At 52.1% G+C, this 545,677-nt stretch overlaps 3 protein-coding genes across 5 annotated transcripts in view; 2 read left to right on the forward strand and 1 right to left on the reverse strand.

Moving 5' to 3' along the window:
• The first annotated feature begins 176,151 nt into the window (after window positions 1-176,151).
• dnajc27 (DnaJ (Hsp40) homolog, subfamily C, member 27) lies at window positions 176,152-232,869 on the forward strand. 2 transcript variants are annotated; one of them, XM_087990957.1, is made up of 7 exons: window positions 176,152-176,395; window positions 178,029-178,111; window positions 221,249-221,318; window positions 225,272-225,436; window positions 230,473-230,595; window positions 231,148-231,305; window positions 232,527-232,869. In XM_087990957.1, the coding sequence occupies exons 1-7, from the start codon at window positions 176,318-176,320 to the stop codon at window positions 232,657-232,659; spliced, it is 810 nt and encodes a 269-aa protein (XP_087847083.1). In that variant the 5' UTR covers window positions 176,152-176,317; the 3' UTR covers window positions 232,660-232,869. The 2 variants fall into 2 exon arrangements, with proteins under 2 accessions (XP_087847083.1, XP_043552671.2); XM_043696736.2 differs by having other exon boundaries at window positions 176,153-176,404.
• Window positions 232,870-242,817: 9,948 nt separating this feature from the next.
• LOC122553148 (adenylate cyclase type 8-like) lies at window positions 242,818-486,477 on the forward strand. Its single transcript, XM_087990986.1, has 18 exons — window positions 242,818-243,639; window positions 255,430-255,579; window positions 290,504-290,628; window positions 299,484-299,595; window positions 306,200-306,327; window positions 312,275-312,433; window positions 314,782-315,115; window positions 316,138-316,332; window positions 349,084-349,185; window positions 349,896-350,014; window positions 362,441-362,534; window positions 362,826-362,992; window positions 372,243-372,324; window positions 372,971-373,129; window positions 377,514-377,660; window positions 393,088-393,180; window positions 475,554-475,680; window positions 485,536-486,477. The coding sequence occupies exons 1-18, from the start codon at window positions 242,818-242,820 to the stop codon at window positions 485,898-485,900; spliced, it is 3,480 nt and encodes a 1,159-aa protein (XP_087847112.1). The 3' UTR covers window positions 485,901-486,477.
• A 27,958-nt stretch (window positions 486,478-514,435) lies between these two features.
• The window catches only part of LOC122552538 (uncharacterized), a 32,801-nt gene continuing 1,559 nt past the window's right edge, over window positions 514,436-545,677 (reverse strand). The window contains exons 1-2 of one of the 2 annotated variants that reach the window (XM_043695222.2): window positions 521,921-522,226; window positions 514,436-518,674 (exon numbers count right to left, since the gene is read on the reverse strand). In XM_043695222.2, coding sequence (XP_043551157.2) covers window positions 517,190-518,662 — 1,473 coding nt within the window. In that variant the 5' untranslated portion in view covers window positions 518,663-518,674; window positions 521,921-522,226 and the 3' untranslated portion in view covers window positions 514,436-517,189. Of the gene's footprint in view, window positions 518,675-521,920; window positions 522,227-545,677 lie in introns of those variants that run through there. The other variant, XM_087991018.1, reaches the window with a different exon arrangement.

The raw sequence follows: 545,677 nt of genomic DNA on the forward strand, positions 1-545,677 counted from the left end.
TGGGTCAGAATGAGAATATTAACTGGCAGCCACTGGGTATTAAAGGGCAGAATGGGCCTTTTGAGGTATGAATTAGGATAGGGGAGAGAATATCAAGGGCAGAGTGAGGGTATTAATGGGCAGTGTAAGGGTATTAGGGAGCATTTGGTAACAGGTTTTAGAGCCTTGGATTTGTTAGGGAGGTTATTAGGTAACTAGATCAGTCATGTGGGGCTCATGAAGTGGGTGAGTGGAAGTAACAGTCTAGAATCTCAGAATATGAAAGAAGTAGGGTAACAGATTCCAGGGTCTCAGGGTTTGTGGAGTGAGTGGGGTAATAATGTTAGTGGTCTTGGTGTTAATTATTTAAAATTCTCTTGTGGGTCTTGGGATGGCCAGTATTTATTGTCTGACACTAGTTGCCATTGAGAAGCTGGAGATGAGCTGCCTTCTTGAACCATTGTAGTCCACTTTCTGTAGCTTGACCCACAATGCCCTTAGGGAGGGAATTCCAGGATTTTAACCCAGTGCCAAAATCCAATGGTGATATTTTTCCAAGTCAGGATGGTGATTGGCTTGAAGGGAAACTTTTAGGGGGTGGTATTCCTACCTATCTGCTGCCTTTGTCCTTCTAGATGGAAGTGGTTGTGGGTTTGGACAGTGATGAGAGGTTGAAATCTTCGAGGAGAAAGTGAGGTCTGCAGACGCTGGAGATCAAAGCTGAAACTTTATTGCTGGAACAGCACAGCAGGTCAGGCAGCATCTAGGGAACAGAAGATTCGACGTTTCGGGCACATGCCCTTCTTCAGGAATTCCTGAAGAAGGGCATGTGCCCGAAACGTCGAATCTTCTGTTCCCTAGATGCTGCCTGACCTGCTGTGCTGTTCCAGCAATAAAGTTTCAGCTTTGGACAGTGATATCTAAGGATCTTTGGGTTGAGTGGGATGAACAGGGTCACTGGGATACCAGGGTTGGGGAATTTGGGTTCATGAGGTGATTGGGAATAACAGGATCAGGGTCCTGGGGTTAATGGGGGAGTGTGGGTTACATGATCAATGGTTTTGAGGCTTTTTGGGAGGGGGGTGGAATAAGCATTAGCAGCCTCAGGATTTATGAGAAGGGAATAGTGGGGATAACAGCGTCTTGGGATTTTTGGAGAGGTGGTGAAGCAGATAACTGGGTCAGGTGTTTCAGGGTTTATGGAGAAGGTACGTGGGTTAAACAAGTTTAGGGGACTTGTGGTTTATGAGGGGATGGGAAATGCTAATAAATACAGCACTCGAGTTAAATGGAGATAATACGGCAGGGTCCTGGGGTTTGAGGAGTGAGTTAATGGATGTCACAGGATCAGCGGTCTCAGGGTTAGCAAATATTGGGTCAGGGTACTCAGGATTTATGAAAAGGCGTTAATGGCACTAACAGGAGCAGGGTTTATAGGGAGAGGTTAATAGTGGTAATACAGTTAGAAGCTTCAAGGTTCATAGGGATGGGGTCTTGGGATTCATGAAAAGGATCAGCAATTGCAGGGTTTGTGGGGATGAGTGAAGGGTCAATGGTCTCAGAACTTAAGGAGAAGGATCTCGGATGAGCAGCCCTCTGCCTCTGTCTGGCTAAGGATATAAAGACACAACACCACCGCCATTTACCTGACATTCCGATCTCCCTTTAACTCCAGTTAATGGAGCAATTAGCACAAGGCTCTGAGCCAATGGGGGGGCGGGGCCTGGCTCTGAGCCAATGGGAGTGGAGGGCAGTCCGGGTTCTGAGCCAATGTGAGGCAGGGCAGGCCGGGCTCTGATCCAATGTGAGGCAGGGCAGGCCGGGCTCTGAGCCAATGTGAGGCAGGGCAGGCCGGGCTCTGAACCAATGGGAGGGGTGCAGGGTGGGCCTGGTTCTGAGCCAATGGGGAGCAGGGCGGGCCGGGTTGTGAGCCAATGGGACCAGGGCAGGCCAGACTCTGAGCCAATGGGGGAAGGGCGGGTCAAGTTCTGAGCTAATGGCGGCAGGGGAGCCGCGCGCTTCGTTGGGATGTGTTGGTACGTGCAGCGACAGCGGTTGGGATTTGAATGTTGGCGCGGGAGCGGGAGCCTCAGGTCTTCCTCTGTGGAACCCCGGTCCCAAACCGTTCCTCAAAACCAAACATGTGAAATAGTGTTCTTCCCTGAATTTCAGTTTGCATTTCTATATTGCCTTTATTTTGGAAAACAATCCAAGGCCCTTTACAAGTGATATCAGGCCTGTCCAAAAGCTTATTGAAAGAGGGCTGTAGGTAGTGAAAGACATTTGAAAACAATGATAGTTTTAAAATTGTGGCGTTATTACACTAACCCCCAGTATAGGGCAGTGAGTATGTGCCTGTGCTGCATTCATTTTCAATTACAATTTGGCAGCAATCTTGGAGGTGTTATTGACTATAATGGAGGCATGTGCTGATAATCAAGTCCCACTACACCACGTGTCATACTCGCAGTGTAAAAGTTTTGATTTATTCATCAAAATAGTCCATTTTTAGCCTTTCTGCATTTCAATGCAGAATAAAAGATTCCTGGATTTTACTGGATTTTTAAAAATGAACTCACTAATTTATCCATTATATTATAAAACTCACTATTAAACAAGTGGCCAGACTGGTCAACGTTTAAAAGATAATTGGAAATTAGAAAGTAAGCAACATGGTCAGTGTGAGGGAGATCTGCTGCCCTGAGTCAGAATTAGAGTAACTGGGAATTTGGGTCAAGGTGGGAATTCAACTGGTAAATCTTTTTGCAAATTTAATTATAAGACTGAAAATAATCAGGCCTAATCTTTAGGGAAGTTAAAATAGCCCAGTTAAACAGGCAACTGCCTGCTAGTAGCAGTTAACTATCAAACAACTGAATTTTTGGCGTTGATAACCGGCAGGACGTTAAAAAAGTGACTCATCAGTGCTGTCTACGTAATAAGGGCTTGCTGAAAGTGCACCCTCAAAGCTGCATCGTCAGAGGGGCAAGACTTTGCTGGAGTGAGGCAGAGATAGGATGAATAATGGGGAATTTGAGTCAAAATGGGAAATCAGACCAGGGGCAGAGGGGAAAAAGAGTTGCGATTCAGAGGCCCATCTACACTGAAACCAATAGTGAATGATTCAGAAGAAGCAGCTGACTGGTGAGTAGGTTTGGTCTCTAATCATCAAATTTTGGGTATTTGGTTTGTAATTAAGTCTCAACAACTTTTAGGAAGTTTTTTTGTGAGGAATAACTTGATAAGTATTTATATTAATTCATTTTTATACTAAGGGTAACAAGTACTTTTTAGTGTTACAAGATGGCAATTCAGAAAGGCTAAATAGAGTGTACTTCCAATGATATGTGTGAAGTTATGGGCATACCCCCTACATGTCCCAGATAATAACATCCGTAAGGAGAAAATTAAAAATCACACAACACCAGGTCATAGTCACCTGCATCTATTTATTGCCTTCCCAGCTACCTTCCCTCCACACTCACCCCCCTTCTAGATGAAGGGCACGTGCCCGAAACATCAATTCTCCTGCTCCTTGGATGCTGTCTGACCTGCTGTGCTTTTCCAGTGCCACACCTTTTGACTATGGCACAGAAGGAGGCTATTCAGTCCATTGTGCTTTTACTAGTTCTATTACCTAGTACCAATCTCCTGCCTTATCCCCACATCCTGATGCACCATTTCTAAAAAACAATCATCCAATGCCCTTAATTGAACGTGCTTCCACATTTCCAGGCAGTGTATATCCTAACTGCTCACGTCACTCTTCCATCATTTGCACATTACTTTAAATCTGTGCCCTCTCGTTTTTTATTTGTTTACAAATGGGAACGGCTGTTCTCTGTTCTTAAGTCTAACTTGCTTACTTACTGATATTCCACCTAGGAAACTGGTGAGGGTGATAGTTCCTTATTGAAGTGCAGCCGGAGCCAAACCCATGACAACAAGAGTGACTGAGCTGCACAAGGCAAGAGGAAATAAGACAAGTGTTTCTGGGGCTTGAATCATGATTTCAGGACGGTGTATTGCCTTCCTTGTGCCAGGGTCAAAGATGTCACAGAGCTGCTGCAGGACATCCTTCTGAGAGACAGGAAACAGCTAGAATCCACTTTGGTACTAACAACTTAGGTAAGAAGTGGGATGAGGTCCTCAAGGGCAGATTTCAGGGATTTAGGAAGGAAATTTAAAAACAGGACCTTGAGCAATAATCTCAGGATTACAGCCAGTACCAAATGCTTTCAAGCATATGTACAGTTGGATTAATCAATTGAATATAGAGTCATAGTCATACAGTCACAGAGACGTACAGCATGGAAACTGACCCTTCAGTCCAACCCATCCATGCCGACCAGATATCCCAACCCAATCTAGTCCCACCTGCCAGCACCCGGCCCATATCACTCCAAACCCTTCCTATTCATATACCGATCCAAATACTTTTGTAAAATAAGGATAATGTTATCATTGTCCTACTTTCTCATTAGAGCAAGAGCCACCTAATGGTGGCTTTAACTGAGGGTCACCATATTACAGGCAAGGGGCACTGCTGAGAAGGAGAGGTCTTTGAATCAAGCTCAGCCTGTGTAAGAATTGAACCAATGTTATGGCAACATCATTCTGTATTACAGCTCATATGTCTAGCCTACTGAGCTAACCAATCCCCTTTTAACACGTGGCAACAGTGAGATCTGAACCCACGCCTCCTTAGAGACTGGAGTCTACATCCAGCACCTTAGACTGCTCAGCCACACTATTTGAATTGTTGTCAGAGAGAAGACATCAGCTTTGAAGATTTTGGACTGGTTCTGGGACAGTTAGGGTCTATACAGGCTGAATGGGTTACACCCTAATGGGATTGAGACTTGCATGGAGATTTGCTATTGCTGTTGAGCTATTTTAAATTAGCTTGAAAGGGAGACAGGAACCTGCTGTGGGTTGACCCATTGTACCATTAGGGAGGGAATTCCAGGATTTTCTCCCAGTAACAGCGATATTGGAACCGGTCCTTTTATTCTAGATGGAAATGATCATGGATTTGGAAGGTGCTGTCTAAGGATACGTCTTGTAGATAGTACACAGTGCTGCTACTGAGTGTCAGTGGTAGAGGGAGTCACTACTTGTGAATTTAGTGTCAATAAATGGGATAGATTACGAACAAATCTGGCATCTCAAGAATTGGCATCCATGAGGTGCTGTAGCCTATCAACAGCAGAATTGTACTCCATGACAATCTGAACCCCACGGCCCCCAGCATATCCTCCACTCAACCGTTACTGTCAAGTCACAAGATGGACCCTGATTCAATGGAGAGTGCAAGAGGGCATATCTGGAGATGAGGTGTCAACCTGGTGAAGCTATTAACAAGGCTACTTGCATGCCAACCAGCAGAAGCAGCAAGTGATGGACAGAACTAAGGGATCCCAGAACCTACAGATCAGATCTGAGCTTTGCAGTAGCTCCATATCTAATTGTGAATGGTGGTAGACAATTGAACAACTCATTGGAGGAGATGGCTCTGCAGATATTCTCATTCTCAATGATGAAGAGTCTGGCACACCAGTTCAAAAGATAAGACTGAAGCTTTTGCAGCAATCTTTAGCCAGAAGTGCCGAGTGGACGAACCAAATCAGCTATGTCCAGAGGTCCCCAGCACTATAGATACCAGTTTTCAACCAATTCAATTCACTTCACGTGGTATCAAGAAACAGTCAAAGACACTGAAAAGGCTATCGGCGCTGACAACAATAATATTGAAGGTTTGTGCCCCAGAACTTGTGCTCCCTTTCCCCATTCCAGTACAATTACAACACTGGCTCAGCTCTACCATGGACAAAAGAGCTGAATTCCAGAAGTGAGATGAGAGTGACTGTCCTTGACATCAAGGCTGCATTTAATAGAGTGTGGCATCAAGGAGCTTAAGCTAAACTGAATCAATGGGTATTAGTGGACAAACTATCTAGTGATTGGAGTCATACCTGGCACATAGGGAGATGGTTGTGGTTGTTGAAGATCAGTCATCTCAGCTCCAGGACACCTCTGCGGGAGCTCCTCAGGGTGGTGTCCTCGGCCCAACCATCTTCAGCTACTTCAATGACCTTCTCTCCATCATAAGGTCAGAAGGGGATTGTTATGGACCTGACCAGACCCCCTTAAAATATTTAAAGAAAGTCGCCCAGACTCTAACTTTGCTAGTTGTTTTAAGCAGGTGTAGAAGTGGTTATTCCAGGAGCGAAACAGCTAGCCTAACCACTTAGTTTTAAACAAAGCAGAATTTATTTCCAAGATTACCAAATGAAACAATAACATGAGAATGGAACACTGGATAATTTAACCTATCTGAAAACCCAACAGATCATCCCAACTTAATGATCCTGTTCTAAATACTTGCAACAATTCCCATAAACACTCCTTGGCACAGCGAAGACAAATAGAGAGAGAGAGAGAGACACACAGAGAGACAGCGAGACAGCAACCTCCTGACGCCCCAAAGCCTGTCCACCATCTACAAGACATGTCATGAGTGTGATGGAATACTCCCCACTTGTCTGAGCAGCCCCAACAACACTCAAAAAGCTTGTGTTATGAAGTTGAAGGTATGTACTGTACCTTTAAGAGAGAGTGAAAGCTGGCACACACCTGCCATGTGACTGACTCAAAGTCACAGTATGTGCTGAAAAATTGAAAGATGTAACATTTTGCTGTAACCTTGATACCACAGTTGTTTTCACAGCAGGTCAAATTTAACTGATTTAAATTATGCCCCAAGATACTAAAACCCAACCAAATTTGAATTTTATTGTTTTGACAACATCGAACCAATGAGACAATCCGATTTTTGGGGTATAAAAAAGCAGACATTTTGGACAGTTGGACAGAAAGACTGCTAGTCACCACACTCTCTGTGAAAAGTACTCTTTTCACATGAAACATCTTTGCAGCAGAAGACTGAAGACGACAGAGGAAGATTGACACCCGCTGTCTAGTTTTGAAAATTAAGTTGCTGTAAATTTAAAGGGACTTTATTGGATCAGTATATTGTTAGAGTGGGAAGTAGGTAACAAATCATTAAGAGACAGGAGGCTTAGCATTGTAAATAGTTGTTGTTTAATGTTCGGTTTTGGCATTGAAGAATAAAATGGATATTTTTGTTAAATTTGGGTAGTTCAGTCACTCATACTTTAACAGATTATGAGGCGAGGTGAGCTTTTCTGTATGTTTGGTTTAATTAGCAGAAGGGTTTACTGCTGTATTGTAGCACTTGTCACCATTCAAGACAAAGCTGCCTATTTGATTGACACCACATCTATAAGTAGTCACTCTCTCCACTCAGAAGCAGCAGCATGTACTATCTACAAGATGCACTACAGAAATTCACCAACATCCTCAGACAGCATCTTCCAAATCCACAACCACTTCCATCTAGAATAACAAGAGCAGTTGATAAGGTTCCCCACGGTAGGCTATTGCAGAAAATAAGGAGGGATGGGATTGAGGGTGATTTATTGGTTTGGATCAGAAATTTCTCAGTTAATGGGAAATGTTCATCCTGGAGTTCAGTTACTGGTGATGCTCTGCAAGGATCTGTTTTGGGGCCACTGCTGTTTCTCATTTTTATAAATGACCTGGATGATGGCGTAGAAGGATGTGTTAGTAAATTTGCAGATGATGCTAAAGTCGGTGGAGTAGTGGATAGTGCGGAAGGATGTTGCAGGTTACAGAGAGATGTAGATAAGCTGGGCTGAGAGGTGGCAAATGGAGTATAATGTGGAACAGTGTGAGATGATTCACTTTGGAAGGAGTAACAGGAATGCAGAGTACTGGATTAATGTAATGTAACCAGAGAGATTTGTGTTCATGTGCATAGATCTCTGAATGTTGCCACCCAGGTTGATAGGGTTGTTAGGAAGGGGTACAGTGTGTTAGTTTTTATTGGTAGAGGGGATTGGAGCCATGAGGTCATGTTGCAGCTGTACAAAACTCGAGTGCGGCTGCATTTGGAGTATTACGTACAAGTTCTGGCCGCCACATTACAGGAAGGATGTGGAAGTTTTGGAAAGAGTTCAGAGGAAACTTACTAGGATGTTGCCTGGTATGGAGGGAAGGTCATATGAGGAAAGGCTGAGGGACTCGAGGCTGTTTTTGTTAGAGAGAAGATGTTGAAAGGTGACCTATTGAGACAGATAAGATGATCAGAGGATTAGATAGGGTGAACGGTGAGAGCCTTTTTCCTTGGATGGTGATGGCTAGCATGAGGAGACATAGCTTTCAATTGAGGGGGCGATAGATATAGGACAGATGTCAGAGCTGGTTTCTTTACTTAGAGTGATAGGGGTGTGGAACGGCCTGCCTGCAACATAGTAGACTCACCAAATTGAAGGGCATTTAAATTCTCACTGGGTAGACATATGGATGACAATGGAATAGTGTAGGTTAGATGGGCTTCAGATTGGTTTCACAGGTTGGCATAACATCAAGGGCTGCAGGGCTGTACTGCGCTGTTATGTTCTATAATAATAATTGCATATTGGAAAAGCTACATACCGATATATACTTAGAATAGTGGTGGTTTGTAGACATTGAAAAGTTTAATTAGATTTCTGTAGGAGGTCAGGCCCTGCATACACACTGGTTCTGATAGACACCCTTGCAGGCACGTTTTGTCTGTCAGCAGAAAAATTAGAACAATAAATTCCAGCATGGTGGCTCAGTGGTTAGCACTGTTGTCCCACAGTGCCAAGAACCCGGTTTCAATTCCAGCCTCAGTCTGTGTGGAGTTTGCACACTCTCCCCGTGTCTCCATAGATTTCCTCCGGGTGCTCTGATTTCCTCCCACAATCCAAAGAGGTGCAGGTTAGGTGAATTGGCCATGCCAAATTTCCATAGTCAGGGGTAAGTGTAGAGTAATAGGGAAATGGGTCTAGGTGGGATACTGTTCGGAGGGGCGGTGTGGAATTGCTGGGCCATTGGGCCTGTTTCCATACTGTTGGGATTCTATTCTATTCTAAAAACACATCAACAAGTCAGAGTACACTGGCTGAGATGGCACAGTCAGAGTGCAGTAACTGAGCAGCGACAATCAGAGTACTCTGGCTGCGCTGGGGCAGTCAAAGCGCAGTGACTGATTTAGGGCAGTCAGGGAGTACTGGCTGAGCTATGGAAGTCAGAAAGCACTGGCTGAGGTGGTATACATTGGCTTGGGTGGGGCAGGAATTGGCACTGGCTGAGCTGCAGTGCACTGACGAGCTGGAGCAGTTAGAGTGCACTGGCTTAGCTGTAGTACAGTCACTGAGCTGGGCCAGTAAGAGTGTACTGGCTGGGCTGAGACAGTAATTGTTTGGGATGTGGTACACTGGCTGAGCTGGGCAATAAGATTGCACTGGCTGGGCTGTGCTAGACAGGCTGACCTCAGCTAGTCAGAGTGCACTGGCTGGACTGGGATACCCTTGCTGAGCGGGACAATCAGGGTTCAGTGATTGTACTGGAATAAAGTGGCTAAGCTGGGGCAGTTGGTCAACACTGGCTGCACTGGAGCACACTGGCTGAACTGGGAGCAGATAGATACCACTGGGCTGGGCTGGGACACACTGGCTGCAGGCAGACATACAGCGCTGGGCTGGGCTGAGACACACTGGCTGCAGGCAGACGTACAGCGCTGGGCTGGGGCACACTGGCTGCAGGCAGGCGGACAGTGCTGGGCTGGGCTGGGAAACATTGGCTGCAGGCAGACAGACAGCGCTGGGCTGGGCTGGACACACTGGCTGCAGGCAGACGGACAGGGCTGGTCTGGTCTGGGCCACACTGGCTGCAGGCAGATGGACAGTGCTGGGCTGGTCTGGTCTGGGGCACACTGGCTGCAGGCAGACGGACAGTGCTGGGCAGGGCTGGGCTGGGCTAGGACTCACTGGCTGCAGGCAGACGGACAGCGCTGGGCTGGGCTGGGACACATTGGCTGCAGGCAGACGGACATGGCTGGGCTGGGACACAGTGGCTGCAGGCAGACGGACAGCTATGGGCTGGGCTGGGGCACAAAGGTTGCAAGCAGACGGACAGCGTTGGGCTGGGCTGGGACACACTGGCTGCAGGCAGACAGACAGCACTGGGCTGGGGCACACTGGCTGCAGGCAGACGGACATTGCTGAACTGGGCTGGGCTGGGAGACATTGGCTGCAGGCAGACGGACAGCGCTGAGCTGGGCTGGGACACACTGGCTGCAAGCAGACGGACAGGGCTGGGCTGGGGCACACTGGCTGCAGGCAGACGGACAGCACTTGGCTGGGCTGGGGCACACTGGCTGCAGGCAGATGGACAGCGCTGGACTGGGCTGGCACACACTGGCTGCAGGCAGACGGACAGCGCTTGGCTGGGCTGGGGCACACTGGCTGCAGGCAGACAAACAGCGCTGGACTGGGCTGGGACATACTGGCTGCAGGCAGACGGACATGGCTGGGCTGGGGCACACTGGCTGCAGGCAGACGGACAGCGCTCGGCTGGGACACACTGGCTGCAGGCAGACGGACAGCGCTTGGCTGGGCTGGAACACACTGGCTGCAGGCAGACGGACAGCGCTGGTGTGGGGCACACTGGCTACAGGCAGACGGACAGGGCTGGGCTGGGGCACACTGACTGCAGGCAGAGGGACAGTGTTGGGCTGGGCTGAGCACACTGGCTGCATGCAGACGGAAAGCGCTGGGGCACACTGGCTGGAGGCAGACGGACAGCGCTGGACTGAGCTGGGACACACTGGCTGCAGGCAGACGGAAAGCGCTGGGCTGGGCTGGGAGACATTGGCTGCAGGCAGACGGACATGGCTGGGCTGGGACACGCTGGCTGCAGGCAGACGGACAGGGCTGGGCTGGGGCACACTGGCTGCAGGCAGACGGACAGCACTTGGCTGGGCTGGGGCACACTGGCTGCGGGCAGACGGACAGCACAGGGCTGGGACACACTGGCTGCAGGCAGACGGACAGGGCTGGGCTGGGGCACACTGGCTGCGGGCAGACGGACAGCGCTGGACTGGGCTGGGACACACTGGCTGCAGGCAGACGGACAGGTCTGGGCTGGGGCACACTGGCTGCAGGCAGACGGACAGCGCTTGACTGGGCAGGGACACACTGGCTGCAGGCAGACGGACATGGCTGGGCTGGGGCACACTGGCTGCAGGCAGACGGACAGCGCTCGGCTGGGACACACTGGCTGCAGGCATACGGACAGCGCTGGGCTGGGCTGGGACACACTGGCTGCAGGCAGACGGACAGGGCTGGGCTGGGGCACACTGGCTGCAGGCAGACGGACAGCGCTGGGCTGGGTCACACTGGCTGCAGGCAGACGGACAGCGCTGGGCTGAGCAGGGGCATACTGGCTGCAGGCAGACGGACAGCACTGGGCTGGGTTGGGTCACACTGGCTGCAGGCAGACGGACAGTGCTGGGCTGGGTGGGACACACTGGCTGCAGGCAGACGGACAGTGTTAGGCTGGGCTGGGACACACTGACTGCAGGCAGACAGACAGTGCTGGGCTGGGCTGGGGCACACTGGCTGCAGGCAGACGGACAGCGCTGGGCTTGGCTGGGTCACACTGTCTGCAGGCAGACGGAGAGCGCTGGGCTGGGCTGGGACATGCAGGCAGACAGAGAGGGCTGGGCTGGGACATGCAGGCAGACGGAGAGCGCTGTGCTGGGATGGGGCAAACGGACGGTGCTGGGCTCAGCTGGGAGACACTGGCTGCAGGCAGACGGCCAGGGTTGGGCTGGGGCACACTGGCTCCAGGCAGACAGACAGCACAGGGCTGGGACACACTGGCTGCAGTCAGACGGACAGCACAGGGCTGGGACACACTGGCTGCAGGCAGACGGACAGTGCTGGGCTAGGCTGGGTCACACTGGCTGCAAGCAGACGGACAGCGCTGGGCTGGGCTGGGGCACACTGGTTGCTGGCAGACGGACAGGTCTGGGCTGGGGCACACTGGCTGCAGGCAGACGGACAGCGCTGGACTGGGCAGGGACACACTGGCTGCAGGCAGACGGACAGTGCAGTGCTGGGCTGGGACACACTGGCTGCAGGCAGACGGACAGTGCTGGGCTGGGTTGGGACACACTGGCTGCAGGCAGACGGACAGTGTTAGGCTGGGCTGGGGCACACTGACTGCAGGCAGACAGACAGTGCTGGGCTGGGCTGGGGCACACTGGCTGCAGGCAGATGGACAGCGCTGGGCTGGGCTGCGACACACTGGCTGCAGGCAGACGGACAGCACTGGCGTGGGGCACACTGGCTGACAGAGAGGGCTGGGCTGGGACATGCAGGCAGACGGAGAGCGCTGTGCTGGGATGGGGCAAACGGATGGTGCTGGGCTCGGCTGGGAGACACTGGCTGCAGGCAGACGGACAGCACAGGGCTGGGACACACTGGCTGCAGGCAGACGGAAAGCGCTTGGCTGGGCTGGGACACACTGGCTGCAGGCAGACGGACAGCGCTTGGCTGGGCTGGGACACACTGGCTGCAGGCAGACGGACTGTGCTGGGCTCGACTGGGAGACACTGGCTGCAGGCAGACGGACAGCGCTGGGCTGGGCTGCGACACACTGGCTGCAGGCAGACGGACAGCGCTGGCGTGGGGCACACTGGCTGCAGGCAGACGGACAGCGCTGGGCTGGGCTGGGACACACTGGCTGTAGGCATACAGACAGCGCTGGGCTGTGCTGGGGCACACTGGCTGCAGGCAGACGGACAGCGTTGGGCTGGGCTGGGATACGCTGTCTGCAGGCAGACGGGCTGCGCTGGGACACACTGGCTGCAGGCAGACAGACAGTGCTGGGCTGGGACACACTGGCTGCAGGCAGACGGACAGCGCTGGTCTGGGCTGGGACATAGTGGCTGCAGGCAGACGGGCGTGGCTGGGCTGGGGCACACAGGCTGCAGGCAGACGGACAGGGCTGGGGCACACTTGCTGCCGGCAGACGGACTGTGCTGGGCTGGGACACACTGACTGCAGGAAGACGGACAGTGCTGGGCTGGGCTGGGACACACTGGCTGCAGGCAGACGGACATGTTGGGCTGGGACACACTAACTGCAGGCAGACGGACAGGGCTGGGCTGGGGCACACTGGCTGCAGGCAGACGGACAGCGCTGGGCTGGGTCACACTGGCTGCAGGCAGACGGACAGCGCTGGGCTGAGCAGGGGCATACTGGCTGCAGGCAGACGGACAGCACTGGGCTGGGTTGGGTCACACTGGCTGCAGGCAGACGGACAGTGCTGGGCTGGGTGGGACACACTGGCTGCAGGCAGACGGACAGTGCTGGGCTGGGCTGGGCTGGGACACACTTGCTGCAGGCAGACGGACAGCGCTGGGCTGAGCAGGGGCATACTGGCTGCAGGCAGACGGACAGGGCTGGGTTGGGTCACACTGGCTGCAGGCAGACGGACAGTGCTGGGCTGGGTGGGACACACTGGCTGCAGGCAGACGGACAGTGCTGGGCTGGGCTGGGCTGGGACACACTTGCTGCAGGCAGACGACAGCGTTAGGCTGGGCTGGGACACACTGACTGCAGGCAGACGGACAGTGCTGGGCTGGGTCACACTGGCTGCAGGCAGACGGACAGCGCTGGGCTGGTCTGGGGCACACTGGCTGCTGGCAGACGGACAGGTCTGGGCTGGGGCACACTGGCTGCAGGCAGACGGACAGCGCTGGACTGGGCAGGGACACACTGGCTGCAGGCAGACGGACAGTGCGGTGCTGGGCTGGGACACACTGGCTGCAGGCAGACGGACAGTGCTGGGCTGGGCTGGGACACACTGGCTGCAGGCAGACGGACAGTGTTAGGCTGGGCTGGGACACACTGACTGCAGGCAGACAGACAGTGCTGGGCTGGGCTGGGGCACACTGGCTGCAGGCAGACGGACAGCGCTGGGCTTGGCTGGGTCACACTGTCTGCAGGCAGACGGAGAGCGCTGGGCTGGGCTGGGACATGCAGGCAGACAGAGAGGGCTGGGCTGGGACATGCAGGCAGACGGAGAGCGCTGTGCTGGGATGGGGCAAACGGACGGTGCTGGGCTCAGCTGGGAGACACTGGCTGCAGGCAGACGGCCAGGGTTGGGCTGGGGCACACTGGCTCCAGGCAGACAGACAGCACAGGGCTGGGACACACTGGCTGCAGTCAGACGGACAGCACAGGGCTGGGACACACTGGCTGCAGGCAGACGGACAGTGCTGGGCTAGGCTGGGTCACACTGGCTGCAAGCAGACGGACAGCGCTGGGCTGGGCTGGGGCACACTGGCTGCTGGCAGACGGACAGGTCTGGGTTGGGACACACTGGCTGCAGGCAGACGGACAGTGCTGGGCTGGGCTGGGACACACTGGCTGCAGGCAGACGGACAGTGTTAGGCTGGGCTGGGACACACTGACTGCAGGCAGACAGACAGTGCTGGGCTGGGCTGGGGCACACTGGCTGCAGGCAGACGGACAGCGCTGGGCTGGGCTGCGACACACTGGCTGCAGGCAGACGGACAGCGCTGGCGTGGGGCACACTGGCTGACAGAGAGGGCTGGGCTGGGATGGGACATGCAGGCAGACGGAGAGCGCTGTGCTGGGATGGGGCAAACGGATGGTGCTGGGCTCGGCTGGGAGACACTGGCTGCAGGCAGACGGCCAGGGTTGGGCTGGGGCACACTGGCTGCAGGCAGACAGACAGCACAGGGCTGGGACACACTGGCTGCAGTCAGACGGACAGCACAGGGCTGGGACACACTGGCTGCAGGCAGACGGAAAGCGCTTGACTGGGCTGGGACACACTGGCTGCAGGCAGACGGACAGCGCTTGGCTGGGCTGGGACACACTGGCTGCAGGCAGACGGACTATGCTGGGCTCGACTGGGAGACACTGGCTGCAGCCAGACGGACAGCGCTGGGCTGGGCTGCGACACACCCACTGCAGGCAGACGGACAGCGCTGGCGTGGGGCACACTGGCTGCAGGCAGACGGACAGCGCTGGGCTGGGCTGGGACACACTGGCTGTAGGCATACAGACAGCGCTGGGCTGTGCTGGGGCACACTGGCTGCAGGCAGACGGACAGCGTTGGGCTGGGCTGGGACACGCTGTCTGCAGGCAGACGGGCTGCGCTGGGACAAACTGGCTGCAGGCAGACAGACAGTGCTGGGCTGGGACACACTGGCTGCAGGCAGATGGACAGCGCTGGTCTGGGCTGGGACATAGTGGCTGCAAGCAGACGGGCGTGGCTGGGGCACACTGGCTGCAGGCAGATGGACAGGGCTGGGGCACACGTGCTGCCGGCAGACGGACTGTGCTGGGCTGGGACACACTGACTGCAGGAAGACGGACAGTGCTGGGCTGGGCTGTGGCACACTGGCTGCAGGCAGACGGACAGTGCTAGGCTGAGGCACACTAGCTGCAGGAAAGTGGACAGCGCTGGGATGGGCTAAGCTGGGACACACTGGCTGCAGGCAGATGGACAGCGCTGGGCTGGGCTGGGGCATACTGGCTGCAGGCAGACGGACAGCGCTGGGCTGGGCTGGGACACACTGGCTGCAGGCAGACGGACAGTGCTGGGCTGGGTTGGGACACACTGGCTGCAGGCAGACGGACAGCACAGGGCTGGGACACACTGGCTGCAGGCAGACGGACAGAGCTGGTCTGGGACACACTGGCTGCAGGCAGACGGACAGCGCTTGGCTGTGCTGGGACACACTGGCTGCAGGCAGACGGACAGCACTGAAGTGGGGCACACTGGCTGCAGGCAGACGGACAGCGCTGGGCTGGGCTGGGACACACTGGCTGCAGGCAGAGGGACAGTGTTGTGCTGGGCTGAGCACACTGGCTGCAGGCAGACGGACTGTGCTGGGCTCGACTGGGAGACACTGGCTGCAGGCAGACGGACAGCGCTGGACTGGGATGCGACACACTGGCTGCAGGCAGACGGACAGCGCTGGCGTGGGGCACACTGGCTGCAGGCAGACGGACAGCGCTGGGCTGGGCTGGGACACACTGGCTGCAGGCAGATAGACAGCGCTGGGCTGGGCTGGGGCACACTGGCTGCAGGCAGACGGACAGCGTTGGGCTGGGCTGGGACACGCTGTTTGCAGGCAGACGGGCTGCGCTGGGACACACTGGCTGCAGGCAGACAGACAGTGCTGGGCTGGGACACAGTGGCTGCAGGCAGACGGACAGCGCTGGTCTGGGCTGGGACACAGTGGCTGCAGGCAGACGTGCGTGGCTGGGCTGGGGCACACTGGCTGCAGGCAGACGGACAGGGCTGGGCTGGGGCACACTGGCTGCAGGCAGACGGACAGCACATGGCTGGGCCGGGTCACACTGGCTGCAGGCAGACGGACAGCGCTTGGCTGGGACACACTGGCTGCAGGCAGATGGACAGCGCTGGGCTGGGACACACTGGCCGCAGGCAGATGGACAGCGCTGGGCTGGGGCACACTGGCTGCAGGCTGATGGACAGTGCTGGGCTGGGTTGGGACACACTGGCTGCAGGCAGAAGGACAGCACAGGGCTGGGACACACTGGTTCGAGGCAGACGGACAGAGCTGGTCTGGGACACACTGGCTGCAGGCAGACGGACAGCGCTTGGCTGGGCTGGGACACACTAACTGCAGGCAGACGGACAGCACTGGCGTGGGGCACACTGGCTGCAGGCAGACGGACAGCGCTGGGCTGGGCTGGGACATACTGGCTGCAGGCAGAGGGACAGTGTTGTGCTGGGCTGAGCACACTGGCTGCAGGCAGACGGACTGTGCTGGGCTCGACTGGGAGACACTGGCTGCAGGCAGACGGACAGTGCTGGGCTGGCCTGCGACACACTGGCTGCAGGCAGACGGACAGCGCTGGCGTGGGGCACACTGGCTGCAGGCAGACGGACAGCGCTGGTCTGGGCTGGGACACAGTGGCTGCAGGCAGACGTGCGTGGCTGGGCTGGGGCACACTGGCTGCAGGCAGACGGACAGGGCTGGGCTGGGGCACACTGGCTGCAGGCAGACGGACAGCACATGGCTGGGCCAGGTCACACTGGCTGCAGGCAGACGGACAGCGCTTGGCTGGGACACACTGGCTGCAGGCAGATGGACAGCGCTGGGCTGGGACACACTGGCCGCAGGCAGATGGACAGCGCTGGGCTGGGGCACACTGGCTGCAGGCAGACGGACAGCGCTGGGCTGGGCTGGGACACACTGGCTGCAGGCAGAGGGACAGTGTTGTGCTGGGCTGAGCACACTGGCTGCAGGCAGACGGACTGTGCTGGGCTCGACTGGGACACACTGGCTGCAGGCAGACGGTCAGCGCTGGACTGGGATGCGACACACTGGCTGCAGGCAGACGGACAGCGCTGGCGTGGGGCACACTGGCTGCAGGCAGACGGACAGCGCTTGGCTGGGACACACTGGCTGCAGGCAGATGGACAGCGCTGGGCTGGGACACACTGGCCGCAGGCAGATGGACAGCGCTGGGCTGGGGCACACTGGCTGCAGGCTGATGGACACCACTGGGCTGGGCTGGGCTTGGACACACTGGCTGCAGGCAGACGGACTGTGCTGGGCTGGGACACACTGACTGCAGGAAGACGGACAGTGCTGGGCTGGGCTGTGGCACACTGGCTGCAGGCAGACGGACAGTGCTAGGCTGAGGCACACTAGCTGCAGGAAAGTGGACAGCGCTGGGATGGGCTAAGCTGGGACACACTGGCTGCAGGCAGATGGACAGCGCTGGCCTGGGCTGGGGCATACTGTCTGCAGGCAGACGGACAGCGCTGGGCTGGGCTGGGACACACTGGCTGCAGGCAGACGGACAGTGCTGGGCTGTGTTGGGACACACTGGCTGCAGGCAGACAGACAGCACAGGGCTGGGACACACTGGTTCCAGGCAGACGGACAGAGCTGGTCTGGGACACACTGGCTGCAGGCAGACGGACAGCGCTTGGCTGGGCTGGGACACACTGGCTGCAGGCAGACGGACAGCACTGGCGTGGGGCACACTGGCTGCAGGCAGACGGACAGCGCTGGGCTGGGCTGGGACACACTGGCTGCAGGCAGACGGACAGCGCTGGGCTGGGCTGGGGCACACAGGCTGCAGGCAGATGGACAGGGCAGGGTTGGGGCACACTGGCTGCAGGCAGACGGACAGCGTTGGGCTGGACTGGGACATGCTGTCTGCAGGGAGAGGGACAGCGCTGGGCTGGGCTGGGATACACTGACTGCAGGCAGACAGACAGTGCTGGGCTGGCTGGGACACACTGTCTGCAGGGAGACAGACAGTGTTAGGCTGGGACACACTGGCTGCAGGCAGACGGACAGCGCTGTGCAGGGACATACTGGCTGCAGGCAGATGGACAGCGCTGGGCTGGCACACACTGGCTGCAGGCAGATGGACTGTGCTGGGCTGGGACACACTGGCTGCAGGCAGCCGTCAGCGCTGGGCTGGGGCACCGTGGCAGCAGGCAGACGGACAGCGCTGGGCTGAGGCACACTAGCTGCAGGAAGGTGGACAGCGCTGGGCTGGGCTGGGCTGGGCTGGGACACACTGGCTGCAGGCAGATGGACAGGGTTGGGCTGGGCTGGGACACACTGGCTGCAGGCAGACGGACAGCGTTGGGCTGGACTGGGACATGCTGTCTGCAGGGAGAGGGACAGCGCTGGGCTGGGCTGGGATACACTGACTGCAGGCAGACAGACAGTGCTGGGCTGGCTGGGACACACTGTCTGCAGGCAGACAGACAGTGTTAGGCTGGGACACACTGGCTGCAGGCAGACGGACAGCGCTGTGCAGGGACATACTGGCTGCAGGCAGATGGACAGCGCTGGGCTGGCACACACTGGCTGCAGGCAGATGGACTGTGCTGGGCTGGGACACACTGGCTGCAGGCAGCCGTCAGCGCTGGGCTGGGGCACCGTGGCAGCAGGCAGACGGACAGCGCTGGGCTGAGGCACACTAGCTGCAGGAAGGTGGACAGCGCTGGGCTGGGCTGGGCTGGGCTGGGACACACTGGCTGCAGGCAGATGGACAGGGTTGGGCTGGGCTGGGACACACTGGCTGCAGGCAGACGGACAGCGTTGGTCTGGACTGGGACACACTGGCTGCAGGCAGACGGACAGTGCTGGGCTGGCCTGCGACACACTGGCTGCAGGCAGACGGACAGCGCTGGCGTGGGGCACACTGGCTGCAGGCAGACGGACAGCGCTGGTCTGGGCTGGGACACAGTGGCTGCAGGCAGACGTGCGTGGCTGGGCTGGGGCACACTGGCTGCAGGCAGACGGACAGTGCTAGGCTGAGGCACACTAGCTGCAGGAAAGTGGACAGCGCTGGGATGGGCTAAGCTGGGACACACTGGCTGCAGGCAGATGGACAGCGCTGGGCTGGGCTGGGGCATACTGGCTGCAGGCAGACGGACAGCGCTGGGCTGGGCTGGGACACACTGGCTGCAGGCAGACGGACAGTGCTGGGCTGTGTTGGGACACACTGGCTGCAGGCAGACGGACAGCACAGGGCTGGGACACACTGGTTCCAGGCAGACGGACAGAGCTGGTCTGGGACACACTGGCTGCAGGCAGACGGACAGCACTGGCGTGGGGCACACTGGCTGCAGGCAGACGGACAGCGCTGGCGTGGGGCACACTGGCTGCAGGCAGACGGACAGCGCTGGGCTGGGCTGGGACATACTGGCTGCAGGCAGAGGGACAGTGTTGTGCTGGGCTGAGCACACTGGCTGCAGGCAGATGGACTGTGCTGGGCTCGACTGGGAGACACTGGCTGCAGGCAGACGGACAGTGCTGGGCTGGCCTGCGACACACTGGCTGCAGGCAGACGGACAGCGCTGGCGTGGGGCACACTGGCTGCAGGCAGACGGACAGCGCTGGTCTGGGCTGGGACACAGTGGCTGCAGGCAGACGTGCGTGGCTGGGCTGGGGCACACTGGCTGCAGGCAGACGGACAGGGCTGGGCTGGGGCACACTGGCTGCAGGCAGACGGACAGCACATGGCTGGGCCAGGTCACACTGGCTGCAGGCAGACGGACAGCGCTTGGCTGGGACACACTGGCTGCAGGCAGATGGACAGCGCTGGGCTGGGACACACTGGCCGCAGGCAGATGGACAGCGCTGGGCTGGGGCACACTGGCTGCAGGCTGATGGACACCACTGGGCTGGGCTGGGCTTGGACACACTGGCTGCAGGAAGACGGACAGTGCTGGGCTGGGCTGTGGCACACTGGCTGCAGGCAGACGGACAGTGCTAGGCTGAGGCACACTAGCTGCAGGAAAGTGGACAGCGCTGGGATGGGCTAAGCTGGGACACACTGGCTGCAGGCAGATGGACAGCGCTGGGCTGGGCTGGGGCATACTGGCTGCAGGCAGACGGACTGGGCTGGGCTGGGACACACTGGCTGCAGGCAGACGGACAGTGCTGGGCTGTGTTGGGACACACTGGCTGCAGGCAGACAGACAGCACAGGGCTGGGACACACTGGTTCCAGGCAGACGGACAGAGCTGGTCTGGGACACACTGGCTGCAGGCAGACGGACAGCACTGAAGTGGGGCACACTGGCTGCAGGCAGACGGACAGCGCTGGGCTGGGCTGGGACACACTGGCTGCAGGTTGACGGACAGCGCTGGGCTGGGCTGGGGCACACAGGCTGCAGGCAGATGGACAGGGCAGGGTTGGGGCACACTGGCTGCAGGCAGACGGACAGCGTTGGGCTGGACTGGGACATGCTGTCTGCAGGGAGAGGGACAGCGCTGGGCTGGGCTGGGATACACTGACTGCAGGCAGACAGACAGTGCTGGGCTGGCTGGGACACACTGTCTGCAGGGAGACAGACAGTGCTAGGCTGGGACACACTGGCTGCAGGCAGACGGACAGCGCTGTGCAGGGACATACTGGCTGCAGGCAGATGGACAGCGCTGGGCAGGCACACACTGGCTGCAGGCAGATGGACTGTGCTGGGCTGGGACACACTGGCTGCAGGCAGCCGTCAGCGCTGGGCTGGGGCACCGTGGCAGCAGGCAGACGGACAGCGCTGGGCTGAGGCACACTAGCTGCAGGAAGGTGGACAGCGCTGGGCTGTGCTGGGCTGGGCTGGGACACACTGGCTGCAGGCAGATGGACAGGGTTGGGCTGGGCTGGGACACACTGGCTGCAGGCAGACGGACAGCGCTGGACTGGGCTGGGACACACTGGCTGCAGGCAGACGGACAGCGCTTGGCTGGGCTGGGGCACACTGGATGCAGGCAGACGGACAGCGCTGGACTGGGCTGGGACACATTGGCTGCAGGCAGACGGACATGGCTGGGCTGGGGCACACTGGCTGCAGGCAGACGGACAGCACAGGGCTGGGGCACACTGGCTGCAGGCAGACGGACAGCGCTGGACTGAGCTGGGACACACTGGCTGCAGGCAGACGGAAAGCGCTGGGCAGGGCTGGGACACATTGGCTGCAGGCAGACGGACATGGCTGGGCAGGGACACACTGGCTGCAGGCAGACGGACAGGGCTGGGCTGGGGCACACTGGCTGCAGGCAGACGGACAGCACTTGGCTTGGCTGGGGCACACTGGCTGCGGGCAGACGGACAGCGCTGGACTGGGCTGGGACACAGTGGCTGCAGGCAGACGGGCGTGGCTGGGCTGGGGCACACTGGCTGCAGGCAGACAGACAGGGCTGGGCTGGGACACGCTGTCTGCAGGCAGACGGACAGCGCTGGGCTGCGCTGGGATACCCTGGCTGCAGGCAGACAGACAGTGCTGGGCTGGGACACACTGGCTGCAGGCAGACGGACAGCACTGGTCTGGGCTGGGACACAGTGGCTGCAGGCAGACGGGCGTGGCTGGGCTGGGGCACACTGGCTGCAGGCAGACAGACAGGGCTGGGCTGGGGCACACTGGCTGCAGGCAGATGGACAGCACATGGCTGGGCCGGGTCACACTGGCTGCAGGCAGACGGACAGCACATGGCTGGGCCGGGTCACACTGGCTGCAGGCAGACGGACAGCGCTTGGCTGGGACACACTGGCTGCAGGCAGATGGACAGCGCTGGGCTGGGATACACTGGCCGCAGGCAGATGGACAGCGCTGGGCTGGGCTGGGCTGTGGCACACTGGCTGCAGGAAGACGGACAGTGCTGGGCTGGGCTGTGGCACACTGGCTGCAGGCAGACGGACTGTGCTGGGCTGGGACACACTGACTGCAGGAAGACGGACAGTGCTGGGCTGGGCTGTGGCACACTGGCTGCAGGCAGACGGACAGCGCTGGGCTGGGCTGGGACACACTGGATGCAGGCAGACGGACAGCGCTGGACTGGGCTGGGACACACTGGCTGCAGGCAGACGGACAGCACAGGGCTGGGGCACACTGGCTGCAGGCAGACAGACAGCGCTGGACTGAGCTGGGACACACTGGCTGCAAGCAGACGGAAAGCGCTGGGCTGGGATGCGACACACTGGCTGCAGGCAGACGGACAGCACTGGGCTGGGACACACTGGTTCCAGGCAGACGGACAGAGCTGGTCTGGGACACACTGGCTGCAGGCAGACGGACAGCGCTGGGCTGGGCTGGGACACACTGGCTGCAGGCAGACGGACAGCACTGAAGTGGGGCACACTGGCTGCAGGCAGACGGACAGCGCTGGGCTGGGCTGGGACACACTGGCTGCAGGCAGACGGACAGTGCTGGGCTGGGTTGGGACACACTGGCTGCAGGCAGACGGACAGCACAGGGCTGGGACACACTGGTTCCAGGCAGACGGACAGAGCTGGTCTGGGACACACTGGCTGCAGGCAGACGGACAGCGCTTGGCTGTGCTGGGACACACTGGCTGCAGGCAGACGGACAGCACTGAAGTGGGGCACACTGGCTGCAGGCAGACGGACAGCGCTGGGCTGGGCTGGGCTGGGCTGAGCTGGGACACACTGGCTGCAGGCAGAGGGACAGTGTTGTGCTGGGCTGAGCACACTGGCTGCAGGCAGACGGACTGTGCTGGGCTCGACTGGGAGACACTGGCTGCAGGCAGACGGACAGCGCTGGGCTGGGATGCGACACACTGGCTGCATGCAGACGGACAGCGCTGGCGTGGGGCACACTGGCTGCAGGCAGACGGACAGCGCTGGGCTGGGCTGGGACACACTGGCTGCAGGCAGACAGACAGCGCTGGGCTGGGCTGGGGCACACTGGCTGCAGGCAGACGGACAGCGTTGGGCTGGGCTGGGACACGCTGTCTGCAGGCAGACGGGCTGCGCTGGGACACACTGGCTGCAGGCAGACAGACAGTGCTGGGCTGGGACACACTGGCTGCAGGCAGACGGACAGCGCTGGTCTGGGCTGGGACACAGTGGCTGCAGGCAGACGGGCGTGGCTGGGCTGGGGCACACTGGCTGCAGGCAGACTGACAGGGCTGGGGCACACTGGCTGCAGGCAGACGGACAGCACATGGCTGGGCCGGGTCACACTGGCTGCAGGCAGACAGACAGCGCTTGGCTGGGACACACTGGCTGCAGGCAGATGGACAGCGCTGGGCTGGGACACACTGGCCGCAGGGAGATGGACAGCGCTGGGCTGGGGCACACTGGCTGCAGGCTGATGGACAGTGCTGGGCTGGGTTGGGACACACTGGCTGCAGGCAGACGGACAGCACAGGGCTGGGACACACTGGTTCGAGGCAGACGGACAGAGCTGGTCTGGGACACACTGGCTGCAGGCAGACGGACAGCGCTTGGCTGGGCTGGGACACACTAACTACAGGCAGACGGACAGCACTGGCGTGGGGCACACTGGCTGCAGGCAGACGGACAGCGCTGGGCTGGGCTGGGACACACTGGCTGCAGGCAGAGGGACAGTGTTGTGCTGGGCTGAGCACACTGGCTGCAGGCAGACGGACTGTGCTGGGCTCGACTGGGAGACACTGGCTGCAGGCAGACGGACAGCGCTGGGCTGGGCTGCGACACACTGCCTGCAGGCAGACGGACAGCGCTGGCGTGGGGCACACTGGCTGCAGGCAGACGGACAGCGCTGGGCTGGGCTGGGACACACTGGCTGCAGGCAGACAGACAGCGCTGGGCTGGGCTGGGGCATACTGGCTGCAGGCAGACGGACAGCTTTGGGCTGGGCTGGGACACGCTGTCTGCAGGCAGACGGGCTGCGCTGGGACACACTGGCTGCAGGCAGACAGACAGTGCTGGGCTGGGACACAGTGGCTGCAGGCAGACGGACAGCGCTGGTCTGGCCTGGGACACAGTGGCTGCAAGAAGACGTGCGTGGCTGGGCTGGGGCACACTGGCTGCAGGCAGAAAGACAGGGCTGGGCTGGGGCACACTGGCTGCAGGCAGACGGACAGCACATGGCTGGGCCGGGTCACACTGGCTGCAGGCAGACGGACAGCGCTTGGCTGGGACACACTGGCTGCAGGCAGATGGACAGCGCTGGGCTGGGACACACTGGCCGCAGGCAGATGGACAGCGCTGGGCTGGGGCACACTGGCTGCAGGCTGATGGACAGCACTGGGCTGGGCTGGGCTTGGACACACTGGCTGCAGGAAGACGGACAGTGCTGGGCTGGGCTGTGGCACACTGGCTGCAGGCAGACGGACTGTGCTGGGCTGTGACACACTGACTACAGGAAGACGGACAGTGCTGGGCTGGGCTGTGGCACACTGGCTGCAGGCAGACGGACAGCGCTGGGCTGGGCTGGGACACACTGGCTGCAGGCAGACAGACAGCGCTTGGCTGGGCTGGGGCACACTGGATGCAGGCAGACGGACAGCGCTGGACTGGGCTGGGACACATTGGCTGCAGGCAGACGGACATGGCTGGGGGGCACACTGGCTGCAGGCAGACGTACAGCACAGGGCTGGGACACACTGGCTGCAGGCAGACGGAAAGCGCTGGGCAGGGCTGGGACACATTGGCTGCAGGCAGACGGACATGGCTGGGCAGGGACACACTGGCTGCAGGCAGACGGACAGGGCTGGGCTGGGGCACACTGGCTGCATGCAGACGGACAGCACTTGGCTTGGCTGGGGCACACTGGCTGCGGGCAGACGGACAGCGCTGGACTGGGCTGGGACACACTGGCTGCAGGCAGATGGACAGCGCTGGGCTGGGCTGGGTCATACTGGCTGCAGGCAGACGGACAGCGCTGGGCTGGGCTGGGACACACTGGCTGCAGGCAGACGGACAGTGCTGGGCTGGGTTGGGACACACTGGCTGCAGGCAGACGGACAGCACAGGGCTGGGACACACTGGTTCCAGGCAGACGGACAGAGCTGGTCTGGGACACACTGGCTGCAGGCAGACGGACAGCGCTTGGCTGTGCTGGGACACACTGGCTGCAGGCAGACGGACAGCACTGGCGTGGGGCACACTGGCTGCAGGCAGACGGACAGCGCTGGGCTGGGCTGAGCTGGGACACACTGGCTGCAGGCAGAGGGACAGTGTTGTGCTGGGCTGAGCACACTGGCTGCAGGCAGACGGACTGTGCTGGGCTCGACTGGGAGACACTGGCTGCAGGCAGACGGACAGCGCTGGGCTGGGATGCGACACACTGGCTGCATGCAGACGGACAGCGCTGGCGTGGGGCACACTGGCTGCAGGCAGACGGACAGCGCTGGGCTGGGCTGGGACACACTGGCTGCAGGCAGACAGACAGCGCTGGGCTGGGCTGGGGCACACTGGCTGCAGGCAGACGGACAGTGCTGGGCTGGGACACACTGGCTGCAGGCAGACGGACAGCGCTGGTCTGGGCTGGGACACAGTGGCTGCAGGCAGACGGGCGTGGCTGGGCTGGGGCACACTGGCTGCAGGCAGACAGACAGGGCTGGGCTGGGGCACACTGGCTGCAGGCAGATGGACAGCACATGGCTGGGCCGGGTCACACTGGCTGCAGGCAGACGGACAGCACATGGCTGGGCCGGGCCACACTGGCTGCAGGCAGACGGACAGCGCTTGGCTGGGACACACTGGCTGCAGGCAGATGGACAGCGCTGGGCTGGGATACACTGGCCGCAGGCAGATGGACAGCGCTGGGCTGGGCTGGGCTGTGGCACACTGGCTGCAGGAAGACGGACAGTGCTGGGCTGGGCTGTGGCACACTGGCTGCAGGCAGACGGACTGTGCTGGGCTGGGACACACTGACTGCAGGAAGACGGACAGTGCTGGGCTGGGCTGTGGCACACTGGCTGCAGGCAGACGGACAGCGCTGGGCTGGGCTGGGACACACTGGATGCAGGCAGACGGACAGCGCTGGACTGGGCTGGGACACACTGGCTGCAGGCAGACGGACAGCACAGGGCTGGGACACACTGGCTGCAGGCAGACGGACAGCGCTGGTCTGGGCTGGGACACAGTGGCTGCAGGCAGACGTGCGTGGCTGGGCTGGGGCACACTGGCTGCAGGCAGACGGACAGGGCTGGGCTGGGGCACACTGGCTGCAGGCAGACGGACAGCACATGGCTGGGCCAGGTCACACTGGCTGCAGGCAGACGGACAGCGCTTGGCTGGGACACACTGGCTGCAGGCAGATGGACAGCGCTGGGCTGGGACACACTGGCCGCAGGCAGATGGACAGCGCTGGGCTGGGGCACACTGGCTGCAGGCTGATGGACACCACTGGGCTGGGCTGGGCTTGGACACACTGGCTGCAGGCAGACGGACTGTGCTGGGCTGGGACACACTGACTGCAGGAAGACGGACAGTGCTGGGCTGGGCTGTGGCACACTGGCTGCAGGCAGACGGACAGTGCTAGGCTGAGGCACACTAGCTGCAGGAAAGTGGACAGCGCTGGGATGGGCTAAGCTGGGACACACTGGCTGCAGGCAGATGGACAGCGCTGGGCTGGGCTGGGGCATACTGGCTGCAGGCAGACGGACAGCGCTGGGCTGGGCTGGGACACACTGGCTGCAGGCAGACGGACAGTGCTGGGCTGTGTTGGGACACACTGGCTGCAGGCAGACAGACAGCACAGGGCTGGGACACACTGGTTCCAGGCAGACGGACAGAGCTGGTCTGGGACACACTGGCTGCAGGCAGACGGACAGCACTGAAGTGGGGCACACTGGCTGCAGGCAGACGGACAGCGCTGGGCTGGGCTGGGACACACTGGCTGCAGGTTGACGGACAGCGCCGGGCTGGGCTGGGGCACACAGGCTGCAGGCAGATGGACAGGGCAGGGTTGGGGCACACTGGCTGCAGGCAGACGGACAGCGTTGGGCTGGACTGGGACATGCTGTCTGCAGGGAGAGGGACAGCGCTGGGCTGGGCTGGGATACACTGACTGCAGGCAGACAGACAGTGCTGGGCTGGCTGGGACACACTGTCTGCAGGGAGACAGACAGTGCTAGGCTGGGACACACTGGCTGCAGGCAGACGGACAGCGCTGTGCAGGGACATACTGGCTGCAGGCAGATGGACAGCGCTGGGCAGGCACACACTGGCTGCAGGCAGATGGACTGTGCTGGGCTGGGACACACTGGCTGCAGGCAGCCGTCAGCGCTGGGCTGGGGCACCGTGGCAGCAGGCAGACGGACAGCGCTGGGCTGAGGCACACTAGCTGCAGGAAGGTGGACAGCGCTGGGCTGTGCTGGGCTGGGCTGGGACACACTGGCTGCAGGCAGATGGACAGGGTTGGGCTGGGCTGGGACACACTGGCTGCAGGCAGACGGACAGCGCTGGACTGGGCTGGGACACACTGGCTGCAGGCAGACGGACAGCGCTTGGCTGGGCTGGGGCACACTGGATGCAGGCAGACGGACAGCGCTGGACTGGGCTGGGACACATTGGCTGCAGGCAGACGGACATGGCTGGGCTGGGGCACACTGGCTGCAGGCAGACGGACAGCACAGGGCTGGGGCACACTGGCTGCAGGCAGACGGACAGCGCTGGACTGGGCTGGGACACACTGGCTGCAGGCAGACGGAAAGCGCTGGGCAGGGCTGGGACACATTGGCTGCAGGCAGACGGACATGGCTGGGCAGGGACACACTGGCTGCAGGCAGACGGACATTGCTGGGCTGGGGCACACTGGCTGCAGGCAGACGGACAGCACTTGGCTTGGCTGGGGCACACTGGCTGCGGGCAGACGGACAGCGCTGGACTGGGCTGGGACACACTGGCTGCAGGCAGATGGACAGCGCTGGGCTGGGCTGGGGCATACTGGCTGCAGGCAGACGGATAGCGCTGGGCTGGGCTGGGACACACTGGCTGCAGGCAGACGGACAGTGCTGGGCTGGGTTGGGACACACTGGCTGCAGGCAGACGGACAGCACAGGGCTGGGACACACTGGTTACAGGCAGACGGACAGAGCTTGGCTGTGCTGGGACACACTGGCTGCAGGCAGACGGACAGCACTGAAGTGGGGCACACTGGCTGCAGGCAGACGGACAGCGCTGGGCTGGGATGCGACACACTGGCTGCAGGCAGACGGACAGCGCTGGCGTGGGGCACACTGGCTGCAGGCAGACGGACAGCGCTGGGCTGGGCTGGGACACACTGGCTGCAGGCAGACAGACAGCGCTGGGCTGGGCTGGGGCACACTGGCTGCAGGCAGACGGACAGCGTTGGGCTCGGCTGGGACTCGCTGTCTGCAGGCAGACGGGCTGCGCTGGGACACACTGGCTGCAGGCAGACAGACAGTGCTGGGCTGGGACACACTGGCTGCAGGCAGACGGACAGCACTGGTCTGGGCTGGGACACAGTGGCTGCAGGCAGACGGGCGTGGCTGGGCTGGGGCACACTGGCTGCAGGCAGACAGACAGGGCTGGGCTGGGGCACACTGGCTGCAGGCAGATGGACAGCACATGGCTGGGCCGGGTCACACTGGCTGCAGGCAGACGGACAGCACATGGCTGGGCCGGGTCACACTGGCTGCAGGCAGACGGACAGCGCTTGGCTGGGACACACTGGCTGCAGGCAGATGGACAGCGCTGGGCTGGGATACACTGGCCGCAGGCAGATGGACAGCGCTGGGCTGGGCTGGGCTGTGGCACACTGGCTGCAGGAAGACGGACAGTGCTGGGCTGGGCTGTGGCACACTGGCTGCAGGCAGACGGACTGTGCTGGGCTGGGACACACTGACTGCAGGAAGACGGACAGTGCTGGGCTGGGCTGTGGCACACTGGCTGCAGGCAGACGGACAGCGCTGGGCTGGGCTGGGACACACTGGATGCAGGCAGACGGACAGCGCTGGACTGGGCTGGGACACACTGGCTGCAGGCAGACGGACAGCACAGGGCTGGGGCACACTGGCTGCAGGCAGACAGACAGCGCTGGACTGAGCTGGGACACACTGGCTGCAAGCAGACGGAAAGCGCTGGGCTGGGATGCGACACACTGGCTGCAGGCAGACGGACAGCACTGGGCTGGGACACACTGGTTCCAGGCAGACGGACAGAGCTGGTCTGGGACACACTGGCTGCAGGCAGACGGACAGCGCTGGGCTGGGCTGGGACACACTGGCTGCAGGCAGACGGACAGCGCTGGGCTGGGCTGGGACACACTGGCTGCAGGCAGACAGACAGCGCTGGGCTGGGCTGGGGCATACTGGCTGCAGGCAGACGGACAGCTTTGGGCTGGGCTGGGACACGCTGTCTGCAGGCAGACGGGCTGCGCTGGGACACACTGGCTGCAGGCAGACAGACAGTGCTGGGCTGGGACACAGTGGCTGCAGGCAGACGGACAGCGCTGGTCTGGCCTGGGACACAGTGGCTGCAAGAAGACGTGCGTGGCTGGGCTGGGGCACACTGGCTGCAGGCAGAAAGACAGGGCTGGGCTGGGGCACACTGGCTGCAGGCAGACGGACAGCACATGGCTGGGCCGGGTCACACTGGCTGCAGGCAGACGGACAGCGCTTGGCTGGGACACACTGGCTGCAGGCAGATGGACAGCGCTGGGCTGGGACACACTGGCCGCAGGCAGATGGACAGCGCTGGGCTGGGGCACACTGGCTGCAGGCTGATGGACAGCACTGGGCTGGGCTGGGCTTGGACACACTGGCTGCAGGAAGACGGACAGTGCTGGGCTGGGCTGTGGCACACTGGCTGCAGGCAGACGGACTGTGCTGGGCTGTGACACACTGACTACAGGAAGACGGACAGTGCTGGGCTGGGCTGTGGCACACTGGCTGCAGGCAGACGGACAGCGCTGGGCTGGGCTGGGACACACTGGCTGCAGGCAGACAGACAGCGCTTGGCTGGGCTGGGGCACACTGGATGCAGGCAGACGGACAGCGCTGGACTGGGCTGGGACACATTGGCTGCAGGCAGACGGACATGGCTGGGGGGCACACTGGCTGCAGGCAGACGTACAGCACAGGGCTGGGACACACTGGCTGCAGGCAGACGGAAAGCGCTGGGCAGGGCTGGGACACATTGGCTGCAGGCAGACGGACATGGCTGGGCAGGGACACACTGGCTGCAGGCAGACGGACAGGGCTGGGCTGGGGCACACTGGCTGCATGCAGACGGACAGCACTTGGCTTGGCTGGGGCACACTGGCTGCGGGCAGACGGACAGCGCTGGACTGGGCTGGGACACACTGGCTGCAGGCAGATGGACAGCGCTGGGCTGGGCTGGGTCATACTGGCTGCAGGCAGACGGACAGCGCTGGGCTGGGCTGGGACACACTGGCTGCAGGCAGACGGACAGTGCTGGGCTGGGTTGGGACACACTGGCTGCAGGCAGACGGACAGCACAGGGCTGGGACACACTGGTTCCAGGCAGACGGACAGAGCTGGTCTGGGACACACTGGCTGCAGGCAGACGGACAGCGCTTGGCTGTGCTGGGACACACTGGCTGCAGGCAGACGGACAGCACTGGCGTGGGGCACACTGGCTGCAGGCAGACGGACAGCGCTGGGCTGGGCTGAGCTGGGACACACTGGCTGCAGGCAGAGGGACAGTGTTGTGCTGGGCTGAGCACACTGGCTGCAGGCAGACGGACTGTGCTGGGCTCGACTGGGAGACACTGGCTGCAGGCAGACGGACAGCGCTGGGCTGGGATGCGACACACTGGCTGCATGCAGACGGACAGCGCTGGCGTGGGGCACACTGGCTGCAGGCAGACGGACAGCGCTGGGCTGGGCTGGGACACACTGGCTGCAGGCAGACAGACAGCGCTGGGCTGGGCTGGGGCACACTGGCTGCAGGCAGACGGACAGCGTTGGGCTCGGCTGGGACTCGCTGTCTGCAGGCAGACGGGCTGCGCTGGGACACACTGGCTGCAGGCAGACAGACAGTGCTGGGCTGGGACACACTGGCTGCAGGCAGACGGACAGCGCTGGTCTGGGCTGGGACACAGTGGCTGCAGGCAGACGGGCGTGGCTGGGCTGGGGCACACTGGCTGCAGGCAGACAGACAGGGCTGGGCTGGGGCACACTGGCTGCAGGCAGATGGACAGCACATGGCTGGGCCGGGTCACACTGGCTGCAGGCAGACGGACAGCACATGGCTGGGCCGGGTCACACTGGCTGCAGGCAGACGGACAGCGCTTGGCTGGGACACACTGGCTGCAGGCAGATGGACAGCGCTGGGCTGGGATACACTGGCCGCAGGCAGATGGACAGCGCTGGGCTGGGCTGGGCTGTGGCACACTGGCTGCAGGAAGACGGACAGTGCTGGGCTGGGCTGTGGCACACTGGCTGCAGGCAGACGGACTGTGCTGGGCTGGGACACACTGACTGCAGGAAGACGGACAGTGCTGGGCTGGGCTGTGGCACACTGGCTGCAGGCAGACGGACAGCGCTGGGCTGGGCTGGGACACACTGGATGCAGGCAGACGGACAGCGCTGGACTGGGCTGGGACACACTGGCTGCAGGCAGACGGACAGCACAGGGCTGGGACACACTGGCTGCAGGCAGACGGACAGCGCTGGTCTGGGCTGGGACACAGTGGCTGCAGGCAGACGTGCGTGGCTGGGCTGGGGCACACTGGCTGCAGGCAGACGGACAGGGCTGGGCTGGGGCACACTGGCTGCAGGCAGACGGACAGCACATGGCTGGGCCAGGTCACACTGGCTGCAGGCAGACGGACAGCGCTTGGCTGGGACACACTGGCTGCAGGCAGATGGACAGCGCTGGGCTGGGACACACTGGCCGCAGGCAGATGGACAGCGCTGGGCTGGGGCACACTGGCTGCAGGCTGATGGACACCACTGGGCTGGGCTGGGCTTGGACACACTGGCTGCAGGCAGACGGACTGTGCTGGGCTGGGACACACTGACTGCAGGAAGACGGACAGTGCTGGGCTGGGCTGTGGCACACTGGCTGCAGGCAGACGGACAGTGCTAGGCTGAGGCACACTAGCTGCAGGAAAGTGGACAGCGCTGGGATGGGCTAAGCTGGGACACACTGGCTGCAGGCAGATGGACAGCGCTGGGCTGGGCTGGGGCATACTGGCTGCAGGCAGACGGACAGCGCTGGGCTGGGCTGGGACACACTGGCTGCAGGCAGACGGACAGTGCTGGGCTGTGTTGGGACACACTGGCTGCAGGCAGACAGACAGCACAGGGCTGGGACACACTGGTTCCAGGCAGACGGACAGAGCTGGTCTGGGACACACTGGCTGCAGGCAGACGGACAGCACTGAAGTGGGGCACACTGGCTGCAGGCAGACGGACAGCGCTGGGCTGGGCTGGGACACACTGGCTGCAGGTTGACGGACAGCGCCGGGCTGGGCTGGGGCACACAGGCTGCAGGCAGATGGACAGGGCAGGGTTGGGGCACACTGGCTGCAGGCAGACGGACAGCGTTGGGCTGGACTGGGACATGCTGTCTGCAGGGAGAGGGACAGCGCTGGGCTGGGCTGGGATACACTGACTGCAGGCAGACAGACAGTGCTGGGCTGGCTGGGACACACTGTCTGCAGGGAGACAGACAGTGCTAGGCTGGGACACACTGGCTGCAGGCAGACGGACAGCGCTGTGCAGGGACATACTGGCTGCAGGCAGATGGACAGCGCTGGGCAGGCACACACTGGCTGCAGGCAGATGGACTGTGCTGGGCTGGGACACACTGGCTGCAGGCAGCCGTCAGCGCTGGGCTGGGGCACCGTGGCAGCAGGCAGACGGACAGCGCTGGGCTGAGGCACACTAGCTGCAGGAAGGTGGACAGCGCTGGGCTGTGCTGGGCTGGGCTGGGACACACTGGCTGCAGGCAGATGGACAGGGTTGGGCTGGGCTGGGACACACTGGCTGCAGGCAGACGGACAGCGCTGGACTGGGCTGGGACACACTGGCTGCAGGCAGACGGACAGCGCTTGGCTGGGCTGGGGCACACTGGATGCAGGCAGACGGACAGCGCTGGACTGGGCTGGGACACATTGGCTGCAGGCAGACGGACATGGCTGGGCTGGGGCACACTGGCTGCAGGCAGACGGACAGCACAGGGCTGGGGCACACTGGTTGCAGGCAGACGGACAGCGCTGGACTGAGCTGGGACACACTGGCTGCAGGCAGACGGAAAGCGCTGGGCAGGGCTGGGACACATTGGCTGCAGGCAGACGGACATGGCTGGGCAGGGACACACTGGCTGCAGGCAGACGGACAGGGCTGGGCTGGGGCACACTGGCTGCAGGCAGACGGACAGCACTTGGCTTGGCTGGGGCACACTGGCTGCGGGCAGACGGACAGCGCTGGACTGGGCTGGGACACACTGGCTGCAGGCAGATGGACAGCGCTGGGCTGGGCTGGGGCATACTGGCTGCAGGCAGACGGATAGCGCTGGGCTGGGCTGGGACACACTGGCTGCAGGCAGACGGACAGTGCTGGGCTGGGTTGGGACACACTGGCTGCAGGCAGACGGACAGCACAGGGCTGGGACACACTGGTTACAGGCAGACGGACAGAGCTTGGCTGTGCTGGGACACACTGGCTGCAGGCAGACGGACAGCACTGAAGTGGGGCACACTGGCTGCAGGCAGACGGACAGCGCTGGGCTGGGATGCGACACACTGGCTGCAGGCAGACGGACAGCGCTGGCGTGGGGCACACTGGCTGCAGGCAGACGGACAGCGCTGGGCTGGGCTGGGACACACTGGCTGCAGGCAGACAGACAGCGCTGGGCTGGGCTGGGGCACACTGGCTGCAGGCAGATGGACAGCGTTGGGCTCGGCTGGGACTCGCTGTCTGCAGGCAGACGGGCTGCGCTGGGACACACTGGCTGCAGGCAGACAGACAGTGCTGGGCTGGGACACACTGGCTGCAGGCAGACGGACAGCACTGGTCTGGGCTGGGACACAGTGGCTGCAGGCAGACGGGCGTGGCTGGGCTGGGGCACACTGGCTGCAGGCAGACAGACAGGGCTGGGCTGGGGCACACTGGCTGCAGGCAGATGGACAGCACATGGCTGGGCCGGGTCACACTGGCTGCAGGCAGACGGACAGCACATGGCTGGGCCGGGTCACACTGGCTGCAGGCAGACGGACAGCGCTTGGCTGGGACACACTGGCTGCAGGCAGATGGACAGCGCTGGGCTGGGATACACTGGCCGCAGGCAGATGGACAGCGCTGGGCTGGGCTGGGCTGTGGCACACTGGCTGCAGGAAGACGGACAGTGCTGGGCTGGGCTGTGGCACACTGGCTGCAGGCAGACGGACTGTGCTGGGCTGGGACACACTGACTGCAGGAAGACGGACAGTGCTGGGCTGGGCTGTGGCACACTGGCTGCAGGCAGACGGACAGCGCTGGGCTGGGCTGGGACACACTGGATGCAGGCAGACGGACAGCGCTGGACTGGGCTGGGACACACTGGCTGCAGGCAGACGGACAGCACAGGGCTGGGGCACACTGGCTGCAGGCAGACAGACAGCGCTGGACTGAGCTGGGACACACTGGCTGCAAGCAGACGGAAAGCGCTGGGCTGGGATGCGACACACTGGCTGCAGGCAGACGGACAGCACTGGGCTGGGACACACTGGTTCCAGGCAGACGGACAGAGCTGGTCTGGGACACACTGGCTGCAGGCAGACGGACAGCGCTGGGCTGGGCTGGGACACACTGGCTGCAGGCAGACGGACAGCACTGAAGTGGGGCACACTGGCTGCAGGCAGACGGACAGCGCTGGGCTGGGCTGGGACACACTGGCTGCAGGCAGACGGACAGTGCTGGGCTGGGTTGGGACACACTGGCTGCAGGCAGACGGACAGCACAGGGCTGGGACACACTGGTTCCAGGCAGACGGACAGAGCTGGTCTGGGACACACTGGCTGCAGGCAGACGGACAGCGCTTGGCTGTGCTGGGACACACTGGCTGCAGGCAGACGGACAGCACTGAAGTGGGGCACACTGGCTGCAGGCAGACGGACAGCGCTGGGCTGGGCTGAGCTGGGACACACTGGCTGCAGGCAGAGGGACAGTGTTGTGCTGGGCTGAGCACACTGGCTGCAGGCAGACAGACTGTGCTGGGCTCGACTGGGAGACACTGGCTGCAGGCAGACGGACAGCGCTGGGCTGGGATGCGACACACTGGCTGCATGCAGACGGACAGCGCTGGCGTGGGGCACACTGGCTGCAGGCAGACGGACAGCGCTGGGCTGGGCTGGGACACACTGGCTGCAGGCAGACAGACAGCGCTGGGCTGGGCTGGGGCACACTGGCTGCAGGCAGACGGACAGCGTTGGGCTGGGCTGGGACACGCTGTCTGCAGGCAGACGGGCTGCGCTGGGACACACTGGCTGCAGGCAGACAGACAGTGCTGGGCTGGGACACACTGGCTGCAGGCAGACGGACAGCGCTGGTCTGGGCTGGGACACAGTGGCTGCAGGCAGACGGGCGTGGCTGGGCTGGGGCACACTGGCTGCAGGCAGACTGACAGGGCTGGGGCACACTGGCTGCAGGCAGACGGACAGCACATGGCTGGGCCGGGTCACACTGGCTGCAGGCAGACAGACAGCGCTTGGCTGGGACACACTGGCTGCAGGCAGATGGACAGCGCTGGGCTGGGACACACTGGCCGCAGGGAGATGGACAGCGCTGGGCTGGGGCACACTGGCTGCAGGCTGATGGACAGTGCTGGGCTGGGTTGGGACACACTGGCTGCAGGCAGACGGACAGCACAGGGCTGGGACACACTGGTTCGAGGCAGACGGACAGAGCTGGTCTGGGACACACTGGCTGCAGGCAGACGGACAGCGCTTGGCTGGGCTGGGACACACTAACTACAGGCAGACGGACAGCACTGGCGTGGGGCACACTGGCTGCAGGCAGACGGACAGCGCTGGGCTGGGCTGGGACACACTGGCTGCAGGCAGAGGGACAGTGTTGTGCTGGGCTGAGCACACTGGCTGCAGGCAGACGGACTGTGCTGGGCTCGACTGGGAGACACTGGCTGCAGGCAGACGGACAGCGCTGGGCTGGGCTGCGACACACTGCCTGCAGGCAGACGGACAGCGCTGGCGTGGGGCACACTGGCTGCAGGCAGACGGACAGCGCTGGGCTGGGCTGGGACACACTGGCTGCAGGCAGACAGACAGCGCTGGGCTGGGCTGGGGCATACTGGCTGCAGGCAGACGGACAGCTTTGGGCTGGGCTGGGACACGCTGTCTGCAGGCAGACGGGCTGCGTTGGGACACACTGGCTGCAGGCAGACAGACAGTGCTGGGCTGGGACACAGTGGCTGCAGGCAGACGGACAGCGCTGGTCTGGCCTGGGACACAGTGGCTGCAAGAAGACGTGCGTGGCTGGGCTGGGGCACACTGGCTGCAGGCAGAAAGACAGGGCTGGGCTGGGGCACACTGGCTGCAGGCAGACGGACAGCACATGGCTGGGCCGGGTCACACTGGCTGCAGGCAGACGGACAGCGCTTGGCTGGGACACACTGGCTGCAGGCAGATGGACAGCGCTGGGCTGGGACACACTGGCCGCAGGCAGATGGACAGCGCTGGGCTGGGGCACACTGGCTGCAGGCTGATGGACAGCACTGGGCTGGGCTGGGCTTGGACACACTGGCTGCAGGAAGACGGACAGTGCTGGGCTGGGCTGTGGCACACTGGCTGCAGGCAGACGGACTGTGCTGGGCTGTGACACACTGACTACAGGAAGACGGACAGTGCTGGGCTGGGCTGTGGCACACTGGCTGCAGGCAGACGGACAGCGCTGGGCTGGGCTGGGACACACTGGCTGCAGGCAGACAGACAGCGCTTGGCTGGGCTGGGGCACACTGGATGCAGGCAGACGGACAGCGCTGGACTGGGCTGGGACACATTGGCTGCAGGCAGACGGACATGGCTGGGGGGCACACTGGCTGCAGGCAGACGTACAGCACAGGGCTGGGACACACTGGCTGCAGGCAGACGGAAAGCGCTGGGCAGGGCTGGGACACATTGGCTGCAGGCAGACGGACATGGCTGGGCAGGGACACACTGGCTGCAGGCAGACGGACAGGGCTGGGCTGGGGCACACTGGCTGCATGCAGACGGACAGCACTTGGCTTGGCTGGGGCACACTGGCTGCGGGCAGACGGACAGCGCTGGACTGGGCTGGGACACACTGGCTGCAGGCAGATGGACAGCGCTGGGCTGGGCTGGGTCATACTGGCTGCAGGCAGACGGACAGCGCTGGGCTGGGCTGGGACACACTGGCTGCAGGCAGACGGACAGTGCTGGGCTGGGTTGGGACACACTGGCTGCAGGCAGATGGACAGCACAGGGCTGGGACACACTGGTTCCAGGCAGACGGACAGAGCTGGTCTGGGACACACTGGCTGCAGGCAGACGGACAGCGCTTGGCTGTGCTGGGACACACTGGCTGCAGGCAGACGGACAGCACTGGCGTGGGGCACACTGGCTGCAGGCAGACGGACAGCGCTGGGCTGGGCTGAGCTGGGACACACTGGCTGCAGGCAGAGGGACAGTGTTGTGCTGGGCTGAGCACACTGGCTGCAGGCAGACGGACTGTGCTGGGCTCGACTGGGAGACACTGGCTGCAGGCAGACGGACAGCGCTGGGCTGGGATGCGACACACTGGCTGCATGCAGACGGACAGCGCTGGCGTGGGGCACACTGGCTGCAGGCAGACGGACAGCGCTGGGCTGGGCTGGGACACACTGGCTGCAGGCAGACAGACAGCGCTGGGCTGGGCTGGGGCACACTGGCTGCAGGCAGACGGACAGCGTTGGGCTCGGCTGGGACTCGCTGTCTGCAGGCAGACGGGCTGCGCTGGGACACACTGGCTGCAGGCAGACAGACAGTGCTGGGCTGGGACACACTGGCTGCAGGCAGACGGACAGCGCTGGTCTGGGCTGGGACACAGTGGCTGCAGGCAGACGGGCGTGGCTGGGCTGGGGCACACTGGCTGCAGGCAGACAGACAGGGCTGGGCTGGGGCACACTGGCTGCAGGCAGATGGACAGCACATGGCTGGGCCGGGTCACACTGGCTGCAGGCAGACGGACAGCACATGGCTGGGCTGGGTCACACTGGCTGCAGGCAGACGGACAGCGCTTGGCTGGGACACACTGGCTGCAGGCAGATGGACAGCGCTGGGCTGGGATACACTGGCCGCAGGCAGATGGACAGCGCTGGGCTGGGCTGGGCTGTGGCACACTGGCTGCAGGAAGACGGACAGTGCTGGGCTGGGCTGTGGCACACTGGCTGCAGGCAGACGGACTGTGCTGGGCTGGGACACACTGACTGCAGGAAGACGGACAGTGCTGGGCTGGGCTGTGGCACACTGGCTGCAGGCAGACGGACAGCGCTGGGCTGGGCTGGGACACACTGGATGCAGGCAGACGGACAGCGCTGGACTGGGCTGGGACACACTGGCTGCAGGCAGACGGACAGCACAGGGCTGGGGCACACTGGCTGCAGGCAGACAGACAGCGCTGGACTGAGCTGGGACACACTGGCTGCAAGCAGACGGAAAGCGCTGGGCTGGGATGCGACACACTGGCTGCAGGCAGACGGACAGCACTGGGCTGGGACACACTGGTTCCAGGCAGACGGACAGAGCTGGTCTGGGACACACTGGCTGCAGGCAGACGGACAGCGCTGGGCTGGGCTGGGACACACTGGCTGCAGGCAGACGGACAGCACTGAAGTGGGGCACACTGGCTGCAGGCAGACGGACAGCGCTGGGCTGGGCTGGGACACACTGGCTGCAGGCAGACGGACAGTGCTGGGCTGGGTTGGGACACACTGGCTGCAGGCAGACGGACAGCACAGGGCTGGGACACACTGGTTCCAGGCAGACGGACAGAGCTGGTCTGGGACACACTGGCTGCAGGCAGACGGACAGCGCTTGGCTGTGCTGGGACACACTGGCTGCAGGCAGACGGACAGCACTGAAGTGGGGCACACTGGCTGCAGGCAGACGGACAGCGCTGGGCTGGGCTGAGCTGGGACACACTGGCTGCAGGCAGAGGGACAGTGTTGTGCTGGGCTGAGCACACTGGCTGCAGGCAGACGGACTGTGCTGGGCTCGACTGGGAGACACTGGCTGCAGGCAGACGGACAGCGCTGGGCTGGGATGCGACACACTGGCTGCATGCAGACGGACAGCGCTGGCGTGGGGCACACTGGCTGCAGGCAGACGGACAGCGCTGGGCTGGGCTGGGACACACTGGCTGCAGGCAGACAGACAGCGCTGGGCTGGGCTGGGGCACACTGGCTGCAGGCAGACGGACAGCGTTGGGCTGGGCTGGGACACGCTGTCTGCAGGCAGACGGGCTGCGCTGGGACACACTGGCTGCAGGCAGACAGACAGTGCTGGGCTGGGACACACTGGCTGCAGGCAGACGGACAGCGCTGGTCTGGGCTGGGACACAGTGGCTGCAGGCAGACGGGCGTGGCTGGGCTGGGGCACACTGGCTGCAGGCAGACTGACAGGGCTGGGGCACACTGGCTGCAGGCAGACGGACAGCACATGGCTGGGCCGGGTCACACTGGCTGCAGGCAGACAGACAGCGCTTGGCTGGGACACACTGGCTGCAGGCAGATGGACAGCGCTGGGCTGGGACACACTGGCCGCAGGGAGATGGACAGCGCTGGGCTGGGGCACACTGGCTGCAGGCTGATGGACAGTGCTGGGCTGGGTTGGGACACACTGGCTGCAGGCAGACGGACAGCACAGGGCTGGGACACACTGGTTCGAGGCAGACGGACAGAGCTGGTCTGGGACACACTGGCTGCAGGCAGACGGACAGCGCTTGGCTGGGCTGGGACACACTAACTACAGGCAGACGGACAGCACTGGCGTGGGGCACACTGGCTGCAGGCAGACGGACAGCGCTGGGCTGGGCTGGGACACACTGGCTGCAGGCAGAGGGACAGTGTTGTGCTGGGCTGAGCACACTGGCTGCAGGCAGACGGACTGTGCTGGGCTCGACTGGGAGACACTGGCTGCAGGCAGACGGACAGCGCTGGGCTGGGCTGCGACACACTGCCTGCAGGCAGACGGACAGCGCTGGCGTGGGGCACACTGGCTGCAGGCAGACGGACAGTGCTGGGCTGGGCTGGGACACACTGGCTGCAGGCAGACAGACAGCGCTGGGCTGGGCTGGGGCATACTGGCTGCAGGCAGACGGACAGCTTTGGGCTGGGCTGGGACACGCTGTCTGCAGGCAGACGGGCTGCGCTGGGACACACTGGCTGCAGGCAGACAGACAGTGCTGGGCTGGGACACAGTGGCTGCAGGCAGACGGACAGCGCTGGTCTGGCCTGGGACACAGTGGCTGCAAGAAGACGTGCGTGGCTGGGCTGGGGCACACTGGCTGCAGGCAGAAAGACAGGGCTGGGCTGGGGCACACTGGCTGCAGGCAGACGGACAGCACATGGCTGGGCCGGGTCACACTGGCTGCAGGCAGACGGACAGCGCTTGGCTGGGACACACTGGCTGCAGGCAGATGGACAGCGCTGGGCTGGGACACACTGGCCGCAGGCAGATGGACAGCGCTGGGCTGGGGCACACTGGCTGCAGGCTGATGGACAGCACTGGGCTGGGCTGGGCTTGGACACACTGGCTGCAGGAAGACGGACAGTGCTGGGCTGGGCTGTGGCACACTGGCTGCAGGCAGACGGACTGTGCTGGGCTGTGACACACTGACTACAGGAAGACGGACAGTGCTGGGCTGGGCTGTGGCACACTGGCTGCAGGCAGACGGACAGCGCTGGGCTGGGCTGGGACACACTGGCTGCAGGCAGACAGACAGCGCTTGGCTGGGCTGGGGCACACTGGATGCAGGCAGACGGACAGCGCTGGACTGGGCTGGGACACATTGGCTGCAGGCAGACGGACATGGCTGGGGGGCACACTGGCTGCAGGCAGACGTACAGCACAGGGCTGGGACACACTGGCTGCAGGCAGACGGAAAGCGCTGGGCAGGGCTGGGACACATTGGCTGCAGGCAGACGGACATGGCTGGGCAGGGACACACTGGCTGCAGGCAGACGGACAGGGCTGGGCTGGGGCACACTGGCTGCATGCAGACGGACAGCACTTGGCTTGGCTGGGGCACACTGGCTGCGGGCAGACGGACAGCGCTGGACTGGGCTGGGACACACTGGCTGCAGGCAGATGGACAGCGCTGGGCTGGGCTGGGTCATACTGGCTGCAGGCAGACGGACAGCGCTGGGCTGGGCTGGGACACACTGGCTGCAGGCAGACGGACAGTGCTGGGCTGGGTTGGGACACACTGGCTGCAGGCAGACGGACAGCACAGGGCTGGGACACACTGGTTCCAGGCAGACGGACAGAGCTGGTCTGGGACACACTGGCTGCAGGCAGACGGACAGCGCTTGGCTGTGCTGGGACACACTGGCTGCAGGCAGACGGACTGTGCTAGGCTCGACTGGGAGACACTGGCTGCAGGCAGACGGACAGCGCTGGGCTGGGATGCGACACACTGGCTGCATGCAGACGGACAGCGCTGGCGTGGGGCACACTGGCTGCAGGCAGACGGACAGCGCTGGGCTGGGCTGGGACACACTGGCTGCAGGCAGACAGACAGCGCTGGGCTGGGCTGGGGCACACTGGCTGCAGGCAGACGGACAGCGTTGGGCTGGGCTGGGACACACTGGCTGCAGGCAGACGGACAGCGCTTGGCTGGGCTGGGGCACACTGGATGCAGGCAGACGGACAGCGCTGGACTGGGCTGGGACACATTGGCTGCAGGCAGACGGACATGGCTGGGGGGCACACTGGCTGCAGGCAGACGGACAGCACAGGGCTGGGACACACTGGCTGCAGGCAGACAGACAGCGCTGGACTGAGCTGGGACACACTGGCTGCAGGCAGACGGAAAGCGCTGGGCAGGGCTGGGACACATTGGCTGCAGGCAGACGGACAGGGCTGGGCAGGGACACACTGGCTGCAGGCAGACGGACAGGGCTGGGCTGGGGCACACTGGCTGCAGGCAGACGGACAGCACTTGGCTTGGCTGGGGCACACTGGCTGCGGGCAGACGGACAGCGCTGGACTGGGCTGGGACACACTGGCTGCAGGCAGATGGACAGCGCTGGGCTGGGCTGGGTCATACTGGCTGCAGGCAGACGGACAGCGCTGGGCTGGGCTGGGACACACTGGCTGCAGGCAGACGGACAGTGCTGGGCTGGGTTGGGACACACTGGCTGCAGGCAGACGGACAGCACAGGGCTGGGACCCACTGGTTCCAGGCAGACGGACAGAGCTGGTCTGGGACACGCTGTCTGCAGACAGACGGGCTGCGCTGGGACACACTGGCTGCAGGCAGACAGACAGTGCTGGGCTGGGACACACTGGCTGCAGGCAGACGGACAGCGCTGGTCTGGGCTGGGACACAGTGGCTGCAGGCAGACGGGCGTGGCTGGGCTGGGGCACACTGGCTGCAGGCAGACTGACAGGGCTGGGGCACACTGGCTGCAGGCAGACGGACAGCACAGGGCTGGGACACACTGGTTCGAGGCAGACGGACAGAGCTGGTCTGGGACACACTGGCTGCAGGCAGACGGACAGCGCTTGGCTGGGCTGGGACACACTAACTGCAGGCAGACGGACAGCACTGGCGTGGGGCACACTGGCTGCAGGCAGACGGACAGCGCTGGGCTGGGCTGGGACACACTGGCTGCAGGCAGAGGGACAGTGTTGTGCTGGGCTGAGCACACTGGCTGCAGGCAGACGGACTGTGCTGGGCTCGACTGGGAGACACTGGCTGCAGGCAGACGGACAGCGCTGGGCTGGGCTGCGACACACTGGCTGCAGGCAGACGGACAGCGCTGGCGTGGGGCACACTGGCTGCAGGCAGATGGACAGCGCTGGGCTGGGCTGGGACACACTGGCTGCAGGCAGACAGACAGCGCTGGGCTGGGCTGGGGCATACTGGCTGCAGGCAGACGGACAGCTTTGGGCTGGGCTGGGACACGCTGTCTGCAGGCAGACGGGCTGCGATGGGACACACTGGCTGCAGGCAGACAGACAGTGCTGGGCTGGGACACACTGGCTGCAGGCAGACGGACAGCGCTGGTCTGGGTGGGACACAGTGGCTGCAGGAAGACGTGCATGGCTGGGCTGGGGCACACTGGCTGCAGGCAGAAAGACAGGGCTGGCTGGGCCACACTGGCTGCAGGCAGACGGACAGCGCTTGGCTGGGACACACTGGCTGCAGGCAGATGGACAGCGCTGGGCTGGGACACACTGGCCGCAGGCAGATGGACAGCGCTGGGCTGGGGCACACTGGCTGCAGGCTGATGGACAGCACTGGGCTGGGCTGGGCTTGGACACACTGGCTGCAGGCAGACGGACTGTGCTGGGCTGGGACACACTGACTGCAGGAAGACGGACAGTGCTGGGCTGGGCTGTGGCACACTGGCTGCAGGCAAACGGACAGTGCTAGGCTGAGGCACACTAGCTGCAGGAACGTGGACAGCGCTGGGATGGGCTAAGCTGGGACACACTGGCTGCAGGCAGATGGACAGCGCTGGGCTGGGCTGGGACACACTGGCTGCAGGCAGACGGACAGTGCTGGGCTGGGTTGGGACACACTGGCTGCAGGCAGACAGACAGCACAGGGCTGGGACACACTGGTTCCAGGCAGACGGACAGAGCTGGTCTGGGACACACTGGCTGCAGGCAGACGGACAGCGCTTGGCTGGGCTGGGACACACTGGCTGCAGGCAGACGGACAGCACTGGCGTGGGGCACACTGGCTGCAGGCAGACGGACAGCGCTGGGCTGGGCTGGGACACACTGGCTGCAGGCAGACGGACAGCGCTGGGCTGGGCTGGGGCACACAGGCTGCAGGCAGATGGACAGGGCAGGGTTGGGGCACACTGGCTGCAGGCAGACGGACAGCGTTGGGCTGGACTGGGACACGCTGTCTGCAGGGAGAGGCACAGCGCTGGGATACACTGACTGCAGGCATACAGACAGTGCTGGGCTGTCTGCAGGCAGACAGACAGTGCTAGGCTGGGACACACTGGCTGCAGGCAGACGGACAGCGCTGTGCTGGGACACACTGGCTGCAGGCAGATGGACAGCGCTGGGCTGGCACACACTGGCTACAGGCAGATGGACTGTGCTGGGCTGGGACACACTGGCTGCAGGCAGCCGTCAGCGCTGGGCTGGGGCACCGTGGCAGCAGGCAGGCGGACAGCGCTGGGCTGAGGCACACTAGCTGCAGGAAGGTGGACAGCGCTGGGCTGGGCTGGGCTGGGCTGGGCTGGGCTGGGACACACTGGCTGCAGGCAGATGGACAGGGTTGGGCTGGGCTGGGACACACTGGCTGCAGGCAGATGGACAGCGCTGGACTGGGCTGGGACACACTGGCTGCAGGCAGACGGACAGCGCTTGGCTGGGCTGGGACACATTGGCTTCAGGCAGACGGACATGGCTGGGCTGGGGCACACTGGCTGCAGGCAGACGGACAGCACAGGGCTGGGGCACACTGGCTGCATGCAGACGGACAGCGCTGGACTCAGCTGGGACACACTGGCTGCAGGCAGACGGAAAGCGCTGGGCAGGGCTGGGACACATTGGCTGCAGGCAGACGGACATGGCTGGGCAGGGACACACTGGCTGCAGGCAGACGGTCAGGGCTGGGCTGGGGCACACTGGCTGCAGGCAGACGGACAGCACCTGGCTTGGCTGGGGCACACTGGCTGCGGGCAGACGGACAGCGCTGGACTGGGCTGGGACACACTGGCTGCAGGCAGACAGACAGCGCTGGGCTGGGCTGGGGCACACTGGCTGCAGGCAGACAGACAGCGCTGGGCTGGGCTGGGGCACACTGGCTGCAGGCAGACGGACAGCGTTGGGCTGGGCTGGGACACACTGGCTGCAGGCAGACGGACAGCGCTGGGCTGGGCTGGGACACACTGGCTGCAGGCAGACAGACAGCGCTGGGCTGGGCTGGGCTGGGGCACACTGGCTGCAGGCAGACGGACAGCGTTGGGCTGGGCTGGGACACACTGGCTGCAGGCAGACAGACAGCGCTTGGCTGGGCTGGGGCACACTGGATGCAGGCAGACGGACAGCGCTGGACTGGGCTGGGACACATTGGCTGCAGGCAGACGGACATGGCTGGGGGGCACACTGGCTGCAGGCAGACGGACAGCACAGGGCTGGGACACACTGGCTGCAGGCAGACACACAGCGCTGGACTGAGCTGGGACACACTGGCTGCAGGCAGACGGAAAGCGCTGGGCAGGGCTGGGACACATTGGCTGCAGGCAGACGGACATGGCTGGGCAGGGACACACTGGCTGCAGGCAGACGGACAGGGCTGGGCTGGGGCACACTGGCTGCAGGCAGACGGACAGCACTTGGCTTGGCTGGGGCACACTGGCTGCGGGCAGACGGACAGCGCTGGACTGGGCTGGGACACACTGGCTGCAGGCAGATGGACAGCGCTGGGCTGGGCTGGGTCATACTGGCTGCAGGCAGACGGACAGCGCTGGGCTGGGCTGGGACACACTGGCTGCAGGCAGACGGACAGTGCTGGGCTGGGTTGGGACACACTGGCTGCAGGCAGACGGACAGCACAGGGCTGGGACACACTGGTTCCAGGCAGACGGACAGAGCTGGTCTGGGACACGCTGTCTGCAGACATACGGGCTGCGCTGGGACACACTGGCTGCAGGCAGACAGACAGTGCTGGGCTGGGACACACTGGCTGCAGGCAGACGGACAGCGCTGGTCTGGGCTGGGACACAGTGGCTGCAGGCAGACGGGCGTGGCTGGGCTGGGGCACACTGGCTGCAGGCAGACTGACAGGGCTGGGGCACACTGGCTGCAGGCAGACGGACAGCACATGGCTGGGCCGGGTCACACTGGCTGCAGGCAGACAGACAGCGCTTGGCTGGGACACACTGGCTGCAGGCAGATGGACAGCGCTGGGCTGGGACACACTGGCCGCAGGCAGATGGACAGCGCTGGGCTGCGGCACACTGGCTGCAGGCTGATGGACAGTGCTGGGCTGGGTTGGGACACACTGGCTGCAGGCAGACGGACAGCACAGGGCTGGGACACACTGGTTCGAGGCAGACGGACAGAGCTGGTCTGGGACACACTGGCTGCAGGCAGACGGACAGCGCTTGGCTGGGCTGGGACACACTAACTGCAGGCAGACGGACAGCACTGGCGTGTGGCACACTGGCTGCAGGCAGACGGACAGCGCTGGGCTGGGCTGGGACACACTGGCTGCAGGCAGAGGGACAGTGTTGTGCTGGGCTGAGCACTCTGGCTGCAGGCAGACGGACTGTGCTGGGCTCGACTGGGAGACACTGGCTGCAGGCAGACGGACAGCGCTGGGCTGGGCTGCGACACACTGCCTGCAGGCAGACGGACAGCGCTGGCGTGGGGCACACTGGCTGCAGGCAGACGGACAGCGCTGGGCTGGGCTGGGACACACTGGCTGCAGGCAGACAGACAGCGCTGGGCTGGGCTGGGGCATACTGGCTGCAGGCAGACGGACAGCTTTGGGCTGGGCTGGGACACGCTGTCTGCAGGCAGACGGGCTGCGCTGGGACACACTGGCTGCAGGCAGACAGACAGTGCTGGGCTGGGACACACTGGCTGCAGGCAGACGGACAGCGCTGGTCTGGGTGGGACACAGTGGCTGCAGAAAGACAGGGCTGGCTGGGCCACACTGGCTGCAGGCAGACGGACAGCACATGGCTGGGCCGGGTCACACTGGCTGCAGGCAGACGGACAGCGCTTGGCTGGGACACACTGGCTGCAGGCAGATGGACAGCGCTGGGCTGGGACACACTGGCCGCAGGCAGATGGACAGCGCTGGGCTGGGGCACACTGGCTGCAGGCTGATGGACAGCACTGGGCTGGGCTGGGCTTGGACACACTGGCTGCAGGCAGACGGACTGTGCTGGGCTGGGACACACTGACTGCAGGAAGACGGACAGTGCTGGGCTGGGCTGTGGCACACTGGCTGCAGGCAAACGGACAGTGCTAGGCTGAGGCACACTAGCTGCAGGAAAGTGGACAGCGCTGGGATGGGCTAAGCTGGGACACACTGGCTGCAGGCAGATGGACAGCGCTGGGCTGGGCTGGGACACACTGGCTGCAGGCAGACGGACAGTGCTGGGCTGGGTTGGGACACACTGGCTGCAGGCAGACAGACAGCACAGGGCTGGAACACACTGGTTCCAGGCAGACGGACAGAGCTGGTCTGGGACACACTGGCTGCAGGCAGACGGACAGCGCTTGGCTGGGCTGGGACACACTGGCTGCAGGCAGACGGACAGCACTGGCGTGGGGCACACTGGCTGCAGGCAGACGGACAGCGCTGGGCTGGGCTGGGACACACTGGCTGCAGGCAGACGGACAGCGCTGGGCTGGGCTGGGGCACACAGGCTGCAGGCAGATGGACAGGGCAGGGTTGGGGCACACTGGCTGCAGGCAGACGGACAGCGTTGGGCTGGACTGGGACACGCTGTCTGCAGGGAGAGGCACAGCGCTGGGATACACTGACTGCAGGCAGACAGACAGTGCTGGGCTGTCTGCAGGCAGACAGACAGTGCTAGGCTGGGACACACTGGCTGCAGGCAGACGGACAGCGCTGTGCTGGGACACACTGGCTGCAGGCAGATGGACAGCGCTGGGCTGGCACACACTGGCTGCAGGCAGATGGACTGTGCTGGGCTGGGACACACTGGCTGCAGGCAGCCGTCAGCGCTGGGCTGGGGCACCGTGGCAGCAGGCAGGCGGACAGCGCTGGGCTGAGGCACACTAGCTGCAGGAAGGTGGACAGCGCTGGGCTGGGCTGGACTGGGCTGGGCTGGGCTGGGACACACTGGCTGCAGGCAGATGGACAGGGTTGGGCTGGGCTGGGACACACTAGCTGCAGGCAGACGGACAGCGCTGGACTGGGCTGGGACACAGTGGCTGCAGGCAGACGTGCGTGGCTGGGCTGGGGCACACTGGCTGCAGGCAGACGGACAGCGCTGAACTGGGCTGGGACGCACTGGCTGCAGGCAGACGGACAGCGCTGGTCTGGGCTGGGACACAGTGGCTGCAGGCAGACGTGCGTGGCTGGGCTGGGGCACACTGGCTGCAGGCAGACGGACAGCACATGGCTGGGCCGGGTCACACTGGCTGCAGGCAGATGGACAGCGCTTGGCTGGGACACACTGGCTGCAGGCAGATGGACAGCGCTGGGCTGGGACACACTGGCCGCAGGCAGATGGACAGCGCTGGGCTGGGGCTCACTGGCTGCAGGCTGATGGACAGCACTGGGCTGGGCTGGGCTTGGACACACTGGCTGCAGGCTGACGGACTGTGCTGGGCTGGGACACACTGACTGCAGGAAGACGGACAATGCTGGGCTGGGCTGTGGCACACTGGCTGCAGGCAGACGGACAGTGCTAGGCTGAGGCACACTAGCTGCAGGAAAGTGGACAGCACTGGGATGGGCTAAGCTGGGACACACTGGCTGCAGGCAGATGGACAGCGCTGGGCTGGGCTGGGACACACTGGCTGCAGGCAGACGGACAGTGCTGGGCTGGGTTGGGACACACTGGCTGCAGGCAGACAGACAGCACAGGGCTGGGACACACTGGTTCCAGGCAGACGGACAGAGCTGGTCTGGGACACACTGGCTGCAGGCAGACGGACAGCGCTTGGCTGGGCTGGGACACACTGGCTGCAGGCAGACGGACAGCACTTGGCTTGGCTGGGGCACACTGGCTGCGGGCAGACGGACAGCGCTGGACTGGGCTGGGACACACTGGCTGCAGGCAGATGGACAGCGCTGGGCTGGGCTGGGTCATACTGGCTGCAGGCAGACGGACAGCGCTGGGCTGGGCTGGGACACACTGGCTGCAGGCAGACGGACAGTGCTGGGCTGGGTTGGGACACACTGGCTGCAGGCAGACGGACAGCACAGGGCTGGGACCCACTGGTTCCAGGCAGACGGACAGAGCTGGTCTGGGACACGCTGTCTGCAGACAGACGGGCTGCGCTGGGACACACTGGCTGCAGGCAGACAGACAGTGCTGGGCTGGGACACACTGGCTGCAGGCAGACGGACAGCGCTGGTCTGGGCTGGGACACAGTGGCTGCAGGCAGACGGGCGTGGCTGGGCTGGGGCACACTGGCTGCAGGCAGACTGACAGGGCTGGGGCACACTGGCTGCAGGCAGACGGACAGCACAGGGCTGGGACACACTGGTTCGAGGCAGACGGACAGAGCTGGTCTGGGACACACTGGCTGCAGGCAGACGGACAGCGCTTGGCTGGGCTGGGACACACTAACTGCAGGCAGACGGACAGCACTGGCGTGGGGCACACTGGCTGCAGGCAGACGGACAGCGCTGGGCTGGGCTGGGACACACTGGCTGCAGGCAGAGGGACAGTGTTGTGCTGGGCTGAGCACACTGGCTGCAGGCAGACGGACTGTGCTGGGCTCGACTGGGAGACACTGGCTGCAGGCAGACGGACAGCGCTGGGCTGGGCTGCGACACACTGGCTGCAGGCAGACGGACAGCGCTGGCGTGGGGCACACTGGCTGCAGGCAGATGGACAGCGCTGGGCTGGGCTGGGACACACTGGCTGCAGGCAGACAGACAGCGCTGGGCTGGGCTGGGGCATACTGGCTGCAGGCAGACGGACAGCTTTGGGCTGGGCTGGGACACGCTGTCTGCAGGCAGACGGGCTGCGATGGGACACACTGGCTGCAGGCAGACAGACAGTGCTGGGCTGGGACACACTGGCTGCAGGCAGACGGACAGCGCTGGTCTGGGTGGGACACAGTGGCTGCAGGAAGACGTGCATGGCTGGGCTGGGGCACACTGGCTGCAGGCAGAAAGACAGGGCTGGCTGGGCCACACTGGCTGCAGGCAGACGGACAGCGCTTGGCTGGGACACACTGGCTGCAGGCAGATGGACAGCGCTGGGCTGGGACACACTGGCCGCAGGCAGATGGACAGCGCTGGGCTGGGGCACACTGGCTGCAGGCTGATGGACAGCACTGGGCTGGGCTGGGCTTGGACACACTGGCTGCAGGCAGACGGACTGTGCTGGGCTGGGACACACTGACTGCAGGAAGACGGACAGTGCTGGGCTGGGCTGTGGCACACTGGCTGCAGGCAAACGGACAGTGCTAGGCTGAGGCACACTAGCTGCAGGAAAGTGGACAGCGCTGGGATGGGCTAAGCTGGGACACACTGGCTGCAGGCAGATGGACAGCGCTGGGCTGGGCTGGGACACACTGGCTGCAGGCAGACGGACAGTGCTGGGCTGGGTTGGGACACACTGGCTGCAGGCAGACAGACAGCACAGGGCTGGGACACACTGGTTCCAGGCAGACGGACAGAGCTGGTCTGGGACACACTGGCTGCAGGCAGACGGACAGCGCTTGGCTGGGCTGGGACACACTGGCTGCAGGCAGACGGACAGCACTGGCGTGGGGCACACTGGCTGCAGGCAGACGGACAGCGCTGGGCTGGGCTGGGACACACTGGCTGCAGGCAGACGGACAGCGCTGGGCTGGGCTGGGGCACACAGGCTGCAGGCAGATGGACAGGGCAGGGTTGGGGCACACTGGCTGCAGGCAGACGGACAGCGTTGGGCTGGACTGGGACACGCTGTCTGCAGGGAGAGGCACAGCGCTGGGATACACTGACTGCAGGCATACAGACAGTGCTGGGCTGTCTGCAGGCAGACAGACAGTGCTAGGCTGGGACACACTGGCTGCAGGCAGACGGACAGCGCTGTGCTGGGACACACTGGCTGCAGGCAGATGGACAGCGCTGGGCTGGCACACACTGGCTACAGGCAGATGGACTGTGCTGGGCTGGGACACACTGGCTGCAGGCAGCCGTCAGCGCTGGGCTGGGGCACCGTGGCAGCAGGCAGGCGGACAGCGCTGGGCTGAGGCACACTAGCTGCAGGAAGGTGGACAGCGCTGGGCTGGGCTGGGCTGGGCTGGGCTGGGCTGGGACACACTGGCTGCAGGCAGATGGACAGGGTTGGGCTGGGCTGGGACACACTGGCTGCAGGCAGATGGACAGCGCTGGACTGGGCTGGGACACACTGGCTGCAGGCAGACGGACAGCGCTTGGCTGGGCTGGGACACATTGGCTTCAGGCAGACGGACATGGCTGGGCTGGGGCACACTGGCTGCAGGCAGACGGACAGCACAGGGCTGGGGCACACTGGCTGCATGCAGACGGACAGCGCTGGACTCAGCTGGGACACACTGGCTGCAGGCAGACGGAAAGCGCTGGGCAGGGCTGGGACACATTGGCTGCAGGCAGACGGACATGGCTGGGCAGGGACACACTGGCTGCAGGCAGACGGTCAGGGCTGGGCTGGGGCACACTGGCTGCAGGCAGACGGACAGCACCTGGCTTGGCTGGGGCACACTGGCTGCGGGCAGACGGACAGCGCTGGACTGGGCTGGGACACACTGGCTGCAGGCAGACAGACAGCGCTGGGCTGGGCTGGGGCACACTGGCTGCAGGCAGACAGACAGCGCTGGGCTGGGCTGGGGCACACTGGCTGCAGGCAGACGGACAGCGTTGGGCTGGGCTGGGACACACTGGCTGCAGGCAGACGGACAGCGCTGGGCTGGGCTGGGACACACTGGCTGCAGGCAGACAGACAGCGCTGGGCTGGGCTGGGCTGGGGCACACTGGCTGCAGGCAGACGGACAGCGTTGGGCTGGGCTGGGACACACTGGCTGCAGGCAGACAGACAGCGCTTGGCTGGGCTGGGGCACACTGGATGCAGGCAGACGGACAGCGCTGGACTGGGCTGGGACACATTGGCTGCAGGCAGACGGACATGGCTGGGGGGCACACTGGCTGCAGGCAGACGGACAGCACAGGGCTGGGACACACTGGCTGCAGGCAGACACACAGCGCTGGACTGAGCTGGGACACACTGGCTGCAGGCAGACGGAAAGCGCTGGGCAGGGCTGGGACACATTGGCTGCAGGCAGACGGACATGGCTGGGCAGGGACACACTGGCTGCAGGCAGACGGACAGGGCTGGGCTGGGGCACACTGGCTGCAGGCAGACGGACAGCACTTGGCTTGGCTGGGGCACACTGGCTGCGGGCAGACGGACAGCGCTGGACTGGGCTGGGACACACTGGCTGCAGGCAGATGGACAGCGCTGGGCTGGGCTGGGTCATACTGGCTGCAGGCAGACGGACAGCGCTGGGCTGGGCTGGGACACACTGGCTGCAGGCAGACGGACAGTGCTGGGCTGGGTTGGGACACACTGGCTGCAGGCAGACGGACAGCACAGGGCTGGGACACACTGGTTCCAGGCAGACGGACAGAGCTGGTCTGGGACACGCTGTCTGCAGACATACGGGCTGCGCTGGGACACACTGGCTGCAGGCAGACAGACAGTGCTGGGCTGGGACACACTGGCTGCAGGCAGACGGACAGCGCTGGTCTGGGCTGGGACACAGTGGCTGCAGGCAGACGGGCGTGGCTGGGCTGGGGCACACTGGCTGCAGGCAGACTGACAGGGCTGGGGCACACTGGCTGCAGGCAGACGGACAGCACATGGCTGGGCCGGGTCACACTGGCTGCAGGCAGACAGACAGCGCTTGGCTGGGACACACTGGCTGCAGGCAGATGGACAGCGCTGGGCTGGGACACACTGGCCGCAGGCAGATGGACAGCGCTGGGCTGCGGCACACTGGCTGCAGGCTGATGGACAGTGCTGGGCTGGGTTGGGACACACTGGCTGCAGGCAGACGGACAGCACAGGGCTGGGACACACTGGTTCGAGGCAGACGGACAGAGCTGGTCTGGGACACACTGGCTGCAGGCAGACGGACAGCGCTTGGCTGGGCTGGGACACACTAACTGCAGGCAGACGGACAGCACTGGCGTGTGGCACACTGGCTGCAGGCAGACGGACAGCGCTGGGCTGGGCTGGGACACACTGGCTGCAGGCAGAGGGACAGTGTTGTGCTGGGCTGAGCACTCTGGCTGCAGGCAGACGGACTGTGCTGGGCTCGACTGGGAGACACTGGCTGCAGGCAGACGGACAGCGCTGGGCTGGGCTGCGACACACTGCCTGCAGGCAGACGGACAGCGCTGGCGTGGGGCACACTGGCTGCAGGCAGACGGACAGCGCTGGGCTGGGCTGGGACACACTGGCTGCAGGCAGACAGACAGCGCTGGGCTGGGCTGGGGCATACTGGCTGCAGGCAGACGGACAGCTTTGGGCTGGGCTGGGACACGCTGTCTGCAGGCAGACGGGCTGCGCTGGGACACACTGGCTGCAGGCAGACAGACAGTGCTGGGCTGGGACACACTGGCTGCAGGCAGACGGACAGCGCTGGTCTGGGTGGGACACAGTGGCTGCAGAAAGACAGGGCTGGCTGGGCCACACTGGCTGCAGGCAGACGGACAGCACATGGCTGGGCCGGGTCACACTGGCTGCAGGCAGACGGACAGCGCTTGGCTGGGACACACTGGCTGCAGGCAGATGGACAGCGCTGGGCTGGGACACACTGGCCGCAGGCAGATGGACAGCGCTGGGCTGGGGCACACTGGCTGCAGGCTGATGGACAGCACTGGGCTGGGCTGGGCTTGGACACACTGGCTGCAGGCAGACGGACTGTGCTGGGCTGGGACACACTGACTGCAGGAAGACGGACAGTGCTGGGCTGGGCTGTGGCACACTGGCTGCAGGCAAACGGACAGTGCTAGGCTGAGGCACACTAGCTGCAGGAAAGTGGACAGCGCTGGGATGGGCTAAGCTGGGACACACTGGCTGCAGGCAGATGGACAGCGCTGGGCTGGGCTGGGACACACTGGCTGCAGGCAGACGGACAGTGCTGGGCTGGGTTGGGACACACTGGCTGCAGGCAGACAGACAGCACAGGGCTGGAACACACTGGTTCCAGGCAGACGGACAGAGCTGGTCTGGGACACACTGGCTGCAGGCAGACGGACAGCGCTTGGCTGGGCTGGGACACACTGGCTGCAGGCAGACGGACAGCACTGGCGTGGGGCACACTGGCTGCAGGCAGACGGACAGCGCTGGGCTGGGCTGGGACACACTGGCTGCAGGCAGACGGACAGCGCTGGGCTGGGCTGGGGCACACAGGCTGCAGGCAGATGGACAGGGCAGGGTTGGGGCACACTGGCTGCAGGCAGACGGACAGCGTTGGGCTGGACTGGGACACGCTGTCTGCAGGGAGAGGCACAGCGCTGGGATACACTGACTGCAGGCAGACAGACAGTGCTGGGCTGTCTGCAGGCAGACAGACAGTGCTAGGCTGGGACACACTGGCTGCAGGCAGACGGACAGCGCTGTGCTGGGACACACTGGCTGCAGGCAGATGGACAGCGCTGGGCTGGCACACACTGGCTGCAGGCAGATGGACTGTGCTGGGCTGGGACACACTGGCTGCAGGCAGCCGTCAGCGCTGGGCTGGGGCACCGTGGCAGCAGGCAGGCGGACAGCGCTGGGCTGAGGCACACTAGCTGCAGGAAGGTGGACAGCGCTGGGCTGGGCTGGGCTGGGCTGGGCTGGGCTGGGACACACTGGCTGCAGGCAGATGGACAGGGTTGGGCTGGGCTGGGACACACTAGCTGCAGGCAGACGGACAGCGCTGGACTGGGCTGGGACACAGTGGCTGCAGGCAGACGTGCGTGGCTGGGCTGGGGCACACTGGCTGCAGGCAGACGGACAGCGCTGAACTGGGCTGGGACGCACTGGCTGCAGGCAGACGGACAGCGCTGGTCTGGGCTGGGACACAGTGGCTGCAGGCAGACGTGCGTGGCTGGGCTGGGGCACACTGGCTGCAGGCAGACGGACAGCACATGGCTGGGCCGGGTCACACTGGCTGCAGGCAGATGGACAGCGCTTGGCTGGGACACACTGGCTGCAGGCAGATGGACAGCGCTGGTCTGGGACACACTGGCCGCAGGCAGATGGACAGCGCTGGGCTGGGGCTCACTGGCTGCAGGCTGATGGACAGCACTGGGCTGGGCTGGGCTTGGACACACTGGCTGCAGGCTGACGGACTGTGCTGGGCTGGGACACACTGACTGCAGGAAGACGGACAATGCTGGGCTGGGCTGTGGCACACTGGCTGCAGGCAGACGGACAGTGCTAGGCTGAGGCACACTAGCTGCAGGAAAGTGGACAGCACTGGGATGGGCTAAGCTGGGACACACTGGCTGCAGGCAGATGGACAGCGCTGGGCTGGGCTGGGACACACTGGCTGCAGGCAGACGGACAGTGCTGGGCTGGGTTGGGACACACTGGCTGCAGGCAGACAGACAGCACAGGGCTGGGACACACTGGTTCCAGGCAGACGGACAGAGCTGGTCTGGGACACACTGGCTGCAGGCAGACGGACAGCGCTTGGCTGGGCTGGGACACACTGGCTGCAGGCAGACGGACAGCACTTGGCTTGGCTGGGGCACACTGGCTGCGGGCAGACGGACAGCGCTGGACTGGGCTGGGACACACTGGCTGCAGGCAGATGGACAGCGCTGGGCTGGGCTGGGTCATACTGGCTGCAGGCAGACGGACAGCGCTGGGCTGGGCTGGGACACACTGGCTGCAGGCAGACGGACAGTGCTGGGCTGGGTTGGGACACACTGGCTGCAGGCAGACGGACAGCACAGGGCTGGGACCCACTGGTTCCAGGCAGACGGACAGAGCTGGTCTGGGACACGCTGTCTGCAGACAGACGGGCTGCGCTGGGACACACTGGCTGCAGGCAGACAGACAGTGCTGGGCTGGGACACACTGGCTGCAGGCAGACGGACAGCGCTGGTCTGGGCTGGGACACAGTGGCTGCAGGCAGACGGGCGTGGCTGGGCTGGGGCACACTGGCTGCAGGCAGACTGACAGGGCTGGGGCACACTGGCTGCAGGCAGACGGACAGCACAGGGCTGGGACACACTGGTTCGAGGCAGACGGACAGAGCTGGTCTGGGACACACTGGCTGCAGGCAGACGGACAGCGCTTGGCTGGGCTGGGACACACTAACTGCAGGCAGACGGACAGCACTGGCGTGGGGCACACTGGCTGCAGGCAGACGGACAGCGCTGGGCTGGGCTGGGACACACTGGCTGCAGGCAGAGGGACAGTGTTGTGCTGGGCTGAGCACACTGGCTGCAGGCAGACGGACTGTGCTGGGCTCGACTGGGAGACACTGGCTGCAGGCAGACGGACAGCGCTGGGCTGGGCTGCGACACACTGGCTGCAGGCAGACGGACAGCGCTGGCGTGGGGCACACTGGCTGCAGGCAGATGGACAGCGCTGGGCTGGGCTGGGACACACTGGCTGCAGGCAGACAGACAGCGCTGGGCTGGGCTGGGGCATACTGGCTGCAGGCAGACGGACAGCTTTGGGCTGGGCTGGGACACGCTGTCTGCAGGCAGACGGGCTGCGATGGGACACACTGGCTGCAGGCAGACAGACAGTGCTGGGCTGGGACACACTGGCTGCAGGCAGACGGACAGCGCTGGTCTGGGTGGGACACAGTGGCTGCAGGAAGACGTGCATGGCTGGGCTGGGGCACACTGGCTGCAGGCAGAAAGACAGGGCTGGCTGGGCCACACTGGCTGCAGGCAGACGGACAGCGCTTGGCTGGGACACACTGGCTGCAGGCAGATGGACAGCGCTGGGCTGGGACACACTGGCCGCAGGCAGATGGACAGCGCTGGGCTGGGGCACACTGGCTGCAGGCTGATGGACAGCACTGGGCTGGGCTGGGCTTGGACACACTGGCTGCAGGCAGACGGACTGTGCTGGGCTGGGACACACTGACTGCAGGAAGACGGACAGTGCTGGGCTGGGCTGTGGCACACTGGCTGCAGGCAAACGGACAGTGCTAGGCTGAGGCACACTAGCTGCAGGAAAGTGGACAGCGCTGGGATGGGCTAAGCTGGGACACACTGGCTGCAGGCAGATGGACAGCGCTGGGCTGGGCTGGGACACACTGGCTGCAGGCAGACGGACAGTGCTGGGCTGGGTTGGGACACACTGGCTGCAGGCAGACAGACAGCACAGGGCTGGGACACACTGGTTCCAGGCAGACGGACAGAGCTGGTCTGGGACACACTGGCTGCAGGCAGACGGACAGCGCTTGGCTGGGCTGGGACACACTGGCTGCAGGCAGACGGACAGCACTGGCGTGGGGCACACTGGCTGCAGGCAGACGGACAGCGCTGGGCTGGGCTGGGACACACTGGCTGCAGGCAGACGGACAGCGCTGGGCTGGGCTGGGGCACACAGGCTGCAGGCAGATGGACAGGGCAGGGTTGGGGCACACTGGCTGCAGGCAGACGGACAGCGTTGGGCTGGACTGGGACACGCTGTCTGCAGGGAGAGGCACAGCGCTGGGATACACTGACTGCAGGCATACAGACAGTGCTGGGCTGTCTGCAGGCAGACAGACAGTGCTAGGCTGGGACACACTGGCTGCAGGCAGACGGACAGCGCTGTGCTGGGACACACTGGCTGCAGGCAGATGGACAGCGCTGGGCTGGCACACACTGGCTACAGGCAGATGGACTGTGCTGGGCTGGGACACACTGGCTGCAGGCAGCCGTCAGCGCTGGGCTGGGGCACCGTGGCAGCAGGCAGGCGGACAGCGCTGGGCTGAGGCACACTAGCTGCAGGAAGGTGGACAGCGCTGGGCTGGGCTGGGCTGGGCTGGGACACACTGGCTGCAGGCAGATGGACAGGGTTGGGCTGGGCTGGGACACACTGGCTGCAGGCAGATGGACAGCGCTGGACTGGGCTGGGACACACTGGCTGCAGGCAGACGGACAGCGCTTGGCTGGGCTGGGACACATTGGCTTCAGGCAGACGGACATGGCTGGGCTGGGGCACACTGGCTGCAGGCAGACGGACAGCACAGGGCTGGGGCACACTGGCTGCATGCAGACGGACAGCGCTGGACTCAGCTGGGACACACTGGCTGCAGGCAGACGGAAAGCGCTGGGCAGGGCTGGGACACATTGGCTGCAGGCAGACGGACATGGCTGGGCAGGGACACACTGGCTGCAGGCAGACGGTCAGGGCTGGGCTGGGGCACACTGGCTGCAGGCAGACGGACAGCACCTGGCTTGGCTGGGGCACACTGGCTGCGGGCAGACGGACAGCGCTGGACTGGGCTGGGACACACTGGCTGCAGGCAGACAGACAGCGCTGGGCTGGGCTGGGGCACACTGGCTGCAGGCAGACAGACAGCGCTGGGCTGGGCTGGGGCACACTGGCTGCAGGCAGACGGACAGCGTTGGGCTGGGCTGGGACACACTGGCTGCAGGCAGACGGACAGCGCTGGGCTGGGCTGGGACACACTGGCTGCAGGCAGACAGACAGCGCTGGGCTGGGCTGGGCTGGGGCACACTGGCTGCAGGCAGACGGACAGCGTTGGGCTGGGCTGGGACACACTGGCTGCAGGCAGACAGACAGCGCTTGGCTGGGCTGGGGCACACTGGATGCAGGCAGACGGACAGCGCTGGACTGGGCTGGGACACATTGGCTGCAGGCAGACGGACATGGCTGGGGGGCACACTGGCTGCAGGCAGACGGACAGCACAGGGCTGGGACACACTGGCTGCAGGCAGACACACAGCGCTGGACTGAGCTGGGACACACTGGCTGCAGGCAGACGGAAAGCGCTGGGCAGGGCTGGGACACATTGGCTGCAGGCAGACGGACATGGCTGGGCAGGGACACACTGGCTGCAGGCAGACGGACAGGGCTGGGCTGGGGCACACTGGCTGCAGGCAGACGGACAGCACTTGGCTTGGCTGGGGCACACTGGCTGCGGGCAGACGGACAGCGCTGGACTGGGCTGGGACACACTGGCTGCAGGCAGATGGACAGCGCTGGGCTGGGCTGGGTCATACTGGCTGCAGGCAGACGGACAGCGCTGGGCTGGGCTGGGACACACTGGCTGCAGGCAGACGGACAGTGCTGGGCTGGGTTGGGACACACTGGCTGCAGGCAGACGGACAGCACAGGGCTGGGACACACTGGTTCCAGGCAGACGGACAGAGCTGGTCTGGGACACGCTGTCTGCAGACATACGGGCTGCGCTGGGACACACTGGCTGCAGGCAGACAGACAGTGCTGGGCTGGGACACACTGGCTGCAGGCAGACGGACAGCGCTGGTCTGGGCTGGGACACAGTGGCTGCAGGCAGACGGGCGTGGCTGGGCTGGGGCACACTGGCTGCAGGCAGACTGACAGGGCTGGGGCACACTGGCTGCAGGCAGACGGACAGCACATGGCTGGGCCGGGTCACACTGGCTGCAGGCAGACAGACAGCGCTTGGCTGGGACACACTGGCTGCAGGCAGATGGACAGCGCTGGGCTGGGACACACTGGCCGCAGGCAGATGGACAGCGCTGGGCTGCGGCACACTGGCTGCAGGCTGATGGACAGTGCTGGGCTGGGTTGGGACACACTGGCTGCAGGCAGACGGACAGCACAGGGCTGGGACACACTGGTTCGAGGCAGACGGACAGAGCTGGTCTGGGACACACTGGCTGCAGGCAGACGGACAGCGCTTGGCTGGGCTGGGACACACTAACTGCAGGCAGACGGACAGCACTGGCGTGTGGCACACTGGCTGCAGGCAGACGGACAGCGCTGGGCTGGGCTGGGACACACTGGCTGCAGGCAGAGGGACAGTGTTGTGCTGGGCTGAGCACTCTGGCTGCAGGCAGACGGACTGTGCTGGGCTCGACTGGGAGACACTGGCTGCAGGCAGACGGACAGCGCTGGGCTGGGCTGCGACACACTGCCTGCAGGCAGACGGACAGCGCTGGCGTGGGGCACACTGGCTGCAGGCAGACGGACAGCGCTGGGCTGGGCTGGGACACACTGGCTGCAGGCAGACAGACAGCGCTGGGCTGGGCTGGGGCATACTGGCTGCAGGCAGACGGACAGCTTTGGGCTGGGCTGGGACACGCTGTCTGCAGGCAGACGGGCTGCGCTGGGACACACTGGCTGCAGGCAGACAGACAGTGCTGGGCTGGGACACACTGGCTGCAGGCAGACGGACAGCGCTGGTCTGGGTGGGACACAGTGGCTGCAGAAAGACAGGGCTGGCTGGGCCACACTGGCTGCAGGCAGACGGACAGCACATGGCTGGGCCGGGTCACACTGGCTGCAGGCAGACGGACAGCGCTTGGCTGGGACACACTGGCTGCAGGCAGATGGACAGCGCTGGGCTGGGACACACTGGCCGCAGGCAGATGGACAGCGCTGGGCTGGGGCACACTGGCTGCAGGCTGATGGACAGCACTGGGCTGGGCTGGGCTTGGACACACTGGCTGCAGGCAGACGGACTGTGCTGGGCTGGGACACACTGACTGCAGGAAGACGGACAGTGCTGGGCTGGGCTGTGGCACACTGGCTGCAGGCAAACGGACAGTGCTAGGCTGAGGCACACTAGCTGCAGGAAAGTGGACAGCGCTGGGATGGGCTAAGCTGGGACACACTGGCTGCAGGCAGATGGACAGCGCTGGGCTGGGCTGGGACACACTGGCTGCAGGCAGACGGACAGTGCTGGGCTGGGTTGGGACACACTGGCTGCAGGCAGACAGACAGCACAGGGCTGGAACACACTGGTTCCAGGCAGACGGACAGAGCTGGTCTGGGACACACTGGCTGCAGGCAGACGGACAGCGCTTGGCTGGGCTGGGACACACTGGCTGCAGGCAGACGGACAGCACTGGCGTGGGGCACACTGGCTGCAGGCAGACGGACAGCGCTGGGCTGGGCTGGGACACACTGGCTGCAGGCAGACGGACAGCGCTGGGCTGGGCTGGGGCACACAGGCTGCAGGCAGATGGACAGGGCAGGGTTGGGGCACACTGGCTGCAGGCAGACGGACAGCGTTGGGCTGGACTGGGACACGCTGTCTGCAGGGAGAGGCACAGCGCTGGGATACACTGACTGCAGGCAGACAGACAGTGCTGGGCTGTCTGCAGGCAGACAGACAGTGCTAGGCTGGGACACACTGGCTGCAGGCAGACGGACAGCGCTGTGCTGGGACACACTGGCTGCAGGCAGATGGACAGCGCTGGGCTGGCACACACTGGCTGCAGGCAGATGGACTGTGCTGGGCTGGGACACACTGGCTGCAGGCAGCCGTCAGCGCTGGGCTGGGGCACCGTGGCAGCAGGCAGGCGGACAGCGCTGGGCTGAGGCACACTAGCTGCAGGAAGGTGGACAGCGCTGGGCTGGGCTGGGCTGGGCTGGGCTGGGCTGGGACACACTGGCTGCAGGCAGATGGACAGGGTTGGGCTGGGCTGGGACACACTAGCTGCAGGCAGACGGACAGCGCTGGACTGGGCTGGGACACAGTGGCTGCAGGCAGACGTGCGTGGCTGGGCTGGGGCACACTGGCTGCAGGCAGACGGACAGCGCTGAACTGGGCTGGGACGCACTGGCTGCAGGCAGACGGACAGCGCTGGTCTGGGCTGGGACACAGTGGCTGCAGGCAGACGTGCGTGGCTGGGCTGGGGCACACTGGCTGCAGGCAGACGGACAGCACATGGCTGGGCCGGGTCACACTGGCTGCAGGCAGATGGACAGCGCTTGGCTGGGACACACTGGCTGCAGGCAGATGGACAGCGCTGGGCTGGGACACACTGGCCGCAGGCAGATGGACAGCGCTGGGCTGGGGCTCACTGGCTGCAGGCTGATGGACAGCACTGGGCTGGGCTGGGCTTGGACACACTGGCTGCAGGCTGACGGACAGCGCTTGGCTGGGACACACTGGCTGCAGGCAGATGGACAGCGCTGGGCTGGGACACACTGGCCGCAGGCTGATGGACAGCACTGGGCTGGGCTGGGCTTGGACACACTGGCTGCAGGCAGACGGGCTGTGCTGGGCTGGGACACACTGACTGCAGGCAGACGGACAGTGCTAGGCTGAGGCACACTAGCTGCAGGAAAGTGGACAGCGCTGGGATGGGCTAAGCTGGGACACACTGGCTGCAGGCAGATGGACAGCGCTGGGCTGGGGTGGGGCATACTGGCTGCAGGCAGACGGACAGCGCTGGGCTGGGCTGGGACACACTGGCTGCTGGCAGACGGACAGGTCTGGGCTGGGGCACACTGGCTGCAGGCAGACGGACAGCGCTGGACTGGGCAGGGACACACTGGCTGCAGGCAGACGGACAGTGCGGTGCTGGGCTGGGACACACTGGCTGCAGGCAGACGGACAGTGTTAGGCTGGGCTGGGACACACTGACTGCAGGCAGACGGACAGGGCTGGGCTAGGGCACACTGGCTGCAGGCAGACGGACAGGGCTGGGCTGGGCCGGGTCACACTGGCTGCAGGCAGACGGACAGCGCTTGGCTGGGACACACTGGCTGCAGGCAGATGGACAGCGCTGGGCTGGGCTGGGACACACTTGCTGCAGGCAGAAGGACTGTGCTGGGCTGGGACACACTGGCTGCAGGCAGACGGACAGTGCTGGGCTAGGCTGGGGCACACTGGCTGCAGGCAGACGGACAGGGCTGGGCTGGGGCACACTGGCTGCAGGCAGACGGACAGGGCTGGGCTGGGCCGGGTCACACTGGCTGCAGGCAGACGGACAGCGCTTGGCTGGGACACACTGGCTGCAGGCAGATGGACAGCGCTGGGCTGGGACACGCTGGCCGCAGGCTGATGGACAGTACTGGGCTGGGCTGGGCTTGGACACACTGGCTGCAGGCAGACGGACTGTGCTGGGCTGGGAGACACTGACTGCAGGCAGACGGACAGTGCTAGGCTGAGGCACACTAGCTGCAGGAAAGTGGACAGCGCTGGGATGGGCTAAGCTGGGACACACTGGCTGCAGGCAGATGGACAGCGCTGGGCTGGGGTGGGGCATACTGGCTGCAGGCAGACGGACAGCGCTGGGCTGGGCTGGGACACACTGGCTGCTGGCAGACGGACAGGTCTGGGCTGGGGCACACTGGCTGCAGGCAGACGGACAGCGCTGGACTGGGCAGGGACACACTGGCTGCAGGCAGACGGACAGTGCGGTGCTGGGCTGGGACACACTGGCTGCAGGCAGACGGACAGTGTTAGGCTGGGCTGGGACACACTGACTGCAGGCAGACAGACAGTGCTGGGCTGGGCTGGGGCACACTGGCTGCAGGCAGACGGACAGCGCTGGGCTTGGCTGGGTCACACTGTCTGCAGGCAGACGGAGAGCGCTGGGCTGGGCTGGGACATGCAGGCAGACAGAGAGGGCTGGGCTGGGACATGCAGGCAGACGGAGAGCGCTGTGCTGGGATGGGGCAAACGGACGGTGCTGGGCTCGGCTGGGAGACACTGGCTGCAGGCAGACGGCCAGGGTTGGGCTGGGGCACACTGGCTGCAGGCAGACAGACAGCACAGGGCTGGGACACACTGGCTGCAGTCAGACGGACAGCACAGGGCTGGGACACACTGGCTGCAGGCAGACGGAAAGCGCTTGGCTGGGCTGGGACACACTGGCTGCAGGCAGACGGACAGTGCTTGGCTGGGCTGGGACACACTGGCTGCAGGCAGACGGACTGTGCTGGGCTCGACTGGGAGACACTGGCTGCAGGCAGACGGACAGCGCTGGGCTGTGATGCGACACACTGGCTGCAGGCAGACGGACAGCGCTGGCGTGGGGCACACTGGCTGCAGGCAGACGGACAGCGCTGGGCTGGGCTGGGACACACTGGCTGCAGGCAGACAGACAGCGCTGGGCTGGGCTGGGGCACACTGGCTGCAGGCAGACGGACAGCGTTGGGCTGGGCTGGGACACGTCTGCAGGCAGATGGGCTGCGCTGGGACACACTGGCTGCAGGCAGACAGACAGTGCTCGGCTGGGACACACTGGCTGCAGGCAGACGGACAGCGCTTGGCTGGGCTGGGACACACTGGCTGCAGGCAGACGGACAGCACTGGCGTGGGGCACACTGGCTGCAGGCAGACGGACAGCGCTGGGCTGGGCTGGGACACACTGACTGCAGGCAGACGGACAGCGCTGGGCTGGGACACACTGACTGCAGGAAGACGGACAGTGCTGGGCTGGGCTGTGGCACACTGGCTGCAGGCAGACGGACAGTGCTAGGCTGAGGCACACTAGCTGCAGGAAAGTGGACAGCGCTGGGATGGGCTAAGCTGGGACACACTGGCTGCAGGCAGATGGACAGCGCTGGGCTGGGCTGGGACACACTGGCTGCAGGCAGACGGACAGTGCTGGGCTGGGTTGGGACACACTGGCTGCAGGCAGACAGACAGCACAGGGCTGGGACACACTGGTTCCAGGCAGACGGACAGAGCTGGTCTGGGACACACTGGCTGCAGGCAGATGGACAGCGCTTGGCTGGGCTGGGACACACTGGCTGCAGGCAGACGGACAGCACTGGCGTGGGGCACACTGGCTGCAGGCAGACGGACAGCGCTGGGCTGGGCTGGGGCACACAGGCTGCAGGCAGATGGACAGGGCAGGGTTGGGGCACACTGGCTGCAGGCAGACGGACAGCATTGGGCTAGACTGGGACACGCTGTCTGCAGGGAGAGGCACAGCGCTGGGCTGGGCTGGGATACACTGACTGCAGGCAGACAGACAGTGCTGGGCTGGCTGGGACACACTGTCTGCAGGCAGACAGACAGTGCTAGGCTGGGACACACTGGCTGCAGGCAGACGGACAGCGCTGTGCTGGGACACACTGGCTGCAGGCAGATGGACAGCGCTGGGCTGGCACACACTGGCTGCAGGCAGATGGACTGTGCTGGGCTGGGACACACTGGCTGCAGGCAGCCGTCAGGGCTGGGCTGGGGCACCGTGGCAGCAGGCAGGCGGACAGCGCTGGGCTGAGGCACACTAGCTGCAGGAAGGTGGACAGCGCTGGGCTGGGCTGGGCTGGGCTGGGACACACTGGCTGCAGGCAGATGGACAGGGTTGGGCTGGGCTGGGACACACTGGCTGCAGGCAGACGGACAGCGCTGGAATGGGCTGGGACACATTGGCTGCAGGCAGACGGACATGGCTGGGCTGGGGCACACTGGCTGCAGGCAGACGGACAGCACAGGGCTGGGGCACACTGGCTGCAGGCAGACGGACAGCGCTGGACTGAGCTGGGACCCACTGGCTGCAGGCAGACGGAAAGCGCTGGGCAGGGCTGGGACACATTGGCTGCAGGCAGACGGACATGGCTGGGCAGGGACACACTGGCTGCAGGCAGACGGACAGGGCTGGGCTGGGGCACACTGGCTGCAGGCAGACGGACAGCACTTGGCTTGGCTGGGGCACACCGGCTGCGGGCAGACGGACAGCGCTGGACTGGGCTGGGACACACTGGCTGCAGGCAGACGGACAGCGCTTGGCTGGGCTGGGGCACAATGGCTGGAGGCAGACAGCGCTGGACTGGGCTGGGACACAGTGGCTGCAGGCAGACGGACAGCGCTGGGCTGGGTTGGGACACACTGGCTGCAAGCAGACGGACAGGGCAGGGCTGGGCAGGGACACACTGGCTGCAGGCAGACGGACAAGTTGGGCTGGGACACACAAACTGCAGGCAGACGGACAGGGCTGGGCTGGGCTGGGGCACACTGGCTGCAGGCAGACGGACAGCGCTGGGCTGGGTCACACTGGCTGCAGGCAGACGGACAGCGCTGGGCTGTGTGGGACACACTGGCTGCAGGCAGACGGACAGTGCTGGGCTGGGCTGGGACACACTGGCTGCAGGCAGACGGACAGCGTTAGCCTGGGCTGGGACACACTGACTGCAGGCAGCCGGACAGTGCTGGGCTGGGCTGGGTCACATTGGCTGCAGGCAGATGGACAGGGTTGGGCTGGGCTGGGACACACTGGCTGCAGGCAGACGGACAGGGCTGGGCTGGGTCACACTGGCTGCAGACTGATGGACAGCGCTGGGCTGGGCTGGGACACACTGGCTGCAGGCAGACGGGCGTGGCTGGGCTAGGCTGGGGCACACTGGCTGCAGGCAGACGGACAGGGCTGGGCTGGGGCACACTGGCTGCAGGCAGACGGACAGCGCTGGACTGAGCTGGGACACACTGGCTGCAGGCAGACGGAAAGCGCTGGGCAGGGCTGGGACACATTGGCTGCAGGCAGACGGACATGGCTGGGCAGGGACACACTGGCTGCAGGCAGACGGACAGGGCTGGGCTGGGGCACACTGGCTGCCGGCAGACGGACAGCGCTGGGCTGAGCAGGGGCATACCGGCTGCAGGCAGACGGACATCACTGGGCTGGGCTGGGTCACACTGGCTGCAGGCAGACGGACAGTGCTGGGCTGTGTGGGACACACTGGCTGCAGGCAGACGGACAGTGCTGGGCTGGGCTGGGCTGGGACACACTGGCTGCAGGCAGACGGACAGCGTTAGCCTGGGCTGGGACACACTGACTGCAGGCAGCCGGACAGTGCTGGGCTGGGCTGGGTCACACTGGCTGCAGGCAGATGGACAGGGTTGGGCTGGGCTGGGACACACTGGCTGCAGGCAGATGGACAGGGCTGGGCTGGGTCACACTGGCTGCAGACAGATGGACAGCGCTGGGCTGGGCTGGGACACACTTGCTGCAGGCAGAAGGACTGTGCTGGGCTGGGACACACTGGCTGCAGGCAGACGGACAGTGCTGGGCTAGGCTGGGGCACACTGGCTGCAGGCAGACGGACAGGGCTGGGCTGGGGCACACTGGCTGCAGGCAGACGGACAGGGCTGGGCTGGGCCGGGTCACACTGGCTGCAGGCAGACGGACAGCGCTTGGCTGGGACACACTGGCTGCAGGCAGATGGACAGCGCTGGGCTGGGACACACTGGCCGCAGGCTGATGGACAGCACTGGGCTGGGCTGGGCTTGGACACACTGGCTGCAGGCAGACGGGCTGTGCTGGGCTGGGACACACTGACTGCAGGCAGATGGACAGTGCTAGGCTGAGGCACACTAGCTGCAGGAAAGTGGACAGCGCTGGGATGGGCTAAGCTGGGACACACTGGCTGCAGGCAGATGGACAGCGCTGGGCTGGGGTGGGGCATACTGGCTGCAGGCAGACGGACAGCGCTGGGCTGGGCTGGGACACACTGGCTGCTGGCAGACGGACAGGTCTGGGCTGGGGCACACTGGCTGCAGGCAGACGGACAGCGCTGGACTGGGCAGGGACACACTGGCTGCAGGCAGACGGACAGTGCGGTGCTGGGCTGGGACACACTGGCTGCAGGCAGACGGACAGTGTTAGGCTGGGCTGGGACACACTGACTGCAGGCAGACGGACAGGGCTGGGCTAGGGCACACTGGCTGCAGGCAGACGGACAGGGCTGGGCTGGGCCGGGTCACACTGGCTGCAGGCAGACGGACAGCGCTTGGCTGGGACACACTGGCTGCAGGCAGATGGACAGCGCTGGGCTGGGCTGGGACACACTTGCTGCAGGCAGAAGGACTGTGCTGGGCTGGGACACACTGGCTGCAGGCAGACGGACAGTGCTGGGCTAGGCTGGGGCACACTGGCTGCAGGCAGACGGACAGGGCTGGGCTGGGGCACACTGGCTGCAGGCAGACGGACAGGGCTGGGCTGGGCCGGGTCACACTGGCTGCAGGCAGACGGACAGCGCTTGGCTGGGACACACTGGCTGCAGGCAGATGGACAGCGCTGGGCTGGGACACGCTGGCCGCAGGCTGATGGACAGTACTGGGCTGGGCTGGGCTTGGACACACTGGCTGCAGGCAGACGGACTGTGCTGGGCTGGGAGACACTGACTGCAGGCAGACGGACAGTGCTAGGCTGAGGCACACTAGCTGCAGGAAAGTGGACAGCGCTGGGATGGGCTAAGCTGGGACACACTGGCTGCAGGCAGATGGACAGCGCTGGGCTGGGGTGGGGCATACTGGCTGCAGGCAGACGGGCAGCGCTGGGCTGGGCTGGGACACACTGGCTGCTGGCAGACGGACAGGTCTGGGCTGGGGCACACTGGCTGCAGGCAGACGGACAGCGCTGGACTGGGCAGGGACACACTGGCTGCAGGCAGACGGACAGTGCGGTGCTGGGCTGGGACACACTGGCTGCAGGCAGACGGACAGTGTTAGGCTGGGCTGGGACACACTGACTGCAGGCAGACAGACAGTGCTGGGCTGGGCTGGGGCACACTGGCTGCAGGCAGACGGACAGCGCTGGGCTTGGCTGGGTCACACTGTCTGCAGGCAGACGGAGAGCGCTGGGCTGGGCTGGGACATGCAGGCAGACAGAGAGGGCTGGGCTGGGACATGCAGGCAGACGGAGAGCGCTGTGCTGGGATGGGGCAAACGGACGGTGCTGGGCTCGGCTGGGAGACACTGGCTGCAGGCAGACGGCCAGGGTTGGGCTGGGGCACACTGGCTCCAGGCAGACAGACAGCACAGGGCTGGGACACACTGGCTGCAGTCAGACGGACAGCACAGGGCTGGGACACACTGGCTGCAGGCAGACGGAAAGCGCTTGGCTGGGCTGGGACACACTGGCTGCAGGCAGACGGACAGTGCTTGGCTGGGCTGGGACACACTGGCTGCAGGCAGACGGACTGTGCTGGGCTCGACTGGGAGACACTGGCTGCAGGCAGACGGACAGCGCTGGGCTGTGATGCGACACACTGGCTGCAGGCAGACGGACAGCGCTGGCGTGGGGCACACTGGCTGCAGGCAGACGGACAGCGCTGGGCTGGGCTGGGACACATTGGCTGCAGGCAGACAGACAGCGCTGGGCTGGGCTGGGGCACACTGGCTGCAGGCAGACGGACAGCGTTGGGCTGGGCTGGGACACGTCTGCAGGCAGATGGGCTGCGCTGGGACACACTGGCTGCAGGCAGACAGACAGTGCTCGGCTGGGACACACTGGCTGCAGGCAGACGGACAGCGCTGGTCTCGGCTGGGACACAGTGGCTGCAGGCAGACGGGCATGGCTGGGCTGGGGCACACTGGCTGCAGGCAGACGGACAGGGCAGGGGCACACTGGCTGCAGGCAGACGGACAGCACATGGCTGGGCCGGGTCACACTGGCTGCAGGCAGACGGACAGCGCTTGGCTGGGACACACTGGCTGCAGGCAGATGGACAGCGCTGGGCTGGGACACACTGGCCGCAGGCAGATGGACAGCGCTGGGCTGGGGCACACTGGCTGCAGGCTGATGGACAGCACTGGGCTGGGCTGGGCTTGGACACACTGGCTGCAGGCAGACGGACTGTGCTGGGCAGGGACACACTGGCTGCAGGCAGACGGACAGTGCTAGGCTGAGGCACACTAGCTGCAGGAAAGTGGACAGCGCTGGGATGGGCTAAGCTTGGACACACTGGCTGCAGGCAGATGGACAGCGCTGGGCTGGGCTGGGGCATACTGGCTGCAGGCAGACGGACAGCGCTGGGCTGGGCTGGGACACACTGGCTGCAGGCAGACGGACAGTGCTGGGCTGGGTTGGGACACACTGGCTGCAGGCAGACGGACAGCACAGGGCTGGGACACACTGGTTCCAGGCAGACGGACAGAGCTGGTCTGGGACACACTGGCTGCAGGCAGACGGACAGTGCTTGGCTGGGCTGGGACACACTAACTGCAGGCAGACGGACAGCACTGGCGTGGGGCACACTGGCTGCAGGCAGACGGACAGCGCTGGGCTGGGCTGGGACACACTGGCTGCAGGCAGAGGGACAGTGTTGTGCTGGGCTGAGCACACTGGCTGCAGGCAGACGGACTGTGCAGGGCTCGACTGGGAGACACTGGCTGCAGGCAGACGGACAGCGCTGGGCTGGGATGCGACACACTGGCTGCACGCAGACGGACAGCGCTGGCGTGGGGCACACTGGCTGCAGGCAGACGGACAGCGCTGGGCTGGGCTGGGACACACTGGCTGCAGGCAGACAGACAGCGCTGGGCTGGGCTGGGGCACACTGGCTGCAGGCAGACGGACAGCGTTGGGCTGGGCTGGGACACGCTGTCTGCAGGCAGACGGGCTGCGCTGGGACACACTGGCTGCAGGCAGACAGACAGTGCTGGGCTGGGACACACTGGCTGCAGGCAGACGGACAGCGCTTGGCTGGGACACACTGGCTGCAGGCAGATGGACAGCGCTAGGCTGGGACACACTGGCCGCAGGCAGATGGACAGCGCTGGGCTGGGGCACACTGGCTGCAGGCTGATGGACAGTGCTGGGCTGGGTTGGGACACACTGGCTGCAGGCAGACGGACAGCACAGGGCTGGGACACACTGGTTCGAGGCAGACGGACAGAGCTGGTCTGGGACACACTGGCTGCAGGCAGACGGACAGCGCTTGGCTGGGCTGGGACACACTAACTGCAGGCAGACGGACAGCACTGGCGTGGGGCACACTGGCTGCAGGCAGACGGACAGCGCTGGGCTGGGCTGGGACACACTGGCTGCAGGCAGAGGGACAGTGTTGTGCTGGGCTGAGCACACTGGCTGCAGGCAGACGGACTGTGCTGGGCTCGACTGGGAGACACTGGCTGCAGGCAGACGGACAGCGCTGGGCTGGGCTGCGACACACTGGCTGCAGGCAGACGGACAGCGCTGGCGTGGGGCACACTGGCTGCAGGCAGACGGACAGTGCTGGGCTGGGCTGGGACACAGTGGCTGCAGGCAAACGGACTGCGCTGGGACACACTGGCTGCAGGCAGACAGATAGTGCTGGGCTGGGACACACTGGCTGCAGGCAGACGGACAGCGCTGGTCTGGGCTGGGACACAGTGGCTGCAGGCAGACGGGCGTGGCTGGGCTGGGGCACACTGGCTGCAGTCAGATGGACAGGGCTGGGCTGGGGCACACTGGCTGCAGGCAGACGGACAGCACATGGATGGGCCGGGTCACACTGGCTGCAGGCAGACGGACTGCGCTGGCGTGGGGCACACTGGCTGCAGGCAGACGGACAGCGCTGGGCTGGCACACACTGGCTGCAGGCAGATGGACAGCACTGGGCTGGGACACACTGGCCGCAGGCAGATGGACAGCGCTGGGCTGGGGCACACTGGCTGCAGGCTGATGGATAGCACTGGGCTGGGCTGGGCTTGGACACACTGGCTGCAGGCAGACGGACTGTGCTGGGCTGGGCTGAGCACACTGGCTGCAGGCAGACGGACTGTGCTGGGCTCGACTGGGAGACACTGGCTGCAGGCAGACGGACAGCGCTGGGCTGGGATGCGACACACTCGCTGCACGCAGACGGACAGCGCTGGCCTGGGGCACACTGGCTGCAGGCAGACGGACAGCGCTGGGCTGGGCTGGGACACACTGGCTGCAGGCAGACAGACAGCGCTGGGCTGGGCTGGGGCACACTGGCTGCAGGCAGATGGACAGCGTTGGGCTGGGCTGGGACACGCTGTCTGCAGGCAGACGGGCTGCGCTGGGACACACTGGCTGCAGGCAGACAGACAGTGCTGGGCTGGGACACACTGGCTGCAGGTAGACGGACAGCGCTGGTCTGGGCTGGGACACAGTGGCTGCAGGCAGACGGGCGTGGCTGGGCTGGGGCACACTGGCTGCAGGCAGACGGACAGGGCTGGGCTGGCGCACACTGGCTGCAGGCAGAGGGACAGCACATGGCTGGGCCGGGTCACACTGGCTGCAGGCAGACGGACTGCGCTTGGCTGGGACACACTGGCTGCAGGCAGATGGACAGCGCTGGGCTGGGGCACACTGGCTGCAGGCTGATGGACAGTGCTGGGCTGGGTTGGGACACACTGGCTGCAGGCAGACGGACAGCACAGGGCTGGGTCACACTGGTTCGAGGCAGTCGGACAGAGCTGGTCTGGGACACACTGGCTGCAGGCAGACGGACAGCGCTTGGCTGGGCTGGGACACACTAACTGCAGGCAGACGGACAGCACTGGCGTGGGGCACACTGGCTGCAGGCAGACGGACAGCGCCGGGCTGGGCTGGGACACACTGGCTGCAGGCAGAGGGACAGTGTTGTGCTGGGCTGAGCACACTGGCTGCAGGCAGACGGACTGTGCTGGGCTCGACTGGGAGACACTGGCTGCAGGCAGACGGACAGCGCTGGGCTGGGCTGCGACACACTGGCTGCAGGCAGACGGACACCGCTGGCGTGGGGCACACTGGCTGCAGGCAGACGGACAGCGCTGGGCTGGGCTGGGACACACTGGCTGCAGGCAAACGGACTGCGCTGGGACACACTGGCTGCAGGCAGACGGATAGTGCTGGGCTGGGACACACTGGCTGCAGGCAGACGGACAGCGCTGGTCTGGGCTGGGACACAGTGGCAGCAGGCAGACGTGCGTGGCTGGGCTGGGGCACACTGGCGGCAGGCAGATGGACAGGGCTGGGCTGGGGCACACTGGCTGCAGGCAGACGGACAGCACATGGATGGGCTGGGTCACACTGGCTGCAGGCAGACGGACAGCGCTGGGCTGGGCTGGGACACACTGGCTGCAGGCAGACAGACAGCGCTGGGCTGGGCTGGGGCACACTGGCTGCAGGCAGACGGACAGCGTTGGGCTGGGCTGGGACACGCTGTCTGCAGGCAGACGGGCTGCGCTGGGACACACTGGCTGCAGGCAGACAGACAGTGCTGGGCTGGGACACACTGGCTGCAGGCAGACGGACAGCGCTGGTCTGGGCTGGGACACAGTGGCTGCACGCAGGCGGACAGGGCTGGGGCACACTGGCTGCAGACAGACGGACTGCACATGGCTGGGCCGGGTCACACTGGCTGCAGGCAGACGGACAGCGCTTGGCTGGGACACACTGGCTGCAGGCAGATGGACAGCGCTGGGCTGGGACACACTGGCCGCAGGCAGATGGACAGCGCTGGGCTGGGGCACACTGGCTGCAGGTTGATGGACAGCACTGGGCTGGGCTGGGCTTGGACACACTGGCTGCAGGCAGACGGACTGTGCTGGGCTGGGACACACTGACTGCAGGAAGACGGACAGTGCTGGGCTGGGCTGTGGCACACTGGCTTCAGGCAGACGGACAGTGCTAGGCTGAGGCACACTAGCTGCAAAAAGTGGACAGCGCTGGGATGGGCTAAGCTGGGACACACTGGCTGCAGGCAGATGGACAGCGCTGGGCTGGGCTGGGGCATACTGGCTGCAGGCAGACGGACAGCGCTGGGCTGGGCTGGGACACACTGGCTGCAGGCAGACGGACAGAGCTGGTCTGGGACACGCTGGCCGCAGGCAGACGGACAGTGTTGTGCTGGGCTGGGACACACTGGCTGCAGGCAGACGGACAGCACTGGCGTGGGGCACACTGGCTGCAGGCAGACGGACAGCGCTGGGCTGGGCTGGGACACACTGGCTGCAGGCAGAGGGACAGTGTTGTGCTGGGCTGAGCACACTGGCTGCAGGCAGACGGACAGCGCTGGGCTGGGATGCGACACACTGGCTGCACGCTGACGGACAGCGCTGGCGTGGGGCACACTGGCTGCAGGCAGACGGACAGCGCTGGGCTGGGCTGGGACACACTGGCTGCACGCTGACGGACAGCGCTGGCGTGGGGCACACTGGCTGCAGGCAGACGGACAGCGCTGGGCTCGACTGGGAGACACTGGCTGCAGGCAGACGGACAGCGCTGGGCTGGGATGCGACAAACTGGCTGCACGCTGACGGACGGCGCTGGCGTGGGGCACACTGGCTGCAGGCAGACGGACAGCGCTGGGCTGGGCTGGGACACACTGGCTGCAGGCAGACAGACAGCGCTGGGCTGGGCTGGGGCACACTGGCTGCAGGCAGACGGACAGCGTTGGGCTGGGCTGGGACACGCTGTCTGCAGGCAGACGGGCTGCGCTGGGACACACTGGCTGCAGGCAGACAGACAGTGCTGGGCTGGGACACACTGGCTGCAGGCAGACGGACAGCGCTGGTCTGGGCTGGGACACAGTGGCTGCAGGCAGACGGGCGTGGCTGGGCTGGGGCACACTGGCTGCAGGCAGACGGACAGAGCTGGGCTGAGGCACACTAGCTGCAGGAAAGTGGACAGCGCTGGGATGGGCTAAGCTTGGACACACTGGCTGCAGGCAGATGGACAGCGCTGGGCTGGGGCATACTGGCTGCAGGCAGACGGACAGCGCTGGGCTGGGCTGGGACACACTGGCTGCAGGCAGACGGACAGTGCTGGGCTGGGTTGGGACACACTGGCTGCAGGCAGACGGACAGCACAGGGCTAGGACACACTGGTTCCAGGCAGACGGACAGAGCTGGTCTGGGACACACTGGCTGCAGGCAGACGGACAGCGCTTGGCTGGGCTGAGACACACTGGCTGCAGGCAGACGGACAGCACTGGCGAGGGGCACACTGGCTGCAGGCAGACGGACAGCGCTGGGCTGGGCTGGGACACACTGGCTGCAGGCAGAGGGACAGTGTTGTGCTGGGCTGAGCACACTGGCTGCAGGCAGACGGACTGTGCTGGGCTCGACTGGGAGACACTGGCTGCAGGCAGACGGACAGCGCTGGGCTGGGATGCGACACACTGGCTGCACGCAGACGGACAGCGCTGGCGTGGGGCACACTGGCTGCAGGCAGACGGACAGCGCTGTGCTGGGCTGGGACACACTGGCTGCAGGCAGACAGACAGCGCTGGGCTGGGCTGGGGCACACTGGCTGCAGGCAGACGGACAGCGTGGGGCTGGGCTGGGACACGCTGTCTGCAGGCAGACGGGCTGCGCTGGGACACACTGGCTGCAGGCAGACAGACAGTGCTGGGCTGGGACACACTGGCTGCAGGCAGACAGACTGCGCTGGTCTGGGCTGGGACACAGTGGCTGTAGGCAGACGGGCGTGGCTGGGTTGGGGCACACTGGCTGCAGGCAGACGGACAGGGCTGGGCTGGGGCACACTGGCTGCAGGCAGACGGACAGCACATGGCTGGGCCGGGTCACACTGGCTGCAGGCAGACGGACAGCGCTTGGCTGGGACACACTGGCTGCAGGCAGATGGACAGCGCTGGGCTGGGACACACTGGCCGCAGGCAGATGGACAGCGCTGGGCTGGGACACACTGGCTGCAGGCTGATGGACAGTGCTGGGCTGGGTTAGGACACACTGGCTGCAGGCAGACGGACAGCACAGGGCTGGGAGCACTGGTTCGAGGCAGACGGACAGAGCTGGTCTGGGACACACTGGCTGCAGGCAGACGGACAGCGCTTGGCTGGGCTGGGACACACTAACTGCAGGCAGACGGACAGCACTGGCGTGGGGCACACTGGCTGCAGGCAGACGGACAGCGCTGGGCTGGGCTGGGACACACTGGCTGCAGGCAGAGGGACAGTGTTGTGCTGGGCTGAGCACACTGGCTGCAGGCAGACGGACTGTGCTGGGCTCGACTGGGAGACACTGGCTGCAGGCAGACGGACAGTGCTGGGCTGGGACACACTGGCTGCAGGCAGACAGACAGCGCTGGTCTGGGCTGGGACACAGTGGCTGCAGGCAGACGGGCGTGGCTGGGTTGGGGCACACTGGCTGCAGGCAGACGGACAGGGCTGGGCTGGGGCACACTGGCTGCAGGCAGACGGACAGCACATGGCTGGGCCGGGTCACACTGGCTGCAGGCAGACGGACAGCGCTTGGCTGGGACACACTGGCTGCAGGCAGATGGACAGCGCTGGGCTGGGACACACTGGCCGCAGGCAGATGGACAGCGCTGGGCTGGGACACACTGGCTGCAGGCTGATGGACAGTGCTGGGCTGGGTTAGGACACACTGGCTGCAGGCAGACGGACAGCACAGGGCTGGGAGCACTGGTTCGAGGCAGACCGACAGAGCTGGTCTGGGACACACTGGCTGCAGGCAGACGGACAGCGCTTGGCTGGGCTGGGACACACTAACTGCAGGCAGACGGACAGCACTGGCGTGGGGCACACTGGCTGCAGGCAGACGGACAGCGCTGGGCTGGGCTGGGACACACTGGCTGCAGGCAGAGGGACAGTGTTGTGCTGGGCTGAGCACACTGGCTGCAGACAGACGGACTGTGCTGGGCTCGACTGGGAGACACTGGCTGCAGGCAGACGGACAGCGCTGGGCTGGGCTGCGACACACTGGCTGCAGGCAGACGGACAGCGCTGGCGTGGGGCACACTGGCTGCAGGCAGACGGACAGCTTTGGGCTTGGCTGGGACACGCTGTCTGCAGGCAAACGGGCTGCGCTGGGACACACTGGCTGCAGGCAGACAGATAGTGCTGGGCTGGGACACACTGGCTGCAGGCAGACGGACAGCGCTGGTCTGGGCTGGGACACAGTGGCTGCAGGCAGACGGGCGTGGCTGGGCTTGGGCACACTGGCTGCAGGCAGACGGACTGGGCTGGGCTGGGGCACACTGGCTGCAGGCAGACGGACAGCACATGGCTGGGCCGGGTCACACTGGCTGCAGGCAGACGGACAGCGTTTGGCTGGGACACACTGGCTGCAGGCAGATGGACAGCGCTGGGCTGGGACACACTGGCCGCAGGCAGATGGACAGCGCTGGGCTGGGGCACACTGGCTGCAGGCTGATGGACAGCACTGGGCTGGGCTGGGCTTGGACACACTGGCTGCAGGCAGACAGACTGTGCTGGGCTGGGACACACTGACTGCAGGAAGACGGACAGTGCTGGGCTGGGCTGTGGCATACTGGCTGCAGGCAGACGGAAAGTGCTAGGCTGAGGCACACTAGCTGCAGGAAAGTGGACAGCGCTGGGATGCGCTAAGCTGGGACACACTGGCTGCAGGCAGATGGACAGCGCGGGGCTGTGCTGGGGCATACTGGCTGCAGGCAGACGGACAGCGCTGGGCTGGGCTGGGACACACTGGCTGTAGGCAGACGGACAGTGCTGGGCTGGGTTGGGACACACTGGCTGCAGGCAGACGGACAGCACAGGGCTGGGACACACTGGTTCCAGGCAGACGGACAGAGCTGGTCTGGGACACACTGGCTGCAGGCAGACGGACAGCGCTTGGCTGGGCTGGGACACACTGGCTGCAGGCAGACGGACAGCACTAAAGTGGGGCACACTGGCTGCAGGCAGACGGACAGCGCTGGGCTGGGCTGGGACACACTGGCTGCAGGCAGAGGGACAGTGTTGTGCTGGGCTGAGCACACTGGCTGCAGGCAGACGGACAGCGCTGGGCTGGGCTGGGGCACATAGGCTGCAGGCAGATGGACAGGGCAGGGTTGGGCTGGGACACACTGGCTGCAGGCAGACGGACAGCGCTGGACTGGGCTGGGACACACTGGCTGCAGGCAGACGGACAGCGCTTGGCTGGGCTGGGGCACACTGGATGCAGGCAGACGGACAGCGCTGGACTGGGCTGGGACACATTGGCTGCAGGCAGACGGACATGGCTGGGCTGGGGCACACTGGCTGCAGGCAGACGGACAGCACAGGGCTGGGGCACACTGGCTGCAGGCAGACGGACAGGGTTGGGCTGGGCTGGGACACACTGGCTGCAGGCAGACGGACAGCGCTGGACTGGGCTGGGACACACTGGCTGCAGGCAGACGGACAGCGCTTGGCTGGGCTGGGCACACTGGATGCAGGCAGACGGACAGCGCTGGACTGCGCTGGGACACATTGGCTGCAGGCAGACGGACATGGCTGGGCTAGGGCACACTGGCTGCAGGCAGACGGACAGCACAGGGCTGGGGCACACTGGCTGCAGGCAGACGGACAGCGCTGGACTGGGCTGGGACACACTGGCTGCAGGCAGACGGACAGCGCTTGGCTGGGCTGGGGCACACTGGATGCAGGCAGACGGACAGCGCTGGACTGGGCTTGGACACATTGGCTGCAGGCAGACGGACATGGCTGGGCTGGGGCACACTGGCTGCAGGCAGACGGACAGCACAGGGCTGGGGCACACTGGCTGCAGGCAGACGGACAGGGTTGGGCTGGGCTGGGACACACTGGCTGCAGGCAGACGGACAGCGCTGGACTGGGCTGGGACACACTGGCTGCAGGCAGACGGACAGCGCTTGGCTGGGCTGGGCACACTGGATGCAGGCAGACGGACAGCGCTGGACTGCGCTGGGACACATTGGCTGCAGGCAGATGGACATGGCTGGGCTGGGGCACACTGGCTGCAGGCAGACGGACAGCACAGGGCTGGGGCACACTGGCTGCAGGCAGACGGACAGCGCTGGACTGAGCTGGGACACACTGGCTGCAGGTAGACGGAAAGCGCTGGGCAGGGCTGGGACACATTGGCTGCAGGCAGACGGACATGGCTGGGCAGGGACACACTGGCTGCAGGCAGACGGACAGGGCTGGGCTGGGGCACACTGGCTGCAGGCAGACGGACAGCACTTGGCTTGGCTGGGACACACTGGCTGCAGGCAGACGGACAGCGCTGGGCTGGGCTGGGATACACTAACTGCAGGCAGACGGACAGGGCTGGGCTGGGCTGGGCTGGGGCACACTGGCTGCAGGCAGACGGACAACTCTGGGCTGGGTCACACTGACTGCAGGCAGACGGACAGCGCTGGGCTGAGCAGGGGCATACCGGCTGCAGGCAGACGGACATCACTGGTCTGGGTCACACTGGCTGCAGGCAGACGGACAGTGCTGGGCTGTGTGGGACACACTGGCTGCAGGCAGACGGACAGTGCTGGGCTGGGCTGGGCTGGGACACACTGGCTGCAGGCAGACGGACAGCGTTAGCCTGGGCTGGGACACACTGACTGCAGGCAGCCGGACAGTGCTGGGCTGGGCTGGGTCACACTGGCTGCAGGCAGATGGACAGGGTTGGGCTGGGCTGGGTCACACTGGCTGCAGGCAGACGGACAGTGCTGGGCTGTGTGGGACACACTGGCTGCAGGCAGACGGACAGTGCTGGGCTGGGCTGGGCTGGGACACACTGGCTGCAGGCAGACGGACAGCGTTAGCCTGGGCTGGGACACACTGACTGCAGGCAGATGGACTGTGCTGGGCTGGGACACACTGGCTGCAGGCAGACGGACAGTGCTGGGCTAGGCTGGGGCACACTGGCTGCAGGCCGAAGGACAGGGCTGGGCTGGGGCACACTGGCTGCAGGCAGACGGACAGCACATGGCTGGGCCGGGTCACACTGGCTGCAGGCAGACGGACAGCGCTTGGCTGGGACACACTGGCTGCAGGCAGACGGACAGGGCTGGGCTGGGACACACTGGCCGCAGGCAGATGGACAGCGCTGGGCTGGGGCACACTGGCTGCAGGCTGATGGACAGCACTGGGCTGGGCTGGGCTTGGACACACTGGCTGCAGGCAGACAGACTGTACTGGGCTGGGACACACTGACTGCAGGAAGACGGACAGTGCTGGGCTGGGCTGTGGCATACTGGCTGCAGGCAGACGGACAGTGCTAGGCTGAGGCACACTAGCTGCAGGAAAGTGGACAGCGCTGGGATGGGCTAAGCTGGGACACACTGGCTGCAGGCAGATGGACAGCGCTGGGCTGGGCTGGGACACACTGGCTGCAGGCAGACGGACAGTGCTAGGCTGAGGCACACTAGCTGCAGGAAAGTGGACAGCGCTGGGATGGGCTAAGCTGGGACACACTGGCTGCAGGCAGATGGACAGCGCTGGGCTGGGCTGGGACACACTGGCTGCAGGCAGACGGACAGTGCTGGGCTGGGTTGGTACACACTGGCTGCAGGCAGACGGACAGCACAGGGCTGGGACACACTGGTTCCAGGCAGACGGACAGAGCTGGTCTGGGACACACTGGCTGCAGGCAGACGGACAGCGCTTGGCTGGGCTGGGACACACTGGCTGCAGGCAGACGGACAGCACTGAAGTGGGGCACACTGGCTGCAGGCAGACGGACAGCGCTGGGCTGGGCTGGGACACACTGGCTGCAGGCAGACGGACAGCGCTTGGCTGGGCTGGGACACACTGGCTGCAGGCAGACGGACAGCACTGAAGTGGGGCACACTGGCTGCAGGCAGACGGACAGCACTGGGCTGGGCTGGGACACACTGGCTGCAGGCAGACGGACAGTGTTGTGCTGGGCTGAGCACACTGGCTGCAGGCAGACGGACAGCGCTGGGCTGGGCTGGGGCACACAGGCTGCAGGCAGATGGACAGGGCAGGGTTGGGGCACACTGGCTGCAGGCAGGCGGATAGCCTTGGGCTGGACTGGGACACGCTGTCTGCAGGGAGAGGGACAGCGCTTGGCTGGGCTGGGATACACTGACTGCAGGCAGACAGACAGTGCTGGGCTGGCTGGGACACATTGGCTGCAGGCAGACGGACATGGCTGGGCTGGGGCACACTGGCTGCAGGCAGACGGACAGCACAGGGCTGGGGCACACTGGCTGCAGGCAGACGGACAGGGTTGGGCTGGGCTGGGACACACTGGCTGCAGGCAGACGGACAGCGCTGGACTGGGCTGGGACACACTGGCTGGAGGCAGACGGACAGCGCTTGGCTGGGCTGGGGCACACTGGATGCAGGCAGACGGACAGCGCTGGGCTAAGGCACACTAGCTGAAGGAAGGTGGACAGCGCTGTGCTGGGCTGGGCTGGGACACACTGGCTGCAGGAAGATGGACAGGCTTGGGCTGGGCTGGGACACACTGGCTGCAGGCAGACGGACAGGGCTGGGCTGGGCTGGGACACACTTGCTGCCGGCAGATGGACTGTGCTGGGCTGGGACACACTGGCTGCAGGCAGATGGACAGCGCTGGGCTGGGCTGGGACACACTTGCTGCAGGCAGATGGACTGTGCTGGGCTGGGACACACTGGCTGCAGGCAGACTGACTGGGCTGGGCTGAGGCACACTAGCTGCAGGAAGGTGGACAGCGCTGGGCTGGGCTGGGCTGGGACACACTGATGCAGGCAGATGGACAGGGTTGGGGTGGGCTGGGACACACTGGCTGCAGGCCGACGGACTGCACATGGCTGGGACACACTGATTCCAGGCAGACGGACAGAGCTGGTCTGGGGCACACTGGCTGCAGGCAGACGGACAGCGCTTGGCTAGTCTGGGACACACTGGCTGCAGGCAGCCGGACAGCACTGGCGTGGGGCGCACTGGCTGTAGGCAGACGGACAGCGCTGGGCTGGGCTGGGACACACTGGCTGCAGGCAGACGGACAGCGCTGGGCTGGGCTGGGGCACACTGGCTTCACGCAGATGGACAGGGCAGGGTTGGGGCACACTGGCTGCAGGCAGACGGACAGCGTTGGGTTAGGCTGGGACACGCTGTCTGCAGGGAGACGGACAGCGCTGGGCTGGAATGGGATACACTGACTGCAGGCAAACAGACAGTGCTGGGCTGGGCTGGGACACACTGGCTGCAGGCAGACAGACAGTGCTGGGCTGGGACACACTGGCTGCAGGCAGACGGACAGCGCTGGGCTGGGACACACTGGCTGCAGGCAGATGGACAGCGCTGGGCTGGGACACACTGGCTGCAGGCAGATGGACAGCGCTTGGCTAGTCTGGGACACACTGGCTGCAGGCAGCCGGACAGCACTGGCGTGGGGCACACTGGCTGTAGGCAGACGGACAGCGCTGGGCTGGGCTGGGACACACTGGCTGCAGGCAGAGGGAGAGTGTTGGGCTGGGCTGAGCACACTGGCTGCAGGCAGACGGACAGCGCTGGGCTGGGCTGGGGCACACTGGCTTCACGCAGATGGACAGGGCAGGGTTGGGGCACACTGGCTGCAGGCAGACGGACAGCGTTGGGCTGGGCTGGGACACGCTGTCTGCAGGGAGACGGACAGCGCTGGGCTGGAATGGGATACACTGACTGCAGGCAAACAGACAGTGCTGGGCTGGGCTGGGACACACTGGCTGCAGGCAGACAGACAGTGCTGGGCTGGGACACACTGGCTGCAGGCAGACGGACAGCGCTTGGCTGGGCTGAGACACACTGGCTGCAGGCAGACGGACAGCACTGGCGAGGGGCACACTGGCTGCAGGCAGACGGACAGCGCTGGGCTGGGCTGGGACACACTGGCTGCAGGCAGAGGGACAGTGTTGTGCTGGGCTGAGCACACTGGCTGCAGGCAGACGGACTGTGCTGGGCTCGACTGGGAGACACTGGCTGCAGGCAGACGGACAGCGCTGGGCTGGGATGCGACACACTGGCTGCACGCAGACGGACAGCGCTGGCGTGGGGCACACTGGCTGCAGGCAGACGGACAGCGCTGTGCTGGGCTGGGACACACTGGCTGCAGGCAGACAGACAGCGCTGGGCTGGGCTGGGGCACACTGGCTGCAGGCAGACGGACAGCGTGGGGCTGGGCTGGGACACGCTGTCTGCAGGCAGATGGGCTGCGCTGGGACACACTGGCTGCAGGCAGACAGACAGTGCTGGGCTGGGACACACTGGCTGCAGGCAGACAGACTGCGCTGGTCTGGGCTGGGACACAGTGGCTGTAGGCAGACGGGCGTGGCTGGGTTGGGGCACACTGGCTGCAGGCAGACGGACAGGGCTGGGCTGGGGCACACTGGCTGCAGGCAGACGGACAGCACATGGCTGGGCCGGGTCACACTGGCTGCAGGCAGACGGACAGCGCTTGGCTGGGACACACTGGCTGCAGGCAGATGGACAGCGCTGGGCTGGGACACACTGGCCGCAGGCAGATGGACAGCGCTGGGCTGGGACACACTGGCTGCAGGCTGATGGACAGTGCTGGGCTGGGTTAGGACACACTGGCTGCAGGCAGACGGACAGCACAGGGCTGGGAGCACTGGTTCGAGGCAGACGGACAGAGCTGGTCTGGGACACACTGGCTGCAGGCAGACGGACAGCGCTTGGCTGGGCTGGGACACACTAACTGCAGGCAGACGGACAGCACTGGCGTGGGGCACACTGGCTGCAGGCAGACGGACAGCGCTGGGCTGGGCTGGGACACACTGGCTGCAGGCAGAGGGACAGTGTTGTGCTGGGCTGAGCACACTGGCTGCAGGCAGACGGACTGTGCTGGGCTCGACTGGGAGACACTGGCTGCAGGCAGACGGACAGTGCTGGGCTGGGACACACTGGCTGCAGGCAGACAGACAGCGCTGGTCTGGGCTGGGACACAGTGGCTGCAGGCAGACGGGCGTGGCTGGGTTGGGGCACACTGGCTGCAGGCAGACGGACAGGGCTGGGCTGGGGCACACTGGCTGCAGGCAGACGGACAGCACATGGCTGGGCCGGGTCACACTGGCTGCAGGCAGACGGACAGCGCTTGGCTGGGACACACTGGCTGCAGGCAGATGGACAGCGCTGGGCTGGGACACACTGGCCGCAGGCAGATGGACAGCGCTGGGCTGGGACACACTGGCTGCAGGCTGATGGACAGTGCTGGGCTGGGTTAGGACACACTGGCTGCAGGCAGACGGACAGCACAGGGCTGGGAGCACTGGTTCGAGGCAGACCGACAGAGCTGGTCTGGGACACACTGGCTGCAGGCAGACGGACAGCGCTTGGCTGGGCTGGGACACACTAACTGCAGGCAGACGGACAGCACTGGCGTGGGGCACACTGGCTGCAGGCAGACGGACAGCGCTGGGCTGGGCTGGGACACACTGGCTGCAGGCAGAGGGACAGTGTTGTGCTGGGCTGAGCACACTGGCTGCAGACAGACGGACTGTGCTGGGCTCGACTGGGAGACACTGGCTGCAGGCAGACGGACAGCGCTGGGCTGGGCTGCGACACACTGGCTGCAGGCAGACGGACAGCGCTGGCGTGGGGCACACTGGCTGCAGGCAGACGGACAGCTTTGGGCTTGGCTGGGACACGCTGTCTGCAGGCAAACGGGCTGCGCTGGGACACACTGGCTGCAGGCAGACAGATAGTGCTGGGCTGGGACACACTGGCTGCAGGCAGACGGACAGCGCTGGTCTGGGCTGGGACACAGTGGCTGCAGGCAGACGGGCGTGGCTGGGCTTGGGCACACTGGCTGCAGGCAGACGGACTGGGCTGGGCTGGGGCACACTGGCTGCAGGCAGACGGACAGCACATGGCTGGGCCGGGTCACACTGGCTGCAGGCAGACGGACAGCGTTTGGCTGGGACACACTGGCTGCAGGCAGATGGACAGCGCTGGGCTGGGACACACTGGCCGCAGGCAGATGGACAGCGCTGGGCTGGGGCACACTGGCTGCAGGCTGATGGACAGCACTGGGCTGGGCTGGGCTTGGACACACTGGCTGCAGGCAGACAGACTGTGCTGGGCTGGGACACACTGACTGCAGGAAGACGGACAGTGCTGGGCTGGGCTGTGGCATACTGGCTGCAGGCAGACGGACAGTGCTAGGCTGAGGCACACTAGCTGCAGGAAAGTGGACAGCGCTGGGATGCGCTAAGCTGGGACACACTGGCTGCAGGCAGATGGACAGCGCGGGGCTGTGCTGGGGCATACTGGCTGCAGGCAGACGGACAGCGCTGGGCTGGGCTGGGACACACTGGCTGTAGGCAGACGGACAGTGCTGGGCTGGGTTGGGACACACTGGCTGCAGGCAGACGGACAGCACAGGGCTGGGACACACTGGTTCCAGGCAGACGGACAGAGCTGGTCTGGGACACACTGGCTGCAGGCAGACGGACAGCGCTTGGCTGGGCTGGGACACACTGGCTGCAGGCAGACGGACAGCACTGAAGTGGGGCACACTGGCTGCAGGCAGACGGACAGCGCTGGGCTGGGCTGGGACACACTGGCTGCAGGCAGAGGGACAGTGTTGTGCTGGGCTGAGCACACTGGCTGCAGGCAGACGGACAGCGCTGGGCTGGGCTGGGGCACATAGGCTGCAGGCAGATGGACAGGGCAGGGTTGGGCTGGGACACACTGGCTGCAGGCAGACGGACAGCGCTGGACTGGGCTGGGACACACTGGCTGCAGGCAGACGGACAGCGCTTGGCTGGGCTGGGGCACACTGGATGCAGGCAGACGGACAGCGCTGGACTGGGCTGGGACACATTGGCTGCAGGCAGACGGACATGGCTGGGCTGGGGCACACTGGCTGCAGGCAGACGGACAGCACAGGGCTGGGGCACACTGGCTGCAGGCAGACGGACAGGGTTGGGCTGGGCTGGGACACACTGGCTGCAGGCAGACGGACAGCGCTGGACTGGGCTGGGACACACTGGCTGCAGGCAGACGGACAGCGCTTGGCTGGGCTGGGCACACTGGATGCAGGCAGACGGACAGCGCTGGACTGCGCTGGGACACATTGGCTGCAGGCAGACGGACATGGCTGGGCTAGGGCACACTGGCTGCAGGCAGACGGACAGCACAGGGCTGGGGCACACTGGCTGCAGGCAGACGGACAGCGCTGGACTGGGCTGGGACACACTGGCTGCAGGCAGACGGACAGCGCTTGGCTGGGCTGGGGCACACTGGATGCAGGCAGACGGACAGCGCTGGACTGGGCTTGGACACATTGGCTGCAGGCAGACGGACATGGCTGGGCTGGGGCACACTGGCTGCAGGCAGACGAACAGCACAGGGCTGGGGCACACTGGCTGCAGGCAGACGGACAGGGTTGGGCTGGGCTGGGACACACTGGCTGCAGGCAGACGGACAGCGCTGGACTGGGCTGGGACACACTGGCTGCAGGCAGACGGACAGCGCTTGGCTGGGCTGGGCACACTGGATGCAGGCAGACGGACAGCGCTGGACTGCGCTGGGACACATTGGCTGCAGGCAGATGGACATGGCTGGGCTGGGGCACACTGGCTGCAGGCAGACGGACAGCACAGGGCTGGGGCACACTGGCTGCAGGCAGACGGACAGCGCTGGACTGAGCTGGGACACACTGGCTGCAGGTAGACGGAAAGCGCTGGGCAGGGCTGGGACACATTGGCTGCAGGCAGACGGACATGGCTGGGCAGGGACACACTGGCTGCAGGCAGACGGACAGGGCTGGGCTGGGGCACACTGGCTGCAGGCAGACGGACAGCACTTGGCTTGGCTGGGACACACTGGCTGCAGGCAGACGGACAGCGCTGGGCTGGGCTGGGATACACTAACTGCAGGCAGACGGACAGGGCTGGGCTGGGCTGGGCTGGGGCACACTGGCTGCAGGCAGACGGACAACTCTGGGCTGGGTCACACTGGCTGCAGGCAGACGGACAGCGCTGGGCTGAGCAGGGGCATACCGGCTGCAGGCAGACGGACATCACTGGTCTGGGTCACACTGGCTGCAGGCAGACGGACAGTGCTGGGCTGTGTGGGACACACTGGCTGCAGGCAGACGGACAGTGCTGGGCTGGGCTGGGCTGGGACACACTGGCTGCAGGCAGACGGACAGCGTTAGCCTGGGCTGGGACACACTGACTGCAGGCAGCCGGACAGTGCTGGGCTGGGCTGGGTCACACTGGCTGCAGGCAGATGGACAGGGTTGGGCTGGGCTGGGTCACACTGGCTGCAGGCAGACGGACAGTGCTGGGCTGTGTGGGACACACTGGCTGCAGGCAGACGGACAGTGCTGGGCTGGGCTGGGCTGGGACACACTGGCTGCAGGCAGACGGACAGCGTTAGCCTGGGCTGGGACACACTGACTGCAGGCAGATGGACTGTGCTGGGCTGGGACACACTGGCTGCAGGCAGACGGACAGTGCTGGGCTAGGCTGGGGCACACTGGCTGCAGGCCGAAGGACAGGGCTGGGCTGGGGCACACTGGCTGCAGGCAGACGGACAGCACATGGCTGGGCCGGGTCACACTGGCTGCAGGCAGACGGACAGCGCTTGGCTGGGACACACTGGCTGCAGGCAGACGGACAGGGCTGGGCTGGGACACACTGGCCGCAGGCAGATGGACAGCGCTGGGCTGGGGCACACTGGCTGCAGGCTGATGGACAGCACTGGGCTGGGCTGGGCTTGGACACACTGGCTGCAGGCAGACAGACTGTACTGGGCTGGGACACACTGACTGCAGGAAGACGGACAGTGCTGGGCTGGGCTGTGGCATACTGGCTGCAGGCAGACGGACAGTGCTAGGCTGAGGCACACTAGCTGCAGGAAAGTGGACAGCGCTGGGATGGGCTAAGCTGGGACACACTGGCTGCAGGCAGATGGACAGCGCTGGGCTGGGCTGGGACACACTGGCTGCAGGCAGACGGACAGTGCTAGGCTGAGGCACACTAGCTGCAGGAAAGTGGACAGCGCTGGGATGGGCTAAGCTGGGACACACTGGCTGCAGGCAGATGGACAGCGCTGGGCTGGGCTGGGACACACTGGCTGCAGGCAGACGGACAGTGCTGGGCTGGGTTGGTACACACTGGCTGCAGGCAGACGGACAGCACAGGGCTGGGACACACTGGTTCCAGGCAGACGGACAGAGCTGGTCTGGGACACACTGGCTGCAGGCAGACGGACAGCGCTTGGCTGGGCTGGGACACACTGGCTGCAGGCAGACGGACAGCACTGAAGTGGGGCACACTGGCTGCAGGCAGACGGACAGCGCTGGGCTGGGCTGGGACACACTGGCTGCAGGCAGACGGACAGCGCTTGGCTGGGCTGGGACACACTGGCTGCAGGCAGACGGACAGCACTGAAGTGGGGCACACTGGCTGCAGGCAGACGGACAGCACTGGGCTGGGCTGGGACACACTGGCTGCAGGCAGACGGACAGTGTTGTGCTGGGCTGAGCACACTGGCTGCAGGCAGACGGACAGCGCTGGGCTGGGCTGGGGCACACAGGCTGCAGGCAGATGGACAGGGCAGGGTTGGGGCACACTGGCTGCAGGCAGGCGGATAGCCTTGGGCTGGACTGGGACACGCTGTCTGCAGGGAGAGGGACAGCGCTTGGCTGGGCTGGGATACACTGACTGCAGGCAGACAGACAGTGCTGGGCTGGCTGGGACACATTGGCTGCAGGCAGACGGACATGGCTGGGCTGGGGCACACTGGCTGCAGGCAGACGGACAGCACAGGGCTGGGGCACACTGGCTGCAGGCAGACGGACAGGGTTGGGCTGGGCTGGGACACACTGGCTGCAGGCAGACGGACAGCGCTGGACTGGGCTGGGACACACTGGCTGGAGGCAGACGGACAGCGCTTGGCTGGGCTGGGGCACACTGGATGCAGGCAGACGGACAGCGCTGGGCTAAGGCACACTAGCTGAAGGAAGGTGGACAGCGCTGTGCTGGGCTGGGCTGGGACACACTGGCTGCAGGCAGATGGACAGGCTTGGGCTGGGCTGGGACACACTGGCTGCAGGCAGACGGACAGGGCTGGGCTGGGCTGGGACACACTTGCTGCCGGCAGATGGACTGTGCTGGGCTGGGACACACTGGCTGCAGGCAGATGGACAGCGCTGGGCTGGGCTGGGACACACTTGCTGCAGGCAGATGGACTGTGCTGGGCTGGGACACACTGGCTGCAGGCAGACTGACTGGGCTGGGCTGAGGCACACTAGCTGCAGGAAGGTGGACAGCGCTGGGCTGGGCTGGGCTGGGACACACTGATGCAGGCAGATGGACAGGGTTGGGGTGGGCTGGGACACACTGGCTGCAGGCCGACGGACTGCACATGGCTGGGACACACTGATTCCAGGCAGACGGACAGAGCTGGTCTGGGGCACACTGGCTGCAGGCAGACGGACAGCGCTTGGCTAGTCTGGGACACACTGGCTGCAGGCAGCCGGACAGCACTGGCGTGGGGCGCACTGGCTGTAGGCAGACGGACAGCGTTGGGCTGGGCTGGGACACACTGGCTGCAGGCAGACGGACAGCGCTGGGCTGGGCTGGGGCACACTGGCTTCACGCAGATGGACAGGGCAGGGTTGGGGCACACTGGCTGCAGGCAGACGGACAGCGTTGGGTTAGGCTGGGACACGCTGTCTGCAGGGAGACGGACAGCGCTGGGCTGGAATGGGATACACTGACTGCAGGCAAACAGACAGTGCTGGGCTGGGCTGGGACACACTGGCTGCAGGCAGACAGACAGTGCTGGGCTGGGACACACTGGCTGCAGGCAGACGGACAGCGCTGGGCTGGGACACACTGGCTGCAGGCAGATGGACAGCGCTGGGCTGGGACACACTGGCTGCAGGCAGATGGACAGCGCTTGGCTAGTCTGGGACACACTGGCTGCAGGCAGCCGGACAGCACTGGCGTGGGGCACACTGGCTGTAGGCAGACGGACAGCGCTGGGCTGGGCTGGGACACACTGGCTGCAGGCAGAGGGAGAGTGTTGGGCTGGGCTGAGCACACTGGCTGCAGGCAGACGGACAGCGCTGGGCTGGGCTGGGGCACACTGGCTTCACGCAGATGGACAGGGCAGGGTTGGGGCACACTGGCTGCAGGCAGACGGACAGCGTTGGGCTGGGCTGGGACACGCTGTCTGCAGGGAGACGGACAGCGCTGGGCTGGAATGGGATACACTGACTGCAGGCAAACAGACAGTGCTGGGCTGGGCTGGGACACACTGGCTGCAGGCAGACAGACAGTGCTGGGCTGGGACACACTGGCTGCAGGCAGACGGACAGCGCTGGGCTGGGACACACTGGCTGCAGGCAGATGGACAGCGCTGGGCTGGGACACACTGGCTGCAGGCAGATGGACAGCGCTGGGCTGGCACACACTGGCTGCAGGCAGATGGACTGTGCTGGGCTGGGACACACTGGCTGCAGGCAGACGGACAGCGCTGGGCTGGGGCACCGTGGCTGCAGGCAGACGGACAGCGCTGGACTAAGGCACACTAGCTGAAGGAAGGTGGACAGCGCTGGGCTGGGACACACTGGCTACAGGCAGATGGACAGGGTTGGGCTGGGCTGGGACACACTGGCTGCAGGCAGACGGACAGGGCTGGGCTGGGCTGGGACACACTTGCTGCAGGCAGATGGACTGTGCTGGGCTGGGACACACTGGCTGCAGGCAGATGGACAGCGCTGGGCTGGGCTGGGACACACTTGCTGCAGGCAGATGGACTGTGCTGGGCTGGGACACACTGGCTGCAGGCAGACTGACTGGGCTGGGCTGAGGCACACTAGCTGCAGGAAGGTGGACAGCGCTGGGCTGGGCTGGGACACACTGATGCAGGCAGATGGACATGGTTGGGCTGGGCTGGGACACATTGGCTGCAGGCAGACGGACAGGGCTGGGCTGGGACACACTTGCTGCAGGCAGATGGACAGCGCTGGGCTGGGCTGGGACACACTTGCTGCAGGCAGACGGACTGGGCTGGGCTGGGATACACAGGCTGCAGGCAGACGGAGAGCGCTGGGCTGGGCTGGACACACTGGCTGCAGGCAGACTGACAGCGCTGGGCTGGGCTGGGGCACACTGGCTGCAGGCAGACGAACAGTGCTGGGCTGGGCTGGGGCACACTGGCTGCAGGCAGACTGACTGGGCTGGGCTGAGGCACACTAGCTGCAGGAAGGTGGACAGTGCTGGGCTGGGCTGGGCTGGGACACACTGATGCAGGCAGATGGACAGGGTTGGGCTGGGCTGGGACACACTGGCTGCAGGCAGACGGACAGGGCTGGGTTGGGACACACTGGCTGCAGGCAGATGGACAGCGCTGGGCTGGGCTGGGACACACTTGCTGCAGGCAGACGGACTGGGCTGGGCTGGGATACACAGGCTGCAGGCAGACGGACAGCGCTGGGCTGGGCTGGACACACTGGCTGCAGGCAGACTGACAGCACTGGGCTGGGCTCGGGCACACTGGCTGCAGGCAGACGAACAGTGCTGGGCTGGACTAGGGCACAGTGGCTGCAGAGAGACGGACAGCACTGGGATGTGCTGGGACACACAGGCAGCAGGCAGACGGACTGGGCTGGGCTGGGATACACAGGCTGCAGGCAGACGGACAGCGCTGGGCTGGGCTGGACACACTGGCTGCAGGCAGACTGACAGCGCTGGGCTGGGCTACACTGGCTGCAGGCAGACGGCCAGGGCTGGGCTTGGACACACTGACTGCAGGCAGACGGACAGCATTGGGCTGGGCTTGGACACACTAGCTGCAGGCAGACGGACAGCGCTGGGCTGGGCTGGGACACACTGGCTGCAGGCAGACGAACAGTGCTGGGCTGGGCTGGGGCACACTGGCTGCAGGCAGACGGACAGCACTGGGCTGGGCTGGGACACACTGGCTGCAGGCAGACGGGCTGGGCTGGGACACACTGGCTGCAGGCAGACGGACAGCACTGGGCTGGGGTGGACACACTGGCTGCAGGCAGACGGACAGCGCTGGGCTGGGCTGGGGCACACTGGCTGCAGGCAGACGGCCAGGGCTGGGCTGGGACACACTGGCTGCAGGCAGACGGACATTGCTGGGCTGGGCTGGGACACACTGGCTGCAGGCAGACGGACTGGGCTGGGCTTGGACACACTGGCTGCCGGCAGATGGATACCGCTGGGCTGGGACACACTGGCTGCAGGCAGATGGACAGCGCTGGGCTGGGCTGGGGCACACTGGCTGCAGGCAGACGGACTGGGCTGGGCTAGGACACACTGGCTGCAGGCAGATGGATACCGCTGGGCTGGGACACACTGGCTGCAGGCAGACGAACAGTGCTGGGCTGGACTGGGGCACACTGGCTGCAGGCAGACGGACAGCAGTGGGCCGTGCTGGAACACACTGGCTGCAGGCAGACGGACTAGGCTGGGCTGGGATACACTGGCTGCAGGCAGGCGGACAGCGCTGGGCTGGAATGGGACACACTGGCTGCAGGCAGACGGACTGGGCTGGGCTGGCACACACTGGCTGCAGGCACACGGATATTGCTGGGCTGGGCTGGGACACACTGACTGCAGGCAGATGGACAGCACTGGGCTGGGCTGGACACACTGGCTGCAGGCAGATGGAGTGTTGGGCTGGGACACACTGGCAGCAGGCAGACGGACAGCGCTGGGTAGGGCTGGGACACACTGTCTGCAGGCAGACGGATATTGCTGGGCTGGGCTGGGACACACTGGCTGCAGGCAGACGGCAGTGCTGGGCTGGGCTGGACACACTGGCTGCAGGCAGACGGACAGCGATGGGCTGGGCTACACTGGCTGCAGGCAGACGGCCAGGGCTGGGCTTGGACATACTAGCTGCAGGCAGACGAACAGCATTGGGCTGGGCAGGGACACAGTGACTGCAGGCAGACGGACAGCGCTGGGCTGGGCTGGGACACACTGGCTGCAGGCAGACGGACAGTGTTGGGCTGGGCTGAGCACAATGGCTGCAGGCAGACGGACAGCGCTGGGCTGGGCTGGGACACACTGGCTGCAGGCAGACGAACAGTGCTGGGCTGGGCTAGGGCACACTGGCTGCAGGCAGACGGACAGCACTGGGCTGGGCTGGGACACACTGGCTGCAGGCAGACGGGCTGGGCTGGGACACACTGGCTGCAGGCAGACGGACAGCACTGGGCTGGGGTGGACACACTGGCTGCAGCCTGACGGACAGCGCTGGGCTGGGCTACACTGGCTGCAGGCAGAGGGCCAGGGCTGGGCTTGGACACACTTGCTGCAGGCAGATGGACAGCGCTGGGCTAGGACACACTGGCTGCAGGCAGACGGACCAGTGCTGGGATGGGGCTCACTGGCTGCAGGCAGACGGACAGCACTGGGATGGGCTGGGCTGGGACACACTGGCTGTAGGCAGACGGACTGTGCTGGGCTGGGCTGGGACACACTGGCTGCAGGCAGACGGACAGTGCTGGGCTGGGCTACACTGGCTGCAGGCAGACGGACAGCGATTGGCTGGGACAGACTGACTGCAGGCAGTTGGACAGTTCTGTGCTGGGACTCACTGGCTGCAGGCAGATGGACAGCGCTTGGTTGGGACACACTGGCTGCAGGCAGATGGACAGCGCTGGGCTGGGACACACTGGCTGCAGGCAGATGGACAGCGCTGGGCTAGGACACACTGGCTGCAGGCAGACAAACAGTGCTGGGCTGGGGCTCACTGGCTGCAGGCAGACGGACAGCACTGGGCTGGGCTGGGCTGGGACACACTGGATGTAGGCAGACGGACTGTGCTGGGCTTGGACACACTGGCTGCAGGCAGACGGACAGTGCTGGGCTGGGACACACTGGTTGCAGGCAGACGGACAGCGCTGGGCTGGGCTGGACACACTGGCTGCAGGCAGACGGACAACGCTGGGCTGGGCTGGGGCACACTGGCTGCAGGCAGACCGCCAGGGCTAGGCTTGGACACACTGGCTGCAGGCAGATGGACAGCATTGGGCTGGGCTGGGACACACTGGCTGCAGGCAGACGGACAGTGCTGGGCTGGGCTGGGACACACTGGCTGCAGGCAGACGAACAGCACTGGGATGGGACACACTGGCTGCAGGCAGACGGACAGCGCTGGGCTGTGACACACTGGCTGCAGGCAGACGGACAGCGCTGGGCTGGGCTGGGACACACTGGCAGCAGACAGATGGACTGGGCTGGGATGGGACACACTGGCAGCAGGCAGATGGCCCGCGCTGGGCTGGGCTGGGACACACTGGCTGCAGGCAGACGGACAGTGTTGGGCTGGGCTGGGACACACTGGCTGCAGGCAGACGGACACTGCTGGGCTGGGCTCGGACACACTGGCAGCAGACAGATGCACTGCGCTGGGCTGGGACACACTGGCAGCAGGCAGATGGCCAGCGCTGGGCTGGGCTGGGACACACTAGCTGCAGGCAGATGGACAGTGTTGGGCTGGGACACCCTGGCTGCAGGCAGACAGACAACGCTGGGCTTGGCTGGGCTGGGGCACACTGGGAGCAGGCAGATGGACAGCGCTGGGCTGGGCTGGGACACACTGGCTGCAGGCAGACAGACAGCGCTGGGCTGGGTCACACTGGCTGCAGGCAGACGGACAGCGCTGGGCTGAGGCACACTCGCTGCAGGAAGGTGGACAGCGCTGGGCTGGGCTGGGCTGGGACACACTGGCTGCAGGCAGAGGGAGAGTGTTTGGCTGGGCTGAGCACACTGGCTGCAGGCAGACGGACAGCGCTGGGCTGGGCTGGGGCACACTGGCTGCAGGCAGATGGACAGGGCAGGGTTGGGGCACACTGGCTGCAGGCAGACGTACAGCGTTGGGCTGGGCTGGGACACGCTGTCTGCAGGGAGACGGACAGCGCTGGGCTGGGCTGGGATACACTGACTGCAGGCAGACAGACAGTGCTGGGCTGGGCTGGGACACACTGGCTGCAGGCAGACGGACAGCGCTGGGCTGAGGCACACTAGCTGCAGGAAGATGGACAGCGCTGGGCTGGGCTGGGACACACTGGCTACAGGCAGATGGACAGGGTTGGGCTGGGCTGGTACACACTGGCTGCAGGCAGACGGACAGGGCTGGGCTGGGACACACTGGCTGCAGGCAGATGGACAGCGCTGGGCTGGGCTGGGACACACTTGCTGCAGGCAGATGGACTGTGCTGGGCTGGGACACACTGATGCAGGCAGATGGACAGGGTTGGGCTGGGCTGGGACACACTGGCTGCAGGCAGACGGACAGGGCTGGGCTGGGACACACTGGCTGCAGGCAGATGGACAGCGCTGGGCTGGGCTGGGACACACTTGCTGCAGGCAGATGGACTGTGCTGGGCCGGGACACACTGGCTGTAGGCAGACGGACAGCGCTGGGCTGGGCTGGGGCACACTGGATGCAGGCAGACGGACAGCACAGGGTTGGGACACACTGGCTGCAGGCAGACGGAAAGCGCTTGGCTGGGCTGGGACACACTGGCTGCAGGCAGATGGACAGCGCTTGGCTGGGCTGGGACACAGTGGCTGCAGGCAGATGGACTGTGCTGGGCTGGGACACACTGGCTACAGGCAGACGGACAGTGCTGGGCTGGGCTGGGGCACACTGGATGCAGGCAGACGGACAGCGCTGGACTGGGCTGGGACACATTGGCTGCAGGCAGACGGACGTGGCTGGGCTCGGGCACACTGGCTGCAGGCAGACGGACAGCACAGGGCTGGGACACACTGGCTGCAGGCAGACGGAAAGCGCTTGGCTGGGCTGGGACACACTGGCTGCAGGCAGACGGACAGCGCTGGGCTGGGCTGGGGCACACTGGCTGCAGGCAGATGGACAGGGCACGGTTGGGGCACACTGGCTGCAGGCAGACGTACAGCGTTGGGCTGGGCTGGGACACGCTGTCTGCAGGGAGACGGACAGCGCTGGGCTGGGCTGGGATACACTGACTGCAAGCAGACAGACAGTGCTGGGCTGGGCTGGGGGACACTGGCTGCAGGCAGACGGACAGCGCTGGGCTGGGACACACTGGCTGCAGGCAGACGGACAGCACTGGCGTGGGGCACACTGGCTGCAGGCGGACGGACAGCGCTGGGCTGGGCTGGGACACACTGGCTGCAGGCAGAGGGAGAGTGTTGGGCTGGGCTGAGCACACCGGCTGCAGGCAGACGGACAGCGCTGGGCTGGGCTGGGACACACTGGCTGCAGGCAGATGGACAGGGCAGGTTTGGGGCACACTGGCTGCAGGCAGACGGACATCGTTGGGCTGGGCTGGGACACGCTGTCTGCAGGGAGACGGACAGCGCTGGGCTGGGACACACTGGCTGCAGGCAGATGGACAGCGCTGGGCTGGCACACACTGGCTGCAGGCAGATGGACTGTGCTGGGCTGGAACACACTGGCTGCAGGCAGACGGACAGCGCTGGGCTGGGACACACTGGCTGCAGGCAGACAGACAGCGCTGGGCTGAGGCACACTAGCTGCAGGAAGGTGGACAGCGCTGGGCTGGGCTGGGCTGGGACACACTGGCTGCAGGCAGAGGGAGAGTGTTGGGCTGGGCTGAGCACACTGGCTGCAGGCAGACAGACAGCGCTGGGCTGGGCTGGGGCACACTGGCTGCAGGCAGATGGACAGGGCACAGTTGGGGCACACTGGCTGCAGGCAGACGTACAGCGTTGGGCTGGGCTGGGACACGCTGTCTGCAGGGAGATGGACAGCGCTGGGCTGGGCTGGGATACACTGACTGCAAGCAGACAGACAGTGCTGGGCTGGGCTGGGACACACTGGCTGCAGGCAGACGGACAGCGCTGGGCTGAGGCACACTAGCTGCAGGAAGGTGGACAGCGCTGGGCTGGGCTGGGACACACTGGCTGCAGGCTGATGGACAGGGTTGGGCTGGGCTTGGACACACTGGCTGCAGGCAGACGGACAGGGCTGGGCTGGGACACACTGGCTGCAGGCAGATGGACAGCGCTGGGCTGGGCTGGGACACACTTGCTGCAGGCAGATGGACTGTGCTGGGCTGGGACACACTGGCTGCAGGCAGACGGACAGTGCTGGGCTGGGCTGGGGCACACTGGATGCAGGCAGACGGACAGCGCTGAACTGGGCTGGGACACATTGGCTGCAGGCAGACGGACATGGCTGGGCTCGGGCACACTGGCTGCAGGCAGACGGACAGCACAGGGCTGGGACACACTGGCTGCAGGCAGACGGAAAGCGCTTGGCTGGACTGGGACACACTGGCTGCAGGCAGACGGACAGCGCTTGGCTGGGCTGGGACACAGTGGCTGCAGGCAGACGGACTGTGCTGGGCTCGACTGGGAGACATTGGCTGCAGGCAGATGGACAGCGCTGGGCTGGGCTGCGACACATTGGCTGCAGGCAGACGGACAGCAGTGGCGTGGGGCACACTGGCTGCAGGCAGACGGACGGCGCTGGGCTGGGCTGGGACACACTGGCTGCAGGCAGAGGGACAGTGTTGGGCTGGGCTGAGCACACTGGCTGCATGCAGACGGACAGCGCTGGGCCGGGCTGGGGCACACTGGCTGCAGGCAGACAGACAGCGCTGGACTGGGCTGGGGCACACTGGCTGCAGGCAGACGGACAGCGCTGGACTCAGCTGGGACACACTGGCTGCAGGCAGACGGAAAGCGCTGGGCTGGGCTGGGACACATTGGCTGCAGGCAGACGGACATGGCTGGGCTGGGACACACTGGCTGCAAGCAGACGGACAGGGCTGGGCTGGGGCACACTGGCTGCGGGCAGACGGACAGCACTTGGCTGGGCTGGGGCACACTGGCTGCGGGCAGACGGACAGCGCTGGACTGGGCTGGGACACATTGGCTGCAGGCAGACGGACATGGCTGGGCTCGGGCACACTAGCTGCAGGAAGGTGGACAGCGCTGGGCTGGGCTGGGACACACTGGCTGCAGGCTGATGGACAGGGTTGGGCTGGGCTTGGACACACTGGCTGCAGGCAGACGGACAGGGCTGGGCTGGGACACACTGGCTGCAGGCAGATGGACAGCGCTGGGCTGGGCTGGGACACACTTGCTGCAGGCAGATGGACTGTGCTGGGCTGGGCTGGGACACACTTGCTGCAGGCAGATGGACTGTGCTGGGCTGGGGCACACTGGCTGCAGGCAGATGGACAGGGCTGGGCTGGGACACACTGGCTGCAGGCAGATGGACAGCGCTGGGCTGGGCTGGGACACACTTGCTGCAGGCAGATGGACTGTGCTGGGCTGGGGCACACTGGCTGCAGGCAGATGGACAGGGCACGGTTGGGGCACACTGGCTGCAGGCAGACGTACAGCGTTGGGCTGGGCTGGGACACACTGGCTGCAGGTAGACGGACAGCGCTGGGCTGAGGCACACTGGCTGCAGGCAGATGGACAGGGCTGGGCTGGGACACACTGGCTGCAGGCAGATGGACAGCGCTGGGCTGGGCTGGGACACACTTGCTGCAGGCAGACGGACAGGGCTGGGCTGGGACACACTGGCTGCAGGCAGATGGACAGCGCTGGGCTGGGCTGGGACACACTTGCTGCAGGCAGATGGACTGTGCTGGGCTGGGCTGGGACACACTTGCTGCAGGCAGATGGACTGTGCTGGGCTGGGGCACACTGGCTGCAGGCAGATGGACAGGGCTGGGCTGGGACACACTGGCTGCAGGCAGATGGACAGCGCTGGGCTGGGCTGGGACACACTTGCTGCAGGCAGATGGACTGTGCTGGGCTGGGGCACACTGGCTGCAGGCAGATGGACAGGGCACGGTTGGGGCACACTGGCTGCAGGCAGACGTACAGCGTTGGGCTGGGCTGGGACACACTGGCTGCAGGCAGACGGACAGCGCTGGGCTGAGGCACACTAGCTGCAGGAAGGTGGACAGCGCTGGGCTGGGCTGGGACACAGTGGCTGCAGGCTGATGGACAGGGTTGGGCTGGGCTTGGACACACTGGCTGCAGGCAGACGGACAGGGCTGGGCTGGGACACACTGGCTGCAGGCAGATGGACAGCGCTGGGCTGGGCTGGGACACACTTGCTGCAGGCAGATGGACTGTGCTGGGCTGGGACACACTGGCTGCAGGCAGACGGACAGTGCTGGGCTGGGCTGGGGCACACTGGATGCAGGCAGACGGACAGCGCTGAACTGGGCTGGGACACATTGGCTGCAGGCAGACGGACATGGCTGGGCTCGGGCACACTGGCTGCAGGCAGACGGACAGCACAGGGCTGGGACACACTGGCTGCAGGCAGACGGAAAGCGCTTGGCTGGACTGGGACACACTGGCTGCAGGCAGACGGACAGCGCTTGGCTGGGCTGGGACACAGTGGCTGCAGGCAGACGGACTGTGCTGGGCTCGACTGGGAGACATTGGCTGCAGGCAGATGGACAGCGCTGGGCTGGGCTGCGACACATTGGCTGCAGGCAGACGGACAGCAGTGGCGTGGGGCACACTGGCTGCAGGCAGACGGACGGCGCTGGGCTGGGCTGGGTCACACTGGCTGCAGGCAGAGGGACAGTGTTGGGCTGGGCTGAGCACACTGGCTGCATGCAGACGGACAGCGCTGGGCCGGGCTGGGGCACACTGGCTGCAGGCAGACAGACAGCGCTGGACTGGGCTGGGGCACACTGGCTGCAGGCAGACGGACAGCGCTGGACTCAGCTGGGACACACTGGCTGCAGGCAGACGGAAAGCGCTGGGCTGGGCTGGGACACATTGGCTGCAGGCAGACGGACATGGCTGGGCTGGGACACACTGGCTGCAAGCAGACGGACAGGGCTGGGCTGGGGCACACTGGCTGCGGGCAGACGGACAGCACTTGGCTGGGCTGGGGCACACTGGCTGCGGGCAGACGGACAGCGCTGGACTGGGCTGGGACACATTGGCTGCAGGCAGACGGACATGGCTGGGCTCGGGCACACTAGCTGCAGGAAGGTGGACAGCGCTGGGCTGGGCTGGGACACACTGGCTGCAGGCTGATGGACAGGGTTGGGCTGGGCTTGGACACACTGGCTGCAGGCAGACGGACAGGGCTGGGCTGGGACACACTGGCTGCAGGCAGATGGACAGCGCGGGGCTGGGCTGGGACACACTTGCTGCAGGCAGATGGACTGTGCTGGGCTGGGACACACTGGCTGCAGGCAGACGGACAGCGCTGAGCTGGGCTGGGACACACTGGCTGCAAGCAGACGGACAGGGCTGGGCTGGGGCACACTGGCTGCAGGCAGACGGACGGCACTTGGCTGGGCTGGGGCACACTGGCTGCAGGCAGACGGACAGCGCTGGGCTGAGGCACACTGGCTGCAGGCAGATGGACAGGGCTGGGCTGGGACACACTGGCTGCAGGCAGATGGACAGCGCTGGGCTGGGCTGGGACACACTTGCTGCAGGCAGACGGACAGGGCTGGGCTGGGACACACTGGCTGCAGGCAGATGGACAGCGCTGGGCTGGGCTGGGACACACTTGCTGCAGGCAGATGGACTGTGCTGGGCTGGGCTGGGACACACTTGCTGCAGGCAGATGGACTGTGCTGGGCTGGGCTGAGACACATTGGCTGCAGGCAGACGGACATGGCTGGGCTGGGACACACTGGCTGCAAGCAGACGGACAGGGCTGGGCTGGGGCACACTGGCTGCAGGCAGACGGACAGCACTTGGCTCGGCTGGGGCACACTGGCTGCGGGCAGACGGACAGCACTTGGCTGGGCTGGGGCACACTGGCTGCGGGCAGACGGACAGCGCTGGACTGGGCTGGGACACACTGGCTGCAGGCAGACGGACAGCGCTTGGCTGGGCTGGGGCACACTGGCTGGAGGCAGACAGACAGCGCTGGACTGGGCTGGGACACACTGGCTGCAGGCAGACGGACAGCGCTGGGCTGAGGGACAGTAGCTGCAGGAAGGTGGACAGCGCTGGGCTGGGACACACTGGCTGCAGGCAGAGGGAGAGTGTTGGGCTGGGCTGAGCACACTGGCTGCAGGCAGACGGACAGCGCTGGGCTGAGGGACAGTAGCTGCAGGAAGGTGGACAGCGCTGGGCTGGGACACACTGGCTGCAGGCAGAGGGAGAGTGTTGGGCTGGGCTGAGCACACTGGCTGCAGGCAGATGGACAGCGCTGGGATGGGCTGGGGCACACTGGCTGCAGGCAGATGGACAGGGCATGGTTGGGGCACAGTGGCTGCAGGCAGACGTACAGCGTTGGGCTGGGCTGGGACACGCTGTCTGCAGGGAGACGGACAGCACTGGGCTGGGCTGGGACACACTGGCTGCAGGCAGACGGACAGCGCTTGGCTGGGCTGGGGCACACTGGCTGGAGGCAGACAGACAGCGCTGGACTGGGCTGGGACACACTGGCAGCAGGCAGATGGACAGCGCTGGGCTGGGCTGGGGCACACTGGCTGCAGGCAGATGGACAGGGCAGGGTTGGGGCACACTGGCTGCAGGCAGACGTACAGCGTTGGGCTGGGCTGGGACACGCTGTCTGCAGGGAGACGGACAGCGCTGGGCTGGGCTGGGATACACTGACTGCAAGCAGACAGACAGTGCTGGGCTGGGCTGGGACACACTGGCTGCAGGCAGACGGACAGCGCTGGGCTGAGGCACACTAGCTGCAGGAAGGTGGACAGCGCTGGGCTGGGCTGGGACACACTGGTTGCAGGCTGATGGACAGGGTTGGGCTGGGCTGGGACACACTGGCTGCAGGCAGACGGACAGGGCTGGGCTGGGACACACTGGCTGCAGGCAGATGGACAGCGCTGGGCTGGGCTGGGACACACTTGCTGCAGGCAGATGGACTGTGCTGGGCTGGGACACACTGGCTGCAGGCAGACGGACAGTGCTGGGCTGGGCTGGGGCACACTGGATGCAGGCAGACGCACAGCGCTGGACTGGGCTGGGACACATTGGCTGCAGGCAGACGGACATGGCTGGGCTCGGGCACACTGGCTGCAGGCAGACGGACAGCACAGGGCTGGCACACACTGGCTGCAGGCAGATGGAAAGCGCTTGGCTGGGATGGGACACAGTGGCTGCAGGCAGACGGACAGCGCTTGGCTGGGATGGGACACAGTGGCTGCAGGCAGATGGATACCGCTGGGCTCGACTGGGAGACATTGGCTGCAGGCAGATGGACAGCGCTGGGCTGGGCTGCGACACATTGGCTGCAGGCAGACGGACAGCAGTGGCGTGGGGCACACTGGCTGCAGGCAGACGGACGCGCTGGGCTGGGCTGGGACACACTGGCTGCAGGCAGAGGGACAGTGTTGGGCTGGGCTGAGCACACTGGCTACATGCAGACGGACAGCGCTGGGCCGGGCTGGACACACTGGCTGCAGGCAGACTGACAGCGCTGGGCTGGGCTGGGGCACACTGGCTGCAGGCAGACGAACAGTGCTGGGCTGGGCTGGGGCACACTGGCTGCAGGCAGACTGACTGGGCTGGGCTGAGGCACACTAGCTGCAGGAAGGTGGACAGCGCTGGGCTGGGCTGGGCTGGGACACACTGATGCAGTCAGATGGACAGGGTTTGGCTGGGACACACTGGCTGCAGGCAGATGGACAGCGCTGGGCTGGGCTGGGACACACTTGCTGCAGGCAGACGGACTGGGCTGGGCTGGGATACACAGGCTGCAGGCAGACGGACAGCGCTGGGCTGGGCTGGACACACTGGCTGCAGGCAGACTGACAGCGCTGGGCTGGGCTGGGGCAGACTGGCTGCAGGCAGACGAACAGTGCTGGGCTGGACTAGGGCACAGTGGCTGCAGAGAGACGGACAGCACTGGGCTGTGCTGGGACACACAGGCAGCAGGCAGACGGACTGGGCTGGGCTGGGATACACAGGCTGCAGGCAGACGGACAGCGCTGGGCTGGGCTGGACACACTGGCTGCAGGCAGACTGACAGCGCTGGGCTGGGCTACACTGGCTGCAGGCAGACGGCCAGGGCTGGGCTTGGACACACTGGCTGCAGGCAGACGGACAGCATTGGGCTGGGCTTGGACACACTAGCTGCAGGCAGACGGACAGCGCTGGACTGGGCTGGGACACACTGGCTGCAGGCAGACGGACAGTGTTGGGCTGGGCTGAGCACAATGGCTGCAGGCAGACGGACAGCGCTGGGCTGGGCTGGGACACACTGGCTGCAGGCAGACGAACAGTGCTGGGCTGGGCTGGGACACACTGGCTGCAGGCAGACGGACAGGGCTGGGCCGGGGTGGACACACTGGCTGCAGGCAGACGGACAGCGCTGGGCTGGGCTGGGGCACACTGGCTGCAGGCAGACGGCCAGGGCTGGGCTGGGACACACTGGCTGCAGGCAGACGGACATTGCTGGGCTGGGCTGGGACACACTGGCTGCAGGCAGACGGACAGCGTTGGGCTGGGATGGGACACACTGGCTGCAGGCAGACGGACAGTGCTGGGCTGGGACACACTGGCTGCAGGCAGACAGACTGTGCTGGGCTGGGCTGGGGCATACTGGCTGCAGGCAGACGGACTGGGCTGGGCTGGGACACACTGGCTGCAGGCAGATGGATACCACTGGGCTGGGACACACTGGCTGCAGGCAGACGAACTGTGCTGGGCTGGGCTGGGGCACACTGGCTGCAGGCAGACGGCCAGGGCTGGGCTGGGACACACTGGCTGCAGGCAGACGGACATTGCTGGGCTGGGCTGGGACACACTGGCTGCAGGCAGACGGACAGCGTTGGGCTGGGATGGGACACACTGGCTGCAGCCAGACGGACAGTGCTGGGCTGGGACACACTGGCTGCAGGCAGATGGACAGCGCTGGGCTGGGCTGGGACACACTTGCTGCAGGCAGATGGACTGTGCTGGGCTGGGACACACTGGCTGCAGGCAGACGGACAGTGCTGGGCTGGGTTGGGGCACACTGGATGCAGGCAGACGGACAGCGCTGGACTGGGCTGGGACACATTGGCTGCAGGCAGACGGACATGGCTGGGCTCGGGCACACTGGCTGCAGGCAGACGGACAGCACAGGGCTGGCACACACTGGCTGCAGGCAGACGGAAAGCGCTTGGCTGGGCTGGGACACACTGGCTGCAGGCAGACCGACAGCGCTTGGCTGGGATGGGACACAGTGGCTGCAGGCAGATGGATACCGCTGGGCTCGACTGGGAGACATTGGCTGCAGGCAGATGGACAGCGCTGGGCTGGGCTGCGACACATTGGCTGCAGGCAGACGGACAGCAGTGGCGTGGGGCACACTGGCTGCAGGCAGACGGACGCGCTGGGCTGGGCTGGGACACACTGGCTGCAGGCAGAGGGACAGTGTTGGGCTGGGCTGAGCACACAGGCTGCATGCAGACGGACAGCGCTGGGCCGGGCTGGACACACTGGCTGCAGGCAGACTGACAGCGCTGGGCTGGGCTGGGGCACACTGGCTGCAGGCAGACGAACAGTGCTGGGCTGGGCTGGGGCACACTGGCTGCAGGCAGACTGACTGGGCTGGGCTGAGGCACACTAGCTGCAGGAAGGTGGACAGCGCTGGGCTGGGCTGGGCTGGGACACACTGATGCAGGCAGATGGACAGGGTTTGGCTGGGACACACTGGCTGCAGGCAGACTGACTGGGCTGGGCTGAGGCACACTAGCTGCAGGAAGGTGGACAGCGCTGGGCTGGGCTGGGCTGGGACACACTGATGCAGGCAGATGGACAGGGTTTGGCTGGGCTGGGACACACTGGCTGCAGGCAGACGGACAGGGCTGGGCTGGGACACACTGGCTGCAGGCAGATGGACAGCGCTGGGCTGGGCTGGGACACACTTGCTGCAGGCAGACGGACTGGGCTGGGCTGGGATACACAGGCAGCAGGCAGACGGACTGGGCTGGGCTGGGATACACAGGCTGCAGGCAGACGGACAGCGCTGGGCTGGGCTGGACACACTGGCTGCAGGCAGACTGACAGCGCTGGGCTGGGCTGGGGCAGACTGGCTGCAGGCAGACGAACAGTGCTGGGCTGGACTAGGGCACAGTGGCTGCAGAGAGACGGACAGCACTGGGCTGTGCTGGGACACACAGGCAGCAGGCAGACGGACTGGGCTGGGCTGGGATACACAGGCTGCAGGCAGACGGACAGCGCTGGGCTGGGCCGGACACACTGGCTGCAGGCAGACTGACAGCGCTGGGCTGGGCTACACTGGCTGCAGGCAGACGGCCAGGGCTGGGCTTGGACACACTGGCTGCAGGCAGACGGACAGCATTGGGCTGGGCTTGGACACACTAGCTGCAGGCAGACGGACAGCGCTGGGCTGGGCTGGGACACACTGGCTGCAGGCAGACGGACAGTGTTGGGCTGGGCTGAGCACAATGGCTGCAGACAGACGGACAGCGCTGGGCTGGGCTGGGACACACTGGCTGCAGGCAGACGAACAGTGCTGGGCTGGGCTGGGACACACTGGCTGCAGGCAGACGGACAGGGCTGGGCCGGGGTGGACACACTGGCTGCAGGCAGACGGACAGCGCTGGGCTGGGCTGGGGCACACTGGCTGCAGGCAGACGGCCAGGGCTGGGCTGGGACACACTGGCTGCAGGCAGACGGACATTGCTGGGCTGGGCTGGGACACACTGGCTGCAGGCAGACGGACAGCGTTGGGCTGGGATGGGACACACTGGCTGCAGGCAGACGGACAGTGCTGGGCTGGGACACACTGGCTGCAGGCAGACAGACTGTGCTGGGCTGGGCTGGGGCATACTGGCTGCAGGCAGACGGATTGGGCTGGGCTTGGACACACTGGCTGCAGGCAGATGGATACCACTGGGCTGGGACACACTGGCTGCAGGCAGACGAACTGTGCTGGGCTGGGCTGGGGCACACTGGCTGCAGGCAGACGGCCAGGGCTGGGCTGGGACACACTGGCTGCAGGCAGACGGACATTGCTGGGCTGGGCTGGGACACACTGGCTGCAGGCAGACGGACAGCGTTGGGCTGGGATGGGACACACTGGCTGCAGGCAGACGGACAGTGCTGGGCTGGGACACACTGGCTGCAGGCAGACAGACTATGCTGGGCTGGGCTGGGGCATACTGGCTGCAGGCAGACGGACTGGGCTGGGCTGGGACACACTGGCTGCAGGCAGATGGATACCACTGGGCTGGGACACACTGGCTGCAGGCAGACGAACAGTGCTGGGCTGGGCTGGGACACACTGGCTGCAGGCAGACGGACAGGGCTGGGCCGGGGTGGACACACTGGCTGCAGGCAGACGGACAGCGCTGGGCTGGGCTGGGGCACACTGGCTGCAGGCAGACGGCCAGGGCTGGGCTGGGACACACTGGCTGCAGGCAGACGGACATTGCTGGGCTGGGCTGGGCTGGGACACACTGGCTGCAGGCAGACGGACAGCGTTGGGCTGGGATGGGACACACTGGCTGCAGGCAGACGGACAGTGCTGGGCTGGGACACACTGGCTGCAGGCAGACAGACTGTGCTGGGCTGGGCTGGGGCATACTGGCTGCAGGCAGACGGACTGGGCTGGGCTGGGACACACTGGCTGCAGACAGATGGATACCACTGGGCTGGGACACACTGGCTGCAGGCAGACGAACTGTGCTGGGCTGGGCTGGGGCACACTGGCTGCAGGCAGACGGCCAGGGCTGGGCTGGGACACACTGGCTGCAGGCAGACGGACATTGCTGGGCTGGGCTGGGACACACTGGCTGCAGGCAGACGGACAGCGTTGGGCTGGGATGGGACACACTGGCTGCAGGCAGACGGACAGTGCTGGGCTGGGACACACTGGCTGCAGGCAGACAGACTGTGCTGGGCTGGGCTGGGGCATACTGGCTGCAGGCAGACGGACTGGGCTGGGCTGGGACACACTGACTGCAGGCAGATGGATACCACTGGGCTGGGCTGGGACACACTTGCTGCAGGCAGATGAACTGTGCTGGGCTGGGACACACTGGCTGCAGGCAGACGGACAGTGCTGGGCTGGGCTGGGGCACACTGGATGCAGGCAGACGGACAGCGCTGGACTGGGCTGGGACACATTGGCTGCAGGCAGACGGACATGGCTGGGCTCGGGCACACTGGCTGCAGGCAGACGGACAGCACAGGGCTGGCACACACTGGCTGCAGGCAGACGGAAAGCGCTTGGCTGGGCTGGGACACACTGGCTGCAGGCAGACGGACAGCGCTTGGCTGGGATGGGACACAGTGGCTGCAGGCAGATGGATACCGCTGGGCTCGACTGGAAGACATTGGCTGCAGGCAGATGGACAGCGCTGGGCTGGGCTGCGACACATTGGCTGCAGGCAGACGGACAGCAGTGGCGTGGGGCACACTGGCTGCAGGCAGACGGACGCGCTGGGCTGGGCTGGGACACACTGGCTGCAGGCAGAGGGACAGTGTTGGGCTGGGCTGAGCACACAGGCTGCATGCAGACGGACAGCGCTGGGCCGGGCTGGACACACTGGCTGCAGGCAGACTGACAGCGCTGGGCTGGGCTGGGGCACACTGGCTGCAGGCAGACGAACAGTGCTGGGCTGGGCTGGGGCACACTGGCTGCAGGCAGACTGACTGGGCTGGGCTGAGGCACACTAGCTGCAGGAAGGTGGACAGCGCTGGGCTGGGCTGGGCTGGGACACACTGATGCAGGCAGATGGACAGGGTTTGGCTGGGACACACTGGCTGCAGGCAGATGGACAGCGCTGGGCTGGGCTGGGACACACTTGCTGCAGGCAGACGGACTGGGCTGGGCTGGGATACACAGGCTGCAGGCAGACGGACAGCGCTGGGCTGGGCTGGACACACTGGCTGCAGGCAGACTGACAGCGCTGGGCTGGGCTGGGGCAGACTGGCTGCAGGCAGACGAACAGTGCTGGGCTGGACTAGGGCACAGTGGCTGCAGAGAGACGGACAGCACTGGGCTGTGCTGGGACACACAGGCAGCAGGCAGACGGACTGGGCTGGGCTGGGATACACAGGCTGCAGGCAGACGGACAGCGCTGGGCTGGGCTGGACACACTGGCTGCAGGCAGACTGACAGCGCTGGGCTGGGCTACACTGGCTGCAGGCAGACGGCCAGGGCTGGGCTTGGACACACTGGCTGCAGGCAGACGGACAGCATTGGGCTGGGCTTGGACACACTAGCTGCAGGCAGACGGACAGCGCTGGGCTGGGCTGGGACACACTGGCTGCAGGCAGACGGACAGTGTTGGGCTGGGCTGAGCACAATGGCTGCAGGCAGACGGACAGCGCTGGGCTGGGCTGGGACACACTGGCTGCAGGCAGACGAACAGTGCTGGGCTGGGCTGGGACACACTGGCTGCAGGCAGACGGACAGGGCTGGGCCGGGGTGGACACACTGGCTGCAGGCAGACGGACAGCGCTGGGCTGGGCTGGGGCACACTGGCTGCAGGCAGACGGCCAGGGCTGGGCTGGGACACACTGGCTGCAGGCAGACGGACATTGCTGGGCTGGGCTGGGACACACTGGCTGCAGGCAGACGGACAGCGTTGGCCTGGGATGGGACACACTGGCTGCAGGCAGACGGACAGCGTTGGGCTGGGATGGGACACACTGGCTGCAGGCAGACGGACAGTGCTGGGCTGGGACACACTGGCTGCAGGCAGATGGATACCACTGGGCTGGGACACACTGGCTGCAGGCAGACGAACTGTGCTGGGCTGGGCTGGGGCACACTGGCTGCAGGCAGACGGACAGCACTGGGCTGTGCCGGGACACACTGGCTGCAGGCAGACGGACTGGGCTGGGCTGGGACACACTTGCTGCAGGCAGATGGACATTGCTGGGCTGGGACACACTGGCTGCAGGCAGACAGACAGTGCTGGGCTGGGCTGGGGCACACTGGATGCAGGCAGACGGACAGCGCTGAACTGGGCTGGGACACATTGGCTGCAGGCAGACGGACATGGCTGGGCTCGGGCACACTGGCTGCAGGCAGACGGACAGCACAGGGCTGGGACACACTGGCTGCAGGCAGACGGAAAACGCTTGGCTGGGCTGGGACACACTGGCTGCAGGCAGACGGACTGTGCTGGGCTCGACTGGGAGACATTGGCTGCAGGCAGATGGACAGCGCTGGGCTGGGCTGCGACACATTGGCTGCAGGCAGACGGACAGCAGTGGCGTGGGGCACACTGGCTGCAGGCAGACGGACGGCGCTGGGCTGGGCTGGGACACACTGGCTGCAGGCAGAGGGACAGTGTTGGGCTGGGCTGAGCACACTGGCTGCATGCAGACGGACAGCGCTGGGCCGGGCTAGGGCACACTGGCTGCAGGCAGACAGACAGCGCTGGACTGGGCTGGGGCACACTGGCTGCAGGCAGACGGAAAGCGCTGGGCTGGGCTGGGACACATTGGCTGCAGGCAGACGGACATGGCTGGGCTGGGACACACTGGCTGCAAGCAGACGGACAGGGCTGGGCTGGGGCACACTGGCTGCAGGCAGACGGACAGCACTTGGCTGGGCTGGGGCACACTGGCTGCGGGCAGACGGACAGCGCGGGACTGGGCTGGGACACACTGGCTGCAGGCAGACGGACAGCGCTTGGCTGGGCTGGGGCACACTGGCTGGAGGCAGACAGACAGCGCTGGACTGGGCTGGGACACACTGGCTGCAGGCAGACGGACAGCGCTGGGCTGAGGGACAGTAGCTGCAGGAAGGTGGACAGCACTGGGCTGGGACACACTGGCTGCAGGCAGAGGGAGAGTGTTGGGCTGGGCTGAGCACACTGGCTGCAGGCAGATGGACAGCGCTGGGCTGGGCTGGGGCACACTGGCTGCAGGCAGATGGTCAGGGCATGGTTGGGGCACACTGGCTGCAGGCAGACGTACAGCGTTGGGCTGGGCTGGGACACGCTGTCTGCAGGGAGACGGACAGCCCTGGGCTGGGCTGGGACACACTGGCTGCAGGCAGACGGACAGCGCTTGGCTGGGCTGGGGCACACTGGCTGGAGGCAGACAGACAGCGCTGGACTGGGCTGGGACACACTGGCTGCAGGCAGACAGACAGCGCTGGGCTGAGGCACACTAGCTGCCGGAAGGTGGACAGCGCTGGGCTGGGGCACACTGGCTGCAGGCAGATGGACAGGGCAGGGTTGGGGCACACTGGCTGCAGGCAGACGTACAGCGTTGGGCTGGGCTGGGACACGCTGTCTGCAGGGAGACGGACAGCGCTGGGCTGGGCTGGGATACACTGACTGCAAGCAGACAGACAGTGCTGGGCTGGGCTGGGACACACTGGCTGCAGGCAGACGGACAGCGCTGGGCTGAGGCACACTAGCTGCAGGAAGGTGGACAGCGCTGGGCTGGGCTGGGACACACTGGTTGCAGGCTGATGGACAGGGTTGGGCTGGGCTGGGACACACTGGCTGCAGGCAGACGGACAGGGCTGGGCTGGGACACACTGGCTGCCGGCAGATGGACAGCGCTGGGCTGGGCTGGGACACACTTGCTGCAGGCAGATGGACTGTGCTGGGCTGGGACACACTGGCTGCAGGCAGACGGACAGTGCTGGGCTGGGCCGGGGCACACTGGATGCAGGCAGACGGACAGCGCTGGACTGGGCTGGGACACATTGGCTGCAGGCAGACGGACATGGCTGGGCTCGGGCACACTGGCTGCAGGCAGACGGACAGCACAGGGCTGGCACACACTGGCTGCAGGCAGACGGACAGCGCTTGGCTGGGCTGGGACACAGTGGCTGCAGGCAGACGGACTGTGCTGGGCTGGGATGGGACACACTGGCTGCAGGCAGACGGACTGTGCTGGGCTCGACTGGGAGACATTGGCTGCAGGCAGATGGACAGCGCTGGGCTGGGCTGCGACACATTGGCTGCAGGCAGACGGACAGCAGTGGCGTGGGGCACACTGGCTGCAGGCAGACGGACGCGCTGGGCTGGGCTGGGACACACTGGCTGCAGGCAGAGGGACAGTGTTGGGCTGGGCTGAGCACACAGGCTGCATGCAGACGGACAGCGCTGGGCCGGGCTGGACACACTGGCTGCAGGCAGACTGACAGCGCTGGGCTGGGCTGGGGCACACTGGCTGCAGGCAGACGAACAGTGCTGGGCTGGGCTGGGGCACACTGGCTGCAGGCAGACTGACTGGGCTGGGCTGAGGCACACTAGCTGCAGGAAGGTGGACAGCGCTGGGCTGGGCTGGGCTGGGACACACTGATGCAGGCAGACGGACAGCGCTGGGCCGGGCTGGACACACTGGCTGCAGGCAGACTGACAGCGCTGGGCTGGGCTGGGGCACTCTGGCTGCAGGCAGACGAACAGTGCTGGGCTGGGCTGGGGCACACTGGCTGCAGGCAGACTGACTGGGCTGGGCTGAGGCACACTAGCTGCAGGAAGGTGGACAGCGCTGGGCTGGGCTGGGCTGGGACACACTGATGCAGGCAGATGGACAGGGTTTGGCTGGGCTGGGACACACTGGCTGCAGGCAGACGGACAGGGCTGGGCTGGGACACACTGGCTGCAGGCAGATGGACAGCGCTGGGCTGGGCTGGGACACACTTGCTGCAGGCAGACGGACTGGGCTGGGCTGGGATACACAGGCAGCAGGCAGACGGACTGGGCTGGTCTGGGATACACAGGCTGCAGGCAGACGGACAGCGCTGGGCTGGGCTGGACACACTGGCTGCAGGCAGACTGACAGCGCTGGGCTGGGCTACACTGGCTGCAGGCAGACGGCCAGGGCTGGGCTTGGACACACTGGCTGCAGGCAGACGGACAGCATTGGGCTGGGCTTGGACACACTAGCTGCAGGCAGACGGACAGCGCTGGGCTGGGCTGGGACACACTGGCTGCAGGCAGACGGACAGTGCTGGGCTGGGCTGGGGCACACTGGCTGCAGGCAGACGGACAGCACTGGGCTGGGCTGGGACACACTGGCTGCAGGCAGACGGGCTTGGCTGGGACACACTGGATGCAGGCAGACGGTCAGCACTGGGCTGGGGTGGACACACTGGCTGCAGGCAGACGGACAGCGCTGGGCTGGGCTGGGGCACACTGGCTGCAGGCAGACGGCCAGGGCTGGGCTGGGACACACTGGCTGCAGGCAGACGGACATTGCTGGGCTGGGCTGGGACACACTGGCTGCAGGCAGACGGACAGCGTTGGGCTGGGCTGGGACACACTGGCTGCAGGCAGATGGATACCACTGGGCTGGGACACACTGGCTGCAGGCAGACGAACTGTGCTGGGCTGGGCTGGGGCACACTGGCTGCAGTCAGACGGACAGCACTGGGCTGTGCCGGGACACACTGGCTGCAGGCAGACGGACTGGGCTGGGCTGGGACACACTGGCTGCAGGCAGATGGACAGCGCTGGTCTGGGCTCGGACACATTGGCTGCAGGCAGATGGACAGCGCTGGGCTGGGACACACTGGCTGCAGGCAGATGGACAGCGCTGGGCTGGGACACACTGGCTGCAGGCAGATGGACAGCGTTGGGCTGGGATGGGACACACTGGCTGCAGGCAGATGGACAGCGTTGGGCTGGGATGGGACACACTGGCTGCAGGCAGACGGACAGTGCTGGGCTGGGACACACTGGCTGCAGGCAGACGGACTGTGCTGGGCTGGGACACACTGGCAGCAGGCAGACGGACAGCGCTGGGCTGGGCTGGACACACTGGCTGCAGGCAGACTGACAGCGCTGGGCTGGGCTACACTGGCTGCAGGCAGACGGCCAGGGCTGGGCTTGGACACACTGGCTGCAGGCAGACGGACAGCATTGGGCTGGGCTTGGACACACTAGCTGCAGGCAGACGGACAGCGCTGGGCTGGGCTGGGACACACTGGCTGCAGGCAGACGGACAGTGCTGGGCTGGGCTGGGGCACACTGGCTGCAGGCAGACGGACAGCACTGGGCTGGGCTGGGACACACTGGCTGCAGGCAGACGGGCTTGGCTGGGACACACTGGCTGCAGGCAGACGGTCAGCACTGGGCTGGGGTGGACACACTGGCTGCAGGCAGACGGACAGCGCTGGGCTGGGCTGGGGCACACTGGCTGCAGGCAGACGGACATTGCTGGGCTGGGACACACTGGCTGCAGGCTGACGGACATTGCTGGGCTGGGCTGGGACACACTGGCTGCAGGCAGACGGACAGCGTTGGGCTGGGCTGGGACACACTGGCTGCAGGCAGATGGATACCACTGGGCTGGGACACACTGGCTGCAGGCAGACGAACTGTGCTGGGCTGGGCTGGGGCACACTGGCTGCAGTCAGACGGACAGCACTGGGCTGTGCCGGGACACACTGGCTGCAGGCAGACGGACTGGGCTGGGCTGGGACACACTGGCTGCAGGCAGATGGACAGCGCTGGTCTGGGCTCGGACACATTGGCTGCAGGCAGATGGACAGCGCTGGGCTGGGACACACTGGCTGCAGGCAGATGGACAGCGCTGGGCTGGGACACACTGGCTGCAGGCAGATGGACAGCGTTGGGCTGGGATGGGACACACTGGCTGCAGGCAGACGGACAGCGTTGGGCTGGGATGGGACACACTGGCTGCAGGCAGACGGACAGTGCTGGGCTGGGACACACTGGCTGCAGGCAGACGGACTGTGCTGGGCTGGGACACACTGGCTGCAGGCAGACGGACAGTGCTGGGCTAGGCTGTGGCACACTGGCTGCAGGCAGACGGACTGGGCTGGGCTAGGACACACTGGCTGCAGGCAGATGGATACCGCTGGGCTGGGACACACTGGCTGCAGGCAGACGAACAGTGCTGGGCTGGGCTGGGGCACACTGGCTGCAGGCAGACGGACAGCAGTGGGCCGTGCTGGAACACACTGGCTGCAGGCAGACTGACTGGGCTGGGCTGAGGCACACTAGCTGCAGGAAGGTGGACAGCGCTGGGCTGGGCTGGGCTGGGACACACTGATGCAGGCAGACGGACAGCGCTGGGCCGGGCTGGACACACTGGCTGCAGGCAGACTGACAGCGCTGGGCTGGGCTGGGGCACTCTGGCTGCAGGCAGACGAACAGTGCTGGGCTTGGCTGGCGCACACTGGCTGCAGGCAGACTGACTGGGCTGGGCTGAGGCACACTAGCTGCAGGAAGGTGGACAGCGCTGGGCTGGGCTGGGCTGGGACACACTGATGCAGGCAGATGGACACGGTTTGGCTGGGACACACTGGCTGCAGGCAGATGGACAGCGCTGGGCTGGGCTGGGACACACTTGCTGCAGGCAGACGGACTGGGCTGGGCTGGGATACACAGGCTGCAGGCAGACGGACAGCGCTGGGCTGGGCTGGACACACTGGCTGCAGGCAGACTGACAGCGCTGGGCTGGGCTGGGGCACACTGGCTGCAGGCAGACGAACAGTGCTGGGCTGGACGAGGGCACAGTGGCTGCAGAGAGACGGACAGCACTGGGCTGTGCTGGGACACACAGGCAGCAGGCAGACGGACTGGGCTGGGCTGGGATACACAGGCTGCAGGCAGACGGACAGCGCTGGGCTGGGCTGGACACACTGGCTGCAGGCAGACGGACAGCATTGGGCTGGGCTTGGACACACTAGCTGCAGGCAGACGGACAGCGCTGGGCTGGGCTGGGACACACTGGCTGCAGGCAGACGGACAGTGTTGGGCTGGGCTGAGCACAATGGCTGCAGGCAGACGGACAGCGCTGGGCTGGGCTGGGACACACTGGCTGCAGGCAGACGAACAGTGCTGGGCTGGGCTGGGGCACACTGGCTGCAGGCAGACGGACAGCACTGGGCTGGGCTGGGACACACTGGCTGCAGGCAGACGGGCTGGGCTGGGACACACTGGCTGCAGGCAGACGGACAGCACTGGGCTGGGGTGAACACACTGGCTGCAGGCAGACGGACAGCGCTGGGCTGGGCTGGGGCACACTGGCTGCAGGCAGACGGCCAGGGCTGGGCTGGGACACACTGGCTGCAGGCAGACGGACATTGCTGGGCTGGGCTGGGACACACTGGCTGCAGGCAGACGGACAGCGTTGGGCTGGGATGGGACACACTGGCTGCAGGCAGACGGACAGCGCTTGGCTGGGCTGGGACACACTGGCTGCAGGCAGACGGACAGCGCTGGGCTGGGCTGCGACACACTGGCTGCAGGCAGACAGACAGCGCTGGCGTGGGGCACACTGGCTGCAGGCAGACGGACAGCGCTGGGCTGGGCTGGGACACACTGGCTGCAGGCAGACGGACTGTGCTGGGCACGACTGGAGACACTGGCTGCAGGCAGACGGACAGCGCTGGGCTGGGCTGCGACACACTGGCTGCAGGCAGACAGACAGCGCTGGCGTGGGGCACACTGGCTGCAGGCAGACGGACAGCACTGGGCTGGGCTGGGACACACTGGCTGCAGGCAGACGGGCTGGGCTGGGACACACTGGCTGCAGGCAGACGGACAGCACTGGGCTGGGGTGAACACACTGGCTGCAGGCAGACGGACAGCGCTGGGCTGGGCTGGGGCACACTGGCTGCAGGCAGACGGCCAGGGCTGGGCTGGGACACACTGGCTGCAGGCAGACGGACATTGCTGGGCTGGGCTGGGACACACTGGCTGCAGGCAGACGGACAGCGTTGGGCTGGGATGGGACACACTGGCTGCAGGCAGACGGACAGTGCTGGGCTGGGACACACTGGCTGCAGGCAGACAGACTGTGCTGGGCTGGGCTGGGGCATACTGGCTGCAGGCAGACGGACTGGGCTCGGCTGGGACACACTGGCTGCAGGCAGATGGATACCACTGGGCTGGGACACACTGGCTGCAGGCAGACGAACTGTGCTGGGCTGGGCTGGGGCACACTGGCTGCAGGCAGACGGACAGCACTGGGCTGTGCCGGGACACACTGGCTGCAGGCAGACGGACTGGGCTGGGCTGGGATACACTGGCTACAGGCAGACGGACAGCGCTGGGCTGGGCTGGGACACATTGGCTGCAGGCAGACGGACATGGCTGGGCTCGGGCACACTGGCTGCAGGCAGACGGACAGCACAGGGCTGGCACACACTGGCTGCAGGCAGACGGAAAGCGTTTGTCTGGGCTGGGACACACTGGCTGCAGGCAGACGGACTGTGCTGGGCTCGACTGGGAGACATTGGCTGCAGGCAGATGGACAGCGCTGGGCTGGGCTGCGACACATTGGCTGCAGGCAGACGGACAGCAGTGGCGTGGGGCACACTGGCTGCAGGCAGACGGACGCGCTGGGCTGGGCTGGGACACACTGGCTGCAGGCAGAGGGACAGTGTTGGGCTGGGCTAAGCACACAGGCTGCATGCAGACGGACAGCGCTGGGCCGGGCTGGACACACTGGCTGCAGGCAGACTGACAGCGCTGGGCTGGGCTGGGGCACACTGGCTGCAGGCAGACGAACAATGCTGGGCTGGGCTGGGGCACACTGGCTGCAGGCAGACTGACTGGGCTGGGCTGAGGCACACTAGCTGCAGGAAGGTGGACAGCGCTGGGCTGGGCTGGGCTGGGACACACTGATGCAGGCAGACGGACAGCGCTGGGCCGGGCTGGACACACTGGCTGCTGGCAGACTGACAGCGCTGGGCTGGGCTGGGGCACTCTGACTGCAGGCAGACGAACAGTGCTGGGCTGGGCTGGGGCACACTGGCTGCAGGCAGACTGACTGGGCTGGGCTGAGGCACACTAGCTGCAGGAAGGTGGACAGCGCTGGGCTGGGCTGGGCTGGGACACACTGATGCAGGCAGATGGACAGGGTTTTGCTGGGCTGGGACACACTGGCTGCAGGCAGACGGACAGGGATGGGCTGGTACACACTGGCTGCAGGCAGATGGACAGCGCTGGGCTGGGCTGGGACACACTTGCTGCAGGCAGACGGACTGTGCTGGGCTGGGATACACAGGCAGCAGGCAGACGGACTGGGCTGGTCTGGGATACACAGGCTGCAGGCAGACGCACAGCGCTGGGCTGGGCTGGACACACTGCCTGCACGCAGACTGACAGCGCTGGGCTGGGCTACACTGGCTGCAGGCAGACGGCCAGGGCTGGGCTTGGACACACTGGCTGCAGGCAGACGGACAGCATTGGGCTGGGCTTGGACACACTAGCTGCAGGCAGACGGACAGCGCTGGGCTGGGCTGGGACACACTGGCTGCAGGCAGACGGACAGTGCTGGGCTGGGCTGGGGCACACTGGCTGCAGGCAGACGGACAGCACCTGGCTGGGCTGGGACACACTGGCTGCAGGCAGACGGGCTTGGCTGGGACACACTGGCTGCAGGCAGACGGACAGCACTGGGCTGGGGTGGACACACTGGCTGCAGGCAGACGGACAGCGCTGGGCTGGGCTGGGGCACACTGGCTGCAGGCAGACGGCCAGGGCTGGGCTGGGACACACTGGCTGCAGGCAGACGGACATTGCTGGGCTGGGCTGGGACACACTGGCTGCAGGCAGACGGACAGCGTTGGGCTGGGCTGGGACACACTGGCTGCAGGCAGATGGATACCACTGGGCTGGGACACACTGGCTGCAGGCAGACGAACTGTGCTGGGCTGGGCTGGGGCACACTGGCTGCAGTCAGACGGACAGCACTGGGCTGTGCCGGGACACACTGGCTGCAGGCAGACGGACTGGGCTGGGCTGGGACACACTGGCTGCAGGCAGATGGACAGCGCTGGTCTGGGCTCGGACACATTGGCTGCAGGCAGACGGACAGCGCTGGGCTGGGACACACTGGCTGCAGGCAGATGGACAGCGCTGGGCTGGGACACACTGGCTGCAGGCAGATGGACAGCGTTGGGCTGGGATGGGACACACTGGCTGCAGGCAGACGGACAGCGTTGGGCTGGGATGGGACACACTGGCTGCAGGCAGACGGACAGTGCTGGGCTGGGACACACTGGCTGCAGGCAGACGGACTGTGCTGGGCTGGGACACACTGGATGCAGGCTGACGGACAGTGCTGGGCTAGGCTGTGGCACACTGGCTGCAGGCAGACGGACTGGGCTGGGCTTGGACACACTGGCTGCCGGCAGATGGATACCGCTGGGCTGGGACACACTGGCTGCAGGCAGATGGACAGCGCTGGGCTGGGCTGGGGCACACTGGCTGCAGGCAGACGGACTGGGCTGGGCTAGGACACACTGGCTGCAGGCAGATGGATACCGCTGGGCTGGGACACACTGGCTGCAGGCAGACGAACAGTGCTGGGCTGGGCTAGGGCACACTGGCTGCAGGCAGACGGACAGCAGTGGGCCGTGCTGGAACACACTGGCTGCAGGCAGACTGACTGGGCTGGGCTGAGGCACACTAGCTGCAGGAAGGTGGACAGCGCTGGGCTGGGCTGGGCTGGGCTGGGACACACTGATGCAGGCAGACGGACAGCGCTGGGCCGGGCTGGACACACTGGCTGCAGGCAGACTGACAGCGCTGGGCTGGGCTGGGGCACTCTGGCTGCAGGCAGACGAACAGTGCTGGGCTGGGCTGGCGCACACTGGCTGCAGGCAGACTGACTGGGCTGGGCTGAGGCACACTAGCTGCAGGAAGGTGGACAGCGCTGGGCTGGGCTGGGCTGGGACACACTGATGCAGGCAGATGGACAGGGTTTGGCTGGGACACACTGGCTGCAGGCAGATGGACAGCGCTGGGCTGGGACACACTTGCTGCAGGCAGACGGACTGGGCTGGGCTGGGATACACAGGCTGCAGGCAGACGGACAGCGCTGGGCTGGGCTGGACACACTGGCTGCAGGCAGACTGACAGCGCTGGGCTGGGCTGGGGCACACTGGCTGCAGGCAGACGAACAGTGCTGGGCTGGACGAGGGCACAGTGGCTGCAGAGAGACGGACAGCACTGGGCTGTGCTGGGACACACAGGCAGCAGGCAGACGGACTGGGCTGGGCTGGGATACACAGGCTGCAGGCAGACGGACAGCGCTGGGCTGGGCTGGACACACTGGCTGCAGGCAGACTGACAGCGCTGGGCTGGGCTACACTGGCTGCAGGCAGACGGCCAGGGCTGGGCTGGGACACACTGGCAGCAGGCAGACGGACAGCATTGGGCTGGGCTTGGACACACTAGCTGCAGGCAGACGGACAGCGCTGGGCTGGGCTGGGACACACTGGCTGCAGGCAGACGGACAGTGTTGGGCTGGGCTGAGCACAATGGCTGCAGGCAGACGGACAGCGCTGGGCTGGGCTGGGACACACTGGCTGCAGGCAGACGAACAGTGCTGGGCTGGGCTGGGGCACACTGGCTGCAGGCAGACGGACAGCACTGGGCTGGGCTGGGACACACTGGCTGCAGGCAGATGGGCTTGGCTGGGACACACTGGCTGCAGGCAGACGGACAGCACTGGGCTGGGGTGGACACACTGGCTGCAGGCAGACGGACAGCGCTGGGCTGGGCTGGGGCACACTGGCTGCAGGCAGACGGCCAGGGCTGGGCTGGGACACACTGGCTGCAGGCAGCAGGACAGTGTTGGGCTGGGCTGGGACACACTGGCTGCAGGCAGACGGACAGCGTTGGGCTGGGATGGGACACACTGGCTTCAGGCAGACGGACAGTGCTGGGCTGGGACACACTACTGCAGGCAGACAGACTGTGCTGGGCTGGGCTGGGGCATACTGGCTGCAGGCAGACGGACTGGGCTGGGCTGGGACACACTGGCTGCAGGCAGACGGACAGCACTGGGCTGGGGTGGACACACTGGCTGCAGGCAGACGGACAGCGCTGGGCTGGGCTGGGGCACACTGGCTGCAGGCAGACGGCCAGGGCTGGGCTGGGACACACTGGCTGCAGGCAGACGGACATTGCTGGGCTGGGCTGGGACACACTGGCTGCAGGCAGACGGACAGCGTTGGGCTGGGATGGGACACACTGGCTGCAGGCAGACGGACAGTGCTGGGCTGGGACACACTGGCTGCAGGCAGACAGACTGTGCTGGGCTGGGCTGGGGCATACTGGCTGCAGGCAGACGGACTGGGCTGGGCTGGGACACACTGGCTGCAGGCAGATGGATACCACTGGGCTGGGACACACTGGCTGCAGGCAGACTAACTGTGCTGGGCTGGGCTGGGGCACACTGGCTGCAGGCAGACGGACAGCACTGGGCTGTGCGGGGACACACCGGCTGCAGGCAGACGGACTGGGCTGGGCTGGGATACACTGGCTACAGGCAGACGGACAGCGCTGGGCTGGGCTACACCGGCTGCAGGCAGATGGACAGCGCTGGGCTGGGACACACTGGCTGCAGGCAGATGGACAGCGCTGGTCTGGGATGGGACACATTGGCTGCAGGCAGACGGACAGCGCTGGGCTGGGACACACTGGCTGCAGGCAGATGGACAGCGTTGGGCTGGGATGGGACACACTGGCTGCAGGCAGACGGACAGTGCTGGGCTGGGACACACTGGCTGCAGGCAGACAGACTGTGCTGGCCTGGGCTGGGGCATACTGGCTGCAGGCAGACGGACTGGGCTGGGCTGGGACACACTGGCTGCAGGCAGATGGATACCACTGGGCTGGGACACACTGGCTGCAGGCAGATGGACAGCGCTGGGCTGGGACACACTGGCTGCAGGCAGACGGACAGCGTTGGGCTGGGATGGGACACACTGGCTGCAGGCAGACGGACAGTGCTGGGCTGGGACACACTGGCTGCAGGCAGACAGACTGTGCTGGGCTGGGCTGGGGCATACTGGCTGCAGACAGACGGACTGGGCTGGGCTGGGACACACTGGCTGCAGGCAGATGGATACCACTGGGCTGGGACACACTGGCTGCAGGCAGACGAACTGTGCTGGGCTGGGCTGGGGCACACTGGCTGCAGGCAGACGGACAGCACTGGGCTGTGCCGGGACACACTGGCTGCAGGCAGACGGACTGGGCTGGGCTGGGACACACTGGCTGCAGGCAGATGGACAGCGCTGGTCTGGGCTCGGACACATTGGCTGCAGGCAGACGGACAGCGCTGGGCTTGGACACACTGGCTGCAGGCAGATGGACAGCGCTGGGCTGGGACACACTGGCTGCAGGCAGATGGACAGCGTTGGGCTGGGATGGGACACACTGGCTGCAGGCAGACGGACAGCGTTGGGCTGGGATGGGACACACTGGCTGCAGGCAGACGGACAGTGCTGGGCTGGGACACACTGGCTGCAGGCAGACGGACTGTGCTGGGCTGGGACACACTGGCTGCAGGCAGACGGACAGTGCTGGGCTAGGCTGTGGCACACTGGCTGCAGGCAGACGCACTGGGCTGGGCTTGGACACACTGGCTGCCGGCAGATGGATACCGCTGGGCTGGGACACACTGGCTGCAGGCAGATGGACAGCGCTGGGCTGGGCTGGGGCACACTGGCTGCAGGCAGACGGACTGGGCTGGGCTAGGACACACTGGCTGCAGGCAGATGGATATCGCTGGGCTGGGACACACTGGCTGCAGGCAGACGAACAGTGCTGGGCTGGGCTGGGGCACACTGGCTGCAGGCAGACGGACAGCAGTGGGCCGTGCTGGAAAACACTGGCTGCAGGCAGACGGACTAGGCTGGTCTGGGATACACTGGCTGCAGGCAGACGGACAGCGCTGGGCTGGAAAGGGACACACTGGCTGCAGGCAGACGGACTGGGCTGGGCTGGCACACACTGGCTGCAGGCACACGGATATTGCTGGGCTGGGCTGGGACACACTGACTGCAGGCAGATGGACAGCACTGGGCTGGGCTGGACACACTGGCTGCAGGCAGATGGAGTGTTGGGCTGGGACACACTGGCAGCAGGCAGACGGACAGCGCTGGGTAGGGATGGGACACGCTGTCTGCAGGGAGACGGACAGCGCTGGGCTGGGCTGGGACACACTGGCTGCAGGCAGACGGACAGCGCTTGGCTGGGCTGGGGCACACTGGCTGGAGGCAGACAGACAGCGCTGGACTGGGCTGGGACACACTGGCTGCAGGCAGACGGACAGCGCTGGGCTGAGGCACACTAGCTGCCGGAAGGTGGACAGCGCTGGGCTGGGGCACACTGGCTACAGGCAGATGGACAGGGCAGGGTTGGGGCACACTGGCTGCAGGCAGACGTACAGCGTTGGGCTGGGCTGGCACACGCTGTCTGCAGGGAGACGGACAGCGCTGGGCTGGGCTGGGATACACTGACTGCAAGCAGACAGACAGTGCTGGGCTGGGCTGGGACACACTGGCTGCAGGCAGACGGACAGCGCTGGGCAGAGGCACACTAGCTGCAGGAAGGTGGGCAGCGCTGGGCTGGGCTGGGACACACTGGTTGCAGGCTGATGGACAGGGTTGGGCTGGGCTGGGACACACTGGCTGCAGGCAGACGGACAGGGCTGGGCTGGGACACACTGGCTGCAGGCAGATGGACAGCGCTGGGCTGGGCTGGGACACACTTGCTGCAGGCAGATGGACTGTGCTGGGCTGGGACACACTGGCTGCAGGCAGACAGACAGCGCTGGATTGGGCTGGGACACATTGGCTGCAGGCAGACGGACATGGCTGGGCTCGGGCACACTGGCTGCAGGCAGACGGACAGCACAGGGCTGGCACACACTGGCTGCAGGCAGACGGAAAGCACTTGGCTGGGTTGGGACACACTGGCTGCAGGCAGACGGACAGCGCTTGGCTGGACTGGGACACACTGGCTGCAGGCAGACGGACTGTGCTGGGCTCGACTGGGAGACATTGGCTGCAGGCAGATGGACAGCGCTGGGCTGGGCTGCGACACATTGGCTGCAGGCAGACGGACAGCAGTGGCGTGGGGCACACTGGCTGCAGGCAGACGGACGCGCTGGGCTGGGCTGGGACACACTGGCTGCAGGCAGAGGGACAGTGTTGGGCTGGGCTGAGCACACTGGCTGCATGCAGACGGACAGCGCTGGGCCGGGCTGGACACACTGGCTGCAGGCAGACTGACAGCGCTGGGCTGGGCTGGGGCACACTGGCTGCAGGCAGACGAACAGTGCTGGGCTGGGCTGGGGCACACTGGCTGCAGGCAGACTGACTGGGCTGGGCTGAGGCACACTAGCTGCAGGAAGGTGGACAGCGCTGGGCTGGGCTGGGCTGGGACACACTGATGCAGGCAGATGGACAGGGTTTGGCTGGGCTGGGACACACTGGCTGCAGGCAGACGGACAGGGCTGGGCTGGGACACACTGGCTGCAGGCAGACGGACAGCGCTGGGCTTGGCTGGGTCACACTGGCTGCAGGCAGACGGAGAGCGCTGGGCTGGGCTAGGACATGCAGGCAGACAGAGAGCGCTGGGCTGGGCTGGGACATGCAGGCAGACCGAGAGCGCTGGGCTGGGATGGGGCACACTGGCTGCAGGCAAACGGACGGTGCTGGGCTGGGTTGGGACACACTGGCTGCAGGCAGACGGACTGTGCTGGGCTCGGCTGGGAGACACTGGCTGCACGCAGACGGCCAGGGTTGGGCTGGGGCACACTGGCTGCAGGCAGACGGACAGCACAGGGGTGGGACACACTGGCTGCAGGCAGACGGACAGCACAGGGGTGGGACACACTGGCTGCAGGCAGACGGAAAGCGCTTGGCTGGGCTGGGGCACTCTGGCTGCAGGCAAACGGACAGCGCTTGGCTGGGCTGGGACACACTGGCTGCAGGCAGACGGACAGCGCTGGGCTGGGCTGCGACACACTGGCTGCAGGCAGACAGACAGCGCTGGCGTGGGGCACACTGGCTGCAGGCAGACGGACAGCGCTGGGCTGGGCTGGGACACACTGGCTGCAGGCAGACGGACTGTGCTGGGCTCGACTGGAGACACTGGCTGCAGGCAGACGGACAGCGCTGGGCTGGGCTGCGACACACTGGCTGCAGGCAGACAGACAGCGCTGGCGTGGGGCACACTGGCTGCAGGCAGACGGACAGCGCTGGGCTGGGCTGGGACACACTGGCTGCAGGCAGACGGACAGCGCTGGGCTGGGCTGGGGCACACTGGCTGCAGGCAAACGAACAGCGTTGGGCTGGGCTGGGACACGCTGTCTGCAGGCAGATGGACAGCGCTGGGCTACCCTGGCTGCAGGCAGACAGACAGTGCTGGGCTGGGACACACTGGCTGCAGGCAGACGGACAGCACTGGTCTGGGCTGGGACACATTGGCTGCAGGCAGACGGACGTGGCTGGGCTGGGGCACACTGGCTGCAGGCAGACGGACAGGGCTGGGCTGGGGCACACTGGCTGCAGGCAGACGGACAGCGCTGGACTGGGTTGGAACACACTGGCTGCAGACAGAGGGACAGTGCGGTGCTGGGCTGGGACACACTGGCTGCAGGCAGACGGACAGTGCTGGGCTGAGCTGGGACACACTGGCTGCAGGCCGACGGACAGTGTTAGGCTGGGCTGGGACACACTGACTGCAGGCAGACAGACAGCGCTGGACTTGGCTGGGGCACACTGGCTGCAGGCAGACGGACAGCGCTGGGCTGGGCTGGGTCACACTGGCTGCAGGCAGACGGACAGTGCTGGGCTGTGTGGGACACACCTGCTGCAGGCAGACGGACAGTGCTGTGCTGGGCTGGGCTGGGCTGGGACACACTGGCTGCAGGCAGACTGACAGCGTTAGGCTGGGCTGGGAAACACTGACTGCAGTCAGACAGACAGTGCTGGGCTGGGCTGGGTCACACTGGCTGCAGGCAGACGGACAGCGCTTGGCTGGGCTGGGGCACACTGGATGCAGGCAGACGGACAGCGCTGGACTGGGCTGGGACACATTGGCTGCAGGCAGACGGAATTGGCTGGGCTGGGGCACACTGGCTGCAGGCAGACGGACAGGGCTGGGCTGGGGCACACTGCCTTCAGGCAGACGGACAGCGCTGGACTGGGCTGGAACACACTGGCTGCAGGCAGACAGATAGTGCGGTGCTGGGCTGGGGCACACTGGCTGCAGGCAGACGGACAGTGCTGGGCTGAGCTGGGGCACACTGGCTGCAGGCAGACGGACAGCGCTGGACTGGGTTGGAACACACTGGCTGCAGGCAGACGGACAGTGCGGTGCTGGGCTGTGACACACTGGCTGCAGGCAGACGGACAGTGCTGGGCTGAGCTGGGACACACTGGCTGCAGGCAGACGGACAGTGTTAGGCTGGGCTAGGACACACTGACTGCAGGCAGACAGACAGTGCTGGGCTGGGCTGGGGCACACTGGCTGCAGGCAGACGGACAGCGCTGGGCTTGGCTGGGTCACACTGGCTGCAGGCAGACGGAGAGCGCTGGGCTGGGCTAGGACATGCAGGCAGACAGAGAGCGCTGGGCTGGGCTGGGACATGCAGGCAGACCGAGAGCGCTGGGCTGGGATGGGGCACACTGGCTGCAGGCAAACGGACGGTGCTGGGCTGGGTTGGGACACACTGGCTGCAGGCAGACGGACTGTGCTGGGCTCAGCTGGGAGACACTGGCTGCACGCAGACGGCCAGGGTTGGGCTGGGGCACACTGGCTGCAGGCAGACGGACAGCACAGGGGTGGGACACACTGGCTGCAGGCAGACGGACAGCACAGGGCTGGGACACACTGGCTGCAGGCAGACGGAAAGCGCTTGGCTGGGCTGGGGCACTCTGGCTGCAGGCAAACGGACAGCGCTTGGCTGGGCTGGGACACACTGGCTGCAGGCAGACGGACAGCGCTGGGCTGGGCTGCGACACACTGGCTGCAGGCAGACAGACAGCGCTGGCGTGGGGCACACTGGCTGCAGGCAGACGGACAGCGCTGGGCTGGGCTGGGACACACTGGCTGCAGGCAGACGGACAGCGCTGGGCTGGGCTGGGGCACACTGGCTGCAGGCAAACGAACAGCGTTGGGCTGGGCTGGGACACGCTGTCTGCAGGCAGACGGACAGCGCTGGGCTGCGCTGGGACACCCTGGCTGCAGGCAGACAGACAGTGCTGGGCTGGGACACACTGGCTGCAGGCAGACGGACAGCACTGGTCTGGGCTGGGACACATTGGCTGCAGGCAGACGGACAGGGCTGGGCTGGGGCACACTGGCTGCAGGCAGACGGACAGCGCTGGACTGGGTTGGAACACACTGGCTGCAGGCAGACGGACAGTGCGGTGCTGGGCTGGGACACACTGGCTGCAGGCAGACAGACAGTGTTAGGCTGGGCTGGGACACACTGACTGCAGGCAGACAGACAGTGCTGGGCTGGGCTGGGGCACACTGGCTGCAGGCAGACAGACAGCGCTGGACTGGGCTGGGGCACACTGGCTTCAGGCAGACGGACAGCGCTGGGCTGGGCTGGGTCACACTGGCTGCAGGCAGACGGACAGTGCTGGGCTGTGTGGGACCCACTGGCTGCAGGCAGACAGACAGTGCTGGGCTGGGCTGGGCTGGGACACACTGGCTGCAGGCAGACGGACAGCGTTAGGCTGGGCTGGGAAACACTGACTGCAGGCAGACGGACAGCGCTTGGCTGGGCTAGGACACACTGACTGCAGGCAGACAGACAGTGCTGGGCTGGGCTGGGGCACACTGGCTGCAGGCAGACGGACAGCGCTGGGCTTGGCTGGGTCACACTGGCTGCAGGCAGACGGAGAGCGCTGGGCTGGGCTAGGACATGCAGGCAGACAGAGAGCGCTGGGCTGGGCTGGGACATGCAGGCAGACCGAGAGCGCTGGGCTGGGATGGGGCACACTGGCTGCAGGCAAACGGACGGTGCTGGGCTGGGTTGGGACACACTGGCTGCAGGCAGACGGACTGTGCTGGGCTCGGCTGGGAGACACTGGCTGCACGCAGACGGCCAGGGTTGGGCTGGGGCACACTGGCTGCAGGCAGACGGACAGCAGAGGGGTGGGACACACTGGCTGCAGGCAGACGGACAGCACAGGGCTGGGACACACTGGCTGCAGGCAGACGGAAAGCGCTTGGCTGGGCTGGGGCACTCTGGCTGCAGGCAAACGGACAGCGCTTGGCTGGGCTGGGACACACTGGCTGTAGGCAGACGGACAGCGCTGGGCTGGGCTGCGACACACTGGCTGCAGGCAGACAGACAGCGCTGGCGTGGGGCACACTGGCTGCAGGCAGACGGACAGCGCTGGGCTGGGCTGGGGCACACTGGCTGCAGGCAAACGAACAGCGTTGGGCTGGGCTGGGACACGCTGTCTGCAGGCAGACGGACAGCGCTGGGCTGCGCTGGGACACCCTGGCTGCAGGCAGACAGACAGTGCTGGGCTGGGACACACTGGCTGCAGGCAGACGGACAGCGCTGGGCTGGGCTGGGGCACACTGGCTGCAGGCAAACGAACAGCGTTGGGCTGGGCTGGGACACGCTGTCTGCAGGCAGACGGACAGCGCTGGGCTGCGCTGGGACACCCTGGCTGCAGGCAGACAGACAGTGCTGGGCTGGGACACACTGGCTGCAGGCAGACGGACAGCACTGGTCTGGGCTGGGACACATTGGCTGCAGGCAGACGGACGTGGCTGGGCTGGGGCACACTGGCTGCAGGCTGACGGACAGGGCTGGGCTGGGGCACACTGGCTGCAGGCAGACGGACAGCGCTGGACTGGGTTGGAACACACTGGCTGCAGGCAGACGGACAGTGCGGTGCTGGGCTGGGACACACTGGCTGCAGGCAGACGGACAGTGCTGGGCTGAGCTGGGACACACTGGCTGCAGGCCGACGGACAGTGTTAGGCTGCGCTGGGACACACTGACTGCAGGCAGACAGACAGCGCTGTGCTGGGCTGGGCTGGGCTGGGATACACTGGCTGCAGGCAGACTGACAGCGTTAGGCTGGGCTGGGGCACACTGGCTGCAGGCAGACGGACAGCGGTGAGCTGGGCTGGGAAAAACCGGCGGCAAGCAGACGGACAGCGCTGGGCTGGGCTGGGGCACACAGGCTGCAGGCAGACGGACAGCACTGGACTGGGCTTGAACACACTGGTTGCAGGCAGACGGACATGGCTGGGCTGGGGCACACTGGCTGCAGGCAGACGGACAGGGCTGGGCTGGGGCACACTGGCTGCAGGCAGACAGACAGTGCTGGGCTGTGCTGGGGCACACTGGCTGCAGGCAGACAGATAGTGCGGTGCTGGGCTGGGACACACTGGCTGCAGGCAGACGGACAGTGCTGGGCTGGGCTGGGACACACTGGCTGCAGGCAGACAGACAGTGTTAGGCTGGGCTGGGACACACTGACTGCAGGCAGACAGACAGTGCTGGGCTGGGCTGGGGCACACTGGCTGCAGGCAGACGGACAGCGCTGGGCTTGGCTGGGTCACACTGGCTGCAGGCAGACGGAGAGCGCTGGGCTGGGCTGGGACATGCAGGCAGACGGAGAGCGCTGGGCTGGGATGGGGCACACTGGCTGCAGACAGACGGACAGCGCTGGGCCGGGCTGGGGCACACTGGCTGCAGGCAGACAGACAGCGCTGGACTGGGCTGGGGCACACTGGCTTCAGGCAGACGGACAGCGCTGGGCTGGGCTGGGTCACACTGGCTGCAGGCAGACGGACAGTGCTGGGCTGTGTGGGACCCACTGGCTGCAGGCAGACAGACAGTGCTGGGCTGGGCTGGGCTGGGACACACTGGCTGCAGGCAGACGGATAGCGTTAGGCTGGGCTGGGAAACACTGACTGCAGGCAGACGGACAGCACTTGGCTGGGCTGAGGCACTCTGGCTGCAGGCAAACGGACAGTGCTGGGCTGGGCTGGGGCACACTGGATGCAGGCAGACGGACAGCGCTGGACTGGGCTGGGACACATTGGCTGCAGGCAGACGGACATGGCTGGGCTGGGGCACACTGGCTGCAGGCAGACGGACAGGGCTGGGCTGGGGCACACTGGCTGCAGGCAGACGGACAGCGCTGGACTGGGTTGGAACACACTGGCTGCAGGCAGACGGACAGTGCGGTGCTGGGCTGGGACACACTGGCTGCAGGCAGACGGACTGTGCTGGGCTCGACTGGAGACACTGGCTGCAGGCAGACGGACAGCGCTGGGCTGGGCTGCGACACACTGGCTGCAGGCAGACAGACAGCGCTGGCGTGGGGCACACTGGCTGCAGGCAGACGGACAGCGCTGGGCTGGGCTGGGACACACTGGCTGCAGGCAGACGGACAGCGCTGGGCTGGGCTGGGGCACACTGGCTGCAGGCAAACGAACAGCGTTGGGCTGGGCTGGGACACGCTGTCTGCAGGCAGACGGACAGCGCTGGGCTGCGCTGGGATACCCTGGCTGCAGGCAGACAGACAGTGCTGGGCTGGGACACACTGGCTGCAGGCAGACGGACAGCACTGGTCTGGGCTGGGACACATTGGCTGCAGGCAGACGGACGTGGCTGGGCTGGGGCACACTGGCTGCAGGCAGACGGACAGGGCTGGGCTGGGGCACACTGGCTGCAGGCAGACGGACAGCGCTGGACTGGGTTGGAACACACTGGCTGCAGACAGAGGGACAGTGCGGTGCTGGGCTGGGACACACTGGCTGCAGGCAGACGGACAGTGCTGGGCTGAGCTGGGACACACTGGCTGCAGGCCGACGGACAGTGTTAGGCTGGGCTGGGACACACTGACTGCAGGCAGACAGACAGCGCTGGACTTGGCTGGGGCACACTGGCTGCAGGCAGACGGACAGCGCTGGGCTGGGCTGGGTCACACTGGCTGCAGGCAGACGGACAGTGCTGGGCTGTGTGGGACACACTGGCTGCAGGCAGACGGACAGTGCTGTGCTGGGCTGGGACACACTGGCTGCAGGCAGACTGACAGCGTTAGGCTGGGCTGGGAAACACTGACTGCAGTCAGACAGACAGCGCTGGACTTGGCTGGGGCACACTGGCTGCAGGCAGACGGACAGCGCTGGGCTGGGCTGGGTCACACTGGCTGCAGGCAGACGGACAGTGCTGGGCTGTGTGGGACACACTGGCTGCAGGCAGACGGACAGTGCTGTGCTGGGCTGGGACACACTGGCTGCAGGCAGACTGACAGCGTTAGGCTGGGCTGGGAAACACTGACTGCAGTCAGACAGACAGTGCTGGGCTGGGCTGGGTCACACTGGATGCAGGCAGACGGACAGCGCTGGACTGGGCTGGGACACATTGGCTGCAGGCAGACGGACAGCGCTTGGCTGGGCTGGGGCACACTGGATGCAGGCAGACGGACAGCGCTGGACTGGGCTGGGACACATTGGCTGCAGGCAGACGGACATGGCTGGGCTGGGGCACACTGGCTGCAGGCAGACGGACAGGGCTGGGCTGGGGCACACTGGCTTCAGGCAGACGGACAGCGCTGGACCACACTGGCTGCAGGCAGACAGATAGTGCGGTGCTGGGCTGGGGCACACTGGCTGCAGGCAGACGGACAGGGCTGGGCTGGGGCACACTGGCTGCAGGCAGACGGACAGCGCTGGACTGGGTTGGAACACACTGGCTGCAGGCAGACGGACAGTGCGGTGCTGGGCTGGGACACACTGGCTGCAGGCAGACGGACAGTGCTGGGCTGAGCTGGGACACACTGGCTGCAGGCAGACGGACAGTGTTAGGCTGGGCTAGGACACACTGACTGCAGGCAGACAGACAGTGCTGGGCTGGGCTGGGGCACACTGGCTGCAGGCAGACGGACAGCGCTGGGCTTGGCTGGGTCACACTGGCTGCAGGCAGACGGAGAGCGCTGGGCTGGGCTAGGACATGCAGGCAGACAGAGAGCGCTGGGCTGGGCTGGGACATGCAGGCAGACCGAGAGCGCTGGGCTGGGATGGGGCACACTGGCTGCAGGCAAACGGACGGTGCTGGGCTGGGTTGGGACACACTGGCTGCAGGCAGACGGACTGTGCTGGGCTCGGCTGGGAGACACTGGCTGCACGCAGACGGCCAGGGTTGGGCTGGGGCACACTGGCTGCAGGCAGACGGACAGCACAGGGGTGGGACACACTGGCTGCAGGCAGACGGACAGCACAGGGCTGGGACACACTGGCTGCAGGCAGACGGAAAGCGCTTGGCTGGGCTGGGGCACTCTGGCTGCAGGCAAACGGACAGCGCTTGGCTGGGCTGGGACACACTGGCTGCAGGCAGACGGACTGTGCTGGGCTCGACTGGAGACACTGGCTGCAGGCAGACGGACAGCGCTGGGCTGGGCTGCGACACACTGGCTGCAGGCAGACAGACAGCGCTGGCGTGGGGCACACTGGCTGCAGGCAGACGGACAGCGCTGGGCTGGGCTGGGACACACTGGCTGCAGGCAGACGGACAGCGCTGGGCTGGGCTGGGGCACACTGGCTGCAGGCAAACGAACAGCGTTGGGCTGGGCTGGGACACGCTGTCTGCAGGCAGACGGACAGCGCTGGGCTGCGCTGGGACACCCTGGCTGCAGGCAGACAGATAGTGCTGGGCTGGGACACACTGGCTGCAGGCAGACGGACAGCACTGGTCTGGGCTGGGACACATTGGCTGCAGGCAGACGGACGTGGCTGGGCTGGGGCACACTGGCTGCAGGCTGACGGACAGGGCTGGGCTGGGGCACACTGGCTGCAGGCAGACGGACAGCGCTGGACTGGGTTGGAACACACTGGCTGCAGGCAGACGGACAGTGCTGGGCTGAGCTGGGACACACTGGCTGCAGGCCGACGGACAGTGTTAGGCTGCGCTGGGATACACTGGCTGCAGGCAGACTGACAGCGTTAGGCTGGGCTGGGGCACACTGGCTGCAGGCAGACGGACAGCGTTGAGCTGGGCTGGGAAAAACCGGCGGCAAGCAGACGGACAGCGCTGGGCTGGGCTGGGGCACACAGGCTGCAGGCAGACGGACAGCACTGGACTGGGCTTGGACACACTGGTTGCAGGCAGACGGACATGGCTGGGCTGGGGCACACTGGCTGCAGGCAGACGGACAGGGCTGGGCTGGGGCACACTGGCTGCAGGCAGACAGACAGTGCTGGGCTGTGCTGGGGCACACTGGCTGCAGGCAGACAGATAGTGCGGTGCTGGGCTGGGACACACTGGCTGCAGGCAGACGGACAGTGCTGGGCTGGGCTGGGACACACTGGCTGCAGGCAGACAGACAGTGTTAGGCTGGGCTGGGACACACTGACTGCAGGCAGACAGACAGTGCTGGGCTGGGCTGGGGCACACTGGCTGCAGGCAAACGGACGGTGCTGGGCTGGGTTGGGACACACTGGCTGCAGGCAGACGGACTGTGCTGGGCTCGGCTGGGAGACACTGGCTGCACGCAGACGGCCAGGGTTGGGCTGGGGCACACTGGCTGCAGGCAGACGGACAGCACAGGGGTGGGACACACTGGCTGCAGGCAGACGGACAGCACAGGGCTGGGACACACTGGCTGCAGGCAGACGGAAAGCGCTTGGCTGGGCTGGGGCACTCTGGCTGCAGGCAAACGGACAGCGCTTGGCTGGGCTGGGACACACTGGCTGCAGGCAGACGGACTGTGCTGGGCTCGACTGGAGACACTGGCTGCAGGCAGACGGACAGCGCTGGGCTGGGCTGCGACACACTGGCTGCAGGCAGACAGACAGCGCTGGCGTGGGGCACACTGGCTGCAGGCAGACGGACAGCGCTGGGCTGGGCTGGGACACACTGGCTGCAGGCAGACGGACAGCGCTGGGCTGGGCTGGGGCACACTGGCTGCAGGCAAACGAACAGCGTTGGGCTGGGCTGGGACACGCTGTCTGCAGGCAGACGGACAGCGCTGGGCTGCGCTGGGACACCCTGGCTGCAGGCAGACAGACAGTGCTGGGCTGGGACACACTGGCTGCAGGCAGACGGACAGCACTGGTCTGGTCTGGAACACATTGGCTGCAGGCAGACGGACGTGGCTGGGCTGGGGCACACTGGCTGCAGGCTGACGGACAGGGCTGGGCTGGGGCACACTGGCTGCAGGCAGACGGACAGCGCTGGACTGGGTTGGAACACACTGGCTGCAGGCAGACGGACAGTGCTGGGCTGAGCTGGGATACACTGGCTGCAGGCAGACTGACAGCGTTAGGCTGGGCTGGGGCACACTGGCTGCAGGCAGACGGACAGCGTTGAGCTGGGCTGGGAAAAACCGGCGGCAAGCAGATGGACAGCGCTGGGCTGGGCTGGGGCACACAGGCTGCAGGCAGACGGACAGCACTGGACTGGGCTTGGACACACTGGTTGCAGGCAGACGGACATGGCTGGGCTGGGGCACACTGGCTGCAGGCAGACGGACAGGGCTGGGCTGGGGCACACTGGCTGCAGGCAGACAGACAGTGCTGGGCTGTGCTGGGGCACACTGGCTGCAGGCAGACAGATAGTGCGGTGCTGGGCTGGGACACACTGGCTGCAGGCAGACGGACAGTGCTGGGCTGGGCTGGGACACACTGGCTGCAGGCAGACAGACAGTGTTAGGCTGGGCTGGGACACACTGACTGCAGGCAGACAGACAGTGCTGGGCTGGGCTGGGGCACACTGGCTGCAGGCAGACGGACAGCGCTGGGCTTGGCTGGGTCACACTGGCTGCAGGCAGACGGAGAGCGCTGGGCTGGGCTGGGACATGCAGGCAGACGGAGAGCGCTGGGCTGGGATGGGGCACACTGGCTGCAGACAGACGGACAGCGCTGGGCCGGGCTGGGGCACACTGGCTGCAGGCAGACAGACAGCGCTGGACTGGGCTGGGGCACACTGGCTTCAGGCAGACGGACAGCGCTGGGCTGGGCTGGGTCACACTGGCTGCAGGCAGACGGACAGTGCTGGGCTGTGTGGGACCCACTGGCTGCAGGCAGACAGACAGTGCTGGGCTGGGCTGGGCTGGGACACACTGGCTGCAGGCAGACGGACAGCGTTAGGCTGGGCTGGGAAACACTGACTGCAGGCAGACGGACAGCGCTTGGCTGGGCTGAGGCACTCTGGCTGCAGGCAAACGGACAGCGCTTGGCTCGGCTGGGGCACACTGGATGCAGGCAGACGGACAGCGCTGGAATGGGCTGGGACACATTGGCTGCAGGCAGACGGACATGGCTGGGCTGGGGCACACTGGCTGCAGGCAGACGGACAGGGCTGGGCTGGGGCACACTGGCTGCAGGCAGACGGACAGCGCTGGACTGGGTTGGAACACACTGGCTGCAGGCAGACGGACAGTGCGGTGCTGGGCTGGGACACACTGGCTGCAGGCAGACGGACAGTGCTGGGCTGAGCTGGGACACACTGGCTGCAGGCAGACGGACAGTGTTAGGCTGGGCTGGGACACACTGACTGCAGGCAGACAGACAGTGCTGGGCTGGGCTGGGGCACACTGGCTGCAGGCAGACGGACAGCGCTGGGCTTGGCTGGGTCACACTCGCTGCAGGCAGACGGAGAGCGCTGGGCTGGGCTAGGACATGCAGGCAGACAGAGAGCGCTGGGCTGTGCTGGGACATGCAGGCAGACCGAGAGCGCTGGGCTGGGATGGGGCACACTGGCTGCAGGCAGACGGACTGTGCTGGGCTGGGTTGGGAGACAGTGGCTGCACGCAGACGGCCAGGGTTGGGCTGGGACACACTGGCTGCAGGCAGACGGACAGCACAGGGGTGGGACACACTGGCTGCAGGCAGACGGACAGCACAGGGCTGTGACACACTGGCTGCAGGCAGACGGAAAGCGCTTGGCTGGGCTGGTGCACTCTGGCTGCAGGCAAACGGACAGCGCTTGGCTGGGCTGGGACACACTGGCTGCAGGCAGACGGACTGTGCTGGGCTCGGCTGGGAGACACTGGCTGCACGCAGACGGCCAGGGTTGGGCTGGGGCACACTGGCTGCAGGCAGACGGACAGCACAGGGGTGGGACACACTGGCTGCAGGCAGACGGACAGCACAGGGCTGTGACACACTGGCTGCAGGCAGACGGAAAGCGCTTGGCTGGGCTGGGGCACTCTGGCTGCAGGCAAACGGACAGCGCTTGGCTGGGCTGGGACACACTGGCTGCAGGCAGACGGACTGTGCTGGGCTCGACTGGAGACACTGGCTGCAGGCAGACGGACAGCGCTGGCGTGGGGCACACTGGCTGCAGGCAGACGGACAGCGCTGGGCTGGGCTGCGACACACTGGCTGCAGGCAGACGGACAGCGCTGGCGTGGGGCACACTGGCTGCAGGCAGACGGACAGCGCTGGGCTGGGCTGGGACACACTGGCTGCAGGCAGACGGACAGCGCTGGGCTGGGCTGGGGCACACTGGCTGCAGGCACACGAACAGCGTTGGGCTGGGCTGGGACACGCTGTCTGCAGGCAGACGGACAGCGCTGGGCTGCGCTGGGACACCCTGGCTGCAGGCAGACGGACGTGGCTGGGCTGGGGCACACTGGCTGCAGGCAGACGGACAGGGCTGCGCTGGGACACACTGGCTGCAGGCAGACGGACAGCGCTGGGCTGGGCTGGGGCACACTGGCTGCAGGCACACGAACAGCGTTGGGCTGGGCTGGGACACGCTGTCTGCAGGCAGACGGACAGCGCTGGGCTGCGCTGGGACACCCTGGCTGCAGGCAGACGGACGTGGCTGGGTTGGGGCACACTGGCTGCAGGCAGACGGACAGGGCTGCGCTGGGGCACATTGGCTGCAGGCAGACGGACAGCAAATGGCTGGGCCGGGTCACACTGGCTGCAGGCAGACGGACAGTGCTGGACTGGGCTGGGACACAGTGGCTGCATGCAGACGGACAGCGCTTGGCTGGGACACACTGGCCGCAGGCAGATGGACAGCGCTCGGCTGGGGCACACTGGCTGCAGGCTGATGGACAGCACTGGGCTGGGCTGGGCTGGGACACACTGGCTGCAGGCAGACGGACTGTGCTGGGCTGGGACACACTGACTGCAGGAAGACGGACAGTGCTGGGCTAGGCTGAGGCACACTAGCTGCAGGAAAGTGGACAGCGCTGGGATGGGCTAGGCTGGGACACACTGGCTGCAGGCAGACGGACAGCGCTGGGCTGGGCTGGGACACACTAGCTGCAGGCAGACGGACAGTGCTGGGCTGGGTTGGGAAACACTGGCTGCAGGCAGACGGACAGCACAGGGCTGGGACACACTGGCTGCAGGCAGACGGACAGCACAGGGCTGGGACACACTGGTTCCAGGCAGACGGACAGAGCTGGTCTGGGGCACACTGGCTGCAGGCAGACGTACAGCGCTTGGCTGGTCTGGGACACACTGGCTGCAGGCAGCCGGACAGCACTGGCATTGGGCACACTGGCTGTAGGCAGACGGACAGCGCTGGGCTGGGCTGGGACACACTGGCTGCAGGCAGAGGGACAGTGTTGGGCTGGGCTGAGTACACTGGCTGCAGGCAGACGGACAGCGCTGGGCTGGGCTCGGGCACACTGGCTGCAGGCAGACGGACAGCGCTGGGCTGGGCTGGGGCACACTGGCTTCACGCAGATGGACAGGGCAGGGTTGGGGCACACTGGCTGCAGGCAGACGGACAGCATTGGGCTGGGCTGGGACACGCTGTCTGCAGGGAGACGGACAGCGCTGGGCTGGGCTGGGATACACTGACTGCAGGCAGACAGACAGTGCTGGGCTGGGCTGGGACACACTGGCTGCAGGCAGACAGACAGTGCTGGGCTGGGACACACTGGCTGCAGGCAGACGGACAGCGCTGGGCTGGGACACACTGGCTGCAGGCAGACGGACAGCGCTGGGCTGGGACACACTGGCTGCAGGCAGATGGACAGCGCTGGGCTGGGAAACACTGGCTGCAGGCAGATGGACTGTGCTGGGCTGGCACACACTGGCTGCAGGCAGATGGACTGTGCTGGGCTGGGACACACTGGCTGCAGGCAGACGGACAGCGCTGGGCTGGGGCACCGTGGCTGCAGGCAGACGGACAGCGCTGGGCTGGGCTGGGACACACTGGCTGCAGGCAGATGGACAGGGCAGGGTTGGGGCACACTGGCTTCACGCAGATGGACAGGGCAGGGTTGGGGCACACTGGCTGCAGGCAGACGGACAGCGTTGGGCTGGGCTGGGACACGCTGTCTGCAGGGAGACGGACAGCACTGGGCTGGGCTGGGATACACTGACTGCAGGCAGACAGACAGTGCTGGGCTGGGCTGGGACACACTGGCTGCAGGCAGACAGACAGTGCTGGGCTGGGACACACTGGCTGCAGGCAGACGGACAGCGCTAGGCTGGGACACACTCGCTGCAGGCAGATGGACAGCGCTGGGCTGGTACACACTGGCTGCAGGCAGATGGACTGTGCTGGGCTGGGACACACTGGCTGCAGGCAGATGGACAGCGCTGGGCTGGGGCACCGTGGCTGCAGGCAGACGGACAGCGCTGGGCTGAGGCACACTAGCTGAAGGAAGGTGGACAGCGCTGGGCGTGGTCTGGGCTGCGACACACTGGCTGCAGGCAGATGGACAGGGTTGGGCTGGGCTGGGACACACTGGCTGTAGGCAGACGGACAGGGCTGGGCTGGGACACACTGGCTGCAGGCAGATGGACAGCGCTGGGTTGGGCTGGGGCACACTGGCTGCAGGCAGACGGACAGCGTTGGGCTGGGCTGGGACACGCTGTCTGCAGGCAGACGGACATCGTTGGGCTGCGCTGGGACACACTGGCTGCAGGCAGACAGACAGTGCTGGGCTGGGACACACTGGCTGCAGGCAGAGGAAAAGCGCTGGTCTGGTCTAGGACACATCGGCTGCAGGCAGACGGACGTGGCTGGGCTGGGGCACACTGGCTGCAGGCAGACGGACAGGGCTGGGCTGGGACACACTGGCTGCAGGCAGACGGACAGCACATGGCTGGGCCGTGTCACACTGGCTGCAGGCAGACGGACAGCGCTTGGCTGGGACACACTGGCTGCAAGCAGATGGACAGCGCTGGGCTGGGACACACCGGCCGCACGCAGATGGACAGCGCTGGGCTGGGGCACACTGGCTGCAGGCTGATGGACAGCACTGGGCTGGGCTGGGCTGGGACACACTGGCTGCAGGCAGACGGACTGTGCTGGGCTGGGACACACTGACTGCAGGAAGACGGACAGTGCTGGGCTGGGCTGTGGCACACTGGCTGCAGGCAGACGGACAGTGCTAGGCTGAGGCACACTAGCTGCAGGAAAGTGGACAGCGCTGGGATGGGCTAGGCTGGGACACACTGGCTGCAGGCAGATGGGCTGGGCTGGGGAATACTGGCTGCAGGCAGACGGACAGTGCTGGGCTGGGTTGGGAAACACTGGCTGCAGGCAGACGGACAGCACAGGGCTGGGACACACTGGCTGCAGGCAGATGGACAGCACTGGGCTGGGACTCACTGGTTCCAGGCAGACGGACAGAGCTGGTCTGGGGCACACTGGCTTCAGGCAGACGGACAGCACTGGCGTGGGGCACACTGGCTGTAGGCAGACGGACAGCGCTGGGCTGGGCTGGGACACATTGGCTGCAGGCAGAGGGACAGTGTTGGGCTGGGCTGAGTACACTGGCTGCAGGCAGACGGACAGGGCTGGGCTGGGCTGGGGCACACTGGCTTCACGCAGATGGACAGGGCAGGGTTGGGGCACACTGGCTGCAGGCAGACGGACAGCGTTGGGCTGGGCTGGGACACGCTGTCTGCAGGGAGACGGACAGCGCTGGGCTGGGCTGGGATACACTGACTGCAGGCAGACAGACAGGGCTGGGCTGGGACACACTGGCTGCAGGCAGAAAGACAGTGCTGGGCTGCGACACACTGGCTGCAGGCAGACGGACAGCGCTGGGCTGGGACACACTGGCTGCAGGCAGATGGACAGCGCTGGGCTGGGACACTGGCTGCAGGCAGATGGACAGCGCTGGGCTGAGGCACACTAGCTGAAGGAAGGTGGAGAGCGCTGGGCGTGGGCTGGGCTGGGACACACTGGCTGCAGGCAGATGGACAGGGTTGGGCTGGGCTGGGACACACTGGCTGCAGGCAGACGGACAGGGCTGGGCTGGGACACACTGGCTGCAGGCAGATGGACAGCGCTGGGCTGGGCTGGGGCACACTGGCTGCAGGCAGACGGACAGCGTTGGGCTGGGCTGGGACACGCTGTCTGCAGGCAGACGGACAGCGCTGGGCTGGGACACACTGGCTGCAGGCAGACGGACAGCGCTGGGCTGGGACACACTGGCTGCAGGCAGATGGACAGCGCTGGGCTGGCACACACTGGCTGCAGGCAGATGGACTGTGCTGGGCTGGGACACACTGGCTGCAGGCAGACGGACAGCGCTGGGCTGGGGCACCGTGGCTGCAGGCAGACGGACAGCACTGGGCTGAGGCACACAAGCTGAAGGAAGGTGGACAGCGCTGGGCTGGGCTGGGCTGGGACACTCTGGCTGCAGGCAGATGGACAGCGCTGGGCTGGGACACACTTGCTGCAGGCAGATGGACTGTGCTGGGCTGGGACACACTGGCTGCAGGCAGATGGACAGTGCTGGGCTGGGCTGGGGCACACTGGCTGCAGGCACACTAGCTGGACTGACTGGGCTGGGCTGAGGCACACTAGCTGCAGGAAGGTGGACAGCGCTGGGCTGGGACACACTGATGCAGGCAGATGGACAGGGTTGGGCTGGGCTGGGACACACTGGCTGCAGGCAGACGGACAGGGCTGGGCTGGGACATACTGGCTGCAGGCAGATGGACAGCGCTGGGCTGGGCTGGGACACACTTGCTGCAGCCAGATGGACTGTGCTGGGCTGGGACACACTGGCTGCAGGCAGACGGACAGTGCTGGGCTGGGCTGGGCTGGGGCACACTGGCTGCAGGCAGATGGACTGGGCTGGGCTGGGACACACTGGCTGCAGGCAAACGGACATTGCTGGGCTGGGCTGGGACACACTGGCAGAAGGCAGACGGACAGCGCTGGCCTGGGCTGGACACACTGGCTGCTGGCAGATGGCCAGCGCTGGGCTGGGCTACACTGGCTGCAGGCAGACGGCCAGGGCTGGGCTTGGACACACTGGCTGCAGGCAGACGGACAGCACTGGGCTGGGCTTGGACACACTAGCTGCAGGCAGATGGACAGCGCTGGGCTGGGCTGGGACACACTGGCTGCAGGCAGACGGACAGTGTTGGGCTGGCCTGGGACACACTGGCTGCAGGCAAACGGACAGTGTTGGGCTGGGCTGAGCACACAGGCTGCAGGCAGACGGACAGCGCTGGGCTGGGCTGGGATACACTTGCTGCAGGCAGATGGATTGTGCTGGGCTGGGACACACTGGCTGCAGGCAGACGGACAGTGCTGGGCTGTGCTGGGGCACACTGGCTGCAGGCAAACGGACATTGCTGGGCTGGGCTGGGGCACACTGGCTGCAGGCAGACTGACTGGGCTGGGCTGAGGCACACTAGCTGCAGGAAGGTGGACAGCGCTGGGCTGGGACACACTGAGGCAGGCAGATGGACAGGGTTGGGCTGGGCTGGGACACACTGGCTGCAGGCAGACGGACAGGGATGGGCTGGGACACACTTGCTGCAGCCAGATGGACTGTGCTGGGCTGGGACACACTGGCTGCAGGCAGACGGACAGTGCTGGGCCGGGCTGGGGCTCACTGGCTGCAGGCAGATGGACTGTGCTGGGCTGGGACACACTGGCTGCAGGCAAACGGACATTGCTGGGCTGGGCTGGGACACACTGGCAGCAGGCAGACGGACAGCGCTGGCCTGGGCTGGACACACTGGCTGCTCGCAGACGGACAGCGCTGGGCTGGGCTACACTGGCTGCAGGCAGACGGTCAGGGCTGGGCTTGGACACACTGGCTGCAGGCAGACGGACAGCATTGGGCTGGGCTTGGACACACTAGCTGCAGGCAGACGGACAGCGCTGGGCTGGGCTGGGACACACTGGCTGCAGGCAGACGGACAGTGTTGGGCTGGGCTGGGACACACTGGCTGCAGGCAGACGGTCAGTGTTGGGCTAGGCTGAGCACACAGGCTGCAGGCAGACGGACAGCGCTGGGCTGGGCTGGGACACACTTGCTGCAGGCAGATGGACTGTGCTGGGCTGGGACACACTGGCTGCAGGCAAACGGACATTGCTGGGCTGGGCTGGGGCACATTGGCTGCAGGCAGACTGACTGGGCTGGGCTGAGGCACACTAGCTGCAGGAAGGTGGACAGCGCTGGGCTGGGACACACTGATGCAGGCAGATGGACAGGGTTGGGCTGGGCTGGGACACACTGGCTGCAGGCAGACGGACAGGGCTGGGCTGTGACACACTGGCTGCAGGCAGATGGACAGCGCTCGGCTGGGCTGGGACACACTTGCTGCAGGCAGACGGACAGCGCTGGGCTGAGGCACACTAGCTGAAGGAAGGTGGACAGCGCTGGGCTGGGCTGGGCTGGGACACACTGGCTGCAGGCAGATGGACAGGGTTGGGCTGGGCTGGGACACACTGGCTGCAGGCAGACGGACAGGGCTGGGCTGGGACACACTGGCTGCAGGCAGATGGACAGCGCTGGGCTGGGCTGGGGCACACTGGCTGCAGGCAGACGGACAGCGTTGGGCTGGGCTGGGACACGCTGTCTGCAGGCAGATGGACAGCGCTGGGCTGCGCTGGGACACACTGGCTGCAGGCAGATAGACAGTGCTGGGCTGGGACACACTGGCTGCAGGCAGACGGACAGCGCTGGGCTGGGACACACTGGCTGCAGGCAGATGGACAGCGCTGGGCTTGCACACACTGGCTGCAGGCAGATGGACTGTGCTGGGCTGGGACACACTGGCTGCAGGCAGACGGACAGCGCTGGGCTGGGGCACCGTGGCTGCAGGCAGACGGACAGGGCTGGGCTGAGGCACACAAGCTGAAGGAAGGTAGACAGCGCTGGGCTGGGCTGGGCTGGGACACACTGGCTGCAGGCAGATGGACAGGATTGGGCTGGGCTGGGACACACTGGCTGCAGGCAGACGGACAGGGCTGGGCTGGGACACACTGGCTGCAGGCAGATGGACAGCGCTGGGCTGGGCTGGGACACACTTGCTGCAGGCAGACGGACTGGGCTGGGCTGGGACACACTGGCTGCAGGCAGACTGACTGGGCTGGGCTGAGGCAAACTAGCTGCAGGAAGGTGGACAGCGCTGGGCTGGGACACACTGATGCAGGCAGATGGACAGGGTTGGGCTGGGCTGGGACACACTGGCTGCAGGCAGACGGACAGTGTTGGGCTGGGCTGAGCACAATGGCTGCAGGCAGACGGACAGCGCTGGACTGGGCTGGGGCACACTGGCTGCAGGCAGACGGACAGTGCTGGGCTGGGCTGGGGCACACTGGCTGCAGGCAGACGGACTGGGCTGGGCTGAGGCACACTAGCTGCAGGAAGGTGGACAGCGCTGGGCTGGGCTGGGCTGGGACACACTGGCTGCAGGCCGATGGACAGGGTTGGGCTGGGCTGGGACACACTGGCTGCAGCAAACGGTCATTGCTGGGCTGGGCTGGGACACACTGGCAGCAGGCAGACGGACAGCGCTGGGCTGGGCTGGACACACTGGCTGCTGGCAGACGGACAGCGCTGGGCTGGGCTGCACTGGCTGCAGGCAGACGGCCAGGGCTGGGCTTGGACACACTGGCTGCAGGCAGACGGACAGCATTGGGCTAGACTTGGACACACTAACTGCAGGCAGACGGACAGCGCTGGGCTGGGCTGGGACACACTTGCTGCAGGCAGATGGACAGGGTTGGGCTGGGCTGGGACACACTGGCTGCAGGCAGACGGACAGGGCTGGGCTGGGACACACTGGCTGCAGGCAGATGGACAGCGCTCGGCTGGGCTGGGACACACTTGCTGCAGGCAGACGGACAGCGCTGGGCTGAGGCACACTAGCTGAAGGAAGGTGGACAGCGCTGGGCTGGGCTGGGCTGGGACACACTGGCTGCAGGCAGATGGACAGGGTTGGGCTGGGCTGGGACACACTGGCTGCAGGCAGACGGACAGGGCTGGGCTGGGACACACTGGCTGCAGGCAGATGGACAGCGCTGGGCTGGGCTGGGGCACACTGGCTGCAGGCAGACGGACAGCGTTGGGCTGGGCTGGGACACGCTGTCTGCAGGCAGATGGACAGCGCTGGGCTGCGCTGGGACACACTGGCTGCAGGCAGATAGACAGTGCTGGGCTGGGACACACTGGCTGCAGGCAGACGGACAGCGCTGGGCTGGGACACACTGGCTGCAGGCAGATGGACAGCGCTGGGCTTGCACACACTGGCTGCAGGCAGATGGACTGTGCTGGGCTGGGACACACTGGCTGCAGGCAGACGGACAGCGCTGGGCTGGGGCACCGTGGCTGCAGGCAGACGGACAGGGCTGGGCTGAGGCACACAAGCTGAAGGAAGGTAGACAGCGCTGGGCTGGGCTGGGCTGGGACACACTGGCTGCAGGCAGATGGACAGGATTGGGCTGGGCTGGGACACACTGGCTGCAGGCAGACGGACAGGGCTGGGCTGGGACACACTGGCTGCAGGCAGATGGACAGCGCTGGGCTGGGCTGGGACACACTTGCTGCAGGCAGACGGACTGGGCTGGGCTGGGACACACTGGCTGCAGACAGACTGACTGGGCTGGGCTGAGGCAAACTAGCTGCAGGAAGGTGGACAGCGCTGGGCTGGGACACACTGATGCAGGCAGATGGACAGGGTTGGGCTGGGCTGGGACACACTGGCTGCAGGCAGACGGACAGTGTTGGGCTGGGCTGAGCACAATGGCTGCAGGCAGACGGACAGCGCTGGACTGGGCTGGGGCACACTGGCTGCAGGCAGACGGACAGTGCTGGGCTGGGCTGGGGCACACTGGCTGCAGGCAGACGGACTGGGCTGGGCTGAGGCACACTAGCTGCAGGAAGGTGGACAGCGCTGGGCTGGGCTGGGCTGGGACACACTGGCTGCAGGCCGATGGACAGGGTTGGGCTGGGCTGGGACACACTGGCTGCAGCAAACGGTCATTGCTGGGCTGGGCTGGGACACACTGGCAGCAGGCAGACGGACAGCGCTGGGCTGGGCTGGACACACTGGCTGCTGGCAGACGGACAGCGCTGGGCTGGGCTGCACTGGCTGCAGGCAGACGGCCAGGGCTGGGCTTGGACACACTGGCTGCAGGCAGACGGACAGCATTGGGCTAGACTTGGACACACTAACTGCAGGCAGACGGACAGCGCTGGGCTGGGCTGGGACACACTTGCTGCAGGCAGATGGACTGTGCTGGGCTGGGACACACTGGCAGCAGGCAGACGGACAGCGCTGGGCTGGGCTGGACACACTGGCTGCTGGCAGACGGACAGCGCTGGGCTGGGCTACACTGGCTGCAGGCAGACGGCCAGTGCTGGGCTTGGACACACTGGCTGCAGGCAGACGGACAGCATTGGGCTGGGCTTGGACACACTAGCTGCAGGCAGACGGACAGCGCTGGGCTGGGCTGGGACACACTGGCTGCAGGCAGACAGACAGTGTTGGGCTGGGCTGAGCACACTGGCTGCAGGCAGACGGACAGCGCTGGGCTGGGCTGGGGCACACTGGCTGCAGGCAGACAAACAGTGCTGGGCTGGACTAGGGCACAGTGGCTGCAGACAGACGGACTGCGCTGGGCCGTGCTAGGACACACAGGCTGCAGGCAGACGGACTGGGCTGGGCTGGGACACACTGGCTGTAGGCAAACGGACATTGCTGGGCTGGGCTGGGACACACTGGCAGCAGGCAGACGGACAGCGCTGGGCTGGGCTGGACACACTGGCTGCAGGCAGACTGACAGCGCTGGGCTGGGCTACACTGGCTGCAGGCAGACGACCAGGGCTGGGCTTGGACACACTGGCTGCAGGCAGACGGACAGCATTAGGCTGGGCTTGGACACACTAGCTGCAGGCAGACGGACAGCGCTGGGCTGGGCTGGGACACACTGGCTGCAGGAAGACGGACAGTGTTGGGCTGGGCTGAGCACAATGGCTGCAGGCAGACGGACAGCGCTGGACTGGGCTGGGGCACACTGGCTGCAGGCAGACGGACAGTGCTGGGCTGGGCTGGGGCACACTGGCTGCAGGCAGACGGACTGGGCTGGGCTGAGGCACACTGGCTGCAGGAAGGTGGACAGCGCTGGGCTGGGCTGGGCTGGGACACACTGGCTGCAGGCCGATGGACAGGGTTGGGCTGGGCTGAGACACACTGGCTGCAGGCAGACGGACAGCGCTGGGTTGAGGCACACTAGCTGAAGGAAGGTGGACAGCGCTGGGCTGGGCTGGGCTGGGACACACTGGCTGCAGGCAGATGGACAGGGTTGGGCTGGGCTGGGACACACTGGCTGCAGGCAGACGGACAGGGCTGGGCTGGGACACACTGGCTGCAGGCAGATGGACAGCGCTGGGCTGGGCTGGGGCACACTGGCTGCAGGCAGACGGACAGCGTTGGGCTGGGCTGGGACACGCTGTCTGCAGGCAGACGGATAGCGCTGGGCTGCGCTGGGACACACTGGCTGCAGGCAGATAGACAGTGCTGGGCTGGGACACACTGGCTGCAGGCAGATGGACAGCGCTGGTCTGGGACACACTGGCTGCAGGCAGACGGACAGCGCTGGGCTGGGGCACCGTGGCTGCAGGAAGACGGACAGCGCTGGGCTGAGGCACACAAGCTGAAGGAAGGTGGACAGCGCTGGGCTGGGCTGGGCTGGGACACACTGGCTGCAGGCAGATGGACAGGGTTGGGCTGGGCTGGGACACACTGGCTGCAGGCAGACGGACAGGGCTGGGCTGGGACACACTGGCTGCAGGCAGATAGACAGCGCTGGGCTGGGCTGGGACACACTGGCTGCAGGCAGACGGACTGGGCTGGGCTGGGACACACTTGCTGCAGCCAGATGGACTGTGCTGGGCTGGGACACACTGGCTGCAGGAAGGTGGACAGGGTTGGGCTGGGCTGGGACACACTGGCTGCAGGCAGACGGACAGATCTGGGCTGGGACACACTTGCTGCAGCCAGATGGACTGTGCTGGGCTGGGACACACTGGCTGCAGGCAGACGGACAGTGCTGGGCTGGGCTGGGGCACACTGGCTGCAGGCAGATGGACGGCATTGGGCTGGGCTTGGACACACTAGCTGCAGGCAGACGGACAGCGCTGGGCTGGGCTGGGACACACTGGCTGCAGGCAGACGGACAGTGTTGGGCTGGGCTGAGCACACAGGCTGCAGGCAGACGGACAGCGCTGGGCTGGGCTGGGGCACACTGGCTGCAGGCAGACAAACAGTGCTGGGCTGGACTAGGGCACAGTGGCTGCAGGGAGACGGACAGCACTGGGCCGTGCTGGGACACACAGGCTGCAGGCAGACGGACTGGGCTGGGCTGGGATACACAGGCTGCAGGCAGACGGACTGCGCTGGGCTGGGATGGGACACACTGGCTGCAGGCAGACGGACTGGGCTGGGCTGGGACACACTGGCTGTAGGCAAACGGACATTGCTGGGCTGGGCTGGGACACACTGGCAGCAGGCAGACGGACAGCGCTGGGCTGGGCTGGACACACTGGCTGCAGGCAGACTGACAGCGCTGGGCTGGGCTACACTGGCTGCAGGCAGACGGCCAGGGCTGGGCTTGGACACACTGGCTGCAGGCAGACGGACAGCATTGGGCTGGGCTTGGACACACTAGCTGCAGGCAGACGGACAGCGCTGGGCTGGGCTGGGACACACTGGCTGCAGGCAGACGGACAGTGTTGGGCTGGGCTGAGCACAGTGGCTGCAGGCAGATGGACAGCGCTGGACTGGGCTGGGGCACACTGGCTGCAGGCAGACGGACAGTGCTGGGCTGGGCTGGGGCACACTGGCTGCAGGCAGACGGACTGGGCTGGGCTGAGGCACACTAGCTGCAGGAAGGTGGACAGCGCTGGGCTGTGCTGGGCTGGGACACACTGGCTGCAGGCAGTTGGACAGGGTTGGGCTGGGCTGGGACACACTGGCTGCAGGCAGACGGACAGCGCTGGGCTGAGGCACACTAGCTGAAGGAAGGTGGACAGCGCTGGGCTGGGCTGGGCTGGGACATACTGGCTGCAGGCAGATGGACAGGGTTGGGCTGGGCTGGGACACACTGGCTGCAGGCAGACGGACAGGGCTGGGCTGGGACACACTGGCTGCAGGCAAATGGACAGCGCTGGGCTGGGCTGGGGCACACTGGCTGCAGGCAGACGGACAGCGTTGGGCTGGGCTGGGACACGCTGTCTGCAGGCAGACGGATAGCGCTGGACTGCGCTGGGACACACTGGCTGCAGGCAGATAGACAGTGCTGGGCTGGGACACACTGGCTGCAGGCAGACGGACAGCGCTGGGCTGGGACACACTGGCTGCAGGCAGATGGACAGCGCTGGGCTGGCACACACTGGCTGCAGGCAGACGGACAGCGCTGGGCTGGGGCACCGTGGCTGCAGGCAGACGGACAGCGCTGGGCTGAGGCACACAAGCTGAAGGAAGGTGGACAGCGCTGGGCTGGGCTGGGCTGGGACACACTGGCTGCAGGCAGATGGACAGGGTTGGGCTGGGCTGGGACACACTGGCTGCAGGCAGACGGACAGGGCTGGGCTGGGACACACTGGCTGCAGGCAGATGGACAGCGCTGGGCTGGGCTGGGACACACTTGCTGCAGGCAGACGGACTGGGCTGGGCTGGGACACACTGGCTGCAGGCAGACTGACTGGGCTGGGCTGAGGCACACTAGCTGCAGGAAGGTGGACAGCGCTGGGCTGGGACTCACTGATGCAGGCAGATGGACAGGGTTGGGCTGGGCTGGGACACACTGGCTGCAGGCAGACGGACAGATCTGAGCTGGGACACACTTGCTGCAGCCAGATGGACTGTGCTGGGCTGGGACACACTGGCTGCAGGCAGACGGACAGTGCTGGGCCGGGCTGGGGCACACTGGCTGCAGGCAGATGGACTGGGCTGGGCTGGGACACACTGGCTGCAGGCAAACGGACATTGCTGGGCTGGGCTGGGACACACTGGCAGCAGGCAGACGGACAGCGCTGGCCTGGGCTGGAGACACTGGCTGCTGGCAGACGGACAGCGCTGGGCTGGGCTACACTGGCTGCAGGCAGACGGACAGCATTGGGCTGGGCTTGGACACACTAGCTGCAGGCAGACGGACAGCGCTGGGCTGGGCTGGGACTCACTGGCTGCAGGCAGACGGACAGTGTTGGGCTGGGCTGGGACACACTGGCTGCAGGCAGACGGACAGTGTTGGGCTGGGCTGAGCACACAGGCTGCAGGCAGACGGACAGCGCTGGGCTGGGCTGGACACACTGGCTGCAGGCAGACGGACAGTGCTGGGCTGTGCTGGGGCACACTGGCTGCAGGCAGACGGACTGGGCTGGGCTGGGACACACTGGCTGCAGGCAAACGGACATTGCTGGGCTGGGCTGGGGCACACTGGCTGCAGGCAGACTGACTGGGCTGGGCTGAGGCACACTAGCTGCAGGAAGGTGGACAGCGCTGGGCTGGGACACACTGATGCAGGCAGATGGACAGGGTTGGGCTGGGCTGGGACACACTGCCTGCAGGCAGACGGACAGGGCTGGGCTGGGACACACTGGCTGCAGGCAGATGGACAGCGCTGTGCTGGGCTGGGACACACTTGCTGCAGGCAGACGGACAGCGCTGGGCTGAGGCACACTAGCTGAAGGAAGGTGGACAGCGCTGGGCTGGGCTGGGCTGGGACACACTGGCTGCAGGCAGATGGACAGAGTTGGGCTGGGCTGGGACACGCTGGCTGCAGGCAGACGGACAGGGTTGGTCTGGGACACACTGGCTGCAGGCAGATGGACAGCGCTGGGCTGGGCTGGGGCACACTGGCTGCAGGCAGACGGACAGGGCTGGGCTGGGACACGCTGTCTGCAGGCAGACGGACAGCGCTTGGCTGCGCTGGGACACACTGGCTGCAGGCAGATAGACAGTGCTGGGCTGGGACACACTGGCTGCAGGCAGACGGACAGCGCTGGGCTGGGACACACTGGCTGCAGGCAGATGGACAGCGCTGGGCTGGGGCACCGTGGCTGCAGGCAGACGGACAGTGCTGGGCTGGGCTGGGACACATTGGCAGCAGGCAGACGGACAGCGCTGGGCTGGGCTGGACACACTGGCTGCTGGCAGACGGACAGCGCTGGGCTGGTCTACACTTACTGCAGGCAGATGGACTGTGCTGGGCTGGGACACACTGGCTGCAGGCAGACGGACAGCGCTGGGCTGGGGCACCGTGGCTGCAGGCAGACGGACAGTGCTGGGCTGGGCTGGGACACACTGGCTGCTGGCAGACGGACATTGCTGCGCTGGATAGGGCACACTGTCTGCAGGCAGACGGAATGGGCTGGGCTGGGACACACTGGCTGCAGGCAGACGGCCAGGGCTGGGCTTGGACACACTGGCTGCAGGCAGACGGACAGCATTGGGCTGGGCTGGGACACACTGGCTGCAGGCAGACAGATAGTGCTGGGCTGGGACACACTGGCTGCAGGCGAATGGACAGCTCTGGGCTGGCACACACTGGCTACAGGCAGATGGAAAGCGCTGGGCTGGGGCACTCTGGCTGCAGGCAGATGGACAGCGCTGGGCTGGGCTGGGACACACTGGCTGCAGGCAGATGGACTGTGCTGGGCTGGGACACACTGGCTGCAGGCAGACGGACAATGCTGGACTGGGCTGGGACACACTGTCTGCTGGCAGACGGATATTGCTGCGCTGGGCTGGGGCACACTGTCTGCAGGCAGACGGAATGGGCTGGTCTGGGACACACTGGCTGCAGGCAGATGGACAGTGCTGGGCTGGTTGGGACACACTGGCTGCAGGCAGACGGACAGTGCTGGGCTGGTTGGGACACACTGGCTGCAGGCAGACGGACAGTGCTGGGCTGGTTGGGACACACTGGCTGCAGGCACATGGACAGTGCTGGGCTGGTTGGGACACACTGGCTGCAGGCAGACGGCCAGGGCTGGGCTTGGACACACTGGCTGCAGGCAGACGGACAGCATTAGGCTGGGCTTGGACACACTAGCTGCAGGCAGACGGACAGCGCTGGGCTGGGCTGGGACTCACTGGCTGCAGGCAGACGGACAGTGTTGGGCTGGGCTGAGCACACAGGCTGCAGGCAGACGGACAGCGCTGGGCTGGGACACACTTGCTGCAGGCAGATGGACTGTGCTGGGCTGGGCTGAGCACACAGGCTGCAGGCAGACGGACAGCGCTGGGCTGGGCTGGGACACACTTGCTGCAGGCAGATGGACTGTGCTGGGCTGGGACACACTTGCTGCAGGCAGACGGACAGTGCTGGGCTGTGCTGGGGCACACTGGCTGCAGGCAGACGGACTGGGCTGGGCTGGGACACACTGGCTGCAGGCAAACGGACATTGCTGGGCTGGGCTGGGGCACACTGGCTGCAGGCAGACTGACTGGGCTGGGCTGAGGCACACTAGCTGCAGGAAGGTGGACAGCACTGGGCTGGGACACACTGATGCAGGCAGATGGACAGGGTTGGGCTGGGCTGGGACACACTGGCTGCAGGCAGACGGACAGGGCTGGGCTGGGACACACTGGCTGCAGGCAGATGGACAGCGCTGGGCTGGGCTGGGACACACTTGCTGCAGGCAGATGGACTGTGCTGGGCTGGGACACACTGGCTGCAGGCAGACGGACAGTGCTGGGCTGGGCTGGGGCACACTGGATGCAGGCAGACGGACTGGGCTGGGCTGGGACACACTGGCTGCAGGCAAACGGACATTGCTGGGCTGGGCTGGGACACACTGGCAGCAGGCAGACGGACAGCGCTGGGCTGGGCTGGACACACTGGCTGCTGGCAGACGGACAGCGCTGGGCTGGGCTACACTGGCTGCAGGCAGACGGCCAGGGCTGGGCTTGGACACACTGGCTGCAGGCAGACGGACAGCATTCGGCTGGGCTTGGACACACTAACTGCAGGCAGACGGACAGCGCTGGGCTGGGCTGGGACAGACTTGCTGCAGGCAGTGGACTGTGCTGGGCTGGGACACACTGGCTGCAGGCAGACGGACAGCGCTGGGCTGGGACACACTGGCTGCAGGCAGATGGACAGCGCTGGGCTGGCACACACTGGCTGCAGGCAGATGGACTGTGCTGGGCTGGGACACACTGGCTGCAGGCAGACGGACAGCGCTGGGCTGGGGCACCGTGGCTGCAGGCAGACGGACAGTGCTGGGCTGGGCTGGACACACTGGCTGCTGGCAGACGGACAGCGCTGGGCTGGGCTACACTGGCTGCAGGCAGACGGCCAGGGCTGGGCTTGGACACACTGGCTGCAGGCAGACGGACAGCATTGGGCTGGGCTGGGACACACTGGCTGCAGGCAGACAGATAGTGCTGGGCTGGGACACACTGGCTGCAGGCGAATGGACAGCTCTGGGCTGGCACACACTGGCTACAGGCAGATGGAAAGCGCTGGGCTGGGGCACTCTGGCTGCAGGCAGATGGACAGCGCTGGGCTGGGCTGGGACACACTGGCTGCAGGCAGATGGACTGTGCTGGGCTGGGACACACTGGCTGCAGGCAGACGGACAGTGCTGGACTGGGCTGGGACACACTGTCTGCTGGCAGACGGATATTGCTGCGCTGGGCTGGGGCACACTGTCTGCAGGCAGACGGAATGGGCTGGTCTGGGACACACTGGCTGCAGGCAGATGGACAGTGCAGGGCTGGTTGGGACACACTGGCTGCAGGCAGACGGACAGTGCTGGGCTGGTTGGGACACACTGGCTGCAGGCAGACGGACAGTGCTGGGCTGGTTGGGACACACTGGCTGCAGGCACATGGACAGTGCTGGGCTGGTTGGGACACACTGGCTGCAGGCAGACGGCCAGGGCTGGGCTTGGACACACTGGCTGCAGGCAGACGGACAGCATTAGGCTGGGCTTGGACACACTAGCTGCAGGCAGACGGACAGCGCTGGGCTGGGCTGGGACTCACTGGCTGCAGGCAGACGGACAGTGTTGGGCTGGGCTGAGCACACAGGCTGCAGGCAGACGGACAGCGCTGGGCTGGGACACACTTGCTGCAGGCAGATGGACTGTGCTGGGCTGGGCTGAGCACACAGGCTGCAGGCAGACGGACAGCGCTGGGCTGGGCTGGGACACACTTGCTGCAGGCAGATGGACTGTGCTGGGCTGGGACACACTTGCTGCAGGCAGACGGACAGTGCTGGGTTGTGCTGGGGCACACTGGCTGCAGGCAGACGGACTGGGCTGGGCTGGGACACACTGGCTGCAGGCAAACGGACATTGCTGGGCTGGGCTGGGGCACACTGGCTGCAGGCAGACTGACTGGGCTGGGCTGAGGCACACTAGCTGCAGGAAGGTGGACAGCACTGGGCTGGGACACACTGATGCAGGCAGATGGACAGGGTTGGGCTGTGCTGGGACACACTGGCTGCAGGCAGACGGACAGGGCTGGGCTGGGACACACTGGCTGCAGGCAGATGGACAGCGCTGGGCTGGGCTGGGACACACTGGCTGCAGGCAGACGGACAGTGCTGGGCTGGGCTGGGGCACACTGGCTGCAGGCAGATGGACTGGGCTGGGCTGGGACACACTGGCTGCAGGCAAACGGACATTGCTGGGCTGGGCTGGGACACACTGGCAGCAGGCAGACGGACAGCGCTGGGCTGGGCTGGACACACTGGCTGCTGGCAGACGGACAGCGCTGGGCTGGGCTACACTGGCTGCAGGCAGACGGCCAGGGCTGGGCTTGGACACACTGGCTGCAGGCAGACGGACCGCAGTCGGCTGGGCTTGGACACACTAACTGCAGGCAGACGGACAGCGCTGGGCTGGGCTGGGACAGACTTGCTGCAGGCAGTGGACTGTGCTGGGCTGGGACACACTGGCTGCAGGCAGACGGACAGTGCTGGGCTGGGCTGGGGCACACTGGCTGCAGGCAGACGGACAGCGCTGGGCTGGGACACACTGGCTGCAGGCAAACGGACATTGCTGGGCTGGGCTGGGACACATTGGCAGCAGGCAGACGGACAGCGCTGGGCTGGGCTGGACACACTGGCTGCTGGCAGACGGACAGCGCTGGGCTGGTCTACACTGGCTGCAGGCAGACGGCCAGGGCTGGGCTTGGACACACTGGCTGCAGGCAGACGGACAGCATTGGGCTGGGCTTGGACACACTAGCTGCAGGCAGACGGACAGCGCTGGGCTGGGCTTGGACACACTGGCTGCAGGCAGACGGACAGTGTTGGGCTGGGCTGAGCACACAGGCTGCAGGCAGACGGACAGCGCTGGGCTGGGCTGGGGCACACTGGCTGCAGGCAGACAAACAGTGCTGGGCTGGGCTTGGACACACTGGCTGCAGGCAGACGGACAGCATTGGGCTGGGCTGGGACACACTGGCTGCAGGCAGACAGATAGTGCTGGGCTGGCACACACTGGCTACAGGCAGATGGAAAGCGCTGGGCTTGGGCTCTCTGGCTGCAGGCAGATGGACAGCGCTGGGCTGGGCTGGGACACACTGGCTGCAGGCAGATGGACTGTGCTGGGCTGGGACACACTGGCTGCAGGCAGACGGACAGTGCTGGACTGGGCTGGGACACACTGTCTGCTGGCAGACGGATATTGCTGCGCTGGGCTGGGGCACACTGTCTGCAGGCAGACGGAATGGGCTGGTCTGGGACACACTGGCTGCAGGCAGATGGACAGTGCTGGGCTGGTTGGGACACACTGGCTGCAGGCAGACGGACAGTGCTGGGCTGGTTGGGACACACTGGCTGCAGGCAGACGGACAGTGCTGGGCTGGTTGGGACACACTGGCTGCAGGCACATGGACAGTGCTGGGCTGGTTGGGACACACTGGCTGCAGGCAGACGGCCAGGGCTGGGCTTGGACACACTGGCTGCAGGCAGACGGACAGCATTAGGCTGGGCTTGGACACACTAGCTGCAGGCAGACGGACAGCGCTGGGCTGGGCTGGGACTCACTGGCTGCAGGCAGACGGACAGTGTTGGGCTGGGCTGAGCACACAGGCTGCAGGCAGACGGACAGTGTTGGGCTGGGCTGAGCACACAGGCTGCAGGCAGACGGACAGCGCTGGGCTGGGACACACTTGCTGCAGGCAGATGGACTGTGCTGGGCTGGGCTGAGCACACAGGCTGCAGGCAGACGGACAGCGCTGGGCTGGGCTGGGACACACTTGCTGCAGGCAGATGGACTGTGCTGGGCTGGGACACACTTGCTGCAGGCAGACGGACAGTGCTGGGCTGTGCTGGGGCACACTGGCTGCAGGCAGACGGACTGGGCTGGGCTGGGACACACTGGCTGCAGGCAAACGGACATTGCTGGGCTGGGCTGGGGCACACTGGCTGCAGGCAGACTGACTGGGCTGGGCTGAGGCACACTAGCTGCAGGAAGGTGGACAGCACTGGGCTGGGACACACTGATGCAGGCAGATGGACAGGGTTGGGCTGGGCTGGGACACACTGGCTGCAGGCAGACGGACAGGGCTGGGCTGGGACACACTGGCTGCAGGCAGATGGACAGCGCTGGGCTGGGCTGGGACACACTTGCTGCAGGCAGATGGACTGTGCTGGGCTAGGACACACTGGCTGCAGGCAGACGGACAGTGCTGGGCTGGGCTGGGGCACACTGGCTGCAGGCAGACGGACTGGGCTGGGCTGGGACACACTGGCTGCAGGCAAACGGACATTGCTGGGCTGGGCTGGGACACACTGGCAGCAGGCAGACGGACAGCGCTGGGCTGGGCTGGACACACTGGCTGCTGGCAGACGGACAGCGCTGGGCTGGGCTACACTGGCTGCAGGCAGACGGCCAGGGCTGGGCTTGGACACACTGGCTGCAGGCAGACGGACAGCATTCGGCTGGGCTTGGACACACTAACTGCAGGCAGACGGACAGCGCTGGGCTGGGCTGGGACAGACTTGCTGCAGGCAGTGGACTGTGCTGGGCTGGGACACACTGGCTGCAGGCAGACGGACAGCGCTGGGCTGGGACACACTGGCTGCAGGCAGATGGACAGCGCTGGGCTGGCACACACTGGCTGCAGGCAGATGGACTGTGCTGGGCTGGGACACACTGGCTGCAGGCAGACGGACAGCGCTGGGCTGGGGCACCGTGGCTGCAGGCAGACGGACAGTGCTGGGCTGGGACACACTGGCTGCTGGCAGACGGACATTGCTGCGCTGGATAGGGCACACTGTCTGCAGGCAGACGGAATGGGCTGGGCTGGGACACACTGGCTGCAGGCAGACGGCCAGGGCTGGGCTTGGACACACTGGCTGCAGGCAGACGGACAGCATTGGGCTGGGCTGGGACACACTGGCTGCAGGCAGACAGATAGTGCTGGGCTGGGACACACTGGCTGCAGGCGAATGGACAGCTCTGGGCTGGCACACACTGGCTACAGGCAGATGGAAAGCGCTGGGCTGGGGCACTCTGGCTGCAGGCAGACGGATATTGCTGCGCTGGGCTGGGGCACACTGTCTGCAGGCAGACGGAATGGGCTGGTCTGGGACACACTGGCTGCAGGCAGATGGACAGTGCTGGGCTGGTTGGGACACACTGGCTGCAGGCAGACGGACAGTGCTGGGCTGGTTGGGACACACTGGCTGCAGGCAGACGGACAGTGCTGGGCTGGTTGGGACACACTGGCTGCAGGCAGACGGCCAGGGCTGGGCTTGGACACACTGGCTGCAGGCAGACGGACAGCATTAGGCTGGGCTTGGACACACTAGCTGCAGGCAGATGGACAGCGCTGGGCTGGTTGGGACACACTGGCTGCAGGCAGACGGACAGTGCTGGGCTGGTTGGGACACACTGGCTGCAGGCAGACGGACAGTGCTGGGCTGGTTGGGACACACTGGCTGCAGGCACATGGACAGTGCTGGGCTGGTTGGGACACACTGGCTGCAGGCAGACGGCCAGGGCTGGGCTTGGACACACTGGCTGCAGGCAGACGGACAGCATTAGGCTGGGCTTGGACACACTAGCTGCAGGCAGACGGACAGCGCTGGGCTGGGCTGGGACTCACTGGCTGCAGGCAGACGGACAGTGTTGGGCTGGGCTGAGCACACTGGCTGCAGGCAGACGGACAGTGTTGGGCTGGGCTGAGCACACAGGCTGCAGGCAGACGGACAGCGCTGGGCTGGGACACACTTGCTGCAGGCAGATGGACTGTGCTGGGCTGGGCTGAGCACACAGGCTGCAGGCAGACGGACAGCGCTGGGCTGGGCTGGGACACACTTGCTGCAGGCAGATGGACTGTGCTGGGCTGGGACACACTTGCTGCAGGCAGACGGACAGTGCTGGGCTGTGCTGGGGCACACTGGCTGCAGGCAGACGGACTGGGCTGGGCTGGGACACACTGGCTGCAGGCAAACGGACATTGCTGGGCTGGGCTGGGGCACACTGGCTGCAGGCAGACTGACTGGGCTGGGCTGAGGCACACTAGCTGCAGGAAGGTGGACAGCACTGGGCTGGGACACACTGATGCAGGCAGATGGACAGGGTTGGGCTGGGCTGGGACACACTGGCTGCAGGCAGACGGACAGGGCTGGGCTGGGACACACTGGCTGCAGGCAGATGGACAGCGCTGGGCTGGGCTGGGACACACTTGCTGCAGGCAGATGGACTGTGCTGGGCTGGGACACACTGGCTGCAGGCAGACGGACAGTGCTGGGCTGGGCTGGGGCACACTGGCTGCAGGCAGACGGACTGGGCTGGGCTGGGACACACTGGCTGCAGGCAAACGGACATTGCTGGGCTGGGCTGGGACACACTGGCAGCAGGCAGACGGACAGCGCTGGGCTGGGCTGGACACACTGGCTGCTGGCAGACGGACAGCGCTGGGCTGGGCTACACTGGCTGCAGGCAGACGGCCAGGGCTGGGCTTGGACACACTGGCTGCAGGCAGACGGACAGCATTCGGCTGGGCTTGGACACACTAACTGCAGGCAGACGGACAGCGCTGGGCTGGGCTGGGACAGACTTGCTGCAGGCAGTGGACTGTGCTGGGCTGGGACACACTGGCTGCAGGCAGACGGACAGCGCTGGGCTGGGACACACTGGCTGCAGGCAGATGGACAGCGCTGGGCTGGCACACACTGGCTGCAGGCAGATGGACTGTGCTGGGCTGGGACACACTGGCTGCAGGCAGACGGACAGCGCTGGGCTGGGGCACCGTGGCTGCAGGCAGACGGACAGTGCTGGGCTGGGACACACTGGCTGCTGGCAGACGGACATTGCTGCGCTGGATAGGGCACACTGTCTGCAGGCAGACGGAATGGGCTGGGCTGGGACACACTGGCTGCAGGCAGACGGCCAGGGCTGGGCTTGGACACACTGGCTGCAGGCAGACGGACAGCATTGGGCTGGGCTGGGACACACTGGCTGCAGGCAGACAGATAGTGCTGGGCTGGGACACACTGGCTGCAGGCGAATGGACAGCTCTGGGCTGGCACACACTGGCTACAGGCAGATGGAAAGCGCTGGGCTGGGGCACTCTGGCTGCAGGCAGATGGACAGCGCTGGGCTGGGCTGGGACACACTGGCTGCAGGCAGATGGACTGTGCTGGGCTGGGACACACTGGCTGCAGGCAGACGGACAGTGCTGGACTGGGCTGGGACACACTGTCTGCTGGCAGACGGATATTGCTGCGCTGGGCTGGGGCACACTGTCTGCAGGCAGACGGAATGGGCTGGTCTGGGACACACTGGCTGCAGGCAGATGGACAGTGCTGGGCTGGTTGGGACACACTGGCTGCAGGCAGACGGACAGTGCTGGGCTGGTTGGGACACACTGGCTGCAGGCAGACGGACAGTGCTGAGCTGGTTGGGACACACTGGCTGCAGGCACATGGACAGTGCTGGGCTGGTTGGGACACACTGGCTGCAGGCTGACGGCCAGGGCTGGGCTTGGACACACTGGCTGCAGGCAGACGGACAGCATTAGGCTGGGCTTGGACACACTAGCTGCAGGCAGACGGACAGCGCTGGGCTGGGCTGGGACTCACTGGCTGCAGGCAGACGGACAGTGTTGGGCTGGGCTGAGCACACAGGCTGCAGGCAGACGGACAGCGCTGGGCTGGGACACACTTGCTGCAGGCAGATGGACTGTGCTGGGCTGGGCTGAGCACACAGGCTGCAGGCAGACGGACAGCGCTGGGCTGGGCTGGGACACACTTGCTGCAGGCAGATGGACTGTGCTGGGCTGGGACACACTTGCTGCAGGCAGACGGACAGTGCTGGGCTGTGCTGGGGCACACTGGCTGCAGGCAGACGGACTGGGCTGGGCTGGGACACACTGGCTGCAGGCAGATGGACAGCGCTGGGCTGGGCTGGGACACACTTGCTGCAGGCAGATGGACTGTGCTGGGCTGGGACACACTGGCTGCAGGCAGACGGACAGTGCTGGGCTGGGCTGGGACACACTGGCTGCAGGCAGACGGACTGGGCTGGGCTGGTTGGGACACACTGGCTGCAGGCACATGGACAGCTCTGGGCTGGCACACACTGGCTACAGGCAGATGGAAAGCGCTGGGCTGGGGCACTCTGGCTGCAGGCAGATGGACAGCGCTGGGCTGGGCTGGGACACACTGGCTGCAGGCAGATGGACTGTGCTGGGCTGGGACACACTGGCTGCAGGCAGACGGACAGCATTCGGCTGGGCTTGGACACACTAACTGCAGGCAGACGGACAGCGCTGGGCTGGGCTGGGACAGACTTGCTGCAGGCAGTGGACTGTGCTGGGCTGGGACACACTGGCTGCAGGCAGACGGACAGTGCTGGGCTGGGCTGGGGCACACTGGCTGCAGGCAGACGGACAGCGCTGGGCTGGGACACACTGGCTGCAGGCAAACGGACATTGCTGGGCTGGGCTGGGACACATTGGCAGCAGGCAGACGGACTGTGCTGGGCTGGGACACACTGGCTGCAGGAAGGTGGACAGCACTGGGCTGGGACACACTGATGCAGGCAGATGGACAGGGTTGGGCTGGGCTGGGACACACTGGCTGCAGGCAGACGGACAGGGCTGGGCTGGGACACACTGGCTGCAGGCAGATGGACAGCGCTGGGCTGGGCTGGGACACACTTGCTGCAGGCAGATGGACTGTGCTGGGCTGGGACACACTGGCTGCAGGCAGACGGACAGTGCTGGGCTGGGCTGGGGCACACTGGCTGCAGGCAGACGGACTGGGCTGGGCTGGGACACACTGGCTGCAGGCAAACGGACATTGCTGGGCTGGGCTGGGACACACTGGCAGCAGGCAGACGGACAGCGCTGGGCTGGGCTGGACACACTGGCTGCTGGCAGACGGACAGCGCTGGGCTGGGCTACACTGGCTGCAGGCAGACGGCCAGGGCTGGGCTTGGACACACTGGCTGCAGGCAGACGGACAGCATTCGGCTGGGCTTGGACACACTAACTGCAGGCAGACGGACAGCGCTGGGCTGGGCTGGGACAGACTTGCTGCAGGCAGTGGACTGTGCTGGGCTGGGACACACTGGCTGCAGGCAGACGGACAGCGCTGGGCTGGGACACACTGGCTGCAGGCAGATGGACAGCGCTGGGCTGGCACACACTGGCTGCAGGCAGATGGACTGTGCTGGGCTGGGACACACTGGCTGCAGGCAGACGGACAGCGCTGGGCTGGGGCACCGTGGCTGCAGGCAGACGGACAGTGCTGGGCTGGGACACACTGGCTGCTGGCAGACGGACATTGCTGCGCTGGATAGGGCACACTGTCTGCAGGCAGACGGAATGGGCTGGGCTGGGACACACTGGCTGCAGGCAGACGGCCAGGGCTGGGCTTGGACACACTGGCTGCAGGCAGACGGACAGCATTGGGCTGGGCTGGGACACACTGGCTGCAGGCAGACAGATAGTGCTGGGCTGGGACACACTGGCTGCAGGCGAATGGACAGCTCTGGGCTGGCACACACTGGCTACAGGCAGATGGAAAGCGCTGGGCTGGGGCACTCTGGCTGCAGGCAGATGGACAGCGCTGGGCTGGGCTGGGACACACTGGCTGCAGGCAGATGGACTGTGCTGGGCTGGGACACACTGGCTGCAGGCAGACGGACAGTGCTGGACTGGGCTGGGACACACTGTCTGCTGGCAGACGGATATTGCTGCGCTGGGCTGGGGCACACTGTCTGCAGGCAGACGGAATGGGCTGGTCTGGGACACACTGGCTGCAGGCAGATGGACAGTGCTGGGCTGGTTGGGACACACTGGCTGCAGGCAGACGGACAGTGCTGGGCTGGTTGGGACACACTGGCTGCAGGCAGACGGACAGTGCTGGGCTGGTTGGGACACACTGGCTGCAGGCACATGGACAGCTCTGGGCTGGCACACACTGGCTACAGGCAGATGGAAAGCGCTGGGCTGGGGCACTCTGGCTGCAGGCAGATGGACAGCGCTGGGCTGGGCTGGGACACACTGGCTGCAGGCAGATGGACTGTGCTGGGCTGGGACACACTGGCTGCAGGCAGACGGACAGTGCTGGACTGGGCTGGGACACACTGTCTGCTGGCAGACGGATATTGCTGCGCTGGGCTGGGGCACACTGTCTGCAGGCAGACGGAATGGGCTGGTCTGGGACACACTGGCTGCAGGCAGATGGACAGTGCTGGGCTGGTTGGGACACACTGGCTGCAGGCAGACGGACAGTGCTGGGCTGGTTGGGACACACTGGCTGCAGGCAGACGGACAGTGCTGAGCTGGTTGGGACACACTGGCTGCAGGCACATGGACAGTGCTGGGCTGGTTGGGACACACTGGCTGCAGGCTGACGGCCAGGGCTGGGCTTGGACACACTGGCTGCAGGCAGACGGACAGCATTAGGCTGGGCTTGGACACACTAGCTGCAGGCAGACGGACAGCGCTGGGCTGGGCTGGGACTCACTGGCTGCAGGCAGACGGACAGTGTTGGGCTGGGCTGAGCACACAGGCTGCAGGCAGACGGACAGCGCTGGGCTGGGACACACTTGCTGCAGGCAGATGGACTGTGCTGGGCTGGGCTGAGCACACAGGCTGCAGGCAGACGGACAGCGCTGGGCTGGGCTGGGACACACTTGCTGCAGGCAGATGGACTGTGCTGGGCTGGGACACACTTGCTGCAGGCAGACGGACAGTGCTGGGCTGTGCTGGGGCACACTGGCTGCAGGCAGACGGACTGGGCTGGGCTGGGACACACTGGCTGCAGGCAGATGGACAGCGCTGGGCTGGGCTGGGACACACTTGCTGCAGGCAGATGGACTGTGCTGGGCTGGGACACACTGGCTGCAGGCAGACGGACAGTGCTGGGCTGGGCTGGGACACACTGGCTGCAGGCAGACGGACTGGGCTGGGCTGGGACACACTGGCTGCAGGCAAACGGACATTGCTGGGCTGGGCTGGGACAGACTGGCAGCAGGCAGACGGACAGCGCTGGGCTGGGCTGGACACACTGGCTGCTGGCAGACGGACAGCGCTGGGCTGGGCTACACTGGCTGCAGGCAGACGGCCAGGGCTGGGCTTGGACACACTGGCTGCAGGCAGACGGACAGCATTCGGCTGGGCTTGGACACACTAACTGCAGGCAGACGGACAGCGCTGGGCTGGGCTGGGACAGACTTGCTGCAGGCAGTGGACTGTGCTGGGCTGGGACACACTGGCTGCAGGCAGACGGACAGTGCTGGGCTGGGCTGGGGCACACTGGCTGCAGGCAGACGGACAGCGCTGGGCTGGGACACACTGGCTGCAGGCAAACGGACATTGCTGGGCTGGGCTGGGACACATTGGCAGCAGGCAGACGGACAGCGCTGGGCTGGGCTGGACACACTGGCTGCTGGCAGACGGACAGCGCTGGGCTGGTCTACACTGGCTGCAGGCAGACGGCCAGGGCTGGGCTTGGACACACTGGCTGCAGGCAGACGGACAGCATTGGGCTGGGCTTGGACACACTAGCTGCAGGCAGACGGACAGCGCTGGGCTGGGCTTGGACACACTGGCTGCAGGCAGACGGACAGTGTTGGGCTGGGCTGAGCACACAGGCTGCAGGCAGACGGACAGCGCTGGGCTGGGCTGGGGCACACTGGCTGCAGGCAGACAAACAGTGCTGGGCTGGACTAGGGCACAGAGGCTGCAGGGAGACGGACAGGACTGGGCCGTGCTGGGACACACTGGCTGCAGGCAGACGGACTGCGCTGGGCTGGGCTGGGACACACTGGCTGCAGGCAAACGGACATTGCTGGGCTGGGCTGGGACACACTGGCAGCAGGCAGACGGACAGCGCTGGGCTGGGCTGGACACACTGGCTGCTGGCAGACTGACAGCGCTGGGCTGGGCTACACTGGCTGCAGGCAGACGGCCAGGGCTGGGCTTGGACACACTGGCTGCAGGCACACGGACAGCATTGGGCTGGGCTTGGACACACTAGCTGCAGGCAGACGGACAGCGCTGGGCTGGGACACACTGGCTGCAGGCAGACGGACAGTGTTGGGCTGGGCTGAGCACACAGGCTGCAGGTAGACGGACAGCGCTGGGCTGGGCTGGGGCACACTTGCTGCAGGCAGATAGACTGTGCTGGGCTGGGACACACTGGCTGCAGGCAGACGGACAGTGCTGGGCTGTGCTGGGGCACACTGGCTGTAGGCAGACGGACTGGGCTGGGCTGGGACACACTGGCTGCAGGCAAACGGACATTGCTGGGCTGGGCTGGGGCACACTGGCTGCAGGCAGACTGACTGGGCTGGGCTGGGGCACACTGGCTGCAGGCAGACGGACAGCGCTGGGCTGGGACACACTGGCTGCAGGCAAACGGACATTGCTGGGCTGGGCTGGGACACATTGGCAGCAGGCAGAGGGACAGCGCTGGGCTGGGCTGGACACATTGGCTGCTGGCAGACGGACAGTGTTGTGCTGGGCTGAGCACACAGGCTGCAGGCAGACGGACAGCGCTGGGCTGGGCTGTGGCACACTGGCTGCAGGCTGACAAACAGTGCTGGGCTGGACTAGGGCACACTGGCTGCAGGGAGACGGACAGCACTGGGCTGTGCTGGGACACACTGGCTGCAGGCAGACAGACTGCGCTGGGCTGGGCTGGGACACACTGGCTGCAGGCAGACGGACAGTGCTGGGCTGTGCTGGGGCACACTGGCTGCAGGCAGACGGACTGGGCTGGGCTGGGACACACTGGCTGCAGGCAAACGGACATTGCTGGGCTGGGCTGGGACACATTGGCAGCAGGCAGACGGACAGCGCTGGGCTGGGCTGGACACACTGGCTGCTGGCAGACGGACAGCGCTGGGCTGGTCTCCACTGGCTGCAGGCAGACGGCCAGGGCTGGGCTTGGACACACTGGCTGCAGGCAGACGGACAGCATTGGGCTGGGCTTGGACACACTAGCTGCAGGCAGACGGACAGCGCTGGGCTGGGCTTGGACACACTGGCTGCAGGCAGACGGACAGTGTTGGGCTGGGCTGAGCACACAGGCTGCAGGCAGACGGACAGCGCTGGGCTGGGCTGGGGCACACTGGCTGCAGGCAGACAAACAGTGCTGGGCTGGACTAGGGCACAGTGGCTGCAGGGAGACGGACAGGACTGGGCCGTGCTGGGACACACTGGCAGCAGGCAGACGGACAGCGCTGGGCTGGGCTGGACACACTGGCTGCTGGCAGACTGACAGCGCTGGGCTGGGCTACACTGGCTGCAGGCAGACGGCCAGGGCTGGGCTTGGACACACTGGCTGCAGGCACATGGACAGCATTGGGCTGGGCTTGGACACACTAGCTGCAGGCAGACGGACAGCGCTGGGCTGGGACACACTGGCTGCAGGCAGACGGACAGTGTTGGGCTGGGCTGAGCACACAGGCTGCAGGTAGACGGACAGCGCTGGGCTGGGCTGGGGCACACTTGCTGCAGGCAGATAGACTGTGCTGGGCTGGGACACACTGGCTGCAGGCAGACGGACAGTGCTGGGCTGTGCTGGGGCACACTGGCTGTAGGCAGACGGACTGGGCTGGGCTGGGACACACTGGCTGCAGGCAAACGGACATTGCTGGGCTGGGCTGGGGCACACTGGCTGCAGGCAGACTGACTGGGCTGGGCTGGGGCACACTGGCTGCAGGCAGACGGACAGCGCTGGGCTGGGACACACTGGCTGCAGGCAAACGGACATTGCTGGGCTGGGCTGGGACACATTGGCAGCAGGCAGAGGGACAGCGCTGGGCTGGGCAGGACACATTGGCTGCTCGCAGACGGACAGTGTTGTGCTGGGCTGAGCACACAGGCTGCAGGCAGACGGACAGCGCTGGGCTGGGCTGTGGCACACTGGCTGCAGGCTGACAAACAGTGCTGGGCTGGACTAGGACACAGTGGCTGCAGGGAGACGGACAGCACTGGGCTGTGCTGGGACACACTGGCTGCAGGCAGACAGACTGCGCTGGGCTGGTCTGGGATACACAGGCTGCAGGCAGACGGACAGCGCTGGGCTGGGCTGGACACACTGGCTGCTGGCAGACGGACAGCGCTGGGCTGGGCTACACTGGCTGCAGGCAGACGGCCAGGGCTGGGCTTGGACACACTGGCTGCAGGCAGACGGACAGCATTGGGCTGGGCTTGGACACACTAGCTGCAGGCAGACGGACAGCGCTGGGCTGGGCTGGGACACACTGGCTGCAGGCAGACGGACAGGGCTGGGCTGGGCTGAGCACACAGGCTGCAGGCAGACGGACAGCGCTGGGCTGGGCTGGGGCACACTTGCTGCAGGCAGATGGACTGTGCTGGGCTGGGACACACTGGCTGCAGGCAGACGGACAGTGCTGGGCTGTGCTGGGGCACAGTGGCTGCAGGCAGACGGACTGGGCTGGGCTGGGACACACTGGCTGCAGGCAAACGGACATTGCTGGGCTGGGCTGGGGCACACTGGCTGCAGGCAGACTGACTGGGCTGGGCTGAGGCACACTAGCTGCAGGCAGGTGGACAGCGCTGGGCTGGGACACACTGATGCAGGCAGATGGACAGGGTTGGGCTGGGCTGGGACACACTGGCTGCAGGCAGACGGACAGGGCTGGGCTGGGACACACTGGCTGCAGGCAGATGGACAGCGCTGGGCTGGGCTGGGACACACTTGCTGCAGGCAGACGGACAGCGCTGGGCTGAGGTACACTAGCTGAAGGAAGGTGGACAGCGCTGGGCTGGACTGGTCTGGGACACACTGGCTGTAGGCAGATGGACAGGGTTGGGCTGGGCTGGGACACACTGGCTGCAGGTAGACGGACAGGGCTGGGCTGGGACACACTGGCTGCAGGCAGATGGACAGCGCTGGGCTGGGCTGGGGCACACTGGCTGCAGGCAGACGGACAGCGTTGGGCTGGGCTGGGACACGCTGTTTGCAGGCAGACGGACAGCGCTGGGCTGCGCTGGGACACACTGGCTGCAGGCAGACAGACAGTGCTGGGCTGGGACACACCAGCTGCAGGCAGATGGACAGCGCTGGGCTGGCACACACTGGCTGCAGGCAGATGGACTGTGCTGGGCTGGGACACACTGGCTGCAGGCAGACGGACAGCGCTGGGTTGGGGCACCGTGGCTGCAGGCAGACGGACAGCGCTGGGCTGAGGCACACAAGCTGAATGAAGGTGGACAGCGCTGGGCTGGGACACACTGGCTGCAGGCAGATGGACAGGGTTGGGCTGGGCTGGGACACACTGGCTGCAGGCAGACGGACAGGGCTGGGCTGGGACACACTGGCTGCAGGCAGATGGACAGCGCTGGGCTGGGCTGGGACACACTTCTTGCAGGCAGATGGACTGTGCTGGGCTGGGACACACTGGCTGCAGGCAGACGGACAGTGCTGGGCTGGGCTGGGGCACACTGGCTGCAGGCAGACTGACTGGGCTGGGCTGAGGCACACTAGCTGCAGGAAGGTGGACAGCGCTGGGCTGGGACACACTGATGCAGGCAGATGGACAGGGTTGGGCTGGGCTGGGGCACACTGGCTGCAGGCAGACGGACAGGGCTGGGCTGGGACACACTGGCTGCAGGCAGATGGACAGCGCTGGGCTGGGCTGGGACACACTTGCTGCAGGCAGATGGACTGTGCTGGGCTGGGACACACTGGCTGCAGGCAGACGGACAGTGCTGGGCTGGGCTGGGGCACACTGGCTGCAGGCAGACGGACTGGGCTGGGCTGGGACACACTGGCTGCAGGCAAACGGACATTGCTGGGCTGGGCTGGGACACACTGGCAGCAGGCAGACGGACAGCGCTAGGCTGGGCTGGACACACTGGCTGCTGGCAGACGGACATCGCTGGGCTGGGCTACACTGGCTGCACGCAGACGGCCAGGGCTGGGCTTGGACACACTGGCTGCAGGCAGATGGACAGCATTGGGCTGACCTTGGACACACAGGCTGCAGGCAGACGGACAGCGCTGGGCTGGGCTGCGACACACTTGCTGCAGGCAGATGGAGTGTGCTGGGCTGGGACACACTGGCTGCAGGCAGACGGACAGTGCTGGGCTGGGCTGGGGCACACTGGCTGCAGGCAGACAGACTGCGCTGGGCTGGGACACACTGGCTGCAGGCAAATGGACATTGCTGGGCTGGGCTGGGACACACTGGCAGCAGGCAGACGGACAGCGCTGGGCTGGGCTGGACACACTGGCTGCTGGCAGACGGACAGCGCTGGGCTGGGCTACACTGGCTGCAGGCAGACGGACAGCGCTGGGCTGGGCTGAGCACACAGGCTGCAGGCAGACGGACAGCGCTGGGCTGGGACACACTTGCTGCAGGCAGATGGACTGTGCTGGGCTGGGACACACTGGCTGCAGGCAGACGGACAGTGCTGAGCTGGGCTGGGGCACACTGGCTGCAGGCAGACGGACTGGGCTGGGCTGGGACACACTGGCTGCAGGCAAACGGACATTGCTGGGCTGGGCTGGGCTGGGACACACTGGCAGCAGGCAGACTGACAGTGCTGGGTTGGGCTACACTGGCTGCAGGCAGACTGCCAGGGCTGTGCTTGGACACACTGGCTGCAGGCAGACGGACAGCATTGGGCTGGGCTTGGACACACTAGCTGCAGGCAGACGGACAGCGCTGGGCTGGGCTGGGACACACTGGCTGCAGGCAGACGGACAGTGTTGGGCTGGGCTGAGCACACAGGCTGCAGGCAGACGGACAGCGCTGGGCTGGGCTGGGACACACTTGCTGCAGGCAGATGGACTGTGCTGGGCTGGGACACATTGGCTGCAGGCAGACGGACAGTGCTGGGCTGTGCTGGAGCACACTGGCTGCAGGCAGACGGACTGGGCTGGGCTGGGACACACTGGCTGCAGGCAAACGGACATTGCTGGGCTGGGCTGCGGCACACTGGCTGCAGGCAGACTGACTGGGCTGGGCTGAGGCACACTAGCTGCAGGAAGGTGGACAGCACTGGGCTGGCACACAGTGATGCAGGCAGATGGACAGGGTTGGGCTGGGCTGGGACACACTGGCAGCAGGCAGACGGACAGGGCTGGGCTGGGACACACTGGCTGCAGGCAGATGGACAGCGCTGGGCTGGGCTGGGACACACTTGCTGCAGGCAGATGGACTGTGCTGGGCTGGGACACACTGGCTGCAGGCAGACGGACAGTGCTGGGCTGGGCTGGGGCACACTGGATGCAGGCAGACGGACTGGGCTGGGCTGGGACACACTGGCTGCAGGCAAACGGACATTGCTGGGCTGGGCTGGGACACACTGGCAGCAGGCAGACGGACAGCGCTGGGCTGGGCTGGACACACTGGCTGCTGGCAGACGGACAGCACTGGGCTGGGCTATACTGGCTGCAGGCAGACGGCCAGGGCTGGGCTTGGACACACTGGCTGCAGGCAGACGGACAGCATTCGGCTGGGCTTGGACACACTAACTGCAGGCAGACGGACAGCGCTGGGCTGGGCTGGGACAGACTTGCTGCAGGCAGTGGACTGTGCTGGGCTGGGACACACTGGCTGCAGGCAGACGGACAGTGCTGGGCTCGGCTGGGGCACACTGGCTGCAGGCAGACGGACAGGGCTGGGCTGGGACATACTGGCTGCAGGCAGATGGACAGCGCTGGGCTGGGCTGGGACACACTTGCTGCAGGCAGATGGACTGGGCTGGGCTGGGACACACTGGCTGCAGGCAAACGGACATTGCTGGGCTGGGCTGGGACACACTGGCAGCAGGCAGACGGACAGCGCTGGGCTGGGCTGGACACACTGGCTGCTGGCAGACGGACAGCGCTGGGCTGGGCTACACTGGCTGCAGGCAGACGGCCAGGGCTGGGCTTGGACACACTGGCTGCAGGCAGACGGACAGCATTCGGCTGGGCTTGGACACACTAACTGCAGGCAGACGGACAGCGCTGGGCTGGGCTGGGACAGACTTGCTGCAGGCAGTGGACTGTGCTGGGCTGGGACCCACTGGCTGCAGGCAGACGGACAGCGCTGGGCTGGGACACACTGGCTGCAGGCAGATGGACAGCGCTGGGCTGGCACACACTGGCTGCAGGCAGATGGACTGTGCTGGGCTGGGACACACTGGCTGCAGGCAAACGGACATTGCTGGGCTGGGCTGGGACACACTGGCAGCAGGCAGACGGACAGCGCTAGGCTGGGCTGGACACACTGGCTGCTGGCAGACGGACAGCGCTGGGCTGGGCTACACTGGCTGCACGCAGACGGCCAGGGCTGGGCTTGGACACACTGGCTGTAGGCAGATGGACAGCATTGGGCTGACCTTGGACACACTAGCTGCAGGCAGACGGACAGCGCTGGGCTGGGCTGGGACACACTGGCTGCAGGCAGACGGACAGTGTTGGGCTGGGCTGAGCACACAGGCTGCAGGCAGACGGACAGCGCTGGGCTGGGCTGGACACACTGGCTGCTGGCAGACGGACAGCGCTGGGCTGGGCTACACTGGCTGCAGGCAGACGGCCAGGGCTGGGCTTGGACACACTGGCTGCAGGCAGACGGACAGCATTGGGCTGGGCTTGGACACACTAGCTGCAGGCAGACGGACAGCGCTGGGCTGGGCTGGGACACACTGGCTGCAGGCAGACGGACAGTGCTGGGCTGTGCTGGGGCACACTGGCTGCAGGCAGACGGACTGGGCTGGGCTGGGACACACTGGCTGCAGGCAAACGGACATTGCTGGGCTGGGCTGGGGCACACTGGCTGCAGGCAGACTGACTGGGCTGGGCTGAGGCACACTAGCTGCAGGCAGGTGGACAGCGCTGGGCTGGGACACACTGATGCAGGCAGATGGACAGGGTTGGGCTGGGCTGGGACACACTGGCTGCAGGAAGACGGACAGGGCTGGGCTGGGACACACTGGCTGCAGGCAGATGGACAGCGCTGGGCTGGGCTGGGACACACTTGCTGCAGGCAGACGGACAGAGCTGGGCTGAGGCACACTAGCTGAAGGAAGGTGGACAGCGCTGGGCTGGGCTGGTCTGGGACACACTGGCTGCAGGCAGATGGACAGGGTTGGGCTGGGCTGGGACACACTGGCTGCAGGCAGACGGACAGGGCTGGGCTGGGACACACTGGCTGCAGGCAGATGGACAGCGCTGGGCTGGGCTGGGGCACACTGGCTGCAGGCAGACGGACAGCGTTGGGCTGGGCTGGGACACGCTGTTTGTAGGCAGACGGACAGCGCTGGGCTGCGCTGGGACACACTGGCTGCAGGCAGACAGACAGTGCTGGGTTGGGACACACCAGCTGCAGGCAGATGGACAGCGCTGGGCTGGCACACACTGGCTGCAGGCAGATGGACTGTGCTCGGCTGGGACACACTGGCTGCAGGCAGACGGACAGCGCTGGGCTGGGGCACCGTGGCTGCAGGCAGACGGACAGCGCTGGGCTGAGGCACACAAGCTGAAGGAAGGTGGACAGCGCTGGGCTGGGCTGGGCTGGGACACACTGGCTGCAGGCAGATGGACAGGGTTGGGCTGGGCTGGGACACACTGGCTGCAGGCAGACGGTCAGGGCTGGGCTGGGACACACTGATGCAGGCAGATGGACAGGGTTGGGCTGGGCTGGGGCACACTTGCTGCAGGCAGACGGACAGGGCTGGGCTGGGACACACTGGCTGCAGGCAGATGGACAGCGCTGGGCTGGGCTGGGACACACTTGCTGCAGGCAGATGGACTGTGCTGGGCTGGGACACACTGGCTGCAGGCTGACGGACAGTGCTGGGCTGGGCTGGGGCACACTGGCTGCAGGCAGACGGACTGGGCTGGGCTGGGACACACTGGCTGCAGGCAAACGGACATTGCTGGGCTGGGCTGGGACACACTGGCAGCAGGCAGACGGACAGCGCTAGGCTGGGCTGGACACACTGGCTGCAGGCAGACGGACAGCGCTGGGCTGGGCTACACTGGCTGCAGGCAGACGGCCAGGGCTGGGCTTGGACACACTGGCTGCAGGCAGACGGACAGCATTGGGCTGGGCTGGGACACACTAGCTGCAGGCAGACAGACAGTGCTGGGCTGGGACACACTGGCTGCAGGCGGATGGTCAGCTCTGGGCTGGCACACACTGGCTACAGGCAGATGGAAAGCGCTGGGCTGGGGCACTCTGGCTGCAGGCAGTTGGACAGCGCTGGGCTGGACTGGGACACACTGGCTGCAGGCAGATGGACTGTGCTGGGCTGGGACACACTGGCTGCAGGCAGACGGACAGTGCTGGGCTGGGCTGGGACACACTGTCTGCTGGCAGACGGATATTGCTGCGCTGGGCTGGGGCACACTGTCTGCAGGCAGATGGAATGGGCTGGGCTGGGACACACTGGCTGCAGGCAGACAGACAGTGCTGGGCTGGGCTGGGACACACTGTCTGCTGGCAGACGGATATTGCAGCGCTGGGCTGGGGCACACTGTCTGCAGGCAGATGGACTGTGCTGGGCTGGGACACACTGGCTGCAGGCAGACGGACAGTGCTGGGCTGGGCTGTGGCACACTGGCTGCAGGGATACCGACAGTGCTAGGCTGAGGCACACTAGCTGCAGGAAAGTGGACAGCGTGGGGATGGGCTCGGCTGGGACACACTGGCTGCAGGCAGATGGGCTGGGCTCGGGAATACTGGCTGCAGGCAGATGGACAGCGCTGGGCTGGGCTGGGACACACTGGCTGCAGGCAGACGGACAGCACAGGGCTGGGACACACTGGCTGCAGGCAGACGGACTGCACAGGGCTGGGACACACTGGTTCCAGGCAGACGGACAGAGCTGGTCTGGGGCACACTGGCTGCAGGCAGACGGACAGCGCTTGGCTAGTCTGGGACACACTGGCTGCAGGCAGCCGGACAGCACTGGTGTGGGGCACACTGGCTGTAGGCAGACGGACAGCGCTGGGCTGGGCTGGGACACACTGGCTGCAGGCAGAGGGAGAGTGTTGGGCTGGGCTGAGCACACTGGCTGCAGGCAGACGGACAGCGCTGGGCTGGGCTGGGGCACACTGGCTTCACGCAGATGGACAGGGCAGGGTTGGGGCACACTGGCTGCAGGCAGACGGATAGCGTTGGGCTGGGCTGGGACACGCTGTCTGCAGGGAGACGGACAGCGCTGGGCTGGGCTGGGATTCACTGACTGCAGGCAAACAGACAGTGCTGGGCTGGGCTGGGACACACTGGCTGCAGGCAGACAGACAGTGCTGGGCTGGGACACACTGGCTGCAGGAAGACGGACAGCGCTGGGCTGGGACACACTGGCTGCAGGCAGATGGACAGCGCTGGGCTGGGACACACTGGCTGCAGGCAGATGGACAGCGCTGGGCTGGCACACACTGGCTGCAGGCAGATGGACTGTGCTGGGCTGGAACACACTGGCTGCAGGCAGATGGACAGCGCTGGGCTGGGGCACCGTGGCTGCAGGCAGACGGACAGCGCTGGGCTAAGGTACACTAGCTGAAGGAAGGTGGACAGCGCTGTGCTGGGCTGGGCTGGGACACACTGGCTGCAGGCAGATGGGCAGAGTTGGGCTGGGCTGGGACACACTGGCTGCAGGCAGACGGACAGGGCTGGGCTGGGACACACTTGCTGCAGGCAGATGGACTGTGCTGGGCTGGGACACACTGGCTGCAGGCAGATGGACAGCGCTGGGCTGGCACACACTGGCTGCAGGCAGATGGACTGTGCTGGGCTGGGACACACTGGCTGCAGGCAGATGGACAGGGTTGGGCTGGGCTGGGACACACTGGCTGCAGGCAGACGGACAGGGCTGGGCTGGGACACACTGGCTGCAGGCAGATGGACAGCGCTGGGCTGGGCTGGGACACACTTGCTGCAGGCAGATGGACTGGGCTGGGCTGGGACACACTGGCTGCAGGCAGACGGACAGTGCTGGGCTGGGCTGGGGCACACTGGCTGCAGGCAGACTGACTGGGCTGGGCTGAGGCACACTAGCTGCAGGAAGGTGGACAGCGCTGGGCTGGGCTGGGCTGGGACACACTGATGCAGGCAGATGGACAGGGTTGGGCTGGGCTGGGACACACTGGCTGCAGGCAGACGGACAGGGCTGGGCTGGGACACACTGGCTGCAGGCAGATGGACAGCGCTGGGCTGGGCTGGGACACACTTGCTGCAGGCAGATGGACTGTGCTGGGCTGGGACACACTGGCTGCAGGCAGACGGACAGTGCTGGGCTGGGCTGGGGCACACTGGCTGCAGGCAGACGGACTGGGCTGGGCTGGGACACACTGGCTGCAGGCAAACGGACATTGCTGGGCTGGGCTGGGACACACTGGCAGCAGGCAGACGGACAGCGCTAGGCTGGGCTGGACACACTGGCTGCAGGCAGACGGACAGCGCTGGGCTGGGCTACACTGGCTGCAGGCAGACGGCCAGGGCTGGGCTTGGACACACTGGCTGCAGGCAGACGGACAGCATTGGGCTGGGCTGGGACACACTGGCTGCAGGCAGACAGACAGTGCTGGGCTGGGACACACTGGCTGCAGGCGGATGGACAGCTCTGGGCTGGGCTGGGACACACTTGCTGCAGGCAGATGGACTGTGCTGGGCTGGGACACACTGGCTGCAGGCAGATGGACAGGGTTGGGCTGGGCTGGGACACACTGGCTGCAGGCAGACGGACAGGGCTGGGCTGGGACACACTGGCTGCAGGCAGATGGACAGCGCTGGGCTGGGCTGGGACACACTTGCTGCAGGCAGATGGACTGTGCTGGGCTGGGACACACTGGCTGCAGGCAGACGGACAGTGCTGGGCTGGGCTGGGGCACACTGGCTGCAGGCAGACTGACTGGGCTGGGCTGAGGCACACTAGCTGCAGGAAGGTGGACAGCGCTGGGCTGGGCTGGGACACACTGATGCAGGCAGATGGACAGGGTTGGGCTGGGCTGGGACACACTGGCTGCAGGCAGACGGACAGGGCTGGGCTGGGACACACTGGCTGCAGGCAGATGGACAGCGCTGGGCTGGGCTGGGACACACTTGCTGCAGGCAGACGGACTGGGCTGGGCTGGGATACACAGGCTGCAGGCAGACGGACAGCGCTGGGCTGGGCTGGGGCACACTGGCTGCAGGCAGACGGACAGCACTGGGCTGTGCTGGGACACACAGGCAGCAGGCAGACGGACTGGGCTGGGCTGGGATACACAGGCTGTAGGCTGACGGACAGCGCTGGGCTGGGCTGGACACACTGGCTGCAGGCAGACTGATAGCGCTGGGCTGGGCTACACTAGCTGCAGGCAGACGGCCAGGGCTGGGCTTGGACACACTGGCTGCAGGCAGACGGACAGCATTGGGCTGGGTTTGGACACACTAGCTGCAGGCAGACGGACAGCGCTGGGCTGGGCTGGGACACACTGGCTGCAGGCAGACGGACAGTGTTGGGCTGGGCTGAGCACAATGGCTGCAGGCAGACGGACAGCGCTGGGCTGGGCTGGGACACACTGGCTGCAGGCAGACGAACAGTGCTGGGCTGGGCTGGGTCACACTGGCTGCAGGCAGACGGACAGCACTGGGCTGGGCTGGGACACACTGGCTGCAGGCAGACGGGCTGGGCTGGGACACACTGGCTGCAGGCAGACGGGCTGGGCTGGGACACACTGGCTGCAGGCAGACGGACAGCACTGGGCTGGGGTGGACACACTGGCTGCAGGCAGACGGCCAGGGCTGGGCTGGGACACACTGGCTGCAGGCAGACGGACATTGCTGGTCTGGGCTGGGACACACTGGCTGCAGGCAGACGGACAGCGTTGGGCTGGGATGGGACACACTGGCTGCAGGCAGACGGACAGTGCTGGGCTGGGACACACTGGCTGCAGGCAGACAGACTGTGCTGGGCTGGGCTGGGGCATACTGGCTGCAGGCAGACGGACTGGGCTGGGCTGGGACACACTGGCTGCAGGCAGATGGATACCACTGGGCTGGGACACACTGGCTGCAGGCAGACGAACTGTGCTGGGCTGGGCTGGGGCACACTGGCTGCAGGCAGACGGACAGCACTTGGCCGTGCCGGGACACACTGGCTGCAGGCAGATGGACTGGGCTGGGCTGGGATACACTGGCTACAGGCAAACGGACACCGCTGGGCTGGGCTACACTGGCTGCAGGCAGATGGACAGCCCTGGGCTGGGACACACTGGCTGCAGGCAGATGGACAGCGCTGGGCTGGGCTCGGACACATTGGCTGCAGGCAGACGGACAGCGCTGGGCTGGGACACACTGGCTGCAGGCAGATGGACAGCGCTGGGCTGGGACACACTGGCTGCAGGCAGATGGACAGCGTTGGGCTGGGATGGGACACACTGGCTGCAGGCAGACAGACAGCGTTGGGCTGGGATGGGACACACTGGCTGCAGGCAGACGGACAGCGCTGGGCTGGGCTGGGACACACTGGCTGCAGGCAGATGGACAGTGCTGGGCTGGGACACACTGGATGCAGGCAGACGGACAGCGCTGGGCTGGGCTGGACTGGACACACTGGCTGCAGGTAGATGGACAGTGTTGGTCTGGGACACACTGGCAGCAGGCAGACGGACAGTGTTGGGCTGGGACACACTGGCTGCAGGCAGACAGACAGCGCTGGGCTGGGCTGGGACACTGGCTGCAGGCAGATGGACAGTGTTGGGCTGGGACACACTGGCAGCAGGCAGACGGACAACGCTGGGCTGGGCTGGGCTGGACACACTGGCTGCAGGCAGATGGACAGTGTTGGGCTGGGACACACTGGCAGCAGGCAGACAGACAGTGTTGGGCTGGGATGGGACACACTAGCTGCAGGCAGATGGACAACGCTGGGTAGGGCTGGGACACACTAGCTGCTGGCAGACGGACAGCGCTGGGCTGGGCTGGGACACACTGGCTGCTGGCAGATGGAGTGTTGGGCTGGGACACACTGGTAGCAGGCAGACGGACAACGCTGGGCTGGGCTGGGCTGGACACACTGGCTGCAGGCAGATGGACAGTGTTGGGCTGGGACACACTGGCAGCAGGCAGACAGACAGTGTTGGGCTGGGATGGGACACACTAGCTGCAGACAGATGGACAACGCTGGGTAGGGCTGGGACACACTAGCTGCTGGCAGACGGACAGCGCTGGGCTGGGATGGGACACACTGGCTGCAGGCAGATGGACAGTGCTGGGCTGGGACATTGGCTGCAGGCAGACGGATAGCGCTGGGCTGGGCTGGGCTGGACACGACACACTGGCTGCAGGTAGATGGACAGTGTTGGGCTGGGACACACTGGCAGCAGGCAGACGGACAGTGTTAGGCTGGGACACATTGGCTGCAGGCAGACGGACAGCGCTGGGCTGGGCTGGGACACACTGGCTGCAGGCAGATGGACAGTGTTGGGCTGGGACACAATGGCAGCAGGCAGAGGGACAGCGCTGGGCTGGGCTGGGACACACTGGCTGCAGGCAGATGGACAGTGCTGGGCTGGGACACACTGGCTGCAGGCAGACGGACAGCGCTGGGCTGGGCTGGACTGGACACACTGGTTGCAGGTAGATGGACAGTGTTGGTCGGGGCACACTGGCAGCAGGCAGACGGACAGTGTTGGGCTGGGACACACTGGCTGCAGGCAGACAGACAGCGCTGGGCTGGGCTGGGACACTGGCTGCAGGCAGATGGACAGTGTTGGGCTGGGACACACTGGCAGCAGGCAGACGACCAGGGCTGGGCTGGGCTGGGACACACTGGCTGCTGGCAGATGGAGTGTTGGGCTGGGACACACTGGCAGCAGGCAGACGGACAATGCTGGGCTGGGCTGGACTGGACACACTGGCTGCAGGCAGATGGACAGTGTTGGGCTGGGACACACTGGCAGCAGGCATTCAGACAGTGTTGGGCTGGGATGGGACACACTGGCTGCAGGCAGATGGACAGCGCTGGGTAGGGCTGGGACACACTAGCTGCTGGCAGACGGACAGTGCTGGGCTGGGACACTGGCTGCAGGCAGATGGACCGTGTTGGGCTGGGACACACTGGCAGCAGGCAGACAGACAGTGTTGGGCTGGGCTGGGCTGGGCTGGGACACACTGGCTGCAGGCAGAGGGACAGTGTTGGGCTGGGCTGGGCTGGGACACACTGGCTGCAGGCAGAGGGACAGTGTTGGGCTGGGCTGGGACAGACTGGCTGCAGGCAGAGGGACAGTGTTGGGCTGGGACACACTGGCAGCAGGCAGACAGACAGTGTTGGGCTGGGCTGGGACACACTGGCTGCAGGCAGAGGGACAGTGTTGGGCTGGGCTGGGCTGGGACACACTGGCTGCAGGCAGAGGGACAGTGTTGGGCTGGGCTGAGACACACTGGCTGCAGGCAGACGGACAGACAGCGCTGGCCATTCCATGCAGCGGGAGCGGCGCCGTGAGTCTCGCGAGATGCCGTGTTGTGGTTGGTGGTGGAGGGAGCACGGGCCTGGTTTCAGTTGCCGGGAACTGAGCTGCGGGGGGATAGCACGGCCAGACACTGAAGGAGGAGAGCAGGGTCTGAGAAGGGAAACCAGAAGGGAGTCTGAGGGAGGAAAGGTTTAGGAGGGAGACAGAGGGAAAGAGGTGGTAGCCAGCCAGCGCGGCGCCGTCACCATGGAAACCAAGCTGCAGAAACGGAGTGAAACCAAGAAGCCGCTGAGGGTGAAGGTGATCAGCCTGGGGAGCGCCGAGGTGGGCAAGGTGAGGGAGTCCGGGAGGTAATTGGGGCGGGGCGGGGGGGGGGGGGGGGGGGGTGCAGTGTTCGGGTTAGTATCTCAGCAAGGTTCCTTAGACACATTCCAAACCCAACCACCCCCATTGAGACATACAAGGGCAGCAGATACTGTACATTGGAACACCAGCACCCTCCAGTTCCCCTGCAAGCCATTCACCATGATTTGGAAATATGTTCAAGTAAACTAGAGATCCGAAACAAAAAGAGAACACAACATTAATGTTTTGAGACCAGTTTCCCTTTTGAGATCTTTCTTCGAAATTTTTCGTTCCTTCAATGTTGCTGGGTCAAAATTCTGCATTTCTTCCCCCCAGAACTGTGGACAGCAGCAGATCAAGCAGGCAGCAAGTCACCACTTTTGAAGGACAACTGCTGCAAAGTTATCTGAGAAGACTGTTTTTTGACAGAGCAGTAATGACTTGGAAGTTGTTATCTATGAGGATCATGAAAGTGAAGACAGTGAATTGATCCAAGTGGAAATTGGATTGACAATTGAAGAAAATACATTTGCAGGGCTCTGAAGAGAAAGTAGGGGAATAGAACTGAACAACTTTGCAGAGATGGCATAGTCACATTTGGCCAAATGACGTCCCTCTATGTTTGATAACTGAGTGCCTCTAACACTTTAATTCATTGTTGCACTTTTAATAAATGTAAGTACCTCGTCACTCTACCATCTACTTAGCTCCTTTTTTGTCAGGATTCAAATGACAAAACCAAGATAAGTTTTGACTTGGATTTTGGATTGATTCAAAAATCTAGTGTAAATATCACTATAAAACTCTGTTTTTGGATTTAAAAAATCTGTCATTCTTATCTGTTTTGAAGTATCTGTGCTTCTTGTCCCACATGAATGTGAGACTCTTGCATTTGGAAATTTTGGCAGAATTCAATGCTGTCTTTCCAACTATGGGGTCAGGGAATTCTAATTGTAAAGCCCCTTTTCCATCTTATTTATAACTTTTTCTGCAAAAAGAATGACAATATTATTAAACTTTAGCAATCTAGCCTGGCTGGTTTTTCAGTTTTGTTTTAATTCATTCCTGGGATGTTGGCATCACATCTGGCCAACATTTATTGCCTGTCCCACGTTGCCCTTGAGAAGGTGGTGATGAGCTGCTTTCTTGAACTTCTGCAGTCCACATGCTGTAGATTGACCCACAATGCCATTAAGGAGGATTAGGCTGTTGAGTCGGGACGATTGGCTATTGAGTTGGGATGATCAGCCATGATTGTGATGAATGACCACCTCCTGCTTCTGTCTTCTGTGTTTCTATGTATGGCCGTCAGTGGGTAATTCAGTTGTTTTAACTTAGTGAATGCAAATTTCAAGTGATAGTCTCCTTGCTGAGTTCAAAGTGATTAGTCAGTAGAGGGAACCCTCCTTGGTAATGTTAGGGATTGTGTACCAGCTGGAGCTTGGAACTATCTGCTATGCACAAACTCAGTATCATACTGGGTGAGATTGCTCAATTGTGCACAGGTTGGGGATGAATCGGAGCATTTTCAGTTTGACATGAGGCGTGCCTCATTTAAGTGCTGCTTTACTGGTGTAGCTCGAATTGCTGACTAATTGTGTTGTCTTTCCAGAGCTGTATCATTAAACGATACTGTGAGAAGAGGTTTGTCCCAAAATATTTGGCAACTATTGGAATTGACTATGGAGTGACAAAGTGAGTACTACTAGGGATGCTACTTTTCTCCCTACCTTTAGTTGGTTTTCCTGATAGTAATTATTGTTAAATGTTAAAATCACAATTGGTAATAAGAGTATCCACTTGAATTAAACACATTCCTGTTCCAAGAAAATTTGAGAAGCATTATCGAGTATTTGAAATAAGTTTAGATGATGAGACAGAAAGGGAGAGATTGGTGTGTGAGAGGGGTGTCACTGGGGAACAGGGGTTTGACCAGTAAGGGGAGGGTAGTACTGAAAACTAATTGAAAGAACAAAGAGCAGGCCTTTCAGTTAATCAAGACTGTGCTGATTCATGATGCCTTTCTAAATTAAAAGCCTTTTCCCCTCCACGTGGTCTGTATCTGTGTATTCCCTACATATTCATGTATCTGTCAAGATGCCTCTTAAGCGCTGCTATTGTATCCACATGCACCACATCCTTTGGCTGTGCATTCCACGCACTTACCACCCTCTGTGTAAAAAAAACCTTCCCTCTTCTCATCTTCTGTTTCCATCTTGAACCTAGGTCCCCTGGTAATTGCTATTTCTACCCTGGGAAAAAGACTCCGACTATCCATTCTGGTTTCCAGCATCTGCAGTCATTGTTTTTACCTTATCCATTCTGGCCATGCTACTCATAATTTTGTAAGCTTCTATCAGGTCACCACTCATCCTTTGCTGTTCAAGTGAAAACAAACTGGCTTCATCCAATCTCCCCCTATAGCTAATGCCCTCCAAATTAGACAACATTCTGTTGAACCACTTCTGTCCTGCTCCAAAACCTCCACATCCTCCTAAATGCGTGGTGACCAGAATTGTACACAATATTCCAAATGTGACCTAACTAAAGTCCTACACAGCTGCAACATCACTTGATAAATTTTCTCTGTGCCCCAATTGCTGAAGGTAAGCATGCCATATTCCTTCTTGACCACCTTATCCAATGGTGTTCCAACTTTCAGGGAACTGTATATTGATGATACTAAGGGTTCTGGAATTTATTGTATACTTCCCTCCTGCATTAGATCTTCCAAAATGTATTATGGCCCATGTGTCCAGATTAAATTCCACCTGCCATTTCTCCACTCCAGTTTAGCCATATACTGTTGTATTTTCTGGAAAATCTCCTCATTATCTGGAGCTCCCTCGTCTTTGTGTTGTCTGCACATTTACTAGTCAGATCACCTGCGTTCCCTCCAAATCACTTACACATATACTGCAAACAGCATGAGACCTGGAGCAAAGCATTCAGCACCCTGAACCTGTTCCAGCATTCCTATTGCAAAGACAGAATGATCTTATTTGACTTTATTTCTGACTGGAGTTAGAAGGGAGGTGATGGCCTTATGGTATTATTACTGGACTGTTGGTCCAGAGACCCAGGTAATGTTATGGGGAACCATGTTCAAATTCAGACACGAAATGGTGGTATTTGAATTCAGTGAAAATCTGGAAATAAGAGTCTAATGACAACCATGAATCCTTTGCCAATTGTTGGAAAAACCCATCTGGTTCACTCATGTCCTTTAGGGAAGAAACCTGCCATCTTTAGCTGATCTGGCTTACATGTGACTCCAGACCGACAGCAATGTGGTTGACTCTTAATTGTCCTCTGGGCAGTTACGGTTGGGCAATAAATGCTAGCCTAGCCAGCGATGCTGTCATCCCATGAAAGAATTTTAAAAATACAATGGTGAAAATGACTGTTTTACAGAAAAGGATTGAGGAAGGAATTGATGAACTTTTATAAGAGCTAGTTACTGAAAGTCATTGTGTACGCTGTTTACACTGCTGCTGTTTTGTTCAAGCAGTGGGAAAGGATATTTTGGAGACAGACTGGCTCCAGGGGTTAATACAAACTGAGATTCAGCACCGGTAGGTTGCTGATTGGTTTTTGGGGTTATGACCAGTTGTGGATACCAATGGCCATCAGTTTGACAGCAACTATCTGACACCTGCATAGCTGAACAGGTAATGGGTGTGAATGATACTAGCAGAAGTCTGAGATTACTGAATGGGCAGATGATGTGTCTCTTTCTCTCTCCAGTGAAATACCAAAAATCTGAAGAAACCCAGTTTAATTTTTCCTACTATTTGCAAAGATCTTTTGTGTTTAACCAAGAAGTCTAAGACTTGAGAATTTGTAAATTAATTACACTGTGTCTCCTGTAAAAAAATGTGAGAGCACCAGAGGAAGGGTCAGAGAACTGAAGGACATAGGGAAACAAAACAAATGGTCCATCAAATCCTGAAGACTGGTGCTGTTGAACTGTTTCTTCAGGATTTTTTCCCACCACCTATTGCACCATTTGTTTTTTTGAGTTTGGCTGTGTGCCAAAGGGTTGTGGGGGATATTTAAATTTTTAATGAGTAGAGTTATATATTGACAGTTCACAGATGTTTACCTGTGGTTAGAATCTCTTTCATTGTAAGTTCAGGTTTCTGTTAACAACAGAAAACTGGTCAGTGTCTTCCATTTAACTGGATAGAACTTGAAACTAAATAGTGGAGCAGTGGCTGGGCTCAGCTGCATGGAAAATTTTGTAAAAAGTAAACCGTGACGGCGGGGGTGAGAGGGTGGTGGTGGGGGGAATGTCTCAGCAGAGGTTATTAAAGTTTCCAGAACAAGTATTAGAACATAGAGTATGGAAGGGTCAGGAATTGAACTTTAACTGATAAGGGACAACGATGATGGGGTGGGGTGGGGGGGGAAGTTCAATTAGCATAGGTCTGAGGGTACTGTAACTAAATGCACACAGTATATGAAACAAGTTAAATCAGCTTGTAGCGCAGATTGAAATTGATGGATACGATGCTGTGGATTATCACAGAGACACGGCTGCAAGGGGATCAGGACTAGGAACTAAATATGCCAGGATATGAGTCCTAACAAAAGGACAGGCAGAGGGGTGGCTTGCTTTGTTAATAAGTAATGAAATGAAATTGATAGCAAGAAACTTGACATGTGTACCTTGATACAATGAAAAGAATAAATCAAATTAAATGAGTTTCAAAGTCATAGAAACTGTGTGGGTAGAGTTGAGGAACTGCAAAGGAAAAATGATTCTGAAGGGCATTATGTGCAGGTTCAGGAGTGTGGTGCTGGAAAAGCATATCAGGTCAGGCAGCATCTGAGGAGCAGAGTCGAGAGCACCACACTCTCAACTCTGATCTCCAGCATCTGCAGTCCTCATTTTCTCCTATTAAGTGCAGGTTTCCTAGCAGTAGTCAGGATGCAGGTAAGAAAAGACATGTATGAAAGCCATTATTACAATAATCAAGGTGGACTTCACTATGTAGGTGGAGTGGGAAAATCGGGTTGGTAACGGATCTCAGGAAAAGTCACTTGTGGAATATCTACAGGGTGGTTTTTTTGAAACAGCTTCTGGTAGATCCTGTCAGGGGACATGCAATTCAGGATTTGGTAATGTGTAATGAGGTAGACTTGATTAAAGAGCTTAAAGTGAAGGAGTCCCTCAGGGGCAGTGACCATAATATGATGGAATTCATCCTGCAGTTTGAGAGGGAAAAGTTAGAATCAGATGCAACCATATTACAACTGAGTAAAGATAACTAGAAAAACATGAGGGAGGAGTTGACCAGAGTTGATTTGGAAGGAGAGCCTACCTGGGAAGATGGTGGATCAACAAAGGCATGAGGTTTTGGGGGTAATCCAGAAGCTATAGCAGAAATTTATCCCAAGGAAGAAAAACATTCCCAAGGAGAACAACGTAGCCATGGCTGACCAGAGAAATCTGGGACAGCATAAAAGCAAAAGGAAAAGTATATGTTGCAATGAAAATTAGTGGGAAGTGAGAGGATTGGGAAGCCTTTAAACAAGCAGAAGATAACACAGGATGAAGCAGTAAGGGAGGTGTAGTGATTGTAGTGGGGTCAGCCAGCTGGACCGCATAGAATATGAGGTCCCTGATTGGGGTTGCCAATCTGGTCTTATCAGGGAGACCTGGCAGACATAAAAAGATGAATGTTAGAGATCTCATCTCTATTCTCTTTGGCAGTCCTTCGCAGACGAGAATGACTCTCTTCCACCTTCAGGGCGAGCTCATAGGTGGCTTCGCAGGTTCTGTTACACTTGGGGCAAAACATGGTCTTGGGATGGGGTGACAGCACAGTCCTTCTGCTGTTTTCACTGTTTTCGCCATGACAGCATGTCTGGAAGTGCTTGACATCTTCCAGGATACACCTCCTGCAATTTGACAGTCATGGGCCAGTGGGAATGCCTTTCTTCCCAGTGGATTCGCAGGATCTTATGTAGACAGTGTTGGTGGTACTGCTCCAGCACCTTGAAGTATCTGCCGTATCTCAGAGCCGTATAGGAGGGCAGAAGCCCCCACAGCTCTGTAAACCATGAGCTTTGTATTGGATCTGATGTTGTCCTTGAGCACCCATTTCCTCAGGTGGCCAAAAGCTGTGCTAGCACACTGGAGGTGGTGGTGGATCTCTCCAGGAAGAGCTGTTTTGGCCAACAGGAGACTCCCGAGGTATTAGAAGTGGTCAGTGTTCTCAAAGGCCTCCCATGGACCTTGATGATTGGGGGTTCACTCCACAATGCCAGGCCAGGCTAGTGGAGTACCTTCGTCTTGTGGGTGTTCAGGGTGACACCCATTCTCTCATTTGCCTCAGTAAAGGTGCTGGCAATGGTCTGGAGTACGTCCTCTGAGATTGCACATAAACAAGCATCATGTGCATACTGGTAAAAACAAGGTAAAAACAATCACTGCAGATGCTGGAAACCAGATTCTGGATTAGTGGTGCTGGAAGAGCACAGCAGTTCAGGCAGCATCCAAGGATCCAGAATCATGTGCATACTGCAGCTTGATGACCCTGGTTAGGGTGACTTTGGTTTTGGCATGAAGGTTGAATAATTTACCGCTGGTTCTGTAAGTTCGCTCCATTCCAGCGGGGAGCTTGTCAGTTGTGGGGTGAAGCATTGCAGCTAGGTAGATCGAGAACAGTGGGGGCGGGGGGGAGGCGAGGGGAATGACACAGTCCTGCTTGATACTGGTCCAAATGGAGATCGATGGGGTGGCAATATCAGAGATTGCAAGACCAGTCTTGAATAAAATTCACTTGTACTCCAGCCCTTTAATTTATGCAAGAATTTAGTGAAGCTATGAACCAATACAGCTGCAAATGTGTTGCTGGAAAAGCGCAGCAGGTCAGGCAGCATCTAAGGAGCAGGAGAATCGACGTTTCGGGCATGAGCCCTTCTTCAGGAATCATGCCCTTCTGCTCATGCCCTTCATGCCCGAAACGTCGATTCTCCTGCTCCTTGGATGCTGCCTGACCTGCTGCGCTTTTCCAGCAACACATTTTCAGCTCTGATCTCCAGCATCTGCAGTCCTCACTTTCTCCTATGAATCAATACAAGCAGTCTTTGCAGATTAAGATTATAAGTAGAATTATGTTAATTGTCACATGTGCTGAAGTACAGAAGCACAGGAGTACAGTGAAAAGTATACAATGTTGCCTCACACAACGCCATGTACGAGTGTTATGGACTAGGCCAGACCACTAAAAATGTTCTTGGGCAGGCAATCCAGACCATAACTTTGCAACTTGTTTTGGTAAGTGAGAATTACCCAGAGTAGGTTAGCTAGGTTGACTACTAGGTTTTAAAATAGACAGAAATGTATTCACAAAATTACACAATGAAACACCAAGAACAGAATAAAGAACCCCGACAGAACACAGCCTATCCAAACTAGACTTAATTATGCTGTTCCGAATATACACAACAGCCCCAGTAAACAAAACCCCTTGAAACACAGTTAAAAACTGGAACAGATGCTTACAGGTTGAAGTTAGAAGGGCAGGAAGAGAGACAGATTCCAGACAGCTCACTGTTGAACTCCTAACTAGTTCTGGCCTGAACTGCTCAGCTAGAGAGCTGACCACTCTCCTTTCATTCTACAGGTCACTTCTAAAACATGACCACTTTGGCCTGAAGTCGCTTCAGTTTGCATATAAACAAAAAGGCCTCTCAATACTCTTAAATCTCTGTTCCAAACCAGTCTAATCTGCATCTGGAAATGTTTATGACCCCTCTGTATCCTTGAGAAAAGAAACAGCTTTTAGAAAAAAGTAACCAGCTTTGTGACACATTCTCCCCTTAAAATATGAACCATCATTACCAAAAGATGGCTTCAGTTTTAAAACCCTTCAATAACCCATAGTAGTCTAAACACACAAATACACTATATTAAAGATAAAATTGCAAACATGCACAACCATATGCGAATTCAGGCTATGGCACAGCCGCAACCGAACGCTCCCGTATCTCATTTGTGTCTCGATAATGCATCAGCAATCACGTTTTCGTGACCTGCCACCTGCACAATTGTCAAACTGAATGGCTGCAACAACAAGCTCCATCTAAACAGTCTGGCATTTTTGTCCTTAAATTCTTCCACAAATGTCAATGGGTTATGATCAGTGTATACGATTGTCTCAGATGCATTGCTAGTAATACAAACACTGAAATGTTGTAATGCCAACACCAAGTTTAAAGTCTCTTTTTGCACCGTTGAATATTTCTGTTGACGAACGTTCAACTTCCTGGAAAAATACCCGATGGGTCTTTCTATCCCGTCATCATCCTCCTGCACAAGCACTGCACTGACACCCACATCACTGGCATTGATAGCCACCTTTGTGTAATCTAGCGTGGCTAATACTGAGGCAGTGGTTAACACAGTTTTTAGGCTGTCAAATGCCTTTTGACAGTCTGCTGTCCACTGAAACTTCTTACCCTTCTTTAACAATTCGGTGAGTGGAGCAGCCACACTGTTAAAGTTCAGCACAACCTTTCGGTAAAATCCACTCAACCCCAGGAATGTTGGTGCTGCTTTTTTGTTGACGGTGTGGGAAATTCCCAATTTACTTTCATTTTTGCATCCTGTGGGGCCATTTGTCCATGTCCATCAACTTGGCCTAGGAAGGTGACTTGGGCTTTGGCAAATTCACTTTTAGCTCGGTTTACCAAGTTTGCGTTCCAAAGTCGATCGAACAAGTCTGATAAATGCTGTAAATGTTCCTTCCACGAGTGACTAAAAATCACCAGGTCATCAATATACACCAACAGTTGGGTAATCCGGCAATACCTTATTAGTCAGTCTCTGAAATGTGGCTGGAGCATTTTTCATACCAAATGGCATGACTTTGAACTGATATAGTTGAGAGTGTGTTGACGGAAAAGCACAGCAGGTCAGGCAGCATCTGAAGAGCAGGAGAATCGACGTTTTGGGCATACACCTTTCATCAGAAATGAGGTTTGTGGGCCGAGGCTGAGAGATAAATGGGAGGGGGGGTGGGGTTGGAGGGAAGGTAGCTGAGAAAGCGATAGGTGGATGAAGGTGAGGGAGAAGGTGATAGGTCAGAGGGGGGAGTGATGGACAGGTCTGAAGGGCGGTGCTGAGTTGGAGGTTTGGGACTGGGATAATGTGGGGGGGAGGGGAAATACGTACGCTGTTGAAATCCACATTTATCTCGTGTGGTCGCAGGGTCCCAAGGCAGAATACGAGGCTTTCTTCCTCCAGGCATCAGGTGATAATGGTTTAGCGGTGGAGGAGGCCCAGGAGCTGCATGTCTTTGACGGAGTGGGACGGGGAGTTGAACTGTTCAGCCACGGGGAGGTGAGGTTGATTGGTGTGGGTGTCCTAGAGATGTTCTCTGAAGCAATCCACAAGAAGGTGTTTTGTCTCCCTAATATAGAGGAGGCCACACCGGGTGCAGTGGATGCAGTAGGTGACATTGATAGAGGTACAGGAAAATTTCTGATGGATGTGGAAGCATCCCTTGGAGCCTTGGATAGAGGTGAGGGGAGTGATGTGGGCACACGTTTTGCACTTCCTGCGGTGGCAAGGAAAGGTGCCGGGGGTGGGGGGGGTGGGGGGGGTGGGGGGGGGGGAGGTGCTGGGTCTGGGCCGGAGGGTGTGGACCTGACAAGGGAGTCGCGGAGGGAATGGTCTTTCCAGAACACTGATCAGGGTGGGGACGGAAATGTGTCTTTGTGGTGGGGTCCGTTCGGAAATGGCGGAAGTAACGGAGGATGATGCGAAGTGTGCGGAGGATGGTGGAGTGGAAGGTGAGGATGACAGGGGTTCTGTTCTTGTTGCGTTGGGAGGAGTGGGATTCAAGGCGGTGGTGCGTGAAGTGGAGGAAATGCACTGGAGGGCTTCATCAACTAAGTGGGAAAGGAAGTTGCGATCATGGAAGAAGGAGGCCATCTGGGTCTTTCTGAGGTGGAATTGGTCATCCTGAGAACAGATGCAGCTGAGGTGGAGGATTTGGGAATAAGAGATGGTGTTTTTACAGGAGGTAGGGTGGGAGGAGGTGTAATCTAGGGAGCTGTGGGAGTCGGTTGGCTTGTGATAGATGTCGGTCGCCGGAGAAGGTGATGGAAAGGTCCAGGAAGGGGAGGGAGGTGTCCGAGATGATCCGGGTGAATTTGAGGTTGGGGTGGAAGGTGTTGGTAAAGTTGATGAACTGTTCAACCTCCTCGTGGGAGCACGAACTGGCGTCGATGTAACTACAGAAGATGGACTGTTCCACGTATCTGACAAACAGGCAGGCATAGCTCCCCATGGCTACCCTTTTGGTTTGGCGAAAGTGGGAGGATTGGAAAGAAAAGTTGTTGGAGGTGAGGGCCAGTTCAGCCAGGTGGATGAGGGTGTCGATGGAAATGTACTGGTTGGGATCGCGTGAGAGGAAGAGATGGAGGGCTTGGAGACCTTGTGGCAGATCGATGTGCACAGGGACTGGATGGTGAAGATGAGTCATTGGGGTCCGGGGAAACAAAAATCTTGGAGGAGGTGAAGGGCGTGGGTGGTGTCATGAAGGTAGGTAGGACTAAGGGGGACAGGACGGTGTCGAGGTAGGAAGGGATGAGTTCAGTTTGAACTGATATTGTCAACTTGGTGTTACGAAAACAGAAATTGCCTTTGCTGTGTCTGACAGGGGTACTTGCCAGTCACCTATGAGCAAGTACAACTTAGAAATGTGAGTTGCTTGTCCTACCTTTTCGACACGGTCCTCTACCCATGGGATTGGATATGCTTCAGTCTTTGTAACATCATTGTCTTTGCAATAGTCCACACATAACCACTGGGTACCATCTGGCTTTGGCACCATGACTATGGGTAAGCTTCAGTTACTGTAACTCACTTCAATTGTGCCATTTTGGAGCAGGCACTCTATCTCCTTCTGAAACTTTAGAGGGTTATGCCTATGAGGATGTTGCTTAATCGGAACACCATCTCCTATCTCTACATCATGCACAATTATGTTAGTACTTCCCAGTTTGTTTCTGCATATCTCCCCATGTGATAGTAATATCTCTTTCAGGTCATTTCGATTTTCATGTGGAAGGTAGCTCAATAATTTATCCCAATTTTTGACAACTTCCTCATTGTCCAATTTGATTTGAGGAATGTCCAATTCAGAATCCTCTGAACTTGGTTCTTACTTCTGTGCTGTAATCATTAACATCATCTTTTCTTGCTTTCCTTCCCTATCAAAATACCTTTTGAACAAATTCACATGACACACTTTGTGAAATTTCTTCCTTCCTGGAGTCCTGAAGAAGTAGTTCACCTCACTCAATGTCTTCTTAATTTGATAAGGTCCACTAAACTTTGCTTTTAAAGGCTCACCTGTCACTGGAAGTAACACCAACACCTCATCCCCAATTGCAAAATTATGAATTTGTGATTTTTTATCTGCTTCTTGTTTCATTGTATGCTGTGATACTTTTAAATGCTGCCTAGCCAACCCTCCAGCTCTATTTAATTGTTCTCTAAAACTTGACACATAGTCCACATAGATTGTCTGTGAATTCTGACTTATTAATTTCTCTTCAATCAATTTTAACGGTCCTCTTACTTTATGCCCAAATGTTAATTCAAATGGACGGAATTTGGTTGATTCATTCAGTGTATTGCTGATTGCAGACAGTACAAACAGACCTCCCTTATCCCAATCATCTGGATAATCCTGATCATAAGCCCTCAACATGGTCTTTAGTGTTTGATGCCATCTCTCTAGCACTCCCTATGATTTTGGATGGTACACAGTGGAGTTGAATTGCTTAATTCCCAAGTTATCCATAGTCTTGAATAGTTTGGATGTGAATCTTGATCTGACTGGATCTTTATTGGCAGTCCGTATCTAGTAAAGCAATTTAAGTAATTCTTCTACAACCCTTTTAGGTGTGATGTTACCTAATGGGATTGCCTCTGGAAATCTAGTCGAAACATCTATTAATGTTAATAAATACTTATTCCCACTTTTTGTTTGAGGTAGGGATCAATCAGGACTCTTGTAAAACGTTCCTCAAATGCTGGAATAGGTAATAAAAGTGCAGGTTTTATTGCTGCCTTTGGTTTTCTGATTAGCTGACATGTATGACAATTGGTAGCTCATACACCACTTGCAGCACCTCCTTTGTATACCATACAGGCAAAACAATTTGATGAATCTCTGCCCGTTTCACATCTACTTGAATGTGCAGTGGTCTCCATGTTCTTATTATGACATCATTTGTTAAGTAATAACACACATGGATGGATTCACTTTCCTTCTCTGTAAATGCCTTTTGATATAACTGTTTAACTCCTCATTTCTCTGCTGTAATTCATTCATCTTACTAGAGGTAAAGGTACTTGCTTGTTTACCTATTTGCTCCTTCTGTGTTCCACTTCCCTAATCAAAGAAAGTTTCGGATAACCCTATGTCAGCTTCCTTATCTGTGATCTCTCCTGCTTCAGCTTGTGCCTCTGTGATCTTGTGATCACACAATCTGGGAAAGTATCTGGAAAATCTTTCTCCAGGTCTTCAGTTGCCAGCGTCTCGACTGGCTTTTCAACTAGAGTAGGCAGCACGCCTACCGGTGAATCATCTGTATCATTTTCAAGGACAAATTGTATTCCTGGAGCTGAGAGTTTGTCCAGTACGTCTACCTCAAAATTTTCACTCTTCTCTGGACTCTCTAGCCTCATTTTACTTGATTGAACACTTTTTGTTTCACCATGAATTCCTGTTACCAGTACCTTTTCTGGCAAGAGTCTCTCAGGAATACATATCTCCTCATCCTTCAGCATTACAGACTGAGAGGATCTTGTGTCCCTTAATATTGTAACCTCCTTACCTACTGCTTCTGGCCTATGTGCATAAACTTTACCCTTGCATGTATATTTCTTAAGCAGATCTGGCACTTCCCCCTTAATCAACCTCTGATCATCTTGTACACTCTGAGGCAGTTGTCTAACTTCCCTTGTGCTTTTTGTTACTAGTCCAATAGAACTTCCAGGCTTGTTGGTTTTCCTACAGCTGGCTTTCTCCTAGCCCACCAACACTGTGATTTCGTGTGGCTCACTTTATTACAATGAAAACATTGGAGCTTTTAACTTCTTTGCCCCCTCAAGGGTTTCTTTTTTACCTAGTAGTAAGTTATCCTTATGATCTACACTGAGATCTACCTTTCCCTTTCCATGTGAAGATTTCCCTTTGCCCCAGTTTCTATCCCTCACGGACTGATATTGATTCTGGAAGCCAAACCATGTTTTGTGGACCAGCTCATAATCATCAGCCACTTCAGCTGCTAACCTTAACTCTCTGCTCTTCCACATGAGTTCACAATACTTTCTCACTAAGGTTTCCTTCAGCCTTTATCTCCAGCCTTTTAAGCTGACTTTCCTTTTTAAGTGTCAATTTTTGAAGTTCAAACACTCTCTTTTTCTTTCTGTGCTCTCCTTTTCCCTCTCTTTTGTGGGCGGCATGGTGGCACAGTGGTTAGCACTGCTGCCTCACAGCGCCAGAGACCCGGGTTCAATTCCCGCCTCAGGCGACTCACTGTGTGGAGTTTGCACATTCTCCCCGTGTCTGCGTGGGTTTCCTCCGGGTGCTCCGGTTTCCTCCCACAGTCCAAAGATGTGCAGCTCAGGTGAATTGGCCATGCTAAATTGCCCGTAGTGTTAGGTAGGGGAATGGGTGGGTTATGCTTCGGTGGGTCGGTGTGGACTTGTTGGGCCGAAGGGCCTGTTTCCAAACTGTAATATAATCTAATCTCTTCTGCTGCTCTCTCTTTTTCTTTCTGTTCTGCTCTCTTTTTCCCTCTCTTTTGCTTTGAATCGTAACTTAAACAGTTTCATTTCTGCTGCCCTTTCTTTATCTCTCGCCTTTAACTCAGGCTGCTTCATTTGCAATTGAATTCTTGCCACCTCTATAGATTCTGATGGTTTCTCCAGCAAGTTTAAATGCTGAGCTACTGCTGTACTTATCTCTGCTTTCCTCACAGAAGCAGGCAAGTCCAATTCCAGTTGGTCTGCTCATTCCTGCAGCTTGTTCTTATTCACCTTTTGCAAAACTTCCGAAGTCACCGCATCCACTTCTGGAAAACATTTGACGACTGAAAGAGCCATTCCTATTCCAAACTTTGTCTACCCAACCAAACCAACACCCGAAATAAAGACACTAACATCTACTACCTGATGTTTAAAATCCTGCAAAGAGTCCCCAATCTGTTATGGACTAGGCCAGACCACTCAAAACATTCTTGAGCAGGCAACCCAGACCATAACTTTGCAATTTGTTTCAGTCAGTGTACAGTCAGAATTACCCAGAGTAAACAAGCTAGGTTGACTACCAGGTTTTAAAACAGACAATTATTTATTCACAAAATTACACAATGAAACACCAAGAACAGAATAAAGAACCCCTACAGAACTCAGTCTAAACTAGACTTAATTATGCTGTTCTGAATATACACAACAGCCCCAGTAAGCAAACCCCCTTAAAACACAGTTTAAAAAATGGAACAGATGCTTACAGGTTGAAGTTAGAAGGGCAGAAAGAGAGAGAGAGAGTTTCTACACAGCTCACTGTTGAACTCCTAACGAGTTCTGGACTGAACTGCTCTGCTCAGCTAGCGAGCTGACCACTCTCCTTTCATTCTACAGATCACTTCTAAAACATGACCTGAAGTTTCCTCTGTTTATATATAAACAAAAAGGCCTCTCAATGCCCTTTAATCTCTGTTCCAAACCAGTCTAATCGGCATCTGGAGATGCTTACGACTCCTCTGGAAAAAAAAACAAGAACACAGCATCCTTGAGAAAAGGAACAGCTTTGTGACAAAAGTACCTACGTATAAATCTTAGAGAAATAAAGTTACATTACCTGACAGTATTCATAGTATAAGTTAGAAAAATAAGAAATTAAGTTTTTAAAAAATTACAGCCATTCTGTAAAGGGCCTGCAGTAGATCAGTGCAGGAGGCTTCTGCACATAGTCTGAGCGGGCTCACAAGCTGCTGACTGCCTGCACCTGTCCCCAGTCCAACAACTGTCCCTGCTCCAGGCACGCTGCCTGTCCTTGCTCTATTCAGGCCTCCAGCCCGTTGGCCATCCTGCTCTGCTCCATGCCTCTAGCCAGCTGGTTACACTGATCTGCTCAATACCTCCAGCCCGCTGGTTACACTGATCTGCTCAATACCTCCAGCCCACTGGCCATCCTGCTCTGCTCCATGCCTCCAGCCCACTCCACTCCGGCCCTCAGCTGCTCTGATTAAGGAGACGACCTCTGTTCTAGTCTCTTGTGAAAGGCAGATGGTTTGGTTATGAGTAATCTTAGTAGATGGCTCAGGCACAAACTTGATAGGGTGAAATTGATTGTGAGAGATTCTCCTAGATTGGTTTAACATTTTTCAATTCAAAAATGGCTGACTGAATGAAGTGCTAATTAAATAACTGGACGTTTTCCAGAAATTATTAGGGACTATCAGAGGAGCTAAAGCAACTTTGCATTTTGACCAGGGAGCAATTCTGGAAGGCTCGTCCAGGCCATTTGCATTATAGGCAAAAGTAGAAGCAGAACTCAGAAGGCTGGAAAGTGAAATCAAATCAGTCAATTTCATGGAATGGGCAGCATTGGTCATACCAGTTTTGAAGCCCAGTGGAGATTTTAAACAAACAGTAAACTGTTTTTCACTGTTAGATAAATACCCAGTCCTATGAATAAAGGATTTGCTCTTAAAGCTGCAGGAAGGTTGTCCTTCACGCAGGTTAAAAATCACACAACACCAGGTTATTGCCCAACAGGTTTATTTGGAAGTACTAGCTTTCAGACCATTGCTCCTTCACCACCTGGTGATTTTTAACTTTGTTACACCAGTCCAACATCGGCTCATCCACATCATGTTCACAAAGCTTGACATGAGCCATGCTTACTTGCAATTGCTTTTAGACCAGGATTCTCAGAAGTAAGCTTCAATTAATGAGGACTTGTACCAGTATACGATACTGCCATTCGGTGTATTGTCAGCCTGTTGAATTTTTCAGCAGACCATGCAGAACCTATATCGTCATCATTACCTCGCTGACTTCCTGATAACAGAGAAAACTAATAACGAATACTTAGCGAAGTTGGATATAAGCCTAAGATGTTTTTCCAAAGCAGCTGAACACCTAAGAAGCGAAAGTGTGTGTTCCAGTCCCCCTAAGTGATGTAAATAAAAACTGAAAGAACTGGGGATGCTGGAAATCAGAAGCAAAAACAGAAATTACTGTAAAAGCTCAGCATGTATGGCAGCACCTGTGGAGAGAAATCAAAGTTAACATTTCAGGGCCTGTAACAATTTTTTGCCCCCAAGTGATATACTTGGGCTATAAAGTTGAAAGACTGGGTTACACATGCTGGTAAACTGAAGGTGATCAAAGGTGCCCTGACTCCCACGTCTAACCAGGAACTTAAGTCATTTACAGAAAGTTCATACACAATCTGGCAGCCACCCTGGCACCATTAGATCAACTCCTAAGAAAGAGTCAGCCTTGAAAATCATCTCATAGGCCCCAGCCTTCGATGAAATAAAAAAACAACTATCATCCTTAATGTGTTGGCACACTACAATCCCAAGAAAGATGTGTTACTGATTTGCGATGCCTCCCTATATGGCATTGGAGTGGAATTAGCTCATGACTGGCCCACTGAATAATGCCCAATAGCTTATAGTTACAACACTGGGCAAATCCTCCTGCTCAGTATTAACCAGTAACACAGAAAAGATTTATCCTGTGAAGTAATCTGTGAAAGTTCAAGAGGCCAAGAACTATTTAAAGTAAAAATTAACAACTTTATTTCTTAAAGTATCACAGAGAATGACTAGCTAACAATTACTTATAACTCCTTCCTCTAACCTATCTTTTACCTTCCCCCTTCTACAATACTAGTCCAATAAAACCCCCCGATTAAGATTTGCTGAAATTCAAATTTCAAAACCAGCCAACTGTTGAATCTTATCTTTGCAGATTTGCTCTCCAGGTTGGTGTCAATGTTTTTCTCTGTACACACTCCTTCTCTCGATAGGTACCTCTTAGACAGTTCTCACTAGCAATCAACATCTGTAGGTCTGGTGGCAGTTCTCCTCCCAACTGTTCAATTTTCCCTGTTCTTACACCCTGAAAGCATCAGATTGTGTCATTGGGTTTTAAGATTGTCAATATACTAAATTCAAACTTGATTGAAATTTGGTATTTTTGGGGGGTATACTTTAAACTGATTGGCCTAATTCAAATCTGTTTTTGTCTCCAGACAATCAGCTACACTAATTGCTGGACCACATGCTACATTGTATCTTTTTGAGAACACTTGGTGCTGTCAGGTAGTTCTGCTAGCTTTTAACTTTCTTAAAGGTACTGTACACCCATGCCTTCATGACATTATGCATTCAGGACTTTGGCTAATGCACAGCATAAATACGCCCAAATAGAAAAAGGAGGATTGGTGGTCATATTTGGAGTCAGAAAGTTCCAAACAATCAAACTTTTGATGCATCGTTCCTAAGATATGGGGCCCAAAACTGCGCACAATACTCCAAATGTGGTCTGACCAGAGCCTTGTAGAATCTCAGAAGTACATGCCTGTTTTTTTGCCTTCCTAACTACTGACTCAACCTTTAGGTTTATGGAAGGTAGAACAGGACAGCACAGTACAGGCCCTGTGACCCACAATGTTGTGCCGAGCATTTATATTAATCTAAGATCAACCTAACCTACGCACCCCTCAATTTACTGCCATCCATGTCCTATCGAGCAGGTGCTTAAGTATCCCTAATGTCTGACTCTACTACTTTACTCAGAGAGTCGTTGGGTGTGGAATGCGCTGCCTGCAACAGTAGTAGACTCGCCAACTTCCAGGGCATTTCAATTGTCATTAGATAGTCATATGGACGAAAATGGAATTGTGTAGGTTAGATGGGCTTTAGCTTGGTTTCACAAGTTGGTGCCCATCGAGGGCTGAAGGGCCTGTACTGCATTATAATGTTCTGTGTTCTACCACTGCTGGCAGTCCCTTCCATGCACCCATCACTCTCTGCGTTAAGACCTACTTCTGACATCTCCCCTATACCTTACTCCAATCACCTTAAAATTATGACCCCTCATGACAGCCCTTTCTGCCCTGGGGAAAAGTCTCAGGCCATCTATTCTATCTATGCCTCTCATTACCTTGTAACCTCTATCAAGTCACCTCTCTTTCTTCCTTCTTTCCAGTGTGAAAAGCCCCAGCTCACTCAACCTCTCTTCATAAGACAATCCCTCCACTCCATGCGGCAACCTGGTAAATCTCCTCTGCACCCTCTCTAAAGCATCTACATCCTTCCTATAACGAGGCGACCAGAACTGGACACAATATTCCAAGTGTGGACTAACCAGGTTTTTATAGACCTGCAGCAAAACCCACTGCTAATGAAAGCTAAAACATTATGATAGCATTCTTAACTTCCCTTAACGAAGTTGGATGGCAATTTTGAAGGATCAATGTACGTGGACCCCAAGATCCGGTTGTTCCTCCACATTGCCAAGAATCTTCTCTTTAACCCTGTATTCAGCATTCAAATTCAACCCTCCAAAATGAATCACTTTGCATTTATCCAGGTTGAACTCCATCTGCCACTTCTCAGCCCAGTTTTGCATCCTGTCATTGTCTTATTATAGCCGGAAGCAGCCCTCAACACTATCTTCAATACTACCAACTATTGTGTCATTGGAAGAAAATACTAACCCACTCTTCCACATCTTCATCCAAGTAATTTATAAAAACTACAAAGAGCAGAGGCCCGACAAGGGCCCTTTGGCCCATCATTTATCTTAATGTGGGACACCACTGGTCACCGACCTCCAAACAGAGAACTTTGTATCCAGTACCACTTGTTGTCTTCTTTTGGCCAGTCAATTCTGTATCCAGACAGCCAAATTTCCCTCTATCACATTCCTCTTAACTTTCTGAATAAGCTTACCATGGGGAACCTTATCAAATCCCTTACTGCCTTTATGTTGTGAGAATCCTGGACTAGAACTCCCAAGTCTCTTTGCACTTCAGACTTCTGAATTTTCTCTTCATTTAGAAAATAGTCCATGTCTGTCGTCTTCCTACCAAACAGCATGCTACTGTCGTCAAAGCCTACGCTTTTGTGAATAAAGGGTGATTGGTGATGTGGTTTGAAGAATTATTTCTGCAGGAGGGGATGAGAATCAGGGTAAGCTAGCCGGTAATATAAAAGAGGATTGCAAGAATTTTTTTAGACATTTAAAAGATGAAAGAGATGTGAGTAGACATTGGTTCACTGGGAAGTGAGGCTGGAGAAATAGTAATGGGGAACAAAGATATATCGGAGAGATTGAATAGGTACTTTGCATCAGTCTTCATGATTGAAGACATCAACAGCAAACCAGACCTTCAAGCAAGTTAAGGGGCAGATGTGAGTGTCATGGCTATCACTAAGACGAAGGTGTTGGGAAGCTGAAGGTAGAATGGACAACATCACAGAGTTCTTAAGGAGATAGCTGAGGAGATTGTGGAGGGGTGGGTGGTGATCTTACAGGAATGGAAACAGCTAATGTGCCACTTAAGAAGGGAGGAAGGCAGAAGACAGGAAGCTATAGACCAGTTAGCCTGACCTTGTTCATTGATAAGATTTTCAAGTCTTTTTTTAAGATTGAGATTGTGGAATACTTGGAAGTGCATGTTAAAATTGGGCTGAATTAGCACGGCTTCATCAAGGAGAAGCCACGTCTGACAAGTCTGTTAGAATATTTTGAGGAGGTAATGAACAAGTTGAAGGAGAGCTAGTGGATGTGATCTGTTTGGATTTCCAGAAGGACTTTGACAAGGTGCTGTACATGAAGCTACTAAATAAGATAAGAGCCCATGGCATTAAGGATGAGGTGCAGGCATGGATAGAGGATTGGCTGACTGACAGAAAACAGAGAGTGGGGTTAAAGGGGTTTATTTCAGGATGGCAGCCGTTGACTAGTGGAGTTCCTCGGGGATCAATGTTGAGACCAGTATTCATTAACAATCTGGACAAAGGAACTGAGGACATTGTTGGATAGGGTGCACAAAGATAGGTGGAGGGACAGGTAGTGTTGAGGAACTGGGAGGCTGCAGAAAGTTGTGGACAGGATAGGAGAGTGGACAAAGAAATGATAGAATGTGGGGAAGTATGAAGTTTACATTTTGGTGGGAAAAATCGAGGCATAGGCTATATTTTTTAAGTAGAGAAGAGTGTTTGGAAAGTGAAGCTCAGAGGGTTTTAGGAATCCCAGTTCAGGATTCTTTTCAGACTAACATGCAGGTTCAGCTGGCAGTTAGGAAGGCAAATGTTGTGTTAGCATTCATTTTGAGAGGACTAGAATATAAATCTTCTCAAAACTCACGAGAATAAAAAGGCAGAGTGTACTGCTAAGGCTGTATAAGTTCTGGTCAGACCGCATTTGTAATATTGTAAACAGTTTTGGCACTGTATCTAAGGAAGTATGTGCTGGTATTAGGGTGCAGAGGAAGGTGCTGAAGGGCTTGTCGTGTGAGGAGCAGTTGAGGACACTCAGTCTGTACTGAGTAGAGTTGAAAAGGATGAGGAAGGATCTTATTGAAACTTACAGAATACTGAGAGGCCTGGACAGAGTGGACATGGAGAAAGTTTCACTCATAGGAGAGACTAGGACCTGAGGGCACAGCCTCACAGTGAAGGGACAACCTTTTAGAACTGAGAAGAAGAAGAATTTCTTCAGCCAGAAAGTGGTGTATCTGAGGCACTCATTGCTGCAGAAGGCTGTGGTTACCACAGCATTGAGTGTATTTAAGACAGATGGCTCCATACTTGATTAGTGAGGGGATAAAGAGTTATAAGGAAAAGACCGGAGAATGAGGTGGAGAAACATGTTCAGCCATGATCAATTGGCGGAGCAGGCTCGATGGGCTGAATGACCGAATTCTGCACCGATATTTTATAGTCCTGTGGGTCTATCCAACAGGGAGAATTTCCATACTTAGATCATTTTAAAAAATATTGTGTTATGACATGGCAATGAATCCTTCTGTTAACTAAACCAAACTGGCAGAAAAGTTCACCTTGCCTTGTAATCTGTTAAAATGTGAATGACAGCAAACTCCCAAATTCCACTATTGAAAAAAATCAATTTATTCTTTAAAAGGGTACATTAAACAAGTATTCACAACTCCGCCCTCCCTTCACTTAACTGCTTATTATCTGCCTCTAACTCTATAACAATATACTGTTGCAATAAAACATTTATTAAAATAACATCAGCTTAATTTCAAAGCCACACAGCGGCTGTCATCTTTGGTGTTTTTCTTCCTTCAGCTGAAGATCTCCCTGGGTTGTCATCTTTCTTTTACTGCGAATATGTTTCATATGAAAAGGTACCTTTGATACAGAGTGTTTCAAATGGCAGTTGCTCTGTCTGACTTTCAAACTGCTTGCCTTTTTTTTAATACCCCCAACATCGGATCGTCTGATTGGTTCGATGTTTGCAAAACATTAAATTCAAACTTGATTGGGTTTTAGTATCCTGGGGCATAATTTAAACTGATTGGTTAAATTTGAATTGTTGTCAGAACAGCAACCAACACAGGCTTCTATTTCACAGCCAAATGTAACATATTTTAAATTTTCCAGTACACTCTAAGACTGCTAACTAATCATATGACAGGTGTTTGTAAGCTATTAGTACAAAACAGCATTCATTCTCGCTTAAAGATACAGTACACACCTTTAGCTTCATAACACCTCCCCTCTTAAGAAAGAAAATGAACGACCATACTTTTTGTCATTTACATAAATGATTTGGATGCGAGCATAAGAGGTACAGTTAGTAAGTTTGCAGATGACACCAAAATTGGAGGTGTAGTGGACAGCGAAGAGGGTTACCTCAGATTACAACAGGATCTTGACCAGATGGGCCAATGGGCTGAGAAGTGGCAGATGGAGTTTAATTCAAATAAATGCAAGGTGCTGCATTTTGGGAAAGCAAATCTTAGCAGGACTTATACACTTAATGGTAAGGTCCTAGGAAGTGTTGCTGAACAGAGAGACCTTGGAATGCAGGTTCATAGCTCCTTGAAAGTGGAGTCGCAGGTAGATAGGATAGTGAAGAAGGCATTTAGTATGCTTTCCTTTATTGGTCAGAGTATTGAGTACAGGAGTTGGGAGGTCATGTTGCGGCTGTACAGGACATTGGTTAGGCCACTGTTGGAATATTGAGTGCAATTCTGGTCTCCTTCCTATTGGAAAGATGTTGTGAATTTTGAAAGGATTCAGAAAAGATTTACAAGGATGTTGCCAGGGTTGGAGGATTTGAGCTGTAGGGAGAGGCTGAACCGGCTGGGGCTGTTTTCCCTGGAGCGTCGAAGGCTGAGGGGTGACCTTATAGAGGTTTACAAAATTATGAGGGGCATGTATAGGATAAATAGGCAAAGTCTTTTCCCTGGGGTTGGGGAGTCCAGAACTAGAGAGCATAGGTTTAGGGTGAGAGGGGAAAGATTTAAAAGAGACCTAAGGGGCAACTTTTTCACACAGAGGGTGGTACGTGTATGGAATGAGCTGCCAGAGGATGTGGTGGAGACTGGTACAATTGCAACATTTAAGAGGCATTTGGATGGGTCTATGTATAGGAAGGGTTTGGAGGGATATGGGCCGGGTGCTGGCAGGTGGGACTAGATTGGGTTGGGATATCTGGTCGGCATGGACGGGTTGGACCGAAGGGTCTGTTTCCATGCTGTACATCTCTATGACTCTATAGTGAAAAGATGGCTTCTTTTTTTCCTTAATTCCTAATCCCATTACAAAGAAATATGCTGGTCATTAATCTAAATTCATATTAATTTCTGCACATATCCCCCTGCCACGTGTGCGCACACATGCACACAGATATATATATATTATATATATGTACATATATGCAGAGGGACTTCAGTTATCCGAGTATCATACTTTCCAGCAAGATCGCAAGGTCCCGATGCTTGGCTAAACTATGTTATCCCGCATTTGATTATCCAGAATTCAATTAACGGAATGAAATACTCCCTGCCTGTGTCCTTAAGGTAATCACAATTCCTCTATATATATAACATTGGAACCTGTTCAAGCTTATCGATACTTTATCCTTTAAATTCACAATACCGTATCTGCTATTACATTTTTACAACCCGCAATAAATACAATTTGTAAATTAGAAGTCTGTAGACTCCAACAAATAATCTCATAGATCAATACAGCGCAGTTACAGGCCTTTTAGCCCTCGATGTTGTGCCGACCTATGAAACCAATCTGACGCTCATCGAACCCACAGTATTCTCTGAGTAAAGAACCTACCTCTAACATCTGTGCTATATCTATCACCCCTCAGTTTACAGCTATGTCCCATTGTGTGAGCCATCACCATCCAAGGAAAAAGGCTCTAACTGTCCACCCTAACTAATCCTCTGATCATCTTGTATGTCTGTATTAAGTCACCTCTTAACCCTCTTCTCTGTAATGAAAACAACCTCAAGCCCCTCAGCCTTTCCTCATAAGACCTTCCCTCCATACCAGGCAACATCCTGGTAAATCTTCTCTGCACCCTTTCCAATGCATCCGCGTCCTTCCTATAATGCGGCCACCCCAGAACTGTACGTAATAGTCCCAAGTGTGGCCGCACCAGAGTTTTGTACAGCTGCTGCATGACCTCTCAGCTCCGAAACTCAATCCCTCTACCAATAAAAGCTAACACACTGTACGTCCTCTTAACAACCCTATCAACCTGGGTGGCAACTTTCAAGGATCTATGCCCATGGACCACCAAGATCTCTCTGCTCATCCATACTACCAAGAATCACCTCACACTTTTCCGCATTAAACTCCATTTGCCACCTCTCAGCCCAGATCTGCAGCTTATCTATGTCCTGCTGTAACCTGCAACATTCTTCCGCACTGTCCACAACTCCACCAACTTTAGTGTCATCGGCAAATTTACTAATCCATCCTTCTACACCTTCATCCAGGTCATTTAAAAAAATGACAAACAGCAGTGGCCCCAAAACAGATCCTTGCGGTACACTACTTGTACCTGAACTCCAGGATGAATATTTCCCATCAATCACCACCCGCTGTCTTCTTTAGATTAGATTAGATTAGATTAGATTAGATTAGATTAGATTAGATTACAGTGTGGAAACAGGCCCTTCGGCCCAACAAGTCCACACCGACCCGCCGAAGCGAAACCCACCCACACCCCTACATTTACCCCTTACCTAACACTCTGGGCAATTTAGTATGGCCAATTCACCTGACCCTGCACATCTTTGGACTGTGGGAGGAAACCGGAGCACCCGGAGAAAACCCACGCAGACACGGGGAGAACGTGCAAACTCAACACAGTCAGTCGCCTGAGGCGGGAATTGAACCCGGGTCTCTGGCGCTGTGAGGCAGCAGTGCTAACCACTGTGCCACCGTGCCGCCCACGGTGCCAATTTCAGCTAGCCAATTTCTGATCCAAATCACTAAATCACCCTCAATCCCATGTCTCCGTATTTAGTGCAATAGCCTACCGTGTGGAACCTTATCAAACGCTTTACTGAAATCCATATACTCCACATCAACTGCTTTACTCTCATCCACCTGTTTGGTCACCTCAAAGAACTCAGTAAGGTTTGTGAGGCATGACCTACTCTTCACAAAGTCATGTCGACTATCCCTAATCAACTTATTCTTTTCTAGATGATTATAAATCCTATCTCATATAATCCTATCCACCGAACATTTGTGTTCTTCTTTGGCAAATCTGTTAGCAGTGCCGTTATGTTGCTGAAGTTTGGGAACAAACTTCTGGTAGAATCTTAGTCCCAAAACTTGAAGCATCTCTTTCTTTGAGGATGGTCATGGAAATTCCTCGATGGCCTTCGTTTTGGCATTCCATGGAGTCAACCTTCCATGACTGATGTTATGTCCCATGAATGTCACCTCTGCTTTCGCAAATTCTGTTTTCTTTAAGTTTATTACCAGTTTTGCTTCTCTTTATCATTCAAAGAAGTCTGCCAAATGTACTATGATCTTTCCATGACTCAGTAAAGATAACACAACATCCAGACAAACTGCACAATTTGTTCACCCAGCCACAATTCTCTTCATGAGTCATTGGAATGTGGCTGGTGCGTCATTTTGAATTGATACAATCCCTTTGGGGTCTCTAATGCAAAAACTTCCTTCGCTTTCTTTGATAAAGGTACCTGCCAATAACCATGCGGTCAGTCCAACTTTGTGATATAAGTGGTTTGTCCAACTTTCTCTATACTGTCCTCCAATCTTGGTTTTGGGTATGAGTTCAATTTTGTTATGGCGTTGACCTTCCGATAGTCCACACAAAATCGTTGAGTCCCATCAGGTTTGGGAACTAACACAATTGGCGAACTTTACTGACTCTGACTCGGTTCAATATCTTCATTGAGTATTGCATCCACTTCCTTCTGGACCAGTGTGGCTTTGAATGAAATCAGGAGGGCAAAAAAGGGACATGAGATAGCTTTGGCAAATAGAATTAAAGAGAATCCAAAGGGTTTTTACAAATACATTAAACACAAAAGGGTAACTATGGAAAGAATAGGGTCCCTCAAAGATTAGATTAGATTACTTACAATGTGGAAACAGGCCCTTCGGCCCAACAAGTCCACACCGACTTGCCGAAGCGCAACCCACCCAGACCCATTCCCCAACATTTACCCCTGCACCTAACACTACGGGCAATTTAGCATGGCCAATTCACCTGACTTGCACATTTTTGGACTGTGGGAGGAAACCAGAGCACCCGGAGGAAACCCGCGCAGACACGGGGAGAATGTGCAAACTCCACACAGTCAATCACCTGAGGCGGGAATTGAACCCGGATCTCTGGCGCTGTGAGGCAACAGTGCTAACCACTGTGCCACCGTGCCGCCCACGGTCAGCAAGGCGGCCTTTGTGTGGAGCAGCAGGAGTTCGGGGAGATACTAAATGAGAATTTTGCATCAGTATTTACTGTGGAAAAGGACATGGAAGAAATAGAATGTAGGGAAATAGATGGTGACATCTTGAAAAACGTCCATATTACAGAGGAGGAAGTACTGGATGTCTTGGAACGGGTAAAGGTGGATAAATCCCCAGGACCTGATCAGGTGTACCCTAGAACTCTGTAGGAAGCTAGGGAAGTGATTGCTGGGCCTCTTGCTGAGATATTTGTATTATCGATAGTCACAGGTGAGGTGCTGGAAGACTGGAGGGTGGCTAACGTGGTGCCACTGTTGAAGAAGGGTGGTAAGGACAAGCCAGGGAACTATAGATCAGTGACCCTGACATCAGTGGTGGGCACGATGTTGGAGGGAATCCTGTGGGATAGGATGTACATCTATTTTGAAAGGCAAGGACTGATTAGGGATCTGCTTTGTGCGTGGGAAATCATGTCTCACAAACTTGATTGAGTTTTTTGAAGAAATAACAAAGAGGATTGATGAGGACAGAGCGGTAGATGTGATCTATATGGACTTCAGTAAGGCGTTCAACAAATTTCCCCATGGGAGACTAGTTAACAAGGTTAGATCTCATGGAATACAGGGAGAACTAGCCATTTGGATACAGAACTGGCTCAAAGGTAGAAGACAGAGGGTGGTGGTGGTGGAGGGTTGTTTTTCAGACTGGCAGCCTGTGACCAGTGGAGTGCCACAAGGATCAGTGCTGGGTCCTCCACTTTTCGTCATTTATATAAATGATTTGGATGCAAGCATAAGAGGTATAGTTAGTAAGTTTGCAGATGACACCAAAATTGGAGGTGTAGTGGACAGCGAAGAAAGTTACCTCAGATTACAACAGGATCTTGATCAGATGGGCCAATGGGCTGAGAAGTGGCAGATGGAGTTTAATTCAGATGAATGTGAGGTGCTGCATTTTGGGAAAGAAAATCTTAGCAGGACTTATACACTTAATGATAAGGTCCTAGGGAGTGTTGCTGAACAAAGAGACCTTGGAGAGCAGGTTCATAGCTCCTTGAAAGTGGAGTCGCAGGTAGATAGAATAGTGAGGAAGGCTTTTGGTATGCTTTCCTTTATTGGTCAGAGTATTGAGTACAAGAGTTGGGAGGTCATGTTGCGGCTGTACAGGACATTGGTTAGGCCACTGTTGGAATATTGAGTGCAATTCTGGTCTCCTTCCTATTGGAAAGATGTTGTGAAACTTGAAAGGGTTCAGAAAAGATTTACAAGGATGTTGCCAGGGTTGGAGGATTTGAGCTGTAGAGAGAGGCTGAACAGGCTGGGGCTGTTTTCCCTGGAGAGTCGGAGGCTGAGGAGCAACCTTACAGAGGTTTATAAAATTATGAGAGGCATGGATAGGATAAATAGGCAAAGTCTTTTCCCTGGGGTTGGGGAGTCCAGAACTAGAGAGCATAGGTTTAGGGTGAGAGGGCAAAGATTTAAAAGAGACCTAAGGGGCAACTTTTTCACGCAGAGGGTGGTACATGTATGGAATCAGCTGCCAGAGGAAGTGGTGGAGGCTGGTACAATTGCAACATTTAAGAGGCATTTGGATGGGTCTATGAATAGGAAGGGTTTGGAGGGATATGGGCCGGGTGCTGGCAGGTGGGACTAGATTGGGTTGGGATATCTGGTCAGCATGGACGGGTTGGACCGAAGGGTCTGTTTCCATGCTGTACATCTCTATGACTCTATGCCTCTAAGTGTGTAGGGGTGTTTTATCGGGACAGTATTCCCTACCTCCACCTCATGCACAATAGTATTAGTCCTCTCCATCTTATTCTTGCATATGTCCTCAGGATGCTATAACAAACCTTTCAACTGGGTTCTTTGCTCCTGAGACAGATAGTTCACTTCCTCATTGTTTAATGTATTTTGAGGTACATCAAAATCCACCTCATCTGGATTTGATTCCTCACTCTGCAGAGCAGTAAATAACACCAGTTTCTCTTGTTCCCTGTGTCTATTATTATAAAGTTTCAACATATACACATAACATACCCAATACAGTTTTTTTCTATCCAGCATCTTTACCAGATAGTTTAAATTTTTTTTCTCAGTTTGATAGGGACCACTAAATCTGCCTTTGAAGGGATCTCCTACCACTGGTAACAACAATAATACATCACCCCACGGGAAAATGTCTGAATTTCAGAGTTTTATCTGCCACCTGCTTCATTCTATGCTGAACCCTCTTTAATTGCCGTTTAGCTAAATCAGTTTCATCTCTCCCTCACCTCAGATACATAATCCAAGTGTGAGATCTCCAACTTCAGTCCTGTTAATTTCTCTTTAGTTAATTTCAAAGGGTCTCTCACTTCATGCCCGAATATTAACTCAAACGGAGAAAACTGGGTAGATTATTTGGGCATCTCTAATGGAAAACAATACGAATGGAATATCTTTATCCAAATGATTCAGGTAATCCTTACAATATCCTCTTAATATGGTCTTCAGGGTCTGATGCCACCTTTCTAAAGCTCTCTGGGATTCAGAGTCGCAAGTGTGGTACTAGAAAAGCACAGAATGTCAGGCAGCATCTGAGGAGCAGGAGAATTTATGTTTTGGGCATAAGCCCTTCATCAGGATGGGCATTCCTGATGAAGGGCTTATGCCCGAAACGTCGATTCTCCTGCTCCTTGGATGCTGCCTGAGCTGCTGTATTTTTCTAGCACCACACTCTCGACTCTGATCTCCAGCATCTCCAGTCCTCACTTTCTCCTCCCTCGGATTCAGGATGGTATGCACTTGATTTAAAGTGCTGGATGCCTAAGCTATCCATGATTTGGAGATGCCAGTATTGGACTAGGGTGTACAAAGTTAAAAATCACACATCACCAGGTTATAGACTAACAGATTTATTTGGAAGCATTATCTTTCGGAACACTGCTCCTTCATCAGGTGTTTGTGGAGAATAAGATCATAAGTCACAGAATTTATAGCAAAGATTTACAGTGTGATGTAACTGAAATTATGTATTGAAATTTTCAATTTTTTTTCAATTAATGGGATGGAGATGAAGAGCGAAGGTAGTGATATATACAAATATGTTAAAACACTGCCACATTTTGATGAGAAAAATGTCGAAGCCTTCTTTAGTTCATTTGAAAAATTGGCTAGGCAGATGGAGTAGTCAGAGGACTTGTGGATAATGCTTAATGCTAATTCATACTAAAATGGTAGGCAGAGCTAGTGAGGTATTTGCAGCGCTGTCACATGAGGGGTCAAGAGGTTAGGAAGTCGTCAACCAGGCTATTTTGAGTGCACATGCATTGGTACAAGAAGCGTATGCACAGCGGTTCAGAAACGTAAAGAAGGGACCAAGTCAAACTTATGTTGAGTTTGAAAGAATTAAACATAGTAATTTTGATAAATGGGTGTGGGCCTTAAAAATAGATAAGACCTATGAGTCTTTAAGAGAGATTATTCTGCTGGAGGAGTTCAAAAACTCACTTTTCAAGATGATAACAATTAATATGGATGAACAGAAAGTTCAAGATGAGAGAAGAGTAATCGCCCGATGGTAGAAGACAGAGAGTGGTGGTGGAGTGTTGTTTTTCAGACTGGAGGCCTGTGACCAGTGGAGTGTCACAAGGATCGGCGCTGGGTCCACTACCTTTGGTCATTTATATAAATGAATTGTATATGAACATAGGAGGCACAGCTAGTAAGTTTGCAGATGACACCAAAATTGGAAGTGTAGTGGACAGCGAAGAAGGTTACGTCATAATACAATGGGGTCATGATCAGATAGGCCAGTGTGCTGAGGAGTGGCAGATGCATTTTAATTTAAATAAATACAAGATGCTGCATTTTCGAAAAGCAAATCTGAGCAGGCCTTATATACTTAAAGGTAAGGTCAGAGGGAGCGTTGCTGAACAAAGAGACCTTGGAGTGCAGGTTCATAACTCCTTGAAAGTAGAGTTGCAGGTAGGTAGAATAGTGAAGAAGGCATTTGGTATGCTTTCCTTGGTCAGAGTAGAGTACAGGAGTTGGGAGGTCATATTGCGGCTGTACAGGACACTGGTTAGGCCACTGTTGAAATATTGCGTGCAATTCTGGTCTTCTTTATCGGAAGGATGTTGTGAAACTTGAAAGGGTTCAGAACAGATTTACATGGATGTTGCCAGGGTTGGGCAATTTGAGTTATAGGGAGAGGTTGAATAGGCTGGGGCTGTTTTCTCTGAAGTGTCGGAGGCTGAGGGGTGACTTCATAAAGGTTTACAAAATCATGATGGGCATGGATAGGATAAATAGACAAAAGTCTTTTCCCTTGGGTGAGGGAGTCCAGAACTAGAGGGCATAGGCTTAAGGTGAGAGGGGAAAGATATAAAAGGGACCGAAGGGGCAACTTTTTCATGCAGAGGGTGGTGTGTGTATGTAATGAGCTGCCAGAGGAAGTGGTGGAGGCTGGTAAAATTGCAGTGTTTAAAATGCATCTGGATGGGTATATAAATAGAAAGGCTGTGGAGGGATTTGGGCAAAGTGCTGGCAAATGGGCTAGATTAGGTTAGGATATCTGGTCAACGTGGATGAGTTGGACCGAAGTGTCTGTTTCCGTACTGTACATCTCTATGACTCTATAACATCAGTCATGGAAGATTGACTCCAAGGACCGCAAAGACAAAGGTCTTGTGGAAGTTCCACAAACAACCTTGAGGAAAGAGGTGCTTTGAATTTTGGGACTGAATGGATTCTACCGGAAGTTTGTTCCAAACATCAGCAGCATAGTGTCCCCATTAACAGATTTGTTGAAGAAGAACACAAAAGGTTGGTGGACAGAACAATGCCAGGAGATATTTGACAATTTAAAAGCAGTATTAACCTCTCTCTCTCTCTCTCTCGACAAAACAATAAATTCAAACTCGATTAGGTTTTAGTATCCTGGGGCATAATTTAATCTGATTGATTAAATTTGAATTGTTGTCACAACAGCAACCAACTCTGGTATCTTTTTCACAGCCAAATATTGCATATTTTCAATTTTCCACTACACTCTGAGACTGCTAGTTCATCATATGACAGGTGCTTGTTAGCTCTCAGTGCAAAACAGCATTCACTCCCTCTTAAAGGTAGAGTACACACCTCAACTTCATAACTATTGTCATGACTGTGGGATTAGCATGAATCGATAGCCAATGCACTACCCCAATGAGGTGTGACACTATAAACAAGCGTAGGTGATGTATCCTCTCTAACCTGCTCCACCATATAATAAGATCATGGCCAACCTGATTGCGATCTCTCCACATTCCCACCAATCTGTTATCACGTTTTAGTCCCCTATCGGTCAAGAACCTATCTACCTATGCCTTAAAAACATTTCAGCTCCACCATTCTCTGGGGAAGAGAGTTTCAAAGATACACAACTTTTGACAGAAAAAACTCCTGCTCATCTCTGCCTTAAATAGGACATTCCTCATTTTGAAACTGTCTCCCCTATCTACCGACTCTATCGGCCTGCTTTAATTCTGTATCTTTTGAAAGCTACTGATGTTCTATCTAAGTTATAAGTAAATTCATGGCACAATACTGACTGTTTACTAGCAGTGTTTCTTTTGAGATTACATGTGTGGCCACACATCAATCTTAAAGAGATTATGCAGTATAATAAGCCAGCTGAATATGGCAACCAGATGTTAGAGTGAACAGTGACCAAGGCCAGTAGAAGTATAACATTTGTAGATTTTAAACCTCCACGTGGACCTGCATCCCATAACCTTTTGAAGGAAAGTCTTGGAAGATTTACCTGTGGTCAATCTCACAGTGAAGCAGACTGGGAAAAGTGATTTGCAGTCAGTGTTGCAGTGAAGCAGACTGAGGTGTGGGGCTATGAGTTCTTATTGTCGAAAAAAAGGATGACACCGTTAAAGGTTCATTGGCTGATAACGGAAAGGGAGATTTGAAGGCAAGAAGATCAAACCAAACATCAAATCAAGGCCTAATACAGACACATAATTCTGCTCCTATATCTTATGGTCTTTTCTTGTTAAACATAGTGTAAACATTCATAAAATACTTAAAAAGCAACATAAATAAGTGAATAATATGACTAAATAATTAATTCAAATCACAATTATTATGACACAGAAGGAGGCCATTTAGCCCATCATGCCTGCATTGGCTCTATTAACTATTCCAACTCTATTGCGTAGTGCCAATCTTCTGTCCTTTCTACCTATTCCTGCACACCATTACCATCCAAAAAAATCCAATGTCCTCTTGAATCCCTCAGTAGAACTTACCTCCACACATTCCAAATGGTCCATTAGAACAGGCAATCCATTAGAATGGCAAAGAACATAGAACAATACAGCACAGAACAAAACCTTCGGCCCTCGATGTTCCGCTGACTTGTGAACTAACCTAAGCCCATCCCCTACACTATCCTATCATCATCCATGTGCTTATCCAAGGATTGTTTAAACCTTCCGAATGTAGCTGAATTAACTACATTGGCAGGCAGGGCGTTTCATGTCTTTACCACTCTCCGAATAAAGAACTTGCCTCTGACATCTGTCTTTAAATCTGTCAACCCTCGTACAAGGTGACGTCATCATCCTAGGAAAAAGACTTTCACTGTCTACCCTATCTAATCCTCTGATAATCTTGTATGTCTCTATCAAATCCCCCCTTCTCTCCAATGAGAACAGACCCAAGTCCATCAGCCTTTCCTCATAGGACCTTCCCTCCAGACCAGGCAACATCCTGGTAAATCTCCTCTGCACCTTTTCCAATGCTTCCACATCCTTTCTGTAATGGGGCGACCAGAACTGTACACAATATTCCAAGTGTGGCCGCACTTCTTAACAGCACCATCAACCTGAGTGGCAACTTTCAAGGATCTATGTACATGGACTCCAAGATCCCTCTGCAGATCCACACTACCAAGAATCTATGCAGTGACCCAGTATTCTGCCTTCCTGTTATTCTTCCCAAAGTGCATCACCTCACATTTATCTGCATTGAAATCCATTTGCCACTTCTCAGCCCAATTCTGCAGTTTATTCAAGTCCCCTTGCAACCTGCAACATTCTTCCACACTGTCTACCTCTCCATTGACTTTAGTGTCATCTGCAAACTTACTAACCCATCCACCTATACCTACATCCAAGTCATTTATAAAAGTGACAAACAGCATTGGTCCCAAAACAGATCCTTGTGGCACACCACTAGTAACCGTACTCCAGGCTGAATATTTTCCATCAACTACCACTTGATGCCTTCTTACAGAAAGCCATTTCTAATGGCAATAAAGGGCAGACATTTCTTTGGTAAAGTCTAGACTAGAATGGTGCTGGAAAAGCACAGCAGGTCAGGCAGCATCCGAGGAGCAGGAAAATCGACGTTTCGGGTAAAAGTCCTTCATCAGGAATAGAGGCGGGGTGTCTGCAGTGTGTAGAGATAAATGAGAGGGAGGTAGGGGTGGGGAGAAAGTAGCATAGAGTACAATAGGTGAATGGGGGTCGGGATGGAGGTGATAGGTCAGAGAGGAGGGTGGAGTGGATAGGTGGGAAGGAAGATAGGCAGGTAGGACAGGTCATGAGGACGGTGCTGAGCTGGAAGGTTGGAGCTGGGGTGAGGTGGGGGAAGGGGAAATGAGGAAACTGGTGATATCTACATTGAAGCCATGGGTTGGAAGTGTTCTGAGGCATAAGATGAGGAACGCCTCATCTTCTGCCTTGGAAGAATGCCTCATCTTCCGCCTGAAACATCAGTTTTCCTGCTCCTCGGATGCTGCCTGATCTGTTGTGCTTGTCCAGCACCACTCTAATCTAGACTCTGGTTTCCAGCATCTGCAGTCCTTGTTTTTACTTATTTCTTTGGTAAATGTTTGAAGGTGAAGTAGTTTCAGCTGAAGAATTTGATTTGGAGGCTGAAAAACAGACACTGTGATGGAACGGGGTGGGGTGATGGGTGTGGTGTGTGGAATTATCTGGATTCTTTGTACCCCCAGGAGGTAGTCACATCTTTTAAGATTGGATGTTCTGATATGATCCATGATCAGGGCATGTCTACAGGTGCGGCAGGGAAGGGGACCGAGAGGACAGGAGTGCTGAACGTGTAATTGTGCAACAGTTTTGAGGTTCTACCAGTTTGTTTGGATGAGGTCAAGGGCTGTTGGATGGGATGAGCTAAAATGCCTTGGCATTGTATGCCATTCAAGGTGGTGGAACTAAGAGAAATATAGTGATAGTGAAAAAAAATTGGAATTAGAATTCCAACAGAATGTAAACAAGGCCCTTCGGCCCAACAAGTCCGCTCCAAATTAACCCACCCAGACCCATTCCTCTACCCTGTATTTACCCCTGACTAAGGCACTTGACACTATGGACAATTTAGCAAAGCAAATTCACCTAACCTGCACATCTTTGGACTGTGGGAGGAAACTGGAGCACCTGGAGGAAACCCACACAGACACAGGGAGAATGTGTAAACTTCACACAGACAGTCGCCCGAGGCAAGAATTGAACCCGATTCCCTAGTGCTATGAGGCAGCAGTGCTAACCACTGAGCCACCATACCACTGGGATGAGGAGGTAGGCACCAGATTCTGAAGCTGAACCTCAAAAGCTGAACCTTGGCATAGAGTGAACAAGGTTAGACAGATAAATGTATAGCTAAAAGACTGGGTTAGGAGGAGTGGGTTCTAGTTGGTGGCACACTCCCACCAATAGCAAGGAAAATGGGATCCATGCAGTTGAGATGGCCTCCACCTAAACTTTACAGGGAATGGTGTTACGCAAACTGGGTAAATAGGAGAGTAGAGCACGTTTAAAACTAAACAGTGAAGGAAATGGCCCAAATTTGGAAAGTTGCGGTGAATCAAAGAGTGAGAAAAATTTAACAGAGGAAGGAATTAATGTGAGAATGATAAGCAGGCACTGATAGGCAAGTACAGAGAATGCAGCTCAAAGAGAAATCAGCAGAGAAGACCAAAGGATACAAAAATAATTCACGGACAAAACTTAAGGCACTGTATTTGAATGCACATAACATTCAAAACAAAACAGATGAATTTGTGGTACAAACAGAGATAAGTAAGCAAGACCCAGCTGAGACATAGTTGCAGGATGATCTAGATTGGGACCTGAATATTGAGGGATATGTAACATTTAGGAAGGACAGGAAGTGAGGAAAGGGTGTAGGAGTGGCTTTTTAAATTAAAGATGATATTGGCACAACAGAGAGGGATGGCCTAAATTCAGTAAACCAGGACATGGAAGCAGTCTGGAAAAAGATGAGGAATGATAAAGGTAAGAAGTCACTTGTGGGATTTGTGTACAGACCCCCTAACAGTAACCTCATGGTAGGGCAGGATATCACTGGAGTGAAATTGTTAATTTTAGCACAAAAAAAACAAGAAATTTATTATCTAAGTGATGAGAAGTTGAGAGAGACCTGAGCATGAATTTCAGAAGATTAGTATGCAGATACAGCAAGAAATCAGGAAAGCTAATAGAATAGTATGTTTTTTTGTGAGAAGCATTGAATGTAAGAATAATTCACCTTACTGAGGGCATTGGTGAGACCTCATCTGAAGCATTGCTCACAAAACTGAGCAGCATATTTATAGAAGACTCTTAATGCATTGCAAACAGTTAGATTAGATTACTTACAGTGTGGAAACAGGCCCTTCGGCCCAACAAGTCCACACCGACCCGCCGAAGTGCAACCCCCCAGACCCATTCCCCTACACCTAACACTACGGGCAATTTAGCATGGCCAATCCACCTAACCTGCACATTTTTGGACTGTGGGAGAAAACCGGAGCAAACCCACGCAGACACGGGGAGAATGTGCAAACTCCACACAGTCAGCCGCCTGAGGCGGGAATTGAACCCGGGTCTCTGGCGCTGTGAGGCAACAGTGCTTGCCACCATGCCAAGAAGGTTTATTAAACCAATACCTGGACTGAATAGATTGTGTTATGAGACAAAGTTAAGCAGGCTAGGCCAGTGTCCTCGGGAGTTTAGAAGAGTTAAGAGATGAGTTAGAATAGAATAGAATCCCTATAGTGTGGGAACAGAACAATCAGCCCAACGGATCCACACTAACCCTCCAAAGAGCACCTCACCCAGACCCATCCCCCTACCCTATCCCTGTTACCCTGCATTTCCCATGGCTGACACACCTAACCTACACATCCCTGGACACTATGGGTAACTTAGCATGGCCAATCCACCTAACTTGTGCATCTTTGAGCTGTGGGAGGAAACTGGGACACCAGGCATAAACCTGTGCAGACATGGGTGCAAACTCCACACAGACAGTCGTCCAAGGGTGCAATTGGACCCCGGTCCCTGGCGCTGTGTTGCAGTAGTGCTGATCAGTGAGCCACCGTGCCGCTTCAAAATTAATTGTAACATATAAGATCCTGAGAGGACTTGACCGGATGGATGTCAAAAGCATGTTTTGTCTTGTGGGAGAATTAAAGCAGCGATGAGAAAATATTTTTCTCTCAGCTGGTTTTGAGGCTTTTGATTCCCTTCCTCAAAAGGTAGTGGACACAGAATCTTTAAATATTTTTAAGACAGAGATAGATGGATCCTTCAAAACAAGGTAATGAAAGATTATCAGGAATATGCAGGAATGTAGAGTTGATATTAAAATCAGATCATTCACAATGTTATTGAATGGCGGTGTAGGCTACTCTTTTTCCTTCTTCATGTATTTATATATTAAAGAGATTATCAAATTTCAGATGAGATGTGGGAGATGAGATAGAATGTGGGAGATCAGGGAGAAGTCAAATGTTTCTGACAACCACGACTGCAGAAAGTGTGTCCATCTGCAGTTCCTCTTGATCGCATGGATCAGTTGGAGCAATGGAATTGCTGAGGAGCATACTGGAGGCAGAAGATTTTTTCTAACTAGAAATGTCAGGTATGTGGCCACATCAAAGGGTCAGCCAGATAAATGGTTGACTGTGAGGAGGGACTGGCAGGCAGTGCAGGAGTCTCCTGTGGATATTCTCAAACACGTATGCTTTCTGAATACTGTTGATGGGGATGGCCTCTCAGAGGAAAGCAAGAACAGCAGCTAGATCAGTGACACAGCGAGGGTCGAAGTGTAGGGGACACAAAATGATATTTCTGTGGATCCAAGCTTGACTCTAGAATAATATGTTAACTCCCTAGTGACAGGGTAAAGGATGTATCTGAAAGGGGAGGTTGAGCAGCTAGAGGTCATGGTCCATATTAGTATTAATGACAAAGGCAGGAAGAGAGATGAGGCACTGCAAAGGGAATTTAGGGAGTCAGATAGTAAGTTGAAAAGCAGGACCACTAGGATTGTAATCCCAGGAGTACTCTCTCTGCCAGGTGCAAGTGACATAAGAAATAGAAAGACGATACACTTAAATGCATTGCTGAAGAGATTGCTTCAGATATTTGCATCATTGGGATCGCTTTCAGAGTAGGAAGGACCTGGTCGAGCCCTGAGGAGTGTTGCCGAGCAGAGAGACCCTGGGTGTAGTTACATTGTTCCTTGAAAGTGGCATCACAGGAAGACAGGGTGGTGAAGAGGGCATTTTAGCATGCTTGCCTTTGTCGGTCAGAGCATTGAGTACAGGAGTTGGGGTGTCATGTTATGGCTATACAAGACATTGGTCAGGCCACATTTGAAGTTTACAATTCTGGTCACCCTGCTTATTAAACTTGAAAGGGTACAAAAAACATTTACAGAGATTTACTAATTTTGGACTCTACTAACTTGAGGGAAAGACCTTAGCTATTCACCTTATATATGCCCCTCATGATTTTATAAACTGCTATAAGTTCACCCCTCAACCTCCTACACTCCTGTGAAAAATCTCCCAATCTATCCAGTCTCTCTTCATAACTCAAACCCTCCATTCCTGCAATATCCTGGCAAATCTCTTCTGACCCCTCCCTAGCTTAATAATATTTTTTCTATAACAGGGCGACAAGAACTGGACACTGTATTCCAGAAGAGGCCTTACCAACAGCCTGTACAATCTCAACATAACATCCCAACTCCTATACTCAAAGATCCGAGCAATGAAGGCAAGCATGCTACACGTCTACTTAACCACCCTATCTGTATGTGATGAAAACATCAGATGACTATCTATCTGAACCGCTAGGTATTTCTGTTTAACAGCACTACCAAAGGCTCTACTTTTAATTGTCTAAGTCCTGCCTTTGTTTGTTTTACCAAAATGCAATATCTCACATTTATCCAAATTAAACTCTATTTGCCTCTCTTCAGTCCATTGATCCAATTGATCAAGAACTCCCTGTAATCTTAAATAACCTTCTTCACTGTCCACTATCCTACCAATCTTGGTGTCAATTGCAAACTTACTAACCATGCCTTCTATGTTTTCATCTAAATTATTTATATAAATGACAAACAAAATTGGACCCAGCACCGATCCATGTGGAGCACCACAGGTCATAAGCCTCACCATCACTATCTGTCTCCTGCTGTTAAGTGAATTTATATCCAATTGGTAAGCTCACCCTGAATCCCATGTGATTTAACTTTAGTGATTAGTCTTCCATGCCAAACCTTGTCAAAGGCTTGACTAAAGTCCAAGTAAACAATGTCTACCACTCTACCCTCATCAATTTTCTTGGTTTCTTCCTCAATAAGCTCAATCAAGTTTGTGAGACACGATTTCCCCAGCTCAAAACCACACAAAACCTAATCATTCCTTGCCTCTCCAAATGCATATAAATCCTATCTTTCAAAATACCTTCCAACATCTTGCCCACCACTGAAGTCAGACTCACAGGTCAGTTTAGTTACCAGGTTTCTCATTACATCCCTTCTTAAACATAGACACAACATTTTGGGAAACCAAATCTTAGCAGGACTTATACACTTAATGATAAGGTCCTCGGAGTGTTGCTGAACAAAGAGACCTTGGAGTGCAGGTTCATAGCTCCTTGAAAGTGGAGTTGCAGATAGATAGGATAGTGAAGAAGGCATTTTGGTTGCTGTTTTCCCTGGAGTGTAGGAGGCTGAGGGGTGACTTGATAAATGTTTATAAAATCATGAGGGGCATGGATATGATAAATACACAAAGTCTTTTCTGTGGGGTGGAGGAGTCCAGAACTCGAGGGCATATGTTTAGGGTGAGAGAGGAAAGATATAAAAGAGACCTAGGGGACAACCTTTACATGCAGCGAGTGGTACGTGCATGGAATGAGGAAGTGATGGAGGCTAGTATAATTGCAACATTTAAAAGGCATCTGAATGAGTATATGAATAGGAAGGGTTTGGAGGGATATGGGCCGGTTGCTGGCAGGTGGGACTAAATTGGGTTGGGATATCTGGTCGGCATGGACAAGTTGGACCGAAGGGTCTGTTTCTGTGCTGTACATCTCTATGACTCTATGACATTAGGCACTCTCCAGTCATCTGGCACCTCAGCCATCGTTACAGTTGATGCAAATAATTTTACTAGAGGTCCTGAAACTTTCACCTAACTTCCCACAAAGTCCTCGGATACACGAGATCAAGTCCCAGGCATTTATCCACCTGTATATTTTTTAAGACTTCCAGCACTATTACTTCTACAATGTGAACTGTTTTCAATGCATCATTATTTATATCCCCGAGTTCTCTAGCCTCCATTTCTTTGTCCACAGTAAAAACTGGCGTGAAATATTCATTTAATATCTCTCCAACCTCTTCAGATTTAACACAAAGATGGCCTCCTTGATCTTTAAGGGAACCTATTCTCCTTCTAGTTACTTTTACTCTCTTGTTGTCTACGTGGACTTTACAAAAGCATTTGACAAGGACCCTCATTGTGGGCTAGACGAGAAGCTTTAAGTCGTGTGGGATCCATGGTGAATTGGTAAATTAGATTCAAATTGGCTTAGTCATAGAAGGCAGAGGATAGTTTTGGAGGATATTTTTACGATTGGAATTCTGGTGTTCCACAAGAATCTGTACTGGGACCTCTTGTTTAAAATATGAGTGGCCTGCTTAGTAAGTTTGAAGACATTGGTGGAGTTGTGGACAGTGAGAAAAGTTGTCAAAGAATATAGCAAGATAGAAATTAGTTGGAAAGTTGGGTGGAGAAATCAAAAATGAGATTTAATCCAGATAATTATGAGGTGATGCATTTGAGGTTAACTGCAAGAGAACTGTCTCCTGTCAATGGCAGAACCCTTAGGAGCATGGATATACAAATGGATCTTGGGGTGCAGTGTGGATAAGATAGTAAAGAAGACATCTGGTATGATGCTGTTATCAGTCAGGGCATTGAGTATAAAAGCTGGCAAGTCATGTAACTGTACAAAACTTTAGTTAGGCTGTACTTAGAGTATTATGTTCAATTCTGGTTGCCATACTACAGGAAGGATTTGGAGGCTTAGGAGAGGGAGCAACAGAAGTTTACCAGGTTGTCACCTGAATTGTAGTATATCAGCTATAACAAGAGATTGGACAACTTGGTGTGTTTTTGCTTGAACATCAGAGGCTGAGACTTGACCCGCTCGAAGTACAGTAGTTCTCCTATAAGGCCATATTTGTGTTCCAGTGAAACCTCGCTTAATAGAAATAATGGCGCCTATGGGAAAAATGGGGTTAGGGGCAGGCCAACAAAAAACTTTCACTCCTGATCGCTCAAAAATCACCCAAACGTCTAACACAAAGTTAGCAGAGCCGAAATGAATGTTGAATTCATATTTATTAACAAAAGTACATTTAACACAGCACATTTAATAAATGTAAAATAGCTGCTGTCTGTACAGTACTTCTCAGAAAGCTGCTGTGTTGGCACCAACATTGCGCATGCACAGAATGGCAACAATATCGGTGCATGCGCAGACCAGCGCAGAGATTTCAGCTTGCATGTCATGTACGTGCAGAACAAAGCGCATGAACCGATCCCAGCAAGAATTGCGCTATTGCCAACGGAGGTAAGCGTTCTTCAAAATACCGTTCCCTAATTCTTCAGCGATATTATAGCCAAATCGTGCTGCTGAAACGCACGTTATCCCAGAATTGAATTGAATTTATTGTCACGTGTACTGACGCACAGTGAAAAGCTTTGTCTTGCGAGCCATACAGGCAGATCACAGAGTTAATAATAGGTAAACAAAAACACAGGTACAGGCGAATGTTAAGAGTTTGTCAGTCCATTCAATATTCTAACAACAGTAAGAACAATCGAAACTGGAAAGTCAATAATGAGTTCCTTGGTTTTGCCAGCATTGAGAGCTAGGTTGTTCTCAGTGCACCATTTTTCCAGGTCTTCCACCTCCCGTCTGTAGTCTGTTTCGTCACCATCTGAGAATCGGCCGACCAAGGTGGTGTCATCAGCGAACTTGTAAATGGCATTAGTCTGGTATTTGGCGATGCAGTCATGGGTATACAGTGAGTACAGTACGGGGCTGAGTACGCACCCCTGGGGGGTCCAGTATTGAGTGTTAGTGAGGATGAAATATTGTCCCCAATCTTCACAGACTGTGGCCTGTGGGTCAGGAAACTGAGGATCCAGTTGCAGTGAGTTGGGCTTCGTCCGTGATCACTAAATTTAGTAATCATTCTCAAGGGGATAATAGAGTTGTAAAGCTGAACTGTCGTCAATAAGTAAGATTCTCACATATAGCTGTTCTTGGTGTTAAGATGAGAACTACTTGTATATAAAATTATGAGAGGTATGAATAGGGTAGACTGTCGGAGTTTTGTTCCCAGGGGAGAAATGTCAAATACTGGTGGATAGATTTAAGGTAGATTTTAGGACAGATTAAAAGAGTTTTTTTTATAAAAATAGAGGGTGTTTGGTGCCTGGAACATGCTGACAAGGGAGGTTGTAGAAGCAGAAGGAACATTTAAGTGGCATTTAGACAGCCATAGGCAGGGAATAGAGGGATACAGACCATATGCAGGCAGCTGGGGGTTATATAGAATGGCATCATAGCACAGACGTGGTGGTCTGAAGGGCCTTGTTCTTGTGCTGTATTATTCGAAAAACAATTCTACCCTTCATGTGAAGGAATGCTCACTGACACTACTGCTGAGCTTCCTCAGTTTCATTTGAAAATTAGAACCATCATGTATTCATTAGGAGGGTTCCATTCTCTGCAAAGGAAAGAATATTGTTTTTATTCATTCATGGAATAAGGGTGTCATTGGCTAGTTCAGCATTTATTGCCATTCCTAATTGCCGACAAGGCAGTTAAGAGTCAGCCACTATGCTGTGTTCTAACATATGTTCAAATATGTTCAAACTTTGAACCTTTTTTTGACTTGCTAAGAAGCTTATGGAGCCTATACTCACTTATTGCTTTCTCAATGGCAACATTTCAACCAAATCGTGTGTACTTGCTAATCAATCAATATCTTTTTCTCGTGGAATGTAAATAGTCTGAAATTTAAAGTACTGAAATTGTCTTAATGGTTTGCAAGATTCAATGCGTCACCAATATGACTTCTTCTGGTAATGTTATAGTTGAGCTCCTTCCTCTGGATTTTCTCAGTAATGGAAATACTTAATAATTTTAGTTCAACAGAGTACCTCTCAATCTACTGTATTCAAAGGAACACAAGGTTAAATTTGTGCAGTCTTTTCTCAGTATCATTCTGGTAAAACTGTGCTGAAATCTCTCCTCAACAAAGCAATATTATTTGAGATGGTGGGAGCCTCCCATCTCATAAGACAATGTTTTATGCTGTATTGGTAAATCTTGTCACGAGTATTGCCTGTTGTAACTCAAGAGCCCCACTCCAACCTGGCCATCTTGGCCCCATTTACTGCAAAGAAGGACAGTGTACTTAGAATATGGTTTGATTCAGAGGCTTCTGCTTTCTCCCAGCCATCTTTTTGGCTAGCTGAGCTTTTTGTTTATGTATGTTCGAGATTCTTCACTTTGGAGAAATGGTACAGAATTCATAAAGATGGACTATGAGGTTCTTGAGTAGTTTGATTCAGGGAGTGCGAAGGTATTGAAGGTTTACGGTTGGGGGAGGTGGGGAGGGATCAAAAGTGGAACATCCCAAGGACTGGATGAGCTGTGTCCCAGTCTTCTGTGGGATACTAAGGAGGAAATTACAAGGGCTCTTCTCCAAATTTTTAGTTCCCTTCTGTCCCCAAAAGAGATGCCAGAGGACTTGAGGATAGCTGCTATGGTTCCACTTTTCAAGAAGGCAGTAGAGATAAGCCAGAGAGTTATAGACCAGTGACTTTTACATCAGTGGGAGAGAAACTATTGGAGAAAGTTTTGAAGGAAAAGATTAAACTCCACTTGAAGATTCTGGATTAGTGGTGCTGGAAGAGCACAGCAGTTTAGGCAGCATCCAAGGAGCAGCGAAATCGATGTTTCGGGCAAAAGCCCTTCATCAGGAAGTGCATTCCTGATGAAGGGCTTTTGCCTGAAACGTCGATTTCGCTGCTCCTTGGATGCTGCCTAAACTGCTGTGCTCTTCCAGCACCACTAATCCAGAATCTGGTTTCCAGCATCTGCAGTCATTGTTTTTACCTCCACTTGAAGAGGCAAGTTTGAGCTGGGATAGTAGGCATTGCTTTGTCAGAGGGCGGCCATGCCTAACAGTTTGGTTAAATGTTTTGAGGTGGTGACTAGGTGTGTCAATGAGTGAAATGCAGTTGATGCAGGATATCAGCAAAACCTTTGACAAAGTCCCACATGAGAGACTGATAAAGAAGGTAAAAGCATGTGGGATCCTGGGTAACTTGGCAAGTTGTGTACAAAATTGGCTAAATGGTAGGAGACAGAGAGTTGTGATTGGAGCCTGATGTCCAGTGATATTGAGTCCCTTATTGTTCATGAAATTTATAAGCAATGTGGTGGGAGATGATAAGTAAGTTTCCAGAAGAACAAAGATTGGTCAGGTGGTTGACAGTAAAGAAGGATAACTTGAGTTAAAGGAGGATATAGATGGGTTGGTCAGATAGGCATATCAGTAGCAAGTGGAGTTTAACTCTGATAGGTGAAGTGATGTACTTTGGATGAAATAACAACACAAGGTGGGACTCAGTGGCAGGACACAGGAAGCTCAGAGGAGCAGACAGATCATGGGTTGCTTGCCCACATATCCCTGAAGGTGGCAGAACAGGTTTACACAGTGGTTAAAAAGGCATATGGGACACATGACTTTATACACCACGGCATAGATTATAAGAGCAGGGAGGTTATTTTTGAGCTGTACAGCATTTTGGTAAGGCTACAGCCAAAGTATTGTGTGCAGTTTGATCACTGTACTAGGAAAGATGCGTTTGCACTGAAGTGTTGCAGAGGTAATTCTCCAGCATGTTGCTTGGGATAGAGCCGTTTCACTCTGAAGAGAGGCTGAATAAGCTCAGACTGTTTTTCTTTAGATTCAAGAAGGCTGAGGGGGACCTGATTGAGGCATATAAGATTATGAGGGCCATGGACACAGTGGATAGAAAGCAGCTGTTCCCTTTAGCTGAATGGTCAATAACAAGCGGACATACTGTCAAGGTGAAGGGCAAGAGATTTAGTTGGGAATTGAGTTAAAGATTTTTTCACTCAGACTATGGTGGGAATCTGGAATGCACTGCCTGGGAAGACTTCGCAATCTTTAAGAATTATTTGGATGAGTACTTGAAATGTCATAACATTCAAGGCTGTAGGCCGAGTGCTGGAAAGTGGGACTGGTTTAGATTTAGAAGCTATAAACGGAAGGAATTGTAGGTAGACCTACAGGGTCCTGGGAAGAAGCAATTTTTGATACCTTGGAAAGTGGTGGTTGAATATATGATTTGAATAAATATTGTAGAACAAAAGTATAATTAGTTTATTTTTTTACCCTTCAGAGTGCAGGTGAGGGATCGAGAGATTAAAGTTAACATCTTTGATATGGCAGGTCATCCTTTCTTCTATGAGGTAGGTAAGAGAGAGAGAAAGATATTGCATTTATGTTTGCTTTTCCTTCTGCCGGAATGTGACAAAGTGCTTGTAGGCAAACATACTAAATAGTTTGCACACAGCAGAATCTTATGGTTTGCAGTAAGATAACCAGTTTATTTATTTTTCATATTGGTTGAGGAATAAACTCAACTTCCTGGAGTACTCTCTTGCACTTCTAGTAATTAATTAAAATGAAAGAGATATTCTAACAGGTGGGTTGTTCTACTCAAAATGCCTGTGTTGATTTTGTGCGGTATCTACACACAAGTGGTAACGTATCCCATTTACCCTTACTATTCACTTAGGTGAATATGTCACCACTGGCACGAGCTTTGTTAGCAAATGTGTGGAGGACTGTGTACCAAAGAAGCCAATCTGAGTGTTCCAGACTGTACACTATGGATGAATCAGGACATCCACTCCCTACTGGAGACCAGACGTGCAGTATTTAAGTCAGATGACCCAGACCAATACAGAAAATCCAGCTATGACCTCTGCAAAGCAATCAGGAATGCCAAGAGGCAGTACTAGACCACATTAGAGAGCCAAACCCACCAAACAGACTCCCACCGCCTATGGCAAGGCCTCAACAACATTACAAGATACAAAATGAAGCAGAGCAAGATAGTGGACAAAGACACATCCCTCCCTGATGAGCACAATGTTTTCTGTGCTCAGTTTGAGCAGAATGCCAGCAGTGTGGTGATGCGTGCCCCAATAGCCCCTTACACACCTATTCCCTCGATCACCGCTGCAGATATCAGATCGGTCTTCCTGGGAGTCAACCCAATGGAAGCGACGGGTCCAGATGGTGTCCCACATTCTGTGCAGGCCAATTGGTAGAGGTATTCACCAACATCTTCAATCTCTTCCTGCCACAAGCTGACTCCCCCACCTGCTTCAAGAAGACCACCATTATCCCCATACTGAAGAAAGCACATGTAACTTAATAACTACCGTCCAGTGGCTCTGACCTCCATAATCATTAAGTGCCTCAAGAGGCTGGTCATGACCCACATCAATTCCAGTCTCCCAGCCTGTCTCAATCCCCTATAATTTGCCTACTGATGTCATATCCCTAGCCCTGCACTTATTCTTGGAACATATGGACAACAAGGATACCTTTGTCAGACTCCTGCTCATTGACTGCAGCTCTGTCTTCAACACCATTATCCCTGCCAGACTGACCTCAAAATTCTGTGACCATGGTCTTGGCTCCACCCTTTGCAACTGGATCCTCAGCTTTCTGACCCACAGACCACAATCAGTGAAGATAGACAACTGCACCTCCTCCACAATAACACTCAACACCGCAGCACCCCCAAGGAAGTGTACATAGTCCCTAGTGTACTCCACGTACACACATGACTCTGTGCCAAATTTGAGACGAATGCCATCTACAAGATTGCTGAAGACACCACGTTAGTGGGAGGGATATCTAACAATGAGTCAAAATACAGGGCTTGATGATATGGTGCAATGAAAACAGCCTCTTTCTCAATGTTGGCAAAACTAAACAACTGATCATTCACTTCAGAAGGAAAGGAGGAGAGCATACCCACATCTACATCAACAGAACTGAAGTTGAGATGGTGGAGAGCATCATGTTCCTCAGATGACGATAACTGACAGCCTGTCCTGGAATTCCCACATAGATGCTACGTCAAGAAGGCACAACAACACCTCTTCTTCCTTAGGTGGCTCAGAAAATTTGGCATGTCCAAATGTCACCAATTTCTACAGATGCACCATTGAGAGCATATTTGCTGGATGCATCACGGCCTGCTATGGCAACTGGTCTGCTTAGGACCATAAGAAACTACAGGAGGTGATGTACACAGCCCAGACCATCAGGAAAGTCAACCTTCCATTTATGGACTCCATTTACACAACTTGCTGCTGCGGAACGGCTGCCAATATCATCAAAGACCTATCATACCGCAGTGATCATCTCCTACAATCTCTTCCATCAGGCAGGAGACACATGCACAGGAGATTCAGGAGCAGCTTCTTCCCAGCCGTTATTAGACTGATGAATGGACTCTCAATCATTAAATAAAGCTGATCTTGCTCACGCTGATCTCACCTAGTGGGCAACCTGTGCAGTGTAACCTGTGTGCCTCTGTCTAAGTCTTTTTGATCTGTACATCCTTGCTTACTATGATCTGCTTGTACTGCTCGTAAACAAAAGTTTTCACTGTACCTCGGGTACATATGACAATCAATCAATCATCCTTCATCTTTTCTACCACCCATCCAGCCAGGTATTAAACATTGTTAAGGAATCGCTTGCGTTATTAACTTTTTGTACAGTCTTGTGATTTAAAGGCTTGGGGAAATTAGTTAATTTTAAAAGACTGAATTTTCTTTTAAAAGGTCACTGAAGAGACACTTTTTAAAGTCACTGGAAGTCACATATCTTAAGCTAATTGCTTGGACTTGTTTCCTGAAAATCATAGGTCTGAGGTTATTGCTGTCAGGAGTTGTGGCTATTTGATATTGTTTGGAACTGAGTTGGTGTGTGACTTGCAGAGAGAAGTTACCCTCTTCCAACTGTTTTAAAAAATCATCTGATAACCCAGAGTGAAGGCTGAAAGAACAGATGCAGCTATTCTCTTATTCTAGGAAACTTCCTTTTGACATCTCTTGAACAATTTGCTTCTCAAAAGATCTTTGTGACACTGCACAGATCTGGTGACATCTGTGTAGATGTGCCAGGAATACCATCTGAAACTTTTCATATTTTATTCATTTTTCTTCAAGAATTAGTCCTTTGGCCAAAGGATATATTTTTAAAAATTATCTGTGCAGAAAGTTTCTTCATTTTTCTTCAGCTAGTGTGTGTGCATGTGAATTAAAATTATTTTGTAGGGCCAGTATTTATACTTCAATGTATATGTTAATTGGCTTTGCATCTTTGAGTAGTTCTTGCTTTTATAAAAACAGTGCTTTGTTTCTTAGAAAAACCTGGTAAAATTGTATTTTATATTATGAAACTAGCATAGATAAAATATATCATGGGCCATTTTGGTGATTGTGTTCAGTATTACATTATGCCATGAGCACTGAAGTAATGGAATTAGAACATTTACCTGATCTTTGCTTCAGTCATTAATGCTGAATCCCAAAGCGTCAATGATTCTTCTTCTATAAATAAGCTTATCCTGCTCTTGGTCTGAAATCTTTTTCATTTAATCTTGCACTTATGCACCCCCAGTTTAAGACTGGAAACGTTCTTTACATCTACTTTGATCTATCACTCTACAATTTAAAACATGTCCATAAAACTATTCTTTTATGAGTCCATAAATTTAAACAGCCCAAATATTTACCTTTTCCTTTCTCTTGCTTTTCTGTCTGATTTAAATGATGCCTTATTCACTGAAGTAGGGGATGGCCCAGATCATGTTCTGGTGACCCAGGTTCGAATTCCATTATGGCAGATGGTGGGATTTGAATTCAACAAATATCTGGAATTAAGAATCTGATGAAAAACCTGGTTTGCTAATGTCCTTTAGGGAAGGAAATCTCCCATCTTTACCTGCTCTGGCCTACACATGCTTCCAGACCCACAGCAATGTGGTTGACTCTCAACTGCCCTGTGTGCAATTAGGGTTGGGCAATAAATGCTGTCAATCCAGCGACGGCCTCATCCCATGAATGAATAAAGAAAAAAAAGTGTCTATTTTGTCATTCAATTTCCTTCCATTCTGTTGTGCTGTAGCCATTGCTTGGAGATTACTTCTGACCTGCATTACAACGGTTTACAATGAGTCATTATTTGAAGTGCCTCGTATTTTAGCCATGCTTGATGTTCTCAAATGCCCCACTGTCCTGAACTGCAAAAGGTAGAATTCCCAATTACCATTGTGAATGTGAGCAGCATTGTTTGATAGTTTGCTTGCTGGTGATTTTTGTTTTTGTGATAGGTACGCAATGAATTTTATAAAGACACTCAAGGTGTGATCCTTGTCTACGATGTTGGCCTGAAGGATTCCTTCGATGCGCTGGAGGGTTGGCTTGCTGAGATGAAGCAGGAATTGGGACCTCATGGGAACATGGAGAACATTGTGTTCGTTGTCTGTGCTAATAAGGTAACACATTATAGTTACATTATTTTGCTTCTTCTCCACACTTAGAATATGGTGTGAAGATGCCAATGTTGGATTGGGATGGACAAAGTCAGAAGTCACATGACACCAGGTTATAGCTCAACAGGTTTATATGAAATCAAATTCTTTCGGAGCGCTGTTCCTTCATCAGGTGAAGTATGACTTGTTATTGTGAGACTTCTGACACTTAGATAGTACTGGTAGAGAGACCTTTACTCTATTTCTGCCTCGGTGCTGTACTTGCCTTGAGAGTGATGGGGACAATGCAACAGGAGTTTTATTCTGTATCTAACTCCATGTTGTACATGCTGGGAATGTGTAGAAGGAGCTTTACATTGTGCCTGACTGCATGCTGTACCTGTTCTAGGAATGTGATCATTCCAGAAAATGGCAAAAAATGTGTAAATTGTCAGGATACAATTGCCCTCTGATTTTCTCAGCATCTGAATCATATTATCTGTGCAAAAATGGTATAAATATACAGACACAGTTTACATCCCTATCAAATCAAGTATAGCCTTGGCATTGTCTTTTCCTAATAAAATTAATACCAGAAGCAAAGTGTTTTGTGAGTTGGATGCCAGTTGATTCCTATTGAAGGCAACTAAGGACAGGCAATAAAATGCTGGCCAGCACATCCCGTGAAGTGAATTAGAAAAAAGATTGGATGCTGATGAAGGCTCTTGAGACTTTGATACATCTTGAAGGACAGTTAGTTGCTCAATGGAGGACTATAGCATTGGAGTGTAACCAATGATATAAAAGATTGAAGAACTTCATCTTCGAGATCCCTGGCTCAGTGAAAGTGAACATCAGAGCCAGCATAATAGGATAAGAGTAACAATAAATAATAAGAGGATAAGTGAACCAAAGTAGAATGAGAGAAAGAGATTAAAGTTAAGGCAATAGAAGTATCTTTAATAAGAATTAGGAATGCTAGTAAATTTACAACACGGAAGGTGAGATTAGAGGAATAGAAAATGTAACCTGTAATATATAAGAAGACATGGACTCTACCAGTGTCCTTCAAACATACAGGAAGTGTGTTCAGCTGTTGAAACTTGAGGATTCGGAGTGTAAGCGATGGCTGGAGACACTGTGTCACATATGCAAGGCTGAGAATTACATGGATAGTACTTTAAGAAAAATGGTCACATCACAATTCAAGTAACTGGAGAGAAGAATGTAATGGGTTTTCTTTAATGTTCTTTCAATGGGTGAGGGTGTCACTCGCTAGGCCAGCATTTATTATCCATCTCAGAGGGCAGTTAAGAGTCAACCACATTGCTGTAGGTCTGCAATCACATGTAAGCCAGACCAGATAAGGGTGTGTTTTCCCGACAATTGATAATGGATTTATGATTGTAACCAGATTCTTAATTTCAGATTTTTTAAAATTTAAATTCTGCCATCTGCCATAGCAAGATTCAAAGCTAAGTCCCCAGAATATTCCTGGGGTCTCTGGATTGATAGTCCAGTGATAATACCACTAAGCCATCACTTCCCCCTCCAGGTGGCCATCAAGCAGTTAAAGGGAATCCTGCAGGTAGTGCAGGTGTCCCCTGGTGTCCCCTCACAAATCAGTTTTCCATTTTGTAAGCTGATGAAGATGCTGGTTCCTGCAATCAGAGCCAAGCCTCTGACACTAAAACAGGCTGGCTGTACAGAAGAGGAGGAAGAAGAAAGCAAGTGTGATTGTAATAGAGCCTTCATTTGATATGGGAGCAGACAAATGTTTTTGTAACCACCAACATAACTCCACGATGGTATGTTGCTTGCCTGGTGCCAGGATCAAGGATGTCACAAGGGAAGGGTGGTACCACTGACTTAGTCAGGAAGTTAATTCAGGATAAGGGACAAAGAAATGAAGTCCACAGTGGAATTAGAGTGCATGCATGGTGATAGATTAGGAAAGGGGCAAGTGCAACAAGATTTGGGTGTCCTTGTACACCAGTCACAGGAAGTAAACATGCAGGTGCAGCAGGCAGTGAAGAAGGCAAATGGTATGTTGGCTTTCATAGCTCGTCAGTTGGAGTGCAGGAGAATGGTTGTCCTGTTGCAACTGTACAGGGTATTGGTAAGACCGTACCTGGAATATTGTGAACAGGTTTGGTCTGGCTCTTGAGGGAGTGTAGAGGATGTTTACCTATACTGATTGCTGGGTTGGTGGGACTGACATATGGTGAGAGGCGGAATCAGTCAGGGCTATATTCACTGGTGATTAGACTCTCTAATCCTTATTTCTTACTGGAATATATCTTTGCTCTGATCCATGGACTATTAACATCTGCTCTTTTTCCTCAACCGTTTTTGCTGTCAAATGCTCTTCCCATTCCACTCCAGCCAATTCTGCTCTTGTTCTTTTGCAATTTTATTTATTTAAGCTTAGCACAATTGTTCCTGACCCAGATTTGTCCCTGTCAAACTGAATGCTAAAGTCTATCATGTTATGATCATTGTTTTTAGGATACCTTTTACTCTGACATCATTTATTAAACTTTTCTTATTACACATCGCCAGAGTGTAATAACAGTGTAACAGTGGTTAGCACTGCTACCTCACAGCGCCAGAGACCCGGGTTCAATTCCTGCCTTAGGCGACTGACTGTGTGGAGTTTGCACATTCTCCCCGTGTCTGCGTGGATTTCCTCCAGGTGCTCCGGTTTCCTCCCACAGTCCAAAAATGTGCAGCTCAGGTGAATTGGCCATGCTAAATTCCCCGTAGTGTTAGGTAAGGGGTAAATGTAGGGGTATGGGTGGGTTGCGCTTCGGCGGGTCAGTGTGGACTTGTTGGGCCGAAGGGCCTGTTTCCACATTGTAGGAAATCTAATCTAATCTAATCTATCTAATCTAATCGCCAGATTAAAAAAGCCTAATCCCTGGTTGGGTTCACAACATAGTGTTCTAGGAATCTGAATGTGGTCTATGAATTCTTTGTCATGGTTTCCTCTGCCAGTCTGATAATCCCAATGTACATGGAGATTAAAGTCACCCATGAGTAATGCCCTGCCTTTGTTACATGCCCTCAATATCTCCTGATTTATTCTCTGTTCCACCATAAAGTTTCTGTTAGGAAGCCTGTAGACTATTCCTACCAGTGTCTTCTCTCCTTTATTTTTCTTACCTCCACCCATATGAATTCTACATCTTCCAATCCAATATAATTTCTTGTTTTTGTACTTATTCCATCCTATATTAACAATGCTGCCCCAGAACCCTTTCCTTCCTACCCGCCCTTTTGGGATTTATTGCTTTAATTATTGAAAGTAAAATATTGGCTTTGAGAGGAATTGGGGTCTCTATTAACAGTTGCCTTGAAGCACTCTTTGGACTTTGTATTCTGTTCGATGGACACAGGAGTCAGAATAAGGAAGCCATCTCTGAAGCTGCAGGACTCTCCTGATATCCCGTTCTCAGCAAAGTCCCTAGAACCCGACTGAGTTCCCAAATGCCAATGAACAGTTCATCTATCATCAATCTACAGCTGTCAACAATTCAGATTTGTCAACAGGAAAAATGGACTCAAGAAGTTATCACATTCTATTCTTTATTTCTAGACCCTTGGCCAACAGTTAATTTATGAAATGACACTGGAGTGCTGGGGCTTGAGAACCAGACACTTTGCTAAGTGGGTAGTAACAGCACAAGAGTGGAACGGTCATTCAATGGGTTGACTCAGTGCATTTATACTCAGGATGTAGTTGGTGGAGTAGTGGGGCTTGATTATCAGTAATTCCCCAGTTGTAACATTTACCCTTGTCCTTTGACATGATAGAGATTATGAATTTGGAAGATGCTATTGGAGAAATCCTTGTGAGGCATTGCAGTGCATTGTAATAAATTTTGAAGGCTGTGTTGAGGACGCCACTCAAGCAGGCTGCTTTGTCTTGGATGGTGTCAAGCTTCTTGAGCGTTGTTGGAGCTGTACTCATTCAGGCAAATGAAGAGAATTCCCTCACACCCCTGATTTATGTCTTGTAGATGGTGGGCAGATTTTGGGGAGTCAGGAGGTGAGTTAGTTATCACAGAGTTCCTAGTCTCTGACCACCTCTTATAACCACACTATTTATATGGCCAGTTCAGTTTCTAGTCAGTGGTAACCCCCAAGATGTTGATAGCACAGGATTTTATATGATGTGATCATATGAAATTTGAGAAATATGTTACTCGTAAGATTAAAGAGGAATTTAAAAAGGGATTTCTGGGGCGTTTTGGAGAATATTATTCCCATTCTGGTTAATCTTGCTAAGCCATTACAGAATCTGATATTACATCCAAATAAGAGACAGAACAGTTGCAAAATTTGATTGATTGATTGAATTGATTATGCAGTCATGTAGCATCAGATGTGAGCTCTGTCGTATCGGAATTTAGTACCAGGGTCGAACAACGCTGTGATTCACTACTGTAAGGGGAAATAAAGCATTAGTGAAGTTAAACCTACACAAATGACAACTTATTGAGTGACCAGAAGAGTTTGAAATTTATTATTTTTTGGTCATCATTCATATGCTAAACTTCCTGGTAGGTATTTGAGTCCTGTTGTTTCCAAAATTTTGAGATAAGTAAAAATGAGAAAAAGAATCCTTTTATTAAGGACGCTGAGAAGATAAAAGTACACGAATTGCTGAAATGCTGGCTGCTGTGAAAACGGTGGATGTGATTAAATGATTGCAGTGCAGCATCTACCTGGCAATGTGGAAAATTGACAAGTTACATCATGTTCATGAAAAGCAGAAGAATTCCACTATGGAAATAAACTGACTATTCAAGTCCAATACTTGAATAGTCATGGGGGTATTTGATGGAGACAGTGTAACGGAAGGTGTGCTCTGTAAGACATCCTGTGCTATACTTGTCCAAGGCATGGAAAGTATTGCTTTATTACGTAATTAGAAAAGAAATTCAAAAGTATCACCTATTTCATCACAAAATGAATTGATGAAATGAAAGCCCTTGCTTACTGCAAGTGGAGCGGGCCTTCTTTTCCTGTTCTTATGTTTTTTTTCCTTTCTCTAGGTTGACTGTGGGAAACGGCGTGTGATCGATGAGAGTGAGGGACGGCTTTGGGCAGAGAGCCGAGGGTTCCACTACTTTGAAACATCGGCGCAGTCTGGAGAGGGCGTTAATGAGATGTTCCAGGTACCACATATGCTGGAATCATTCCAATGAGCTAGCCACCAGAGGAAAGTTGCAGGGTTAGATGATGATAAGAAACACCTGGGAGCAAGAAGCCACAGATTGTGGTCTATTCATATGTCTGTGATCAGAGAACATTCTTGTTCCCTATTTTGGGCACAATAAAGAACTCCCTTCATCCCCACCACCATCAAAAATTCTCCCCATATGGTGATTCCAGGGAGTGGTACATAATGATTCTCCAGGACCTGTACACTGTGATTCCTGAGATCAGCGATCATCATGCTGTGATTCCACGGAACACCCTGCGGTGTTACCTGGGTTTGCCATGCTGCAATTCCCCTTGGAACACACGCTGTGAATCCCCCAGGAGTACACGCCACAATTCCCCTGGAGTCTGTGCTGTGATTCCCAGGGAGTGGCATGTGATTCCTGGGAATGCTACAAAAACCGGGCAGCAGAATATCTACTGTGTGACATGATCTACAAAGAGTACTGTGTCAAATTCCTGTTTAATCCTTATTTTCCTTTTTTCTACATTCTGTCTGATTCCAGGCATTCTTCTCAGCAATCCTGGATTTGTGTGAGAATGGTAAACGGCCTCAGTCCAGTGTGAGCTTAGGGTTTACTAAGGAGCAGGCAGACACCATCCGCAGGATACGCAACAGCAAGGATAGTTGGGAAATTTTGGGAATGAAGCCTGGAGCCTCTAGGTAAAGTAAACTCACCTACATATTATTATCACGCAGTAAAAGAAACTTTCCCATTAGAGTACAGCCTGCATGTGGATTAATACCAGTTCCAGGTCATGGACAATACAGGCAGTATTGCCATATAAATAGGAACTTAAGAAATAGGAGTTAGCATAGACTGTTTCGCCCTTTGAGCTTGTTTCATCATTTGACAGGACCATGGCTAATATTTTCATTAATTTAACCTTCTTGCAGTATTCCATATCCTTTAATTCACTTGGTACCCAAAATCGATTATCCTTGTATATACTTTGAAAAAGCTTAAAAACAGGACACTAACAGCTTTCTGGATTAGAGAAAACCAATGATTCCTGATCTTATATTCAGGTTATCCTGGTGACATTTGAAGTCACATATGGATTATGTTCAATCTCATGTCATTGGTCCAGTAACAATGCCACTTTGGTGCTCTAACCTGACGATGGGATCACAAAAATTGAAATAGTGAGAAAGAATAAATGCCCCATAAGTGTTAGAAAAAGGGTAGACCTTTTCATATCAGAACTGTGTTGTGCCCAAAATATTTCTGCTCCTTATGATACAACAGAATACAACAGTACAGCACAGCAATGGGCCATTCGGCCTATGATGTTGTGCCAAACATGACTCCAAATTAAACTAATCCCTTCTGCCTGCCCTTGGTCTATATCCCTCCATTCCTTGCATATTCATGTGCTTATCTAAAAGTTTCTTAAACGGCCCTATTTTATCTGCCTTCACCACTACCCCTGGTCACGTGTTCCATACTCCTACCACTCTCTTGTGTTTAAAGAACTTGCCCCTCACATCTCCTTTGAACTTTCCTCTCTCACCATAAATGCATGCCCCCTAGTTTTAGGCATTTCAACTCGAGGAAAAAGATTCTGACCATCAACCCTATCTATGCATCTCATAATCTTATGGACTTCTATCAAGTCTCCTGTCAGTCTCTGCCACTCCAGAGAAAACAACCCAAGTTTTTCTAGCCTCTTTTTATAGTTTATACCCTCTAATCCAAACAGCATTTTGGTAAATCTTCTGTATCTTCTCCCAAAGCCTCCACATCCTTCCTGTAATGTAGCAACCAGAACTGAATGCAGTACTCTAGTGTGGCCTAACCAAAGTCTTATAAAGCTGCATTCATGGCCATATTGTGTGTGCCAGAGGGTAATTGTGGACCCTGAGACTGTGTCAATTTTACAGGGATGAGGTAAACAAAGCCTATCGGAAGATGGCCATGCTGCTTCATCCAGACAAGTGCCTTGCACCAGGGAGTGAAGATGCCTTCAAAGCTGTCGTCAATGCACGGACTGTGTTGCTGAAAAACATCAAGTAGTAAAGGGGAGTATCATCAAGGTCCCGTACCATCAAGGTCCACTTTGACTCTGACAACAGAGATGAAATTGTCTTTGTCCAAACTGAGTGTTGCACTATCTGTAATTCAGATCTTGGTGTAAATAAGAAGTCAGTGACTTAATAATTGGATGTTGGTTTCAGGATTAATAAACCTGAACATTAAGATTTGTTGTATTTCTTACACTTGTTAATATAACCTGTTCACTGTAAACACCATGTTTAAAAAAAAGGCAAGCTGCAGCAATGTCCTTTAAAGGGAAAGAAGTTCGGAGATGTTGGGCCATACGAAGAGTATTAAACAGGTCTACTGTTGAGGGAGATATGTATTCTAGGTTGAGTTAGAGATTGAAAGGAAATTGAGATGTGCTGAATGCAAGACCTTCAACAAGCAGAGATGAGCATTGGATCAATATTGTATTACTTCTCTCCACCTTAGCACATGATATCCTAATTCAGGTGCCCTATTTAACAGCCTCCTTCCTTCAGTACATAAAGCTTCACTTTTCCTGTTCAAAGAGCCTCAACACTGTTTGCCGAGATTCTCATCATGCTGCAGTGACACGACTTAATTCGTCTCTAATGCTGCTCATAGCGGAAGAACAGATGAGTCATTTTCTCATGGTCTTCCACGTGATTTTATTTTCAGAAAATCATCTTTTTTGTGGACTGACACAAATACCTGCATCCCAAACTCCATTTTCTGCAACTGTCTTTGAATGAAGTTCAAACCCTTCACCACTGAGATGTTGGTCACTCAATGATTGTTGAAGTGCTCATCATCTTTCATTTCTGGTCTGCTGGTTTATTTCATTATAGAATTCCTACAGTGTGGAAACAGGTTATTTAGCCCCCAAGTCCACATCCACCCACCCCCAAATAGTAACCCACCTAGACCCATTCCCCCTACCCTATTACTCTAATTTTACCCATGGCTAATGCACCTATCGTACACATCCCTGAACACTGTGGGCAATTAAGCACACCAGTCCACCTAACCTGCACATCTTTGGATTGTGGGAGGAAACAAGAGCACCCGGAGGAAGCCCATGCAGACGCAGGGAGAATGTGCAAACTCCACACTGACAGTTGCCAGAGGCTAGAATCGAACCCAGATTCCTGGTGCTGTGAGGCAACAGTGCTAACCACTGAGCCACCGTGCCCTCCTCAAAGTTTATGCCTTAGTAACTACTGAAAGTTGATTGTATTGACTTGGGGGATTTTCCTGCTTTGTTTTTTTATTATTGGTGAAAGTACAGTATTATTGACCCGTTACAGGTGACACATGTATTCTTCACATATGACCAAAACACTTGGTAGTAGTAGCTGGTTTAACAGCTGATCCATCCCTTTTGGCTTCTGTCTGCACATGAAGTCTGCTCCAATTTCAGCTGATGTAATACTGAATTCAGATCCCAATGTGAGACACAGCTTGAGAAACCACAAGTTTTGTTTACCACGGGAGTCCATCACTAAATATATTCACAAGAAAGTTGCCAACATATCTTTAAGCAAATAACAGAGTCAAGAGTCTGTTGCTGGAAAAGTACAGCAGGTCAGACGGCATTCGAGGAGCAGGAGAATCAACGTTTCAGGCGTAAGCCCTTCTTCAGGAATGAGGCTTGTGGGCCGGGGGCTGAGAGATAATTGGGAGGGGATGCGTTTGGGGGGAAGGGAGCTGAGAAAGCGATAGATGAAGGTGAGGGAGAAGGTGCTAGGCTGGAGGGGGTGAATCTGATAGATGGGAAAGATGATGGACAAGTCAGGAGGGCGGTCCCGAGTTGGAGGCTTGGGACTGGGATAATGTAGGGGGAGAGGGAATGAGGAAGCTGTTGAAATCCGCATTTATCCCATGTTGTTGCAGGGACCCAAGGCGGAATATGTCCTTGATGGAGTGGTGGGGGGGGTTGAAGTGTTCAGCCACGGGGCGGTGGCGTTGGTGGTTGCGGTGTCCCAGAGATGTTCACTGAAACGATCCACAAGAAGGCATCCTGTCTTCCCGATGTAGAAAGCCTTCCTTACCCAAATAACATAAAGTTTTATTATATAACAGAAGGAAAACGTGCACCTAGCAATAACTCTTTCAAGCAGTCTTATTAGAAATATAAGAAAATAAGATTCAACATTCACAACAACCTTGCATACACCCAGGTCTCAGTGAAGGGTCACCATGCCTTCCAGCTTAAAGCTGCTTGATCAGTTGGCATGACTATAATCAATTATTTTCAGCAATTTTTTGCATTTACCCAGAGCTATTTTGTTTAGTTCATCTCTTAATTAGTTTCTTAACTAAAGTGTTGCTCATTTCTTAGTTAATGCTTATTTAAAACTTTCTGCTTCTGGAGTTTCCTTCAAAACAAATCATGGCATTTTTCCAGCATTGAATGCTTTGGAGACTACTATTAACAGGACTTCAGCTGCTAACAGCCTCTTCATTCTGAATAAGTCATACACATAGCTCTTCTAGATGCTGCTGGCTTTCTGTGTCACTAAACTCCTGTTGCTAGCAAAAGCAGTTTATTTTTCTTCTGCTGAAAACAAAAAAATGCTGGAAATCACAGCAGGTCAGGTAACATCCGTGGAGAGAGAACAAGTTAATGTTTCGAGTCAAGATGACCCTTCATCAAAGCTGATGTGAAGTGTGGAGGGGGCAGCATTTATGCAATAGTGGGGATGGGGTTGTTTTGCTGGGGGAGAAAGGATGTTGACAGTGCAGATTAAATGATGAGAATGGCAGAACAATGGTGTGTCTAACTGCCAAATTGGAAAGAAAAGATAGAACATTGGAGTGGGGGGAGGGGAGGGAAGACATGGTGACAGAGAATGCAGTAAGTAAAGCTAAAAGAAAGGGAAGAAATGGGAGTGAGTTCACAGTCTGAAAGTGTTGAACATATTTTTATCCAGAAGGTTGTATAGTTCTTAGTCTGAAGATCAGGATGTTCTTTTGGGCTACCTTTGGGAAGATGGTAACGGAGAAGGGTGCTCCAGCTGGAGCTCATCTGCTCTGCCCACCCTTATTCTTTTCACCTTTTCTTTGTTCTCTTCACATTCTCTTCCTCCTCGTGTTTTTATTACCTTTATCTCCTTCTTCCCTTCGATCTCTGGCCTTTGACGACTCCCAACCTCCAGCGACCTCTAGCAAGGAACAGTGATTCCCACATCTGGCAAATGATGATTCCCAACTTCCGGTGATGATCTCTGGCATCTAGCAAATGACGATTCCCATCCTCTGGCAATGAATCTTGACCTAGTGCAGAGACCTCTCGCCTGGTGTAGTGGTCTCCAGGCCTTGGTGTGGCAATCTCCTGCCATGGCACATGGGCCTCCTCCCATTAGGACCTTCTGGTGTGGCATGACAACCTTCTGGTCTCCTGCATGGTGGAGGAAATCCTTAGTTGAATGGTGTTTTGGTTGTGAAGCTGCATTTAGAACCACGGAAATGTTACCGCACTGAAGGAAGTAATTAAGCCCATCATGTTTGTGTCAGCCAAATAAAAGTGTTCACTTCCCAGCACCTGTTGTACAATTACAACATTTAAAAGGCATGTGGATGAGTGTATGAACCAGGAAGGGTTTAGAGGGATATGGGCCAAATGCTGACAAATGGTGCTAGATTCATTTGGGATATCTGGTCAGCATGGACAAGTTTGACTGAAGAATCTGTTTCCATGCTGCACAGCTCTATGACCTGATCCATAGCTTTGTAGATTAATGAATTCCACAGCCCACCACTCTCTGGCTGAAGAAATATATCCGCATTTCTGTTCTGAATTTACCCCCTCTAATTCTAAGGCTGTGTCCACGGGTCCTAGTCTCCTCGCCTAACGGAAACAATTTCCTAGCGTCCACCGTTTCCAAGCCATGCATTATCTTGTAAGTTTCTATTAGATCTCCCCTTAATCTTCTAAAACTCCAATGAATACAATCCCAGGATCCTCAGCCGTTCCTCGTATGTTAGACCTACCATTCCCGGGATCATCCGTGTGAATCTCCGCTGGACACGCTCCAGTGCCAGTTTGTCCTTCCTGAGGTGTGGGGACCAAAACTGGACACAGTACTCCAAATGGAGCCTAACCAGAGCTTTAACGAGTCCTGTCTGTCCTCTGTATCCAAACGCTATGTTACCTTGTATGCATAATTAAATCACCTTCTGCCTCTTCTAAGGAAGACAACCTAGTCTACCCAATCTTTGCTTGCACCTGCAATTTTTAAGACATTGCAATATTATTGGAAATCTCCTGTGTAGTCTTTCTGGACCAATTATATTATTCCATCATGTGACCAGAACTGTATACAAAAAGAGTTTTAAGACTCTGAGGGGCATGAATAGGTTGGATAGAAAATGGTTGTTCCCCTTATGGTTGTTCTCATAATGAAGGAAGGCATCCCATTTGCCATCTTTGTTACCTTTCCACTTGCCCTTCAACCTCAGAAATTTGTGGATGTGCACTCCAAAATCTCCCACTACCTTTTTGCCTTCTCTATTGTGTTTTCCCTTGCTTTGTTTGCCCTCCCCAAATGTTTCTCTGCATTGAATTCCATTGCCACTTTTCTGCCCACTCAGCTGAACCATTGATGTCATCCTGTAGTGGACAGCCATTTTCTTCGGATTCAACCATTTGAGCAATTTCTGGATCATCTGAAATTTTCCCAATCATGGAACCTATGTTTAAGTCTAAATCATTAATATATATCACAGACAGGAAGGGACTCAACATTGATCCCTGTAAAATACTACAGGAAGCTGTTTTCCATTCATAAAATGATCCATTGACTATTACATGGATGTAGGTTTGCTCGCTGAGCTGGAAAGTCCAGTTTCAGATGTTTCATCACCATACCAGGTAACATCAGCAATGAGCCTCCGAATGAAGCTCTCGTGGTATGGCCTGCTTTTTATTTATGTGTTTAGGTTTCCCTTGAGTTGATGCTGTAATTTCCTGTGGTAATGTCATTTCCTGTTATTTTTCTCAAGGGTTGGTAAATGGAATGCATGTCAATGTGTTTGTTGATAGAGTTCTGGTTGGAATGCCATGCTTCTAGGAATTCTCGTGTGTGTCTCTGCTTGTTTGCCCTAGGATGGATGTGTTGTCCCAGTCAAAGTGGTGTCCTTCCTCATCTGTATGTAAATATACTAGTGACATACCACTCTGCCTGTTCAATCTCACTTTGAATGCCACCCACTTATTTGTCACTGACTTTCCTTCAAGAAGCTGTAACCTGTCCCGATGCTGCCAGATTTTCTTTCAGCCTTATAAAGTTTGCCTTGCCCAATTTGGAGTTCCTATTGTACCTTTGTTACTTTCCATTATGATGCTCAATATAATTGTATTATCCTCAAATTGCTATTTCATCCACCTACCCAGCTTCATTTGCTACAACTAAATCTGGAATAGTGCCCTCTCTTTTGGACTTGTTATGCACTGGCTGCTCATACTTATTCAAGAACTCACAGTTCTAAGCAATCTTCTATGCAAAGAATAGCTTGTGCTGAACACCAGTGACTTTATGTTCTTCTCTTTGGATCTGCAATTCTCAAATCTGAAAATCAGGATGAAACAAGTGTTCACGATTGAATAGAATATCCTTCTTTATTCTATCAAAATCTTTCATCATTTTGAAACATCTCAATAAGGTTACCTCTTAATTTTCGAAAGGAGAATAAGCCCAATTTCTCTAATCTTTCCTTGTATTTAAAATCCTTCATTCCTGGTATCATTCTAATAAGTCTCCTTTGAACTGTCTTCAGAGATTTAACATCCTTCCGTAACTAAGGTGCTGAGAACTTAACACCATGCTCCAAGTGTGGTCTGACCAATGATTTGTTGAAGTGTAGTATCACTTCCTTGCTTTTATATTCTATGCCTCTATTTATAACCCCAAGGATTCTTTAAGCCTCCTTAACAATGGTTTCAACTTGCCTGGCCACCTTCAGAGAATCAGTCGTACACATGAACTCCAAGGTCCCTCTGCTCCTGTGCTCCCCTCAAAGTTGCATCATTGAGCCTGTATTGTCTGTCTATGTTTCTTCTATCTAAATGCATTGCCTCACTTTCTCTGTATTTATGTTTGTTTGCAAGGTGTTCATTTGCTCAACTTGTCAGTGTCCTTCTGAAATCATTCAGCATCATCTTCACACTTCACTATTCTCCCGAACTTAGTGTGATCTGTAAATTTAGAGATTTTGCTCTCAACACCCATCTCTAAATTGTGTATATAAATCAGAAAAGGCAGGGGTCTCTATACTGATTCCTGGGCAACATTACATTCAATTTGTCTCCAATTGTCTATACCCACCCATATTTCCTACCTTTTAGTCAATTTCTCATCCATGCTGCTAAGGACCTATCAATCCCAAACATTTCTAATTTGCTAACCAATTTGCCATGCAGCACCATAACAAATGCTTTCTGAAAATCCAAATGTACAACATCCACATCGTTACCCTTTTCCACTGTCTAGTATCACCTGATCAAATAACTCAATTAAACTTTTCAGATGTGACCTGTCTTTGACAAAACCATGTTGACTGTCTAGTATTAACTTATTTTAATCTAAGTATATATTTACCTTCTCCCATATTATTGCCTCCATCAGTTTTCCAATCATTGATGTTAAGATGTTTTGAGATTGATGTTTCTTATCCCCTACCTTATCTTGCTTGAAAGTTTCATGACCAAGGATGTTGAGCTGACATCCTTGCCTCTCCTCAAGCCAAGTTTCCATTATGGAAATGATAGCATGCTGCCATGTATTGATTGGTGCCTTCAGCTCATTCACGAGACTCCTTGCATTCACGTGTATATCTTTAAATATTGCCAATTTTCTGTGCTCCATGTTGTTTGACTTCTTTTGCTAATGGACAATTCTGCAAGTGCTGAAAAGACCAGGATAAGATGATAAAATGCCAAGATTTCAAATAATTTGCAAATGGTTTGTCCATGAATCATGAGGCGAAAGTGAGGACTTCAGATGCTGGAGATCAGAGTCAAGATTAGAGTGGTGCTGGAAAAACACAGCAGGTCAGGCAGCATCCAAGGAGCAGGAAAATCGACATTTCAGGCAGGAGCCCTTCATCAGGAATGAGACTGGGAGCCTCCGGGGTGGAGAGATAAATCGGAGGGGGCTGAGGCTGTGGAGAAGGTACCTAAGAGTGCAGTAGGTGGATGAAGGTGATAGGTCAGAGAGGAGGGTGGAGCAGATAGGTGGAAAGGAAGATGGACAGGCGAGACAGGTCATGAGGATGGTGCTGAGCTGGCAGATTGGAACTGGGGGGAGGGGAAATGAGGAAATTGGTGAAGTCCACATTGATGCTTTGGGGTTGAAGTGTGCGGAGACAGAAGATGAGGCATTCTTCCTCCAGGCGTCAGGTGGTGAGGGAGAGGTGATGGAGGAGGCTCAGGACCTGCATGTCCTTGACAGAATGGGAGGGGAGTTGAAATGTTCGACCATGGGGCGGTGGGGTTGATTGGTGCAGGTGTCCCAGAGATGTTCCCTAAAGCGGTCTGCGAGAAGGCGTCCAGTCTCCACAATGTAAAGGGAGCAACTGATACAATAAATGACATTTGGTGCAGGTGAAACTTTGATGGATGTCAAAGACTCCTTTGGGGCCTTGGATGGAGGTGAGTGGGGGAGGTTGGGTGCAGGTTTTGCAATTCCTGGAGGGGAAGGTGCCAGGATAGGAGGGTGGGTTTTTGGGGGGCGTGGACCTGACCAGATAATCACGGAGGGAACCGTCTTTGTGGAAAGTGGATAGGGGTGGGGAGGGAAATATATCCCTGGTGGTGGGGTCTGTAGGTAGCGGAAATGTCGGCAGATGATGCAGTTTATGCAGAGGTTGGTGGGGTAGAAGGTGAGGACCAGGGAGTTCTGTCCTTGTTGCGGTGGAAGGGTTGGGATTTGAGAGTGGAGGTACGGGATGTGGATGAGATGCGTTGGAAGATATCTTCAACCATGTGGGAGGAGAAATTACAGTCTTTAAAGAAGGAAGCCATCTGAGGTAGAGTGACCATTCATAGGCATACCTCACTCCTGTCTTTCTAGTCATGTTGAATCAGAGCCACCCTTTTCCTTCTCTAACATTAATGCTGCTTTTAAAACCATGGTGCTAACATGATGAACAAAGTCTAATGCTTGTGACAGAACAGCAATCCTTGTCTGTGCACACATCTATGCCATGAGTTCTCAAACTGACACACTTTGGCAGATTGTTGGTGTCAGACATCTATTTTGCCTCAGCAGGTTTTGGGCAGATTTGTAGCTCAGGTTGAGGTTTTGGATGTAGGTTTGCTCGCTGAGCTGCAAGGTTTATTTACAGACGTTTCGTTACCCTACTATGTAACATTTTCAGTGGGTCTCAGACGAAACAATGCTGAAAATTCCTGCTTTCTACTTATATGTTTGGGTTTCTTGGGTCAGTGATGTCATTTCCTGTGGTGATGTTATTTCTTGTGGTGAAGTCAATTCCTGTTCCTTTTCTCTAAAGACTCTAATCCTCTAACGCTGTGCTAGATCCTTGCTTCCTCCACCTTACATAAGCTGCCTTCTTCCTTTTGACAAGAAGCTTCTCTGTTCTCGTCATCCAAGGCAGCAGTGCTAACCATTGAGCCACTATGCCATTTCACTGGAATTCTGATGAATGGAGGGGGATCTAATGGAAACTTATAAAATTCTAATGGGACAAGACAGGGTAGATGCAGGGACGATGTTCCTGATGGTAGGTGTGTGCAAAACCAGGGTTCACCGTCTGAGGATTCAGGGTGTGCCATTTAGGACAGAGATGTGGCAACATTTCTTCACCCAAAGAGTGGTGAGTCTGTGGGATTCATTACCACAGGAAGTAGTTGATTTCAAAACATTGAATGTATTCAAGAAGCAGCTAGGTATAGAACCTGGGACAAATGGGATCCAGGATTAAGGGGAGAAAGCGGGATTAGGGTATTGAGTTGGACGATCAACCATGATGGTGAGGAATAGCAAAGCAGTTTCGAAGTGCAGAATGGTTTCTTCCTGCGTCTACGTTCTTTGCTTATGTATCTGTGTTTCTATATGTCTATGTTTTCAGATGAATATTAAATTCCATTTTGAATGCCTCGATTGATCCTGGCTTTATCACACTCTCAAACAATGCATGCCAAAACTGAATCACTGAAGAAAAGTTTGCTTTGTATGCTACTGAAGTTATTACCAATTTCCTTGCATTTGTGTTCTCTATTAGTGAGCCTTCTACCAATGGGAATACAGGGTATTCGGTTTATTGTTTTGAACTGGTCTGTCAAATTTCTTTTCATCGTTTTCTTACTTGATGAAAAAGGGAAGATTTTTCCAAATCATCGTTTTAAATAATAACACTTCACCCTGATCAATGCGGATTTCCCCAGATCGAAATAGGATTCTCTGCATGATCGTACTATGAGTGGTTTGATTTAGTACACTGTGAAAGATGGATGGTCTCATGGTGTGAGGGTATCGGAATTGCACATCGGTGATCTTTACTCTCCAAGATTCCAGTTTAAAAATGTGTTGCTGGAAAAGCGCAGCAGGTCAGGCAGCATCTCCAAGATTCCAGCCTTGCAGCTAAATGCGTCATCACCACTGTCTGATGTCAACCAATGAGCTCGTGAGTTGGCTGCCCAATGGGATTTAGCAATGCAAAGCTTTGGTGATCAGTGATAGGACCTGCCGACGCTAACAATGGAGTTTGGCGTGTGAGCTGAGGCCCTCAATGTCATTATGAGTAAACAATGCTGCGGGGGTGTCATAAGCGAGCTGTGGCCAGAGGCAGAAGGGCTGGGTCAAGGGATCGGGTGGAGTCAACAACACCGGCAAGACCTCAACACTCTTCAGCACGCTGGATAGCGACAGCTCTCCTCAAAACCTGAGCAGCCCAGACATACAATCATGGTGAAACAGACCTGAATGGGTGCGCTCGTTATTTCACTCCTAAAATTGTGACAAAATTCTAACTCAGTTGAAGTGAATCCTTTGCTTTGACCTCGGGAGCAGTAGGAAGTCCCTGAAGAATCATGCGGTTTGGGAATTTGTCAGCGTTTGAATACTAATACAGCGGGAGTTTCAGCCTCTCGCTCCCCACATGTTTTCAGACAATCTGTAGCTCGGCGGGGACACTCAGAACCTAAACATGGAAACGTTAGTGGAGTCGACCGAGTTTGAACCGAACATTCTCCAAATTTCTCATCCCAGTCCCACACAGTCCCGCCAGTGGCAAAACATCGTCAATGTCCTCAGTAAGAGGCAGGACCGGCTGACCGATATCGATGGCGTCCCAAAACGTAGGTTCACCATCAAGAATGAGTACATCGAGGACATTAACCAGCAGATCCAATCCAAGCTCACCGGCAGAGCCAGGAGCTCCATCTTCCCGACACTACAGCCGACAGCACCCGTCAGCGAGAGGCTATCTGACATCTTCGTGTCTCCTGGATATACCTACCGGGGAGTCTTACTGCCCACAATAAACCAAACATTCAAATCCAAAGAGTTGGAGAAGCTGTACCAGCGCTACTTCGCCCGGCAGAGACGTATCTCTCTTATGATGATGAACATCATAGACTGTTTCACCAAGTTTAACATTATGATGGTGTTTTTCTTTGCGACACCTGAACTGATTCAGCCCATACTGAGTGGGGTGACTGGCCTATTCATTCTGTTTTCTTCCATCTTGTGTTTTCTGGTGCAAGCCGGCAAAGATGCCGTATCGCACAACTACTTGCAATATCTCGGACTTGCTACATGGTTCTACCAGTCTGCACAGGCTCTCCTGAGCTGGGGCATGGGCTTGGAAGCCAATGAGACCTGGTTCATTCTATTCATTGTATTCGGCACTTATACTATGCTGCCTATTCCGCTACTCTGGGGTATCCTTGCTGGCTCCGTCACCTCCATAGTTCACTTGCTAATTGAAGGATTTCGGTATTCCAGAGGGGCCATTCTTCTTCATCAGGTACTTCTCAATTGCTATCTTTTTTTTCCCAATTCTCCTGAACTGCAGGTTAGCTTACAATTATACGTTTATATTAATTAAAGAGCTATTTTAATCAGGAATATCAGCAGGGTGGGACCTAGCGTGTTTTCCTCTACCAAATCTCTTCACAACTTCTTTTGATCCAAGGAAAAATGTTCACATCCTTTTGAATATACTTTTTAATTAATATACCTCTGCCCTGAACTGTTTGGTAGGTCTTCACTGCAGCCTATCAATGCTCTTCCTCCTTCAGAACTGGATGTAATAGTCTGGTTAGTGAATAACCAAAGTTTTATCAAGATTCAGTATACATTCGCTGCTTTTGCATTCAGTGATTCCATTTAAGCCCAAGCTCCGGAAAGTTTGCTAACTACAAACTGCATAGGGGCAACCTTTTCATGCAGAGGGTGGTACATATATGGAATGAGCTGCCAGAGGATGTGGTGGAGGCTAGTACAATTGCAACATTTAAGAGGCATTTGGATGGGTATGTGAATAGGAAGGGTTTGGAGGGACATGGGCCGGGTGCTGGCAGGTGGGACTAGATTGGGCTGGGGTATCTGGTCGGCATGGACGGGTTGGACTGAAGGGTCTGTTTCCATGCTGTACATCTCTATGACTCTATATCTTCCCATTCATAGACTCTACACTGTTTGCTGTTCCCCAAATTTGTAATGAACTGCTTTCAGTAATGGTGATCATGAAACTATCATCAGTGGTTCTAAAATCCATCTGGTTTACCAAAGTCCCTTAAAAAAAGAAATCCAATATCCTTACTTGGTCTGGCTTCCATTTTTCTTCATACCAACAGCAATGCCCTCTTAATTGCTCTTAGAAATCACCTAGCAAGCCACTCGTTGTATGTACAAAACTGCTACTGAAAAGTCAATAAGGAGTGTAACTAGACTAACCTGACATCAACCTAGGTAGTGGAAATGTCAATGGTTAACCCAGGCTTGTTGAACCAGAAAATTCTAATTCCTAATGGATCAAACATTAATGAGTATTGTGTGCAATTCTAGTTGCCACATTATTGGAAGGATGCGGAGGCTTTGGAGAAGGTGCAAATGAGGTTTACAAGGATTTTGCCTGGATTAGAGTGAATCAGCTATAAGAAGAGGTTGGATTGTTTTGGCTAGAATGACGAAGGCTAATGGAAGTATGTAAAATTATTAAAGGCATTGAAAGGGTGGATAGTCAGTTTTTTCCTTAGGGTGTAAATATCAAATACTAGGTTGAAGATGAAAGGGGGGATGTTAAAAGGAGATGTGTGAGGCACAATTTTATATAGAGGGTGCCTGGAATGTGCGAGCCATGGGATGTGGTATAATTAGATAGGATAACATTTAGTCAGAAAACACATGAACAGGCAGGGCATAGAGGGATATATGGACCATGTGCGAGCAGGTGGGATTAGTTTGTAATGGCATCATGGTCAGCACAGACATAGTGTGCTGAAGGGCCTGTTCCTGTGTTATACTGTTCCCTGCTCTGTGTTCTAATGTCTTGTGGCTTGTGTGAAAATTTGGCAAGGCTGATGAAAGGCTTTTGCCCAAAACGTCGATTTTCCTGCTCCTCGGATGCTGCCTGAACTGATGTGTTTTTCTAGCACCTCTAATCCAGAATGTGGTTTCCAGCATCTGCAATCATTGATTTTTATCTTGAAAATTTGGCAAACCATTCCACAGATTCGTTAAGTAACAGCCTGACGTAGTCATACTCACCAAATCAATCATACTGTACAGATCACCTAGATTCATTTATCACCTTTCAGGTCCTGTTCCATTGGGACAAAACTGTACATCTGAGAGGGAGTTGTCCATGGAGTCATCAATATTGACTCCAGATCTCATGCACTCTCACCGCTTCTGGTAACACATAAGCAATAAAACTTGCTGCTGGCTACCTACTATCTTCCCCTCAGCCGATGAAGCTATGACTGACAGAGCTCACCAATCCCAAAGAGTATAATTAGGAATGTTGCAGATGGTGAGGGAAACAATAAGAAGAAAAGCAGACTTGATCTGAAGCTCACAAACCTACCGACCACAGAAAGAACAGTTCACAAAAGTATTGGTAGGAGTGACCACGACATAGAATTTGTAAATATGAAATTCCGCCTCACATTGAGCAGACCTTCCATCATTTCTTTGTCACGACCATCATTCTAAACATATAGATTTAGGATAGCTCTACCAACTCATGACTGGGCAATAATGAAGCACTGTGGGATGTAATGGAATTGCATTGAACCACTCTCTGAAACCTTATGGCTGAGCATATCCCTCACTCTGCAATTTACCGCAGATTAATGAAGAGGGGCAGCATCAGGTGTACCTAAATACTAGGTGTTAAGCTGATTAACCTACAACACAGAGCATGCCAAACTACATTAGCAGCAAGTAATAGACAGAGCTAAGTGATTCCACCACCAACAGATAAGATCAAAGCTCTGCAGTCCTGCCACTTTGAGTCATGAATCATGATGTTCAATTAAACAAATCACTGGAGAAGGTGGTTTCATCCTCAACGATGGGTGAGCCTAGCACATCAGTGCAAAAGATAAGGTTGAAGCATTTCAAACAATCTTCAGCCAGGTGCACCGAGTGGATAGTCCATCATGACCTCCTCCTGAGATCCCCAGCATCTTTAAAGAATTTGTTTCACTCAACATGATATCAAGATGGATGGAAGGCACTAGATACTACAAAGACACTGGGCCTTTGCAAAAGTCTGTCAGTGGTACTCCAGAAATGGAGGTGCCGTTGTTGGACTGGGGTGGACAGGTCATAAGTCACATGACACCAAGTTATAGACCAACAGGTTTATTTGAAATCACAAGATTTCGGAGCACTGCTCCTTTGTCAGGGGAAGTGAAGAAAAGCATACAGGCACAGGTTTTATAGGCAGAGAGATCAAAAAATCATACAAATGTTGTGAGTGGAGTGTCAACAGACTGAGTATTAATTCTCTGCAGGTGATCAAAAGTGTCAGACAGTGTGAGTAAAGTATCAACAGCTGAATAGCAAGTGAAGGAATGACCTAGAGTCCAATTCACTGAGGCAGAGATAATTACAAAAAATTAAAAATAAGATGGTGCTGAGACAAACCAAACTGCTGGAATAATATGGTATTATAATATGGTAAATGATAGGTATCGGAGTCACATGCCAAGGGTGTAATCAAAGTAACAAGTAATCCAAAACTGTACAAACTACTTAAGGTTGAGAGATCATCACACGCTATCAAAGTTATTATGTCAAAATAAGACAGTAAGCAAGATTTTACAAATATAGAACAATATGATGGGGTTACATGTAGTGAAACATGAGCCCAAGATCACGGTTCAGGCCATCTTCATGGGTATGGAACTTGGCTATCAGTTTCTTCTCAGCGATTCTGCATTGTTGTGCATCTTGAAGGCACCTTGGAGGACACTTACCAAAGATCGGAAGCTGAATGTCCCTGACTGGGAAGGAACATTCTTTGTCCTGAGTAGACAACATTGGTGAGTCATATGATAACCTGCTTGTATGTGGTAGATAGTATTCTTCCCACATGTGTTCAAAGTATCCATGTTGATGAGCTGGCATATCTTGCAAAGGTTACCATGATAGGGTTGTGTGGTGTTGTGTTTGCTATTGTCCTGAAGGCTAGGTAGTTTGCTGCGAACAATGGTCTGTTTAAGATTTGGGGATTATTTGAAGGTGAGAAGTAGGGGCATAGGGATAATCTCAGCAAGATGTTTGCCATCAATAATGACGTATTGAAGGCTGCAAAGAACATGGTGCAGTTTCTCTGCTCTAGGGACATATTGGAGGATGCAGGGTGGTACTCAGTCAGGTCTTGTATCTATCAATTGAGGAGGGTGAGGACAGGTAGATGGTACAACTTGGTTGGTCAATGGGAGGAATTAATCAACCAGCTCGTACCCTCTACCTGTCTTAACCTATTCCCGCTTCCCCCCTCTGCCCCCACCACCCCCTTTATCTGCAGCTCCCACTACACCCATCCCCAGTCCCGAAACATTGACTTCTCCACCTCCTGATGCTGCCTGGCTTGTTGTGTTCTTCCAGTCTCCTGCCTGTCTGCTTTGGATTCCAGCATCTGCAGGGTTTTTTTGTTTCTTAAAATTAAGACAGCATTTGACCGAATGTGGTATCAAGGAGCCCTAAACTTGAATCAATGGAAGGCAGGACAAAACACTTCTAGGAGTCACATGTGATATCAAGGAAGATAGGTGTAGCTAGACTCTTAGAGTCAGCCTAGATTAGATTGGTGCTGGAAAAGCACAGCAGTTCAGGCAGCATTCGAGGAGCAGTAAAATCGACGTTTCAGGCAAAAGCCCTTCATCGGGTATTCCTGATGAAAGGCTTTTGCCTGAAACGTCGATTTTACTGCTCCTTGGATGCTGCCTGAACTGCTGTGCTTTTCCAGCACCACTCTAATCTAGACTTTGGTTTCCAGCATCTGCAGTCCTTGTTTTTACCTCTTAGAGTCAGCCTTTACAGTATGGGAGGAGGCACTTCAGCTCATTGGACCAATGCCAGTCACCAAATGTCCATCTCTCTGAGTCCCACTTTTCAGCACTTGACTTCTGGGCTTATAAATCTTTGGCCTGTGTAGTGTACATCTATAAAGTTTTTAAATGTCTTGAGCCTGCCTCTACTACCCTTTTAGGTGACAAAAGCTATAAGCAGTAAGTACTCCATCAATGGTCTAACTGACATAATTTACAGATCTATCATAACCTCTTTGATCTTGCATTCAATACCTTGACCAATAAAGGCTGGTTTCTGGAGGTCAATCATCTCAATCCCAGCTATTTCAGCAGTAGTTCATCAAGGTGCCACATAGGATGCTGCTAAGTAAGATGTTAGTACGAGGTACTGGCATGGATAGAGGTTTGGCTGACTGGCAGAAGGCAGAGATTAGGGTTAAAGAGATCTTTTGCATGATGTCAACTGTTGACTTGTGGACTACCACAGAGATCTGTATTGGGACCACAACTATTCATGTTATACATTAATAATCTGGACAAAGCAACTGAGGGCATTGTTGGAGGGGCCGATAAGTGGAGGGGTAGGGAGTATTGAGGAGGCAAGAAGGCTTCATAAGGATTTGGGCCGGTTGACAGTGTGGGCAAAAAAGTGACAAATGGAATATAATGTAGGAAAGTGAGACGTTACACACTTTTGTAGGAAGAATAGAGGCATAGCCTATTTTTTTAAATGGAAAACATCTTCCAAAATCTGAAACACAAAGGGACTTAAGAGTCAGGATTTTCTTAAGGTTACATGTAGGTTCCATTCACAGTTAGGAAGACAAATGTGATGTTTAGAACATAGAACATTATAACACAGTACAGGCCCTTCGGCTGACCTGTGGAAAGGATCTGAAGCCCATCTAACCTGTTGTGGTTCTGTTCGCCGAGCTAGGAATTTGTGTTGCAGACGTTTCGCCCCCTGTCTAGGTGACATCCTCAGTGCTTGGGAGCCTCCTGTGAAGTGCTTCTGTGATGTTTCCTCCGGCATTTATAAATGCCGGAGGAAAGATCACAGAAGCACTTCACAGGAGGCTCCCAAGCACTGAGGATGTCACCTAGACAGGGGACGAAACGTCTGCAACACAAATTCCCAGCTTGGCGAACAAAAGCACAACAACGAGCACCTGAGCTACAAATCTTCGCACAAACGTTGAGCCCATCTAACCTACACTATTCCATTCTCATCCATATGTGTATCCAATGACCATTTAAATGCCCTTAAAGTTGGCGAGTCTACTACTGTTGCAGGCAATGCATTCCATACCCCTATTACTCTCTGAGTAAAGAAACTACCTCTGACAGCTGTACAATATCTATCACCCCTCAATTTAAAGCTACATCCTCTCACGCTAGCCATTGCTATCTGAGGAAAAGGGCTCTCACTGTCTACCCTATGTAACTGTCAGGTTATCTTGTATGTATCAATGAAGTCACCTCTCAATCTTCTTCTCTCTAACAAAAACAGCCTCACGTCCCTCAGCCTTTCCTCATAAGACTTTCCCTCCATACCAGGCAACATCCTCGTAAATCTCCTCTGAACCCTTTCCAAAGCTTCCACATCCTTCTATAATGCAGCGACCAGAACTGTATGCATCAATCCAAGTTGCGGCCTCACTAGAGTTTTGTACAGCTGCAGCTACAGATGATTTCATGGTTCTGAAACTCAATCTCTCTACCAATAAAAGCTGACACACCATATGCCTTCTTAACAACTCTATCAAGCTAGGTGGCAACTTTCAAAGTTCAATGGACCTAGACACCAAGAGCCCTCTGCTCATCTACATGACCAAGAACCTTACCACTAGCCCAAAACTCTGTATTCCTGTTACTCCTTCCAAAGTGAATGACCTCACACTTTTTTGCATTAAACTCCATTTACCACCTCTCAGCCCAGCTCTGCAGCTTGTCTATGTCCCTCTGTAACCTACAATATTCTTCTGCACTATGCACAACTCTACCGACCTTAATGTCATCCACAAATTTACTAACCCATCCTTCTGCGCCCTCATCCAGGTCATTTATAAAAATGACAAACAGCAGTGGATCCAAAACAGATCTTTGTGGTACACCACGAGTAAATGACCTCCAGAATGAATATTTCCCTTCAACCACCATCCTTTGTCTTCTTTCAGCTAGCCAATTTCTGATCCAAACCCCAAAATCACCCTCAATCCTATGCCTCTGTATTTTATGCAATAGCCTACCGTGGTGAGCCTTATCAAACACCTTACTGAAATCCATATACACCACTTCAACTGCTTTCCCCTCATCCATCTGTTTGGTCATGTTCTCAAAGAACTCAATAAAATTTTTGAGACACAACCTACCCTTCACGTTGACTATGCTTAATCAACTTATTCCTTTCCAGATGATTATAAATCCTATCTCTTTCACCCTTTCTGACACTTCACCCACAACCAAAGTAAGGCTCACTGGTCTATAATTACCAAGGTTGTCTCTACTCCCCTTCTTGAACAAGAGAACAACATTTGCTAATCTCCAGCCTTCTGGCACTATACCTGTCAACAATGATGACATAAAGATCAAAGCCAAAGGCTCAGTAACCTCTTCCCTGACTTTCCAACGAATCCTAGGATAAACCCCATCTGGCCCAGGGGACTTATCTATTTTTAGACTTTCCAGAATTGCTAACACCTCCTCCTTGTGAGCCTCAATCCCATCTAGTCTAGTAGCTTGTATTTCAGTATTCTCCTCAACAACATTATTTTTTTCTCATGTGAAAACTGATGAAAAGTATTCGTTAAGCACTTCCCCTATCTCCTCTGACTCCATGTACAACTTCCCACTACCATCCTTGATTGGTGCTAATCTTACCCTCATCATTCTTTTATTCCTGATAAACCGATAGAAAACCTTAGGGCTTTTGTTGATCCCATCTGCCAATGACTTCTCAAGTCCCCTCCTGGCTCTTCTTAACTCTCGTTAGGTCTTTCCTGGCTAATTTGTAACTCTCAAGCGCCCTAACTGAGCCACCACATCTCATCGTAACGTAAGCCTTCTTCCTCTTGACAAGAGATTGAACTTCCTTAGTAAAGCACGGCTCCCACGCTCAACAACTTCCTCCTTGCCTGACCGGTACATACTTAGCGAGGATTTGCAGTAGCTGTTCTTTGAATAAGCTCCGCATTTCAATTGTGCCCATCCCCTGCAGTTTGTTTCCCCATCCTAAGCATCCTACATCCTGCCAATTTGCGTCATAATTGCCTTTCCCCCAGCTATAAGTCTTGCCCTGTGGTATATACCTATCCCTTTCCATCGCTAAAGTAAACATAACCAAATTGTTGTCACTATCACCAAAGTGCTCACTTACCTCCAAATCTAACACCTGGCCAGGTTCATTACCCAGTATCAAATCCAATGTGGCCTTGCCCCTTGTTGGCCTTTCTACATACTGTCAAGAAACCATCCTACACAAATTGGACAAAAACCGATCCATCTAAAGTACTCAAACTATAGTATTCCCAGTCAATATTTGAAAAGTTAAAGCCCCCCATGACAACTACCCTGTTACTCTCACTCCTATCGAGGATCAACTTTGCTATCCTATCCTCGACATCTCTGGAACTATTTGGAGGCCTATAGAAAACTCCCAACAGGGTGACCTCTCCTTTCCTGTTTCTAACCTTAGTCCTTACTACCTCAATAGACATGTCCTCAAAAGTCCTTTCTGCAACTGTATTACCGTCCTTGACTAACAATGGCACACCTCCCCCTCTTTTACTATCTTCTCTGTTCTTATTGAAACATCTAAACCCCAAAACCTGCAATAACCATTCCTGTCCCTGCTCTATCCATGTCTCTGAAATGGCCACAACATCGAAATCCCAGGTACCAACCCATGCTGCAAGTTCACCCACCTTATTCTGGATGCTCCTGGCATTGAAATAGACACACTTCAAACCAATTTCTTGCTTGCCGGTACCTTCTTGCGCCCGTGAAACCTTATTTCTGACCTCTTTACTCTCAAACTCCCATATACTTAAACTACAATTCAGGTTCCCATCCTCCTGCTGAATTAGTTTAAACCCACCTGAGGAGAATTAGCAGATTTCCTCCTCAAGATATTGGTGAAGCAGACTTGATGTCATTCTCCTGCCTTTTCTTTTGGCCTTATAGTCTAAGGTAGAGTCCCCAGCTAATTGTTTTTTACTAACTGATGAATTTGGGCATTACTGACTGGGCTTGCATTTATTTATCATTCCTAATTTCCCACACGGCAATTCAAACTCAACCACATGACTGTACGTCTGAGCTCTCATGTAAATCTGACCAGGAAAGGCTGGCAGATTTCTTATAATGAACACTTGTGAACCAGATGACTTTTTAACAAGGATTGATCATCATTATCTGGTTGTCATTCGGCTAGCTTCATTCATTCCAGATTTTCATTGAATTCAAAATTCATCATCTGTATGGTCAGATTTAAGCTCAATTCCCTTGAACCATTAGCCTCGGGCTTTTGATTTCTAGTGAAGTGCCATCCCTTACAAAGTTGCCAGAAAATGTTGCAAGTCTTAGTATTTTGAGAATTTTGGAATTCAGTAAAGATGAGCCAGAAAAATGCTAAGGGGAGAGTAGAATATGAATGTAAAATACCAAGAAACATAAAAAATGAATTGTAAAATACTCTGTTGCAATGTTAAAACATAAAGAATAGCAAAGCAAAATATGTGTCCATTACATTTATATCAGGAGACAGAGAAATGGCAGAGAAACTAAATAAGTACTCTGTGTTTGTCTTCATACAAGAAGACACAAGAAGCCTCAGTGAAATGTTTAAGATCCAAGGGCCTCGTGACAGTGTGGAATGGAAAGAATTAGTATTAGTCAAAAAAAAGTAGTATTGTGGAAATTAATGGTACTAAAATATAACAAATCTAGGAAATCCAATGACTTTCACCCAGAGCACTGAAGGAGCTGGTCACAGAGACACTGGATGCATTAGTGATCACAGGCTCAGTCAGACAGATGAATGACTGTCGGGACAGATAGGAAGGTAGCTCAGCAATGTCCTGTGGCTATTCCTGCCTCGAACAGAGATCCAGTTTTGGGTGCTTTTGAGGACGATAATCTCTCGGAGGAAAATAGAAGTTGCAGCCAGATCTCGGGCACCAAGAATAAATCTTAAGCAGAGTTTGTTGAGATTCAAAAGAGTAATTGTTACAAGGCACTCTCCCATCAGGGGCACAGACAGGAGATTCTGCGGGCGTGAGCATGAATTCAGGATAGCATATTGCCTCCCTGATGCTACAGTCCAGGACGTCTCTAAACAATTGCAGCAGTTTGTAAAAGGGGAGAGCGAGAAGCTGGGAGTTGTTGTTCACATTGTTAAAAGCGACATAGTTATGGAAAGAGTTGAGGATTTGCAGAGTGAACATCGGAAAATTTATGTAGAAGATTAAAAAGTAGAATTTGTAAAAGGTAGTGATCTCTTGATTACTCCCAGTGCATTTGCTAGTGAGAGTAGGGATGATAGCATACGGCAGATAAATCAGTGGCTGAGGAGATGGTGCAGTGGTCAAGGATTCAGATTGTTGTATCATTGGAACCTCTTCTGGAGCAGAAAATACATGTTCAAAAGGGTGGGTTTCACCTGAACTGGAAGGGAACTAATATTCTGGTGGGGAGATTTACAGATCTTTTACAGATTACATTACAGTGTGGAAACAGGCCCTTCGGCCCAACAAGTCCACACCGCCTCGCTGAAGCGCAACCCACCCATACCCCTACATGTACCCCTTACCTAACACTACGGGCAATTTAGCATGGCCAATTCACCTGACCTGCACATTTTTGGACTGTGGGAGGAAACCGGAGCACCCGGAGGAAACCCACGCAAACACAGGGAGAATGTGCAAACTAGGGCTTTTTGGGAGCCTTTAAATTAGTAGGGGTGGGAGTGCTGTGATGTGATGGATCCTAAGTGGTAATGAGAATGGGAAGACAGATGAGATGGTCCTGAATTAAAAATGAGCAAGTTAATTAGAAAAGGCAGGCAACAGTAAGTCAGCTAAATGCAGGCAAATAGGACTAGTTTAGTTTGGAAAATGTGAATGGCATTGATGAGTTGGACTGAAGGATCTGCTTCCATGCTTTACGATTCTATGACTGTATCTTTAAAAATTCTACCTGTTCTGCAATAGAAGGCTGCAAATGTAATCCTACTATTTAAGAAAGGAGGGAGAGAGATAAAAACAAGGAATTGTAGACCCGTTGTAAAGCTAGACATTACAGACACTGAAGATCTGAAATGAAAACAGTATGTGCTGTAGATATGCAGCAAGTTTGGCAATATCTCTGGATACAAAATCAGAGTTAATCTTTTAAATCTGATATGTCTTCTTCAGAACTGTTCTTTAGGAATGTGGTGGTGAGATGATTGATGAACTAAGATCTAAAATCGTAGATTAGGCTCAAGGGGCTGAGTGGCCAAATCCTGCTCCTGTGTTCTTCTGATCATCCTTCTATCCTTTCAAGTAGGATCACCCTCAGACTACCTGTAATTCATCCTGTCCAGCACAGCTCAGTGGGCTTCACTGTGTTCTGAGTCAGAAGATTGCAGTTTGCATATCATTTTGCTGGCTTGAGAACATGATCCAGTCTGTCACTCTCATGTCAGAACATTGCATGGGTTAATGTGCTGGATGAAACATTAAATTGTAGCTATTCATGCTCCTTAAGGTAGATGCTAATATGTTAAAGAGTTATTGAGAAATGAGCTGTGGAGGTGCCTTTAGTAAAAACTTAAAGAACTGCAGATGCTGGAAATCAAAAGCAAAAACTGAAATTGCTGGAAAACTTAGCAGTTCTGGCAGGATTTGTGGAGAGAAATCAGAGTTAATGTTTTGGGTTCAATGACTCTTCCTCAGAACTGATATTTTTAGTGTCTGGCTAATAGTTATCCCAAAACCAGCATCATCGTGGCTAATTAAACGTCGATGTTTATGGGATATTCTTGTGTGTAAATTGGCTGCCATATTTCCACATTGCAATGGTTAAATAAGTACTTGATTGTATGTAAGGAACTTTGGAACATGTGTAAGTAGTGAAAAGCATTAGAGAAAAGCAACTTTTCCTTGTAACTATTCTGTGAAATGTGCCATATCATTGATCATTGGCCTTGCAGTTCATCCAGCACATGGCAGATACCTTGCCACCACCTCCACATTTTGTAATCAGAATGCTTTGTGTTGCTGTTACAGGTTTATGTCAAACTGCTGTTGCTGCTTTGTATGAACCTTGCCAGTCTTTTTATAAGCTACCTTTCTGTCCGGGCACAACGAATGGCATTCTTGGAGACCAGGAAAAACATTGAAGGCCGACTCCTGCTGGAGGATGAAAATCAAAGACAGGTAAAAGAAGTGGGGGAGGCATATTGATTTCCACAGATTATGAGTTACTAAGTATGTTTTTTGCTGAGGATTTCCCATAGTTCCATCCTCCTACCCTCTGACCACATCCCCCAGTCCCACTACTCACAGCATCATCATATTATTCAGTCACTGTGCCCTTCAATCCCACTGACTCACCTTCTTACTATATCCCTCCATACAGCATAGTCACCTTCAATCTCACTGACATATCCTCCTCCTCATATCCTCAGTACTTTTGGTCACCTTCAATCCCACTGACTCACCTCCTTACCATATCCCTCAGTACTGACTAGTCAACTTTATACAGTACCCCTCATTCCCAGCTGCTTACCTTGGAGTGGAATGTGCGGGTGGTGACATTCTCAGCTGCCCTTATTCTTCAAGGTGGTAGATTCATAGACTTGGAAGATGCTACTGAAGGAGAGTGAGTGAGTTGCTGCACTGCATTTTGTACCACACACTGTTCTTTCCGGGAGTCTGCCTGTGATGGAGGATGTGAATGTTTAAGGTGGTAAATGTTTTGGCAGTTAGGTGGACTTCTTTGTCCTGAAGGCATGGGGATAATACAACACAAAAGGAGGTTATTTCAACCTATCAAGTAAATGCTAGCACTTTGCAGAATAGTCCAGTCAATTCCATTCCCCCAGTCTACCCAGGTAAGGTTCAAGGAATTAAACAGGAAATTGTTGGGTTCAGGTTAGTTTTTTTTCGGAGAGGGGTGATGTCGGCATTTTTAAGGAGAGAGAATCAAGACTTAAAGAGAGAACATCAGTCACAATATCAGCTAACAGCAGAGGATGCTGGGTATCCAGTAGTTCAGTGGGAATAAACCTGGGGGATAAATAGGTACATCTCATGGATAAAATGGGTTTAGAGAGAACATAGAGACAATAGGTCAGGGACTGGAGAAAGGTGCAAATTCAGGCTGAGGGTGGAAGGAGCTTAAATAAAGTGTCATTTGTATTCGTTGAAGTGAGGGGCAAGGCAGAAGCAGTTGATTGGATTTTCTTGACCACAAAGTCCTGACCACCTCACACTTGATGGAAGTTAGGCTAGGGTGGCAGATGGATTCCAAAGGCAGCTTATGACAGAGAAAAGATGCACTTCTTTTCTTTTGTGTTTATGAGCAGTAAAAGCAGACCATACGAAGCAAGGATGTACAGATCAAAAAGACCTAGACAGAGGTATACAGGTTACATTGCACAGGGGCATGTGCTAGGCGACATTGATGTTAGCAAGATCAGCGTTATTTAAGGCTGGAGAGTCCATTCGTCATTCTAATAATAGCTGGGAAGAAGCTGCTCCTGAACCCACTGGTGCATGTGTTCAGGCTTCTGTATCTTCTGCCTGATGGAAGAGGTTGTAGGAGATCATTACTGGGGTGAGATGGGTTTTTGATGATGGTTCGCAGCCTTTCCACAGCAGCGAGCTGTATAAATGGAGTCCACGAATGGAAGGTTGTCTTCTGTGACAGTCTAGGCTGTGCCTGAGAGAAACTTCTGTAGTTTCTTATGATCCTGGGCAGAGCAGTTCCCATACCAGGCTGTTATGCACCTGGACAGTATGCTCTTAATGGTACATCTATAGAAGTTGATGAGGGTCCTTATGGACATGCCAAATTTCCCTAGCTGCTCAATGAAGAAGAGGCTGTCTTCTAGACTGTCGCGTCTACATGGGGGAAATGTTGTAAACAAGACCAAGGCTAATCCCCTAGGATATGGGTTCAAATCCCAAAAAATGGGAGCTGGTGAAATTTAACTTCAGCCATTACATCTCGATGACAAAGCTAGCCTCAGTGAAGGTGACCATAATAACTATGTTTCGTGTGGGGTTGGACGGGAGTGTCTGTTCAGTTCTATGGAAAATGATAAGGTAGTTCCAAAGTTTGCAGCAGCTCACCTCTATCAAATAGATATTTTGTTTTTGGAACTGTTGAAGGGGATAGTAAAATGGAAGGGCCAATCAGTTTTCGGACACTTGGAATGATTTTTATGTTAGGCAACGTTTGACAAGATTTAATAGAATTATTGTTATAGGGGACTCGCCTATCAGGGGCACAGACAAGAGATTCTGTGGCAGTGAGTGTAAATTTAGGATGGTTTGCTGCTTTGCTGGTGCTAGGATTAAGGACGTTTCTAAACCTTTCAAGCATATTGTTAAAGGTGAGATTGCCAGAAAATGTTGTACACGTTGGTAAGAATGACATTTTTAAGGAAAAGATTAAAGCAGTACAGTGTGAATTTAAGACATTAGGTAGAGGGTTAAAAAATAAAACCTTAAAAGTAGTCATTTCTAGTTTGCTCCCAATGCCAAACTCAAAAAAGGAAAGGAACAAGAAGTTAAAGAGTTAAATCAATGGCTGAAGAGCTGTTGTATTGTTCAGGGATTCAGGTTTTTAGACAATTTGAAGGTCTTTTGTGAAAGAAACAACTGTTCAAAAAGGATGGGTCTAATCTAAACTGGAAAGGGATCACTATCTTAGCAGGGAAATTTGCTCAGCCTTTAAAAGGAGACTTTATACTGTTTGAGAAGGCGAGTGAAGGAATTCTCAGTAGCAGTGTAAATGGAAGGATCGTTGGGTAAGGTTGTGAATGTGACAGCATGTCAATTAGAAAAGAAAGACAAGAGAGAGTCAGAGTATGTAGTAACTCTGAAGAACTAAATTGCATTTATTTCACTGCAAGTGGTCTTAGAGTTAAGGCTCATAAACTCAGGGCACGTTTAAGAACATGGGATTAGAACATCAACTATTACAGAAACTTGGCCAAGAGATGGACAAGACTGGTAGCTTAATGTTCCGGGTTTTAGATGCTTTAGGAAGCATAGAAAAAGAGACAAGAAAGGAGGGCGTTAGTGTTTTTGATTAAGGAATATATTACTGCTGTAACTAGGAAAGATATTTCTGAAAAATCATCCAGTGAAAATATATTGGAAGATATTTCAAATCAGAAAGGAAAAATCACTTTGTTGGGATTGTACCATAGGGTCCTCCAATAGTAAGAGAGAAATTAAGAAAGAAACATGTAGGGAGATCTCAGATATATGTAATAATGGAAATTTTAATTTTCCTAACATTGACCGGAGCTACCATTGTGTCAAAGGTTTGGATGGTGAAGAATTTGTTAAATGTGCTCAAGAAATTTTTCTTTATCAATATGTGGATGCTCCTACTGGAGAAGGAGCAAAACTAGACCTTTTAGACAATAAGGCAGGGCAGGATTTAGATTAGAGTAGTCATGGAAAAGCACAGCAGATCAGGCAGCATCTGAGGAGCAGGACAATCCACGTTTCGGGCAAAAGCCCTTCATCAGGAATGAAGGCAGGGAGCCTCCGGGGTGGAGAGATAAATGGGAGGGGGGCAGGGCAGGTGACTGAAATAAAAATGGGGGAACACTGTGGGTCTAGTGATCATAATTCTATTAATTTCAAACTGGTTGGGGAAAAGGATAAGCCTTTCATAAATCTTAAAGTTTTTAATTGGATTAAGGCAAATTTTAATGGTGTGAGACAAGAACTTTCAAAAGTTGATTGAAATAGACTGTTCACAGGTAAAAGAATACCTGACAAGTGGGAGGAGTTCAAGAGCTTGATGACGAGAGTTCAGAGGTATTTGTTTCTGCTGTGGTTCTGTTCGCCGAGCTGGAAGTTTTTGTTGCAAAAGTTTCGTCCCCTGGCTAGGCAACATCATCAGTGCTTGGGAGCCTCCTGCGAAGCGCTTCTTTGATGTTTCCTCTGGTGTTTATAGTGGTCTGTCCCTGCCGCTTCCGGTTGTCAGTTTCAGCTGTCCGCTGTAGTGGTTGGTATATTGGGTCCAAGTCGATGTGTTTGTTGATGGAGTTTGTGGATGAATGCCATGCCTCTAGGAATTCCCTGGCTGTTCTCTGTCTGGCTTGCCCTATGATAGTAGTGTTGTCCCAGTCGACTGGCATTCATCCATAAACTCCATCAACAAACACATCAACCTGGACCCAATATACCAACCACTACAGCGGACAGCTGAAACTGACAACCGGAAGCGGCAGGGACAGACCACTATAAACACCGGAGGAAACATCAAAGAAGCACTTCGCAGGAGGCTCCCAAGCACTGATGATGTTGCCTAGCCAGGGGACGAAACGTTTGCAACAAAAACTTCCAGCTCGGCGAGCAGAACCACAGCAACGAGCACCCGAGCTACAAATCTTCGCACAAACTTTGAGTATTTGTTTCTGTTAGAGTGAAGGGTAAGGCTGGTGAAGGAACAATGGATGAATAATGATATTGAGGTTCTAGTCAAGAATAAAAGAGAATCTTACTTTAGATATAGACAATATGGTTCAATTGAACCTCTTAATCAATATAAAAAGTGTAGGGCCATTCTTAAGAAAGAAATCCAGAAGGCAAAGAGGGATATGCGATAGCATTTGCAGAAAAGGTTAAGGATAATCCAAAGAGATTCGACAAATACATTCAAAGCAAAAGAGTAACTGGAGACAGGGAAGGACCTTTTAAAGATCAAGGAGGTCATCTTTGTGTTGAACCCCAGGAGATGGGAGAGATAATAAATGAATATTTCACATCAGTTTTTACTGTGGAGAAAGAAATTGAGTCTGCAGAATACAGAGAAATAAACTTTAATGTTTTAAAAACAGTTCACATTACAGAAGATGTCTTAGACAATATAAAGGTGGATAAATCTCCACTACCTGATCTGATCTATCCCAGATTGTCGTGGGAAGTAAGGGAGGAAATTACGAGACCTCTTACAAAAATGTTTGCATCATCTATAACCACAGGTGAAGTGCCTGATGACTGGCGGGTGACTAACGTTGTACCTTTGTTTAAGAAAGGTTTTAAGGATAAACCAGGAAACTCTTGACCTGTGAGTCTGACTTCGGTGGGTAAATTGTTGGAGGTGATTATAAAAGATAGGATGCGTGGACATTTAGAGATGGAAAAATTGATTAGGGATAGTCAGCATGGTTTTGTGTGAGGAAAATCATGTCTCACAAACTTGATTGAGCTTTTTTGCAGAAGTTACCAAAAAGGTTGATGATAGCAGAGCAGTAGATATTATTTGGACCTCAATAAAGTATTTGACAAGATTCCACGTGGTAGACTACTTAGTAAAGTTACACTACATTGGGTTCAGGGTGAGCTTGCCAATTGGATACATAATTGGCTTCACAGCAGGAGACAGAGCGTAATGGTGGAGGGTTGCTTTTCAGACTGGAGACCTGTGACCAGTGGTATTCCACAGGGATTGGTTCTGGATCCTTTTTTGTTTGTCATTTATATAAATCATTTGGATGAGAATACAGAAGGCATGGTTAGTAAATTTGTGGATTACACCAAAATTGGTGGCATAGTAGAGAGTGAAGGAGATTTCTAAGTTTACAAAGGAATCTTAATCAAATGGGTCAATGGGCTGAAAAATGACAGAGGGAGTTCAATCTGGATAACTGCAAGGTATTGCATTTTGGCACAACAAACAAGGGTAGAGCTTATACAATGAATGGTAGAACAGAGGGACCTAAGGGTACAGGTATATAATTCTTTAAAATTTGTGTCACATATAGACAGAATGGTTCAGAAGGCATCTGGCATGATTGCCTTCACTGATCAGTCCTTGGAGTACAGGAGTTGGAACGTTATGTTGAGATTGTACAGGACATTGGTGAGGCCCCTTCTAGAATACTGTGTCCAGTTCTGGTTGCCTAGTTACAGGAAGGATATTATCATGAGCAGATGAACAGACAGATCTCAGTGTCCAGGTGCATAAATCCCTGCAAGTTGCCACCCAGGTTGAGAGAGTTGCTAAGAAGGCTTACGATGTGTGGTGTTTATTGTTAAAAATCACACAACACCAGGTTATAGTCCAACAGGTTTAATTGGAAGCACACTAGCTTTTGGAGCGACGCTCCTTCATCAGGTGATTGATGAAGGAGCATCGCTCCGAAAGCTAGTGTGCTTCCAATTAAACCTGTTGGACTATAACCTGGTGTTGTGTGATTTTTAACTTTGTACACCCCAATCCAACACCGGCATCTCCGAATCATGATTGGTGTTTATTGGTAGGGGGATTGAGTTTCAGAGCCACAAGGTCATGCTTCAGCTGTACAAGGCACTGGTAAGGCCACATTTGGAGTATGGCGTACAGTTCTGGTCACCGCATTATAGGAAGGATGTGGAAGCTTTGGAAAGGGTTCAGAGGAGATTTACTAGGATGTTGTCGGGTATGGAAGAAAGGTCTTACGAGGAAAAGCTGAGGGAACTAAGGCTGTTTTTGTTGGAGAGTAGAAGGTTGAGAGGTAACTTAATCGAGATGTATAAGATAATCAGAGGGTTAGATAGGATGGACAGTGAGAACCTTTTTCCTTGGATGGTGAAGGCTAACATGAGGGGACATTGCTTTAAATTGAGGGGTGATAGATTTAGGACAGATATCAGGGGAAATTTCTTTACTCAGAGAGTAGTAGGGGTGTGGAACGGCCTGCCTGCAACAGCAGTAGATTCGCCAACATTAAGAGCATTTAAATGGGCATTGGACATACATATGGATAATAATGGAATGGTGTAGGTTAGATGGGCATCAGATTATGTTCACAGGTCAGCGTAACCTCGAGGGCTGAGGGCCTGCGCTGTAATGTTCTATGATCTATGTAAGCTGCACAGGATTCAGAAGAGATTTCCCAGGATGTTTCTGGGTATGGGAGGCTTGAGTTATAAAGAAAGGGTGGATAGGCTGGGACCTTTTTCAACCTTTTTCTGTGGAGTATAGGAGGTTGAGAGGTGACCTGATAGAAGTTTGTAAAATAATGAGAGGTATGGATAGGGTTAATGGTAATTGTCTTCTCTCTTTGATAGGAAAATTCAAGACTAGGCGGCACATTTTTAAGGTGAGAGGAGAGAGATTTTTAGATTAGATTCCCTACAGTGTGGAAACAGGCCCTTCAGCCCAACAAGTCCACACCGACCTTCCGAAGTGTAACCCACCCAGACCCATTTCCCCCTGACTAATGCACCTAACACTATGGGCAATTTAGCATGGCCAATTCATCAGAAATCATAGAGTGTTTGTGGGTGGAGTTGAGGAACTGAAATGGAAAAAAGGATCCTGACGGGCCTTATGACCAGGCTTCCCAACAGTAGTCAGGTTGTGGGGCAGAAAATAAATTAGGAGATGGAAACAACATGTAAGAAAGGCACTGTTGTAAGACTCATGACAGACTGGGAAAATCAGGTTAGTAGTAGATCCCAAGAAAAGGAATTCGTGGAATGATTGGAACAATATCAGCCAGGTAGACCTCATAGAATATGAGTTCCCTGACTGGGATTTTTAACCTGATCCAACGGGGGAGTCCTGGCTGACAAGCTTGATCCTGGTTTCTGTGCTCAAAGTTTAGAGTGGGACTTGAATTCATAACCTTCTGAAATGATCTAAGGCTAACAAAATTAGATAATAGAAAGATGATAAAAGTAAATTTATATTCTTACTTTAGTATCCCAAGATAGCAAGAATAGGATAAAAAACAAATTCAGATCCAATAAACATTATCAGACAACAAATTGTCAGTATAATCGAGAACAATTGTGGTTTTAAAACACAAATTAATGGGACTGAAGAAATTAGCTTCATTGGATTAAATTAATTTATGTAGTTAGCTGGAGACAGTACTAATTAAAATCATAACTGAATTTCTGCACAGGTTATATGATTTTCAATATACACCTGGATATCAGATAATAGTGAAAAGCTGTCCAAATCAAAAGGAAGTCCATTATGCTGGACTCACATTTAAAATATTAAGAAAAATGTTGTTAAAGTTGATCTATTTTAATTAAGGAAATTCAACTAAAGACGGTTGTGAAACTCGAGTGGATTTATTGCATGCCATTCCTTTTAAAGTGTTTATTATACTTGGGTTAAACAAACCATCCAGAGGTCAAGGAGCAGCTGCATACATAATCGCGTTGTCTTTTCCCAGTCTATTGATAAAAAGTAAAATATCCAAGTTGCGTAAGACATGATCAAAAATATATAGCTGACAATAGTATCTCTAAGTTCCATTTGGAGAGTGGACCTCAGAGGTCCATGTGTGGCATTGACCTCCTAAATCATAGGTCAGAGGTTATTCTGTCAGCACTGGTATTTGCAGAACCTCATAGGAACCTTGGAGCAGTGGTTGCACAGCTTAAAAGGAGCATTGGCTGAAGTCTCTTTTCAATATATTTTCAAATCAACCTGTTCGGAAGTTATTACAAAGCACGGTGGCTCAGTGGCTAGCACTGCTGGGACCTAGGTTTGATTCCAGCCTTGGGTGACTGACATTCTCCCTGTATCTATGTGGGTTTCCTCCAGGTGCTCCGGTTTCCACCCGCAGTCCAAAAATATGCAGGTTAGGCAGATTGACCGTGATAGATAGCCCTGTAGTGTCCAGGATGTGCAAGGTAGGTGGAGAAGGCTTAGTAAATGTGGAGTTACAGGAAGATGGTGCCGGCTGGATCTGGTTGAGGTGCTCTTCGGAGAGTTGGTGTAGACTCAATGGGCTGAAGGGATTCTATGATTCTGTCTCTGGGCAGGTGGGACTTGAACCCAGGCTTGTACAATAACATAAAACAATTTGCACAGTATATCAAGTCAACGATATATACCATAAATTGTCAAAACGTGTATCATTTCATTTTGTTGCCTTGTCAATACAAGAAATCAGTTTATTTCCTCATTATATCACCAACCTAACCTCAAGATTTCAAAACAAATACACTATGATTCCCACAGGATAATCAATTCAAATCACTAATGATCACATCATAGATTTCAATCATTTCATCAGCTTTTCAGTTGGAGGAGAGAAAATGCCTAACCTCAACAGCTCTTATGATGTTGCCAAATCTCCGCCTGAAGCATTACACTTTGCACAATAAGCCCGAACTCAGGGTTTTTTTGTATTGGAGAAATCAAGGACTTGATGTGCATATACATCCCTGAAGGTAACAGGGCAGGTGGATAAAGTGGTTAAGAAAACATATGGTATTCTTGCCTTGATTAGTCAAGGCATAGAGTTTAAGAGCTGGAAGGTCATGCTGGTAGGATATAAAATGTTGTTTAGGCCACAGCTAGAGTATTGTACACATTTCTGGAATCCATATTATAGAAGCAATGTGATAGCACTGGAGCGTGTGCAGATGAGACTGAACAGGATGTTGCCTGAGTTGTAGAGTTTCAATTATGAAGCAAGATTGATCAGACTGGGGTTGATTTCCTTAGAACAGAGCAGATTGAGAGGGAACATGTTTGAACGTGGAACATAGAAAAGTACAGCACAGAACAGACCCTCTAGCCCACAATGTTGTGCCGAGGATTTATCCTAATCTAAAATAAAATAACCTAACCTACGCACCCCTCAATTCATTGCTATCCATGTGCATGTCCAGCAGTCGCTTAAATGTCCCCAATGACTCTGCTTCCACCACCACCGTGGGAAATGCATTCCATACATTCACAACTGTCTGCGTAAAGAACCTACCTCTGATGTCTCCTCTATACCTTCCTCCTAACACCTTAAAGCTATGACCACTTATGCCAGTCAATCCTGCCCTGGGAAACGTCTCTGGCTATTGACTCTATCCATACCTCTCATTACCTTGTACACCTCGATCAGGTCTCTTCTTTTCCTCCTTCTCTCCAGAGAGAAAAGTCTGAGCTTTGTCAACCTCTCTTCATAAGACAAACCCTCCAGTCAAGGCAGCATCCTGGTAAACCTTCTTTGCACCCTCTCTAAAGCCTCCATATCTTTCCTATAGTAGGACGACCAGAACTGGACACAATATTCCAAGTGTGGTCTCACCAGGGTTTTGTAGAGCTGCAGAAAAACCTTGTGGCTCTTAAACTCGATATCCCTGTTAATGAAATGCTTTAAGCATCCATCTACTTTCTTAATAACCCTATCCACGTGGGTGGCAACTTTGAGGGATCTATGTACTTGAATCCCGCTGTTCCTCCACACTGCCAAGAATCCTGTCTTTAATCCTATATTCAGCATTCGAGTTTGACCTTCCAAAATGCATCACTTCACATTTATCCAGGTGGAACTCCATCTGGCATTTCTCAGCCCAGCTCTGCATCCTGTCTACGTCGCACTGCAGTCTGCAGTAGCCCTCAATACTATCAACACCTCCAACCTTTGTGTCATCACCCACCCCTCAACCTCCTCATCCATGTCATTTATAAAATCTACAAAGAGCAGAGGCTCAAGAACAGGTCCCTGTGGGACACCACTCACCACTGACCTCAAGGTGGAATACTTTCCATCTACGACAACTCTCAGCCTTCTGTCAGCTAGCCAATTCTGAATCCAGATAGCCAAATCTCCCTGTATCCTATACTTCCTGATTTTATGAATGAGCCTACCATGGGAACCTTATCAAATGCCTTGCTGAAGTCTATATACACCACATCCACTGCCCGACCTTCGTCAATCTATCTCATCACCTCCTCAAAGAATTCAAGATTAGTGAGGCAAGACCTGCCCCTCACAAAGCCATGCTGACTGCCTTTAATCATGCTATGCTTTTCCAAATAGTTATAAATCCTATCCCTCAGAATTCTTTCCAAAATATTGCTGACCAGAGATGTAAGACTGACTGGTCTGTAGTTGCCAGGGATTTCCCTATTACCTTTCTTGAAAAGAGGAACAACATTCGCCTCCCTCCAATCCTCCAATACGATTCCCGTGGAGAGTGAGGAAGCAAAGATCTTCACCAGCAGCTTAGCAACCTCCTTTCTCGCTTCCCAGAGCAGCATGGGATAAATCAGGTCTGGCCCTGGGGACTTATCAATCTTAATGTTTGCCAAAATTTTCAGCACATCAACTTCATCAATCTCGATCTGTATCCCAGCTCCTCAAAGTTCTCATTCACGAAGGTCCCTTTCCTTAGTGAAAATCAAAGCAAAAACCTCATTTAGGGCTTCCCCTATCTGCTCAAACTCCACGCACAAGTTCCCTACACTATCCCTGATTGGCCCAACCTTCTCCCTGATCATTCTCTTATTCCTCACGTATGAGTAAAATGCCTTTGGGTTCTCCCTAAACCTTCTTGCCAAGCCTTTTTTGTGCTCTCTCCTGGCTCTCCTCAGTCCATTTCTGAGCTCCTTTCTAGTAAGCCTGTAATCCTCTAAAGCTGTGCTAGATCCTTCCTTCCTCCACCTTACAAAAGCTGCCTTCTTCCTTTTGATGAGAAGCTCCTCTGTTCTCGTCATCCAAGGTTCCTTAATCTTACCCCTTCTTGCCTGTCTCAGTGGAACAAATTTGTGCATCACTCGCAAGAACTGCTCCTTAAACAGTCTCCACACGTCTGCTGTGCCCTTTCTGTGGAACAATTGCTCCCAATCTGTACTTCCCAACTCCTGTCTGATAGCGTCATAATTTCCTTTTCCTCAATTAAATATCTTCCCTTGGTAACTGCTCCTTTCCCTCTCCAAGGCTGTGGTAAACGTGAGGCAGTTATGGTCATTGTCACTAAAGTGTTCTACCACCGCGAGATTTGTTACCTGTCCTGGTTCATTGCCGAGCACCAAATCCAAAATGGCCTCCCCCCTCGTCGGCCTGTCTACATACTGAGTAAGGAAACCCTCCTGAACACACCTGACAAAAACAGCTCCATCCACAACCACCTGCACTAAGGAGGTTGCAGTCAATATTGGGAAAGTTGAAGTCACCCATAACAACAACCCTGCTATATCTGCATTTTTCCAGAATCTGCCAGCTTATGAGTTCTTCGATCCCCCTACTGCAATGAGGGTGTCTGTAGAAAACCCCCAGTGAGGTGGCTGCTCCCTTGATGTTCCTAACTTCCACCCATATTGACTCAGTAGAGAAACCTTCCTCAACAACCTTCATTTCTGTAGCTATGACGCACTCTCTGATTAGCAATGCAACACCCCCTCCTCTTTTTCTGCCCTCCCTGTTCTTTTTAAACATTCTAAACCCTGGAACATCTAGCAACTATTCCTGCCCCTGGGTCACAACATCATAGTCCAATGGCTGATCCCAACTTGGCCTCAACTTCATTTTCCTGCCTGCCCTCCCATAATCCTTCAACCGAGTTTTAATTAAAAATCCTTTATCTCCTCCTTACATTTACTCAATGTCCAAAGATATAGTTTGAGATGGACAAAATTATGAGGGGGATAGATAGGGTAGACAGGGAGGAGTTGATGGAGTGATCAATGATTGGGGGCATAGATTTAACATAAGGGACAGATTTTGAAGAGATATGAGAAAAATCTTTTTCACTCAGAGTTTGGTGGGAATCTGGAGCTCACTGCTTGTGAAATGGTGGAGACAGAATCCCTCATAACATTGAAATAGTATTAAGGTGTGCACTTGCGATGCCGAGGCACACAAGGCTATGGATCAAGTGCTGGGCAATGGGATTGGAATGATTCGGTACCTGTTTCTAACAAGCGCAGATGTGATATTGATCTTTATGACAACACATTTCAATATGTTATGATTTTTACCAAATTTTTCCTCCGATTCTATTTTAATAATAATGCTTAATTCAGGTTTTCATCCACAAGACTAAACTTCTAATCTTTGGATTTTATGATATTAAGTCCATACTGAAGCAGCCCTATGAATGTTATGATTCATGTTAGTTAAACTATTCTTGAAAACAAACTCATAAGCATTTATTCAATTTTTAACCTTCTATGTAAGATGGTCTAGTTATTTAGCTTATTCATTGCTTAAACCTACTTGCCACTGCTTTTCAGAAGATCTTAGTAGGAGGAAGACCAGTTTTGAAAGTGGTATTGAGATGAAAATATATAATTCAAACTGCAAATATGATAGAATATTCCACAGGTTACAGTGCAGCATAGTGTTATGAAGTTGTAGGTATGTACTGTACCTTTAAGAGAGTTGCAAAGCTGGCAAACCTGTCATGTGACTGACTGCAATCACAGAGTGTGCTGAAAAATTTAAAAATGTAACATTTAGCTGTGAAATAAATAGCTGAGTTGAGTTGTTATGTCCCACAACAATTCAAATTTAGCCAATCAGTTTAAATTATGCCCCAAGATACCAAAACCCAATTGAATTTGAATTTTACTGGTTTGACGACATCAAACCAATGAGGCAATCTGATGTTTTGGGGAATAAAAATCAGGCATTTTGAACAGTTAGCCAGAGAAGCAAAGAGCACCAATACAGACTGCCCACAGACCCCCTCTCTGAAAGGTACATTTATCAGTGAATGACCTGTGCAACAGAAGACCAAAGAAAAGACACCAGAAAGTCTACACAGGAAGATTGACAGCTGGCTGGTTTTGTAACTTGATTTTTTTGTAAATCTTAATTGGGGTTTTTTTTGGATCAGTATATTGTAAAGTGAGAGGTAAATGGAGGCTTACAGTGTAAATAGCTGTTGTTTAATGTTCTCTTTTCTTGGATGTTAAAGAATAAACTGTTATTTTTTTTCTTTAATTAGTGGGATTTGGGTAGTTCTTTGTTACTCATACTTAACAGATTACCAGGTGAGGTGAGCTTTTCTGTGGGTCTGGTTTAAATTTGCAGAAAGATTTACTGGGTCATAACAATAGCCAGATGGACAGAAATTGCTTCTATTCACTACGACAGTTTATGAATTGAGATGATTTCTTAAATCAGTGCTGATAAAGGAAAAGCTTTGCCTTACAACGTAGCGATACAATCACTTTCAAAAATCTTCATTGTATCAATATAATGTTTTGGCAGGAATTAGAGAAATTCATGTTTACTAAAACTCTACAGTAGTTACGTTAACCTAACATGTGATCTTTGTGCATTTTTCATTTCTTATTTAGATCTAATTAAGCATTTCTTATTTAGATCTAATCAAGTCCAGGTTGTTTTACTTAGCAACTTGCAAAACTAGTGACTAAAGTTCAATCATCTTACATTTTCATAAGCACTCTGAAATAAGCCTGCAAGTAAACTTCATCTACGAATGAAGTCTCCTATGTTATAGCAACAATTAAGCTATACAGGAGCTTCCTTTGATTTAAAGCTATGATGTGTTGAGGTCATGAATGGGTGTTGTATACATGCAAGTTATTTATTTCCAAAAGTACTATTTACTATTAATCACAACTTTCATGCATTATCTGTGCCACTTTATTGGATCAATGACATTCAAACTACAATACATATAGTTTTTAGAGTCTTTAAGAGGGAGGTGGGGAAAGAGTAGATCAGGAGTTTTGCCTGATTGTTGTCCTGGTCTTCTTGACATCGAGTATAGACAATGGATGTTCAGTTAGTCTAATGCATCCTTTGCTTAAATAGCTTGCCAACATTCATCAATGAGGATGTACGCTTAGAGAAGGGGCTACTGGTTTACATCAAACTCAAAATATACCATGTACTTTTAATTGGAATAGGGCAATGGGATAGAACAAACCTTACTGAAAACTGGAAGCTCATTTCACTAGAATGAAACATCCAATTTTAAGAATACAAATAGAATTTATGGGTGGCTGTTGTACCCTTTTGTCTCTTTTGTGTAAAGCATACTCTCAAATCCACTGTGCTGATCTTTTGATCTATTCTGGATGCTACATGGGTAGAGATGAAAAGGCATTGGAGTGAAATAATCTATTATAGTTGCTATTGTAAACCAATCATTTAATAACTGCTACCAGTAGATTTCTAAAAGCAAGCCTGTGCTTGCTTATTTTACAAATAAGTTTGATTTGAATTGATCTAATAAGCATTATGCCACCAAACCAGTAAATCAATGCTGTTGATATCACTCAGCATTGCAAACCAATCATCTAGCCAACTGAGTTAACCGACCCCCCCAAAGACAGGTGAATCAGGTACCTTCTCACTGCTATCAAAGAACAAAGAACAAAGAAAATTTACAGCTCAGGAACAGGCCCTTCGGCTCTCCAAGCCTGAGCCAATCCAAATCTACTGTCTAAACCTGTCGCCCAATTCCTAAGCATCTGTATCCCTCTGCTCCCCACCTTCTCATCTGTCCAGACCCATCTTAAATGAATCTACCGTGCCTGTCTCTACAACCTCTGTTGGCAACGTGATCCAAACACCCACCACCCTCTGTGTGAAGTACTTGCCGCATGTATCCCCCTTAAACTTTCCACCTCTCACCTTGAAAGCGTGACCTCTTGTTATTGAATCCTTTACCCTGGGAAAAAGCATGTCTCTATCCACACTTTCTATCCCCTTTATGATTTTGTAAACCTCAATCAGGTCCCCCCTCAATCTCCTTTTTTCTAATGAAAACAAACCTAACCTACTCAACCTCTCTTCATAGCTAGCACCTTCCATACCAGGCAACATTCTCATAAACCTTCTCTGCACCCTCTCCAAAGTGTCCACATCTTTTTGGTAATGTGATGACCAGAACTGTACACAGTATTCTAAATGCAGCCAAACCAATGTCTTGCACAATTTTAACATGACCTGCCAGCTCTTATACTCAATACCCAGTCCAATGAAGGCAAGCATACTATATGCCTTCTTGACCACTCTATCCACCTGTGCAGCAACCTTCAGGGTACAATGGACCCGCACTCCCAGATCTCTCTGCTCATCAACTTTTCCCAAGGCTCTTCTGTTCATTGTATAATTCGCTCTAGAATTAGTCTTACCTAAATGCATCACCTCACATTTGTCTGGATTGAACTCCATCTGCCACTTTTCCGCCTAACTCTCCAGTCTATCTATATCCTCCTGTATTCTCTGACAGTCCCTTATGCTTTCTGTACTCCACCAATCTTTGTGTCATCTGCAAACTTGCTGATCATACCAACAGTGCCCTCTTCCAGATCATTCATGTATATCACAAACAACAGTGACCCCAACACTGACCCCTGCGGAACACCACTGGTCACCTTTCTCCATTTCGAGAAACTCCCTTCAACTACTACTCTCTGTCTCCTGTTGCTCAACCAGTTCTTTATGCACCTAGTCAGAATACCCTGCACACCATATGACTTCACTTTCTCCATTAGTCTACCACGGGGAACCTTATCGAACACCTTACTACAGTCCATGTATATGACATCAACGGCCCTTTCTTCATCTATCAACTTGGTCACTTCCTCAAAGAACTCTATTAACTTTATAAGGCACGATCTCCTCCGCACAAAACCATGTTGCCTATCACTGATAAGCCCATTCTTTTCTAAATATAAATAGATCCTATCCCTCAGTACCTTCTCCAGCAACCTTCCCACCACTGACGTCAGGCTCTCTGGTCTGTAGTTACCCGGAATATCCCTACTACCCTTCTTGTACAGGGGGACAAGATGAGCAACCCTCCAGTCCTCCGGCACCTCACTTGTGTTTAAGGATGCCACAAAGATATCTGTCAGGGCCCCAGCTATTTCCTCTCTCGCCTCCCTCAGCACTCTGGGATAGATCCCATCCAGTCCTGGGGATTTGTCCACCTTAATAACCTCTTGTCTACCCAACACATCTTCCCTTCTTATGTCAACATGATCCAGACTAATCAAACTTCTATCTCTAATCTCAAGATTCATCATACAATGAAAGCAAATTACTGCAGATGCTGGAATCTAAAACCAAAAGACCAAAATGCTGGAAGATCTCAGCAGGTCTGGCAGCATCTGTAAGGAGAGAAAAGAGCTGACCCTTTGACAAAGGGTCAGTTAGACTCGAAACATCAGCTCTTTTCTCTCCTTACAGATGCTGCCAGACCTGCTGAGATTTTCCAGCATTTTCTCATTTGGTTCAAGATTCCATCATGTTCCTCTCCTCAGTGAACACTGAGGCAAAGTAATCATTCAGAATCTCACCCATTCTCTCAGGTTCAACACACAGCCTTCCTTCATTATCCTTTAGTGGACCAATCCTTTCTCTAGTTACCCGCTTGCTTCTTATATAAGAATAAAGTGCTTTGGGATTCTCCTTAATTCTGCTCGCTAACGCTATTTCATGACCTCTTTTAGCCCATGTTGGCCTGAAGAACAAGATGGTTTATCAAACATAGAAACACAGGAAATAACAGCAGGAGTAGACCATTTGGCCTTTTGAGCTTGTTCTACCATTCGTTATAATCAAGGCTGATCATCCAACTCAATATCCTGTTCCTACTTTTCTCCTGTATCCTTTGATTCCTTTAGGTCAAAGTGCTGTACCCAACTCCTTTATATTATGCTTTGGCCTTGACTGCTTTTTGTGGCAGAAAATGCTGCAGGCTCATCATTCTCTGGGTGAACACATTTCTCCTCACCTCAATCCTAAATGACCCACTCTGTAGCATTAGATGATTATCTCATATCCTTAGATTGTGACCTCCTGGTTTTGGACTTCCCTGTCATCAGTAACATTCTTCCTGCATCTACCCTGTTAGAATGTTATAGGTTTCTGTGAAACCGCTCTCATTCCTCTAAACTGCAGTGAATACTATCTGAACAGACTTAATCTTTCCTCATACACCAATCCTATCTTCCCAAGAATCAGTCTGGTAAACCTTTGCTGCACTTCCTGTTTGACAAGAACATCCAAGGAGACTGAAACTGCTCACAATATGCCACTGTCTCTTCATCAATGCCCTGCATAATTGCAGTAGGATATTCCTGCACTTGTACTCAAATCCTCATGCTGTTAAGGCCAACATACCATTTACCTCTTAACTATCTCCTGCATCTACATGCTTACCTTCGGTGACTGGTGTGCAAGGACACTCAGCTCTCGTTGCACATCCCCCTGTCTCAATTGAGAACTATCCAGATAATAATCTGCCTTCCTGTTTTTGTCCCAAAGTGGGACACATTATCCTGTCCCTGCCATGCATATGCCCACTCACTCAGCCTGTCCAACTCACACTGCAGCATCTCTGTACCTTCCTCACAGCTCACCCTCTCATCTGGCTCTGCGACATCTGCAAATTTGGAGACATTACATTTAGTTCCCTCATTCAAATCACTGATATATATTGGGAATAGCTAGGATCCAAGCATTGATCCCCCCCCGGCAATCTCTTATGTGGGACTTTGTTGTAAGTCTTGTGAAAGGCCAAATAAGCCTCAGCCAGTGATCCCCCTCATCAGCTTTACTGGTTACATCCTTGACATCCAATAGATTTATCAAACCCTTTCATGAATTCAGACTGATTCTGTTCGATCCTGTCGTTATTTTCCTAGTGCTCAGCTATTACATCTTTTTTAATGAACTCCAGTATTTTCCCATGCACAATGTCAGATTCGCTGCTCAATAAATCCCGGTTTTCCCTCCACTTCCCTTCTTAAGTTCTGAAATTTTGGGTTATATTAGCCACTCTCCAAACTATAGAAAGTCTTCTAGAGTTGATAGAATCTTTAAAAGTGACCATCAATGCATCCACAATTTTGAGGGACACTTTCTTAAGTACATGTGGAATGTAGGTTATCAGGCCCTGAGGGTTTATTGGCCTTAAATCTCATCAATTTCAACAACATTTCCCTACAAATACTGATTTTCTTCAGGTCTGTGCTATCACTAAACCTTGTCTTCTCCAACACTTCTGAGATGTTAATTGTGTCCTTCTTTGTGTACACAGTATGTATTTATTTGCTTACCCATTCCCTTGTTCTCCATTATAAATTCCCCTGTCTCGAACAAAGGGACTTACACCTGTCTTCTTTTTTTTCCCTTCACTGAGCAATAGAAAATGTTATGGTTAGGCTTTATGATCCCTGCAAGCATACTCCCAAAATCTATTTTCCCTTTCTTAATCAGTTCTTTATCGAAGAGTGTGGTGCTGGAAAAGCATAGCCAATCAGGCAGCGTCCAAGGCACAGGAAAATCAGCTTCATTCCTGATGAAGGGCTTATGCCCAAAACATCGACTCTCCTGCTCCTCAGATGCTGCCTGACTGGCTGTGCTTTTTCAGCACCACACTCTTCAACTCTGATCTCCAGAATCTGCAGTCCTCACTTTCTCCTAATCAAGCATATTTCAGTCAGGCATTTGATAAGGATCCCCATGGTAGACTATTGCACAAAATACGGAGACATGGGATTGAGGGTGATTTAGTGGTTTGGATCAGAAATTGGCTAACTGAAAAAAGACAGAGGGTGGTGGTTGATGGGAAATGTTCATCCTGGAGTTCAGTTACTAGTGGGGTAACACAAGGATCTGCTTTGGGTCCACTGCTGTTTGTCATTTTTGTAAATGACTTGGATGAGGGCATAGAAGGATGGGTTAGTAAATTTGTGAATGACACTAAAGTCGGTGGAGTTGTGGATAGTGCTGGAGGACGTTGCAGATTACAGAGGGTCATAGGTAAGCTGCAGAGCTGGGCTGAGAGGTGGCAAATGGAGTTTAATGCAAAAAGGTGTGAGGTGATTCACTTTGGAAGGAGTAACAGGAATGCAGAGTATTGGGCTAATGGTAATGTTCTTGGAAGTGTAGATAAACAGAGAGATCTCGGTGTCCAGGTACATAGATCCTTAAAAATTGACACCCAGGTTAATAGGGTTGTTAAAAAAGCATACAATGTGTTAGCTTTTATTGATAGAGGGATTGAGTTTCGGAACATGAGATCATACTGCTGCTGTAAAAAACTCTGGTGCGGCCACATTTGGAGTATTGCGTACAGATCTGCTTATTATAGGAAGGATGTGGAAGCTTTAGCGAGGGTTCAGAGGAGATTTACTAGGATGTCACCTGGTATGGAAGGAAGGTCTTATGAGGAAAGGCTGAGGGACTTGAGGCTGGTTTTGTTATAGACAATAGACAATAGACAATAGGTGCAGGAGTAGGCCATTCTGCCCTTCAAGCCCGCACCACCATTCATTATGATCATGGCTGATCATCCTTAATCAGTATCCTGTTCCTGCCTTATCTGCATAACCCTTGATTCCACTATCCTTGAGAGCTCTATCCAACTCTTTCTTAAATGAATCCAGAGACTGGGCCTCCACTGCCCTCTGTGGCAGAGCATTCCATACACCCACCACTCTCTGGGTGAAGAAGTTTCTCCTCATCTCTGTCCTAAATGGTCTACCCCGTATTTTTAAGCTGTGTCCTCTGGTTCGGCACTCACCCATCAGCGGAAACATGTTTCCTGCCTCCAGAGTGTCCAATCCTTTAATAATCATATGCGTCTCAATCAGATCCCGTCTCAGTCTAGTAAACTCAAGGGTATACAAGCCCAGTCGCTCCAATATTTCAACATAAGATAATCCCGCCATTCCAGGAATTGACCTCGTGAACCTACACTGCACTCCCTCAATAGCCAGAATGTCTTTCCTCAAATTTGGAGACCAGAACTGCCCACCAGACCCTTGTACAGCTGCAGAAGAACCTCTTTGCTTCTATACTCAGTCCCTCTTGTTATGAAGGCCAGCATGCTATTAGCTTTATTCACTACCTGCTGTACCTGCATGCTTGCCTTCATTGACTGGTGTACAAGAACACCCAGATTCTTTGTACTGCCCCTTTACCTAACTTGACTCCATTTAGGTAATAATCTGCCTTCCTGTTCTTGCCACCAAAGTGGATAACCATACATTTATCCACATTAAACTGCATCTGCCATGCATCTGTCCACTCACCTAACCTGTCCAGGTCACCCTGTAATCTCCTAACATCCTCCTCACATTTCACCCTGCCACCCAGCTTTGTATCATCAGCAAATTTGCTAATGTTACTATGAATACCATCTTCTATATCATTAATATATATTATTAAAAGCTGCAGTCCCAGCACCGATCCCTGCGGTACCCCACTGGTCACCGCCTGCCATTCCGAAATGGAGCCGTTTATCACTACTCTTTGTTTCCTGTCAGCCAACCAATTTTCAATCCAAGTCAGTACTTTGCCCCCAATACCATGTGCCCTAATTTTGCTCACTAACCTCCTATGTGGGACTTTATCAAAAGCTTTCTGAAAGTCCAGGTACACTACATCCACTGGATCTCCTTTGTCCATCTTCAGAGTTACATCCTCAAAAAATTCCAGAAGATTAGTCAAGCATGATTTCCCTTTCATAAATCCATGCTGACTCTGACCTATCCTGTTACTGCTATCCAGATGTGTCGTAATTTCATCCTTTATAATTGACTCCAGCATCTTTCCCACCACTGAGGTCAGACTAACTGGTCTATAATTTCCTGCTTTATCTCTCGCTCCTTTCTTAAAAAGTGGTACAACATTAGCCACCCTCCAATCCGCAGGAACTGATCCCGAATCTATCGAACTCTGGAAAATAATCACCAACGCATCCACGATTTCTCGAGCCACCTCCTTCAGTACCCTGGGATGTAGACCATCAGGCACCGGGGACTTATCAACCTTCAGACATAGCAGTCTCTCCAACACCAATTCCTGGCAAATATAAATTTCCATCAATTCAGGTCCTTCAGCCACTGTTGCCTCAGGGAGATTGCTTGTGTCTTCCCCAGTGAACACAGATCTGAAGTACCAATTCAACTCTTCTGTTGTTTCTTTGTTCCCCGTAATATATTCCCCTGTTTCTGTCTTCAAGGGTTCAATTTTAGTCTTAACTATTTTTTTCCCTTTCACGTACCTAAAAAAGCTTTTACTATCCTCCTTTATATTTTTGGCCAGTTTACCTACGTACCTCATTTTTTCTCTGCATATTTCCTTCTTAGTAATCCTCTGTTGTTCTTTAAAAGCTTCCAAGTCCTCCGTTTTCCCACTCATCTTTGCTATGTTATACTTTTTCTCTTTTGACTTTATCTGTTTCTTAACTTCCCTCGTCAGCCACGGCCACCCATGCCCCCTCCTAGGATCTATCTTCCTTTTTGGAATGAACTGATCCTGCATCTTCTGATTTATACCCAGAAATATGTGCCATTGTTCCTCCACTGTCATCCCTGCTAAGGTATTGCACCATTGAACTTTGGCCAGCCTCTCCCTCATAGCTCCATAGTTCCCTTTATTCAACTGAAATATTGTCACTTCCGATTGTACCCTCTCCCTCTCAAATTGCAGATTGAAGTTTATTGTATTATGTCACTACTTCCCAATGGCTCCTTCACTTCGAGGTCCCTGATCAATTCTGGTTTGTTGCACAATACCAGATCCAGAATTGCCTTCTCCCTGGTAGGCTACAGCACCAGCTATTCTAAGAATCCATCTCAGAGGTACTCCACAAAGTCTCTTTCTTGAGGTCCAATACCATCCTGATTCTACCAGTCTACCTGCATGTTGAAATCCCCCATAACAACTGTAGTAATATCTTTGCAACAGGCCAATTTCAGCTCCTTATTCAACTTACACCCTACATCCATACTACTGTTTCGGGGCCTGTAGATAACTCCCAAGAGGGTCTTTCTATCCTTAGAATTTCTCAGCTCTATCCATACTGACTCTACATCCCCTGATTCTCGGTCCCCCCGCGCAAGGGACTGAATATCATTCCTTACCAACAGGGCCACCCCACCCCCTTTGCCCGTCAGTCTGTCCTTATGATAGCACGTATAGCCTTGAATATTCATTGCCCAGGCCCTGTCCACTTGAAGCCACGTCTCAGTTATCCCACAATATCGTAGCTGCCAATTTCCAAAAGAGCCTCAAGCTCATCCATCTTATGTCTAATGCTTCGTGCATTCATATATAGTATTTTTAATTTGTTACTGCCCTCACCTTTCCTATCAACCCCTATTTCACTCAACCTTACAGCATGATCCCTTTTTGAGTTTTCTGCTTCATTGATAGAAGAGGGTTGAGAGGTGACTTAATTGAGACATATAAGATAATCAGAGGGTTAGATAGGGTGGACAGGGAGAGCCTTTTCCCTCAGATGGTGACAGCTAGTAAAAGGGGACTTAGCTTTAAATTGAGGGGTGATAGATATAGGACAGATGTCAGAGGTAGTTTCTTTACTCAGAGAGTAGTAGTGGCGTGGAAAGTACTGCCTGCAACAATAGTAGACTCACCAACTTTAAGGGCATTTAAATGGCCATTGGATAGGCATATGGATAAGAATGGAATCGTGTCGGTTAGATAGACTTCAGATTGGTTCCACAGGTCGGCTGAAGGGCCTGTACTGCATTGTAATGTTCTATGTTCTATGTTCAATCCTTTGTCCTACTTTGCTGAATTCAAAACTGCTCCCATTTCTCATGTTCATTAATGTTTTTCTGGCCAACTTGAATGCCTCTTCTTTGGATAAGAAACAGAAGAAGTAGGCCATTCAGCCCCTCAAGCTTGCTCCACCATTGAATACAATCGTGGCTGATCCAACATTTCTTCCACATTTTTGTACCCTTTCACTGTAACAGTTGATGCCCTGACTGCCACAGAGCATAAGATACAGGAGCAGAATTAGGCCTGTAATCTGCTTGGCTGTTCAATCATGGTTGACATATTTCTCAACTCCCATTCTCCTGCCTTCTCCCTGAAATCCTCGATCCACTCACTAATCAGGAATGTATCTATCTGTCTTAAAAAACCCTCAGTGACTTGGCCTCCACAGCTCTCTGTGGCATTCAGTTCCACAGAATCACCACCCTCTCGCTGAAGAAATTCCTTCTCATCTCAGTGCCAAAGGATCATCACTTCACTCTGAGGCTGTGCCTCCAAGTCCTGGTCTCTCCTACTAGTAGAAACATTCACTCCACATCCACTCTATCAAGGTCCCTCACTATCCTGTAAATTTCGATGAGATTTCCCCCTCATCCTTCTAAACTCCATTGAGTACAGACCCAGAGTTCTCAACCACTCCTCATATGACAAGCTCATTATCCCCAAGATCATTCTTGTAAACATCCTCTGAACCCTCACCAACATCAGCATATCCTTCCTTAGGTACGGGACTCAAAACTGCTCACCATATTCCAAATGTGGTCTGACCAGAGCCTTATAAGCCTAGCTTTACATCCCTGCTCTTATTTTTTTGACTTCATGAAATGAATGTAAACGTTGCATTTGCCTTCCTAATTAATAATTGAACCTGCATCTTAACCTTAAGGGAATCCTAAGGTAGAACTCGTAAATCCCACTGCACTTCAGTTTTCCGATTCCTTTCCTCATTTAGAAAAAGTCGAAGTCTCTATTCTTCCTACCAAAATGTACATTCCCATAATTTGCCACATTGTATTCTGACTGCAAGTTCTTTGTACAGTGTGTTTTGAGAAGATTTGTAGCTCACTTTGAGGCTTTGGATGTTCATTTGCTTGCTGAGCTGGAAGGTTCATTTCCAGACGTATCATCACCCTACTAGTGGGCCTCAGGTGAAGTACTGCTGAAAATTTCTGCTTTCTGTTAATATGTTTGGTTTCTTTGGGTTGGTGATGTCATTTCCTTTGGTGATGTTAGTTCCTGTGGTGAAGTCGCTTCCTGTTCTTTTTCTCAGGAGGTGGTAGATGGGGGTCTAACTCGATGTGTTTATTGATAGAGTTTTGGTTAGAATGCTATGCCTCTAGGAATTCTCGTGCGTGTCTCTGTTTGGCTTGTCCTAGGGTGGATGTGTTGTCCCAGTCAAAGTGGTGTCCTTCCTCATCCATATGTGAGGATACTAGTGAGAGAGGGTCATGTCTTTTTGTGGATAGTTGATGTTCATGTATCCTGGTGGCTAGTTTTCTGCCTGTTTTCCAATGTACTGTTTGTTACAGTTCTTGCACAGTATTTTGTAAACGATGTTAGTTTTGCTCATTGTCTGTATAGGGTCTTTCAAGTTCATTAGCTGCTGTTTTAGTGTGTTGGCAGGTTTGTGGGCTACCATGATGCCAAGGGGTCTGAGTAGTCTGGCAGTCATTTCTGAGAAGTCTTTGATGTAGGGGAGAGTGGCTAGGGTTTCTGGATGTGTTCTGTCTGCTTGTTTGGGTTTGTTGCTGAGAAATCTGTGGACTGTGTGTTCATTGGGTACCCATTTTTTTTGAATACACTGTGTAGGTGATTTTCCTCTACTCTGTGTAGTTCCTCTGTGCTGCAATGTGTGGTGGCTCGTTGAAACATATAAATAGGAAGCAGAAATTTTCAACATTGCTTCGCCTGAGGCCCACTGAAGATGTTACCTAGCATGGTGATGAAACGTCTGGAAATGAACCTTCCAGCTCAGTGAGCAAGCCTACATCCAGAATCTCAACCAGAGGTATAAATCTTCTCAAAACTCTTTAGCATTTTTCATAAGACAATCCCTCCATACCAGGGATCATCCTAGTGAACCTTCTGTGAACTACCTCCAATAAGATGATATCTTTCCTTAAATAATGGAACCAAAAATGCTCTTGGTGCTCCAGATGTGGTCTCACCAGTTGCAATAAGCATTCCCTACTTTTATACTCAAACTGTCTTGAAATAAGTACCAACTTTCCATTAGCCTTCCTGATAACTTGTTATCCATGTGTGCTCGCTTTCTGTGTTTCATACATAAATACGCCCAAGCCCCTCTGTGTTGCTGTTTCCTGCAGTTTTTCTCCATTTGAATAATATTCTGATCTTTTGCTCTCCCACCTAAATTGAGCAGCTTTGCATTTTCCCACATTATACGCCATTGACAATTTTTTGCCCACTGATGTAACTGATTGATATCTCTCTGTAAACTCTTTGTATTCCTCTCACAGTTTACCTTCCCATCTATTTTTGTGTTTTCTACAAATTTGGCTGCAATACTTTCATTTCCTTCCAGTACTAACTCCAGTTTCCCTGTAGGTCTTGCTTTGGCCACCTTTCCTGTTTTGTTTTTATTTACCCGACAGGAACACACAATTATTGTAGTTCAACCATGCACTCTTTGAATGTTTGCCATTACCTTACCACCATCATCCTTTTTAGTAACACCCACCCCCTGAATTTGTCATAACCAACTTGCACCTCAGATCATTGTAATGTACTCTATTTAGACTGAGGATCCTAGTCTGGGATTCAGCTAAGTCACTTTTCATACTAGTTACGAATGAAAGGGGTGGCACAGAGGCTCAGTGTCTCACACTGCTGCTTCACAGCATGAGGGACCCAGGTTTGATTCCAACCTCAGTTGACTGTCTGTGTGCAACTTGCACATTCTCCCTGTTTCTGCATAAGTTTTCTCCAGGTTCTGTGGTTTCCTCCCACAACCTAAAGATGTGCAGGTTAGGTGGATTGGCCATGGGACATTGCCATAGTGTCCAGGGATGTGCAGACCAGGTGGATTAGCCCAGGGAAATGCAGGGTTCTAGGGCGGGTCTGGATAAGATGCTCTTCAGAGAGTCGGTGTGTATTGATAGGCTGAGCGGCCTGACCCCGAAAGGGGCCTCATCAACTAGATTGTCACTCATTCCTTTCTCATTACACAACATCCAGTCAAAGGTGGCCTGTTTTTCTCATTGGTTCCTCAATCTATTGGTAAAGAAAACCATTCTGTATACCATTAAAGCCAACACTAACTGTGGTTTGAAAGTCTCCTTAATACATGGAATCAAAAGCACACAAATGCCATTTTATGTGACTCAATAATAGGTAATTCCATACTCAAATAGTAAACTATCTAACTTGTACATAGAATCTACTTTTCTGGAATTTGTCGTCTGCTACACTCGACATTCTGAAACATTGCCACTTGGTGGTGCTGTAAGTAACATTTGATTTGGAGATGCCGGTGTTGGACTGGGGGGTACAAAGTCAAAAATCACACAACACCAGGTTATAGACCAACAAACCTGTTGGACTATAATCTGGTGCTATGTGATTTTTGACTTGGTAACATTTGAAATCATGATGTCTCTAAGCAAGCAAATACAAGATTTCATCCCAGGGAACACACCTAGAAATACAAGGTGATGTATATTGGGAGGATGAGAAAAATGATACCCACACTGAAGGGCAAGTGCAGAAAAACTTCAGGCTCAGAATTAAACACATAAGGGGAAGGAAAAACTGGTGAAATCCTTTGAGGGAGTGCAGAGTGAGTCATTATGATACGATGAATAAGGTTTTCTCATTATAAAATTGGTGAAGGTTAGTGGTAGATTAAAAAAAGAAACAATTTTAGAACTAGCAAAATAAGACAAAAAGGGACAAAAGATGAGTATGAGAGAAAGCTAGCTTTAAAGATGGTAAATAGTCCATGTTCCTACAAGTATTTAAATGGGAAAAAGAGTTATTAAAGCTACTCAAATGGAAACATAGAAACAGCAGTAGGCCATTCAGCCCCTGAAACCTGCTTCACCATTCAATAAGATCATAGCTGATCTGTGGTTTAACTCTCAAGGTGCCTGACTCGTGTCCTTATCCCTTGATGCCCTTGTTTAATAAACAGTTGTCTATCTCAAATTTAAGTTTGACAATTGCATTAACATTGACCACTCTTTGAGGAAGAAAGTGCCAAATGTCCATGACTATTTGCATTTAGAAGTGCATCCGAATATCTCTCCTGAATGGCCTGGCTCTAAACCTTAGACTATGTCCACAGTTCTAAAATCTTCAACCTGGGGAAATAGTTTATCTTTATCTACCCTGAGTTTCCCCATTAATATCCCGAACACCTTGATTAGATCATTCCTTAACCTTTTCCATCTTCAGAGAAGAAAGGCCTAATTTGTTCAATCTCTCCACATAATATAACCCCTGAAGTCCAGGTATAACCCTTGTAAACCTGTGTTGAACTCCCTCCTCAGATATGGTGCCTAGATCTGTTCATAGTACTCTTAGTGGAGCCTAACTTCGGTTTTGTGTAACTGCAGCATTTTGTCTACATCCCTGTACTCCAGCTCTTTAGATATGAAGACCAGCATTCCATTAGCCTTCTAATTTCTGCATCTGTCCTTGGCATTTTAAAGAGACCCCCTAATCTTGTTGGAAATCCGCTGTATTTAACTTTATGCCATATAAATACTACCCATTTCTATCAATTTTTTGGTCTGAAATGGATAGCCTTGCACTTATTTATAAGAAAATCCATCTGCCACAGCTTTGCCTATTCATTTAATCTATCGATATCCTGCTGTAATTTTATGCTGTCACCAACACTGTCCGCAATGCTGGCCAATTTTGTTTTGTTAATGGGTATTGTGAGCAATTAAGGCCCCAAAACAGATCCCTACTTTCATATCCTGTCAATTTAGTACTTACCCATTAATCAAATTCTCTGTTTCCTACCCATATCAGTAATTTGCCCTCATTTCTATGGGCTTCCACCTTAGCTAACATTCTCTTGGGTGGGAATTTATCAAAATGTTGCTGCAAGTTCATATAAACAACATCCATCGACTTACTTCTGTCCACCACCTTTGTCAATTCTTCAAAAACCTCGATGAGTTTTAGATTAGATTAGATTAGATTAGATTAGATTACAGTGTGGAAACAGGCCCTTCGGCCCAACAAGTCCACACCGACCCGCCGAAGCGCAAACCACCCATACCCCTACAGTTACCCCTTACCTAACACTACGGGCAATTTAGCATGGCCAATTCACCTGACCTGCACATCTTTGGACTGTGGGAGGAAACCGGAGTAACCGGAGGAAACCCACGCAGACACGGGGAGAACGTGCAAACTCCACACAGTCAGTCGCCTGAGGCAGGAATTGAACCCGTGTCTCTGGCACTGTGAGGCAGCAGTGCTAACCACTGTGCCACCGTGCCGTCCCTGTCAAGCATGACTTACCCTTCATGAATCCATGCTGACCCTCCCTTCATTAACGGAATTTTTTGAGGTGATCAGTTACCCTATCCTTGATTGTAGACCACAATAATTTCTCCATCACAGATGTTAAGCTAATTGGCATATAATTCCTTGGTTTCCCTCTGTCACCCTCCTTAAAGAGCAAAGTGTCATGAGGAAATTTCCAGTCCAGAGGTACAACTCCCAAATGTAGGGAGCTATGAAAGATTATGCTAAGGGCATCAACAGTGTCCTCTCCCACCTCCTTTAACACCAGTGGATGGAAACAGTCAATTCTAGGGATTTTTCACTCTTTAGTTCCATTAATTTCCCCATTACTAATGATTTACTTTAGCTAATTTTATTCAGACTCTATCCATGATCCTCTGTTAATTTCTTTGGGACTTTGGGAAAACTGTCCTCCTTTACTTCTGTGAATGCTGCAGCAAAGTAATCGTTCAGCGTATTTGTCATTTCCCCGTGGTCATTGATAGTATCCCCAGTCTCAGCCCTCAGTGGACCAATCGTACTCTTAGCCAGCCACATTTCTTTTATATAGCCATATTGTCCCATTGTGTGTACTGTTCTTTGCATTTTATATACCCCTGTTATTTAAGTTTATGCTGTCCTGTACCACTTAGATGTCCATTGCTATTTTTTTGATTAGGTGGAGCTTTTCCTTCACATGGATATGATTTGCTTCTAAATAGCATTCAATGTTCCTTTGATCACCTTCCATTGTTCCTCGATTGCTTTACCTTATAGCAGAGATTCCCCATTTACTATGGATAATCTCTGCCTCATTCCATTAAAGTCTACCTGACTTAAACTTAAAATTCTAATATCCAATCTTTGCTTATCTCTTATAAATTTGATCATGTTATGATCACTATTTGACAAATGCTTATGAACAACTAGGTCACTAATTACATCAGGCTCATTGCTCATTACTAGGTCCAATATTCCTTGTCCCCTTGTCACATCCTATTACTGGAGGAAACTATCTCGGACATACTCCAGAAATTCACAACCTGCTGGCAGGCACTTGTTAGTCTATTCCAGTCAATGTTAAGATTAAAATTCACCTATTTTGCTTTTGCTACATTGTTGCCTAATTTCAGCTTTTATAAATTTAATGAAGCACTTCTGAGCTGCAATCAGGTGGTTTATCTATGACATGTATTGTGGTTTTAGTTCCTTTATGGTTCCCCAGTTCCACATATAAGGTCCTCACTTGGCCTACTCCCCTCATTACATCCTCCCTCACCATAGAAATAGTCTTGTTTCTAATCAGCAATACCACTCCACCCCATCTGCTGGTTTCTCTATCCCTCCTTTGATCCTTATCACCTGACATGTTTAGTTCCCAGTCCTGACCAGCCTGTAGCCCTGTTTCTGCCAGGATACAGTAGCATAGTTTCAATTTGAATTTGTGTCTGCAGTTCGTGTAATTTGTTCCTTACACTCTGTGCATTTGTATAAAGACCTCTTATTTTACCTGTACGCTCTATCCTATCCTTCAGCATCTTTTTGTTATTTCTCTCTCTTGTCTTATTCAAAACATTATTTATAACCTTGCCTTGTTCATTAAACGGGCTCTGCTTTTTCATCCTATTAACCTCTCTACCTACTCCTCACGTGCTGACCTGCTGCTCTGGTTCCCATGCCCCTGCCATATTAGTTTCATCCGTCTCAAGTGGCATGAGTGAATTTTCATGCAAGGATATTGGTGCCCTTCCAGTTTAAATGCAATCTGTCCTTCTTGTGTGGGTCCCACCCGACCTGGAACAGATCCTGATGATTCGATTCCCTACAGTGTGGAAACAGGCCCTTCGGCCCAACTAGTCCACACCAAGCCTCTGAAGAGTAACCCACCCAGACCCATTCCCCCTAACTAACGCACTAACTCTACGGGCAATTTAGCATAGCCAATTCACCTAACCTGCACATCTTTGGACTGTGGGAGGAAACCCACGCAGACACAGGGAGAATGTGCAAACTCCACACAGACAGTTGCCCGAGGCTGGAATCAAACCCGGGTCCATGGTGCTGTGAGGCAGCAGTGTTAACCACTGAGCCACAGATACCTGAATCCCTCTTTAGCTATGTATTTAGCTGTACTGTCTTCCTATTTCTGGCCTCACTGTGTGGCATGGGGATTAATCTTAGAGGTAAAAACAGAGAATGTTGGAGAAACTCAGCAGGTCTGGCAGCATCCAGAGAGAAACAAAGTTAAAGTCAGATAGAATGTTTGGATGGTTGTTCTTGATTGGTACAAATTCAATGGGCCATAGGAACATTTTCTATGACTATATGACTTGTAAGTAAATATTTTGAGTTGACATGACACTTCAGGACTGAAGAAAGCTGGAAAATGGTGATTTTGATGCTGTTGACAGGGGCAGGGGGTGGAAACAAATCGAACAGAATGGGGTGGGTCCTCAGAGTAAAAATGAAAGTCAGTGCTAATGGTGTAAAGGAGGAATAGAGATTCAAAATAGTGTAAATGATCGACGTAAAAAGGATAAAATGGATTAGCTGTACTGAAAGCCAAGTCGACAAATTCGATCTGACCAAAGTGGGGGGGGTTGGGGAGGAAGGGGTGAGGGAGGTGGGCTGTAATCAATTGTTGGGCAGAGGTCATGCTCTGAAATTGTTTAATATTGAGTCCTAGAATCTGCAAAATGCTTAAGCAGAAGACAAGGTGGTATTTAAAGGATTTTGAGAAGATTTGTAGCTTAGGTTGAAGTTCTGGATGTAGGTTTGTCCACTGAGCTGGAAGGTTCATTTTCAGACGTTTCATCACCAACTAGGTAACATCTTCAGTGAGCCTCTAGACGAAGCACTGCTGGTGTTTCCTGCTTTCTATTTATATGTTTGGATTTCTTTGGGTTGGTGATGTCATTTCCTGGTCTTTTTCTTAGAGGGTTGTCAATGGGGTCCAAGTCAATGTGTTTGTTGATAGAGTTCCAGTTGAAATGCCATGCTTCTCGGAATTCTTGTGTGTGTCTCTGTTTGGGTTTCCCTAGGATGGATGTGTTGTCCCAGTCGAAGTGTGTCCTTCCTTATCTGTATGTAAGGATACTAGTGATAAATAGAACATATAAATAGAAAGCAGGAATAATCAGCAGTGCTTTGTCCGGAGGCTCACTGAAGATGTTTCCTAGTATGGTGATGAAACGTCTGAAAATGAACCTTCCAACTCAGCGAGCAAACCTACATCCAGAGGCGGTATTTCTCCAGTTTACATTCAGCTTCATTGGAACACCTGCAGCTGGCTCAGCTTGGATTTGTTAGCATGCTAGCAAGATGATTTTCTAAACTCAGCTATTAGATTCTCAGTGTCATCTCCATTTTGATTACATGTCCTTCTCAATAATCAATACGACCAACTTTCCCACTTTCTTTCCTTTTCTCTCCAATCCTTGACATTCGATGGTGTTACTATCACTGAATCTCCGTCTATCCACAACATGGGATTTAACATTGACCAGAAACTGAAATTAAATTAGACTAGCCATAAAAATACAGCGGCTACAAGAGTAGGTCAGAGACTAGGAATACTGCCATTAGTAACTCACCTCTTGACACCTCGAAGCCTGCCCACCATCTACAAGGCACAAGTCAGGAGTGGAATGGAATACTCCCCACTTGTCTGGATGGGTGCAACTCCAACAACACTCAAGAAGCTTGACATTATCCAGATTAAAGCAGCCCCACTTGATTGGCACCATATCCACAATCATCCACTCCCTTCACCACTGATGCTCAGTAGCAGCAGTGTGTACCATCTACAGAAATTCACTAAGGTTCCATCGGTAGCAACACCTTCCAAACCCATGACCACTTCCATCGAGAAGGGCAAGGGCATCAGATACATGGGAACACCATCACTTGCAAGCTCCACTCCAAGCCACTCACCATCCTGACTTGGAAATATATTGTCATTCCTCTGGTGTCATTGCATAAAATCCTGGAATTTCCTCTTGAATGGCATTAGGGTCCATCTACACCACATGAATTACAGTGATGTAAAAAGATAGTTCACCACTTTCTGAAGGACATCTTGGTAAGGGCAGCACAGTGGCTCAGTGGTTAGCACTGCTACCTCAAGGCACCAGAGCTCAGGTTCGATTCCACCTTCAGAAGAATGCCTTTTGCAGTTTGTACATTCCCCCCTAGTCTGCGTGGGTTTCCTCCAGGTGCTCCGGTTTCCTCCCACAGTCCAAAGATATGTAGGTTAGGTGGATTGGCCAATCTAAATTATCCATAGTGCCCAGGGATGTGCAGGCTAGGTGGATTAGCAATGGGAAATACAGGCACAGGGTGGGGTTGGAATACTGTTCAGAGGGTCAGTGTGGACTTGATGGGACTGTAGGGATTGTATGAATAAGTGCTGGCCTAACCAGTGATGGCCATATCCTGTGAATGACTTGCCCTTCTTTGAGCTAGATCACTGTTACCATCAGAACACCATACTATCATGTGACAGCCTATGTCTCTAACTCAGCAATCTTAATTTACCACAATCCATACATTTATATACATTCAATATAATCCTAATTTTATTACTTACCATCTCGTGCTGAATTTCCAAAAATTCTTTGCCCCTTGATATCTCACTTTTGTATTTTCTTCTGGTTATCATATCTCTTTCAAGTTTGATTGAACACTCTCAAACAGCACTAGCAAATTTCCCCACCAAGAATCAGATCTGCATAGGTCCCTTCTCTCTCAGAACTGATATCAAGCTCCTAAGAATCTGATGGCCTTCCTCCTGCACCATTTCTTCAAGCAAACATTCATTTACTGTATACTTCTAATTCGATACTCATTTGCATGCATTAACTTTTATGCATTATTTTGAATCCTATATGACCTTGTTTGAGCTTCTAATTCCATATTCTTTCCACTACAAAGATTATTGCCTCCCTCTAAAATATCTTGTTTTAATTCATCCATCACTGTTGCCCCACCCCAGCTCTGTGATCTGCAATAGCCCAAAGTTCGCTCAGAACACTGCTCCCCTCTCTCCAGGTACTTACACATGCTCACCGCCAAGGCTCTACCATCAGTGCTCATGCTAATCAGGCTGCTTGACCTCCAAGCTCTGGAGTTTCCTCGTTCTCCTGACCTACTGTATCTCTCTTCTAACTCTCTCTGTCCTCCTTCAAGATCCTCTTTACATCTACATTTTTGATAAGCTTTTGATCCCCAATAGCATACATCCTGGCTCAAGAAAGTGTAGGACTGGGTATTAAATATGTTTGGAGACAAGGTTTTCAGGAAAGAGAGGAAAGACCTAGGGTGGCTTGAATTCAAAACTCTTTTGAAATGTTTGGAATTTTTTATCACCCTAAAATGCAATATGAGTGCTAGTTCTAATGGTGCACACTGCTTTCTATAAAAGTGTAATTTTATTCGCATTTAATATTATTTGATTTCAAACCAGTCAAGGATCAGGAGGTCCTTTTGACTGGTTTCTGGAAATGGAATGTATCCCATGCACGGAGTGCAGACTCTGCAACTAAGAGGCCTGGACTGCGGTGCCCAGTCACATGATTAGGTTAGTAGCTGTCACTTATCACTCAACTGCTGGAAATGTGTTGCTGGAAAAGCACAGCAGGTCAGGCAGCATCCAGGGAACAGGAGAATCGACGTTTCGGGCATAAGCACTTCTTCAGGATTCCTGAAGAAGGGCTTATGCCCGAAACGTCGATTCTCCTGTTCCCTGGATGCTGCCTGACCTGCTGCGCTTTTCCAGCAACACATTTCCAGCTCTGATCTCCAGCATCTGCAGACCTCACTTTCTCCTCAACTTATCACTCAACCACAGACAGTCCCTCTCTTCAAAAAAACATCATTAATGTTTACTGCTTGACCTGCAAAATGTGCTGTCAAGGTGAAGGGTGGGTGATGAGAAGAGAATTGTGGGGTGCAATTGTGAACTAACAGAGAGTGCAGGATAAGACCCACGAAGAGGTGGAGCACTATTGAGAGTGATGGAGGAGGGCAGGGACAAAGAAGATTGAGAAAATGTTATGGAACAAGTTGGGGAAGCACACATACTCTCCTGGCACCCTGGCAACTATTTTGTTTTTAAATGTGCTCAACAAAGGATGGTGTCTCTCTTTTAAATCTTTTGTTGTCAGCCTTGACTGCTTTTTCAATTGTTGTAAACATCATCTTCTGCTGTTCAGCTCCTGGTCATTGTCTGCTCAAATCTTGGAGGTGTGTCAGTTTGTGTGAGACTTCAGCCATCCTGCTTTGTGTCTGGAAGAAAGGAAAAGTGAGTTCCCATATCTCTATCTGATTCTCACCTAAAGATAATTTGCACTTGTTTCATTTTTGAACAGGAGAGGCTGGTTCTCTCGGTGTTACCACGTTTCATGATGTTGGAGATCATTAATGATATGTCTGACGCAGAAGAAAAGCAAGGGGCATTCCACAAAATCTATGTTCATCAATATCAGAATGTAAGGTGAGTACCTATAGGTGAGCACTGAAATCAAGCTGGACACTGAATGAAATGTTGGACCATGTACATTGGGAGGAGTCATTCAGGTACAGAAGGAGTCCCATCAATTGTACCATCAGAGAATGGGAATAGCTTCACTTTGTTTACCTGATCTGAACCTGTTATAATCTTGCGCAGTTATATTAAATCTCCTCTCAATCTCCTTTGCTCCACCCATGAGCATACAGATTAGGAGCAGGAGTAGGCCTGTCAACCCCTTGAGCTTGACCATTCAACAGGATTATGGCGAATCTGATTATTCTACATTCTCCCATACCCACAATGACCTTTCACCCCTTGCTTATCAAAGGGGAACAAGCCTATTTTTTCCAACCTATCCAAATAGCTGAAATCTCCCATCTCAGGAGCCATTCCGATATATCTTCTCTGTGGATTCTCATGGACCCTTCCATCTTTCCTAAAGTGTGTTTGATGCATTACTCCAGTGTGGATCCGAATGATACATGGGGCCAAACATCCATTAGTAGGAAGACAGTGAAATGGGAAGGTGTGTTCATGTTGGTAGGACAGATGGTGGCAGTAATATGTAATGGGGGTGGGGGGGTGGGGGGGGTGTGAATAGACAGGTGGTGGTAGATGATAGATAGAGAGGGCAGACAGGCATTGCTAGGATGAAGGATGTGGGCAGGGAGCATAAAGATGTAGATTAGAGTTTGTGTTGAGGTTAGGAGAGGGTGTGGGGAAGATGGGCTTCATAGCACAGAGGGTGCCAGAATGGTAATGGCAGGAGAGACAGTACAGGTGAGCATCATATGATGTTGGGGTGTTGAAGGGTATTAGTAGGATTTGGAGGGAAGGGCATTAGGATGGGGGTAGAAATTAGCTTTTGTAGCATGGTTGGGAATAGATGTGTGCTGATAGCACAGATGAAGCAGACAGCTGTCAGAAGAATGTGTGGGGAGAAGTGCAGATGGAAATTGATAATGGTTGTGGTGAGTGAATTTAACATCCCATATATTAACTGGGACACCCTTGGAGCCAGGGGTTTGGATGGGGGGAGATTTGTTAGGTGCGTCCAGCAGGGTTTCTTGAAGAAATATGTAAACAGTTCAAATAGGCAATGAACCCAGCCAGGTGATTGAAGTTTTAGTGGGGGAGCATTTTGGGAACAGTGACCATAAACCCATAAATTTTAAGTTATTTATGAACAAGGACATGAATAATCCTTGGGTGAACGTATTATATTGGGAGAAGTTTAACTATGACAATTTTAGGCAGAAACTGAGAAATGTCGATAGGGGTGGCTGTTTGAGGGTAAATTCACATCTCGTATGTGGGAATCTTTTAAAGACCAATTAATTAAAGTTCAGGACCTGCATGTTCCTATGAAATGGAGGATAAAGATGGCAACATTTGGGAACCTTTGATAACAAGAGAAATTTTGAGGTTAGTCAGAAAGAAACAGAGGCATAAGTAAGGTTTAGGAAAGTGAAGACAGACAGAGCCCTCAAGGAGTATAAGGAAAGCAGGAAAGAACTCAAACATGATTTAGGAGGGCTGAAAGGGGCCAGGAAATAACATTGGTAAATAGGATTAAGGAAAATCCTAGGGCTTCTTATACAGGTATAAGAAGTAACTAGGGGAAAAGATAGGTCCAGTTACTAACAAAACAGGTAACTTATGCTTGGAGCAAGAGGATGTGGGTGAGGTCCTTAGTGAATACATTGCATTGGTATTCACAACGTTGAAAGACATGGGTGAATGATGAGTCTCAAGAGGGGTATGTTGATATTCTATGGCATGTTGATATGTAAAAAAAGGTGTTGGTTGTTTTGAAAAGAATTAAGGTAGACAAATTCCTAGGAGCTGATGGGATCTATCCCAGAATACTGAGGGAGGTGAGTAAAGAAATCTGCTGGGACTTTCTGTGAAATCTTTGAATCATCTTTAGTCAGAAGAGAGCTCTTAGAGGCCTGGAAAATAATCAACCTTGTTCCCTTAGAAAAGCAATTAGTGATAGTTTGGGAAATTACAGGTTGGTGAGCCTTTTGTCAATGGTAGATAAATTATTGGAGAAGATTCTTAGGGACAGGTTTTATTCAAATTTGGAAAAATATGGACTTACTAGCAACAAGCAGCATGGCTTTGTGTAGGGGAAGTGGTGTCTCACAAACCTGCTTGGGTTTTTTGAGGAAGTGACAAAGATGGTTGATGAGGGCAGGGCAAGGAGTTATGTTTACATGGATTTTGACAAGATATCCCCATGGTACGTTGATACAAAATGTGAAGTCACCTGGGATCGCCTTGTGAGCTGGTAAGATGGATACAGAACTGGCTTGGTCAGAGAAGAAAAAGAGTAGCGGTGGATGGCATTTTTCTGACTGGAGATCCATGACCAGTTGTGTCCCACAGGGATAGGTGATGGGACCCTTGTTGTCTGTAGTATATATATACCATTTGGAGATGAATGTAGGTGTTCTGATTAATACATTTATGGATTACACAAAGTTTGGGTGGACCTGTCGGTAGTGAAAAGGATTACCAAAGCATATAGATTGGCTGGAGACTTGGGTAGAGAAATGGCAGATGGAGTTTAATCCAGTCAAATGCAAGGTGATGTATTTTGGGAGATCTAATGCAGGAGGGAAGTGTATAGTAAATGGCAGAAACTTCAATAGCATCAACATGCAGAGAGATCTAATTGTAAAGATCCACAATTCTCTGAAGTGGCGACAAGTGGACAAGGTGGTGAAGAAGGCGTATGACATGATTACATTCATCATTCAGGGCATAGAGTGTAAAAACAAGCAAGTCATGGTGCAGCTATATAGAACTTTAGTTAGGCCACATTTGGAATATTGTGCACAGTTCTTGTCCCACATCACCAGAAAGCCTAACATATGATGGTCGGCTGAGGATCCTGGGATTGTATTCATTAGAGTTTAGAAGGTTGAGGGGAGATCAAATAGAAACTTACAAGATAATGCATGGCTTAGAAAGGGTGGATACTGGGAAGTTGTTTCCGTTAGGTGGGAAGATTAGGACCTGTGGGCATCACCTTAGAATTAGAGGGGGTCAATTCAGAATGGAAATGAGGAGACATTTCTTCAGCCAGAGAGTGGTGGGCCTATGAAATTCATTGTCACGGTGTACATGGAGGCCGAGACGTTGGGTGTCTTCAAGGTCGAGATTGATAAATTCTTGATCTCGCAAGGAATTAAGGGCTATGGGGAGAGTGCGGATAAATGGAATTGAAACACCCATCAGTTATGATTAAATGGTGGAGTGGACTCGATGGGCCGAATGGTCTTGCTTCCACTCCTATGTATTATGGTCTTATGTGGAGGCTTTGGAGAGGGTACAGAATCAGATTACCAGGATGTTGTCTGCTTTGGAGGGTATTAGATATGAGGAGAGATTATTATATAGAACAAAAATCTTGGTATGTTTTCACTTGAACAATGGAGGCTGGGGGCAACCTGATAGAATTTTACAAAATTATGAGAGACACAGATAGAATGGATTGTTGGAGTTTTTTTCCCCAGGGTTGAACTGTCAATTACAAGGGGTCATAAGTTTAAGTAAAAAGGGGAATGTTTAAATGAGCTGAGAGAGGCAAGGCTTTTTTACAGAGGGTGGGAAGTAGCTGGTATGCAAGAGGAGAAGGTGGAGGTGGATACAATATCAATGTTTAAGAGACATGTTGACAGATACTTGAAAGACAGGGAATAGGATGATACAGACTGTGTAGGGGCATAAAGATTTTAGTTTGGAAAGACATCATGTCTCAATGCAGGCTTAATAGGCTGCAGGGCCTGTTCGTTGTACTTTGTGTGGGGCAGACAGGAATAAGGTGGGGTAGCAATGAAGGTCTTAAATACATGATGTTATTTTTAAAACCAACACTAACTGTGGTTTGAAAGTCTCCTTAATACATGGAATCAAAAGCACACAAATGCCATTTTATGTGACTCAATAATAGGTAATTCCATACTCAAATAGTAAACTATCTAACTTGTACATAGAATCTACTTTTCTGGTGTAGTTTGCTACACTCGACATTCTGAAACATTGCCACTTGGTGGTGCTGTTAGTAACATTTGAAATCATGACGTCTCTAAGCAAGCAAAAATAAGATTTCATCCCAGGGAACACACCTAGAAATACAAGGTAATGTATATTGGGAGGATGAGAAAAATGATACCCACACTGAAGGGCAAGTGCAGAAAAACTTCAGGCTCAGAATTAAACACATAAGGGGAAGGAAAAGCTGGTGAAATCCTTTGAGGGAGTGCAGGGTGAGTCATTATGATACGATGAATAAGGTTTTCTCATTATAAAATTGGTGAAGATTATAACAGGAAACATTTTTAGAACTAACAAAATAAGACAAAAAGGGGTGAAAATTGAGTGTGAGACAAAGCTAGCTTTAAAGATGGTGAATAGTCCATGTTTCTACAAGTATTTAAATGGGTAAAAGAGTTATTAAAGCTACTCAAATGGAAACAAAATACATGACGTTGTAGGTCTGAAATAAAAATGGTCTGGTAGCATTTGTGGAGAAACAAAAGTAAAGTCAATTAGAATATTTAGATGGTTGTCCTGGATAGGCACAGACTCAATGGGCTGAAGGGACATTTTCTATGCTGGAGAGCTCTATGACTGTATGACTCTACCCATTTCACCAGTTTCCTCATTTCTCCTCCCCCCACCTTTCCCCAGTTCCAACCTTCCAGCTCAGCACTGTCCTCATGACCTGTCCTACCTTCCTATCTCCCTTCCCACCGATCCTCTCCACCCTCCCCTCTGACCTATCACCTCCATCCCCACCCCCAAACACCCATTGTACTCTTTGCTACCTTCCCCCAACCCCCCTCTCTGACCTATCACCTCCATCCCCACCTCCATTCATCTATTGTACTCTTATGCTACTTTCTCCCCACCCCATCCCCCTCTCATTTATCTCTCCACCTTGGAGGCTGCCTGCCTCTATTCCTGATGAAGGGCTTTTGATTTTCCTGCTCCTCGGATGCTGCCTGACCTGCTGTGCTTTTCCAGCACCACTCTGTTCTAAACCCTGACTCTACCCATCCCCCTGCAGAAAGCTTCAACATTGATCTTGAGTTTATATCACGCTACATGAAACCCCACCACACGGTTCTGTACTGTCATTACTGTCCTGTTTTAACACCATCACCTTGATAACTTGTTGTGGCCTCTCTACCCTAATTAGTTTGAATTTGTTTCTTTAATAGACCCTCAGAATGTGACTTTATACCTATCATGTTATTCCTGTCACTTAGTTTGTCTCCAGCATCACAGTTTTAAAAATGTTTTCTAATTATCTGTCTGCCTCAATTAATTGGATTATAGGTAATCTCTTCAATTCCTATTCAACTAGTGACACTTTACTCACACTCTAACATTTTGGTCACCTGCAGAGACTTACTATTCAACACTCCACTCACACCATTGTATGATTTTTTAAATCTCTCTGCCTATATATCCTGTGTCTGAATGCTTTTCTTTACTTCATCTGATGAAGGAGCAGCGCTCTGAAAGCTTGTAGTTTCAAATAAATCTGTTGGGCTAGAACCTGGTGTCGTGTGACTTCAGATCTTGTCCATCCCAGTCCAACACCAGCACCTAATTAAAGTAGATGTTTTGTGACTGGTATGACACTTCTTAGAACTGAAGGGAGCTGGAAAATGGTGATTTTAATATTGTTGACAAAAGGGGAAGGATCGAATGGAACAGAATGGTGAGGATGCCTAGAGTAAAAGATAAAATGAGTGGTAATGGTGATATAGGATACTATCTGGATCACCTCTGGGATAACATCTGGAGAGGTGTCCACAAATGTTGGAGAATTGAGCCTAATTGAACAGAGATCACACAAGCCAGATTGGGTAAAATTGACAAGCTGTTTATTGTAAACGATATCGCTGGAAGAGAAATTGATTAGGCTGACACAGAACTGACAGTGTGTACGGGTAGGTCAAGGATTCTCCTCCCTGAGCTGAGAAACCAGATTTTATAGGAATACAGTACAATGATGCTAATTAAAAATAGTGAAAATACTATGGTCAAGTAACCCAGTTACCATGGTGATAATCACAATGCAGTTATCAGAAGAATATCCTAAATGTAGATACAATGAGACATCCGGCAGCAACAAACAGTTCTTAATGGGATCAGGAAATTCCAGCTCCCTTCGAGGGGAAGTGAGAAGGTCCCTCCCTTTTCTTGGCAGTAAGATGAGTGAGGTATTTTGGTGTCTCTCCGTCTGATCTGAGCTTTGTGTGGCTTTGGTATCACTGGAGTACGAGACTGCCCTTAAGGCTTTGGGAGAGCTGTGTTTATTGGGTCCAGGAAGCTTATTGCCAGTTTGTCTTGGGACGTGTATTCCCTGGTCTGCGAGTGACTATGGTCATGTCTGGTTTCCCTTATCAGCCTGTTTGGTCAGTGCTGAGACATTCTGGGTGTTTCTTGTATGGTTTGGACAGGCTTGGTTTCTGTGTTCTGTGTAGCCGTGCTGAGGGTAGGCAGAGGGCAGATGATCTTATCCCACAATAATGTTGTTTTTCTTTTCTTACATAAGAACATAGAGCTCAAGAACTAGGAGCTGGAGTAGGCCATTCAGCCCCTCAAGTCTGCGCCACTATTCAGTACAATCATAGTTCATCTCATCTCAGCCTCAAATCAACTTGCCTACGCATTCTCCATAACCTTCCACTCGTTAATAATTCAAAATCTCTCTATCTCTTCCTTAAATTTACCTAATGTTCCAGTATCCACTGCAGGCTATGATAGCACCTCTCCCTTTGAGAAAAATCATTTCTCCTCATCACTGTTTTAAATTGCTTAACAACCAAATCAAACTAAACTCATCCTAAAATATAACCTCTTGTTCTAGATTGCCCTACATGAGGTAACATTCTTTCTACGTATACTCTTGTATACTTCATTAGATCTGCTGTCATTCTTCTAAACTCCAGAGGGCATAAACCTAAATTGCTATATCTCTCTTCAAAAAAATCTGTCATTTCTGGGATCAGTCCAGTGAACTTCCTCTGAACTCCCTCCATTACAACTACATTCTCCTCAATTAAATGTGCGCAGTACTCCAGATGCAGTCTCACTAATGCATTTTACAGTTGCAGAAACACTTCCCTACTTTTATGCTCTATTTAGAGAATAGTATAGTCACAGAGTCATAGAGATGCACAGCACAGAAACAGACGCTTTGGTCCAACCCGTCCATGCCGACCAGATATCCCAACCCAATCTAGCACCCGGCCCATATTCCTCTAAACTCTTCCTATTCATTTACCCATCCAAATGCCTTTTAAATGTTGCAATTGTACCAGCCTCCACCACTTCCTCTGGCAGCTCATTCCATACACGTACCACCCTCTGCGTGAAAAAGTTGTCCCTTAGGTCTCTTTTATATCTTTCCCCTCTCACCCTAAACTTATGCCCTCTAGTTCTGGCTTCCCCCACCCCAGGGAAAAAAACTTTGTCTATTTACCCTATCCATGCCCCTCTTGATTTTATAAATCTCTATAAGGTCACCCCTCAGCTCCCAAAGCTCCAGGGAAAACAGCCCCAACCTGTTCAGCCTCTCTCTATAGCTCAAATCCTCCAACCCTGGCAACATTCTTGTAAATCTTTTCTGAACTCTTTCAAGTTTCACATCTTTCTGAGAGGAAGGAGACCAGAACTGCACGCAATATCTCAACAGTGGCCTGTACAGCCGCAACATGACCTCCCAACTCCCAAGTCCTAATAAATAAATACATATCAACATTTAGTTTGTACTCCTCATTACCTGCTGTACCTGCATACCCATTTGCCTACAATTCATCACGAGGATACCCAGATCCTTCTGCACCAATCTGAAGTTTATTTCCATTTAATTAATAAGTTGCCTTTCTATTCCTCTGAACAAAATGAAAAACCTAGTGAATTTGAGGTAACAGTCATGGGGTCATTTATTGACTGACTGGTGCCATTTGGATCACACAGAATCAAGGACTAGTGTGTAAATATCTGAGGACTTGCGTGTGTGTGCACGTGTGTGTGTACGTATGTATGTGGGTATGTGTGTGAGCACATGTGTGTACATGTGTGTGCATACCAGTGTGTGTGTGTACTGGTATGTATGTGTACATGTGTGTATGTGTGTGTGTATGTGTATGTACGTGTGTGTATGTACGTGTGTGTGTACTTGTTTGTGTACTTGTGTGTTTGTGTGTACATGTGTACCTGTGTGCGTGTGTGTGTATGTGTGTACCTGTGTGCGAGTGCGCGCGTGTGTGTGGGTGTACATGTGTGTGTGTGTGTGTCTGTGTGTGGGTGTACGTGCGTATGTGTGTGTGTGTGTCTATGTGTGTACCTGTGTGTGCGTGCACGCGTGTGTGTGGGTGTACGTGTGTGTGCGTGTATGTGGGTGTACCTGTGTGTACCTGTGTGTGTGTGTACCTGTGTGTGTGTGTGTATGTCTGTGTGTATGTCTGTGTGTATGTGTGTGTGTGTGTGGGTGTGTATGTGTGTGTGGGTGTGTATGTGTGTGTGTGTGTGTGTGTGTGTGTATGTGTGTGTGTGCGTGTGTGTATGTGTGTGTATGTGTGTGTGTATGTGTGTACCTCTGTGTTTGTGTGTATGTGTGTGTGTGTGTACCTGTGTGTGTGTATGTGTGTATGTGTGTGTGTGTACCTGTGTGTGTGTGTGTGTGTATGTGTGTGTGTATACGTGTGTGTGTGTGTGTGTGTGTGTGTGTATGTGTGTGTGTATACGTGTGTGTGTGTGTGTGTGTACCTGTGTGTACTGTAACTAATGATCTGTTCGTTTTCCAGTATTATTTTCGCAGATATCAAAGGTTTTACCAACCTGTCCATGGGCCTTTCACCACAGCAGTTAGTCCTCCTGCTAAATGAACTCTTTGCACAGTGTGACGATCTGGCTGAGGTTAGTTGAATTCCATTCTGCACATTTGCACTTGTGTCGTCACTGATTTCATCCAGAGACCCAAGGTAATGCTTTGGGAACAATCCCAGAATGGTAGACGATGAGATTTAAATTTGGTTAATAAAAAGGTCTGGAATTCAGAGCTAGTTTCTATAATGCTGATCTTAGAACTATCTTTGATTATTGTTATAACTCATCTGGTTCACTATTAATGAAGGAAATCTGCTATTTTGCCTTGTCTGACCAATAGGTGACTCAAGTCCCCCAGCAATATGGTTGTCTTTGAACTGCCTCTGAAGTAGCTGAGTAAACTACTCAGTTCAGGGGCAGTTAGAGATGGACAACAAATGCTGGCCAGTCATAGCCAGAAACACCCATATTCCACAAAATAATAATAAGATACATGACCAGCTGGGAGGATTGTTGCCTGTGCCAGTGGGAGTGTGTCGCAGAGAATAGTGGCTCCTGGGAAAGCAGGAAAGTTACACCCATTCCTTGTGGTTAAAAATCACACAACACCAAGTTATAGTCCAACAGGTTTATTTGGAGGTACAAGCTTTCAGAGCATTGCTCCTTCATCAGGTGGAGGAGGATCATAGGGCACAGAATTTATAGCAAAAGATCACAGTGTCTTACACTGTTGCGATAAGTTGAAAAAACCTAGATTGCTTTCATCTTTTAGAATGGGTTGCAGGTTTCCATGCATTAATATGTAAATCCCAGAACTTCTTTCAAGTCATATTCCCAAGATAACTTAAGGTTTTACAAAAAAAAAATCTGCATTGCAGAATTATATTTGCAGATATATTCTATTTTGTTCAAAGAGCATGCAATCTGTAGGCTGTCAACATTTTTAATAATCCATATATTCCTACTTTCCGAATTCCTACTTTGGAAATAGAACCAGTCTGACCCAAGGTTGGGATACAGGCGGACTGTAACCTAATTTTCTAAGAGGTCTATGTTCACTTTGATCTCTTGCTTCCTTTTGATACTTTTCAAGAACTCTGATTGTCAGTTTTTGTATTGTTCACAGGTTTGCCTGGTAGTTTTTTTTCTCTCATTATTTGTTTTGGCATCCTTTACTGGATTTTGAAGTTATCTCAATCTTTGGGACCATCGCTGACTTCTGTCTCCTTACACAATGTTTTTTTCAACTTAATACTATCCTTAATTTCCTTAGTTAGCCCATGTTCAGTTTACCTCTCTCTTAGAATCTTTCCTCCTCACCGGGGTGTATTTTTGCTGAGATCATAAATTAACTTCTCCAGTTACAGGTTCCGCCCCCAGTCCCAGCTCCACACGCACACCAGATCCCAGCTCCCAGCAAAGGACTCACCTTCATCCCCCTCCGTCCACGCATCAATGAATTTAATACACGCTGTGATGTCCAACACTTCTTCCATCGCCTCCGCCTCCGAGCTTACTTTCACAGTCAGGACTCCCGCCCACCTTCCGAGGACCCCTTCGCCCACCTCCAACACACTGCATCCACCTGGACACCCCACGCTGGACTATTACCCGCCCTCGACCTCTTCATTTCCAACTGCCGCCGGGACATTAACCGCCTCAATCTGTCTACCTCCCTCCCCCACTCCAACCTCTCACCCTCACAACGCACAGCCCTCCAATCCCTCTGCTCCAATCCCAACCTCACCATCAAGCCAGCGGATAAAGGGGGCGCAGTGGTAGTCTGGTGCACTGACCTCTACACCGCTGAAGCCAAACGCCAACTTGAGGACACCTCTTCCTACTGCCCCCTCGACCATGACCCCACCCCCCATTACCAAACCATCATCTCCCAGACCATACAGAACCTCATCAGCTCAGGAGATCTCCCACCCACAGCTTCCAATCTCATAGTCCGGGAACCCCGCACTGCCCGGTTCTACCTCCTTCCCAAGATCCACAAGCCTGACCACCCTGGCCGACCCATTATCTCAGCATGCTCCTGCCCCACTGAACTCATCTCTACCTACCTCGACACTGTCCTATCCCCCCTAGTCCAGGAACTCCCCACAAACGTTCGAGACACCACCCATGTCCCCCACCTCCTCCAAGACTTCCGTTTCCCCGGCCCCCAACACCTCATCTTCACCATGGATATCCAATCCCTCTACACTTCCATCCGCCATGAGCAGGGCCTACAAGCCTTCCGTTTCTTCCTCACCTGACGCCCCCAACAGTACCCTTCCACTGACACTCTCATTTGTTTGGCCGAACTGGTCCTCACCCTTAACAATTTCACACTTCCTCCAGAATCCTCACACTTCCTCCAGACCAAAGGGATAGCCATGGGCACCTTTATGCCTGTCTCTTTGTTGGCTACCTAGAACAGTTGATCTTCCGTAATTACACCGGCACCACTCCCCACCTCTTCCTCCGTTACATTGATGATTGCATTGGTGCCACCTCGTGCTCCCGCGAGAAGGTTGAGCATTTCATCAACTTCACCAACACATTCCACCCTGACCTTAAATTTACCTGGACCATCTCTGACACCTCCCTCCCCTTCCTGGACCTCTCCATCTCCATTAATGACGACCGACCTGACACTGACATTTTCTACAAACCCACCGACTCCCACAGCTACCTGGATTACACCTCTTCCCACCCTATCTCCTGCAAAAATGCCATCCCGTATTCCCAATTCCTCCGCCTCCGCCGTATCTGCTCCCAGGAGGACCAGTTCCACCACAGAACAGACCAGATGGCCTCCTTCTTTAGAGATCACAATTTCCCTTCCCACGTGGTTAAAGATGCCCTCCAACACATCTCGTCCACATCCCACATCTCCGCCCTCAGAGCCCACCCCTCCAACCGTAACAAGGACAAACGTCCCTTGTGCTCACCTTCCACCCCACCAAACTTCACATAAACCAAATCATCCACCAACATATCCGCCACCTCCAAAAAGACCCCACCACCAGGGATATATTTCCCTCCCCACCCCTTTCCGCCTTCCGCAAAGTCCGTTCCCTCCGTGACTACCTGGTCAGGTCCACGCCACCCTACAACCCACCATCCCATCCTGGCATTTTCCCCTACCACCACAGGAATTGCAAAACCTGTGCCCACACCTCCTCCCTCACCTCCATCCAAGGCCCTAAAGGAGCCTTCCACATCCATCAAAGTTTTACCTGCACATCCACCAATATCATTTATTGTATCTATTGCTCCCGATGCGGTCTCCTCTACATTGGGGAGACTGGGCGCCTCCTAGCAGAGCACTTTAGGGAACATCTCCGGGACACCTGCACCAATCAACCACACCGCCCTATGGCCCAACATTTCAACTCCCCCTCCCACTCTGCCGAGGACATGGAGGTCCTGGGCCTTCTTCACCGCTGCTCCCTCACCACCAGACGCCTGGAGGAAGAACGCCTCATCTTCCGCCTCGGAACACTTCAACCCCAGGGCATCAATGTGGACTTCAACAGTTTCCTCATTTCCCCTTCCCCCACATCACCCTAGTTCCAAACTTCCAGCTCAGCACTGTCCCCATGACTTGCCCTGACTTGTCCTACCTGCCTATCTCCTTTTCCACCTATCCACTCCACCCTCCCCCCCCGACCTATCACCTTCATCCCCTCCCCCACTCACCTATTGTACTCTATGCTACTTTCTCTCCACTCCCACCCTCCTCTCACTTATCTCTCCACCCTTCAGGCTCTCTGCCTGTATTCCTGATGAAGGGCTTTTGCCCGAAACATCGATTTCACTGCTCCTCGGATGCTGCCTGAATTGCTGTGCTCTTCCAGCACCACCAATCCAGAATCTGCAGTCATTGTTTTTACCTTCTTAAATGTCTGCCACTGCTTGCTTCCTGTTGTTCCTGCTAATCAATCTGCCCAGATCACATGAGCTAATTCTTTTCTCATTTCATTGTAATTCCCTTTATTTAAGTTAATCACAATTCCTGATCCAAATTTCTCACTCTCAAACTGCCCTTGAAATGTTGTGATTTTAGTATTATAGGAAATAAAAGATATACAGATGAATACCCAATCGGAGAAATGGTGTTAGAGGCAGGATTCCTGGGACTTTGGGTCTGGAATTTAGATACGGGATCGTCCATAATCCATATTGAAAGGCAGAACAGGCAGAAAGGGGCACCAGCCAAATCCTGCTCATGGTTTCTATGCTTCTATGGTTAAATGGTTAATCATAATCAGCACGAGATGTCTTTGCCCATGATTGACCTGATGCCATGAGAATTCATGGTCAATGTTGAGGACCCACAGGACAACTCTTGCTCGATTGTGCTGTCACCTGTGCTGGATCTGGGGGGACGGCTCTAATCTGGGAATAGTGATGGTAGTATCTGGAATATTGTCTGTAAGGTACAATTCCGTAAGTATAACTATCTTAGACTGTTACTTGACCAGTCTGAGACTGCTCTCCCAATTTGTAACCCCCAGCTGTTAGTAAGAATGGCTTTGCCAGGTTGACAGGACTGAGTTTGTGATTGTTTTTAGTGTTTGTGATGGGATGTAATTGTTTCTGGCATTTAGTTCGATGCCATGTGGTCTGTCCAGTGTCATTCCTTTGAGATTTTTTTAAGAGTTTTTGATTTGAGTAAGTGGCTTGTTAGGCTAGTTCAGGCAGCAGCTCAGAGACAATCACATACCTGGTGATCTGAAGTCACGTGTCAGCCGGCCCAGGATGGCAGATTTCCTCCCCAAAAGAGCATAAATGAATTAAATGGATTTTTATGACAGTTATATTCTAGATTTTCATTTTTTTAAAAATTCAGATTCCACCATCTGATATAGTGGGATTAGAATTGGGTTCCCCAGAACATTACCATGGTCTCTGGATTACCATTCAAGTGATAATATCACTATTCCATTGCCTCTCTGAAAAATTCAAAAATTAAAAATAATTCTGAGCCTTCTGTGTGCTTCACAATTGAGAGCTTCCCTCCTGCCGTGGGGAGGCTCCTGGAAGTGTTAAGTGCAATAAGGATAATAGACTAAACCATCCGAAATCTCTTTGCTTCATCCGTCCTTGAACCAGTTGAGATATGGGTCAGACTTCTGTGTCACCATGGAGGAGGAAATCCGGTGACAAAGCACTGCACTTTGTTTTGTTTGCTGATAAAATAATTTCCCTCCATCTTCCCGATACAATATTTATTTTTGTGGCTATTTCATAACTGAAAGGACACTTAACCAATTAAATTTTACTCACAATGGGCCTCTTTTTTTCCTAGTATTTGATTGACATCCAAATAAAGTTTTATTGATTTTATTGGACGAGCTTTAACTTTTCTTCATCTGCACTAATTGCTATTTGCAAGGCTCCTGTGCACGAGACATGAGGATGATAAGTGAATGGCTACAGGGAGTATCAGGTGTATGAGAGGGCAAGAATGAAGCTGGGGAAGTGGGTGGAGGGGTGCAGTTTATCTGCAATAAGAATGATATAAGTAATTAGGCTGCTTTAGATAAGAAACAAGATGCACCTTCTAAGCAACCTTCCTCCAATCCCGCACTTGTGCATTGCATCACACTCGCCACCTGCAGGTTGGACTCTCCATATCATGATATAGAGGAGCCGGTGTTGGACTGGGGTGGACAAAGTTAAAAATCACACAACACCAGAGCACCATGTAAACCTGTTGGACTATAACCTGATGTGGTGTGATTTTTAACTTTTTCCATAGTATGGTGAACCAAATGTCCTGGACAGATATGAGTTAGGTTTATGTTCTGAAGCCACAAATGGGGTCTATTCACTTTTTTTTAGACTCCCTACAGTGTGGAAACAGGCACTTCAGCCAAACAAGTCTACACTGATCCTCCAAAGAGTAACCCACCCCCTACCGTATATTTACCCTTGACTAATGCACCGAACCGACACAACCCTGAATACTATGGACAATTTAGCATGGCCAATTCACCTAACCTGCACATCTTTGTACTGTGGGAGAAAGCCCACACAGAATGTGCTAACTCCACACAGACAGTTGCCCGAAGCTGGAATTGAACTGGGGTCCCTGGTGCTGTGAGGCAGCAGGCTTAACCACTGAGTCATCGTGCCTCCAACAATTGTATGAGCATAAAACAAAAATCCTGGAACTCCTAAGATGTTTAAAAAAAGAGCAACAATTCAGAATTTTAGAAAAGCATCCCAAGCAGCTTCATAGGAGCTTTACAAAACAAAGTGGGAGGTGAAGCCACATGAGGAGATAGATGACTAAGACCTTGGTTTAAAAGGCAAATTATAAAGGGGCACTTAAAAAAAGAATATAAGATAGAGAGTCAGAAAAATATAGCGAGGAAATCCTGAGTTTGGGGCCGAGGCAAATGAAGTTATGACCCTCAGTGATAAAGCATATTTATAACAGTGGACATACAAATGCTGGAGGAGATTGGAGAGGACATCTGGGGCAGATAGAGGCACTGATGCTCTCTTCATCTTGTCAGTCAGTTGAATGGTCAGTTAATCTCTGGAGTTATTCAGGGCCTGAAACACTCATGTTTCTGGTGTCAAATGACATTCCAGCTATTGGAATCAGTCAGGTACAAGACATTTAAGTTCTTCATAAGAATTCATCAAAAGAGAAATTAGTTTAAACATTTGACCTTCCACTCAATAGGAACACAACTGTTTACGGATCAAGATTCTGGGTGACTGCTACTACGCTGTTTCAGGACTGCCTGACCCACGTGATGATCATGCCCATTGCTGTGTGGAACTAGGTCTAGGGATGATCCGAGCAATTCGGTAAGAAAGCCAATTAATACCCATTACATGGCCACTTTGTTCAGATATTTGTTCATATATCTGACTCAGTACAGTCCCCAGACATTCACCAGTTACCATCATAAAACTTCATCAATCATTTCTTTAGCTTGTGACTTTTAAGATTAAAGTCCCAGTTCTGTTACAATGTGGAAGCTATAAACTGGGGAATATGCACCCAATGGGATGTATACCCACATCATATGGACTGTAGTGGTTCAAGAAGGCAGTTCACCACTCCCTTCTCAAGAGCAATGAGGACTGAGCAATGAATGTTGGATCAGGCAGTGACACTCACATCCCAAGGATAAATAAAAACGATATCTACGAAATGAGGCTGGTAACAAACAAAATGCAGATGATTGGATCACTAACAATCTCAGTAACTTAATTTGTCCTTTCAAAATGGCAGCCTAGGCTGGCTGCTAACTTCCAAACTTGTTTATCTTCTGTCATTTTAGGCTATGGTGAGGTAATGCTCCAATAATATTGTCATGTCCTATCATACTTTGATGGGTTTATTTGAAAACACTAGCTTTCGGAGTGCTGTTCCTTCAACAGGTGCTAGTAGCAGTGACCCGAAAGCTAGTGTTTCCAAATAAACCCTTTGGACTATAACCTGGTGTCGTAGTATTTTTGACCTTGTCCAACCCCGTTGAACACTGGCACCTCCACATCATGGCTATTATACTTTCATAATGATGAGTGACCACCCAATTTCTGGACACAAAATCTAGCACCAACATTGCAATAGTGTTGCTATGCTGCACTGGATTGTTAGCCAGGATTATGGTCACAGGTCTTCCCAGTGGGTTTTGAACCCATGATGTTCTGAGTCAGATGAAGAGATTTCCACCTACTCCATGATTTGCTCCATTAATCCCATCAGATACCATGGGGTTAACCAATTTCAGTACTGAATGGATGCATAAGAATAAGTCTTTAATCAGGTTGGAGTGCTGGAAACAAAATGAAGGTTGTAGCTGAAGGATTTAATTTCATGTGACACCAGCTTTCTTCAGAAAATATAGATGCCTTTATGCAACATTTCCAAGCCTAGAATAATAGGCCAACATTCCCAAAAAAACCAAAAACCATTCTCTGGCAACTAACAGAAGACACAAGAAATTAAATCCAGAGATTTCTGATGCAATATTGCAGGGTTAAAGCAATGGAGGAGAGACCACCCAATAGAAAATCAGTGAAAGAAAATCAAGGCAAACTTCAATAAGCAGGTGGACTGGAAAAATCAGGGTGGTAGCAGATCCCAAGGAAAGGAATTTGTGGAATGTCTACACAGCTTGCGGTAGAGCCCACTAGGGAACAGATAATTCTGGATTTGGTGATGTGTAATAAAACAGACTTCATTAGGGAGCTTAAGGTGAAGGCAGTGACCATAATATGATCAAGTTCACCTGCAGTTTGAAAGAGAGAAGCTGGAATCAGATCTTAATGGTATTACAATAAAGTAAAGGTGACCATAGCGACAGGAAAGAGGAGCTGTCCAAAGTTGATTGGAAGAGAGAGCCTAGCAAGGAAGATGGTGGAGCAGCAATGGAAGGAGTTCTTGGGGGAAATTTGGGACGCACAGCAGAAATTCCTCCCAAGGAAGAAGAAATATCATTAGGAAGGATAAGGCAACCATGACTGACAAGGGAAGTCAGAGATAGCATAAGAGCAAAAGAAAATACATAGAATGTGGTGAAGATTAGTGGGAAGCCAGAGGATTGGGAAATCTTTAAAAACCAGCAGAGGATAACTAAAAAAGCAATAAGAGAGGACAAGATGAAATATGAGGGTAAGCTAGCTAGTGATATACAAAAAGATTGTAAGAACATTTTTCAGATATAAAAAAGGCAGGAAGGAGGCAAGAATAGACATTTGACCACTGGAAAATGAGGCTGGAGAAGTTGTGATGGAAACAAAGAAATGGCAGAGGGACTGAATAGGTATTTTGCATCTGTTTTCATGGTAGAAGATGCTAGCAACATTCTAGAACTCAAGAGAATGAGGAGATAGAGGTAAGTGTAGTGGCCAACACCAATGAGAAAGTGCTGGGAAGTTGGAAGGTCTGATGGACTACACCTCAAAGTTCTGGATAGCTAAGATAGCTAAGGAGATTGCGGAGGCACTGGTGGTAATCTTTCAGGAATCACTGGAGCCAGGGAGGGTCCCAGGGGACTAGAAAATGGCTAATGTAACAGTGTTTACGAACAGAGGAAGGCAGAAGACAGGAAGTTTTAAGCCAGTTAGCCTGACCTCAGTCATTGGGAAGATTTCACAATCTGTTATGAAGGATGAGATTACAGAGTACTTAAAAGTGCATGGGGCTTTGTCAAGGAGAAGTCAAGCCTGACAAATCAGTCTGAATTCTTTGAGGAGGTAATGAACACGTTAAGACAGAGGAGAGCTAGTGAACATGATCTATTTGGCTTTTCAGAAGGCCTCTGACAAGGTGCTGCAAAGGAGGCTGCTAAATAAGAGCCCATGTGTTAGGGGTTATGTCCTGGCATGGATAGAGGATTAGCTGACTGACCGACAGAAGGCAGAGAGTGAGGATAAAGGGGTCTTTTTCACAATGGCAGCTGGCAACGAGTATAATTCCACAGGGGTCAGTGTTGTGACCACAACTATTCACATTATACATTAACGACCTGGACGAAGGAACTGAGGGCATTGTTACTAAGTTTGCAGATGACCCAAAGAAAGATGGAGGGGCAGGTTGGGGAGGTTGGGGGTGGGTGCTGCAGAAGGACTTGGACAGGCTGAGAAAGTGGGCAAAGAAGTGGCAGATGAATACAATGTGGGAAAGTGTGAGGTTATGCCCCTTGTTAGGAACAATAGAGGATTAGACTCTTTTTTAAGGAGGGAAAGACTTTGGAAATCTGAAGCACTGGGATTGCGAGGTCCTAGTTTAGAATTGTCTTAATGTTAACATACATGTTCATTTGCTGTTAGGAAGGCAAATTCAATGTTAACGTTAATTTCAAGAGATTGTATAAGGCTCTGGTCAGACCAAATTTGCAATATTGTGAGCAGTTTTGGGCTCAGTATCTAAAGAAGGATGTGCTGGCCTTGGAGAGAGTCCAGAGGAAGTTTACAGGAATGATCCGAGGATGAAGGGCTTATTATATGAGGAGTGGTTGTGGACTCTGGATCTGTACTCGATGGAACAAAGAACAAAAAAGCAAAGAAAATTACAGCATAGGAACAGGCCCTTCGGCCTCCAAGCCCGCGCTGATCAATATCTTCTGTCTAAACCGCTGCCTATTTTCTAAGGATCTGTATCCCTCTGCTCCCTGCTCAATCAAGTATCTGTCCAGATACATCTTAAATGACAGTATCGTGCCCGCCTCTTCCACCTCCACTGGCAACACATTCCAGGGCCCCACCCCTGTGTAAAGGACTTGGAGTTCAGAAGAATGATTAGATTCAATTCCCTACAGTGTGGAAACAGGCCCTTCAGCCCAGCAAGTCCACACCGACCCTCCAAGAGGGGATTTGATTGAAACTTACAGAATACTGAATAATGTGGACATGGAAAAAAATGTTTCCACTAGTCAGTGAGTCTAGGACTTGAGAACATAGACACAGTGAAGGGGCCACCTTTTAGAACTGAAATGAGGAGGAATTTCTCCAGATGGGAGGTGGTCAGTCTGTGGAACTCATTGCTGCAGAAGGCTGCTGAGGCCAAATCATTGAGTGTATTTAAGACAAGATGGCATTTGTGAACCAATGGATTTTTTATGATATTTACAGTGGCTACATAGTTGTAATTTGAGTCACTTCTAATTGAATTCAAATTTCATTATCTGCCATGATGGGTTTCAAAGCAATGACCCCAAAACACAGAGCCTGGGTCTTCGGGTGAATTGTCCAATGATGTTGCCAGTACTCTACAACCTCCTCCAGAGAGTTTACACAGCTGACAGTATTGTGAGACTTTCGAAGATCTTTCTCAGCAACATTATCAGACAAACATTAATATTGAACCATATAGCACTATGTTTATCCAGCACCTTTGACATAGTAGAATATTGAAAAATTTCAATAAAGCTTCAATAGCAAATTAAATGCAAGTCAAATAAATAGTCTAGTATTTGAGTAGATGGCCAAAAACTTTGTCTAAGAGGCAGATGTTAAGGAACATAATCATCGAATAATAATCTTAGAGTAATTATGGTACAGAGATAAGTTTGCCCATCAAGTTCATGCACCCTCTCCGAACAGCAGTGCAATAATTCCTATTAACCCCTTCTGTAATCCACCACCATATGAGTTTATTTCCCTCAAAAACCCAGTCAGTTACCAATTAAACTATTTATCATCTCTACTTACGCTGCTCTCCTGGACGAAGGGTTTGGCAGCACTAACCTCTGACAGTGCAGCACACTCCCTCAATATTGACCCTCCGTCAGTGCTATATTCCCTCTGTACTGAACCTCTGACAGTGCGGTGCTCCCTCAACACTGACCTTCTGATGACACTATGCCACTCCCCTCAGCAGTGACCCTCCAACAGTGTGGCACTCTCTCAGTACTGACCCTCTGACACTACGGCACTCCCTCAGCAGTGAGCCTCCGACAGTGTGGGGTTCCCAGGTACTGACCCTTTAACCTGGTCAAGGGACTTCACAATCCTTCCAAATGTTAACATAATTGGAACTGGGCACGGTTGTAGTCTAACATTTGCTTTATTGAGTTTCAGCATGGTTTTCCTGCTTCTGTTGTCAAATTGTGCTTAGTGCCTCTTTAATTTCATATTGTGACTTTCCTCAAAATTGTCACATCCATGCCATCTAGGCCAAATAACTTCTCTACTTTTAATGCTGCCAAAATATTTAAGTAACTTATCTTTATCTATTTTTACCCTCACAACTGCCTTCACCTTTACTGAAACATTGGCTCTGTCCTCTTTTTGAGTGAAAACAGGTATAATAAACTCAGGAGGAGGCCCCTCACTCCTCCAAACAAATGTCATGCAGAGCACACACTACACCTGCCCCCCCCCCCCCCCCCCCCCTCTAAAACTCCCTCTACACACACATACAGACAGACACAGACAGAAATAATATGGTGTCATGGATGGAGGTAAAACAAATACTGGGCAAACACTTCAATGGCACCAGATCTCAGGATTTGGTGAACTGTCCCTTTGTTTCCCAACTCCTTCCGTTTTCTGATCTTTTCCATCCCGTCCTCTCAGGTCTTTATAGGCAATACAGAGTGACTGACTCACAAATTGTAATTTCTCTGACTTATTGGTTGATAACAGCACCTTACATCAACCGACAGGTGATACCAGCTGACTTGCTTTAGCGTCAGGCATTTTACTAGAGAGAAAAAGAGAGAGAGAGACCACCTCCCCTTCTAGAATTCCAAAAGCTTCTCTCTGTATCATTTTTGTTCATGTCCACTTATTGTTCACCTTCCCAGGAATCATCAAAGCAGTAAGTAAACACAACTTACAATGACTTCCAACAATTTTCACAAATTAGTTTAAGTACAGAAACTTAATCTGAACTATCAACATCCTTTCTCCACCAGCACCCACCACCCACCACCCTCACACACCCATGCCCCCCAATTATAGCATAAATGCTGCCCCCTCCACACTTCATCTCAGCTTGAATGAAGAGTCATCTAAACTCAAAATGTTAGCTTGCTTTCTCTCCATGGATACTGCCTGACCTGCTGGGATCTCCAGCATTGGTTATTTTCAGTGCATAAATTTCTGTCAGCTCTTTATTGTCAACAATCCTTTTCCCAATTAAGTCCACAATCAAAAGTACAGTAAAATCCAAAGGTACGGTCTTTATGCTCTCAGCTTCATGACCTTCTCGCTGTGGTGCCACTGCAGTGTCTCAGTATTTCCATTTAATGAAATATGTTGAATACTATTTCTGCTGATTGTGTTTTCTGTCGTTTAGGAAGATCAGGTCAAGTTTTCAAGCAGACATTGATATGCGGATAGGGATCCATTCTGGCTTTGTCCTGTGTGGCGTACTGGGTCTACGGAAGTGGCAGTTTGATGTGTGGTCATTGGATGTAAGCATAGCTGACGAGCTAGAATCTACTGGTCAACCTGGGTAAGAGTGTACCAAACGTTGGAGAGACAGAGAAGGAGTTAAAAAGACAGTGTAAAACAAGGCAGAGAGTGTGTGATCAAGACTCAGAATTGTGTGTGATTGAGGAACAAAATCTGAGTTATGAAAGAAAAACTACATTTCATTACTCCTTTTATGACCTCAAACCCAAATTGCTTTGCACCAGGTGAAAGGCAGAGACTATAAGTAAAGCAGCAGCCAATTTACTTGTAGTAGACTCCCATAAAGTGATAAAAAACAGTTAATCTGTTTCAGTAATTCCCATGCTGTTCATATAGCTGCAGAATCTTTTACACTACCTCCAAGAGGTCACATCAAGCCTCAGCTTAATGTCTCCTCTGAAAACCCACATCTGCCACTGCAAAGCATTCCCTCAGTATGTGCTGGAATAACCTAAACTGTTTTTGATTCTTATGGTTTTTGCATTCAAGTCTCTGATTGGGACTTAAGCCCACAACCTTCTGATTCAGGTGTGAGAGTCCACCCCATTGTGTCATGACTAAGTATTTAAATGGCCGAGGATGGGAATGCCATGGTTCTGGGGAGGGGAGGTGGTGGATTGGTTATGTGCGACTGTAAAAAAGAAGGCAACCACTGAATGAAATATTTCAAGGTTCAATGGAAAGAAAATGTGATTAATGAACATGGAAAATCTGAGTGATAGAAAGAAAGTGAGAAGGTGAACAACTACAGTACTTCACAAAAGCACAGCTCAGCTAGAGCAGGAAAGTCATCCAGGCAGAGACAACAAGCAGAGAATAAAAGGAAAATGTGTAACCATGATTCATATGAACACAGTCAGAGGTACAAAGAGAGAGACAGACTCTCTCGTTTAACAAGAGGCCAAACAGACTAATAGGGAAATGAAACAAGACCAAGAGTCTTGGAGGAAAGAGGGGGAAGCACATGGGAGAGTGTGTGACTGAAAAACAGTTACCAGTTTTCAAATAGAGACAGTGAATGTGAGGCAGAGAGATAGAGACAATTAAACAGACAGGGAAGAGATCAGGTAGATAGGGAGATATAAATGGTAGGTAAATGGTAGGCCACCCAGGTAAATAGTGCGGTGAGGAAGGCATATGGCGTACTGGCTTTTATTGGTAGAGGAATTGAGTTCCGGAGTCCTGAGGTCATGATGCAGTTGTATAAGACTCTGGTGCGGCCGCATCTGGAATATTGTGTGCAGTTTTGGTCGCCATACTATAGGAAGGATGTGGTCGCCATACTATAGGAAGCGGTGTTCCGCAAGGATCTGTTTTGGGACCATTGCTGTTTGTCATTTTTATAAATGACCTGGAAGAGGGGTTAGAAGGTTGGGTGAGCAAGTTTGCGGATGATACGAAAGTCGGAGGAGTTGTTGACAGTGAGGAAGGATGTGGCAGGTTACAGCAGGATATAGAGAAGCTGCAGAGCTGGGCAGAAAGGTGGCAAATGGAATTCCATGTAGCTAAGTGTGAGGTGATTCACTTTGGGAAGAATAACAAAAAGATGGGGTACTGGGCTAATGGTCGGATACTTGGTAGTGTGGATGAGCAGAGGGATCTTGGTGTCCATGTACACAGATCTCTGAAAGTTGCCACCCAGGTAAATAGTGCGGTGAGGAAGGCATATGGCGTACTGGCTTTTATTGGTAGAGGAATTGAGTTCCGGAGTCCTGAGGTCATGGTGCAGTTGTATAAGACTCTGGTGCGGCCGCATCTGGAATATTGTGTGCAGTTTTGGTGGCCATACTATAGGAAGGATGTGGAGGCACTGGAACGGGTGCAGAGGAGGTTTACCAGGATGTTGCCTGGTATGGAAGGAAGATCGTATGAGGAAAGACTGAGACACTTGGGGCTGTTTTCATTAGAGAAAAGAAGGTTTAGGGGTGACTTGATTGAGGTGTACAAGATGATTAGGGGGTTAGATAGGGTTGACAGTGTGAACCTTTTCCCGCGTATGGAGTCGGGTATTACAAGGGGGCATAGCTTTAAATTAAGGGGGGGTAGATATAGGACTGAAGTTAGGGGTAGATTCTTCACTCAGCGAGTCGTAAGTTCATGGAATGCCCTGCCAGTAGCAGTGGTGGACTCTCCCTCTTTATGGGCATTTAAGCGGGCATTGGATAGGTATATGGAGGATAGTGGGTTAGTATAGGTTAGGTGGGCTTGGATCGGCGCAACATCGAGGGCCAAAGGGCCTGTACTGCGCTGTATTCTTCTATGTTCTATGGTCTATGTTCTAAATGACAGTGAGGAAGAAGCAATTGTCATATATTTGTAAAATAAGATTATTTAGAAAAGTACCAAAACCAGCAGGCTGGATAATCAATGTTATTTCCTGTGTCTTAGGCGAATCCACATCTCTGAAGTAACTTTGAAACATTTGAGAGGTGACTATGAAACTGAAGTGGCTCATGGCCACAAACGTGGTGATTTGTTGGAGCGATATAACATTAAAACCTACTTCATCAAGCACGATGAATTCACTGGGGACCCACCACGAATACGAGTTAGTATTGCGAAATCAGATGCTGGAGCTCCAAGATCACAGTTTGATCGTAGAAAAACAGAGACTATATTCAGCAGCAGTTTTCACATTGATGCCAGTCTGCTCCGAGTCATGGAAGCTGAAACCCCATGGAGGCTTGACCATCCTTTCAACAGAGTAGTTGGTTTGAATAAAGTGAGTAAAATTTCCAGCCCGTAAGGTTATCCTTTTCCCGTTGTACAGTAACATGCTCTCGGACATGTGTCATTGCCATCTCCATTTAGTCATTGGGTTGAAAAAGAAGATTATATCTTAAAACTAAACAATGTGGATTGGACAAGACAAATCTTTGAAAGGACTGATATTGTGAGCTGTGCAGTGTTCTGACCAACTGGCTGGAATCAGAGGGGTAAGGTGGGGATATCAGCTGAGACATTGGCAGATTCATGGGGAAGGAGAAAGTGAGGTCTGCAGATGCTGGAGATCAGAGCTGAAAATGTGTTGCTGGAAAAGCGCAGCAGGTCAGGCAGCATCCAGGGAACAGGAGAATCGACGTTTCGGGCATAAGCCCTTCTTCATGGGGGAGGAAGGGGCACAGGTTGAAGTTGAGGTCCATGTCCTTACACATGCATGCAGTCTTTAACAGAACTCACTGAATCAGGACTGGACCTCTTCCCTAATTTCATGGAACACTGAAGCCAATAATAAAGAAAAGATAGTGCCTTGTCTATGAAGCCCTTTGGGATACCCATTGAATCACCTTTTGAAGTGTGGATGCTGCACAGTGCAGTAACAAATCTGTGTATAAATAACAATGAGTTAACCTATCAGTTACTTTCTTCAGGGAACAAATAGTGGTCAGGATACCAGAACCTGCCTGCCCTTCTTCAAAACAACATCATGCGATGTTCTGTATCCAGGTGAGAGAGGACAGGAGGTGTGTTTGGTGGTACATCTATAAAAGCTAGCATCATTCAATACAGACTGGGAGTGTCTCTTGAGTGAGGCTTTGAACTCAGAACTTTCTGATAGCAGATACTGCTTCCAGTTGAACCTCAGAAGGAAAGATTGAAGCTGTTTCCTCCAGATGAACATAGGCTTGTTAACAGTTGAGTTACACACTGATTAACCACCAATTCTATAACCTTCCTCACCTCCAGGCTGCTGTATTGTTACATAATTTCAGATGTTCCTTTTCCTTTTCATTATTCCTTCAGATCATTGCAGCTCTAATGAGAAAAAAGTCCCAGAGATCTGAGAAGAGCATAAGCCCAGGAATCCCCTCCTCCAGGTTCGAAGTGATCAACAAGAGAGTTGAACATGCCATTGAGGTGCGCAGCAGTGACAAGCTGCGGGATGCCTATCTTAATGAAATCACACTAACGTTTAAAGACTCTACTATTGAAGAGAAGGTAATGTGACTATCTTATTGGGTTCTTGTTTGAAGGAGTGGATTATAGAATAACTTTCATATTGTCAAATGACTGCAAAACTTGTAAACATAGGCAAAGAACTGGAAATTTCTTGTGGCATATTTTTGCACCTGCAACGAGTGCTGTCTGACTTGGAGACCTCTAAGTGGCCAGAAATTAACACATTTTGGCTAAAGTTTGTTCGTTCTTGTTCATTTTAAGAGGGACTGTAAACAAAGGGCCCTCATTTATGTACTCAAGGGTCGAATTGTGCCTCTTTAAAGTGACTACTTTGGAGGTCTCAAAGAAGTCTAATGCCTTTGTAAATTGTTTCAAAGGCAATTCTATGCTTTTTCATGATCTTACTGTGCAATTCAGGAAAAAACGATGGCTACTTTGTGCAAAAACAGGCTTCCACAAACAGCAAAGTGACAACAAACAGACCATTTGTTTTTGCAATGTTGATTAAGAGACAAGTGTCGACTCTGAACAGCAGGGAGGATGCCACTGCTGCTTTAAAACAGTGACATAATCTTTTATGGCCTCCTGAGAATCCAGAGTGAGCCTTGGTTTCAGATCTCACCTGAAAGATGGATTTGAAATGCTTACGTGAGGTTGAAACTTATGTTTGTCTGTCAAGGTTTCTGGATTACTAGTTCAGTAATGTGCCCAAAGATGTGCAGGCTAGATGGATTGCTCAAGGTAAAATGTAGGGTCTAGATTAGAGTGTTGCTGGAAAGGCACAGCAGGTCAGGCAGCATCTGAGGAGCAGGAAAATCCACATTTCAGGCAAAAGCCCTTCATCAGGATTGCTTTTGCCTGAAACATTGATTTTCCTGCTCCTCGTATGCTGCCTGACCTGCTGTGCTTTTACATCACTATGCGAATCTAGACTCTGGTTTCCAGCATCTGCAGTGCTCACTTTTGCCTAGTAAAACGTAGGGTTGCAGGGTAGGGTGGGATGCTCTTTGGGGGGGGGGGGGGGGGGGAGGGGGGGTCAGTGTAGACTAGATGGGCTGAATTGCCTCCTTTTGCTCTGTAGGGATTCTATGGTTCTATCATACTCCATCTTTAAATGAATGTACAGCTGAGTGTTGTCATTTACTCTTGGAATAGAATGGAATGGCCTTTATTGTCACACAGTCAATGAGTAGGGGAAACGTTTATATGTCATAGCTATCTTAGATACCAAAGTACCAACAGCACAGCTTCTTTTGTTGCAAGATTTTCGACAACACAGAAATAAAATGCCCAGCATTACAGAAATAAAGTTCAGTCCAGCAGGAGCACGCTGACACATCGCTTCGAGTCTTCGAGTTGCTGGCATAGGCTTCACACTATGCCAGCAACATATGCACCAGGAGGCCGCTGTGCCTGGCCGGGAGATCACCATCCCACACCAGGAGGCCACTGTGCCTGGCCGGGAGATCACCATCCCACACCAGGAGGCCACTGTGCCTGACCGGGACATACCATCCCACACCAGGAGGCCGCTGTGCCTGGCCGGTAGATCACCATCCCACACCAGGAGGCCAGTGTAGGAGAAGGTTGCACCAGGCCGGGAGTTCTCACTTGAAGCTGGGCCTCATCACTTGCTGGAGGCCGGGGATTGTCTCCAAGTGAGGGGGTCATCTCCAGAGGCCGGAGGCCGTTACTCACTGGAAGTCGATGCTCATCAATCCTCGCTGGTGGTCGCCGGAGGCCAGGAGGCAAAGAGAAAAAAATGAAGAAATAAAAAGCAATAGACAAAAGAGAAAGAGAAGAGAAAGAAGAAGACAAGAAGAAGAGGAGTGGGCGGAGTAGACAAGCTCCTATCTGTGTACCTCTCTTTATACTTCATATCTTCACCATTGCCTACCTCTCTTGAGCTTCTCAATATCCCCATCGTGCTCTCATTTTAATTTCAATCTCTCTCCCACTCTCTCACTATCACTCTGTGCAGTGCTTGAGAAGATAGTGAAAATAAGCTTTCTGTTTGATGACGGGTAGTGATGCCTTAGTGGTATTGTTGCTAGACTGTTAGTCCGGAAACTCACCTCATGTTTTGGGGACTTCGATTTGAATCCTGCCGTGGCAGACAGTGGAATTTGAGTTCAATAAAAAGAAATCTGAAATTAAGAATCTACAAATGACCACAAAACCATTGTCAATTGTCAGAAAAACAAGCGCGATGGCTCAGTGGTTAGCACTGCTGCCTCACAGCACCAGGCACCCGAATTCAACTCCAGATTGGGTCATTGTCTATGTGGAGTTTGCACGTTCTTCCCATGTCAGCTCTAGTTTCCTCTCTCTGTCCAGGATATTCAAGTTAGGGTGATTTGGCCATTTTAAATTACCCACAGTGTTCAGGGATGTGGAGGTTAGATGGGTTAACCGTGGGAAATACAGGGTTACAGGGATAGTGTAGGGGGATGGGTGTGGGTGGGATGCTGTCCAGAGAGTTGGTGTGGACGTATTGTGTTGAATGGCCTGTTTCCACACTGTAGGGATTCTATTTTTTTTAATCTATGTTCTGCAGTCCTGTCCCATCCAGTCGTGAGTGGGTGTGGACAATTACATGTCTCATTGGAGGAGGAGGTTTCACAAACATCTCCATCCTCAGTATGGAAGAGTCTAACACATCCTTGTAAAACATAACACTGAAGCTTCCACTGTAATCCTCAGCCAGTAGTGCTGAGCGGATAATTCATCTTGGCCTCCTGCAATGATCCCCAGCATTACAGATGCCAGTCATCAGCCAATTCGATTCACTCCACTTGATATCACAAAATGGTTGGAGACACTGGATACTGCAAAAGCTAGACCCTGACAACTTTCCTGCAATTGTATTGAAGATGTGCACTCCAGAAATTGCCGCTCCCCTAGCCAAGTCCTTCCTGTAAAGTTACAGCACTGGCATCTACCCGACAATGTGGAAAATTGCTCAGATATGACCTGTACGTAAAAAACAAGTCAAATTCCACCCGATCAATTACCATCTCATAGGTCTACTCTTGATCATCAACAAACTGATTATAGGAGCTATCAAGCAGCACCTGCTCAGCAATAACCTGCTCGGTGATGCCCAGTTTGGGTTCCACCAGGTTCATTCAGCTTCTGACCACATTACAGCCTTGGTTCAACATGAATTCCAGAAGGGAGAGGAGAGGGACAGCCTTTGACATCAAGACTGCATTCAACTGAGTGTGGCATCAAGGAGCCCGAGTGAAACTACAATCAGAACTGGCTATCAGGGGACAAACTCTCCAGTGGTTGCAGTCATAGCTTTTGTTGAATTCATTGAGAGGATGAGGGCATTTCTGACTGGGCCAGCATTTATTGCCCATTCCTAATTGCCCAGAGGACAGTTGACATTCAACTACATTGCTGTTGGTCTGGAGTCACATGTAGACCAGACCAAGTAGGGATGGCAGTTTCTTTCCCTTAAGGATATCAGTGAAGCAGATGGGCTTTCCCCCACAAGTGACAATGGATTCATGATTCATTAGGTTCTCAATTCCAACGTTTTATTGAATTCAAATTCTACCATCAGTAATGACAGGATTGCAACCCAGGTGCCCAGAATATTACCTAGGTCTCTAGATTAACAATACAGTGATAATACCATTAGGCCACCGCCTCTCTGACACATAGGAAGATGGTTATGGTTCTCAGAAGTCAGTCATTTCAGCTCCAGGATGTCTCTGCAGGGGCTCCTTAGGATAGTGCCTGAAACCTATCTTCAGCTGCTTCATCAATGAATTTCCCTTGATCATAAGGTCAGAAGTAGAGATGTTTACGCAATATTCAGCACCATGCACGGCTGCTCAGATACTGAAACAGTCCATGTTCAAATACAACAAAATCTGGACAATATCCAGAATTGGTCTGACAAGTAGGAGAAAGTGAGGACTGCCATGTGCTGCCACCTAATCTCCCTGCAGTCAGTCCTGCCTCAGCTCAGGGCCACACGCTCCCTGACCTGCAAAGGACCTCTGCTGTTTTACATCCTGAGAAGAATTTACTCAGATGCTGCCTAACCTGCTGTGCTTTTCCAGCACCACATTCTCGACCTTCATCTGACAAGTGGCAAATAACATTTGTGCCACACAAATGCCAGGCAATGACCATCTCCAATAAGAGACAATCTAATCACTGCCCCTTGACACTCAATGGTGTTACTATTACTGAATAACTACTTTCAATCCCCACTATCAACATCTTTGAGGTTACCATTTACCAGGAATTTAACCACATAAACACAGTTGTTATAAGAGCAGGTCAGAAGCCAGGAACACTGGTGAGTAACTCACCTCCTACTCCTCAAAACCTGTCCTCCATCTATAAGACATGAGTCAAGAATGTGATAGAATACTCCCCACTTGCCTGGATAAATGCAGATCCAACAACACTGAAGAAGCTTGACACCATTTAGGACAAAGCAGCTGCTTGACTGGTACTACATTCACAAGCATCCACTCGCTCCACTACCAACACTCAGTTGCAGCAGTGTGTACCATCTACATGATGTACTGCAGAAATTCATCAAAGATCCTCAATAGAACCTTCCAAACCCACAACCACTTCCATCTCAAAGAACTGAGGTAGCAGATACATCTGAACACAACCACCTTCAAGTTCCCCTTCAAGCCACTCCCCATCCTGCCTTGGAAGCATATTGCTGTTCCTTCACTGTCACTGGGTCAAAATCCTGGAATTCTGTCCTTTAGGGCATTGTGAGTCTCAGTACTGCACATGAACTACAGCGTTTCAAGAAGGCAGCTCACCACGTACTCATGGACATTGACGAGAATGTCCTAAAGGAAGAGTGCTAAATTGGGGAAGGCCAACTATAGCAAAATTCAGCAGAAGCTGGGAAATATGGATTGGGAGCAGCTGTTTGAGGGTAAATCCACATTTGATAGGTGGGAGGTTTTTAAAGAGAGGTTGATTAGAATGCAGGACAGACATGTCCCTGTGAAAATGAGGGATAGGAATGGCAAGATTAGGGAACCGTGGATGACAGTTGAAATTGTGAGACTAGCTAAGAGGGAAAAGGAAGCAGACAGCGGTCCAGGCGACTGAAAACTGATGAAGCTTTGGAAGCATTTTGGGAATGTAGGACCAATCTGAAATGAAGAATTAAAAGGGCTAAAAGGAGTCATGAAATATCTTGAGCAAACAAGGTCAAGGAAAATCCTAAAGCCTTTTATTCATATATAACGATCAAGAGGGTTACTAGGGAAAAGGTTGACCCACCCAAAGACAAAGGAGGAAAGTAATGCATTGAGTCAGAGAATGGGTGAGGTTCTTAATGATTACTTTGCATCAGTATCCCCTGAGGAGAGGGACATGATGGATGTTGTGGTTAGGGGTAGATGTTTGCTTACTCTAGGTCAAGTTAGCATAAGGAGGGAGGAAGGATTGGGTATTCTAAAAGACATTAGATGGACAAGTCCTCAGGTCCAAATGGGATCTATCCTAGGATACCGAGGAAAGCGGGAAAGAAAATAGCTGGGGCCTTATCATATATCTTTGCAGCATCCTTGAACTCGGGTGAGTCCCGGAGGGCTGGAGAATTGTTAATGTTGTCCCCTTGTTTAAGAATTCCCTATTCGACCTCACCCATCTTATTCCTGCATATGTCTTCATGCTGTTGCAACAAAGCTTTCAACTGAGTTCTTTGCTCCTGAGTTTAGATCAGAGTGGTGCTGGAAAAGCACAGCAAGTCAGGCAGCAACTGAGGAGCAACAAAATTGATGTTTCGGGCAAGAGCCCTTCATCAGGAATAGAGGCAGGAGGCCTCCAGGGTGGAGAGATAAATGGGGGGGAGTGGGCTGGGGAGAAGGTAGCAAAGAGTACAATAGGTGAGTGGGGGTGGGGATGGAGGTAATAAGTCAGAGAGGAGGGTTGGGGAAGGTAGCAACGAGTACAATAGGTGAATGGGGGTGGGGATGGAGGTGATAGGTCAGAGAGGAGGGTGGAGTGGATAGGTGGGAAGGATGATAGGCAGGTAGGACAGATCATGAGGGCAGTGCTGAGTTGGAAGGTTGGAACTGGGGTGAGGTGGGGGAAGGGGAAAGCTTTACTCTCATCCACCTGTTTTGTCTCCTTTTCAAAAAACTCAGTAAGGTTAGTGATTCACAACCTTCACAAAACTGTCTTGACTCTTCCAAATCAAATTATTCCTTTCCAGATTATTATAAATCCTATTTCTTATAACCTTTTCCAACACTTTACCCACAAACAAAGTAAGGCTCACTGGCCTATAATTACCAGTGTCGTCCCGACTCCCCTTCTTAAACAAGGGAACCACATTTGCTATCCTCCAGTCTTCTGGCACCATTTCTGTAGACAATGATGACATAAAGATCACGGCAAAGGCTTGGCAATCTCCTCCCTGGTTTCCCAGAGAATCTGAGGATAAATCCCAACCAGCCCCGGGGTCTTGTCAATTTTCAGATCTTCCAAAATTGGTAAAACCTCCTCTTTTTCAACCACAATCCCATCTATTCTAGTAGCCTGTATCTCCATATTCTCACTAACATTGCCCTTTCCAATGTGAATACTGACGAAAAGTATTCATTAAGCCCTTCCCCTTTGTCCTCAGATTCCATACACAACTTCTCACTACAATCTTTGATTGGCCCTAGTTTTACTCTAGTCATTCTTTTATTCCTGATATATCTACAGAAGGCCTTAGGATTTTCCTTGATCCTATCTGCCAACAACTTCTCTTCTTAGCCCTCTCTTTAGATCTTTTCTGGCTGACGTATAACTCTCAAGCCCCCTAACTGAGCCTTCAAGCCTCACCCTCACATAAGCTGCCTTCTTCCTCTTGACAAGAGCTTCAACTTCTTTAGTAAACCATGGCTCCCTCTCTCGACAATTTCCTCCCTGCCTGAAGGGTATATACTTATCAAGGACCCGCAGTAGCTGTTCCTTGAATAAGTTCCTCATTTCAAGTGTGTCCATCCTCTGCAGTTTCTTGCCCCATCCTATGCATCCTAAATTTTGCCAAATTGCATCATAATTGCCTTTCCCCCAGTTATACCTCTTTCCCTGCGGTATATACCTATCCCTGCCAATTGCTATTGTAAACATAACTGAATTGTGGTCACTATCACCAAAGTGCTCACCTACCTCCAAATCTAGATTAGATTAGATAGATTAGATTACTTACAGTGTGGAAACAGGCCCTTCGGCCCAACAAGTCCACACCGACCCGCCGAAGCGCAACCCACCCATTCCCCTACATTTTACCCCTTGACCTAACACTACGGGCAATTTAGCATGGCCAATTCACCTGACCTGCACATCTTTGGACTGTGGGAGGAAACCGGAGCACCCGGAGGAAACCCACGCAGACACGGGGAGAATGTGCAAACTCCACACAGTTAGTCGCCTGAGTCGGGAAATGAACCCGGGTCTCTGGTGCTGTGAGGCAGCAGTGCTAACCACTGTGCCACCGTGCCGCCCGCCCATCTAATACCTGGCCGGGTTCATTCCCCAGCACCAAATCCAATATGGCATTGCCCCTTGTTGGCCTGTCTACATACCTTGTCAGAAAACCCTCCTGCACACATTGAACAAAAACTGACCCATTTAAACTATTGAATTATAGCGCTCCAAGGCAGTACTGGGGAAGTTAAAGTCCCCCATAACAACTACCCTGTTACTCTCACTCCCATTGAGAATCATCTTTGCTAACCTTTCCTCTACGTCCCTGGAACAATTCGGAGGCTGATAGAAAACTCCCAACAGGGTGACCTCTCCTTTTCTGTTTCTAACCTCAGCCAAAATACCTCAGTGGATGAGTCCTCAAACGTTATCTCAGCTGCTGTAATACTACCGTTGATTAACAATGCCACACCCCTCCCCCCTTTTACCATCTTCTCTGTTCTTACTGAAACATCTGAATCCCGGAACCTGCAAAAAACCATTCCTGTCCCTCCTCTAGCGATGCATCTAAAAATGGCCACAACATCGAAATCCCACGTAGCAACCCATGCTGCAGGTTCACCTAACTTATTCAGGATGCTCCCGGTATTGAAGTACACACATTTCAAACCAATATCCTGATTGCCAGTGCCCTCTTGCGACCTTGTAAACCCCTATCCCTGACCTCACTACCCTCAACCGCCTGTACACTGGAGCTACAATTCAGGTTCCCATCCCCCTGCTGCATTAGTTTAAAGCCTCCTGAAGGGCATTAGCAAATTCCCCCCCCAGGATATTGGTACCCCTCTGGTTGGAGAGGTCCCACCTTCCTTAGAAAGAGCTCCAATTATCTGAGAATCCAAATCCCTCCCTCCTGCACTTTTCCTGCACTATTATGTCAAACAGGATGTCTGCTAACTGAACCTCAACTCCTTCATCTTTCCCTTTAATGTTTTTCGTGCTGTGATTTATGATAGTGGGACCTTGTTACTACACAGTTTGGGAAAATCGCAGGGTATTTTTCTTTGAACTCCTCAGTTCCCTGGTCTTCTCCACAACAAGAGGTGTCACTTCCACCTTGGATCCTTCTAAATCATTCCTAAGAACAAACTGGATTCCTGCAATTGACACACTGTCAATCACTCCCACTTGTGGTGAAACGGTTAAAACTTATGTCCCAATACATGTGTGAATCTAACCGGAATGGAGGTGTTGCTTAGTCCCGTGTGAATCTTATTACACACCTCCCCGTGTGAATCTTCTTATCTGTATGTAACCAGAATGGAATGTGTTTTTTAGCCTTGCTCTGCTGTTCACATGAATGTTTATATCTGGAACAGAGTATATCAGCTGGAGAAGTCTCCAGTTCGGTGAGTCTGCTCCGGGGTTACGTTTAACCGCCGAGCGTGGGTTGTTGGCAACCGCTCTACGAGAACTGACGGCTCCCAGTTCCGGTAACATGTAGAGTGAGTATAAGCCAGACCCGGGAGTCTGCTCCGGGGTTACGTTTAACCGCCGAGCGTGGGTTGTTGGCAACCGCTCTACGAGAACTGACGGCTCCCAGTTCCGGTAACATGTAGAGTGAGTATAAGCCAGACCCGTTGTAAGATGAGACCTGGTTTTGGCGACGCTGCGGGGAATAAAAAGCTGAAGCATATTCTAGCAGACTCGCCTCTTGGTCGTTTGTTCTGTGTCAGACTACTCTCCTACGAACCTGACCTTGAGAATTTTTTTAAAACATTTGGCGTAGTCGGCAGGATCAATCGCAATTGAGGAGAGATTTTGATACAGAACAATGTTTTGGAAAAAGACTAAGAAACCAGAAGAACAAACTGTGGAGGTCCCGACCGTCCCGGGATGGCATGACGTGGCAGTTTGTTTGAGAAATGGTGGGGGGCGACCGGAGGAACCCCAGGGTCGCTGCTGTCCACCCTTGAGAGGATCCCAGTCCTGCCGAAGAACCCCTTGCCTGGGGTACAGCGGAGGATGTGGGCATGTCCAAAAAGCTGAAGCGGAGTTAACAGAATTGAATGGGATTGAACTGAACTGAACTGAGTGGAACTGAAGTGAATCAAATTGAAAGGAACAAAATGGAACTGAGCTAAATTGAATTGAAATGGACGGAACTGAATTGAACACAATTGAATTGAACTGAACAGACCTGAACTGAGCTGAATTGAACTACACTGAATTGACTGAACTGAAATTAACTGAAACGAATTGAACTGAATTAAGCATAATGTAACACATGTATTGGGCCAAGCAGTGGAATGTGGTGTAAAATTATGTCCCAATACATGTGTGAATCATAATGTAACACATGTATTGGGCCAAGCAGTGGAATGTGGTGAAACGGTTAAAAATTATGTCCCAATACATGTGTGAATCTAACCGGAATGGAGGTGTTGCTTAGTCCCGTGTGAATCTTATTACACACCTCCCCGTGTGAATCTTCTTATCTGTATGTAACCAGAATGGAATGTGTTTTTTAGCCTTGCTCTGCTGTTCACATGAATGTTTATATCTGGAAAAGAGTATATCAGCTGGAGAAGTCTCCAGTTCGGTGAGTCTGCTCCGGGGTTACGTTTAACCGCCGAGCGTGGGTTGTTGGCAACCGCTCTACGAGAACTGACGGCTCCCAGTTCCGGTAACATGTAGAGTGAGTATAAGCCAGACCCGGGAGTCTGCTCCGGGGTTACGTTTAACCGCCGAGCGTGGGTTGTTGGCAACCGCTCTACGAGAACTGACGGCTCCCAGTTCCGGTAACATGTAGAGTGAGTATAAGCCAGACCCGTTGTAAGATGAGACCTGGTTTTGGCGACGCTGCGGGGAATAAAAAGCTGAAGCATATTCTAGCAGACTCGCCTCTTGGTCGTTTGTTCTGTGTCAGACTACTCTCCTACGAACCTGACCTTGAGAATTTTTTTAAAACACCACTGTAATTTCCCCAGTCTTGAATTGGCACTCCAACCTGATCTTATACAGGGGGAATCTCTGTCCATCTAGCCCACAAATTATCACTCTCTCGGGTAACAGATGAGCAAGAGGGCAAATATGTTTATCTCTTACTATTAGAGTCTGGTTAGATCCCATATCCCTCAAAATTATAACTCTTGTCCTTCTCCCCCTCTTCTTTCTGAGTAAACTTTACCCGCAGAGGCAAATTCTTTCTAGAGATCCGGCACTAACTTCATAGCCAGCCACTGGCTTACCTTCTTTCACCATATCTTTTCCCACAGTGCCTTTCTTTAATGACCAGCACTGTGACTCTATGTGTCCCACCTTCTGCCAGTGAAAACACCTTATCCCAGTGCCCTTCTTCAATCACCGGCACTGTAATTTTCTGTGTCCCACTCCATTAGTGAAAACCCTGGAGGTTTTTTCACCTCCTTTTCTCCCTCTTGGGCTTCTTTTGTAACCTATGGTGGCTCAGAGGGCTGAAAGGCCTACTCCTGCTCCTAGTTCCTGTGTTCTTATGTTCTAAACTATTACCAGGGTTGTTTACTCTTTGTTTTGTCACTTCGCATTTCCCCTTCTCCCAATTTCCATCCCTCACCGGATGAAATTCTTGCTGGAAGCTAAACTTTGGCTTTGTACCAATGCATATTCATCTGCCATCTCTACTGCTGTTCTCACTTCCCAACTGTCTGTACATCCAAAAGAATTTGTATCACCTCTGGAAGTAAATTTTTAAATTCCCCAGCAGAATAATCTCTCTTAGAGTCTCATAGGTCTTATCTATTTTTAAGTTGAAAATGTGTTGCTGGAACAGCGCAGCAGGTCAGGCAGCATCCAGGGAACAGGAGAATCGATGTTTCGGGCATAAGCCCTTATCTATTTTTAAGGCCCGCACCCATCTATCAAAATGTCTACGTTTAATTCTTTCGAACTCAACATAAGTCTGACCTGGTTCCTTCTTTATGTTTCTGAACCGCTGTCTGTAGGCTTCTTCTACCGATGCATGAGCACTCAAAATAGCCTGTCTGACATCTTTATAATCTCTTGACCCCTCACATGACAGCGCGGCAAATACCTCACTAACTCTGCCTACCAGTTTAGTCTGAACTAGCATTATTCACAAGTCCTCTGACCACTCCATCTGCAAGGCCAATTTTTCAAATGAAATAAAGAAGGCTTCGACATCTTGTTCATCAAAATGTAGCAATGTTTTAACATATTTGTATATGTCACTACCTTCTCTCTTCATCTCCATCCTCTGAGCGACTTTGCTGACTAAGTCGCAACTTTTGAAGTTCATACTCTCTCCATTTCTCTTTTTCTCTCTCCCTTTATTCTTCTCACTCTTTCTCCTTCTCTTTCTCTTTCTTCTCTGTCTCTTCACTCAGCTAAGAACCTTCTCTCTTTTTTCCTCTCTCTCTCTTTCTCTCTCCCTTTCTTTATTTCCCAACTCCATTTTCCTCAACTGTACTTTAAGTTTTCTAACTGTACTGCACTTGTCTGTTTCTCTGATACACCTAAGTGCTAGAGTAACTCCATTCCAATTTCAGCTTTACTTTTGTCATTGGTTAAACCAATTTTAACCTCTTGCTAATTCTAAAAGGATAGTCTTTTTCTGTGCTTCTAAACTTTCTTGGCAAATTTGGGAATCATCTTCAAATCACAGGACCTCTTTTGCAGTTTTAACGGCCATTTCTCTCACATTTAATTTAAGCAACCACAAGTACCCAAAATTAAACAAATTGTCTCCTGTCTGTTTTATTTAAAGTACTAGGATACTAATTAACGGATACTTAAATTTGCTGGGTTCTTTTACCTTAAATCTGTTCAAATCTGTCCAAATCTCAGACTGGTTCTGTCTAAACCTGTCCAAATCTCGGACCCGAGCCCCCAAACTGTTATGACACAACGGCAAACAGTTCTGTTAATTAAACAAAACACACAGAAAAGTTCACTTTGCCTTGTAGTCTGTTAAAGTATGAGTGACAGAGGACTATCAAATTCCACTATTTAACAAAAATATCAATTTTATTCTTTAACGCTAAAAGTGAACATTAAACAACAACCCTTAAAGGGTTGTTATCTACCTCCCACTCTATAACAATATACTGATCCAGTAAAGCCCTTACTAAATTTACAGCAAATCAGTTTTCAAAACCAGAGAGTGGTTGTGTTCTCTAGTGTTTGTCTTCCTCTATTTGTGGATCTCCCTGGGTCATCTTCAGTCTTCTGCTGCAAAGATATTTCATGTGAAAAGGATACCTTTGACAGAGAATGTTGTGAATGGCAGTCTTTCAATGGCAGGTGTTGCTGTTTCTCTGGCTAACTGCCCAAAATGCCTATATTTTCCTACCCCAAACATTGGATTGTCTTATTAGTTCAAAGTTGTCAAAACAGTAAAATTCAAATTCAATTGGGTTTTTTGTATCTTGGAGAAAGTGAGGACTGCAGATGCTGGAGATCAGAGCTGAAAATGTGTTGCTGGAAAATGTGTTGCAGCAGGTCAGGCAGCATCCAAGGAGCAGGAGAATCGACGTTTCGGGCATGAGCCTTTCTTCAGGAATCTTGGGCACGTATGTTGGGCATAATTTAAACTGATTGGTTAAATTTGAACTGCTGTGAATACAACTGAGGTATCTAGGTTACGACCAAATGTTACATCTTTCAATTTTCCAGTACAGGGTACATTCTGAAATTGCGAGTCAGTCACGTGAAAGGTGCCTGCAAGTTTTAAAGGTTACAATACATGCCTTCAACTTCATAACAAGGACAACTAGGAATTGGCAATAAATACTGTCCATCTAGTGATGCCCATGTCCCACAAATGATTTAAAAAAGGAACTGCATTTTGTGGGAAGGGTTTTGCAGGATGGGCTGTGGAGTTTTGAGCATTTTGATAATCTAGCAGAAAGCTAACACGTGTCGTCTTATACACACCAGATGGCCTCCTTCTTTAGAGACCGCAATTTCCCTTCCCACGTGGTTAAAGATGCCCTCCAACACATCTCGTCCACATCCCGCACCTCCGCCCTCAGACCCCACCCCTCCAACCATAACAAGGACAGAACGCCCCTGGTGCTCACCTTCCACCCTACCAACGTTCGCATAAACCAAATCATCCGCCGACATTTCTGTCACCTCCAAAAAGACCCCACCACCAGGGATATATTTCCCTCCCCACCCCTTTCCGCCTTCTGCAAAGACCATTCCCTCCGTGACTACCTGGTCAGGTTCACGCCGCCCTACGACGCACCCTCCCATCCTGGCACATTCTCCTGCCACCGCAGGAATTGCAAAACCTGCGCCCACACCTCCTCCCTCACCTCTATCCAAGGCCCTAAAGGAGCTTTCCACATCCATCAAAGTTTTACCTGCACATCCACTAATATCATTTATTGTATCCGTTGCTCCCGATGCGGTCTCCTCTACATTGGGGAGACTGGATGCCTCCTAGCAGAGCGCTTTAGGGAACATCTCCGGGACACCCGCACCAATCAACCACACCGCCCTATGGCCCAACATTTCAACTCCCCCTCCCACTCTGCCGAGGCCATGGAGGTCCTGGGCCTCCTTCACCGCCACTCCCTCACCACCAGACGCCTGGAGGAAGAATGCCTCATCTTCCGCCTCGGAACTCTTCAACCCCAGGGCATCAATGTGGACTTCAACAGTTTCCTCATTTCCCCTTCCCCCACCTCACCTTAATTCCAAACTTCCAGCTCAGCACTGTCCCCGTGACTTGTTCGGAATTGTCCTACCTGCCTATATCCTTTTTCACCTATCCACTCCACCCTCTCCTCCCTGACCTATCACCTTCATCCCCTCCGCCACTCACCCATTGTACTCTCTGCTACTTTCTCCCCACCCCCACCCCCCTCTAGCTTATGTCTCCAACCTTCAGGCTCTCTGCCTTTATTCCTGATGAAGGGCTTTTGCCCGAAACGTCGATTTTACTGCTTCTCGGATGCTGCCTGAACTGCTGTGCTCTTCCAGCACCACTAATCCAGAATCTGGTTTCCAGCATCTGCAGTCATTGTTTTTATCTTATATCTGAGTACATAGAGCACTCTTTCTTTGAATAGCACAACCAATTGGTTGATATGGTTTTGATCACTAAGTGAAGTCAGTGTTCTGGGCAATCATTGTGCATTGTTTCTGATATTCAGTATCGCAGGGTACGGGATGAAGTTTTCACATCTAACGTTCTCTGTTCCTTCATCGTAATGCTGTTCATCGTCATTGTGGATTCCTTATTCTATGTGCCTGAGTAAGTATTAGTTATTATCGATTTATTCTGTGTGTTTAGTCCAAAGTAAGACCCTGTTCAGTGTATATATAGTCAATTTGAGAGTGTGAAATAGTTGGGAGCTGTCTTTATGAAACAGGTGACCTCATTGTTTCTCAAAAAGGAAAAAACAAGTTCTGGTCAAAATGAGATTCTGGTTTGTAGAATTAACCATGAAATTGGAACGTTCAGGTGGACGAAAGGGCATTTCTGCCTGAAACTGCTTCTTGAGTATTGCTAAAAAAGACATATTTTGTTGAAACTTTCCCTTGCACTCAAAAGAACAATTCACAAGAATACCAAATTAAGGGGAAAAATCAATATTCATACTGCATGAGAGGAGAGGTCTGATTGTTTGGCAAGTGGATTCGGATTGGTAGGAGTGTTGCCATTGAGAATCCATCCATTAATGCTGATTGACCGTTAACAGCCAGGCTTCGTTCATTGAAAATCAGCCACGTTGTCTCTGATTATGCAGGACAGAACAGTGAATGCCTGTCACCTGTTTTATTGAGTTGAAAAAAGCACAGCATGTGTATGCTTGATGTCTGTCTGCAAAGATCAAGCCCTGATATGAAGGTACCAGTGTTGGACTGGGGTGGACAAAGTTAAAAAGGTGAAGGAGCAGCGCCCCCAAATCTAGTGCTTCCAGATAAACCTGTTGGACTATAACCTGGTGATGTGTTTTTTAACTTTGCAAAGAATAAGGCCCAGTATGTTAATATACTGAGCTTCCAATAAATGCAGATTTACTGCGCTGTGCATCTGACTAACAATCCTAGATCAATTGTTAGCATAATTCCTCACACATTCAGGATTATCCAAAAAATGTTGTCCAATTTCAGGATCACATCTAATGTTGGACACTGTGCTGTGGGTTTTGCAAACAGTGGCTGGTTGGATGCAGTCAGCACATTGTTTCTTGTGAACATCTTGCACTGGAATTTATATACAGGTGCCACGGTATTCATTTGTGTGATAGACACATGTCTTTTTGGCTTGTTGACACAATCCTGTTAATGATGAAAACATGAAATGACACTTAACCTCTACCCTTCCAAGTTTCCAATATGTTGGAAATATGTTTCCTTTAATTTAAACCACAGCTCTATGTAAGATTTTTTTCCCATGCCTTAATGGGCTCCAACCTGCAATCAAATTCATGTCTGAAATGGCAGGCTGCCTACCAACTCGGACCAACCAACCCAACCACCCCGTGGCTCAACACTTCAACTCCCCCTCCCACTCCACCAAGGACATGCAGGTCCTTGGACTCCTCCATCACCAGACCATAGCAACACGACGGTTGGAGGAAGAGCGCCTCATCTTCCGCCTAGGAACCCTCCAACCACAAGGGATGAACTCAGACTTCTCCAGTTTCCTCATTTACCCTCCCCCCACCTTGTCTCCGTCAAATCTCTCGAACTCAGCACCGCCTTCCTAACCTGCAATCTTCTTCCTGACCTCTCCGCCCCCACCCCACTCTGACCTATCACCCTCACCTTGACCTCTTTCCACCTATCGCATTTCCGACGCCCCTCCCCCAAGTCCCTCCTCCCTACCTTTTATTTTAGCCTGCTGGACACACTTTCCTCATTCCTGAAGAAGGGCTCATGCCTGAAACGTCGATTCTCCTGCTCCTTGGATGCTGCCTGACCTGCTGCGCTTTTTCAGCAACACATTTTCAGCTCTGAAATGGTCACTCAAGCGAACTGTCTTTCTGCAGTGAACTAGTTGAAAATTGCTCTGGGATGTAAAGACAAGTTGTGGAGGCCCGAAATCATTAGTGAGACAAAACTCTCTGATTGGCTTCTGGCAAGGCAGTCAGGTTGTGTGTGAACAATACAGAGGCAGAGGCCTTGAGATTATAAGAGACAGTATCTATCCTTTTCTTCGTCTGCAGTTAAATAGCAAAGAACTCAAAGGTAGCTAAACTCTCCCACCATTTGTTATAAGCTTTATGTCAAACCAATGATTGAAAGACTGAATAGTTAATGTATCAATTATCCTGTGTCTTCAGCAAAGAACTGAAAGGATCTAGAAATAAGGAGACTAGAGATCAGAAAGTCTTGGAGAAGCCAAAGGGACACCTGTTATAGACCAGGCCAGACCCCCTCAAAACACTTCAAGAACATAGCCCAGACCCTAGGTTTGCGAGTTGTTTTAAGCAGGTGTAACATGGATATTCCAGGAGGGATGCAGCTGGCCCAACCACTTAGTTTGAAACAAAACAGAATTTATTTGCAAGATTACCAAATGAAACACAAACAAAAGAGAGCAGAATTCAGAATAACTTAACCTGTCTGAAAATTCACCAGACTATCCCAACCTAACGATGCTGTTCCAAATTCCTGCAGCAATCCCCATAAACACCCCCTGGCACAAAAGATAAAATCAAACACAGTGTCTTACAGGAGAGAGGCAGAAGGCAGAGGGAGTCATGTAGCTTTTTCATTGACCAGCAGCCTCAAAATGGACTGACTGCTTTCTCTGAACTGCCAGACTGTTAAAACCCAAACCAGAGGAAAGCTGAGCTGGGAAACTGGCCACTCCCTTCAGTGGACACGTGCTTTTTTTTAAACTGAAAAGTTTCTTCAAGCAGATCAACCCTGACATTTCAGGGCCTGTGTCTCGCAAAACACTTTTGAAAAAAACCAAGGACAACACAACCTTGTTGAGGGAGTGGCATCATGGCACACCTTATCAAATCCTTCAGATGTCATTACACAACTGTGTTTCCCCAGTACATTTCCCTCCATAATAGAAATGGCTGGTTCTTTGTTTGTATCTGGCAATATGCATATGCAGAGATTTAGGAAAGTGATATAGCTTATGATCGGAGAGTTCTAATTAATATTTTTGTTTCCCTGTGATTAGAATTGATTTCTTCATAAAAAACCAGAAGTTTCTTGTTAATTACAGAAACTTGGTCAGTGTTTTCTGTAACCTGTGGAAATGGGAGATTTGAGTAATTTGATTAAATTTTTAACTTTTGTGAAAACCCCAGGCATCATGATGCTCCATTATTAGTGCACTTTCTTAAGTAGATTCTGACAGGTATATTGGCATGGCTAGAGAATTCGCTAATGAGCAGGAAACAGTGAGTGGGAATAAGGTGTTCGTTTTCAGATTGACAACCCATGGGCAGTTGGGTACCATAGGGATCAGTACTGGGACTGCAACTGTTTGCAATATACAATAATGTCTGCAGTGAAGGAAGTGAATGCACTGTAGTCAAATTTGCAGGTGACACAAAGAAAAGGTGGAAACTCAAACTGTGAGATGAATACAGAGTTTACAGAGAGATATTGATGGATTAAGTAAGTGGGCAAAATGTTGGCAAATGGAACTAAGATGGGAAACTGAAGTTATTCATTTGGAAGGGGAGAACAAAAGAACAGAGCATTGTTTAAATGGAGAGATACTGCAGAAAGCTGCAACACAAAGGAATGTAGGATTATTTACGCATAAAACACAGAAATCTAGCACATGGGACAGCAGATGATCAGGAAGGCTAATGGAATGATGGCCCTTATTTTAAGGGGGTTGGAGTATAAGAAGGGATAAGTCTTACTGCAACTGTGCAAGAAGTTGATGAGACCAACTGTGCAAGAAGTTGGTGAGATTGGTGGAGATTGGTGGAGTTGTGGATAGTGAGGAGGGCTGTTGTCGGCTGCAAAGGGACTTAGATATGATGCAGAGCTGGGCTGAGGAGTGGCAGATGGAGTTCAACCCTGTCAAGTGTGAGGTTGTCCATTTTGGAAGGACAAATAAGAATGCGGAATACAGGGTTAACGGTAGGGTTCTTAGTAAGGTGGAGGAATAGAGGGATCTTGGGGTCTATGTTCATAGCTCTTTGAAAGTTGCCACTTAGGTGGATAGAGCTTGTAAGAAGGCCTATGGTGTATTAGCGTTCATTAGCAGAGGGATTGAATTCAAGAGTCGTGAAGTGATGTTGCAGCTGTACAGGACCTTGGTTAGGCCACATTTGGAGTACTGTGTGCAGTTCTGGTCGCCTCACTTTAGGAAAGATGTGGAAGCTATGGAGAGGGTGCAGAGAAGATTTACCAGGATGTTGCCTGGAATGGAGAATAGGTCGTACGAGGATAGGTTGAGAGTGCTAGGCCTTTTCTCATTGGAACGGCGAAGGATGAGGGGTGACTTGATAGAAGTTTTTAAGATGATCAGAGGAATAGATAGAGTAGACAGTCAGAAACTTTTTCTCCGGGTACAACAGAGTGTTACAAGGGGACATAAATTTAAGGTGAAGGGTGGAAGGTATAGGGGGGAATGTCAGGGGTAGGTTCTTTACCCAGAGAGTGGTGGGGGCATGGAATGCGCTGCCTGTGGGAGTGGCAGAGTCAGAATCATTGGTGACCTTTAAGCGGCAATTGGATAGGTACATGGATGGGTGCTTAAGCTAGGACAAATGTTCGGCACAACATCGTGGGCCGAAGGGCCTGTTCTGTGCTGTATTGTTCTATGTTCTATGTTCCATGTTCTACCACATCTGGAGTACCGTGAGCAGTTTCGGTCACTCATTTAAGGAAATATATCATTTTATTGGAGGCGTTTCAGAGAAGGTTCACGAGGATGATCCCTGCTATGATTGGAACTATACTCACTGGAGTTTAGAAGAATGACAAGTGATTTAATTGAACCAAACAGAATTCTTAAGGGGTTTGACAGGTTCAATGCTGAGATATTCTCATGGGACCAGAGAGGACCCATCAGAATTCTGGTCTCATCAGAATTTAAGATTGAGCTGAGGAGGTATTTTCTCTCTTGGAAGCTTGAGAGCCTTTGGACTTCCTTGCCACAGAGAGCTGTGGGGGCCAGGTCTTTGTGTACTTGTAACGCTGAGGTTGAGAGATTCTTGATCAGGGAAATCAAAGGTTACAGAGAAAATGTGTGAAAGTGAATATAAGAAGTATCAGCTCATCTATGACCCTATGGAATGGGCTGAACATTCTATATTTATTCCTATTTCGTACGCTCTTATGGTCTTAATCTCTGAGTTAAACTCCCATCGATGGGTGAGCTGCAACAAATTATGAACAGATGAAAAGCAGCAAAGGTTGGGACCATTGTGATATTCCAATGGAGGTTTTCAAACCTTTATTCTTTGTCCACATTCTGTATGTTTTGGAGGAAAAAAGGACTCTGTGCTAAACCTCAGTCATCACTGCACCCCTTGGTCCTTCCACTTTAGGATTATGACAGTTGTAACTACCTTCATAAATCACAGAATTGCTTTTCTTAATTAATTAATAGAATGGGAAATAAACTGTATTCTGGATTTCCCTATTTTCCATAGCAGGGAAATTCTGAACACACATTCTCCTGAATCACATATTCCTTCCAGCTGAGGAAACCCTCAATGTGTCTTTAGATCTACCAGAGGAATGTCTGACATGGCTTTTGTTGTTAGTGCATGCTTTACTAATTTCGTTTTTTTGGGGGAAAAGACATGTCATGGGAAATATTCAATGGGAAGCAAGTGAAATTTGATTCCAACATTGTGATAGGAATATATAAACATCTGAACTGAGCCTGTATCTCAGTATTCTCCTTGACAACATTGTCTTTTTCCAGTGTGAATACTAATGAAAAATATTCATTTAGTGCTTCCCCTATCTCCTCTGACTCCACACACAACCTCCCAGTACTATCCTTGATTGGCCCTAATCTTACTCCAGTCAATCTTTTATTCCTACTATATCATAGAAAGCTTCAGGGTTTTCCTTGATCCTATCCGCCAGTGACTTCTCATGCCCCCTCCTGGCCTTTTTTCGCTCTCTCTTTAGACCTTTCCTGGCTAACTTGTAACTCTCAAGCGCCTGAACTGAGCCTTCACATCTCACCCTAACATAAGCCTTCTTCTTCCTCTTGACAAAAGATTCAACTTCCTTAGTAAACCACGGCTCCCTCGCTCGACCACTTCCTCCCTGTCTGATAGGTACATACTTATCAAGCACATGCAGTAGCTGTTCCTTGAATAAGCTCCACATTTCAATTGTGCCTATACCCTGCAGTTTCCTTCCCCATCCTATGATGTCTAATTGCATCAGAACTGCTTTCCCCCCAGCTATATCTCTTGCCCTGTGGTATGTAACTATCCCTTTCCATTAGCTAAAGTAAACATAACGAAATTGTGGTCACTATCATCAATGTGCTCACCTACCTCCAAATCTAACACCTGGCCGGGTTCATTACCCAGTACCAAATCCAATGTGGCCTTGCCTCTTGTTGGCTTGACTACATACTGTGTCAACTAGGAGAAAGTGAGGACTGCAGATGGGGATCAGAGCTTAAAAATGTGTTGCTGGAAAAGCGCAGCAGGTCAGGCAGCATCAAAGGAGAAGGAGAATCGACGTTTCTGGCATAATCCCTTCTTCAGGAATGAGGAGGGTGTACCAAGCAGGCTAAGATAAAAGGTAGGGAGGAGGGACTTGAGGGAGGGGCTTTGGGAATGCGATAGTGGAAGGAGGTTAAGGTGAGGGTGATAGGCCGGAGAGGGGGTGGGGGCGGAGAGATCAGGAAGAAGATTGCAGGTCAAGGAGGCGGTGCTGAATCTGAGGGTTGGGACTGAGACAAGGTGGGGGGAGGGGAAATGAGGAAGCTGGAGAAATCTGCATTCATCCCTTGTGGTTGGAGGGTTCATAGGCGGAAGATGAGTCGCTCTTCCTCCAGGTGTCATGTTGCCATGGTCTGGCGATGGAGGAGGCCAAGGACCTGCATGTCCTTGGCAGAGTGGGAGGGGGAGTTAAAGTGTTCAGCCACGGGGCGGTTGGGTTGGTTGGTGCGGGTGTCCCAGAGGTGTTCTCTGAAATGTTCCGCAAGTAGGCGGCCTGTCTCCCCAATGTATAGGAGGCCACATCGGGTGCAGTGGATGTAGTAAATGATGTGTGTGGAGGTGCAGGTGAATTTCTGATGGATATTGAAAAATCCCTTGGGGCCTTGGAGGGAAGTGAACGGGGAGGTGTGGGCGCAAGTTTTGCATTTTTTGCGGTTGCCAGGGAAGGTGCCGGGAGTGGAGGTTGGGCTGGTGGGGGGTGTGGATCTGACAAGGGAGTCGCAGAGAGAGTGGTCTTTTTGGAATGCTGATAGGGGTGGGGAGGGAAATATATCCTTGGTGGTGGGGTCCGTTTGGAGGTGGCGGAAATGACGAAGGATGATCCGATGTATCTGGAGGTTGGTGGGGTGGTAGGTGAGGACTAGTGGGGTTCTGTCTTGGTGGCGATTGGAGGGGCGGAGTTCAAGGGCGGAGGCAGCATCCTGTACACATTGGACAAAAGCTGACCCATCTAAAGTACTCAAACTATGGTCTTTCCAGTAAATATTTGGAAAGTTAAAGTCTTGCATAACAACTACCCTGTTAAATTCGCTCCTACATAGAATCATCTATGCTATCCTTTCCTCTACATCTCTGGAACGATTTGGAGGCCTATTGAAAACTCCCAACAGGGTGACCTCTCCTTTCCTGTTTCTAACCTCAACCCATACTACCTCAATAGATGAGTCCTCAAACATCCTTTCTGCCACCATAATATTGTCTTTGACTAACAATGCCACACCTCCCCCTCTTTTACCATCTTCCCTGTTCTTACTGAAACATCTAAACCCCGGAACCCCCAACAACCATTCCTGTCCCTGCTCTATCCATGTCTCTGAAATGGCCACAAAATCAAAGTCCTAGGTACCAACCCCTGCTGCAAGTTCACCCACCTTATTCAGGATGCTCCTTTGTTGAAGTAGATACACTTCAAACCACCTGCCTGCTTGCCAGTGCACTCTTGCGACGTTGAAGCCATATTTCTGATCTCAATACTCTCAACCTCCTGTACACTTGAACTACAATTCAGGTTCCAATCCCCCTGCTGAGTTAGTTTAAACTCTCCTGAAAGGCATTAGCAAACTTCTCCCCCAGGATATTGGTACCCCTCTGGTTCAGGTGAAGACTATACTGTTTGTAGAGGTCCCACCTACCCCAGAATGAGCCCCAATTATCCAGGTATCAGAACCCCTCCCTCCTGTAGCCACATGTTCAACTCCTCTCTCTCCCTAATTCTCGCCTTGCACTGTGGCACTGGCAACAAACCAGAGATAACAACTTCCACCCTAGCTCCCTGAATTCCTGCCTGAAACCCCTATCTCTCTTCCTACCTATGTCATTGGTGCCTATGTGGACCACGACTTGGGGCTGCTCCCTGTTCCCCTCAAGGATCCCAAAAACATGATCTGAGACATCACGAACCCTGGCACCTGGGGGGCAACACATCAACCGTGAGTCTCTCTTGTTCACACAGAGCCTCCGATTTGTTTCCATACATATGGAATCCCCAATGACTAAAGCTCTGCTCATCTTCCCCCTTTCCTTCAGAGCAACAGGGACAGACTCTATGCTAGTGACCAGTCCCCATGGCTTACCCCTGGTAAGCTGTCCCCCCCAGCAGTATCCAGAACAGTATCTTGTTATGAGAGGATTAGCCACAGTGATTCCCTGCATTGCCTGCCGGTTCCCTTGCCATCTCCTTTCATAACTCATCTGCCTTTTTCCTGTACCTGAGGTGTGAGTACCTCCCTGCAACTCCTCTCAATAATTTCCTCCAGCTTCCGAATGATCCGAAGTTCATGCAAAGTCTTATGTTTTGAATTCCACCTTCCCATCTCCCTCCAATAGCCATTGGTTTCTCTTACAAATAAAACTACCAAGCAATCCTCACAAATTGATTTTAAAACTAATCTGAATTTGACTTTATGTGCTGTAGATTATAGGATTATGGACCATGAGTGGTAAGCAGGATTTTGGTGGATCCAATGTTATGGGTTGGCACAGTTAGTGTTGGAGAATCTCTATCTTTCTATATTGGCCGCTGTGTTGGATAATTGTCTCATTCAAGCACTGTACAAGAGTTTTTGAATTGTTTGCAATTTGTCTAACACACAAATCCCCCATTTGTTTTCTACCCACAGGCAGGAAATGAGGATTGGCCATTTAGTCTCCATTGTGCTCATTTACTGCTGTCTGCTATTGTGCATTATGGCTGAGGCATTTAACTGTCTCCCAAAGGCCATGCATGAACTGAGTACCTGGATTCAAGAGACACACAGTGTCAGAACTACAATCATGCTGCTGTCTATCTCAATCAACTTTGTCTTATCAATATATGACATGGTGAGTAATAAGTTCTTAGGGCACCCAACCTTGGGATTTGTCGTATTTTTATCCCCCATGCAATATTGCTATACAGATCTCAGCTCTGCATCAACTATGTCTTTATTCCCACTGTGTGGTCATTAATGGGGGGGTTTGTTGCTCATCTTACAGTCACCTTTGAGAAAGTAATCCATCCGAAATTACAGGGGTACAGGAGAGGGCTAGACAGCGCTGTTACATTCCAAAAAACCTGGTGACGAAGGATTAAATGAGAACTACATTTTACTGACCATTCTACGCAATTATTGGCAGAGATCCACACTACAAGCTGTACATCCTCTCAATTTAACCACTTCTGTTTTAATTGTTTCCCGATAATGTCTTTTTAAAGAACCAGTGATTAACTGAGTATCTCCTGTTCCTGTTTATAGGAAGACAGGTAATTCCCCAAGTTAAACCCATTACTTGTCTATTATTAAACATTGTTAAACTGAACAGGTTCATCAGAAAAATGGGTTAAATTAAAATAAAAGAAAAGAGAAAAGAAGGAAGAAAACATGATCAGATGGTCTTAGATAATGATGTTGCCCTGAGAGTTCTCTGAACCTTCACCAAGCTCTTACCTTTGATAAAAGCTGGTCTGCTTGCATACACATTTAAATGTGCTGCCAAAAGTAGAACAAACTGTATACTTGCTGGCGTAGGAGGCATATCACCCAACAAAGAAGACAATTTTATATTTTGCCCTCGGACTAATTGAGGGCAAATTATAAAATATATAAAATATTCAGAGCTGCACAGTGGCTCAGTGGTTAGCATTGCTGCCTCTCAGCACCAGGGACCCAGGTTCAATTCCACCCTCAGGTGACTGATCTTCCGGGTGGGATATTCTTTGGAGGGATGGTGTGGACTTGTTGGGTCAAATGACCTTTTTACGCACTGTGTGGGTTCGGCCATAAACATTGTATCTGGAGTGAGTTCTTTGAGTGAACCTGTCATTCTAGGATGGTTGGAGACAAAAACAGAAATTATTGGAGAAAATCAGCAGGTCAGGCAGCATCTTCTGAGGCGAGAGAAACAGAACCCCACTGTCACTATCCCCACCCCCCAGAACACCGAGGGGAACACTACCCCTGCTCATGACTCCACCCCCATTCCCCCCACCATCACACCCACTCCAGTTACAGGCCCCGCCCCCACTCCCAGCTCTACACCCACATCGGATCCCAGCTCCCAGCCCTGCCGAGTTTTCACTATACCCCCAGACCTCTCCCTCACTGAGGACGAACGATCAGTCCTCAGCAAAGGACTCACCTTCATCCCCCTCCGTCCACGCATCAATGAATTTAATATACACCGTGACATCGAACACTTCTTCCATCGCCTCCGCCTCCGAGCTTACTTTCACAATCAGGATTCCCACCCACCTTCCGAGGACCCCTTTGCCCACCTCCAACACACTGCATCCACCTGGACACCCTGCGCTGGCCTATTACCTGCCCTCGACCTCTTCATTTCCAACTGCCGCCGGGACATTAATCGCCTCAACCTGTCTACCCCCCTCCCCCACTCTAATCTCTCACCCTCACAACACGCAGCCCTCCAATCCCTCTGCTCCAATCCCAACCTCACCATCAAGCCAGCGGATAAAGGGGATGCAGTGGTAATCTGGCGCACTGACCTCTACACCGCTGAAGCCAAACGTCAACTCGAGGACACCTCTTCCTACTGCCCCCTTGACCATGACCCCACCCCCCATCACCAAACCATCATCTCCCAGACCATACAGAACCTCATCACTTCAGGAGATCTCCCACCCACAGCTTCCAACCTCATAATCCAGGAACCCCGCACTGCCCGGTTCTACCTCCTTCCCAAGATCCACAAGCCTGACCACCCTGGCCGACCCATTGACTCAGCATACTCCTGCCCCACTGAACTCATCTCTACCTACCTCGACACTGTCCTATCCCCCCTAGTCCAGGAACTCCCAACATACGTTCGAGACACCACCCACGTCCTCCACCTCCTCCAAGACTTCCGTTTCCCCGGCCCCCAACGCCTCATCTTCACCATGGATATCCAATCCCTCTACACTTCCATCCGCCATGACCAGGGCCTACAAGCCTTCCGTTTTTTCCTCTCCAGACGTCCCCAGCAGTACCCTTCCACGGACACTCTCATTCGTTTAGCCGAACTGGTCCTCACCCTTAACAATTTCTCCTTTGAATCCTCTCACTTCCTCCAGGCCAAAGGGGTAGCCATCAGCACACGTATGGGCCCCAGCTATGCCTGTCTCTTTGTTGGCTACATAGAGCAGTTGATCTTCTGTAATTACACCGGCACCACTCCCCACCTCTTCCTCCGCTACATTGATGACTGCATCGGTGCCACCTCGTGCTCCCGCGAGGAGATTGAGCAATTCATCAACTTCACCAACACATTCCACACTGACCTTAAATTTACCTGGACCATCTCTGACACCTTCCTCCCCCTCCTGGACCTCTCCATCTCCATTAATGACGACCGACTTGACACTGACATTTTTTACAAACCCATCGACTCCCACAGCTACCTGGATTACACCTCTTCCCACCCTACCTCTTGCAAAAATGCCATCCCGTATTCCCAATTCCTCCGCCTCCGCTGTATCTGCTCCCAGGAGAACTAGTTCCACCACAGAACGCACCAGATGGCCTCCTTCTTTAGAGACCGCAATTTCCCTTCCCACGTGGTTAAAGATGCCCTCCAACGCATCTCGTCTACATCCAGCACCTCCACCCTCAGACCCCACCCCTCCAACCGTAACAAGGACAGAACGCCCCTGGTGCTCACCTTCCACCCTACCAACCTTCGCATAAACCAAATCATCCGCCGACATTTCTGCCACCTCCAAAAAGACCCCACCACCAGGAATATATTTCCCTCCCCACCCCTTTCCGCCTTCCGCAAAGACCGTTCCCTCTGTGACTACCTGGTCAGGTCCACGCCCCCCCCTACAACCCACCCTCTCATCCTGGCACTTTCCCCTGCCACCGCAGGAATTGTAAAACCTGCCCCCACACCTCCTCCCTCACCTCTATCCAAGGCCCTAAAGGAGCCTTCCACATCCATCAAAGTTTTACTTGCACATCCACTAATATCATTTATTGTATCCGTTGCTCCCGATGCGGTCTCCTCTACATTGGGGAGACTGGGCGCCTCCTAGCAGAGCGCTTTAGGGAACATCTCCGGGACACCCGCACCAATCAACCAGACCACCCCGTGGCTCAACATTTCAACTCCCCCTCCCACTCTGCCGAGGACATGGAGGTCCTGGGCCTCCTTCACCACTGCTCCCTCACCACCAGATGCCTCATCTTCTGCCTCGGAACACTTCAACCCCAGGGCATCAATGTGGACTACAACAGTTTCCTAATTTCCCCTTCCCCACCTCACCCTAGTTCCAAACTTCCAGCTCAGCACTGTCCCTATGACTTGTCCGGACTTGTCCTACCTGCCTATCTCCTTTTCCACTTATCCACTCCACCCTCTCCTCCCTGACCTATCACCTTCATCCCCTCCCACTCACCCATTGTACTCTATGCTACTCTCTCCCCACCCCCACCCTCCTCTAGCTTATCTCTCCACGCTTCAGGCTCACTGTCTTTATTCCTGATGAAGGGCTTTTGCCCGAAACGTCGATTTTGCTGCTCCTCGGATGCTGCCTGAACTGCTGTGCTCTTCCAGCACCACTGATCCAGAATTATGTTTCATATCCAGTGACCTTTCTTCTGAACTCAAAGTGAGATGGAGAGTCCATACACTGACTGTGGTGATTGGAGGAGCAGCAAGAAAGGGAAAATTGGAAGTGTTCCTTTAAACACTGTGTGCAGTTAAATGTTGGAGAAATAAAGCAGCAGTTAACCACTGCGAGACAGGAGAAATATTTCTGAACCCAATCAAGGATCAGGCTGTTTTGGATCTGGTAAAGTGTAATAAGGCAGATTTAATAATAATATCAAAGTAAAAGATCCCCTCGGAAAGAGTGACCATAAAATGATAGAACTTAACAATCAATTTAAAAGGGAGGAACTTGGGTTAGAAACACAGATGCTCAACTCAAACAAGGGCAATTGCAAAGTAATGAGGCCAGAACTGGCTGGAGTGCATTTGGAAAGGAGTTAAGCAGCAAAGATGGTCGAGCAACAATGGCAGACTTTTAAGAAACCAGTTCTTGGCTCATAGCAAAGAGATATACTGCTGAGGAAGCAGGATTCAATGAATAGGATTACCGAAAATGGCAAAGATTAGTGGTAAGTCAGAAGAATGGCAAAGCTTTAAGATCAGCAAAAGGCAATAAATAAAAAAGAGGGACAAAATAAACTTGGAGGGTGGCATGGTGGCTCAGTGGTTAGCACTGCTACCTCACAGTGCCAGGGACCCGGGTTCAATTCCAGCCTCGGGTGACTGTCTGTGTGGAGTTTGCACATTCTCCCCATGTCTCCATAGGTTTCCTCCAGTTTCCTCCCACAATCCAAAGATGTGCAGGTTAGGTGAGGTGGCCTTGCTAAATTGCCCATAGTGTTCTGGGATGTGTAGGTTAGGAGCATTAGTCAGGGGTAAATGTAGAATAATGGGGAATGGGTCTGGGTGGGATACTCTTTGGAGGGTTGGTGTGAACTTGTTGGGCCAAATGGCCTGTTTCCACACTGTAGGGATTCTAAGTACAGCAAACTTTGTTTTAACTAGTACCTTATGAGCTAGTACTCTCAATACACCGGCAGAAATTATACACCTCAAGTACCAATGAAGCTTACTTATTACTTATTATTCTGTCCAATTATTATCGGTTTTAAATTCTTTTATCTCAATGTAAATTTTATTGTTCAATGAGATGGTCACACTAAATAGCAACAGTTGATTCAATTTCAAGTCAATTTCTCCTTAAATATCGCAATCTATCACAATGTCCGAGTGATCAGTTGAGGATAAGTGAGAAGGCTGTCTGCAGGTAAGTTTTATTTAAGGCAAAATCACATTTAAGTGATTTATGCTGTAAATGAAGTATAACAGTACTGTGTGTACATCCTCTATTACATTTCTGTTACTGAGTGTGTGTGTTTATGTTAATTATGTGGTCCTCATGATTATCCAGACTGGCACGCTGCTGGTCCCATAAATGCTGGTTAATTAAATGTCTGCTGCATTATCAAGACAGACTGCAAGAGCTTCTTCAAATATATAAAGAAAAGAGAAGCCAGGTTAACATAAGCTCCTTAGAGAAAGAGGTGAGGAATTAATAATAGGGGACCAGGAAATGACAGAGGAGTTGAATAAATATTTTGCATCAGTCTTCACAGTGGAAGACACTAATAGTATCCCAAAATTACTATATTTTTAAGGGACAAAAAAGAGGAAAGCAAATAAATACGATAACTGTTACTGGAGAAAAATCTACAAGGGAAACTATAGTGAGGTTAAAGACTGATAGGTCCCCTGAACCTGATGAGTTGTATCCTGGGTTAGTGAAGGAAGGAGCTATAGAGATAGTGAATGCACTGGTAATAATCACTGGCAATAATTTTCCTGGAAAAAGTCATAGAGGTTTGGAAAACTACCAACGTGATATTTTTATTTGAAAAGGGAAACAGTAAAAAATCAGGTAACTATCTGATACTAAAACAGAAATTGCTGGAGAAACTCAGCATATCTGGAAGCATCTGTAGCAAGAAGGCAGAGTAAATTTTTTGAGTCTGGTGATTAATCTTCAGAAAAGTATAATATCTAACAGTATTCCTATCAGGACTTGAATTTTTTTTTACCCTTGTCCAGTCCCTTCCCACTTAGATCCACAATTCTTCGTCAGTTTTACAGTATACATCAATTTCAGAATTTCCCGTTTGGGTGCACCAGATGCCTCCTGTTCATCGTGAACCCCGATTGTCATGCTCTTAAAGCTTTCTGCTTTGCCTTGCAAGAAAGGCCTGAATCGTTCCCATCCAGCACCACTCTCCTCCAGCTGGCCGAGTTTATCCTCACCCTGACCAACTTGTCCTTTAACTCATCTCAATTTCTTCAGATTTCTTCAGGGGTGGCTATGGGACCTGCATGGGCCCCAGTTTTGCTTGTTTTTTTGTGAGATATGTGGACCATTCTTTGTTCCAACCCTACTTGGGTTCCTCCCCACAATGATTTATCCGGTACATCGATAATATCATTGGTGCTGCTTCCCTCTGCATCTGGAATTGGAAAAAATTATCAATTTCACTTCCAATTTCCACCCTGCTGTCACCTTCACATGGTCTATCTCTGACTCCTACCTATTCTTCCTCAATATCTCGAGGGACAGGCTGGTCACCGACATGCAGTACAATACCACTGACTCCCACCGTTACTTGGACTATACATCTTCACACCCTGCTTCCTGGAAAGACTCTATTCCATTCTCCCAGTTTCTCCATCTCCATCACATGTATTATAATAATGCTGCTTTCCACAGAGAGGACCTAAGAAATGTCCACCTTTTTCCTCAATCAAGGATTCTCTGTCACTGTGGTTGATAAGATCATTAGCTTTGTCTGATCCATTTCCCACACTTCAGCCCATATCCCTTCTCTTCCCTCCCACCAACAGCAATAGGGTTCCTCTTGTTCTTACCGACCATCTCACCAGCATCCAAATCCAATGGATCAAGAACCACTATTTCTCCACCTCCAATGGGATGCCATCACTAGACATATATTCCCCTCTCCTCTCCTCCCTTGTCAAGTCTTCCACAGAGACCATTCCCTCCGGGATATCTTGGTCCACTCTTTCTCCACTTTTCAACATCTTTCCATGCAATCGCAGAAGATGTAACATCTGCCTGTTTACATCCACCCTTCCTCACTATCCAAAATTCCAGACACACCTTCCTCGTGAAGTAATGAATTACCCACTTTACTTCAAACTAATCTACTGTATTCACTGCTCACATGTGGGTTTTTTCTGCACTGGAAATGAAACACAGATTGGGTGACTGTTTTGCGGAACACCTACATTTTATCCACAAAAAGTACCTCAAGCTTCCAGTTCCCTGTCACTGTAACCCCCCCCCCCCCACCCTGTTCCCTGTCACTGTAACCCCCCCCCCCCCACCCTGTTCCCGGCCAACATCTCTGTCTCAGGCTGGCTGCAGTGCTCCAGTGAAGCTCAGCACAAGCTGGAAGAACAGCACCTCACCTTCCACTCGGGGACCCTGCAGCCCTCCGGACTCAAGATCGAATTCGATAATTTTAGAACCTGAGCACCTCCTTTCAGGTCCTTTACCCATCCCAACACATCAGGCCTTCTTTCAGCACAGCACACCCATTTTCACCTACTCATGGTCCCATTATCATCTTTTCTTTCTCCCTGGCTAATGATTACTCATCACTTTGTCTGCCCAGCTGGTGTTGCTTTGTTTGGCTCTATGTCCACCTTTTGTTTACTCCATCCACAAACCACCCCCCCCCCCCCCCCCCCCCCAACTCCCCACCCACCCCAAACCACCCCACCATCTTCAGCATATACAGCACCTTTTCCTGGCTACAAACCAAACATGAACTCTCCTCTCTCTCCACAGATGCTGCCAGACTTGCTGAGTCCCGCCAGCAATTTCTGTTTATGTTGGGGCAGTAGGAGTAGTTTGGAATTGATACAGTCTATGGAGAGAGTGTGGTATAGTGACATTTGATTGAGGACAATGATGAGTGGGGTAATGGGATTGTTTTGTGTTAGTGGTGCTGGAAGAGCACATCAGTTCAGGCAGCATCCGACGAGCAGCAAAATCGACGTTTCGGGCAAAAGCCCTTCATCAGGAATAAAGGCAGTGAGCCTGAAGCGTGGAGAGATAAGCTCGAGGAGGGTGGGGGTGGGGAGAGAGTAGCATAGAGTACAATGGGTGAGTGGGGGAGGGGATGAAGGTGATAGGTCAGGGAGGAGAGGGTGGAGTGGATAGGTGGAAAAGGAGCTGGGCAGGTAGGACAGGTCCGGACAAGTCATGGGGACAGTGCTGAGCTGGAAGTTTAGAACTAGGGTGAGGTGGGGGAAGGGGAAATGAGGAAACTGTTGAAGTCCACATTGATGCCCTGGGGTTGAAGTGTTCCGACGTGGAAGATGAGGCGTTCTTCCTCCAGGCATCTGGTAGTGAGGGAGAGGCAGTGAAGGAGGCCCAAGTTTCCTTATTTCCCCTTGCCCCACATCACCCTAATTCCAAACTTCCATCTCAGCACTGTCCCCATGACTTGTCCGGACTTGTCCTACCTGCCTAGCTCCTTTTCCACCTATCCACTCCACCTTCTCCTCCCTGACCTATCACCTTCATCCCCTCCCCCACCCACCCATTGTACTCTATGCTACTTTCTCCGCACCCCCACCCTCCTCTAGCTTATCTCTCCACCCTTCAGGCTCTCTGCCTTTATTCCTGATGAAGGGCTTTTGCCCGAAACGTCGATTTCGCTGCTCCTTGGATGCTGCCTGAACTGCTGTGCTCTTCCAGCACCACTAATCCAGAATCTGGTTTCCAGCATCTGCAGTCATTGTTTTTACCACCGGATTGTTTTGGGGTTGAGACAGGGTTATGGTGAGGGAGTGCAGCAATTGGATTAGTTTGGGACTGCACGAAGAGTACGGGGAGAGAGTAGGGCACTGCGATTAGTTTAGGATTGAAACACAGAGAGAGGGTAGAACAATGGGATTAGAGTCACAGAGTCATAGAGATGTACTGCATAAAAACAGACCCTTCGGCCCAACTTGTCCATGCTGACCAGATTTCTACATTAATCCAGTGTTTTAAAATTGCTTTCATAATCAACCAATTTAGCTTCCTGGGACAAAAGATCGCCACAGACAGGTTAGGCATGCATGACTGTGAATTGGTAAATTCTCATGGATTCTTGTAATTCTGATTTATCTAATCTCTCCTCAGATTTGGTGCCCTGGTTTGAATCCATTTCTAAATGAAGCGTTTAATACTACAAACTGGGGTCAATTTCATGTGCAGACAACGAATATCTGTAATCAGATTGAGGTACGGCACCCATTGGTTTCTACAATTCTGACCCTTCATTTGTTTCCTCTGACTGAGGAAAGTTGATTGAAGGGTCACACTACATTATTGGGAACAGTGACAGAAGGTGTGATAGTGTGTTTGCTATGTTTCAAAGAGAACTGAAATGAAATAACAACAAAAGTGTGTATTTATATAGCCCCTTCAATGTAATGAAATACTTCAAGGTACTTCACATGAGCATTTTGAAACAAAGTAAGTATAATTTGATAAACATTACAAACACAAGACTGCAAGATGGCATAGACTGGGACCTGAATATTGGAGGGTACATGGCATTTTGGCAGGAGAACTTAGGAAAAGATAGGGGTGGGGGATGGCAGGGGCCTCTGTTAATGAATTATGATATTAACACCACAAAGAGGGTTGTTGCAAACTCAGGAATCAAAGCTGAGGAGTGGTTTAGGTAGAGATTAGAAATCTTAAAGGCAAAAAGTAATTTAAGGGAATACAAGTAAAATACTATGGATACTAAAAATCTAAAATAAAACATGAAATGCTGGAGACACTCAGCATGTTTGGCGAGAGAAACAGAGTTAATATTTCAAATCTCATATAACTCCTTAAAAGTTAACAATTCATAGCATGTTTTCAGGTTTTTGTTTAGATCAGTGTTTTCTGGAGCTATCCAGAGAGCAAGCTATACACAACAATATGGTCTTGTGCAATAGGGTAAGATTAAGGACCTCAAAGTGAAGGCGCCGCTAGGTAGCAGCGACCATGTTATGATTGAATTTTATATTCAATTTGACAGAATGCAGAATGAGGCCAAGTTTTTAATAGGAGTAAGGTAAATTTGAATGGTATGAGACAAGAACTTTCAAAAATTAATTGGAGTAGACTGTTTGGAGGTAAATGACATCTGATAAGCAGTGGGCTTTCAAGAGTGCGATAATGAAAGTTCAGAGTCTTTGTGTCCCTGTTAGAATAAAAGGTAAAAGTGGTAGAATTAAAGAACAATTGATGAATAAAGATACTGTGGTTCTAGTCAAGAATAAAAAGAATCATATATTAGATATAACCAACTGGGTTCAAATGAACGTCTTGAACATTACAAAGTGTGTAGGGCCATTCTTTAAGAGGGAGATCAGGAAGTCAAACAGAGGATATGAGGTAGCCTTGGCAAATAAGGCAAAGCATAATCCAAAGAGATTGTACAAATACATTAAGAGTAAGGGAACAGCTAGACAGATCATAAGATCCCTTAAAGATCAAGGAGGTCATCTTTGTGTTGAACCTCAGGAGATAGGAGAGATCCTAAATGAATATTTTGCATCAGTTTTTACTGTGGAGAAAGAGGTGGAAGCGAGAGAACTCAGGGAAATAAATATTAATGCTTTGAAAACAGTTCACATTACAGAATGATTGATCGATTGTAATGTGTACTGAGATAAAATGAAAAGTTTGTTAACAAGCAGTGAAAGCAGATCATAGTAAGCAAGGATATACAGGTCAAAAAGATTTAGACAGAGGCATATAGATTACACTGCACAGGGTGTGCACTAGGCGAGACCAGCGTTAGCAAGATCAGCTTTATTTGAGGCTTGAGGATGAAGTGCTAGAGGTGTTAGGAAATATAAAAGTGGATAAATCTCTGGGACCTAATCTATTTTATCAAAGGACTTTGTGGGACATTAGGTCGGAAATTTCAGGGTCCCTTGCAAGAATATTTGTATCATCTGTAAATACAGGTGAGGTGCCAAATGACTGGAAAGTGGCTAATGTTGTGTCTATGTTTAAGCAGGGATGTAAGAGAACTATCGACCGGGGATCTGACTTCATTGGTGGATAAATTGTTGGAGGTGATTCTGAAAAATAGGATTTATATGTATTTGGAGAGGGAAGGAATGATCAGGGATGATCAGCATGGTTTTGTGTGAGAGAAATCATGTCTCACAAATTTGATTGAGTTTTTTGAGGAAGTAACCAAGACGATTGATGAAGGCAGAATAGGATACATTGTTTATTTGGAGTTTAGTAAAGCCTTTGACAAGATTCCACATGGTAGACTAATTAGTTAAGTTAAATCACATGGGATTCAGGGTGAGCTTGCCAATTAGATACAAAATCAGCTTAACAGCAGGAGACAGAGTGATGGTGCAGGGTTGTTTCTTGCTCTGGAGGCCTGTGACCAGCATATTCCACACAGTCCACTTTTGTTTCCAAAAGAGAAAATGCTGGAAAATCTCAGCAGGTCTGGCAGCATCTGTAAGGAGAGAAAAGAGCTGACGTTTCGAGTCTAACTGACACTTTGTCAAAGCTCAAGAAAGACTATTGTCGGAAATAGAGACAGAAAGGTCAAGGAAAGGAAGGCAAGTGCCGGAGATGGACCAGGTGAAGGTGATGGAGGGATGGAAACGGGAAGGGAAGTTTATGAATTTTTCCAGGTCAGGACGAGAGCATGAAACCGCACCAAAATAGTCATCGATGTATCGATAAAGCAGTTGTGGGAGGGGACCCGGGTAGGCCTGGAACAAGAAATGTTCCACATACCCTATGAAAAGGCAGGCATAGCTAGGACCCATGTGGGTATCCATTGCTACACCTTTGATTTGGAGAAAATGGGATGAGTTGAAGGAGAAGTTGTTGAGAGAGAGAACAAGTTCAGTCAGGCGGAGGAGAGTGCTGGTGGATGGAGATTGTTCGGGCCTCTTTTTGAAAAAGAAGCGAAGAGCTTTCAAGCTTGGTGTGGGATGGAGGTGTAAAGAGATTGCACATTCATGGTGAATAGAAGGTGGTTAGGGCCTGCAAATTGAAAGCAGTCAATGTGTCGCAGGGCATCAGAGGAATCCTGGATGTAGGTGGGGAGGGAGTGAACCAGAGGAGCAAGGATGGAGTCAAGGTAGGAGGAAATAAGTTCGGTGGGGCAGGAGCACAATGACACAATGGGCCTGCCGGGACAGTCCTTCTTGTGGATTTTGGGGAGTAGGTAGAAACGGGCTGTCTGGGGTTGGGAGACTATGAGGTTGGAAGCTGTGGGGGGGGAGGCATCTGCAGGAAATGAGGTCAGTCACAGTGTTGGAGACAATGGCTTGATGCTCGGTGGTGTGGTCATGCTCCAGGGGGAGGTAGGAGGAGGAATCTGAGAGTTGGCGCTCAGCCTCTGCGAGGTAGAGGTCAGTACGCCAAACGACAACAGCACCCCCTTTGTCAGCAGGTTTGATGACAAGGTTGGGGTTGGACCTAAAGGAGCGAAGGGCAGAAAGTTCGGATGGAGAGAGGTTGGATGGGTAAGAGGGGCAGAGAAATTAAGGCGGCCAATGTCCCGTCGACAATTGTCAATGAAAAGATCGAGGGCAGGAAATTGTCCTGGCGGGGGTGTCTAATTAGAGGTGGAATGTTGGAGGGATGTGAAAGGATCTGTGGAGTGGGGGGAGGACTCTTGCCCAAAGAAGTGAGCACGAAGGCGACGGCGACAGAAGAGCTCAGCATCATGTCGAGCCCGGAATTCACTGAGGTGGGGACGTAAGGGTACAAAGCTGAGTCCTTTGCTGAGAACATGGGCGGCACGGTGGCACAGTGGTAAGCACTGCTGCCTCGCAGCGCCAGAGACCCGGGTTCAATTCCCGCCTCAGGCGACTGACTGTGTGGAGTTTGCACGTTCTCCCCGTGTCTGCGTGGGTTTCCTCCGGGTGCTCCGGTTTCCTCCCACAGTCCAAAGATGTGCAAGTCAGGTGAATTGGCCATGCTAAATTGCCCGTAGTGTTAGGTAAAGGGGTAAATGTAGGGGTATGGGTGGGTTACGCTTCGGCGGGTCGGTGTGGACTTGTTGGGCTGAAGGGCCTGTTTCCACACTGTAAGTAATCTAATCTAAACTAAACAGCTTTGACAAAGGGTCAGTTAGACTCGAAATGTCAGCTCTTTTCTCTCCTTACAGATGCTGCCAGACCTGCTGAGATTTTCCAGCATTTTCTCTTCTGGTTTCAGATTCCAGCATCCGCAGTAATTTGCTTTTATTTTAGCTTTTGTCCAATTTTGTTTGTCATTTATAGAAATGAATAAGATGAGAATGTAGAAGGTATTGTTAATAAGTTGGTGGATGACACCAAAATTGATGGTACAGTGAACAAAGAGATTCAAAGGGATCATTGAAATCCCTCACTGTCGAGATTTAGGAGTTCAGTTAGATAATTCTTTGAAGTTTGTATCACATACAGGCAGGGTGGTTAAGAAGGTATTTCGCACGCTTGTCTTCATTGCTCAGACCTTTGAATGTGGAAATTGGGATGTCATGTTGAGGTTGTTACAGGCGATGGTGAGGCCTCTTCTGGAATACAGTGTCCAGTTCTTGCCACCCTGTTATCAGAAGGATATTATTAAGCTGGAGGGGCTTCAGATTGATTTACCCGGGTGTTGCTGGGAAAGGAGGTTTGAGTTATAAGGAGAGGCCAGATAGGTTCTGACTATTTTCACTGGAGCGTAGGAGACTCAACGGTGACTGTATAGAGGTTTATAAAATCATGAAGGGTATACATAAGGTGAATGGCAGGTGTCCTTTTCCTAGAGTAGGGATTTCATGGTAGGATAGAACATAAAGTATGGAAAATATGATTAAAAGATGAACAAGGAAAACTAGAGTTTGAGAGAAGTTTAATTGGAGCTCTAAAAACCAACATTGAAAATTATTTTAGATTTTCTTAAAATTTAAAAAAAGGATTAATTAATTATATCCAAGGTTACTACGGGAAGTGAGGAATGAGATTGCTGCGCCTCTGGCGATGATCTTTGCTTTCTCACTCTCCACGGGAATAGTACCTGATGATTGGAGGGAGGCGAATGTTGTGTCTCTGTTCAAGAAAGGGAATAGGGAAATCCCTGGGAATTACAGACCAGTCAGTCTTACATCTGTGGACTTCACCAGTTCCCTCATTTCCCCTCCCCCCACCTTACCTCAGTTCCAACCTTCCAGCTCAGCACTGTCCTCATGACCTGTCCTACCTGCCTATCTCCCTTCTTACCTATCCGCTCCACCCTCCTCTCTGACCTATCATCTCCATCCCCACTCCCACCCCACCTATTGTACTCTTTGCTACCTTCCCCCCAGCCCCACCCCCCATTTATCTCTCCACCCTGAAGGCTCCCTGTCTCTATTCCTAATTAAAGGATTTTGCCCGAAACATCAATTTTCCTGCTCCTCGGATCTGCCTGACCTGCTGTTCTTTTCCAGCACCACTAAACTCTGGTTTCCAGCATCTGCAGTCCTCATTTTTGCCTTACATCTGTGGTAAGAAAGGTACTGGAAAGGAGTTTGGGAGAGAGGATTTATGAGTATTTGGAAAAACATAGTTTGATTAAATATAGCCAGAATGGCTGTGTGAGGGGCAGGTCATGCCTCACAAACCTAATTAAGTTCTTTAAGGATGTGACAAGTCAAGTTCAAGCAGTAGATGTGGTGTATATGGATTTCAGTAAGGCCTTTGATAAGGTTCCCCATGCTAGACTCATTTAGAAAGTTAGGAGGTATGGGATACAGGGAAATCTGGCTGTCTGAATACAGAATTGGCTGGCTGAAAGAAGACAGCGTGTAGTAGTGGATGGAAAGTATTCCGCCTGGAGGTCGGTGACCAGTGGTGTCCCACTGGGATCTGTTCTTGGGCCTCTGCTCTTTGTAGATTTTTTTAAATGACTTGGATGAAGAAGTGGAATGGTGCGTTGATATGTTTTCTGATGACACAAAGGTCGTTGGTGTTGTAGATAGTGTCGAGGGCTGTTGCAGGTTACAACAAGACATTGACAAGATGCAGAGCTGGGCTGAGAAGTGGCAGATGGAGGTCAACCTGGATAAATGTGAAATGATTCATTTTGGAAGGTCAAATTTGAATGCTGAATACAGGGTTAAAGACAGGATTCTTGACAGTGTGGAGGAACTGCAGGTTCTTGGGGTCCATGGGATCCCTCAAAGTTGCCACCCAAATTGATAGGGTTGTTAAGAAGGTGTATGGTGTTTTGGCTTTCATTAACAGGGAGATTGAGTTTAAGGGTCGCTGTAGCTCTATAAAACCCTAGTTAGGCCACACTTGGAATATTGTGTCCAGTTCTGGTTGCCTCATTATAGGAAGGATGTAGATGCTTTAGAGAGGGTCCAGAGGAGATTTACCAGGATGCAGTCTAGATTGGAGGGCTTGCCTTACGAAGAGAGGTTGAGTGAACTCGGTCTTTTCACACTGGAGAGAAGAAGGAAGAAAGGTGACTTGATAGAGATGTACAAGGTAATAGAATAGATAGCCAGAGACTTTTCTCTGGGGCAGAAATGACTGTCATGAGGGGTCATAATTTTAAGGTGATTGGAGGAAGATATAGAGGTGATGACAGAGACAGGTTGTTTAAGTGGAGAGTGGTGGGTGAATACACTGCCAGCGATTGTAGTACAGTAAGAGACATTAGGTACATTTATGCGACTGTTGGACAAGCACATGGACAGCAGTAAATTAAGGTGTATGTGGGCTATGTTGATTGTTGGTTGAAGGACATGTAATGTGCTGTACTGTTCTGTGTTTGGGGTGGCACGGTGGCTCAGTGGTGAGCTCTGCTGCCTCACAGCGCCAGGGCCCCGGGTTCAATTCCAGCCTCAGGTAACTGTTGGTGTGTGGAGTTTGCACATTCTCCCCATGTCTGTGTGGGTTTACTCCGGGTGCTCCAGTTTCCTCCACAATCCAAGATTAGGTGGATTGGCCATGCTAAATTGCCCATAATGTTCAGGAATATGTGAGTTAGGTGCATTAGTCGGGGTAAATGTCGAGTGATATGATAGGGGAATTTTAAAAAATGTTACGTTACCTTACAGTGATTCATAATATAAGTTAGAAAAGCGGAGTTAAAAGGATAGTTATCACAGACAGATAAACAAATTGCAATAAATATTATTGCAGTAGCTCAGCACAGCAGCTTCTACACATGGTCTGACCGGCCTCGCAAGGAGCTGACCATCTGTGCCCGATCCCAGTCCAACAACTGTCCCCACTCCACTCCAGGTTTCCAGCCCACTCTGCTCCATCTCTCACTGCTCCAGGTCTCCAGCCCACTCTGCTCCACTCTTAGTGCTCCAAGGTAAGTTTTCTTATTAGAAAAAAAACTTTAAAATCTTTGGAAAAAGAGAGAGGATGAAAAATGGGAAAAGAAAGAGGACAGACTGAGGAGCCCTGGGCTGAGGAGCCCTGGGCTGAGGAGCCCTGGGCTGAGGAGCCCTGGGCTGAGGAGCCCAGACATTGCCCACCCCTCAGCCATCTTGATTCTTGTGTTGTACCTGGATTTCAAGAAGACATTTAAAAGGGTGCCTCATTAACTTATTTCACTCTGAGGATGGTGGGAATCTGGAATGCACTGCCTGGGATGCTATGACTCATGACCCCCTGAGAGGATTTTTCTGTCTAATGTCTGTTTTGATTGAATTATGGGTGAATTTTAAACAGTGTCTCCCTAGTTCTAGATTCTCCCATAAGACAAAACTTTCTTTCTTTAACTACCCTTTGGAGACTCCTAAACTTGTCATATATATTTCAATAAAGTTGCTTCTTATTTTTCTAATGTCTAGCAGATACAAGCCGAGCCATTCTACCTCCCTTTCCTCATATGGTCGCCTCCACCCACACTGTCCCACCTTCCCCTCCTCCCTATTCCAGGTATTAGTTTGGTAAACCCTTTCTGAATAGCTTCCAAAATATTTACATTTCTCTGTAAATAAGGTGACCAATACAATACAACTCCTCTAGATGTGGCCTTGTACAAATGAAGCATAACTTCCCTACTTTTATGTTCATTCCCCCATCCCAGGAATAAATGATAATATTTCATTAGCGTTCTGTATTATTGGCTGTACCTGTGTACTAACCTTTTGTAATTCATCCCTCTGCATTTCAGAGCTCTTCAATCTCTCACCATCGAGATAATATACTTATTTTCCATTCTTCCTTCCAAAATGGATAATGTCACATTTTGCCTCATGATACTCCATTTCCCATTAGGTTTGTATCTACTGGAGTTTAAAAGAATAAAGGTGATTTGATTGAAACATAAAAGATTCTGAGGCATCTGGCAGGATAGATGTGGGAAATAAATTACCATGTCCGAGAGATCCAGAACGAGAGAATGGTTTTTAAAAATAAGGGAATGCCCATTTAAGACAAAGAGAAGAAATGTTTTCTCATAGAGAGTCATAATTTATTGGAAAGTCTCTTCCTTAAAAAAAACAATGGAAGCATAGCCTTTGAATATTTTTAAGGGGAGGTGAGGTAATCTTTGATTAGGAGGGAGCTGAAAGGTTACTGAGGAATGTGGAGCTCTCACCAGACAGAATCCTACTGAATGGCTCAGCAGGCTGGAGGTGTCCAGTGGTCTATAGACTTATGGATGTTCACAGCACAGAGGAGGTGATTCAGCCCAATGTGTTCATGCCAGTCAACAAAGATGTGACCACACTAATACTGTTTCCCAGCTTTGGCCCCCTAACCTGGAGGCTATAGCAGTGCGGGTGAATATCCAATACTGCTTAATGTTACAACTAACTCAGCCACCATTTCAGCCAATACATTCCAGCCTCCAACCACACTCTGATAGAGAAATAACTCTCCTTTCCTCTCCTCTTAGCCTTCTTCTTTTTACATTAAAGTTCAGGCCTCTGATAATTTACCGCTGTACTAATGTAAAAACAGTGCCTTCGTCCCTCTCATATTCCTCAATCAGGTTCCCTCTCAGCCTTCTCTGCTCTAAAGAAAGCAATCCAAGCCTCTCCAGACTCTCTTCATCACTAAATTACTCCATCCCAGGAAACATCTTGGTGAATCTCTTCTGTACCATCTTGAATACAATCACATTTTTCCTGTGGTGCAGAGGCCAGAATTGTTGTGGTCTAACCAATATTGTTTACAGCTCTACCATAACCTCCCTGCTCTTATATTTAATGCCTCAACTAATAAGGATGAGTATCCCATCTGCCTTCCTGACCACCTTATCTATTTGCCCTGCTACCTTCAGGGATCTATGAAGGTGCACACCAAGGCCAATCTGATCCTCAGTACTCTCCAGGGCCTTACCATTCACACTGTAACTTTGTAACTTGTTTTGTTAGCCTCCCCCCCCCCCCGCCCACCTTCCCCAAGTGCATTACCTCACACGTTTTCAGGTTGAATTCCATTCTACACTGCTCTTCCCAGATCACCAATCCATTGATATGTTCCTGTACTTTATGGCTTTTCTCACAATTTATGAACCTACTAATTTTCATGTCATCTGCATATCATTGCCCATACCCCAACATTGTATTCCGCAAACAGCAACAGTTCCAGCATCCAGTCCTGAGGAATCCCACTGGAAGCAGGCTTCCAGTCACAGGAATAGTCCTCTACCTTCACCCTCTGCTTACTGCCTCTCAACCCATTTGGATCCCAAGTGTCACTTTGTCCTGGATCCCATGTGTTCTTACTCTCTTGACCAGTTAGCTATGAGGAGCCTTATCAAAATCTATGTTGACCACATGAAATACAGAGAGAAATGTTTCAGTGTGATTTGGACAGGCTGAGTGAGTGGTTAAATGCATTGCAGATGCAGTATTATGTGGATAATTGTGGGGTTCTTCACTCTGTTAGTAGAAATAGTAAGATGGATTATTATTTGAATGGCTGTAGTTTGAGAGAGGGGAATATTCGATGAGTCCTGGCTGTCTTCATGCACCAGTCACTGATGATAAGTGTGCAGGTGCGGCAGTGAGAAAAGCCTTACAGTGTGTTGGTCTCGATGTGAGAGGGTTTGAGTACAGGAACAATGATGTCTTGCTGTAATTACATAGAGCATTGGTGAGGCTACTTGGACTATTGTGTGCAGCATTTGTCTCCTAATCTGAGGAAGGATGTCTGGGGGTAGACTGCAAGTTTATCAAATTGATTGTTGGGATGGCAGGGCTGATATATGAGGAGAGATTGAGTCAGTTGGGATTATATTGATTGGAGTTTAGAAGAATGATCTTATAAAAACTTTTAAAACTTTAACAGAACTCAACTGGTTAGATATAAGAAGTATGTTCCCAATGGAAGGGGTCAAAACCAGGGGTCAATTTGGGTTAAACTTTTTAGGACTGAGATGAGGAGAAATTTCTTCACCCAGAGAGTTTGGATTTGATGTATTCTTGTCACATGTACCGAGATACAATTGAGAAGTTGTCTTGTCACATGTACCAGGATACAATGAAAAATTGTTTTGCATGTTACACAGGCAGATCATACCATACAAAAGTGCATCAGGGTAGCAGAACAAGGTGCAGAATACAGTGTTACAGCCACAGAGAAGGCGCAGAGAGAGAGAGAGATCAGAATTAACATTTGAGAAGTGCATTCAGAAGTCTGATTATAGCAGGAAGAAGCTGTTCTTGAATCTGTTCGTACATGTAGACAACTTTTATATCATCTGCCTAATGGAAGAGAGTGGAAGGGAGTGTAACTGGGGTGGGACGGGTCTCTTATGATGTTGGTTGATTTCCCAAGGCAGTGGGAAATATAGATGGAGTTAGTGGATGGGAGGCTGGTTTGAGTGATGGACTGGGCTCTCTGTAGTTCCTTGCAGTCTTGGGAAGCGCCATTGCTGAATGCATTCATAAAGATTGGTCAGAGCTTTTGTGAACATACCAAATTTCCTTAGCCTCCTGAAGAAATAGAGACACTATTGTGCCTTCTTGACCATTGTGCCAATGTGGGTGGACCAAGACAGATTGTTGGTGAACATCGCTCTCAGGAACTTGATGCTTTCGACCATCTCTTTCTCATTACCTTTGATATAAACAGGGCCAGGCCCTCCACTCCACTTTCTGCAGTCAATGACCAGCTCCTTTGTTTGTTGACACTGATAGAGACATTATTGTCTTTGCACCATCTCACTAAGCACTCAACCTCTTTCCTGTATTCTGTGTTGTCATTGTTTGAGATCAGGCCTACAATAGTGGTGTCATCAGCAAACTTGTAAATGGAATTGGGGTGGAATGTGGCCTCACAGGCATGAGTGTATAAGAACTGTAGGAGGGGGCTGAGTACATAACCTTATGGGGCACTGATGTTGAGGATTATGGTGGAGGAGATGTTGTCACCAATTCTTACCAATTTTGTCTATGGATCAGGAAGTTAAGGATCCAGTTGCAGAAGGGGAGATGAGTTTGTTTGGAATCATGCTGTTGAAGGTGGAACTGTAGTCAATAAATTGGAGCCTGACATAGGTATTCTTGTTATCCACATGAACCAGGGATGAGTGTAGGGCAGGGAGATGGTGTCTGCTGTGGATGTGTTGCACTGGGAGGTGAATTGCAAAGGATCAAGACAATATAGTAGGCTGGGGTTGATGAGATCATAACTAACCTCTCAAAGCACTTCCTAATGATGGAGGTCAGAGCCACCGGGTGGTAGTATTTGAGACATGATGCATAATTTTATTTTGGCACCAGGATGAAATTCACCGGTTGAGACCAAAACATTGAGTTTTCAAGAAGGAGGTAGATAAAGCTCATTTAGCTAAAGGGGTCAAGGGATGTGGTGGGGTGGCGGTGGTTGGGGGGATGGGGTTGGTTGTTGGCGGGAGTAAGGTATTAAGCTTGATGATCAGCCACGATCATAATGAATAGCATGGCAGGTTCAAAGGGTTGACTAGCCTATTCCTGCTCCAATCTTCTATGTTTCTACATTTCTACAATACAAGGAACTCTCTGGAATTCACTGCCCCTGAAGGCTATTGAAGCCAAGTCATTGAGTGTATTTAAGACAGAGATAGATAGGTTCTTGATCAGTAAAGTGATCAAGGGCTACAGGGAGAAGGCAGGAGAGTGGGGTTGACAAATATATCAGCCATGAGCAAATGGGAGAGCAGGCTCAGTGGACTGAATGACCAAATTTTGCTCCTTTTATCTTATGGTCTTGTGGTGTTTTGGTCATTGTGGTTGGTCACAGTGGAGAAATGTGAAATTGGTGGGTTTCTTGCAGATGAGGTTTCTCAGCCATCTGTGGGTCAGCTGTCCACATTGTGGCATAGCACCTCAGATATTGATGAGGGACATTTTACAGGGTGTTCTGAGCCATGGTTGTATGTAGTTTAAACTGTATTCAATTTTTCAGTTGCAGTTTGATACAACTAAATGATTTCTAGGGCATTTCACAAAATTGTTAAGAATTAACCCCATGCATTGGGTCTGGAGCCACAACTAGGCCCGACCTGGTAAAGGACAGCAGCAAATTCTTTCTTCTGAAGAACATCAGTGAACATTACAAGGCTTTACAATAATCTGGTAGTTTCATGATGATCATGAGATTAGGTTTTGATTATATATTTGTTAATTGAACTCAAATTTCAGCATCTGCTGCAGTGTTATTTGAACTGATGACCCTGGAGAACTCGTCTGGGTCCCTCCATCATTCATTCAGTCACTTTATGATGTTGAAGTTAGAGACATGTGGATACCTGAGGAAAACGAAGACAGTTGAGTTGGTTTATTTTAACTCACAAGGTGAGATTCAGGAATGGTCAAAGAGGGTTATGAATGTTCTTTACTCTAGTTGCCTGTGTGTCATAAATCTGACCAGGGTTTGACTTGCCTTGGATTTTATTTTAACCCTGGAAGCCATTTTTTAATATCAGTCTGTTCTTTGGAGCAAGTGGGCTCCAATTAATCCCTTTATACCTGGGAGCAAACTTTTCAGGAGTGTCTCAATGCCAGGGTATCTTAGAACTAAATCTGTTCATCGTATTCCAAGTGTCTTCTGACAAGTGACTTGTACCATTTTAACTCTATTTTTATACTCATTTCCCTTTGAAAGAAAAGGCCAATATTTTATTTGTCTTCCTGTTATGTGCTGAGCTTATTTTTTGATTCCTGAACAATAGTTAATCCCATGAATTAATGAAATAAATAATGTGAGCTGCTTTATTAATTCCTGGGACTGAGGGCAGTTGAGTCAACCACATTGCTGGAGATCTGGAGTCAGAAGTTGGCTAAACCAGGTAAATGCAGCAGATTAATGAACCAGATGGGTTTTTACAACAACCAACATGATCACCGTGAGGCCAGCTTTTGATTCCAGATTTTTATTAAATTCAAATGTCACCACCCACCATGTTTGAATCCCCTATCCCCAAAACATTAATTCTGAAGAAGGGTTACAGGACCCAAAGCATTAACTCTGCTTTCTCTCACAGATGCTGCCAGACCTGCTGAGTTTTTCCAACAATTTTTGTTTTGGTTTTCCCCCAGAACATTAGGGTGGGATTCTGAATTTCATCCAGTGACAATAACACTAAGCAACCATCTCCACCAGGAGTTCCAGGAGTTAGTGAAAGCTAGTCTAGTATGTGGGCAATGGTTAGATCTAGGAATTGCTGCAGCTTTAGTTAGTGAAGGATAATCTGAAGGCTAGTCCAGTATGTGGGCAATGGTTAGATCTAGGAATTGCTGCAGCTTTAGTTAGTGAAGGATAATCTGCATCTGTACATGGTCACCACTGTACTTAAAGATGCTTCTGTAACCATAGTCCAACATTTCAAAGGGAGAACACAAAACCTGGATAGAATAATGAAGCAAAAATGGGCCAAGAGAATATGTGAAGTTACTCTAATCCTGACATTGTATCTTTTTGTAGTATTTTGTCCTGTGCGGGGTGACATCATTGATCAGCTGTGCTGCGTTTCTTCATCTACATTCAATTATAAAGCTGGTGTCTGTCATCTTAATCATTGCCATCTACTCCTACATCACCCACGTCAGTTTCAGATACTTGAATGTGCTGTTGCATGACGATTTGCCCAGGTAATTTTGCATGGAACATCTGATGAGATATTGTTCACAAATCAGCCCTTTGATCCGTCTGAAACCTTTTTCCTATAGCAGATTCCAAAATTGCACTGTTCTCTAATTGTGGTCTCACTGAGGTTTTTATATAAACTGATTGATTGTTACATTTCAGCCTTCATATTATGTTCTCAGAAGGAGAATGTTATGCATTAGTACACAGCGGCAGATATTGGAAGAATGCATAACATTCTGGAGGCTGTTGGTTTGGAGGAGATGACAGAGATACATTTCTATCACAGCTCATTTTAACCTCTCTGTTCAATGAGAACAATCGCAGTTTCTATAGTCTCCACATAACTGAAATTCCTTACTCCTTAATGTGTGTACTGTCTATCTTCTTTTTAATCATTCCCTTAATGCACCTTATGTTACAATTACTGCTCACAAGACTTTTCCCATCAGTATTTCTGTTAGTTTCTGTGGATTATTTCCCATTTTGAGGTCAGGTAGAATTTTTTCCCTCACTGAGTTTAATACACAGGTAACTATAGGCTGGTTAGCCTAACACTGGTCATTGGTAAGATTTGAGATTGTATTATTAAGGATAAGTTTGCGGAGTACTCAGAAATGCAGGGTAAAATAGGATGGAGTCAGGATGGCTTCACCAAGGGGAAGTCATGCCTGACAAATCTGTTCGAATTCTTTGAGGAGGTAACAAACAAGTTTGACAAAGGAGAACCAGTAGACATGATCTACTTGGATTTCCAGCAGGCCTTTGACAAAATGTTGCACAGGAGGCTGCTAAATAAGAGAAAAGGCCCGTTGTGTTATGGGTAAGGTACTGGCATGGACAGAGGATTGGTTGACTGGCAGAAGGCAGAGAGTGAGAATGAAAAGTCTTTTTCAGGATAACAGCTGGTGACTGTTGGAGTTCTCTAGGTCAGTGAAGGGACCACAACTATTCACGTTATACATTAACGATCTAGACAAAGGAACTGAGAGCATTGCTGCTGAGTTTACAGATGACACAAAGATAGATGGAGGGACACAGGTAGTGTTGAGGAGGCAGGAAGGCTGCAGAAGGACTCAGATAGGCTAGGAGAGTTGGAAAAGAAGTGGCAAATGGAATGCAATGCGGGAAAGTATGAGGTTATGCACTTTAGTCAGAAGAATGAGACATAGACAATATTCTAAATGGTGAAAGACTTTGGAAATCTGAAGCACAAAATTACTTGGGAGTAATAGCTCAGAATTCTGTTAAGGTTAACATGCAGATTCAGTTGGTAGTTGGGATTCATTTCAAGAAGACGAGAGTACAAATGCGGAGATGTACAGCTGAGGCTGTGTAAGGCTCTGGCTGGGCCTCATTTGGAATATTGTGAGCTGTTTTGGGCCCCTTACCTAAGGAAGGATGCGTTGGTGTTGAAGGGGATCTGGAGGACATTTACAGTAATGGTCCTGCAAGGTGAAGGGCTCGTCATATGAGGAGTGGTTGAGAAACTCTGGTCTGAGCTCAGTGATGTTTAGAGGGATGAGGAGGGATCTGTTTGAAACTTATAGAATGCTGAGAGACCTGGATAGAGTGGATATGGAAAAGATATAGGAGAGATTGGGACCTGAGGGAACATCTTTGAGGAGAAAGTGAGGACTGCAGATGCTGGAGATCAGAGCTGAAAATGTGTTGCTGGAAAAGCGCAGTAGGTCAGGCAGCATCCTGAAGAAGGGCTCATGCCTGAAACGTTGATTCTCCTGCTCCTTGGATGCTCCCTGACCTGCTGAGCTTTTCCAGCAACACATTTTCAGACCTGAGGGAATAGCCTCAGAGTGAAGGGATGACCCTCTAGAACTGAGATGAGTAGCACTGCTGTCTCACAGTGCCATGGACTCTGGTTCAATTCCAGCCTCAGGTGACTGTCTGTGTGGCATTTGTACATTTTCCCCATGTCTGCGAGGGTTTCCTCCCACAGTCAAAGGTGTGCAGGTCAGGTGGGTTAGCCATGGGAAATATAAGATTACAGGGATAGGGAAGGAAGGGATGGGTCTGGCGGGTTGCTCTTCAAAGGATTGGTGTGGACATGATGGGCCGAATGGCCTGCTTCCACACTATAGGGATTCTATGAAATTCATGAATTTCCTCTGCCAAAGGGTGGTTCAGGTGTGGAACCCATTGCTGCAGAGGGTTGTGAAACCTAATTGTTTGAGTGTATTTAAGACAGAGATAGATAAGGTCTTTATTAGTAATGGGATCAAAGGTTATGGGGAGAAGGCAGGAGAATGGAGATGAGCATCATATTAACCATGATCGAGTGGCAGAGCAGATGCTAATTCAGCTCCTAAATCTTATCATGTTATGGTATTATAAATTGTCATGACTACAGAAATACTTACAATCATTGATTTGGGTACAGAGAACACAGCTGAAAATGTGTTGCTGGAAAAGCGCAGCAGGTCAGGCAGCATCCAGGGAACAGGAGAATCGACGTTTCGGGCATAAGCCCTTCTTCAGGAACCATACAGAGAACACAGCCTACAATTACCTGTATACATTCCTCCTGTTACTCACAGTTTGTGATCTGATCTCATTAAGCCATTCAAGATTCTGAAGTGGCTTAACAGGATTGACACTGAGACCTTGCTCCTACTGGTTGTGGAATCAAGAACATGTGTATAAGGGGCCGATGGATTAGGACTGAGAAGCAGGAAAGTGTGTTAAGCCCAAGCTTAGACATGATCACATAAATAGTATAGAAAGCTCAAGGGGCTGTATATTTTCATGGGAGATGATGTCACTGGCAAGACCAGAATTTGTTGCTCTTCCATGATTGGCCTTGACCTGAGTGGCTTGCTTGGCCATTTCAAAGGAATCACATTGCTGTTTGTCTGAAGTCATGTGCTCGCTATACCTTGTGAGGACAGCAGATGCCCTTCTTAAAGGACATTAGTCGGCTTGTCTGTAGCTGTTCCTGTTTCGTATGTTTTGATGTTGTGCAATATTCTCTTCATAATGTGACCTATTATTTCAATCCATGTAAATCTCCTCCTGTTTTTGTTAACATCCTATGATAATATTTCTAATTAAACAGTTCCTCCATCATCCATTTCTCCTTATTTCTAGTTATATTTTAGCTGATTTGTTTCTAAACCTCTGTACATTGATGCGTAAGACATTTAACATCTATTATTCTAAATATAAACCGGAATCAGATTCCAGATCACAGTATGTTTGCTGGTTTTTAGTTGGATTTTGATGAAATGTATATGATATTTTTAAAATCCAGAAACAAACAAATGCCAGCCATCTTTTTTCTGAATTCATTCACAGCCTGTAGGCATCACTGGCTGGGTCCAGCATTTATTGCCCGTCCCTAGTTGCCCCTTGAGAGGTCGGGGTGGTGCCTTCTTGAACCGCTGCAGTCCATGTGATGTAGGTAGATCCACAATGCCCATAGGGAAGGAATTTCAGGATTTTGACTCCGTGACACTGAAGGAACAGTGATATATTTCCAAGATGGTGAGTGGATTGGAGGGGAACTTGCAGATGATGATGATCTTCTAGAAGTGGTCATGGCTTTGCAAGGTGCTGTCTAAGGAGTCTTGGTGAATTTCTGCAGTGCATCTTGTAGATAGTACACACTGCTGTTACTGAACGTCAGTGATGGAGGATGTGCATGTTTGTGGATCTGGTGCCAATCAAGTAGCTACTTTGTTTTGGATGATGTCAAGCTTCTTTAGAGTTTTTGGAGTTAAACTCATCCAGGCAAGTGGGGAGAATTCCATCACACTCCAGACTTGTGCCTTTTAGATGGTGGACAGGCTTTGGAGAGTCAGGAGGTGAGTTACTCACAGCAGTTATTACTAGCCTCTGATCTGCTCTTAAATCTGCTGTATTACATATTATTGTAGGGGATACAATGATATTAATTTAATTGAATGTCAAGTGGAGATGGTTAAATTCTCTCTTGCTGGACATTTTCATTGACTGGTATTTTTAAAATGTGAATGTTACTTGCCCCTTGTCACCCTGAGCCTGGATATTGTCCTGCTCTTAACTGTATTTGGGTATGAACTGCCTCACTGTCTGAAGAGTCAGAAATTATGCTCAACATTGTGTAATCATCAGAAAATGCATCAAAGTAGAACACGAGTATGATCAGACAATTGGCTACCTATTGGAAGAGAGTGAGGTAAAGAGGGCATTTTCAGGATGGCAAACTGTAACTAGTGGAGTGTCACAGGGATTAGTGCCAGGGTCACAATGATTTACAATATAATGTTATTGACTTGGATGAAGCAAATGAATGTCCTGTTGTCAAATTTGCAGATGATACAAAAGTAAGTGGCAAGGTAATTGCTGAGGATAACAGTGTCTGGAGAGGGATACAGACAGGTTAAAAACTTGGCATATGCAATGTAATGTAGAAAAGTGTGAAGTTATAGACTTTGTCAGGAAGAATAGAGGAGCTCAGTATTATTTAAATGGAGGAAGACTGCAGAAAGCTGCAGTGCAGAGGGATTTGAGAACCCTTGTGAATAAACAAAAACAAGCTAGCATCAAATTCCATAAGGTAATATGGAAGGCAAATGGAATTTGCAAGTTTTGAGAAGATTTGTCGCTCAGGTTGAGGTTTTGGATGTAGGTTTGCTCACTGACCTGGAAGGTTCATTTTCAGATATTTCGTCACCATACTAGGTAACATCTTCAGTGAGCCTCCAGATGAACCACTGCTGGTGTTTCCTACTTTCTATTTATATGTTTGAGTTTCCTTGAGTTGGTGAAGTCATTTCCTGTGGTGATATCATTTCATATGATTATGTCATTTCCTGTTCTTTTTCTCAGGGGGTGGTAAATGGGGTCCAAGTCAATGTGTTTATTGATAGAGTTCTGGTTGAAGTGCCATGCTACTAGGAATTCTCATGCATCCTTCTGTTTGGCTTGTCCTAGGATGGATGGGTTGTCCCAGTCAAAGTGGTATCCTTCCTCATCTGTATGTAAGGATACTAGTGAGAAAGGGTCATGTCTTTTTGTGGCGAGTTAATGTTCATGTATCCTGGTGGCTAGTTTTCTGCCTGTTTGTCCAATGTAGTGTTTGTTACAGTCCTTGCATGGTATTTTGAAAATGACATTAGTTTTGCTTGTTGTCTGTAAAGGATCTTTCAAGTTCATTAGCTGCTGGTTGAGTGTGTTGGTGGGTTTGTGGGTTACCATAAGTAGTCTGGCAGTCATTTCCGAGATGTCTTTGATGTCGGGGAGAGTGGCTAAGGTTTCTGGACATGTTTTGTCTGCTTGTTGGGGTTTGTTGCTGAGAAATGGGTGGATTGTGTTTATTGGATGCCCATTCTTTTTGAATACACTGTATAAGTGATTTTCCTCTGCTCTGCATAGTTCCTCTGTGCTGCAGTGTGGGTTGGCTCGTTGAAATAATGTTCTAATGCAGCTTCGTTTGTAGGTGTTGGGATGATTGCTTCTGTAGTTCAGAGCTGAAAATGTGTTGCTGGAAAAGCGCAGCAGGTCAGGCAGCATCCAGGGAACAGGAGAATCGATGTTTCGGGCATAAGCCCTTACGTCGATTCTCCTGTTCCCTGGATGCTGCCTGACCTGCTGCGCTTTTCCAGCAACACATTTTCTGCTCTGATCTCCAGCACCTGCAGACCTCACTTTCTCCTCTGTAGTTCAGTATTTGGTCTGTATGTGTTGTTTTCCTGTAGACACTGGTTTGAAGTTGCCCATTGGCTGTTTACTCTACTGTGACATCTAGGAATGGCAGTTTGTTGTTGTTTTCCTCCTCTTTAGTGAATTTTATGCCAGTAAGGGTATTATTGATGGTCTTGAAGGTTTTCTCTAATTTGTTTCTTTTAGTAATGACAAAGGCGTCATCCACATAGTTGACCCAAAGTTTGGGTTGTATGGTTGGCAGAGCTGTTTGTTCGAATCTCTGCATTACTGCCTCTGCTAAGAACTCTGATAGTGGAGATCCCATGGGTGTTCCGTTGGATTGTCTGTAGGTTTTGTTGTTGAAGGTGAAGTGGGTGGTAAGGCATAGGTCCACTAGCTTGACGATATCGTCCTTGCTGATGAAGTTGGTGTTTGATGTGTGTGGCTTTGGGTCTTTTAATAATGTAGTCAGTATTTCCTTGGCCAGGTTGATGTTGATTGATATGAACAGGGCTGTTACATCAAAGGAGACCATTATTTCATCCTCTTCTATCTTGGTGTCTTTGATGGTCTTCAGGAATTCTTGGGTGGAGTAGATGGAGTGGCATGAGTCTTCTACTAAGTGTTTTAGTCTTTGGTGTAGCTCCTTGGCCAATCTGTAAGTTGGTGTTCCAGGTAGCAAGACTATGGGTCTGGGGGGGAGGGGGGGAAGGGGGGGGGGGCTCCTGGTTTGTGAATTTTGGGTAATCCATAGAAGTGTGGTGTGTTGGACACCACTTTGACTGGGACAACACATCCGTCCTTGGACAAGCCAAACACGAGACAAACACGAGAATTCCTAGTAGCATGGCATTTCAACCAGAACTCTATCAACAAACACATTGACGTGGACCCCATTTACCACCCCCTGAGAAAAAGAACAGGAAATGACATCACCATAGGAAATGGCAGCACCACAGGAAATGACACCACCAACCCAAGGAAACCCAAACATATAAATAGAAAGCAGAAAACACCAGCAGTGTTGTCCAGAGGCTCAGTGAAGATGTTACCTAGTATGGTGACAAAATGTCTGAAAATGAACCTTCTAGCTCAGCGAGCAAATGGAATGTTATTTCAAAGGAAATGGAGTATAAAAATAGGAGGTCTGGCTAAAACTATACAAGGCCCTTTAAACTACACCTAGAATACCTGAACAGTTTTGGTCCTTTTATTGATGGAAGGATTTATTGGCATTGAGTCAGTTCAGGGAAGATTCACTACACTGATCCTGGGTATGGAGGGACTTGTGTTATGGCAAGAGGTTGAGTAGGTTAGGCCTGTACCCATTGGAATATAGAAGAATGACAGGCCACCTTGTTGAAATGTACAAGATTTGTATAGAAGAATCCAGTTCCTAGGGGCATCATCTCAATGAAGGGGATCACTCATTGTATGCAGAGATGAGAGATTTTATCTCTCAGAGAGGAGTCAATCTGTGGAATGCAGTACCATAGAGGGCTGTCAGGGCTGGGTCATTAACTATAATCATGGCTGAGTTAGACAGATGTTTAATCAGTTGGGGAATAGAGGATTATGGGGAAAACGATAGGAAAATGAATTTGAGGATCATCAGATCAGTCATGATCTCGATCAGTGGCAGCGTGGACTCAGTGGGCCAAATGGTCTTATTCTGCTCCTAGGTTTTATGGTCTAATGGAATATTCCCTCTCTGCTGTATGATGTATGAAAGGTCATTGAGAAAGCAGCTGAATGGTTTGGTCTAAGACACTACTCTGGAACTGCTCCATAGGTTTTCTTGTGTGCGATAACTGAACTCCAATAACTATTTCCATTCTACTAAGGAAGGAAACCTCTGTCCTTATCTTGTCTGGACAACACATGACTCCAGCCCCACAGGAATATAGTTGACTCTGAACTACCCTCTGGACAATTAGGGATGGGCAGTAAATGCTGGCCTGGCCAGTGACGCTGACATCCTGCGAATGAATAACAAAAAAGCATGGCTGCACCCAGCTAAGATTTTCTGTGATGTTCCTCCTGATACCCATTCAGTCAGTTTTACTTGGGCTCCTTGATGCCACACTCGCACACTCGGTCAAGGACAGTCACTCTCACCTGCCCTCAATTCTGGCATTCAGTTCTTCTGTCCATGTTTGAATGAAAGCTGTAATGAGGTCAGGAGATAAATGGCAGTGGTGGAACCATACTGAGCATCAGTGAGCAGGTGCTGCTTGATAGCATCCATTATTACTTTACTGATGATTAAGAATAGATTGAAGGTACAGTAGTTGGCCTGGTTGAATTTGTCTTTTTTATATACAGGACATGTCTGGGCAATTTCCCACCTTCTTGAGTAGATGCTGACATTTAGCTAGACTGGAACAGCTGGCTAGGGTTGTGACAAATCTTGCAGTAAAATCTTCAGTCGAATGCTCAAATGTTGTCAGGGCCGATAGCCTTTGCAATATCCAATGCCTCCAACATTTTTATTGGTGTCACGTGAAGTGAATCAAATTGACTGAAGGCTGGTATTAGTTCCCAGCTGGGGACCACTGGAGGAGCCTGAGATGGATCATCCCCTCGGCACTTCTGGCTGAAGATTGCTGCAAAAGCTTCAGCCTTATCTGTTGCCCTGATGTGCTGGGCTCTTCCATTACTGAGGATGGGGATATTAGTGGGACCTCCTCCTACAGTGAACTGTTTAATAGTCCACCCCCATTAATGATTGGATGTGTTGGTTATGGGATTGCTTAGCTCTGTCTATCACTTGTTGCTTATGCCTGTTTGGTAACTTCACCAGGTAGACACCTCATTTTTAGTTCCTGGTGCTACTCCTAGTTTAACTTTCTGTACTTTCCATTGAACCATGACTGAGACACTCTTCTGGTGCAGTGGTAGTGTCCTTACCTCTGTGACAGGAGCCCTGTGTTCAAGTCCCACTTGCTCCTGAGGTGTATAATAAAATCTCTGCACAGATTCATTAAAGAAAATGAATTGAATGATGGTTGATCCCCTGGCTTGATGGTAATGATGAGTGGGGGATATGCCAGGCCATGAGATTACAAATTGTACTGGAATTTAATTCTGCTGCTGTTGATGGCTTATAGTGCCTCATGGATGCCCAGTCCAGAGTCAATGTTGAGGAATCCCAGGACAACTCCCTCCCAACTGTATCCCACTCTGCCCCTCTCTCTGTTGGGTCTGTCCTGCAGGTGGTACAGGACATATCCCAGGATGGTGATGGTGGGGTCTGGGACATTGTCTGTAAGGTCTGATTCTGTGAGTATGACTGTATCAGGCTATTGATTGGCTCGTCTGTGAGACAGCTCTCCCAGTGTTGGCCCAGATGTTAGTGAAGAGGACTTTGGATGGTTGAGTGTCATAGTTGTTTCCATTGTCTGGACTGATGCTAGGTCACCTGGCTGGTTTAATTCCTTTGAGCCACTTTTCTGATTTTTGATTACGGAGTCTTGCATACCAAATATATTCGGCCCCTGTGCCTCCAGGGCAACAATCACTCCCTGGGGTTGAGCTGGAAAAATATGTAATATTTTTGCAGAAGAATCTAATGATGTCTTTATCTCTTCCTCTCATCCTCTGTGCTTTTAGATCTTATTCGGATTGGCAGCGGGGAATCACCTTTATGCTGATGTTCCTGTTTGTGGTGACGGTCTTTTACCAAGGACGACAGGTAACTTTGCTAAACTCCTAATTGCTCTCAGTGTGGTGGAATGGCTGGGTCTCAGATACTTGGTGAAAGGTATGTCCTAACTACCCATTCCAGGGAACCTACTGCATGCAGTCCTTCGAAGCGCAGGCATCAAGCAATGCTGCAGAAGTTACAACTGATATCTGGATGCAATCCCTTTGAATATATTTGATGTTGAGGTGGACAGCCTTTTGATCTCTGAGGAATCAAGGGACATGGGCGACCAGGTGGGCAAGTTGTTTTCCCCCTTGAAGGTCAGTCACAATCATTGGAACAGTGGAGCAAACCTGAGGGGCTGAATGGCCTACTCTCTTGCTCCCATTCTTTATGTTGTTATGTCACAGTCATTCCTATAATGCTCTCTCACTTAAACATGAGGCACTTGCTCCATTTTATTGTCTACAACAAGATTCATCACTCCTTCCTTCTTTGCTGAGCTTGGAAATATACTGATCAAGTAAGTTCTCTTATATAGTGTAGGAATTGCTGTTGCTCCTTATGCTGTTATTTTCACAGTCTGGATCAGGGTACCTGAGCTCCCCCATTACCACCAACTGAGGGATTTTCATGTCAAGGAACTTACTACCTTCCAATTACATGAAACTCTTTCTGTTCTGTGGCCTATCAGATTGAAGCAACTGCACGTCTGGACTTCCTTTGGAGATTACTAGCCAGACAGGAAATGGAGGAAATGGCAGTGCTGCGGAAACATAATGAGGATCTATTGAATAACATGCTGCCCAGTCACATCGCACGGTATTTCCTTGACAAGGATCCAGATGATGAAGTACGATAATAGCTCCAAGTGTAAATTCAACAGCAAGTATCAGTCAAAACCTTTCATCCCTGAGACACACATGCTGTACTAATTCCTCATTAAACTGTCACACACTCAGTTTTGTGACCAAACGCTGTCCCTCAGCAAAAACTCCTAGGGCAGGGACAGCACGAGGTTAGATACAGAATAAAACTCCTTCTACACTGTACCCCATCAAACACTCCCAGGGCAGGAGCACAGGGTTAGATACTGAATAAACCCTTTAAAAACGTTGTCAGGTTTGATCCAACATCCAATCTTTCTCCATTGAGCTGTGAATATTTCATTGTTAAGTTTAATGTCTAAGTTTCTTTTGATCAACAGAGTTGAATTTTCTTCAGCCATCCTTTCAGTCTGCACTTTACAGAACCTTCTGGCTCTGTGCTTCAAATCATGGTCTTCATGTTTTCTCTAGTGACCAGAGTTAGTTCCGAAATGGTTATCCATTTTTGTGGGAGAAATAGAAAGGCAATGTATTATTGAAATGGAAAGAAACCTCCGCGTGCTTTGGATCAGAGAGATCAGGATGTCTTTGTGCATGAATCACATAAAACTAGTACAGCAGGTAATAACAAAGGCAGTTGGAATTATGTCATTCATTGTGAAAGGAAGAGAATATAAAAGTTGGGAATTGTTCCTGCAATTGTACAAGGCATTAGTGAGACTGCACCTGGAGTATTCCTTACAATGTTCTTCCCTTGACCTGAGAAGGATGTAATTGCATTGGCAGCAGTTCACAGAAGGTTCATGAGATGGAGTCGAGGAGTGAGCATTGTGCCCCATGAAGAGAGATTGAGCACAGTTTAGGCATACCTGTCTCAAGTTTAGAACAACAAGAGGAGATTTAATTGAGATGTAAAGGATGCCAAAGGAGATTGACAGAGTAGACATAGCCTCATGTGGGGTAATCTCGAAGGAGAGGTTAGGGGGAGACAAGCAGGGGTCGAGAGTGTGGTGCTGGAAAAGCATAGCAGATCAGGCAGCATCCGAGAAGCAGGAGAATTGACAATTTGGGCATAAGCCCTTCATCAGGAATGAGGCTTGTGGAGGGGGGGGGGGGGGGGTTGGAGCTGAGAAATAAATGAGAGGGTGGGTGGGATTGGGGGAAGGGAGCAGAGAATGCAATGGATAGATGAAGGTGAGGGAGAAGGGACTAGGTCAGAGGGGCATGGGGCGGATAGATGGGAAAGGTGACAGACAGGTCAGGAGGGCGGAGCCAAGTTGAAGGTTTGGGACTGGGATAATGTGGGGGGAGGGGAAATGAGGATGCTGTGGAAATCCACATTTATCCCGTGTCATTGCAGGGTCCCAAGGCAGTCCCCCCACATTATCCCAGTCCCAAGCCTCCAACTCGGCACCACCCTCTGGTCCTGTCCATCACTCCACCCTCTGACCTATCACCTTCTCCCTTACCTTCATCTACCTATCACATTCTCAGCTATCTTCCCCCACCCCCAACCCCACCAGCTCCCATTTATCTCTCAGCACCCCTGGTCCACAAGCCTCATTCCTGATGAAAGGTTTATGCCAAAACATTGATTCTCCTGCTCCTCGGATGCTGCCTGACCTGCTGTGATTTTCCAGCAGCACACTCGCAACTCTGATCTCCAGCATCTGCAGTCCCCACTTTCTCCCAGTAGACAAGCAGGAGCTTGGAGGATCACAGCAAGGCAGGCAGCATCAGGAGGGAGGGGGAACACAGCAAGGCAGGCAGCATCAGGAGGGAGGGGGAACACAGCAAGGCAGGCAGCAACAGGAGGGAGGGGGAACACAGCAAGGCAGGCAGCAACAGGAGGGAGAGGGACACAGCAAGGCAGGCAGCATCAGGAGGGAGAGGAACACAGCAAGGCAGGCAGCATCAGGAGGGAGGGGGAACACAGCAAGGCAGGCAGCAACAGGAGGGAGGGGGAACACAGCAAGGCAGGCAGCATCAGGAGGGAGGGGGAACACAGCAAGGCAGGCAGCATCAGGAGGGAGGGGGAACACAGCAAGGCAGGCAGCATCAGGAGGGAGAGGGACACAGCAAGGCAGGCAGCATCAGGAGGGAGGGGGAACACAGCAAGGCAGGCAGCATCAGGAGGGAGAGGGAACACAGCAAGGCAGGCAGCATCAGGAGGGAGGGGGAACACAGCAAGGCAGGCAGCATCAGGAGGGAGGGGGAACACAGCAAGGCAGGCAGCAACAGGAGGGAGGGGGAACATAGCAAGGCAGGCAGCATCAGGAGGGAGGGGGAACACAGCAAGGCAGGCAGCATCAGGAGGGAGGGGGAACACAGCAAGGCAGGCAGCAACAGGAGGGAGGGGGAACACAGCAAGGCAGGCAGCAACAGGAGGGAGAGGGACACAGCAAGGCAGGCAGCATCAGGAGGGAGAGGAACACAGCAAGGCAGGCAGCATCAGGAGGGAGGGGGAACACAGCAAGGCAGGCAGCAACAGGAGGGAGGGGGAACACAGCAAGGCAGGCAGCATCAGGAGGGAGGGGGAACACAGCAAGGCAGGCAGCATCAGGAGGGAGGGGGAACACAGCAAGGCAGGCAGCATCAGGAGGGAGAGGGACACAGCAAGGCAGGCAGCATCAGGAGGGAGGGGGAACACAGCAAGGCAGGCAGCATCAGGAGGGAGAGGGAACACAGCAAGGCAGGCAGCATCAGGAGGGAGAGGGAACACAGCAAGGCAGGCAGCATCAGGAGGGAGGGGGAACACAGCAAGGCAGGCAGCATCAGGAGGGAGGGGGAACACAGCAAGGCAGGCAGCATCAGGAGGGAGGGGGAACACAGCAAGGCAGGCAGCATCAGGAGGGAGGGGGAACACAGCAAGGCAGGCAGCATCAGGAGGGAGGGGGAACACAGCAAGGCAGGCAGCATCAGGAGGGAGGGGGAACACAGCAAGGCAGGCAGCAACAGGAGGGAGGGGGAACATAGCAAGGCAGGCAGCATCAGGAGGGAGGGGGAACACAGCAAGGCAGGCAGCATCAGGAGGGAGGGGGAACACAGCAAGGCAGGCAGCATCAGGAGGGAGGGGGACACAGCAAGGCAGGCAGCATCAGGAGGGAGAGGGACACAGCAAGGCAGGCAGCATCAGGAGGGAGAGGGACACAGCAAGGCAGGCAGCATCAGGAGTGAGAGGGAACACAGCAAGGCAGGCAGCATCAGGAGGGAGAGGGACACAGCAAGGCAGGCAGCATCAGGAGGGAGGGGGAACACAGCAAGGCAGGCAGCATCAGGAGGGAGAGGGATCACAGCAAGGCAGGCAGCATCAGGAGGGAGGGGGAACACAGCAAGGCAGGCAGCAACAGGAGGGAGGGGGAACACAGCAAGGCAGGCAGCATCAGGAGGGAGGGGGAACACAGCAAGGCAGGCAGCATCAGGAGGGAGGGGGAACACAGCAAGGCAGGCAGCATCAGGAGGGAGGGGGAACACAGCAAGGCAGGCAGCATCAGGAGGGAGGGGGAACACAGCAAGGCAGGCAGCATCAGGAGGGAGGGGGAACACAGCAAGGCAGGCAGCATCAGGAGGGAGGGGGACGCAGCAAGGCAGGCAGCATCAGGAGGGAGGGGGACGCAGCAAGGCAGGCAGCATCAGGAGGGAGGGGGACACAGCAAGGACTCCTAGCTTACAACTCCACACATGGTCACACACCCCTTTGTGTACTCCACACCCTTTGGTTTCCTTTATTTCCCCTGTATTCCCACATGTCCCTTTACACCATAATGACCATCAAATTCCCCTGTAAGTGAAACTCCTCAAACCCTCCAACAGCCCTCACCAATCTATGCTCTCTCCATGCTCCCCATGGCCCCCGAATACCAGCTGGACCATCTGCTACACCCACTCACCAAATGGACAGAACTCCCGAGTCTCACAATAACAACAGCAGGTCTTTGAAATGCCCAGGAAAAAAATTAAAATAAACAATTTTAAATTAAAAATTCACGTGTTCCTTGTAGAAAATCACACAACTGTTGATGAAAACTCACAGCATGAGTTACCTGCATGTCTGACCACCCTTCGCACTTTAAAACTGTCAGACAACAAAATCTAGGCAGAGGTCTTCAGTTTTCTCAGCACTTAGTTGGAAGAAATTTCTGCTTATCAATATTTAAGACTTTTTATCTCCCCAGTAATCTGTTTTATAATAAGACTAATCCTGCTGTTGGTTAATACTATGGCCTCTCTGCTTGGATATTGACCTCTGTCTGAGTTTATACTAACTTTGTTATGTGTAAATATGATCTGCTATTTTAAGTTAATGCTAACTCTACATTGTATTAATAATATGGCTATTCTGATGATATTGACCATTTCTTTAATCATTGCAAATTCGATGTGATTTCTTTGCTGTTTCGTTATTTCCAGGAGCTCTATTCTGAATCACACGACAGTGTCGGTGTTCTGTTCGCTTCCATCCCAGAATTTGCTGCGTTTTACTCACAGGCCGAGGGAAACCAACAGGGAATTGAATGCTTGCAGCTGCTTAATGAGATCATTGCTGACTTTGATGATGTAAGTATTTTAATTTTGAATTTGGAATCTAGTATAGACAAGGTCTTACCCCTCGTTAGGGGAATCCAGAACTAGAGGGCATTTGTTTAGAGTGAGAAAGATTTAAAAGGGACCTAAGGGGCAACTATTTCACGTGGACGATAGTGGGTGTATGGGATGAGCTGCCAGAGGAAGTGACAGAGCCTGATACAATTACAGCATTTAAAAGCCGTAGATATATGAATAGGAAGGGTTCAGAGGGATATGGGCTGTGCTGGCAAATGGGACTGGATTAATTTAGGATATCTAATCGGCATGAACAAATTGGATTGAAGGGTCTGTTTCTGTGCTATACATCTCTATGACTCTATGACATATGCCAGTGTGATAGTCTTTACAAACGTGCCTGTACTATACCTGCTTCTGTTGATTCTCACCATGCACAAGGTGTCTGGAGTAACTGAATAAATACTTACCCCTTGCAGCATCCTGGATGGTGCTGAATTTGTTGAGCTTTGATAGAGCTGCACCCATCCAGGGCAAGTGGGGAGTATTCCATCACATTCCTGATATCCTGCAGTATTATGTTGGGTATCAACTGGCCCTCTGAACGGCTGAGAGATCTACTCAGTTCAGGAGCAGCTAGAGACAGGCAATAGAAAATGCTGGCCAGCCGGCGATGCCCACACTTCATGAGCGAATAAATAAACAGAGTCTAGATCAGAGTGGCACCGGAAACACACAGCGGGTCAGGAAGCATCCGAGGAGCAGGAAAATAAACGTTTTGGGCAAAAGCCCTTCATCAGGAATAGAGGCAGGGTGACTGCAGAGTGGAGAGATAAATGAGAGGGGGGTGGGGGTGGGGAGAAAGTAGCATAGCGTGCAATAGGCGAATGGGGGTGGGAATGGAGGTGATAGGTCAGAGAGGAAGGTGGGGGAAGGTAGCAAAGCGTTTTGCCCGAAACGTCGATTTTCCTGCTCCTCGGATGCTGCCTGACCTGCTGTGCTTTTCCAGCACCACTCTCATCTAGACTCTGGTTTCCAGCATGTACAGTCCTTGTTTTTGCCCCAAGTAAATAAACAGCCCCAATGTACAAAAGTACCTCATTTCCAGTATGTGCCAGTGTGCCACACAGCAAGCCTGACCAATCATGAGCACCACTCTGCAAACCTGACCAACCATGAGTGCACCACTCTGCAAGCCTGACCAATCATGAGCACCACTCTGCAAACCTGACCAACCATGAGTGCACCACTCTGCAAGCCTGACCAACCATTAGTGTACCACGCTGCAAACCTGACCAATCGTCAGTGCACCGCTCTGCAAACCTGACCAACCATGAGTGTACCGCACTGCAAACCTGACCAATCGTCAGTGTACCACACTGCAAACCTGACCAATCGTCAGTGTACCACACTGCAAACCTGACCAATCGTCAGTGTACCACACTGCAAACCTGACCAATCGTCAGTGTACCGCACTGCAAACCTGACCAATCATCAGTGTACCACACTGCAAACCTGACCAATCGTCAGTGTACCACACTGCAAACCTGACCAATCGTCAGTGTACCACACTGCAAACCTGACCAATCGTCAGTGTACCACACTGCAAACCTGACCAATCGTCAGTGTACCGCACTGCAAACCTGACCAATCATCAGTGTACCACACTGCAAACCTGACCAATCGTCAGTGTACCACACTGCAAACCTGACCAATCGTCAGTGTACCGCACTGCAAACCTGACCAATCGTCAGTGCACCGCACTGCAAACCTGACCAATCGTCAGTGTACCACACTGCAAACCTGACCAATCGTCAGTGTACCACACTGCAAACCTGACCAATCATCAGTGTTCCACACTGCAAACCTGACCAATCGTCAGTGTACCACACTGCAAACCTGACCAATCGTCAGTGTACCACACTGCAAACCTGACCAATCGTCAGTGTACCACACTGCAAACCTGACCAATCGTCAGTGTACCACACCGCAAACCTGACCAATCATCAGTGTTCCACACTGCAAATCTGACCAATCGTCAGTGTTCCACACTGCAAACCTGACCAATCATCAGAGTCCGGATTAGTGGTGCTGGAAGAGCACAGCAGTTCAGGCAGCATCCAAGGAGCAGTAAAATCGATGCTTCAGGCAAAAGCCCTTCATCAGGAATACAGGCAGAGAGGCTGAAGGGTGGAGAGATAAGTGAGAGGAGGGTGGGGGTGGGGAGAAAGTAGCATAGAGTACAATAGGTGAGTGGGGGAGGGAATGAAGGTGATAGGTCGGGGGCGCGGGGGGGAGAGAAAGAGGGGATGGAGTGGATAGGTGGAAGAGAAGTGTACCACACTGCAAGCCTGACCAATCATCAGTGTACCACACTGCAAACTTGACCAATTGTGTGCCTCAATAGAACATAGAACAGTACAGCACAGAAAAGGCCCTTCAGCCCACAATGTTGTGCTGACCACTGATCCTCATGTATGCATCCTCAAATTTCTGTGACCATATGCATGTCCAGCAGTCTCTTAAAAATCCCCAATGACCTTGCTTCCACAACTGCTGCTGGCAACGCATTCCATGCTCTCACAACTCTGTGTACAGAACCCGCCTCTGACATCCCCTCTATACTTTCCTCCAACCAGCTTAAAACTATGACCCCTCGTGTTAGCCATTTCTGCCCTGGGAAATAGTCTCTGGCTATCGACTCTATCTATGCCTCTCATTATCTTGTCACCTCAATTAGGTCCCCTCTCCTCCTCCTTTTCTTCAATGAAAAAAGGTCCGAACTCAGTCAACCTCTTTTCATTAGATAAGCCCTCCAGTCCAGGCAGCATCCTGGTAAACCTCCTCTGAACCCTCTCCAAAGCATCCACATCTTTCTTATAATAGGGCGACCAGAACTGGACGTAGTATTCCAAGTGCGGTCTAACCAAAGTTTTATAGAGCTGCAACAAGATCTCACAACTCTTAAACTCAATCTCCATAACCAAGGTGACTTTCACTTGGTTATGGAGAGAGATAGGTGCGTGCAACAGGGTAGGTTTTACAATTGGGGGAAGGGTAAATACGATGCTGTAAGACAGGATCTGAGGAGCATAATTTAGGAGCATAGGCTGTCAGGGAAGGATGTCGTGGAAATGTGGAACTTTTTCAAGGAACAGATATGATGTGTCCTTGATATGTATGTACCTGTCAGGCAGGAAAGAAATGGTCGTGTGAGGGAACCTTGGTTGACGAGGGAGGTTGAATGTCTTGTAAAGAGGAAGAAGGAGGCTTACATAAGGTTGAGGAAACAAGGTTCAGACAGAGCATTGGAGGGATAAAGCCAGAAAGGAGCTGAAGAAAGGGATTAGGAGAGCTAAGAGAGGGCATGAAAAATCTTTGGCGGATAGGATCAAGGATAACCCCAAGGCATTTTATGCGTATGTGAGAAACATGAGAATGACGAGAACGAGGGTAGGTCCGATCAAGGACAGTAGTGAGAGACGGTGTATTGAGTCGGAAGAGATAAGTGAGGTCTTGAATGAGTACTTTTCTTCAGTATTTACAAACGAGAGGGACCATTTTGTTGAAGAGGAGAGTGTGAAATGGACTGGTAAGCTAGAGGAGATACTTGTTAGGAAGGAAGATGTGTTAGATATTTTGAATAACTTGAGGATAGACAAGTCCCCCGGGCCTGACGGGATATATCCTAGGATTATGTGGGAAGCAAGTGAGGAAATTGCAGAGCCGTTGGCAATGATCTTTTCGTCTTCACTGTCAACAGGGGTGGTACCAGGGGACTGGAGAGTGGCGAATGTTGTGCCCCTGTTCAAAAAAGGGAATAGGGATAACCCCGGGAATTACAGGCCAGTTAGTCTTACTTCGGTGGTAGGCAAAGTAATGGAAAGGGTACTGAGGGATAGGATTTATGAATATCTGGAAAGACACTGCTTGATTAGGGACAGCCAGCACAGATTTGTGCAGGGTAGGTCTTGCCTTACAAGTCTTATTGAATTCTTTGAGGAGGTGACCAAGCATGTGGATGAGGGTAGAGCAGTGGATGTAGTATACATGGATTTTAGTAAGGCATTTGATAAGGTTCCCCATGGTAGGCTTATGCGGAAAGTCAGGAGGCATGGGATAGTGGGAAATTTGGCCAGTTGGATAGAAAACTGGCTAACCGGTCGAAGTCAGAGAGTGGTGGTAGATGGTAAATATTCAGCCTGGAGCCCAGTTACAAGTGGAGTTCTGCAGGGATCAGTTCTGGGTCCTCTGCTGTTTGTAATTTTTATTAATGACTTGGAAGAGGGAGTCGAAGGGTGGGTCAGTAAATTTGCAGATGATACGAAGATTGGTGGAGTTGTGGATAGTGAGGAGGGCTGTTGTCGGCTGCAAAGAGACTTAGATATGATGCAGAGCTGGGCTGAGGAGTGGCAGATGGAGTTCAACCCTGCCAAGTGTGAGGTTGTCCATTTTGGAAGGACAAATAAGAATGCGGAATACATGGTTAACGGTAGGGTTCTTAGTAAGGTGGAGGAGCAGAGGGATCTTGGGGTCCATGTTCATAGATCTTTGAAAGTTGCCACTCAGGTGGATAGAGCTTGTAAGAAGGCCTATGGAGTATTAGAGTTCATTAGCAGAGGGATTGAATTCAAGAGTCGTGAAGTGATGTTGCAACTGTATAGGACTTTGGTTAGGCCACATTTGGAGTACTGTGTGCAGTTCTGGTCGCCTCACTTTAGGAAAGATGTGGAAACTTTGGAGAGGGTGCAGAGAAGATTTACCAGGATGTTGCCTGGAATGGAGAATAGGTCATACGAGGATAGGTTGAGCATGCTAGGCCTTTTCTCATTGGAATGGAGAAGGCAGAGGGGTGACTTGATAGAGGTTTATAAGATGATCAGGGGAATAGATAGAGTAGACAATCAGAAACTTTTTCCCGGGTACAACAGCATGTTACAAGGGGACATAAATTTAAGATGAAGGGTGGAAGGTATAGGGGAGATGTCAGGGGTAGGTTCTTTACCCAGAGAGTGGTGGGGGCATGGAATGCACTGCCTGTGGGAGTGGCAGAGTCAGAATCATTGGTGACCTTTAAGTGGCAATTGGATAGGTACATGGATAGGTGCTTAAGCTAGGACAAATGTTCAGCACAACATCGTGGGCCAAAGGGCCTGTTCTGTGCTGTATTGTTCTATGTTCTATGTTCTATTCCCCCTGTTAATGAAAGCCAAAACACCATATGCTTTCTTAACAACCCTGTCCACTTGGGTGGCCATTTTACGGGATCTATGTACCTGCACACCAAGATCCCTCTGTTCCTCCACACTGCCAAGAATCCTATCCTTAATCCTGTACTCAGCTTTCAAATTCAACTTTCCAAAATGCACTTATCCAGGTTTAAAATCATCTGCCACCTCTCAGCCCATCTCTGCATCCTGTCAATGTCCTGCAGCCTACAACAGCCCTCTATACTGTCAACAACACCTCCAACCTTTGTGTCGTCTGCAAACTTGCTGACCCATCCTTCAATCCCCTCATCCAAGTCATTAATAAAAATTACAAACAGTAGAGGCCCAAGGACAGAGCCCTGTGGAACACCACTCACCACTGACTTCCAGGCAGAATATTTTCCATCTACTACCACTCGCTGTTGGCCAGCCAATTCTGTATCCAGACAGTTAAGTTCCCCTGTATCCCATTCCTCCTGACCTTCTGAATGAGCCTACCATGGGGAACCTTATCAATGTAACCTGACCAATCGTCAGTGTACCACACTGCAAACCTGACCAATTATCAGTGTACCACACTGCAAACCTGACCAATCATCAGTGTACCACACTGTAACCTGACCAATCGTCAGTGTTCCACACTGCAAACCTGACCAATCATCAGTGTACCACACTGTAACCTGACCAATCGTCAGTGTTCCACACTGCAAACCTGACCAATCATCAGTGTTCCACACTGCAAACCTGACCAATCGTCAGTGTTCCACACTGCAAACCTGACCAATCATCAGTGTACAACACTGCAAACCTGACCAATCATCAGTGTTCCACACTGCAAACCTGACCAATCGTCAGTGTTCCACACTGCAAACCTGACCAATCATCAGTGTTCCACACTGCAAACCTGACCAATCATCAGTGTACAACACTGCAAACCTGACCAATCATCAGCGTACCACACTGCAAACCTGACCAATCATCAGTGTACAACACTGCAAACCTGACCAATCGTCAGTGTTCCACACTGCAAACCTGACCAATCATCAGTGTTCCACACTGCAAACCTGACCAATCGTCAGTGTACCACACTGCAAACCTGACCAATCGTCAGTGTTCCACACTGCAAACCTGACCAATCATCAGTGTTCCACACTGCAAACCTGACCAATCGTCAGTGTTCCACACTGCAAACCTGACCAATCATCAGTGTTCCACACTGCAAACCTGACCAATCATCAGTGTACAACACTGCAAACCTGACCAATCATCAGCGTACCACACTGCAAACCTGACCAATCATCAGTGTACAACACTGCAAACCTGACCAATCGTCAGTGTTCCACACTGCAAACCTGACCAATCATCAGTGTACAACACTGCAAACCTGACCAATCATCAGTGTACAACAATGCAAACCTGACCAATCATCAGTGTACCACACTGCAAACCTGACCAATCATCAGTGTTCCACACTGCAAACCTGACCAATCGTCAGTGTTCCACACTGCAAACCTGACCAATCATCAGAGTCCGGATTAGTGGTGCTGGAAGAGCACAGCAGTTCAGGCAGCATCCAAGGAGCAGTAAAACCAACGTTTCAGGCAAAAGCCCTTCTTCAGGAATACAGGCAGAGAGCCTGAAGCGTGGAGAGATAAGTGAGTGGAGGGTGGGGGTGGGGAGAAAGTAGCATAGAGTACAATAGGTGAGTGGGGGAGGGAATGAAGGTGATAGGTCGGGGGGGGGTCAGGATGGAGTGGATAGGTGGAAGAGAAGGTAGGCAGGTAGGACAAGTCATGGGGACAGTGCTGAGTTCGAAGTTTGGAACTGGGGTGAGGTGGGGGAAGGGGAAATGAGGAAACTGTTGAAGTCCACATTGATGCCCTGGGGTTGAAGTGTTCTGAGGCGAAGACGAGGCGTTCTTCCTCCACCGCAAACCTGACCAATCGTCAGTGTACCACACTGCAAACCTGACCAATTATCAGTGTACCACACTGCAAACCTGACCAATCGTCAGTGTACCACACTGCAAACCTGACCAATCGTCAGTGTACCACACTGCAAACCTGACCAATCGTCAGTGTACCACACTGCAAACCTGACCAATCTTTAGTGTGCCTCACTGTAACATAGAACATAGAACATTACAGCGCAGTACAGGCCCTTCGTCCCTCGATGTTGCGCCAACCTGTCCTACCAATCTGAAGCCCATCTAACCTACACTATTCCATGTGCGTCCATATGTTTGTCCAATGACGACTTAAATGTACTTAAAGTTGGCGAATCTACTACCATTGCAGGCAAAGCATTCCATACCCTTACTACTCTCTGAGTAAAGAAACTGCCTCTGACATCTGTCCTATATCTATCACCCCTCAATTTAAAGCTATGTCCCCTTGTGCTTGCTGTCACCATACTTGGAAAAAGGCTCTCCCTGTCCAACGTATCTAACCCTCTGATTATCTTATATGTCTCTATTAAGTCACCTCTCAACCTTCTTCTCTACAACGAAAACAACCTCAAGTCCCTTAGCCTTTCCTCGTAAGACCTTCCCTCCATACCAGGCAACATCCTAGTAAATCTCCTCTGCACCCTTTCCAAAGCTTCCACATCCTTCTTATTAATGCGGTGACCTGGACTGTACACAATACCCCAAGTGTGGCTGCACCAGTTTTGTACAGCTGCAGTATAACCTCATGGTTCCAGAACTCAATCCCTCTATTAATAAAAGCTAAAACACTGTATGCCTTCTTAACAACCCTGACAACCTGGGTGGCAACTTTCAAGGATCTGTGTACCTGGACACCGAGATCTCTCTGCTCATCTACACTACCAAGAATCTACAGTGAGGGGGACTGGGAGGAAGCAGCCAGTGCAGGGACCCCCTGCGGCCGTTCCCCTCAAGAACAAGTATACCGTTTTGGATACTTGTGGGGGGGATGACTTACCAGGGGTAAGTAACGGGGCTCAGGTCTCTGGCACGGAGCCTGTCCCCGTTATTCAGAAGGGAAGGGTGAAGAAGAGCAGAGCAGTAGTAATTGGGGACTCGATAGTTAGGGGCACAGATAGGCGGTTTTGTGGGAACGAGAGAGACTGGTATGTTGCCTCCCAGGTGCAAGGGTACGTGATGTCTCTGATCGTGTTTTCCGGGTCCTGGAGGGGGAGGGGGAGCAGCCCGAAGTCGTGGTCCATATTGGCACCAACGACATAGGTAGGAGGAGTGCCGAGGATGTTAGACAGGCTTTCAGGGAGCTAGGTTGGAAGCTCAGAGTTAGAACGAACAGAGTTGTTGTCTCTGGTTTGTTACCCGTGCCACGTGATAGAGATTCGAGGAATAGGGAAAGAGAACACTTAAATGCGTGGCTACAGGGATGGTGCAGGAGGGAGGGATTCCGGTTTTTGGATAACTGGGGTTCTTTCTGGGGACGGTGGGACCTCTATAAACAGGATGGTCTACACCTGAACCTGAGGGGCACCAGTATCCTTGGGGGGAGGTTTGCTAGTGCTCTTGGGGGGGGTTTAAACTAACTCGGCAGGGGCATGGGAACCCAGATTGTAGCTTCAGGGTGCAGGGCCTGGAGTGTAGGGAGGTTAGGAACATGGCATCAATTTCAAAGGAGGGTGCCTGTAAACAGGAAAGTGGCTTGAAGTGTGTATACTTCAATGCAAGAAGTATACGAAATAAGGTAGGTGAACTTGCAGCGTGAGTTGGTACCTGGGACTTCGATGTTGTGGCTATTACGGAGACATGGCTAGAACAGGGACAGGATTGGCTGTTGCAGGTTCCAGGATTTAAATGTTTTAGTAGGGTCAGAGGTGGGGGTAAAAGAGGGGGAGGTGTGGCATTGCTTGTCAAAGATAGTATTACAGTGGTGGAAAGGACGATGGATGAGGACTTGCCATCTGAGGTAGTTTGGGCTGAGGTTAGGAATAGGAAAGGTGAGGTCACCCTGTTAGGAGTCTTTTACAGGCCTCCTAATAGTCCTAGAATCATTGAAGAAAGGATAGGGAAGGTGATTCAGGAGATGAGTGACAGTAATAGGGTGGTTGTTATGGGGGACTTTAACTTTCCTGATATTGATTGGGAAAGCTATAGCTCAAGTTCGTTAGATGGGTCAGTGTTTGTTCAATGTGTGCAGGAGAGTTTCCTGACACAATATGTAGACAGGCCAACAAGAGGTGAGGCCATACTGGATTTGGTTCTGGGTAACGAACCAGGCCAGGTGTTAGAATTAGAGGTAGGTGAGCACTTTGGGGATAGTGACCATAATTCGGTGATTTTTACTCTCGTGATGGAGAGGGATAAGTGTGTACTACAGGGCAAGAGTTATAGCTGGGGTCAGGGAAATTATGATGCGGTGAGGCATGACTTAGGATGTGTGGCTTGGAAAAGTAGACTCCAAGGCAAGAGTTTAAATGATATGTGGAGCTTGTTCAAGGAGCAACTATTGAGTGTCCTTGATAATTATGTACCTGTCAGGCAGGGAGGAAAGGGTCGTGCGAGGGAGCCGTGGTTTAATAAGGAATTGGAATCCCTTGTTAAATGGAAGAGGGCGGCCTGTCTCAAGATGAGACGTGAAGGTTCAATTGGGGCGATTGAGAGTTATAGGGTAGCCAGGAAGGACCTGAAGAGAGAGCTAAGAGCAGCAAGGAGGGGACATGAAAGGTCCTTAGTCGGTAGGATTAGGGAAAACCCTAAGGCTTTCTATAGGTATGTTAGGAATAAAAGAATGACTAGGGTAGGAATAGGTCCAGTCAAGGATAGTAGTGGGAAGTTGCGTGTGGAGGCGGAAGAGATTGGGGAGACACTGAATGAATACTTTTCTTCAGTATTTACTCAGGAACAGGGCATTGTCGTCAATGTGAATACTGAGTCATAAATAAGTAGAATGGATGGCTTTGAGGTATGTAGAGAAGAGGTGTTGGAAATCCTGGAAAAGGTGAAAATAGATAAGTCCCCTGGGCCTGATGGCATTTATCCTAGGATTCTCTGGGAAGCAAGGGAGGAGATTGCAGAGCCATTGGCCTTGATTTTTATGTCCTCTTTGTCTACAGGAGTAGTGCCAGAAGACTGGAGGATAGCAAATGTGGTTCCCTTGTTCAAAAAGGGGAGTAGGGATAACCCTAGTAACTATAGGCCGGTGAGTCTCACTTCTGTTGTGGGCAAAGTCTTAGAGAGAATTGTAAGGGATAGGATTTATGCACATCTGGATAGGAATAATGTGATCAAGGATAGTCAGCATGGTTTTGTGAAGGGCAGGTCGTGCCTCACAAACCTTATTGAATTCTTTGAAAAGTTGACGAAGGAGGTTGATGAGGGGAAAGCGGTAGATGTGGTATATATGGATTTTAGTAAGGCGTTTGATAAGGTTCCCCATGGTAGGCTACTGCAGAAAATACGGAGATATGGCATTGAGGGTGAGTTGGAGGTTTGGATTAGGAATTGGCTGGATGGAAGAAGACAGAGGGTAGTAGTTGATGGCAAAGTTTCTTCATGGAGTGCCGTCACTAGCGGTGTTCCGCAAGGATCTGTTTTGGGACCATTGCTGTTTGTCATTTTTATAAATGACCTGGAAGAGGGGTTAGAAGGTTGGGTGAGCAAGTTTGCGGATGATACGAAAGTCGGAGGAGTTGTTGACAGTGAGGAAGGATGTGGCAGGTTACAGCAGGATATAGAGCAGCTGCAGAGCTGGGCAGAAAGGTGGCAAATGGAATTCAATGTAGCTAAGTGTGAGGTGATTCACTTTGGGAAGAATAACAAAAAGATGGGGTACTGGGCTAATGGTCGGATACTTGGTAGTGTGGATGAGCAGAGGGATCTTGGTGTCCATGTACACAGATCTCTGAAAGTTGCCACCCAGGTAAATAGTGCGGTGAGGAAGGCATATGGCGTACTGGCTTTTATTGGTAGAGGAATTGAGTTCCGGAGTCCTGAGGTCATGATGCAGTTGTATAAGACTCTGGTGCGACCGCATCTGGAATATTGTGTGCAGTTTTGGTCGCCATACTATAGGAAGGATGTGGAGGCACTGGAACGGGTGCAGAGGAGGTTTACCAGGATGTTGCCTGGTATGGAAGGAAGATCGTATGAGGAAAGACTGAGACACTTGGGGCTGTTTTCATTAGAGAAAAGAAGGTTTAGGGGTGACTTGATTGAGGTGTACAAGATGATTAGGGGGTTAGATAGGGTTGACAGTGTGAACCTTTTCCCGCGTATGGAGTCGGGTATTACAAGGGGGCATAGCTTTAAATTAAGGGGGTGTAGATATAGGACTGAAGTTAGGGGTAGATTCACTCAGCGAGTCGTAAGTTCATGGAATGCCCTGCCAGTAGCAGTGGTGGACTCTCCCTCTTTATGGGCATTTAAGCGGGCATTGGATAGGTATATGGAGGATAGTGGGTTAATATAGGTTAGGTGGGCTTGGATCGGCGCAACATCGAGGGCCAAAGGGCCTGTACTGCGCTGTATTCTTCTATGTTCTAATCTTACCATTAGCCCAGTACTTTGCATTCCGGTTACTCCAACCAAAGTGAATCACCTCACACTTGTCTGTATTAAACTCCGTTTGCCACCTCTCAGCCCAGTTCTGCAGCTTATCTATGTCTCTCTGTAACCTACAACATCCTTCGTCACTATCCACAACTCCACCGACCTTAGTGTCGTCTGCAAATTTACTAACCCACCCTTCTACACCCTCATCCAGGTCGTTTATAAAAATGACGAACAGCAGTGGACCCAACACCGACCCTTGCGGTACACCACTGTTAACTGGACTCCAGGATGAACATTTCCCATCAACCACCACTCTATGTCTTCTTTCAGCAAGCCAATTACTGATCCAAACTGCTATATCTCCCACAATCCCATTCCTCCGCATTTTGTACAATAGCCTACTGTGGGGAACCTTATCGAATGCTTTGCTGAAATCCATATACACCACATCAACCGGTTTACTCTCATCTACCTGTTTGGTCACCTTCTCAAAGAACTCAATAAGGTTTGTGAGGCACAACCTACCCTTCACAAAACCGTGCTGACTATCCTTAATCAAATTATCCTTTTCTAGATGATTATAAATCCTATCTCTTATAACATTTTCCAACACTTCACCAACAACTGAAGTAAGGCTCACTGGTCTATAATTACCAGGATTGTCTCTATTCCCCTTCTTGAACAGGGGAACCACATTTGCTATCTTCCAGTCTTCTGGCACTATTCCTGTAAACAATGACGATTTAAAGATCAATGCCAAAGGCTTGGCAATCTCCTCCCTGGCTTCCCAGAGGATCCGAGGATAAATCCCATCTGGCCCAGGGGACTTATCTATTTTCACACTCTGCAGGATTTCTAATACCCCTTCCTTGTGAACCTCAATCACACCTAGTCTAGTAGCCTGTATCTCAGTAATCTCCTCGACAACATTGTCGTTTTCACACTGCAACCTGACCAATTATCAGTGTGCCACACTGTAACCTCACTAATTATTAGTGTGCCACACTGCAACCTGACCAATTATCAGTGTGCCACACTGTAACCTGACCAATTATCAGTGTGCCACACTGCAACCTGACCAATTATCAGTGTGCCACACTGTAACCTGACCAATTATCAGTGTACCACACTGTAACCTGACCAATCGTCAGTGTACCACACTGTAACCTGACCAATCGTCAGTGTACCACACTGTAACCTGACCAATTATCAGTGTACCACACTGTAACCTGACCAATCGTCAGTGTACCACACTGCAACCTGACCAATCGTCAGTGTACCACACTGCAACCTGACCAATTATCAGTGTACCACATTGTAACCTGACCAATCATCAGTGTACCACACAGTAACCTGACCAATCGTCAGTGTACCACACTGTAACCTGACCAATTATCAGTGTACCACACTGCAATCCTGACCAATCGTCAGTGTACCACACTGTAACCTGACCAATCGTCAGTGTACCACACTGTAACCTGACCAATTATCAGTGTACCACACAGTAACCTGACCAATCGTCAGTGTACCACACTGTAACCTGACCAATCGTCAGTGTACCACACTGTAACCTGACCAATCGTCAGTGTACCACACTGTAACCTGACCAATTATCAGTGTACCACACAGTAACCTGACCAATCGTCAGTGTACCACACTGTAACCTGACCAATCGTCAGTGTACCACACTGTAACCTGACCAATTATCAGTGTACCACACTGTAACCTGACCAATTATCAGTGTACCACACTGTAACCTGACCAATCGTCAGTGTACCACACTGTAACCTGACCAATCGTCAGTTGATTAACAGTGTGTAATTGGCAAAGACCTGGCAATGGAGTATAATGTGAGAAAATGTGACCATATTAATCTCTTGTCAGGAAGTATTGCAAATCAGCATATCATTTGATATAATTTGATGTAATTTTATACAAACGGAGAGAGAGAGAGACTGCAAATTCTTCTGGTGTAGGGAGATCTGAATGGCTTGCTACCTGAATCCAAGTAATTAATATGCAGGTAGACCAATGTTTTCATTTATTGCAAAGGAATGGAATATAACAATGTAGCAAAATATAGACTGTATAAGGTGTTGCTGAGACTACATCTGGAATATTGTCTACAGTTTTGGTCTCCCGAGTTACAAAAGGATATAATTACATTTGAAACAGTTAAGAGAAGATTCCTATGAATGATAATAGGCTGACAGAGTTATCTTAAGAAAGGTTGGACACGTTGGCTCCTTATCTGTTTGAGTTTGGAAGAATGAGATATACTTTTATTCATATATACACATATTGAAAAAACATTCAAACTCTCTGTTATGATCAGTGTATGGAGTCATTAAGGGGAACATAGAATGTAGAGTAATACAGCACAGGAACAGGCCCTTCAGCCCAGCATGTCTGTGCTGCCCATGATGCGATTCTAAACTAATCCCATCTGTCTGCACATAGCCCCTATCCATCTATTCCCTGGCTGTTCATGTTTTTGTCTAAATGCTCTGAAATATTGCTATGGCATATGCTTCTAGGCACATTCCAGGCAGCTACCTCCCTCTGTGTAAAAACCAAAGTCTTACACATCACCGTTAAACCTTCCCCTTCCACCTTAAATTAATAGCCCCTAGTATCTCACATTTCCATTCAGAGAAAAAGACTCTGACTATCCACCCTAGCCATGTCTCTCATAATTTTATATGCTTATATTAGGTTACCCCTCAGCCTCCAACATCCCAGCAAAAACAAATCCAAGTTGGACTGCCATCTCCTTACAGCTAAAACACTCCAATCCAGGCAGCATTGTGGTAAACCTCTCCTGCATCCTCTCCAAAGCCTCCACATCCTTCTTGTAATGTGGTGACCAGAATTGTACCCAATACTCCAAAGATCCCTCTATGTATCAATGCTCCTAAGAGTCCTGCCATTTCCTCTTGCATTTGACCTCCCAAAATGTATCACCTTACACTCATCTGTTTAAACACCATCTGCCATGTCTCCCCCCAACTTTCTAACTGAAGTATATCCTACTGTATCCTTTGCCAACCTTTCTCATCATCCATAATTCCACCAATTTTCACGTTAGCTGCAAATTTACTAATCAGACCATCTACGTTTTAATCCAAATCATTTATAAATATAACAAACACAGGGGTCCCAGCACTGACCCCTGTGGAACACCACTGGCAACAGATTTTCAATCATAAAAACACCCTTCACAGCTACCCTCTGTCTTTTATGACCAAGCCAATTTTGTTTCCAACTTAGCAACTCACCGTGGATCCCACATCACTTAATCTTCTCGACTAACCTACCATGAGGGGACCTTGTCAAATGCTTTAGCAAAGTCCTTCCTCAGATAAAGAGATCAAAACTCTACACAATAGATGTTGCTTAGATTTATGGTAAGGTGCAGGAGGTTGAGAGGGGATTTGGGGAAATGTGCTGTCACTGGGAAAATGGTGGTGGGAATGTGGAACTCATTCAGGGTGGGACAGGCAGACACCCTCATCACATTGAAGAGATATTTCGATGTGTAGTGTGATGTCAAGGCATACAAATTAATGGGCCAAATGCTGTAAAATGGGATTAGAACAGTTGGGATGTTTTTGATCAGCTCAGAGGTGATGGGCAGATGGCTCTTCTCTGTGCTGTCAATCTCAATGGCTCCCTGACCCTCCTTTGTATGATTTGTAATGTTGATGTAAATTGATTATGTTCCCTTTGTTTCTCTCTGTAGCTGATGGCTGATGAACGCTTTCGTGATATTGAAAAGATCAAGACGATTGGGAGTACATATATGGCAGTGTCTGGACTAGCATCAGATCAGCAGGTATTCCTATATCTACATGTTCAATCTTTTGTTGCATTAATCTGACTAGATGCATATTAAATGTGAGATAATACAGAAAGTGCAGAGAATGTCTTGTCTACTGACCATCAATTTGGTTGTTACCATTATTGAGAAGTAATCTAAGCCTTTAACCAAGATAAAGCTGTTGACTCGAGGCACAATGGGCCGATGGGCCTTTGTGTTGTAAACCTCTTTGACTGTGGGATTGTATGAGGGAGGAACAGACTGGGCAATTCGTCAATACGTATTCCAACACTTAGCCCATAGCCTTGAACACTTTGCAAGTGCACATCTCCATTTTCCTTCAATCCGATGAGGATTTCTGTCTCTGCCACCCTTACAGGCAGTGAATTCCAGATTCCCATCTCCGGGAGAAAGCATTTTTCTTCACACCTCATAGAATGCCCAGAGTGTGGAAGCAGGCCATTCGGCCCATCGAGTTCAATTGACTGTCTGAAGAGCATCCCAGCCAGACTCAACACCCCCCAACCCTATCCCCATAACCCCCTATTTTCCATGACTAATTCACCTAACCTACGCATCCTTGGATACAATAAGTAGTTTAGCATGGTCTATCCACCCTAACCAACACATGTTTGGACTGTGGGAGGAAACCAGAGTACCTGGAGGAACCCACGCAAACACGGGGAGAATGTGCAAACTCCACCCAGTTGGTCGCCCGTGTCTGAAATCCAACCTGGCTCCCTGGCTGTGAGGCTGCAGTGCTAACCATGAACCACCATGCCGCCTTGAACTTTCTTCCCTTTACTTAAATCTATGTCCCCACTGATCCTCCGTTAAGGGGAAAAGTTCCTGTTTGTTTTCCTTATCTATACCCCTCATAATGTTATACATCTCAATCATGTCCCCTCTCAATCTCCTCTACTCTCAGGAGATCAATCCCAGATTTTCACTCTCGTCACAAGTGAAGCTCTCCAGCCCAGGCAAGATCCTTGTAAATCTCCTCTCCAGTGCAATCAGATCTCTGCTATGGTGAGGTTTCCAGAATAGTACGCAATACTCTAACTATAGCCTAACAAACATTTTGTCTGGTTCCAGTATCACATCACTGCTCTTGAGCTCTGTAACTCAGCTAATAAAGCCAGGCATACCATGTGTCATCGTTACCACTTTATCCACCTGGCCTGACACCTTCAGGGACTGGTGAACATGCGCACCTAGGCCCCTCTGATCCTCAGTGTTTTCACAATCCTACCATTCATCATCGATTCCCTATCCTTCAGTTCTCTGGCATTTCTCCTGTAGCCAGACAGGAATTGAATATTATTGCCAGCACCTCTATTGTTTCCCCCATTGTCTCACTGAACAGCCTGGGATCCATTTCATCCAGCTCGGAGATTTATCCACTTTTAAGTCTGCCAGACCACTCCGAACCTCCCCTCTGTCTGTGTTAATTTCTTTAAAGTATCGCTGTCCTTCTCCCTGATTTCTGTACCCACACTGTCCCTCACACTAATTACACACAACATTCAGTTCGAACCCGACCTACATGATCTGGCTCCATGCACTTAATGTGCTCTACTCTTTCCCTCATTTTTATTTTATCCTTAATGTACCTGTGAAAAGCTTTGGGTTTTCCTTTATTTTCCCTGCCAGTACTTTTCATATCCCATTTTAGCTCTGTTAATCTCCTTTTCAAGCTCCCTCTTGTACATTCGGTACTACTCCATGGATTCAGCTGTTTTGAGCTCTCAGTATCTGCCGTAAAGCCCCATTTTTCTGTTAACCCAATTCTGTACATCCCTCGATATCCAGGTTCACAGGATTTGATGGTGTGAACAGCTGACAGACTATGAAAATACAAGCATCTCTGCAAATCAGTTCCTTCCAAGAAAAACAAATGTTGACATTTCACAGCTGACTTCACAGAGACCTCTTTGCTGGGACAATTCACAGCTGGGAGTGTCAGCAGCTGAATGTTTGTCGTGAAGACTTATAATACATAAATCTTAATTTTTTTGTAAATCTGTGATAGTAGAGTGAGTGTAATGATTTTTATATGTCAAGATCTGTCTCATTTTTTTTGACATAAAACATAACTCTTACATTATCCCAGAGCAGTGTTTTTAGAGCAGTAAGACTCTGTTTTCTGGGTCTGTAGATTAAAGTGCAAAAATTAACTTTAATAGAGTGATGTGCTCTTTTCTATCAGATGTGGGAGATTAGGGAGAGTTTCAATGTTCCTAATGATTATGTCTGCAATTACTGTCTTCGGTTATGAATCCTATCATGGATCCTTTGGAGCGACAGTTAAAGGCAATGAGGAATTTACATGAGCTAGGAGTTCTGTGGATGGCAGTTATAGGAAGGGAGAAAAGCCACAGATACAGTCAGGAAGAAGGGTTAATTCCAGGAAAGGTATGAGAGATAGGCAGGTAGTGCAGGAGTCTCAAACAAGTACGCTGTTTTGGAAAATGTACGGGGTGATGGACGCTCAGGCAAATGTAGCACCAACAGCCAAGTTTCTGGTATTGAGACTGGCTCAAATGTAATGAGGGGTGTGTTGGGTTCTAAGTAATCGATTGTGCTAGGGGACTCTCTAGTCAGAGGCACAGACAAACATTTCTGCAGCCAACATGACAAATCAGAATGGTGTGTTGCCTTCCTGGTGCCAGGATCTCTCAGAGAGGATGCAGAATGTTCTCGAGGGGGAGGGGGACCAGCTGGAGGTCGTTGTACACATTGGTACCAATGACACTGGTAGGGAAAGGGATGAGGTTCTGAAGTGAGATGTAAGAAATTGGGCAGGAGGTTAAAAAGTGGGTTGTTGAGGGTAGTAATACCTGCATTACACCCAGTGCCAGGTGTTGTTGAGAGAAGAAATAAAAGGATGGAGCAGATGAATGTGTGTCTGAGGAGCTGGTGCAGGGGCAGATTCACAGTTTTGGATCATTAGAATCTCTTCTGGGTATCTGAGATAAATCTGAGGCTAGTACCGTTGAGAAGAGGAGCAAGTCAAATAGTCAAGGCAAGCAAGAGCATGGCAGAGAATGAGGTAAAACTGATAAATTAAACTGCATTTATTTAAATGCAAGAGGCTGACAGGGAAGGCAGGTGAACTCAGGGCATGGTTAGGAACATGGGACTGGGATATCATAGCAATTACAGAAACATGGCTCAGGGATGGACAGGACTGGCAGCTTAATGTTCCAGGATACAAATGCTACCGGAAGGATAGACAGTGGGGCAACAGAGGGTTGGGATTGGGGATGGGCGATTTTGGTTGGGGATGACATTATGGCTGTACCTAGGGAGGCTATTATTTGGATGGGACTGAGAACTAAAAAAGGGATGATCACCTTATTGGGATTGTAATTAACAGGAAATTGAGAAGCAAATTTGTAAGGATTTGTGAGAATACTAGGATGGTAATGGTGGAGGAATTTGACTTTCCAAACATTGACTGGGACTACCGTAGTGTTAAGGGCTTGAATAGAGAGGAATTTTTTAAGAGTATGTTATTCAGTATGTGAAATATAACCATGAGAGAAGGTGCAAACCTTGACGTTCCCTTAAGGGAAATGAGGCAGGGCAGGTGACTGAGGCATCAGTGGGGGAGCACTTTGGGGCTAGTGATCATAATACTATTGAAATAGTGATGGAAACGATAGACTGGATCTGAAAGTTCAAGTCCTAAATTGGAGGAAGGCCAATTTTGATGGTATTAGACAAGAATTGTCAAAAGTTGATTGGAAGCAGATATGCGCAGGTAAAGGAACGGCTCGAAAGTGGGAGGCCTTTAAAAAATAAGATAACGAGAGACCAGAGACAGTATGTTCTTGTTAGTGTGAAGGGCAATGGTAGGTTAGGGAATGCTGGATGGCGAGAGAAATTGAGGGTTTGGTCGAGAAAAAGAAGGAGGAATATGTCAGGTATAGACAACTGTGATTGAGTAAATCTCTCCAGCAGTATAGGGGTAGTAGGAATATACCCCAGAGGGAAATCAGGAGGGCAAACAAGGGACATGAGGTAGCTTTAGCAAATAGGGTTCAGGAAAATGCAAAGAGATTGTACAAGCACATTCAGGGCAAAATAATAACTAGGGAGAGAATACGTTCCCTTAATGATCAACAAGACCATCTATGTGTAGAACCACAGGAGATAGATGAGATACTAAATGAGTATTTTGTGTCAATGTTTACTGTTCAGAAGGATATGAAAGCGAGAGAACTTAGAGAGGTAAATAGTGACATCTTGAAAAGTGTCCATATTACAGAGGAGAAAGGGCTGGACATCTTAAAACACAAAAAGATGGATAAATCCCTGGGACCTGATCAGGTATAAACTGGAAGTGAGGGAAGTGATTGCTGGGCCCCTTTCTGAGATATTTGGATCATTGATAGCCACAGAGCAGTGTTAGAAGGCTGGAGAGTGGCTAATGTGATGCCATTATTTAAGAAAGATAGTAGGAAAGCCAGAGAACTATAGACCAGTGAGCCTGATGTCAGTGGTGAGTAAATTGTTGCAGGAGGTTCTGAAGGAAAGGATTTAAATGTATTTGGAAAGGCAAGGACTGATTAGGGATAGTCAACATGGCTTTGTGCATGGGAAATCATGTCTGACTGACTTGATGTTCTTGAAAAAGTGGCAAAGAAGATTGACGAAGACAGAGCGGTGGACATTGTCAATATTTACTTTAGTAAGGTGTACAAGGTTCCACATCATAGACTGATTAGCAAGGTTAGATCCCGTGGAATCTAGGGGAATCTAGAGGAAACTAGCCAATTGGATACAAAATTAGTTTGAAGGTAGAAGACAGAGGATGGTGGTGGAGTGTTGCTTTTCGAACTGGAGACCTATGACCAGCAATGTGCCACAAGGATTGGTGCTGGGTCCACTGCTTGTGGTAATTTTCATATGAATGATTTGGATGTGAATATAGGAGGTATAGTTAGTAAGTTTACAGATGACACCAAAATTGGAGGTGTAGTGGATAGTGAAGAAGGTTACCTCAGATTACAACAGGATCTTGATCAGATGGGCTGATGGGTTAAGGCATGGCAGATGGAGTTTAATTTAGGTAGATATGAGGTGTTGCATTTTGGAACTGCAAATCAACGCAGGACTTATACATTTTGTGATAAGGTCCTGGAGAGTGTTGCTGAACAAAGAGACCTTGGACTGCAAGTTCATAGTTCATTAAAGGTTGAGGCACAGGTAGACGGGATATTGCAGAAAGCATTTGGTATGCTTGCCTTGATTGGTCAGTGCATTGAGTACAGAAGATTGGTAAACCACTTTTGGAATACTGCATTCAATTCAGGTATCCCTGCTATAGGAACAATGTTGTGAAACTTGAAAGAGTTCAGAAAAGATTTAAATTAGATTAAATTAGATTATATTAGATTCCCTACAGTATGGAAACAGGCCCTTCAGCCCGAAACTTCCAGCTCAGCAAGCAAACCTACACCCAAAATTCCAAAATGTAGGTCAGAAACCTAAAAGAAAATGGGTGTCAGAATCAGCACCATTTTAGACTCCTTTCTCGAAGATGAGATTTAGGAAGAATTCCAGAATAGCAAGTTTTGAGAAGATTTGTAGCTCAGGTTGAGGTTTTGGATGAGCTTGATGGTTTGCTTGATGAGCTGGAAGGTTCATCTCCAGATGTTTCGTTACCCTACTAGGTAACATCTTCAGGCGAAGCAATGCTGAAAATTCCTGCTTTCTATTTATGTTTGAGTTTCTTTGGGTTGGTGATGTCACTTCCTGTGGTGATATTTCCTGTAGTGAAGTCACTTCCGATTCTTTTTCTCAGGGGGTGGTAGATGGAGTCTAACTCTTGATTGTTGATACCGTTCCAGTTGGAATGCCATGCTTCTAGGAATTCTCGTGCGAGCTTTTTTAGGTATGTGCAAGGCAAAAAAATGGTTAGGACAAAAATTGGGCCCTTGAAGACAGAAACAGGGGAATATATTACTAGGAACAAAGAAATGGCAGAGGAACTAAATGAGTACTTCAGATCTGTGTTCACTGGGGAAGACACAAGCAATCTCCCTGAGGCAACAGTGGCTGAAGGACCTGAACTTAAGGGAATTTATATTTGCCAGGATTTGGTGTTGGAGAGACTGTTAGGTCTGAAGATTGATAAGTCTCTGGGGCCTGATGGTCTGCATCCCAGGGTACTGAAGGAGGTGGCTCGGGAAATCGTGGATGCGTTGGTGATTATTTTCCATAGATTCGGGGTCGGTTCCTGAGGATTCGAGGGGGCTAATGTTGTACCACTTTTTAAGAAAGGTGGGTGAGAGAAAGCAGGAAATGATAGACCAGTTAGTCTGACCTCAGTGGTGGGAAAGATGCTGGAGTCTATTATAAAGGATGAAATTATGACACACCTGGATAGTAGTAACAGGATAGGTAGGAGTCAGCATGGATTTATGAAGGGGAAATCATGCTTGACTAATCTTCTGGAATTTTTTGAGGATGTAACTATGAAGTTGGAAAAGGGAAATCCAGTAGATATAGTGTACCTGGACTTTCAGAAAGCTTTTGATAAAGTCCCACACAGGAGGTTAGTGAGTAAAATTAGGGCGCATGGTATTGGGGGCAAATTGCTAGATTGGATTGAAAATTGGTTGGCTAATAGGAAACAAAGGGTAGTGATAAACGGCTCCATTTCGGAATGGCAGGCAGTGACCAGTGGGGTACCGCAGGGATCTGTGCTGGGACTGCAGCTTTTTACAATATATGTTAATGATATAGAAGATGGTATCAGCAATAACATTAGCAAATTTGCTGATGATACAAAGCTGGGTGGCAGGGTGAAATGTGATGAGGATGTTAGGAGATTACAGGGTGACCTGGACAAGTTAGGTGAGTGGTCAGATGCATGGCAGATGTAGTTTAATGTGGATAAATGTATGGTTATCCACTTTGGTAGCAAGAACAGGAAGGCAGATTACGACCTAAATGGAATCAATTTATGTAAAGGGGCAGTACAGAGAGATCTGGGTGTTCTTGTACACCAGTCAATGAAGGCAAGCATGCAGGTACAGCAGGTAGTGAAGAAGGCTAATAGCATACTGGTCTTCATAACAAGAGGAATTGAGTATAGAAGCAAAGAGGTGCTTCTGCAGCTGTACAGGGCCCTGGTGATACCACACCTGGAGTAATGTGTGCAGTTCTGGTCTCCAAATTTGAGAAAAGACATTCTGGCTATTGAGGGAGTGCAGCGTAGGTTCACGAGGTCAATTCCTGGAATGGCAGGATTACCTTACACTGAAAGACTGAAGCGACTGGGCTTGTATACCCTTGAGTTTCGAAGTTTGAGAGGGGATCTGATTGAGACGTTTAAGATTATGAAAGGATTGGACACTCTGGCAGTAGGAAACATATTTCCACTGATGGGTGAGTGCCGAACCAGAGGACACAGCTTAAAAATACAGAGTAGACCATTTAGGACAGAGATGAGGAGAAACGTCTTCACCCAGAGAGTGGTGGCTGTGTGGAATGCTCTGCCCTAGAGGGCAGTGGAGGCCTACTCTCTGGATTCATTTAAGAAAGAGTTGGATAGAGCTCTCGAAGATAGTGGAATCAAGGGTTATGGAGATAAGGCAGGAACAGGATACTGATTAGGAATGATCAGCCATGATTATATTGAATGGCGGTGCAGGCTCGAAGGGCAGAATGGCCTACTCCTGCACCTATTGTCTATTGTCTATTGTCTATTGGCTATTGTCTAACAAGTCCAAACTGACCCTTCGAAGAGTAACCCACCCAGACCCATTCCCCTACCCTATATTTATCCCTGACTAATGCGCCTTACACTATGGGCAATTTAGCATGGATGTTGCTGGGTTTGGAAGGACAGGCTGAATAGACTGAGGCAATTTTACCTGACTGGCTGAGGCTGAGGGGTGACCTCATAGAGGTTTATAAAATCATGAGGGGCATGGATATAGTGAATAGCCAAGGTCTTTTTCCCAGGGGCGAGAAGTCCAAGGCTCGAGGGCATATTTATGAGAAGGGAAAGATATCAAAGGGACCTAACGGATGACTTTTTCACAAAGAGGGTGGTGTGTATATGGAATGAGCAGCCAGAGAGAGTGGTGGAGGCTTGTCCAGTTGCAACATTTAAAAGGCAGCTGGGTGTGAATCTGAACAGAAAGTGTTAAGAGGGATAAGGGCCAAATGCTGGCAAATGGGACGAGATTAATTTAGGATAACTGGTTGGGTTAGATGAGTTGGATTGAAGGGTCTGTTTCCATGTATACATCTCTATGACTGTCTGACTCCATATTTCTTTCTTGATTGCAAACCACTATTCTGAGACAGATATACCGAAATGTAGCTGCTCCCAGTCCACTTGGGCTCAATCATGTCTGATCTCATCATACATCATCCTGACCCCTCGTTTATATGACCCCAACACAAACATCACTCCACATTTATTACCTGTTGAAAATCCTACGATCTCAGTGTATACAACACTTCAATCCCTGAGTGCAACAGGTGACTTGTTCCCTTGTGATCCATCAATCTTTGAGTAGAATTCTTCCAAGCAACAGGAAGTTTCATGTCACCAAAATTTCAAAGGAGAATGCTGTCAGTGACCAAGAGCTGATCTCTAAATGCTGTCACTGAGCAGAGTGGGTAACAGATCTAAATGCTGTCACTGAGCAGAGTGGGTAACAGATCTAAATGCTGTCACTGAGCAGAGTGGGTAGCTGATCTCTAAATGCTGTCACTGAGCAGAGTGTGTAGCTGATCTCTAAATGTTGTCACTGAGCAGAGTGGGTAGCTGATCTAAATGCGGTCACTGAGCAGAGTGGGTAGCTGATCTCTAAATCCTGTCACTGAGCAGAGTGGGTATTTGAACTAAATGCTGTCACTGAGCAGAGTGGGTAGCTGATCTCTAAATGCTGTCACTGAGCAGAGAGGGTCACTGATCTAAATGCTGTCACTGAGCAGAGAGGGTCACTGATCGAAATGCTGTCACTGAGCAGAGAGGGTATCTGATCTAAATGCTGTCACTGAGCAGAGAGGGTCACTGATCTAAATGCTGTCACTGAGCAGAGTGTGTACCTGATCTCTAAATGTTGTCACTAAGCAAAGTGGATATTTGATCTAAATGCTGTCACTGAGCAGAGAGGGTCACTGATCTAAATGCTGTCACTGAGAAGAGTGGGTCGCTGATCTAAATGCTGTCACTGAGCAGAGTGGGTATCTGATCTAAATGCTGTCACTGAGCAGAGTGGGTATCTGATCTAAATGCTATCACTGAGCAGAGTGGGTATCTGATCTAAATGCTGTCACTGAGCAGAGTGGGTATCTGATCTAAATGCTGTCACTGAGCAGAGTGGGTATCTGATCTAAATGCTATCACTGAGCAGAGTGGGTAGCTGATCTCTAAATGCTGTCACTGAGCAGAGTGGGTATCTGATCTAAATGCTATCACTGAGCAGAGTGGGTAGCTGATCTCTAAATGCTGTCAATGAGCAGAGTGGGTATCTGATCTAAATGCTATCACTGAGCAGAGTGGGTAGCTGATCTCTAAATGCTGTCAATGAGCAGAGTGGGTATCTGATCTAAATGCTATCACTGAGCAGAGTGGGTAGCTGATCTCTAAATGCTGTCAATGAGCAGAGTGGGTATCTGATCTAAATGTTGTCACTGAGCAGAGTAGGTCGCTGACCTAAATGCTGTCACTGAGCAGAGTGGGTATTTGATCTAAATGCTGTCACTGAGCAGAGTGGGTATCTGATCTAAATGCTGTCACTGAGCAGAGTGGGTATTTGATCTAAATGCTGTCACTGAGCAGAGTGGGTAGCTGATCTCTAAATCCTGTCATTGAGCAGAGTAGGTATTTGACCTTAATGCTGTCACTGAGCAGAGTGGGTCACTGATCTAAATGCTGTCACTGATCTAAATGCTGTCACTGAGCAGAGTGGGTAACAGACCTAAATGCTGTCACTGAGCAGAGTGGGTAGCTGATCTCTAAATGCGGTTGCTGAGCAGAGTGGGTATCTGATCTAAATGCTGTCACTGAGCAGAGTGGGTAGCTGATCTCAAAATGCTGTCACTGAGCAGAGTGTGTAGCTGATCTCTAAATGTTGTCACTGAGCAAAGTGGGTATTTGATCTAAATGCGGTCACTGAGCAGAGTGGGAAGCTGATCTCCAAATGCTGTCACTGAGCAGAGTGGGTATTTGATCTAAATGTGGTCACTGAGCAGAGTGGGTATTTGATCTAAATGCTGTCACTGAGCAGAGTGGGCATTTGATCTAAATGCTGTCACTGAGCAGAGTGGGTATTTGATCTAAATGCAGTCACTGTGCAGAGTGGGTATTTGATCTAAATGCAGTCACTGTGCAGAGTGGGTATTTGACCTAAATGCTGTCACTGAGCAGAGTGGGTATTTGATCTAAATGCAGTCACTGTGCAGAGTGGGTATTTGATCTAAATGCTGTCACTGAGCAGAGTGGGTATTTGATCTAAATGCAGTCACTGTGCAGAGTGGGTATTTGATCTAAATGCTGTCACTGAGCAGAGTGGGTATTTGATCTAAATGCAGTCACTGTGCAGAGTGGGTATTTGATCTAAATGTGGTCACTGAGCAGAGTGGGTATTTGAGTTAAATGCTGTCACTGAGCAGAGTGGGTAGCTGATCACTAAATGCTGTCACTGAGCAGTGTGGGTCACTGATCTAAATGTGGTCACTGAGCAGAGTAGGTAACAGATCTAAATGCTGTCACTGAGCACAGTGGGCATTTGATCTAAATGCTGTCACTGAGCAGACTGGGTATCTGATCTAAATGCTGTCACTGAGCAGAGTGGGTAGCTGATCTCTAAATGCAGTCACTGAGCAGAGTGGGTAGCTGATCTCTAAATCCTGTCACTGAACAGAGTGGGTATTTGATCGAAATGCTGTCACTGAGCAGAGTAGGTAACAGATCTAAATGCTGTCACTGAGCACAGTGGGTATTTGATCTAAATGCTGTCACTGAGCAGACTGGGTATCTGATCTAAATGCTGTCACTGAGCAGAGTGGGTAGCTGATCTCTAAATGCAGTCACTGAGCAGAGTGGGTAGCTGATCTCTAAATCCTGTCACTGAACAGAGTGGGTATTTGATCTAAATGTGGTCACTGAGCAGATAGGTAACAGATCTAAATGCTGTCACTGAGCAGAGTGGGTAACAGATCTAAATGCTGTCACTGAGCAGAGTGTGTATTTGACCTTAATGCTGTCACTGAGCAGAGTGGGTAACAGATCTAAATGCTGTCACTGAGCAGAGTGGGTATTTGATCTAAATGCTGTCACTGAGCAGAGTGGGTATTTGACCTTAATGCTGTCACTGAGCAGAGTGGGTATGTGATCTAAATGCTGACACTGAGCAGAGTGGGTATTTGATCTAAATGCTGTCACTGAGCAGAGTGGGTAACAGATCTAAATGCTATCACTGAGCAGAGTGGGTAGCTGATCTCCAAATGTGGTCACTGAGCAGAGTGGGTAACAGATCTAAATGCGGTCACGGAGCAGAGTGGGTAGCTGATCTCGAAATGCTGTCACTGAGCAGAGTGGGTCACTGATCTAAATGCTGTCACTGAGCAGAGTGGGTCACTGATCTAAATCCTGTCACTGAGCAGAGTGGGTCACTGATCTAAATGCTGTCACTGAGCAGAGTGGGTATTTGATCTAAATGCTGTCACTGAGCAGAGTGGGTATTTGATCTAAATGCTGTCACTGAGCAGAGTGGGTATTTGATCTAAATGCTGTCACTGAGCAGAGTGGGTAACAGATCTAAATGCTGTCACTGAGCAGAGTGGGTAGCTGATATAAATGTGGTCACTGAGCAGAGTGGGTATTTGATCTAAATGCGGTCACTGAGCAGAGTGGGTAACAGATCTAAATGCGGTTACTGAGCAGAGTGTGTCACTAATCTAGATGCTGTCACTGAGCAGAGTGGGTATTTAATCTACATGATGTCACTGAGCAGAGTGGGTAACAGATCTAAATCCTGTCACAGAGCAGAGTGGGTCACTGATCTAAATGCTGTCACTGAGCAGAGTGGGTAGCTGATCTAAATGCTCTCACTGAGCAGAGAGGGTCACTGATCTATATGCGGTCACTGAGCAGAGTGGTTAACAGATCTAAATGCGGTTACTGAGCAGAGTGTGTCACTAATCTAGATGCTGTCACTGAGCAGAGTGGGTCACTGATCTAAATGCTGTCACTGAGCAGAGTGGGTATTTAATCTACATGATGTCACTGAGCAGAGTGGGTATCTGATCTAAATGCTGTCACTGAGCAGAGTGGGTCACTGATCTAAATGCTGTCACTGAGCAGAGTGGGTATTTAATCTACATGATGTCACTGAGCAGAGTGGGTATTTGATCTAAATGCTGTCACTGAGCAGAGTGGGTAGCTGATCTAAATGCTGTCACTGAGCAGAGTGGGTATTTAATCTAAATGCTGTCACTGAGCAGAGTGGGTATTTGATCTAATTGCTGTCTATGAGCAGAGTGTGTAGCTGATCTAAATGCTGTCACTGAGCAGAGTGGGTATTTGATCTAAATGCTGTCACTGAGCAGAGTGTGTAGCTGATCTAAATGATGTCACTGAGCAAAGTGGGTATTTGATCTAAATGCTGTCACTGAGCAGAGTGGGTATTTAATCTAAATGCTGTCACTTAGCAGAGTGGGTATTTAATCTAAATGCTGTCACTGAGCAGAGAGGGTATTTAATCTAAGTGCTGTCACTGAGCAGAGAGGGTATTTAATCTAAGTGCTGTCACTTAGCAGAGTGGGTCACTGATCTAAATGCTGTCACTGAGCAGAGTGGGTAGCTGATCTAAATGATGTCACTGAGCAAAGTGGGTATTTGATCTAAATGCTGTCACTGAGCAGAGTGGGTATTTGATCTAAATGCTGTCACTGAGCAGAGTGGGTATTTGACCTTAATGCTGTCACTGAGCAGAGTGGGTATTTGATCTAAATGCTGTCACTGAGCAGAGTGGGTATTTGATCGAAATGCTGTCACTGAGCAGAGTGGGTATTTGACCTTAATGCTGTCACTGAGCAGAGTGGGTAACAGATCTAAATGCTGTCACTGAGCAGAGTGGGTATTTGACCTTAATGCTGTCACTGAGTAGAGTGGGTATGTGATCTAAATGCTGTCACTGAGCAAAGTGGGTTTTGATCTAAATGCTGTCACTGAGCAGAGTGGGTAACAGATCTAAATGCTGTCACTGAGCAGAGTGGGTATTTGACCTTAATGCTGTCACTGAGCAGAGTGGGTATTTGACCTTAATGCTGTCACTGAGCAGAGTGAGTATTTGATCTAAATGCTGTCACTGAGCAGAGTGGGTAACAGATCTAAATGCTGTCACTGAGCAGAGTGGGTATTTGACCTTAATGCCGTCACTGAGCAGAGTGGGTATTTGACCTTAATGCTGTCACTGAGCAGAGTGGGTATGTGATCTAAATGCTGTCACTGAGCAGAGTGGGTATTTGATCTAAATGCTGTCACTGAGCAGAGTGGGTATTTGATCTAAATGCTGTCACTGAGCAGAGTGGGTAACAGATCTAAATGCTGTCACTGAGCAGAGTGGGTATTTGACCTTAATGCCGTCACTGAGCAGAGTGGGTATTTGACCTTAATGCTGTCACTGAGCAGAGTGGGTATTTGATCTAAATGCTGTCACTGAGCAGAGTGGGCATTTGATCTAAATGCTGTCACTGAGCAGAGTGGGTATTTGATCTAAATGCAGTCACTGTGCAGAGTGGGTATTTGATCTAAATGCTGTCACTGAGCAGAGTGGGTATTTGATCTAAATGCAGTCACTGTGCAGAGTGGGTATTTGATCTAAATGCTGTCACTGAGCAGAGTGGGTATTTGATCTAAATGCAGTCACTGTGCAGAGTGGGTATTTGATCTAAATGCTGTCACTGAGCAGAGTGGGTATTTGATCTAAATGCAGTCACTGTGCAGAGTGGGTATTTGATCTAAATGTGGTCACTGAGCAGAGTGGGTATTTGAGTTAAATGCTGTCACTGAGCAGAGTGGGTAGCTGATCACTAAATGCTGTCACTGAGCAGTGTGGGTCACTGATCTAAATGTGGTCACTGAGCAGAGTAGGTAACAGATCTAAATGCTGTCACTGAGCACAGTGGGCATTTGAACTAAATGCTGTCACTGAGCAGACTGGGTATCTGATCTAAATGCTGTCACTGAGCAGAGTGGGTAGCTGATCTCTAAATGCAGTCACTGAGCAGAGTGGGTAGCTGATCTCTAAATCCTGTCACTGAACAGAGTGGGTATTTGATCGAAATGCTGTCACTGAGCAGAGTAGGTAACAGATCTAAATGCTGTCACTGAGCACAGTGGGTATTTAATCTAAATGCTGTCACTGAGCAGACTGGGTATCTGATCTAAATGCTGTCACTGAGCAGAGTGGGTAGCTGATCTCTAAATGCAGTCACTGAGCAGAGTGGGTAGCTGATCTCTAAATCCTGTCACTGAACAGAGTGGGTATTTGATCTAAATGTGGTCACTGAGCAGATAGGGAACAGATCTAAATGCTGTCACTGAGCAGAGTGAGTAACAGATCTAAATGCTGTCACTGAGCAGAGTGGGTAGCTGATCTCGAAATGCAGTCACTGAGCAGAGTGGGTATTTGATCTAAATGTGGTCACTGAGCAGAGTGGGTCGCTGATCTAAATGCTGGCACTGAGCAGAGTGGGTAGCTGATCACTAAATGCTGTCACTGAGCAGAGTGGGTATTTGATCTAAATGCTGTCACTGAGCAGACTGGGTATCTGATCAAAATGCTGTCACTGAGCAGAGTGGGTAGCTGATCTGTAAAAGCTGTCACTGAGCAGAGTGGGTATTTAATCTAAAAGATGTCACTGAGCAGAGTGGGTATTTGATCTAAATGCTGTCTCTGAGCCGAGTGGGTAACAGACCTAAATGCTGTCACTGAGCAGAGTGGGTAGCTGATCTCTAAACGCTGTCACTGAGCAGAGTGGGTATTTGACCTAAATGTGGTCATTGAGCAGAGTAGGTCGCTGATCTAAATGCTGTCACTGAGCAGAGTGGGTTGCTGATCTGAATGCTGTCACAGAGCAGAGTGGGTAGCTAATCTAAATGCTGTCACTGAGCAGAGTGGCTATTTGATCTAAATACTGTCACTGAGCAGAGTGCGTAACAGATCTAAATGCAGTCACTGAGCAGAGTGTGTATTTGACCTTAATGCTGTCACTGAGCAGAGTGGGTAACAGATCTAAATGCTGTCACTGAGCAGAGTGGGTATTTGACCTTAATGCTGTCACTGGGCAGAGTGGGTATGTGATCTAAATGCTGTCACTGAGCAGAGTGGGTATTTGATCTAAATGCTGTCACTGAGCAGAGTGGGTATGTGATCTAAATGCTGTCACTGAGCAGAATGGGTAACTGATCTAAATGCTGTCACTGAGCAGAGTGGGTAACAGATCTAAATGCTGTCACTGAGCAGAGTGGGTATTTGATCTAAATGCTGTCACTGAGCAGAGTGGGTATTTGACCTTAATGCTGTCACTGGGCAGAGTGGGTATGTGATCTAAATGCTGTCACTGAGCAGAGTGGGTATTTGATCTAAATGCTGTCACTGAGCAGAGTGGGTAACAGATCTAAATGCTATCACTGAGCAGAGTGGGTAGCTGATCTCCAAATGCGGTCACTGAGCAGAGTGGGTAACAGATCTAAATGCGGTCACTGAGCAGAGTGGGTAGCTGATCTCGAAATGCTGTCACTGAGCAGAGTGGGTCACTGATCTAAATGCAGTCACTGAGCAGAGTGGGTCACTGAGTTAAATCCTGTCACTGAGCAGAGTGGGTCACTGATCTAAATGCTGTCACTGAGCAGAGTGGGTATTTGATCTAAATGCTGTCACTGAGCAGAGTGGGTATTTGATCTAAATGCTGTCACTGAGCAGAGTGGGTATTTGATCTAAATGCTGTCACTGAGCAGAGTGGGTAACAGATCTAAATGCTGTCACTGAGCAGAGTGGGTAGCTGATATGAATGTGGTCACTGAGCAGAGTGGGTATTTGATCTAAATGCGGTCACTGAGCAGAGTGGGTAACAGATCTAAATGCGGTTACTGAGCAGAGTGTGTCACTAATCTAGATGCTGTCACTGAGCAGAGTGGGTATTTAATCTACATGATGTCACTGAGCAGAGTGGGTAACAGATCTAAATCCTGTCACAGAGCAGAGTGGGTCACTGATCTAAATGCTGTCACTGAGCAGAGTGGGTAGCTGATCTAAATGCTCTCACTGAGCAGAGAGGGTCACTGATCTATATGCGGTCACTGAGCAGAGTGGTTAACAGATCTAAATGCGGTTACTGAGCAGAGTGTGTCACTAATCTAGATGCTGTCACTGAGCAGAGTGGGTCACTGATCTAAATGCTGTCACTGAGCAGAGTGGGTATTTAATCTACATGATGTCACTGAGCAGAGTGGGTATCTGATCTAAATGCTGTCACTGAGCAGAGTGGGTCACTGATCTAAATGCTGTCACTGAGCAGAGTGGGTATTTAATCTACATGATGTCACTGAGCAGAGTGGGTATTTGATCTAAATGCTGTCACTGAGCAGAGTGGGTAGCTGATCTAAATGCTGTCACTGAGCAGAGTGGGTATTTAATCTAAATGCTGTCACTGAGCAGAGTGGGTATTTGATCTAAATGCTGTCTATGAGCAGAGTGTGTAGCTGATCTAAATGCTGTCACTGAGCAGAGTGGGTATTTGATCTAAATGCTGTCACTGAGCAGAGTGTGTAGCTGATCTAAATGATGTCACTGAGCAAAGTGGGTATTTGATCTAAATGCTGTCACTGAGCAGAGTGGGTATTTAATCTAAATGCTGTCACTTAGCAGAGTGGGTATTTAATCTAAATGCTGTCACTGAGCAGAGAGGGTATTTAATCTAAGTGCTGTCACTGAGCAGAGAGGGTATTTAATCTAAGTGCTGTCACTTAGCAGAGTGGGTCACTGATCTAAATGCTGTCACTGAGCAGAGTGGGTAGCTGATCTAAATGATGTCACTGAGCAAAGTGGGTATTTGATCTAAATGCTGTCACTGAGCAGAGTGGGTATTTGATCTAAATGCTGTCACTGAGCAGAGTGGGTATTTGACCTTAATGCTGTCACTGAGCAGAGTGGGTATTTGATCTAAATGCTGTCACTGAGCAGAGTGGGTATTTGATCGAAATGCTGTCACTGAGCAGAGTGGGTGTTTGACCTTAATGCTGTCACTGAGCAGAGTGGGTATTTGATCTAAATGCTGTCACTGAGCAGAGTGGGTATTTGACCTTAATGCTGTCACTGAGTAGAGTGGGTATGTGATCTAAATGCTGTCACTGAGCAAAGTGGGTATTTGATCTAAATGCTGTCACTGAGCAGAGTGGGTAACAGATCTAAATGCTGTCACTGAGCAGAGTGGGTATTTGACCTTAATGCTGTCACTGAGCAGAGTGGGTATTTGACCTTAATGCTGTCACTGAGCAGAGTGGGTATTTGATCTAAATGCTGTCACTGAGCAGAGTGGGTAACAGATCTAAAGGCTGTCACTGAGCAGAGTGGGTATTTAATCTAAATGCTGTCACTGAGCAGAGAGGGTATTTAATCTAAGTGCTGTCACTGAGCAGAGAGGGTATTTAATCTAAGTGCTGTCACTTAGCAGAGTGGGTCACTGATCTAAATGCTGTCACTGAGCAGAGTGGGTAGCTGATCTAAATGATGTCACTGAGCAAAGTGGGTATTTGATCTAAATGCTGTCACTGAGCAGAGTGGGTATTTGATCTAAATGCTGTCACTGAGCAGAGTGGGTATTTGACCTTAATGCTGTCACTGAGCAGAGTGGGTATTTGATCTAAATGCTGTCACTGAGCAGAGTGGGTATTTGATCGAAATGCTGTCACTGAGCAGAGTGGGTGTTTGACCTTAATGCTGTCACTGAGCAGAGTGGGTATTTGATGTAAATGCTGTCACTGAGCAGAGTGGGTATTTGACCTTAATGCTGTCACTGAGTAGAGTGGGTATGTGATCTAAATGCTGTCACTGAGCAAAGTGGGTATTTGATCTAAATGCTGTCACTGAGCAGAGTGGGTAACAGATCTAAATGCTGTCACTGAGCAGAGTGGGTATTTGACCTTAATGCTGTCACTGAGCAGAGTGGGTATTTGACCTTAATGCTGTCACTGAGCAGAGTGGGTATTTGATCTAAATGCTGTCACTGAGCAGAGTGGGTAACAGATCTAAATGCTGTCACTGAGCAGAGTGGGTATTTGACCTTAATGCCGTCACTGAGCAGAGTGGGTATTTGACCTTAATGCTGTCACTGAGCAGAGTGGGTATGTGATCTAAATGCTGTCACTGAGCAGAGTGGGTATTTGATCTAAATGCTGTCACTGAGCAGAGTGGGTATTTGACCTTAATGCAGTCACTGAGCAGAGTGGGTATTTGATCTAAATGCTGTCACTGAGCAGAGTGGGTAACAGATCTAAATGCTGTCACTGAGCAGAGTGGGTATTTTACCTTAATGCTGTCACTGAGCAGAGTGGGTATTTGACCTTAATGCTGTCACTGAGCAGAGTGGGTATGTGATCTAAATGCAGTCACTGAGCAGAGTGGGTATTTGACCTTAATGCTGTCACTGAGCCGAGTGAGTATTTGATCTAAATGCTATCACTGAGCAGAGTGGGTATTTGACCTTAATGCTGTCACTGAGCAGAGTGGGTCACTGATCTAAATGCTGTCACTGAGCAGAGTGTGTATTTGATCTAAATGCAGTCACTGAGCAGAGTGGGTATTTGATCTAAATGCTGTCACTGAGCAGAGTGGGTATTTCACCTTAATGCTGTCACTGAGCAGAGTGGGTATTTGACCTTAATGCTGTCACTGAGCAGAGTGGGTATGTGATCGAAATGATGTCACTGAGCCGAGTGGGTATTTGATCTAAATGCTGTCACTGAGCAGAGTGGGTAACAGATCTAAATGCTGTCACTGAGCAAAGTGGGTATTTGACGTTAATGCTGTCACTGAGCAGAGTGAGTATTTGGTCTAAATGCTGTCACTGAGCAGAGTGGGTCACTGATCTAAATGCTGTCACTGAGCAGAGTGGGTCACTGATCTAAATGCTGTCACTGAGCAGAGTGGGTATTTGATCTAAATGCAGTCACTGAGCAGAGTGGGTATTTGATCTAAATGCGGTCACTGAGCAGAGTGGGTATCTGATCTAAATGCGGTTACTGTGCAGAGTGGGTATTTCATCTAAATGCTGTCACTGAGCAGAGTGTGTCACTAATCTAAATGCTGTCACTGAGCAGAGTGTGTATTTGATCTAAATGCTGTCACTGAGCAGAGTGGGTATTTGACCTTAATGCTGTCACTGAGCAGAGTGGGTATTTGACCTTAATGCTGTCACTGAGCAGAGTGGGTATGTGATATAAATGCTGTCACTGAGCAGAGTGGGTATTTGATCTAAATGCTGTCACTGAGCAGAGTGGGTATTTGACATTAATGCTGTCACTGAGCAGAGTGAGTATTTGATCTAAATGCTGTCACTGAGCAGAGTGGGTCACTGATCTAAATGCTGTCACTGAGCAGAGTGGGTCACTGATCTAAATGCTGTCACTGAGCAGAGTGGGTATTTGATCTAAATGCAGTCACTGAGCAGAGTGGGTATTTGATCTAAATGCGGTCACTGAGCAGAGTGGGTATCTGATCTAAATGCGGTTACTGTGCAGAGTGGGTATTTTATGTACATGATGTCACTGAGCAGAGTGGGTATTTGATCTAAATGCTGTCACTGACCAGAGTGGGGATTTGATCTAAATTCTGTCACTGAGCAGAGTGGGTATTTGATCTAAATGCTGTCACTGAGCAGAATGGGTAGCTGATCTAAATGCTGTCAATGAGCAGAGTGGGTAGCTGATCTAAATGCTGTCACTGAACAGAGTGGGTCACTGATCTAAATGCTGTCACTGAGCAGAGGGGGTATTTAATCTACATGATGTCTCTGAGCTGAGTGGGTATTTCACCTTAATGCTGTCACTGAGCAGAGTGGGTATTTGACCTTAATGCTGTCACTGAGCAGAGTGGGTATGTGATCTAAATGATGTCACTGAGCCGAGTGGGTATTTGATCTAAATGCTGTCACTGAGCAGAGTGGGTAACAGATCTAAATGCTGTCACTGAGCAAAGTGGGTATTTGACGTTAATGCTGTCACTGAGCAGAGTGGGTATTTGACCTTAATGCTGTCACTGAGCAGAGTGGGTATGTGATATAAATGCTGTCACTGAGCAGAGTGGGTATTTGATCTAAATGCTGTCACTGAGCAGAGTGGGTATTTGACATTAATGCTGTCACTGAGCAGAGTGAGTATTTGATCTAAATGCTGTCACTGAGCAGAGTGGGTCACTGATCTAAATGCTGTCACTGAGCAGAGTGGGTCACTGATCTAAATGCTGTCACTGAGCAGAGTGGGTATTTGATCTAAATGCAGTCACTGAGCAGAGTGGGTATTTGATCTAAATGCGGTCACTGAGCAGAGTGGGTATCTGATCTAAATGCGGTTACTGTGCAGAGTGGGTATTTTATGTACATGATGTCACTGAGCAGAGTGGGTATTTGATCTAAATGCTGTCACTGACCAGAGTGGGGATTTGATCTAAATTCTGTCACTGAGCAGAGTGGGTATTTGATCTAAATGCTGTCACTGAGCAGAATGGGTAGCTGATCTAAATGCTGTCAATGAGCAGAGTGGGTAGCTGATCTAAATGCTGTCACTGAACAGAGTGGGTCACTGATCTAAATGCTGTCACTGAGCAGAGGGGGTATTTAATCTACATGATGTCTCTGAGCAGAGTGGGTATTTCACCTTAATGCTGTCACTGAGCAGAGTGGGTATTTGACCTTAATGCTGTCACTGAGCAGAGTGGGTATGTGATCTAAATGATGTCACTGAGCCGAGTGGGTATTTGATCTAAATGCTGTCACTGAGCAGAGTGGGTAACAGATCTAAATGCTGTCACTGAGCAAAGTGGGTATTTGACGTTAATGCTGTCACTGAGCATAGTGAGTATTTGGTCTAAATGCTGTCACTGAGCAGAGTGGGTCACTGATTTAAATGCTGTCACTGAGCAGAGTGGGTCACTGATCTAAATGCTGTCACTGAGCAGAGTGGGTATTTGATCTAAATGCAGTCACTGAGCAGAGTGGGTATTTGATCTAAATGCGGTCACTGAGCAGAGTGCGTATCTGATCTAAATGCGGTTACTGTGCAGAGTGTGTCACTAATCTAAATGCTGTCACTGAGCAGAGTGGGTATTTGATCTAAATGCTGTCACTGAGCAGAGTGGGTATTTGACCTTAATGCTGTCACTGAGCAGAGTGGGTATTTGATCTAAATGCTGTCACTGAGCAGAGTGGGTAACAGATCTAAATGCTGTCACTGAGCAGAGTGGGTATTTGACCTTAATGCTGTCACTGAGCAGAGTGGGTATTTGACCTTAATGCTGTCACTGAGCAGAGTGGGTATGTGATATAAATGCTGTCACTGAGCAGAGTGGGTATTTGATCTAAATGCTGTCACTGAGCAGAGTGGGTATTTGACATTAATGCTGTCACTGAGCAGAGTGAGTATTTGATCTAAATGCTGTCACTGAGCAGAGTGGGTCACTGATCTAAATGCTGTCACTGAGCAGAGTGGGTCACTGATCTAAATGCTGTCACTGAGCAGAGTGGGTAGCTGATCTAAATGTGGTCACTGAGCAGAGTGGGTATTTGATCTAAATGCAGTCACTGAGCAGAGTGGGTATCTGATCTAAATGCGGTTACTGTGCAGAGTGGGTATTTAATGTACATGATGTCACTGAGCAGAGTGGGTATTTGATCTAAATGCTGTCACTGAGCAGAGTGGGGATTTGATCTAAATTCTGTCACTGAGCAGAGTGGGTATTTGATCTAAATGCTGTCACTGAGCAGAATGGGTAGCTGATCTAAATGCTGTCACTGAGCAGAGTGGGTCACTGATCTAAATGCTGTCACTGAGCAGAGTGGGTAGCTGATCTAAATGCTGTCACTGAGCAGAGTGGGTCACTGATCTAAATGCTGTCACTGAGCAGAGTGGGTATTTAATCTACATGATGTCTCTGAGCAGAGGGGGTATTTGATCTAAATGCTGTCACTGAGCAGAGTGGGTATTTAATCTACATGCTGTCACTAAGCAGAGTGGGTATTTGATCTAAATGCTGTCACTGAGCAGAGTGGGTATTTGATCTAAATGCAGTCACTGAGCAGAGTGGGTATTTGATCTAAATGCGGTCACTGAGCAGAGTGGGTATCTGATCTAAATGCGGTTACTGTGCAGAGTGGGTATTTTATGTACATGATGTCACTGAGCAGAGTGGGTATTTGATCTAAATGCTGTCACTGACCAGAGTGGGGATTTGATCTAAATTCTGTCACTGAGCAGAGTGGGTATTTGATCTAAATGCTGTCACTGAGCAGAATGGGTAGCTGATCTAAATGCTGTCAATGAGCAGAGTGGGTAGCTGATCTAAATGCTGTCACTGAACAGAGTGGGTCACTGATCTAAATGCTGTCACTGAGCAGAGGGGGTATTTAATCTACATGATGTCTCTGAGCTGAGTGGGTATTTCACCTTAATGCTGTCACTGAGCAGAGTGGGTATTTGACCTTAATGCTGTCACTGAGCAGAGTGGGTATGTGATCTAAATGATGTCACTGAGCCGAGTGGGTATTTGATCTAAATGCTGTCACTGAGCAGAGTGGGTAACAGATCTAAATGCTGTCACTGAGCAAAGTGGGTATTTGACGTTAATGCTGTCACTGAGCAGAGTGGGTATTTGACCTTAATGCTGTCACTGAGCAGAGTGGGTATGTGATATAAATGCTGTCACTGAGCAGAGTGGGTATTTGATCTAAATGCTGTCACTGAGCAGAGTGGGTATTTGACATTAATGCTGTCACTGAGCAGAGTGAGTATTTGATCTAAATGCTGTCACTGAGCAGAGTGGGTCACTGATCTAAATGCTGTCACTGAGCAGAGTGGGTCACTGATCTAAATGCTGTCACTGAGCAGAGTGGGTATTTGATCTAAATGCAGTCACTGAGCAGAGTGGGTATTTGATCTAAATGCGGTCACTGAGCAGAGTGGGTATCTGATCTAAATGCGGTTACTGTGCAGAGTGGGTATTTTATGTACATGATGTCACTGAGCAGAGTGGGTATTTGATCTAAATGCTGTCACTGACCAGAGTGGGGATTTGATCTAAATTCTGTCACTGAGCAGAGTGGGTATTTGATCTAAATGCTGTCACTGAGCAGAATGGGTAGCTGATCTAAATGCTGTCAATGAGCAGAGTGGGTAGCTGATCTAAATGCTGTCACTGAACAGAGTGGGTCACTGATCTAAATGCTGTCACTGAGCAGAGGGGGTATTTAATCTACATGATGTCTCTGAGCAGAGTGGGTATTTCACCTTAATGCTGTCACTGAGCAGAGTGGGTATTTGACCTTAATGCTGTCACTGAGCAGAGTGGGTATGTGATCTAAATGATGTCACTGAGCCGAGTGGGTATTTGATCTAAATGCTGTCACTGAGCAGAGTGGGTAACAGATCTAAATGCTGTCACTGAGCAAAGTGGGTATTTGACGTTAATGCTGTCACTGAGCATAGTGAGTATTTGGTCTAAATGCTGTCACTGAGCAGAGTGGGTCACTGATTTAAATGCTGTCACTGAGCAGAGTGGGTCACTGATCTAAATGCTGTCACTGAGCAGAGTGGGTATTTGATCTAAATGCAGTCACTGAGCAGAGTGGGTATTTGATCTAAATGCGGTCACTGAGCAGAGTGCGTATCTGATCTAAATGCGGTTACTGTGCAGAGTGTGTCACTAATCTAAATGCTGTCACTGAGCAGAGTGGGTATTTGATCTAAATGCTGTCACTGAGCAGAGTGGGTATTTGACCTTAATGCTGTCACTGAGCAGAGTGGGTATTTGATCTAAATGCTGTCACTGAGCAGAGTGGGTAACAGATCTAAATGCTGTCACTGAGCAGAGTGGGTATTTGACCTTAATGCTGTCACTGAGCAGAGTGGGTATTTGACCTTAATGCTGTCACTGAGCAGAGTGGGTATGTGATATAAATGCTGTCACTGAGCAGAGTGGGTATTTGATCTAAATGCTGTCACTGAGCAGAGTGGGTATTTGACATTAATGCTGTCACTGAGCAGAGTGAGTATTTGATCTAAATGCTGTCACTGAGCAGAGTGGGTCACTGATCTAAATGCTGTCACTGAGCAGAGTGGGTCACTGATCTAAATGCTGTCACTGAGCAGAGTGGGTAGCTGATCTAAATGTGGTCACTGAGCAGAGTGGGTATTTGATCTAAATGCAGTCACTGAGCAGAGTGGGTATCTGATCTAAATGCGGTTACTGTGCAGAGTGGGTATTTAATGTACATGATGTCACTGAGCAGAGTGGGTATTTGATCTAAATGCTGTCACTGAGCAGAGTGGGGATTTGATCTAAATTCTGTCACTGAGCAGAGTGGGTATTTGATCTAAATGCTGTCACTGAGCAGAATGGGTAGCTGATCTAAATGCTGTCACTGAGCAGAGTGGGTCACTGATCTAAATGCTGTCACTGAGCAGAGTGGGTAGCTGATCTAAATGCTGTCACTGAGCAGAGTGGGTCACTGATCTAAATGCTGTCACTGAGCAGAGTGGGTATTTAATCTACATGATGTCTCTGAGCAGAGGGGGTATTTGATCTAAATGCTGTCACTGAGCAGAGTGGGTATTTAATCTACATGCTGTCACTAAGCAGAGTGGGTATTTGATCTAAATGCTGTCACTGAGCAGAGTGGGTATTTGATCTAAATGCTGTCACTGAGCAGAGTGGGTAACAGATCTAAATACTGTCACTGACCAGAGTGGGTCACTGATCTAAATGCTGTCACTGAGCAGAGTGGGTATTTAATCTACATGATGTCTCTGAGCTGAGTAGGTATTTGATCTAAATGCTGTCACTGAGCAGAGTGGGTATTTAATCTACATGCTGTCACTAAGCAGATTGGGTATTGAATCTAATTGCTGTCACTGAGCAGAGTGGGTATTTAATCTACATGATGTCTCTGAGCAGAGTGGGTATTTGATGTAAATGCTGTCACTGAGCTGAGTGGGTATTTAATCTACATGCTGTCACTGAGCAGAGTGGGTATTTGATCTAAATGCTGTCACTGAGCAGAGTGGGTATTTAATCTACATGATGTCACTGAGCAGAGTGGGTATTTGATCTAAATGCTGTCACTGAGCAGAGTGGGGATTTGATCTAAATGCTGTCACTGAGCAGAGTGGGTATTTAATCAACATGATGTCACTGAGCAGAGTGGGTATTTGATCTAAATGCTGTCACTGAGCAGAGTGGGTATTTAATCTAAATGCTGTCACTGAGCAGAGTGGGTATTTGATCTAAATGCTGTTACTGAGCAGAGTGGGTCGCTGATCTAAATGCTGGCACTGAGCAGAGTGGGTATTTGATCTAAACGCTGTCACTGAGCAGAGTGGGTATTTGATCTAAATGCTGTCACTGAGCAGAGTGGGTACTTGATCTAAATGATGTCACTGAGCAGAGTGGGTATTTGATCTAAATGCTGTCACTGAGCAGAGCTGTGTATTTGATCTAAATGCTGTCACTGAGCAGAGTGGGTAGCTGATCTAAATGATGTCACTGAGCAAAGTGGGTATTTGATCTAAATGCTGTCACTGAGCAGAGTGGGTATTTGATCTAAATGCTGTCACTGAGCAGAGTGGGTATTTGACCTTAATGCTGTCACTGAGCAGAGTGGGTATTTGATCTAAATGCTGTCACTGAGCAGAGTGGGTATTTGATCGAAATGCTGTCACTGAGCAGAGTGGGTGTTTGACCTTAATGCTGTCACTGAGCAGAGTGGGTATTTGATCTAAATGCTGTCACTGAGCAGAGTGGGTATTTGACCTTAATGCTGTCACTGAGTACAGTGGGTATGTGATCTAAATGCTGTCACTGAGCAAAGTGGGTATTTGATCTAAATGCTGTCACTGAGCAGAGTGGGTAACAGATCTAAATGCTGTCACTGAGCAGAGTGGGTATTTGACCTTAATGCTGTCACTGAGCAGAGTGGGTATTTGACCTTAATGCTGTCACTGAGCAGAGTGGGTATTTGATCTAAATGCTGTCACGGAGCAGAGTGGGTAACAGATCTAAATGCTGTCACTGAGCAGAGTGGGTATTTGACCTTAATGACGTCACTGAGCAGAGTGGGTATTTGACCTTAATGCTGTCACTGAGCAGAGTGCGTATGTGATCTAAATGCTGTCACTGAGCAGAGTGGGTATTTGATCTAAATGCTGTCACTGAGCAGAGTGGGTATTTGACCTTAATGAAGTCACTGAGCAGAGTGGGTATTTGATCTAAATGCTGTCACTGAGCAGAGTGGGTAACAGATCTAAATGCTGTCACTGAGCAGAGTGGGTATTTTACCTTAATGCTGTCACTGAGCAGAGTGGGTATTTGACCTTAATGCTGTCACTGAGCAGAGTGGGTATGTGATCTAAATGCAGTCACTGAGCAGAGTGGGTATTTGACCTTAATGCTGTCACTGAGCAGAGTGAGTATTTGATCTAAATGCTATCACTGAGCAGAGTGGGTATTTGACCTTAATGCTGTCACTGAGCAGAGTGGGTCACTGATCTAAATGCTGTCACTGAGCAGAGTGGGTATTTGATCTAAATGCAGTCACTGAGCAGAGTGGGTATTTGATCTAAATGCTGTCACTGAGCAGAGTGGGTATTTCACCTTAATGCTGTCACTGAGCAGAGTGGGTATTTGACCTTAATGCTGTCACTGAGCAGAGTGGGTATGTGATCGAAATGATGTCACTGAGCCGAGTGGGTATTTGATCTAAATGCTGTCACTGAGCAGAGTGGGTAACAGATCTAAATGCTGTCACTGAGCAAAGTGGGTATTTGACGTTAATGCTGTCACTGAGCGGAGTGAGTATTTGGTCTAAATGCTGTCACTGAGCAGAGTGGGTCACTGATCTAAATGCTGTCACTGAGCAGAGTGGGTATTTGATCTAAATGCAGTCACTGAGCAGAGTGGGTATTTGATCTAAATGCGGTCACTGAGCAGAGTGGGTATCTGATCTAAATGCGGTTACTGTGCAGAGTGGGTATTTCATCTAAATGCTGTCACTGAGCAGAGTGTGTCACTAATCTAAATGCTGTCACTGAGCAGAGTGGGTATTTGATCTAAATGCTGTCACTGAGCAGAGTGGGTATTTGACCTTAATGCTGTCACTGAGCAGAGTGGGTATTTGACCTTAATGCTGTCACTGAGCAGAGTGGGTATGTGATATAAATGCTGTCACTGAGCAGAGTGGGTATTTGATCTAAATGCTGTCACTGAGCAGAGTGGGTATTTGACATTAATGCTGTCACTGAGCAGAGTGAGTATTTGATCTAAATGCTGTCACTGAGCAGAGTGGGTCACTGATCTAAATGCTGTCACTGAGCAGAGTGGGTCACTGATCTAAATGCTGTCACTGAGCAGAGTGGGTAGCTGATCTAAATGCAGTCACTGAGCAGAGTGGGTATTTGATCTAAATGCGGTCACTGAGCAGAGTGGGTATCTGATCTAAATGCGGTTACTGTGCAGAGTGGGTATTTTATGTACATGATGTCACTGAGCAGAGTGGGTATTTGATCTAAATGCTGTCACTGACCAGAGTGGGGATTTGATCTAAATTCTGTCACTGAGCAGAGTGGGTATTTGATCTAAATGCTGTCACTGAGCAGAATGGGTAGCTGATCTAAATGCTGTCAATGAGCAGAGTGGGAAGCTGATCTAAATGCTGTCACTGAACAGAGTGGGTCACTGATCTAAATGCTGTCACTGAGCAGAGGGGGTATTTAATCTACATGATGTCTCTGAGCAGAGTGGGTATTTCACCTTAATGCTGTCACTGAGCAGAGTGGGTATTTGACCTTAATGCTGTCACTGAGCAGAGTGGGTATGTGATCTAAATGATGTCACTGAGCCGAGTGGGTATTTGATCTAAATGCTGTCACTGAGCAGAGTGGGTAACAGATCTAAATGCTGTCACTGAGCAAAGTGGGTATTTGACGTTAATGCTGTCACTGAGCATAGTGAGTATTTGGTCTAAATGCTGTCACTGAGCAGAGTGGGTCACTGATTTAAATGCTGTCACTGAGCAGAGTGGGTCACTGATCTAAATGCTGTCACTGAGCAGAGTGGGTATTTGATCTAAATGCAGTCACTGAGCAGAGTGGGTATTTGATCTAAATGCGGTCACTGAGCAGAGTGCGTATCTGATCTAAATGCGGTTACTGTGCAGAGTGTGTCACTAATCTAAATGCTGTCACTGAGCAGAGTGGGTATTTGATCTAAATGCTGTCACTGAGCAGAGTGGGTATTTGACCTTAATGCTGTCACTGAGCAGAGTGGGTATTTGATCTAAATGCTGTCACTGAGCAGAGTGGGTAACAGATCTAAATGCTGTCACTGAGCAGAGTGGGTATTTGACCTTAATGCTGTCACTGAGCAGAGTGGGTATTTGACCTTAATGCTGTCACTGAGCAGAGTGGGTATGTGATATAAATGCTGTCACTGAGCAGAGTGGGTATTTGATCTAAATGCTGTCACTGAGCAGAGTGGGTATTTGACATTAATGCTGTCACTGAGCAGAGTGAGTATTTGATCTAAATGCTGTCACTGAGCAGAGTGGGTCACTGATCTAAATGCTGTCACTGAGCAGAGTGGGTCACTGATCTAAATGCTGTCACTGAGCAGAGTGGGTAGCTGATCTAAATGTGGTCACTGAGCAGAGTGGGTATTTGATCTAAATGCAGTCACTGAGCAGAGTGGGTATCTGATCTAAAAGCGGTTACTGTGCAGAGTGGGTATTTAATGTACATGATGTCACTGAGCAGAGTGGGTATTTGATCTAAATGCTGTCACTGAGCAGAGTGGGGATTTGATCTAAATTCTGTCACTGAGCAGAGTGGGTATTTGATCTAAATGCTGTCACTGAGCAGAATGGGTAGCTGATCTAAATGCTGTCACTGAGCAGAGTGGGTCACTGATCTAAATGCTGTCACTGAGCAGAGTGGGTAGCTGATCTAAATGCTGTCACTGAGCAGAGTGGGTCACTGATCTAAATGCTGTCACTGAGCAGAGTGGGTATTTAATCTACATGATGTCTCTGAGCAGAGGGGGTATTTGATCTAAATGCTGTCACTGAGCAGAGTGGGTATTTAATCTACATGCTGTCACTAAGCAGAGTGGGTATTTGATCTAAATGCTGTCACTGAGCAGAGTGGGTATTTGATCTAAATGCTGTCACTGAGCAGAGTGGGTAACAGATCTAAATACTGTCACTGACCAGAGTGGGTCACTGATCTAAATGCTGTCACTGAGCAGAGTGGGTATTTAATCTACATGATGTCTCTGAGCTGAGTAGGTATTTGATCTAAATGCTGTCACTGAGCAGAGTGGGTATTTAATCTACATGCTGTCACTAAGCAGATTGGGTATTGAATCTAATTGCTGTCACTGAGCAGAGTGGGTATTTAATCTACATGATGTCTCTGAGCAGAGTGGGTATTTGATGTAAATGCTGTCACTGAGCTGAGTGGGTATTTAATCTACATGCTGTCACTGAGCAGAGTGGGTATTTGATCTAAATGCTGTCACTGAGCAGAGTGGGTATTTAATCTACATGATGTCACTGAGCAGAGTGGGTATTTGATCTAAATGCTGTCACTGAGCAGAGTGGGGATTTGATCTAAATGCTGTCACTGAGCAGAGTGGGTATTTAATCAACATGATGTCACTGAGCAGAGTGGGTATTTGATCTAAATGCTGTCACTGAGCAGAGTGGGTATTTAATCTAAATGCTGTCACTGAGCAGAGTGGGTATTTGATCTAAATGCTGTTACTGAGCAGAGTGGGTCGCTGATCTAAATGCTGGCACTGAGCAGAGTGGGTATTTGATCTAAACGCTGTCACTGAGCAGAGTGGGTATTTGATCTAAATGCTGTCACTGAGCAGAGTGGGTACTTGATCTAAATGATGTCACTGAGCAGAGTGGGTATTTGATCTAAATGCTGTCACTGAGCAGAGCTGTGTATTTGATCTAAATGCTGTCACTGAGCAGAGTGGGTCCCTGATCTAAATGCGGTCACTGAGCAGAGTGGGTCACTGATCTAAATGCGGTCACTGAGCACAGTGGGTATGTGATCTAAATGCTGTCACTGAGCAGAGTGGGTATGTGATCTAAATGCTGTCACTGAGCAGAGTGTGTAACAGATCTAAATGCTGTCACTGAGCAGAGTGGGTAGCTGATCTCTAAATGCGGTCACTGAACAGATTGGGTAACAGATCTAAATGCGGTTACTGAGCAGAGTGGGTAGCTGATCTCTAAATGCTGTCACTGAGCAGAGTGGGTATTTGATCTAAATGCTGTCACTGAGCAGAGTGGGTCGCTGATCGAAATGTGGTCACTGAGCAGAGTGGGTATTTGATCTAAATGCTGTCACTGAGCAGAGTGGGTCGCTGATCGAAATGTGGTCACTGAGCAGAGTGGGTCACTGATCTAAATGCTGTCACTGTGCAGAATGGGTAGCTGATCTAAATGCTGTCACTGAGCAGAATGGGTATTTAATCTACATGATGTTACTGAGCAGAGTGGGTATTTGATCCAAATGCTGTCACTGAGCAGAGTGGGTATTTGTATCTAAATGCTGTCACTGAGCAGAATGGGTATTTGATCTAAATGCTGTCACTGAGCAGAGTGGGTATTTGTTCTAAATGCTGTCACTGAGCAGAGTGGGTATTTGACCTTAATGCTGTCACTGAGCAGAGTGGGTATTTGATCTAAATGCTGTCACTGAGCAGAGTGGGTATTTGATCTAAATGCTGTCACTGAGCAGAGTGGGTATTTGATCTAAATTCTGTCACTGAGCAGAGTGGGTAACAGATCTAAATGCTGTCACTGAGCAGAGTGGGTCACTGATCTAAATGCTGTCACTGAGCAGAGTGGGTATTTAATCTACATGATGTCTCTGAGCAGAGTCGGTATTTGATCTAAATGCTGTCACTGAGCAGAGTGGGTATTTAATCTACATGCTGTCACTAAGCAGAGTGGGTATTTGATCTAAATGCTGTCACTGAGCAGAGTGGGTATTTAATCTACATGATGTCACTGAGCAGAGTGGGTATTGAATCTAAATGCTGTCACTGAGCAGAGTGGGTATTTAATCTACATGATGTCTCTGAGCAGAGTGGGTGTTTGATCTAAATGCTGTCACTGAGCAGAGTGGGTATTTAATCTGCATGTTGTCACTAAGAAGAGTGGGTATTTGATCTAAATGCTGTCACTGAGCAGAGTGGGTATTTAATCTACATGATGTCACTGAGCAGAGTGGGTATTTGATCTAAATGCTGTCACTGAGCAGAGTGGGTATTTAATCAACATGATGTCACTGAGCAGAGTGGGTATTTGATCTAAATGCTGTCACTGAGCAGAGTGGGTATTTAATCTAAATGCTGTCACTGAGCAGAGTGGGTCGCTGATCTAAATGCTGGCACTGAGCAGAGTGGGTATTTGATCTAAACGCTGTCACTGAGCAGAGTGGGTATTTGATTTAAATGCTGGCACTGAGCAGAGTGGGTATTTGATCTAAACGCTGTCACTGAGCAGAGTGGGTATTTGATCTAAATGATGTCACTGAGCAGAGTGGGTATTTGATCTAAATGCTGTCACTGAGCAGAGTGGGTATTTGATCTAAATGATGTCACTGAGCAGAGTGTGTATTTGATCTAAATGCTGTCACTGAGCAGAGTGGGTCCCTGATCTAAATGCGGTCACTGAGCAGAGTGGGTAACAGATCGAAATGCTGTCACTGAGCAGAGTGGGTCGCTGATCTAAATGCTGGCACTGAGCAGAGTGGGTATTTGATCTGAACACTGTCACTGAGCAGAGTGGGTATTTGATCTAAATGCTGGCACTGAGCAGAGTGGGTATTTGATCTAAATGCTGTCACTGAGCAGAGTGGGTATTTGATCTGAACACTGTCACTGAGCAGAGTGGGTATTTGATCTAAATGCTGGCACTGAGCAGATTGGGTATTTGATCTAAATGCTGTCACTGAGCAGAGTGGGTATTTGATCTAAATGATGTCACTGAGCAGAGTGGGTATTTAATTAAATGCTGTCACTGAGCAGAGCTGTCTATTTGATCTAAATGCTGTCACTGAGCAGAATGGGTCCCTGATCTAAATGCGGTCACTGAGCAGAGTGGGTAACAGATCTAAATGCTGTCACTGAGCAGAGTGGGTAGCTGATCTCCAAATGCGGTCACTGAACAGAGTGGGTAACAGATCTAAATGCGGTTACTGAGCAGAGTGGGTAGCTGGTCTCTAAATGCAGTCACTGAGCAGAGTGGGCATTTGATCTAAATGCTGTCACTGAGCAGAGTGGGTATTTGATCTAAATGCTGTCACTGAGCAGAGTGGGTAGCTGATCGAAATGTGGTCACTGAGCAGAGTGGGTATTTGATCTAAATGCTGTCACTGAACAGAGTGGGTATTTGATCTAAATGCTGTCACTGAGCAGAGTGGGTAGCTGATCGAAATGTGGTCACTGAGCAGAGTGGGTATTTGATCTAAATGCTGTCACTGAACAGAGTCTGTCACTAAACTAAATGCTGTCACTGAGCAGAGTGGGTATTTAATCTACATGATGTCACTGAGCAGAGTGGGTCACTGATCTAAATGCTGTCACTGTGCAGAGTGGGTATTTAATCTACATGATGTCACTGAGCAGAGTGGGTATTTAATCTACATGATGTCACTGAGCAGAGTGGGTAACAGATCTAAATGCTGTCACTGAGCAGAATGGGTAGCTGATCTAAATGCTGTCACTGAGCAGAGTGGGTATTTGATCTAAATGCTGTCACTGAGCAGAGTGGGTATTTGACCTTAATGTTGTCACTGAGCAGAGTGGGTATTTGATCTAAATGCTGTCACTGAGCAGAGTGGGTATTTGACCTTAATGCTGTCACTGAGCAGAGTGGGTATTTGATCTACATGCTGTCACTGAGCAGAGTGGGTAACAGATCTAAATGCTGTCACTGAGCAGAGTGGGTATTTGACCTTAATGCTGTCACTGACCAGAGTGGGTATGTGATCTAAATGCTGTCACTGAGCAGAGTGGGTATTTGATCCAAATGCTGTCACTGAGCAGAGTGGGTATTTAATCTACATGATGTCACTGAGCAGAGTGGGTATTTAATCTACATGATGTCACTGAGCAGAGTGGGTATTTGATCTAAATGCTGTCACTGAGCAGAGTGGGTATTTGATCTAAATGCTGTCACTGAGCAGAGTGGGTATGTGATCTAAATGCTGTCACTGAGCAGAATGGGTAACTGATCTAAATGCTGTCACTGAGCAGAGTGGGTAACAGATCTAAATGCTGTCACTGAGCAGAATGGGTATTTGATCTAAATGCTGTCACTGAGCAGAGTGGGTATTTAATCTACATGATGTCACTGAGCAGAGTGGGTATTTGATCTAAATGCTGTCACTGAGCAGAGTCGGTATTTGATCCAAATGCTGTCACTGAGCAGAATGGGTCACTGATCTAAATGCTGTCACTGAGCAGAGTGGGTATTTGATCTAAATACTGTCACTGAGTAGAGTGGGTATTTGATCTAAATGCTGTCACTGAGCAGAGTGGGTATGTGATCTAAATGCTGTCACTGAGCAGAATGGGTAACTGATCTAAATGCTGTCACTGAGCAGAGTGGGTATTTAATCTCCATGATGTCACTGAGCAGAGTGGGTAACAGATCTAAATGCTGTCACTGAGCAGAATGGGTAACTGATCTAAATGCTGTCACTGAGCAGAGTGGGTATTTAATCTACATGCTGTCACTGAGCAGAGTGGGTATTTGATCTAAATGCTGTCACTGAGCAGAGTCGGTATTTGATCCAAATGCTGTCACTGAGCAGAGTGGGTCACTGATCTAAATGCTGTCACTGAGCAGAGTGGGTATTTGATCTAATAGCTGTCACTGAGCAGAGTCGGTATTTGATCAAAATGCTGTCACTGAGCAGAGTGGGTCACTGATCTAAATGCTGTCACTGCGCAGAGTGGGTATTTGATCTAATAGCTGTCACTGAGCAGAGTGGGTATTTGATCTAAATGCTGTCACTGAGCAGAGTGGGTCTTTGATCTAAATGCTGTCACTGAGCAGAGTGGGTATTTGACCTTAATGCTGTCACTGAGCAGAGTGGGTATTTGACCTTAATGCTGTCACTGAGCAGAGTGGGTATTTGATCTAAATGCTGTCACTGAGCAGAGTGGGTATTTGATCTAAATGCTGTCACTGAGCAGAGTGGGTATTTGACCTTAATGCTGTCACTGAGCAGAGCGGGTATTTGACCTTAATGCTGTCACTGAGCAGAGTGGGTATGTGATCTAAATGCTGTCACTGAGCAGAGTGGGTATTTGATCTAAATGCTGTCAATGAGCAGAGTGGGTAACAGATCTTAATGCTGTCACTGAGCAGAGTGGGTATTTGACCTTAATGCTGTCACTGAGCAGAGTGAGTATTTGATCTAAATGCTGTCACTGAGCAGAGTGGGTATTTGATCTAAATGCTGTCACTGAGCAGAGTGGGTCACTGGTCTAAATGTGGTCACTGAGCAGAGTGGGTCACTGATCTAAATGCTGTCACTGAGCAGAGTGGGTAGCTGATCTAAATGTGGTCACTGAGCAGAGTGGGCATTTGATCTAAATGCAGTCACTGAGCAGAGTGGGTATTTGATCTAAATGCGGTCACTGAGCAGAGTGGGTATCTGATCTAAATGCGGTTACTGTGCAGAGTGAGTCACTAATCTAAATGCTGTCACTGAGCACAGTGGGTATTTAATCTACACGATGTCTCTGAGCAGAGTGGGTCACTGATCTAAATGCTGTCAATGAGCAGAGTGGGTAGCTGATCTAAATGCTGTCACTGAGCAGAGTGGGTATTTGATCTAAATGCAGTCACTGAGCAGAGTGGGTATTTGATCTAAATGCGGTCACTGAGCAGAGTGCGTATCTGATCTAAATGCGGTTACTGTGCAGAGTGTGTCACTAATCTAAATGCTGTCACTGAACAGAGTGGGTATTTGATCTAAATGCTGTCACTGAGCAGAGTGGGTATTTGACCTTAATGCTGTCACTGAGCAGAGTGGGTATTTGATCTAAATGCTGTCACTGAGCAGAGTGGGTAACAGATCTAAATGCTGTCACTGAGCAGAGTGGGTATTTGACCTTAATGCTGTCACTGAGCAGAGTGGGTATTTGACCTTAATGCTGTCACTGAGCAGAGTGGGTATGTGATATAAATGCTGTCACTGAGCAGAGTGGGTATTTGATCTAAATGCTGTCACTGAGCAGAGTGGGTATTTGACATTAATGCTGTCACTGAGCAGAGTGAGTATTTGATCTAAATGCTGTCACTGAGCAGAGTGGGTCACTGATCTAAATGCTGTCACTGAGCAGAGTGGGTCACTGATCTAAATGCTGTCACTGAGCAGAGTGGGTAGCTGATCTAAATGTGGTCACTGAGCAGAGTGGGTATTTGATCTAAATGCAGTCACTGAGCAGAGTGGGTATCTGATCTAAATGCGGTTACTGTGCAGAGTGGGTATTTAATGTACATGATGTCACTGAGCAGAGTGGGTATTTGATCGAAATGCTGTCACTGAGCAGAGTGGGGATTTGATCTAAATTCTGTCACTGAGCAGAGTGGGTATTTGATCTAAATGCTGTCACTGAGCAGAATGGGTAGCTGATCTAAATGCTGTCACTGAGCAGAGTGGGTCACTGATCTAAATGCTGTCACTGAGCAGAGTGGGTAGCTGATCTAAATGCTGTCACTGAGCAGAGTGGGTCACTGATCTAAATGCTGTCACTGAGCAGAGTGGGTATTTAATCTACATGATGTCTCTGAGCAGAGGGGATATTTGATCTAAATGCTGTCACTGAGCAGAGTGGGTATTTAATCTACATGCTGTCACTAAGCAGAGTGGGTATTTGATCTAAATGCTGTCACTGAGCAGAGTGGGTATTTGATCTAAATGCTGTCACTGAGCAGAGTGGGTAACAGATCTAAATACTGTCACTGACCAGAGTGGGTCACTGATCTAAATGCTGTCACTGAGCAGAGTGGGTATTTAATCTACATGATGTCTCTGAGCTGAGTAGGTATTTGATCTAAATGCTGTCACTGAGCAGAGTGGGTATTTAATCTACATGCTGTCACTAAGCAGAGTGGGTATTGAATCTAAATGCTGTCACTGAGCAGAGTGGGTATTTAATCTACATGATGTCTCTGAGCAGAGTGGGTATTTGATGTAAATGCTGTCACTGAGCTGAGTGGGTATTTAATCTACATGCTGTCACTGAGCAGAGTGGGTATTTGATCTAAATGCTGTCACTGAGCAGAGTGGGTATTTAATCTACATGATGTCACTGAGCAGAGTGGGTATTTGATCTAAATGCTGTCACTGAGCAGAGTGGGGATTTGATCTAAATGCTGTCACTGAGCAGAGTGGGTATTTAATCAACATGATGTCACTGAGCAGAGTGGGTATTTGATCTAAATGCTGTCACTGAGCAGAGTGGGTATTTAATCTAAATGCTGTCACTGAGCAGAGTGGGTATTTGATCTAAATGCTGTTACTGAGCAGAGTGGGTCGCTGATCTAAATGCTGGCACTGAGCAGAGTGGGTATTTGATCTAAACGCTGTCACTGAGCAGAGTGGGTATTTGATCTAAATGCTGTCACTGAGCAGAGTGGGTACTTGATCTAAATGATGTCACTGAGCAGAGTGGGTATTTGATCTAAATGCTGTCACTGAGCAGAGCTGTGTATTTGATCTAAATGCTGTCACTGAGCAGAGTGGGTCCCTGATCTAAATGCGGTCACTGAGCAGAGTGGGTCACTGATCTAAATGCGGTCACTGAGCAGAGTGGGTATGTGATCTAAATGCTGTCACTGAGCAGAGTGGGTATGTGATCTAAATGCTGTCACTGAGCAGAGTGTGTAACAGATCTAAATGCTGTCACTGAGCAGAGTGGGTAGCTGATCTCTAAATGCGGTCACTGAACAGATTGGGTAACAGATCTAAATGCGGTTACTGAGCAGAGTGGGTAGCTGATCTCTAAATGCTGTCACTGAGCAGAGTGGGTATTTGATCTAAATGCTGTCACTGAGCAGAGTGGGTCGCTGATCGAAATGTGGTCACTGAGCAGAGTGGGTATTTGATCTAAATGCTGTCACTGAGCAGAGTGGGTCACTGATCTAAATGCTGTCACTGTGCAGAATGGGTAGCTGATCTAAATGCTGTCACTGAGCAGAATGGGTATTTAATCTACATGATGTCACTGAGCAGAGTGGGTATTTGATCCAAATGCTGTCACTGAGCAGAGTGGGTATTTGTATCTAAATGCTGTCACTGAGCAGAATGGGTATTTGACCTTAATGCTGTCACTGAGCAGAGTGGGTATTTGATCTAAATGCTGTCACTGAGCAGAGTGGGTATTTGATCTAAATGCTGTCACTGAGCAGAGTGGGTATTTGATCTAAACGCTGTCACTGAGCAGAGTGGGTATTTGATCTAAATGATGTCACTGAGCAGAGTGGGTATTTGATCTAAATGCTGTCACTGAGCAGAGTGTGTAACAGATCTAAATGCTGTCACTGAGCAGAGTGGGTCCCTGATCTAAATGCGGTCACTGAGCAGAGTGGGTAACAGATCGAAATGCTGTCACTGAGCAGAGTGGGTCGCTGATCTAAATGCTGGCACTGAGCAGAGTGGGTATTTGATCTGAACACTGTCACTGAGCAGAGTGGGTATTTGATCTAAATGCTGGCACTGAGCAGAGTGGGTATTTGATCTAAATGCTGTCACTGAGCAGAGTGGGTATTTGATCTGAACACTGTCACTGAGCAGAGTGGGTATTTGATCTAAATGCTGGCACTGAGCAGATTGGGTATTTGATCTAAATGCTGTCACTGAGCAGAGTGGGTATTTGATCTAAATGATGTCACTGAGCAGAGTGGGTATTTAATTAAATGCTGTCACTGAGCAGAGCTGTCTATTTGATCTAAATGCTGTCACTGAGCAGAATGGGTCCCTGATCTAAATGCTGTCACTGAGCAGAGTGGGTAGCTGATCTCCAAATGCGGTCACTGAACAGAGTGGGTAACAGATCTAAATGCGGTTACTGAGCAGAGTGGGTAGCTGGTCTCTAAATGCAGTCACTGAGCAGAGTGGGCATTTGATCTAAATGCTGTCACTGAGCAGAGTGGGTATTTGATCTAAATGCTGTCACTGAGCAGAGTGGGTAGCTGATCGAAATGTGGTCACTGAGCAGAGTGGGTATTTGATCTAAATGCTGTCACTGAACAGAGTGGGTATTTGATCTAAATGCTGTCACTGAGCAGAGTGGGTAGCTGATCGAAATGTGGTCACTGAGCAGAGTGGGTATTTGATCTAAATGCTGTCACTGAGCAGAGTGGGTATTTGATCTAAATGCTGTCACTGAGCAGAGTGGGTATGTGATCTAAATGCTGTCACTGAGCAGAATGGGTAACTGATCTAAATGCTGTCACTGAGCAGAGTGGGTAACAGATCTAAATGCTGTCACTGAGCAGAATGGGTAACTGATCTAAATGCTGTCACTGAGCAGAGTGGGTATTTAATCTACATGATGTCACTGAGCAGAGTGGGTATTTGATCTAAATGCTGTCACTGAGCAGAGTCGGTATTTGATCCAAATGCTGTCACTGAGCAGAGTGGGTCGCTGATCGAAATGTGGTCACTGAGCAGAGTGGGTATTTGATCTAAATGCTGTCACTGAGCAGAGTGGGTCGCTGATCGAAATGTGGTCACTGAGCAGAGTGGGTCACTGATCTAAATGCTGTCACTGTGCAGAATGGGTAGCTGATCTAAATGCTGTCACTGAGCAGAATGGGTATTTAATCTACATGATGTCACTGAGCAGAGTGGGTATTTGATCCAAATGCTGTCACTGAGCAGAGTGGGTATTTGTATCTAAATGCTGTCACTGAGCAGAATGGGTATTTGATCTAAATGCTGTCACTGAGCAGAGTGGGTATTTGTTCTAAATGCTGTCACCGAGCAGAGTGGGTATTTGACCTTAATGCTGTCACTGAGCAGAGTGAGTATTTGATCTAAATGCTGTCACTGAGCAGAGTGGGTATTTGATCTAAATGCTGTCACTGAGCAGAGTGGGTCACTGGTCTAAATGTGGTCACTGAGCAGAGTGGGTCACTGATCTAAATGCTGTCACTGAGCAGAGTGGGTATTTGATCTAAATGCGGTCACTGAGCAGAGTGGGTATCTGATCTAAATGCGGTTACTGTGCAGAGTGTGTCACTAATCTAAATGCTGTCACTGAGCACAGTGGGTATTTAATCTACACGATGTCTCTGAGTAGAGTGGGTCACTGATCTAAATGCTGTCAATGAGCAGAGTGGGTAGCTGATCTAAATGCTGTCACTGAGCAGAGTGGGTATTTGATCTAAATGCAGTCACTGAGCAGAGTGGGTATTTGATCTAAATGCGGTCACTGAGCAGAGTGCGTATCTGATCTAAATGCGGTTACTGTGCAGAGTGTGTCACTAATCTAAATGCTGTCACTGAGCAGAGTGGGTATTTGATCTAAATGCTGTCACTGAGCAGAGTGGGTATTTGACCTTAATGCTGTCACTGAGCAGAGTGGGTATTTGATCTAAATGCTGTCACTGAGCAGAGTGGGTAACAGATCTAAATGCTGTCACTGAGCAGAGTGGGTATTTGACCTTAATGCTGTCACTGAGCAGAGTGGGTATTTGACCTTAATGCTGTCACTGAGCAGAGTGGGTATGTGATATAAATGCTGTCACTGAGCAGAGTGGGTATTTGATCTAAATGCTGTCACTGAGCAGAGTGGGTATTTGACATTAATGCTGTCACTGAGCAGAGTGAGTATTTGATCTAAATGCTGTCACTGAGCAGAGTGGGTCACTGATCTAAATGCTGTCACTGAGCAGAGTGGGTCACTGATCTAAATGCTGTCACTGAGCAGAGTGGGTAGCTGATCTAAATGTGGTCACTGAGCAGAGTGGGTATTTGATCTAAATGCAGTCACTGAGCAGAGTGGGTATCTGATCTAAATGCGGTTACTGTGCAGAGTGGGTATTTAATGTACATGATGTCACTGAGCAGAGTGGGTATTTGATCTAAATGCTGTCACTGAGCAGAGTGGGGATTTGATCTAAATTCTGTCACTGAGCAGAGTGGGTATTTGATCTAAATGCTGTCACTGAGCAGAATGGGTAGCTGATCTAAATGCTGTCACTGAGCAGAGTGGGTCACTGATCTAAATGCTGTCACTGAGCAGAGTGGGTAGCTGATCTAAATGCTGTCACTGAGCAGAGTGGGTCACTGATCTAAATGCTGTCACTGAGCAGAGTGGGTATTTAATCTACATGATGTCTCTGAGCAGAGGGGATATTTGATCTAAATGCTGTCACTGAGCAGAGTGGGTATTTAATCTACATGCTGTCACTAAGCAGAGTGGGTATTTGATCTAAATGCTGTCACTGAGCAGAGTGGGTATTTGATCTAAATGCTGTCACTGAGCAGAGTGGGTAACAGATCTAAATACTGTCACTGACCAGAGTGGGTCACTGATCTAAATGCTGTCACTGAGCAGAGTGGGTATTTAATCTACATGATGTCTCTGAGCTGAGTAGGTATTTGATCTAAATGCTGTCACTGAGCAGAGTGGGTATTTAATCTACATGCTGTCACTAAGCAGAGTGGGTATTGAATCTAAATGCTGTCACTGAGCAGAGTGGGTATTTAATCTACATGATGTCTCTGAGCAGAGTGGGTATTTGATGTAAATGCTGTCACTGAGCTGAGTGGGTATTTAATCTACATGCTGTCACTGAGCAGAGTGGGTATTTGATCTAAATGCTGTCACTGAGCAGAGTGGGTATTTAATCTACATGATGTCACTGAGCAGAGTGGGTATTTGATCTAAATGCTGTCACTGAGCAGAGTGGGGATTTGATCTAAATGCTGTCACTGAGCAGAGTGGGTATTTAATCAACATGATGTCACTGAGCAGAGTGGGTATTTGATCTAAATGCTGTCACTGAGCAGAGTGGGTATTTAATCTAAATGCTGTCACTGAGCAGAGTGGGTATTTGATCTAAATGCTGTTACTGAGCAGAGTGGGTCGCTGATCTAAATGCTGGCACTGAGCAGAGTGGGTATTTGATCTAAACGCTGTCACTGAGCAGAGTGGGTATTTGATCTAAATGCTGTCACTGAGCAGAGTGGGTACTTGATCTAAATGATGTCACTGAGCAGAGTGGGTATTTGATCTAAATGCTGTCACTGAGCAGAGCTGTGTATTTGATCTAAATGCTGTCACTGAGCAGAGTGGGTCCCTGATCTAAATGCGGTCACTGAGCAGAGTGGGTCACTGATCTAAATGCGGTCACTGAGCAGAGTGGGTATGTGATCTAAATGCTGTCACTGAGCAGAGTGGGTATGTGATCTAAATGCTGTCACTGAGCAGAGTGTGTAACAGATCTAAATGCTGTCACTGAGCAGAGTGGGTAGCTGATCTCTAAATGCGGTCACTGAACAGATTGGGTAACAGATCTAAATGCGGTTACTGAGCAGAGTGGGTAGCTGATCTCTAAATGCTGTCACTGAGCAGAGTGGGTATTTGATCTAAATGCTGTCACTGAGCAGAGTGGGTCGCTGATCTAAATGCTGTCACTGAGCAGAGTGGGTATTTGATCTAAATGCTGTCACTGAGCAGAGTGGGTAGCTGATCGAAATGTGGTCACTGAGCAGAGTGGGTATTTGATCTAAATGCTGTCACTGAACAGAGTGGGTATTTGATCTAAATGCTGTCACTGAGCAGAGTGGGTAGCTGATCGAAATGTGGTCACTGAGCAGAGTGGGTATTTGATCTAAATGCTGTCACTGAGCAGAGTGGGTATTTGATCTAAATGCTGTCACTGAGCAGAGTGGGTATGTGATCTAAATGCTGTCACTGAGCAGAATGGGTAACTGATCTAAATGCTGTCACTGAGCAGAGTGGGTAACAGATCTAAATGCTGTCACTGAGCAGAATGGGTAACTGATCTAAATGCTGTCACTGAGCAGAGTGGGTATTTAATCTACATGATGTCACTGAGCAGAGTGGGTATTTGATCTAAATGCTGTCACTGAGCAGAGTCGGTATTTGATCCAAATGCTGTCACTGAGCAGAGTGGGTCGCTGATCGAAATGTGGTCAATGAGCAGAGTGGGTATTTGATCTAAATGCTGTCACTGAGCAGAGTGGGTCGCTGATCGAAATGTGGTCACTGAGCAGAGTGGGTCACTGATCTAAATGCTGTCACTGTGCAGAATGGGTAGCTGATCTAAATGCTGTCACTGAGCAGAATGGGTATTTAATCTACATGATGTCACTGAGCAGAGTGGGTATTTGATCCAAATGCTGTCACTGAGCAGAGTGGGTATTTGTATCTAAATGCTGTCACTGAGCAGAATGGGTATTTGATCTAAATGCTGTCACTGAGCAGAGTGGGTATTTGTTCTAAATGCTGTCACTGAGCAGAGTGGGTATTTGACCTTAATGCTGTCACTGAGCAGAGTGGGTATTTGATCTAAATGCTGTCACTGAGCAGAGTGGGTATTTGATCTAAATGCTGTCACTGAGCAGAGTGGGTATTTGATCTAAATTCTGTCACTGAGCAGAGTGGGTAACAGATCTAAATGCTGTCACTGAGCAGAGTGGGTCACTGATCTAAATGCTGTCACTGAGCAGAGTGGGTATTTAATCTACATGATGTCTCTGAGCAGAGTCGGTATTTGATCTAAATGCTGTCACTGAGCAGAGTGGGTATTTAATCTACATGCTGTCACTAAGCAGAGTGGGTATTTGATCTAAATGCTGTCACTGAGCAGAGTGGGTATTTAATCTACATGATGTCACTGAGCAGAGTGGGTATTGAATCTAAATGCTGTCACTGAGCAGAGTGGGTATTTAATCTACATGATGTCTCTGAGCAGAGTGGGTATTTGATCTAAATGCTGTCACTGAGCAGAGTGGGTATTTAATCTGCATGTTGTCACTAAGAAGAGTGGGTATTTGATCTAAATGCTGTCACTGAGCAGAGTGGGTATTTAATCTACATGATGTCACTGAGCAGAGTGGGTATTTGATCTAAATGCTGTCACTGAGCAGCGTGGGTATTTAATCAACATGATGTCACTGAGCAGAGTGGGTATTTGATCTAAATGCTGTCACTGAGCAGAGTGGGTATTTAATCTAAATGCTGTCACTGAGCAGAGTGGGTCGCTGATCTAAATGCTGGCACTGAGCAGAGTGGGTATTTGATCTAAACGCTGTCACTGAGCAGAGTGGGTATTTGATTTAAATGCTGGCACTGAGCAGAGTGGGTATTTGATCTAAACGCTGTCACTGAGCAGAGTGGGTATTTGATCTAAATGATGTCACTGAGCAGAGTGGGTATTTGATCTAAATGCTGTCACTGAGCAGAGTGTGTAACAGATCTAAATGCTGTCACTGAGCAGAGTGGGTCCCTGATCTAAATGCGGTCACTGAGCAGAGTGGGTAACAGATCGAAATGCTGTCACTGAGCAGAGTGGGTCGCTGATCTAAATGCTGGCAATGAGCAGAGTGGGTATTTGATCTGAACACTGTCACTGAGCAGAGTGGGTATTTGATCTAAATGCTGGCACTGAGCTGAGTGGGTATTTGATCTAAATGCTGTCACTGAGCAGAGTGGGTATTTGATCTGAACACTGTCACTGAGCAGAGTGGGTATTTGATCTAAATGCTGGCACTGAGCAGATTGGGTATTTGATCTAAATGCTGTCACTGAGCAGAGTGGGTATTTGATCTAAATGATGTCACTGAGCAGAGTGGGTATTTAATTAAATGCTGTCACTGAGCAGAGCTGTCTATTTGATCTAAATGCTGTCACTGAGCAGAATGGGTCCCTGATCTAAATGCGGTCACTGAGCAGAGTGGGTAACAGATCTAAATGCTGTCACTGAGCAGAGTGGGTAGCTGATCTCCAAATGCGGTCACTGAACAGAGTGGGTAACAGATCTAAATGCGGTTACTGAGCAGAGTGGGTAGCTGGTCTCTAAATGCAGTCACTGAGCAGAGTGGGCATTTGATCTAAATGCTGTCACTGAGCAGAGTGGGTATTTGATCTAAATGCTGTCACTGAGCAGAGTGGGTAGCTGATCGAAATGTGGTCACTGAGCAGAGTGGGTATTTGATCTAAATGCTGTCACTGAACAGAGTGGGTATTTGATCTAAATGCTGTCACTGAGCAGAGTGGGTAGCTGATCGAAATGTGGTCACTGAGCAGAGTGGGTATTTGATCTAAATGCTGTCACTGAGCAGAGTGGGTATTTGATCTAAATGCTGTCACTGAGCAGAGTGGGTATGTGATCTAAATGCTGTCACTGAGCAGAATGGGTAACTGATCTAAATGCTGTCACTGAGCAGAGTGGGTAACAGATCTAAATGCTGTCACTGAGCAGAATGGGTAACTGATCTAAATGCTGTCACTGAGCAGAGTGGGTATTTAATCTACATGATGTCACTGAGCAGAGTCGGTATTTGATCCAAATGCTGTCACTGAGCAGAGTGGGTCACTGATCTAAATGCTGTCACTGAGCAGAGTGGGTATTTGATCTAATAGCTGTCACTGAGCAGAGTGGGTATTTGATCTAAATGCTGTCACTGAGCAGAGTGGGTCTTTGATCTAAATGCTGTCACTGAGCAGAGTGGGTATTTGACCTTAATGCTGTCACTGAGCAGAGTGGGTATTTGATCTAAATGCTGTCACTGAGCAGAGTGGGTATTTGACCTTAATGCTATCACTGAGCAGAGTGGGTATTTCATCTAAATGCTGTCACTGAGCAGGGTGGGTATTTGACCTGAATGCTGTCACTGAGCAGAGTGGGTATTTGACCTTAATGCTGTCACTGAGCAGAGTGGGTATTTGACCTTAATGCTGTCACTGAGCAGAGTGGGTATTTGACCTTAATGCTGTCACTGAGCAGAGTGGGTATTTGATCTAAATGCTGTTACTGAGCAGAGTGGGTCGCTGATCTAAATGCTGGCACTGAGCAGAGTGGGTATTTGATCTAAACGCTGTCACTGAGCAGAGTGGGTATTTGATCTAAATGCTGTCACTGAGCAGAGTGGGTACTTGATCTAAATGATGTCACTGAGCAGAGTGGGTATTTGACCTTAATGCTGTCACTGAGCAGAGTGGGTATGTGATATAAATGCTGTCACTGAGCAGAGTGGGTATTTGATCTAAATGCTGTCACTGAGCAGAGTGGGTATTTGACATTAATGCTGTCACTGAGCAGAGTGAGTATTTGATCTAAATGCTGTCACTGAGCAGAGTGGGTCACTGATCTGAATGCTGTCACTGAGCAGAGTGGGTCACTGATCTAAATGCTGTCACTGAGCAGAGTGGGTAGCTGATCTAAATGTGGTCACTGAGCAGAGTGGGTATTTGATCTAAATGCAGTCACTGAGCAGAGTGGGTATCTGATCTAAATGCGGTTACTGTGCAGAGTGGGTATTTAATGTACATGATGTCACTGAGCAGAGTGGGTATTTGATCTAAATGCTGTCACTGAGCAGAGTGGGGATTTGATCTAAATTCTGTCACTGAGCAGAGTGGGTATTTGATCTAAATGCTGTCACTGAGCAGAATGGGGAGCTGATCTAAATGCTGTCACTGAGCAGAGTGGGTCACTGATCTAAATGCTGTCACTGAGCAGAGTGGGTAGCTGATCTAAATGCTGTCACTGAGCAGAGTGGGTCACTGATCTAAATGCTGTCACTGAGCAGAGTGGGTATTTAATCTACATGATGTCTCTGAGCAGAGTCGGTATTTGATCTAAATGCTGTCACTGAGCAGAGTGGGTATTTAATCTACATGCTGTCACTAAGCAGAGTGGGTATTTGATCTAAATGCTGTCACTGAGCAGAGTGGGTATTTAATCTACATGATGTCACTGAGCAGAGTGGGTATTGAATCTAAATGCTGTCACTGAGCAGAGTGGGTATTTAATCTACATGATGTCTCTGAGCAGAGTGGGTATTTGATCTAAATGCTGTCACTGAGCAGAGTGGGTATTTAATCTGCATGTTGTCACTAAGAAGAGTGGGTATTTGATCTAAATGCTGTCACTGAGCAGAGTGGGTATTTAATCTACATGATGTCACTGAGCAGAGTGGGTATTTGATCTAAATGCTGTCACTGAGCAGCGTGGGTATTTAATCAACATGATGTCACTGAGCAGAGTGGGTATTTGATCTAAATGCTGTCACTGAGCAGAGTGGGTATTTAATCTAAATGCTGTCACTGAGCAGAGTGGGTCGCTGATCTAAATGCTGGCACTGAGCAGAGTGGGTATTTGATCTAAACGCTGTCACTGAGCAGAGTGGGTATTTGATTTAAATGCTGGCACTGAGCAGAGTGGGTATTTGATCTAAACGCTGTCACTGAGCAGAGTGGGTATTTGATCTAAATGATGTCACTGAGCAGAGTGGGTATTTGATCTAAATGCTGTCACTGAGCAGAGTGTGTAACAGATCTAAATGCTGTCACTGAGCAGAGTGGGTCCCTGATCTAAATGCGGTCACTGAGCAGAGTGGGTAACAGATCGAAATGCTGTCACTGAGCAGAGTGGGTCGCTGATCTAAATGCTGGCAATGAGCAGAGTGGGTATTTGATCTGAACACTGTCACTGAGCAGAGTGGGTATTTGATCTAAATGCTGGCACTGAGCAGAGTGGGTATTTGATCTAAATGCTGTCACTGAGCAGAGTGGGTATTTGATCTGAACACTGTCACTGAGCAGAGTGGGTATTTGATCTAAATGCTGGCACTGAGCAGATTGGGTATTTGATCTAAATGCTGTCACTGAGCAGAGTGGGTATTTGATCTAAATGATGTCACTGAGCAGAGTGGGTATTTAATTAAATGCTGTCACTGAGCAGAGCTGTCTATTTGATCTAAATGCTGTCACTGAGCAGAATGGGTCCCTGATCTAAATGCGGTCACTGAGCAGAGTGGGTAACAGATCTAAATGCTGTCACTGAGCAGAGTGGGTAGCTGATCTCCAAATGCGGTCACTGAACAGAGTGGGTAACAGATCTAAATGCGGTTACTGAGCAGAGTGGGTAGCTGGTCTCTAAATGCAGTCACTGAGCAGAGTGGGCATTTGATCTAAATGCTGTCACTGAGCAGAGTGGGTATTTGATCTAAATGCTGTCACTGAGCAGAGTGGGTAGCTGATCGAAATGTGGTCACTGAGCAGAGTGGGTATTTGATCTAAATGCTGTCACTGAACAGAGTGGGTATTTGATCTAAATGCTGTCACTGAGCAGAGTGGGTAGCTGATCGAAATGTGGTCACTGAGCAGAGTGGGTATTTGATCTAAATGCTGTCACTGAGCAGAGTGGGTATTTGATCTAAATGCTGTCACTGAGCAGAGTGGGTATGTGATCTAAATGCTGTCACTGAGCAGAATGGGTAACTGATCTAAATGCTGTCACTGAGCAGAGTGGGTAACAGATCTAAATGCTGTCACTGAGCAGAATGGGTAACTGATCTAAATGCTGTCACTGAGCAGAGTGGGTATTTAATCTACATGATGTCACTGAGCAGAGTCGGTATTTGATCCAAATGCTGTCACTGAGCAGAGTGGGTCACTGATCTAAATGCTGTCACTGAGCAGAGTGGGTATTTGATCTAATAGCTGTCACTGAGCAGAGTGGGTATTTGATCTAAATGCTGTCACTGAGCAGAGTGGGTCTTTGATCTAAATGCTGTCACTGAGCAGAGTGGGTATTTGACCTTAATGCTGTCACTGAGCAGAGTGGGTATTTGATCTAAATGCTGTCACTGAGCAGAGTGGGTATTTGACCTTAATGCTATCACTGAGCAGAGTGGGTATTTCATCTAAATGCTGTCACTGAGCAGGGTGGGTATTTGACCTGAATGCTGTCACTGAGCAGAGTGGGTATTTGACCTTAATGCTGTCACTGAGCAGAGTGGGTATTTGACCTTAATGCTGTCACTGAGCAGAGTGGGTATTTGACCTTAATGCTGTCACTGAGCAGAGTGGGTATTTGATCTAAATGCTGTTACTGAGCAGAGTGGGTCGCTGATCTAAATGCTGGCACTGAGCAGAGTGGGTATTTGATCTAAACGCTGTCACTGAGCAGAGTGGGTATTTGATCTAAATGCTGTCACTGAGCAGAGTGGGTACTTGATCTAAATGATGTCACTGAGCAGAGTGGGTATTTGACCTTAATGCTGTCACTGAGCAGAGTGGGTATGTGATATAAATGCTGTCACTGAGCAGAGTGGGTATTTGATCTAAATGCTGTCACTGAGCAGAGTGGGTATTTGACATTAATGCTGTCACTGAGCAGAGTGAGTATTTGATCTAAATGCTGTCACTGAGCAGAGTGGGTCACTGATCTGAATGCTGTCACTGAGCAGAGTGGGTCACTGATCTAAATGCTGTCACTGAGCAGAGTGGGTAGCTGATCTAAATGTGGTCACTGAGCAGAGTGGGTATTTGATCTAAATGCAGTCACTGAGCAGAGTGGGTATCTGATCTAAATGCGGTTACTGTGCAGAGTGGGTATTTAATGTACATGATGTCACTGAGCAGAGTGGGTATTTGATCTAAATGCTGTCACTGAGCAGAGTGGGTATTTGATCTAAATGCTGTCACTGAGCAGAATGGGTAGCTGATCTAAATGCTGTCACTGAGCAGAGTGGGTCACTGATCTAAATGCTGTCACTGAGCAGAGTGGGTAGCTGATCTAAATGCTGTCACTGAGCAGAGTGGGTCACTGATCTAAATGCTGTCACTGAGCAGAGTGGGTATTTAATCTACATGATGTCTCTGAGCAGAGGGGATATTTGATCTAAATGCTGTCACTGAGCAGAGTGGGTATTTAATCTACATGCTGTCACTAAGCAGAGTGGGTATTTGATCTAAATGCTGTCACTGAGCAGAGTGGGTATTTGATCTAAATGCTGTCACTGAGCAGAGTGGGTAACAGATCTAAATACTGTCACTGACCAGAGTGGGTCACTGATCTAAATGCTGTCACTGAGCAGAGTGGGTATTTAATCTACATGATGTCTCTGAGCTGAGTAGGTATTTGATCTAAATGCTGTCACTGAGCAGAGTGGGTATTTAATCTACATGCTGTCACTAAGCAGAGTGGGTATTGAATCTAAATGCTGTCACTGAGCAGAGTGGGTATTTAATCTACATGATGTCTCTGAGCAGAGTGGGTATTTGATGGAAATGCTGTCACTGAGCTGAGTGGGTATTTAATCTACATGCTGTCACTGAGCAGAGTGGGTATTTGATCTAAATGCTGTCACTGAGCAGAGTGGGTATTTAATCTACATGATGTCACTGAGCAGAGTGGGTATTTGATCTAAATGCTGTCACTGAGCAGAGTGGGGATTTGATCTAAATGCTGTCACTGAGCAGAGTGGGTATTTAATCAACATGATGTCACTGAGCAGAGTGGGTATTTGATCTAAATGCTGTCACTGAGCAGAGTGGGTATTTAATCTAAATGCTGTCACTGAGCAGAGTGGGTATTTGATCTAAATGCTGTTACTGAGCAGAGTGGGTCGCTGATCTAAATGCGGTTACTGTGCAGAGTGGGTATTTAATGTACATGATGTCACTGAGCAGAGTGGGTATTTGATCTAAATGCTGTCACTGAGCAGAGTGGGGATTTGATCTAAATTCTGTCACTGAGCAGAGTGGGTATTTGATCTAAATGCTGTCACTGAGCAGAATGGGTAGCTGATCTAAATGCTGTCACTGAGCAGAGTGGGTCACTGATCTAAATGCTGTCACTGAGCAGAGTGGGTAGCTGATCTAAATGCTGTCACTGAGCAGAGTGGGTCACTGATCTAAATGCTGTCACTGAGCAGAGTGGGTATTTAATCTACATGATGTCTCTGAGCAGAGGGGATATTTGATCTAAATGCTGTCACTGAGCAGAGTGGGTATTTAATCTACATGCTGTCACTAAGCAGAGTGGGTATTTGATCTAAATGCTGTCACTGAGCAGAGTGGGTATTTGATCTAAATGCTGTCACTGAGCAGAGTGGGTCGCTGATCTAAATGCTGTCACTGAGCAGAGTGGGTCACTGATCTAAATGCTGTCACTGAGCAGAGTGGGTATTTAATCTACATGATGTCTCTGAGCTGAGTAGGTATTTGATCTAAATGCTGTCACTGAGCAGAGTGGGTATTTAATCTACATGCTGTCACTAAGCAGAGTGGGTATTGAATCTAAATGCTGTCACTGAGCAGAGTGGGTATTTAATCTACATGATGTCTCTGAGCAGAGTGGGTATTTGATGGAAATGCTGTCACTGAGCTGAGTGGGTATTTAATCTACATGCTGTCACTGAGCAGAGTGGGTATTTGATCTAAATGCTGTCACTGAGCAGAGTGGGTATTTAATCTACATGATGTCACTGAGCAGAGTGGGTATTTGATCTAAATGCTGTCACTGAGCAGAGTGGGGATTTGATCTAAATGCTGTCACTGAGCAGAGTGGGTATTTAATCAACATGATGTCACTGAGCAGAGTGGGTATTTGATCTAAATGCTGTCACTGAGCAGAGTGGGTATTTAATCTAAATGCTGTCACTGAGCAGAGTGGGTATTTGATCTAAATGCTGTTACTGAGCAGAGTGGGTCGCTGATCTAAATGCGGTTACTGTGCAGAGTGGGTATTTAATGTACATGATGTCACTGAGCAGAGTGGGTATTTGATCTAAATGCTGTCACTGAGCAGAGTGGGGATTTGATCTAAATTCTGTCACTGAGCAGAGTGGGTATTTGATCTAAATGCTGTCACTGAGCAGAATGGGTAGCTGATCTAAATGCTGTCACTGAGCAGAGTGGGTCACTGATCTAAATGCTGTCACTGAGCAGAGTGGGTAGCTGATCTAAATGCTGTCACTGAGCAGAGTGGGTCACTGATCTAAATGCTGTCACTGAGCAGAGTGGGTATTTAATCTACATGATGTCTCTGAGCAGAGGGGATATTTGATCTAAATGCTGTCACTGAGCAGAGTGGGTATTTAATCTACATGCTGTCACTAAGCAGAGTGGGTATTTGATCTAAATGCTGTCACTGAGCAGAGTGGGTATTTGATCTAAATGCTGTCACTGAGCAGAGTGGGTCGCTGATCTAAATGCTGGCAATGAGCAGAGTGGGTATTTGATCTGAACACTGTCACTGAGCAGAGTGGGTATTTGATCTAAATGCTGGCACTGAGCAGAGTGGGTATTTGATCTAAATGCTGTCACTGAGCAGAGTGGGTATTTGATCTGAACACTGTCACTGAGCAGAGTGGGTATTTGATCTAAATGCTGGCACTGAGCAGATTGGGTATTTGATCTAAATGCTGTCACTGAGCAGAGTGGGTATTTGATCTAAATGATGTCACTGAGCAGAGTGGGTATTTAATTAAATGCTGTCACTGAGCAGAGCTGTCTATTTGATCTAAATGCTGTCACTGAGCAGAATGGGTCCCTGATCTAAATGCGGTCACTGAGCAGAGTGGGTAACAGATCTAAATGCTGTCACTGAGCAGAGTGGGTAGCTGATCTCCAAATGCGGTCACTGAACAGAGTGGGTAACAGATCTAAATGCGGTTACTGAGCAGAGTGGGTAGCTGGTCTCTAAATGCAGTCACTGAGCAGAGTGGGCATTTGATCTAAATGCTGTCACTGAGCAGAGTGGGTATTTGATCTAAATGCTGTCACTGAGCAGAGTGGGTAGCTGATCGAAATGTGGTCACTGAGCAGAGTGGGTATTTGATCTAAATGCTGTCACTGAACAGAGTGGGTATTTGATCTAAATGCTGTCACTGAGCAGAGTGGGTAGCTGATCGAAATGTGGTCACTGAGCAGAGTGGGTATTTGATCTAAATGCTGTCACTGAGCAGAGTGGGTATTTGATCTAAATGCTGTCACTGAGCAGAGTGGGTATGTGATCTAAATGCTGTCACTGAGCAGAATGGGTAACTGATCTAAATGCTGTCACTGAGCAGAGTGGGTAACAGATCTAAATGCTGTCACTGAGCAGAATGGGTAACTGATCTAAATGCTGTCACTGAGCAGAGTGGGTATTTAATCTACATGATGTCACTGAGCAGAGTCGGTATTTGATCCAAATGCTGTCACTGAGCAGAGTGGGTCACTGATCTAAATGCTGTCACTGAGCAGAGTGGGTATTTGATCTAATAGCTGTCACTGAGCAGAGTGGGTATTTGATCTAAATGCTGTCACTGAGCAGAGTGGGTCTTTGATCTAAATGCTGTCACTGAGCAGAGTGGGTATTTGACCTTAATGCTGTCACTGAGCAGAGTGGGTATTTGATCTAAATGCTGTCACTGAGCAGAGTGGGTATTTGACCTTAATGCTATCACTGAGCAGAGTGGGTATTTCATCTAAATGCTGTCACTGAGCAGGGTGGGTATTTGACCTGAATGCTGTCACTGAGCAGAGTGGGTATTTGACCTTAATGCTGTCACTGAGCAGAGTGGGTATTTGACCTTAATGCTGTCACTGAGCAGAGTGGGTATTTGACCTTAATGCTGTCACTGAGCAGAGTGGGTATTTGATCTAAATGCTGTTACTGAGCAGAGTGGGTCGCTGATCTAAATGCTGGCACTGAGCAGAGTGGGTATTTGATCTAAACGCTGTCACTGAGCAGAGTGGGTATTTGATCTAAATGCTGTCACTGAGCAGAGTGGGTACTTGATCTAAATGATGTCACTGAGCAGAGTGGGTATTTGACCTTAATGCTGTCACTGAGCAGAGTGGGTATGTGATATAAATGCTGTCACTGAGCAGAGTGGGTATTTGATCTAAATGCTGTCACTGAGCAGAGTGGGTATTTGACATTAATGCTGTCACTGAGCAGAGTGAGTATTTGATCTAAATGCTGTCACTGAGCAGAGTGGGTCACTGATCTGAATGCTGTCACTGAGCAGAGTGGGTCACTGATCTAAATGCTGTCACTGAGCAGAGTGGGTAGCTGATCTAAATGTGGTCACTGAGCAGAGTGGGTATTTGATCTAAATGCAGTCACTGAGCAGAGTGGGTATCTGATCTAAATGCGGTTACTGTGCAGAGTGGGTATTTAATGTACATGATGTCACTGAGCAGAGTGGGTATTTGATCTAAATGCTGTCACTGAGCAGAGTGGGTATTTGATCTAAATGCTGTCACTGAGCAGAATGGGTAGCTGATCTAAATGCTGTCACTGAGCAGAGTGGGTCACTGATCTAAATGCTGTCACTGAGCAGAGTGGGTAGCTGATCTAAATGCTGTCACTGAGCAGAGTGGGTCACTGATCTAAATGCTGTCACTGAGCAGAGTGGGTATTTAATCTACATGATGTCTCTGAGCAGAGGGGATATTTGATCTAAATGCTGTCACTGAGCAGAGTGGGTATTTAATCTACATGCTGTCACTAAGCAGAGTGGGTATTTGATCTAAATGCTGTCACTGAGCAGAGTGGGTATTTGATCTAAATGCTGTCACTGAGCAGAGTGGGTAACAGATCTAAATACTGTCACTGACCAGAGTGGGTCACTGATCTAAATGCTGTCACTGAGCAGAGTGGGTATTTAATCTACATGATGTCTCTGAGCTGAGTAGGTATTTGATCTAAATGCTGTCACTGAGCAGAGTGGGTATTTAATCTACATGCTGTCACTAAGCAGAGTGGGTATTGAATCTAAATGCTGTCACTGAGCAGAGTGGGTATTTAATCTACATGATGTCTCTGAGCAGAGTGGGTATTTGATGGAAATGCTGTCACTGAGCTGAGTGGGTATTTAATCTACATGCTGTCACTGAGCAGAGTGGGTATTTGATCTAAATGCTGTCACTGAGCAGAGTGGGTATTTAATCTACATGATGTCACTGAGCAGAGTGGGTATTTGATCTAAATGCTGTCACTGAGCAGAGTGGGGATTTGATCTAAATGCTGTCACTGAGCAGAGTGGGTATTTAATCAACATGATGTCACTGAGCAGAGTGGGTATTTGATCTAAATGCTGTCACTGAGCAGAGTGGGTATTTAATCTAAATGCTGTCACTGAGCAGAGTGGGTATTTGATCTAAATGCTGTTACTGAGCAGAGTGGGTCGCTGATCTAAATGCGGTTACTGTGCAGAGTGGGTATTTAATGTACATGATGTCACTGAGCAGAGTGGGTATTTGATCTAAATGCTGTCACTGAGCAGAGTGGGGATTTGATCTAAATTCTGTCACTGAGCAGAGTGGGTATTTGATCTAAATGCTGTCACTGAGCAGAATGGGTAGCTGATCTAAATGCTGTCACTGAGCAGAGTGGGTCACTGATCTAAATGCTGTCACTGAGCAGAGTGGGTAGCTGATCTAAATGCTGTCACTGAGCAGAGTGGGTCACTGATCTAAATGCTGTCACTGAGCAGAGTGGGTATTTAATCTACATGATGTCTCTGAGCAGAGGGGATATTTGATCTAAATGCTGTCACTGAGCAGAGTGGGTATTTAATCTACATGCTGTCACTAAGCAGAGTGGGTATTTGATCTAAATGCTGTCACTGAGCAGAGTGGGTATTTGATCTAAATGCTGTCACTGAGCAGAGTGGGTAACAGATCTAAATACTGTCACTGACCAGAGTGGGTCACTGATCTAAATGCTGTCACTGAGCAGAGTGGGTATTTAATCTACATGATGTCTCTGAGCTGAGTAGGTATTTGATCTAAATGCTGTCACTGAGCAGAGTGGGTATTTAATCTACATGCTGTCACTAAGCAGAGTGGGTATTGAATCTAAATGCTGTCACTGAGCAGAGTGGGTATTTAATCTACATGATGTCTCTGAGCAGAGTGGGTATTTGATGTAAATGCTGTCACTGAGCAGAGTGGGGATTTGATCTAAATGCTGTCACTGAGCAGAGTGGGTATTTAATCAACATGATGTCACCGAGCAGAGTGGGTATTTGATCTAAATGCTGTCACTGAGCAGAGTGGGTATTTAATCTAAATGCTGTCACTGAGCAGAGTGGGTATTTGATCTAAATGCTGTTACTGAGCAGAGTGGGTCGCTGATCTAAATGCGGTTACTGTGCAGAGTGGGTATTTAATGTACATGATGTCACTGAGCAGAGTGGGTATTTGATCTAAATGCTGTCACTGAGCAGAGTGGGGATTTGATCTAAATTCTGTCACTGAGCAGAGTGGGTATTTAATCTACATGATGTCACTGAGCAGAGTGGGTATTTGATCTAAATGCTGTCACTGAGCAGAGTGGGGATTTGATCTAAATGCTGTCACTGAGCAGAGTGGGTATTTAATCAACATGATGTCACTGAGCAGAGTGGGTATTTGATCTAAATGCTGTCACTGAGCAGAGTGGGTATTTGATCTAAATGCTGTCACTGAGCAGAGTGGGTATTTAATCTAAATGCTGTCACTGAGCAGAGTGGGTATTTGATCTAAATGCTGTTACTGAGCAGAGTGGGTCGCTGATCTAAATGCTGGCACTGAGCAGAGTGGGTATTTGATCTAAATGCTGTCACTGAGCAGAGTGGGGATTTGATCTAAATGCTGTCACTGAGCAGAGTGGGTATTTAATCAACATGATGTCACTGAGCAGAGTGGGTATTTGATCTAAATGCTGTCACTGAGCAGAGTGGGTATTTGATCTAAATGCTGTCACTGAGCAGAGTGGGTATTTAATCTAAATGCTGTCACTGAGCAGAGTGGGTATTTGATCTAAATGCTGTTACTGAGCAGAGTGGGTCGCTGATCTAAATGCTGGCACTGAGCAGAGTGGGTATTTGATCTAAACGCTGTCACTGAGCAGAGTGGGTATTTGATCTAAATGCTGTCACTGAGCAGAGTGGGTACTTGATCTAAATGATGTCACTGAGCAGAGTGGGTATTTGATCTAAATGCTGTCACTGAGCAGAGCTGTGTATTTGATCTAAATGCTGTCACTGAGCAGAGTGGGTCCCTGATCTAAATGCGGTCACTGAGCAGAGTGGGTCACTGATCTAAATGCGGTCACTGAGCAGAGTGGGTATGTGATCTAAATGCTGTCACTGAGCAGAGTGGGTATGTGATCTAAATGCTGTCACTGAGCAGAGTGTGTAACAGATCTAAATGCTGTCACTGAGCAGAGTGGGTAGCTGATCTCTAAATGCGGTCACTGAACAGATTGGGTAACAGATCTAAATGCGGTTACTGAGCAGAGTGGGTAGCTGATCTCTAAATGCTGTCACTGAGCAGAGTGGGTATTTGATCTAAATGCTGTCACTGAGCAGAGTGGGTCGCTGATCTAAATGCTGTCACTGAGCAGAGTGGGTATTTGATCTAAATGCTGTCACTGAGCAGAGTGGGTAGCTGATCGAAATGTGGTCACTGAGCAGAGTGGGTATTTGATCTAAATGCTGTCACTGAGCAGAGTGGGTAGCTGATCGAAATGTGGTCACTGAGCAGAGTGGGTATTTGATCTAAATGCTGTCACTGAGCAGAGTGGGTATTTGATCTAAATGCTGTCACTGAGCAGAGTGGGTATGTGATCTAAATGCTGTCACTGAGCAGAATGGGTAACTGATCTAAATGCTGTCACTGAGCAGAGTGGGTAACAGATCTAAATGCTGTCACTGAGCAGAATGGGTAACTGATCTAAATGCTGTCACTGAGCAGAGTGGGTATTTAATCTACATGATGTCACTGAGCAGAGTGGGTATTTGATCTAAATGCTGTCACTGAGCAGAGTCGGTATTTGATCCAAATGCTGTCACTGAGCAGAGTGGGTCGCTGATCGAAATGTGGTCACTGAGCAGAGTGGGTATTTGATCTAAATGCTGTCACTGAGCAGAGTGGGTCGCTGATCGAAATGTGGTCACTGAGCAGAGTGGGTCACTGATCTAAATGCTGTCACTGTGCAGAATGGGTAGCTGATCTAAATGCTGTCACTGAGCAGAATGGGTATTTAATCTACATGATGTCACTGAGCAGAGTGGGTATTTGATCCAAATGCTGTCACTGAGCAGAGTGGGTATTTGTATCTAAATGCTGTCACTGAGCAGAATGGGTATTTGATCTAAATGCTGTCACTGAGCAGAGTGGGTATTTGTTCTAAATGCTGTCACTGAGCAGAGTGGGTATTTGATCTAAATTCTGTCACTGAGCAGAGTGGGTAACAGATCTAAATGCTGTCACTGAGCAGAGTGGGTCACTGATCTAAATGCTGTCACTGAGCAGAGTGGGTATTTAATCTACATGATGTCTCTGAGCAGAGTCGGTATTTGATCTAAATGCTGTCACTGAGCAGAGTGGGTATTTAATCTACATGCTGTCACTAAGCAGAGTGGGTATTTGATCTAAATGCTGTCACTGAGCAGAGTGGGTATTTAATCTCCATGATGTCACTGAGCAGAGTGGGTATTGAATCTAAATGCTGTCACTGAGCAGAGTGGGTATTTAATCTACATGATGTCTCTGAGCAGAGTGGGTATTTGATCTAAATGCTGTCACTGAGCAGAGTGGGTATTTAATCTGCATGTTGTCACTAAGAAGAGTGGGTATTTGATCTAAATGCTGTCACTGAGCAGAGTGGGTATTTAATCTACATGATGTCACTGAGCAGAGTGGGTATTTGATCTAAATGCTGTCACTGAGCAGCGTGGGTATTTAATCAACATGATGTCACTGAGCAGAGTGGGTATTTGATCTAAATGCTGTCACTGAGCAGAGTGGGTATTTAATCTAAATGCTGTCACTGAGCAGAGTGGGTCGCTGATCTAAATGCTGGCACTGAGCAGAGTGGGTATTTGATCTAAACGCTGTCACTGAGCAGAGTGGGTATTTGATTTAAATGCTGGCACTGAGCAGAGTGGGTATTTGATCTAAACGCTGTCACTGAGCAGAGTGGGTATTTGATCTAAATGATGTCACTGAGCAGAGTGGGTATTTGATCTAAATGCTGTCACTGAGCAGAGTGTGTAACAGATCTAAATGCTGTCACTGAGCAGAGTGGGTCCCTGATCTAAATGCGGTCACTGAGCAGAGTGGGTATTTAATCTAAATGCTGTCACTGAGCAGAGTGGGTCGCTGATCTAAATGCTGGCACTGAGCAGAGTGGGTATTTGATCTAAACGCTGTCACTGAGCAGAGTGGGTATTTGATTTAAATGCTGGCACTGAGCAGAGTGGGTATTTGATCTAAACGCTGTCACTGAGCAGAGTGGGTATTTCATCTAAATGATGTCACTGAGCAGAGTGGGTAACAGATCTAAATGCTGTCACTGAGCAGAGTGTGTAACAGATCTAAATGCTGTCACTGAGCAGAGTGGGTCTCTGATCTAAATGCGGTCACTGAGCAGAGTGGGTAACAGATCGAAATGCTGTCACTGAGCAGAGTGGGTCGCTGATCTAAATGCTGGCAATGAGCAGAGTGGGTATTTGATCTGAACACTGTCACTGAGCAGAGTGGGTATTTGATCTAAATGCTGGCACTGAGCAGAGTGGGTATTTGATCTAAATGCTGTCACTGAGCAGAGTGGGTATTTGATCTGAACACTGTCACTGAGCAGAGTGGGTATTTGATCTAAATGCTGGCACTGAGCAGATTGGGTATTTGATCTAAATGCTGTCACTGATCAGAGTGGGTATTTGATCTAAATGATGTCACTGAGCAGAGTGGGTATTTAATTAAATGCTGTCACTGAGCAGAGCTGTCTATTTGATCTAAATGCTGTCACTGAGCAGAATGGGTCCCTGATCTAAATGCGGTCACTGAGCAGAGTGGGTAACAGATCTAAATGCTGTCACTGAGCAGAGTGGGTAGCTGATCTCCAAATGCGGTCACTGAACAGAGTGGGTAACAGATCTAAATGCGGTTACTGAGCAGAGTGGGTAGCTGGTCTCTAAATGCAGTCACTGAGCAGAGTGGGCATTTGATCTAAATGCTGTCACTGAGCAGAGTGGGTATTTGATCTAAATGCTGTCACTGAGCAGAGTGGGTAGCTGATCGAAATGTGGTCACTGAGCAGAGTGGGTATTTGATCTAAATGCTGTCACTGAACAGAGTGGGTATTTGATCTAAATGCTGTCACTGAGCAGAGTGGGTAGCTGATCGAAATGTGGTCACTGAGCAGAGTGGGTATTTGATCTAAATGCTGTCACTGAGCAGAGTGGGTATTTGATCTAAATGCTGTCACTGAGCAGAGTGGGTATGTGATCTAAATGCTGTCACTGAGCAGAATGGGTAACTGATCTAAATGCTGTCACTGAGCAGAGTGGGTAACAGATCTAAATGCTGTCACTGAGCAGAATGGGTAACTGATCTAAATGCTGTCACTGAGCAGAGTGGGTATTTAATCTACATGATGTCACTGAGCAGAGTCGGTATTTGATCCAAATGCTGTCACTGAGCAGAGTGGGTCACTGATCTAAATGCTGTCACTGAGCAGAGTGGGTATTTGATCTAATAGCTGTCACTGAGCAGAGTGGGTATTTGATCTAAATGCTGTCACTGAGCAGAGTGGGTCTTTGATCTAAATGCTGTCACTGAGCAGAGTGGGTATTTGACCTTAATGCTGTCACTGAGCAGAGTGGGTATTTGATCTAAATGCTGTCACTGAGCAGAGTGGGTATTTGACCTTAATGCTATCACTGAGCAGAGTGGGTATTTCATCTAAATGCTGTCACTGAGCAGGGTGGGTATTTGACCTGAATGCTGTCACTGAGCAGAGTGGGTATTTGACCTTAATGCTGTCACTGAGCAGAGTGGGTATTTGACCTTAATGCTGTCACTGAGCAGAGTGGGTATTTGACCTTAATGCTGTCACTGAGCAGAGTGGGTATTTGATCTAAATGCTGTTACTGAGCAGAGTGGGTCGCTGATCTAAATGCTGGCACTGAGCAGAGTGGGTATTTGATCTAAACGCTGTCACTGAGCAGAGTGGGTATTTGATCTAAATGCTGTCACTGAGCAGAGTGGGTACTTGATCTAAATGATGTCACTGAGCAGAGTGGGTATTTGACCTTAATGCTGTCACTGAGCAGAGTGGGTATGTGATATAAATGCTGTCACTGAGCAGAGTGGGTATTTGATCTAAATGCTGTCACTGAGCAGAGTGGGTATTTGACATTAATGCTGTCACTGAGCAGAGTGAGTATTTGATCTAAATGCTGTCACTGAGCAGAGTGGGTCACTGATCTGAATGCTGTCACTGAGCAGAGTGGGTCACTGATCTAAATGCTGTCACTGAGCAGAGTGGGTAGCTGATCTAAATGTGGTCACTGAGCAGAGTGGGTATTTGATCTAAATGCAGTCACTGAGCAGAGTGGGTATCTGATCTAAATGCGGTTACTGTGCAGAGTGGGTATTTAATGTACATGATGTCACTGAGCAGAGTGGGTATTTGATCTAAATGCTGTCACTGAGCAGAGTGGGGATTTGATCTAAATTCTGTCACTGAGCAGAGTGGGTATTTGATCTAAATGCTGTCACTGAGCAGAATGGGTAGCTGATCTAAATGCTGTCACTGAGCAGAGTGGGTCACTGATCTAAATGCTGTCACTGAGCAGAGTGGGTAGCTGATCTAAATGCTGTCACTGAGCAGAGTGGGTCACTGATCTAAATGCTGTCACTGAGCAGAGTGGGTATTTAATCTACATGATGTCTCTGAGCAGAGGGGATATTTGATCTAAATGCTGTCACTGAGCAGAGTGGGTATTTAATCTACATGCTGTCACTAAGCAGAGTGGGTATTTGATCTAAATGCTGTCACTGAGCAGAGTGGGTATTTGATCTAAATGCTGTCACTGAGCAGAGTGGGTAACAGATCTAAATACTGTCACTGACCAGAGTGGGTCACTGATCTAAATGCTGTCACTGAGCAGAGTGGGTATTTAATCTACATGATGTCTCTGAGCTGAGTAGGTATTTGATCTAAATGCTGTCACTGAGCAGAGTGGGTATTTAATCTACATGCTGTCACTAAGCAGAGTGGGTATTGAATCTAAATGCTGTCACTGAGCAGAGTGGGTATTTAATCTACATGATGTCTCTGAGCAGAGTGGGTATTTGATGTAAATGCTGTCACTGAGCTGAGTGGGTATTTAATCTACATGCTGTCACTGAGCAGAGTGGGTATTTGATCTAAATGCTGTCACTGAGCAGAGTGGGTATTTAATCTACATGATGTCACTGAGCAGAGTGGGTATTTGATCTAAATGCTGTCACTGAGCAGAGTGGGGATTTGATCTAAATGCTGTCACTGAGCAGAGTGGGTATTTAATCAACATGATGTCACTGAGCAGAGTGGGTATTTGATCTAAATGCTGTCACTGAGCAGAGTGGGTATTTAATCTAAATGCTGTCACTGAGCAGAGTGGGTATTTGATCTAAATGCTGTTACTGAGCAGAGTGGGTCGCTGATCTAAATGCGGTTACTGTGCAGAGTGGGTATTTAATGTACATGATGTCACTGAGCAGAGTGGGTATTTGATCTAAATGCTGTCACTGAGCAGAGTGGGGATTTGATCTAAATTCTGTCACTGAGCAGAGTGGGTATTTGATCTAAATGCTGTCACTGAGCAGAATGGGTAGCTGATCTAAATGCTGTCACTGAGCAGAGTGGGTCACTGATCTAAATGCTGTCACTGAGCAGAGTGGGTAGCTGATCTAAATGCTGTCACTGAGCAGAGTGGGTCACTGATCTAAATGCTGTCACTGAGCAGAGTGGGTATTTAATCTACATGATGTCTCTGAGCAGAGGGGATATTTGATCTAAATGCTGTCACTGAGCAGAGTGGGTATTTAATCTACATGCTGTCACTAAGCAGAGTGGGTATTTGATCTAAATGCTGTCACTGAGCAGAGTGGGTATTTGATCTAAATGCTGTCACTGAGCAGAGTGGGTAACAGATCTAAATACTGTCACTGACCAGAGTGGGTCACTGATCTAAATGCTGTCACTGAGCAGAGTGGGTATTTAATCTACATGATGTCTCTGAGCTGAGTAGGTATTTGATCTAAATGCTGTCACTGAGCAGAGTGGGTATTTAATCTACATGCTGTCACTAAGCAGAGTGGGTATTGAATCTAAATGCTGTCACTGAGCAGAGTGGGTATTTAATCTACATGATGTCTCTGAGCAGAGTGGGTATTTGATGTAAATGCTGTCACTGAGCTGAGTGGGTATTTAATCTACATGCTGTCACTGAGCAGAGTGGGTATTTGATCTAAATGCTGTCACTGAGCAGAGTGGGTATTTAATCTACATGATGTCACTGAGCAGAGTGGGTATTTGATCTAAATGCTGTCACTGAGCAGAGTGGGGATTTGATCTAAATGCTGTCACTGAGCAGAGTGGGTATTTAATCAACATGATGTCACTGAGCAGAGTGGGTATTTGATCTAAATGCTGTCACTGAGCAGAGTGGGTATTTAATCTAAATGCTGTCACTGAGCAGAGTGGGTATTTGATCTAAATGCTGTTACTGAGCAGAGTGGGTCGCTGATCTAAATGCTGGCACTGAGCAGAGTGGGTATTTGATCTAAACGCTGTCACTGAGCAGAGTGGGTATTTGATCTAAATGCTGTCACTGAGCAGAGTGGGTACTTGATCTAAATGATGTCACTGAGCAGAGTGGGTATTTGATCTAAATGCTGTCACTGAGCAGAGCTGTGTATTTGATCTAAATGCTGTCACTGAGCAGAGTGGGTCCCTGATCTAAATGCGGTCACTGAGCAGAGTGGGTCACTGATCTAAATGCGGTCACTGAGCAGAGTGGGTATGTGATCTAAATGCTGTCACTGAGCAGAGTGGGTATGTGATCTAAATGCTGTCACTGAGCAGAGTGTGTAACAGATCTAAATGCTGTCACTGAGCAGAGTGGGTAGCTGATCTCTAAATGCGGTCACTGAACAGATTGGGTAACAGATCTAAATGCGGTTACTGAGCAGAGTGGGTAGCTGATCTCTAAATGCTGTCACTGAGCAGAGTGGGTATTTGATCTAAATGCTGTCACTGAGCAGAGTGGGTCGCTGATCTAAATGCTGTCACTGAGCAGAGTGGGTATTTGATCTAAATGCTGTCACTGAGCAGAGTGGGTAGCTGATCGAAATGTGGTCACTGAGCAGAGTGGGTATTTGATCTAAATGCTGTCACTGAACAGAGTGGGTATTTGATCTAAATGCTGTCACTGAGCAGAGTGGGTAGCTGATCGAAATGTGGTCACTGAGCAGAGTGGGTATTTGATCTAAATGCTGTCACTGAGCAGAGTGGGTATTTGATCTAAATGCTGTCACTGAGCAGAGTGGGTATGTGATCTAAATGCTGTCACTGAGCAGAATGGGTAACTGATCTAAATGCTGTCACTGAGCAGAGTGGGTAACAGATCTAAATGCTGTCACTGAGCAGAATGGGAAACTGATCTAAATGCTGTCACTGAGAAGAGTGGGTATTTAATCTACATGATGTCACTGAGCAGAGTGGGTATTTGATCTAAATGCTGTCACTGAGCAGAGTGGGGATTTGATCTAAATTCTGTCACTGAGCAGAGTGGGTATTTGATCTAAATGCTGTCACTGAGCAGAATGGGTAGCTGATCTAAATGCTGTCACTGAGCAGAGTGGGTCACTGATCTAAATACTGTCACTGACCAGAGTGGGTCACTGATCTAAATGCTGTCACTGAGCAGAGTGGGTATTTAATCTACATGATGTCTCTGAGCTGAGTAGGTATTTGATCTAAATGCTGTCACTGAGCAGAGTGGGTATTTAATCTACATGCTGTCACTAAGCAGAGTGGGTATTGAATCTAAATGCTGTCACTGAGCAGAGTGGGTATTTAATCTACATGATGTCTCTGAGCAGAGTGGGTATTTGATGTAAATGCTGTCACTGAGCTGAGTGGGTATTTAATCTACATGCTGTCACTGAGCAGAGTGGGTATTTGATCTAAATGCTGTCACTGAGCAGAGTGGGTATTTAATCTACATGATGTCACTGAGCAGAGTGGGTATTTGATCTAAATGCTGTCACTGAGCAGAGTGGGGATTTGATCTAAATGCTGTCACTGAGCAGAGTGGGTATTTAATCAACATGATGTCACCGAGCAGAGTGGGTATTTGATCTAAATGCTGTCACTGAGCAGAGTGGGTATTTAATCTAAATGCTGTCACTGAGCAGAGTGGGTATTTGATCTAAATGCTGTTACTGAGCAGAGTGGGTCGCTGATCTAAATGCGGTTACTGTGCAGAGTGGGTATTTAATGTACATGATGTCACTGAGCAGAGTGGGTATTTGATCTAAATGCTGTCACTGAGCAGAGTGGGGATTTGATCTAAATTCTGTCACTGAGCAGAGTGGGTATTTGATCTAAATGCTGTCACTGAGCAGAATGGGTAGCTGATCTAAATGCTGTCACTGAGCAGAGTGGGTCACTGATCTAAATGCTGTCACTGAGCAGAGTGGGTAGCTGATCTAAATGCTGTCACTGAGCAGAGTGGGTATTTGATCTAATAGCTGTCACTGAGCAGAGTGGGTATTTGATCTAAATGCTGTCACTGAGCAGAGTGGGTCTTTGATCTAAATGCTGTCACTGAGCAGAGTGGGTATTTGACCTTAATGCTGTCACTGAGCAGAGTGGGTATTTGATCTAAATGCTGTCACTGAGCAGAGTGGGTATTTGACCTTAATGCTATCACTGAGCAGAGTGGGTATTTCATCTAAATGCTGTCACTGAGCAGGGTGGGTATTTGACCTGAATGCTGTCACTGAGCAGAGTGGGTATTTGACCTTAATGCTGTCACTGAGCAGAGTGGGTATTTGACCTTAATGCTGTCACTGAGCAGAGTGGGTATTTGACCTTAATGCTGTCACTGAGCAGAGTGGGTATTTGACCTTAATGCTGTCACTGAGCAGAGTGGGTATTTGATCTAAATGCTGTTACTGAGCAGAGTGGGTCGCTGATCTAAATGCTGGCACTGATCAGAGTGGGTATTTGATCTAAACGCTGTCACTGAGCAGAGTGGGTATTTGATCTAAATGCTGTCACTGAGCAGAGTGGGTACTTGATCTAAATGATGTCACTGAGCAGAGTGGGTATTTGACCTTAATGCTGTCACTGAGCAGAGTGGGTATGTGATATAAATGCTGTCACTGAGCAGAGTGGGTATTTGATCTAAATGCTGTCACTGAGCAGAGTGGGTATTTGACATTAATGCTGTCACTGAGCAGAGTGAGTATTTGATCTAAATGCTGTCACTGAGCAGAGTGGGTCACTGATCTGAATGCTGTCACTGAGCAGAGTGGGTCACTGATCTAAATGCTGTCACTGTGCAGAGTGGGTAGCTGATCTAAATGTGGTCACTGAGCAGAGTGGGTATTTGATCTAAATGCAGTCACTGAGCAGAGTGGGTATCTGATCTAAATGCGATTACTGTGCAGAGTGGGTATTTAATGTACATGATGTCACTGAGCAGAGTGGGTATTTGATCTAAATGCTGTCACTGAGCAGAGTGGGGATTTGATCTAAATTCTGTCACTGAGCAGAGTGGGTATTTGATCTAAATGCTGTCACTGAGCAGAATGGGTAGCTGATCTAAATGCTGTCACTGAGCAGAGTGGGTCACTGATCTAAATGCTGTCACTGAGCAGAGTGGGTAGCTGATCTAAATGCTGTCACTGAGCAGAGTGGGTCACTGATCTAAATGCTGTCACTGAGCAGAGTGGGTATTTAATCTACATGATGTCTCTGAGCAGAGGGGATATTTGATCTAAATGCTGTCACTGAGCAGAGTGGGTATTTAATCTACATGCTGTCACTAAGCAGAGTGGGTATTGAATCTAAATGCTGTCACTGAGCAGAGTGGGTATTTAATCTACATGATGTCTCTGAGCAGAGTGGGTATTTGATGTAAATGCTGTCACTGAGCTGAGTGGGTATTTAATCTACATGCTGTCACTGAGCAGAGTGGGTATTTGATCTAAATGCTGTCACTGAGCAGAATGGGTAGCTGATCTAAATGCTGTCACTGAGCAGAGTGGGTCACTGATCTAAATGCTGTCACTGAGCAGAGTGGGTAGCTGATCTAAATGCTGTCACTGAGCAGAGTGGGTCACTGATCTAAATGCTGTCACTGAGCAGAGTGGGTATTTAATCTACATGATGTCTCTGAGCAGAGGGGATATTTGATCTAAATGCTGTCACTGAGCAGAGTGGGTATTTAATCTACATGCTGTCACTAAGCAGAGTGGGTATTGAATCTAAATGCTGTCACTGAGCAGAGTGGGTATTTAATCTACATGATGTCTCTGAGCAGAGTGGGTATTTGATGTAAATGCTGTCACTGAGCTGAGTGGGTATTTAATCTACATGCTGTCACTGAGCAGAGTGGGTATTTGATCTAAATGCTGTCACTGAGCAGAGTGGGTATTTAATCTACATGATGTCACTGAGCAGAGTGGGTATTTGATCTAAATGCTGTCACTGAGCAGAGTGGGGATTTGATCTAAATGCTGTCACTGAGCAGAGTGGGTATTTAATCAACATGATGTCACTGAGCAGAGTGGGTATTTGATCTAAATGCTGTCACTGAGCAGAGTGGGTATTTAATCTAAATGCTGTCACTGTGCAGAGTGGGTATTTGATCTAAATGCTGTTACTGAGCAGAGTGGGTCGCTGATCTAAATGCTGGCACTGAGCAGAGTGGGTATTTGATCTAAACGCTGTCACTGAGCAGAGTGGGTATTTGATCTAAATGCTGTCACTGAGCAGAGTGGGTATGTGATCTAAATGATGTCACTGAGCAGAGTGGGTATTTGATCTAAATGCTGTCACTGAGCAGAGCTGTGTATTTGATCTAAATGCTGTCACTGAGCAGAGTGGGTCCCTGATCTAAATGCGGTCACTGAGCAGAGTGGGTCACTGATCTAAATGCGGTCACTGAGCAGAGTGGGTATGTGATCTAAATGCTGTCACTGAGCAGAGTGGGTATGTGATCTAAATGCTGTCACTGAGCAGAGTGTGTAACAGATCTAAATGCTGTCACTGAGCAGAGTGGGTAGCTGATCTCTAAATGCAGTCACTGAACAGATTGGGTAACAGATCTAAATGCGGTTACTGAGCAGAGTGGGTAGCTGATCTCTAAATGCTGTCACTGAGCAGAGTGGGTATTTGATCTAAATGCTGTCACTGAGCAGAGTGGGTCGCTGATCGAAATGTGGTCACTGAGCAGAGTGGGTATTTGATCTAAATGCTGTCACTGAGCAGAGTGGGTCGCTGATCGAAATGTGGTCACTGAGCAGAGTGGGTCACTGATCTAAATGCTGTCACTGTGCAGAATGGGTAGCTGATCTAAATGCTGTCACTGAGCAGAATGGGTATTTAATCTACATGATGTCACTGAGCAGAGTGGGTATTTGATCCAAATGCTGTCACTGAGCAGAGTGGGTATTTGTATCTAAATGCTGTCACTGAGCAGAATGGGTATTTGATCTAAATGCTGTCACTGAGCAGAGTGGGTATTTGTTCTAAATGCTGTCACTGAGCAGAGTGGGTATTTGACCTTAATGCTGTCACTGAGCAGAGTGGGTATTTGATCTAAATGCTGTCACTGAGCAGAGTGGGTATTTGATCTAAATGCTGTCACTGAGCAGAGTGGGTATTTGATCTAAATTCTGTCACTGAGCAGAGTGGGTAACAGATCTAAATGCTGTCACTGAGCAGAGTGGGTCACTGATCTAAATGCTGTCACTGAGCAGAGTGGGTATTTAATCTACATGATGTCTCTGAGCAGAGTCGGTATTTGATCTAAATGCTGTCACTGAGCAGAGTGGGTATTTAATCTACATGCTGTCACTAAGCAGAGTGGGTATTTGATCTAAATGCTGTCACTGAGCAGAGTGGGTATTTAATCTACATGATGTCACTGAGCAGAGTGGGTATTGAATCTAAATGCTGTCACTGAGCAGAGTGGGTATTTAATCTACATGATGTCTCTGAGCAGAGTGGGTATTTGATCTAAATGCTGTCACTGAGCAGAGTGGATATTTAATCTGCATGTTGTCACTAAGAAGAGTGGGTATTTGATCTAAATGCTGTCACTGAGCAGAGTGGGTATTTAATCTACATGATGTCACTGAGCAGAGTGGGTATTTGATCTAAATGCTGTCACTGAGCAGCGTGGGTATTTAATCAACATGATGTCACTGAGCAGAGTGGGTATTTGATCTAAATGCTGTCACTGAGCAGAGTGGGTATTTAATCTAAATGCTGTCACTGAGCAGAGTGGGTCGCTGATCTAAATGCTGGCACTGAGCAGAGTGGGTATTTGATCTAAACGCTGTCACTGAGCAGAGTGGGTATTTGATTTAAATGCTGGCACTGAGCAGAGTGGGTATTTGATCTAAACGCTGTCACTGAGCAGAGTGGGTATTTGATCTAAATGATGTCACTGAGCAGAGTGGGTATTTGATCTAAATGCTGTCACTGAGCAGAGTGTGTAACAGATCTAAATGCTGTCACTGAGCAGAGTGGGTCCCTGATCTAAATGCGGTCACTGAGCAGAGTGGGTAACAGATCGAAATGCTGTCACTGAGCAGAGTGGGTCGCTGATCTAAATGCTGGCACTGAGCAGAGTGGGTATTTGATCTGAACACTGTCACTGAGCAGAGTGGGTATTTGATCTAAATGCTGGCACTGAGCAGAGTGGGTATTTGATCTAAATGCTGTCACTGAGCAGAGTGGGTATTTGATCTGAACACTGTCACTGAGCAGAGTGGGTATTTGATCTAAATGCTGGCACTGAGCAGATTGGGTATTTGATCTAAATGCTGTCACTGAGCAGAGTGGGTATTTGATCTAAATGATGTCACTGAGCAGAGTGGGTATTTAATTAAATGCTGTCACTGAGCAGAGCTGTCTATTTGATCTAAATGCTGTCACTGAGCAGAATGGGTCCCTGATCTAAATGCGGTCACTGAGCAGAGTGGGTAACAGATCTAAATGCTGTCACTGAGCAGAGTGGGTAGCTGATCTCCAAATGCGGTCACTGAACAGAGTGGGTAACAGATCTAAATGCGGTTACTGAGCAGAGTGGGTAGCTGGTCTCTAAATGCAGTCACTGAGCAGAGTGGGCATTTGATCTAAATGCTGTCACTGAGCAGAGTGGGTATTTGATCTAAATGCTGTCACTGAGCAGAGTGGGTAGCTGATCGAAATGTGGTCACTGAGCAGAGTGGGTATTTGATCTAAATGCTGTCACTGAACAGAGTGGGTATTTGATCTAAATGCTGTCACTGAGCAGAGTGGGTAGCTGATCGAAATGTGGTCACTGAGCAGAGTGGGTATTTGATCTAAATGCTGTCACTGAGCAGAGTGGGTATTTGATCTAAATGCTGTCACTGAGCAGAGTGGGTATGTGATCTAAATGCTGTCACTGAGCAGAATGGGTAACTGATCTAAATGCTGTCACTGAGCAGAGTGGGTAACAGATCTAAATGCTGTCACTGAGCAGAATGGGTAACTGATCTAAATGCTGTCACTGAGCAGAGTGGGTATTTAATCTACATGATGTCACTGAGCAGAGTGGGTATTTGATCTAAATGCTGTCACTGAGCAGAGTCGGTATTTGATCCAAATGCTGTCACTGAGCAGAATGGGTCACTGATCTAAATGCTGTCACTGAGCAGAGTGGGTATTTGATCTAAATGCTGTCACTGAGCAGAGTGGGTATTTGATCTAAATGCTGTCACTGAGCAGAGTGGGTATGTGATCTAAATGCTGTCACTGAGCAGAATGGGTAACTGATCTAAATGCTGTCACTGAGCAGAGTGGGTATTTAATCTCCATGATGTCACTGAGCAGAGTGGGTAACAGATCTAAATGCTGTCACTGAGCAGAATGGGTAACTGATCTAAATGCTGTCACTGAGCAGAGTGGGTATTTAATCTACATGATGTCACTGAGCAGAGTGGGTATTTGATCTAAATGCTGTCACTGAGCAGAGTCGGTATTTGATCCAAATGCTGTCACTGAGCAGAGTGGGTCACTGATCTAAATGCTGTCACTGAGCAGAGTGGGTATTTGATCTAAATGCTGTCACTGAGCAGAGTGGGTCTTTGATCTAAATGCTGTCACTGAGCAGAGTGGGTCTTTGATCTAAATGCTGTCACTGAGCAGAGTGGGTATTTGACCTTAATGCTGTCACTGAGCAGAGTGGGTATTTGATCTAAATGCTGTCACTGAGCAGAGTGGGTATTTGACCTTAATGCTATCACTGAGCAGAGTGGGTATTTCATCTAAATGCTGTCACTGAGCAGGGTGGGTATTTGACCTGAATGCTGTCACTGAGCAGAGTGGGTATTTGACCTTAATGCTGTCACTGAGCAGAGTGGGTATTTGACCTTAATGCTGTCACTGAGCAGAGTGGGTATTTGACCTTAATGCTGTCACTGAGCAGAGTGGGTATTTGATCTAAATGCTGTCACTGAGCAGATTGGGTAACAGATCTAAATGCTGTCACTGAGCAGAGTGGTTATTTGACCTTAATGCTGTCACTGAGCAGAGTGGGTATTTGACCTTAATGCTGTCACTGAGCAGAGTGGGTATGTGATCTAAATGCTGTCACTGAGCAGAGTGGGTATTTGATCTAAATGCTGTCAATGAGCAGAGTGGGTAACAGATCTTAATGCTGTCACTGAGCAGAGTGGGTAATTGACCTTAATGCTGTCACTGAGCAGAGTGAGTATTTGATCTAAATGCTGTCACTGAGCAGAGTGGGTATTTGATCTAAATGCTGTCACTGAGCAGAGTGGGTCACTGGTCTAAATGTGGTCACTGAGCAGAGTGGGTCACTGATCTAAATGCTGTCACTGAGCAGAGTGGGTAGCTGATCTAAATGTGGTCACTGAGCAGAGTGGGCATTTGATCTAAATGCAGTCACTGAGCAGAGTGGGTATTTGATCTAAATGCGGTCACTGAGCAGAGTGGGTATCTGATCTAAATGCGGTTACTGTGCAGAGTGTGTCACTAATCTAAATGCTGTCACTGAGCACAGTGGGTATTTAATCTACACGATGTCTCTGAGCAGAGTGGGTCACTGATCTAAATGCTGTCAATGAGCAGAGTGGGTAGCTGATCTAAATGCTGTCACTGAGCAGAGTGGGTATTTGATCTAAATGCAGTCACTGAGCAGAGTGGGTATTTGATCTAAATGCGGTCACTGAGCAGAGTGCGTATCTGATCTAAATGCGGTTACTGTGCAGAGTGTGTCACTAATCTAAGTGCTGTCACTGAGCAGAGTGGGTATTTGATCTAAATGCTGTCACTGAGCAGAGTGGGTATTTGACCTTAATGCTGTCACTGAGCAGAGTGGGTATTTGATCTAAATGCTGTCACTGAGCAGAGTGGGTAACAGATCTAAATGCTGTCACTGAGCAGAGTGGGTATTTGACCTTAATGCTGTCACTGAGCACAGTGGGTATTTGACCTTAATGCTGTCACTGAGCAGAGTGGGTATGTGATATAAATGCTGTCACTGAGCAGAGTGGGTATTTGATCTAAATGCTGTCACTGAGCAGAGTGGGTATTTGACATTAATGCTGTCACTGAGCAGAGTGAGTATTTGATCTAAATGCTGTCACTGAGCAGAGTGGGTCACTGATCTAAATGCTGTGACTGAGCAGAGTGGGTCACTGATCTAAATGCTGTCACTGAGCAGAGTGGGTAGCTGATCTAAATGTGGTCACTGAGCAGAGTGGGTATTTGATCTAAATGCAGTCACTGAGCAGAGTGGGTATCTGATCTAAATGCGGTTACTGTGCAGAGTGGGTATTTAATGTACATGATGTCACTGAGCAGAGTGGGTATTTGATCTAAATGCTGTCACTGAGCAGAGTGGGGATTTGATCTAAATTCTGTCACTGAGCAGAGTGGGTATTTGATCTAAATGCTGTCACTGAGCAGAATGGGTAGCTGATCTAAATGCTGTCACTGAGCAGAGTGGGTCACTGATCTAAATGCTGTCACTGAGCAGAGTGGGTAGCTGATCTAAATGCTGTCACTGAGCAGAGTGGGTCACTGATCTAAATGCTGTCACTGAGCAGAGTGGGTATTTAATCTACATGATGTCTCTGAGCAGAGGGGGTATTTGATCTAAATGCTGTCACTGAGCAGAGTGGGTATTTAATCTACATGATGTCTCTGAGCAGAGGGGGTATTTGATCTAAATGCTGTCACTGAGCAGAGTGGGTATTTAATCTACATGCTGTCACTAAGCAGAGTGGGTATTTGATCTAAATGCTGTCACTGAGCAGAGTGGGTATTTGATCTAAATGCTGTCACTGAGCAGAGTGGGTAACAGATCTAAATACTGTCACTGACCAGAGTGGGTCACTGATCTAAATGCTGTCACTGAGCAGAGTGGGTATTTAATCTACATGATGTCTCTGAGCTGAGTAGGTATTTGATCTAAATGCTGTCACTGAGCAGAGTGGGTATTTAATCTACATGCTGTCACTAAGCAGAGTGGGTATTGAATCTAAATGCTGTCACTGAGCAGAGTGGGTATTTAATCTACATGATGTCTCTGAGCAGAGTGGGTATTTGATGTAAATGCTGTCACTGAGCTGAGTGGGTATTTAATCTACATGCTGTCACTGAGCAGAGTGGGTATTTGATCTAAATGCTGTCACTGAGCAGAGTGGGTATTTAATCTACATGATGTCACTGAGCAGAGTGGGTATTTGATCTAAATGCTGTCACTGAGCAGAGTGGGGATTTGATCTAAATGCTGTCACTGAGCAGAGTGGGTATTTAATCAACATGATGTCACTGAGCAGAGTGGGTATTTGATCTAAATGCTGTCACTGAGCAGAGTGGGTATTTAATCTAAATGCTGTCACTGAGCAGAGTGGGTATTTGATCTAAATGCTGTTACTGAGCAGAGTGGGTCGCTGATCTAAATGCTGGCACTGAGCAGAGTGGGTATTTGATCTAAACGCTGTCACTGAGCAGAGTGGGTATTTGATCTAAATGCTGTCACTGAGCAGAGTGGGTACTTGATCTAAATGATGTCACTGAGCAGAGTGGGTATTTGATCTAAATGCTGTCACTGAGCAGAGCTGTGTATTTGATCTAAATGCTGTCACTGAGCCGAGTGGGTCCCTGATCTAAATGCGGTCACTGAGCAGAGTGGGTCACTGATCTAAATGCGGTCACTGAGCAGAGTGGGTATGTGATCTAAATGCTGTCACTGAGCAGAGTGGGTATGTGATCTAAATGCTGTCACTGAGCAGAGTGTGTAACAGATCTAAATGCTGTCACTGAGCAGAGTGGGTAGCTGATCTCTAAATGCGGTCACTGAACAGATTGGGTAACAGATCTAAATGCGGTTACTGAGCAGAGTGGGTAGCTGATCTCTAAATGCTGTCACTGAGCAGAGTGGGTATTTGATCTAAATGCTGTCACTGAGCAGAGTGGGTCGCTGATCGAAATGTGGTCACTGAGCAGAGTGGGTATTTGATCTAAATGCTGTCACTGAGCAGAGTGGGTCGCTGATCGAAATGTGGTCACTGAGCAGAGTGGGTCACTGATCTAAATGCTGTCACTGTGCAGAATGGGTAGCTGATCTAAATGCTGTCACTGAGCAGAATGGGTATTTAATCTACATGATGTCACTGAGCAGAGTGGGTATTTGATCCAAATGCTGTCACTGAGCAGAGTGGGTATTTGTATCTAAATGCTGTCACTGAGCAGAATGGGTATTTGATCTAAATGCTGTCACTGAGCAGAGTGGGTATTTGTTCTAAATGCTGTCACTGAGCAGAGTGGGTATTTGACCTTAATGCTGTCACTGAGGAGAGTGGGTATTTGATCTAAATGCTGTCACTGAGCAGAGTGGGTATTTGATCTAAATTCTGTCACTGAGCAGAGTGGGTAACAGATCTAAATGCTGTCACTGAGCAGAGTGGGTCACTGATCTAAATGCTGTCACTGAGCAGAGTGGGTATTTAATCTACATGATGTCTCTGAGCAGAGTCGGTATTTGATCTAAATGCTGTCACTGAGCAGAGTGGGTATTTAATCTACATGCTGTCACTAAGCAGAGTGGGTATTTGATCTAAATGCTGTCACTGAGCAGAGTGGGTATTTAATCTACATGATGTCACTGAGCAGAGTGGGTATTGAATCTAAATGCTGTCACTGAGCAGAGTGGGTATTTAATCTACATGATGTCTCTGAGCAGAGTGGGTATTTGATCTAAATGCTGTCACTGAGCAGAGTGGGTATTTAATCTGCATGTTGTCACTAAGAAGAGTGGGTATTTGATCTAAATGCTGTCACTGAGCAGAGTGGGTATTTAATCTACATGATGTCACTGAGCAGAGTGGGTATTTGATCTAAATGCTGTCACTGAGCAGAGTGGGTATTTAATCAACATGATGTCACTGAGCAGAGTGGGTATTTGATCTAAATGCTGTCACTGAGCAGAGTGGGTATTTAATCTAAATGCTGTCACTGAGCAGAGTGGGTCGCTGATCTAAATGCTGGCACTGAGCAGAGTGGGTATTTGATCTAAACGCTGTCACTGAGCAGAGTGGGTATTTGATTTAAATGCTGGCACTGAGCAGAGTGGGTATTTGATCTAAACGCTGTCACTGAGCAGAGTGGGTATTTGATCTAAATGATGTCACTGAGCAGAGTGGGTATTTGATCTAAATGCTGTCACTGAGCAGAGTGGGTATTTGATCTAAATGATGTCACTGAGCAGAGTGTGTATTTGATCTAAATGCTGTCACTGAGCAGAGTGGGTCCCTGATCTAAATGCGGTCACTGAGCAGAGTGGGTAACAGATCGAAATGCTGTCACTGAGCAGAGTGGGTCGCTGATCTAAATGCTGGCACTGAGCAGAGTGGGTATTTGATCTGAACACTGTCACTGAGCAGAGTGGGTATTTGATCTAAATGCTGGCACTGAGCAGAGTGGGTATTTGATCTAAATGCTGTCACTGAGCAGAGTGGGTATTTGATCTGAACACTGTCACTGAGCAGAGTGGGTATTTGATCTAAATGCTGGCACTGAGCAGATTGGGTATTTAATCTACATGATGTCTCTGAGCAGAGTGGGTATTTGATCTAAATGCTGTCACTGAGCAGAGTGGGTATTTAATCTGCATGTTGTCACTAAGAAGAGTGGGTATTTGATCTAAATGCTGTCACTGAGCAGAGTGGGTATTTAATCTACATGATGTCACTGAGCAGAGTGGGTATTTGATCTAAATGCTGTCACTGAGCAGAGTGGGTATTTAATCAACATGATGTCACTGAGCAGAGTGGGTATTTGATCTAAATGCTGTCACTGAGCAGAGTGGGTATTTAATCTAAATGCTGTCACTGAGCAGAGTGGGTCGCTGATCTAAATGCTGGCACTGAGCAGAGTGGGTATTTGATCTAAACGCTGTCACTGAGCAGAGTGGGTATTTGATTTAAATGCTGGCACTGAGCAGAGTGGGTATTTGATCTAAACGCTGTCACTGAGCAGAGTGGGTATTTGATCTAAATGATGTCACTGAGCAGAGTGGGTATTTGATCTAAATGCTGTCACTGAGCAGAGTGGGTATTTGATCTAAATGATGTCACTGAGCAGAGTGTGTATTTGATCTAAATGCTGTCACTGAGCAGAGTGGGTCCCTGATCTAAATGCGGTCACTGAGCAGAGTGGGTAACAGATCGAAATGCTGTCACTGAGCAGAGTGGGTCGCTGATCTAAATGCTGGCACTGAGCAGAGTGGGTATTTGATCTGAACACTGTCACTGAGCAGAGTGGGTATTTGATCTAAATGCTGGCACTGAGCAGAGTGGGTATTTGATCTAAATGCTGTCACTGAGCAGAGTGGGTATTTGATCTGAACACTGTCACTGAGCAGAGTGGGTATTTGATCTAAATGCTGGCACTGAGCAGATTGGGTATTTGATCTAAATGCTGTCACTGAGCAGAGTGGGTATTTGATCTAAATGATGTCACTGAGCAGAGTGGGTATTTAATCTACATGATGTCACTGAGCAGAGTGGGTATTTGATCTAAATGCTGTCACTGAGCAGAGTGGGTATTTAATCTGCATGTTGTCACTAAGAAGAGTGGGTAACAGATCTAAATGCTGTCACTGAGCAGAGTGGGTAGCTGATCTCCAAATGCGGTCACTGAACAGAGTGGGTAACAGATCTAAATGCGGTTACTGAGCAGAGTGGGTAGCTGGTCTCTAAATGCAGTCACTGAGCAGAGTGGGCATTTGATCTAAATGCTGTCACTGAGCAGAGTGGGTATTTGATCTAAATGCTGTCACTGAGCAGAGTGGGTAGCTGATCGAAATGTGGTCACTGAGCAGAGTGGGTATTTGATCTAAATGCTGTCACTGAACAGAGTGGGTATTTGATCTAAATGCTGTCACTGAGCAGAGTGGGTAGCTGATCGAAATGTGGTCACTGAGCAGAGTGGGTATTTGATCTAAATGCTGTCACTGAACAGAGTCTGTCACTAAACTAAATGCTGTCACTGAGCAGAGTGGGTATTTAATCTACATGATGTCACTGAGCAGAGTGGGTCACTGATCTAAATGCTGTCACTGTGCAGAGTGGGTATTTAATCTACATGATGTCACTGAGCAGAGTGGGTATTTAATCTACATGATGTCACTGAGCAGAGTGGGTAACAGATCTAAATGCTGTCACTGAGCAGAATGGGTACCTGATCTAAATGCTGTCACTGAGCAGAGTGGGTATTTAATCTACATGATGTCACTGAGCAGAGTCGGTATTTGATCCAAATGCTGTCACTGAGCAGAGTGGGTCACTGATCTAAATGCTGTCACTGAGCAGAGTGGGTATTTGATCTAAATGCTGTCACTGAGCAGAGTGGGTATTTGACCTTAATGCTGTCACTGAGCAGAGTGGGAATTTGATCTAAATGCTGTCACTGAGCAGAGTGTGTAACAGATCTAAATGCTGTCACTGAGCAGAGTGGGTCCCTGATCTAAATGCTGTCACTGAGCAGAGTGGGTAACAGATCTAAATGCTGTCACTGAGCAGAGTGGGTATTTGACCTTAATGCTGTCACTGACCAGAGTGGGTATGTGATCTAAATGCTGTCACTGAGCAGAGTGGGTATTTGATCCAAATGCTGTCACTGAGCAGAGTGGGTATTTAATCTACATGATGTCACTGAGCAGAGTGGGTATTTAATCTACATGATGTCACTGAGCCGAGTGGGTATTTGATCTAAATGCTGTCACTGAGCAGAGTGGGTATGTGATCTAAATGCTGTCACTGAGCAGAATGGGTAACTGATCTAAATGCTGTCACTGAGCAGAGTGGGTAACAGATCTAAATGCTGTCACTGAGCAGAATGGGTAACTGATCTAAATGCTGTCACTGAGCAGAGTGGGTATTTAATCTACATGATGTCACTGAGCAGAGTGGGTATTTGATCTAAATGCTGTCACTGAGCAGAGTCGGTATTTGATCCAAATGCTGTCACTGAGCAGAATGGGTCACTGATCTAAATGCTGTCACTGAGCAGAGTGGGTATTTGATCTAAATGCTGTCACTGAGCAGAGTGGGTATTTGATCTAAATGCTGTCACTGAGCAGAGTGGGTATGTGATCTAAATGCTGTCACTGAGCAGAATGGGTAACTGATCTAAATGCTGTCACTGAGCAGAGTGGGTATTTAATCTCCATGATGTCACTGAGCAGAGTGGGTAACAGATCTAAATGCTGTCACTGAGCAGAATGGGTAACTGATCTAAATGCTGTCACTGAGCAGAGTGGGTATTTAATCTACATGATGTCACTGAGCAGAGTGGGTATTTGATCTAAATGCTGTCACTGAGCAGAGTCGGTATTTGATCCAAATGCTGTCACTGAGCAGAGTGGGTCACTGATCTAAAAGCTGTCACTGAGCAGAGTGGGTATTTGATCTAAATGCTGTCACTGAGCAGAGTGGGTATTTGATCTAAATGCTGTCACTGAGCAGAGTGGGTCTTTGATCTAAATGCTGTCACTGAGCAGAGTGGGTATTTGACCTTAATGCTGTCACTGAGCAGAGTGGGTATTTGATCTAAATGCTGTCACTGAGCAGAGTGGGTATTTGACCTTAATGCTATCACTGAGCAGAGTGGGTATTTCATCTAAATGCTGTCACTGAGCAGGGTGGGTATTTGACCTGAATGCTGTCACTGAGCAGAGTGGGTATTTGACCTTAATGCTGTCACTGAGCAGAGTGGGTATTTGACCTTAATGCTGTCACTGAGCAGAGTGGGTATTTGACCTTAATGCTGTCACTGAGCAGAGTGGGTATTTGATCTAAATGCTGTCACTGAGCAGAGTGGGTAACAGATCTAAATGCTGTCACTGAGCAGAGTGGGTATTTGACCTTAATGCTGTCACTGAGCAGAGTGGGTATTTGACCTTAATGCTGTCACTGAGCAGAGTGGGTATGTGATCTAAATGCTGTCACTGAGCAGAGTGGGTATTTGATCTAAATGCTGTCAATGAGCAGAGTGGGTAACAGATCTTAATGCTGTCACTGAGCAGAGTGGGTATTTGACCTTAATGCTGTCACTGAGCAGAGTGAGTATTTGATCTAAATGCTGTCACTGAGCAGAGTGGGTATTTGATCTAAATGCTGTCACTGAGCAGAGTGGGTCACTGGTCTAAATGTGGTCACTGAGCAGAGTGGGTCACTGATCTAAATGCTGTCACTGAGCAGAGTGGGTAGCTGATCTAAATGTGGTCACTGAGCAGAGTGGGCATTTGATCTAAATGCAGTCACTGAGCAGAGTGGGTATTTGATCTAAATGCGGTCACTGAGCAGAGTGGGTATCTGATCTAAATGCGGTTACTGTGCAGAGTGTGTCACTAATCTAAATGCTGTCACTGAGCACAGTGGGTATTTAATCTACACGATGTCTCTGAGCAGAGTGGGTCACTGATCTAAATGCTGTCAATGAGCAGAGTGGGTAGCTGATCTAAATGCTGTCACTGAGCAGAGTGGGTCACTGATCTAAATGCTGTCACTGAGCAGAGTGGGTATTTAATCTACATGATGTCTCTGAGCAGAGTGGGTATTTGATCTAAATGCTATCACTGAGCAGAGTGGGTATTTAATCTACATGCTGTCACTAAGCAGAGTGGGTATTTGATCTAAATGCTGTCACTGAGCAGAGTGGGTATTTGATCTAAATGCTGTCACTGAGCAGAGTGGGTAACAGATCTAAATGCTGTCACTGAGCAGAGTGGGTCACTGATCTAAATGCTGTCACTGAGCAGAGTGGGTATTTGATCTAAATGCTGTCACTGAGCAGAGTGGGTATTTAATCTACATGATGTCTCTGAGCAGAGTGGGTATTTGATCTAAATGCTGTCACTGAGCAGAGTGGGTATTTAATCTACATGATGTCTCTGAGCAGAGTGGGTATTTGATCTAAATGCTGTCACTGAGCAGAGTGGGTATTTAATCTACATGATGTCACTGAGCAGAGTGGGTATTTGATCTAAATGCTGTCACTGAGCAGAGTGGGGATTTGATCTAAATGCTGTCACTGAGCAGAGTGGGTATTTAATCAACATGATGTCACTGAGCAGAGTGGGTATTTGATATAAATGCTGTCACTGAGCAGAGTGGGTATTTAATCTAAATGCTGTCACTGAGCAGAGTGGGTATTTGATCTAAATGCTGTCACTGAGCAGAGTGGGTCGCTGATCTAAATGCTGGCACTGAGCAGAGTGGGTATTTGATCTAAACGCTGTCATTGAGCAGAGTGGGTATTTGATCTAAATGCTGTCACTGAGCAGAGTGGGTATTTGATCTAAATGATGTCACTGAGCAGAGTGGATATTTGATCTAAATGCTGTCACTGAGCAGAGTGGGTCCCTGATCTAAATACGGTCACTGAGCAGAGTGGGTAACAGATCTAAATGCTGTCACTGAGCTGAGTGGGTAACAGATCTAAATGCTGTCACTGAGCAGAGTGGGTAGCTGATCTCTAAATGCGGTCACTGAACAGAGTGGCTAACAGATCTAAATGCGGTTACTGAGCAGAGTGGGTAGCTGATCTCTAAATGCTGTCACTGAGCAGAGTGGGTATTTGATCTAAATGCTGTCACTGAGCAGAGTGGGTAACAGATCTAAATGCTGTCACTGAGCAGAGTGGGGTATTTGATCTAAATGCTGTCACTGAGCAGAATGGGTAGCTGATCGAAATGTGGTCACTGAGCAGAGTGGGTATTTGATCTAAATGCAGTCACTGAGCAGAGTGGGTATTTGATCTAAATGCGGTCACTGAGCAGAGTGGGTATTTGATCTAAATGCGGTCACTGGGCAGAGTGTGTCACTAATCTAAATGCTGTCACTGAGCAGAGTGGGTATTTAATCTACATGATGTCACTGAGCAGAGTGGGTCACTGATGTAAATGCTGTCACTGTGCAGAATGGGTAGCTGATCTAAATGCTGTCACTGAGCAGAGTGGGTATTTAATCTACATGATGTCACTGAGCAGAGTGGGTATTTAATCTACATGATGTCACTGAGCAGAGTGGGTAACAGATCTAAATGCTGTCACTGAGCAGAATGGGTAGCTGATCTAAATGCTGTCACTGAGCAGAGTGGGTATTTAATCTACATGATGTCACTGAGCAGAGTGGGTATTTGATCCAAATGCTGTCACTGAGCAGAGTGTGTAGCTGATCTAAATGCTGTCACTGAGCAGAGTGTGTATTTAATCTACATGATGTCACTGAGCAGACTGGGTATTTAATCTAAATGCTGTCACTGAGCAGAGTGGGTATTTGATCTAAATGCTGTCACTGAGCAGAGTGGGTATTTAATCTAAATGCTGTCACTGAGCAGACTGGGTATTTAATCTAAATGCTGTCACTGAGCAGAGTGGGTATTTGATCAAAATGCTGTCACTGAGCAGAGTGGGTATTTGACCTTAATGATGTCACTGAGCAGAGTGGGTATTTGATATCTAAATGCTGTCACTGAGCAGAGTGGGTATTTAATCTAAATGATGTCACTAAGCAGAGTGGGTATTTGATCTAAATGCTGTCACTGAGCAGAGTGGGTATTTAATCTAAATGATGTCAGTGAGCAGAGTGGGTATTTGATCTAAATGCTGTCACTGAGCAGAGTGGGTATTTAATCTACATGATGTCACTGAGCAGAGTGGGTATTTGATCTAAATGCTGTCACTGAGCAGAGTGGGTCACTGATCTAAATGCTGTCACTGAGCAGAGTGGGTATTTGATCTAAATGCTGTCACTGAGCAGAGTGGGTATTTAATCTACATGATGTCACTGAGCAGAGTGGGTATGCGATCTAAATGCTGTCACTGAGCAGAGTGGGTATGTGATCTAAATGCTGTCACTGAGCAGAGTGGGGATTTGATCTAAATGCTGTCACTGAGCAGAGTGGGGATTTGATCTAAATGCTGTCACTGAGCAGAGTGGGTATTTAATCTACATGATGTCACTGAGCAGAGTGGTATTTAATCTAAATGATGTCACTGAGCAGAGTGGGTATTTAATCTACATGATGTCACTGAGCAGAGTGGGTATTTAATCTACATGATGTCACTGAGCAGAGTGGGTATTTGATCTAAATGCTGGCACTGAGCAGAGTGGGTATTTAATCTACATGATGTCACTGAGCAGAGTGGGTATTTGATCTAAATGATGTCACTGAGCAGAGTGGCTATTTGATCTAAATGTTGTCACTGAGCAGAGTGGGTAGCTGATCTCTAAATTTTGTCACTGAGCAGAGTGGGTAGCTGAACTTGTTTCCACTGGACTGTTGCTGCAATTATAGTCAGTGTATCTCGCAGCAACAAATGATTTCAATGACTGCCCATGTCAAGAATGGTGAGTGTAAAACATGGTCCAGTATTCCTGAAATGCTTTCATCATTGCACCCCAATGCCATGAAGGAATAATGCTGAGATTGTGTTTCAGGATAATGGTCCTGGCATCGGTGCTGATTGGACACACCTGTGTTGCCTGGCAGACTTTGCCCTCGCTCTGGAAAACACCATGGAGGAAATTCATCGACATTCCCACATCAATTTTAAACTCCGTGTTGGTAAGTCTCCATACAGGATCAGTCAGAATAGATTGAGAAAATGCTGAAATGTTCATTACAGATGGTATACAGAATAGAGGGATGGAAACATCACTCCAGATTATGATGGTCTGAGCGGATGTCATTACTGGATAAGTCATAGTCCAGACTGAAACGTGGCTTGATCGATTAGGTTTTGGTGTGTTTTGATTCTGAGAAAGTTGTCTGTCACTGAATTGTAAACACTCAATGCTGCAATTCTATGTTTGAACAATAGAACAGAAGCTATTTCTTAACAAAAGATAAATAGAACAAATTGTACCATCTTTACAAGTTCAAAGACTTTTTTAACAGTAAAAGTATAATCCTGTCAATCTCAAAATACAAATTGAAGCAAAATTAAACAACATTTGTACCATAACCAAAACGTGCCATACTACAATAATGAAAACATACTCGTACAGTGCTCACACAGAGTTGGTGTAATCTAACACTCAGGTAGGATTAAGTCTCTTGTGACTTCACCTTTTAGTCTGGAACAGCAGGTCACTTCTTCCTCCTGCTAGCACACACCTAAGCTTCAGTGTATTCAGCTTCACGCCATGTCTTCAGGGCTTTATCACAACAGAGTTCGTCACTCTGGATTAACCCAGTTTATCGTATATTCAACCCTTAACAGAATCACTGTCCTGCACAGTCATCCTATGGCTTTTTAAGGCCACCAACACCTTCAATACCTCTTTGCTCCTTTTGTTAAACTCATCAAAAACCTCATAATCTATTTCCCGAATTCTGGACTCACAATCTCTTTTTCGAAGTGAAGATAAACGTGAACAAGCCATTTAATATCCTACTAATATTCTCAAACTCCTGCACAGATTGCCCCTTGGTGCTCAATGGACCCTCCCTAATCTGACGCTCCCTAACCTTACCCTCCCTAACCTTACCCTCACTAATCTTACCCTCCCTAATCTTACCCACCCTAACCTTACCCTCCCTAATCTTACCCACCCTAATCTTACCCACCCTAATCTTACCCACCCTAACCTTACCCTCCCTAATCTTACCCACCCTAACCTTACCCTCCCTAACCTTACCCTCCCTAACCTTACCCTCCCTAACCTTACCCTCCCTAATCTTACCCACCCTAATCTTACCCACCCTAACCTTACCCTCCCTAATCTTACCCACCCTAATTTTACCCACCCTAACCTTACCCTCCCTAATCTTACCCACCCTAACCTTACCCTCCCTAACCTTACCCTCCCTAACCTTACCCTCCCTAATCTTACCCTCCCTAACCTTACCCTCCCTAACCTTACCCTCCCTAACCTTACCCTCCCTAATCTTACCCACCCTAATCTTACCCACCCTAATCTTACCCTCCCTAATCTTACCCACCCTAACCTTACCCACCCTAACCTTACCCACCCTAACCTTATCCTCCCTAACCTTACCCTCCCTAACCTTACCCTCCCTAATCTTACCCACCCTAATCTTACCCACCCTAACCTTACCCTCCCTAATCTTACCTACCCTAATCTTACCCTCCCTAATCTTAGCTGAAAATGTGTTGATGGAAAAGCGCAGCAGGTCAGGCAGCATCCAAGGAGCAGGAGAATCGTCGTTTCGGGCATGAGCCCTTCTTCAGGAATGAGGAAGGGTTTATGTCCGAAACGTCGATTCTCCTGTTCCTTGGATGCTGCCTGACCTGTTGCGCTGTTCCAGCAACACATTTTCAGCCCTGATCTCCAGCATCTGCAGTCCTCACTTTCTCCACCCTAATCTTACTCTCCCTAATCTTACTCTCACTAATCTGACCCACCCTAATCTTACCCTCCCTATTCTTACTCTCCCTATTCTTACCCTCCCTAATCTTAGCCTCCCTAATCTTAGCCTCCCTAACCTTATCCTCCCTAACCTTAGCCTCCCTAACTTTACCCTCCCTAATCTGACCCACCCTAATTTTACCCTCCCTAATCTTACCCACCCTAATCTTACCCTCCCTAATCTTACCCTCCCTAATCTTTCCCTACCTAATCTTACCCACCCTAATCTTACCCCCTAATCTTACCCCCCTAATCTTACCCCCCTAATCTTACCCCCCTAATCTTACCCTCCCTAATCTTACCCTCCCTAATCTTATCCTCCCTAATCTTACCCACCCTAATCTTACCCCCCTAATCTTACCCACCCTAATCTTACCCCCATAATTTTACCCTCCCTAATCTTACCCACCCTAATTTTACCCTCCCTAATCTGACCCATCCTAATCTTACCCACCCTAATCTTACCCACCCTAATCTTACCTTCCCTAATCTTACCTTCCCTAATCTTACCCTCCCTAATCTTACCCTCACTAATCTTACCCTCACTAATCTTACCCACCCTAATCTTACCCCCCTAATCTTACCCCCCTAATCTTATCCTCCCTTTTTTTACCCACCCTAATCTGACCCTCCCTAATTTTACCCTCCCTAATCTTCGCCACCCCAATTTTACCCACTCTAATTTTACCCACTCTAATTTTACCCTTTTTAATCTTACCCACCCTAATTTTACCCTTTCTAATCTTACCCACCCTAATTTTACCCTCCCTAATCCTACCCACCCTAATCTTACCCTCCCTAATCTGACCCACCCTAATTTTACCCTCCCTAATCTTACCCACCCTAATCTTACCCTCGCTAATCTTACCCTCACTAATCTTACCCTCACTAATCTTACCCTCCCTAATCTTACCCACCCTAATCTTACCCACCCTAATCCTACCCCCCTAATCTTATCCTCCCTTATTTTACCCACCCTAATCTTACCCTCCCTAATTTTACCCTCCCTAATCTTACCCACCCTAATCTTACCCCCCTAATCTTATCCTCCCTTATTTTACCCACCCTAATCTTATCCTCCCTTATCTTACCTACCCTAATCTGACCCTCCCTAATCTGACCCTCCCTAATCTGACCCTCCCTAATCTGACCCTCCCTAATTTTACCCACCCTAATCTTACCCTCCCTAATCTTACCCTCCCTAATCTTACCCACCCTAATCTGACCCTCCCTAATCTGACCCTCCCTAATTTTACCCTCCCTAATCTTCGCCACCCCAATTTTACCCACTCTAATTTTACCCTTTCTAATCTTACCCACCCTAATTTTACCCTCCATAATCCTGCCCACCGTAATCTTACCCTCCATAATCCTGCCCACCGTAATCTTACCCTCCCTAATCGTAACCTCCCTAATCCTGCCCTCCCTAATCTTACCCTCCCTAATCTTACCCTCCCTAATCTTACCCTCCCTAATCTTACCCTCCCTAATATTACCCTCCCTAATCTTGCCCTCCCTAATCTTACCCTCCCTAATCTTAACCTCCCTAATCCTGCCCACCCTAATCTTACCCTCCCTAATCTTACCCTCCCTAATCTTACCTACCCTAATCTTACCCCCCTAATCTTACCCTCCCTAATCTTAACCTCCCTAATCCTGCCCTCCCTAATCTTATCCTCCCTAATCTTACCCCCCTAATCTTACCCTCCCTAATCTTACCCCCCTAATCTTAACCCCCTAATCTTACCCACCCTAATCTTAACCCCCTAATCTTACCCTCCCTAATCTTACCCCCCTAATCTTACCCTCCCTAATCTTACCCTCCCTAATCCTGCCCTCCCTAATCTTACCCTCCCTAATCTTACCCACCCTAATCCTGCCCTCCCTAATCTTACCCCCCTAATCTTACCCTCCCTAATCTTACCCTCCCTAATCTTACCCACTAATATTTTTCAATGTCCCCTCTTTGCTCTCCTAATTGCTTTCTTCAGTAATCCCCTGTATTTGCTTTATTCCACTTGGACCACCATTGCTTTGCTGCCTTAGTTTGTATTAAAAGCCTTTCTCTTTTCCTTCTTATCCAGACCTGAATATTCCCAGGCATCCAGGGGTTCCCTGTGCTTATTGCTCCTACATTTTGCCCTCAAAGGACTCTTGTGGATTCCATTTTGAATGCTTCCTGTAGATTTACTCAGAAGTATATTTTCCCAGTCTACTTTAGACAGATCCTGTATTATTTCAATAAAACCTGACTCCGACCTCGGTCTAAAACTCCAGTTCTGCAACAAACTTAAAACATACTGTAATGAAAACAGAAATTACGGGTGGTACGGTGGCACAGTGGCTAGCACTGCTGCCTCGCAGCGCCAGAGACCCGGGTTCAATTCCCGCCTCAGGCGACTGTCTGTGTGGAGTTTGCACATTCTCCCCGTGTTTGCGTGGTTTCCTCTGGGTGCTCCGGTTTCCTCCCACAGTCCAAAAATGTGCAGGTTAGGTGAATTGGCCATGCTAAATTGCTCGGAGTGTTAGGTGAAGGGGTAAATGTAGAAGTATGGGTCTGGGTGGGTTACGCTTCAGCGGGTCGGTGTGGACTAGTTGGGCCGAAGGGCCTGTTTCCACACTGTAGGGAATCTAATCTAATCTAATCGAAATTGATGGAAAAGCCCAGTAGGTCTGGCAGCATCTGTGGAGAGGAATCAGAATTAATATTTTGGATTGATTGATCCTTCCTCAAGACACTTCTGTTTTTGTTTCTAATTTAGAGCATCCACAGTGCTTTCAGTTTTTAAAACATAGTGTTGCCATCACGCTCATTAGAATGCTCTCCCATTGCCACCTCAAACACGTGTCTAGTTTCATTTCCCAGAGCTAGTTGCAACCTACCCAATGTTGGATTTTATGCATGTCTGTATAAAAAGTTCTACTGAATACATTTGAAGAAATCTGCTCCCTCTAAACCTTCACACTATTAATATCCCAATTAGGATTGAGGAAGTTGAAATTCCCTAATATAATTACCCTATTCTCATTTTCTCTTAGCTATGAGTGTTTCTCTTAAGGTTAAAAAAGAGCAAGTTCCAGAAATCGGTGGTAAATGCCAGGCAGCTTTGTTTACTTTAATGAGTTGCAAAACAAGTTAAAACAGACAAAGTAAAAACAGAAAAACTGTGGATGCTGTAAATCAGTAACAAAAACAGAATTTGCTGGAAAAGCTTAGCAGGTCTGGCAGCATCTGTGGAGAGAAATCAGAGTTAACATTTCGCGTTGAAGACCATCCAGTTGTATCAAATGTTATAAAGGAGAAAGGATTGAAACTTAATGGGCCATGTGGAATTGACTCGGGCACTGGAAACAATACACAGAAGCTGGAAGAACATGGCAAGCCAGGCAGCATCAAGAGCTCACGCTGCACAGTCCTCCTCACTGACAGCTGGAGACTGGTGCCAACATTGGGAGAGCTGTCTCACAGGCGAGGCAAGCACCAGCCTGACACAGTCACACTCACGGAATCCTACCTTACAATGTTCCAGACACCATCCTCACCATCCCAGGATATGTCCTGTTCCACCGGCAGCACTGTGGGATACTGTCAGGAGGGAGTTGCTCTGGGACTCCTCAACATTGACTCCAGATCTCATGAAGTCTCATAGCTTCAGGTTAAACATAGACAAGAAAACGTTCTGCTGATCACTACGTACTCCTCCATGTTGAACAATACTTGGAGGAAGCACTGAGGATGGCAAGGACACATCATGTCCTCTGGGTGGGGGATTTCAATGACCATCAAGAGTGGCTCAGCAGCAGAATGACTGATGGAGCTGGTTGGTGCCAAAGGACATTGCTGCTAGACTGGATCAGTGCCAGGTGGTGAGAGAACCGACACGGGGGAAAAACATCCTTATTGATCTGCTGGCTGCAGAAGCATCTGTCCATTACAGCCTCGATGGGCCAAATAGCTTGCTTCCGCACTGTAGGGTGGCGTGTCACTGACAGTCAGAGAGTAAGAGTGACCTCTGCACTGCCCTTGTGGAGACAAACTCTGTTAGTTCCTTCACCTCCTGTCACAGATCTAATCTCGCAGCTATGTCCTTTAGGGCCTGACCAGCTCAGTCAGTAATACTGCTGCCGAGCCACTCTTGGTGGTGGACATTGAGATTAATGCCCATCATGTTGTGTGGCACTATCACCGTGCTAAATGGGACAGACTTCGAACAGATCTAGCAACTCAAGACTGGACATCCATGAGGCACTGTGGGCCATCAAGAGCAGCAGAACTGTACTTCAGCACAATCTGTAGCATGGTTCAATGGAGAGTGCAGGGGGGCATGTCAGGAGCAGCACCAGGAATATCTGAAAATGATAAGGGGACATGAGATAGCTTTGGCAAATAGAATTAAGGAGAATCCAAAGAGTTTTTACAAATATATTAAGAACAAAATGGTAACTAAGGAGAGAATAGGGCCCCTCAAAGATCAGCAAGGTGGCCTTTGTGTGGAGCCACAGAAAATGGGGGAGATACTAAATGAATATTTTGGATCAGTATTTACTATGGAAAAGGATATGGAAGATATAGACTGTAGGGAAATAAATGGTGACATCTTGCAAAATGTCCATATTACAGAGGATGGATGTCTTGAAACGGGTAAAGGTGGATAAATCCCCAGGACCTGATCAGGTGTACCCGAGAACTCTGTGGGAAGCTAGAGAAGTGATTGCTGGGCCTCTTGCTGAGATATTTGTATCATGGATAGTCACAGGTGAGGTGCCAGAAGACTGGAGGTTGGCAAACGTGGTGCTACTGTTTAAGAAGGGTGGTAAGGACAAGCCAGGGAACTATAGACCAGTGAGCCTGACCTCGGTGGTGGGCAAGTTGTTGGAGGGAATCCTGAGGGACAGGATGTACATGTATTTGGAAAGGCAAGGACTGATTAGGGATAGTAAACATGGCTTTGTGTGTGGGAAATCATGTCTCAAAAACTTGATTTAGTTTTTTGAAGAAGTAACAAAGAAGATTGATGAGGGCAGAGCTGTAAATGTGATCTATATGGACTTCAGTAAGGCGTTCGACAAGGTTGCCCATGGGAGACTGGTTAGCAAGGTTAGATCTCATGGAATACAAGGAGAATTAGCCATTTTTATACAGAACTGGCTCAAAGGTAGAAGACAGAGGGTGGTGGTGGAGGGTTGTTTTTCAGACTGGAGGCCTGTGACCAGTGGAGTGCCACAAGGATCAGTGCTGGGCCCTCTACTTTTTGTCATTTACATAAATGATTTGGATGCGAACATAAGAGGTACAGTTAGTAAGTTTGCAGATGACACCAAAATTGGAGGTGTAGTGGACAGCGAAGAGGGTTACCTCAGATTACAACAGGATCTGGACCAGATGGGCCAATGGGCTGAGAAGTGGCAGATGGAGTTTAATTCAGATAAATGCGAGGTGCTGCATTTTGGGAAAGCAAATCTTAGCAGGACTTATACACTTAATGATAAGGTCCTAGGGAGTGTTGCTGAACAAAGAGACCTTGGAGTGCAAGTTCATAGCTCCTTGAAAGTGGAGTCGCAGGTAGATAGGTAGTGAAAATGGTGTTTGGAATGCTTTCTTTTATTGATCAGAGTATTGAGTACAGGAGTTGGGAGGTCATGTTGCGGCTGTACAGGACATTGGTTTAGCCCCTGTTGGAATATTGCATGCAATTCTGGTCTCCTTTCTATTGGAAGGATGTTGTGAAACTTGAAAGGATTCAGAAAAGATTTACAAGGATGTTGCCAGAGTTGGAGGATCTGAGCTACAGGGAGAGGCTGAACAGGCTGGGGCTGTTTTCCCTGGAGAGTCGGAGGCTGAGGGGCGACCTTATAGAGGTTTACAAAATTATGAGGGGCATGGATAGGATAAATAGACAAAGTCTTTTCCCTGGGGTCAGGGAGTCCAGAACTAGAGGGCAGAGGTTTATGGTGAGAGGGGAAAGGTATAAAAGAGACCTAAGGGGCAATGTTTTCACACAGAGGGTGGTACATGTATGGAATGAGCTGCCAGAGGAAGTGGTGGAGGCAGGTACAATTGCAACATTTAAGAGGCATTTGGATGAGTATATGAATAGGAAGGGTTTGGAGGGATATGAGCCGGGTGCTGGCAGGTGGGACTAGATTGGGTTGGGATATCTGGTCGGCATGGATGGATTGGACTGAATGGTCTGTTTCCACGCTGTACCTCTCTATGACTCTCAGAGCACTTAACGCATTAAGCCTACCAAGGTACTTCACAGGAGAGATTCTCAATCCACTTGGAGAGACAAGTTTGAGCTGGGATAGTAAGCATGCTTTGCCAGTGGGAAGTCATGCCTAACAATTTTGGTTGAATGTTTGGAGGTGGTGACTAGGTGTGTCAATAGGGCAATGCAGTTGATGTAGTTTATAAGGATATCAGCAAAGCCTTTGACAAATTCCCACACGAGAGACTGATGAAGAAGGTAAAAGCATGTGGGATCCTGGGTAACTTGGCAAATTGGATACAAAATTGACTAAATGGTAGGAGGCAGAGGGTAGTTGTAGAAGGCTGTTTGTGTGACTGGAGGCCAGTTTCCTGTAACATACCACAGGGCTAAGTGCTGGGTCCCTTATTATTTGTTAAAATCATTAATGAAGTAGGTGAGAATATGGACAGGTTTTTGTCTGGTTGGTTAACAGTGAGGAGGAAGAGTTTATGTTCTCAGAGGATAAAAAAGGATTGATAGAGCGTCAGAAAAGTAGATCAGTGGCAGATGGAATTTAACCCTGAAAAGTGTGAACTGATGCACTTTGGAAAAATTAACAAGACAAGGTGCTACTCAATGAATGTCAGCACACAAGGAAGCTCAGAGGAACAGAGGGGTCTTGGGATACTTGTCCACAGATCCCTGAAGGAGGCAGGACAGGGTAATAGGGTTATAACAAAGGCAGATTGGACACTTGCCTTTACCTGTTGAGGCACAGACTGTAAGAGCAGGGAGGTGATGTTGGGGCAGGACAGGACATTGGTCAGGCCCCAGCTGGAGGACTGTGTGCAGTTCTGGTCCCCACACTACAGGAAGGATGGGATTGTACTGGAGGGGGTGCAGAGGAACTTCACCAGGATGGTCCCTGGGATGGAACATTTCAGTGATGAAGAGAGGCTGGATAAGTTAAGGCTGTTTTCTTTAGAGTGCAGAATGCCGAGGGTGGGGGGGGGTCCTGATAAAGTTGTATGTGATTATTAGGGGCATGGAGACGGTGAATAGGAAGCATCTGTTCCTCTCAGTTGAATGGTCAGTAACAAGGGAGCATAAGGTGAAAGACAAGAGACTTCGAGTGTTGTTGAGAATGAAACCTCACAATCTTTACAAAGTACCTGGATGAGAACTTGAAATGTCATAACATTCAAAGCTATGGGCTAAGTGCTGCCATGCGTGACTTATGTTGATTTAGTGTAGTTTTCACAGTACACACTCAATGTGTTAAAGGGCCTCTTCTGTGCTTTTGACTCTGATTTTAAATCAACTGCAGGTAAAATTGCAGCAGGTTTTGTCTCAAGGTCTAAACTGTCTTTGGTTTCTCCAAAGGCCTTGCCATTGGGGATTGAATAAGCATATCAACTTGTGGCATTTAAGCCATTTTGTTTCCCCAAAATGCCAAACCTAAGATTATGTATCACCTGTTAGTCAAGCCACATCCCAGGGATTCTCTCTCCCTTGTCTTCTCCCTCCCATCTCTTTCCCTCCTGCTCCCTACCCACTCCCACTTCTCCCAGAACTGTATTGCCTCAGAGTTGATTATAAAGCTATAACGCATCAATCGTCAATGCGAATTGGCTATGACGTGATTGGTGAATTAGGAATACTGTTTTTAAAACACAATCTTGTAAACTGTGTGTTGGCTATAACGTGATTAGATTGCCAAAACTTTAAGAGTTATGTGTATTGTGCAATTTTTGTATAGCGCGGGTTTGCACAAGAAAGGAGCTATCGCATTATAGACGACAGCTAAGTAAGGTTGGTGAGTGTCTGCTGATAACTGCTGCTTTTGTCTTTGCCAGGATTTGCTCAAGGACCAGCAGTTTCAGGCGTTATAGGAGTTAAGAAGCCACAATATGACATCTGGGGTTCAACAGTGAATTTTGCCAGTCGCATGGATAGCACTGGCATCAGTGGCAAGATACAGGTGCCAAAGGAAACCTTCGACATTCTTGACACCCGTGGCTTTTCTTTCCAATACAGAGGCCGAGTTTTTGTCAAGGGTGTGTCTGAGAGGTTTGGTGAAGTTGAGACATATTTCCTGGAAGGGAGAGTCGCAAAGGCAGTGACACACAAATGGATGAGGAGGCAAAGTGCACAGCACTCCTTCTCTGTTATCCTGTCAGGCTTATCCCAGAAAAGACAGTCAGCAAGGTACCCTCTATGAGTGGATAAACTGATGCAGGAACAAATTCAACACATGGTCCAAGTTCTTTGGACTCCTTGGGAATTTCAGCTTCAAGAAAGCTGCCACCAAATTTAATTAGTTTCAAACTGTCATGGACAAAATAATGTTGTGAATTTATCGAGGAAAGACAATGTAAATGGTTATATATAACTGGACTGGACTGTGATTAGATAGAATGGTGCAAGACCAGGCTGTGAAAGGATTACGCAGTCCTTGGGTCAACAATTTTGTCATGGTCCAAGTACAATGAATGTGTAAATGCTGAGAATCCCGTCCCTGAGAAGGTGTGAGGTTCCCACAGCATGTTCTCAATTAGATGATACTAGCTCGATTCAAAGTTGGGCTGTGAGTTGGGGATTAGCAGCTTGGCTTCCAGTGATGAAATCCTGGAGCCAGCCAATGGTACCAGCACTGGCTGAGGACTGAAATGGGCAGAGCAGTAATGTGGCTCGGTCACTGTGTGTCACTGTCTCATACTCTGAGCACAGGAGCGGGTATCCAATGAAGCGCAGCCTAACACAGACAGGAATCTGCACAACAGCATGTGGAAATTGGAGATGGGGTAGGGAGGGGAGTGGGAATCAAAAGGAAACTCTAAGGGAAAAAAACACTATAGGATAAGTGTGTTAGCAAACTGTATGTCATACCAATGCGTCAATGTCATACCAATAACATTTGTACCATACTTATGCCACCTTAATATAATATACAAAGGAATAAGTCTTGAATTGGTGAGTATTTTATAGAGAGGAGGGTTGGGTTGGGTATTGCTACATGGGGAGGAATGGCTGTGTAGATGATGGTTACACAACACTTACACTGGACATTAAATTAGGCTTTAAAAAGACTGGGTAACCTTGTGCTGAAATCATTTTATTATAGTATTCCCATTGCCTTATCCAAAGGTTGGATCCTGTGGATCTTAGGAAGCCAAGGGCATGACCATCAACAGAAGAGTGATTGAAATCAGGATGCACATGAGGGCAAGAGATGGACAGTACTGTACAATCTCAGAGTGCGAACAGCCGGAGGAGGCAAAATGTGGGGGAGCCACACCGAGGGTAAAACGGATTGGGTAGAGAGAGTAGGGAGGCAAGAGAAGGAAAAGGCAAAGGATGGGGAACAGAGATTAGAGAGAGCAAAACAAAGGAAAGGGGAGAAGAGCAGAGTTTTCCACGGACACCACAATGAAACCATTGGCCATTCTCATCCTGTCTCCCAGGCAACTCAGCTCCAATCGAACATCCAACCTCATCCCAAAGTTTTCCCTGGATCTAATTGCAGAGACTGCAGTTCTCTAGCTGGGGCCCATACTGTAACTCTCTAGCTGGGGTCCATAGTGCAGCTCTCTAGCTGGGGTCCATACTGCAGCTCTCTAGCTATGGCCCACACTGCAGCTGTCTAGCTAGGGACCATGCTACAGCTCTCTAGCTGGGGCCCATACTGCAGCTCTCGAGCTAGGGACCTTACTGCAGCTCTCTAGCTGGGGACCATACTGCAGCTCTCCAACTGGGGACCATACTGCAGCTCTCTAGCTCGGGACCATACTGCAGCTCTCTAGCTGGAACCATACTGCAGCTCTCTAGCTGGGGTCCATACTGCAGCTCTCTAGCTGGGGCCCATACTGTAACTCTCTAGCTTGGACCGTACAGCAGCTCTCTAGCTGGGGTCCATTCTGCAGCTCTCTAGCTTGGACCATACTGCAGCTCTCCAGCTGGGGTCCATACTGCAGTTCACTAGCTGGGGACCATACTGCAGCTCTCGAGCTGGGGCCCATACTGCAGCTCTCTAGCTGGGACCATACTGCAGCTCTCTAGCTGGGGCCCATACTGTAACTCTCTAGCTTGGACCGTACAGCAGCTCTCTAGCTGGGGTCCATTCTGCAGCTCTCTAGCTCGGGACCATACTGCAGCTCTCTAGCTGGAACCATACTGCAGCTCTCTAGCTGAGACCATACTGCAGCTCTCTAGCTGGGACCATACTGCAGCTCTCTAGCTGGAACCATACTGCAGCTCTCTAGCTGGGGTCCATACTGCAGCTCTCTAGCTGGGGACAATGCTGCAGCTCTCCAGCTGGGGACCATATTGCAGCTCTCGAGCTGGGGACCATACTGCAGCTCTCTAGCTGGGGACCATACTGCAGCTCTCTAGCTGGGACCATACTGCAGCTCTCTAGCTGGGGACCATACTGCAGCTCTCTAGCTGGGACCATACTGCAGCTCTCTAGCTGGGGTCCATACTGCAGCTCTCTAGCTGGGGACCATACTGCAGCTCTCTAGCTGGGGCCCATACTGCAGCTATCTAACTGGGGACCATACTGCAGCTCTCTAGCTGGGACCATACTGCAGCTCTCTAGCTGGGGACCATACTGCAGCTCTCTAGCTGGGGCCCATACTGCAGCTATCTAACTGGGGACCATACTGCAGCTCTCTCGTTGGGACCATACTGCAGCTCTCTAGCTGGGACCATACTGCAGCTCTCTAGCTGGGGACCATACTGCAGCTCTCTAGCTGGGGCCCATACTGCAGCTATCTAACTGGGGACCATACTGCAGCTCTCTAGCTGGGACCATACTGCAGCTCTCTAGCTGGGGTCCATACTGCAGCTCTCTAGCTGGGACCATACTGCAGCTATCTAACTGGGGACCATACTGCAGCTCTCTCGCTGGGGACCATACTGCAGCTCTCTCGTTGGGACCATACTGCAGCTCACTAGCTAGGGCCCATACTGCAGCTCTCTAGCTGGGACCATACTGCAGCTCTCTAGCTGGGGACCATACTGTAGCTCTCGAGCTGGGGACCATACTGCAGCTCTCTAGCTGGGACCATACTGCAGCTCACTAGCTAGGGCCCATACTGCAGCTCTCTAGCTGGGACCATACTGCAGCTCTCTAGCTGGGGACCATACTGTAGCTCTCGAGCTGGGGACCATACTGCAGCTCTCTAGCTGGGGACCATACTGCAGCTCTCTAGCTGGGGACCATACTGCAGCTCTCTAGCTGGGGACCATACTGCAGCTCTCTAGCTGGGGACCATACTGCAGCTCTCTAGCTGGGGACCATACTGCAGCTCTCTAGCTGGGGCCCATACTGCAGCTCTCTAGCTGGGACCATACTGCAGCTCTCTAGCTGGGGACCATACTGCAGCTCTCTAGCTGGGGACCATACTGCAGCTCTCTAGCTGGGGCCCATACTGCAGCTCTCTAGCTGGGACCATACTGCAGCTCTCTAGCTGAGGACCATGCTGCAGCTCTCTAGCTGGGGACCATACTGCAGCTCTCGAACTGGGGCCCATACTGCAGCTCTCTAGCTGGGACCATACTGCAGCTCTCTAGCTGGGGACCATACTGCAGCTCTCGAACTGGGGACCATACTGCAGCTCTCGAACTGGGGCCCATACTGCAGCTCTCTAGCTGGGACCATGCTGCAGCTCTCTAGCTGGGGACCATACTGCAGCTCTCGAACTGGGGACCATACTGCAGCTCTCGAACTGGGGCCCATACTGCAGCTCTCTAGCTGGGACCATACTGCAGCTCTCTAGCTGGGGACCATACTGCAGCTCTCTAGCTGGGGACCATACTGCAGCTCTCGAACTGGGGCCCATACTGCAGCTCTCTAGCTGGGGACCATGCTGCAGCTCGCTAGCTGGGGTCCATACTGCAGCTCTCTAGCTGGGGCCCACACTGCAGCTGTCGAGCTGGGACCATACTGCAGCTCTCTAGCTGGGGTCCATACTGCAGCTCTCTAGCTGGGGACCATACTGCAGCTCTCTAGCTGGGGACCATACTGTAACTCTCTAGCTGGGGCCCATACTGCAGCTCTCTAGCTGGGGACCATACTGCAGCTCTCTAGCTGGGGACCATACTGTAACTCTCTAGCTGGGGACCATACTGCAGCTCTCTAGCTGGGGACCATACTGCAGCTCTCTAGCTGGGGCCCATACTGCAGCTCTCTAGCTGGGGCCCATACTGCAGCTCTCTAGCTGGGGTCCATACTGCAGCTCTCTAGCTGGGGACCATACTGCAGCTCTCTAGCTGGGGACCATACTGTAACTCTCTAGCTGGGGCCCATACTGCAGCTCTCTAGCTGGGGACCATACTGCAGCTCTCTAGCTGGGGACCATACTGTAACTCTCTAGCTGGGGACCATACTGCAGCTCTCTAGCTGGGGACCATACTGCAGCTCTCTAGCTGGGGCCCATACTGCAGCTCTCTAGCTGGGGACCATACTGCAGCTCTCTAGCTGGGACCATACTGCAGCTCTCTAGCTGGGGACCATACTGCAGCTCTCTAGCTGGGGACCATACTGCAGCTCTCTAGCTGGGGACCATACTGTAACTCTCCAGCTGGGGCCCATACTGCAGCTCTCTCGCTGGGCCCATACTGCAGCTCTCTCGCTGGGCCCATACTGCAGCTCTCTCGCTGGGACCATACTGCAGCTCTCTAGCTGGGGCCCATACTGCAGCTGTCGAGCTGGGACCATACTGCAGTTCTCGAGCTGGGGACCATACTGCAGCTCTCTAGCTGGGACCATACTGTAACTCTCTAGCTGGGACCATACTGCAGCTGTCGAGCTGGGACCATACTGCAGCTCTCTAGTTGGGACCATATTGCAGCTCTCTAGCTGGGGTCCATACTGCAGCTCTCTAGCTGGGGCCCATACTGCAGCTCTCTCGCTGGGCCCATACTGCAGCTCTCTCGCTGGGACCATACTGCAGCTCTCTAGCTGGGGCCCATACTGCAGCTGTCGAGCTGGGACCATACTGCAGTTCTCGAGCTGGGGACCATACTGCAGCTCTCTAGCTGGGACCATACTGCAGCTCTCTAGTTGGGACCATATTGCAGCTCTCTAGCTGGGGTCCATACTGCAGCTCTCTAGCTGGGACCATACTGCAGCTCTCTAGTTGGGACCATATTGCAGCTCTCTAGCTGGGGTCCATACTGTAACTCTCTAGCTGGGGACCATACTGTAACTCTCTAGCTGGGACCATACTGCAGCTGTCGAGCTGGGACCATACTGCAGCTCTCTAGCTGCAGCCCATACTGCAGCTCTCTAGCTGCAGCCCATACTGCAGCTCTCTAGCTGGGGACCATACTGCAGCTCTCTAGCTGGGGACCATACTGCAGCTGTCGAGCTGGGACCATACTGCAGCTCTCTAGCTGCAGCCCATACTGCAGCTCTCTAGCTGGGGACCATACTGTAACTCTCTAGCTGGGACCATACTGTAACTCTCTAGCTGGGACCATACTGCAGCTGTCGAGCTGGGACCATACTGCAGCTCTCTAGCTGGGGACCATACTGCAGCTCTCGAGCTGGGGACCATACTGCAGCTCTCTAGCTGGGACCATACTGCAGCTCTCTAGTTGGGACCATATTGCAGCTCTCTAGCTGGGGTCCATACTGCAGCTCTCTAGCTGCAGCCCATACTGCAGCTCTCTAGCTGCAGCCCATACTGCAGCTCTCTAGCTGGGGACCATACTGTAACTCTCTAGCTGGGACCATACTGCAGCTCTCTAGCTGGGGACCATATTGCAGCTCTCTAGCTGGGGACCATACTGCAGCTCTCTAGCTGGGGACCATACTGCAGCTCTCTAGCTGGGGACCATACTGCAGCTCTCTAGCTGGGGACCATACTGTAACTCTCCAGCTGGGGCCCATACTGCAGCTCTCTCGCTGGGACCATACTGCAGCTCTCTAGCTGGGACCATACTGCAGCTCTCTAGCTGGGGACCATACTGCAGTTCTCGAGCTGGGGACCATACTGCAGCTCTCTAGCTGGGACCATACTGCAGCTCTCTAGTTGGGACCATATTGCAGCTCTCTAGCTGGGGTCCATACTGCAGCTCTCTAGCTGCAGCCCATACTGCAGCTCTCTAGCTGCAGCCCATACTGCAGCTCTCTAGCTGGGGACCATACTGTAACTCTCTAGCTGGGACCATACTGCAGCTCTCTAGCTGGGGACCATACTGTAACTCTCTAGCTGGGACCATACTGCAGCTGTCGAGCTGGGACCATACTGCAGCTCTCTAGCTGCAGCCCATACTGCAGCTCTCTAGCTGGGGACCATACTGTAACTCTCTAGCTGGGACCATACTGCAGCTCTCTAGCTGGGGACCATACTGTAACTCTCTAGCTGGGACCATACTGCAGCTCTCTAGCTGGGGACCATACTGCAGCTCTCTAGCTGGGGACCATACTGCAGCTCTCGAGCTGGGGACCATACTGCAGCTCTCTAGTTGGGACCATATTGCAGCTCTCTAGCTGGGGTCCATACTGCAGCTCTCTAGCTGCAGCCCATACTGCAGCTCTCTAGCTGCAGCCCATACTGCAGCTCTCTAGCTGGGGACCATACTGTAACTCTCTAGCTGGGACCATACTGCAGCTCTCTAGCTGGGACCATACTGCAGCTCTCTAGCTGGGGACCATACTGCAGCTCTCTAGCTGGTTACCATACGGCAGGTCTCTAGCTGGGGACCATGCTACTGCTGTCTAGCTGGGGACCATATTGCAACTGTCTAGCAGAGGACCATGCTGCAGCTCTCTAGCTGCTAACCATACTGCAGCTCTCTCGTTGGGACCATACTGCAGCTCTCTCGTTGGGACCATACTGCAGCTCTCTAGCTGGGGACCATACTGCAGCTATCTAACTGGGGACCATACTGCAGCTGAAAATGTGCTGCTGGAGAAGCGCAGCATGTCAGGCAGCATCCAGGGAATAGGAGAATCGACGCTTCGGGCATAAGCCCCTCTTCAGGAATGGATTCCTGAAGAGGCGCTTATGCCCGAAGCGTCGATTCTCCTGTTCCCTGGATGCTGCCTGACCTGCTGCGCTTCTCCAGCAGCACATTTTCAGCTCTGATCTCCAGCATCTGCAGACCTCACTTTCTCACCATACTGCAGCTCTCTAGCTGGGGTCCATGCTGCAGCTCTCTAGCAGGAGACCATACTGCAGCTCTCTAGCTGGTTACCATATGGCAGGTCTCTAGCTGGGGACCATGCTACTGCTGTCTAGCTGGGGACCATATTGCAACTGTCTAGCAGAGGACCATGCTGCAGCTCTCTAGCTGCTAACCATACTGCAGCTCTCTAGCTGGGGCCCATACTGAAGCTCTCTAGCTGGGGACCATACGGTAACTCTCTAGCTTGGACCATACTGCAGCTCTCTAGCTGGGGACCATACTGCAGCTCTCTAGCTGGGACCATACTGCAGCTCTCTAGCTGGGGCCCATACTGCAGCTCTCTAGCTGGGACCATACTGCAGCTCTCTAGCTGGGACCATACTGCAGCTCTCTAGCTGGGGTCCATACTGCAGCTCTCTAGCAGGGGACCATACTGCAGCTCACTAGCTGGGGACCATACTGTAGCTCTCGAGCTGGGGCCCATACTGCAGCTCTCTAGCTGGGACCATACTGCAGCTCTCTAGCTGGGGCCCATACTGCAGCTCTCTAGCTGGGGCACATACTGCAGCTCTCTCGTTGGGACCATACTGCAGCTCTCTAGCTCGGGACCAGACTGCAGCTCTCTCGTTGGGACCATACTGCAGCTCTCTAGCTGGGACCATACTGCAGCTCACTAGCTAGGGCCCATACTGCAGCTCTCTCGCTGGGACCATACTGCAGCTCTCTAGCTGGGGCCCATACTGCAGCTCTCTAGCTGGGGACCATACTGCAGCTCTCTAGCTGGGACCATACTGCAGCTCTCTCGCTGGGGACCATACTGCAGCTCACTAGCTGGGACCATACTGCAGCTCTCTAGCTGGGACCATACTGCAGCTCTCTCGCTGGGGCCATACTGCAGCTCTCTAGCTGGGACCATACTGCAGCTCTCTCGCTGGGGCCCATACTGCAGCTCTCTAGCTGGGACCATACTGCAGCTCTCTAGCTGGGGCCCATACTGCAGCTCTCGAGCTGGGGACCATTCTGCAGCTCTCTAGCCGGGGACCATACTGCAACTCTCTAGCTGGGACCATACTGCAGCTCTCTAGCTGGGACCATACTGCAGCTCTCTAGCTGGGACCATACTGCAGCTCTCTAGCTGGGGACCATTCTGCAGCTCTCTAGCTGGGACCATACTGCAGCTCTCGAGCTGGGGACCATACTGCAGCTCTCTAGCAGGGGACCATACTGCAGCTCTCTAGCTGGGACCATACTGCAGCTCTCTAGCTGGGGACCATACTGCAGCTCTCTAGCTGGGGACCATACTGCAGCTCTCTAGCTGGGACCATACTGCAGCTCTCTAGCTGGGGACCATACTGTAGCTCTCGAGCTGGGGACCATACTGCAGCTCTCTCGTTGGGACCATACTGCAGCTCTCTAGCTGGGACCATACTGCAGCTATCTAACTGGGGACCATACTGCAGCTGAAAATGTGCTGCTGGAGAAGCGCAGCATGTCAGGCAGCATCCAGGGAACAGGAGAATCGACGCTTCGGGCATAAGCCCCTCTTCAGGAATGGATTCCTGAAGAGGCGCTTATGCCCGAAGCGTCGATTCTCCTGTTCCCTGGATGCTGCCTGACCTGCTGCGCTTCTCCAGCAGCACATTTTCAGCTCTGATCTCCAGCATCTGCAGACCTCACTTTCTCACCATACTGCAGCTCTCTAGCTGGGGTCCATGCTGCAGCTCTCCAGCAGGAGACCACACTGCAGCTCTCCAGCTGGTTACCATACGGCAGGTCTCTAGCTGGGGACCATGCTACTGCTGTCTAGCTGGGGACCATATTGCAACTGTCTAGCAGAGGACCATGCTGCAGCTCTCTAGCTGCTAACCATACTGCAGCTCTCTAGCTGCTAACCATACTGCAGCTCTCTAGCTGGGGCCCATACTGCAGCTCTCTAGCTGGGGACCATACTGCAGCTCTCTAGCTGGGGTCCATACTGCAGCTCACTAGCTGGGACCATACTGCAGCTCTCTGGCTGGGACCATACTGCAGCTCTCTAGCAGGGGCCCATACTGCAGCTCTCTAGCTGGGACCATACTGCAGCTCTCTAGCAGGGGCCCATACTGTAACTCTCTAGCTGGGACCATACTGCAACTCACTAGCTGGGGTCCATACTGCAGCTCTCTAGCAGGGACCATACTGTAACTCACTAGCTGGGATCATACTGCAACTCACTAGCTGGGGCCCATACTGAAGCTCTCTCGCAGGGGACCATACTGCAGCTCTCTAGCTGGGGCCCACACTGCAACTCACTAGCTGGGATCATACTGCAACTCAATAGCTGGGGCCCATACTGAAGCTCTCTCGCAGGGGACCATAATGCAGCTCTCTAGCTGGGGCCCATACTGCAGCTCTCTAGCTGGGGCCCACACTGCAGCTCTCTAGCAGGGGACCATACTGCAGCTCACTAGCTGGGGCCCACACTGCAGCTCTCTAGCTGGGGACCATACTGCAGCTCTCTAGCTGGGGACCATACTGCAGCTCTCTAGCTGGGGACCATACTGCAGCTGAAAATGTGCTGCTGGAGAAGCGCAGCATGTCAGGCAGCATCCAGGGAATAGGAGAATCGACGCTTCGGGCATAAGCCCCTCTTCAGGATTCCTGAAGAGGCGCTTATGCCCGAAGCGTCGATTCTCCTGTTCCCTGGATGCTGCCTGACCTGCTGCGCTTCTCCAGCAGCACATTTTCAGCTCTGATCTCCAGCATCTGCAGACCTCACTTTCTCACCATACTGCAGCTCTCTAGCTGGGGTCCATGCTGCAGCTCTCTAGCAGGAGACCATACTGCAGCTCTCCAGCTGGTTACCATACGGCAGGTCTCTAGCTGGGGACCATGCTACTGCTGTCTAGCTGGGGACCATATTGCAACTGTCTAGCAGAGGACCATACTGCAGCTCTCTAGCTGGGGTCCATACTGCAGCACACTAGCTGGGGACCATGCTGCAGCTCTCCAGCTGCGAACCATACTGCAGCTCTCTAGCTGGGACCATACTGCAGCTCTCTAGCTGGGGTCCATACTGCAGCACACTAGCTGGGGACCATGCTGCAGCTCTCCAGCTGCGAACCATACTGCAGCTCTCTAGCTGGGACCATACTGCAGCTCTCTAGCTGGGGTCCATACTGCAGCACACTAGCTGGGGACCATGCTGCAGCTCTCCAGCTGCGAACCATACTGCAGCTCTCTAGCTGGGACCATACTGCAGCTCTCTAGCTGGGACCATAATGCAGCTCTCAAGCTGGGACCATACTGCAGCTCACTAGCTAGGGCCCATACTGCAGCTCTCTAGCTGGGGCCCATACTGCAGCTCTCTAGCTGGGACCATACTGCAGCTCTCTAGCTAGGGCCCATACTGCAGCTCTCTAGCTTGGGACCATACTGCAGCTCTCTAGCTGGGGACCACACTGCAGCTCTCTAGCTGGGACCATACTGCAGCTCTCTCGTTGGGACCATACTGCAGCTCTCTAGCTGGGACCATACTGCAGCTCACTAGCTAGGGCCCATACTGCAGCTCTCTAGCTGGGACCATACTGCAGCTCTCTAGCTGGGGACCATACTGCAGCTCTCTAGCTGGGACCATACTGCAGCTCTCGAGCTGGGGACCATACTGCAGCTCTCTAGCTGGGACCATACTGCAGCTCTCTAGCTGGGACCATACTGCAGCTCTCTAGCTGGGGACCATACTGCAGCTCTCTAGCTGGGACCATACTGCAGCTCTCGAGCTGGGGACCATACTGCAGCTCTCTAGCTGGGACCATACTGCAGCTCTTTAGCTGGGGACCATACTGCAACTCACTAGCTGGGGTCCATACTGCAGCTCTCTCGTTGGGACCATACTGCAGCTCTCTAGCTGGGACCATACTGCAGCTCACTAGCTAGGGCCCATACTGCAGCTCTCTAGCTGGGACCATACTGCAGCTCTCTAGCTGGGGACCATACTGCAGCTCTCTAGCTGGGACCATACTGCAGCTCTCGAGCTGGGGACCATACTGCAGCTCTCTAGCTGGGACCATACTGCAGCTCTCTAGCTGGGACCATACTGCAGCTCTCTAGCTGGGACCATACTGCAGCTCTCTAGCTGGGACCATACTGCAGCTCTCTAGCTGGGGACCATACTGCAGCTCTCTAGCTGGGACCATACTGCAGCTCTCTAGTTGGGGACCATATTGCAGCTCTCTAGCTGGGGTCCATTCTGCAACTCTCTAGCTGCGGCCCATACTGCAGCTCTCTAGCTGGGGACCATATTGCAGCTCTCTCGCTGGGGACCATGCTGCAGCTCTCTCGCTGGGGACCATAATGCAGCTCTCCAGCTGTGGTCCATGCTGCAGCTCTCTAGCTGGGGTTTATAGTGCAGCTCATCAGCTGGGGTCCATACTGCAGCTCTCTTGCTGGGGCCCACACTGCAGCTCTCTAGCTGGGGACCATGCTGCAGCTCTCTAGCTGGGGACCATACTGTAACTCTCTAGCTGTACCATACTGCAGCTCTCTAGCTGGGGACCATGCTGCAGCTCTCTAGCTGGGGACCATACTGCAGCTCTCTAGCTGGGGACCATACTGCAGCTCTCTAGCTGGGACCATGCTGCAGCTCTCTAGCTGGGGACCATACTGCAGCTCTCTAGCTGGGGCCCACACTGCAGCTCTCTAGCTGGGGACCACACTGCAGCTCTCTAGCTGGGGACCATGCTGCAGCTCTCTAGCTGGGGACCATACTGCAGCTCTCTAGCTGGGGACCATACTGCAGCTCTCTAGCTGGGGACCATACTGCAGCTCTCTCGTTGGGACCATACTGCAGCTCTCTAGCTGGGACCATACTGCAGCTATCTAACTGGGGACCATACTGCAGCTGAAAATGTGCTGCTGGAGAAGCGCAGCATGTCAGGCAGCATCCAGGGAACAGGAGAATCGACGCTTCGGGCATAAGCCCCTCTTCAGGAATGGATTCCTGAAGAGGCGCTTATGCCCGAAGCGTCGATTCTCCTGTTCCCTGGATGCTGCCTGACCTGCTGCGCTTCTCCAGCAGCACATTTTCAGCTCTGATCTCCAGCATCTGCAGACCTCACTTTCTCACCATACTGCAGCTCTCTAGCTGGGGTCCATGCTGCAGCTCTCCAGCAGGAGACCACACTGCAGCTCTCCAGCTGGTTACCATACGGCAGGTCTCTAGCTGGGGACCATGCTACTGCTGTCTAGCTGGGGACCATATTGCAACTGTCTAGCAGAGGACCATGCTGCAGCTCTCTAGCTGCTAACCATACTGCAGCTCTCTAGCTGCTAACCATACTGCAGCTCTCTAGCTGGGGCCCATACTGCAGCTCTCTAGCTGGGGACCATACTGCAGCTCTCTAGCTGGGGTCCATACTGCAGCTCACTAGCTGGGACCATACTGCAGCTCTCTGGCTGGGACCATACTGCAGCTCTCTAGCAGGGGCCCATACTGCAGCTCTCTAGCTGGGACCATACTGCAGCTCTCTAGCAGGGGCCCATACTGTAACTCTCTAGCTGGGACCATACTGCAACTCACTAGCTGGGGTCCATACTGCAGCTCTCTAGCAGGGACCATACTGTAACTCACTAGCTGGGATCATACTGCAACTCACTAGCTGGGGCCCATACTGAAGCTCTCTCGCAGGGGACCATACTGCAGCTCTCTAGCTGGGGCCCACACTGCAACTCACTAGCTGGGATCATACTGCAACTCAATAGCTGGGGCCCATACTGAAGCTCTCTCGCAGGGGACCATAATGCAGCTCTCTAGCTGGGGCCCATACTGCAGCTCTCTAGCTGGGGCCCACACTGCAGCTCTCTAGCAGGGGACCATACTGCAGCTCACTAGCTGGGGCCCACACTGCAGCTCTCTAGCTGGGGACCATACTGCAGCTCTCTAGCTGGGGACCATACTGCAGCTCTCTAGCTGGGGACCATACTGCAGCTGAAAATGTGCTGCTGGAGAAGCGCAGCATGTCAGGCAGCATCCAGGGAATAGGAGAATCGACGCTTCGGGCATAAGCCCCTCTTCAGGATTCCTGAAGAGGCGCTTATGCCCGAAGCGTCGATTCTCCTGTTCCCTGGATGCTGCCTGACCTGCTGCGCTTCTCCAGCAGCACATTTTCAGCTCTGATCTCCAGCATCTGCAGACCTCACTTTCTCACCATACTGCAGCTCTCTAGCTGGGGTCCATGCTGCAGCTCTCTAGCAGGAGACCATACTGCAGCTCTCCAGCTGGTTACCATACGGCAGGTCTCTAGCTGGGGACCATGCTACTGCTGTCTAGCTGGGGACCATATTGCAACTGTCTAGCAGAGGACCATACTGCAGCTCTCTAGCTGGGGTCCATACTGCAGCACACTAGCTGGGGACCATGCTGCAGCTCTCCAGCTGCGAACCATACTGCAGCTCTCTAGCTGGGACCATACTGCAGCTCTCTAGCTGGGGTCCATACTGCAGCACACTAGCTGGGGACCATGCTGCAGCTCTCCAGCTGCGAACCATACTGCAGCTCTCTAGCTGGGACCATACTGCAGCTCTCTAGCTGGGGTCCATACTGCAGCACACTAGCTGGGGACCATGCTGCAGCTCTCCAGCTGCGAACCATACTGCAGCTCTCTAGCTGGGACCATACTGCAGCTCTCTAGCTGGGACCATAATGCAGCTCTCAAGCTGGGACCATACTGCAGCTCACTAGCTAGGGCCCATACTGCAGCTCTCTAGCTGGGGCCCATACTGCAGCTCTCTAGCTGGGACCATACTGCAGCTCTCTAGCTAGGGCCCATACTGCAGCTCTCTAGCTTGGGACCATACTGCAGCTCTCTAGCTGGGGACCACACTGCAGCTCTCTAGCTGGGACCATACTGCAGCTCTCTCGTTGGGACCATACTGCAGCTCTCTAGCTGGGACCATACTGCAGCTCACTAGCTAGGGCCCATACTGCAGCTCTCTAGCTGGGACCATACTGCAGCTCTCTAGCTGGGGACCATACTGCAGCTCTCTAGCTGGGACCATACTGCAGCTCTCGAGCTGGGGACCATACTGCAGCTCTCTAGCTGGGACCATACTGCAGCTCTCTAGCTGGGACCATACTGCAGCTCTCTAGCTGGGGACCATACTGCAGCTCTCTAGCTGGGACCATACTGCAGCTCTCGAGCTGGGGACCATACTGCAGCTCTCTAGCTGGGACCATACTGCAGCTCTTTAGCTGGGGACCATACTGCAACTCACTAGGTGGGGTCCATACTGCAGCTCTCTCGTTGGGACCATACTGCAGCTCTCTAGCTGGGACCATACTGCAGCTCACTAGCTAGGGCCCATACTGCAGCTCTCTAGCTGGGACCATACTGCAGCTCTCTAGCTGGGGACCATACTGCAGCTCTCTAGCTGGGACCATACTGCAGCTCTCGAGCTGGGGACCATACTGCAGCTCTCTAGCTGGGACCATACTGCAGCTCTCTAGCTGGGACCATACTGCAGCTCTCTAGCTGGGACCATACTGCAGCTCTCTAGCTGGGACCATACTGCAGCTCTCTAGCTGGGGACCATACTGCAGCTCTCTAGCTGGGACCATACTGCAGCTCTCTAGTTGGGGACCATATTGCAGCTCTCTAGCTGGGGTCCATTCTGCAACTCTCTAGCTGCGGCCCATACTGCAGCTCTCTAGCTGGGGACCATATTGCAGCTCTCTCGCTGGGGACCATGCTGCAGCTCTCTCGCTGGGGACCATAATGCAGCTCTCCAGCTGTGGTCCATGCTGCAGCTCTCTAGCTGGGGTTTATAGTGCAGCTCATCAGCTGGGGTCCATACTGCAGCTCTCTTGCTGGGGCCCACACTGCAGCTCTCTAGCTGGGGACCATGCTGCAGCTCTCTAGCTGGGGACCATACTGTAACTCTCTAGCTGTACCATACTGCAGCTCTCTAGCTGGGGACCATGCTGCAGCTCTCTAGCTGGGGACCATACTGCAGCTCTCTAGCTGGGGACCATACTGCAGCTCTCTAGCTGGGACCATGCTGCAGCTCTCTAGCTGGGGACCATACTGCAGCTCTCTAGCTGGGGCCCACACTGCAGCTCTCTAGCTGGGGACCACACTGCAGCTCTCTAGCTGGGGACCATGCTGCAGCTCTCTAGCTGGGGACCATACTGCAGCTCTCTAGCTGGGGACCATACTGCAGCTCTCTAGCTGGGGACCATACTGCAGCTCTCTCGTTGGGACCATACTGCAGCTCTCTAGCTGGGACCATACTGCAGCTATCTAACTGGGGACCATACTGCAGCTGAAAATGTGCTGCTGGAGAAGCGCAGCATGTCAGGCAGCATCCAGGGAACAGGAGAATCGACGCTTCGGGCATAAGCCCCTCTTCAGGAATGGATTCCTGAAGAGGCGCTTATGCCCGAAGCGTCGATTCTCCTGTTCCCTGGATGCTGCCTGACCTGCTGCGCTTCTCCAGCAGCACATTTTCAGCTCTGATCTCCAGCATCTGCAGACCTCACTTTCTCACCATACTGCAGCTCTCTAGCTGGGGTCCATGCTGCAGCTCTCCAGCAGGAGACCACACTGCAGCTCTCCAGCTGGTTACCATACGGCAGGTCTCTAGCTGGGGACCATGCTACTGCTGTCTAGCTGGGGACCATATTGCAACTGTCTAGCAGAGGACCATGCTGCAGCTCTCTAGCTGCTAACCATACTGCAGCTCTCTAGCTGCTAACCATACTGCAGCTCTCTAGCTGGGGCCCATACTGCAGCTCTCTAGCTGGGGACCATACTGCAGCTCTCTAGCTGGGGTCCATACTGCAGCTCACTAGCTGGGACCATACTGCAGCTCTCTGGCTGGGACCATACTGCAGCTCTCTAGCAGGGGCCCATACTGCAGCTCTCTAGCTGGGACCATACTGCAGCTCTCTAGCAGGGGCCCATACTGTAACTCTCTAGCTGGGACCATACTGCAACTCACTAGCTGGGGTCCATACTGCAGCTCTCTAGCAGGGACCATACTGTAACTCACTAGCTGGGATCATACTGCAACTCACTAGCTGGGGCCCATACTGAAGCTCTCTCGCAGGGGACCATACTGCAGCTCTCTAGCTGGGGCCCACACTGCAACTCACTAGCTGGGATCATACTGCAACTCAATAGCTGGGGCCCATACTGAAGCTCTCTCGCAGGGGACCATAATGCAGCTCTCTAGCTGGGGCCCATACTGCAGCTCTCTAGCTGGGGCCCACACTGCAGCTCTCTAGCAGGGGACCATACTGCAGCTCACTAGCTGGGGCCCACACTGCAGCTCTCTAGCTGGGGACCATACTGCAGCTCTCTAGCTGGGGACCATACTGCAGCTCTCTAGCTGGGGACCATACTGCAGCTGAAAATGTGCTGCTGGAGAAGCGCAGCATGTCAGGCAGCATCCAGGGAATAGGAGAATCGACGCTTCGGGCATAAGCCCCTCTTCAGGATTCCTGAAGAGGCGCTTATGCCCGAAGCGTCGATTCTCCTGTTCCCTGGATGCTGCCTGACCTGCTGCGCTTCTCCAGCAGCACATTTTCAGCTCTGATCTCCAGCATCTGCAGACCTCACTTTCTCACCATACTGCAGCTCTCTAGCTGGGGTCCATGCTGCAGCTCTCTAGCAGGAGACCATACTGCAGCTCTCCAGCTGGTTACCATACGGCAGGTCTCTAGCTGGGGACCATGCTACTGCTGTCTAGCTGGGGACCATATTGCAACTGTCTAGCAGAGGACCATACTGCAGCTCTCTAGCTGGGGTCCATACTGCAGCACACTAGCTGGGGACCATGCTGCAGCTCTCCAGCTGCGAACCATACTGCAGCTCTCTAGCTGGGACCATACTGCAGCTCTCTAGCTGGGGTCCATACTGCAGCACACTAGCTGGGGACCATGCTGCAGCTCTCCAGCTGCGAACCATACTGCAGCTCTCTAGCTGGGACCATACTGCAGCTCTCTAGCTGGGGTCCATACTGCAGCACACTAGCTGGGGACCATGCTGCAGCTCTCCAGCTGCGAACCATACTGCAGCTCTCTAGCTGGGACCATACTGCAGCTCTCTAGCTGGGACCATAATGCAGCTCTCAAGCTGGGACCATACTGCAGCTCACTAGCTAGGGCCCATACTGCAGCTCTCTAGCTGGGGCCCATACTGCAGCTCTCTAGCTGGGACCATACTGCAGCTCTCTAGCTAGGGCCCATACTGCAGCTCTCTAGCTTGGGACCATACTGCAGCTCTCTAGCTGGGGACCACACTGCAGCTCTCTAGCTGGGACCATACTGCAGCTCTCTCGTTGGGACCATACTGCAGCTCTCTAGCTGGGACCATACTGCAGCTCACTAGCTAGGGCCCATACTGCAGCTCTCTAGCTGGGACCATACTGCAGCTCTCTAGCTGGGGACCATACTGCAGCTCTCTAGCTGGGACCATACTGCAGCTCTCGAGCTGGGGACCATACTGCAGCTCTCTAGCTGGGACCATACTGCAGCTCTCTAGCTGGGACCATACTGCAGCTCTCTAGCTGGGGACCATACTGCAGCTCTCTAGCTGGGACCATACTGCAGCTCTCGAGCTGGGGACCATACTGCAGCTCTCTAGCTGGGACCATACTGCAGCTCTTTAGCTGGGGACCATACTGCAACTCACTAGCTGGGGTCCATACTGCAGCTCTCTCGTTGGGACCATACTGCAGCTCTCTAGCTGGGACCATACTGCAGCTCACTAGCCAGGGCCCATACTGCAGCTCTCTAGCTGGGACCATACTGCAGCTCTCTAGCTGGGGACCATACTGCAGCTCTCTAGCTGGGACCATACTGCAGCTCTCTAGCTGGGACCATACTGCAGCTCTCTAGCTGGGACCATACTGCAGCTCTCTAGCTGGGACCATACTGCAGCTCTCTAGCTGGGACCATACTGCAGCTCTCTAGCTGGGGACCATACTGCAGCTCTCTAGCTGGGACCATACTGCAGCTCTCTAGTTGGGGACCATATTGCAGCTCTCTAGCTGGGGTCCATTCTGCAACTCTCTAGCTGCGGCCCATACTGCAGCTCTCTAGCTGGGGACCATATTGCAGCTCTCTCGCTGGGGACCATGCTGCAGCTCTCTCGCTGGGGACCATAATGCAGCTCTCCAGCTGTGGTCCATGCTGCAGCTCTCTAGCTGGGGTTTATAGTGCAGCTCATCAGCTGGGGTCCATACTGCAGCTCTCTTGCTGGGGCCCACACTGCAGCTCTCTAGCTGGGGACCATGCTGCAGCTCTCTAGCTGGGGACCATACTGTAACTCTCTAGCTGTACCATACTGCAGCTCTCTAGCTGGGGACCATGCTGCAGCTCTCTAGCTGGGGACCATACTGCAGCTCTCTAGCTGGGGACCATACTGCAGCTCTCTAGCTGGGACCATGCTGCAGCTCTCTAGCTGGGGACCATACTGCAGCTCTCTAGCTGGGGCCCACACTGCAGCTCTCTAGCTGGGGACCATACTGCAGCTCTCTAGCTGGGACCATACTGCAGCTCTCTAGCTGGGGACCACACTGCAGCTCTCTAGCTGGGGACCATGCTGCAGCTCTCTAGCTGGGGACCATACTGCAGCTCTCTAGCTGGGACCATACTGCAGCTCTCTAGCTGGGGACCACACTGCAGCTCTCTAGCTGGGGACCATACTGCAGCTCTCTAGCTGGGACCATACTGCAGCTCTCTAGCTGGGGACCACACTGCAGCTCTCTAGCTGGGGACCATGCTGCAGCTCTCTAGCTGGGGACCATACTGCAGCTCTCTAGCTGGGGCCCACACTGCAGCTCTCTAGCTGGGGACCATACTGCAGCTCTCTAGCTGGGGACCATACTGCAGCTCTCTAGCTGGGGCCCACACTGCAGCTCTCTAGCTGGGGACCATACTGCAGCTCTCTAGCTGGGGACCATACTGCAGCTCTCTAGCTGGGGACCATACTGCAGCTCTCTAGCTGGGGACCATACTGCAGCTCTCTAGCTGGGGCCCACACTGCAGCTCTCTAGCTGGGGACCACACTGCAGCTCTCTAGCTGGGGACCATACTGCAGCTCTCTAGCTGGGGACCATACTGCAGCTCTCTCGTTGGGACCATACTGCAGCTCTCTAGCTGGGACCATACTGCAGCTCACTAGCTAGGGCCCATACTGCAGCTCTCTAGCTGGGACCATACTGCAGCTCTCTAGCTGGGGACCATACTGCAGCTCTCTAGCTGGGACCATACTGCAGCTCTCTAGCTGGGGCCCATACTGCAGCTCTCGAGCTGGGGACCATACTGCAGCTCTCTAGCTGGGGACCATACTGCAGCTCTCTCGTTGGGGACCATACTGCAGCTCTCTAGCTGGGGACCATACTGCAGCTCTCTAGCTGGGGACCATACTGCAGCTCTCTAGCTGGGACCATACTGCAGCTCTCGAGCTGGGGACCATACTGCAGCTCTCGAGCTGGGGCCCACACTGCAGCTCTCTAGCTGGGGACCATACTGCAGCTCTCTAGCTGGGACCATACTGCAGCTCTCTAGCTGGGACCATACTGCAGCTCTCTAGCTGGGGACCATACTGCAGCTCTCTCGCTGGGACCATACTGCAGCTCTCTAGCTGGGACCATACTGCAGCTCTCTAGCTGGGACCATACTCGAGCTGTCTCCCTCGGGACGTTCAGCCCCGCTCCACAGGTAAATGTGTCTGAGTACAGGAGATACTGGGGAATGTTTCAAACCGGACCTGCCTTTTAACGTGGTCAGGTCCTTTATCAGACGGGACCCCCCAGCTACATGTCTGCTGCAGGAGTTGGTATCACCCTGGCACTGAGTATAAAATTCAGATTAATGCAAACTCTGAATCCTCCAATCCTGATCTGGTTAGTTAGTGGTTGGACAGTGTGGTGCTGTGAAGGGCCTGGATTTATTCAGAGGCGGGAATACAGACTGTGTGATTTTTCACATTCTCTGCCATCCATCAGGGCAATGTTCAGGAAACCTGCAGCAGGTGACTTTATCATTGTTGCTTGGGCATGGTGAAGAACCCTGAAACTCTCAGGATAGAAACTCATTGACATGGTTTCCAGCCACGTTTTCTCTTTTAATGCATAGACCCCATGCCCAAACAATGACACAAAGTCCAGACTCTGCCCTGGACCCCAACTGACTAGTTGTAACATCTCGAGCAGTTAATAATAATCTCACTGCACACGCCACACTGGCCAGAATTAGCCCATACCCTTGAGGCTATGCCAATGCAAGTGAACGTCGAAATACCTGCTTTAATGTTATGAAAGTTTCTGAATGAACCATCCTGGCAGGCAGTGAATTCTAGACACCCCCCCACCGAGCCTTTGAGTGATGTCTGTTAGCATCTGAACCAGCCCAAAGTCTGAACAGTAAAACTCTTGTTGACACTTTTGTAACACATTTTTATGATTATCAACTTGGAGATACCATAAAGGAAATTGGCAGGGTATGGTAGCTCACACGTTCCATATTACCCATCTTCGAAAACACTTCAGCAAAGTTCCAGTCTAATGGCAGGCACAGCTGCAGCCTGAAACCTCTGTGTTTGCTCATGTCAGTTAGAATCCCATCATTGATTACTCATAGAATATAGATCAATGGGAGGGTTTGGCTGAGTCATTAGGAGGGCAGGAGGCAGCAAATGAAGTAGATGGTAGTCAGCTGGCCAAAGTGAGGGCTGGAGGGGATGAGGGCAAGCTAGGGGTGAGAGCAGTTCATGTTCTATTGAGGCTTGGATGGAAAAGAGTGAAACACCAGAGAGGACAGGAATTATCTCTGGAACTGAGGCAGTACCTGCAGGAGAAGTAAGGAATACCTGGGGAACAGGAAACAACAATGTATTTTTACAGATACCAAGATGTTTACAGCACATGCCATTTGGGCCATCGAGTCTGCACCAGTCTCACTGCACAAATCCCTGATACCCTGGAGGCGAGGACAATACAAGTTAACATCCAAATGCCACTTAAATGTGATGAGAGTTTATGACTCAGACACTGTCCACCCTCTGATGAAAATGTTCCCCTCCGGTATCCTCACAGTCTTCAACCTCTGACTTTAAATCCACGTCCTCAGGTATTGACCCATGTCCAAGTGGAAAGACTGCCTTCCTACCCACTCTATCTTTGCCTCTCAATCTTATACTCATCCATAAGGTCCACTGTCAGCCTTCACTGATCCAAGGAAAACAAGCCCAGCCAATCCAACCTTTCATCATCTCTCAGACACTCCCAACCAGGCATCATCCTGATAAATCTCCTCTGCCCCCTCTTGTGAAACCACATCCTTCCAATAATGTAACCAGAACTGAACACACTGTTCCAGTTGTGTCCTAACCAGTATTTTATTCAGTTTCAGCAAAACATTCATGCTTCTGTATTCAATGCAGGATTAATAAAGGCAGATATCTTATATACCTTCCTAACCACCTTAGCTACTAGTCCTGCTACTTTCAGGAATGCTGGGATGTGCACATCATTGTCCCTTTGATTTTCAGCATTCTCCAGCATCCCACTATTCGCAGTGGGATCCTTTGTTTGTCACGTCTCCCCAAGTTAATTACCTCCATTTTTTCGTGGTTGAATTCCATTTACCACTACTCTGTCTCCCTGACCAGTCAACTCATATCCTCCGGCAGTTTGCAGCTATTATCATCCTACCATGGAGCGTAGTGATATTGTAACTGAGCTAAGGACCCAGAGATGCAGGTAATGTTTTAGAAACCTGCATTTGAATTCCACTACAGCAGAGCATAAAATTTGAATTTAATAAAAACCTGGAATTAAGAGTCTAAAGTGACCTTGAAACTAGCCTTCATTGTCGAAAAAGAAAATCTCTTTCACATGTTCTTTCAGGAAGGAAATCTGCCATCCTTATGTGGTCTGGCCTATATGTGACTCCAGACCCAGAACAATGTGGTTGGCCCTTAACTGCTCTCTGACACTGAGTTGTATCAACTTCCAGAAAGCCTCAAAAATGGAATGAGAACTGGATGATCACCAGGCATTGGCCAGAGACACCAGAAGGAATGACAGTAAACAGCCCTTTTGACCCTGCAAAATCCTTCTCGCTAACATCTGGGGCTAGTACCAAAATTGAGACAAGATTAGAGTGTTGCTGGAAAAGCACAGCAGATCAGGCAGCATCCGAGGAGCAGGAAAAATCGACGTTTCGGGCAAAAGCCCTTCATCAGGAATGAGAAATAGTAATACTCACAGAAACATGCTTTATAGACAATATTTTTTCAGCACCATCACCATTCCTGGATGGGGAGAGACCCAGCAGAGTTGCCCTGGGAGTCCTCAACATTGATCCCAGACCCCCTGATGTCTCATGGCTTCAGGTTAAACATGGGCAAGGAAACTTCCTGCTGATTATCATGTATCATTCTCCCTTGGCTGATGAATCAGTACTGCTCCATGTTGAACAACACTTGGAGCGAGCACTGAGGATTGCATGAGCACAATGTGTTCTGGATGGGGGCTTTCAATGTCTTACCTTGTTCTCTGCCTGACTGTTGCCAGTCTTAACTATTTGTCTTGCTCCTCTTCCCACTGTAGCAGCCTCAGATTTAGCTTTATTCTCACTGCTTCTTTGGGTCTGCCCCTTACTAGTTTAAATCCTCCCAAGTAGCACTAGCAAATCTCCTCACCAGGATATTTGTCCCCTTCCAATTCAGATGCAATCCATCCTTCTTATATAGGCCATTTCTTCTGCAGAAGAGATTCCAACGATCAAAAAATGTGAACGCTTCTCCCCTGCACCAGCTCCTCAGCCATGCATTCGTCTGCTCTATCCTCCTATTCCTATCCTCACTAGCTCTTGGCACCAGGAGTAATACAGATATTACTATCCTCAAACACCTACTTTATAACCTCCTGCCTAATTTCTTATATTCTCTTTGCAGAACATCGTTCCTTTCTTTACCAATGTCATTGGTACCAACATGGACCTCCTGCTGGCCCCTCTCCCCTTTGAGAATATTCTGCACTCTCTCTGAGATATCCTTGTTCCTGGCATCAGGGAGGCAACACAACATTCTGATTTCTCGCTGTTAGCCACAGAAACGTATCTGTGCCACTGACTAGAGATCCCCTATCACAATCGATTGCTTGGAACCTGGCGTAGCCCTCATTACAGTAGAACCTGTCTCGGTACCAGAAACCTGGCTGTCAGTACTACATTCCCCTGCAGTCCATCACCCCCTACATTTTCCAAACAGCACACTTGTTTGAGATAGTGATAGCCACATTGTATCTCCCTGGATGTTCACCCTGGGGTTTACCACTGACCACAAACTGAACTGGAAAAGTCAGATAAACAGTGCAGGTCAGAGGTTCACCTCCTGACTCCCCAAAGCCTATCCACCATGTACAGTCTGCACTTTTTCAAGGTTTTAGTTAGGGTTTTATACAACTGCATCATGACTTCTGCACCTTCTATTCAATCCTTTAGATATAAATGTTAGCATTCCATTAGCTTTCTTGATTTGTCTCTGCAGCTGTTTGTGACATTTTAAAGATTATGCACCTGACCCCCCTTTGTCTCTGTGGACATCTACTGTATTTAACTTCATACCATCTGAAAGGAATCCTATCATATTCATTTTTGGTCTGAAATAATTGACCTCACCCTTGATTATATTGCACTCTAACTACCACAGTTTTGCCCATTCCATTAGTCTTGAAAAATGTGGTGCTGGAAAAACACAGCAGGCCAGGCAGCATCCAAGGAGCAGGAGAATCGACGTTTCAGGCATAAGCCCTTCTTCAGGAAGGGCTTATGCCCGAAACGTCGATTTTCCTGCTCCGCAGATGCTGCCTGGCCTGCTGTGTTTTTCCAGCACCACATTTGTCAACTCTGGTCTCCAGCCTCTGCAGTCCTCACTTTCTCCCATTCCATTAGTCTATCAGTATCCCTTTGGAATTTAATGCTATCACCCTCTACAATATCACCTTATTTTGTTTCATCAGCAAATCTGGATATTTGACTTTCTATTCCATTATTCCAAATCCCTAATAAATAATATGAATAATTGAGCCCCCAACGCAGAGTCTTGTGGGACACCATTGGTAGCATTGAATCCCTTTGTGTGGAAAGAGGCCATTCAGCTCATTGTGTTTGCACTGACCCAAGAGCTTCCCACCCTGTAGCCCCTGTTTCTATTTCTGTAACTCCGTATTACCATGGCTAATCAACTAACCTGCACATCCCTGGACACTACGGGACAACTTAGCATGGCCAATCCACCCTAACCTGCACATCTTTGGACTGGGGAGGAGACCAGAGAACCCAGCAAAAACCCACACAGTCACAGGGAGAATATACCAACTCTACACAGGCAGTTGCGCAAGACTGGAATTGAACCTGGGTTCCTGGCACTGTGAGACAGCTGTGTAAACCACTGTGCCACTGTATCATCCCACTGCCCTACCAGGTTTAGAACCTACCCATTATCCCTACTTTCTGTCACCTGCCACTCAACAATTACCCAGCAATGTCAGTAATTTGCCCTCAATGCCCCAAGGCTTCTACCTTGGTTAACACTCTCTTATATGGAACTTTATCAAATGCCTTCTGGAAATCCATACAAACAACATCCAGAGATATTCTCCTGACCACTACCTCAGTCACCTCTTCAAAAGATTCAATGAGATTTCTTAGGCATGACTTACCTGTAATGAATCCCTGCTGGCTCTCCCTGATTAACTGAAAATGTTTAAGGAATCCCTCCAGCAAGCTATCATCCTTTTTTTACTGTAAACATTGCGGTAAAGTAATTATTCAACACTTCTGCCATTTCTCCATAGTCACTGACAATATCCGAGTCTCAGTCTCATGTGGGCCAGCACTGCTCCTGGCCACCTGCTTTACCTTTATGCAACTAGAACATTTCTCATTGATTTTGAGGTCCCTGGCAACTTTTGTTTAATAATATATTTTAATCACTCTTAAAACTGTTCAGTGGCCCTTTGCTAATTTTGGTATCTTTCTGCAGGATCTGTATTGCATTTTTCATTCTCGTTAACTCTTTCAGGTTTACACTGTCCCTCTGGTGTTTATGTCCACTGGCCCCTTACAGTAAAGGGGCAGCTTGACAAAGTGGTTAAGCAGACATACAGGATACTGCAGTCCCCCCCCGTACCTGCAGGGGATACGTTCCAGGACCTACCACGAAAGCCTGAAGCTGCAGATAGGTACAAACCCATTCATTTCAATGGGAAACATACCTTCCTGGCAGCCCCCTGATCCCTGGTTCCGGAAGGTTCCGTACAATATGTTCAGCCTGCAGTAAACCGTGGTTAACTGAAACCACAGAAAACTATTCCACGGATATGGGGTTCACCCTGTACTTGTCTTGATTAAATTAGACATTGAGTTTAAAAGCAGGGAAGTTATGCTGGAATTGTATAAGATGTTGGTTAGGTCACAGGTTTAGAGTTGTGTGCAGTTCTGGTATCCGCATGATGGAAGAGATGTGATAAAGCACTGGAAATGGTGCAGAGCGAGATTTACCAAGATGTTGCTTGGGCTGGAGAGTTTCAGTGATGGAGGGAGATTGGAGAGACTGGGGTTGTTTTCCTTCAAGCATAGAAGATTGAGATGGGACATGATTAGGATGTATACGATTGTGAGAGCTGTAGATATGATAGAAAGGAGCTGTTCCCCTTGATGGAGGGATCACTGAACACGGCGGAGATTTAAGGAAGGGGGCTGGAGATTGAGACAGGATGAGAGGAAACAATATTTCACCACAGGGTAAAATATCAAAACTCTCTTTTGGATGGTGGTGAAGATTGTCTTTGATTCCTTCTATCCCATCGAAGGTCTCCTCAGTGCTCATTTCTTATAACAACTCCAGAGAATCCTGGAGGTTACTGAGGTAATACAGAGCATCCCTCACCTTTTCCTGTGCATCAAACACCTCAACTCCCTCTTGTTTCCGAACCTGCAATTCCCTTCTCTTCTTCTCTTGAAGACTCTCACATTACACTCATTCTTCTATCAGTTTCTTCACCTTTTCATGACATTTGTGCAGATTGATTCCCTCACGCTCAGTCATCACTCTCAATCTCCTTCAGCAATTGGGCAATGCCACAGCTCACATTGCCTCTATCCAAGTACCAAGATGGGATAGTGACAGGAGGCTGTGACTGGCAGAGATTAGTGAGAGAATGGAACAGAGGAATCTGCATGCGATCAGGGGAAGCGAATGGGAAGGGGGTGGAGTGAAGGGAATGGAGGAGATTTGGTGAGGGGAGGTAAATGGGTAATGGAGAGTGGATGGGTGTTAGTGATTGGGACAGGAGTGAGGGGGAGGAGGGGAAGAGGAGAATGAGGGGTGAGAGTGATGAGGCAGTGATTGGACGTTTGGGTATGTGGATGGTTATTGATATTTTGAGTGGGATGGGGATTGGGACGGCGAATGATTGAACAACAGAGAGTGATTAGGGACTGAATGTGGAGAGTGAGCGTTTGATTGGACAGAGGCATGGAGGTGGACTTAGTGAGAAGGAAGTGACAGGAGTGATTGGGATGGGATGTTGGGAAGTGAGGGATGGGTGACAGGAATGGGGAGGGGTGACAGGGATGGGGCGGGGTGACAGAGATGGGGAGGGGTGACAGGGATGGGGCGGGGTGACAGGGATGGGGCGGGGTAACAGGGATGGGGCGGGGTGACAGGAATGGGGAGGGGTGACAGAAATGGGGAGGGGTGGCAGGAATGAGGAGGGGTGACAGGGATGGGGAGGGGTGACAGGGATGGGGAGGGGTGACAGGGATGGGGAGAGTGAGCGAGGTATGTTGGGGCAGGAAGAGTTGGGAGTGAGTGACTGGGGTGGATGACTATATGATTGGAGGGGACAATGGATGTGGTTTATTTGGACTTTCAGAAGGCTTTTGACCAAGTCAAAGAGATGAATGTGTAAAATTAAAGTGCACGGGCATGGGCAATGTATTGAGATGAATAGAAAATTGGTCAGCAGGCAGGAAACAGAGTAGGAATAAATGGATCTTTTTCTGAGATGGGGGCAGATAGAAAACAATGAGTAATTCTCCTGACAGCTTGTGGACCTGCAGCTTTTTCGGTTATTAGGAGACTAAAATTTCCTGAGGCACCAGGTACTAAAACTCTTTGAGAGTTGATGAATTTAATTAAAGCATATTAGAACCCAAGCCTCCTCTAATTCTGAGACACTATTGATTTTACTCAGCAGTTCGAGAACCAGGGCAATCTGTGTCAGGATGTTTGATGGGGTTAAGATGTCAGAGGCATGTGACTTTGGTTTGACCCTTAGTAAGATGCTGAGAGACCGTTCACTATGTGGGATGAATACTATAACCTTACAAAAGTGCCTATTGCTGAAGCCCAGCTGGAATTCAGACAGACACTACAACTGGCTTTGTCATTGGAAAAGGCAGCAAGTGGAGCATATGAATTACAGGGTACACTGATGGAAGGGGACACCCTCCTCAGGCTGACTGATCTTGGGGGGACATCACTTGAACAAAGGCAATTGCCCAGCCTCACTCTGGACATATCCTGAACAGAGGGACTCCATGTCAGCCAATAGCAAAACACCAAAACAAAGCCAAGTCTCAGCCAAATGGTTAATGTTTTCTTCAGGATCCAGCCCCTCACGGCATTGTAGTTGCAGTGTTATGTGGATTCAAGACAGTAAAGGAGTCTGACCAGACCTGGGCTGAGTCAGGGAACTCATAGGCTGGTATCCAGGAGACTGGAAAGCCCACCTACAGCTGGTTTGGAGCAGTTACATTACTCAGCAACATCCATATCAGAGCCAACCAAAATAAACATCTGGTTAAATGGTGACCGGGTTCTAATGGAGCTTGATACTGGTGTGGCTGTATCAGTGATCACAGAACACTGAAGAAGGGCTCATGCCCGAAACGTCGATTCTCCTGCTCCTTGGATGCTGCCTGACCTGCTGCACTTTTCCAGCAACACATTTTCAGCTCTGATCTCCAGCATCTGCAGTCCTCACTTTCTCCCTGAATTCTAATTAAATACCTGGACATTTTTCAGGAAGGTCAAGGGACTGTCAATGAAGCCAAGGCACCTTGTGTATTGACCAGGAAGCAATCCCATGATCCTGCAAGGCCTGCCCAGTGCCATTTCCTCACGGGCAAAAGTAGAGGCAGAAATCAGAGGCTGGGCAACAAAGGGAACATCAAACCAGCCCAGATTGTGGAATGGGCAGCACCGATCAGACTGATTGTGAAACCTGATGGGTCAGTGCACCTTTGTGGGGATTTTATACAAACAGTAAACTGCTTCTTGCAGCTGGATAAATACCCAATTCCCTCGTATGGGGGATTTATAAACAAAACTAGCAGGAGCTGTACTTCACAAAGCTGGACATGAGCCAAGCACACTTGCAATCGCAGTTAGATGAGGATTGCCAGCTGTATGCTCCAGTTACTGGTCGTCACAGTTTATGTCAACAGACAAGACTGCCATTTAGCATATTATCAGCCTGTGGCATTAGAATTTTCAAATTCTAATTCATCTTAGAATTTGAAAGATCTATCAGACAGGTTTCTTTAAAAACACATAAAGGTTGGTTCATTCAAAGTTTATTCAATGAATATGCAGCATTGGTTAACATACAGTTTGTTAGATGAAAATACAAATGTTTTATTCTCGAAATAAACTCAGGAGCACAGACACAAACACATGTCTTTTCACAGTGTGAAAAGAGACAAAAATAAATTTCCCACTGCAAAGAATCATTTTGAGATGATACACACTGGCCAATAAATTTTAGTTCTCAAAGGTGAACAAAAGGTTTTGGAATGTTCAGGGTTTTATGATTTGATTTGATTTGATTATTGTCACATGTACCAAGATACAGTGAAAAGTATTGTACTGCACACTATCCAAACAAAACATACCTTACATCATTACATCAGGGTAAAATAGAACAGAATGCAAAATATTGTGTGTCAGCGACAGAGAAAGATCAACTCTAAGGTATGAGAGGCCATTCAAGTCTGATAACAGCGGGGAAGAAGCTGTTCTTGTTGGTCCGTTTTCAAACTTTTGTATCTTCTGCCCAATAGAAGATGCTGGAAGAGAGTATAAGCAGGCTGTGAGGGGTCCCGTTCCTAATGAAAGGCTTATGCCCGAAACGTCGATTCTCCTGCTCTTCGGATGCTGCCTCACCTGCTGTGCTTTTCCAGCACCACACTCTGAACTGTGAGGGGTCTCTGATGTTGCTGGCTGCTTTCCCGAGGCAGGGGGAGGTATAGACAGAGACAATGGATGGAAGCCTGGTCTGCCTGATGGACTGGGCTGTGTTCACAACTCTCTGTAGTTTCTTGTGTGGTCTTGGGCAGAGCAGCTGCTGTAACAAGCTGTGATGCATCTGGATAGGATGCTGTCTGTGGTACATCTGTAAAAATTGGTAAGAATTCTTGTGGGCATGCTGCATTTCCTTCACCTCCTGAGGAAGTCGAGACATAGATATACTTTCTTGACTGTTGCATTGATGTGGATGGACCAGGACAGATTGTTGGTGATATTTAGGAACCACCTCCACCTCAGCCCCATATCGACAGACAGGGGTGTGTCCTCCCCTCCACTTCCAGCTCCTTCATTTTGTTGGTGTTGAGGGAGAGATTGTTCCCTTTACACCACGTCACTTCTATCTCCTTCCTGTATTCTGTCTTGCTGTTGTTGGAGATCTGACCCATTACAGTGGTGTCATCAGCAAATTTGTAATTGGAGTTTGAGCAGAATTTAGCTACACAGTGGTGAGTGTATAGGAGGACAGTAAGGGGCTGAGTACTCAGCCTTGTGGGCAGTGCAGGATGGTATTGACCTGGCACATATAGTCCAATCTGGGCAGATGCCTCTGGGACCTCTACCTGCTCAGGAAACAGAATCAAGGATTTTTTTCCGATGACTTTTCAAAGGCAATCAGGTGACTCATGGGATTCAGCACAAAGCTGCTACAGAAACAGACAGCAGCTCCCTTATTCCAGAACTTTTCCCGACTGAAATTCAAAGATAGTAAAACATTGTTCAGATAGAACAGGCATAAAACCCAGCCTCAAATACAGTCCGGCATCTTTTCTGACCAGTACCAACAATTACCTGAAACCACGTGATTTCCAAGATATATCACATTAAAAAAGATGTTCCTCATCCCTTTTATTGAACTATTTAAAATTAACTATCCAGGTATCCCTAAACCTACAAACCCAAGACCCCCCATAGTAGGCTAGTCCAGGCGATTGAGTCACAGGGGATCCAGAGAGAGTTGGTAAGTTATACACAACACTGGCTTGATCACAGAAGACAGAGAGCAGTTGTGGAGGGGTGTTTTTCTGACTGGAGGTCTATGACCTGTAGTGTACAGCAAGGATCAGCATTTTAACTTACTTCTGAATTCACAACATCTCAAGAAATTGGAGCCAGAGTGGATCACTTGGCCCTTTGAGTTGCTTCATGACTTCCTAAGATCAGGTCTGATCAGATTTTGGATTTGTCTGCTGTCTCCTGTCTCTCCCCTATGACGTTTACTTTGTTCTTCATCAAAAATCTGTTTGAGCTCAGTCATAAATCAGTTCAGTCAGCCAGATTGCACTGCTCTTTGGAATAAAGAATTCCAAAACTCCTCAAAGAAGAAATTCCTCCTCAGCTCTGTCCCAAACCAGAGCCCTGTTTTAATCAGCTCCCCAGTTTCTAGACTTCTCCAGGAGATGAAACATTCTTTCAGAACCTGTCCTGTCAAGACCTGCTCAGGATCAGAAACATTTCAAGGAGACCATCTCCCATTGTTTGAAATTACGCTGGTATGAATGCCTTTAGTATGTGCAACTTAACTGGTTGTAATGCACTTTGGGAGGAATGTAGTTTTGAAAGGCATTATATAAATTAAGTTCTTTTGTAAAAACAAATATCAGAATGTGAAATTGATAATTATTTAACCAGGCAGGATTGTAAATTGTGAAGGCAGAGAGGCTGCAAGGAGATGTAGACAGGTTAATGAATGGGCAAATATGTGACAGATGAAGGAGCTTTGAAAATAGTAAAGAATTTGTTCAAAATCTGTGAATTTTGTAAATGTTTATGTTCAAAGGGGTCTGGGTATGCTCTTACAGGAAATGCAATGTCATCTTTGCAGAAGGTGTCTCAACCACATACAAGGTCTCTCCTCAGTGTGACTTTAGGTCATGATATTGAAGCAGACAGGACAATGGATGGAGGTGGGAGATCAGCAGTCAGCACATTGATTGGTGGAACAGGATCTGGGGGTTGAGGGTTGGCAAATGGTCAACTCCTGTTCCTATTTTGTGGATTAACTTTCTTATTTCAGCAAATCAGGGAGTTTTTTAATAGCTTCTGCTCCATTCTTGGTAAACACCTCTTGATTCTGAGTGACTTTTTCACGTGCTGCCTGTTTAGCTGCTTCACATTTTCTCTGAATCTCCTTAAACGTGTCGTCTGTGCCCTGTCCACCCAGCAATGAGCTCAGCTCACCCAGTGGTTGTTGAAGGTGATCCTGATAAATCTGCACGTAGGTTTCAGACAGGGCCTTCACGCTGTCCGAGATACTGACTGCCTGGGACACCTGGATCTGAGTGCTGGCTAAAATCTCTGGAGCACGCTGTGAGACTGCTTCACCCCCAGCACCAAACTTTGTAAATGTGCTCAGGAAACTTTCAGTTAACTTGGGGACAAATTGAATGAATGTGATCATGTCTGCCCAGTTGGATTGGATCTTCCTGAGTACCTTCAGTCCTTCAACTATCAGCTGGAGATTGGTCTTGACAGACTCCTCCTGGGTCTGAGTGTCCTGTATCTCTGTCGATAGTTGCTCACTCTCTTTATCCAAACGTTTCATCTCTTCATAACAGGCTTTGTACTTGTTTTGTGAGTTCTCCAGCTCAGCTTGGACTTGCTTGATCTTCAGTTCTGCTTGTTCTCGAACCTCGCTGAGGAACTTCGTAATTTCCAAGTTGGATTTTGAGGGATCTTTATTTTTGAGATCAGCAATCAGCGTTTTGAGGAACATTAACCCTTTCCCCAGCATCACTGCAAGCTGCAATGGGCTGCTCAGATTGCTCAACAAATCCATAATTTCTGGAATCATCTCCATCATCTTCTTCAGTCCTTGCTCACAAAACTCATCAACGTGAGCACTGGAGCTCACATCATTGTATTGATTAAGGAGTTCCTCATGCCTTTGGGAAACCTCACTCCATTTATTATCCAAATCAACTTTCTCTTTCTCGATTGCGTCCTTCCCTTCTCTGGCTTTTTCCAGGAGTTCCCTTATTTTTTCCATTTGATCCTGGCTGGCAATCTGGGAAGCTTCACACATTTCCCACAGCTCATTGTAAAGATTACTCAGCTCGGAGAGTTTCTGTTCCACTGAAGCTGCGTTTTCCTTGCACTGATTTACACAGGCCTGAACTCTGGCCTGCTGCTTGGTGGAGGGTTCTGCTTGAAGACTCCCCTTCAGTTGGTTACACGTCCTCTGGATGTTACGCAGGTTATTGCTGGTCGCATCAAGTGAGTTTATGGTTTCATTGCAAATCTTCATCAGGCAGCTCTTGAATGACTCTGGCTTTGGAAACAGGGATTTCTTGTCTGGACTGCTTCGCTTCAGTTCAACATCGTTTATTTTTCTGACCTGTCGCACAAGGTCACTTAAAACGGTGACGGATGCAATAGTTGGTAACAGGAAATTCTCCACATTAACGTGGGACTGCACCATCAGGCCAAAGCAGTTAGAAATTTGCTTTTCAGCTGGGAGTTGGGATTGTCTGCCTGACATCGCTGATATTGCCTGCGGTGAGGAAGGGCACAATGAGGAGAAAACACATTTTTAGCTCCAAGGTAAACAGCCTCAGCTTTTCCAACCTGGTGTTGCAACTGAAACTCAATGCCTGGAACCTTTCTGGGAAATCTCCTCTTGCCATAGCCCGTCCCCCACCTCAAGGACTCTTACATTCTTTCTAACTTTCTCCTGGATACAATGCTCTAGTTACCAGCTCACTAGAGCTTTCGAAAGGTTCGACCAAACTTCTCTTTGTTTGCACTCAGTGCCCCTGTTTATGAGAGTGAGGATACCAGATACTTTGCAAACCACACTCTCACTTTGGCAGAGGCCCATGAACACTGGGTCCCTCAGTCCCCGGTTCATACTTCCCTTCTGTGTAAATATCTCAGCTCCTACTCCTCCACAAATAAATTTCAAACACCAGCCGCCTGTCTGTCTAATCTGTTTGTCTCTCTGTGTCCAGTTGTGGCCGATTCATACGTTCTCACTGCCAGTCTCCAGGTTTGGTTTAATTGACAAATGTTGAATTTTTACTCCAGCCCAATGTCCATTTTTTTATTTAAACCAAAAAGCAGCAATGACAGCACTGAGCCCTGAGGAACAACAATTATTCCAGGCCCCAAAACAACCACTGACCACAGTTCCTTCTTTTCTGTCCTTATGCCTTTTTCTTGTCCATAGAACATAGAACACAGAAACGTACAGCCCAGAACAGGCCCTTTGGCCCATGATGTTGTGCCAAGGTTTAATCCTAATCTAAAATAAAATAATTTAGCTTACGCACCCCTCAATTCACTGCTGTCCATGTGCATGTCCAGCAGTCGCTTAAATGTCCCCAATGACTTCGCTTCCACCACCTCAGCTGGCAACGCATTCCATGCATTCACAACTCTCTGCGTAAAGAACCTACCTCTGACGTCTCCTTTATACCTTCCTCCTAATATCTTCAAACTGTGACTCCTGGTACCAGTCAATCCTGCCCTGGGGAAAAGTCTCTATCTATTCCTCTCATTATCTTGTATACCTTGATCAGGTCTCCTCTCTTCCTCCTTCTCTCCGGAGAGAAAAGTCTGAGCTTATTCAACTTTTCTTCATAAGGCAAGCCCTCCAGTCCAGGTAGCATCCTGGTAAACCTTCTTTGCACCCTCTCCAAAGCCTCTGTATCTTTCCTTTGTAGGGCGACCAGAATGGGACACAATATTCCAAGTGTGGTCTCACCAGGGACTTGTAGAGCTGCAGCAAAACCTCGCGGCTCTTAAACTCGATCCCCCTGTTAATGAAAGCCAAAACACCATATGCTTTCTTAACAACTCTATCCACTTGGGTGGAAATTTTGAGTGATCTATGTACTTGCACACCCAGATCCCTCTGTCCTCCACATTGCCAAGAATCCTGTCTTTAATTCGCGTTCGACCTTCCAAAATGCATCACTTCGCATTTATCCAGGGTGAACTCCATCTGCCATTTCTCAGCCCAGCTCTGCATCCTGTATACGTCGCACTGCAGCCTGCAGTAGCCCTCTATACTATCGAGGACACCTCCAAACTTTGTGTCATCAGCAAATTTACTAACCCACCCCTCAACCTCCTCATCCAAGTCATTTATAAAAACTACAAAGAGCAGAGGCACAAGAACAGAGCCCTGCAGGACCCCACTCAACACTGATCTCCAGGCAGAATACTTCCCATCTACAACCTACTCTCTGCCTTCTGTCAGCCAGCCAATTCTGAATCCAGACAACCAAATCTCCCTGTATCCCATACTTCCTGACTTTATGAATGAGCCTACCATGGGGAACCCTATCAAATGCCTTGCTGAAGTCCATATACACCACATCTACTGCTCGACCTGTCTTGTCACCTCCTCAAAGAACTCAGTAAGATTTGTGAGGCATGACCTTCCCCTCACAAAGCCATGCTGACTGCCTTTAATTACTCTATGCTTTTCCAAATAGTCATCAATCCTATCCCTCAGAGTTCCAGTTGGAAACTGACCCTTCTATTCTTTAAGCCTAAGTTCAGGGCTCTTGTGACACAGTGATAGTGTCCACACCTCTAAGCTAGGATGCCTGGCTTCAAGTCCCACTTGCTCCAGAGAATTGTAATGATTCCAGGTTGATTAACAATATCTATCAGCCTAAGTTCTATTTGTGAATTCTATCATGTGGCACTTTGTTTAACTCTTTCATAAAATCCATGTCAACCATATCCACCAAATTCCCTTTATCAATTTCTCTCTCACTTCATCAGAACCACCAATGAGTTTAGTCAAATGTTGGAAAAGCAGTAGGCCATTCAGCCCGTTTTGCTTGCCCTGCCATGCTGACTCTCCTTCGCTTACCTCAAATCCCTCCACCCCAATTACTTCATCAAATCACTGTCAATACTGGTGTTAATGTGACTGGCCTGTAGGATTGATCACACAACCTTTATAAAAGAATAATCAAGTCCACTTTTACAGAAGGCTGAAAGAGGAAAATTAGGAACTACAGAACCAGGCAGCCTAGCATCTGTGGTGGGAAATCGGAGTCTACAGTCAGCTGAACACTTTGAACATTTTCACTTAATCAGGGAGAAGCAGCAGGGATTCAGGGCATGTAGGTCCTGCCTGACAAACCTCACTGAATGTCTTGAAGAAGTGACTGTTAGTAGACAGGGAATATCTACTGGTGTTACTTATTCCCAATGACATTTGATAAAGTCTCTGTAAGAGCCTTAATGAAGATGGAAGCCCATTGGAATTGAGGGCAAATTACTGACATGGTTAGGACATTGGTTAGGTACCTGGAGACAGAGAGGAGGGATTAGATTAGATTAGATTACATTACAGTGTGGAAACAGGCCCTTCGGCCCAACAAGTCCACACCGACCCGCCAAAGTGCAACCCACCCATACCCCTACATTTACCCCTTACCTAACACTACAGGCAATTTTAGCATGGCCAATTCACCTGACCTGCACATCTTTGGACTGTGGGAGGAAACCGGAGCACCCGGAGGAAACCCACGCAGACACGGGGAGAATGTGCAAACTCCACACAGTCAGTCGCCTGAGGCGGGAATTGAACCCGGGTCTCAGGCGCTGTGAGGCAGCAGTGCTAACCACTGTGCCACCGTGCCACCCGGAGGAATAATGGGTAAGTACTCAAATTGGCAGATGTGACCAGGAGGGTCCCACAAGGATCTGCATTAGGGTCTCAGTTATTCATGTAATTTATGAACAAATTTTGATAAAAATATAGAAATGCACTTACCCAAATTTGCTGATGACACGAAGTTGGGTGGTATTGTAGACAGCGTAGCTGATAGCATAAAGTTACAAGGGGATGTTGACAGACTAAGTGAATGAGGAGAAAATGAGGACTGTAGATGCTGGGGATCAGAGATTAAAAATGTGTTGCTGGAAAAGCGCAGCAGGTCAGGCAGCATCAAAGGAGCAGGAGAATCGACGTTTCGGGCATGAGCCCTTCTTCAGGAATGAGGAAAGTGTGCCAAGCAGGCTAAGATAAAAGGTAGGGAGGAAGGACTTGGGGGAGGGGCGTTGGAAATGCAATAGGTGGAGGGAGGTTAAGGTGAGGGTGATAGGCCGGAGAGGGGGTGGGGGCGGAGAGGTCGGGAAGAAGATTTCAGGTCAAGAAGGCGGTGCTGAGTCTGAGGGTTGGGACTGAGATAAGGTGGGGGGAGGGGAAATGAGGAAGCTGGAGAAATCTGCATTCATCCCTTGTGGTTGGAGGTTTCCTTGGCAGAAGATGAGGCACTATTCCTCCAGGCGTCGTGTTGCCATGGTCTGGCGATGGAGGAGGCCAAGGACCTGCGTGTCCTTGGCGGAGTGGGAGGGGGAGTTAAAGTGTTCAGCCACGGGGCGGTTGGGTTGGTTGGTGCGAGTGTCCCAGAGGTGTTCTCTGAAACGTTCCGCAAGTAGGCAGGTATGTGGAGTTAGACCATTGGTCAACCACGATCATGATATTCCCTTTTTGCCAGAGACATTTTCTTCTTCATTTCTCATCTCAACATATTGAATCTGGCCTGGGTCACATTTGAAGAATTCCCTTGACAGACATCACAATCCCACTTTAATCTGTCTATGACAGTATCAGTAAGAGTGACCACTGCACAGTCCTTGTGGAGACATTGAGGATACCCTCCATTGTGTTGTGTGGCACTATCACCGTACTGAATGGGACACAGTTGTCTGTCTTCAGCCAATTCGATTCACTCCACGTGATTTCAAGAAATGGTTAGAGACACTGGATACTGCAAAGGCTGTGGGCCCTGAACACATTCCAGCAATAGGACTGAAGGCTTGTGCTCCACAACTTGCCGCTCCCGTAGCCAAGCTATAGTTACAACACTGGCATCTACCCGACAATGTGGAAATTTGCCCAGGTATGTCCTGTACATGAAAAGCAGGACAAACCTAACCCAGCCAATTTTCGCCCCATCAATCTACTCTCCATCATCAGAAAAGTGATGGAGGGTGTCAGTAACAGTGCTATCGGGCAGCACCTGCTCAGCAATAACCTGCTCAGTGATGCCCAGTTTGGGTTCCCCCAGGGTCACTCAGCTCCTGACCTCATTACAGCCTTGGGTCAAACATGGACAAAAGAGCTGAATTCCAGAGGGGAGGGCAGGGGAGAGGGACAGCCCTTGACATCAAGGCTGCATTCAACTGAGGAGCCCTAGTTAAACTGGAATCAATGGGTATCAGGGGGCAAACTTTCCACTGGTTAGAGTCATACCTGACACATAAGAAGATGGCTGTGGTTGTTGGAGGTCAGTCATCTCAGCTCCAGGACATCTCTGCAGGAGTCCCTCAGGGGAGTGTCCTAGGCCCAACCATCTTCAGCTGCCTCATCATTGGCCTTCCCTCCATCACAAGGTCAGGAGTGGGGATGTTCGCTGATGCTTGCACAACGTTCAGCACCATTCACAACTCCTCAGATAATGAGGTAGTTCATGTTCAAATGCAACAAGATCTGGACAGTATCCAGGCTTGGAATACTGTGTGCAATTCTGGTCTCCCTGGTATATTAAGGATTTTATGAAACTTGAAAGGGTTCACAAAAGATTTACAAGAATGTTGCCAGAGTTGGAATGTTTGAGCTGTAGGTAGATGCTGAATAGGCTGGGCCTGTTCTCCCCCAAGGGTTGGAGGCTGATGGGTAACCTTATAGAGGGGCATGGATAGGGTAAATAGACAAGGTATATTTCCCCAGGATGGGGGAGTCCAAAACTGGAGGGCATAGGTTTAGGGTGAGAGGGGAAAGATATAAAAGAGACCTCAGGGGCAACTTTTTCACGCAGAGGGTGGTACGTGTATGGAATGACCTGCCAGAGGATGTGGTGGAGGCTGGTACAATTGCAACATTTAAAAGGCATCTGGATGAGTATATGATAAGGAAGGGTTTGGGGGATAGGGACCAAGTGCTGGCAAATGGGACTAGATTTATTTTGGATACCTGGTCAGCATGGATGAGTTGGGCCAAAGGGTCTGTTTCTGTGATGTATGGCTCTATGACTCTGCGTGGCAAGTAACATTCGAGCCACACAAATGCCAGACTATCACCGTCACCAGTAAGAGACAATCTAACCACTGCCCTTGACATTCAATGGTGTTACCATCATTGAGTGCTCCCCACTATCAACTTCCTGAGGGCAATCATTGATCAGAAACTCAGCTGGACTCACCACATAAACACAGTGGCTACAAGAGAAGGTCAGAGACTAGGGATACTGCGGGAGTAACTCCCCTCCTGACTCCCCAATGCCCACCCACCATCTACAAGGTACAAGTCAGGAGGGTGATGGGATACTCCCCACTTGCCCTGGATGGGGGCAGCTCCAACAACACTCAAGAAGCTTGACACCGTCCAGGACAAAGCAGCCTCTTGATTGGCACCACATCCACAAACATCCCCTCCCTCCACCAAACATATGACCACCTTCCAAACACCTTCCAAACACATGACCACTTTCATCTAGAAGGACAAGGGCAGCAGATACATGGTAACACCACCCATTCCAGGTCACTCCCTGGCCTGACTTGGAAATATATCGCCGTTCCTTCAGAGTTCCTGGGTCAACATCCTGGAATTCCCTCTCTCAGGGCAGTGTAGTCTAATAACAGCACACGGACTGCAGCGGTTCAAGAAGGCAGCTCACAAGGGGCGACGAGGGACAGGGAATAAATGCTGGGCCCAGCCATGATAGCGGACAAGTGAAGTTTTAAAAAGTCACTAAATATGTTGTTAAAACGTCAACTTTGATTAAAGCCTTGTTACCTGCCCTGAGCTAATGCGGTTAATAATTCACGTCCTGTTGATCATAAACCCGTGACTTATTTTATCGAAGACTCATTCCATCTGACAGTCAAATACATTCCAGATTTTCAAACTCTCCAATGAAACAATCTCTGTTGTGCAAAGCAGCATTGGTTTTACATTCCTGTCTGAACTTGGCTTCCATCTCCCTCGCTGAATGCCATAGGGACTGTCTTCAACTCACTCTCCTTCGAACCACTCTCCCTCCGACCCACTCTCCCCCTCCCAACCACTCTCCCTCTGACCCACTCTCTCCCTCCGACCCTCTCTCCCCCTCCCAACCACTCTCCCTCTGACCCACTCTCTCCCTCTGACCCACTCTCTCCCTCCGACCCACTCCCCCTCCCAACCACTCCCCCTCGACCCACTCTCCCTCTGACCCACTCTCCCCCTCCCAACCACTCTCCCCCTCCCAACCACTCCCCCTCGACCCACTCTCCCTCTGACCCACTCTCCCCCTCCCAACCACTCTCCCCCTCCCAACCACTCTCCCTCTGACCCACTCTCCCTCCGACCCACTCTCCCCTTCCGACCCACTCTCCCCTTCCGACCCACTCTCCCCTTCCGACCCACTCTCCCCCTCCCACCACTCTCCCCCTCCCAACCACTCTCCCCCTCCCAACCACTCTCCCTCCGTCACACTCTCCCTCCGTCCCACTCTCCCTCCGACCCACTCTCCCCCTCCCAACCACTCCCCCTCGACCCACTCTCCCTCTGACCCACTCTCCCCCTCCCAACCACTCTCCCTCCGACACACTCTCCCTCCGACACACTCTCCCCCTCCCAACCACTCCCCCTCGACCCACTCTCCCTCTGACCCACTCTCCCTCTGACCCACTCTCCCCCTCCCAACCACTCTCCCTCCGACCCACTCTCCCTCTGACCCACTCTCCCTCTGACCCACTCTCCCCCTCCCAACCACTCTCCCTCCGACCCACTCTCCCCTTCCGACCCACTCTCCCCCTCCCAACCACTCTCCCTCCGACCCACTCTCCCTCCGACCCACTCTCCCTCCGACCCACTCTCCCTCCGACCCACTCTCCCCCTCCCAACCACTCTCCCCCTCCGACCCACTCTCCCTCCGACCCACTCTCCCTCCGACCCACTCTCCCCCTCCCAACCACTCCCCCTCGACCCACTCTCCCTCTGACCCACTCTCCCCCTCCCAACCACTCTCCCTCCAACCCACTCTCCCCCTCCCAACCACTCACCCCCTCCGACCCACTCTCTCCCTCCGACCCACTCTCTCCCTCCGACCCACTCTCTCCCTCCGACCCACTCTCTCCCTCCGACCCACTCCCTCCCTCCGACCCAGTCTCTCCCTCCGACCCAGTCTCCCCCTCGACCCACTCTCCCTCTGACCCACTCTCCCCCTCCCAACCACTCTCCCTCCAACCCACTCTCCCCCTCCCAACCACTCACCCTCCGACACTCTCTCCCTCCGACCCACTCTCTCCCTCCGACCCTCTCCCTCGAACTCGCTCTCCCTCCGAACCACTCCCTCCCTCCGACCCACTCCCTCCCTCCGACCCACTCTCTCCCTCCGACCCTCGAACTCGAACGCGCTCTCTCCCTCTGACCCACTCTCCCCCTCCCAACCACTCTCCCTCCAACCCACTCTCCCCCTCCCAACCACTCACCCTCCGACACACTCTCCCTCTGACACACTCTCCCCTTCCGAACCACTCTCCCTCCAACCCACTCTCCCCCTCCCAACCACTCTCCCTCTGACCCTCTCTCCCTCTGACCCACTCTCCCCCTCCCAACCACTCTCCCTCCAACCCACTCTCCCCCTCCCAACCACTCACCCTCCGACACACTCTCCCTCCGACACATTCTCCCCTTCCGACCCACTCTCCCTCCGACCCACTCTCCCCCTCCCAACCACTCTCCCTCCGACACACTCTCCCTCCGACACACTCTCCCTCCGACACACTCTCCCTCCGACACACTCTCCCTCCGACACACTCTCCCTCCCTCCGACCCGCTCCCTCCCTCCGACCCGCTCCCTCCCTCCGACCCTCTCCCTCGAACTCGCTCTCTCCCTCCCTCCGACCCACTCTCTCCCTCCGACCCTCTCCCTCGAACTCGCTCTCTCCCTCCCGCCCACTCTGCCCCTCCCGCCCACTCTGCCCCTCCCGCCCACTCTGCCCCTCCCTCCGACACACTCTCCCTCCGACACACTCTCCCTCCGACACACTCTCCCTCCGACACACTCCCTCCCTCCGACACACTCCCTCCCTCCGACCCACTCTCTCCCTCCGACCCACTCTCTCCCTCCGACCCACTCTCTCCCTCCGACCCACTCTCTCCCTCCGACCCACTCCCTCGAACTCGCTCTCTCCCTCCGACCCACTCCCTCCCTCCGACCCAGTCTCTCCCTCCGACCCAGTCTCTCCCTCCGACCCAGTCTCTCCCTCCGACCCAGTCTCTCCCTCCGACCCAGTCTCTCCCTCCGACCCAGTCTCTCCCTCCGACCCAGTCTCCCCCTCCCAACCACTCTCCCTCCAACCCACTCTCCCCCTCCCAACCACTCACCCTCCGACACTCTCTCCCTCCGACCCACTCTCTCCCTCCGACCCTCTCCCTCGAACTCGCTCTCCCTCCGAACCACTCCCTCCCTCCGACCCACTCCCTCCCTCCGACCCACTCTCTCCCTCCGACCCTCGAACTCGAACGCGCTCTCTCCCTCTGACCCACTCTCCCCCTCCCAACCACTCACCCTCCGACACACTCTCCCTCTGACACACTCTCCCCTTCCGAACCACTCTCCCTCCAACCCACTCTCCCCCTCCCAACCACTCTCCCTCTGACCCACTCTCCCCCTCCCAACCACTCTCCCTCCAACCCACTCTCCCCCTCCCAACCACTCACCCTCCGACACACTCTCCCTCCGACACATTCTCCCCTTCCGACCCACTCTCCCTCCGACCCACTCTCCCTCCGACACACTCTCCCTCCGACACACTCTCCCTCCGACACACTCTCCCTCCGACACACTCTCCCTCCGACACACTCTCCCTCCCTCCGACCCGCTCCCTCCCTCCGATCTTCTCCCTCCCTCCGACCCTCTCCCTCGAACTCGCTCTCTCCCTCCCTCCGACCCACTCTCTCCCTCCGACCCTCTCCCTCGAACTCGCTCTCTCCCTCCCGCCCACTCTGCCCCTCCCGCCCACTCTCTCCCTCCCGCCCACTCTGCCCCTCCCGCCCACTCTGCCCCTCCCGCCCACTCTGCCCCTCCCGCCCACTCTGCCCCTCCCTCCGACACACTCTCCCTCCGACACACTCTCCCTCCGACACACTCTCCCTCCGACACACTCTCCCTCCGACACACTCCCTCCCTCCGACACACTCCCTCCCTCCGACCCACTCCCTCCCTCCGACCCACTCTCTCCCTCCGACCCACTCTCTCCCTCCGACCCTCTCCCTCAAACTCGCTCTCTCCCTCCGACCCACTCTCTCCCTCCGACCCTCTCCCTCGAACTCGCTCGCTCCCTCCGAACCACTCCCTACCTCCGACCCACTCCCTCCCTCCGACCCACTCCCTCAAACTCGCTCTCTCCCTCCGACCCACTCTCTCCCACCGACACACTCTCCCTCCGACCCACTCTCTCCCACCGACACACTCTCCCACCGACACACTCTCCCACCGACACACTCTCCCACCGACACACTCTCTCCCACCGACACACTCTCTCCCACCGACACACTCTCCCACCGACACACTCTCCCACCGACACACTCTCCCACCGACACACTCTCTCCCACCGACACACTCTCTCCCACCGACACACTCTCTCCCACCGACACACTCTCTCCCTCCGACACACTCTCTCCCACCGACACACTCTCTCCCTCCGACACACTCTCTCCCTCCGACCCACACTCTCCCTCCGACCCACTCTCTCCCTCCGACCCACTCTCTCCCTCCGACCCACTCTCTCCCTCCGACCCACTCTCTCCCTCCGACCCACTCTCCCACCGACACACTCTCTCCCACCGACACACTCTCTCCCACCGACACACTCTCTCCCACCGACACACTCTCTCCCACCGACACACTCTCTCCCTCCGACACACTCTCTCCCACCGACACACTCTCTCCCTCCGACACACTCTCTCCCTCCGACCCACTCTCTCCCTCCGACCCACTCTCTCCCTCCGACCCACTCTCTCCCTCCGACCCACTCTCTCCCTCCGACCCACTCTCTCCCTCCGACCCACTCTCTCCCTCCGACCCACTCTCTCCCTCCGACCCACTCTCCCTCCGACCCACTCTCCCTCCGACCCACTCTCCCTCCGACCCACTCTCCCTCCGACCCACTCCCTCCCTCCGACCCACTCTCTCCCTCCGACCGACAGTCTCCCTCCGACCGACAGTCTCCCACCGACACACTCTCCCACCGACACACTCTCCCACCGACACACTCTCCCTCCGACACACTCTCCCTCCGACACACTCTCCCTCCCTCCGACCCACTCCCTCCCTCCGACCCACTCCCTCCCTCCGACCCACTTCCTCCCTCCGACCCACTCTCTCCCTCCGACCGACAGTCTCCCTCCGACCCACTCTCCCTCCGACCCACTCTCCCTCCGACCCACTCTCCCTCCGACCCACTCTCCCTCCGACCCACTCTCTCCCTCCGACCCACTCTCTCCCTCCGACCCTCTCCCTCAAACCCTCTCCCTCAAACTCGCTCTCTCCCTCCGACCCACTCTCTCCCTCCGACCCACTCCCTCGAACTCGCTCGCTCCCTCCGAACCACTCCCTCCCTCCGACCCACTCCCTCCCTCCGACCCACTCCCTCCCTCCGACCCACTCTCTCCCTCCGACCCTCTCGCTCAAACTCGCTCTCTCCCTCCGACCCACTCTCTCCCTCCGACCCTCTCCCTCGAACTCGCTCGCTCCCTCCGACCCACTCCCTCCCTCCGACCCACTCCCTCAAACTCGCTCTCTCCCTCCGACCCGCTCTCTCCCACCGACACACTCTCCCTCCGACCCGCTCTCTCCCACCGACACACTCTCCCACCGACACACTCTCCCACCGACACACTCTCCCACCGACACACTCTCCCACCGACACACTCTCCCACCGACACACTCTCTCCCTCCGACACACTCTCTCCCTCCGACACACTCTCTCCCTCCGACACACTCTCTCCCTCCGACACACTCTCTCCCTCCGACACACTCTCTCCCTCCGACCCACTCCCTCAAACTCGCTCTCTCCCTCCGACCCGCTCTCTCCCACCGACACACTCTCCCTCCGACCCACTCTCTCCCACCGACACACTCTCCCACCGACACACTCTCCCACCGACACACTCTCCCACCGACACACTCTCCCACCGACACACTCTCCCACCGACACACTCTCTCCCTCCGACACACTCTCTCCCTCCGACACACTCTCTCCCTCCGACACACTCTCTCCCTCCGACACACTCTCTCCCTCCGACACACTCTCTCCCTCCGACACACTCTCTCCCTCCGACACACTCTCTCCCACCGACACACTCTCTCCCACCGACACACTCTCTCCCACCGACACACTCTCTCCCTCCGACACACTCTCTCCCTCCGACACACTCTCTCCCTCCGACACACTCTCTCCCTCCGACACACTCTCTCCCTCCGACACACTCTCTCCCTCCGACACACTCTCTCCCTCCGACACACTCTCTCCCTCCGACCCACTCTCCCTCCGACCCACTCTCCCTCCGACCCACTCCCTCCCTCCGACCCACTCTCTCCCTCCGACCGACAGTCTCCCTCCGACACACTCTCCCACCGACACACTCTCCCACCGACACACTCTCCCTCCGACACACTCTCCCTCCGACACACTCTCCCTCCCTCCGACCCACTCCCTCCCTCCGACCCACTCCCTCCCTCCGACCCACTTCCTCCCTCCGACCCACTCTCTCCCTCCGACCGACAGTCTCCCTCCGACCGACAGTCTCCCTCCGACCCACTCTCCCTCCGACCCACTCTCTCCCTCCGACCGACACTCTCCCTCCGACCGACACTCTCCCTCCGACACACTCTCCCTCCGACACACTCCCTCCCTCCGACCCACTCTCTCCCTCCGACCCACTCTCTCCCTCCGACCCACTCTCTCCCTCCGACCCACTCTCTCCCTCCGACCCACTCTCTCCCTCCGACCCACTCTCTCCCTCCGACCCACACTCTCCCTCCGACACACTCTCCCTCCGACACACTCTCCCTCCGACACACTCTCCCTCCGACACACTCTCCCTCCGACCCACTCTCCCTCCGACCCACTCTCCCTCCGACCCACTCTCCCTCCGACCCACTCCCTCCCTCCGACCCACTCTCTCCCTCCGACCCACTCTCTCCCTCCGACCGACAGTCTCCCTCCGACACACTCTCCCACCGACACACTCCCTCCCTCCGACCCACTCTCTCCCTCCGACCCACTCTCTCCCTCCGACCCACTCTCTCCCTCCGACCCACTCTCTCCCTCCGACCCACTCTCTCCCTCCGACCCACTCTCTCCCTCCGACCCACTCTCTCCCTCCGACCCACTCTCTCCCTCCGACCCACTCTCCCTCCGACACACTCTCCCTCCGACACACTCTCCCTCCGATACACTCTCCCTCCGATACACTCTCCCTCCGACACACTCTCCCTCCGATACACTCTCCCTCCGACCCACTCTCCCTCCGACCCACTCTCCCTCCGACCCACTCTCCCTCCGACCCACTCTCCCTCCGACCCACTCCCTCCCTCCGACCCACTCTCTCCCTCCGACCCACTCTCTCCCTCCGACCGACACACTCTCCCACCGACACACTCTCCCACCGACACACTCTCCCTCCGACCCACCCTCCCTCCGACCCACTCCCTCCCTCCGACCCACTCTCTCCCTCCGACCCACTCTCTCCCTCCGACCGACAGTCTCCCTCCGACACACTCTCCCACCGACACACTCTCCCACCGACACACTCTCCCTCCGACACACTCTCCCTCCGACACACTCTCCCTCCCTCCGACCCACTCCCTCCCTCCGACCCACTCCCTCCCTCCGACCCACTTCCTCCCTCCGACCCACTCTCTCCCTCCGACCGACAGTCTCCCTCCGACCCACTCTCCCTCCGACCCACTCTCCCTCCGACCGACACTCTCCCTCCGACCGACACTCTCCCTCCGACCGACACTCTCCCTCCGACCGACACTCTCCCTCCGATACACTCTCCCTCCGACACACTCTCCCTCCGACACACTCCCTCCCTCCGACCCACTCCCTCCCTCCGACCGACACTCTCCCTCCGACACACTCTCCCTCCGACCCACTCTCTCCCTCCGACCCACTCTCTCCCTCCGACCCACTCTCTCCCTCCGACCCACTCTCTCCCTCCGGACCCACTCTCCCTCCGACACACTCTCCCTCCGACACACTCTCCCTCCGACACACTCTCCCTCCGACACACTCTCTCCTTCCGACCCACACTCTCCCTCCGACCCACTCTCTCCCTCCGACCCACTCTCTCCCTCCGACCCACTCTCTCCCTCCGACCCACTCTCTCCCTCCGACCCACTCTCTCCCTCCGACCCACTCTCTCCCTCCGACCCACTCTCTCCCTCCGACCCACTCTCTCCCTCCGACCGACAGTCTCCCTCCGACACTCTCTCCCTCCGACACTCTCTCCCTCCGACACTCTCTCCCTCCGACACTCTCTCCCTCCGACACTCTCTCCCTCCGACACTCTCTCCCTCCGACACTCTCTCCCTCCGACACTCTCTCCCTCCGACACTCTCTCCCTCCGACACTCTCTCCCTCCGACCCACTCTCTCCTTCCGACCCACTCTCTCCTTCCGACCCACTCTCTCCCTCAAACCCACTCTCTCCCTCAAACCCACTCTCTCCCTCAAACCCACTCTCTCCCTCCGATCCACTCTCTCCCTCCGATCCACTCTCTCCCTCCGATCCACTCTCTCCCTCCGATCCACTCTCTCCCTCCGATCCACTCTCTCCCTCAAACCCACTCTCTCCCTCCGATCCACTCTCTCCCTCCGATCCACTCTCTCCCTCCGATCCACTCTCTCCCTCCGATCCACTCTCTCCCTCCGATCCACTCTCTCCCTCCGATCCACTCTCTCCCTCCGACTCACTCTCTCCCTCCGACTCACTCTCTCCCTCCGACCCACTCTCTCCCTCCGACCCACTCTCTCCCTCCGACCCACTCTCTCCCTCCGATCCACTCTCTCCCTCCGATCCACTCTCTCCCTCCGATCCACTCTCTCCCTCCGACTCACTCTCTCCCTCCGACCCACTCTCTCCCTCCGACCCACTCTCTCCCTCCGACCCACTCTCTCCCTCCGACCCACTCTCTCCCTCCGACCCACTCTCTCCCTCCGACACACTCTCTCCCTCCGACACACTCTCTCCCTCCGACACACTCTCCCTCCGACACACTCTCCCTCCGACACACTCTCTCCTTCCGACCCACTCTCTCCCTCCGACCCACTCTCTCCCTCACACCCACTCTCTCCCTCACACCCACTCTCTCCCTCACACCCACTCTCTCCCTCACATCCATTCTCTCCCTCCGACTCACTCTCTCCCTCCGACTCACTCTCTCCCTCCGACTCACTCTCTCCCTCCGACTCACTCTCTCCCTCCGACCCACTCTCTCCCTCCGACCCACTCTCTCCCTCCGACTCACTCTCTCCCTCCGACCCACTCTCTCCCTCCGACCCACTCTCTCCCTCCGACCCACTCTCTCCCTCCGACCCACTCTCTCCCTCCGACACACTCTCTCCCTCCGACACACTCTCTCCCTCCGACACACTCTCTCCCTCCGACACACTCTCTCCCTCCGACACACTCTCTCCCTCCGACACACTCTCCCTCCGACACACTCTCCCTCCGACACACTCTCCCTCCGACACACTCTCTCCTTCCGACCCACTCTCTCCCTCCGACCCACTCTCTCCCTCCGACCCACTCTCTCCCTCACACCCACTCTCTCCCTCACACCCACTCTCTCCCTCACATCCATTCTCTCCCTCCGACTCACTCTCTCCCTCCGACTCACTCTCTCCCTCCGACTCACTCTCTCCCTCCGACCCACTCTCTCCCTCCGACCCACTCTCTCCCTCCGACCCACTCTCTCCCTCCGACCCACTCTCTCCCTCCGACCCACTCTCTCCCTCCGACCCACTCTCCCTCCGACACACTCTCTCCTTCCGACCCACTCTCTCCCTCCGACCCACTCTCTCCCTCCGACTCACTCTCTCCCTCCGACTCACTCTCTCCCTCCGACCCACTCTCTCCCTCAGACCCACTCTCTCCCTCAGACCCACTCTCTCCCTCAGACCCACTCTCTCCCTCAGACCCACTCTCTCCCTCAGACCCACTCTCTCCCTCAGACCCACTCTCTCCCTCAGACCCACTCTCTCCCTCAGACCCACTCTCTCCCTCAGACCCTCTCTCCCTCCGACCCACTCTCTCCCTCCGACCCACTCTCTCCCACCGACCCACTCTCTCCCACCGACCCACTCTCTCCCTCCGACCCACTCTCTCCCTCAAACCCACTCTCTCCCTCAAATCCTCTCTCCCTCCGACCCACTCTCTCCCTCCGACCCACTCCCTCCCTCCGACCCACTCTCTCCCTCCGACCCTCGAACTCGAACGCGCTCTCTCCCTCTGACCCACTCTCCCCCTCCCAACCACTCTCCCTCCAACCCACTCTCCCTCTGACACACTCTCCCTCTGACACACTCTCCCCTTCCGAACCACTCTCCCTCCAACCCACTCTCCCCCTCCCAACCACTCTCCCTCTGACCCACTCTCCCTCTGACCCACTCTCCCCCTCCCAACCACTCTCCCTCCAACCCACTCTCCCCCTCCCAACCACTCACCCTCCGACACACTCTCCCTCCGACACATTCTCCCCTTCCGACCCACTCTCCCTCCGACCCACTCTCCCCCTCCCAACCACTCTCCCACCGACACACTCTCCCACCGACACACTCTCCCTCCGACACACTCTCCCTCCGACACACTCTCCCTCCGACACACTCTCCCTCCGACACACTCTCCCTCCCTCCGACCCGCTCCCTCCCTCCGATCCTCTCCCTCCCTCCGACCCTCTCCCTCGAACTCGCTCTCTCCCTCCCTCCGACCCACTCTCTCCCTCCGACCCTCTCCCTCGAACTCGCTCTCTCCCTCCCGCCCACTCTGCCCCTCCCGCCCACTCTCTCCCTCCCGCCCACTCTCTCCCTCCCGCCCACTCTCTCCCTCCCGCCCACTCTCTCCCTCCGACACACTCTCCCTCCGACACACTCTCCCTCCGACACACTCTCCCTCCGACACACTCTCCCTCCGACACACTCCCCCTCCGACACACTCCCCCTCCGACACACTCCCCCTCCGACACACTCCCCCTCCGACCCACTCCCTCCCTCCGACCCACTCCCTCCCTCCGACCCACTCCCTCCCTCCGACCCACTCCCTCCCTCCGACCCTCTCCCTCAAACTCGCTCTCTCCCTCCGACCCACTCTCTCCCTCCGACCCTCTCCCTCGAACTCGCTCGCTCCCTCCGAACCACTCCCTACCTCCGACTCACTCCCTACCTCCGACTCACTCCCTACCTCCGACTCACTCCCTCCCTCCGACCCACTCCCTCCCTCCGACCCACTCCCTCCCTCCGACCCACTCCCTCCCTCCGACCCACTCTCTCCCTCCGACCCACTCTCTCCCTCCGACCCACTCTCTCCCTCCGACCCACTCTCTCCCTCCGACCCACTCTCTCCCTCCGACCCACTCTCTCCCTCCGACCCACACTCTCCCTCCGACCCACACTCTCCCTCCGACCCACACTCTCCCTCCGACCCACACTCTCCCTCCGACCCACACTCTCCCTCCGACCCACACTCTCCCACCGACACACTCTCTCCCACCGACACACTCTCTCCCACCGACACACTCTCTCCCACCGACACACTCTCTCCCACCGACACACTCTCTCCCACCGACACACTCTCTCCCACCGACACTCTCTCTCCCACCGACACTCTCTCTCCCACCGACACTCTCTCTCCCACCGACACTCTCTCTCCCACCGACACTCTCTCTCCCACCGACACTCTCTCTCCCTCCGACACACTCTCTCCCTCCGACACACTCTCTCCCTCCGACACACTCTCTCCCTCCGACACACTCTCTCCCTCCGACACACTCTCTCCCTCCGACACACTCTCTCCCTCCGACACACTCTCTCCCTCCGACACACTCTCCCTCCGACACACTCTCCCTCCGACCCACTCCCTCCCTCCGACCCACTTCCTCCCTCCGACCCACTCCCTCCCTCCGACCCACTCTCTCCCTCCGACCGACAGTCTCCCTCCGACCCACTCTCCCTCCGACCCACTCTCCCTCCGACCCACTCTCCCTCCGACCCACTCTCTCCCTCCGACCGACACTCTCCCTCCGACACACTCTCCCTCCGACCCACTCCCTCCCTCCGACCCACTCCCTCCCTCCGACCGACAGTCTCCCTCCGACACACTCTCCCTCCGACACACTCTCCCTCCGACCCACTCCCTCCCTCCGACCCACTCCCTCCCTCCGACCGACAGTCTCCCTCCGACACACTCTCCCTCCGACACACTCTCCCTCCGACACACTCTCCCTCCGACACTCTCTCCCTCCGACACACTCTCTCCCTCCGACCGACACTCTCCCACCGACACACTCTCTCCCACCGACACACTCTCCCTCCGACCCACTCTCCCTCCGACCCACTCTCCCTCCGACCCACTCTCCCTCCGACCCACTCTCCCTCCGACCCACTCCCTCCCTCCGACCCACTCTCTCCCTCCGACCCACTCTCTCCCTCCGACCCACTCTCTCCCTCCGACCGACAGTCTCCCTCCGACCGACAGTCTCCCTCCGACACACTCTCCCACCGACACACTCTCCCACCGACACACTCTCCCACCGACACACTCCCTCCCTCCGACCCACTTCCTCCCTCCGACCCACTCTCTCCCTCCGACCCACTCTCTCCCTCCGACCCACTCTCTCCCTCCGACCCACTCTCTCCCTCCGACCGACAGTCTCCCTCCGACCGACAGTCTCCCTCCGACACACTCTCCCTCCGACACACTCTCCCACCGACACACTCTCCCACCGACACACTCTCCCTCCGACCCACTCTCCCTCCGACCCACTCCCTCCCTCCGACCCACTTCCTCCCTCCGACCGACAGTCTCCCTCCGACCGACAGTCTCCCTCCGACCCACTCTCCCTCCGACCCACTCTCCCTCCGACCCACTCTCCCTCCGACCCACTCTCTCCCTCCGACCGACACTCTCCCTCCGACACACTCTCCCTCCGACACACTCCCTCCCTCCGACCCACTCCCTCCCTCCGACCCACTCCCTCCCTCCGACCGACAGTCTCCCTCCGACACACTCTCCCTCCGACCCACTCTCCCTCCGACCGACACTCTCCCTCCGACCGACACTCTCCCTCCGACCCACACTCTCCCTCCGACCCACTCTCTCCCTCCGACCCACTCTCTCCCTCCGACCCACTCTCTCCCTCCGACCCACTCTCTCCCTCCGACCCACTCTCTCCCTCCGACCCACTCTCTCCCTCCGACCCACTCTCTCCCTCCGACCCACTCTCTCCCTCCGACCCACTCTCTCCCTCCGACCCACTCTCCCTCCGACACTCTCTCCCTCCGACACTCTCTCCCTCCGACCCACTCTCTCCCTCCGACCCACTCCCTCCCTCCGACCGACAGTCTCCCTCCGACACACTCTCCCTCCGACCCACTCTCCCTCCGACCCACTCTCCCTCCGACCGACACTCTCCCTCCGACCGACACTCTCCCTCCGACCCACTCTCTCCCTCCGACCCACTCTCTCCCTCCGACCCACTCTCTCCCTCCGACCCACTCTCTCCCTCCGACCCACTCTCTCCCTCCGACCCACTCTCTCCCTCCGACCCACTCTCTCCCTCCGACCCACTCTCTCCCTCCGACCCACTCTCTCCCTCCGACCCTCTCTCCCTCCGACACTCTCTCCCTCCGACACTCTCTCCCTCCGACACTCTCTCCCTCCGACCCACTCTCTCCCTCCGACCCACTCTCTCCCTCCGACCCACTCTCTCCCTCCGGACTCTCTCTCCCTCCGACCCACTCTCTCCCTCCGACCCACTCTCTCCCTCCGACCCTCTCTCTCCCTCCGACCCTCTCTCTCCCTCCGACCCTCTCTCCCTCCGACCCACTCTCTCCCTCCGGACTCTCTCTCCCTCCGACCCACTCTCTCCCTCCGACACACTCTCCCTCCGACACACTCTCCCTCCGACACACTCTCCCTCCGACACACTCTCCCTCCGACCCACTCCCTCCCTCCGACCCACTTCCTCCCTCCGACCCACTCTCTCCCTCCGACCGACAGTCTCCCTCCGACCCACTCTCCCTCCGACCCACTCTCTCCCTCCGACCCTCTCTCCCTCCGACACACTCTCTCCCTCCGACACACTCTCCCACCGACACACTCTCCCACCGACACACTCTCCCTCCGACCCACTCCCTCCCTCCGACCCACTTCCTCCCTCCGACCCACTCTCTCCCTCCGACCGACAGTCTCCCTCCGACCCACTCTCTCCCTCCGACACACTCTCCCTCCGACACACTCTCTCCCTCCGACACACTCTCCCACCGACACACTCTCCCACCGACACACTCTCCCTCCGACCCACTCCCTCCCTCCGACCCACTTCCTCCCTCCGACCCACTCTCTCCCTCCGACCGACAGTCTCCCTCCGACCCACTCTCCCTCCGACCCACTCTCTCCCTCCGACCCACTCTCTCCCTCCGACCGACACTCTCCCTCCGACCCACTCCCTCCCTCCGACCCACTCCCTCCCTCCGACCCACTCCCTCCCTCCGACCCACTCCCTCCCTCCGACCCACTCCCTCCCTCCGACCGACAGTCTCCCTCTGACACACTCTCCCTCCGACACACTCTCCCTCCGACACACTCTCCCTCCGACCCACTCTCCCTCCGACCCACTCTCTCCCTCCGACCGACACTCTCCCTCCGACACACTCTCCCTCCGACACACTCTCCCTCCGACACACTCTCCCTCCGACACACTCTCTCCCTCCGACACACTCTCCCTCTGACACACTCTCCCTCCGACACACTCTCCCTCCGACCCACTCTCCCTCCGACCCACACTCTCCCTCCGACCGACACTCTCCCTCCGACACACTCTCCCTCCGACACACTCTCCCTCCGACACACTCTCCCTCCGACACACTCTCTCCCTCCGACACACGCTCTCCCTCCGACACACTCTCTCCCTCCGACACACTCTCTCCCTCCGACACACTCTCTCCCTCCGACACACTCTCTCCCTCCGACCCACTCCCTCCCTCCGACCCACTCCCTCCCTCCGACCCACTCCCTCCCTCCGACCCACTCCCTCCCTCCGACCCACTCTCTCCCTCCGACCCACTCTCTCCCTCCGACCCACTCTCTCCCTCCGACCGACAGTCTCCCTCCGACACACTCTCCCTCCGACCCACTCCCTCCCTCCGACCCACTCCCTCCCTCCGACCCACTCCCTCCCTCCGACACACTCTCCCTCCGACCCACTCTCCCTCCGACCGACACTCTCCCTCCGACCGACACTCTCCCTCCGACCGACACTCTCCCTCCGACCGACACTCTCCCTCCGACCGACACTCTCCCTCCGACCGACACTCTCCCTCCGACACACTCTCTCCCTCCGACACACTCTCTCCCTCCGACACACTCTCTCCCTCCGACACACTCTCTCCCTCCGACCCACTCCCTCCCTCCGACACACTCTCTCCCTCCGACACACTCTCTCCCTCCGACCCACTCCCTCCCTCCGACCCACTCTCTCCCTCCGACCCACTCTCTCCCTCCGACCCACTCTCTCCCTCCGACCGACAGTCTCCCTCCGACACTCTCTCCCTCCGACCCACTCCCTCCCTCCGACCCACTCCCTCCCTCCGACACACTCTCTCCCTCCGACACACTCTCTCCCTCCGACACACTCTCTCCCTCCGACACACTCTCTCCCTCCGACACACTCTCCCTCCGACCCACTCTCTCCCTCCGACCCACTCTCTCCCTCCGGACTCTCTCTCCCTCCGACCCACTCTCTCCCTCCGACCCACTCTCTCCCTCCGACCCACTCTCTCCCTCCGACCCACTCTCTCCCTCCGACCCACTCTCCCTCCGACCCACTCTCTCCCTCCGGACTCTCTCTCCCTCCGACCCACTCTCTCCCTCCGACACACTCTCCCTCCGACACACTCTCCCTCCGACACACTCTCCCTCCGACACACTCTCCCTCCGACACACTCTCTCCCTCCGACACACTCTCTCCCTCCGACACACTCTCTCCCTCCGACACACTCTCTCCCTCCGACACATTCTCTCCCTCCGACACACTCTCTCCCTCCGACCCACTCTCTCCCTCCGACACTCTCTCTCCCTCCGACACTCTCTCTCCCTCCGACACTCTCTCCCTCCGACCCACTCTCTCCCTCCGACCCACTCTCTCCCTCCGACCCACTCTCTACCCTCCGGACTCTCTCTCCCTCCGACCGACAGTCTCCCTCCGACCGACAGTCTCCCTCCGACACACTCTCCCTCCGACACACTCTCCCTCCGACACACTCTCCCTCCGACACACTCTCTCCCTCCGACACACTCTCTCCCTCCGACCCACTCTCTCCCTCCGACCCACTCTCTCCCTCCGACCCACTCTCTCCCTCCGACCCACTCTCTCCCTCCGGACTCTCTCTCCCTCCGACCCACTCTCTCCCTCCGACCCACTCTCCCTCCGACACACTCTCTCCCTCCGACCCACTCTCTCCCTCCGACCCACTCTCTCCCTCCGACCCACTCTCCCTCCGACCCACTCTCTCCCTCCGGACTCTCTCTCCCTCCGACCCACACTCTCCCTCCGACACACTCTCCCTCCGACACACTCTCCCTCCGACACACTCTCCCTCCGACACACTCTCCCTCCGACACACTCTCCCTCCGACACACTCTCCCTCCGACACACTCTCCCTCCGACACACTCTCCCTCCGACACACTCTCTCCTTCCGACCCACAATCTCCTTCCGACCCACACTCTCCCTCCGACCCACACTCTCCCTCCGACCCACACTCTCCCTCCGACACACTCTCCCTCCGACACACTCTCCCTCCGACACACTCTCCCTCCGACACACTCTCCCTCCGACACACTCTCCCTCCGACCCACTCTCCCTCCGACCCACACTCTCCTTCCGACCCACACTCTCCTTCCGACCCACACTCTCCCTCCGACCCACACTCTCCCTCCGACACACACTCTCCCTCCGACACACTCTCCCTCCGACACACTCTCCCTCCGACACACTCTCCCTCCGACACACTCTCCCTCCGACACACTCTCCCTCCGACACACTCTCCCTCCGACACACTCTCCCTCCGACACACTCTCCCTCCGACACACTCTCTCCTTCCGACCCACAATCTCCTTCCGACCGACAGTCTCCCTCCGACCGACAGTCTCCCTCCGACCGACACTCTCCCTCCGACACACTCTCCCTCCGACACACTCTCCCTCCGACACACTCTCCCTCCGACACACTCTCTCCCTCCGGACTCTCTCTCCCTCCGGACTCTCTCTCCCTCCGACCCACTCTCTCCCTCCGACCCACTCTCTCCTTCCGACCCACTCTCTCCCTCCGACCCACTCTCTCCCTCCGACCCACTCTCTCCCTCCGACCCACTCTCTCCCTCCGACCCACTCTCTCCCTCCGACCCACTCTCTCCCTCCGACACACTCTCTCCCTCCGACACACTCTCTCCCTCCGACACACTCTCTCCCTCCGACACACTCTCTCCCTCCGACACACTCTCCCTCCGACACACTCTCCCTCCGACACACTCTCTCCTTCCGACCCACTCTCTCCCTCAAACCCACTCTCTCCCTCAAACCCACTCTCTCCCTCAAACCCACTCTCTCCCTCCGATCCACTCTCTCCCTCCGACTCACTCTCTCCCTCCGACCCACTCTCTCCCTCCGACCCACTCTCTCCCTCCGACCGACAGTCTCCCTCCGACACTCTCTCCCTCCGACACTCTCTCCCTCCGACACTCTCTCCCTCCGACACTCTCTCCCTCCGACCCACTCTCTCCCTCCGACCCACTCTCTCCCTCCGACCCACTCTCTCCCTCCGACCCACTCTCTCCCTCCGACCCACTCTCTCCCTCCGACCCACTCTCCCTCCGACCCACTCTCTCCCTCCGACCCACTCTCTCCCTCCGACCCACTCTCTCCCTCCGATCCACTCTCTCCCTCCGATCCACTCTCTCCCTCCGATCCACTCTCTCCCTCCGACACACTCTCTCCCTCCGACACACTCTCTCCCTCCGACACACTCTCTCCCTCCGACACACTCTCTCCCTCCGACACACTCTCTCCCTCCGACCGACAGTCTCCCTCCGACCGACAGTCTCCCTCCGACCGACAGTCTCCCTCCGACACACTCTCCCTCCGACACACTCTCCTTCCGACCCACTCTCCTTCCGACCCACTCTCCTTCCGACCCACTCTCTCCCTCCGACCCACTCTCTCCCTCCGACCCACTCTCTCCCTCCGACCCACTCTCTCCCTCCGACCCACTCTCTCCTCCGACACACTCTCTCCCTCCGACACACTCTCTCCCTCCGACACACTCTCTCCCTCCGACACACTCTCTCCCTCCGACACACTCTCCCTCCGACACACTCTCCCTCCGACCCACTCTCCCTCCGACCCACTCTTTCCCTCCAACCCACTCTTTCCCTCAAACCCACTCTTTCCCTCAAACCCACTCTCTCCCTCAAACCCACTCTCTCCCTCAGACCCACTCTCTCCCTCAGACCCACTCTCTCCCTCAGACCCACTCTCTCCCTCCGACCCACTCTCTCCCTCCGACCCACTCTCTCCCTCCGACCGACAGTCTCCCTCCGACACTCTCTCCCTCCGACACACTCTCCCTCCGACACACTCTCTCCTTCCGACCCACTCTCTCCTTCCGACCCACTCTCTCCCTCCGACACACTCTCTCCCTCCGACACACTCTCTCCCTCCGACACACTCTCTCCCTCCGACACACTCTCTCCCTCCGACACACTCTCTCCCTCCGACACACTCTCCCTCACACCCACTCTCTCCCTCACACCCACTCTCTCCCTCACACCCACTCTCTCCCTCACACCCACTCTCTCCCTCCGACCCACTCTCTCCCTCCGACCCACTCTCTCCCTCCGACCCACTCTCTCCCTCCGACACTCTGTCCCTCCGACCCTCTCTCCCTCCGACCCTCTCTCCCTCCGACCCTCTCTCCCTCCGACACACTCTCCCTCCGACACACTCTCCCTCCGACCCACTCTCTCCCTCCGACCCTCTCTCCCTCAAACCCACTCTTTCCCTCAAACCCACTCTCTCCCTCAAACCCACTCTCTCCCTCAGACCCACTCTCTCCCTCCGACCCACTCTCTCCCTCAAACCCTCTCTCTCCCTCAAACCCTCTCTCTCTCCGACCCACTCTCTCCCTCCGACCCACTCTCTCCCTCCGACCCACTCTCTCCCTCCGACCCACTCTCCCTCACACCCACTCTCTCCCTCACACCCACTCTCTCCCTCACACCCACTCTCTCCCTCACACCCACTCTCTCCCTCCGACTCACTCTCTCCCTCCGACCCACTCTCTCCCTCCGACCCCCTCTCTCCCTCCGACCCCCTCTCTCCCTCCGACCCCCTCTCTCCCTCCGACCCTCTTTCCCTCAAACCCACTCTTTCCCTCCGACCCACTCTCTCCTTCCGACCCACTCTCTCCTTCCGACCCACTCTCTCCTTCCGACCCACTCTCTCCTTCCGACCCACTCTCTCCTTCCGACCCACTCCCCCTCCCAACCCACTCTCTCCCTCCGACCCACTCTCTCCTTCCGACCCACTCTCTCCCTCCGACCCACTCTCTCCCTCCGACCCACTCTCTCCTTCCGACCCACTCTCTCCTTCCGACCCACTCTCTCCTTCCGACCCACTCTCTCCCTCCGACCCACTCTCTCCCTCCGACCCACTCTCTCCCTCCGACCCACTCTCTCCCTCCGACCCACTCTCTCCCTCCGACCCACTCTCTCCCTCAAACCCACTCTCTCCCTCCGACCCCCTCTCTCCCTCCGACCCTCTCTCCCTCCGACCCACTCTCTCCCTCCGACCCTCTCTCCCTCCGACCCACTCTTTCCCTCAGACCCACTCTTTCCCTCCGACCCACTCTCTCCTTCCGACCCACTCTCTCTCTCTCCGACCCACTCTCTCCCTCCGACCCACTCTCTCCCTCCGACCCACTCTCTCCCTCCGACCCACTCTCTCCCTCCGACCCACTCTCTCCCTCAAACCCACTCTCCCTCAAACCCACTCTCTCCCTCAAACCCACTCTCTCCCTCAAACCCACTCTCTCCCTCAAACCCACTCTCTCCCTCAAACCCACTCTCCCTCCGACCCACTCTCTCCCTCCGACCCACTCTCTCCCTCCGACCCACTCTCTCCCTCCGACCCACTCTCCCTCAAACCCACTCTCTCCCTCAAACCCACTCTCTCCCTCAAACCCACTCTCCCTCCGACCCCCTCTCTCCCTCCGACCCCCTCTCTCCCTCCGACCCACTCTCTCCCTCCGACCCACTCTCTCCCTCCGACCCACTCTCCCTCAAACCCACTCTCTCCCTCAAACCCACTCTCTCCCTCAAACCCACTCTTTCCCTCCGACCCACTCTCTCCTTCCGACCCACTCTCCCTCACACCCACTCTCTCCCTCACACCCACTCTCTCCCTCACACCCACTCTCTCCCTCCGACTCACTCTCTCCCTCCGACTCACTCTCTCCCTCCGACCCACTCTCTCCCTCCGACCCACTCTCTCCCTCCGACCCCCTCTCTCCCTCCGACCCACTCTCTCCCTCAAACCCACTCTCCCTCAAACCCACTCTCTCCCTCAAACCCACTCTCTCCCTCAAACCCACTCTCTCCCTCAAACCCACTCTCCCTCCGACCCACTCTCTCCCTCCGACCCCCTCTCTCCCTCCGACCCACTCTCTCCCTCCGACCCACTCTCCCTCAAACCCACTCTCTCCCTCAAACCCACTCTCTCCTCAAACCCACTCTCCCTCCGACCCACTCTCTCTCCTCCGACCCCCTCTCTCCCTCCGACCCACTCTCTCCCTCCGACCCACTCTCTCCCTCCGACCCACTCTCCCTCAAACCCACTCTCTCCCTCAAACCCACTCTCTCCCTCAAACCCACTCTCTCCCTCAAACCCACTCTCCCTCCGACCCACTCTCTCCCTCCGACCCCCTCTCTCCCTCCGACCCACTCTCTCCCTCCGACCCACTCTCCCTCAAACCCACTCTCTCCCTCAAACCCACTCTCTCCCTCAAACCCACTCTCCCTCCGACCCACTCTCTCCCTCCGACCCCCTCTCTCCCTCCGACCCACTCTCTCCCTCCGACCCACTCTCTCCCTCCGACCCACTCTCCCTCAAACCCACTCTCTCCCTCAAACCCACTCTCTCCCTCAAACCCACTCTCTCCCTCCGACTCACTCTCTCCCTCCGACCCACTCTCTCCC

The sequence above is a fragment of the Chiloscyllium plagiosum genome, unplaced genomic scaffold (genome assembly GCF_037043375.1).
Source record: "Chiloscyllium plagiosum isolate Xiang-an unplaced genomic scaffold, Cpla_swu_hap1 HiC_scaffold_10, whole genome shotgun sequence".
In the NCBI taxonomy this organism is placed as follows: domain Eukaryota; kingdom Metazoa; phylum Chordata; class Chondrichthyes; order Orectolobiformes; family Hemiscylliidae; genus Chiloscyllium; species Chiloscyllium plagiosum.

Coding starts and splice junctions, on each gene's coding strand:
- dnajc27 (XM_043696736.2), top strand. CDS start 176,318: ATGGAAACCAAGCTGCAGAAACGGAGTGAAACCAAGAAGCCGCTGAGG. Junction 221,319..225,271: donor GTCATCCTTTCTTCTATGAG/GTAGGTAAGAGA, acceptor TTTTTGTGATAG/GTACGCAATGAATTTTATAA. Junction 230,596..231,147: donor GCGTTAATGAGATGTTCCAG/GTACCACATATG, acceptor GTCTGATTCCAG/GCATTCTTCTCAGCAATCCT.
- LOC122553148 (XM_087990986.1), top strand. CDS start 242,818: ATGGAAACGTTAGTGGAGTCGACCGAGTTTGAACCGAACATTCTCCAA. Junction 306,328..312,274: donor GGGATGATCCGAGCAATTCG/GTAAGAAAGCCA, acceptor TCTGTCGTTTAG/GAAGATCAGGTCAAGTTTTC. Junction 312,434..314,781: donor GAATCTACTGGTCAACCTGG/GTAAGAGTGTAC, acceptor CCTGTGTCTTAG/GCGAATCCACATCTCTGAAG.